This window comes from Manis pentadactyla, chromosome 2, assembly GCF_030020395.1.
Source record: "Manis pentadactyla isolate mManPen7 chromosome 2, mManPen7.hap1, whole genome shotgun sequence".
Lineage (NCBI taxonomy): Eukaryota > Metazoa > Chordata > Mammalia > Pholidota > Manidae > Manis > Manis pentadactyla.
In genome coordinates this window covers 21,850,832-22,356,774 of record NC_080020.1, presented here as the reverse complement: position 1 = coordinate 22,356,774, position 505,943 = coordinate 21,850,832, and the positions used below count along the sequence as shown (strand labels likewise).

The window sequence follows — 505,943 nt, the reverse complement described above, 5'->3', positions numbered from 1 at the left end:
TCACCTCTACTCCAAACCAGTTTTCTTTGCCTATCCTTCTCAGTTTGCTTCTTGCTGGAATGTTCTCTTCCTAATCCCAACCCAAGTCTTCTAATGTACACAAATTTATTTTAAAAAATGAAAGGTCTCCAACCATTTGTATTTTGTTTCCAAACTATTTCAGCTGTTTTTGTAAAATATCTGAATCTTAGAGTTAGGCAGATAGTTTCATTTCCCAAAGTGACAGATGACCCCTAGGTGGGCTTGTAGAACAATGCTCTAGAATGACATAAAAAGGTCACACAATCATTTTTTTGCCCAATTTCTTATTTTTTAGATAGGTTTTCTTAAGCCCATCTCTTCAAAGCCGTGACCCAGCCCACCCCTTCCATCTTTTTAAAAAAAGTCTTAGTTTGATTTCAGAACATTCTACTGTGTTAAAAGATCATAAAGATCATTGATCACAATACCCTATTTGACATATGGGTAAACTGAGGCTTCAGGAGAGTAACAACATATTCAGGAGCACACATACTGAGTGACCTAGCCAGGGTTGGAACCCAGGACCTTGGCTTCCAGTCATGTGTGCTCTTTCAACTGTATCATGTTACCACACAATGTCATGACTTTTCTTACTTTTTTATGGAAACATCACTCATTATGAACATAGGCTATCGATCTAACTAATGGGGTTCTACCCCTACTCAACCACTTGCTCCCTGGGGAGCTTCTCTGAGTCTTAGTTCCTCTCTGAAAAACAGAGATAATAATTGTGCCAGCACTCAGGGGTTCATGAGGATAAATGGTATAATGTAAGTAAAGCCCAAAGCTTGGCATACAATAGGCATTCAAGAAATAATGCTATGTAGGCAAGGATTGCATGCATTGGGCAGAACTGCACTGTTAAACCCAGGAATGCAACCTCCCAGAGTTACATCCTACAATTCACATCCCCTGTGGACCCTAGACTCTGGGGGCCTGGCAGAGTCAAAACAGGCCTGCTAGCCTGGCACCCCCTACCATCCCCAGATCTGGAAGGAGATTGCCAAGCCAGGAAGCTGGGCCTGACACTGGGAGCTGAGTGACTGAAGCCGCTGGGAACCTCTTGCTCCTCCAAAGTGACAACAGGCACCTGGGAGGAGAATCAAAAGGCCAGTGTTTTGTTTTGTTTTCAAGCATGCAACTTCCCAATCTCCTTTATGCTCCTCCCTCCTCCTCCACCACCTTTACCAAGGCTGCTCCAAAATCAGACCTTGATTCACATTAAGGAAAATACCAAACGGGGGGAAAAATAAAATACCAGAAAACCCACCTACAACTGATGGAGCCCTAAATCAAGTGCCTAGAGAGGAGTGGGGGAGTTAATATTAAAAACATTAAAAGGTAACATTTATTGAGTTTTTGCTGTGTGCCAGGCCACCGCTTCTATATAATATATCTCTCAAACACTCTCTGAGGTCAGTACCATTATCATCCCCATTTCACAGAGGAAACTGGGGCTTTGAGGTATTAGATGACTTGTGCAGGTCTTAAACAGCAACAGGTAGCTGGAGAATGAAGATCCAAGCTCTTAAACTCTTAACGCTCTTAAATACTGTGCTATGCAGTCTTGCCAGCTAGCAAGACATAGAACTCAAAATGCCAGTCCTGAAAGGCTAATTAAAAAAGGATCACACTCAACCTTTTTCTTGTAAGGGTGAAGCTGCTGTGAGCCAGAGCGGGGCAGGGACTTGCCCAAGGTCTCACAGTGAGTTTGTGACCAGTATTCCAGACTAGAAAGCAAGTCTCCTGCTCCCAGGGCAGTGCCATTTCCACACATCCCATCAATAAAGCATGGAGATTCTCAAGCAAACAAGCATGCGCCTCACTGCATTAGGTGAATAGTAAGTTGGGGCCTTGGCCAGGGGTGAATGAAACTCAGGATGAGCAGCTAAGGAACTAGGGAGAGAGAAATCCTGGGTCTGGGTCTGTTCCTTAGATCCAGGCTTAGGTCTCCAGAGCCTGAGGCAATCTCGAGAAGGTAAAACCATATGATGGATTCTAGGTGCTTTTTGGTGTTGGGTGTGTGCAGATTTAAGAGAGATTTAGGTGATAGTTAAATGAGAACTTCGTGTCAAGCATATGATGTCTGAAATTGTACTAGGTAATCTATTTTTTGGTAAGAAGTAAATAAGTAATCAGTATGTGGTCCCTGCTTTCTACCTGCAGCCCAAGAAGGCATTTCTAAATCTCCCTACCTACCTCCCAAACAACGGACAAAGGAGTGGATACGACAGTGGCAAGACATCCATAACTTTTTACATGCATTTGCCACCTTAAAATGAATCAAACCACATCATTCCCGCAATTTGCCCCTCCTCAAGAGGATGTCATACAAGACTCTGGAGTCAGGCTGGGCCTAGTTCACAGTCTTGCCACTTAACCTCAAAATCACTCTTTGCCTGTTTCCTTATCAATAACCTGAAGGTTCAAACAGCACGTATTGCACAAGGTAGAGAGAATGAAATGCCACAGGGCCCAGCACCCGTGAAAGGCAGAATGGTAATTATGATCATCAGCCTTTAGGGTGGGCAGGAGTGTTTATCTCCTTTCTCCAGTAAGGACCCAAGGGCCCTGAGCTGTGAGGAACTTGCCTAGACCTCACAGTGTTATCAGAACGCCAGGGCTAGAAGGCATTTCTTTTGATCTTTTCTCCAGGTCTTTCCTGTTTTCCTCTTTCTCTATCCTAACTGTTTCCCCTGCGTCCATCGCCCTGCCTGCTACTCTGGGGTTTCTAGGGCATCACTGGAGGGCAGGAACGGGCCAAGTGACACTGGGGGAAATTCCTGTCGGCCTCGTAGCATATGTGGCCTAGCCAGGCCCCTCCCACAGTTCCTAGGACGCTCAGACCTCCCCTGCTCCAGCACCTCTCCCTCTGGCCACCCTGTCTCTGGGTCAGGGTATCAAGCTGGATCTGGCTTTGGGTCCAGGCTTGCCCTGTGTCATCCTCCTGGAAGTGGGAAGAGGTCAGAGGGAGGCAGACCCATGGTAACCAGAGCATTTCCTAATCCTGGGAAACCCTGACAGGCCCCAAGAGCATTCCTTCTTCAGCCTCACCCCAAGTCCTCTCTCATGCTCCCGCCTTAAGGCCCTTCCTGCCTCTCCCTCCATTCTTCTCCAGCTCAGAAGCCACCGTGACAGTGACTTGGCCTCCACTCTTGGCCCCTCCTTGCCAGGGACTTCCCTGGAGTTGGCCTCTGACCAGCTTTGGAAAATCTGGACTGTTAGTGATCAAAAAGGAGGCTGCATCACCACTGTCCGCCAGCCCTGCACCCGCTCCCAGGGCCTCAGGCAGGGCCTCAGGTCCAGGCCCTCTGTTATAGGTTCAACCACGGAAAACCCAGCCCCCCAAGGTTGAAGCAGTGGGACAGCACTCCTGAGATCTGTGTTTACTCTGTGCTAAGGAGCATCCCAGCCTCCCCGGTGTTCCCAGTGGAGACAAGGGCACGCTCTCTCCCGGTCCAGCTTTGGTCGCAAAAGTGCCCAATGCACCCACACACCCGTCCTCAAAGCTCACCCTCACACATGCACCTGATGACCCTGGCACTCACAGACACGCTCACAGACACACAATCGTGCTCGCAAACTTTCACCCTCACAAACACACACACCTCAGTGGCTCTGATACACGCTCACATAGACACACATTCTCACACACACAAACACACATCTGTGTTAACACTTTCAAACGTACTCCTTTTTCTTGGGGAAAGGGCAAGACAAAAATAGAGCTTGCTTTTCCTTCTCTTTGGAAAGACTAGCTGTGATTAAAGAGAAAAAGACTGGCTGACAAGGGAGCAAGAAAAGGAGGGCAGGAGGAGGAAATAAGGAATGGGTGGGGGAGACAAGCGGGGGCGAGGGGAGAGCGAGGCCAGGCACGGAGGTGCAGAAGCCGAGAGTCCAAGCCCTGGGTGGGGGTGAGGGAGCCAACCCCAGCTGGCAGGAAAGCCAGAGGCCAGGTGGCTCTGGGCCCAGAGCTGGGAGGGCCTGGCGGCCCCCGCATGGCTGTGCAGTGAGCCCTTACCCCTGTTCTGGCTCTCTGCCCCTGGGTGGGTCACTCACCTGGGGAAGGACAGCAGACGAGGGTGTGTGCAGTGGCGGCTGCCGGTCCTGTGAAGTTGCCTCTGCTCGCGGTGCTTCTGCAGGAAGGAGGGCTGGGCTGGGCTGACTTTTAGGCAGGAGGGGAATTCCCCGAGATGGAGGAGCCAGCCGCCAGGCAGCCCCACAAGGCCAGCTGAGGCCCCATCCTGCCCCCTGGAAGAGCGCAGGGCCCTTCCTTGTCCGTGCCCCACCTGTCACTTCCCAAACTGGCTCTCATTTGCTGTGAATTCCTGAGAAGGCGGGGGTTGGGGGACGAGCTGGAAGACTGATGATTCTGTGGCCGCACTGGGCAGGGGCAACCTGATCTGCCCACCCTACCCCACCCTGGGTTCTCCCAAGGACCTCTATTTCCTCTTTGCCTAAGGTGGGGGATTCCAGGGCCCCGGGCCCTGAGGAAATCACCAGACACCCAGCCCACAGTCTCCTGTCCCATATGTTTCCACTTAGCCTCTGTGGATCTCTGCAGTGAACGAAAACTCCACTCCCCTTTGTGCTTGGTCTTATTTGGCTGTGGAGTGGGACCTTAGAGACCTCCCTACAAAGGAGCAATCTGGCTCTGCACTAACCAGCGAGTGCTCCTGGGCCTCACTTTCTCATCCTGAGCCTCTGTGATCCCTGATGTAAAGTGGAGACAATGATTTCTGCTTTGCTGGCCTCTTGCAATGGTAATTAAAATAAAGTGATGGCTTGCAGACATCCTCTGTAAACCGACTAGTTTACAAATGTAAGGTCTCAGTTCATTATCCACTGAAAGGATGCCTGGGGAGGCGATGGGAGGGGGGCCTCTGGATGAGTTGGCCTTTCTCACTTGTTCCTGGTTCTGGAGTTCCTTCATTTTTACAGCAACATTATAGACTGCTGTGGATACAGGAATGGCTGAGTCAGACCTGCTTCCTGCCCACTCAGAGCTCACAGACTCCGGGGTTGCCCTGTCCAGTACACGTGGCTATTTAAATATAAATTAGTTAAAATAAAATAAAAGACATAATTTAGCTGCTCAGAAGCACTAGCCACATTTCAAGCGCTCAAAAGCCACATTAGACTTGCATGTATAGGCAGTTTCCATCACCACAGAAAGTCTTGCTGGATAGCATTGCTCTAGGGGCTATAGGCAAATTAACAGGCAATACAATAAAGTGTGATAGAGATGCGTTTTGGCAGGAGAAATACAGGGAGTTATAGGAGCCTGGACAAGGGAGCACCTGCTCAGTATTTAGGGATCTGGGAAGTCTTCCTGGAGGAAGTGACACCCCAGCTGAGACTTGAAAGAGGCCAAGCAAGAGAATAAGGAAGGGTGTTCTCCGCAAAGGGAACAGAATATGCAATGAGAAGGGAGAGTATATTCAGGGAACTGAAAATTGTTCACTCTGAGTGGAGCATGGAGTTTGAAGCAGGCAAGGGGGAAGCAGCAGAGATGGGCCTGGAGAGAGAAGCAGGGCCAAGTCGTAAGGACCACACCCTGGCCAGGGTCTTGGGAGGGGAGGAGGGGAGGGCGAGGGATGGGGAGAGTCCACTGAATCCAGTCCTCAGCTGCTCCTGCACCCTTTGGATTGGGATTGTACAGGAACACAAGAGAGAACTCCTGGCCCTGCTTTTCAGATGAGGAAATGAAGGCCAGCCAGGGGAAGTGACTTTCCAAGTGAGTAAATGGAGGGACTTCCTGATTCGTAGTCCAGTGCTCTTTCCCACACTTCGCTTGGTCCCTTGGTCACACTGGCCACTTTTTAAATGTTTAGTAGCCACACGAGGCAGGTGATTACCATAACAGAGTATACAGATATTTCCATCACTGCAGAAAGTGTTATAGCACTAACTGAACCAATCTTTGAGCCACACCAAGTGCAAAGCATTTAAATATAGACAGCACGTAGACCCTTTTCCCAGCACACAGACCCTTTTCTCTGCAGGGAGTAAAAATACACCCTCTCACACCCACACTGTCAGATGCCCCCCTCTCTACCAAATCGCAGGGCTGCCCTCACTCACATACCCCAAAGCTCAGAAACAAGCATCTGAGATGGTGGCAAGATTCAGGGTCAGGGAGAGATGCTGTCCCTGACGTACCTACTCTGTAAAGCCCCCGGGGGGCCGGGATCAGCCTCTTCAATCAGCAAGAGCTTTCCTTGAGACTGAGGAGTGTCCCTTCCGCGAGGAAGTGGAGCATGTTCAGATTCCTCATCAGTATAATGTGGAATTCAGCTCTGATGTTCCTAAAGAGCAAAATTTCTTCTATCTACAGAATTTTTTCTTCAGAGACTTCAATAATTACAGATCCCCAGTGAGTTCATGAAGCCAGGCTTGGACCAGTTCCTGCTCATGGAGACTTTTTTTTAAAATTTTTGATTAAGAATGTTTTTTTAAAATTGGAGTATCATTGATATGCAAGCCTTTTTTAATTGAAATATCATTGATATATAATCATATATTGGTTGCAAGTATACAACACAATAGCTCAACAGTTACCCATATTATTAAATTCTCACCCCCATTAGTGCAGTTACTATCTGTCAACATGGGACGATGTTACAGAATCATTGGCTGTATTCTCCATGCTGGGCTACCATCCCTGTGACCATGACCACCTTATGTTATTATTTTTTTATTAAAGTATCATTGATATACAATCTTATGGCTTCAACATTCACCCATATTATCCAGCCCTCACCTCCTTCAGTGCCGTCACTGCCCATCAATGTAGTAAGGTGTTACAGAATCTTTAACTGTATTCTCTGTGCTGCACTACCATCCCCATGACCACCCTATATTGTGACTGTGAATTATTGTGCCCCTCCCCACCCCCTCCCCTTTGGTAACTAATAGTCTCTTCTCAGACCACCTTATGTTATGATTGAGAATTTTTGTGCCCCTTTATGCCCCACTCCCTCCCCTCCCTACTTACCCTAGCTCCTCCCCCACCAGTCACTTCTCAGTGTCTATGAGTCTACTGCTGTTTTGTTTATTTTGTTTTTAGATTCCACAAATAAGTGAAATCATATGGTATTTGTCTTTCTCCGCCTGGCTTATTTCACTTAGCATAATACCCTCTAGGTCCATACATGTTGTTGCAAATGGCAGGATTTCTTTTTTTAGGCTGAATAATATTCCATCATACATATGTACCTGCAATATAATGAAATATAAGAAATATGTATTTAGTTATTCATATAACCAAATATATATTTTCCAGGTATATTTGGTTTTCATCCACAATTCCTGAAAACACCGCAGTCTTAAAGGTGAAATGGGTGTCTTGTCATGTTAATGAGATACTTTTGGACCCCACCCAAGGGCAGACTGGAGGCTGAATCAGCCAATGGCCAATGATTTAGTCAGTCATGACTATGCAACGAAGCTCTCACAAAAACCCCTGAGAAGAGTTTATCGCTCTTTGCTCCATTGGATCCTGTTTCTTAGCTGGCGAGAGAGCTTCTGTGCTTGGGGAAGCTGCAGGCTTCTCCTTACCACTGAGCCAGGCCCCAAGCTCCACGAGGACAGGAGCTCCTTTATCTGGGACCTTGCCCTGGGTCTCTCTTTATCTGGCTGTTAACTTGTACCCTTTACGGTATCCCTTATTAAACTGGTAAGTGTGTTTTCCTGAGTTCTGGGAGCCGCTCTAGCAAGTTAATCAAACCCAAGGGGGAGATAGTGGGAATCTCCAATCTGTAGCCTGTAGTTCAGAAGCACAGGGAACTGCTAGGGGCTTGTGACTGGCATCTGGAGTCGGGGGTGGAGGGCAGTCTTTTAGGACGGAGCCCTTAACCTGGGGAATCTGGTGCTGTCTCTGGGCAGACAGTATCCGAATTGAGTTGAGTTCTCCAACACCCAGCTGGTGTTCAAGAATTGCTTGGTGTTATGTGTGGGAAGACCCCCTCCCACATACTTATACACATTTGAATCAGGTCTGGGAACACAAATGGAGTTATGTTACTATTACTGCTGTGTATAATACTCTTATTGTTATATGTAGGAAAACACACCTATATAGTACCGCATCTTCTTTATCCATTCATCTGTTGAGCTCAGGCAGTCTTAAATGGTGGCGGGATCTAGAGGGGTTAGGGAGCTTGAGGAGCTGGACCCACATGAGCCGCAATTTCCAGTTAGGAACACTTGACTTGCACATCCTGGGGAAGATTAGCTCTAGGCTTTCCCTGATGAAATGCTGAGAGCAGTCAGCTTCTCACACCTTTTCTTCTACCTCTTCCTTTTTCTAGCCATGAATTCCCTGAAATTGCCTTCCCTGTTCAGGCTGTAGGACAGACATCAGGGAAGAAGAGGCCCTTGGACTGGGCATCAGAAGAGCTGAGTTTGAGTCCTGGCTCAGCTGTGTGGCCCTGGGCAAGTCCCTTCCCCTTTCTGGTCCTCAGATTCCCCTTCTATAATATGAAGGATTTGTATTAGGTGATTATTAAGGAGCCTTCCATTCTGACACTGTAAGAAAGTCCAAAAGTTCAGACGAAGGAGAAATCAAGACAGGCCAAGATATTCAGGAAATAATAACACCAATAGCTAACATTTAAGATCAACATGTACCAGGCACAGTACTAAGTGCCCTTAAATGAACTATTTCATTCATTCTTCATCAGAACCCTATGAGAATGGGACTACCATTTTACAGATGAGGAAACAGGCCCACAGTGGTTTAGGCCAACAGCTAGTAAGTGGCACACCTGAAGTTTAAACTCAGGTAATGTCTCCAGAGCTCGCCTGGAGAAGGTGAGACCTATGCTGGACCTCAAAAGATGGGTGAGACTTGGCTATACACAGGGAAACTCTCACAGGCCCACTCCTTTGATACTCAGTTATCCAGCCCCACCTCTCCCACACTGACATCTTTGGTGGTGTTGATACTGTGGGAATAGCACTGGGCTGCTTTCATAATAGTCAATCAATAGGCGTTGAGCGAATGAGTGGATTTGACTCCGTAGTTTCCTGACTTCACCAATTCTGTTGGATGCTCCCCAAAAAAGGGGTGCCCATTAGGACCTAGCCCAGGACTCTGGGAAGATTTCTGGGTCCCACCATAGACCTGAAAAATCAGACTTTTGAAAAGGTAGGGCCCTTAGAGGCAGTATTTTTAATGAGCCCCCAAGGGTGAGCTTACGACTTAGAGGGGTATGAGAAGCTCAAGCTCCCTAAGTTCTGTGATCCAATTCCAAGGTGAGAAGTACCTGCTTGAATACAGGCAGCCAGAGAGTTGTCATGAGCCAGGGGGAAGTATGGGGTGTGCTAGTGCTTCTCTGCATCACCCAAGCATCAAATCCATGGCCTTTGCAAAAATGCTTTGCATCTTCAAGCCTCCACTAGGTGCCAGGCCCACTGTCTTACTGACTCACTATGTGACCATAGCAGTAATTCCCTCCCTCTGTCCCTCACTTCTTCATTTGTGAAAGACAGTCAATTCTCTTTGCCTATCTACTAACCTGGGAATAGCTGTGTGCACAGAGGGGGTGCCCATAGTGATAATTTCATGAAGATATCATTGGTCAGGAGTTTGTCAACTCTAATGTCCATCAGAATCATCTGATCTATTTGGTCTTGGGTGGGGTCCTTAGACCAGTGGTTCTTAATCCTGGATGAGCATTAGAATTTCCTGGCAAGCTTTGTAAAGCTACAGATGTCAGGCTCCACCCCAGACCAATTACATCAGAACCTCAGGGGGTGTGGCCTGAGATTGGTATTTAAAAAGCTCCCCACATGATTCAAAGTTGTGACCACTGCTCTCCAAGGTGCCTTTCTAAGAGTTGGTGGTCCAATGCAGGTGGTCCTAGGACCGCACTGTCCTTTTTGGACCTGGGAAGGTACCTTCTCAGTGCCAGGGTCAGAGACCAGGACAACAGAGCTTAGAATCTGAGAAGAGAGCTCTACCCCACTTTTTGTGGATCACAGAACATTATCCATGAAGGATGTGAAAGGAAAAATTAAACTCAAAACAAGTCACTAAAAGGAGAGGAGGTACATGTAATTCCACCAGCAACTGAAAAATTGGATTTAGGGCTGTATATTGCAAAACTGTGCCCTCCAATGAAAGAAAAGGAAACAGATTCAGGGCAGTGTGTTGCAAGATTCTGCTCAAAGGAGGAAGATCCACGGACAAATGTTGCAAGACTGTGCTGCTAAAGGAAGTGGCTTCTCAGCCCATCAGATCTGGAACAACGCTTAGAAATTACCTCTACCAACCCCCTGGCTCAGGATGGGGAAGGCATGTGCCCAAGGTGGGGCAGGGAGGTGTGGACGAGCTAGCATTACAGTCCAGGCCCAGCCACCCCATCTGCTGTCCAGTCCTCTAGTCCTCAAGTATCTATCACTTATGTTTTTGCTCTAGGTCCCCAGACCACCCTCTACACTCAAAACCTCTTGGACAGTACCCAAGGTCAAAGGATGAGACTAGACCTGTGAGACAGATCTACACCTGCCAGATAGCAGGGGCCAGAGCCAGCAGGAGGCTGCGGTGAGCTGGAGAGGAAGAAGCCATGTCTGATGATGCGGCCTGACCTCAGAAAGGAAGCCTGGTCACCAGGGGGAATTTCCCCGGGTGAGGTCTCATGTCTATGCAAATATTGCACTCCAATTAACCTGGACCCCAGGATGGGAGAGGGGCAAAGGTAGAGGCTACCAGGAGAGACTGGGATGTGGGGAAGGCCAGTAATAGGGCCTCAGCCACCCCGTGTACTGGGCATTGTGCCAGGCTCCTTGTCTGCTGAATCTCGTTTTGTCCCTGAAACGTCCTGGTAAGTTGCGAGCCTGAGGCCCAGTGAGGGTAAGGCCCAAGAGACTAGAGTACATCCATCCTCCGGAGGAGAGCAGGCCTCGGAGATGCTGGTGGATTTGGTGTCCCTGCTGCCGCTGAGCAGGACGACGTGCTGAGGCCGAGGCTGAGGCTGGGAAGTCTAGCAGTTTCATTTTAGGTTTCCATCTCACTCACCTAGGGAGTTTTATTCTGGCAACAGCTAAAAGGCTTTGAGAAATAGTGATCCTGACCCTCTTTGGGCAAAACCCAGGGCTCAGTTTTCCAAGGCCCAGTGATTGGGGGTGTGGTGCCTGGCCCTGTTAACCCTTTCACCGCCAGCTTCTAGAACACTCCTAGAAGAGTGGACAGATGGGATGGAGGCTTTCAAAGGAAAATCTCCCTTTCCCCCCTGCCTCTGTGCATTTTACTCACCTTGAGCCTCACTACACCCAGGAAGCCCCTTGCAGGGATTCTGCTTCTTTCCCAGCCTAGTCCCACTTACTGCAGGTTCTCTGGGCAGCTGGTCTTGCCTCCCCAGAGCAGAGCAGCAAGTGGGACCAGAGCTCAAGTCAGGGCAGTTAGGCCCAAAGCCTGCCCTCAAAAAGCCTGGTTTTGTCCCTCCCAGTGAAGAACGTACATAAGAACAGACAGGTTACTGATCTCCGGAGTTGTGTGCTATACACTCAGGATGTGTGCCAGGAAAACTGTGTATATGTGCCCCAGTGTGTGTGTGTGAAAAGCAGGTTTCAGTACTTGTGTGAGGTGTTTCCTGGGTGGCCAGTAAGTACATGCACGGGCAACAATATATTTGTCCCCAGCATGTGTGTATGTGCGCGTGCGCGTGCGCGTGTGTTGGGGGGTGGGCAGGGAATCATTTTATTTTTCCCTATGTGGTCAACAGTGTATGTTCTGATGTACACAGAGTGAGTCCCTGTAGGCATGACTAGCAGAGATCTGGAATTGTGTGTGTGCGATAAACAGTATTTATGGGCTTTGAGTAGATACCAATGTGTGGGAAAGTGGGAATGGAAACCACCTTCCCAGCGTGGGCTTGGGAACTCCGTGTCCTTCCCCACCCTCTTGCTCTCCTACCAGACTCTCCCATCCCCTCCCATGGCTATCTCCAGGTCAAGGTCCATGGCCATCTCAGTGGCACAGCCTTCGGGGGGTTCTGACTCCTGCTGGCAGCCCAACAGGCAGGTGGGGGTAGCTGGGAGGAAGGGGTGGAACCATCCCACAGAAGGAAAGGCATGTTCTGCAAACTGCTACAATAGCTGGGCCTGAGGGAAGGAGCCATTCCTAGATGGCTCTGGGTTAGGGCTTCCTCCTCCTTACCTAGCTGAGGGGAGGACAGCGGGAAGGGCTGCCCCAGGGGCCTTAGCCTCACACCGTGCCTTCTTCCTGCCTTTGGGTTCCCAGGTCAGGACGCCTGGCTCATCTGTCTCCCTCACTGCCCATCACAAGTTGGGCTGTTACCTTGGTTGTTTTCTCCCCTGTATCTTCTCTTTCCCACATCTCTGCTTCCTCCCCCAGGCTCACATCCTGGGGATTAACTGCAAGTCCGTGCAGTGGTCTCCCACCCATGCTGGTCCCCAGAGATGTCCTAAAGGACATCTCTAATCATACTATTCCCATGCCTAGCACATCCCCAGGCTGGCCAGGGCCCGTAGGGTAAAGTCCACACTCTGGCCCTACTCTCCATGATCTTTCCAGATGGTATCCACTGGGTGTGGGCCCCAGGCCCCCAGGCATTCTTCCCACTGCCTCTACTTCCTACCCCTGTGCCTTTGCTGAAGCTCTTGCCTCTATCTGGAGCTCCTGCCCTCCTTCAGTACCTTTCACTGTTAAAAGTTTCTCTACCCATTTTTGAGGTGCCTCCCCCATGCCCCCTTCCAAGGAGCCTTTTCCAGCCCTCTCTGTGGTGAACCTGCAGACTGAGCTCTGGGTTTACCCTTGCTACCCTGTGCTTGGTTGGGATTTTCTCATCTTCTTTCCCTGCTAAACTCTCTGAGGTAAGGGGCACAGTGTAGGGACTCAGTTAGTCATCAAAGGCTGTTGAAAGAGACTTCCTTCTCTGAGTCTTCCTCCTCTGTAAAACGGAATCCAGCCTTTTTATTCATAACAAAGGGCTGGTATTTGTTGAGTCCTTACCATGTTCCAGATAGTGTGCTGACAGATATACCTGTATTGTCTATTTAATCTTCACACAACCTTGTGAGACAGAAACCTTTGTCATTCTCACTGCACGCATGAGGAAATAAAGGCATAGAGAGGCAACATGACTTACCTAAAGGGTTGCCTGGGATTCGTATCCAGGCCAGCTGGCCTGCCTCTACAGACCTAACTGCTGAGTAAAGGGCTAAGTTACAGAACTAGAATTTCCCCTTGCCTAACTCCACCTGTAAGTGGGGAAGTTTGCCTTAGGAACCCGGGGCCTGAGGGGGTGCTGGGGCCCATTAGAGCATCGATTTACCGCTTCTGGGTTCTGAGATTTGGGTTGGGCAACACAGCACTTCCTCCTCCCATTCTCGGCTCAGTCTGGATTCCACCATCAAGAGGAAGAGGACGATGAGAGAGCAGAGCAGGGGTGGGAGACGGAGGCTCTCACCCGTTAGCTCTTACCAGCGCTCACAATCCTGCTCTCTGAGCCTCAGCTGCTAAATTTAGGAAACAAGAGTCGGTCTGGATGATACCTAAGACCACTTCCAGCTCAGTCAATCCATGTGTTGCCCAGGTTTTCAGCAGTTTGTCTCCCCATTTGGACCCTCAGTTTCTTCCTTAGTAGAAGGGAGTGTGAGCACCCCTGCCCTACTGCAAAAGCAGTAAATGACTACGGAGAAAATTCTCCCATTGCTCTCAGCAAAACTGGGGCAGAGCCAATAAAAGGTGGTTTTAAATAGCTAACAGTTCTCGTACTGCTCTCCAACAGCTGGAAACACAATAGTGGTGGTTCCCAAAAGGCTACTCTCCACTGGGGCTAAAAGGCAACCCCTCCCAACCACTGCCTCAGAGATTTCACTGTGGCCCCGAGGACTGAGGTTGCAGAGCTTCTGAAAAGGGGAAATGCATGGTTCAAGGCAGAAGGGGAGTTAGAAAGGAGGATTCTGGGTGAAGCCCCCCTCAGAGGGGAAGGAAGAGAGGGGGAGAATGTAGAGGGTGTTTATAAAGGCGCTGGGCCAGGGCTCCAGTTCTGTCTGCCACTCAGATGCTGTGTGACCCTGGGCAAGTTGCTTCCTGTCCATGGAAGTGACAGCTCTCTGTCTGTAACTGAGAGGAGGAGGTGAGAACCTCTGAGGCCCCTTCCACACTTAGAACATCACAACCATCCTCCTTTCCTCCCACTTTGAGCCGATAGTGGTTTGGGCTTCTGCTTTCTCTTTCCTTTTAGTTTTAATTTAGTCCACACCACTTCTCTCCCTTGAACTTTGGCCACAGAAGCAATCTCTGGTGTCACTTCATGCTGTGTTTTGGAGAGAGCTGGGTGGGAGGGACACTCGAATCGAAGCTCTTTAGGTTTGGGACCACAACAGTCTAACTTTTTATGCATTCAGCATCTAACATAGATAAAGCACTCAATAACTATAAGCTGCAGAGTGAATGAATGAATGGATGTATGAATGAATGAGGTGCCTTGGATTCAGAGTAGTGGTTGCTCCCTCCTCTGCCACAGCTCCAAGAAAAAAATGTGGTTTGTTCTGCAGGTACCTGAGTTTGTTTGCAGGCTTGCTGGCAATAGCCTTGCAAGTGGACCCCCTTCCCTCAAAAGTTTTTCTTACACATACAGCTAGATGCATACCTTCCTACCCAAGAACCAAAGGCTCCCCCTAGGTTATGAGGCAAAATCCTGACATATAAGGCCCTCGGTGGCTGGATGCAAACTCCCATTTCTAATCCATCTCTGCCACCCACAGACCCTGAGGATCTCCCTCCTACCACTGGCCATCCCAGAATACAACTCGCCTTAGCTGAAAATTAAGTGAAAACCAGGTGTTGGGGGACTCTAAGTGTCTTGTACATTGGAAGTGCTCAGTTTGTGCTATCGTCTCTCCTGGTTTCTAGGAATTCTAGAAATTCCTGGGTTCTTCTCTTGTGTGTTCCCCTCAGCCTCCCAAGGCCTCCCCGTTTCTGTTCCCTTAGATTCCATTGCACTTTCCTTTCCACTCTCAGCCTGACTTTCTCTCGGTACATATTTTAAGGCACTTTCCTACTTGTCTCGTGATGTTTTGTGGTCTGCAGCTGACTTGTTGAAAATAAAGCTCAGAAAACATCTTGGGATTCACTGCTCAGCTCCTACAGGGTGCCTGGCTCAGGCAGGTGGTGCCAGCCGCTGACTCCAAACCAGGCAGGCCCCCACTGGCACTTCCAGGCATCAGCCCAGTTACCCGACAAAGGCCAGGAGACAGGCGCACTGGGGCCCCGTTTTACAGATAAGGACACTGAGGCTCGGCGAGATCACATACATGCTCACCATCAGTTAGTAGCAAGTCCGACTCCACAGCTCTTAACCGTGTTGCTCATTTATCTTCTCGTAACAGTTACATTAAGTTGGGCAAATACTCAAAAAAGTGCTCAGCTGACTCTCCTGGGGTCTGGGCTTGCAGCCCTTGGAGGGAAGGAGTGGAGAAGACACAGGTAAATTGTCTTACTTTCAGACTCATTATGTCAAAGATGAAGAGAGTGCTCTTCAAAACTGTTGGATCTAACCCCTCACTGTACAAATGGAGAAACTGAGGCCCAGCAAGGGCAGTGGCTGGTTTAAGGTCACACCAGACCAGACACCAACACCACCCACCCCTTGTTCCCTGCATGGCTACTACATTAAACACATCCTGGACTGCCAGGATAGGTCAGGTCAGCCAGCACAGGGAGCAGAGCCCTTCAGCCAGCAGGCACCTTCATGCCACGGTCGCTGGACAACTTAAGATCCAAGTCTCGGGGCAGGAACACAGATGGGGAAGGGAGGCAGAGAAACTGCAGCGGGGCCTCCTGCTTATCAGTGATCTCTGCCAAGCAGAAACTTCCCACAGCCCTCCCCAGAACACCATCGTATCTGGTGCCCTTAAACAGTTCACAAGAGGAACTGTGGGTCTGGTTGTGATGGGTGAGGTGCACACCCAGGCAGCAGAGGGAGGAGAGGGGACCTGAGGCCCAGAGTGGACAGGTCAGTCGTCTCAGGCTGGACACGGGTGCAGACTCCCGTTCGGGGTTCCCAGGGAAGAGCATGAAGACCAAACTCACTCCTGAGCAAGCTGCACCTCAGCTGCAATGAGGATGATCCAGGCTGCAGGTTCTAGGTCAGAAACACAGACCCCCATTGGAAGTATGTTTGTGTATTTATGTGTCTCTTTTTATTTAAAGAAAGAAGAGGAAAGAGAATGATTTGGAGACACATCTGAGAATGTTAGAAGAGAAAGCCAAGATTTTTGTCCAACTCTCTCACTTTGTAGATAAGGAAACAGAGACTCAGGGATGGAAAGAGACTGGTCCAAGCGCAGAAAGCAAGTGATTGCATATGCCCCGGATCTGGACTCCTGGTTCAGTGCTCTAGTGCACGACCTGGATGGAGGTGGGCAGTGAAATGCCGGGAGGCGCGTCACTCCCTCCCCTCCCGCAGAACCCTCAGCTGGCACCCGCCACCACACCCCGCCATTCAAAGCCCAGACATCACTCATTTCACAGACAGAGGCTCAGTATGCTTTTGGATTTGATCAAATCCAAACCAGGGCAGAGGCTGTGGCAAAGGACAGAAGCTGGGAAGGGCTGAGGAGGAAGACGGGGAGCGGAGGTGGACGGGATCCACTGCTATGGTTCTTCAGCCGCTCAGATGTGCGCAGGGGTGTGACTGAGCCGGGCCATTGGTGGCTGGTGGGAAGGGGAGCCTTTTCTAACCTCGGCTGAAGACCTGAGCCACGCTGAGCCCTCCTCCCCCCCCTTCCTTAGTCTCTAGAGCTACTGGGCGTGGTCATGGCGGCTGGTGCTGCTGACCATTTCTCAGCAGGAGTGCCCGTCAGAGCCGGTGGCCCTCGTCATCGCCTCCACAGATAGCCAGCAAGGCCTTCAGGAAGTGTCCAGAGGTGTCACCCTGGCAGGGGCGGAGGGAGAGCAGAGTGAGCGGAAGACCCTGATGGCCTCAATGCCCCCTCCTCCCAGCCGCTGTCAGCCTGGGTGTCTCTCTAACACTAAAGTGCACGGATGTCCCTTCTGTGGCTCCCCATTATCTCAGGGAAAGCTCTTGGCCTTGCTTCAAGGCCTCCTGTGGTCTGACGCCCATTAAGCTCTGTGGCATCATCCCCCCTCTTCCTTCTGGGAGCATGTAGGTTACCTTTACACCTGCTATCCCTTGTCTGGCACACCTGTGCAGCCCCCAAATCCTTCCCGCCACCAGATGTCCCTCCTCCATGAGCTCTCCCGCCCTCTACTCTTGCCTTGTGCAGAGCGATCCCACGTCCTTTGGCTCCCCTGCACTCTGCTAATACCCTTCCCCACGGCATCAGAACATGTTATGGGAGCAGACACAGAGCACTTACTGGATATCCGGCCTTTGCAGGAATTTATGTGACTATCACTGTGTTCAAGACACATTATATTGTGCAGCATACAATAGGGCTGGGATGGGGGAGGCCAGACTTTCACCCTCCTGTTAGAGGGGCTCCTGTCATTTTTATGATACACAGTTTATGGTTTGGGTTTTTTTTTTTTTTTTTGTTTTGTATTGATGCATGATTTAAAAAATAATATATCATCATTATAAATAATTCAAATTATACAATAATTTGTATTACACAAATTATTATACAATAACAGTCTCCCTCAAACCCCTGACTCACTCCTAATTCCCCAAATCAGGAGTAGCCATTGTTACTATTTTCTTGTATGGTTTTCCTACAATAGTCTGTGCATATATACAGATATGTGCATCCCTTCCTTACACAAATGGACACACAGCATTCATGTTATTCTGGGCCATACTTTTTCTATTTAGAGAAGATTCCCAAATCAGCACATAGAGCTGCCTCATGCTTTATCATGGCTGCATGATATTCTACCGTGTGGATATACCATCATTTATTTAACCAGTTCTATAAGGAGCACTTCCAATCTTTTGCTACTATAAACAGTCCTAGCATAAATATTCTCTTTCACATCTTTGGGAACGTGTGTATCTATGTCTGTAGGCTACATTCCTACAAGTAGAATTACTAAGTCCAGAGTGTACACATTTTAAATTCTGAAACTGCCAAACTACCCTTTAAAGATGTGTTACCAATTTATATCCCCAGCAAATCTGTGTGAGATTATCTGTGAGATTTCCCACAGGCTTGTCAACCAAGCACAGTATCAAACTAAGATCTTGGCCCACCTTAAAGACAAAAAAAAAAGGGCCCTCTAAGCAGACAAAAGATCACATATTACATGATTCCACTTATATGAAATATCCCAAAAAAGGCAAATTTAGAGAGACAGAAATTTGCTTAATGGTTGCATAGGGTGGAGGTGGGGACAGGTTCTCTGGGTCAAGGGATCTCACTAGGGTGACAGAAATTTCCAAAACTGGCTTGTGGTGATGGCTGCACAACTCATTAAATTTATAAAAAATATTACCCTGAAACAGCTGAATTTTATGGTATTTAAATTATACTTCAATAAAGTTGTTTTTAAAAGAAAAAAAGGGGGGGAACTCTTGTTTTATTTGGAAACCCTTAATTATAGACCTCTGACCCATATGGAAGTTACTTTAGCATAAACAATGAGGCAGGTTTCATTCAGCTCTTTCCCAGCTGTCCTCAGAGGGAACTCACTGAGAAAAAGACTGGGAGTAAAAAGGTCTTCTACTCTTACACTCAGGGATGGGACATTCACCCCTGCCCCCTGACCTCCAGTTTCCCCCTTACCTCAATGGCTTGGTAAAGAGACTTGTCGTATTTTTCAACAAACTCCTGCCGGATGTTGAGCAGGTCGATCTCACTCCGGGAGACCATGACTCTGGTGAGGGTCTTCTCATCTGTGCCAGCACCCTGAGGGAGCCAGGTGAGAGGGAGACACAGGGCCAGGTCAGGCAAGAACTAGTGGGTGTCCACCTGCCTCTCTCCCTTTTCCTTCCCAAACCAGGCTGTGTGTGTACGTGTGGTGGTGGTGGTGGTGTGGCAGTAATGCCTGTCTTTCCCAAATAGTCACGATCCAAACTCCCCTGTGCCTAGGACGAGCCAGACAGAGGCAAAAATGGCTTGTATGAGTTGAATACTGTGCCTCCCAAATTCATGTCCACTAGAACCTTACAGTGTTACTTAATTTGGAAATAGGGTCTTTGCATGTGTTATTAGTTGAGGTCATACTGGAGTAGCATGGGCCCTGGATCCGATGACTGGTGTCTCTATAAGAAGAGGACACACAGACATACAGACAGAGAAGGCCATGTGAAGATAAAGGCAGAAGCTGGAACCACAAGAGAGAAACCCCAAGATTCCTGGCAAACACCAGAAGTAGGGAGTGTGGCCTGAGAGAGTTTCTCCCTCACAGTCTCCAGGAGGAACCAATCCTGCCAACACCTTCATTTTGGACTTCGAGCCTCTAGAACCATGAAGGAATAAATTTCTGTTTATTCGACTTGTGGTACTTTGTTACAGCAGCTTCTTAGGGAAACTAACACAGGGCCCACAAGCAGTCACAGGACATGGAATGTGTGGGCAGCCAGGGCCCATCTCTGGACCCATGGAGCCAGAACTCCAGTTCAGCAGTCAGAGCTGGCACGGGGTGAGTGCTAAATAAACGGCTGTCCTCTTCGGGGACTGTGGGCTGAGAGGGGTCTCAGGCTCACTCCCACCAAAAAGCCTGCTCAGGCTCTGTTAGCAGCTGAGACTCCACATGCTGGGCTCAGAGGGCAGCCAGAGTGGCCTGAGTTTTTAGTAAGTCAGAGCTGAGAATTCCTACTTTTTGGGATCATTTGTCACAGCAGACACTGTAAAACCTGCTTCAGTGTGGGCTCCCAGATATCAGAGACTGTCCTACTCAGCCCTGTACCCTCGGAGCAAGTTTCCCTGCCTTGGCATGGGGGCCAATCACTCTTGATGCAGGGATCTGGGCTGCGCATTGCAGAATGTCAGCAGCATCCTTGCTTTCTGCCGACCAGATGCCAGGAGTAACTCTCCCCAACTTGTGACGATGGAAATGCATCTGAAAGTTACCAAATGTTCCCTAGGGGACAAAGTTAGCTCCGGTTGAGAACCAGTGTTCTAGAGCCAGCCCTGGGGCAGATGCTGATAAACAGCATGTGGGTGGAAACAGCTGCCTCTCATCTGGGGGATGGTACACATTTGTATTTGTGGGTGAGCTGACATGCTTGGAGGGAAAGCAACAAACAAGCAAATTTTCTTACCTTCATTGCCTTGTAAAGTTTGTCAGCAAAGAAGAGAGGCTTGTTCTTGACACTTTGAACTGGGTAGGAATGAAGAGAGATGCAGGGAACCTGGTCAGAGGAGGTGAGCCCAGACTGTCCAATGCCAGGGTCCTACTCGGGGCCTGACGCCGCTTTCCACTGCTGGATCCTCTGCCTTATCGCCAGCCCTGACTCTCACTTCCTGGTTGCATCTCACTTCCTGCTAAGGTGCTTGCCGCTGAACAAGGTTAGGAGAGGACTCTTAGGGAAGAAACCCCTCATAAAGTCAAGGCGCAGGGCCTCAAATTCCTAAGTGCATCAGAATCACTGGAGAATTTGTTTAAATCCCAGGGTTTGGACTCCACCCTAGAGACTCAGATTTCAAGAAATATTTTAAGCATCAGTTTTCAAAGGATAGCTTCTAGACAGCTGCATCAGCATCATTTGGGAACAAGGTAGAAACGCCAATTCTATGCCCTACCCCAGATGTGCTCAATCTGCAACCCTGAAGGTGGGTGACCCGCTTGTCCCACTCTGCCTGGAACATTCCTGGTTTTAGCACAAACCAAGATGGTTGGCCACCCTATTCTGGTACGGCCTAATGTTTGAGAACTACTGATTTAGATTTAGAGAATACTAGGCCAAAGGATGGCTGTCTTTGGGTACAATTTAAGGCGCTGTGCCAATCCCTGTGTGTTGCCCCAGAGCTTGCACACTCTAGTGGCATTGGCAGCCACAGCCACCCAGATAAGACCTGCCTGGCTGTACCAACCGCAGCCCCTTCTCAAGGCCTGCAGGGTCTCTGGCCCACAGCAGCTGCCGATCTCAAGGCTGCAGAGCCCACCTGGGGGTGTCTCAGACAGTTCAAGGAGGAATCAGACACCAGCACCAGAAAGCCAGAAGGACTCTGGACAGAAACGCTTCTCTATGAGGAAGGCACGAAGCAGGAGGCTGGGGTCGAGCCCCCCAGGGCATGGCCACACAGGAAACAGTCCTGCACCCTCCCGGTGGCAGGCTCAGGAGTCTGAGGGAAAGGTCACACTCACCAACAGTCCCAGCTCCTTATGTACAGTGTGTGTGCAGCGGGAGTGTGAGTGCATACACGCCCTAGTTCTGCAGGGCTCTGCGCCCCTACCAGCCCTGCCAGCACCTTCCTGGTTTCTTCCCCGGGGAGAGCTCTTTCCTCACCCTGCCCCGCAGCCTGGAACCAGTCCATGTTACCCGCCAATCACACGCGCGCCAGGACCCCTGGAGCCGTAAGTGGCAGTGTTTATTTCCCGGTACTAGTAGTTGAGGAAGCTGCCAAGGCCACACTCGTCCAGGGAATCCGGCCATGCTCCCAGTGCTCCCCACCCTTTCCCTTGACCTCCAGCCCCTTCCCTTGGTCCCTGTTGGTTACCAATGGCCACAAATGCATCCCTGACATCCCCGGACATCTCCTTGTTGATGGTGTGCTCCACATCATAGTTGGTCATCCTGACGAACTCCTGGAATACTGGCCCCAAGAAAAGCCCCGGAGGTTGGGGGTGAGTGACAGTTCAGAGGGAGGGGGGATCACTCCTCCCCTGCCCCTCCAGCTCTGCCGGAAAAGTAGAAGGGGGCACCAGGTATGACCACAGCCCAGGGTCTAGGTGTGTTGGGCAGGATCACTATGGGATGGAAGTTCAGGTGGCCTCGGGCTCAGAGCAAAATCTGTGTCAAGGCAGACAGTGCCCCAGAGCCCAGGACAAATTCTAGGCACGTGGGCTGGGGTAGTAGAGGGAACATGGGTCCTTGTCACAGCCCCACCCTGAGCTCACTGAATGAGCCCATCCTCCTCTCTGGGCCTCCCCTTCCTCTTGTGTCAAGTTGAGACGGAGATTAATTTGAACATCATTAATGGTAACACTAAGGAAGTGATTATGTGCCAGGCATTGTGCTAAGTGCTTTCTGTGTACTGTAATTTTTGTATCCTCACCATAATCACGTGAGGTAGAACTAAAATCCTGATTCACAGGTCAGGGAATCGAGGCACAGACAGTAACTTGCCCAGGGTGACACAGCTGAGGGGCGGGAGGCCTGAATCCAGGCGGTCCAGCTCCTGAGTCCCTTCTTTCAGCGACTGCATTAAAGCACCTTACATATTTTACAGAAAGGTGCCAGGCAAATGCATGTTAAAATGTAAATGTCTCAGTGGAAAGGGCACTTCCTGACCAGTTGGTGCCAGGGCCATCGCAAGCCAGTGCCCGGTGCGTAGCAGCCTGTCACTCAGTGGTGCGGATGCGGTCCTTGGGCCATCAGCACCATCAGTCCTCATCGCTTTGCTCTTGGCAGAAACCACCGAAGGATCGTGACCCAGAGCCTTTGCATCCTTCTCAACGCAGCATTCCAGGCAGCACTACCAATCCATGAGAGTGGCCTTGGAAGCACAAGCCATGTGCCACCCTACCTGCTTCCCTAAGGAGGTGAAGGAGCTGGCCTGAGGCTGGATGGCCCTTGAGCAGCAGAGTCAGCATCAGACCCTGGGCTCCTGAGCCCTGGCCGGCCACGGTACTCTGCTGCAAGGGTTAGGAGTGGGTGTGTGGGCGACTGGCAACCCTTGTCATAGAGTGGGGAGGCGCTCATCAGGTCTGGGGATCTTCCTGCTGAACGCGGAAGGAGTAAGGCCTCACCTCTCCGGAGGTGCTGATAGCTACGGGTGCACAGGATCGTCATGAAACGTGTCTCCAGGGAAGTTTTGTCTCCGCTGGGCCTGTCTGCTATTTCCTGCAGAGCCCAGGTGGGGGCAAGGATTTGGGAGGGAAGACACAAGGAATCCCCAGTTATTGTTCCCTCTCATGTCTTTGCCTAGGCTGAGGGCGGCTAGAGGCTGGGCTAAACCAGCCACCCAAGGAGGCTGATGGCCTCTTCTTCCTTCCTCAGCCTCCACATTCCCCCGCCCAGTTCCCAGGGTCCCTGTGGACTGACACCAAGGAGCTCAGCACTGGGCAGGACCTCACCCTGAACTCAGGGCCATGGGGTAGGGGCCCAGGCGAGGGGCAAGCAGGCGCTGGGCATGGAGACTCAGAGTGCACCTGCTGTCCCCAAACCCCACTGAAAGCCCCCCTGGGAAAGTGTGCCTGTGCATATATGCAAGAAAAAATGGTCCAGCCAGTGCTTCCCAAGTGTGGTGAACAGGCAAACATTTTAACACACCACAGATGTATGTTTCCACAATGATCTAGCCAGCTATTGGTTCTATTTACATCAACATTGAATTTCTCTTTAAAATAAGTATTTCAGGTTAAAAAAAGGGCCCATTTTAAGAAAAATATTCACAGCTAGTGGAATGTGTGAGGTGAGTGGCTAAAGTTTGGGAAACACTTGCCTAGCCCATTTTTTACCCAGTGAGGTTCGAGGCCCTGAAGGGGAGAGAGAGAACCTTTGTGCTGCCTGACCGCCCCCCTCGGCCCCACCCAGAGGCGCAGCTAGACTCAGACCTCACTCAGAGAGTCATTAAAACCCATGAGAAGAACACAACACTCACCAAGATCTCAGCAGCCACCTGAAAGTGGGGAGGAGAGAGGAAGGAGAGAGGGGAGGCACAAGTCAGAGGAGGCCGGAGAGGGTGGCTCTGGGGGCCCTGGGGAGCAGGGGCAGGGGCCTAGCTCGGGGGCACAGGGAGAGAACCACCTTCCCCTGACCTTTGGGCTGCAGCTCAAAATGGGGACAGGCCTGGGCACTCAGTACAAAAGTGGGCACCTGGGGGAGAGGCAGAGGACACAGAACAGGGTGCTCCACCTGTCACCTGGCAACCAGGATAGTGTCAGACAGCGTGCTTGTCTCCAGACGCACCCAGACCTTAGAGCGAGAGAGGTGCCATGTTCCCTATGCCCTTGACCACGTTCAAAGTCAGAAGGGCCTCGACAGACCTTCACCTCCTTGTGGTACAAACAGTAGAGACAAGAAAGCTGAAGCCTGGAGGGCAGGGGCCTTCCCCTGGGGCTCTGCCAGCTCTTTAGTCATTTCACAAAGGCAAATTTTAATCCCTGCATTATGCCCAACACAAAATCCTGTTGTTAGGACACTGTTTTGTTAGGAGAGTAGCTATGACTAGAAGGGCCTGGGAACATAATCTAGCCAGCCCTGTGTACCCCAGACTGAGTTTGGCCTTTGCCTGTTTCCTTGAAACTCCAGTGACCACTTTATTCTATTGGACAAACTGAAACCACCCTCTTTATAAACTTCATGATAGCCTTATGGCTTTAGAAATCCTTTTGTTATATAAATTGACAAAGTGTGTCAAAATTTAAAATGCACATGCTGTTTGATCAGGCAACTATATTGCTAGGAATTTGCTTTACAGATATACTGGCCAGTGTCTTGAGATATACTACAGGGGTGTTCAATAATACAAGGGTACAGTATTCTATTTAATAGCAAACAACTGGAATAATTTCAGTTTTATAAGCATTAATAGCATTAAAGGATGATTTGTTAAATAGGCTACAGTTCCGCCAATAATGGAAATCCACACAGCTATTAAAAAGAATGAGACTTGTCTACAGTGCTAATAAGGAGAGAGTTTCCATTTAAATCAAGCAGAAAACTGAAGTAAGGCATATTGTATATAACAGTATTGCTTTTATGTAGCTAAAAGATAAATACACATTCACTCTTACATACTTACTGGGGAGTCATGCTAGGCAGGTAGTCAAAATACCATCGACAGTGGTTATCTTTGATGATGACTGTAGGGGAAAGCTTTTGCATTTTACTTTATTTTTCCTGAAATTTTACATTTTCTGGACATTGCAAATATTGTTGTTATATATTTTTGCAGTGTCAAATAGGAGTTATCATGGTTACTAGGATTATGGGATCTTCTGGTTTTTATTTATATTTTTCTATATTAAAAACAACCTAGGTGAACCCTGAGGACGTTATGCTAAGTGAAATAAGCCAGTTACAAAGGACAAATACTATGTGGTTGCAATTTTATGAGGTACTTGGAGTAGTAAATTCATAGAAACAGAAAGTAGAATGGTAGTTGCCCTGGGGCTGAGGAGCAGGGAATGGAAATTAATGTTTAATGGGTACAGAGTTTCAGTTTTATAAGATGAAAAGAATTTAGTGCATGGATAGTAGTAATGGTTGCACAACATGAATATACTTAATGTTACTGAATTGTACCCTTAAAAATAGTTTAGATGGTAAATTTTACTATGCTATGTGTATTTTATTACATATTATCTTTTATTGTATGTTATGTGCATTTTAACACAATTTTTAAAAAGTTATGCTAAGAAATTGCCTTTTTTTTTTTTTTTAAAGAGGGACCTATTTAAAAAAATTAAAAAAGAATCTGAAGTACCAAACATTCTTCATTTTTTTCGGTCAGAGAACTCAGACACATTTATCTTTTCAAAGCATCTTTAAGACAATATTTGTAATATGGAAAATGCAGTGGGTTATTAAAATAATTTTCCAGATAGTCAACACACAAAAGCTTTTCCTCATTAGCTTAGCTACTTCATGCAAAAAGTAATCTGGTGGGTTCCTCCAAAAGTCAAAGAGTTATCATAGGACCTAGCAACTCCACTGCTAGATAAGATATATCCCCAAATGAAAACATGTGTGCACACAAAAATGGGTGCACAAATGTTTACAATAAGCAGCATTATTCAGAGCGGCCCAAAAGTGGAAACAACCCAAATGTCTATTAACTGATATATGGATTAAAAAAGAGATACATCCATTTAATGAGCTGTTTGGCAATAGAAAGGAATGAAATACTGATATATGCTATAATACGAGCTTTGAAAATGTTATACTAAGTAACAGAAACCAGTCACCAAAGACCATGTATTGTATGATTCCACTATGTCCAGGAGAGGCATAGACAGAAGGGAGATCAGCGGTTGCTTAGAGCTGGTGACTGGGAGGAAGTGAGGAATAACGCAGTATGCACAGGGTTTCTTTGTGGGGTGACGAAATGTTCTAAAATTGACTAAGGTGAGGGTTGCCCAAGTCTGTGAAGATACAAAAAACCACTTGAAGTGTATGTACACTTCACATGGGCGATACTATGGTATATGAATTATATTTCAATAAAACTGTTATTTAACAAATAATGATCTGGGGATTGAATTATCTAAAACTGGCCATAATACTTCATTTCACTCTGCGTCTACAATAATTAGATGACCTATATTACTCACTGCTCAAACTGAACACTGACAGTGAAAGGCAAGCTATTAGCAACAGGTATGCTGTGGACATATGTATACCCTGTTATTAACAGACACAGACCTCCAAGACTTGAGGGTGTTCTAGATGCCCAAGGTGAGAATACAGGAAGGAGGAGGTACAAAACAAGCAGGCAAACGCTGCCAAGTATGTGCATTATCTTTCTGTGGGAGGAGACATGGCTCTGCATACCAAACACCTTCAAGTTTAGTAAACCTTTTCTTCCAGCATTCCCATTTTGCCTCTAGAAATCTATTCTAAAGAAAAAAATCAGGCATGTGATAAAAAGTTGGCTACTAGGAAGAGGGCTGGTAGATTCTTCAATGGAATCATATACAGCCATTATATGATGTTCATTTTTTAAAATAATATGCAGTAGTCATAGCATATTAACTTTTAACTTTTATAAATCAAGAATCTATTTTTATATAAATGTAAAAAGACAAACAGTATGATAAATTCCAAAATACTACCAATGATGATTACTCGTAGGTTATGGATTTTTGGTTTGGGGCTTGTCTCTACTTTCTAGTTTCTACAAGAGTATGTATTACTTTCAAAACAAAGTATTTCTAGGTATAAGAAAATGAGTCCACACTAAGATGAGGATCTAGTAGCTGCACATCTGGAGAGGCAGCTGAATTGGGCAGGGTTCCCTTGGTTTTATTCACCCAGGTTCTCTCTCCCCGCTTCTCGCCTGCAAAGCACTGCCAGTAAGGCCCACTGCTGCCCCCCCTGCTGGAAACAACTGGAAGCACAGCCTCACAGGTAGCCCAGGCAACCAGGTGGAAGCATTTCCTGGACAATGAATTTTGGAGTAGAGGATGGATTTGGGTTGAGCTCTAAGGAGGATGCCAGGATCAAAGGCCCTCAACAGCACAGTGGTGCTGCTCAAGAAGTACTTAATAAACATCTGTTGAATGAGGGAAGTGTGGCCTTAGCACACCATCCCAGTAGGTGCTCCCAGGCTGTTCCCTACAATGCAGGTGGGAAATCATATTTGAATGGAACTCTGCAGCTTCTGACATCTGTATTCCAAACCGGGGGCTGGACAACTGAACACCAGCTGCTACCTAGTTTGGAAGCTGCTGGGAAATCACTGTACTGGGGTCCCATAGGGTATTAAATGGTATTAAGTATAGGCATTGGAGTCAGGCAGGCCTGAGTTCAAGTCACACCACAGCCACTGAGACTGCTCTTGAATAGGTAATAAGGAGCTTCATTTCCCTTCAGTAAAAAAAAAGGGCGGTGTAATAAAGTATAAAATAGTCTTAGTGCTCTAATAAGTTTGTAATTGTCAGTTTACAGCTCAGCATTCTCCCAGCTGTGATGCTGCTTTAACATTCCACACCATGGTTGGTGGAACAGGGAACAGAGTGGCGCCCTGACCCCCATGCATCAGGGCTCTTGTCAGCCCACCACCTGTGAGAGATGGGGCCAGATCTGCAGGCTGTGGTGTCTGAGCCCAACCCTGGGGATAGAGCTTTTGAGGGATTGCGGATGGAGTCCTGGGCCTGGGACTGAGGGTGCTGGGAGCAAGGAACAGGTGAGTGGGGACAGTGCAGATGACCGCAGGAGGGAGGGCCCAGCCATAAGGACAATGAATTTGGGGTTGTGCAGCCTCCATGAGAAGCCATCTCCAGACCTCAAGCTCGCCAGCCCAAAGAGCAGGGCAGAAGTGGAGCAGCTAAGAGGCCCTAGAGAGCCCCCTGTCCCCTTAGTCATCAATAACAAATACTTATTGAATGTGACCACGTGCTGCTTGGGGTACATCAGTGAGCAAACTAAAGATCCCAGCCCTTGATGACTTCATTTTCTAGGTTCTCCCAGCACACTCCCTTTGACCTTGGTCCCCTTTCATAGAAAATAAACTAAGACTTTTAGCATTCAGGCCCCCTCCCCAGCAAACTCCCAGAGCTGCTCCCTCTGGGTCAGTTCCATCTGGGCCACCAATTCACTGTGTGGCTTTCAGAAGCCATTTACTCTCTCTGGGCCTTGTTTTCCCACTGTAACATGAGGTGTTTGTCCTGGATGACCTGCGAGTTAATTCCAGCTCTGAGAGTCTGGGGCTCAGGCTACTCTTCACAAAGGAAATGCCAGTAAGACCAGCACCACACTCCTGAGTATCTTTTTGAAAGCTCTGAAATCCCTCCAAGCCTCACTTCTAATAGTGGAGAGGAGCAAAGGGACCAGAGTTCCAAGAGCCTACTAATCAAACCGGCCATGTCCCTGCCAGGAGCCGTCCCCACCCCCAGACAGCGAGGGCCGCGTGCATGGACAGGTGCCAGCTGGAGCCGCTAGGGGGTCCTCACCTGGGCATCTTCCCGGGCCTGGTCCCGGTTTTCTGCTCCCTCCTCACGGTTCCCCTGCAGCAGGACCAGAGAAAGGTCAGTCCCTGGACACCCACCCTCTCTGTCCCTCAGCCGCCACAGTACCTCGCTCAGTCACTCTGCTTCCCTGAACCCTTTTGTTCAGCTGTAACGTGGGAACAATAATCCTGCCTTTATAGGGTAGGCTGCTGGGAGCATTAAATGGGGATGTTTGCGAGGCACTTAGCCCAAGGCCTGGCTCAGACACAGTGAGCGTGCATCAGGTGTGCACCAGGGCCTAACATTTGGGTAAGGGGAGTTCAAGAGGTGGTGAAGGAAGCTCTGGGTAACAATACAGGGAGAGGTCACCCACATGGGTCTGTCCTGTCAACTGGGGGCCCAAAGAGCCAGGCTGAGGGCTGGCAGGGAGGGCTGCCTGGAGAAGGTGGCACCAGGCAAGCTTTGAAAAGTGAGCAAGGGGGGAAGGCGTGCATGAGGCAGTTAACAGCCTCGGTGGTGGTACTCAGAAGGCCAGTGGGGAAGACACCTTCTCTTCATCAGGAAGTAGGCTCCATGCAGCAACCCTTCCCGCCTCCCAGACCCCCAGAAGGCTAAGCAGGCCTGGGGCTGTGAACTCACTGTGGCCAGAGAGATGAGGATCCTTTTGAAGTGGCCAGATGTGTCTGAACTTAGGGCATCCTCCAGAGACTTGTGATAGTCTGAGACAGAAAAAGGGGGTGTGGGCAGCTGCCGGCCAAGAAGGATTGGTGGGGGCATGTCCTAGAAACTTAGACCTGAGCCACAGCAGCGTGGGCAGGGGTGGTAGGGATGCAGGAGTTTGCAGCTGGTTCTTGGGGGCATCCAGCCATCCTGCTATTGCTCCTGGCACTGACAAGCCCATGAGCCCACCCCCTCCCTCTGCCCCTGCCCAGCTGAGGCGCATCACATCTCACCTCTCCCACTTAACCACCTCCCTGTCCTCATTCTCTCCTCCACCTTCCCTCCTGCATGGCAGTTGCCGGACCTACAAGCATTGCTCTGACCATGTCACTCCTCTGCTCAAAAATCCTTCCATTTTATAGCTGCTTACAAAGGAAAAGCTTCAAACATTTTTGACTGGTACTCAAAGTTCTTCAGAATAATATGCAACCAAGCATGGGGGCCCTCTCTGGGGGCCTGGAAGCTCTCTCCTGCCACCCCCAGCCCAACTCTCTTCTGCTGCCAGGCCTTTGTCCAGCTGGGACTCTGCCTGGGGCACCCTTTCCTCAGACTCTGGGCTGGGCACACCCAAGGGGCTTATCAAAGCCTCGTGGCCTCAAAGAAGGGAGACAGGGCAGAGCTGTGGGCCAGGTTGGAAGATGGGAGACCTGGCTCCTCTCCCACTCCCCTTCCAGGGGCCTTGGGCCCCAGGCTACCTGCACTCACCTTCTTTATAGGCCTCATTGATGGCCCGTATTTCTACATTGGTCCGAGTAGCTAGGATTTCAATGAGAGTCTTTTCATCTGTGCCAGCTCCCTAGAATGTCAAAGCAGAAAGGACCTGAACCACAGCCCTGATCCCCACACAGAGGCCGAGGGGCCCAGGCCAAGGAGGCCCCTGCTTCAAGAACCCTTCAGGAGGCAAACACTCAAGCTACCAAGTCTTCCTGGATTTTCTCCTCAACCCAAGACATGGCCCCCAGACCAGAAACCTTGGCACGATCAGGGTCAAACATGCCAGCTTACAGAGCCTTCCATGAGAATTGCTTTGCACCAAAAATTAAAAAGAGAAGAATATATGGAATTTGGGTATATGTATATGGGTATATAAAAATGCACATACACATCTGAATAAAAACATTTGTATGTAAGTATATAAAAAGAATAGAGCATATTTCAGTATAAAAGTGATTATGGTCTCTGGGTCAGTGAGGGATCTGTATGCATTTTTTTCAAGTTTTCATGGGGAGCACATATTATTTTGTCACAAGAAAAAAGTTTTGTGCTTTCAGGCTGTATTTGTTTCTATTTGGATTGATGAGTGGTATATGGGCTGATACATTAGGTCCTTTGGACAAAGGCAGCTTGGGGAACCTGCTACTCAAAGGTCCTCACTTTGGGGGAGAGGAAGGAGGTGAACAAGCCTGACTGACTGATTCAACTCTCTTTTAAATGCCTGCAATGTGGCGGTCACTGCACAAGCTCGTAGGGCTGCAGCTACAAAGAAAGGTAAGGCATGTTCCCCACCTTGGAGATTACTACTCAGCGGTCAGCCAGTCCCTGGTCCTCTGATCTGAAGGAGAACGAGGCTGACTGAGATCTTCAATAGGCTCTTTATTAAAAGCAGCCTGTGGGGAGCCAGCTTCATCCCGGAGCACCCTGAGACCCAAGGCCGGACCCCATCCTCCCCCGTTCACCGACTTGCTGCATCTCCCTGCCTCCCACTTGTGAACTGTGGGAGTGGGAAGAGCAGGGTCAGGGTAGCTCGCTGGTCCTTTCAACCTCTATAGTCCATGTGTCTAAGTCATTTGCCTTTTTTGTCCAGGCATTTTAAAAGGACAATAATCTTAATTTGCTTTGCCCAGAGAATGTCTGTTCTCCTCTTAACCCTTAAGGGGCCAAGAGCCCTTGGGGTTTCATGTGGTTGTCAAGTGAGGCTCTAGAGTCAGACTTGCTCTGAATACTTGCCCTGCTACTTGATAGCGCTGTACCTTTGACCAAGTACTTTAACCTCTAAGCCACAGTTTCCTCATCTGTAAAATGGGGTCAAAATAAAAGCCTTGCCTCATGGGTCGATGAGACAAGTAACTGGGCTAAAACACTTAGCTCAGGAGAGGTCACCACATGCTCCTAATAAAGAAAGTAGCCTCCATTACAGTCAGTGTCTTGAGAAGCAAAGCAGCCTCAGCAACAGCTGGGCCAGGACACAGTGGCCTTCCTTGCTGACCACAGGGTCAGGTCTTCAGGCAACAGTGCCTGTCATACCCCTGAGCTTGCCCGATGCACCCGTGTTTGATGGTTAGGGATTACTGTTCCCACTTCACAGCTAAAGACATGGAGGCTCAGAAAGGGTAGTGGTCCAGGAGAGTTCGTGACAGGACTGGACTAGAATACAGACTTATGCAGCTGTTGTGTCCCTTCCAGACCCATCCTGCTTCTTCTAGCTGCTCCGTGAGGTCCCTCTGACCCCTCTGCTGGCTGGGAATGTGACCCCACTTGAATCAACCAGAGTAAAAGCCAAGACTTTGGTGGAATTCTTGGGAAGAAGGAACTCTGTCCGCTGGAGGTGCTAGCCAGTAGGACGTACCCAGGCCATCCTGCCACCATGGGGGAGAAAAGCTGCCTGAGGGGAGCCGCCGCACAGGAGACATGAACCCAGGCAGGGGAGAGTTGACAGTCCATATAATGCTTTGTGAGTCCCTGGATTCAGCCATGTCTAAAGCCAGATCGAGTTCTGTACTTTTCAGTTATAGGGGCCAACACCCCTTTTGTGTTCATGCCCGTTTGAATTGGGTGTGGGAGGGCCTCTACCCAGGAGTCACAGCCAACCCACCTGGGCTTGTGAAGAGCCCGTGTGTCTTCCCAGCACCCAGAGACTGGACCCTACTCCTTTGGTGCTCACACCATACCTCCATGGCCTTCTTCAACTGCTTGGCATCGTAATGGGCCGGCAGCATCATGAGCCCCAGAATCAGCCTCGCCAGGTCTCCGGAGAGCTCAGACTTCAGGTCAGCCATCAGGTCCTGAAAAGGGTAGAGTCAAGGTCATACCTACACCAGCACTTGCCCCATGTGAGCCAGGATGGGGAGGAGACATGGCACGAGGGGATGGACTCCCCGTGGGTGCAGGAGAGCGGGAGCCTGTCTTTGCTGGTGCTGGATCTACTACTTATTTAGAAGAAAACAAAGAGGGCTGGACAAAACAAGAAGACTTCTCTCCTTGGAGGCAGGAGAAAGGGAGGAAGGGGGCAGTGCCAAAGGGCATCATTTCCATCCTGGGGAAACTCGCCAGCTAAAACAAGATGCTACTGAAGCACAGCAGTCTGAGACACTCAGCCTTGGGACCTTGAAGCCTCTCTGCAGAGGGAATTGTGAGATAAGAAAAACGCTGCATGAAAACAGCTATCTGTGAACTCAGCCCCCAGCCGAGCCACACCAGTGTCACTGATCATAAGGAACTGAGGGAGTGGAGAGAATGTGTCTGCAGGCAGCCCAAACCCAACGCTGGAGACACTCCGGAACACCTGACCATGGGGGTTCCACGGGGGCCCAACTGTGCAGAGCTGGCTGGGACAGGCCGAGGGCCGTCAGAAGAGGCGTGTGGGTCGGGGCTCAGGGCCCAGGCTGAGGCCCTTACCCTGCCAAAGTGAGACTTGAAGACCTGCCGGATCTGCTGCCGCTGGGCGTTGCTGCGGTGCGTGATGATGTCAATGATGGTGTCCTCATCAGTTCCTGAGTGACCCAAGCCACACAGCTCACGGGAAGGCATGTGGCCCAGATTCCCCCATGTGTCCCCACCGATGGACCCCATCAATCTCTGCCAGGGTAGAAGCCTGGCTGGGCAGCCGGGTGCTCCAGAGCCTCTGCAGGAGCCTCTGGGCCAAGCCACTCACTTCCCCGGGGCCCCTCCCTGCACTTCCTTTTGTTTAATTGCTGGTTCAGAAAAAGACTCCAGGGGAAGCAGAGTTCTAGTCTTGACTCTGGCAATGGCTGAGCAAGTCCTATCCCCTTTCTGGGACTCAGTTTCCACAGTAACATGAAGAGGCTGGAGTGGTTATAAAGGATCCCTCCAACCTGGCAATCTAAGCCCCACTGGGGACCCTAGGAGCTTTCTCATCAGTCCCCTGAAAGCTGGATCCCAAGTCCGCTGAACCACAGCAGACTGACTGGAAGGCACCAGGACATCACTTCCTGCTTGTCAGATTAACGCCATCAACCTCAGACCTGGCACGGGACTCTCTCTTTCAAAAACATTTTTATACCTGTCAACTTACACATGCTTAAACATGCTTAGTCACTATAGTCATTCCTGAGAGACCAGTGAAATGAGCCCCAGAAGGGAGAGAACTAAGCCAGGGCCCCCTTGGAGGTGCTGTCGGACAGGTACGGGGGAGAGGGCAATGGAAGCCACGCGGAAGATGCTCGGACCCGCCGGCCTTCCGGAGGCCATCCGCCCACCGGGTGCCGAACGGAGGCCAGGAGAGGGTGAGCAGCAGGGGGCGCTCGCGATACGGCTCCTGAGGGGATGGAGACACTCTGGTCTTCAGGAAAGGCCTGCGCCAAGTTCCTGACAAACCCCTCGCACCCCTGCCTACACTCCGGAAGCCAGGAGCCTCCGCAGGAGGGTGGGGACTACAGTAAAGTCCTCATCCTGGGGACCCTGGTTCCAGGCCTTGGCTCTTGCTCCTGCCCAAACCACTACCGCACCTGCCACGTTTGCTGCCCCGGAGGCCAACGCCGCCCCCACATCCCCTTACCAAGTCCCTTCATGGCCTTCCGCAGAGCTTTCGCATCTGCATCAGGACTGAAGTTATCAGCTGGGCGCACAGTCCCCTTCAGCTGCAAGAAGCAGAAAGAGACTCAGCAGGTGTCTGGAGGCCCCCCTGGGGGCCAGGCCAAGAGAGGAGCATGCAAGGGAGGGGAGGCCCTCCCCACGAGCCCCAAACCAAGCAGCCTGTGGGGAAAGAGGCGGGAGTGAAGGTGCAGCAGACAGACCCCTGCCCTAAAGCTGACAGAGAGAGGGAGAGAGACTGACCCCGGCCTGGGGGCAGGGCAAGTGCTGGTCAAGGGAGAAGCAGCTGGGCTCCTGCCCCAGGAGTCAGCTCTGTCCTAGCAGCACTGGGGCCTCCCCGGTCCCTTGGAATCCTGCCCTGTCCCCTAGGCCCGCCTGCCTCTTAAAGATCCCCTCCACCTGAAAGGGCACCTAAAGGTTCTAAAATACCAGAGCAGGGCTTCCCAAATTTCAGTCACTCCTAAGTGACCGTCATAATGTTTCCTATTTGTGTACACCATGTTATTTCTTAATATTTTTACTTAATTCAACTTCTTTTCTGTTTTACTTAAATACATTAATTTTGAAGTGCATTTAAATACTCCTAAAGGACAAGGACTTTAGTCCACTTTGTTCTTGGACATATCCCAATTGTCTACTACAGAAGTAAGCACTCAGACAATAGCTGCTAAATGAATGAATGAATGAAAACAATTGTATATCACTATCAGGAATAGAAACTTGGTATCATGGGCCATAACAGATGACAACCCATGAAAACAAATGTGATTTAAAAAAAACAACACCTGGTCAAATGTCACCAAATTGAATGAGATGCTTTTGCTTGTTAAAGGTTCTGAGCTTACAGCTCATTCTCTCAGCTCTGTCAAAAAGGAAAATCAGCGAGCGCAGCACCAAAGCAGGACTGACAGAATCAGTGAGGTTGATGAAATAAAAAAGGAGCCGCTCTCTCACAGCATGAGGTTCCGTGTTTAATGCCTAAGTAAATTCACTTCATATAACTTAAGATCCTCTGCAATGACAGTTCTTGCCTTATAATTTGGGAAACGCTGCTCTAGAATATCAGAGCCTGAGAGCCCTCAGATTGCCATATCTAATGCCCTCATTTTAAAGATGGCGACAGAGGCCCAGAGAGGTGGGGACCTGCCAAAAGTGGCACAGCGTGTGAGTAACAGAAGAATCCAAGGTTCCAAATATTTTGTGTGGACCTAGTGCTACTAGGCCCTGGAATGGATGGCTCCAAGTACATGTGTGAACCCTGGGTCCACCTTCTCATCCTTTATGCACCCTTGGTCTGAGGATGGTCAGTGCACCTGTGAGGGCCCACACCTGGGGGGTGCCCATCTGTTCTCAGCTTTCATGCCTCCAAAGCCCAACTGTGGGACCCAGGATGGATTAGTGTCCCCCACCCCCGCACAGAAGCAGACAGGTCTCCACTTGGCAAGGCCTGTTAGTAGTTTGTGGGCTAGAACACTTCCTAGCATGTTAGAAGTTAATGCAGGAATGAGGTGCCCAACCAGAGTGCCCACCCGCCAATTTGTCACTCCAAGAAGAAAAGCAGCTTCAGATGTGAGAACTAGTGTCTCGGGTTGGCCACCAGGGGGCAGATGGGTGCCAACCACAGCAGCAGGAAGGTGCAGGCAGAAGAGTGGAAGCTTGAGGTCAGGAGGTCAAGCAGGAGGTGGGGAGGGTCTGACCTCAACTCGGGCCACTGCACTAAGCTCCCACATCTGATAGGCCACCTGCGCTGCCTCCGGGAAGAACTGGCCAGCAGCACTGGAATGGAGGGGGTTGGGGAGAGGATAGGAGGGAATGTCATCACAGGCAACACACCACACACACCACACACACCCAGTAAATTCGCCTGGCTTCACCTTCTCTCCAGCCTGCTCTCATCCATGTACCAGAGCTCTCCATTTCTGAGAACCTTCTACCCTCTTGAGACCCCTGCAATGCTGGCTGTGCCCAGCAGCTTTCCTGGCCCTGGATGTCAAGAAGGACAGGATTTCTCTGATCCTTTGACCTCCCCTTTCTTCCTTAAAATTCTTGTGATTTCCATCTAAGTCCCTCCTCTCTGACAAGTCAACAATCAGTTTATGGCCACATTAGTTCTACAATCTTCTCCTGCAAAGCACCTGGATATGTCAGGTGCTCAGTAAATGGATGCTGAACTATAATCAGCAAAGGTTGATAGGAGGCTGCTGTATCCTTTACTTAACAAGGCCCAGAGGGGGGAAATAGCACCTGTCGTTCCCAGCACACAAATCTGCTCAAGTCATGCCTCGATATAAAGGCCCCCTTTACCCTCAGGAGAGGTTCACCCACCAGGAGGAGGTTGCCAGGCCCTCCCAGCCCTCTGCCTCATCTCCCCCCACCATCGCTCGGCAGAAGTGTGACCTCAGTTACAGAAATGAGCCAGGCTGTTGCTTCTCGTCTCTAGGCCTTTCTTCCACCCAACACATGCTCCTCTAGACAGACCCTGTCTTCACCTCCTCCTCGTCCTCACCCTTCTCCTTGGGTCTCAGCCTCATTATCTCCAGCAGCCTCTCCTCTGTCTGGGATAGTGCCCCTGCGTGTGCGTTCACACACATGTATCCTTTCCCCATCCCAGGACTGCCCCATACGTACGCCCTGGTCTATGCCCGTCTAGGCAGTGGGCTTCATCACGTGCTTCCCCACAATGCCTGCACACTGGAAGACACTTAATACACATGTGCTGAATAAATGAGTAGGCAGAGCAGACATCTGTGTTTTTTCCATTTAACAGATGATGAATCTGAGAAGCAGCTAAGAAGTAGCAGGGCCTGGACCTCCGATGCTGATTCCTAGCCTCACTCCCAGACTGACTTTCCGAGTTCATGAGAGCAGGCGTGTCCAGGGATGGGAGACCACACTCACGCTCACATCCAGACACTGAGGCTTTCACCTGTGCAGTGCTCCTGCTTCTGAGGATCCCCAAGCTCATCCAGTCCATCCATCCACCAGGGTGAGGGCCAGGGCAGCCCTGGCCTGCCGCCCCCCAAGGCCACTCCCTCCAGCCTGGGCCAAGAAGTCACTTACTCGTCATCTCCCCCACACAGCTTCAGCAGAGCCTTCTTGTACTCGCCAGAGGTGTCATTCTGGGAAGAAAGAAGCCCTTTCAGACCAGCAGGAAATGCTGGGCACGGTTCCCAATAGGGGAAGGCTGAACACTTACTCACAGCAGCCCTGACTCTCCTGCTATCTGGAGGGGGCCGAGACCACCACACAGTGGTGTGCTGCTAAGTACTTACCAACTGGCTCTCCGGGGGAAAAAAAAACTCTGATCTGTAACATTTACCTGTTTCTGTGATGTGAATATTTGCAACAATGAGTAATTTCCAGCTATCAATATTATGTCGTTGAACAGGAAACTGGGAAGAGAAGCTATGCTCTCTGCTCTCCTGAGCCAAGGCGAGCCAGGCCCAGCCATACCACTGCCACCAGATAATGGCAGCCCAGGCCTTCTAAGTGAAATAGTCCATGAACACAGGGCACCATGAACAAAAAACACTGGGAAATGCAAGAACCAAACAAATGTGTATTTGATAGATGTGGCCTATTTGGAATCTCTGTTGGAGCTTCCTAATAGACTTACTACAGTAAAGGCTATGAGAAGTTCTCAGGTAAAGAAATTGGTTTACTTTGCTTATTCTAGTTTCTTCCAAACATCTCCCATGACACACTTTTGGTCATACTACTACTATAATACCTCTTGGAAAACATACTTTGGGGAATGCAGCTTGAACCCATAAAGCTTTATCTTATCCCCCAAAAAGGAGAAAAACTCAACTCCACATCTGTCTCTTGACCAAGTCTCAAGTCTCATGGGCTGGACACCCCAGAGTCATCACAAATCACCAGGCCCACGGCCAACATTTCTCAAATTAACTCATTTGTGCTCTCAATGTCCCACCTTCTTCCAGGCGATGGAACTCTCACTGCCCTTGGGATGGAGGTCTCATCCTTAATTCAGCTTGCGTGCCCTTCAAGACCCAGTCCTGCCTGCCTCTTGAGCTTCATGACTCACAAGCACCCCTGTACACTCGCTTCTCTGTTGAACTGCCTTAAACTCTGTGAATGTGTCACAAGGCAGGAGCTTCTGGAATTCCCCAGCGACTTCCAGCTTCCCAGGCCAGTTTCTGTCCTCCAGGGGGTGGTCCCCAAGCTCTGCCATGGCCGCGAGCTCTCTGCCCCTCTCTGTGCCCCTACTGGCCCTGCTCACCTTGATCATGCTGTAGAGGGACTTTTCATACTTGGTCCGGAATATCTCCCGAATGTCGAGCATGTCCAGCTCGCTGCGGGAGACCATGATACGGATCAGGGTGTTGTCTCGTGTCCCCAGGCCCTGGAAGACAAGTGGGTTCGGGAGACAAGAACTCAAGAGGAGGCTGAAGGGCTGAGAGTCCGCAGCTTAGTTGAAAATACAATAAAAATAATAAAACATTCATAATAAAACATTAAAATTAAGAACAGAAGAAGCAGAACAATGCCATTCTTCCGAAGCCCCTGACATGTCCCTCGTTTTATCTCCTCCCTCCCCACCCAACGTCTTTTCTGAAGTGGTCTTACCTACTGTATATACTGTATGTATACACCTATTATATACTGTATATAAACATTCTGGCTAGTTAGTATTTTTTAAAAGTGCGGGTTTCCAACCTGTCTGGCTGGGTGGATTGGTTGCAAGCTGTCTCCGCACCCTCTGGTCAGTCGTGAGGTCAGAGCAGGTGTTTGAGTGGGAAGGGGTGTGACCAGATAGCATCCCTGGCTCTGGAGCCCACCTGGGACACAAGCCATCACTCTTCCCTGCAGCCAATCCCTTGATGGCTCTTTTTGGCCAGTGGACCCCACAGACTTGCCAACAAGCTGGGACAGTCCTGTGCGGGTGGGCAGAGACCCCTCCCGACCTCAGTCATACCAACCCCACCACACACCTTCATGGCCTTGAAGAGCCTTTCAGCAAAATACGCTGGGGTGCTCCGGACACACTTCACTGAGAAAAGGAAGAGGCAAAGTTATATTCCCCCTTGGAAGGGGCTGGGGTGGCCTAACTCCTTCTTTATTTTTATTCCTTGGGTACCACCAAGTTGAAACCCAGGAGGAACCCTGGCTCCTGATACCCCACAGCCCCAGGGCATCTCAGACCCACCCACTATCACCACAATCCCAGAATATACAGAAATCAGGAAACGGGGGTGTTGAAATGTACATGTTGCCTCTCGAAAACCCACTTCATCTTTCTAGTCCTTTGGGATTTCACAGGGAACTGGGCCAGGTTGGGGGTAGCATCTAGGGTGGAGCTGGGAAAGGAGTTTCTTTAGATTATAATACACCAGAAAGGTACTGGCAGCTAAATCATGTTGGATCCTGCTGGGCCAGAACCTGGATAGCTGAAATTGGGTCATCAGGGGACAGCTGTGGGCAGGAAGATGAGGTCTGGGCTGTAGGTCTGCACAAGAAACATACAACCTACCCTAGGCTCAGACATACAGACTCTTAGAATGTCAGGCTTTCAAGGGGCTCTGGGTCAGCCAGTCCACCCCTCTACCCCCATTTATCAGACAAGTTAATTGAAGTCCAGTAAGGATAAATTACTCACTCCAAGTCAACAGCAGAAGTGGGGGAAGCCCTGGGTTTAAATCTTGATTCCACTATTGACTAGTCAGCTTCTGGAACCCTTCATTATAAAACTACCCCCAGTTCATTACAAAACTACCCCCAGGCAAGTGTCGCAGCCTCTGTGAGATGCGGTTTCCTCATCTGTGAAATGGAGATAATGACAGTGCCCACTGGGTCTTCTCATGATTAAATGCTCAGCACAGAGCCTAGCACACAGTACATGCTCCATACAAGTCTGTGCCCCTGATCATTATTTCCCAACCAGAGGCTCAGCGCTCTTTCTCGCCCTATCACACACACTGGAGCAGGGGGCGGAGGGAAGCCAGTGCCTGAGGCTCGACTACCTGCCTCCCTGGACTTTAGAATTCACTGCCCATCCAGTTCTCTTTCCCATCTCCTTTCCTTTTCCATTCTTGGCCCCTTGTTCCTGAGCCAGAATCCCAGAATCCTTTGAAGCCCCTGGGAATGCAACATCAGGACGTACCCACAGCCAGCATCAGCTTCTCAAAGTCCCCGGACAGCTCCCCTCGGATGCTGGCTTCGATTGGCTTCCCCGTGGTCTTCATATATTCATCAAACACTGAGTTAGAGAGAGAGAGAGAGACAGGGATGTGGAGAGTGCCCCCATAACATTGAGAAGAAACGGGGACTTCAGACGGAAGGGCACCACAGCCAGGACCAGAGTGGCCAGTGCGAAGGTAGGGCTGCTGGCAGGGAGGAGATGCATGTCACCAGCCACTGTGTACTCACGCCGTGTACACTGTGAGGGGCTGCGTACAGCTCACAGTCCAACCTTAAGACAGGACTGGTACCCAGACTGAAGGGCTGAGCATCCTGTTAATGACTCTGGAGAGGGACTATACAAACCACTGTCTAATAAAGCCAAAACCTGGTATCTGGGCTGCCGATGAAGTGGCTACCATGCTGTTAGTAGAGAAGGAAAAGAGAAAGGGGTTCTTGACGCGACCTCAGGGGGCGGCCACAGGTCCTCTCTGGAGCTTACCCAACCGAAGATGCTGCTTGCTGCGATTTCCCAAGATGTAAATGAACTGGGCTTCATCTGTTCCCCATTTCTGTTCCCCTGCCTCATATAGGTCCTGAGGGGGAAGCGGAGGGACTTAACTGGAAAAGAAAACCTCAGAAGATAGGACCCACTGGCCGCCACTCAGAAATGCTGCTGGATCCCTGAACATGCCTGTGATCGTAGCCTCAGGACTTTGCATATACCTATATACCTTTCTTCTTGGGAGAAACTCCTACTCAACCTATAAGACCCAAATTAAATGTTCTATTAGTTTCCAAAGCACTTCCTGATACCCCTAGGCAGCATTCTCTTTTCTTCCCTCCCTCTTCTAGGCTCCTATAGCTTTCTGCTTCCTGATAACTTTGATCTACTATATACTGCAATGATTTTTTCATGTGTCTGTTTCCCGACTATAGTATGGGTTTCTTGAGGGCAGGAACGATGTCTTAGAATTCTCTGTATCTACTCCTGAAATATTACTGGCAGTACACAGTGGGGGCTCAAATACCTGGAGTGTATGGTATAGCCAGAAGTGTTTGTGTGATTTTGTTCATTAGTGATTCCCCAATGCTTGGCAGAGTACCTAGCTCCTAGCAAGTGTTCAGTAAGTATTAAAAGACTGACTGAACAAATGAGGAAAGCTCCAAAATACAACTTACCAATTTTACATATGTACGTTTGAAAGATAATTTAAGTCCTTTCTTCAACAAAGCACTGTACAAATGACAGCTATGAGTCAGTTGTTTCTGGCATTTGATGCAAATTACTTTGCCTCTAGCCCTTCCCTAGATCCCCAGCCCCTCCCCTTTCTTAGAGCTCCCTGCCTGTACCTCGGGGAGCTGCTTGTTTACCTGGACATCCTGTTGCACCAAGTCCTCGCTCACTACATCGTCCTCCTCCCTGGTTCCCTGGGCAGAGAGACGAGGGACACGTGGTTCAAATACCAGAGCCAGGGGAAGGCATGGATACCAGTGGTGAGACCGGGAGGACTGGGAAAACTGAGTTGGCCCCAAATGGCCAGGAACAGTGACTTATACCATCTATTTTGCAGGGAGTCATAGGGTCCCTCCCACTGGCTTCTTCCTTCATCCTTGGACCTGGGACCAAACAGGGGAGTCCTGAAAATAACCAAGGTCCTTCCAGGTGCCTCTATCCCAGAGGAAGCCAGAGTCTTGTACTGAGAAGTTCTCTGGGGACAGGGCCCCTGCCACAAGTCCAGGCCTGGCCCACAATTCCCCCCAACAATAATATCATAGGGGTAAAATGTCTGCACCTTCATGATCCACAGGGGCTCCTAGACCTTAACCTAAAGAATTCACCAATGGGGATTTGAGACCTGGGCCCCGAGGTCTGAGCTCACAGGCTGTGAAGGCTCCAAATCCACTTGTGTTTCTGTGGCTCTGCCCATGCTCCCTACTCCATCTGACAGAGCAGGACACTCACAGGAGCCAGCCCTACCAGGCTCCTTGGCTCTGTGGGCAGAGGCCAAGCCTATGCCTACCTCTTCCCCTGGAATGTGCATTTCAAGATCTCAAATCCCCTGGTTCTCTTTGGAACTGAGTGTAAGACAGAGCTGGCACACTTATAGTCTGTGCCATGTCAGTGCTCCCCTGCTGTTAGATGCTGAGGTGGTAACATCTTTGCCTCCAAGACCCAAGCAGGAACTCATCTCTCTAGAAAAATTGGCTTTGAAAAATGGGGGCAAAGGCCACACTTTCCCACTCCTGATGCTTCTGACAATTCTCTAGTTGCTAAATATGGTATATCTCTTATTACAGTAATGGAGGGAGAGTATTACCCTGAGAGCAGCAGGTGTAAAGTGGGAGTGGGAGAAGAGAGGGTGAAACAAAGAGATGGCTTAATTTATATATAAAACTTCCCCTAAAGATTTGGTCCTTGGAGCTGGGCTTGAAAACATGTCAATGCCTGGTCCCACAGGCGCATGGTCACAGATTCCTGTGGGGCTGGGCAGGTGAAAGTGAAACAGCAGAGGGGGACATGTCTTCAGGCCCACTTCAGTCATGCAGAATGCAGACCTGCCTTTACCAGCACTTCCAATTATTCGAAAGAATCTAGAAATCTGGTTTTCAAAACAAAAGCTCCCTATTTTTCAGTGTTAGCAACCAATTCAAAGTGTTATTTAAAAAAAACACATTCTATGGGAACACAAAGAAAAAAGTCCAACTTGACAGACTGAATTAGCTGTGGACACCAGTTTGCAACATCTTTACGGCCTTTTTTATGTACAACTTGGGTGGGAGGGAGGAGTAGCAGGGCTTGGCTGCAGAAGATGCAAAGCAGACAGCCCCAGAAATGCCACATCATGGCTGGTGACTCGGGTACCTACTGTGGCTTAGGAGGCAATGGCAAGAGGGGAAGAGGTGCCTGTGGATGAGGGAGGAAGCCACAGGAGAGGATATTCCTTGGCACGCAGAGAAGGGTTGTGTGTGTCTGCCAGCCTGTGCACACCGGGGTTGGAACTGGCCCTGCACCGTCAGACTCTACACCCAGGGGGAAAGAGAGAAACCACCTCAAGTTTGAGGACAAAAATGGGCATTTGGGGGAGGGAAGGCACATTTTACGAGGAAGACTTTATAGCTGAGGAGCCAAGGAGTCCTCTTGGGCCACCTTGTCTGGGTGAATGGCAGATGGTGCCCATGGCCCTTTGCCTGTGCTCTGGTAGAAGGCTCTGGAGGGTCTTAGGGCCCCAAGGTGGACTAACCTGGAGCAGAACCACAAGCATCTTCTGGAAGTGGCCAGAGGTGTCGCCAATGATGTCAGCCTCCAGGTCACGCTCGTAGGCTGCAGGGAAGGAACACAAGCTCCAGCCCCAACTCCAGGAGACTTTGGGGAGCCAGGATAAAGGTCCCTGCTGCTCCCAAAACGGCCAGGTATTTGTTACAAATCCCAAAACCCAGTCTCTGTGACAGCCATGGCAAGACACAGGACGCATCCCCACAGTTCTTTGTGCTGACCCATGACACCGTGAGATGGAATCTGTCCACTTCTCTCTAAACCCACCGGTGCCATCCTACTCCAGCCACTGTCATGCCTCCCCTAGACGGTGGCTACGGCCTCCTGACGGTGCTACTTGCTTCTGCTCTCACTCCTTCTCTAACCACAGCTAAGCAGGTGACTGTCCTAGCGCTCGTATCTGATGCTTCCCAATGGATGAATCAGAAAAAAACACCATCCCTTTCTCTTGGCCTGCAAGGCCCTGCATGATCCTGCCCTGCCTGCCCAGTGGCTACCAGGCTCATTTCTGCTCCAGAGCCTTTGGACTTGTCATTCCCTCTGCCTGCCAGGATCTCCTCCCACTCTTTAAGTGACTGATTCCTTCTCATTCCCTCCCAAGACAGGTTTCCCCTGGCCACCCGTCTGAAGCAGGTCTGCCCCAGGTAAAGTCTCATTTTGTCCTCCTGTCTGTGTCCTTCGCAGCCCTAGACCACATGCATCACCACCATGTTCTCCGGTGTATCGTCCGTACCCCTCCCTACCTCACTGGTCTGCAAGCTCGAGGAGACACTGACTACAAGGCTCTGCCCACCGCCATATCCTGAGAATCTAGGACACCACTCAGCACAGAGCGGGTACTTATTATATGGACAGATGAGAAGAAAGGAGGAAAAAGGGTGAATAGAGACTTAGGGTCCCACCCTTGCAATCACCCTCATTCTGTATCTGAAAATCCTGAATGGCCACTCTTGCCCATCTCACCGTCTTTGTATGCTGCCACCAGCTGGTGGATTTGCTCATTGGTCCGGGAAGCCAAGATCTCAATGAGGCACTTCTCATCGGTGCCAATGCCCTGGGAGAAGAGAAGGGGCACATGAGTCAAGGGCCGGGATGCAAGGCCACCAGCCATGGGCTGGGATCCTGGAGTGGCCAGAGCTATCAAACCCCCAAGCTCAGGTTGCTCCTGTCACACCTCATAGCCACTGACCTGGAGCTGCTGGCCCAAGAATCAAAACATGGATTCTAGTCCCACCTCTGCGAGCAGCTTGCTTTGTGACGTCTCATTAAGAAACTTTGTCTTTTGGGGCCTCCATTTTCTCAGCCATAAAATGGAGATGATACTAGTTCTGCAAACTACAGGGCGATTGAAAAGGTAATAATCTCTAATATTGCTAATTGTTCATAGAGCATGAAATGAGCTCACGTTTAATTAGGGTGCACCTAAGGCAAAGATCATGGCACCTTATAAACTATAAAGTGCGAGATACCCTTAAGGGCTCTTCGAAGTCTCTCTGCTTCCTAGGCAACAACTCTTCACCTCACCAGACCAAGGTGCTCATATCCTGAACACACTGGCACAAGCCCTGCTGGCGTTGGGAGGGCCTTCCCACTCTGATCAACCAAACGCTCCCCAGGATTCGGGGCTCAACTTGATTCTCTCATCCTCCGGGACGCTCTCCCTAGCTACCCCAGGGCAGGGCCTGCCCTCCCAACTTCCTCTAGTAGTCTCTTGGCCTTTGGGTATTGGACACAATTTGTCTCCACCTCCCTATATATCCTACTTCCTCAGAACTGCAAACTGGGATTGGGGCCAAGGGCCCCCTTTCATGGGGTCTGCCTCACACTGACATCTGTCCCCCATCTGTCCATCTGGCGGAGACCACGGCAAGCCTCCAGGACAGGGCTTGGGCAAGCTGCCTCTTGAAGGAGGGCGCCTCGCTGGGTGGGTGCAGGGCTCCCTGAATCCTTGCTGTCAAGGCCAGAATCTTCTCATTAACCATGCCTCGACCCCAAACACATGCAGACCCACGCCTCTTACCGAGATGGCATCTTTAATTTCTTTGGCATCACAATAGGCAGGTGGCCTCATCAGACCCACTATCAGTCGTTCAAACTTCCCCGTCAGCTCATACTTCAAGTCAGCAGTGAGGTCCTGGGGAATGGGAAAAGAGGGCAGAGGAGATGGAGGGGTTAGGGGAGAAGCACTTATGATGATAAGAATTGCATTTAATGAGCATTTGCTGTCAGGCACTGGGCTAAGTGAGCCCATTTAATCGTCACTCTTGGAGCTACTGTCAGCAGCCCTAAGAAACGGGCTTGGAGATGTCAGTAACTTGCCCAAATGGTTAGTAACAGCTGGCAAGCGGCGGTACAGGACCCAAGTCCCTGGCCTCCTGACTCCTCCCACCACCATGTTTATTTACTGTGTGTCTCTCCCACTGTCTGTGACGCCACAGGGTTGACACCTCACAGGGCTCACTTGTAGCCCTAAGGCCTAGTCCGAGCCCAGCACACAGCAAGCATTCTAGATGTATTTGTGGCTGAATGGTGCCTGACTGAAGACAAGAAAAAAGCAGAGGCTGACCTGGGGTAAAATACTAAACGACAGATCCTGAAGGAAGACACAGGTGAATGAGATCGTTGCCCCAGCCCCACCCCACCTGCCCTCTGGTCACCATGATTACCTTCCCATAGAGGGACTTGTAACTCTGGCTGATCTCCTGCCTCTGCCTGTTGCTCCGGGATGTGATCAGCTCCAGCACGGCCTCCTTGTCACTGCCTGGAAGAGGGAAGGGCATTGTCACCCTACCCCACCCAGCCTCCAGGAAGCCCACCAGGATTGCTCCCTGCAGTCCTTAAGGCCTTCTGCTCATGAGGAGGTGGTGTTGGCGGGAGACCTAAGGGGACCTGTCAAACCCCCACTGAGAGGGATCACAGCACACACAGTATCTGAGCTAAGACAGCCCAGGATCCAGCGACTCACCATACAAATAAGGAAACTAAGGCCCAGAGAGGGGCAAGGACTAGCCCAAGATCTCACAATGAGCATGGTTTAGCAAAACCCAGGTATCCTAACACTCAAGAACAAGCTTCTTGTCATGACAAGGAAAATAAAAGGGAAAAATAAGCACAAAATTCAGGGGAGTGGCTCCCGCAAGAGGAAGGGCAGGCGGCTTGTTGCAGGAAGGGGACCTACCCAGATTTCACCTCTATGAGGAAGCAAGTGCTATTCGCGGTGGGAGGCCTATGGGTAAAGCCTCTATTACTCTTTGGACCTTGTGGTTAATCTGGACTATTTCATTAGAAGATTATGAAAAATTATTAAAAGAGGAGACAAAAATAGGAGTGAGGACTTCTCACCATCTCACACCCACCCAGCCCTAAAAGAGCTCAACTGTGCTCAACTTGTGGGGACACCCCCAAGCCCCAGTGAATCCCATTTCCTTTCCTACGGGCCTTACTCCTAGGGGCCTAGCACCCACCGAAGCCCTTCATGGCTGTGTACAGTGCTTCAGCATCCCGGTTGGGGTCGAAGTCTGGGAAGTCGTGAATGGAGCCCCGGTACTTGGCACCCTGTGGAGATAAAGGAAGAGGTGAGCTGCCAACCTGGCCCTCAACAGAGCCCCCAGTCCCAACCCCAGGCATGCTTCCCCCCTGGCCACAGGCGGAGTCCAGGCTGAGCTCTCTTCCCCTAAAACTGAGTGCCGACTAAGGAATCTTGGGCAGGGGTAGGGATCTCTCTCCCCCCCCATCCCTCCTGCTACATCTGCCCTGGGGACAGTGCCATCTCCCCACAGGAGGGTGGCCTAGCCAAGCCCACGTCCCTGCACCACCTTCTCAGGACCCAGGAGAGATAGAAAGCCAGGCTGAGTACAGCAGGTAGACACGATCCTGGCAAGAGTAACAGAGCTGCTTGTATTTTCAGGGCACTTTCTCATGTACAAAACCTCCATTAATGTGATTATTTTGGCAACTTGTAGAAGCATTGAAGATGATTTCTATCACAGAAACAGAGAAAGCGAGCTGAAAGGAGGGAAGCCTCCTGCTGGGGTCACACAGAACCCAGATCTCTGGCCTATTCCCCGCTGCTCTCTAGCTCTGAAAACCTTGTAGCTGCCAGCTTCTGAGGGTCTCGGAGCTGTGCTTAGAGCTGTCTGCAGAATCAGCACCAAGACGAGGTGCCACCCCTCCGGGCCCAGTAAACTGAGCTGTGAACTGGCATCTGAGGACAGGCTAGCTGGGCCCCTGGGGGGAAAGAGAAGAGAGGCAGAGCCAGAGGATCTTAGACATTGAACCTGAATGCACGATGGGCTGGCTCACAGAGAGGTCAGATGGGGGTCAACTCCATGGCCTGGAGAAGTATGGGCCAGGAAAGCAGCTGAGAGTAGGGAGAGCCAAGGATGCCAGACCCCAAGCCACTGAGCACACAGCATGGTGGAGGGCACTTAGCCTATGCCAGGCCTGATGCTAAAGGCTGAAGACTCAGGGAAAAAGAAGACCCAACCCTGACTCTCATGAGCTTCTGACCTAGTGGAAAAAGACAAGCATACAAATTAGTGTGAAGCATATAATAAATACCCTGAGACAAAGGCCAAGTAGTGTGGGGGCAGGGGAGGCTGATTGAGCTGGGGCAGGGGACAACCAGCAAAGGCATCATGGACGGGGTGGGGTGGCCCACATACACTGTGCCTTGAAGGAGTAAGAGGGGGACAGGCACAAATGAGGCCCTGACCATCTCCCGCCATCCCACACTGCTGGAAGTGGCAGGCAGCCAGATGCTGACTGGTTTCTGTTCGCAGTCACTGGCTCCTCCAAGGCATGCGTGCATGGGCATGGGGCTGCTATTTAAAGTTCTGACAGGGCAGGTGACCAGAAAGGGACACAGCCCTCTTCCCAACACCCATGAATCCCCTGCAACCTGATTACAGCACTGCACAGAGAAGGAAAGAGTGCCACCTGCCAAATATCCAGACCAGAAAAGAGATACTCCCGTTAGAAAGCCAAGTGCCTGTCCTGCTCAATGACATAGTCCCAGAACCCTGCTCAGGGCTGGGAACTCTTGAAATACTTGTTTCCTAGGTGGACAGATGGACAGATGAATGGCTGTCAATGTATTCTGGGCAGATCAAGGAGGCCTTGCTGGGGGTGAAGTCTAAGCTGATTCCTAAAGGATGAGTAACAGCCGACCCCAAGGGGTTGGGTGGGGGAAGCCTTCATGCAGAAGAAAGAACATGGCAGAGACAAGCAAGCCCACATTCTTCAGTGCTCAGGGCAGATGCCCAAAGCCTCCACCAGAGGGGGATTGTAAATTATCCGAAGGGAATGAGAAGAGAAGATGGAAGCCTGTCGCCTGGATGAAGGGCAGAGGTCTCAGCAGCAAACAGAAGTCCTTGTCTCTGTTCCTGTTCCTCTACCGCCATCCGTCTCCCTCCACGCACTGCAGTTTGGTGGAAGCACATGTGCAGAAGAGGCAGCAGTAAAGAAGATGAAGCAATGCCATCCTGGGGAAGGAAGCCTAAATGCAAGGTCTGACTGAAACATTTCCTTAAAGACATGTGGAGTGAGCAGCAAGGCCGCTCGCCCATGCCTGTTTTTGCTCAAGGATAATAAAATCTTCCAAGGGGCTACCTGCCAGATTAGTCATCCCAGGACTCCTAGGGACCACAGCTACTAAATGGGCACGAGGGCCTTCGCACTGGTCACATTGACAGACACAGAGACAGCCCTGCAAAGCACCCAGGCCTGGGTTCCCACCATCAGTCATTTTCACACCAACTCGGTGGACTCTGCATCTCCAGGTAGGACCTTTGCAGCTGTCCCCACTTCTCCACCTCACCCTGACTGCCGGTCACTCCTCAGGCAGCAGGTTCCTGGCCTTGGGTCCCCATGCTTAAGGAGACAGGAGAACAGAGAGGGACTTTCCACCCTGAAGTATTCAGCAGGTCCCGATGCCAGCTGGTGAGCAGCCTGGACCACCTAGGCCGCTGCCAAATTAAGAGCCTGAGGCCCCCAGGGAGCAGAGCAACGTCACCCAGAGAGATGGCTGCCCAGCCAGGATTCACCTGAGTGCTGCTTGCACCAGGCCTGACCTAGGCCTCGTCTCTCCAGGCACTAGTCCCTGCCACTCTCGTCCTGTCCTCAAAGTATTCTTATGCCCATCGTTTTGTTCAAACCTAGAACGTCTTGTGAAACAGGCCACAAAGCCAAGTCTCTGGGACCTTTCCATGACACATTGTTTCTTCACATCTTTGGCCTTTAAGTTCCCCCCTTCTGGAAGGAAAGGTAGAGGGAAGAGCACAGTTATCGCAGCAGAAGTAACTGGGGATGATCTGGACCTGAGGAAAGAGAGTGGCCTGCTGTGTGTGTGTGTGTGTGTGTGTGTGTGTGTGTGTGTGTGTGTGTGTGTGTGTGTGTGTGTGTGTGTGTGTGTTGGAAAGGGGATGCACTAGAAGCACAAATGAAGTGCTAATAATTGGGAACAAGAAACACCAACTTCAGCTCAATGAAAGGAAGGCCCTCCCCGCACTTGTCTGTCCTCTGCAGCCTCCTCCCCTCCCCCAAACCCTTGTACTGTAAGCAAGCCAGGCTACTGCCCTGAAAACACTACAACCTCCGCTCCAGACTTGTTTGAGCATCCCCTGTACCTAGACTCCACTTGGCCCCCTTCCTGCTCCCCGAGAAGCTCTGTCCTGTCAGCCCTCCCCGTTCCCTCAACTTGCGTGCCCCCAGAGCTCCCTTACGGCCCCGACCATGGCATGAGCACTGTGCATGGGAAGGGCCCTAAGGCTCCACCCTGGGACTCTTGCTTGCAGGATGCCTACTGGCCCCTGGTCCATGGCAACAAGAAACCACAGGTCAGCTAGGCAGGCAGCATGGTCTGGGAGCACTGGACCAGGAGTCCAAAGGTCTAGGTGCTAGTCCTGGCCCCTCTGGTCTCCCAGGCCCGATGTGTCCACGTGGGTCGTCTAGAACCCTGTAATTCAAAGGCCTCTCCGGGATGACCACATATGAGAAATGGGGAAAAGCAAAAGCTATGCCTTGGCTCTTTGCCCATAACCACTAACACTCTCTTCTCCTGGTCAGGGAGGCCACTTGTGCAAAGAAGGCCCATCAGAGGCTGATTGGAGGCCAGGGCTAGCACTGATATAATTCATGTGATCCTATATCATATACTGTGCTCTTCAAAAATTGTGCATAGATACCCTGAAGGCTCTTGCTCACTCAGTGGCAAGTCACGACAGAGTCTATCATTGAGCTCAACCACCTCATAATAGAAACCAAGGCTCTGAGGGGGGAGATAATTCACCCAAAATCACACAGCTCCTATATTATGTCATGGCCAGCAGCTCTGTGATTGAAGTGAGGGACAAAAGGGGCCAAGTCAGGCATCCCTTAGTCTTAATCTCCCTCTTGATCCCATTGTTGCAGTGACCATGTCTCCTTCTCCAAGGCTGACCGACAGGGATCACTCTCCAGCGAACCACGGCACAGAATAACACCTCCCTCTGAGCAGGGACAGAACCCAGTGTTGGCCACACACAGGAGAAAAAGCTACTGCCCAGCAAAGTGGTCACACAGCATGAAAGACTAGGGTCTTCCAAGCCAGAGAAACTTAATCCCAAATGCATGTGACACGCAACTCTTCTGCCTGCAGAGCAGACAGGACCCAGCATCCACCTTCCGTCCTGGGGCAACCACTATGGGTCATGCAGCTCACAACCAACTCTACTGCCTGGGCCCAAGTTACCCAGGCCTTGCCAATGAGAACTACACTTAGGACTTTCCCTGGACTCATTGGGAATAAATTATGTTGTTTCCTCCAGGCTGCCCAGGAAGCAGAATGGAAGTCTGGAGCTGCTGGTGGCTAGCATGCCCAATCAGGAAAGCACCTGCCCAAGAACGAAACGATGCAGAGGAAGCCCAGTTCAGAGGCAGAATCCGACAGTATCATTTGGGACCCTGGATCCAGCCAGACCTGAAGCCCTGAGCTTCTTTTCTGTTTAGGATATTGTATGTCCTCACTGGTCCCATGTATCTGAAAGAGCGGTAACTTGTAACAGGACTAAGCAAAGCCTGAGTACCTCTCCTGCTCCTTTCAAGCTGAAGGGACCAGAGATCTGCATAGTAGGCCTTGTGACCCTAGGAGAAGCCCAGGCCCCGGGAGGTCAGAGCACAGCCTTCCAGAGAGGAGAGGCTCCTTACCTGTACTGGTTTGGCCATGGCTGGGTTCTGCAGCAGAAAACACTGTGGAGAAGAAAGAGACCCCATGAGATCCCCTGCACTCTGCTCCCCTCCATTCTTTCTCCCAAACTCCCTCACCCTTCCTCCCTCCCGAGGGAGAGCACGCTCCCCTGCTGCTTTCCAGCTACCTCCAGACCTTCAGGTTAAATTATATCCAAAGACCGGGCTCAGGGCCAGACGGATTTTTCAGAGGACAATGATCAACTAGCTGGTGTCCAGACACGCACACCACGATGGGAATGGGACCTGGAACCAAGAGGGAGAGAGGGCAGGACCCTGAGCCGCGGCTCCTCCGGGCCTGCAGGGCACTTCCCCACATGTTGTCTCACTCTGTCGTCACAGCAATCCTTCCTGCACCGGCTTTCCTGTTTTTTTACAGAAGAGGAAACTGAGGATGGGGGGAGTTGGGGAGGTTAAGTCATTTGCCCAAGATCACACAGCTTAAAACTGAATTCAACAAAGTCCAGAATCCAGAGTCTAGCTATCTGCTCCATGCATGCTCTTCTTCCAAGTCACCAAGAACGGTTCCAAAATCAGGGCGTAATGATCTGCAGATGAGAACACTCAAGGGGCTTGGGGCCACCTGATGCAGACATCTGAAGGGCTATCATTCCTGTTTAAGTGAATAAACATCTATTTAATATCTGCTTTGTTTTGGTACTGCTCTAGGCTCTGAAGACACAGCAATAAATAAGAGATTTTTAAAACCCCGCTTTTCTGGAGCTTCCTCTGTAATGGGGAGTAACAACAAATGCATAGGATAAAAACTAAGGAGAAAAGACAGACCCTGATCAGGAGAGAGTGATATGGGGTGCAGTCCCAGGGGGGACAGTCAGAGAGTCCCGTGAACCATGTGGATACCTGGGGGTAGTGGGGTCAAGGAGCTCAGTATGGCTAAGGTGGTGGCAGGAAACAGGGCTGGGATGCTGCTAGGATGTGGGATCAGGGGACCAGTGCATGAGGCCACTGTAAAGACAGACAAAGGATTGTTTGAAGGGACAGGAGGTCATGGCAGGGCTGCGGGTGATGAAATATATGATCTCTTTCAAGAGAATGTCAGGAGACAGGGTCTACAGTGAGGGAATCAGAAACAAAGACCTCTTACCTAAACAAAAATGAAAAAGGGATGTAACTGGCTTGCAAGGGAAGAGCGGTGGGGGCAGGCTGCTCAGCATGCTGGGCAGGAGGGCAGACACGGAGGCGAGGCAGGCTCCTCAGGGGAAGAGGAGAAGGCACCCGTGTTTTCCATTTGAGTCTGCACGATTTGATCTTTTAAAACCATGTCTACGTATTACTTGTTCAAAGTAAAAGTAATGGGTGGGAAGGGAGGGATAAGCACCGGGAAAAAGAAAGCGTGCATTACGATTAGCATGTGTAGTGGGGGGGGGGGCACGGGGAGGGCTGTGCAACACAGAGAAGACAAGTAGTGATCTTACAGCATCTTACTACGCTGATGGGCAGTGACTCTAATGGGGTTTGTGGGGGGACTTGGTGAAGGGGGGAGCCTAGTAAACATAATGTTCTGCATGTAATTGTAGATTAATGATAACAAAATAAAAAAATAAAATAAAAGTAAAAGTAACAAGCTCCGTCAGATTTACTCAGTAAAACCTACAAGGAGCTGAACTGGAAAAGAAGATAGAGACCACGGTGCTTTCCAGTTCTCTAAATGGCCATCCCAGCAAAAAAACTGAGGAGAAATCAGCCCAGAATCCTGCTCTCATTCTGGGGTCACTGGAGACAGAGCGACAGTGGGGAGAACACAGGATGTGGAGTCAGGCAGACAGACCTGGACTCAAATTTATCTTGTCACTTAACTATATGACCTTGGGGCATATTGCTCATCTCTGAGTTCAAGGTTATCTCAGGGACAAAAGTCTGACTTTCTATTTCCTGCCTTGAGGGTTGTTGGACAACGAGACATAACTTGTGTCCAAGGAGAGCACAGGAGGCCAGACAAGAAATGTTCTCAGTTAATGGTGGTGTTCACACTCTTGGGGGCAAGTTTTGAGGACAGAATTTGTCACGTTTGCCCATGTGTCCCCACTGCCTGATTACAAGTCCCCTAAATTGCAATTAGCAGGCACAGGGTTGGGAGTGAAAGGCAAGGCAGAGGACAGAGATCTGCCCAGCGCTGCCTCGGGGGTGCTCGAGAAACTCTGCTGCTTCCCTAACAGCCAGGGGCCACGTGGTACACACTGCAGTGCTCACCAGGAAATGGAAATCCCCCCCACTGGGGAGGGGACCCGCATCTACCCCAGGGTCTGGCCAGGAGCCAGCACTAGGTTTCCCTAGGTCTGGGAGTAGGGGGGTGGGCAGAGGGTGGGGGAGCCCCAAAGCCAGCAGAGAAACAGGGACCTAACAGGGCCCAGGAAGTCAGCAGAGGGGGGGAGGGATGAGACCTGTCACCAGCACCTCTGGCCTTGAAGCATTTTCTTTGGCCTTGTTGCTGGAAACTAGTTGTGGCAGCAGGCCAGGCCCATCAGGACGACAGTCCCTTTCCGAGGAGAGACGGCTCAGAGGAGGGGCCTCCGAGCGCTTGGGAAAACACTCAGCTCCCAGAGCAGTGTGCATGCCCCCACTGGAGTGCATGTCTTGTGTATACGTGGAGAGAAGCTTCTTCTGGAATCAGATGCTGAGACAGCAGTTCAGGGGGCCTGATCTCCAACAGGCCCTGTGCTGAGGGATCAGCGAGGCTCTGAAGCAATTGACAGAGGCACCATTTACCCTGGCTTTACAAGGGGCTCTGATCCCTCTGAGAGCAAGCCCGGACACACTTCTCTGGGTGGTTGAACAAATGTTTCCTACCAATGCTTTAGAATTCTAGAGGGCCCTAAAAACCTACTCCCCCAAGCTCCATGGTTTCTAGACGGGGCAAAGGCATCTCAGGAAGGGTACGTGACTTGCTAGGACCCAGACAACAGCTACCATCTCTGCCTCCAGGGGCCCTGGCTGCAATGGGACACTAGGAAGAGGACGAAGGAAAAGACCAGGTTCTGGTTCCCAATCTTTCTATAATATAAGAAGAACCAGGCGCCCTCTCAGGACCTCAGTTCCTCCTTCCATAAAATAGGGTTATCACTCCCTCTTTGGGAAAATCTCAAGTAGATGACAGAGGGTTTTACAGATTTTAAACCAGAGATTTTCACATCAAAAACTCAAGAGTATTAGTCCTAGTAGAGTTCTTCCCCAGGCCATAGGATTCCTCTCTCTTTCCCCACTACCTCCCACCCCTATATGCAAGTTTCATCACCTTGGTTAAAACAGTGCTCAAGACTGGCAGGTATGGCCAAATCAGAGCTGTGCCTCTCTCCTCCCAGGAACCCTAAATCTCTTCTGACCTGGATGCTCATGAGGGCTCATCATGGCTGATCATTCCAGAAACCCACCCAGGGGTAGAGTCCCAGGTATCTTTGTGCTGCTGGGGCCACCCCCTGACTTAGTCCTTTAGCTCGCAATTATGTTTCCTTCCTTCCCCTTTGGGGGCTCAGGACTAACTCTAGGATGGGGGTTCTGGGGTAGGGAACACACCAGACCTGTGGCTCACCACTGCCAAACTGTACACTTGGGGAAACTGAGGGCTGAACAGGGGAGGAGTCTTGTCCAAGTCATGCAAAAGGCACGGGTTTGGAGGTCAGACCAGGCTATGAGTCAGGGTTCCACCTCCCACCAGTTTATGATTTAGATAAATTACCTTAATTGAATCTCAATTTCTACATCTCCAAAAGGCATATGAAAAACATCTCCATCTACTGAGAAGTAAATGAAATAATGGATGAAGAGCCCTTGGAGCACCGTGCCTGGCACAGAGTAAAAACTCAATAAAGAGTTGCTCTTATTACAATAAACCTGAACATGTGCAAGGGAGGCAACATGGCATCCTCATAAAGAATGCAGGCTTTATAGTTGTGGCCTGAGTTCCAGTCCAGCTGCTGCAAATTCCTAGTTCATGGCCTAGGGCAAGTTACACCACTTCTCTTTGGCTCAGTTTCAAGTTAAACCATTTCTCTCTGGCTCAGTTTCTTCAGCTTGGAAATGACAATCTCAGAGGGATTCTGTGAAAATTCAGTGAAGTAAGGCAGGTAAAATACTTAGCATGGCCAGGCACAGATTAAAAGTTTACTACATCCAAAACCAGGCAAAGACACCACGAAAAAAGAAAATTACAAACCAATATCCCTGATGGACATAGATGCAAAAATACTCAACAAAATATTAGCAAACCAAATTCAAAAATACATCAAGAGGATCATACACCATGACCAAGGGGGATTCATTCCAGGGATGCAAGGATGGTACAACATTCGAAAATCCATCAACATCATCCACCACATCAACAAAAAGAAGGACAAAAACCACACGATCATCTCCATAGATGCTGAAAAAGCATTTGACAAAGTTCAACATCCATTCATGATAAAAACTCTCAGCAAAATGGGAATAGAGGGCAACTACTTCAACATAATAAAGGCCATATATGATAAACCCACAGCTAATATCATACTGAACAGCGAGAGGCTGAAAGCTCTTCCTCTGAGATCGGGAACAAGACAGGGATGCCCACTCTCCCCACCTCTATTCAACACAGTACCAGAGGTCCTACCCACAGCAATCAGACAACACAAAGAAATAAAAGGTATCCAGATTGGCAAGGAAGAAGTTAAACTGTCCCTGTTTGCAGATGACATGATATTGTACATAAAAAACCCTGAAGAATCCACTCCAAAACTACTAGATCTAATATCTGAATTCAGCAAAGTTGCAGAATACAAAATTAATACACAGAAATGTATGGCATTCCTATACACTAACAATGAACTAGTAGAGAGAGAAATCAGGAAAACAATTCCATTCACAGTTGCATCAAAAAGAATCAAATAGCTAAGAATAAACCTAACCAAGGAAGTGAAAGACCTATACTCTGAAAACTACAAGACACTCATGAGAGAAATTATAGAAGATACCAATAAATGGAAACACATCCCGTGCTCATGGATAGGAAGAATTAATATTGTCAAAATGGCCACCCTGCCTAAAGCAATCTACAGATTCAATGCAATTCCTATCAAAATGCCAACAGCATTCTTCAACAAACTAGAGAAAATCATTCTAAAATTCATATGGAACACAAAAGACCCTGAATAGCCAAAGCAATCCTGAGAAGGAAGAATAAAGCGGGGGGGATTATGCTCCCCAACTTCAAGCTCTACTACAAAGCCATTGTAATCAAGACAATTTGGTACTGGCAGAAGAACAGACCCATAGACCAATGGAACAGACTAGAGAGCCCTGATAAAAACCCAACCATATATGGTCAATTAATATATGATAAGGGGACCATGGACATACAATGGAGAAATGACAGCCTCTTCAACAGCTGGTGTTGGAAAAACTGGACAGCTACATGCAAAAGAATGAAACTGGATTACTGTTTAACCCCATACACAAAAGTAAACTCAAAATTGATCAAAGACCTGAATGTAAGTCATGAAACCATAAAACTCTTAGAAGAAAACATAGGCAAAAATCTCCTGAATATAAGCATGAGCAACTTGTTCCTGAATGCATCTCCTCAAGCAAGGGAAACAAAAGCAAAAATGAACTCATGGGACTACATCAAACTAGTAAGTTTCTGTACAGCAAAGGACACCATCAACAGAACAAAAAGTCATCTTACAGTATGGGAGAATATGTTTGTAAATGACATATCCAACAAGGGGTTAATATCCAAAATATATAAAGAACTTACATGCCTCAACACCCAAAAAAGCAAATAACCCGATTAAAAAATGGGCAGAGGATATGAACAGACACTTCTCCAAAGAAATTCAGATGGCCAACAGGCACATGAGAAGATGTTCCACATCACTAATCTTCAGGGAAATGCAAAGTAAAACCACAATGAGATATCACCTCACACAAGTTAGGATGGCCAGCATCAAAAGGTCTAAGAACAACAAATGCTGGAGAGGATGAGGAGAAGGGGGAACCCTCCTACACTGCTGGTGGGAATGTAAGCTAGTTCAACCATTGTGGAAAGCAATAAGTAGGTTCCTCAAAAAACTAAAAATAGAAATACCATTAACCCGGGAATCCCACTCCTTGGGATTACAACTTCTACTGAAGAATACAACCTCTCAGATTCAAAAAGCCATATGCACCCTTATGTTTATCGCAGCACTATTTACAATAGCCAAGATATGGAAGCAACCTGTGTGTCCATCAGTAGATGAATGGATAAAGAAGATGTGGTACATATACACAGTGCAATACTATTCAGCCATAAGAAAGAAACAAATCCTACCATTTGCAACAACATGGATGGAGCTGGAGGACATTATGCTCAGTGAAATAAGCCAGGCAGAGAAAGACAATTGCCAAATTATTTCCCTCATTTGTGGAGTATAAGAACGAAGCAAAACTGAAGGAACAAAATAGCAGCAGACTCCGAGACTCCAAGAGGGAACTGTGATTACTAAAGGGGAGGGGTGTGGGAGGGTGAGTGGGGAGGGAGGGAGAAGGGGATTGAGGGGTATTATGTTTAGTATGCATGGTGTGGGGGATCACGGGGAAAACAGCGTAGCACAGAGAAGGCACATGGTGAATCTGTGACACCTTGCTGCACTGATGGGACAGTGACTGCATTGGGGTATGGGTGGGGACTTGATAAATGTAGTAACCACATTGTTTTTTCATGCGAAACTTTCATAAGAGTGTATATTAATCATGCCTTAAAAAAAAAAAGTTTGCTACATGGTGGCTTCCATCACAATCTTCATTACAGCAACGGCCTCCCAAGGGGGGTATACAGGGCACGACAATCCACTGGAGTACAGGTTGATGATATTGTAAGGTAACTTCCTAAATTTTTTAATCTTGTCCTTTTATGTCCCGCTTTTGGTGTTATACATACAAAAGTTAAAGACACATATTAGAGTTCAGGCTGATAGAAGTACACGGTCAAGTGTGCACTTAATGGAATGAAGCTGACAAAGGAGGAGAGAGGAGAAATCAGACAAACAGAAACACCAGCAAAAGGAAAAGCATTTCTGTCCTCACAAGGTAGTTTGTGTGCTTTGGAGGAAGAGTGCAGTTTTAGAGAGGTAGGAGATGTTGAACGTAAGGAGGTGAAACCAAGTATTTGTGCGGGGGGCAATTTGAGAAAAATTTTAAAGTAACCTGGAAGAGCATGCAAAAAAATCACCCAGACCTCTGTGCCCCAGGAGTGCTCAAGAGAGTCTAACTTGAGCCCATCACTGCTTTGCCCCTCTTCTCCACTGGCCCCCCTAGCCCAGCACTCAAGGCACAGACATCCTCCCTGATTTATCTGCCCCCCCCCTCCCTCTTTTCCATCCACCACCACACCCTCCACCCCTAACCAGAAATCTCTTCCACCAGCATTTCTATACAGCCTTTTAGTATCAAAACCAATGCTTTTCAATTCTGGCTTCAGTAATACCACCTCCGTGCTTTCAAACTCACCAAAGCATAAAGTCAACCCCTCAGAGTCTGATTCAACTGTTCTGGGGAAAGGCCTGGACTTCGGTAATTTAAAAAATTTAGGTAATTCTGCCAACTCTTCTAGGAAGCCAGGAGGGAGTTTTCCCTCCTTTGACCCCCCGGGTACTCTGAAACCACCTACACTTGACCAATGTGGGTCAACCACAATGCATTTATCACCCTACATCTACTTATCATTGGAAGGAGGCTGTTTATACTCTATTGGATGGGGCAAAGCTGTATTTCAAACTCTCCAGGCTCTCATTTTTGTCTCTGAGCTATTTTACAGCTCAGAATTTGTAGATAACTGATGGTAATGCAAAGTAATTCTTACAGACTTGCTCATTCTGTCCTATCTGGTAAAGGTCCAATTGACTTGCCTCCCCCTCCAGTGGAAAAACCAGTTTGCCTCCGTTTGCACACTCCTTTTAATACAAAGGTGTCTACTGATTATCTTTTGAGCTGGTTTAAACATCTGCCTGGTCCAGCCATTGATTAATGGGTGGAATAAAATCTTTAGCACATGATCATTTTTCTATCTTGTGAGTCATGATTTCACTCCTTGAAAATTATTGTACATGCTTCTTTGCTGCACCCCCTCCCATAGGGTGTAGTTCATAAGCACTGTTGGGTGAAATGCACTGAGTTGCTTTAATGTTCTATTTAGTGATGCCCCCCACCCTTGAAAAAGATCATAGAATAAGGAACCATCCAGCCTAGTGGTTTTCAGACAGGTTTTATTCCTCCTTATACAGCGAGGAAAGGACATAACTTGGGGGGTTAAGTAACTTGTCCCATATGAAGAAAACTAGTGATTAAGGAGGCTCATTTTTCAAATAATATTGATCAAGTACCTCCTGCATGCCCACTGACAGGAGTTGGGGCTAGAATAAAAAGGAGACAGATGAGCCTCCTGCCCCTTGAAGCTATAGTGAATCTAGTGCAGTAAATTGCACATCTTTTTGATCCTATATACCACCAGTAGTAACAAAAACCTGAGCAATCGTCATGATAAACATATGCTTTTTAAGAATGAGATTAAGAGCACATAAAATAAGGTCTATAGTTTATCCCTGTGCCACAGAAAAATCATCTTTTGCCCCCCCCCTCCCCCGGGTATGTGACCCCTGGCCCATGAGATCCTGATCCTTCCCCTTCCCATTTCCTGATGCCTCCATCCCTAGCCTGCAGGAAGACACCCAGGACCAGCCCCACTGCCCCCCAGAGCCTAGCCTTTAAGGAACCAATGGTAAATGTCATTCCTGGCCTTGTCCTGGGTACCCCACCCCCCCACTGAAGGCATTTGGGGTTTCTTGGAGAACAGTGTCTTTCCCTCTCCTGACCCAGAACCCGTGATCCCAGGACTGGACAAGTCCCCAGGAGCTCACTGGGCTGCCCCACGTTTATAGCTGGACTGGCCTGGGTTTGAATCCCAGTTCAGATCACTATTGTGATACACAGCAAAGTGTAGTGTCTCCCAGTAAAGGCTGGAGCCACAATGCCTGAGACTGGAGTCTGACCTGCTATTTAGCAGCTATGTGTTCTTGGGCAAGTACTTAACCTCATATGCAAAATAGGGGATAAAAAGAGTGCCTACCTCAGAGGAGTTGTGTTAAAGATGAAAAAAATTAAGACATGTTTAGTTGCTTAGAAGAGGCCTGGGCATACAGAGCACACTATATGTTTGTATTGTTTCTTTCCTAAACTTTTGAGGGCTGAGTTTCAACATCTGCAAAATGGGCATGGTAACAGCATCTAACGCTATCAAGGGTTCAGCCAGGGCCTGGCAAGTTGGAAGGGTTCGGATTACTACTTTATCATTATTTAAGGAGTACAGGGCGCCTTTACAGATGAGGAACTGGAGGCTCAGGTCACCTGCCTTCTCCAGCACCACACCCTTCAGAGATCACCACAGCAGCACTTGTTTCTCTGCACACGGCACTCCACAGTTCGCAGGACTCTTTCGCATCTGCCGTTTTATAACTGCATGCAGATGGGTATCAACCTTATTTTACAGATGGAATCTGAGGCTCAAAGAACCCAAGGATAGTCATTTGTCCTTAGCCAGCCTCTGCAGGGACTCCTCAATCCCAGGAGGAAAGGAAACAGAAGTGTGGCTGGATTCCAAGCCAAGAAGTTTGTATGCATAAAGGCACCCCCCATTCCCGCAGACTTCCTCTCTTTTGGGGAGGGTGGGAGTATACATGCTCAGAAATCAGGGTAGAGACCACATCCTGCGCTTTGTCCCCACCCAGGAAGTATCTTGGAGAGGAGAGGTGGGGGTGAGGCTGGCTGATACCACTGGGCTCTCCCAGAAAATCCTAGCAGGGTACAAGAGGCACCATGCAGCCTCAGCCCATCTTACCAGCTGGGTGCCCTGGGCACCTCACTGATCACTCTAGAGGGGAAGGACCTAAGGCCCAGAGGAATAGGAAGTGCGCCCAGGGCCCCAGCTGGTTAGTGCAGGGCAGAGGCTGGGACTGGGGCTGGAGCCTGGTCAAGGGCTCCTCTGGGTGCTGCAGTGCAGATGCTCCAGATGCGGGCAGCTCCGCAGCTCCGCAGAGCCCCGCACCCTGTCCCAGGAGTCAGCCCCGAGAGGCCAGGTCCCGCACTTCTCAGGGGCGGCCCTCTCCTCTGCACACTCCTAGCCACATGCTGCCCCAGCAGCAGCTATGGCCTTTACCAGAAACCGCAAATATTTCCTGAATCCCAGCAGCCGGCGCCTTGGGAACAAAGGGTGGAAGGCGAAGATGGGTGAGTGGCAGTCCCAGCTGCAGAGGGGGCTCCAGGCCTCTGCCTCCCTCTCCAGCCCCGCCCAACTCCCAGAAGCCTAAGTCTTAGAAGAGTTGAATCCTAGAAACCAGCACAGGAAGTGGCAGCCAGTTCAGCAGGCTTTGCTCCTGATGGGTAACTGAGGCCCGGAGAGGGAAGGGCTTGCCCAAGGACCCCCAGCATCTGGAACGGTTAACCATGCTTTCCCCTGCCTCCCAGGGCAGGGCCTGCCAGCCAGAAGGGCAGGGTTCCCAGGAGCTGCAGCTGGGCCGTCACTCACCTGGAAGGGCTAAGCAAGTCAAGCTTTCCCTCCGGGTCAGCAGAGCCAACAGTTTAAGGTGTGCTTTGGGCAGGGGAGGAGGGAGAAGGGAGGACAGGAGAAAACTGGAGGCCTTTTACACTCTCATAAACCAGGGAGACGTGTGTCCAAATTTGGAATTGTCAAGGAAGACCCACCAGGATTTAAAGAAAAGGAGGGGGAGGAAGCAAAGGCTGGATTGTCCTCCCGAAGGACCCCCTGCCCCTTGCAGGCCTGAGGGTAAACCAGGGCTCCCAAGCCTGCAGTCAAGCCTTCCCAAACCTCTGTCATTCCTTGCAGATGACAAAGGCCTGGGTTCATCAGCTCTGGACCTGAAAAGGAACCTGAGGCTCAGAGAAGGAAAACTACTGATTCAAGGTCACAGTGCAAGTTGTGGTGGGGCTGGGCCTCGGATTCGGAGTATGTCATTCCCGTGCTGGTACTGCAGGAGTCATCTGAGGTCCCCAAGCTGGAGAAGGGCCTAAACTGGCCTTTGGAAGCACAGGAAGAAGGCCCTTGTAGGCCAGCTGAGCGTCTCCTTCATCGGCAAGCAGCGGTCAGAAGGAGCAGAAGGGTACAAAGGCCCCAGGGGGTGGACGGCCGGCCCTTCCTCAGTCTGCAGACAGCCCTTCGCAACCACACACACAAGCCGTTTCAACAGCAGCTGGGGGGTTACGGTCTGTGGCCTCGGCCGCACCCTTCCCTGCGGATTCTTAGACCCCCGTCCAGCTGCCCCCAATTTCGGGCCCTCAAAGTCTCTTCCGAACCCACTCCCCTCTCAAAGCAGGTCCAGCAGCCCGCGCCTCAGCCCCGGGCTGCCCGGCGCCCGCCCTACCACACCCACTGCCGAGCCAGCGCTCTCCCGCCCCCACCGCCGCCTCCCCTCCCCTCCCCCAGCCCAAACGCGTCCGCCTCCGCTTCTCCACTCAGGCGGCGGATTTGCCCCACTGCGCTCCCCCAGACACACCCAGCCCGGGACCCTTTGGGATTGCCGCGGGCCCCACCTGCCCGAGCCCCACCCCGATCCTGGCAGCCCGCTGCCCCGGAGCCTGGCGGGAGGCGTCAGTCCGCGATGACTGGGCGTTTATTGCTCGTCCCCGCGTCCCTGCAGCCCCCGAGAGGAGGTGGTCCCCTGGAGCAAACCTCACCCCACTCACCACGCGGTGATGGCCTCCTGTCGCGAACGGGCAGACGGAGAGCGGCGCGGCGACACGGAGCTTGCGGGGTGCCCGTTAGCCAGGGAGCAGCAGCCGCAGCGCGGGGCGGGCCTGGAAGACAGCCGATCGCTCCGGGCCGGACACGTGGCGGCGCAGCGACCAATCGGGCTCGTCCCCCTGCCTCCCCAGTTCTTTCGCTCCTAGAATCTTAGAATGTCACCAGCCCTATGGAGCCCCAACATGAGAACCTCTATCAGTGCGCAGACCCCGAGCCTGAGACCTAGAGAGGGTTGCGAGATTAAGGCAAGGTCATGCAGGCATTCAGGGCTGGAAGTCACTGCTCCCGACTCCAGGTTCTGGACACTTACCCGCAAATTCCTGCTACTCACCAAAGCTCTGTTGAGGAACAACATTGAGGCTTGAGACAAAATTGGGGCCAAGCACTTCATCTATCTGATCAGATTCCGTTCCTCAATAGCCCTAGCAGGCCCGTGCCAGTATTTACTTACTTTCCTGAGCAGGAGAACCCAGAGAAGTCCAGTACTTTGACCAAGGTCACACAGCTACTAAGCTGCTGAGCTGGGATTCGAACCCAAGTCAAGTGACTCCAGAGGTACAATTATTGGTGGTTAGCTCTGGGGAGTGCATAGTCCAGAAAAAAAAGCAAAGAGACCAATAGTTATAATCCAGGGCTGTGGGGGAAAACAGCCTGAACATAAAAAACGACAAACTATTTGGAAATCCAGAGAAAACAGAAAGATTATTCCCCAGTGGATTTGTAAGGACTTTCTGGAGGAGAGGGTAAGTAAGTAAAATTCAGTGGTACCTCCCATTCCCCCTCCGTAACCCCTCACCTTAGAACTTCTGCTTTGGTGAAAGGACGGAAAGATGGTGACCCTTGGCTACCACTCAGCTGCTGCGTTTCCATGAGCAAGACACTTAATTGCCCCGGTTATCCATTTCGTTTATCCAGAAGATAGAAATAATCAAAGCTTTTCCCAGAACAGTCCTCCACCTGTCACTAGCTAGGAGACTTCTAAGCCTCCTAACAAGGAGAACTGGCTGTAAAGGATGTCCTTGGATCTATTCATTTCCCCAACATTTACTGAGCACCTGCTGCATGACAGGCACTGAGCTGGAAGACCAAAGTGAGCAGATGGCAAGTGGACCCTGACCTGTCCTCATGGAGCTTCCACTCTCATGGGAAACAGATTGTTAGGTTATTGTTACGGTAAAGTTTAGAGAGTTGTAATCTGGAAACTAGAAAGTGTATAATGGCCCACAGAGGATGGAAGCAGCCTAACCTAGGCCTCCGAATAAGAATGATATTTAGTTGCGTTAAAAAAACACAATTCAACCAAGTAAATGCAAAGACTACTTGGCCTTATTAAGCCATTCATGAATCAGGCAGCACCTCCCTTAGCAAGCAGAGATGTGCTAAAGGGCTACAGAAAGGGAGAGGTTTTAAAAGTAGGACAAGAAACTCATAAACAAAAAAGGATTATTTTGGGTGAGGTCACCTGCATTTGGGGACAAAAGAGTCTTATTAGGTGGATTACTTTATCATCCTTTGGATGAAGAGGACACAGGTGACATTCTCTTATCTAGGCTGAGTAGAAACCACCTGATGACTCCATTTCTGGGGAAGCTGAAACTGCGGTCAGCTTAGGTATTAAGCCCTGGGTTTAGTGACTTGGCCTAGCAGAAGTGACCCCATGTTAAGCCTGTTTCTTTATTGAAACAGTTCCCCATTTTATCAGACTCTCTGATGTGATCAAAATGTAAGGCATTTGTACCCCTCTCAGCTACTGCTTGTAGTTCCTACAGCTTTTGTGGATCCTTTGTGTGGTATTCACAGGTCATGGCATTTTTGCTTAGTCTCTGTGATATTCACAGCTTGCAACCTCAGGTTCACAATTTTTTGGTTGGTCATCCTCTTTACTTCTCTGATGTTCCAGTCTCAGGGAGATCATCTGCGTGGTAGTTAGCAGCTATGAAAATGCATTTGAGGCTTTTAAGAGACTACAACATGCCAAGGATTTTATTATAATTGTAAGCAGGATATGCCTTCCCAAAGTCTGGAGGGCACTTTGGAGCCATGGGCCCCAAAACCCAAACCAATCAAAATCAAATAAATCAAAGAAAGATCCCTCTGAAGGAGTCACCCTTTTAAGCCAAGTGGCTTGTTCTGTGGTCTTATGTAACTGAGTTTCGACTTCTCCAGAAATGTTAATCTAGGTGCAGCAGGTGGTGTTGGCCACGGCATAGACAATTCCTTGCTCAGGTTTAAAAATAATCAAAGGCTATCCTATTATTTAGAATAATTTTGGCCAGAGACTCTAAGAATCTTTGTTGGGCAGCTATTTGCTTGAGCAGCAAATTCTGCTCAACAGAATCAAGAGTTAAGAAGTTCCCAATTGTATTCTCATTTACATTTATCTCTGCCCAGGGAAGCAGGGACCTGCCAGAAGGAATCAAGAAAACTTCCTGGTAGGCCCTTTTTAATGCAATGAGGTAAATTTAGGGGAATCTACCAATGAGATGTCTTATTTTACTTGTGAAAAGCTAGGGGCACTGTTAGATTTTTCTCCTAGTCTGAAATAAAAGGTTGCTCTAAATTCCAGAAGTTAACCCCATCACACCCCACCTTAGCATGGCCTGGGAGATACAGATGAGGGCATTATCTTTCCTAGCCAATGCCAGAGTAAAGGAAAAGATAATAAAAAGAAAGGGTTTTGTGTCTAGTTAAAGTATGAAGTCATCTTGAGTGGAAGCAGTCTACACCATTCTCTTCCTCATTAATCTGATTTGGAGGTCCCCTGTGTCTGTATGAGACCAGTGTCAGGTGGAGCCATCTACAGTTCTGAGGCCTGTATGCAAGGCTAAATGCCTTCTATTTTCTGCAGCAGTGTCAGTGGCCAGGTGCACTCGGTAAGGTCCCTTTAACAGGGCTTAAGGGGTGTCTTCATCAGATGGTGTTTCCAGAATACCTCATCACCAGGCTCTGGACTGTGACCAGTGGGATCCTCTGAGTTGGGATTTGGGAAGCCTTCTTTCACCCGTGGATGATAGGCTTGAGCACAGACATTAAAGACTTGAAGACTAGCATGAGATGAGGGATCAGCAAAAGGTTGTACACCAATATGCATTGTTCTGCTGGTGACTCTCACATATGGAGTGAGTTTATATTTTCAAAAGGGAGTACTGCGAACAGTCAGCAAGACCAAAGGCAGTATCTGTGGCCGGGGAAGTCCAGTAGTTTTGGCATATTTAGAAATTTTAAGTTTGAGGATCCCATTAGTTCTTTCAACCTTGCCTGGTGATTGAGGATGATAGGGACAGTGATAATTCCAAGAAGTTTGCAAGGCTTTCATTAAGGCTTGTATAATTTGCCCAGTGAAGCGGGTGTTCCATTCAATGGAAACTATGGAAGATATACCCCAAGTGGGAAACATATTCTCTAATAGATTATTTGCCATCATGAGGGCATCAGCCTTTGGCCAAGAGAAGTCTTCACCCCATCTGGAAAACATATATACAATAACAAGAACATACTGTAACTCATCCTAAGTGGCAGCTGATTGAAGTCCTGCAGCAGGTGTTCAAAAAGTTCAGAAGAGAAGATCTGAGGCCTCTGGGGACCAAAATAGTTCTCCTTAAATGTACTAAGGTGGGTGAAGAAATGAAAAAAAAAAGGAGTTTGCCAGGGAGCTGGGAAGAACCTAGCAGCAGACTTGGGCTTCCCATAGCCGCTACTGCTCATTTAATTTACAACTATTGTTTACTCATCGGAATTGCTCTGCTTTAGGCACAGACTGTTGCCATGTTACAAGGATTTCAAGATGGCAAAAGTCTAGCAATAAGGGGCCATTTTTTTTGCAGAAGCAAAATGGACTTCATTCACATGTGCCATAATCTTTCAAATCAAGATCAAATGAGAATTTACTGCAATGGAATTGACAAGAAAATTTAGATATTTTTGTGACACACAATGTTTTAAGATAATAACTAGAAAAGTGTTAAAAGGACTTTAAACAGTTGGTTAAGTAGGATCACAGGTTATTGTAAAAGAATACTTAATTACCTATTTCACCAACATGACTATTAAAGTCTGCAGGCAAATACAGAAAGTTAAAAAGGCTTAGCTCTTTTAAGGTTGAAAACACTCAGTTTTAAGAAATCAAAGGCCAATGATAAAGATATCATGAACCATAGGAAATTATTTTGGTGAAAAACTGAATTTTGTTTTCTAGACAATTACTTTAAAACAAAGAAAAACCCTTTACAATCTCTTCTTATGAAGAGTAGACCATTAGTCCAAAACAGATTCATCTTTTTTTTTTTTTTTAAAATAATTATTTTTTATTGAAGGGTAGTTGACGCACAGTATTACATTAGTTTCAAGTGTACAACACAGTGGTAAAACATTTATATACATAATTCTAGGTTCCAGCTATCACCCTACCAAGCTGTTACAATATCTTGACTATATTCCTTATGCTATACATTACATCCCGGTTACTTATTTATTTTACCATTGGAAGTCTGTCCTTTTTTTTTTTTTTTTTTTGTGAGGGCATCTCTCATATTTATTGATCAAATGGTTGTTAACGACAATAAAATTCTGTATAGGGGAGTCAATGCTCAATGCACAATCATTAATCCACCCAAAGCCTAATTTTCGTCAGTCTCCAATCTTCTGAGGCATAACAAACAAGTTCTTACATGGAGAACAAATTCTTACATAATGAATAAGTTACATAGTGAACAGTACAAGGGCAGTCATCACAGAAACTTTCGGTTTTGCTCATGCATTATGAACTCTAAACAGTCAGTTCAAATATGAATACTCATTTGGTTTTTATACTTGATTTATATGTGGATACCGCATTTCTCTCTTTATTATTATTATTTTTAATAAAATGCTGAAGTGGTAGGTAGATACAAGATAAAGGTAGAAAACATAGTTTAGTGTTGTAAGAGAGCAAATGTAGATGATCAGGTGTGTGCCTGTAGACTATGTGTTAATCCAAGCTAGACAAGGGCAATAAAACATCCACGTATGCAGAAGATTTCTCTCAGAGCAGGGGGGGTGAGGTTCTAAGCCTCACCTCTGTTGATCCCCAATTTCTCACCTGATGGCCCCCCTGCGACTGTGCCTGTCTTAGGTTGTTCCTCCCTTGAGGAATCTTACCCGTCTCTGGCTAACCAGTCATCTTCCGGGGCCATACAGGGAAATGTGAAGTTGGTAAGTGAGAGGGAAGCCTTATTGTTTGAAAAGGTTAGCTTTTTACTTCTTTGCATATTTATGCCCTGTGGCTTCTATGCCCAGCATTTGTCTTGAGGTATCTTTACCACTTGGAAGAACTATGATACTCGGTAAATTTGATATGAGGCATGAATTCTATTTAAGGGTTGTAATTAGGAAGGAAGAAGAAAAGCTACAGAAGTAGCAGGCGGAAGAAAACATGGGAAGATTGATTATTTCTTTGACATATCTTCTTGTAGAGTAACTTCAGCATGTATAGGTTTTAAGCTACTACTTAAATTGCGCACACACATTAACATAATAGGAGTATAGTTACATAACCAAAGCATATCTGTAATTACCAGCCATCTCCAGTGAAACTAAGAAAACCAGTTAGGCACCTTAGGCATTTGTGAAAACTTATCTATGATATGGTGGATATTGTCCAACTGAACTTGAACAGTCTGAGAGAAATCAGACAAATTAAAACAACCCATTCCTGGGGACTGTTCACATGCCATATGTTCTTTGAACAGTAAATAGTCTGTAGTTGTAAGACTTTGGAGCGCTACAATTTGCACTTCTCCTAGTTCTTGGTTGAGTTCCAACAGTATAGATCCAGTCAAATTTGTTGTTTTACTGTATGCACAGGTCAGCTTAGATATCTCCTTCCTCATTCCCATGGCAAGTCCAGGAACTGGTGGGATGAGTGCATCTACAGCTGTAGCAGTGCGTGGATCTTTGTTGGGGTTTTTTGATGATCATCTTCTGGCATGAGTCTTCCAGAGAGTGCAGATGTTGGAAGTTCTTTTTCATATCGTATCTTAGTTCATTTTCGGGGTAGCCCAATTAGGCTTTGATCCTCTGTATAAACACAAACAGACCCTTTGCCTACACTTTTATATGCCCTTTATACCCTTGTGTAGAACTCGTTGGAGGTTACCACACAGGAACTGCCCTTTTTTTTTTTGCTTTGTTTTTGGTATCACTAATCTACACTTACATGACGAATATTATGTTTACTAGGCTCTCCCCTATACTAGGTCTCCCCTATAAACCCCTTTATAGTCACTGTCCATCAGCATAGCAAAATGTTGTAGAATCACTACTTGCCTTCTCTGTGTTGTATAGCCCTCCCTTTTCTCCTACCCCCCCATGCATGTTAATCTTAATACCCCCCTATTTCTCCACCCCTTATCCCTCCCTACCCACCCATCCTCCCCAGTCCCTTTCCCTTTGGTACCTGTTAGTCCATTCTTGAGTTCTGTGATTCTGCTGCTGTTTTGTTCCTTCAGTTTTTCCTTTGTTCTTATATTCCACAGATAAGTGAAATCATTTGGTATTTCTCTTTCTCCGCTTGGCTTGTTTCACTGAGCATAATACCCTCCAGCTCCATCCATGTTGCTGCAAATGATTGGATTTGCCCTCTTCTAATCGCTGAGTAGTATTCCATTGTGTATATGTACCACATCTTCTTTATCCATTCATCTACCGATGGACATTTAGGTTGTTTCCAATTCTTGGCTATTCTAAATAGTGCTGCGATAAACATAGGGGTGCATTGGTCTTTCTCAAACTTGATTGCTGCATTCTTAGGGTAAATTCCTAGGAGTGGAATTCCTGGGTCAAATGGTAAGTCTATTTTGAGCATTTTGATGAACCTCCATACTGTTTTCCACAATGGTTGAACTAGTTTACATTCCCACCAGCAGTGTAGGAGGGTTCCCCTTTCTCCACAGCCTCGCCAACATTTGTTGTTGTTTGTCTTTTGGATGGCAGCCATCCTTACTGGTGTGAGGTGATACCTCATTGTAGTTTTAATTTGCATCTCTCTGATAATTAGCGATGTGGAGCATCTTTTCATGTGTCTGTTGGCCATCTGAATTTCTTTTTTGGAGAACTGTCTGTTCAGTTCCTCTGCCCATTTTTTAATTGGGTTATTTGTTTTTTGTTTGTTGAGGCGTGTGAGCTCCTTATATATTCTGGACGTCAAGCCTTTATCGGATGTGTCATTTTCAAATATATTCTCCCATACTGTAGGGATCCTTCTTGTTCTATTGATGGTGTCTTTTGCTGTACAGAAGCTTTTCAGCTTAATATAGTCCCACTTACTCATTTTTGCTGTTGTTTTCCTTGCCCGGGGAGATATGTTCAAGAAGAGGTCACTCATGTTTATGTCTAAGAGGTTTTTACCTATGTTTTCTTCCAAGAGTTTAATGGTTTCATGGCTTACATTCAGGTCTTTGATCCATTTTGAGTTTACTTTTGTATATGGGGTTAGACAATGGTCCAGTTTCATTCTCCTACATGTAGCTGTCCAGTTTTGCCAGCACCACCTGTTGAAGAGACTGTCATTTCGCCATTGTATGTCCATGGCTCCTTTTTCAAATATTAATTGACCATATATGTCTGGGTTAATGTCTGGATTCTCTAGTCTGTTCCATTGGTCTGTGGCTCTGCTCTTGTGCCAGTACCAAATTGTCTTGATTACTATGGCTTTATAGTAGAGCTTGAAGTTGGGGAGTGAGATCCCCCCTACTTTATTCTTCTTTCTCAGGATTGCTTTGGCTATTCGGGGTCTTTGGTCTTTGGTGTTTCCATATGAATTTTTGAATTCTTTGTTCCAGTTCATTGAAGAATGTTGCTGGTAGTTTCATAGGGATTGCATCAAATCTGTATATTGCTTTGGGCAGGATGGCCATTTTGACGATATTAATTCTTCCTAGCCACGAGCATGGGATGAGTTTCCATCTGTTAGTGTCCCCTTTAATTTCTCTTAAGAGTGACTTGTAGTTTTCAGAGTATAAGTCTTTCACTTCTTTGGTTAGGTTTATTCCTAGGTATTTTATTTTTTTTGATGCAATTGTGAATGGAGTTGTTTTCCTGATTTCTTTTTCTGTTGGTTCATTGTTAGTATATAGGAAAGCCACAGATTTCTGTGTGTTGATTTTGTATCCTGCAACTTTGCTGTATTCCGAAATTAGTTCTAGTAGTTTTGGGGTGGAGTCTTTAGGGTTTTTTATGTACAGTATCATGTCATCTGCAAATAGTGACAGTTTAACTTCTTCTTTACCAATCTGGATTCCTTGTATTTCTTTATTTTGTCTGATTGCCGTGGCTAGGACCTCGAGTACTATGTTAAATAACAGTGGAGAGAGTGGGCATCCCTGTCTAGTTCCCGATCTCAGAGGAAATGCTTTCAGCTTCTCGCTGTTCAATATAATGTTGGCTGTGGGTTTATCATAGATGGCCTTTATTATGTTGAGGTACTTGCCCTCTATTCCCATTTTGCTGAGAGTTTTTATCATGAATGGATGTTGAACTTTGTCAAATGCTTTTTCAGCATCTATGGAGATGATCATGTGGTTTTTGTCCTTCTTTTTGTTGATGTGGTGGATGATGTTGATGGACTTTCGAGTGTTGTACCATCCTTGCATCCCTGGGATGAATCCCACTTGGTCATGGTGTATGATCCTTTTGATGTATTTTTGAATTCGGTTTGCTAATATTTTGTTGAGTATTTTTGCATCTACGTTCATCAGGGATATTGGTCTGTAGTTTTCTTTTTTGGTGGGGTCTTTGCCTGGTTTTGGTATTAGGGTGATGTTAGCTTCATAGAATGAGTTTGGGAGTATCCCCTCCTCCTCTATTTTTTGGAAAACTTTAAGGAGAATGGGTATTATGTCTTCCCTGTATGTCTGATAAAATTCCGAGGTAAATCCATCTGGCCCGGGGGTTTTGTTCTTTGGTAGTTTTTTGATTACCGCTTCAATTTCGTTGCTGGTAATTGGTCTGTTTAGATTTCCTGTTTCTTCCTGGGTCAATCTTGGAAGGTTATATTTTTCTAGGAAATTGTCCATTTCTCCTAGGTTTCCCAGCTTGTTAGCATATGGGTTTTCATAGTATTCTCCAATAATTCTTTGTATTTCCGTGGGGTCCGTCGTGATTTTTCCTTTCTCGTTTCTGTTACTGTTGATTTGTGTTGACTCTCTTTTCTTCTTAATAAGTCTGGCTAGAGGCTTATCTATTTTGTTTATTTTCTCGAAGAACCAGCTCTTTGTTTCATTGATTTTTGCTATTGTTTTATTCTTCTCAATTTTATTTATTTCTTCTCTGATCTTTATTATGTCCCTCCTTCTGCTGACCTTAGGCCTCGTCTGTTTTTCTTTTTCCAATTTCGATAATTGTGACATTAGACCATTCATTTGGGATTGCTCTTCCTTTTTTAAATATGCTTGGATTGCTATATACTTTCCTCTTAAGACTGCTTTTGCTGTGTCCCACAGAAGTTGGGGCTTAGCGTTGTTGTTGTCATTTGTTTCCATATATTGCTGGATCTCCATTTTGATTTGGTCATTGATCCATTGATTATTTAGGAGCGTGTTGTTAAGCCTCCATGTGTTTGTGAGCCTCTTTGCTTTCTTTGTATAGTTTATTTCTAGTTTTATGCCTTTGTGGTCTGAAAAGTTGGTTGGTAGGATTTCAATCTTTTGGAATTTTCTGAGGCTCTTTTTGTGGCCTAGTATGTGGTCTATTCTGGAGAATGTTCCATGTGCACTTGAGAAGAATGTATATCCCGCTGCTTTTGGATGTAGAGTTCTATAGATGTCTATTAGGTCCATCTGCTCTACTGTGTTGTTCAGTGCTTCCGTGTCCTTACTTATTTTCTGCCCAGTGTATCTATCCTTTGGGGTGTGTGGTGTGTTGAAGTCTCCTAGAATGAATGCATTGCAGTCTATATCCCACTTTAGTTCTGTTAGTATTTGTTTCACATATGCTGGTGCTCCTGTGTTGGGTGCATATATATTTAGAATGGTTATATCCTCTTGTTTGACTGAGCCCTTTATCATTATGTAGTGTCCTTCTTTATCTCTTGTTACTTTCTTTGTTTTGAAGTCTATTTTGTCTGATATTAGTACTGCAACCCCTGCTTTCTTCTCGCTGTTGTTTGCTTGAAATATGTTTTTCCATCCCTTGACTTTTAGTCTGTACATGTCTTTGGGTTTGAGGTGAGTTTCTTGTAAGCAGCATATAGATGGGTCTTGCTTTTTTATCCATTCTGTTACTCTGTGTCTTGATTGGTGCATTCAACCCATTAACATTTAGGGTGACTATTGAAAGATATGTACTGATTGCCATTGCAGGCTTTAAATTCGTGGTTACCAAAGGTTCAAGGTTAGCCTCTTTCGTATCTTACTGCCTAATTTAGCTCGCTTATTGAGCTGTTATATACACTGTCTGGAGATTCTTTTCTTCTCTACCTTCTTGTTCCTCCTCCTCGATTCTTCATATGTTGGGTGTTTTGTGCTGTGCTCTTTCTAGGAGTGCTCCCATCTAGAGCAGTCCCTGTAAGATGTTCTGTAGAGGTGGTTTGTGGAAAGCAAATTCCCTCAGCTTTTGTTTGTCTGGGAATTGTTTAATCCCGCCATCATATTTAAATGATAGTCGTGCTGGATACAGTATCCTTGGTTCAAGGCCCTTCTGTTTCATTGTATTAAATATATCATGCCATTCTCTTCTGGCCTGTGGGGTTTCTGTTGAGAAATCTGACGTTAGCCTGATGGGTTTCCCTTTATAGGTGACCTTTTTCTCTCTAGCTGCCTTTAACACTCTTTCCTTGTCCTTGATCTTTGCCATTTTAATTATTATGTGTCTTGGTGTTGCCCTTCTTGGATCCTTTCTGTTGGGGGTTCTGTGTATTTCCGTGGTCTGTTCGATTACTTCCTCCCCCAGTGTGGGGAAGTTTTCAGCAATTATTTCTTCTAAGATACTTTCCATCTCTTTTCCTCTCTCTTCTTCTTCTGGGACCCCTATAATACGGATATTGTTCCTTTTGGATTGGTCACACAGTTCTCTTAATATTGTTTCATTCCTGGAGATCCTTTTGTCTCTCTCTATGTCAGCTTCTATGCGTTCCTGTTCTCTGATTTCAATTCCATCAATGGCCTCTTGCATTCTATCCATTCTGCTTATAAACCCTTCCAGAGTTTGTTTCATTTCTGCGATCTCCTTTCTGGCATCTGTGATCTCTTTCCGGACTTCATCCCATTTTTCTTGCGTATTTCTCTGCATCTCTGTCAGCATGTTTATGATTCTTATTTTGAATTCTTTTTCAGGAAGACTGGTTAGGTCTGTCTCCTTCTCTGGTGTTGTCTCTGTGATCTTTGTCTGCCTGTAGCTTTGCCTTTTCATGGTGATAGGAATAGTCTGCAGAACTGGGACGAGTGACGGCTGGAAGGACTTCCCTTCTTGTTGGTTTGTGGCCCTCCTCTCCTGGGAGAACAGCGACCTCTAGTGGCTTGTGCTGCGCAGCTGCGCGCAGACAGGGCTTCTGCTTCCTGCCCGGCTGCTATGGAGTTAATCTCCGCTGTTGCTGTGGGCGTGGCCTGTCTCGGGCAGCTGCTCCAAAATGGTGGAGTCGCGTTGGAGCAGGAGCTGCTGGGAGGCTATTTATCTCCGTAAGGGGCCTCCCTGCTCCCTGCAGCCCAGGGGTTAGGGTGCCCAGAGATCCCGGATTCCCTACCTCTGGATTAAGTGACCCACCCTGCCCCTTTAAGACTTCCAAAAAGCACCCGCCAAAACAAAACAACGACCTCCGAAAAAAAATTTTTTTAATTAAAAAAAAAAAAAAGTTTTTAATTAAAAAAAAAAAAAGGTGGTTGTTCATTTTTCTTTATTCTCCAGTGCCAGCCTCAGGCCTCTGCTCACCGGTCTTTCTGCCCTGTTTCCCTAGTATTGGGGTCCCTATCCCTTTAAGACTTCCAAAAAGCGCTCGCCAAAACAAAACAGCAAAAAAGCAAAAAAAAAAAATGGTCGCGCGCTTTTCTTATGTCCTCTGTCGCCCAGCCTCCAGTGCCCACTCACTGTTCTTGCTGCCCTGTTTTCCTAGTATCGAGCGCCCTGCACTCTGGCCCAGATGGCTGGGGCTGGGTGTTCGGCAGTCCTGGGCTCCGTCTCCCTCCCGCTCTGCCTGCTCTTCTCCCGCCGGGAGCTGGGGGGAGGGGCGCTCGGCTCCCGCGGGGCCGGGGCTTGTATCTTACCCCCTTCGCGAGGCGCTGGGTTCTCTCAGGTGCGGATGTGGTCTGGATATTGTCCTGTGTCCTCTGGTCTTTATTCTGGGAAGGGTTGTCTTTGTTATATTTTCATAGATATATGTTGTTTTGGGAGGAGATTTCCGCTGCTCTACTCACGCTGCCATCTTCCGCCCCTCCCCAGATTTATCTTTTTAACAGAGAGAAAAAATTTTAGTTTTGCACTAGTTTACTTTTGATACCAAAATTTATTTTTAGATAATTAAAAAAATCTTAACCAGCTTGATCATACAGTAAAATTCCTTTGCAAAGATTCCTCTTCCATAAATCTTCTACAACTCTCATTTTCTAAAGTTCAGATTTTGTCCTAAGTTCCCCTTCTTTAAATAAGCAGCCTTTCACTTTTAGAATAAAATTACTTTCTTTTTTTCTCAACAAAAATGCATTTCTATTCTTCATACCTCCTTTTACTGAAAGCATACATCCTACTTTCCTTGCATGCAGAGATGTTTCCTTTATTATTTTTAGTAGTTATAATTATACTTATTAGAGTTCCTAACTTTTAGAAACTTTAATTTCTGAAACTAAGTATGTAATATGAACTATTACACCAGCATTCTTTAGATTGGCACATTTATGAATGTATTTCATATTTCCGAGAAGCATATGCTGTTTTCAATGTAGCCTTAACACATCTGAACATCTTTTAATCTGCCTGTAATAAGTAGCCGAAAAGATAAATCTATGGTTAATGTCTCAGTATTTTCTTATTTGGAAATGATCTAGATAGTCAATGAATTTAAATTATCACTTAACTTAGCAGAACTTTAAGGTTTCAGGTCATGTAATGTTTTCTGAGTGGAAAAACAATTCAGATAAGGGTTACTTGAATGAGGAAAGAAGCTGTCCATCTTATGGTTTTTGTTTTAGGTATACTGCATATCTTCAATTTCTTATTAGCTTTTTGCAACAAAACTTTTAATGAAGCTATTCTGAAATTTTCAAGACTTTGTTTGTAAGTGTACTTCTTAAATGATTTTATCTAATTGGAACATTCCTCATAATAGCCATAGTTATTCTAGGCTGTCATTCTCCTGAGGGCTGGCAGCAATTTGGTAGGACCTTAGCTGCAAATGGAGTTTCAACCACATTTCTGTCCAATCATCTCTGGCCACAAATGGGGTGTAACTCACATTTCTGTTTGATCATAGGGCCTCCAACCCAACAGTTATTAAGCCAAGTTTTTAGGACACAGAACAAGCTTTTAATAAGATGCTGCTGTTTTTACTAGATATTCACACCTTCTTGAACCATAGTTTTTAGTGCTAGAAGTTGGTGTGTCTGACTCTTTACAATTTGAAGACCCCATTAGCTAAAGCCTTGGGGTTTCTCAGAGCCAGATCCAATACCTAAGAGGGACATGCTTTGGGGTTGGAGGTTGTGTGTGTGTTTTACGGCGTACCTGGTTGCATAGAGGTCGGCAGGTGACCTAGTGTCAATCCAACCCTTCTGTGACCAACTTATCCTATCAAGGAGTGTTCTAGAGGTGGTGAGTGTTAGCTCTTAAATGCTCAATGCATGCCCGTCAGTTTTTTGGCATTTTGGCCTCCAAGATCCCCTCTAGCAATAGCCTTTACTCACACAAAGCAAGGCAAAGAGGTGCACCCTAACCCATTAGCAGCCACCGAAAGATGTTGCTACCAGTAGAGATGCTCCCAAGGGTGACAGCAAGGGAGAGGTTTTTAAAAGCAGGACAAGGAAGTCATAAACAGGGGGACAAAATGATTATTTAGGGTGAGGCCACCTTTATTTAGGACAAAAGGGTCTTATTAGGTGGATTACTCATCTTCCTTTGGTGGATGGAGAGGGCACAGGTGAGCAGAAAAACCCGACTGACTCCCTATCCAGGAGAGGCTGAAATTGCAACTAGGTTGAGTATTAAGCCCTAGGTTTGGTGACTTGGCCTGGCAGAATTGACCCCATGTTGGGCCTATGTCTTTCTTTTTAACAGTTGTAACCAGAAACATGAATGGAATCTAGCAGGAGATGAAGAAATTGAAAGAATTACTTTGATGTGTGATCGCAAGTCCAAACCCACACCCAACTGGACCAGTTGAGATGGGAAAGTGCTCAAGAGATGGAAGAAAAGACCCGGAGACAGCGGCATAGTACAAGACATGAGGGTTTACTGGGACGTGCATACAGGGAGAGCAGGAGCAGCCGGCTGGACGAGTCGCACACAGTTATGGCGGACAGGGAAGGAGCTGACTGGAGGGGGAGGAGGCAGGGACTACATGTGTGCCACGTCTGACGGGACAGAGACTATGTGCGTGCCAAAATGGGCATGTGATTTATCATTGCCACGTGCCAGTGATAAAGTGGGCCTAGGCTTGGCCAGACCCAGGCCATCAACATACTTAGCATACTGCCCGAAGGAGGGGGCCATGCGGACCCATGGTAGTCATTGGACAAGAGGTTGCATGCAGGTAGTACTTGTTCCCACACTTAAGATGAGATCCGCTGTCAGTTGAAGCAACACCTTCTGGGGTGGAGTATCGGGGGGCTGGGGCTGGTGAAGATGGAGGTGGGGTTTCCTTAAACATCACAACAGTAGCTGCTTTTTATTAAGCATTTTCTGTGAACCAGGCACTGTTGAAACTGCTTTACTTGCAATGTTGCATTTGATTCTCATGATTCATTAGTAAGTATTCAGCAGCTACTATGTGGTAGGTACTGTTTACAAACCAGACAAAGATCTCTGCCCTTGTGGAGTCTGCATTCCAGCAGAGGGCGAGTGGACACACAAAAAGTAAACATGGTAATATGTTAGTAAATGACAAGTGCTGTGGACAAAAAGAAGAAAAAGCAGGGAGCGTCCCAGGCTGATAGGGGAAGGGGCGGGGTTACATAGGATGTTTAGCAGAGGCCTCAATGAGAGAGTGAAATTTGAACGACCATGTGGCAGGAAGGAAGTTAGCAGAGCAGAACACACTTCTATGGGAAGAGCATTCCAGGCAGAGGAAACAGCTGGAGCAAACGCTCTGTGGCAGGAATAAGTCTGGAATGTTCCAGGAACAGCAGGAGGCCAGTGTGGCTGGAGTAGAGTGAGGGGGAGGGGGAGTAACAGAACAGAGAGGAGGGACCAAATCTAACTGGGGGTGGGGAGGGGAGGGGACTTGTAGGCCTGGTAAGACTATGCTTCTGGGGAGGTTGAAACTACAGTTAGGTTAGCTATTAAGCCCCACTTTGGTGACCTGGACTAGCAGAAATTATTCAATTTTAGGCCTGTGATTTTCTTTTTAACAGTATATACAAGAGGAAATTTATTGTAGGAGTCGACTCACACAGTTACGGAGGCTGAGAAGTCCCACAGTGTGTTGTCTGCAAGCTGGAGAACCAGGAAAGCTGGTGGTGTAATTCAGTCAGAGTCTGAAGGCCTGAGGACTGGGATAGTGGCATAGGTATGCGTCCTGGAAGACAAGGCCCAAGGACCTGGAGCTCTGAGGTGTCAGAGCTGGAAAAGATGATGTTCTGGCTCAAGAAAAGAGAGCAATTTCACCTTTCCTTTTTTGTTCCATCTGGGCCCTCAGTGGATTGGCTGATGCCTGCCCATCAGTGAGGATGGACCTCTTCACTCAGTCTGAGGCAGAGCAGGGACATGGGACAAGCATCATGCCTAATTTTTCCTGCCTATGAAGAAAAATGCTGAGATATAAACAGTATAGTAAGAACAGGAGGGACTCCATCTTATGGCTAAGATTCCATTTTAAAAACCAGGGAGTTAGGAGGTAAGATTCATAACATACTTTATGGTAATCATCCAATAAATGACCCTATCTTAAGGTAGGGCAAGCAGTACTAAATGATACGCCCCACTGCTTGAGGGTGACTGTTATCTTGGAGAAGAACAGGATAGAGAAATTCCTTGTGTTAAGTTTATCTGACGGACTATCTAGAGGACAGACTATGGGTGGTAACATAATGTCTCTCACTGGAGACAGTGAGACCACATGTCAAACCTATACATCCCCTCTTTGCCCCATTCTTGAAAGCCATAAAAGGCAGAATCTTAAGCGCTTAAGTGTGCCTCCTCTCTGAGGTTGTCCACATGCCCCTTTCTTCTAAGTGTGTACTTTTTGCCTTAAGTAAAGGCTTCTTGCTGCTCAACTTACTGTGCTATGTTTCTGTGCCCTTCTAGTAGTAAGCGTCTTTGTTACTTTGCTACTTCATTCACCTTTCTAGACTTAAGTGAAAGTCTTCACTCTCTCTGTCTTACTTCAGACAAGTAGGGAAGGCCCACTGAGAGCTCTGATTTGGGCTTGCAAGTTCTCATCACCTGTGTGACCTGGACAGGACGGCAGCTGTACGATCAGGCTCTCTAGTAGCCTTCCTGAAAGTCTTTCTTTGCCTTTGGGAAGTTCTTAGAACATCCAGTGCTCTGTGGCTGCCCCAAATCCTGGGGTGGCAGGGGCTTAGTCTCATGCCATGCAGATTCAAGTGGACACTGGGTGCCAGGTGACTCAGACTTCAGGAGTTGGCAAGGGATTGGCCCTATGCTAGGCAGGAATTTAATAAGCTTCCCTTTCCTCCCTCTGCTCTTCCTTGCTCTCTGCTGCCTGCACAGCTGCTTCCATTCACTGCTACTCTTGCTTTAATGAATTCCTTCCTTATCTACACTTGTCTAACCGGTTTGAGAATTCTTTCTCTATCAGAGTCAAGAACCCTTCCCCATCCAAGTTGAGGTTCCACTAGTGTGCAGGGAGACACCTCTTCAGATGCAGCTGCCTGACAACAAGTCTACTAAATGAAATGCTAATCTCTTAGTTAATAAATGTTCTCACAGACACACCCAGAAATAATATTTTACTGTTGCTCTGGGCATCTCTTAGTCCAGTCAAATTGACACATAAAATTGACCATCACAATAATGTTTTTGAAGTTCATCCAAATTGTAGTATGTATCAGTACTTCATTCTTTTTATAGCTGAATAATATTCCATTGAATGGATATACCACATTTTGTTTATCCATTCATTAGCTGATGGACATTTGGGTTGTTTCCTTTTGCTAGCCATTGTGAACAGTGCTGTATTAATATTTGTGTACAAATGCTTGTTTGAGTGCCTCTTTTCAGGTTTTGTGTATTTATTGAAGAGTGGAATTGCTAGTTTGTATGGTAATACTATATTTAACTTTTTTGGGTGGGTGGGGAAACAGCTGAACTGCTTTCTCAGCAGCTGTACTATTTTGCATTTCCACCAGCAATATATTAAGTGTTCTCCATATTCTTGGCAACACTTGTTACTTTCTGTTGGTTTTTTTTAAAAAATGCCATCCTAGCTGGTGTGAAATCGTATCTCATTGTGATTTTGATTTGCATTTCCCTAATGACTAATGATGTTGAACATTTTTTCATGTGCTTGTTGGCTATTTGTACATCTTTTCTCAAGAAATGTCTATTCAAGTTCTTTTAAAATTGCACTGTTTGTCTTTTTGTGTTGAGTTGTAAGAGTTCCTTATATATTCTGCAGATGACATATTTTTTAAAGGGTCACTTGGACCCCCTTGTTGAGAATACTGAATTCTACTGGGGGCAAGAGCAGAAGTAGGAGATTTGCTAGGAGGTTTTTGTAACAATCCAGGTAGCAGATGCTTGCAGCTCAGCCAGCGTGGTATGAATGGAGGCAATGAGAAGTGTTTAGAATGGGATATGTATTAAGGAAGAGTTAAGGTGATTTCCTGAAGGATTGGATATGAGGTGAGAAAAAAAGAGAGAAGTCAAGAATGGCTTCAAGGTCTTGGCATAAGCCACTGGAAGTATGGAGGTACCAAGAAGTTAGATGAGCAAAACTGCAGGAGCAATTTTGGGAGTGGAAGTGAGAAAAAGATCAGGAGTTCAGATTTTAAACCAGTTTGTTTAAGATTTCTGTTAGACATCTAAGAGGAGATGTCAAAGAGGCAGTTGGGTAAACATATCTGGAGTTCAGGAAAGAAGTTAGGGCTGAAGATATGAATTTGTAAGTCTTAGGCATATAGATTGTTCAAGGCCAGAGGAAGGGATGAGATCATCAGGAGAAGAGAGCCAAGGGTCGCTCCTACATTAGAAGTCAGGGAACCCCCCTACACTGGTGGTGGGAATGGAGATTGGTGCAGCCACTGTGGAAAGCAGTATGGAGGTTCCTCAAAAAACTAAAACAGAATATACCATTCAACCCAGTAACTCAATTTTTAGGAATTTACCTGAAGAAAACAAAACCCCTGATTCAAAAGATATATGCACCCCTATGTTTATTGCCACATTATATACAATAGGCAAGAAATGGAAGCAATCAAAGTGCCATAAACAGATGCATGGACAAAGAGGATGTAATACATATACACAATAGAATATTATTCAGCCATTATAAAAAAAGAAATCCTGACATTTGCGGCAACATGGATGGAGCTAGAGGGTATTAGGCTAAGTGAAATAAGCTAGGCAGAGAAAGACAAATACGATGTAATTTCACTTATTTGTGGAATCTAGAAACAAAACAAAATGAACAAAATAGCAGTAGACTCAAAGGCACTGAGAAATGACTGGTGGTTACCATGGCAGAGGGGTTAGGGTAGGGAAGGGGAGAAGGGGCACAAAATCTCAATCATAATATAAGTGGGTCATGGGAATGGAAATTATTTTAAGGGTTTTACTGAAAAAGCAAGCAAAGAAATGGGGCAGTGTCTGGTAGGGGGATGGGGACAAGAAGAGAGTTTTGGTTTTTCTTTTTAAGATTGGAGATATTACAATGTATTTGTGTGCCGATAGAAATGATCAGAGAGTAAAACTGATGATGGAGAAAGAATAGGATCTAGTGTAAAAATATAGGGTCTACATAGATCAGTAAAACAGAATAGAGAGCCCAGATATAAACTCATGCATATATGGTCAATTAATGTATGATAAAGCTGCCATGAATATACAATGGGGAAAAGACAGCCTCTTAAAAAACTGGTGTTGGGAAAACTGGACAGCCACATATAAGTGAATGAAACTGGGCTATTGCCTAACTCCACACAAAAAATGAAACTTGAAATGTATCAAGAACTGAATGTAAGTCATGAAACCATAAAACTCTTAGAAGAAAACATAGACTTTCCTCTTGAATATAAGCATAAACAATTTTTTCCTGGGCACATGTCCTCAGGCAAGGGAAACAAAATAAAAAATGAACAACTGGGATTATACAAAACTAAAAGGCTTCTTTACAACAAAGGACACCATCAGAACAAAATGGCATCCTACCATATGGGAGAATACCTTTGTAAACAACTCATCTGTTAAGAGGCTAACACCCAAAATATATAAAGAATTAATACACTTCAACACCCAAAAAACAAATAACCTGATTAAAAAATGGGTGGGGACCTGAACAGACACTTCTCCAAAGAAAAAATACAAATGGCCAACAGGCACATGAAAAAGATGCTCCACATCTCTAATCATCAGGGAAATGCAAATTAAAACCACAATGAGGTATCACCTCATACCGGTTAGAATGGGCAATATCCAAAAGACAAGAAACGACAAACGTTGGTGAGGATGTGGAGAAATGGGAACACTCCTGCACTGCTAATGGAAATGTAAATTGGTGCAACCACTGTGGAAAGCAGTATGGAACTTCCTCAAAAAGGTAAAAACAGAAAGACCATTTGATCCAGTAATTCCACTTCTAGGAATTTACCCAAAGAAAACAAAATCCCCGATTTGACAAGACATATGCACCCCTATGTTTATCACTGAACTATTTGCAAGAGCCAAGATATGGAAGCAACCTAAGTGTCCATCAATAGATGAATGGATAAAGAAGATGTGGTACATATACACAATGGAATACTATTCAGCCATAAAAAGAAAAGAAATTCTGCCATTTGCAACAACATAGATGGAGCTAGAAGGTATTATGCTCAGAGAAATAAGCTAGGTGGAAAAAGACAAATGCCATATTATTTCACTTATTTGTGGAATAAAAAAAGGACAAAACAGCAATAGACTCACAGACACTGAGAAATGACTAGTGGTTACCAAAGGGGAGGGGTGGGGATGGGTGTGTGTGGGAGGGTAAGGAATATAAAGGGGCAAAATAATTTGCAATCATAATATCAGTTGGTCACAGGGACAGTAGCACAGCATGGAAAATATAGTCCATGATTCTGTAACATCTTCCTTTTTAAAATATATTATTTATTTATTTTGTAAATTTTATTAAGGTATCATCAATATACACTCTTATGAAGGTTTCACATGAAAAAACAATGTAGTTACTATATTTACCCATATAGTATTTTTTTTTTACCCCAATGCAGTCACTGTCCATCAGTGTAGTAAGATGCCACAGATTCACTATTTGCCTTCTCTGTACTACACTGTTTTCCCTGTGACCTCCCACACCATGTGTACTAAACATAATCCCCCTGTATCCCCTTCTCCCTCCCTCCACACCCGCCCTCCCACACCCCTCCCCTTTGGTAACCACTAGTCCCTTCTTGGAGTCTGTGAGTCTGCTGCTATTTTGTTCCTTCAGTTTTGCTTCGTTGTTATACTCCACAAATGAGGGAAATCATTTGGCGCTTGTCTTTCTCCACTTGGCTTATTTCACTGAACATTATATCCTCCAGTTCCATCCATGTTGTTGAAAATGATAGGATTTGTTTATTTCTTATGGCTGAATAGTATTGCACTGTGTATATGTACCACATTCATCTACTGATGGACACATAGGTTGCTTCCATATCTTGGCTATTATAAATAGTGCTGTGAAAAACATAGGGGTGCAAATGTCTTTTTGAATCTAGGAAGTTGTATTCTTTGGGTAAAGTCCAAGGAGTGCGATTCCCAGGTCAAAAGTATTTCTACTTTTAGTTTTTTGAGGAACCTCCATATTGTTTTCCACAATGGTTGAACTAGTTTACATTCCCACCAGCAGTGTAGGAGGGTACCCCTTACTCTGCATCGTCACCAGCATTTGTTGTTCTTAATCTTTTTGATGCTGGCCATCCTTCCTGGTGTGAGGTGATATCTCATTGTGGTTTTACTTTGCATTTCCCTGATGATTAGTGATGTGGAGCATCTTCTCATGTGTCTGTTGGCCATCTGAATTTCTTCTTTGGAGAACTGTCTGTTCAGGTCCTCTGCCCATTTTTTAATTGGGTTATTTGCTTTTTGTTTCTTGAGGCATGTGAGTTCTTTATATATTTTGGATGTTAACCCCTTGTTGGATATGTCATTTACAAATATATTCTCCCATACTGTAGGATGCCTTTTTGTTCTGTTGATGGTGTCCTTTGCTGTACAGAAACGTATTAGTTTGATGTAGTCCCATGAGTTCATTTTTGCTTTTGTTTCCCTTGGTCAAGGAGATGCATTCAGGAAGAAGTTGCTCATGCTTATATTCAGGAGATTTTTGCCTATGTTTTCTTCTAGGAGTTTTATGGTTTCATAACTTACATTCAGGTCTTTGATCCATTTCAAGTTTACTTTTGTGTATGGGGTTAAACAATAATCTAGTTTCATTCTTTTGCATGTCGCTGTCCAGTTTTTCCAACATAAGCTGTTGAAGAGGCTGTCACTCCCCAATTGCATGTTCATGGCTCCTTTTTCATACATTAATAGACCATATATGGTTGAGCTTATATCAGGGCTCTTTAGTCTGTTCCATTGGTCTATGGGTCTGCTCTTCTGCCAGTACCAAATTGTCTTGATTACTGTGGCTTTGTAGTAGAGCTTGAAGTTGGGGAGCATGATCCTCCCAGCTTTATTCTTCCTTCTCAGGATTGCTTTGGCTATTCTGGGTCTTTTGTGGTTCTATATGAATTTTAGAACAGTTTTCTCTAGTTTGTTGAAGAATGCTGTTGGTATTTTGATAGGAATTGCATTGAATCTGTAGATTGCTTTAGGCAGGGTGGCCATTTTGACAATATTAATTCTTCCTATCCATGAGCACAGGATGTGTTTCCATTTATTGGTATCTTCTTTAATTTCTCTCTTAAGTGTCTTGTAGTTTTCAGAGTATAGGTCTTTCACTTCCTTGGTTAGGTTTATTCTTAAGTATTTTATTCATTTTGATGCAACTGTGAATGGAATTATTTTCCTGATTTCTCTCTTCTAGTTCATTGTTAGTGTACAGGAATGCCACAGATTTCTATGTATTAATTTTGTGTCCTGCAACTTTGCTGAATTCAGATATTAGATCTAGTAGTTTTGGAGTGGATTCTTTAGGTTTTTTTATGTGGAATATCATGTCATCTGCAAACAGGGACAGTTTAACTTCTTCCTTGCCAATCTGGATGCCTTTTATTTCTTTGTGTTGTCTGATTGCCGTGGCTAGGACCTCCAGTACTATGTTGAATAGAAGTGGTGAGAGTGGGCATCTTTGTCTTTTTCCCGATTGTATAGGAAAAGCTTTCAGCTTCTTGCTGTTAAGTATAATGTTGGCTGTGGGTTTGTCATATATGGCCTTTATTATATTGAGGTACTTGTCCTCTATACCCATTTTGTTGACAGTTTTTATCATGAATGGGTGTTAAATTTTGTTGAATGCTTTTGCAGCATCTATGGAGATGATCATGTGGTTTTTGTCCTTCTTTTTGTTGATGTGGTGGATGATGTTGATGGATTTTCGAATGATTTACCATCCTTGCATCCCTGGAATGAATCCCACTTGATCATGATGTATGATCTTTTTTTTTTTTTTTGAGAGGGCATATCTTATATTTATTGATCAAATGGTTGTTAACAACAATAAAATTCTGTATAGGGGACTCAATGCACAATCATTAATCAACCCCAAGCCTAATTCTCAACAGTCTCCAATCTTCTAAAGTATAACAAACAAGTTCTTAAATGGTGAACAAATTCTTACATAGTGAATAAGTTCTTACATGGTGAACAGTGCAAGGGCCGTCATCACAGAAACTTTCGGTTTTGATCACGCATTATGAACTCTAAACAATCAGGTCAAATATGAATATTTGTTTGATTTTTATACTTGATTTATATGTGGATCCCACATTTCTCCCTTTATTATTATTATTATTATTATTATTATTTTTAATAAAATGCTGAAGTGGTAGGTAGATGTAAGATGAAGGTAGAAAACTTAGTTTAGTGTTGTAAGAGAGCAAATGTAGACGATCAGGTGTGTGCCTGTAGACTATGCGTTAATCCAAGCTAGACAAGGGCAATAAAACATCCACGGATGCAGAAGATTTCTCTCAAAACAGGGGAGGACAGGTTCTAAGCCTCACCTCTGTTGATCCCCAATTTCTCACCTGATGACCCCCCTTGCGACTGTGCCTGTCTTAGGTTGTTCCTCCCTTGAGGAATCTTACCCGTCTCTGGCTAACCAGTGATCTTCCGGGGCCATACAGGGAGATGTGAAGTTGGTAAGTGAGAGAGAAGCCATATTGTTTGAAAAGGTTAGCTTTTTACTTCTTTGCAGATTTATGCCCTGTGGCTTCTATGCCCAGCATTTGTCTTGAGTATCTTTAGCACTTGGAGGAATTATGATACTCGGTAAATTCGATATGAGGCACGAATTCTATTTAAGGGTTGTAATTAGGAAGGAAGAAGAAAAGCTATAGAGGTAGCAGACGGAAGAAAACATGGGAAGATTGATTATTTCTTTGACATATCTTCTTGTAGAGTAATTTAAGCATGTATAGGTTTTAAACTACTAATTAAATTGCACACACACATTAACATAATAGGAATACAGTTACATAACCAAAGCAGATCTATAATTACCAGCCATCTCCAGTGAGGCCAAGAAAACCAGTTAGGCCCCCTAGGCATTTGTCAAAATTTGTCTATGATATGATGGATATTGTCCAACTGTACTTGAACAGTCTGAGAGAAATCAGACAAATTAAAACAGCCCATTCCTGGGAACTGTTCACATCCCATATGTTCTTTTAACAGTAGATATTCTGTAGTTGTAAGATTTTGGAGCTGTACAACTTGCACTTCTCCTAATTCTTGGTTGAGTTCCAACAGTGTAGATCCAGTCAAATTTGTTGTTTTACTGTATGCACAGGCCAGCTTAGATATCTCCTTCTTCATTCCAATGGCAAGTCCAGGAACCAGTGGGATGAATGCAGCTACAACTGCAGCTTTGCCTGGATCTTTGTTGAGGCTTTTTGATGATCATCTTCTGGTATGACTCTTCCAGAGAGTGCTGATGTTGGAAGTTCTTCTTCATATCGTATCTTAGTTCATTTTCTGGGTAGCCAAATTAGGCTTTGATCCTCTGTATAAACACAAACAGACCCTTTGCCCACACTTTGATCTGCCCTTTATACCATTGTGTAGAACTCATTGGAGGTCACCACACAGGAACTGCTTTTTTTTTTTTTAAGAGAAAGGAATATTATCAGAAAAGTGTACCTCCTTGGTCGATCATCTGACACCCTTTAGGTGATTAGAGTTAAGGATATTTAAAGCATGCATTAATCGTTGATTTACAGTTAGTTTTATCCTATCATGGAGTAATCCCCCTTTTCTTTCTTTCTTCTTTTCTTTTTTGTTATCTTTAATCTACACTTACATGAAGAATATTATGTTTAATAGGCTCTCCCCTATACCAGGTCCCCGCTATAAACCCCTTTACAGTCACTGTCCATCAGCATAGCTAAATGTTGTAGAATCACTACTTGTCTTCTCTGTGTTGTACAGCCCTCCCCTTTCTCCCACCCCCCATGCATGCTGATCTTAATACCCCCCTTCTTCCTCCCCCCCTTATCCCTCCCTACCAACCCATCCTCCCTGGTCCCTTTCCCTTTGGTACCTGTTAGTCCATTCTTAGGTTCTGTGATTCCGCTGCTGTTTTGTTCCTTCAGTTTTTCCTTTGTTCTTATACTCCACAGATGAGTGAAATCATTTGGTATTTCTCTTTCTCCGCTTGGCTTGTTTCACTGAGCATAATACCCTCCAGCTCCATCCATGTTGCTGCAAATGATTGGATTTGCCCTCTTCTAATCGCTGAGTAGTATTCCATTGTGTATATGTACCACATCTTCTTTATCCATTCATCTACCGATGGACATTTAGGTTGTTTCCAATTCTTGGCTATTCTAAATAGTGCTGCGATAAACATAGGGGTGCATTGGTCTTTCTCAAACTTGATTGCTGCATTCTTAGGGTAAATTCCTAGGAGTGGAATTCCTGGGTCAAATGGTAAGTCTATTTTGAGCATTTTGATGAACCTCCATACTGTTTTCCACAATGGTTGAACTAGTTTACATTCCCACCAGCAGTGTAGGAGGGTTCCCCTTTCTCTACAGCCTCGCCAACATTTGTTGTTGTTTGTCTTTTGGATGGCAGCCATCCTTACTGGTGTGAGGTGATACCTCATTGTAGTTTTAATTTGCATCTCTCTGATAATTAGCGATGTGGAGCATCTTTTCATGTGTCTGTTGGCCATCTGAATTTCTTTTTTGGAGAACTGTCTGTTCAGTTCCTCTGCCCATTTTTTAATTGGATTATTTGATTTTTGTTAGTTGAGGCGTGTGAGCTCTTTATATATTTTGGACGTCAAGCCTTTATAGGATCTGTCATTTACAAATATATTCTCCCATACTGTAGGGTTCCTTTTTGTTCTATTGATGGTGTCTTTTGCTGTACAGAAGCTTTTCAGCTTAATACAGTCCAACTTGTTCATTTTTGCTGTTGTTTTCCTTGCCCGGGGAGATATGTTCAAGAAGAGGTCGCTCATGTTTATGTCTAGGAGGTTTTTGCCTATGTTTTTTTCCACGAGTTTAATGGTTTCATGGCTTACATTCAGGTCTTTGATCCATTTTGAATTTACTTTTGTATATGGGGTTAGACAGTGGTCCAGTTTCATTCTCCTACATGTAGCTGTCCAGTTTTGCCAGCACTATCTGTTGAAGAGACTGTCATTTCGCCATTGTATGTCCATGGCTCCTTTATCAAATATTAATTGACCATATATGTCTGAGTCAATGTCTGGATTGTCTAGTCTGTTCCATTGGTCTGTGGCTCTGTTCTTGTGCCAGTACCAAATTGTCTTGATTACTATGGCTTTGTAGTAGAGCTTGAAGTTGGGGAGTGAGATCCCCCCTACTTGATTCTTCCTTCTCAGGATTGCTTTGGCTATTCGGGGTCTTTGGTGTTTCCATATGAATTTTTGAATTATTTGTTCCATTTCATTGAAGAATGTTGCTGGTAATTTGATAGGGATTGCATCAAATCTGTATATTGCTTTTGGAAGGATGGCCATTTTGACGATATTAATTCTTCCTAGCCATGAGCATGGGATGAGTATCCATCTGTTAGTGTCCCCTTTAATTTCTCTTAAGAGTGACTTGTAGTTTTCAGAGTATAGGTCATTCACTTCTTTGGTTAGATTTATTCCTAGGTATTTTATTCTTTTTGATGCAATTGTGAATGGAATTGTTTTCCTGATTTCTTTTTCTATTGGTTCATTGTTAGGGTATAGGAAAGCCACAGATTTCTGTGTGTTAGTTTTGTATCCTGCCACTTTGCTGTAACCTGATACCAGTTCTAGTAGTTTTGGGGTGCAGTCTTCAGGGTTTTTTATGTACAATATCATGTCATCTGCAAATAGTGACAGTTTAACTTATTCTTTACCAATCTGGATTCCTTGTATTTCTTTGTTTTGTCTGATTGCCGTGGCTAGGACCTCCAGTACTGTGTTAAATAGCATTGGGGAGAGTGGGCATCCCTGTCTAGTTCCTGATCTCAGAGGAAAAGCTTTCATTCTCTCGCTGTTCAGTATAATTTTGGCTGTGGGTTTATCATAGATGGCCTTTATTATGTTGAGGTATTTGCCCTCTATTCCCATTTTGCTGAGAATTTTTTCATGAATGGATGTTGAATTTTGTCGAATGCTTTTTCAGCATCTATGGAGATGATCATGTGGTTTTTGTCTTTCTTTTTGTTGATGTGGTGGATGATGTTGATGGATTTTCGAATGTTATACCATCCTTGCATCCCTGGGATGAATCCCACTTTGTCATGGTGTATGATCCTTTTGATATAATTTTGTATTCGGTTTGCTAATATTTTATTAAGTATTTTTGCATCTACATTCATCAGGGATATTGGTCTGTAATTTTCTTTTTTGGCGGGGTCTTTGCCTGGTTTTGGTATTAGGGTGATGTTAGCTTCATAGAATGAGTTTGGGAGTATTCCATCCTCTTCTATTTTTTGGAAAACTTTAAGGAGAATGGGTATTATGTCTTCTCTGTGTGTCTGATAAAATTCCGAGGTAAATCCGTCCGGTCCGGGTGTTTTGTTCTTGGGTAGTTTTTTGATTACCGCTTCAATTTCTTTGCTCGCAATTGGTTTGTTTAACTTTTGTGTTTCTTCCTTGGTCAGTCTTGGAAGGCTGTAATTTTCTAGGAAGTTGTCCATTTCTTCTAGGTTTTTCAGCTTGTTGGCATATAGGTTTTCATAGTAGTCTTTAATAATTCTTTGTATTTCTGTGGAGTCTGTCGTGATTTTTCCGTTCTCATTTGTGATTCTGTTGATTTGTATTGATTCTCTTTTTCTCTTAATGAGTTTGGCTAGAGGCTTATCTATTTTGTTTATTTTCTCAAAGAATCAGCTCTTGGTTTCATTGATTTTTGCTATCGTTTTATTCTTCTCAATTTTGTTTATTTCTTCTCTGATCTTTATTATGTCTCTCCTTCTGCTGACTTTAGGCCTCATTTGTTCTTCTTTTTCCAATTTCGATAATTGTGATGTTAGTCTATTCATTTGGGATTGTTCTTGCTTCTTCAAGTGTCCCTGGATCGCTATATACTTTCCTGTTAAGACTGCTTTCGCTGCGTCCCACAGAAGTTGGGGCTTTGTGTTATTGTTTTCATTTGTTTCTATATATTACTTGATCTCTATTTTAATTTGTTCGTTGATCCATTGATTATTTAGGAGCATGTTGTTTAGCCTCCATGTGTTTGTGAGCCTTTTTGTTTTCTTTGTAGAATTTATTTCTAGTTTTATACCTTTTTGGTCTGAAAAGCTGGTTGGTAGAATTTCAATATTTTGGATTTTGCTGAGGCTCTTTTTGTGGGCTAGTATGTGGTCTATTCTGGAGAATGTTCCATGTGCACTTGAAAAGAATGTATATCCTGTTGCTTTTGCATGTAGAGTTCTATAGATGTCTATTAGGTCCATCTGCTCTACTGTGTTGTTCAGTGCCTCTGTGTCCTTACTTATTTTCTGCCCGGTGGATCTATCCTTTGGGGTGAGTCGTGTGTTGAAGTCTCCTAGAATGAATGCATTGCAGTCTATTTCCCCCTTTAGTTCTGTTAGTATTTGTTTCACATATGCTGGTGCTCCTGTGTTGGATGCATATATATTTAGAATGGTTATATTCTCTTGTTGGACTGAGCCCTTTATCATTATGTAGTGTCCTTCTTTATCTCTTGTTACTTTCTTTGTTTTGAAGTCTATTTTGTCTGATATTAGTACTGCAACCCCTGCTTTCTTCTCACTGTTGTTTGCTTGAAATATGTTTTTCCATCCCTTGACTTTTAGTCTGTACATGTCTTTGGGTTTGAGGTGAGTTTCTTGTAAGCACCATATAGATGGGTCTTGCTTTTTTATCCATTCTGTTACTCTGTGTCTTTTGATTGGTGCATTCAACCCATTAACATTTAGGGTGACTATTGAAAGATATGTACTGATTGCCATTGCAGGCTTTAAATTCGTGGTTACCAAAGGTTCAAGGTTAGCCTCTTTCGTATCTTACTGCCTAATTTAGCTCGCTTATTGAGCTGTTATACACACTGTCTGGAGATTCTTTTCTTCTCTCCCTTCTTATTCCTCCTCCTCCATTCTTCATATGTTGGGTGTTTTGTTCTGTGCTCTTTCTAGGAGTGCTCCCATCTAGAGCAGTCCCTGTAAGATGTCCTGTAGAGTTGGTTTGTAGGAAGCAAATTCCCTCAGCTTTTGCTTGTCTGGGAATTGTTTAATCCCGCCATCATATTTAAATGATAGTCGTGCTGGATACAGTATCCTTGGTTCAAGGCCCTTTTGTTTCATTGCATTAAATATATCATGCCATTCTCCTCTGGCCTGTAGGGTTTCTGTCGAGAAGTCTGAGGTTAGCCTGATGGGTTTTCCTTTATAGGTGACTTTTTCTCTCTAGCTGCCTTTAAAACTCTTTCCTTGTCCTTGATCTTTGCCATTTTAATTATTATGTGTCTTGGTGTTGTCCTCCTTGGATCCTTTCTGTTGGGGGTTCTGTGTATTTCCGTGGTCTGTTCGATTATTTCCTCCCCCAGTTTGGGGAAGTTTTCAGCAATTATTTCTTCCAAGATACTTTCCATCCCTTTTCCTCTCTCTTCTTCTTCTGGTACCCCTATAATATGGATATTGTTCGTTTTGGATTGGTCACACAGTTCTCTTAATATTGTTTCATTCCTGGAGATCCTTTTATCTCTCTCTATGTCAGCTTCTATGCGTTCCTGTTCTCTGGTTTCAATTCCATCAATGGCCTCTTGCATTCTATCCATTCTCCTTATAAACCCTTCCAGAGTTTGTTTCATTTCTGCGATCTCCTTTCTGGCATCTGTGATCTCCCTCCGGACTTCATCCCATATCTCTTGCGTATTTCTCTGCATCTCTGTCAGCATGTTTATGATTTTTATTTTGAATTCTTTTTCAGGAAGACTGGTTAGGTCTGTCTCCTTCTCTGGAGTCTCTGTTATCTTGGTTTGCCTATAATTTTGTCTTTTCATGGTGATAGGAATAGTTTCCAGGGCTGAGACGAGTGACGGCTGGAAGAACTTCCCTTCTTGTTGGTTTGTGGCCTTCCTCTCCGGGGAGAACAGCGACCTCTAGTGGCTTGTGCTGGGAAGCTGCACACAGACGGGGCTTCTGCTTCCTGCCCGGCTGCTATGGAGTTTGTCTCCGCTGTTGCTGTGGGTATGGCCTGGCTTTGGCTGCTGCTCCAAAATGGTGGAGTCGTTGGAGGGGGAGCGGCCCGGAGGCTATTTATCTCCGTTAGGGGCCTCCATGCTCCCTGCAGCCCAGTGGATTATGGTGCCCAGAGATCCCCAGATTCCCTACCACTGGATTAAGTGTCCTGCCCTGCCCCTTTAAGACTTCCAAAAAGCACCCGCCAAAACAAAACAACCACAAAAAAAAAAAATTTTTTTTAATTAAAAAATAAAAATAAATAAAAAATAAAAAATGGCCGCTCCTTTTTCTTTATTCTCTGGCGCCTGCCTCAGGCATCTGCTTACCGGTCTTGCTGCCCTGTTTCCCTAGTATTGGGGTTCCCATCCCTTTAAGACTTCCAAAAAGCGCTTACCAAAACAAAACAACAACAACAATATCAAAAAAACAACTGGCTGCTCACTTTTCTTTTGTTCTCCAGCGCCAGCCTCCAATACCCGCTTGCCAGTCTTGCGGCCCTGTTTCCCTAGTATTGGGTTCCCTGTCCCTTTAAGCCTTTCAAGAAGCACTCACCTCAACAAAACAACAACAACAACAACAACAAAAATGGCTGCTCGCTTTTCTTATGTCCTCCAGCGCCAGGCCTCTGGTACCCGCTCACCTTTCTTGCTGCCCTGTTTCCCTAGAATCCACAGCCCCGCGCATGCCCTGTGTCTGCGCTCTGGTCCGGATGGCTGGGGCTGGGTGTTCAGCAGTCCTGGGCTCCGTCTCCCTCCCGCTCTGACTCCTCTTCTCCCACCGGGAGCTGGGGAGAGGGGCGCTCGGGTCCCGCCGGGCCAGAGCTTGTATCTTACCCACTTCGCAAGGCACTGGGTTCTCGCAGGTGTGGATGTGGTCTGGATGTTGTCCTGTGTCCTCTGGTCTTTATTCTAGGAAGAGTTGTCTTTGTTATATTTTCATAGATATATCTGGTTTTGGGAGGAGATTTCCACTGTTCTACTCACGCCGCCATCTTGGCTCCACCCCCCGATGGATGATCTTTTTGATGTATTTTTGAATTCAGTTTGCTAATATTTTGTTGAGTATTTTCGCATCTATGTTCATCAGGGATATTGGTCTGTAATTTTCTTTTTTTGTGGTGTCTTTGCCTGGTTTTGGTATTAGAGTGATGTTGGCCTCATAGAATGAGTTTGGAAGTATTCCCTCTTCTACTCTTTGGAAAACTTTAAGGAGGATGGGTATTAAGTCTTCACTAAATGTTTGATAAAATTCAGTGGTGAAGCCATCTGGTATAGGCGTTTTTTACTTAGGTAGGTTTTTGATTACCAGTTCAATTTCATTGCTGGTAATTGGTCTGTTCAGATTTTCTGTTTCTTTCTGGATCAGCCTTGGAAGGTTGGTTGTATTTTTCTAGAAAATTGTCCATTTCTTCTAGGTTATCCAGTTAGTTGGTTTATAATTTTTTATAGTATTCTCTAATAATTCTTTGCATTTCTGTGGTGTCTGTAGTGACTTTTCCTTTCTCATTTCTGATTCTGTTTATGGGTGTAGACCGTCTTTTTTTCTTGATAAGTCTGACTCAGTGTTTATCTATTTTGTTTATTTTCTTGAAGAACCAGCTCTTGCTTTCATTGATTCTTTCTATTGTTTTATTCTACTTGATTTTATTTATTTCTGCTCTGATCTTTATTATGTCTCTCCTTTTACTGACTTTGGGCTTCTTTTGTTCTTCTGTTTCTAGTTTCATTAATTGTGAGTTTAGACTGTTCATTTGGGATTGTTCTTCTTTCCTGAGGTAGGCCTGTATTGCAATATACTTTCCCCTTAGCATGGCCTTTGGTGCGTTCCACAGATTTTTGCTGCATTGAATTATTATTGTCATTTGTCTCCATATGTTGCTTGATCTCTGTTTTTATTTGGTCATTGATTCATTGGTTATTTAGGAGCATGTTGTGAAGCCTCCATGTGTTTGTGGGCTTTTTCAATTTCTTTCCATAATTTAATTATAATTTCAAACCTTTGTGGTCTGAGAAACTGGTTGGTACAATTTCAATCTTTTTGAATTTACCGAGGCTCTTTTTGTGACCTCGTATATGGCCTATTCTTAAAAATGTTTCATGTGCACTTGAGAAGAATGTGTATTCTGCTGCCTTTGGGTGTAGAGTTCTGTAGATGTGTGTTAGGTCCATCTGTTCTAATGTGTTGTTCAGTGCCTCTGTGTCCTTACTTATTTTCTGTCTGGTTGATCTGTCCTTTGGAGTGAGTGGAGTGTTGAAGTCTCCTAGAATGAATGCATTGCATTATATATCCCATTTTAATTCTGTTAGTACTTGTTTCCCATATGTAGGTGCTCCTGTGTTGGGCACATAGATATTTATAACAGTTATATCTTCTTGTTGGATTGACCCCTTTATCATTATGTAATGTCCTTCTTTGTCTCTTGTGACTTTCCTTGTTTTGAAGTCTATTTTGTCTGATACAAGTACTGCAATTCCTGCTTTTTCTTCTCTATTAGTTGCATGAAATATCTTTTTCCATCCCTTCACTTTTAGTCTGTGTATGTCTTTGGGTTTAAAGTGAGTCTCTTGTAGGCAGCATATAGATGGGTTTTGTTTTTTTATCCATTCAGTGACTTTATGTCTTTTGATTGGTGCATTCAGTCCATTCACATTTAGGGTGATTATCAATAGGTATGTACTTATTGCCATTGCAGGCTTTAGATTCGTGGTTACCAAAGGTTCAAGGTTAACTTCCTTACTATCTAAGAGTCTACCTTAACTCACTTAATGTGCTATTACAAACACAATCTAAAGGTTCTTTTTTCCTCCTCCTTTTTCTTCCTCCTCCATTCTTTATATTTAGTTATCATATTCTGTACTTTGTCTATCCCTTGATTGACTTTGGGGATAGTTAATTTAATTTTGCATTTGCTTCGTAATTAGCTGTTCTACTTTCTTTACTGTGGTTTATTACCTCTGGTGACAGCTATTCAACCTTAGAAACACTTCCATCTATAGCAGTCCCTTCAAAATACACTGTAGAGATGGTTTGTGGGTGGTAAATTCTCTCAGCTTTTGCTTATCTGGAAATTGTTTAATCCATCCTTCAAATTTAAATGATAATCTTGATGGGTAAAGTAATCTTGGTTCCAGGCCCTTCTGCTTCATTGCATTAAATACATCATGCCACTCCCTTCTGGCCTGTAAGGTTTCTGCTGAGAATTCTGATGATAGCCTGATGGGCTTTCCTTTGTATGTGGATCTTATTTCTGTCTCTGGCTGCTTTTAATAGTCTGTCCTTATCCTTGATCTTTGCCATTTTAATTACTATGTGTCTTGGTGTTGTCTTCCTTGGGTCCCTTGTGTTGGGAGATCTGTGCACCTCCATGGCCTGAGAGACTATCTCCTTCCCCAGATTGGGGAAGTTTTCAGCAATTACCTCCTCAAAGACTTTCTATCCCTTTCTCTCTCTCTTCTTCTGGTACCCTTAAAATGTGAATATTGTTCTGTTTGGATCAGTCACACATTTCTCTCAATATTCTTTCATTCTTAGAGATCCTTTTTTCTCTCTGTGCCTCAGCTTCTTTGTATTCCTCTTTTCTAGTTTCTATTTCATTTATCGTCTTCTCCACTGTGTCTCATCTGCTTTTAATACCCTCCACTGTGCTCTTCAACAATTGAATCTCTGACTGGAATTTATTCCTGGGTTCTTGAATATTTTTCTGTACCTCCATGAGCATGTTAATGATTTTTATTTTGAACTCCCTTTCAGGAAGATTCATGAGGTTGATGTCATTTAAATTTTTCTCAGGAGTTGTATTCATAATTTTACTTTGAACCAGGTTCCTTTGGCATTTCATGTTTTCATATGGTGCCCTGTAGTGCCCAGAAGCTCTCCTCTCTGGAGCTGCTCAGCCCCTGAAGGAATGTCGGGGGTCGCAGGGGAGTGGTATTGGTGCCTGTGGGCAGGAAAGACCTGTTTCCTACTTCCTGGCTGCTATGCCTGTCTCCACTGCATGAACCAGTGGGCCGATCACACAAGTATAAGCCTCTATGCTTTGCGTTTGTAGTTGCTGTAGACAGATCTTCCCTCTGGCTGGCCTAACACCAGGGTAGGGTTTGCCGGTTTGTGAGCCAGGTGGTGCTGGCCTGGAGAAAGGTGCAGTAGGCTGCGTATCACAGATGGGGTCCTTGGAGCTGTGTAGACAGCCAGGAAACTGGAGCACCTGAAGATCGTGAAAACTCCCAACCTGCTGGACAGAGTGCACCCAGACAATTTTGTCTACCTGTCTTTTCTCCTGAGCAGTAAGCTCTGTGCTGTCCTTGCCCTTTAGCAGCCCTCTTGCTGATAGGGAATCTCTCAGACTGCCTGCCTCTCTTTTGTCCCAGAGCAGCCAGTTATGGATCCCTGCTTTCCACAAGCAGCTGGAATCTCAGTCCCTCCAGGAGTTCTTCCTGTCTTAACTTTCCAATCCCCTAATCATGAGAGTATCATGAAGGCACCATGAAATGTAGGTTTGTGTTCCCAGAGCAGATCTCTGGAGTTAGGTATTCTGCAGTCCCAAGCCTCCACTCCCTCCTTGCTCGGTTTCTCTTCCTCCTGCTGGTGAGCTGGGGTGGGGGAAGGGCTTGGGTCTCCCCGGGTCACGGCTTTGATACGTTACACTGTTTTGTGAGGTTTATTATTTTCTCCAGGTGTATGCAGTTTGGCGCAGTCCAGCTTCCTGTTGCTCTTTCAGGATTAGTTGTATTAATTACATTTTCATATTATATGCGGTTTTAGGAAGAAGCCTCTGTCTAACCTTTCACACTGGTATCCTTAATCCTCTCCCCTGTAACATCTTTCCATGTCGACAGATAGTAACCGCACTAGAGGGGCTGAAGATTTGATAACGTGTGTAACTGTTGAACCATTGTGTTATACATTTGAAACCAATATAAGATTGTATATCAACGATACTTCAATAAAAAAAGGTAAAATATGTATAGGGGATATTAGTATCCTCAGTTTACAGTAAAGGTAACTGAAGTTTTGAGAAATTATGACCCTAGCTGAAAGTCAGCCCAGGTGAGTAAGGCAAGATGCAAGGTCAAGTTCCCTTGACTACAGAACCTGGGGCCTTATTCTCTGAGCTGAAGAAGTATACTGAGCTGAAGAACAAAGTCCAGTATGCTGCTCATTGTCTTTGAGCTGATCATCTCATTTCTGAGAATCAGTCTTAAGAAAACAATTTGAAATACAGTGAAAGATTTTTAGGCCTAACACTATGTTTTTCTTTGTTATTTTTTAAATTGAAGTATTGTTGATATACAATCTTATATTGGCCAACACTATATTTTTTAACCAGAAAAAGGAAACAGCTTAAACATCCAGGGGCCATGGAATAGTAATTAAGCATATGTCACACAGCCACACTGGCTGGTGGAAAGAAAGCCTGGAAGGAGGCAAACATGGGCCGGAGACACCCCAAGATGACTTCTTCTGTTTGGCACTGTCCCAAGCCACTTCATCTATGCAGTGGTCCTTCCAAAAGCATTTTTGGAGAGACAGTGTGATGTTGTGATGCACGCCAGAGCAATGGACTGGATTCCAAACGCTCTCGCCTTGCTTCTCTGGGCTGTAATTTCTGTGATTTCAGAGCAGAGAAGTTCAGATCCCCAGGCTGACCTCTGGGGAGGCTAGAAGTGATCAGATACTGCCACCTACTGGCAGAGTTATCCTACTGGCTCCATCAGGAGAGGGTGTCCAGACAGGCGGCGTTCTCAGAAATGGATTTCACTTTAAACTCTCTAGAGGAAGGAGACCCAGACCATATTGTTCATATGACCACCAGGAAGACACTCTTCCTCCATAACGCCTCCCCTTAAAGCCTGTCTCAGTGCCTGGCATTCCTCTGTAAGACCTGATGATTGCTTCTATCTGTGGGAGAGAATTTTAGGAATTTCTAACCACTTGGCATAACAAATTATTTCCTGCTATGGGGTCTCAGCAATGTGAGGACTCTTAATTTGGGGCACGCAGGTCACTTAGAGGGTGGAGAGATGGAGAAGCAGCATACAAAGGAAAGATAGGCTTAAAAATCACAGAACCAACTTGGTGAAGGGGGGAACCTAGTAGACAATGTTCTGCATGTAATTGTAGATTAATGATAACAAACAAACAAAAAAATCACAGAACCATTTTTCTCATGATTGTTATTGTTCATTTCTCTTATTATAAAATAATAGGTGTTGACAGAGAAGGCAAATAGTGAATCTGTGGCATCTTACTACACTGATGGACAGTGACTGCATTGGGGTATGGGTAGGGACTTGATAATATGGGTGAATGTAGTAACCACATTGTTTTTCCTGTAAAACATTCGTAAGAGTGTGTATCAATACTACCTTAATAAAATAAATAAATAAATAAAATAATAGGTGTTAATCATAGATAATAAAAAGATGAAAAAAATTTAAAGCCATATCCTATAATCCAAAGGTAGCCTACATTAACACTCTGTTAACACATCATTCTTTTATTACATAACAATAACAATAACCATAGCAACATTATGGAACAGTTATGCTTTTCTTTGCAAAGAATTGGAACCTATTGCAAATATTATCTTATCTTTTATAAACCTTAATTTATTGTGGCCATATTTTTTTATATTAAGGTATCATTGATATACACTCTTAACGAAGGTTTCACAAGAAAAACAATGTGGTTATTACATTCACCATTATTATCGAGTCCCCCCGCACACCCCAGTGCAGTCACTGTCCATCAGTGTAGTAAGATGTTGTGGCCATATTTTTATGTGATTAGATATTTTTCTTCACGACAGTTTAAATAACTTCATCCAATTCCATTATGTGGCAATAGTATAATTCATCTATCTAATTACCTTTTGTTGGACATTTACATTTTGTTGTTTCTGATTTTTTTTAGCATGACTTTGTGATTGCTTCCTAACCTTGAATTCCAGATGAAAAGTAATGAATATTTTTAAGACTTTATGAATATTCCCAAATCACCCTCCACTGAGAGGAATTCAATCCATACTTTCACTCACAAGGTTGGAGAAAGACCATAGAACCTTAGAATCATTACTTTTGTTTCATAGATCACAAAGCATGTTTGCATCAGTCATCTCTTCACAGTTGAGGTAGACAGAGCAAGCACTATAATCCGATCTAAAAGATATGTGACCTGGGACCCAGGGTGGCTCCATGACTTAGCCTGCATAACATGGCTATTTAGTGCCTGAACTCAGACTGGAACCCAGATTTTCTCATGTTTCTTGGATTTCCAAAACAAACTCACTTCTTTTAGGTCTAACGGCACGTTTAGGTCCATCTTTGAACCTAGAAGCCTCCTTTGAACATGAAAGTGTGCTCCCAACATTCTTGGCAGCTCATTGCCCCGCAGCACAGTTGAGCCAAGAGTTTGGGTACCCCTTGACCCTAAGCAGAAGGTTAGAGGAAGGTTGGGGTCACTGTGAAAAGGGCAGGCCTGAAAGCCACGGTAGTTAGACAAAGCAGGGAAGTATAGAACTTTAAAGCACAATCTTTAAATTCGAAAGCAAATAAGCAAAAAACCCTGTGGTTCTGGTTCTACCACATTCTAGTTGAGTGACCATGAACGGTTTACTTATTTATTTCTCTGAGATTCTGTTTTCTCTATTGTAATACATGGGCATTATAAAAACTATCTACCTCACAGGTTTGTTGTTAGAATTCACTGTTGTAATGACACAATCACTTAGCAGTAATTAGCACATAGTAATGAGACAATAAATATAAGCAGTTACTATTTTATTATTATTTGTTAAATGGATAGAGTTCTGGTCTATTAATAGTAAGAGTTGAGAGCTTGTTCTGACTGGGTTATGTGACCTTGCATTATAGTTTTGTTTTATTCCTATCTGTACAATAGCAGAGAGAAGGGGATGAGAATAAATGATCTTTTAAAATCCCATTTGCTCTTACATATGAAGACTCTGAAACTCTAACATCCTTAGATTCCATTTACTGTTGAGAGTCTGTTAGTGTTAGTTTCAAAATTCTATGAGATTAAGATTCTATAACCCTGAGATACTCTTTCTGGGATCCCAAGATCCCATGACTCACTCAAAATTCTATTGAAAGGTTCCATTTGCCTGGAACTAAAGCTCTTCTAAGCCTGGCAGAAGTTTGCCTGACTAGCTCTAGCTCATGCTATTCTTGTGGATTTTGCCTTAAATAGCACTTCTTCAGAAATTCCTTCCTAATGCTTCCTCCAGTACACTTTACACACCCCTCCCCATTGTCTGTCCAGGATCCTGTTCTTTCCCATCACAACACAGTCCTAACTGGTAATTAGATATTTATTTGTGTGACTTCAGCTAATGCCTGCTTCTTCCTGTCTCCATTGCTTGGTAGATTCTCAATAAATATTTGTTGAATGAAAAACAAGTGAATAAATGTGTTCTACAATTCTACCATTTAAAGATTCTGTGAATGTTTACTCCCAAGGTCTCTTATTCACAGCCCTCCCAACACCCTGTAACCCCAACCCCACCCCACCCAACCCCAGTGCTGACAGCCAGTGACCTTTCCAGTTCCATGATGTTGCCCAGACTGTTTGTTCCCTGGCCCCTGTACTCCCCACTCCTCTATTTCTTGCCTCTTTGGGAGCCCTTGGATTAGACAGAAGGCTGGGCTATGTTTCTGCTGTTGAAATCGGCCCAGAGCAGCTCATTCATTCATTCAGCAAATGTTTGCCCACACTGGCTAGGCACTGTGCTAAGGGGTGGGGACAAGTGGTGAGCAAAGCAGACCTGGTTCCAGCTTTCAAAGAGCTCAGACACTAGAGGGCAGAGATGGACATTCCTGATGCAATCAGACAAGTCATAAAATTATAGACTCTGGTTAAGTGCTGTGGGATGGAGAGGAGCGGGGTGCTCTGAGAACGTGGAACAGCCTGCAGTCTAGACCCAGGACCTAGGGCTCGAGGCCAGCTGTTCCCCAAAGTTGAGGGCTGTTCCCACAACTCTCCTTATGAAATCTCCCCTAGGGAATGATCAGTGAGAATTTGGGTTCAAAGTGGTGACCTGTTAAGCTCCCAGCACCTCCCTGCGAGGCTGGAAGCTAACCCATCACTTCTCAGGGCCTTTCCCCTGCTTGCAGAACTTGTCCTGAAAAGATGATGTTACAGCCCCGGAAGGCCAGAGCTCAAGATGTCCGATACCCTCCTTGAACATATGTGGGAGCTGAGGCCCTAAGAGAAGAGGCTGTTCAAGGTCACGCAGCAAATGGCCAGATGGGACTGGGACTGCCTGCCCCCACCCTCCACGCTCCCAGGTTGCCTGTCCTCTGCTGCTTCCCGCCCCACCACGCAGCCCCCCTCCTTCCAAGAATGAGTTTTGAGTTTATACAGAGGGAGTCCTGTTTCAATCAGAAGCCAGGAGGGTTTGTTTCTACCTGCTTATCAGCAATTGGCAGCGTGTAGACAAAACTCTGGCTTATGGCTGCTGTTAGAGGGATTTGCACTGTGGGGTTTACTTAGGTCACACACATGGAAGAGTGAAAACACATCCTGTGACATAACTACTGAGTATTCTTTCATTTAACAAACATTTCATTCAAGGAAGTATAGCTATGTGAACCTTGATACCCTAGTTCTTGCTCATTGCAGCATTGTTTCCAGTCACACACAAAAAGGAAACAACCTGATGTCCTTTGGTGAGAGAATGAATAACCGGTGGTAGACCCAGGCCATGGAATACTACGGAGCGTTATAAAAAGTACAAAGGTAGGTTTGCCTAGGGGGACCAAGGCACATTGGTGAGTTAAAACAAGTTTAAGAAAATATGTACAGTGTAAAACCATTTACAGAAAAATAAGAAATTCATGAAAAGACCTATATTTTTCTATGGACACACAGACGGACACATATAAATGAAGGAAGAGGTCTGGAATGACACATACCTCTGAGGAAAGGGGAGGGGCAACGTGTGGGGGAAGGGGCTGGTTAGCTGGAACTTAAGCTTTGGCTGTCATCGATTTATTTAGTGTAAGTCTGGGGAAGGGAAATCCCGGGGCAAAATACCCCTAAAAACCGAAATCAGTCAAAGGGAGAAATAAAGTTTAAACCCCGTTTATTGCTTACAAACAGCGGCCCAGCGCCGTCCCTCCGCCCTGCTCCGGAAGGAAGCCAGCCAGCCAGCCCCTCCCCTGAACCTCTCAGGTGCAGACACGCCCTCGGTGGCCCGGGTAAGTACCCACTGACGTGGAGATGAACTCTCCACCCCTGAGGACATGCAAATACGCTAAAGCCAGGCGAGATATTCTGGAAATGTTACAATTTTACCCTCATTTAGTTTTTTGAGAATTAATTTTTGAAATACAGTATTTAGTTAAGTAAAATTATTTTTCAGAAATACCATTCTTCACAGCAAGGGTCGACAAACTTTCTGCAGCCAGACAGTAAATATTGTGAAAGGCTCCAGGGGCCACATGCCTCTGTCATCCTGCTGTTACAGTGCAAAACCCATCCTTGGCAGTACATTTAAGAATGAGTGTGTCTGTCTTCCAATACAACTTTATTTATGGACACTGAAATTTGAATTTCATATAATTTTCATGTGTTACCAAATGTATTCTTTTAACCAGTTAAAAATGTTAAAAATATTCTTCCTCACAGGCTGTGCACAAGGCCAGTGGCCAGCAGATTTGTCCCTGGGGCCGTAGCCAACCTCTGCTTTAAGTCCAGTTTTAAGTCACACCATCCTCTTACCACTCTCACCTACTTTGTCCTCAAATATTCCTGTCCTTCAGGCCCCTTGCATGACCCTCCTGTGACCTTCAACAGCCCCTCCAGCTGCCTCCCAGCTCCACCTGTCTGTCCTGGGGACCCTCCTCTCCCGGCTGCAGGACTGTTTTTTCCTAAGCAGGACTCTGAATAGCTCCCTTTCCCTTGGTGGGGTAACCAGAAAAAGGAATTTTGTTTGGAGTCTTGGAGAAGCAATGATTCGGACTTGGGTTTGCCTTTGGAGTTAGGCCTTCCCGCTCCCATTCCCCAGGAGTCCCTCCCACTTCCCTGCTCACCCCCTGACTGCAGCCTCTCCCTGGCAGACCCTGTGGCTGGCACGTCAGCGTCTCAGCTCCAGGTTGCCCCCCAGGGACCCCCAGCCCTCTGCTTGCTGTCCCGTTGCCTGCTGTTTGTCATTTCAGGTATAGATTCTCCTTCTATCTTGGCAAATCTTTTTACTCCCCTGGGATGTCTCAAGCCCCCTTGCCTCTGCCTTTCCCAGGAGGACCCTGTTGAGGGCATGGGGAAGGGGAGTGGGCCCTGGAACCCCCTGTCAGGAGGCTGGGTTCTAAGCTCAGCAACTCCACTAGCTGTGCCACCTTCACTGGGTGCCCCCCTCTCTGAGCCCAGCTTCCTCATCTGCACAAGGACAAAGCTGGACTGTGTGGCCTTCTGAGCCCTTTCCAGACTCAACAGGCCTCTCTGATAGGAAGAAAAGTTAGAAGCTGTCATTTTAAATCTAGCAGTCTGGCTTCACGTGGTGGTTCAGTGTGTGGACCTCTGAAATCTGACAGAACACGTCTTGACTACTCCACTCACTGGTAAGAATTAATAAAACCAAGTCTCTGAGACTTGGTTTATTCAGGAGTAAAATGAGAATAAAAGTAATCTCAAAATTATAGGGTTATTTTGAAGATTACATGACATAGTATATTTAAATGTTTGGCCTGGACACATACTCAACAAGTGGTAGCAACATTATTTTAATTTTAAAGACCCTAATTATACCTCTCACACCAATATGATGTAATTCTAAGAGTGTGACTGTTTATTTCTAGGTTCCCTGACTCTAACAATCTATGATATTGCTAAGATCAAGAGTCCTAGGGCTCCATCAGGGGCACAGCCTGAAGGATTTCTAGCCCAGAACTTGAGAGCAGATAGATGCCCAGAGAGGCAGAGACCCCAATGAGACGTCTCCTCCATCTCTCTGCTCCAACCATCCTGGGAAGAGGTCAGGGCTGTAATAACCCCTGGAAGAGAATGGCTGTGCTCGGGGCAGGATTAGCGAGATGGTGTCATTCCAGACGTCCTCTTCCCAACACTACCTGGCCATTGACAATTTTTCCACTTGGTGCTATCAGATGCTCTTTAAGGAGCCTCAGATGGAAGGAATGGGCAGGTACCTTCCTGGTAAGAAGGAAGCAGTTTAGCAAAGGGCTGATGGCTGAGGTTGGAGGGGTTATCTGAAGGAGAACACTGTGGAGGATGGGAGACACCGGGGGTTGGGGGGCGGTGATGTGACTCAGACATGCAGAACATGGCACTGGGCACACTGAGAAGGGCCCTTGAGAGCTCGTCCAGTCCAGGAATTTAGAATCTATTCTCTGAGGAATTAATTCCTTTGCCCTATAGCCTGCCTTGGGGTCAGGGAGAAGTCAGGGGGTGGTGGCTGAAAGCTGGATGGATAGGTCCCCAGTCCCCACCTCAACTAGAACAATCCTATTATTAATATTTAATACTAGCTTTTCCATATTTCAAGAAAACATTCTGTTATCTATAGTCTATCTGTTGATCAGTTTGTTTTTAAACTTGAAAATCTCTGGCTTAGTCTAACCTCTTCAGTGTATAGGTTAAAACTGAGACTCAGAGACAGCAAGGTGAACAATACCAAGACAGCACCAGACAGGCTCCCTCTTTTTTTTTTTTTTTTTAAATAATTATTTTTTATTGAAGGGTAGTTGACGCACAGTATTACATTACATTAGTTTCAAGTGTACAACACAGTGGTAAAACATTTATATACATAATTCGAGGTTCCAGCTATCACCCTACCAGGCTGTTACAATATCTTGACTATTTTCCTTATGCTATACATTACATCCTGGTTACTTATTTATTTTACCATTGGAAGTCTGTCCTTTTTTTTTTTTTTTTTTTTGTGAGGGCATCTCTCATATTTATTGATCAAATGGTTGTTAACGACAATAAAATTCTGTATAGGGGAGTCAATGCTCAATGCACAATCATTAATCCACCCCAAGCCTAATTTTTGTCAGTCTCCAATCTTCTGAGGCATAACAAAGAAGTTCTTACATGGAGAACAAATTCTTACATAATGAATAAGTTACATACTGAACAGTACAAGGGCAGTCATCACAGAAACTTTCGGTTTTGCTCATGCATTATGAACTCTACACAGTCAGTTCAAATATGAATACTCTTTTGGTTTTTATACTTGATTTATATGTGGATACCACATTTCTCCCTTTATTATTATTATTTTTAATAAAATGCTGAAGTGGTAGGTAGATACAAGATAAAGGTAGAAAACATAGTTTAGTGTTGTAAGAGAGCAAATGTAGATGATCAGGTGTGTGCCTGTAGACTATGTGTTAATCCAAGCTAGACAAGGGCAATAAAACATCCACGTATGCAGAAGATTTCTCTCAGAACAGGGGGGGTGAGGTTCTAAGCCTCACCTCTGTTGATCCCCAATTTCTCACCTGATGGCCCCCCTGCGACTGTGCCTGTCTTAGGTTGTTCCTCCCTTGAGGAATCTTACCCGTCTCTGGCTAACCAGTCATCTTCCGGGGCCATACAGGGAAAGGTGAAGTTGGTAAGTGAGAGGGAAGCCTTATTGTTTGAAAAGGTTAGCTTTTTACTTCTTTGCATATTTATGCCCTGTGGCTTCTATGCCCAGCATTTGTCTTGAGGTATCTTTACCACTTGGAAGAATTATGATACTCGGTAAATTTGATATGAGGCATGGATTCTATTTAAGGGTTGTAATTAGGAAGGAAGAAGAAAAGCTATAGAAGTAGCAGGCGGAAGAAAACATGGGAAGATTGATTATTTCTTTGACATATCTTCTTGTAGAGTAACTTCAGCATGTATAGGTTTTAAGCTACTACTTAAATTGCACACACACATTGACATAATAGGAGTATAGTTACATAACCAAAGCGTATCTGTAATTACCAGCCATCTCCAGTGAAACCAAGAAAACCAGTTAGGCACCTTAGGCATTTGTGAAAACTTATCTATGATATGGTGGATATTGTCCAACTGAACTTGAACAGTCTGAGAGAAATCAGACAAATTAAAACAATCCATTCCTGGGGACTGTTCACATGCCATATGTTCTTTTAACAGTAAATAGTCTGTAGTTGTAAGATTTTGGAGTGCTACAATTTGCACTTCTCCAAATTCTTGGTTGAGTTCCAACAGTATAGATCCAGTCAAATTTGTTGTTTTACTGTATGCACAGGTCAGCTTAGATATCTCCTTCCTCCTTCCCATGGCAAGTCCAGGAACTGGTGGGATGAGTGCATCTACAGCTGTAGCAGTGCGTGGATCTTTGTTGGGGTTTTTTGATGATCATCTTCTGGCATGAGTCTTCCAGAGAGTGCAGATGTTGGAAGTTCTTTTTCATATCGTATCTTAGTTCATTTTCGGGGTAGCCCAATTAGGCTTTGATCCTCTGTATAAACACAAACAGACCCTTTGCCTACACTTTTATATGCCCTTTATACCATTGTGTAGAAGTCGTTGGAGGTTACCACACAGGAACTGCCCTTTTTTTTTTTTGCTCTGTTTTTGGTATCACTAATCTACACTTACATGACGAATATTATGTTTACTAGGCTCTCCCCTATACCAGGTCTCCCCTATAAACCCCTTTACAGTCACTGTCCATCAGCATAGCAAAATGTTGTAGAATCACTACTTGCCTTCTCTGTGTTGTACAGCCCTCCCTTTTCTCCTACCCCCCCATGCATGTTAATCTTAATACCCCCCTACTTCTCCCCCCCTTATCCCTCCCTACCCACCCATCCTCCCCAGTCCCTTTCCCTTTGGTACCTGTTAGTCCATTCTTGAGTTCTGTGATTCTGCTGCTGTTTTGTTCCTTCAGTTTTTCCTTTGTTCTTATATTCCACAGATAAGTGAAATAATTTGGTATTTCTCTTTCTCCGCTTGGCTTGTTTCACTGAGCATAATACCCTCCAGCTCCATCCATGTTGCTGCAAATGATTGGATTTGCCCTTTTCTTATGGCTGAGTAGTATTCCATTGTGTATATGTACCACATCTTCTTTATCCATTCATCTATTGATGGACATTTAGGTTGCTTCCAATTCTTGGCTATTGTAAATAGTGCTGCAATAAACATAGGGGTGCATCTGTCTTTCTCAAACTTGATTGCTGCGTTCTTAGGGTAAATTCCTAGGAGTGGAATTCCTGGGTCAAATGGTAAGTCTGTTTTGAGCATTTTGATATACCTCCATACTGCTTTCCACAATGGTTGAACTAACTTACATTCCCACCAGCAGTGTAGGAGGGTTCCCCTTTCTCCACAGCCTCGCCAACATTTGTTGTTGTGTGTCTTTTGGATGGCAGCCATCCTTACTGGTGTGAGGTGATACCTCATTGTAGTTTTAATTTGCATTTCTCTGATAATTAGCGATGTGGAGCATCTTTTCATGTGTCTGTTGGCCATCTGTATTTCTTTTTTGGAGAACTGTCTGTTCAGTTCCTCTGCCCATTTTTTAATTGGGTTATTTGTTTTTTGTTTGTTGAGGCATGTGAGCTCCTTATATATTCTGGACGTCAAGCCTTTATCGGATGTGTCAATTTCAAATATATTCTCCCATACTGTAGGGATCCTTCTTGTTCTATTGATGGTGTCTTTTGCTGTACAGAAGCTTTTCAGCTTAATATAGTCCCACTTACTCATTTTTGCTGTTGTTTTCCTTGCCCGGGGAGATATGTTCAAGAAGAGGTCACTCATGTTTATGTCTAAGAGGTTTGTGCCTATGTTTTCTTCCAAGAGTTTAATGGTTTCATGGCTTACATTCAGGTCTTTGATCCATTTTGAGTTTACTTTTGTATATGGGGTTAGACAATGGTCCAGTTTCATTCTCCTACATGTAGCTGTCCAGTTTTGCCAGCACCACCTGTTGAAGAGACTATCATTTCGCCATTGTATGTCCATGGCTCCTTTATCAAATATTAATTGACCATATATGTCTGGGTTAATGTCTGGATTCTCTAGTCTGTTCCATTGGTCTGTGGCTCTGCTCTTGTGCCAGTACCAAATTGTCTTGATTACTATGGCTTTATAGTAGAGCTTGAAGTTGGGGAGTGAGATCCCCCCTACTTTATTCTTCTTTCTCAGGATTGCTTTGGCTATTCGGGGTCTTTGGTGTTTCCATATGAATTTTTGAATTCTTTGTTCCAGTTCATTGAAGAATGTTGCTGGTAGTTTCATAGGGATTGCATCAAATCTGTATATTGCTTTGGGCAGGATGGCCATTTTGACGATATTAATTCTTCCTAGCCACGAGCATGGGATGAGTTTCCATCTGTTAGTGTCCCCTTTAATTTCTCTTAAGAGTGACTTGTAGTTTTCAGAGTATAAGTCTTTCACTTCTTTGGTTAGGTTTATTCCTAGGTATTTTATTTTTTTTGATGCAATTGTGAATGGAGTTGTTTTCCTGATTTCTCTTTCTGTTGGTTCATTGTTAGTATATAGGAAAGCCACAGATTTCTGTGTGTTGATTTTGTATCCTGCAACTTTGCTGTATTCCGATATCAGTTCTAGTAGTTTTGGGGTGGAGTCTTTAGGGTTTTTTATGTACAGTATCATGTCATCTGCAAATAGTGACAGTTTAACTTCTTCTTTACCAATCTGGATTCCTTGTGTTTTTTGTTTTGTCTGATTGCCGTGGCTAGGACCTCCAGTACTATGTTAAATAACAGTGGGGAGAGTGGGCATCCCTGTCTAGTTCCCGCTCTCAGAGGAAATGCTTTCAGCTTCTCGCTGTTCAATATAATGTTGGCTGTGGGTTTATCATAGATGGCCTTTATTATGTTGAGGTACTTGCCGTCTATTCCCATTTTGCTGAGAGTTTTTATCATGAATGGATGTTGAACTTTGTCAAATGCTTTTTCAGCATCTATGGAGATGGTCATGTGGTTTATGTCTTTCTTTTTGTTGATGTGGTGGATGATGTTGATGGACTTTCGAGTGTTGTACCATCCTTGCATCCCTGGGATGAATCCCACTTGGTCATGGTGTATGATCCTTTTGATGGATTTTTGAATTCGGTTTGCTAATATTTTGTTGAGTATTTTTGCATCTACGTTCATCAGGGATATTGGTCTGTAGTTTTCTTTTTTGGTGGGGTCTTTGCCTGGTTTTGGTATTAGGGTGATGTTAGCTTCATAGAATGAGTTTGGGAGCATCCCCTCCTCCTCTATTTTCTGGAAAACTTTAAGGAGAATGGGTATTATGTCTTCCCTGTATGTCTGATAAAATTCCGAGGTAAATCCATCTGGCCCGGGGGTTTTGTTCTTTGGTAGTTTTTTGATTACCGCTTCAATTTCATTGCTGGTAATTGGTCTGTTTAGATTTTCTGTTTCTTCCTGGGTCAATCTTGGAAGGTTATATTTTTCTAGGAAGTTGTCCATTTCTCCTAGGTTTCCCAGCTTGTTAGCATATAGGTTTTCATAGTATTCTCCAATAATTCTTTGTATTTCCGTGGGGTCCGTCGTGATTTTTCCTTTCTCGTTTCTGATACTGTTGATTTGTGTTGACTCTCTTTTCTTCTTAATAAGTCTGGCTAGAGGCTTATCTATTTTGTTTATTTTCTCGAAGAACCAGCTCTTGGTTTCATTGATTTTTGCTATTGTTTTATTCTTCTCAATTTTATTTATTTCTTCTCTGATCTTTATTATGTCCCTCCTTCTGCTGACCTTAGGCCTCATCTGTTCTTCTTTTTCCAATTTTGATAATTGTGACATTAGACCATTCATTTGGGATTGCTCTTCCTTTTTTAAATATGCTTGGATTGCTATATACTTTCCTCTTAAGACTGCTTTTGCTGTGTCCCACAGAAATTGGGGCTTAGTGTTGTTGTTGTCATTTGTTTCCATATATTGCTGGATCTCCATTTTGATTTGGTCATTGATCCATTGATTATTTAGGAGCATGTTGTTAAGCCTCCATGTGTTTGTGAGCCTCTTTGCTTTCTTTGTACAGTTTATTTCTAGTTTTATGCCTTTGTGGTGTGAAAAGTTGGTTGGTAGGATTTCAATCTTTTGGAATTTTCTGAGGCTCTTTTTGTGGCCTAGTATGTGGTCTATTCTGGAGAATGTTCCATGTGCACTTGAGAAGAATGTATATCCCGCTGCTTTTGGATGTAGAGTTCTATAGATGTCTATTAGGTCCATCTGCTCTACTGTGTTGTTCAGTGCTTCCGTGTCCTTACTTATTTTCTGCCCGGTGGATCTATCCTTTGGGGTGAGTGGTGTGTTGAAGTCTCCTAGAATGAATGCATTGCAGTCTATATCCCCCTTTAGTTCTGTTAGTATTTGTTTCACATATGCTGGTGCTCCTGTGTTGGGTGCATATATATTTAGAATGGTTATATCCTCTTGTTTGACTGAGCCCTTTATCATTATGTAGTGTCCTTCTTTATCTCTTGTTACTTTCTTTGTTTTGAAGTCTATTTTGTCTGATATTAGTACTGCAACCCCTGCTTTCTTCTCACTGTTGTTTGCTTGAAATATGTTTTTCCATCCCTTGACTTTTAGTCTGTACATGTCTTTGGGTTTGAGGTGAGTTTCTTGTAAGCAGCATATAGATGGGTCTTGCTTTTTTATCCATTCTGTTACTCTGTGTCTTTTGATTGGTGCATTCAACCCATTAACATTTAGGGTGACTATTGAAAGATATGTACTTATTGCCATTGCAGGCTTTAAATTCGTGGTTACCAAAGGTTCAAGGTTAGCCTCTTTAGTATCTTACTGCCTAACTTAGCTCGCTTATTGAGCTGTTGTATACACTGTCTGGAGATTCTTTTCTTCTCTCCCTTCTTGTTCCTCCTCCTCGATTCTTCATATGTTGGGTGTTTTGTGCTGTGCTCTTTCTAGGAGTGCTCCCATCTAGAGCAGTCCCTGTAAGATGTTCTGTAGAGGTGGTTTGTGGAAAACAAATTCCCTCAGCTTTTGTTTGTCTGGGAATTGTTTAATCCCACCGTCATATTTGAATGATAGTCGTGCTGGATACAGTATCCTTGGTTCAAGGCCCTTCTGTTTCATTGTATTAAATATATCATGCCATTCTCTTCTGGCCTGTAGGGTTTCTGTTGAGAAATCTGACGTTAGCCTGATGGGTTTCCCTTTATAGGTGACCTTTTTCTCTCTAGCTTTAACACTCTTTCCTTGTCCTTGATCTTTGCCATTTTAATTATTATGTGTCTTGGTGTTGCCCTTCTTGGATCCTTTCTGTTGGGGGTTCTGTGTATTTCCGTGGTCTGTTCGATTACTTCCTCCCCCAGTGTGGGGAAGTTTTCAGCAATTATTTCTTCTAAGATACTTTCCATCTCTTTTCCTCTCTCTTCTTCTTCTGGGACCCCTATAATACGGATATTGTTCCTTTTGGATTGGTCACACAGTTCTCTTAATATTGTTTCATTCCTGGAGATCCTTTTGTCTCTCTCTATGTCAGCTTCTATGCGTTCCTGTTGTCTGATTTCAATTCCATCAATGGCCTCTTGCATTCTATCCATTCTGCTTATAAACCCTTCCAGAGTTTGTTACATTTCTGCGATCTCCTTTCTGGCATCTGTGATCTCCCTCCGGACTTCATCCCATTTCTCTTGCGTATTTCTCTGCATCTCTGTCAGCATGTTTATGATTCTTATTTTGAATTCTTTTTCAGGAAGACTGGTTAGGTCTGTCTCCTTCTCTGGTGTTGTCTCTGTGATCTTTGTCTGCCTGTCGCTTTGCCTTTTCATGGTGATAGGAATAGTTTGCAGAGCTGGAACGAGTGACGGCTGGAAGAACTTCCTTTCTTGTTGGTCTGTGGCCCTCCTCTCCTGGGAGAACAGCGGCCTCTAGTGGCTTGTGCTGCGCAGCTGCGCGCAGACAGGGTTTCTGCTTCCTGCCCGGCTGCTATGGAGTTAATCTCCGCTGTTGCTGTGGGCGTGGCCTGGCTCGGGCAGCTACTCCAAAATGGTGGAGTCGCGTTGGAGCAGGAGCTGCTGGGAGGCTATTTATCTCCGTAAGGGGCCTCCCTGCTCCCTGCAGCCGGGGTTAGGGTGCCCAGAGATCCCGGATTCCCTACCTCTGGATTAAGTGACCCGCCCTGCCCCTTTAAGACTTCCAAAAAGCACCCGCCAAAACAAAACAACGACCACCAAAAAAAAAAAAAGAAAAAAAAATTTTTTTTTAATTAAAAAAAAAGTTTTTAATTAAGAAAAAAAAAAAAAGGTGGTTGTTCGTTTTTCTTTATTCTCCGGTGCCAGCCTCAGGCCTCTGCTCACCGGTCTTTCTGCCCTGTTTCCCTAGTTTTGGGGTCCCTATCCCTTTAAGACTTCCAAAAAGCGCTCGCCAAAACAAAGCAGCAAAAAAGCAAAAAAAAAAAAAATGGTCGCGCGCTTTTCTTATGTCCTCTGTCGCCCAGCCTCCAGTGCCTGCTCACTGTTCTTGCTGCCCTGTTTTCCCAGTATCGGGGGCCCTGCACTCTGGCCCGGATGGCTGGGGCTGGGTGTTCGGCTGCCCTGGGCTCCGTCTCCCTCCCGCTCTGCCTGCTCTTCTCCCGCCTGGAGCTGGGGGGAGGGGCGCTCGGCTCCCGCGGGGCCGGGGCTTGTATCTTACCCCCTTCGCGAGGCGCTGGGTTCTCCCAGGTGCGGATGTGGTCTGGATATTGTCCTGTGTCCTCTGGTCTTTATTCTAGGAAGGGTTGTCTTTGTTATATTTTCATAGATATATGTGGTTTTGGGAGGAGATTTCCGCTGCTCTACTCACACCGCCATCTTCCGCCCCTCAGGCTCCCTCTTATTTGGTGAATTTGGACGAACTACCTAACTTCCATGACACTCAGTTTCCTCATCTGCGAAATGGAGATGTCAGTGAAAGCTTCCTAGTAGAGTTTTGTGAGTGTTAAATAAGATAGTACATGGAAGGTACACCGAGCCTGGGTGCCCAGTAATTTCTGATTCATCGTCAGATTCTGATATCAGACTTGGTGTCTCCCGTAAGTGTTCCTAGGTGACATGCTGGCTTGGCAAACCCAGAGGCTCTGAAACTATAGACGTCGTGTGACGGCTCCCAGATAGCCCCCTTCCCCAAGCCCAGGGGCTCTCAGCCCAAGGAGGTGGAGCCCTTGTTAATGAAGGTGTGTTTGCAGCTCCCCTGTAAGCGGGCTTTGTGGGCCCTCTCAGAACTGGCCAGCACAGCCCCAACTCTGGGAGCCACTCCAGCCCAGCCCTCGGTCAGACTTCAACTCCAGACCAAATAGGGTTCCAGGGTCAGAACCCAGAGGTATCTCCAGCGAGCTGCTCTGACAGGGCAGCCAAGGAGCCAGTGGGTGCTCTGGCCTCTCTTACCTGGATCACTGACTGGCTTGCTGCTGTCTCATGGAAGTCCTCTACCTGTGGAAGTTCGGCTATTAAAACATTACTTTTCATATTTGGATTTTCAAAAAAATATGCTATTTGAGGTAGGCAGAACAATGGCTTCCCAAAGATGTCTACATCCCAATTCCCAGAACCTTACATGGCAAAGACGCATTAAGGCTGCAGATGGAATTAAGCTTGCTAACCAATTGACCTTAAAATTGGGAGAATATGCCACATTATTCATTCAGGTGGGCCCACTATAACCACAAGTGTCCTTGAAAGTGGAAGAGGGACTTGGGTGAGAGAACCAGAGAGATGGTAGCATGAGGAAGATTTCGTCCAACATTGCTGGCTGGAGAGAAATGGGGCCATAAGCCAAGGAATAAGGGCAGTTTCTAGAAGGCGGAAAAGGCAAGAAAACAGATTTTTCCAAGAGCCTCCAAAAGGAATGCAGCCCTTCTGACAGTTTGATTTTAGCCCAGTGAGACCTATTTCAGACTTCTGACCCCCAGAACTGTAAGGTAATAAATACATATTGTTTTAAACCACTAAAATTGTGGCAACTTGTTACAGCAGCAATAGGAAATACATGTACTATTCATGATCACAACTATTTATTGAGCTTCTATTATATACTTAGTAAGTACTTCGCTTATTTATCTCATTTAACACACATAATAGTCCTGCAAGGCCAGTGTGTTCTTGTTCCCATTTTCCAAATGAAGAAAATGAGGCTCGGGGAAATTAAATAACTGGTCAAGGTAACACAGCTAGTTTGTAGCTGAGCAAAGATTCGAAGTCCAGCACTACTGGCTCTGAAGTCCATACTCCAGCCACTTGCCACCCCTTCTCTGGAGTGGCCTAGATAAGTCCTTAGAGAATCTTTGCTTCTAGATGCCAGACTGCAGTGTTCTAGGTCACCTCATTCATATATTGAACCCAGTTGTTCTCTTTTAGGTTTAATTTCTCAACCTGCAAATGGGGGTAATAATGTTTGCTTGGTGTGCTTTGTGGCTCTGGCAAGGTTGTGGGTGGGAATTTTCTCTGTGAGCAGCTGAGGTGCTCTCCCCATGTAAGAAATTCAGAATAAATCTCCCCAAACCACCCAAAGTTGCCCAGGCCACACCCTTTCGCGCCTGGGCTGGACGTTGCTTCTGAGGTAGATGCCCCTGCTAGGAGACCTTTTACATTGTTGTGAAATAATAGAAAAAATACATATCTTGGTCCCTTGTCCCCTTCCCGGCACAGGGTTCCTGAAGCCCTTGCCCTTTCTTAAGTGGTAAGAGCATTGGGAGCACCTTTTATTCTAGTATTTGTCTTTGACCCAGTTTCTGACACAGAGTTCCTGCCTCTCGTGGAGTTCCCTGGGGGGTTGGTGTGTCTTCTGTTCTCATGAGGTGACTCTAGGTGGGTCCTGGACGGGGTGCTGGTCACCGGGAAGACCAAACCATGATAGAAGGTTGGAACGTTCAGCCTCACTCCTCCATCCTCTGGGAAGGGAAGAGGGGCTGACGACTGAGTTAATGATGGATCGTGCCTGTGCGATGAAGCTCCCATAAATATTCCATAAGCATGGAGTTTGGAGAGCTTCTGGGTGGGTGGACACATGGAGGCTCTGGAAAGTGGAAGAAGGCATGTGGAAGCCCCACGCCCCTCCCTGTGGACCTTGTTTTGTGCGTCTCCTCACCTGGATGCTCTTCTCTATCCTTTATCACATCCTTCTATAACGAACTGGTAAATGTGTTTCCCTGAGTTAGGTTAACTATTCAAGCAAATTATCAAACCCCAGGAGGGGGTTGTGGGAACCCCAGCTTATAGCTGTTGGGTTGGTCAGAAGTATAGGTGACAACTTGGAACTTAAAATTGGCATCTGAAGTGGGGGTTGGAGAGCAGCAGATCTGGTGGGACTGAGCCCTTAACCTGTGGGATCTAATGCTCTTTCCAGGTAAATAGCATCAGAGTTAAATTGTAGGACCCCCAGCAGGTGTCTGAGAACTGCTTGGTGTCTGAAGAGTTGTGTGGTAGTGAGAGAGCCAAGGAGAAACACACAGGAGGGGTGTGTTTTTCTCCGAACAGTTGTGAGAAACAGAGGACTCAGGTTTGAAAGTGGTGGTTTGGATTCTGTCTTTCTTTTGTTTTTGTTTTGCTTTTTGCTCAATGGGTATGTGTGTGTGTTGGTGATGGTGGTTTGGGGCTATTAAAAAGAAAATCGCCAAACTCCACTGGAACCTTTTCTATTACTGCTGCCCAAACATTGCACCAGCCACCTTGCCCTGACTGGCCCCTGCCACCCCCATCCTTGATGCCTCCAGGCTTTTGAAACTGGTTTTAATGTGGTGGTTTAAGAAGATGTACCTGATGTTGTGTGTAAGATAGATTAGAGGCAAGACTAGTTGGGAGCTACTGAAATCATCTAGATGTGATCTGGCCAGGGCTTTGACTAAGTGGTGTTGGCAGTGGGGGTGGAGAGAAAAGGATGTATTTGTGAACTATTAGGAAGGAAAAGAAAAAGAGCATTAGGACTTGGTACAATTTGTACAACCTCTTCTACTGAGATGAGGACATTTGCAGTTGGGGTAGCAGGCTGGCACATGGAATGATTCTGCTTCCTCTTCCACAGGGAAGAAAATTTAGACTTGAGGTAAATATTGAAGACAGTGGATCAATATTTGAAAGGACTTTCTAGCAGTCAGAGCCATTTGGCACCGAGATATGCTACTGGTGGAATTACCATGAGCTCTGGAGTCAGGCTGACCTGGATTTGAAGTCTGGGTCTCCTATTCCTTGGCACAGAACCTTGGGAAAGTTAGCTTCTGTGAACCCCAAGTTCCTCATCTGTAAAATCTGGCTAATAATTACTTTAAGGTCTTTGAGAGAAGGAAATGAGAACATGTACATAAAGGGTTTAGTATTGTTTCAGAATCATTACAGGCTCCATCAATGGTAGTTATTGGTATTATTAGATACTAAGATCATGAGATCTAAGTGCATTCTAAGTGACCTCTTTTGGAGCATGTGCTAGAAGATTTTGAAATACTGGTGCCAACCTGGATAAGAAAAAATGTGTTAAGTTCTTCCACTTAAGAATCACTTCTAAGGAATTCATTTTAAGGAAGCAATCTGATCAAACGCGCATGCACCAGATGATTACTGCAGAATTATTTTGACTAGGAATGTGAAAAAACCAAATAAAACAAATAAATCATGACACATCCCTGCCATGCAGATCATTCAAAATGTTTTGGTGCACATGCGTGTGTTTGACATGGAATGATAATCACAGTATCTTACTAAGTGAAAATGCAGATGATTAAAAATATGTTTTGTTCCATTTTATTCAACAAACTTTTTATTTAAAATATTTGTATTAAAAAGTCTTGGGGAACTGTGTTGCAAACATTCACAGTGGTTATCTCTGGATGTTAAGTTTTAGAACATTTAATTCTTTTTCTCTAGAGTGAGAATTGCTTGCGTAGTGGTCATAAATATAAAAGGCACCAGAGGTCTGAGGTTCTGTCCACTGCTGGGGTAAGGAAAGGCCCCATTCTGAGGCGAGGCGAAGGCTGCCGGGCCTAGGCCCACCCTGCTTTCCCTGCAGCTGACGTCCGGAAGTGCGGCAGAACTCCAAGGCTCAGGAGAGGGGCTTCAAAGCAGCCAGCCCTGGTGAGGCAAAGCCCCCAGGAACCCCAGGCAGGAGAAGAGCCATTATTGGACTGGAGCCAGAACTCCCTGCTGATGAAGGCTCCCGGGGGGGCTGCAGCCCCAAGTGCTCCAGCCCCCTCCATCTTGACCCAAGAGTTTAGGGATGGGCTTCTTCCAGAAGGTGGGGGTCTCTCTGAGCCTGCAGGCTGGGGAGCCCCTGGAGCTGCACTGCAGGGGGAAGGTGGTCCACAGGAGGGTGCCTGTGTACCCGGAGAGGAGGGCGACGGACGCCTGAGGTGTGCGGTGGAGGAGCTCCTCGGACAGCCTGAGCGGGTCCCTGGGCAGTCAGAGGATACTGAGCAGCAGTTCACAAGCATATTGATAAGAGTGAATTTAAAATAGCTCAGAACCCATGCTGGACACCCTGTTCTGTACAACTACACAGGCATCTAAAAGGAAACAGTAAGATGGGCTCACAAGACTTTAAGTCCACAGTGGTTTAACAGAGTGGGCCATGGGGCTTCCCACAACCCTGAGATGTCAACTCTGGGGTCAGAAAATAGTGCGTGGAAGGAGAAAGGTAGCAATGGTAAGACAAAAGAGGCAGACGGTCCCACCTTTCTGTGCTTGGATGTCAGGTTGGAGCCCACCTTCTGTGAGGGACGCCATCATAGGCAAGGCAGAATATCCTTGCTGGCATTGCCTACTCTGGTGCAGAAGAAGACCAGGCAGAGGCTGGGAACAAAACCTGGGTTCAGAAAATTTATCTACCTTCTCTCAGTTCATCTTCTTAAAATGAGATTTCCTGTGACACTGTCCCCTTTGGTGGCTGGAGGTGCTTACGGGGTATTTGCTGCTCTGAACAAAGGGACACAAGGAAAGAGCCAAGGAATGCAAAAAGGATTCCATTTGCAGTCGTTGTGCAAGGTGTATGCAGTAGATGGACTAATTAGAAGACGTGCACGAGGCCGGGGCCAGGCGAGCCAATCAGAAACCACGGGTGGGGCCAATACATAGCCTGACAGCCTTATTAGGGAAAGGGGAGGCCTTGTGGGGTCGGGTGATGACTTTCCGGGGGACTGTCAGCAGACCAAATGCTCTCCACTGAGCTGCTCCCGCCGTTCGCGACTTCCGCCCGCCCCTCCCCCCCGGCTGTCTTTCAGAATCAAGCACTCCCGGAGCACCGGAGCCCCGCGGCGCTGCCGCCGGGAGGGAGCCCAGCTGCTCGGCCCTTCACAGGTGCCCGTGGAGTCAGGGTCGCTAAGAACCTCGGTCTGGGAAAGTCCTCCACACAGAACTATCTTAGGTCTTTCCCCCAAGACCCAGCTGTAAAATGAGGGGATTGTGTTCGTTGCTCGCAAAGATATTTTTTTTGTGTGACATTCTGGGATTCTATGGCTAATTCCATGTAGAACTGAGGAGTCACAGAGTCCAACTTCGTCCAGGGGAGGAAACATCTGGCTCTTCTAGACTCAGCGATGTTTCCCTCACTCAAATCCAACCACAACAGTAAGGATCACCCAGTCTAGAGGTTCTTGACCTTGACGGTCAGCATCACCTGGGAACCTGTTAAAAACACGAGATTTCTGGGCCCCATGCCCATTAAGTCTGGATGGAGTCTGGAAACCTGGAATGCTAACATGTCCCACAGGTGAGGCCAATCTTCACAAAGATTTAGGAACCAGTAGTCAGTGCTTCCCAACTCTGGCTGCTTCCCAACTACTGATACCAAGCCTCCCACCCCAAGTGAAGTTCTGCTTTGCTTGGTCTGGGGGTGGTGCCCAGGAATTGGTTATTTTAAAAGTGATTCTGATGCTCAGCCAAAGTTCATCATTGCATATGTCTAACTCTGGAGCAGCTTCATCCAATACAGAAGCCACAAAATAGATGTGGCTATTGAAATCTAAATTTTAAGAAGTTTAAAATTCAGTTCCTCAGTTGCTCTAAGTACATTTGAAGTGCTGATAACCACATGGGGTTAGTAGTTACATGCTGGACACCAGATACAGAACATTTTCATCATTACAGAAAGTTCCCCGGGGCAGCACTGCTCTAGAAAGCTGGTCCCCAGATAATGCCTCCTCACTGCACCATTGGGCACTCAAGAATCTGACCTGAGATTGTGTTGCTAAAGCCCCTTGAATTTGATGAATGCTTGCCTCCTGCAGGCCTGGTGCCTCATATTCAGTATTTCATTTGCTTCTTATCTGCTCTGCTAAGTAGGCCAGAATGGGATTATTGTTCCTATTTGACATATAAGAATAATCTAGGCTCAGAAGAAGAAAGTAATTTGCTTAAAATGCCACAGCTAATGGATGGCAGGATTGGGAATCAAACTAGAAAGCTCAAATTCTCGCTCAAGTTCTTCCTGTAATACTTTTCACAAACAAGGGCCCTTAGGTACCAAGCTATTGGAACTCCCTCATTGTAAAATGAAGACTAGAGAAAGACTAGACAGGGAGAGATTTAAAGATGCACGGCAAGCTAATGACGAAGCTGGAACTAGCAGGCTGCTCTTCAGCCCTGTCTAGGACCCCTTACCAGAGAGGAAAAGGGCACAGAGAATGTGGATGGATAGGGAAGGGGGAAGTGGGGTTTCAAGTCTCTACAAGGGATCTCATGCTCATGGTGGTGGCAGAGAATCAGGAACCCAACAAAACTGTCCCAAGCTCATTTTTCTCTCTTCCTCTTTCCTTCTCAGACCCGGAGGAGCTCTTTGTCCACACAGATGACCATTATGGGGTGATGCAGTTGTGCAGCCATTAGTCAGTCCTGCTTCCCTGCCAGGTGACCAGCGCCTGGGCCCAGGTGATACTGCACCAGTTCCCCCCAGAGGAAGTCCCAGTGAATGGGACGGACGTTTTCTTTGATGTGAAGAAAGTCTTCACCATCCACTGGCCGCAAGCTTCCTTGGCTCACTCCGTCTTCTGCTTGGCCAGCCTAGGTGGCGTGAGGCAAATCTCTACCAGGTATATGCTCACCTGCATCAACTGTGCAAGGGCGGAGGGCTCTGGGCGGGCAGGGCAGGGCAGGATATGGGGAGAGATGCCTCCTTCAGGAACCTCAGGTTTGGTTCTGTGCATGATGGAGCTCTAAACAACCATCCAGTTTTCAACAACACTCCATGTGCTCAAACATCTTGTCCAGCCGGCCGGCCAAGCAGCTTTTGAGTTAACCTGCATCAGTTCAGCCTTCCTGTCCATCCAGCCATTCTCGGTCAAGTCATACACAGCCTCCAACACATCAACTGTTCATCCTCCATCAACTCAACCATCTCGACCATTAATCCTCTATTGACCTAACCATTTCACCCATTCATTCCTTTCAGTCATGCTAACAATCATTTCTATGTGTTTGTCCCCATTTCTCTCCACCGTCTCCATGGCAGATCCATCTTCCTCCCCCAAGTCCACCATCCAAGCTTCAGCAACATCAGTGCAGCTGGGAAAGGACTTCAGTTTACCCTACACGGTTCTGGGTGAGCTGGAGATGGCAGTGGACTTTAGTTGGGAATATCCAGGGCAGAAGGTAAGCAGAGGGGAAGAGGAGGCTGTGTGTATGTTGTGGTGGTGTTTGGGACAGGGTGTCAGAGCAAGGGATTAGCACAAGGGCCAGGAACACTGCAGAGGGGAGCCACTGCCTGGCTGGGAATCTGATGAATCTGGATTCTAATCCCAACTTTGATATGCTTCTTTGAGTGACCTGAACAAGTCACCTCCCTTTCCAGGCCTCAGTTTACTCATTTGTTAAATAGTTATGTTTTGGGATACTGTATAAACTATATAATCTCTCTTTGTTTATTTATCCAACAATAATTATTGAACACTTGCCACAAGCCAGACACTGTACTAGGTGCTGAGTTTACAATAATGAGTCAAAAAGAAGTACGGCTTCTGCTCTCTACAAGCTTACAGTTTAAATGCGGCGGTGAGAAGTGGGAAACGAACAAACATGATCATCTAGAGAATTCTAGTGCTACACTGAGGATAAAACTGGGCATCGTGATAGGGTCTGCTTTAAAGTAGGCAGGGAATCTTCTGTGAGATGATATTCATGCTGAGACCAGACTGGTCCAGAACTCATGCAAATGGGACTTGCGAATGTGCTCAGGCCCTCTGGCTGGGTATGTGTGCCATGGGAGATGGGCCAAATGCTTGAGCAGCTGTTTCCTGGGCACCTGCTACGGGCCCAGACCTCCCTGAGACGGTGTCAGAGAGGTGGTTGTGGTTTTCTCCTTTCAAAGAACTCACCCCTGTAACCCTAAAACATCTGGAGCAGCTGTGTCCCATAGTTAGGGTTACTGACTGATGACTTTAGGGAATCTTAAAAGGGCTTCCCAGAAGAACTGGAGTCTGATGTAAGGCTTGGAAGAAGGGCTGGACCCAGCAAAGACACGATGAAGTTGAGCCACCACGGGGGCCTTGGGAGGCAGAGAGTAGGGGGTCATTCTTCCACTTACCAAAAGTGGAAACTGAGACCTGACGTGGGTAAAGATAGTGGGAGACACTGGCTTTGCTATGCCAGAATTTCCCTAAACATGCTCCTTGGAATGGTAGAAAACTAAATCCCTCCACCCCCCATCCTGATGAAAGTATTCTTAGGAAAATACTGTTTCTTATAATCATCACCTGCCTTGGAGAGTCAAAACTCAAGTGCATGCGTGACAGATTCAGCCTCCCCAATTAGCTTTGCTTGACTTAGTGTTCCCCCCCAAATTTTGATAATGGAACTCCACCTTCCCCTGTGTGGGGAGCAGCACTTATTAATGATTCCACAGAACCACAATGCTGGAAACCCACACTCAGAGGTGCTGCTTGGGCTGAGTTACCTGCTTGAATGGGGAGGAGACCCTGGGACGAGTCTCTCCAGGGACTAGAGAAGCTTCACCTTTTCCACAAAGACCTGGCCTTTCAGGAAGTGCTCTGATGTGGTGGTGTGACCTTGGGCCAGTCACTTCCCTTTTCCCTGAAGAATACATGTTCCTCTTACCTGCCTGCCAGTGCCCAAGTCAGAGAAAGCACTTGGGGCAGCTGATGGACAGTCGTTTTTTTGTCCCTGCAGCTGGGCCAACCCCCACATGTCAGTGAGTGGGCCAACATGGTATACAGGGAGGGCCAGGTACAGCAGGAGGCAGGGAGCACCCTGCATTTCCAAGAGGCCCAGGCTGGGGACACTGGCATCTACAACCTTCAGGACACAGGGACAACCACCACCCATGTCGATGTGATCCGAAGCCCTCATGTCTCCCCGGCCCCTTCCTAGTCCTCCCCCTGGCTGCAGGCATCCTGATGTGGAGCAGTGGGCAGAAACGGGCAGGTAACTGTGTGAGCCTCAAGTGTTTTTGATGCCAAGGAAGGGGCCCTTCAGAGCAGAAAGAGCCTTCACAATACACCCCTTGCGTTCACCGGCCCAGCACAGCACCTGGCCGTTGCTTCGAGCTCCCGCCCTCACTCCAAGTCCTGACCCGTTCCAGTGGCCAGCCTGCACTCCAGCCCTAGGCCCAGCTCCAAGACTGGGCAGAGCTCCGGCCAGTGGGACACCAGGACTCGAGGAGGAAGCCCAGAGCCACTGGGGGCCACCCAGGCCCCAGGACTCTTCCTCAGCGACGCCTGCCCCCTGTGAGGTCTTCAGTGAGGAGCCACCTCCTCCCTCTCCCAGGAACACACAGAGGCCACATAAAGATGACACCGTGGGTTCTTTTTAGTTTCCATAGCTTGTCTGCCCCAGAGTGAGGCTACGACCATGGTTTTTCTCCTCGCATCCACCACAGGCTACAGGAGGGAAACCCCGCTCCCCACAGCTTGCCTTTCCTCCGGCCTGGCCCTCTCAATTAAAACAATGCTTTCTAAAGTGCATTCTGCAGCCCAAAGTGCTCAGGTTGGGGTAGAAACTTGGTCAAAGGAGTTTAGAAAACACTAGATACTTGGCTTCCATCTTGGAAATTTGCGGCGCACATTAGCATATCAAAGGTCCTGAGAAGTCCTACACTTTGCAGATCTGTTTAACTTGACTGAATATAGACTTCCCCAAATTCCTTGACCACTGACTCTTCCCTTGATGGTGCCTGTTAATCCAATGAACTAGTGTATCCCAGCTGGGCTTTGGGAAAAGTTGTGTGAAAAAGCAAGTGTGCACTTCACTCCAGGGCTGTTCCCAAGGCTCCTGGGTAACCTGTTTGCCCGTGGCCGGGGAAGCCGCTCAGCGCACCCCTAGCCCCCGAGGGAGAAATGGAGAGAGTCACGTGTGAACTCCTAGGCTGAGAAGTGAAGGCCAGATCCTGGGAATGAAGAAGGCAGTCCGGGGGGACAGAGGAGACCTCCGTTCTGGTGGACCAGCTTTCCCACGTGCTGGCCCAGGGCCTGGAGCTGGAGCTGGGGCTGGGGTCTCAGGTAAGGCCCTTCGGCTCCTGTGATCTCAGTTTGCTGCTGAAATGGGACAAGGACCTGAGCTTCAAGGAGCTGACATGGAGCAGGGGGAGGTCAGGGGAGGGAGGTGTACATGGAAACATCTGATTAAAGGCCAGGTGCCGGGAGGGGTTACCAGAGTCTCCAGCAGACCTGAGGCTTCCTGAGAAGAACCGTGGGCCCGCAGACCACCAGGGCGTGACAGGCCTGCTGAGGTCAGGCACTCTAGCACCCCCCGTGCACGGCCGGGGAAGCTGAGGGCCAGGGCCTAGGGGCCCAGGGCCTGGGGTCAGAGGTGGCGCAGGAGTGAGTGGAGAGGAGCGAGAGAGACAGGGAGTGGGTGGGGGCCAGGTGGAAGGACAAGGACAGAGAGTCACAGAGCCTGGGGAGGGACGAGAAAAGCACCAGACCCGGAAAACAGATGAGGTCCTAATCCTGGCTTTGTGGGTCCCGCTCCCTGCCTCGGTTTCCTCATCTGCACAGGGAGGAGGTTCCAGCTCTGGCTGCTGAGGGCACTAGACCCACTGGGTGGCCCCTGTGACACGGGGCACTGAGCCTGAGGGGCCTGAGGCTAAGGAGTGGGCCTTGCCTGCTCGAGGAGGAAGACCTCTGGCTGTAACCCTGCGCTGGCCAGATCCGGGGACCGGGAGCGGCGGCCCGCCCTGCCCAAGCCCTGCCTTGGTGGGGCTGGCCCCTGGCACTGCCCACCCCAAGGGCCTCCAGGGACCCCCTCCCACCTGCTTGCCTTTCCTTGTTGATTCCCAGGGTTTGGCCCATCTCCTCCCATTCCCCAACCCCTAATCTAGCCTTCTGATCATCCTAGAATGGGACCCTGCAGTGAATCAAGTGTCATTTGTTCAGTTTCTACAACCAATTCAGAGGAGTGGTCAACAGGTGGAGAGAGGGCCAGGGCAGCACTGGAAAACGGGGGGTGGGGGTGGGGAGCTGATGAGCTGGCAGCCAGGCTGACAAGTAGGGCCAGGAGGTCGTCTCCTCCTTGTCTGATGGCCGGAACGGCCCAGGCTGCCCCTGGGAGAAGCCTCAGGACCTCCCTGATTTGGATGAAGAGGAAGGGGAGGGCGAAGGGGCTCCTCTGCTCATTCCCTGGGCCAACTCCAGGGAGGGCGCTTCCTGGGCAGAGCCTACATGGCCCAAGCCCCGGGGCTCACTGGGCACACACCCTGGCTCCCCACCTCACTCCGGCCCCCATCCCCTCCTGGAACAAGAACGAGGGGCTCCTGCTGGCTTCTCTAGAAAGCCCTTGAGAGGGAGCTGGGGTCACAGGCACCATGGCGGGCGCAGGCCCTGAGCCCTAAGTGGCGAGGAAGGAGACCTCAGTGGGGGTGACAGAGGCCAGGGGAAAGGCGGGGGAGGCGTCCGTTCCAAGGACACGGTACAGCAGCTCCTCCTTGTCCTGCCGGAGCTGTCGCAATAACTGCGACTCCTTCTCCAGGGCCTGTCGGGCAAGAAGCAGGTCCTCTGAGAGCTGCCTGCGGACAGAGAGAGGCCGGGTTGCCTGCTGGGAACAGCCTCTCAGGGCCTCCAGTGACCATGGAGGCCAGCCCATCCCTCTAGGAAGTCTTCCTTAGGCCGCCAGCCTGTTCCGGAGTCCCTGCTACTCTGCCATTTGCTTGTATACAAGAGGAGGTTTGACCTGTTGACCCTCATAGATAGCTAGGGGTTCAAATCCTCTCCATCACTTAGCTGTGTAACCTTGGACAAGTTGTTTATTCTTGCTGAATTTCAGTTTCTTCATTTGTAAAATGGGAATAATTATAATATGACTCAGCTCTTAGAGTAATTATGAGGATTAGATGAGATAATATGTTAAGTATTCAACAAATTATGTCTGACACATGACATTAGCTCTCATTTACTAAGCCTGCACAACTGGTTCATGTACATTCATTCATTCATTAGGTCTCCTGACCTGTAAGTTTCCTGTTCCCTCTTCCCATAGGGGCTTTCCCATGGAGCCCAGTTAGCCAGACGGAGACTGGCATAATCAAGGTACTGAAGCTTAGTCCCTTGGGATTCTTGACTCCCAACAAAAGAGGAACCACATTCCCCATATAGGCCTGGGGAATTACATTTCCTGAAGCAATAAGATCACTTAAAAAAATACAACTAAGGAGTGAACATAGAGTTGCCAATCCATGCCCCGGGCTTCTCTGAGACTCCCGGCTGGGAATTTGGGCAAAGGGTGGGGACGGGAGGAATGAGGCCGGGGCCAGCTACCTTGACACCACCATCTGGCTGCGTCCTCGGGCCTGGAGGTCCTCATTCTCCTGCTGCAGGGTGGTAATTTTCTCCTCAAGCATCAGATTTTTTTCTTTCTGTAACATATTAGAACAAGTTCAGAAAGCCACCAAACTTACATGACACAATGTGAGCCATCACCCCTCTCTTCTCTGTGGTCACTGAAAACACTGATTCATTCCAAACCAGCTGTTACATTTCCTGAGGCAATAAGATTACTTAAAACAATACAACTAAGGAGTGAACATAGAGTTGCCAATTTTTAATTATGCCACATGAGAATGTCAAAGAATATAGCTACTACCATCCAATATCTTTATCAGTTTGTAAGAGAAAGCATATTTTTAGTCCTCCAAAAGTCAGAAGGACACAGTCTATATAAATAAAATTAAGTGTGTTTGTTATGCCATCCCATAAAAATGGCTGAGCAAAATTTATAGGGAACATTTGAAGATGGTCTGATTAAAATATAGGTTTGTAGCACACATGAGGCCACGGAGACTTCTTCCAGAGCAACACAGTCTCTGTTTGAATCCAACCCCAGGTTCCCAAGGCCTCCCTTTTGGAGACAAGCCACCTGTGTGGTCAGTGCCCACCACTCCCCAGGCCTGTCCCTGCTGACTCCGGCCTCCCAGGTCTCTCTGTCTCCTTCCTCAGACCCTGCAGGGCTTGTAACATCTGCTGGTCCCCCCTGATTAGCCAGGCTATCTGCCCTGGTGTCACCCAAGTTACAGCAACATGAGAAGCCAAGAAAAGTGTGGGACCCAGATGAGAAGGAGCCTCTGCTTGACCCAGACTGGCCACAGACCAGCCACGGCTGTTTGTAAAGGACCAGCGTGGGTGTCAGGCCAGAGCTGGTGTGGACCAGCCTGGGGCCTCCTCAAAGCATCTCCCTCTGTATACTTTATACTTTTTTGTCAGGAAAACAGAAGCCTGAGGTTGCATCCCCCCAGCCACTGCCAGCCGCGGACCACTGTTTCCATGAGGATCAGTCGTTTGTCTAGCTCATGAATACGCTCGTTCTTCATCTCGACGACAAAGTGTAAGCTCTCCAGCTCCTGCTCCCAGAACTGGCTGGGACTCCCGTAATCCTAGACAGGGACATAGAGTGACCTCATCAGACCATCAGGCAGAGAGAGGCATGGCTACCTCCTTCCTCCCCATTTTGCCTCCAACTCACTGTGTGACTTTCACGAGTCACCTCCCTCTCTTGGCCCATGGTAAGCACTTAATATGCTTTATCTCATTCTCTCAACACCTTTGGAGGCATCTGCAATTACCATCATAGATGAGGGAACTGCAGGGTTTAGATAGCTTAAGTCACTTGAGGTAAGTGGTAGGTCTGCTTGATGGAAGCAATCTAAGTGTCCATCAGCAGATGAGTGGATAAAGAAGAGGTGGTACATATACACAATAGAATATTATTCAGCCATAAGAAGAAAACACATTCTACCATTTGCAACAACATGGATGGAGCTAGAGGGTATTATGCTCAGTGAAATAAGCCAGGCAGAGAAAGACAAGCACCAAATGATTTCACTCATTTGTGGAGTATAACAACAAAGCAAAACTGAAGGAACAAAACAGCAGCAGACTCACAAACTCCAAAAAGGGACTGGCTTACCAAAGGGAAGGAGGTGGGGGAGGGTGGGCAGGGAGGGAGAAGGGGATTAAGGGGCACTATAATTTGCAATCACAATATAGGCAGGTCACAGGGAAGGCAGTACAGCATGGAGAAGACAAGTAATGACTCTGTAGCCTCTTACTATGCTGATAGACAGTGACTGCAATGGGGGGGTTGAGGACTTGATAATATGGGTGAATGTTGAAACCACAAAGTTGTTCATGTGAAACCTTCATAAGGTTGTACATCAATGATACTTAAAAAAAAAAAGTGGTAGGTCTGCTCTTTGTACCTAGTTCTCTCTGAATCCAGAGGCTGAGCACTTCACTCTTCCATGTGCCTCTCTCGGAGCCTTACTTCCCTCCTCAGTGACATGGGGACCCTGTTCCTTCCAGGCCCTTATGAAGGTAAGAGTGTGAGGTCTGAACCCTGTCCTTGAAGAGGGACTGGCCTTTCCTGATGCCCAGACCCTGATCTCCGTGGAGATTCAAGAAGCAAAGTCCCCCAGCTGTACTGCCACCTACCTGGATGTGCTTCTTATAGTCTCGGCTCAGAATGGACCCCTCCACCCTCTTCATTTTGGCCTGGAAGACCTCCAGCTGTGAGGTCAGTCCATCAATGGTCTCCTGGGGGAGGGGGCAGGAAGGAGGTGATCAAAGCCTGGCTCATAGAGGCTGTAGGTGACTTCTTCACATCCCAGAGGGAGATCAGTTTTGGGTTCTTCAGTCTATCTTTGCTGTAGCGAACCCAACAACACAGACTTAATTTACTTCAGTCACCACTTGAAACCCACCAGCCCCATCTCTTGTTACAAAGCCTTTAATGACTCTTGATACCCATTGGGTGTTGAGGGCTGGTATTAGCTTGGCATTCAAAGCCCATCTAAACCAGTTTAAGGCACTTTCCCAGTCTCCTATCTCATCGCTCCTGCAGCCAAACGTCACATCAGTCCTCCAGCTGCAAAGTGCATTCTTGTCCCCATAATTTCTCCCACCAAGAATATCCTCCACCTGAACCTTGACCATTAGCTTTAAGATAGAGTGCAGCCCCTTCCCAGGGCTCACAGGCCCCACAGCTTGGACCTGGCCCCCTCTCCAGCCTCAGCTCTCTCCCACTCATATCCCATGCCCCAGGCATCATGGACCTCTTTCTAGTCACCAAGTGTTCCATGTTTCCTCCTTTCCTTCGTGCTCTTTTGTAGCTTTAAGCACACTGTTGTTTTCTGTCCAAGGTACCTCTCCTACCTGCCTTCATCTGAAGAATTCCAACCCATCCTTCAGGTTCCCGTTTAGATCTCTCTCCCTCTAGGAAACCTCTGCCCAGCTAAGTTGGGCCAGATCCCTTCTCTCGTGCTGCCACAGCTCCTGTGCGTCCACCCACCAGCCTCATCACACATGGCACTGGCCCGTTGTGTTCCCTGGATCCCACCAACAGGCTTTAGAAAAAGCAGCCGATCCTAATCTCATCTCAAACCAAGTCCTCTTAACCTAAGTCCCCACTTCACGGAGCCGGGATACACAGCAGACAATCAGCTCTGTCCCTCCCGCCTAGGCAGAGGCCATCAGCTCTGGCTCCTAGGGCTCCAATGCTGCTTCGCTGCAGGTCCTCCCCTACAGCACAGAGACCAACATGGCCCAGCCCCTCTCACCTGCAGGGCTGCCTTGGCCTCCTGAAAGGAGTGGGTCAGGGCTTCTTTTTCGTGCTCATAGGAGGCCCGGAGGACTGAGGGGAAAGGAGATCTCTGTGAGTCCAGACACTTTGCCCTGAAGCCTTCTGATAGGCCCCAGGAGGGCCAGAGAGCACAGGGTGATCACCTGGGCCCAAGGGGCTGGGAGTCTGGGAACAGTCTTGGTCATCCTTTTCCTCCTGGGCATGGGGCTGTGCTAGAAATATAGTAGATCTTTAATCAAAGCTCATGGAAATGGAAACAAATTACATCCTGGGAGGAAATGTGAGCCCTATCAGATTGTGGGTGCCACCATCTAAACCAGGATTAATACACTTAGGATTGTAGCCTTGTTGAGGCTACAATCCAAAAATCTTGCAGGACACTTGTTCATCTCAAACCACAGCATGCTAAAGAAAACGCATAAGGCCAATGTTTTGTAGGTTGGCTTAGCCAAATCTTGAAATCATCAAATCCTTAGTTGTCAAACCATGGCAAAAAATGCAGTAAGGTTTGGGGCCAAGAAATCTACCTAGTCCTGAATCTGCTCCTTCAAAACAGAAACCTTGAGAGGATCACTTCAAATATCTAAAAGTGTTATTGCCTCACCTGTGAAATGGGTTGTTTCTGAAGGACAACTTGAGGGTCACCTGAGGACCATAAGGGCTTTCCAGGCCTGGACTTATTCCCCCAAATCAATAGTGTTATGCTTATTATCCCACCTCTTCTACAAAGTTCCTCTTGGAAAATTCCAGCCTTGTCTCAGCTGAAAGAAGACAACTGGGAAATGATGAATCAATGTGTGGGAAGGGAAGTTGGACGGAGGACAGGAAAGGGAAGTTCAATACAGCCAAAGGCCCAGGTGTTCAATGGGCTGGTGTCACAGTGGGCAGTGACACAGAGTAAGGAATGTTTAGTAATATAAATGTGATAGAGATGTCAAAAATTGATAAGGTAAGCTATATAAAATTACCAGACTAATTTGTTAATTTGCCTATTAAGACAGGTTCTGGTTCCAGGTAAGATGGAGGAAGTGTACTCCGTCCAGTCTGTCCTACTGAATGTAACTATAAAACCAAGACAGAAGGAAGGGATCGGCTTTTTGCAGACTCTGCAAAATGAATGGTAGCAGGTGGGGTGGGTGAGGAAACCAGAATTCCAAGTACCACTGAGGCAATAGATTAAACAAGACACCGACTCTCATGTATTCAGATATTCAAAGTGTCTAGGATACAATACGAAATTGCTCATCATATGAATCCATAATGGCTGAGCATAGAAAGAAGCAGAAATATCTTAACTTTCTTAGAAAAGACATTCAACAGATGCCAACACTGAGTTGCTACAGATACTGGCATTATTAACAGAGGCTTTAAGGCAGCTATTGTAAAAATACTTCATGAAGTAAGGGTGAATACTCTAGAAAATAATGGAAAAAATAGATAGTCCTAGCAAATGCATAGAAACTATTAAAAAGAACCAAAAGGAAATTTTAGAACTAAAAGATATAATGAATGAAATTTAAAAACTCACTGGGTGGGTTCAACAGAAGAATAGAGATGACATAGGAAAGAGCTAGTGAACTTAAATATAGATCAACAGAAATAACCAAAATCTCAGCAATAGGGAGAGAAGGTGTTAGAAAAAACATGAGCAGAGACTCAGGGACTTGTAAGACAACCCCCAAATACCTAACATTTCTGTCCTCAGAGTCTCAGAAAGAGAAAAGAGAGTGCAGTGCATAAAAGCTATTTGAAGAAAGAATGGTTGAATGTTTCTCAAATAAGGCAAAACTTAAGCTTACAAATTAAAGGCACCCACTGAGCCCCAGACAAAGTAAACCCAAAGAGATCCATACACCAGGCACACAATTTTTGAAAACTAATGATGAAGAAAACAATCTGGAATGGAACCAGAGAAAAATGGTGCATTACTTAACGGAAACAACAGTCTGAAGGACTGTAGACTTCTCATTAGGAATCTTAGAGACTAGAAGGAATAAGGACATTAGAAAACTGCTGAAATAAAAACTATAAATGTGTGTGGGGGCACGGGGAGGGCTGTGCAACACAGAGAAGACAAGTAGTGATTCTACAGCATCTTACTGTGCTCATGGACAGTGACTGTAATGGGGTATGTTGGGGGGACATGGTGACAGGGGGAGTTTAGTAACTATAATGTTGCTCATGTAATTGTAGATTAATGATACCAAAATAAAAACAACAACAAAAAAAACTGAAGGAACAAAACAGCAGCAGACTCACAGAACCCAAGAATGGACTAACAGTTACCAAAGGGAAAGGGACTGGGGAGGGTGGGTGGGAAGGGAGGGAAAAGGGGAATAAGGGGCATTACAATTAGCAGACATAATTCAGCGGTGGGACACAGGGAAGTCAGGATAGCACAGAGAAGACAAGTAGTGACTCTATAGCATCTTACTACGTTGATGGACAGTGACTGTAATGGGGTATGTGGGGGGGACTTGATAATGGGGGGAATCTAGTAACCACAGTGTTGCTCATGTGATTGTATATCAATGATACCTTAATAAAAAAAGATAATGGACCTAACCATAAATTGTAAGGTGTCATCATTGGTGGGTAAGGAACATGGATATTTTAAAATTCTCCTTTTTGTCTAGGTTTTCCAAATTTCCTTTAAGGAACATGACATACTTTTATTATTTATTTATTTGTTTGTTTGTTTGTTTATTTACTTATTCATTTATCATTAATCTACAATTACATGAGTAACATTATGTTTACTAGACTCTCCCCATCACCAAGATCCCCCCAGATACCCCATTGCAGTCACTGTCCATCAGTGTAGCAAGATGCCACAGAGTCCCTACTTGTCTTCTCTGTGTTGCACTGCCTTCCCCATGACCCCCCCGACACCATGATACCCCTCCATCCTCTTCTCCCTCCCTCCCCACCTGCCCTCCCCCACCGCTCCCCCTTGGTAACAGCTAGTTCCTTCTAGTCTGAGTCTGCTGCTATTTAGAACATGACGTACTTTTAAAATGGAAGGAAAAGACCATCCTGACTGAGGTGAAGTGAAGCACGGTGTCAGTCATGACCTGGTGGACAAGCCCAAGGAGCCTGCAGACCCCGGCCCAAAATGGCCAGTTTCTGGTGGACCAGAGGCAGAAAGGAGGGGCCAGGGACATTCCCCCTATGAACTGGACAGGTGGGGACGGACAGACCCTTACACCCCCACCCCCAGGGGAGCGTCCCTGTCCTTACCTTGCAGGGTCTCCTCATGCTCTCTGTGCAGGACTCTTTGCTGCTCATCCAGTTTCTGAAGCTCTAGCTCCCTCTCCTCCACCTGGAGGAGCAGAATGAGACTGAGTAGGTTCAATGCAGCCTCTCTTGTCCACTCACTGACCCCTGGGGCTTTATGGAGGTTGATGATTAGAATCCCCGCCCTTCATCTGAGTGATGGCAGTACATGTGCTCAGAGAAGACACGAGTTCTTAAAGACGCAGCAAGTGGCTGACTTTGCCTTCTTTAGGGCTTAAAAGGGGCTCCCAGAGAATTATCTAGGTGGAAAGGGAAGTGGGAGCCTTCTAGCACTATGCCCACTCGAGGCAGGAAGCCCCTCTATGGTGCTAGTGTTTCCCTACCTTTCATTGCACGGAATGAATACAAAGGATTACATGCAAACAGGATCACGTATTTGCTCAACAGATAAAGGCCTCCCTTCTAGGCGAAAGGAGTAAGAGATACTTACCACAATAGAAAAGAGAGGGGTGGGTCACTTGGATTTACCTGTTGTACCCATTTCTTCCTGTCTTCTTCGTGTTGCTGGAGAATTCTGGTTATCTCCTTCTGATGCTGCTCAGCCTCTTCAGATGCACAGAGCTGAACAGTTGTGGCTATCAGTAGGGAAGCAGAAAAAAAAAAAAAAATCACACAGAGCAGAGGCGAGGTCAGGGCCCAGCAGAAACAGTGCGGGAGGCTGGGGCTAAAGCATGAGAACCCTGGTCTCCACCTCAAGAATGGTTCAGGTGGGGATCAGGTGGGGGTCACCTTCAGAGGTGGCCCACCCCATCTCTCTGGCTTTGGAGATCCTCCGTCAGCATAGAAGCCAGTGGCATAGGACAGATTCAGCTCATAAAGGTGCTATTTGCTCTACCCAATATCTAAATTAGAAAAACATCAGTTGTTGATATTTAAGAATGGGTGGCTTTTACTCTTTTACTTATTAACACAGATCTCCAACTTTCCCTGATGAAGCAAAGAACTGGCAGTGTGTGCCTTCATGTCAACCAGGGGCTGACACTGAGGGACCTCCCCTCTGTCCAGGACATGGCCCTGCTGTTTGCCGCAGCCCTCACCTCTCCCTACTGAGGGTGCACACGAGGGGCCCTTCATTATGTACGTGACCTGCTGAGGCCTGCAAGTGTCTGAGTGTGGGACCCTTTACCTTTGGCATCCCCCCAGTTGGAGACAGATGGGCTGCTGCAAACGTAGAGGAGACACAAACAGCAAGTGCAGCCCTTGCTCAGGGAAGCTCCAAAACAGGCCCGCCAGTACCACTGAGTCTGACAGGTTTTGGGTCCCACCTAAGGCAGTGACCCATCCTCTCCCTGCTTCAGTTACCCAACCCACGAAGCCAGATATTAGTAATACCTGCCTCACCGGGCTGATTAGACCAGAAAACAATGGCAATAAAAATCACAGCCAGTAAGGAGTATGGAGCGCTCCCTGTGCTCGGGCACGTGCCTGGCCTGGTCCCAAGGCCTCACAGGGGTTACTCACTTAATCCTCACAACAACCAGTTTGGGCACTGCGATCATCCCCATTTCACAGGGGAGGAAACAGATGAGAAGTTACGCAAGTTGCCCAAGGCCACCCAGTTCATGAGAGGGGCAAAGGGCTGTGCGCCTGCATGGGAATCTGTGTCCCTGGCAAACACTCCTAACTACCCCCTTATTCTGCCTGCTAGCCCACAGAGAGCAGGAAGTGTGGTGCCAGGCATTTGGGCGTACCCAATAAATGGTCCTTATTCTTGAAATGCTCATCAGTGCTCCTGACCAGCACTGGAGGCTAATACTAGTGTTGCTAGCATCATTATTAATGTTAGTGTTACTATTACAGAATTCCATAGGTAGGGTCTGCCAAAGGGTATGGTGAGAAATGTGAGGAAAAGGAAATGGAGAAGCCAAAACTGGTTATTCCATCAGGATAGGAGGAGTGAGCCAGGGCCTGGGACCTGGGGGATGGCAGCGGTCAAGACCAGAGAGTCCGGGACTCTCACTAATCATTTGGCTCTGGTTCCTAAACAATGGTCTGCAAGACAAGTACCAGACTGCCCTGGCTGCCGAGAAGCTGATTAGATTAAAAGGCGTATCATCACTAACAATGCAATTCTTCAGCTCCACTCCCAGACATTCTTATTTAGTTGGTCTGTCATGGTGTCCAGAATCTGTACCTTTGAAGTATGCTCAGGTAACTCTTACATACAGCCAGATTGCAGAACCTCTGAATTCGGATCCAATTGCTTATCTGGTACCTCAACTTCATCTACAATATCCCTGACAGCCTCCAGGTTGTAATTCATCATTTTTAGAGATGGAAAGCCCATTCTATTACTAGGCAGCTCTGATGATTAAATAAAAAACCACACAAACATTCTTTCAGATTGAACTGAATTCTGCCTGCCCAATCCTGCTACCTTGAGGCCCTAGTACTGACCTCTAGGTCACACTGAACAAGGCTCATCTTTATTCTCCACGAGGGCACTTCAGACATTTGGAGAGAATTGTGTTTCATTGCAACATCTTTCCAGGTAAAGAATATCCTCTGTTCCTTTAGCGGCTCCTCACAGGACATGGTTTCCAGATTCCTCACCAGCCTGATCTATCTCCACCATACTACTTCCAATTTTTCTGGATTCCTTTGAAAATTAACTTTCCAGAAATAAATTTAGCACTCCAGTTGTAGTATCAGTAGCCAGGAATATGGAAGTACAGGACAGGACTATCACCTCCCTGATTTTAGATGCAATACTCATTAATAAAACCTATCTAAGAGCTCATGAGCTATTTGAATAGCTATAAGCACCTTTGTTGATTACAAAGTAGGAAACCTCATGGATGTTGGGGAGGGCATTTATAGGGCTGGCTACTCACCCGTGTCCCCGTTGAGGGGACATAGTTCCTGCAGCTCTGGTCTGGGTGGCTGATCCGGTTCTTGGTGCCTCTGGAAGAAATGAGACAACAATGAGGTAAAGGCAGAGGGTAAAGGTCAATGTGAAGATGGATGCTGTTGCAGGATTCTTCCAAATGCAAGACAGGACTTCAGCTATGCCCAACCCTGCCCCATGCCCAGGCTACTGGGGCTGTTTCCCTCACTGTCCCAAGGTGACACTCCCTCTGCGGGCAGCGGTTCCCAGAGCAGGATTTCCTGCTATTGCCAGGGAAACCCTCAGCAGGGAGGGAAAAGGGGAATAAGGGGTATTATGATTAGGACACATAATGTAGGGGGACACGGGGAAGACAGTATAGCACAGAGAAAACAAGTAGTGACTCTATAGCATCTTACTATGGTGATGGACAGTGACTGTAATGGGGTATGTGGGGGGGACTTGATAATGGGGGGAATCTAGTAACCACAATGTTGCTCATGTAATTGTAGATTAATGATACTAAAATAAAAAAAAAAAGGAAGTTCAAGCCACAATTTTACTATGCTCATTCTCTGTTAGAAGGGACTGTGTCCCCAACTAGAAGAAGGCAGCAGTACCTCTCTTGAGAGATTGGGGTGAGACGCTGTAAGCAGTGTGTATGTGGTACTGCGCTGTCTCATCTATACTATCTTAGCTAATCTTCAGAATGATCTTGCGAAGTGTGAATATCCCCGATTTAAAGATGAGGAGACTGAGGCTGAGTGAGGTTAGGACTTGATCAAGGTAGATTAGTGGATAATTGCCAGTCAAGTATTTAGGTCACCTACTGGGTGCTTTAACCAACCTTGGGCAGTGTTGGCTGAATCTGACCAGAGGGGAAAACCAGCGCCAAAGGGCCCCTATGTCACAAGGGTGTGCCCGTGGCTTCTAGATTTCAGTTTTCATAAATGACCATTTTTCCTAGGAGACTTGATATGAGTTGACAAGCAAGGACTCTGGAAAAAATTACTTGCATACTCTCCCTGTCACTTCATAAAATAGAAGACATCTAACCTCCCAAAATACATTAAGGAAAGCTCAAGGCAGTTCTTCCAGGAAAGGGGAATTGACATCCTTATTCAATGTTACACACACACTCTCACCTTTAATTTTCTTATTTTACCCCAGATGGGTGAAAAGTTGGTCAGGGTCTGGCACTGGCCATCGGACCGGGATCTGGTGTAGAAAAACACTTATGGCCTTTTGTATATTTCTCAAGCTGCTCTCAGATGTTAACTAAACTTACTATGGTGATCATTTCACAATTCATAGAAACATTGAATTATTATGTTGTTCACCTGAAACGAATATAATGTTATATGCATTTATACCCCAAAAAAAAGTTCTAGAGAAAAAAATTCTACACCATATTTTAAGAAATACTTAAAAAAATAAGTCAGCCTATTAAAAGACTATGAAAAAAATGTTCAATTGTGAATTATCATCATGAAAGAAAAACTCTTTTTCCTATGGTAACAGATTTTTAAAAGTAATTATCAGAATAAAAACCACCAATTTCCTAAACTGAAGAGTGATGGAAATGCTGCTAAAAAGCACAGTTCTGGTTGGGGAGGGAAGGTAAGTCAAGGGCAGTAGAACATTCTGTCCCTACCCCACAGTGCCCGTCACCGAGTCTGGTGCAGTGTGAGCCGGTGAACTGAGCAAGACATGGCGCCTCCTCCAGGCCCGGCACCCCAGATCTGCTCAGGGGCCGGGCACGCCTGACAACTGAGGTCTCCAAGCTCCCTGTGAAGAGTCAGCGCTCCCTTCCAGGGCAGAGGGGACACCGGGCCCAGCACAAGCCGGGGAAGCTGTCAAAGCCAGAATCTGGGAGAGTGACAGGAGCCAGCCTCTCCACCCTGGGCTGGAGGATGGAGGGAGATAAAAGCAAACAGGAGATAAAGGTGAAAGTCCCTGTTGCCACCACTGGTTACACTAATCGGGGCAATGTTTTCATGGGACCGAGAACTCCTGAATTCCAGTCGGGGCTTTTCCACTGACTTGGACAAATGTCCTCCCTCCTCCGGGCTCTTGCTTCCTCCTTGGCCGAGTGGAGGTGAGGAGCTCTTAGTTTAACTCAATGACCCCCATGGTGTTCAGACTCTGAGTGTATGATCCCAGCTCCTGCCAACAGCACTGAGAGGCCAGGGCGATGACAGGCAGGAGACGGAAGCTCGGGGAGGAAGGACACTGTCCCAGGGTGCCGTGCCGTCCAATGCGGCATCAGAACCAGTCTCGGCACATTAGAGGCTGGAGCAGCATGGTCAAAGAACTCGGAGCTTCTACGATCCCCCAGGTCTGAATTCGAATTCTGACTCCGACACTGTGTGACCATATGGCTTTCCCAAGCCTTGGTTTCCTCATGAGGCTATTTTAAGGATTAGATGAGATGATGCACCTGTAATGCCTGACATGTCCTAAGAGCACAGCCACTGCCTAGGTCTTATTACTTTATGTCTGAGAAGCACAGCAAGAACGAAGACCCCACAGGGCTCTGGCAGGTCTCTTTGGCTGCCATGGGCCTTCAGTTGCCTGAAATAAGATCATAAAGCACATGAAAAACTGTCTTCTCCCAAATAATAACCATAGAAAGGTGAAAAACTCTTCTCTACTGACAGCTTCCAGACCTCAGGCAGCATGTGGCCATGTACCGGGCCACCAGATGCTGACCGAGCCACCCCCAGGTTAGCTCCTTTAGAATCAAGGCGCCTCACAGTCCCTGCTCAGTCACCGGCCTCATCCTCCTCCTTCTCCTCATCTTAATATTTAAATATTTGTAAGCATCTTGTCCAATTAAAGTATAAGTGGAATATATATGTATTCATTATTGGAATATGACATATACCTCTGTATATCTTAGTCTTTCAATATATTATAAACGTTTACTATATAGCATTAAATATTCTATAAATATACTAATTTTAATGACTTGAGTATTACATATTTATGGATGAATTTAATCATTTAATCAATAATCTACTGTTGAGTGGATTATTTCCACATTTTTTTTATTAAGGTATCATTGATACACAATCTTATGAAGGTTTCACATGAGCAGCATGGTGGTTACTACATTCACCCATATAATCAAGTCCCCTCCCCACACCACACTGCAGTCACTGCCTATCAGCGTAGTAAGATGCTGTAGAGTCACCACCTGTCTTCTCTGGGCCGTACTGCCTCCCCCATGACCCCCCTACATTATGTGTGCTGATTGTAATGCCCCTTAATCCCCTTCTCCCTCCCTTCCCACCCACCCTTCCCAGCCCTTCCCTTTGGTAACTGCTAGTCCCTTCTTGGAGTCTGTGATTATTTCCACTTTTAAATTTCCAAATTATGCTTTAGAGAACATACTGACTTATGAGGGTTTTCACACATCTAACATCACTGGCTCTATCCTCCAGGAAGGTTTTAGTTGGCTCACCTGCTAATGTAGCTCACAAGAAGGCCAGTTTCACTTTAACCTTGTCAGCATGGAATAGTATCACTTGTTAAAAAATGTTGGCAAATTTGCTAGGCCAAAACCAAACCAAAACAACCTCCTATATTCCTGGCCCCAACATGTGCATCCATGTGTTCAAAACCATCATAACATGACATACAGGCCACAGTTTCCCAGGCTTCCAGACCCAGCTCACATACCGTGTCTCCTCAGTCTCTCCCTAGGGCTGAGTTAGTTCTGTCAGCTCCACGCTCAAGGGCCTGTTCAGACACCCATGTGAATACCTACTGGTTACCTGTGTTTCTCTTGCTAGTCCAAGGGGCCCTTTGAGGGCAGGGACATTTTGAATTTGCCCCAGTACCTGTTATGAAGCCCAGAACAGCATTTCTAGGAATGTGGTCTACAGGCCTCCCGCATTAGAACCACCTGGACTGCTTGCAAACACAGCTCCCAGGCCCATCCTAGACCTATGGAATCCAAACGCAGCGTGGGTGCCGGAAGCTCCGACCTACCTATCTGCAGGTGATACCAATGCTCACAGAAGCCAGAGGACACACAGCCTGAAGCTGAGTAGGAATGATAAGCAATACTCCGGGGAAAAGCACCAGACTGGGGCCCTGGCCGCTTCTCAGAGGTCACGGAGCACAGTGCCCCCTGCAGTGGGAGAGGTCAGGGGCTGGGAAGGGGACACAAGAATTCCCCCTTCCAAACGCAGGCAGTGGGGGCCTAGACCTGGGGCAGTGCTTCCGGGATGTGGTCTGGAAGAGAGATGGCAGCTTCCTGAGTCAAAGGAAACTTGGGAGAAGAAAACTACAGAGATTGGCAGCACTGGATGGAGGGAGATCCCAGGACTCAGGGAGAGGCCAGGAGACCTGGGTCCCAGCAGTGCTGTGTGACTTTAGGGAAGTCCCTTCCCCTCTCTGGACCTCAGTTTCTCTGTCTGGATGGGGCAGGGTTGGCACAGATGTTCTCCTCAGTCCTCTGAACTCCAGGGCAGCCCCTCAACTAAGAAGGCTGGAAACAGGGTCCCTATACCTTGGAAACACGCACCGTTCTGGGGCCTAGCTCCGTGTTGTCGAGCAGACCAGAACCCTGTGTTGGGTGCAGCCTGAAGCAAGCCTGGTCCGCAGTAGGTCATGGCTGCCAAACGCAGACACAGAGTCAGGGCAGAGTAGGGGCACACGGTCTAGAGTTGTGGGGAAGCCAGACAAACTCAGACTAGGAGCTGAGACTACACTCTCCCACTTCAGAGGGTGAACTGACAGAGTGGAGCGTCCAAAGGAGCTGACAGGATGTGAAAGGAGACTCAAAACCGAATTATAGGCAGGACTGTTCACAGATCAACACAGTTGACCAGCCTCAAGGCAGGCAGGAAAATCAGGCCCTGTCTTCAAGTCTCTGCAGGGCTGCCATGAGATGTTAGTATGTAGCCCAGTCTTGTAGGGCAGGATTGTGGCCAAGGGCTAGAAGTTTCAAGGAGGAGTTTCAGTTCAACATGAAGAATTTTAAAACTGCCTTTTTGGAGGGTGTGGTGGTGGTAATGAGTTCTCCATCACTGGCAGTATGCAAGAAGAGGCAAACTTAATTTTGCAGGTTGAACTGAATGACCTCAGAGGACCTTCAAGGCCAAGAGTCAACAATTCTACAAAGTGTCTTTGATGCTCAGCAAGTAAAGCTCTCTGGTAAGTATGAAGTGTTTAGCTAGCACACGTGGCATGGAAAACCCACCAGCATTACCTGAGTGTCGGAGGGCTCTGTTGAGTATTATTCAGGTTGTAGTACTTTGGGGTGAATTTCCAGAGTCCCGTACTAAAGCTTTTGGGAAGACTCCTCAACTTCCCTTAAATTCTGGGCCCCACCAAGCAAGAGCAGGAAAGGCAGAAGCACCTTGGAGGGAGCTGCCAGCTACTGCTGACGCTGGAATCCCAGCGTAGCCCTGGGGGTGGCTCAGCCCTTCCGGAAGTCTCTTGGTCTAACCTCGCTTCAGGGGCCATCCCTCCATCCTTTGCATGGGCCTTTGGGCTTTATGCATTTCTCACCGAGTGGTATGATAATGGCACTAATTCTTGCTTAGCTTGGAGGATTTAGTAACCAAAGGCCCCTCACCTAGCTTCTGCCCTGCCCCCATAAAGCTGGCTTCCCTGGCCACAGAGGTCTACCACACCCATCTTGGCTGAGAAAGGCTTCCTGCCCAGAATAGGGTTGGAAAGGTCCCAGGAGGCAGTTTGTTTCAATCCCCTCCTCCTATTTCCAGCTGGAAAAGCTGAGGCCCAGAGGTGGGCTGGACAGTACTTGTCAGAGGCCACAAAGGAGGCAAGCTGAGCCCCAGTGAGAATCCAGATTCAAGGTGGAGCCTGGGGTCACTTCCATTTCTTGCATGCATATACGAGATTCAGCCACATAGCTGAACATTTAGGGGACGGTGATTCTGAGCCCCAAGGGACTCGGGTCACACCCCTCTGCGGGTTTCCGGTGTCTGCACTCAGCGTGGGTGGGGGCCCAGCACCACTAGTGTCAGGTTCTGAACAACCATAGGCAGAGCCCATTGGCTGGGGGAGAGGCAGGAAGGAGGTGGGGGAGGAGGCCCAAGGGGCCCCGCTCCAGGGATCTGGGGGGAGGAAAGGCAGGGCCTAAATGTCCACGGCTGTTGAGAAATGTTAGCATTGCACCCAAATTAAACAGAGGCTCAGATGGAAGAACACCATCAGCACAGACCTCAGCTTCTCCATCTCTAAGATGGGCAGAGATATTTTGCCAAAGTAATGCCTGAATTTGATTTTATTTTCACACTGTCAGGGATGCTAAAGATTTAATCTTCTTCATTTGTATTACACCATATGGTGTCAACCCTACCCACTGCCTGCCCAGGGGAGAGACCAGTATAACCAGCTTAAAGGCAGAGCACCAGCCTGCACCACCCAGTTGTGCCTGGGTGCCACCTACTCTCTGAACATCTGCAATGTCCCCAGAGCCCCCATGTCAGGGGTGATGTGGTCCCCATGCTCCTATCTGACCGACTGATGAACAAATTCTCAGGAGGACAGAACCACTTCTGTCTTTAGCACCTGCTGAGCCAGACCACAGCCATCAGGAAGGCCTCGAGTAAGGCCCAACTCCTTGTTCGTACACGGGGAGCTGAGGCCTAGAGAAAAGCTTTGCAGTACACCCTGTTCCTTTTCATCCTCCCTAGAGCCCACCTTTCCCTGTGGCCAGTCAGTTCCCCAGGGTGTCTGCCCGTGTTGATCACCCCAGAGGGCCTGCAGCTGGCAGAAACACTTGGCACTATTTCTGGCATTGGGTCAGCTTGTCAGGCAGAAGGACCCTGAAGGTTCGTGACAGAAAATGTTGTTAGTGGCCATGGTGGGGAAGAGGCAGGCTGAGGCACAAATACACTGCCAGATATCCCTCTTTCTCCCCAGCACAATGGCAAACTCCCCAGTGGGAGTCCTGAGTCAAGGCCCTGGTATGCCCCTTGCCTGCTGTGTGACCTGGAAGAGCACCCTCCCTTCTCTGGGCTTCTGCCTCCTCCTCTCTAAGGCATGGAGTTGGGCGATGGGATGCATGGGAGTACTTCCGGTCTTGTTGCTGTGGATGGGAGAGGGGCAGAGTGAGGCCATCCGGACACCTCATCCTCTGTCGACCCAGCTGTGCTCCTTGGCTCCAGGCCGTGCAGGGCGGATGGTCTGCCAGCTCAGCTGTCAGCCCTGCATGAGGAGGGCTTCTCTGGCAGCCAAGAAGGGAGGGGCCCTTGCCCAGGAGGACCTGGTGCGTCAGAGCCCTTCACACTACCCTCCACTCTTGAGCCCCTGTGGCAAGGCCGTTAAGGGGAGGGTGTGACAAAACTCAGCAGCCCCCTCCCGAGTTCCCAGCAGCAGGCTCCACCAGCCAGCAACAGCACGCGACCACAGGGCGCTCAGGACAGGGCCCCGGAACAGGGAAGCACTGGGAACTCGGCTCGTGTCCACAGCGGAGCAGTGGCTCAGTTCCCTAAGGTATATAATACTTGGTGATGTCTCTCATGTGTTTGAAATACGAAGTGGGTCTTCACGGACAAAGAAGGAAAGCCATTTGGCAGAATATCAGTATGTAAAATCAATTATTTCTATTGGCATATAAATGCATATAAGTGCAGAGGAAAAAGTCCCTAGAAAAGCACAAACTGATGGCAGTTGTGTCCCTAGAAAGGACCAACGTCGTTGCGGCCAAGGAGGGGGAGTTTTGACTTTACCTGACTTCTCAGAATTGTTTAAACAATAATGTATTCCAGTTTTACTTGTATATAAAGAAATTAACAACAAGAATACCTCTCTAGGAATCTAAAAAGCAGCCAAGACAGTCATCTCTACAGAAGGAAAAATCAAGGCTCCAGAAGAGAATCACCTTTTGAGATCACACAGCAAGCTAGCGCAACAGGCAGGAGCAGGCCCCCCTCGTGGCTCCCAGTCCAGTGCTCCTTCTTTGGCAGATGCTCCAGCTGGTGTCCGAAAGCATCCGGGCCTTGTCCCAGCACCTCCCTGTTCGCAGCATCCCCTACCCTTTGGGCAGGCCGTGGGGCTGATGGGAAGGCACTGGTTCCTGCTGCTTATTTTGCCTGGTGGCAAAGCCGGGTGGAGGGTGAGAGGGTGGGCGGGGAATAATTAACCTTAAGATACACATTTCTCAGGGCTGCTGTAACAAATTATCACAAAGCTGGAGACTTAAGCCAACAGCAGTTTATTCTTTCAAAGTCTGGAGGCTAGAAGCCCCAAATCAAGGTGTTAGGAGGGCTGGTTCCTTCTGGGAGATGTGAGGGACAGCATGTTGCTTCCCTTTCTCCCAGCTTCTGGTGGTTTCTACGGTCTCTGGTGCTCTCTGGCTTGTAGATGCGTCACTCCAGCCTCTGCCTCTGTCACTGCACGGCCTTCTCCCTCTGTATCTGTGTCCAAATTACCCTCTTCTCATAAGGGACACCATTATGAATTAGGGCACATCCTCCCCCATTATGACCTCATCTTAACTGGGTTACATCTGCAAAGACCCTATTTCAAATAAGGTCCCACTCATAGGTTCTGGGGCACATGAGTTTGGTCAGACACTACTCAACCCAGTACAGATAACTTTTCTGATGTCAGGACGATTTCCTTAAGGAGAGGGCAGGGGTAGTGTTGCATGAGGCCGTGGAGAAATGGCAGGGGGCCTACAAGTTCCTCGTATACTCAGTGAATAAAGCATTCCACCACTGGCGAAGGAAACTGGAAGTAGGTCAGTTTGTACATTACTTGTCGGTGGGGAAGTATGGATGTGGGATGGGTGTTGTGTGTATTCTATGGTGTTTGGCCTAGATGTTCTGGAAGATTCACATTTGAAAATAAAGTGACATGGGATAAATGATTTTTAGGATTAAAATTCACCTGGCGGGAGAAGCAGCATGGCTTGTCTTCAGGCAGTGGACAGACAGATCTGTCTGTGCTGAAGGCAGATGGGTTTCCTCTCAGGCCTTCTCTGACCCCAGGGTGGGGCCACAGGCACTCCCCACCCCCGCCTGCTGGTCCTGCTCCCCGTCTGGCCATTTGAGGGTGGCGGGCACCCAGGGGACAGAGAGCAGGCCTTGAGGGTGGGAGCCCAGTGAGCCCTGAGATGCCGGAGCCTGAGTTCAGACTGACCATCAGACTCTTCCTTTTATGGGTGGAGGGGGCGGAGTGGGTCCTCTATTTTTTCCAAGTTTATTTTTTGAACACAAATGTTGCTGAATGTTATACTGAGACTCTTTAGTGATCCTTCTGCAGGCAGACCTCAGACTTCTGTTTACTAGATGACCTCCTATCAGGGGCGTCACCATCGTGACTTATACAGCAGCCTGCTCTGGACAACCAAGTTGATGTTTTATCTTTCTTCCCCTCTTTGCAACAACAGAAAACCCAAGGGCTGACATGAAGCACGAGCCCCAGACTTAACACACAACTGAGGTGAAGAGGAAAGTCCTTAGGTTGCTGAGGGCACATCAGGCTCTCGGGGGACCTAGGCTAGCTCCCTGGGAGTCCAACTACACAGGAAAAGAACAGAATAAGAATACGTACATGTGCAGAAAATGTGTTACCAAAAGTTGTGTCTCAAAGGAAAGGATTACTAGGAAATTTTTCTAGTGGGTTTTAGGTCACAGGGCACAGGTGTCCCTTTATAACATAGAAATGTGGCATTCGATCTCATGAAGTTTTCACAGTGCATAGGGTACGGGATCCTGTGTTGGTTAGCTGGGACACTTTCTGGGGAATATCATTTTCTGGGTTGGGTAGCATCCATTGGCTCAGAGGCTGCATACATGCCAGGGTCCCCACGATGCCTGGGGCAGAGGGCTCCATGCCTGGGAACGGCAGCTTCCCTTAACACTCCCTGACTGCCCTGTCCACGGCAAAGTGGCAAACCGAGCTAAAAGGAAAGTTTTGCTCTGATCCTGCTAAGCAAGTATCAGGGACCCTGAATCTCATATATGCCTTTCATCCCAACACAATCGTCTAGCTCCCACCCACCTTCAAAACCCGGCCCAGAGGGTGTCTCTCCCAGGATCCCTCTGCTCATCCCCTCCACTCCCATCTGAGCTCAAAGCCATACTCTCCCTGGGTTAGGATGAAAACACTAGGATGCTCACGAATAATGAGGGTAGGAGTGGGGTATGTATCAACCAAGTGCCCAAACTGGCTAATTAAGCCCCAGAACAGCCACAGAATATTCATGGCCATTAAAAATCATATTTCCATGAACTATTTGATATGGGAGAATGCCCCCAGAAAAATATTAAGTAACTACTATAAAACCATTTAAAACACATTACTGATTGTATACAAATAGTCACACTCATGTATATTAAGTATATAGGAAAAATAAAAGGAATGACACTGATGTATACACAGAGGCTCTCTCTCAATGGTGCGATTAAAGGCAACTTTAAAATTTCTTTATACTTCTCCACATTTTGAAATTCTGCCTCAAACACTGTAATACTCAGAATAAATTCAAGTGGAATCCTAAATATTTGCTAATCCTAGACTTGCATCCCCTCTTCTTTTTTTTTTAATTTTTATTAATGTATTATTGATACATACTCTTATGAAGGTCTCACATGAAAAACAATGTGGTTACTGCAGTTACCCATATTATCAAGTCCCCACCCATACTCCAATGCAGTCACTGTCCATCAGTGCAGCAAGGTGTCACAGATCACTATTTACCTTCTCTATGCTACAGTGTTTTCCCCATGGTCCCCACCACATGTATACTAAGCATAATACCCCTCCATCCCCTTCTCCCTCCCTGCCTCCCCACCAGCTCACCCACACCACTCTCCTCTGGTAACCACTAGTGGCTTTTCGGAGTCTCTGAGTCTGCTGCTATTTTGTTCCTTCAGTTTTGCTTCGTTCTTATACTCCACAAATGAGGGAAATCATTTGGCACTTGTCTTTCTCCGCCTGGCTTATTTCACTGAGCATAATACCCTCTAGCTCCATCCATGCTGTTGTAAATGGTAGGATTTGTTTATTTCTTATGGCTGAATAGTATTTCACTGTGTATATGTACCATTCGTCTTTATCCATTCATTTACTGATGGACACTTAGGTTGCCTCCATATTTTGGCTATTATAAAAAGTGCTGTGATAAACATAGGGGTGCATATGTCTTTTTGAATCTGAGAAGTTGCATTCTTTGGGTAAATTCCAAGGAGTGGGATTCCCAAGTCAAATGGTATTTCTATTTTTAGTTTTTTGAGGAACCTCAAAAACAAAGGTAAAAATGAACACATGGAACATCAAACTAAAAAGTTTCTGTACAGCAAAGGACACCATCAACAGAACTTTCTACATATTGCTTTCTACAATGGTTGAACTAATTTACATTCCCATCAGCAGTGTAGGAGGGTTCCCCTTTCTCCACATCCTCACCCGCATTTGTTGTTCTTAGTCTTTTTGATGCTAGCCATCCTAACTGGTGTGAGGTGATATCTCTTAGTGGTTTTGATTTGCATTTCCATGATTATTAGTGATGTGGAACATCTTTTCATGTGTCTGTTGGCCATTTGAATTTCTTCTTTGGAGAACTGTCTCTTCATATCCTCTGCCCATTTTTTAATCAGGTTATTTGCTTTTTGGGTGTTGAGTCATGTGAGTTCTTTATATACTTTGGATGTTAACCCCTTGTGGGATATGTCATTTACAAATATATTCTCCCATACTGTAGGATGCCTTTTTGTTCTGTTGATGGTGCCCTTTGCTGTACAGAAACTTTTTAGCATGATGTAGTCCCATGTGTTCATTTTTGCCTTTGTTTCCCTTGGTCGAGGAGATGCATTTTGGTCGAGGAGATGCATTCAGGAAGAAGTTGCTCATGCTTATATTCAAGAGATTTTTGCCTATGTTGTCTTCTAAGAGTTCTATGGTTTCATGACTTACATTTAGGTGTTTGATCCATTTCGAGTTTACTTTTGTATATGGGGTTAAACAATAATCCAGCTTCATTCTCTTACATGTAGCTGTCCAGTTTTGCCAACACCAGCTGTTGAAGAGGCTGTCATTTCCCCATTGTATGTCCATAGCTCCTTTATCATATATTAATTGAACATATATGGTTGGGTTTATATCAGGGCTCTCTAGTCTGTTCCATTGGTTTATGGGTTCTGTTCTTGTGCCAGTATTAAATTGTCTTGATTACTGTGGCTTTGTAGTAGAGCTTGAAGTTGGGGAGCATAATCCTCCCAGCTTTATTCTACCTTCTCAGGCCTGCTTTGGCTATTTGGGATCTTTTGTGGTTCCATATGAATTTTAGAATGATTTTCTCTAGTTCATTGAAAAATGCTATTGATATTCTGATAGAAATTGCATTGAATCTGTAGATTGCTTTAGGCAGGATGGCCATTTTGACAATATTAATTCTTCCTATCCATGAGCACGGGATGTGTTTCCATTTATTGGTATCTTCTATAATTTCTCTCATGAGTGTCTTGTAGTTTTCAGAGTATAGGTCTTTCACTTCCTTGGTTAGGTTTATTCCTAGGTATTTGATTCTTTTTGATGCAACTGTGAATGGAATTGTTTTCCCGATTTCTCACTCTGTTAGTTCATTGTTAGTGTATAGGAATGTCACTGATTTCTGTGTATTAATTTTGTATCCTGCAACTTTGCTGAATTAAGTAGTTTTGGAGTAGATTCTTTAGGATTTTTTATGTACAATATCATGTCAACTGCAAACAGAGACAGTTTAACTTCTTCCTTGCCAATCTGGATGCCTTTTCTTTCTTTATGTTGCCTGATTGCCGTGGCTAGGACCTCCAGTACTATGTTGAATAGAAGTGGGGAGAGTGGGCATCCTTGTCTTGTTCCCAATTGTAAAGGAAAAGCTTTCAGCTTCTCACTGGTAAGTATAATGTTGGCTGTGGGTTTGTCATATATGACCTTTATTATGTTGAGGTACTTGCCCTCTATACCCATTTTGTTGAGAGTTTTTATCATGAATGGGTGTTAAATTTTGTTGAATGCTTTTGCAGCATCTATGGAGATGATTGTGTGGTTTTTGTCCTTGTTTTTGTTGATGTGGTGGATGATGTCGATGGATTTTCAAATGTTGTACCATCCTTGCATCCCTGGGATGAATCCCACTGGATTGTGATGGATGATCTTTTTGATATATTTTTGAATTTGGTTTGCTAATATTTTGTTGAATATTTTTGCATCTATGTTCATCAAGGATATTGGTCTGTAATTTTCTTTTTTTGTGGTGTCTTTGCCTGGTTTTGGTATTAGAGTGATGTTGGCCTCATAGAATGAGTTTGGAAGTATTCCCTCTTCTACTCTTTGGAAAACATTAAGGAGGATGAGTATTAGGTCTTCACTAAATGTTTGATAAAATTCAGCAGTGAAGCCATCTGGTCCAGGAATTTTATCCTTAGGTAGGTCTTTGATTACCAGTTCAATTTCATTGCTGGTAATTGGTCTGTTCAGATTTTCTGTTTCTTTCTGAGTCAGCCTTGGAAGATTGTATTTTTCTAGAAACTTGTCCATTTCTTCTAGGTTATCCAGTTTGTTAGCATATAATTTTTTCATATTATTCTCTAATAATTCTATGTATTTCTGTGGTGTCCGTAGTGATTTTTCCTTTCTCATTTCTGATTCTGTTTATGTGTGTAGACTCTTGTTTTCTTCATAAGTCTGGCTAGGGGTTTATCTATTTTGTTTATTTTCTTGAAGAACCAGCTCTTGCTTTCATTGATTCTTTCTATTGTTTTATTCTTCTTGGTTTTATTTACTTATGCTCTAATTTTTATTATGTCTCTCCTTCTACTGACTTTGGGCCTCTTTTGTTCTTCTTTTTCTAGTTTCATTAATTGTGAGTTTAGAGTGTTCATATGGGGTTGTTCTTCTTTCCTGAGCTAGGCCTGTATTGCAATATATTTTCCTCTTAGCACAGCCTTTGCTGCATCCCACAGATTTTGCGGTGTTGAATTACTGTTGTCATTTGTCTCCATATATTGCTTGATCTCTGTTTTTATTTGGTCATTGATCCATTGGTTATTTAGGAGCATGTTGTGAAGGCTCCATGTGTTTGTGGGATTTTTCATTTGCTTTTCATAATTTATTTCTAGTTTCATACTTTTGTGGTCTGAGAAACTGGTTGGTACAAGTTCAGTCTTTTTGAATTTACTGAGGCTCTTTTTGTGGCCTAATATATGATCTATTCTTGAAAATGTTCCATGTGCACTTGAGAAGAATGTGTATTCCGCTGCTTTTGGGTGTAGAGTTCTGTAGATGTGTGTTAGGTCCATCTGTTCTAATGTGTTGTTCAGTGCCTCTGTGCTCTTACTTTTTTTCTGTCTGGTTGATCTGTCTTTCAGAGTGAGTGGAATGTTGAAGTCTCCTAGCATGAATGCATTGCATTCTATTTCCCCTTTTAATTCAGTTAGTATTTGTTTCATATATGTAGGTGCTCCTGTGTTGGCATCCCATCTTCTCTTGCTGAAGTATTACCTGAACTCTTCTTGGATTTCCGCAGAGATGGGGAGCTCACTATTCTTCCTCCTGGGAAGTAGAATATGGCTCCCTTTAGCTTCCCCTCACTGCCTCACTGGGCACAATGCTGCCTTCTGCAACATCAGAGAACAAAGCTACTCCCATGGCCCTTGATGGCACTTCAGAGGTTTGAGGGCAGTGGCCAGGCTCCAGGCTACATGGCCCCAACCCCAACAACATTCCAAGGACATTACAGTCCCTGTGTCACGTATCCTTGTTTGCTTTCCTTGGGTATGATCCAGGCAGTGATGTCCTTAAAGTATAACTCTGTCTCCCTTATGACATCACCTCCTCAAGGACATACCACTTGCCAGTGTATCAGGGGCTCTATACCTGCATTCTTTCTCTGACCTTTAGAACAACCCCTATGATCCAGGAGCTAACATCATATCTGTCTTACAGATGAGGAAACTGAGGCCCAGAGAGTCCATGTCCCTACCATGTCACTTACTGGATCCACACCAGAGCCAGGATTGAAGAAGCACCCAGGCAACAGCCTTGTATGCCAAGTTAATAAATGACTTGTGAACCCAGTTCTTAAGCCCATGCCCTTGGTGTCTATGGTTTTGTTTCAGAATTACTTATGCTCATGTCAGGCTGTTTCACATCATTCACCTCTGCATCTCTCCCGCTCCTTCACCTGGCCTGCCACCTTGAAGAGCTCACAAAGGGCTTCTGAAGGACTGACCACTGAGAACCTGTTGCCCGAGGCCCAGCTTTGGAAGCAGTGCTGAGCCAGACTCTCTGACGCCCTGTTCAGGGCTGTGCTCAGATCCAAAGTCCTGGGGACTGGGGACTCCAGACGTCATACCGGGAGCATCCCCAGGTGGTTGACCAGGCACGAAGTGGCCTTCTCATCATGCTCAGAGAGGCCTGGTGACCTGCTGGGGATGGGCGGCCCCTCTGGACTCCCATGTTACTCCTACAGGCAAGTCCCTGGAAGGTTGCCTACCTTGGTCCTTACCCTTTCTATCTGGCCTCCCTGCAAGACCTCTTGGGGGATGTGGCCACATCAGCCAAGACAGGTTTAGGAAGGAGCATACAATGCAGATGGTTACTGAGTACCCACCCCCAGCCTGCCAGGAATCCCCACTCACTCATTCGCCAGGATTTCAATTTGTGCTGATAACTTAGCCCCAGGCTGGGCCTCTAGTGGGATCTAGAGCAACTTGTCGCTAAGGCCACCAGGCACTGTAGACTACAGAACTCAGCAAACCCACTGATCCTTGAACCTGGAGGGATTTTGAGAGGTTCTTGTGGTCAAGCCCCTGTCCCTAGCCAGGGCAGTGTCCCCTAGAAGCTCATTCTTCAGTCTTTGTTGCCTGCCACCTCCACTCTCCACATTGAGCCCATGATACTGAGTTTTCTCTGGCTCAGCCTCTGCTCAGTCTGTTCTCCTTGACTGGGTGACTCCTGCCAAACCTTCAACACCCAGTGAAGGCATGTGTCCCCTGCCCCAACCCGAGAAGCCTTCCTGTATCTCTCAAGGCTGGGTGAGATACTCCCTGGGCTAGCCCCTAGCCTGGCTCTTATTTGGCCCTCATTCATTCACTCATAAATATGTAAGTATTTATGTAGCATCTGCTGTGTACGAGGAAACCAGGCCTGGGTGCACAGCTTTGCCACCAAGTGGCTCTGTGGCTCTGGAGCCCTCACACCTGCCTGAGCCTCACACTCCTCACCTGCAGAGGTGGAAAGAGTCTGCAGCTCAGCCTGGCTTCCAGGGCTTTTGTGGGGAGGCCAGATGTGAAAGCATTCTGTAGACTGCCACTCAGGGCGAGTCAGCGTGGTCGTGACCTGACCCTTCTGTACTCTGAGCCCCCTGTTGTCCAGCTCACCCTTAGAGCTCCCTCTCCCCAGGGGACCGGTAGCCTGGTGGGGATGGGCTTGGGGGCTCAGGGCCTTCCCAGGTTGGCACCTGGATGAGAAACAGGGCAGGAGCACAGCCTGGAGGCATGAAAACGGGCATGAACTTTAAACAGAACCAGCATATAAATCCTGCTGCACAGGGGCAGGGGTGTGGCATTGCTGGGGCAGGGGAGATATGCCAGGCTGCTCTGAGGCAACAGGGTGAAGGCTTTAATGCCAGAGGGCTTGGGAACCAGCAAGAAGCCACTGGAAGCACAGGGTAGGGGGGGCAGACATCTTACACTGGACTATACGACTGGCTACCTGGGTTCTGCTCTAAGTTGCTCTGTGACCTCAGTCAAGACCCTTTCCTCTTTCAGGCCTTAAACTCCCATCTGTATGTTAGGAGCATCAGCTGCAGGGGTACCCAAGGCCCCTTCCCACTTGGATAGTCTATGCCAATTTTACGTGCCCTTCACAGCTTGGGATGGGGGGCCAGTTCAAGCTGAGCCAGAGACAGACAGGAACAGCTGGTGAGGCTCTCCGGAGGGCCAGGGGGCAAGGGAACCCATGCTCACTGTGGTCTCCTCCAGCCTGCAGAAGGGCCAGGCCCGGAACAGGACTCCGCCTGCCACAGCATAGATGGAATTCACCCTTGGCCCACTTTGCAGACTAAGAGATAGACACGGGTGCAGAGAACACAGACTCTCAGACCCTTAGAAATCATCCTGCCCACCCCACCCCCTCCCCATACAGAGGGAGAAACTGAGTCCCAGATAGCCATAAGGGCTTGCTTGGGCTTATGCAGCATGTCTATGGCAGAGCCAGGACTGGTGTCCACCTATCACCAGCTCCATTGCAAGTCTCAAGTCAGGTTCAGGTTATTCTGCCCATCATCCCTGTCAGCCAGCCCTCTGCTTCCAGGGATGCAGGCAAGCCTCAGTCTCCCTATGGAGCCAGGGAAGACATAAGGGTTTTTGGGTCAGAGCTTGGTGAGGTGTTTTGAACTGGGAAGAAAGGAGAAGCAAGGAATGTGGAAGGGTTAATGTACTTAGGACCAAAACTCATCTCCCTGGATGAGGCACGTGGTAGGGAGTAGAATTATCCAGGTTGGGGACAGGACTGAAGCCCAGGCACTAGCAAAGCAGGAGGAGGGGGAGTTGGGGGGGGTGGGAGAGAGAGAAGGAGCGGGAGAGGGAGAGGGGGGGAGAGAGAGAGAGAGAGAGAGAGAGAGAGAGAGAGAGAGAGAGAGAGAGAGAGGAGAGAGAGAGAGAGAGAGAGAGAGAGAGAGAGAGAGAGAGAGAGAGAGAGGGAGAGAGAGAGAGAGAGAGAGAGAGAGAGAGAGAGAGAGAGAGAGAGAGAGAGAGACTCAAGTTCAGTGGAAAACGACTAAGTATTGTCACAGTCTGGGGCCTCTCAGGTCTCCAGGGGACTGATCACCACGGTATGGGACCACCTACTCCCACCTGTCTGAAGGACAGGTAGTAGGAAGGAAGAAGGCTCAGGACTTGAGGGCCCTCTCCTCCCCTTCTGCCCCTCAGGCTGTTCCCTGCGGAGGCTGCCCTCTGGCTTCAGGCTCTGACCTGGGCTTGTCAGACCCCAGGGGGCAGCTGGTCCCACTGCAGGAAACCCGAGTAGAGTCTCCTGGGCCCTAACCCAGCTCTGAGGGCCCTTGGGGGAGGGACGGGAAGGAAAGGAAGGGCAGCAGGAGGCGGCAGATCTCCTCCTTCTTTGGCCCCTCCCAGCTACCCCCGGGACAGCCCGCAGGCACCGGCTCCGGGGCCTGGAGACGCTCTTTAAACTTTAAAGCGTATTGTAGCCACCTGGGCATCTAGTTAAAAGGCAGGTTCTATTTTAGCAGATCTGGGCATGGCCCGAGAGTCTCCATTTTTAACAGGTCCTGGGTGATGCCGATGCCGTCAATCTGTGGACTACCCTGCAAGTGGCTGCCCTATAGAGATCATCTGCCTCTGAACGGTGGGAAAGCCGAAGGCCCAGAGAGGTCAAGTAATTATCCATGGCCACACAGCGAGTAGCCCCCGATCGAAGGAGAAGGGCACCTGCCATAGGCACCAGACATTTCCTCACCCTGGCAGCTGAAATGAGCTGCGCTCCCGGGCCCGGCGGCCGTGTTTGTAAACTCGCTGCCCCGCGCGGCTCAGCCCCTGGGCCGGGGAAAGAGCACCGCCGGCAGAGCTTCCCCGGCCTCCCTCCGTGCCGGCCCCCCGCGGTTCTCCGCGCTGCACCCCGGGCCGCGAGCAGGGAGCCCAGGGCGCCAGGAGCCGCTGCGGCGGAGCGGTTCCGCACTCCCCCTCCGCCCCGAAAGGCAAACTTCTCCGCCGGCGCCCTTTACCTTTTTGGGGGGTTTGCAGCAGCTCAGCCTGCTGTGTCCGCAGCCCATCCTCCTCCGGGGGCTCCCGGACGCCGCCTCCCAACTCCGGGGCCCCCAGAGGCCCCCTGCCGTCCGGGCCCAGCTGCCCGCTCCGTGCCCGCCGGCCGGGGCTGCCGGCGAGACCCTGAAACTGAACCTGGAAGCGCAGACTTGAGCCGCAGCTGGGGCGGCCGCGCGCCGTATATACCCGAAGAGCAGGGTCTCGAGAAACCTGCGGGGTTCGCGGCCCCGCTGCGGAGGTGACCAGAGTCTTTGTAAATGAATGGAATCTCGGACCAGGGCAGGGAAGATCTCTATGAACAATGGATACTTTTTCGGGCCCTCAGCCGAGAAAAGGACGGGAGAAAAAAAACCCCAAAAACAATTATTTTAATAATTAAAAAAATTATTAAATACAACAGCTACCATTTATTTGAGAGCTGTTTCTGTCCATACTTGCACATATTATTGCTATTTCTTGCCATCTTCTTGCAACAAAGGTATTATTTCCTTCATTCTATAGGTGAGGAAAATGAGGCCCAAGATGTGAAGTGATTCGCTTAAGCGAGTGAGCACCTGAGCCCAGGTAAAATCCAGCTCGAATTCCAGAACGAAGCTCCGAACCGCTTCCCTGCAAATACAAGATAATACTGAGTCTGACTGTAATGCCTGCTCACTTCTGGGTCGACAGCTCCTTGCTGTTCACAAGCTTTGGTAATACTCTCCGCCATCCATCCCGGACAGATGTTACCCATCACAGCAATCTATTGAGGCAGACAGGCAGATGTAGTGGGAATAAGGGACATAAAATGCCAGTGCCAGAGGAAACGATCCTCACTTTGTTACTGGCTTAGATTTCTGGGCGTGGCGATGCAGGAAAAAGACAGCTAACTGTGAAAACTAGTGCGTGTGCTGTGTGTACATCAGAATATGATGCAAGACCCAGAGACCCTTGGAAGGCCTATGACGGAAAGGACTTAACAGAAATAAACACAGCAGACTGGTGGCAGCCGCAGGGGAGCGGGGTGGGGGGCTGAGCGAAATAGGCAAAGGGGATGAAGAGGTACAAACTTCCAATTATAAAATCAGTTTGTCACAGGGATGAAAGTACAGCATAGGAAAAAGAAAAGAAAAAAGAAAAAAAGAATGTGACGCCACAGGCAACCCTTTCCCTCCATGGAGCATAAGACCCACTGCAGCAGGTTCTGAGAAAGTAAACTAAGGACACAGGTGAAATCAGGGTATTGGAAGGAAGAATAATATACGGTGGTTCACAAAGCGTGGTCCCTAAATAAGCAGCATCAGTACTACCAGAAATCTTAGTAAGAAATACAAATTATCAGGCCCCAGGGATATGTATAGATCCTAATCTCTCGGGATGGTGCTGGGACTCTAGTTTCCCAAGCCCTCCAGGTGATTCTGCTCAGGGCTAAAGTTTGAGAACCACTGCTGTAGGATGTGGTAAACAGGCAATGAGAAAGAGTGCTTAAATGAACAGTGCTTATGATTTAAAAAAAAAAAAAGCAAAAAACCCCCAAACAATCCAAATATTCAAGACAAGGAGCCTGGTTAAGTAAATTATATCTATTGAAACAGAATCTCATGGAACCAGAAAAATACTGACAAGGATGAATTTTTTAAGTTTCCAAAATGTAACAAATCCATTATTATTATTAAATAGTATTAATGCTGATGATCTCTGGATGGGTGAGATTTTGGATATTTAAGATCATTCTTCATTTTCTTATATTTAAAAAATGAGTATATACTTATTACTATTGTAATACAAGGTTTCTTAAAAAATATGTTTTTAAATCCATACATGAGACTGAGACTAGTTTTTCACCATCAAGTCATGGCTAAGTAACTGAAATCCCCAAAATGGACAATTATGATGAGTTAACTAGGTAGACAAGCAACATAAAGGGAAAAAATGGCCAAAAATGTGTGGGGACATCATAACCAGTGATGCCCCGTGTGATCCTGAACCAGCTGTTTCCCCTTTTTGGAGAGTTTCCCATCTGAACATTGAAGAGTTGAACTTTCTAAAATTGAATTCAAATTTTAAAGTCAACAATTGAACTCAATAACTTGGGTGGATGGGGAGGAACTAGGAAGACAAATTCTGTTCCCAGAGCCTCTGTTCTCAGGAGCTCTTGCACCCAGCTTCTTTGAACTTCCTGGGAGAACTGGCTCAAATTTCCCACTTTCCCACAGTTTTTTGGCTGTGTGCTTTAAAGTTCCATCTGAGAAAAAACCCTGTTAAGAGTTTTTTAGCTGTAGTGACTTGACTTTGCATGAGTTGCTAGTGATATTTTTGGTGATTGATGTACCAGCCAGGTTAAGTTAGGTTTTGCTGCAGTATTAAAAAACATAAAAATCTCAGTAACTTACCACAAGTGAAGCTAAGTTTTGCTCACACTACATGTCCAGCGTGGGGAGGCAGAGGGCTCTGCTTCAGAGACAGTCTCTGCCCCCGCATGATGTGAGGCTCAGGGGTGGCCAGAGCAAGAGGGTGTACAGAGAATGCTGCATAGGGTCTTAAATACTTCCACTCCGAAGTGACACACATTAAGTCCACTTACATTTTATTGGTCAGAGCCAGTCACATGGTCATGCCCAACTTCAAGGGGATGGGGAAGTGCAATGTGTGCCCAGGAGAGGAATTACCGGACATACTGGTGAAAAGCAGAAATGTCTACCATAGTTAGCGATCACCAAGCAGGTGCTACAATGTGCCTGTTTCTAGGGTGAGGAGGGTAATTAACTCATCCTGGTTTGCTCAGGATCCCCCCCCCCAGTTTAGCATTGCAAGTCCCATGTTCCAGGAAACACCTGAGTCCCAGGCACAACAGGATGGTTGGTCACTCTATGGGCAAGGCATAGTGAAGGTATGAGGGAAGAAGACTCAGTTCTTGTCCTTGAATTAGTTATAACATGTTCTTTTGACATTAGACCTACACAAAGGAAAAGTTGGGAAACAATGCAGAACTGGTTATAAAGCTAACATCAAGTTGTGTGGGCCATGCAGAAAGTATCAGCTTTAAAAGAGGTAAGAGACCATGGGGGAAGGGGAAGGGAGAGGAGGACTTCTGGAGGAACACTAAAGACAGAGGACATCCCTGCTGAAGGGAATCTGGGAATCTCAGGTAGAATGGGATCTGAGGCTTGGCTTCTGTTGCTTGCAACTAAGATGAAGCTCTTATAGCTTCTCTTCTAAGTGTTCGTGCAATCTGTGTTTTGAGTACTTCCCATGATAGGACATCACACCTATCTTTCCATATCTAGGGGGAAGGGGAAAAGCAGGGAGGAGCGCTTACAGGAGGGCGGAGCAGCAGGAGTCAAGTCAGGGTAGAGTGTGTAGGCTGGGGACCTGGGGGACAAGGAATTACTGTCGGTGGCTAGGTTGTGCATGATTCTACCTGAAAGGAAAGGAGCGACACACAGCAGCAATTCACCGGAGAAATCCGCTTTATTGGGGAAAGGTGCTGGGTTATATAGGAAGGGGCATGGGGTGATTGTGGTGTTACTTCTACGGGGCTGGTGGCTATTGGCTAGGTGCTGGGAGTGGGAGTGGGGAGAGGGGTGATTGGCCTTTAGGTGGTGTCGTCAGGAACTGAGGACCCGGAAGAGAAGCCGGAAGTTCGCCATCTTACTGGTGGGGGCCCTTCACTACCTGTATGTTCAGAAGCAGCTCGCATGCCCCCTCCTACCGAAAGCCTTGCAGCACTTGTTCCACAGATCTTTAAGCACATGGGGTAGTTTTCCTCTGAGTTAAGCTTGTTTGTGGCCTCTGTGTCTTTCCTAATGAATGAAGGGTTGCCCAGCTCTGCCTCCTCCCTCCTCACCCCACCCCGTACTTAGTAGGTTGTGGCAGAGACTTCCTGTCACCTTACTCAACTTCCATTCTTCCTCTTCCTTAGTTACAGAATCCTAAAAATCTTGGGACAGCAATGTGCTGGGCTGACAGGCTACTTACCCAGCTTCCCTTACACCTAGGGGTAGCCAGTGATAAGAGGGAATTACTGGTTGGGGCTTCCAGGAAAAACTTAAATAAGAAAATGACTCACCTGGGAGCAGGACTCCCTTTTCCTGCCTGGAATACAGATATGATGGCTGAATTCCAGCAGCCATTTTATTACCCTGAGCAAAAAGATGGAAGGAGCCTTGATCTCTGATGAATTTATGGAGCTCCCATACCAGCTTTGATCAACTACTTTCTAATTTTGTGTCACATAATAGAATAAACAGTAAATTTGTTTAAGCCACTGCCATTGAGATTCTGTTACTAGTAGCAGAAAGCAATTTCTAACCAACTAATAGGTCATTAATTAAGGTTTGTTATATTGAATTTAGTTTGAATAATTTACTCTTGGAGACATTTTGCATACCCTAGCTTCAATTCTGGAGAAGGCTCTGCTGAGAAAGGTACCCTGGGTTTGCCAGACTCTTGCTGGAAATGTTGATTTTGACAGCTTTCTCTTGAGATGTATATGAGAAGAAAACGAGAGGGAAACTGAAATTGTTGAGTACTTAGGCTTCTATTGGGATGTTTCTCAAAGAAGGGGAAGTCTCATTTGCTTCAGAATCATCTGACACCCTCTCTCCTTTCCCATTGATTGAATTGGGACCTGGAAGACTGAGTCTGGGGGATTTTCACATAAAAGTTTGAGCCTTAGTGCTCCAGTGGTTGTGGTGGGTCATCTTACCAGGGAATAGAATTGCTATATTAATTACACTGAATTGTATTGAATTGAATTAATGGGGAAGTCCTTTGAAAGGAGAATTGAATCTGAGTAATACTAATTAACAAGAAACTTATTTTCCCAGGAGTCCTGTAGTTTGGGATTTGGTCCTGCCTTGGGAGAGGTGGCAAGATTCACTTTGCCACTGTCTTTATCAAGACTTAGTTCATGCCCATGACCATTGGTCAGTGCTTCCTCTGGTCAGTGAAGTTCAGATGGAGGGCCTCACCGAGCTTGAGTGGGAATACAGAGTAACAGGGGCTCAGAGCACCACCTCAGGACTTTTGCAAGGGAAAACCGCACATCCGTTCTTCAAGTGGGCTCTAGGGTCTGGAGGCTATTAATAATGAACAGAAGTGGACATTGTTTTACATCAGCAGTTCTCAAAATGCAGTCCAGGGGTCAGCAACATCAGCATCTCTTGGGAAATTGTTAGAAATGCAAATTCTTGGACCCCGCCCCAGACTAGCTACATCAGGAACACTGGGTGTGGGACCCAGGAATCTGTGATTTACAAGTCCTCCAGAAAATTCCACTTATATTTGAGTTGCTTTGACCTTTATATCCTCCTCATGTCTGACAGTCGTTTTTTTTCTTTTTTTTTAATGGGCACTGAGATGTGAGACAGAGTGGGGCTCAGAGCCCTCTGAGTCTGTGCATGAGCCCCATGTTCCATGTCCGTGGCATCCTTGGCTGTGCTGGTGTCTGAAACATGGCGCGCTGTTCTGAGGGTTCTGAGCCAGCCCTCTGAGCCATCTCATATCTAGGGACTAAGGGCGAGTCCTGGACAGAGTCCTCTGATGAGGAGTTCGTTGATTTAAATGTAATCGAATGAGCAGGACTCTAACATTTGCTGGGAGCTTTCCAGGCTCAGCTCAGAGGCGGGTGTTCTCTTGCCTGGCTGCACCTAGGTGAAGGAAGTGAAGGCCCAGACTAGCCAAGTCTTCCAATGTTTCAAGAGAAACTGGAAATGTTTGTTTTTTAAAATGTAAAATCTCCCTTTACCTCCCTCTTCCCCTACCCCTTTCTCTCTCTCACACACACACACACACCATTATATAAGCTAAAAGGAACATGGGAAAATACCATGGAAGCAAAAGGAGCAGTTCTGTCTGGGAGAGGGCAGGGCAGGCTCCATCAAGGATGTGATGTTTAAGCTGGGCTGTGTAGATTAAGTAGGAGTTCTCATCAAGAAAGTAGAGAAGTGTGACTCTGTGAGGTGATGGAGGACTTAACTAACCTTATTGTGGCAATCATTTTGCAGTACATACATGTATGAAACTCAAACCTGAAAGAAAGTGGGGAAGAGCATTCATGCCCAGGGCTGTGTGGGTGTTCAGGGGGCCTCAGTGGCTCAGTGTGGCTGGAATGCTGGGCAAATGCAGGAGTGAGGGAGACACAGACAGACAGGGAGAAGCCTTGAAGCCCCAGCCAAGAGGCCTTTATTTTACCCTGGGGGCAATGGGAATGACTCAATCAGAATGGTGTTATACATGGTCTCTCTGGGGCTCAGGTGGCAGGTGAACAGAAAGTGCTGCCCGAAGCCGTCAAACATCCACTGCAGTGACCCATGAGAGAAATGTGTGGGTCCAAATGGCACTTTGGTCTGGAAAGAGTGCTGCCCCCAAGTCCTGCTCAGGCCCTGCCTCCCTGAGCTCCCAGCCTGATACAGTATGGTGACTAGGGCGGGTGCTGCACGGAGGCTGAGTGTGGGGTGCTTCCGGGATAGGCTGGGCGGAGAGCAGTTTCCTCTCTCAGCTTGGGAGGTGGCAGCTAGCAGTCGGCGGTGTTGTGGTTACCAGGGCCTTGGGTTACAGCACATGTTTATTTTATAAAAACGTTGCAATACCTTTTAAATCAGAGCCCTGAACAGGATCCAAGGACAGTAGCAAGGACCAGCCCCTGCGGCACTTCTTAAAGAAGCAGCTGCTGAGGGTGGGAGTCCTGGGACCTGGATGGTTGGGAGAGCCCGAGTTCAGGCAGGGCCTGGACGCTGGGTTAGGCTGCAAGGACATCACATCTCCAGTTCACCTCATTACCCCTCTTCCTTCCTCAAGACACTCTTGCGTCTGGAGCACTTGAAGATGATCAGTCTTCTGTGTGTCTTGGAAAACGAAACACTAGGTAGAGGTGCCCAGGGATGTAGGGTCCAGCTCCTTGGGAGGAAAGACCAGATTTAGCACTCTGGCCTGACAGTGAGTGAGTACCCTGTTGTGGGAGGTATGCAAATAGAGGCTAATATTCGTAGGGCATGTTGGAGAAAGCATGCAAGGGTCTGCTGGAGTAGGGGTCCCAAGGGAAATGGATGCTCAGATCCATTTTGATTCCTACTGGAAGGGATTTTTGTTGTGGTCTCTTTGCAGAGACGGAAGTTATTCCTCATAGGAGGCAAGATTGGGATTCAAGAGACTTTCATTCTGGTGTACTGTTGGTGGGAATGTAAAATAATGCAGTTGCTATGGAAAATGATATGGAGGTTCCTCAACAAATAAAAGATACGGTAATAGGATCCAGCAGCCTCCACTTCTGGATATGTATCCAAAAGAATTAAATTAGGATCTTAAAGAGCTATCTGTACTCCCATGTTCACTGCAACATTATTCACAATAGCCAAGATACTGGAAACAACCCAAGGTCCACCCACAGATAGCTGGATAAAGAAAAAGTGGTGAAAACATACAATGGAGTATTATTCAGCCTTTAAAAAGAAGGAAATTCTGCCAGTTGTGATATCAATGAAAGTGGAGGACATTATGCTGAGTGAAATAAACGAGTCACAGAAGGTCATGTACTACCTCATTCCACTTACATGAGGTATTTATAATAGTCAAACTTATAGAAGCAGAGAATAGGAAGGTGCTTTATAGAGACCTGTGGTGTAACATAGTGCCTGAAGTTAAAAAAAATACTTTATTGTGCACTTCAACATTTGCTGAAGGTGGATCTCATGTTAAGTATTCTTATCACAAAAACAAAGCAAAGGGAGGGGCACAAGGAAACTTTTGAAAGGGATGGATATGTCTATTACCTTGATTGTGGTAGTTTCAGGGGTGTATACGTATGTCCAACCTCATCGAATCCTGTGCATTAAATATGTGCAGGTTTTTGCACATCACTTATACCTCAAGAAGCCTATTTACCAAAAAAAGAGAGACTTTCATTCTGATCCTTGGCTTGCTGTTGATTTACATTTTAACATATAGTCACTTGTCTGGTCTCACATCCCCAGCCCACACTTCAGCCAGTGCCTGGCATGGAGTGAGCTCTAGCACAGATGTTAAATAAATGAACGGATGGATGAATCAGTTGGACTGGGTCCAAAGTTGGACTGGGCCTCAGAGGTTACATGATCCTCCTGAAATGGCATTACAGTTGTGGGTGTATGAGTGATGCAGTGTTTCTCCTGGCAGAAACTTTACAGCTTTAATCACCACCATCACCATCACCATCACCATCACCAACATTTATTGAGGATTTATTATGATAAGCTGGGGTCTTTGCATACTTTATCACATTTAATCTTTAGGAACCATGAGAGGAATCGGATGGATTACTTTTCCCACTGTACTAAAGTTGAAACTCAGGTTTGGGGGATGTGAGGACTTGATTAGGGTCATATGCTGCATTTGAGCCCAGCTGGATGAGACTCCACAACCTGAGCTCAAACCACCATGATAAATTTCTACAGTTTCTCAAACAGTCCCCAGAAGGTGAAGGGAAACATTCTGGGACCCTAGAGTTCTATTTCTCTGCGGGACTGAAGGGAACACGGAGAAAGGGGCGGAGGCGGAGGAGAGAGCAAGCCAGCAGGAGCCGGACAGCGCCCACGCCAGCAAAGGCTGCTATTTAGAGCAGCCCCAGAGCCCCCAGAAAGGATGATAAGGGGACGGGCAGGGAAGAGCAGTTGTAAGAGGAACCCGGGGAGGAGGAGGGAGCTATCTCCTCCCCCGCTGCCTCCAGCTCTCTCTGTCGCCTAATGTCTAAATAAGGCTTAGAGGCACATTCTAGGTATCTAAAAATAAACTCCGGCTCCCCCTCCTGCCCCTGGGCTCTGGCGACCTCCCGGCAGCGTCAGGGTCAGGGCTCCCCTTGGCAGGACCAGCTCACCGGAGCACGCCCTCGGAGCTATAGAATCCTGTCTCTCTGGGGACCCCCAGGCTTCTGGTCGTGTGCTTCCTACTGCAAGACCTGGACCAGAAGTCAGGCTGCCGCGTTCCTATTCTTGGCTCTGCCCTAAGAAACCCAAACAAGTCCCTCTTTCCTCTGCACCTAGGTCTCCCCGCATGTAAAACGCGGGCGTTAGAATAATGATGTTGAAAGTCTGGCACTTTTGAATGAAGACAGGATTTCATACTCTGAGGTCAAACTTCAGTGTTTGTTCACGGGTTCTTTAGGGTACATCTGTCCTGTAGACGTATTTTTAGCTCACGAATCCTTTATGATTATCTGAGTTGGATGCCTATCTTTAACGATTAGAAAAATTCACGTAAGTCTGGATTTCCAGCTCCTTTTGAAAAATCCGATGTTAACACCGGCAAAAGTGAGCCCGAATCGGGTCGCGACTGCCCTCTACCGGCGGGATGATGTACTACAGGAGGCGCCGTCACCCTCCCTCAGGTCTCCGCCCAGCCTACCAGGCAGTGTAAGTGTGCCAGGCGCCTAGGGCGGTTGCAGCGAGTACTCAGCGCAGGCGAATTCAGCTTTGCATCCCAGGGTAGGGGACACTGGCATTGCTCTGCCAGTTGAATGAATGAATGAGACAGTTAATAGAATGCTCTGGAAACTATAAAGGGCCTGGTGAAGAGGTTTTGACACTGGTGCTGCCTAGCTGAAATGTGATGCCAGTGCATTGCTAGCCGCTCAAGTCCAGATCCAAGCCCTAAGAAGGGAAAAGATTATCATATTGTCACCCTCGACCCCAATCCCATTGGGAGTCATCAGACAATTAAGGTGTTTTTTTAAAATTTGTTTTTATTTTGGTATCATTAATATACAAATTACATGAAGTTTTTTAAAAGTCGTTAATGTACAATATTATATTGGTTCAAGTGTACAACACAATGGTTCAACAGTTACCCACATTATCAAATCCTCACCCCTCTAGTGTGGTTACTATCTATCAAGGTAGAAAGATGTTACAGAATCATTGACTATATTCTCATGCTGCACTACCATCCCAGTGACCAACTTACATTGTGATTGCGAATAATTGTGACCCTTTATCCCCCTCAACCTCCCCCGCCACCTGCCCCAACCTCTTCCCCTTGGTAACCACTAGTCAGTCAGTTCTCAGTGTCTGTGATTCTACTGCTCAGTTACACACATTGTTACATCCTCACCCCACTAGGGCAAACGGTGTCTGTCAACATATTAAGATGTTATGGAACCATCAGTTATTTTTTTTAAAGGTACTACCTGGGCCTCCCACAAAGTCACTGGGATTGTCCTTGGTTGGAAAAATCACTGGCAGAAACAGTAAGGGTCTATTGAACTAAAAAAATCCTTGAGAACCATGATGGAGGCCAGCAGAGGGGCAGCAAAGGAAGTGGGAGGAAAGGAGAGGTAGGAAGGTAGAGCAGGGCTGTTTGAAAACCAGGCTTCTGGTCAGCCTGCTGGATTCACCCAGCTGCTCTTGGGCAACTCACCGGAACTCAAAGGATGCCACATCTGGACTGGCCCTCAGACATCATGAATTCCATCCTACCTCATCATGCAATAGGGAAATGAGGTGCAGAGAGGAGAACATGTGAAGAGCTGAGGCTTTGTCCTTCATGTTCTACAGAGGAAGAGGGGAAAGTTCACCAGACGCCTTCCTTGAGAGGAAATAGTGACTCCATCTGTATCCCACCCCTGCCACTCAAGTGGAGAAAGTCGGTCCAGTCTGGACACTTGCTACTCTAACTGTGGTCCTGGGACCAGCAGCACTGGCTTCTAGGAGAGCTTGTTAGAAATGCAAATTCCTGGGCTCCACCTAGGCATGCTGAATCATAATTTGCCTTTCATAAAATTCTCTGTGTTTTGCATGCTCTATATGTTCGATAAAAGCCAGTGTTGGCTGCACCTTGGAAATCCCCTTGGGGACTTTAAAAAAGGCTCATGCCTGGGTCCCACCCTGAGGTACAGCCTGGGCATGGCCTCCCAGGTGATTTGTTTAAAGATCCCCAGGTGTGTCAGCTTTGAGAATCATAGCTCTAGGCAAAGGCTGTGATGAGATGAAAATCTTTGGGACTCAAGGCAATGCGAACTGGTGCGGGGGGGGGGGGGGGCCTCCTGCACTGAGCCCCTTAGACTGAGGCTGGTGGAGGAGGCACCCTCCCCAGTACTGCCTGGCCTGCTCCACCAGTCCAGCTCCTGCTCCCCAGGGCACTGTCAGGTCTCCAGGAGCTCCCAGATTTCAGACTGGTGAGGTGAGAAGGGGGTGGTGTCCTCATTAGCATTGTGATCCTGCCCAGGGGCTGGGCCCTGAGCTGCAAGACCAGAAAGCTGGGTCTCATTTCACCTACACTGGGTGGTCTTGGACTAGGCAACTGCTGTTCCTCTCTGGGCTTCAGTTTCTTGCTCTCTTAAAATGGGCTAACTGGAAGGGATCAAATAACTTCTAGTATTCTTTCCGGTTTTATACTTATACACACAGACTCTCAAGGTTGAAAGGAACCTTGGAGATCACCTAGTTTGATCTTGCCTTTCTACAAATGGGGAAACTGAGGCCCAGTGATGTTAAAGGCATTGTCAAAGTCAGAAACACCATTACCATTTATAGAAAATGGTTTCCAGGAACACTATTCCTTGTCTAAAGCATACCATTTCATTATCTGCTTCTGATTCTTTGAGGGGGTCGGGGGTAGGGGGACTGTGGGTAAAATTGCAGTGTTTCCAGAATCTCTCACCTGGCCTTAGCATTTACATATCAATAGGTGTTTCTTCCCACAGCCTCCAGGAGAAGGAAGGGTATAGAGAGGGGCTGTTCTCTCCTCCCCTCTGTCGTCTAATTGGTCTGGTGCCCGTCAGTAGTCAGGGATCCACCTGTGGAGTTTCTCCTGGAAGTGGCAGGTGCCAGCAGCCGCCGGATGGAAGAGAAGGGGAGCTGGAGCCACGGCCAGAGGGGAAGAACAGAGCCGGGCCTCATTACGAGCAATAAATGGGTTTCTGCCAATCTAGTCTTTGCTTAGACTAATTTTGGTTACACCGGTTTATTTGTCCTGGGCCAGGGACAATTCCCCCCAGAGCTACAGGGGCTCTGTGACTTTCGTTGCCTCTGAAATTGTATAACTCATAATAATGGAAAATATTCTTCGCTTATACACATGTTCATTTTTGCCCCAGTGGAGGTTAAGTTCACTTTCCTCCACATCATGGGAGAAGCCAGGTTTGCCTCCGTTTGCACATTTATCTCAATATTCCTGATCTATAGATGTGTTTGCCCTTCGGACTCTCCTTTGCATTGGTTGTAACATCTCTCAGGTTCCCTCATTGCAGGAGTTAAATAAAATCTCGAATGTGTGCTCATTTTCTAAGTGTATGAGAATTATGCTTTTACCTTCTTTTTGAAAATAACCCTTTAATAACAAGAATAGCCAGGATTTAATACCAGATGGCAGACTAAATTTGGGTTAAGATCCCCAGAGGACAGACTGTAACACAAGTGGGAGAGGTGCAGCCGGGGGCAGTAGGGACTACAGCCCAGGCCCTACTCAAGGGTCAGTGACAACTCAGCTTCAGTGGACTGCTGCCTGTGGGGACATAGTCTGGAGTTTCCAAATCCTCCAAATCCAGAAAAAGCTGGAAATCCACGCTGGAAATTTAATGTGAAGTCACTTGTTTTTATTACACATTGTCAACTGAGTAAAATTTCTAAGAAATACCATGCAGACAAATCACGTTTGAGGCTTGTGTTGCCTGTCTGTGATCTCTGCATTTGACCCATGTGTCTGCTTCTTACGCATTTGAAGCGGCAAATACTCCCCATGACACTCGAGGTATTTGCCACACCTGCCTTTATACACGTGTCAGGTCCCCAGGAACATTCACTCTTCCACACAGAGGCATGGCTGCTGGCAGGTCCTTCTGGGCCAAGTTATTCCAGGGCTCAGAGCCAGTCAGTCGCTCCTCTGGGTAGCCCATGGTGATGAGCATTAGAGTGACAATTTCCAATTTCCCAACTGTGTGATCACAAGTTCAATCGCATGCCCAACTGGGCAAGTTGTGCTGGAAAAGTGTTCGAGAGACCCAGAAAAGACCCAGAGATGGTGTAGCAGACATGAGGGTTTATTGGGATTTGCATACAAGGAGTGCAGAAGGTGCTGGCCTGACGAGGTTGAGCACAGCTGTTGTGGACAGGGAGGGAACTGCAATTGTTGGGGTGGAGACAGAGACAATGATTGTGCCAGGGGCTAGGCGACACAGACTACATGCATGCCAAAAAGGGCGTGTGATTTATGACTATACTATGTGGTTTGCTAGAAGGGATCATTCTTGGGCAACCAGCACCATAAGGAACTAAACCTTCAACAGAGGGGTCTTCATCCCAACAAGATGTTTCCATCTATTAAGAGGGCCTAGATTTGGCCAGCCCCAGACCATCAGCATACTGTATACCCAGCACACCACCCAAAGGAGGCGGCCATGTGGGCATATAGTTATTCTGGGACAAAAGGTTACAAGTGGGCAGTGCTTGTCCCCACACCAACCCATCAATCCAGAATGTCAGTTCTTCAAGGACAAGGGCCTTGTCGTAGTAACTGCCACTTTCATGTATGTAATTGTGCACCTATTGTATGCCAGGGGCTTTACATCACTGGTGATCAACTGTGGTTGCACATTTGAATCGCCTAGGCTTAAAAAAAATACCAATGCTTGGATCTTACCTCCAGAGATCTAACTGGTCTGGAGTATGGGCCTAGGGATGGGGATTTTTAAAAGCTTTCCAGAGGATGGTGGTACATAGCCCTGGGTAGGGACCAGGGCCTGACGGTCGTGACCACATTGAAATTTCACAGTGGCTCTTTTTTTTTATTAGGATGTCACGGATATACAATCTCAGGAAGGTTTCACATGAGCAACAATGTGGTCACTACACTCACCCATATTATCGAGTCCCCCCCATACCCCACGGCAGTCCCTGCCCATCAGTGTAGTAAGATGCCCTAGAGTCACTACTTGCCTTCTCTGTGCTGCGCTGTCTTCCCCACGATCCCCCCACACCATGTGTTTCACATTGGCTCTTACTGCAAATATTTCTCATTTCCCCCGAAGATGGTAAAAGTCCACTTCCTCAGAGACTTCTTACCAGATTCAAGAGGGCAACCCACCTTACTTTGTATTACTTTAAGCTGATTTCTTCTCTTCTGGTATTATTATTGCTAGATAATATCTTGTTTTTATCTTTACTTGCTGATTGCTCTTCTTGAGTAGACTTAGGCCGATTGAGGATGGAATTACAGGGGTGCGGAGGGGCCTTTATCTTGTTCAACTATTAAATCTGAGGAAACTGAGACCAGAGAGGTTAAGGCCCCTGCCCAGGCTCCCACAGGATGCAAGCCTGGATCTGCCTGACTCGGAGCAAGCAGTCTGAAAAAGCCACTCTGCTGTTCTACCTTCCATCTCGGTCCTGGCCTTTGGTTCCAGTCACTGTTTCTGGGGCCTTCCAGCATCTCCTCCAAAGCCTTACAAACGGAGATGTCACATACTCTAAGCCCGAAGGAATGTGCCAGTTCATTAAGAGGTCTTCCAAGGTGGCTGGGAGCATAACCTTCTACCAGCCAAGATCGCGGACTTCCGGAGTGAAGGAGCGCGTCTGGATGAGCCTGGAGGATTTAGGAGCTGGGAGGCAGTGGCGGAGAGTTGAGAGGCCTTGACAGGCGCCAAGATGGAGGAGGGAAGATGCTGGAACGGAGGCAGTGCAGCTGCCTTCCTATTTCTCAGAGGCTCCAGGATGTACTGTTGTTGGCAACCAGTTCTCCCCCACCGTGTACACAGCCACCAAAGGGCACAGCCACACAGGCCTCTCTCGTGCCCCTGCGGGAGCGCCCTCAGGAGTGAGTTCTGATTTCACTTCACAGGGCCTGAAATCGCACTTGCGTGTAATGAGGTGGTGCTAGATGTGAGAGGGAAGAGCTTACCAGAATGGGAAGAGGGTGTTTAATTAAAAAGTCTATTAAAACGTTAGGTAAGGTCTGGAGCTTGGTAAGTAGGAACATACAAATGCCACTTTCTTAGCTTTTATAAAAAAATACCCTGGTATCTTTTTTTAAATTAAAGTGTTGTTAATATACAATCTTATGTTGGTTTCAAGTGTACATTGCAGTGGTTCAACAGTCCCTGTGATCAACTTATATTGATTGCAAATTATTCTGCCCCTTTACCTTCCCCCCCACACCCACGCACCCATCCCAACCCTTCCCCTTGGTAAAAACTAGTCACTTCTCAGTGTCTATGAGTTTACTGCTGTTTTGTTCCTTCTGTTTTACTTTGTTTTTATATTCCACAAATAAGTGAAATCATATGGTATTTGTCTTTCTCTGCCTGGCTTGTTTCACTGAGCATAATACCTTCTAGCTCCATCCATATTGTTGCAAATGGCAGGATTTCTTTTCTTTTTATGGCTGAATAATATTTCTTTTGTGTATGTACAACATCCTCTTTATCCATTCATCTATTGATGGACACTGAGGTTGCTTCCATATCTTGGCTATTGCAAACAGTGTGGTTATTAACAGGGGTGCATATAGCTTTTCGAATCAGGGATTTTGTTTTCTTTATCCTAGGAGTGGAATTCCTGGGTCAAATGGTTTTTCTATTTTTAGCTTTTTGAGGAACCTCCATACTGCTTTCCACACCGGTTGCACCAATTTACATTCCCATCAACAGTGTAGGAGGGCTTCTATTTCTCTGCAACCTTGCTAGCAAAAAATACCCTGATACTTAATGTTAACAATAGAAGAAACCGGGAAAGAGTTCTGTACTATTTTTGCAAGTTTTCTGTAAATCTAAAATTAATTCAGAAAAAAGTTTATTAAAAAAATAGGTAAAGTTTTAAATTCTGCTTACGCATTTATTTATTCAGCAAAGATTGTCTATTATGTGTCAGGCACTGGGCACATGTTAGTGACCAAAAGTCATAGTCCCAACCCCTTGTGGGATTTACGATCTCCTGGTAGTGTGACAAGAAAAATAACCGTGATGCTTTTTTAAAAGCAAAAGTGAGCCGCAAAGTCTCTAATAGTGATGCTAGGGTTCTTGTTCACGGAGACAAAGAATGAACTTCTCAGTCAAGGTAGGAGAACAAGGCGGGAAGCTTTTATTTAGAGAGAAAGCCAAGAAAGCACAGAGCTCCCGGCTCAGACCAGGAGCGGACAGGAGAGCCCCAGGGTGGTGCTTTGTCTAGGGGTTTTATAGGCAGTTGAGAGACAAAGGGCTAGGGATGTACACCTGCTAAGTGGTCCCAAATACCTTTGAAGAAACACTAAGTTTCTTATTAGTCTTCCTGGTTATTTACAAGAACTTTAATGTTCTGATTTCCTCCCAGGATAGCAGCTTCCTGGTCTGGGAGCCTATCACTCAAGGCTGCTGCTTTGCTCCCAGGTAGGCTGAGTTATTGTCTGTTTAGAAACTTACTTTTTAACTAATTGGGTTTTAAGATGGAATCCTTCCTGTTTTTACTATGTTGTTTTGGGCTTGCTTGCTACATTGCCTAAGTTGCAACAAATCATTCCTTTAGGGCTGTTGGAAGAAAAGCAGCACTTGGGTAAAGTTAGAAAAATAGGCTGGGCTCCCCAGCAGGCCAAAGCAAATCCCACAATGGATTATCTTGCTTTGTTTTTTTCCAGAGGCCCTCACCCTCCTCTGTCTAAGCCCATGGTCACTGTCTCAATAGCTTAACAAAATCTTGACTGATGGGCATAAAAGCAGAATCCTCTCTCTGTCACTTCCTAGCTGTGTAACTTTGGCAAAGCTAACGTCACAGCGTATCCGTTTCCTTAGTGGTAAGATAGAGAAAAGCAGCGGATTCCCTCCTAAGTACTTATCAGTGCTTGGCACGCATTAGAGAACTTACTAAATGTTAGTATTATTGTGATTGTAATAATTAGTAAAAAGACAGTGATTTCTAACAGATACAGGGAAGTGCAGTACCAACACGGAGCGTGACGAGCCCGACCCGGGTGTGAGAACAGCGCCCTCCGGCCGCGATCGTCACAGCGTGACTTCAAACACGACAGCCCCGCCCGCCCCCGCGCTCAGCCCTCCTCCCCCGCCCCGCGCTCAGCCCCGCCCCCGGCCTCCTCCGGCTCCGCCTCTGCCGCTCAGAAGGTGGGGCTTGACGCCCACGCCGGGAGGGAGGGGCGCACCGAGGCTCCTCTGCAGGGCGGAGTCCGGAGAGAGAGCCGTCCAATTGCGGGCCTTGAAATCCCAGATTCCAACGCAGAGAGGAGAGCCTGGAAGGCGCCCTGCTCAGCTTCGGGTAGCAGCGCAGGCCTTGGCGTGACCAAGACTGGCAGGCCTTTAAAGGCGCAGCCACCACCACAGAGCTTGTCGTCAGTCCCACTCGGACCCACGGTTTGCAATGATTCCTCTGGTGCAGGCTCCGCACCTGATCGCCCTGGGCTTGCTTCTCGCCGGCCCTGCAACCCATGCACTCGTCCTGAAACAGGTAAGTGCCCACTCTTTTAGAGGGGTGCTTCCAGCAACCGTCCAGCTTGGGGTGTGCGGGTTGGGTGAGATACGGGGAGGTGTGTGTGTGTGTGTGTGTGTGTGTGTGTGTGTGTGTGTCCCTGCGGGTTGGGTGAGATACGGGGAGGTGTGTGTGTGTGTGTGTGTGTGTGTGTGTGTGTGTGTGTGTGTGTGTCCCTGCGGGTTGGGTGAGATACGGGGAGGTGTGTGTGTGTGTGTGTGTGTGTGTGTGTCCCTGTCCCAAAGTCACTATGTGGGACTCTGAGTGGGTCCTGTCTTCTGCGAATTTCTGTCTTCTGCGGATTTCAGTTTCCCCTCTGTACAGTTAGGTGGGCTATAAGGCCTTTTCTGCTCCAGACTTTTTTGGAAAGGTTAATCTCACTTACTTATATCCGCACTCTGCTGCTCTCTTTCGAAACGTCTGAGTGAAATTTTGCAGAACAGCAAAACCAAGGTACTGCTCCCAGGCCCAGAGACTCAGCACTGTTTCCCTGCCTTCCAGCTCCCGCCCCTCACAGGAAGGCCTGGCCCCTATCCGTTCCCCTTCTGTACTGCTCTGCGCCTCATCTCATCCTGACGTTTTGAGAGGCCAGAAGGCCCAGACTTTTCTTCTGGTGTCAAAGATTCAGCCCTGTGACCCACCACTTCTGACTGAGCTTCAGAGAAGCTCCAGCCTCCAAGCTTCCCCCTTCACTTCACACTCACCCGTGCTCCAGACCCTTGGGAAAGGGAAGTTCTATCATTCTGAGACCTAGCGAAGCCTAGTTTCATTGCCTCTTTGCTGCATTGCTGGGCACAAACACTCACTATCTCTGGTAGCAATCAGAGTGGCCCAGCCTAGATCTCCTCCCTCCAATCACTGTGGAAATACCTGCTTTATAGTAAGAAGAGGAGCAGTGGGGTGCAGGGGAAGTGGAATAGGACTGAGAGCCTGGAGCCTTGGCTTCTAATCCCCCCTTTGTCTCTAATCCCTGAGCATAATGATTAGGCTTCTTAAGCCTTGGTCTTCTCATCTGCAAAATGTGCTTGATGCTGCCAACCTCATCTGCCTTTCTCAGATGCCTGCGGGTGAAAGGAAATGCTTTTATGGATGGAAAGGTGCTAAAATCCTAAACAAGTACAACAGTATAAACCAGTGGGCTCAGCCTTACTGTGCTGCAGGTCCAGGGAATCTATGTTGCCTGTTGAGTGAAGGTGTAAGGACCACTTGGCCTTACTTGCATGAAGGATTCAGTTTGTCTTTGAGTGTACGTTGAGAACATTTCTTTCGGCTCCAGGGCTGACTGCTGTGAGGTGGAGTCCAGCTGAGGCTCCAGCTTGCCCTCCAGCCCCACTCTGCTCTATGTCTCGGCTATGGATGCCATCCCGGACCAGAGGGTTTTAGGTCAGCAGTTTTGGAGTGGCCTTGAGACATCACAGAATTCACCCACCTCACGCAGGCCCACTGAGCATAGGGAACTCACCCAAGATTACACAGCAAGCGACACTTTTGATCCTAGTATGCTATCATCCAAGTTTTCTTGGGCTCATGTGATCCAGAGCCCTGACCCACAGACCATGGGCCAGATGAAGGCGGTGGGGTGATAGGGAGTGTTTGAGCATCCAGGAGCCCCAGTTCCGTTTCCTCTTCTAGCTTTAACCAGTCTCCTGACGCTAGACTGTGGTGTGCATTAGATAGCAGGGAGAATGTCTAGCCCTGTGCTGGACATAAAGTGTGTGCTTAATAGACTCTGAGACTGTATAACGACTGTCACTTATTATGCTCATACTATGTGCTCTATGTGGAGCCATGTGCCTTTTTTTCTAATAAACTTTTTTGGGAAATAATTGTAGGTTTACAGAAAAGTTGCAAAGTTAGTACAGAGATTTCCATATACACCTCACCCAGCTTTCCCTAATATTAACCTTTTATATCACCATTGTGCATTTGTCAAAACTGAGAAACCTACATCCTAGACATTTGGATTTTAGCAGTTTTCCTATGAATGTCCTCTTTCTGTTCCAGGACCCAGAACCGGGTGCCCTGTCGCATTTGTTGTCACATCTCCAGTCTCCCCTGGTCCCTGACAGTTTCTCAGTCCTGTGTTTTCATGGGTTTGACAGTCTTGAGGAGCTGGGACCTGTACTTTCTGTATATAAACTTCTCCCTCTCCTGGGAGCCCTGTGGGAACATACCATTATGGCTATTTAATAGATGAGGAAATTGACCCTCAAGAGGCGTTAACTTGCCCGTGGGCTCAGGGAGTGTGAGTGGCTGAGTAGACTGCACCCCAGGTCTGTGCTATGTACCCATCGTTCTGCCTTCAGAACCGTGCCTTTCCCCTCTGCCCCACATGCCGCTTCCCACTTGCTGGCCTGTCCTGGGGATGGTAAATACAGTCGTCCCCACTTAGGGGCAGCTCTGCTTTCCACAGCATGAGTTTTCTGGAGTCAGCCTTGGTCTGGCAGCAGATGATCGTCCTGACATATTGTCAGGAAGTCAGCAGTAGCCTAATGTCATGTCACAATGCCTAAGCCATTCACTGCTCTTCACCTCATAGGCATTGTATCATCTCATAATGTCACAAAAAGGGTGAGTACAGTATAATAAAATAGTTGGAGATTGAGAGAGACTGCATTCACCTACCTTTTGTAATTTTTCAATCTTTTTGTTATTGCGGTAATTATCTTACTGTGCCTAATTAAGAAATTAAATTTTATCATAGGTATATTTGTATAGGAAAAAACATAGTATATATAAGGTTTGGTACTATCTGCAGTATCAAGCATTCCCTGGGGGTCTTGGAACGTATCCCCTGCTGATAAGGGGGACTGCTGGATCTGGCACCAGGCCTGGCCCTTAGTGGGCATTGCTAACTTGTCATGCCTCCTTTTCCAGGTAAGGCCAGACTCAGCTGAAGAATTCATTGCCCCAGAAGCCTCCAGTCATTGGGAAACCACCTTATTATGTCTCCTCCAGGGCCTTGGGAAGCGGGGAACTTAGGAGAGGCAGGGAACTGTTTAGCTCCAGCTGGGTGCTCTGTACACCTGCCCCAGTCAGGAGTCGATCCTCCCTGTGGATCAGGTGCCTTACAATCTGAAAGCAGCCCCGAAAACGGCTAGTCCTCCTACCTACCCTGCATCCCCAATCTTAATTCCAAGTGTTCTTTCATCTGACAATGGCCTCCCGACTGGTCTCCCCTCTTCCAAACTTGTCCTTTTCCAATCCATTCTCAACCATAACCCAGAACATGGCGCTCCCCTGCAATGGGGTTCCGTTGCTCTTACTATAAATCCAGGGTCCTGATTATGACCTACGAGGTCCAGCCCTAAGGAACCCTCCCACCCCTCTCACATCATCTGGGTTGCCCAGCCGCTGCATCTAGCCCACTGGCCTTCCGGTACTGCCCAGAGCAGCTAAGCTTCTTCCTACCACAGGGCCTTGGCCCATATTGCCTCTGCCTGAGCATTCTCTCTGTGCTTACGTGGCTGACTCCTTATCCAGCTCAAGTACCATTTCCTCACCACCCAATTTAAGTAAATCCTTTGTGACTTTCAATATTACTTTCTGTTTGTTTCCTTTTTGGCACTCAGAAATCATAGTGGGTAATAGCTATTTCCATTAGACTGTAAGCTCCTCAAAACAGGGCAGGAACATTTCTGATTGTTTACCACTATTAAAACAGCACTCAGCTGAGGGCCTGTGATCATTGCTCCACGAATGTTTGTGAAATGAATGTTGGAGGAAACATGTATCGGCACCTAGCTTGTGTAAGGGGCCATGGGGAATGCAGGCATGAATCAGACCCTGCCTTGCCTTTCTTAGTCATGACATGGTGTTTTATTCCATGGGACAGAAACCCATCCCAAGAAGCTCAAGTAAAGGGAAGTTTATTCCAGGTATACAAGGAATCATATGAGCTAATGGCAGGAAGTGGAGGCCGGGCTGTCAAGTGGCTGTTAGGGAGCCAGCTCATGCTTTGGGCCTGGCATTGGCTTACGAGCTCTACACACATGAGCTCCCAGCCCTGAGAGGAACGTGTGAATGCCCCCGCTTAGAGCTGTGGCAGCTGGGGCTCCGTAGGGAGAAGTAGCCTATAGAGCCACGTGATGTGGTGGCTGAGCTGTCCTTTCCGCCCACGCCTGTTGGCTCCAGCCTGCTTTACCCCAGCTCTCACTCCAGAGCCCTGCCATGCCCTGCTACCTCACAGTGCCTGTGTAGGGAGGGTGGGAGGACTCCATGTGTGTCTGTAGACCAGCAGAGCCCTCAGCTCCTGTCCCTGCGGTTTGCTCCTGGGTCACCGGTCTGGGTGTTCTGGCCCTGTCCCAAAGCTGGCACCCAGTGACAGCACAAAACCCAAGTGCTCTGCGTGGCTTTACCTCTGTCTCAGTTCACGGACTGGCTGCAGAGAGACTCCGTCGGCCCAGCCCGGCTTAGGTGTTCCCTTGCGGCCTCCTCAGCTGTGGGTGTGCTGCCAGTGGGGGTTGACCTGGTGGCATGGGACTTGCAGGGCTTTCTTCTAAGGTGGGATGTGCATGGCGGCAGTGCTCACAGTCTCTGGTGGGTGGCCACTGGCCCAGGAAGGGCGTGTGAGCGTGGACAGAGTCTGCACCGTATAGGACAAGCAGACGGGGTTCTGTAGGAGAGGGAGGCCAGTGGTCATGTGTAGCTGGAGAAGATGGCGGGACCAGAGGAAGTGGCTCTTCCTCTTCGGTGGAGGGGAGAAGGGCTGACTCAGGTTGGGGCAGGCATGAGACACGGGATGGGAGTAAGAAAGAAAGCACTGGTTAGGACTGGGGAAGTTGTTCACTGGGGCTGTTCATCAACAAGTGACCCACTGGGGATCTTTCTGGGGGTGTCTGATGCCCTCCTTGCATTAATCGCACACCCCTTGGTGGTGGGTTTTGGATGCTGTTACGTTTCCCACTGTTTTGTGTTTCACAGTGTTCCTGGCCCTGGATTGGGCATGGATTATGACTTGAATAAGGTCCTGGGCATGGGCTGCAAAGGTGAATCCTCTAGGAGCTTTCCTCTAAAGAGCTGCCAACACTGGCTGGAGAGGAGTGGGGAGCAGGGAGATGGGAGATCAGAGGGGGTTCCTGCCAAAGGGATAGGGTTTGTCTCCTGTTTGAAGTTCAAGGTCCCATATATTGTGCTTTCTAGTTTGCAGCACACTTTTGGGAAATTGCCTTTTGAGTCTTTTAGTTTTGCTAGTGAAATGGGCAGGACAGGTGTTATCCCAGACTTTATGGTTGTGGAGTTGAGATGAGGCTCAAGAGGAGGTACCTTGCCCAAGGTCACACCGTCAGGAGCCCATCCTGGTCGTTCTCCTGACCTGTGAGAGTTCCTTTTATCGACTGAACTTTTCTCTTTTCTTGCGGCCTGATTATCCCTGGCCTTCCCAGCTCAGTAGCTTTTCCTGGGACAACTGTGATGAGGGGAAGGACCCTGCAGTGATCAAAAGCCTGACCCTAGAACCTGACCCCATTACCATTCCCGGGAAGGTGACTGTCAGTGTGGAGGCCAAGACCAGCGTCCCCCTTGCTGCTCCTCAGAAGGTGAGCCTGGGCTGGGCGGGATCAGGGCTGTGCTGGAGGGAAGGCTGCCGTGGCCACCGGCAGGGGCCCCGACTGATGTTTACTCAGGCAGCTGGAGGAAGTTTGGAATCCTGGAATTCCAGAGCAACAGAGGATGCAGAGCTGATCGTCTGACAGCTCTGGTTGGGCAATTTGTTTTTGGTGTTGTTGTTAATTATAAAGCAAATACATCAATTAGTCACTTTGGAAAAAGCAAATGGTCCAAAAGTGGGGGTGGTGGTGGTGGTGTGAAATAAAAGAAATCACCTGACATCTCAGTCCCTAGTAAGGGATAAGCAAATTTAACATTCCGTAGGCTGATATTTGGAACTTCCCCCATACAACCATATATAACACACATATTAATTTCAAGTGTGTATATACATATATACACTGTATACATTTGTATAATATACAAGTGTATATTTTTTTTTGTGTGTATATATGTATATATATAAATAAGCAGTGCTCCTTGTAAATGTCCTCCTGCAATCTAACTTCTTGCAAGATAGTCATCCTTAGCTATTTATATGTCCTCTCAGAAATTTTTCTACATTTGTAAATATATATATTCAGTTACATTGATGGATTATATGACATCTGTTTTAACTTGCTTTTTTTTTGCATCACACTGTGTATTCACTCCTCTTTCTGTGGCATTTGGCCTAGATTACCTAGTTATTATTATTATTTTTTTATTTTGGTATCATTAATATACAATTACATGAGCAACATTGTGGTTACTAGATTCCTCCCAATATCAAGTCCCCCCCACATACCCCATTACAGTCACTGTCCATCAGCATAGTAAGGTGCTATAGAGTCACTACTTGTCTTCTCTGTGCTATGCTGCCCTCCCCGTGCCCCCCCTATATTATGTGTGCTGATCGTAATGCCCCTTATTCCCCTTATCCCTCCCTTCCCACCTACCCCCCCGACAGTCCCTTTCCCTTTGGTAACTGTTAGTCCATTCTTGGGTTCTGTGAGTCTGCTGCTGTTTTGTTCCTTTAGTTTTTTTCTTTGTTCTTATACTCCATATATGAGTGAAATCATTTGGTACTTGTCTTTCTCTGCCTGGCTTATTTCACTGAGCATAATACCCTCTAGCTCCATCCATGTTGTTGCAAATGATAGGATTTGTTTTCTTTTATGGCTGAATAATATTCCATTGTGTATATGTACCACATCTTTATCCATTCATCTTCTTATGGACACTTAAGTTGCTTCAATTTCTTAGCTATTGTAAATAGTGCTGCAATAAACATAGGGGTGCATATGTTTTTTTGAAACTGGGCTCCTGCATTCTTAGGATAAATTCCTAGGAGTGGAATTTCTGGGTCAAATGGTATTTCTATTTTGAGCTTTTTGAGGAACCTCCATACTGCTTTCCACAATGGTTGAACTAATTTACTATCCCACCAGTAGTGTAGACGGTTTCCCTTTCTCCACATCCTCTCCAACATTTGTTGTTGTTTGTCTTTTGGATGTTGGCCATTCTAACTGGTGTGAGGTGATATCTCATTGTGGTTCTAATTTGCATTTCTCTGATGACTAGCAATGTGGGGCATCTTTTCATGTGTCTGTTGGTCATCTGAATTTCTTCTTTGGAGAATTGTCTGTTCAGCTCCTCTGCTCATTTTTTAATTGGATTATTTGCTTTATGTTTGTTGAGGCGTATGAGCTCTTTATATATTTTGGGTGTAAACTCCTTATCGGATCTGTCATTTATGAATATATTCTCCCATACTGTAGGATATCTTTTTGTTCTACTGATGGTGTCCTTTGCTGTACAGAAGCTACCTAGTTATTTTTTTTTTTTTTTTTTTTTTATAATAATTATTTTTTATTGAAGGGTAGTTGACACACAGTATTACATTACATGAGTTTCAAGTGTACAACACAGTGGTAGAACATTTATATACATAATTCTAGGTTCCAGCTATCACCCTACCAGGCTGTTACAATATCTTGACTATATTCCTTATGCTATACATTACATCCCGGTTACTAATTTATTTTACCATTGGAAGTCTGTCCTTTTTTTTTTTTTTTTTTTTGTGAGGGCATCTCTCATATTTATTGATCAAATGGTTGTTAACGACAATAAAATTCTGTATAGGGGAGTCAATGCTCAATGCACAATCATTATTCCACCCCAAGCCTAATTTTTGTCAGTCTCCAATCTTCTGAGGCATAACAAACAAGTTTTTACATGTAGAACAAATTCTTACATAGTGAATAAGTTACATGGTGAACAGTACAAGGGCAGTCATCACAGAAACTTTCGGTTTTGCTCATGCATTATGAACTATAAACAGTCAGTTCAAATATGAATACTGATTTGGTTTTTATACTTGATTTATATGTGGATACCACATTTCTCTCTTTATTATTATTATTTTTAATAAAATGCTGAAGTGGTAGGTAGATACAAGATAAAGGTAGAAAACATAGTTTAGTGTTGTAAGAGAGCACATGTAGATGATCAGGTGTGTGCCTGTAGACTATGTGTTAATCCAAGCTAGACCAGGGCAATAAAACATCCACGTATGCAGAAGATTTCTCTCAGAACGGGGGGGTGAGGTTCTAAGCCTCACCTCTGTTGATCCCCAATTTCTCACCTGATGGCCCCCCTACGACTGTGCCTGTCTTAGGTTGTTCCTCCCTTGAGGAATCTTACCCGTCTCTGGCTAACCAGTCATCATCCGGGGCCATACAGGGAAATGTGAAGTTGGTAAGTGAGAGAGAAGCCTTATTGTTTGAAAAAGTTAGCTTTTTACTTCTTTGCATATTTATGCCCTGTGGCTTCTGTGCCCAGCATTTGTCTTGAGGTGTCTTTACCACTTGGAAGAATTATGATACTCGGTAAATTTGATATGAGGCACGAATTCTATTTAAGGGTTGTAATTAGGAAGGAAGAAGAAAAGCTATAGAAGTAGCAGGCGGAAGAAAACATGGGAAGATTGATTATTTCTTTGATATATCTTCTTGTAGAGTAACTTCAGCATGTATAGGTTTTAAGCTACTACTTAAATTGCACACACACATTAACATAATAGGAGTATAGTTACATAACCAAAGCATATCTGTAATTACCAGCCATCTGCAGTGAAACCAAGAAAACCAGTTAGGCACCTTAGGCATTTGTGAAAACTTATCTATGATATGGTGGATATTGTCCAAATGAACTTGAACAGTCTGAGAGAAATCAGACAAATTAAAACAACCCATTCCTGGGGACTGTTCACATGCCATATGTTCTTTTAACAATAAATAGTTCGTAGTTGTAAGACTTTGGAGCGCTACAATTTGCACTTCTCCAAATTCTTGGTTGAGTTCCAACAGTATAGATCCAGTCAAATTTGTTGTTTTACTGTATGCACAGGCCAGCTTAGGTATCTCCTTCCTCATTCCCATGGCAGGTCCAGGAACTGGTGGGATGAGTGCATCTACAGCTGTAGCAGTGCGTGGATCTTTGTTGGGGTTTTTTGATGATCATCTTCTGGCATGAGTCTTCCAGAGGGTGCAGATGTTGGAAGTTCTTTTTCATATCGTATCTTAGTTCATTTTCGGGGCAGCCCAATTAGGCTTTGATCCTCTGTATAAACACAAACAGACCCTTTGCCTACACTTTTATATGCCCTTTATACCCTTGTGTAGAACTCGTTGGAGGTTACCACACAGGAACTGCCCTTTTTTTTTTTTGCTATCACTAATCTACACTTACATGACGAATATTATGTTTACTAGGCTCTCCCCTATACCAGGTCTCCCCTATAAACCCCTTTACAGTCACTGTCCATCAGCATAGCAAAATGTTGTAGAATCACTACTTGCCTTCTCTGTGTTGTACAGCCCTCCCTTTTCTCCTACCCCCCCATGCATGTTAATCTTAATACCCCCCTACTTCTCCCCCCCTTATCCCTCTCTACCCACCCATCCTCCCCAGTCCCTTTCCCTTTGGTACCTGTTAGTCCATTCTTGAGTTCTGTGATTCTGCTGCTGTTTTGTTCCTTCAGTTTTTCCTTTGTTCTTAAATTCCACAGATAAGTGAAATCATTTGGTATTTCTCTTTCTCTGCTTGGCTTGTTTCACTGAGCATAATACCCTCCAGCTCCATCCATGTTGCTGCAAATGATTGGATTTGCCCTTTTCTTATAGCTGAGTAGTATTCCATTGTGTATATGTACCACATCTTCTTTATCCATTCATCTATTGATGGACATTTAGGTTGCTTCCTATTCTTGGCTATTGTAAATAGTGCTGCAATAAACATAGGGGTGCATCTGTCTTTCTCAAACTTGATTGCTGCATTCTTAGGGTAAATTCCTAGGAGTGGAATTCCTGGGTCAAATGGTAAGTCTGTTTTGAGCATTTTGATGTACCTCCATACTGCTTTCCACAATGGTTGAACTAACTTACATTCCCACCAGCAGTGTAGGAGGGTTCCCCTTTCTCCACAGCCTCGCCAACATTTGTTGTTGTTTGTCTTTTGGATGGCAGCCATCCTTACTGGTGTGAGGTGATACCTCATTGTAGTTTTAATTTGCATTTCTCTGATAATTAGCGATGTGGAGCATCTTTTCATGTGTCTGTTGGCCATCTGTATTTCTTTTTTGGAGAACTGTCTGTTCAGTTCCTCTGCCCATTTTTTAATTGGGTTATTTGTTTTTTGTTTGTTGAGGCGTGAGAGCTCCTTATATATTCTGGACGTCAAGCCTTTATCGGATGTGTCATTTTCAAATATATTCTCCCATACTGTAGGGATCCTTCTTGTTCTATTGATGGTGTCTTTTGCTGTACAGAAGCTTTTCAGCTTAATATAGTCCCACTTACTCATTTTTGCTGTTGTTTTCCTTGCCCGGGGAGATATGTTCAAGAAGAGGTCACTCATGTTTATGTCTAAGAGGTTTTCGCCTATGTTTTCTTCCAGGAGTTACCTAGTTATTTTTAATGGCAGAAATATTTGGTTGTAGCATCTGTCATAATTTAGTTAACAATCTCTTGTCAGATATTTAGTTTGTTTCTAGGGTAGATTTTTCATTTGGTTGGCTGATTTTGTTTGTTTTTGGCTGTTATAAACACCTTTGCAGAAATCATCTTTGTAATGTACCTTCTTTTATACATTTCTGCTTATTCAGACACAGACTTTCTAGGTCTTTTCATACATATTACCAAGTGCCTCTAAATGTTTGAACCCATTTATCCTCCAGCTAGCAACAACATATTTGCCTTTTTCTATACCTTTGGTGATTCTAAGCATTTTCTAAAATTTTCCTGTCTTTTATGTCATCCCTAGTGAAATGTCCTTTCATAAATTTATTTGCCGTTTGTATTACTCTGAATACCAGTTCATTCACATCTATTTCCTGTTTTGGGGATGGATATGTGCACATTTTCTTACAGAACAATAAAGGCTTTTTATATACAAATTGCAGCACCATGCATTATAGTCCTTTTCTCACTAGTTTGAATTGCTACATTTCTACCATATTCTTATATGCCCTATTTTTATACCATATTCTTATATGCTTGGCACAGATCTGTGCTGGCACCAGTTTTGTTCTGATTCTTTAAAAGCTTTCTGATTTGGAATCTGTGTCCCTGTAACTACCCTTTGACTTGGTCTAATCACAGCCTCGACCTCATTCTTTTGAGCAATACTGAGTCAATAACTTGAAGAGTGCTTTGCGCAGGGGCTGGTACACAAGACCTGCCCGGGACCTGTTAGTTCTTGTTAATATTTCAGAGAGTACCGGTCTTTCCTGTGGCCCCTCTGACCCAGATAAAGGTGCTGTATATGCAGACAGCTCTCAGGCCCTACTGTCCTCAGCACCTCCTCTCAAATCTTCTCCAGGATAGGTCATTGCATTTTCTTTAGCTGTTCTTCCAGTGATAATCTGCCAGGGGCACACACATGTCATTTACATGCTCTTGCTGCTGGTTCTTGAGGGCAGGGCTCTTTGGCAGGCTGGGCACCACGTTTGCTGTCCTGCCATTATTACACAAACTGCTGGCAGCTCCAAGAATGATGATGCCGTGCAGCTGATTTTGGAGGAAAAACTGGCAAACTCCTTCTTCTGCCTCCCACCTGGTGTTCCTGGCTTCTTCCCAGGCCATTCAAATGGGTGAATTGTTCTATCATAGGGCCTTTTCTATTACTTAATTATGTCTTAAGTTTGCCACTGCACTTTGTAAAAATTGTACTCAGACTCCCTCTGCCCCTTCCCTTCCCCCTATAAATGTGCATATTCTTTGTTTGCTTCCTTTATCTTTCTAGGCTATGTGCATATCAGCTATTAAGTGAAGGCCTCTCACCACTTGTCTAGGAGAAAGATGATTAGCTTCGTTTTACAGAGAAGGGACACTGGGGCTCAGACAAGGCTGCAGCTTGTCCCAGATCATAGTCAGTAAGGCATTCAAGGATGGCATCCTCCCCTTAGGTTTCCTGTTCCTGAGCCCCTTCTGGCAGTGGGGTGGACTTAGCTTGGTGTGTTTGCGGGGGAGTGCTCCAGAACTTTCCCCTTGCCCAGCGAAGATCCCCTTAGGAGAGCTGCCCAGACTCCAGGAGGGCTGTGGAGGTCCATGGCTGCCACCACTTGGTACTGAAGCCCTGAGAGGAGAGTGACTGGTTCAGGCCCACGCAGCCTGTTAGCAGGAGAGCCCATACATGCTCTTTTCCTCTGACCTTGCTGAAGTGAAATTTCTTCAATCATAAGTCCCAGTTTGGATCTGGGTGGACTTAACCCCAGCTGCAATTTTTAGAAGTTGGACGCTCCAGATTCTGTGAGCCATGGACAAGAGTGGGGCCTGATCACGAGCCCCCTTTTCTTGTTTTGATGTGCTCCACAGAATTTGGCATTATTTATAACTCTCTTCTTTAAGTCTTCACTCAAGCGTCAGCCTCTGGGGCCCTGGCTTCCCCATCCTCGGGAGTGGGAAATTGCCACTGTATTTGGCAGACCTTTAGTTTGGACCTTCAGGTGTGTGATGTTCAGTCCTAATGGTTTGCTTTTTGCCCCTCCCAGCAAAATGTACCAGCAGCGCCATGGCCCGAGGCCTGTGACTATTATAACTGCCCCCTCTGCGGTCTTATCAAATGGCTCCCCTTGCAGTCAGTGGCTAGCAATGGGTCTTTTGTTTAGAACTTTTGTGTGTTAGAGGCTAAGAGGAGTCATTTTTTTCCAATCTGCAAGAAACTCTTGACTCTTAGCATGTCAGAACTGGTAGGGCTCTTTGAGATCTGAGATCCAAATGCTCCACAGTCAAGATGGAGGAGCAGAGGCCTGAGCAGGGAAGGGACTTGTCCGTGGGCCCCGGCGTGCAGGGATCCTGACTCCATTATGATCAGTTCTTGTCTGTCTCTTGTTGAGACGGGTCCCATAAGCTGACTATAGTTTATTTAGGTCGAGCTATGGAAGTGTCAGGGACGTCCTGGACCAGAGAGGTTGATGGTACCTTCTTACCCAGCCTCGCTTGTGTTCCTGAGCCATTCAAGCAAGCAGACTGAGAACAGGGCCTGGGAAATGAGCCACGGTTTGTAATCTCCAAATGGTAGGTGTGGCTGTTGCTTCGGAAGCGTGTGCTGCCTGAAGTCCACTGCACTCGGACCCAGCATGTCCTGTGCTATGTTTGTCCTGGGGGTCAGGCACGAGGATCCCAGGCAGGATTTGGCCCTCACTGGCCCCCTCAGCTGGGTGTTCTGGTTTAGAGCATAACTGGCCCAAACATTTCCACTGGGGGATCAGTGAAATAAGGGGGGAGGATATTGGCTAAGGGAGAAAGTAGGAGGTACTGTGTGGGTTTCTGCACTGTGCTGTGTTTTACAGGCATTGTCTCACTCAGTAGGACCCTGTGGGAGAGGGAGGTACTCTAAACACCGCACTTTGGGAGATGAGGGTGTGGAGACTGAGAGACGCGGCTCCCTCGAGGGTACAACGCTGGGAAGTGGCAGCCACAGCATTCTAGCCCAGGCCTCCTGCCTCTTCCCAGGCCAAGGAGTGGGAGTAGGCTTGGCAGAAGAGGGGTGGAGGGCCGGGAGGGAGTGTGCACAACTGGGGGTGCGGCCAGTGTGTCATGTCAGCCCGCTCCCCCTTTGCTCCTGGTCCTGGATCCTGACATCTGGGGCAGTTGGAAGACTGAGTGCACAGCCTGGTTGTCAGCCTGGGACCAGCAGGCTCTGGAGGAATACGTGCCCATCCAGCATTTGTCTCTTAGAAACAATAGCGCCAGTCAAGTGAGCGTGGAGGCTGGGGTTCATAGCATGCTGGAATGTCAGAGCCCGGAGGGACCCTGGGAACGTGGTTTCCTGCTGTAACACCCACAAGGGGTCAGATGCTCAAGTGAGCTAAGTTCCCCCTGCCCTTTCCTTGCAGTTTTTCCTTGAAACTTTCACGGGGCTGGAGCAGGGTCCTAGGGACACCTCAGCTGGCTCCTAGACAGCTGATACTTAGTGAATGCTTTGCACATGCCAGGCACAATTGTGATCGTCTGCCTTGACGTCCTGGCCACGTCTGGGTCAGCTCCAACCCCCGAAACAGGAGCAGAATCATGCCAGCGTGGATATCACCAAAATCCCATCCAATTAAGCAGTCTGCGACTGAAATAAAATGCTGACCTTTTAAAGAGGCAGGAGACTGATGTTTGCCTTGGAATTTACCATTTTTCAAACTCATTCTCACCAGGTGGAATTAACTGTGGAGAAGGAAGTGGCTGGCATCTGGATCAAAATCCCATGTGTTGACCAAATTGGCAGCTGTACCTACAAAGATATCTGTGATATACTTGACAACTTTATTCCCCCTGGGGAGCCGTGTCCAGAGCCCCTGCGCACCTATGGGCTTCCCTGCCACTGTCCCGTCAAAGAAGTAAGTGCTTAGGAGGGGAGCTTTATCCCCATGGCTAGAGTAAAGACGTGGGGTTTGGAGAGGAGAGTCCTTGAATTCTCTTCCTACAGATCTTCCTACAGATCAGGTCTGTGGATATAAATTGGTGTGACCTACCCAGAATTGCTTGTTTTAGGGGGGCCTCAGTTTATCCATCTGTGAAATGGGAGATCGGAGTGTTGAGGGGACCTGCAGTGCCATTTAGCTGTAGCATCCCATGCTGCACGGTGCTGTGCCAACATCTAATCTTGTATGGCTGTGTGAAGAATTGGAAGAGGGGCCTCATGGCTGCAATCCTGGAGGTGGCTCCAGGAGAGAGTCCCATCAGTATATCCCACTAACCTGTGATGCGCTGGCTTCCCCACAGGGCACCTATTCACTGCCCAAGAGTGATTTCACCCTGCCCGTCCCGGAGTTGCCCAGCTGGCTCACCAGTGGGAACTATCGCATCGAGAGCGTCCTGAGCAGCAATGGGAAGCGTCTGGGCTGTGTCAAGATTGCTGCCTCTCTGCAAGGCAAATAATGTGGCATAAGGCACGGCAGACAGAGGGGTATGAGGGACACATCCTCTCCCCCTTGTCTTGGGTTTGCCAAGGCCAAACCCCGTCTCTCTGTCCTGCTGAATGCCCCTTTCTACAGTGATGCCACTACCCTCGCTCAACATCTTGCGTGCCACCTGCGTTTTCAATGTGCACAAGCAGCCCGGCCTAGGGAAGGGTGAGCTTGGTGGGTCCTGATACCCCAGGACATCTTCCAAGCCAGCCGCTGCTTTTTCCTCTTGACTCTGTGGCTTTCTCTTTAAGAGTTTAACTCATTTTCTGTAGTCAAGGAATGGGACCAACATGTTTTGTGATTCCCAAGTTCAGACTGACCTAATCTTGGTCTCCTGAAGGACTTCATGATTTTCTCATATTTTTTTTTGGTCACTGACTTAAAAGCAGAATGAAAATATTAACCTTTTGATTTTACTCCAGCTCTCTTACAATGAAGAGTCTGAAGTAGTTGAGTCCTCCATTAACTTCTATGATTAACTTAGTATTCTTCTCTAGAATTGCCCAGTTAACATCACCATAGAGCCTTCTTAGAGATGTCCTGGAGAGCCAGGGCGTGTGGTAGGGGGCTTCACTGGGAGAGAGCTCCAAGAAGGCCCTGTATGTTTGAGCTAGATTACAAGCTCAGGCGCCTGCGCGGCCCAGCCCCAGACCGGGGAGCAGAGGTCACCCCACAGGAGCATGTTGCTTCCTGGCATATCTTCCCTTTTTTCTTTTTATAACAGCACCTATGTGTTGATATGAGGCAGCTGATGCCTAGTCTCGAATTGGAGATATAATCAGGGATGGTGGGCACTGGGGCAAGTTGGAAATAGCCAGTTACGTTATGGGCCCAGTATTGCCAAATATTCTCACAATTTTTCCCTAGAGAAACCAGAAATCCAGACTTTTTATGAAATCTTACAATTTTTAAATAGTAGCAAAGAATTATTTTTTAAAACAACTGATAAGGCCAAAAGGGCCAAACAGACTTGGCAGTAGAGAAATCTGGCTCAAGGGCAGCCGGTTGGCACCCTCGGTTAGAAGGACATGCATGTTTTGTCCGTTCAGTCCCGAGACAACCGTGGCACTGTTTTTCCTCCCAAAGCGCCAAATCCACAGCGTCTGACCCGAGCGCAGGCACTTCAGTGCTGGGGCGGGTGGAGGCAGCCCCTCCGAGCTGTGAGCTCAGGGGGTCACCCGGCTGCTCGCCCCAGCCTGGGGTGCCGCAGAGTGCATGGGGCAGAGCTGCAGAGGTGGCCCCACCAGCAGCTGCTCTGTGGAGCAGGGATCCAGTGAGGAAAGGTGGACTCATGTCAGGTGCCTGGGTTTGTCCATCGTGCTGTCCTCTATGACGACTTACTGACCCACGGACCAGCCCCAGGCTTCTGGCCTCATTTCCTAGAATGGCAATAAATCTTTATAACTTGCTAACTTGCTGAGATTTCCTCCTTTGTCTTGGCTCTATGTTTTTCATTGGTCATGGTTTGGCCTCTTTAGGAGCTTGTTTAGGGGGCCTGTTTCAGACAAACTGAGGCAAGTCCAGGGCCCAGCTGGTCTCTTTCTATTCCTGGAGCTGCCCATCATGTCTGCTTCATTCTGCCTTACTGCAGCTAGCAGCCTTGGTTTTCTCTTTGACTTTCTCGCCACAGCATGACCCAGCCAGCCTTTCTTCCTCCCCTGGGTCTTTCGGCCTTGTTTCATAGTTACTTGGTTCACATCCTTGAATGGAATCTTACTAGCTCAGTTCATCTTTTTACGCCATGCCATGTTCTTGGGTCAAATGCCCCTCCAGGTCTCGGAGGGGAGGGCGATGAGGGATCTCAAATTGCATGGTAAAGTATCTTGTTAATAAATGGTGCCGAGCCAACTGGGAAACCATTGCAAAAAAGTTGAAATTAGATCCATACTTCACACCATATGCAAGAATAAACTCCAAATGGATCCAGGGTCTAAATGTAAAACAAAAAGGAAATCATACAAATACTAAAAGAAAATGTGGGTAAAAAATCCAGAAGCAATGAAAGATTGATACATTTGATAACATAAAAATTACAAAAATTGCTGGGCAAGAAACACCATCAAGTCAAAGACTGGAAGGAATATTTGCTGCACATATCACAAAGAATTAAAGAATTAATTTTATATAATACTATATAAAGAATTAAAGATGTAAGGGACAAAGGACCAAAAACCGTATAGAAAAATTGGGAAAAGACATGAATAGACAGACAGTGCTCTCTCTCTCTCTCTCACACACACAAACTCATGCAAAGATATAAAAATGGCCCTTAAACATGAAATATGTTCCAGCTCACCCATGATTAAAGAAAAGTACACTGAAACAATACTGAAATAACATCACCTCTCAATTTGGTGAAAAATACAAGTGCAACACTGTGTGCAAGCCAAGGCTGTAGGGAGTGAGGCGCTCACACACAGCTGGGGAAATGCGAAGGTGCAACCCCTCGTGAGGGCACTGTCAGCACATAACAAAGTGCTTATGTGAGACCCAGCCCTCCCGCTGCTCCAGATACACCTCCGACAGTGCGAAGGTACACATGCACAAGATCATTCTTGCGACATGGTGATTGCAAATACTGGAAACAATGTAAATGTCCTCATATAAGAAAGTGACTGAACAAACCATGGTAGAGCCTTACAGAGTACTACTGAGCTATGAGGAGCTCTAAATCGATATACAGTTATTTCCAGAATGTACTGTTGAGTGCAAAAGGCAAAGTACAAAAAGTATAATGTGCTATTTTCATGTAAGGAAGAAGGGGGGATATAAGAAACTATATCTTTCTGCTCATTTGTACTAAAAAAGGAAAGAAGAGCCAGAAATGAATGAGATTAGTTATTTACAGAGGGTAGTAATAAAGTGGAAAGAAGGGGGATATGATTACAGGGTATAAAGGACCACGGTCGTGGGACACTTTCAAGTACCTTTCTGTGTAGCTCTGACTCCTAGAACCACAATAATGTTCCTCGTCCTCAAAACATAAAAAACAGAAAATGAGGTGAATTAAATTTGGAATAAAAACAGTAACAAAATATTGTATTTCATGTGACTAATACAAGCACATTGACAGGGGTGGAGGAGAAAAATAAGTTACATTATTCTGATGAGATACTATAAAGCTAAAGACAAAAGGAACCACACACAAATACTGTCCTCCAGTTAGTCAATTCATTTCTCACAGGAGTGGGGGTTAGCAATTCTGAAAGTACGTTAGGATTGAGAAAATAAGTAAATGTATTGTGGACAAAGTGAACATGGGAGCATATTGAAAGGGCACAGGAACCAGCTTGAAGGGCCTCTCAGTGGCCAAATTTTGAACAGTTTGATCAAGAAAATAATGGGTTATAAAAGTTTCTCACTTTACAGTGGAGAAACCTGGCAGACACCACCTTAAACAGATGATCAAAGTTAACATCATCAGTAATAAGACATATTCATATCGTGCACCTCTTGATGTGAAGCACTGAAAAAGGCACAATGGCACTTCTGTGGGATTGTAAAAAATGGGTAATTTCAATCTGATCATGAGAAAAGATAAGACAAACCCAAATGGAGAGAAACACAAAATGGCCAGTATTTTTCAGAAGTGTTAGGGCCATGAGTAATAAGACAGACTGAGGAACAGTCACAGATTGGAAGAGAATAAAGAATTGTGAGATCTTGGATTGGATGCTGGATTAGAAAAGAGACCAGAAATAGGATTTCACTAATGTGAATGACTTGATTTTGATAATCGTACTATAGATTAGGTAAGATGCTAACATTAGTGAAAGCTAGGTGAAGGGTATATTGGGAACTCACTGCATTACTTATGCCACTTTAAAGTTTTTTCAAAATAAAATGCAGTGGAGGAAGGAGTTGGTGTTGTGGCGGCTGCTGTCTGTCCTGTGGGCAATTGCTCAGGGTCGTGTCAGGAACCTGGAAGAAAGGCCATAACCATGAAAAGCAGTTCAGTTTCCACCAGCGGTGTTGGCCACCTCTAGGATTTAATGCCCCAGGACGTCAATAAACAAGACCTCCATACCCCTCAAACCAAAGAGAAACCAGCCTTTAGAGAGTTGAATGTAAACAAACCCACATCTGAAAGAAAAGTCTCTGTATTTGGTAAAAGAACTAGTGGACACCAATCCTGGATTAGTCAATTTGGTATATTCTTCAGTTCTGAAAAAATCAAGGACCCCAAACCACTTAATGACAAAGCATTCATTCGTCAGTGTGTTTGGAAACTCCATGAGTTATTTTAGAAAATGGTTATGCAATAGTGTATCCATGAAATCTATAAGCCCTTCTTAAAGACTTCCTAAAGACCTTCACTTTTCTTTATGGCTTCCTGTGCCCTTCATATGAAGTTCCTGATGCAGAGTTTGAAGAAGATGTTCCAAGAATCTTTCAGGATCTTGGGGCTCCTTTTGCATTATCACAGGGCTCCATGTACACTGTGGGGACCCCTCAGATGTGGTCTCACATGGTTTGGCTAACAGACTGCATCAAGTTACATACTACCATGAAAGAAAGCTCCCCTTTATTTGATGAGGACAGCCTTTGGAGTAGGAACTGATGATGGAATTATGTGTAATAAGTTGTTTTTGGACTGTACCATAAAATGCTATGAAAGCTTCATGACTGGTGCTGACAGCTTTAAAGAGATGAATGTAGAGTTGTAGTCAGCAATGAAGGATTTATTTATTTATTTATTTTGCTTTTTTAAAAAAATACATTATTTTATTTTATTAAGGTATTGATATGCACTCTTATGAAGGTTTCACATGAAAAACAATGTGGTTACTACATTCACCCATATTATCGAGTCCCCCCCATACCCCATTGCAGTCACTGTCCATCAGTGTAGTAAGATGTCACAGAGTCACTATTTGCCTGATGAAGGATTTATTTAATGTAGGTGCTTCCAAGCTGGAATCATGAGCAGCAAAAAACCCCGAAGCATTGAATGGACAGACTAAGTTTGGGACAAGAAAGAAAAGAAGAACTTAATTATCTGGAGACATTGGAAAATCTGAAAGCTTCCTTACAAGCAGGTGTTCAAAAAATGAGCAATCTGGAGTCTCATTCAGCCATTCTTGGCCAGAAACTGAATGGCCTCCATGAAGAAATTTCTAGAGTAGAGAATATGAAACAATGAAGCAGGAGAATACCTGACTGCACAACATTGTTAATAACTGGTAGTACTCAATTGTGGACATCAAGAGAATAAATCATAAAAGAAATTGCAGCAGATTACTAATAAATTAACTGAGGACCTGGAGGCTGAACAACAGCAGTTGTGGAATGAGGGGCTAAAATATGCCAGTGGCAAGGGGGCAACTGAAACCCAATTAGCAGAGTATCACAAGTTAGCTGGAAAACAACGTCATCCCCGGGAGTGCTGAGAATTACCAAGGTTGGGATTAAGCCTTATCCTGAAGCTGGTTCCAACCGCATGCAGAGTCCAAGTTTATGTACCACTCAGGGAACTCTTGAACTGAACTGAAGAAGAAATTAATAAAGCCCTGAATTAAAAATGGAGTAAGAGTTCCTTTAGGACGAGTAAATGCAATGGTAACAGAAAGCAAGAGGGTAAGAACTCTGAAAGAAGTTCAGAAAACTTCACCACCATCAACAAAAAAAGATCTGAAAAATAACTAGGTAAAAACAAGTAAGGAAACTGAGGAAGGTGACAAAACATGGGCCAATGAGCTAGAGAAACACAAGGCTTGCTGGAGAGACTGGCCTCTGCAGCTCTGATTCAGTTGCATGCTGTTTAGCGGGAACACCCACTGGTTGTTCAGACCACAGATGAGGCAAGATGAAAAGCGGGAAATAACTCTCGGTGTCGTCTAGAGATGGTTGTCACCCGTGTGGGTCTTGTGGAGAAGCATCTTGACAAGCACATGGTCAAAGTTGACAGAGTATGAAGAATACATGTCTGAAGATGTCTTGGAAAATATTAGAGAGCTTAGAAGCAAGTATAAGAAGAAAGCCACCTTACTTAAGGCTTCTGATGAATGAAGATGAAGTGTTGATTAAACAAGAACTCTATTAACAGTGTAAATTTTGAAATGTCCTGTGTAGGTTTGAAACTCTCTAACATATCCTATACCCATCTTTGAGTGAAATCTCTTGACCACATCCTCCCAAGCCTGTGAAATGTTTTCTATATCTCTTATAAATCTAGTTCATTAACTTGAAGTATGTATTACCTGAAATTCTGGGAACTTGTTGGATTGTTATTTTTAGGTGTGAAGGACCAGTTATATTAGGTACCCAAAGTTAATAAAATTGCATCAAAAAAGTCATAAAAATATATTGCTGAAGTTTCCATTTTGCAGGCAGAAAAGAGGATATGAGCTTGCTGTCATGTAACTTTAGTACAGGAAGACCACCATTTATGCAAATAAATACCACAACTGTGATGTGCTACAGAACAGAGGCTTAACAGGCAGTGCAGAATCTGGGTTAGCAGACGAAGTCAGAGAGGGTTTTCCTGAGGAGGTGATAGCTGAGATCTGAAAAATAACTAGGCATTAAGTAGGTACAGAGAGGGAGACAGAGTTCCAAGTGGAATAGTATATGCGGAGGCCCTGTGGAATAGTAAGGGGGAGCAGGGTGCTTTTGGGAAACAGGACAAGGGCCCGTGTGGCTGGAAGGAAAAAGTGCTGTTGGTGCAAGGAGAAGCTGGAGACGTGGGAAGGGACCAGATCACCCAAAGCCTGTGGTTCGCACGTGAGTCTCTGTGACCAGCAATCCAAATTCCTGAGACTGACCACCTGAGAAGTGTCCCTGAAGAGAGCCGTATCACCACCATTTCACTTCCAAATGGTGTTGTCATGACAGGTAGAGGTCTGGCCCTTTTTTTGAGCTCTGAACTCAGACCAGGGAATTGCTTGAGGGGCTTCTATGTGGTGTGTCAGACACAGCCTTGTATTGTAGTAACAAGCCTTATAGATCCCTAGGGAGCTGCCTGTCAATTTCATTCCCAGGGACACTGTGGTTTATAAACCACTGCACTGCATCACTTATGCCCACCCAGTAGCCAATTTGTATTTGCCTCAGTTTCACACGAGTGACCTCCAGGTCCCTCCACTGCCAATGCCAGGGCCTGTGTTGCTTAGCAATCCCAACTCTCTCATCCCCTTTCTTTCTTTGAATGAATTTGTTGAAGTCCAAACCCAACCTCCCCTTAAGATGATTTTTCACTTATTCCCCTCTATGCCCCAACCATAGTCCAGCTCAATCATGTTGAGACAGATCCCATTTGTCTAACAGAGAAATGCAATGAGAACTGATTCTGAATGTCCTGGGGGTCAGAAATCGCCCTACATCCTCTGTATCCCACCAAATACCTCTCTGCCAATTACCGAAGTAGTTTTGCCAAAGGAGTACATGGCAGGAGAGACTTTGGGCCACATTGCCAAAACTGAAATGACTAATCTAGGTTGTGTCAGTGATCTTAGAGTGCTGGCTGCAATCAGAAAGTGGGTTTTGTAAGTCACATGGTGACCTGCGTTTCCTTGTCTGGTAGCATATCTCCCTAATCTGATTTTGCATATTGCCCTGTACTGTATTCAAATCTTAGTGCTATCTACCATCTGCAGACTGTTCAGTGCTTTAAGAAGCAGAAATTCTTGCATTCCTAGTATATGCGGAGGCCCTGTGGAATAGTAAGGGAGAGCAGGGTGCTTTTGGGAAACAGAACAAGGGCCCGTGTGGCTGGAAGGAAAAAGTGCTGTTGGTGCAAGGAGAAGCTGGAGACGTGGGAAGGGACCAGATCACCCAAAGCCTGTGGTTCGCACGTGAATCTCTGTGACCAGCAATCCAAATTCCTGAGACTGAACACCTGAGATTTGAATGCAGTACAGGGCAATATGCAAAATCAGATTAGGGAGGTATGCTACCAGACAAGGAAACGCAGGTCACCATGTGACTTACAAAACCCACTTTCTGATTGCAGCCAGCACTCTAAGATCACTGACACAACCTAGATTAGTCATTTCAGTTTTGGCAATGTGGCCCAAAGTCTCTCCTGCCATGTACTCCTTTGGCAAAACTACTTCGGTAGCTGGCAGAGAGGTATTTGGCGGGATACAGAGGATGTAGGGCGATTTCTGACCCCCAGGACATTCAGAATCAGTTCTCATTGCATTTCTCTGTTAAACCACATTTTCCAGATGTTCTTCTGCAACCCAGTATCTATTAACTTCATGAGGTTTGTGCTTGTTCCTGAAATTGCATGAATGCATATATGTAAATTTTATGAGAGGAGGATACATAGTTTTCATCAAAATCTCAACAAGGTGTATGCCCCCTCAAAAGTCACAAAACACTGTCTTACCTGCATTTTATTGCTCTATATTCTATGAGGGCTTCCGTAAATTTCTCAAGTCCTAATCTTCTCCAAGCTCATGGGCTGGGTCCCAAAAGAGCAAAAATTTAATGATTGGTTTATAGCTTTCTTATCTGATGACAGGATGCTCCTCTCTACTTCCCTGACCTTCACAGGTGTTTCCCCATCTCCTGCCAAGAATTGTTTGACGTCCAGCCATTGGTAAATGAATGATGAATGAGAACTCTGCAATCTCCAGCTGGAATTCTTGTTATTCAAGCCATAGTATCAATCATCTAGTAGTAGAAGGTGAGGTTGAAAGATGACGTTACCTATAAATATTTATTATACTGTAGATTTGTGCTTTATATACCTTTCCATATGGGTGTTATAGATCACAATATAAAGTTTATTAAAAATGGTGTTTCCATTGGAGTGAAACAAGCCATCATTAAGTTTTCTCCTCACATGTAGTTTCTTTGGTTATAAAATCAATATATTACTGTTAAAAAAGCAACACCACAGGCAAGCAAAAAAGAAAACAGCACAAAATTTTAATTTTGAACTTAACAGTTCAACCCTCTTGGAGAAAATTCCAATACCACTTTATGTTCTGCATACTCTTCAAAATTATTTGACTATATGCATATGACTGCTTTTTAAAAAGAACCAAAATCATGTTTCACCTTCTCTTTTTAATAGCTTTATTGAGGTATATGTATTTATTATATATATAATAAACTGTACATGTTTAAAGTATATAATTTGAAAGTTTTGAAATAATACATTTGGGAAACAATCAAAATAGTGAACATATTATTTATCATTTCCAGAAGTTTCCTTTTGTCCCTTTAATACCTCCCTCTTGCTCTTCTGACCTTCAAGCAACCAGACTTGCTTTATGTCCCAACAGATTAGGCAGCTTCTTCTGGGCTTTTATATAAATAGAATCATACAATTTGCACTCTTCTTTTTGGTCTGGATTCAATGAACTCAAAATAATTCAATACACTCAACTAATTATTTTGAGATTCATGCATGATATTGTGCATGCATCAGCAGTTTGTTCCTATTTGTCGCTGATGCTGAGTTGTTTTCCACTGTAGGGCTGTATCACAGCTGGTTTTTTCATTCACCTATTGATGGACATTTGGGTTGTTTCCCAGTTTTTGCCATTACAAATAAAGTTACCATGAACATTTGTGTACAAGTCTTTTTATAGGTATACATTTACTTTTCTTTCAGGTCAATATATTGGAGTGGAATAGTTGGATCATCTGGTAGGTATATGTTGGACTTTTTAAGACACTACCAAGATGTTTATCTAAGTGGTTGCATCATTTTCCATTCATGATAGCAGCAAATGGGAGTTCCAGTTCCTCCACATCCCTGCCCACACTAGTATGGTCAGTTTTTAAAAATTTTAGCCATTCTAATAGGTGTGTGGTATCTCATCATAGTTTTAATTTGTATCTCCCTAATTACTAATGCTGTATTGAAATTGAAAGTATTCTCATATGCTTATTTATTATCCATATATCTTCTTTGGTGAAGGGTCTATTCAAATCTTTACCTATTTAAAAAATGAGGTTGTTTTCTTATTGTGCTTTGAGAGGTCTTTATGAATCTGGATATGAACCTTTCATTAGATACAAATTTCATAAAGATTTTCTCCCAGACTGTGGCTTTTCCTTCCGTCTTCTTAACAGTGCCTTGAAGAACAAAGGTTTTAATTTTGATGAAGTCCACTTCAGCAATTTGTTCTTTTATGGATTGTACTTTTTGTGGTATATCTAAGAAATTTTGCCTAAGCTAAAATTTTTGTCCTGTGTTCTTCTAAAAGTTTCCTAGTTTTAAGTTTTACTTTTAGGTCTATTTTGAATTGATTTTTGTGTATATATATATATATATATATATATATAAACTATAGAGCCTAGTTCTTTTTTTTTTCTTTTTGCATAAGGATATCCAACTTTTGCCGCATCATTTCTCAAAAGGTGATTCTTTCTCCACTACTTTGCCTCTGCACATTTGTCAAAAGTCAGTTATCCACCTGTGGGTAGAGTTTATTTCTGGACTCTGTATTCTGGTCCATTGGTCTATCTTGGTACCAACACTATGCCATTTTGATTACTGTAGCTTTGTTATAATTCTTGAAATCAGACAGTGTTACCCTTCCAACTTTGTTCTTCTTTTTCAAAGATATTTAGGCTACTTCTAGGTCCTTTGCATTGCCATATGAATTTTAGAAATCAATTTGTCAACTTATATATTAAAAGAAATCCTTCTGAATTTTGTGAGAATTGACATCTTAACCATAATGAGTTTTCTGAGCCACGAACAACATGTATTTCTCCATTTACTTATTTAGATCTTAATTTCTTTTAGCAATATATTACATTCTTTAGTGTACAGGTGTTTCATATCTTTTAGATTTATCCCAAATTATTGTATATCTTTCATGTTGTTATAATTGCAATTTCTGTTTTTCCTCAAAGAGTATAGAGAAATGCAACTGGGTTTTGTTATTGGCCTTGTATCCTGAAGCTTTGTGAACTTCATCAGGTAGCTTTGTGTAGATTCCACTGGATTTTCTACATTGATTTTCATGTCATCTTCATATATAGGCAGTTTTACTTCTTCCTTTCCAATCTGGATGATTTTTACGTGTTTTTCTGGTCTGACTTCACTATCTAGACATCTGGCACAACACTGAATAGAATGGACATCTCTGTTTTGTTTCTGATCTTATAAAGAAAGCACTAAGTCTTTCCTCATCAAGTATGATGTTAGCTGTAGGTTTTTCAAGATGCCAGTTGTTCAAGCTCTCTTCTGTTTTTAGTTGCTGGGAATTTTTATATTAGGAATAAACATTGAATTTTGCCAAATGATTTCTGTGCCTGTTGAGATGATCACTATTTTACCTTTTAAAATTTGTTAATGTAGTGGATTACATTGATTTTCAAATATTAAACCAACTCTGTATTCCTGGGGTAAATCACACTTGGTCATGATGTATTATACTTTTAATATTTTGTTGAAATTGATTTGCTGAAATTTTGTTTTGAATTTTTACATCTATGTTCATGAAGGATTTTGGTCTGTAGCTTTATTTTCTTGTAATGTTTTCATCTAGTTTTGGCTCACACAGTGTTTTTAACCAGCTTTTTCCACTGATCAATCACAAATACATTTGCATTTCAATAGATGCATTTTTGCCGTATTTGGGGGGCATCATAGCATTTTGTTCTGGATGAATCATAATTTAATCTAATGTCAGATGTTTGTTTACAACCTTTTCCTACTATGACCAATATAATTCTTCTTTTGCAAAAATTTTTGTGAACACAGAGGATTCTTAGGATAAAGACATGAAATTAGTGAGTCAGAGAGCTACACATTTTAAGACTTACGTATTGTAAAATGGTCCTCTAGAAAAGCCGTAACAACATATATTCCCATCTGCGGAGTATAAGATTAGTTGTTTTTTTGAAACTCTTCCCCAAACTAAGTACAGCTGACTCTTGAACAAGGTTTTGAGTGGTCTGAACTGCGTGGGTCCACTTATATGCAGATTTTTTTCAATATATATTGGAAAAATTTTTGGAGATTTGCAACAACTTGAAAAAACACTTTCTTTTCTCTAGCTTACTTTATTGTGAGTAGACAGCATACAATAGATGTAAAATACAAAGGATGTGTTAACTGACTTTGTTATTGGTACAGCTTCCAGTCAACAGTAGACTAATAGTAGTTATGTTTTGGGGAAGTTAGAAGTTGTATGTGGCTTTTCACCTCTGCCAGGGGTTGGTGCCCTGACCTCTGTGTTGCTCAAGGGTGACCTGTGTGTATTTTCAAAAGTAGATTAGTAGTTCTTTCCTTCACACACACTGCTCCTTCAGCCTAAATCACCTCTAAGTGGTCTTAAGATATCAGAGAAGGAAAAGAGAGAGAGAGACAAGTGATGTCCTTTTACATAGGGAAGTCACCACAATGAAAGATCACTAAGAAATATGTTTTTATCCCTTAACCTACTTCTGGTATGCCTATATCTCCAGAGTAAGAAGGTAATTTAGTGATAGGAAACACTTCGATGTTCACACTTGTGGTTGAAGGATAAATTCGTTTCTTTTTTTTTCACTTGAAGAAGAATGTCATTCTGGAAGACCCCTTAATGACAAATTAGTCCAATCTTTCATTTAATAGGTGGGAAAACAGACAGAGAGAGGGAGAAACTTGCCCAAGATCCCATAGGAAATCGGTAGCAGAGTCCACGGTTGCACAAGATTACTGCTAAGTTCTAATTTTGTTTTTTCTGTGACTCCTCCACTTAGAAGAATATCCAAATAGAAAACCTTCTTCCCCCAACATACACTTTTGTGAATCTGCTGCTTTAAGAGGAGCAGCTACAGACTAGACTATTGCTTTGTATTTACATTTGTGCTTGGTCTCTGCTTTCAGGGATATCATGGGCAAATGGCATCCCTTTTCCCATTAAATGAGGCTGATAATATGAATGGTTGAATGTGGGTCTGGTTCAGAGGTACAAAAGACCTTCAAAGAAACCCAAAATAAAAAAAAAAGCATAGCCTGAGAGGTATCAGCGCTGACTTGAATCATCTACATTTCTCGTGGAGAGATTAAGAAGCCAGTAATTAGTATAGAGATGTTGGGGTTTGATAAATGTATATAACATTCAGAATGGAAGTTAAATTGGGGATGGGAGGAAGGAAGAGTTATTAGAATTAAAAATAGATAATTATGCATAGACAGCTGTGGAGTTGGCTATGGAATGGTCGACAGGTTGGATCAACTCATGGAGGGCTTGGCATGTTCCAAATACATACCCCAAAAGGCCCAGGATGCTAATTATGTTATCCTTTGCAATGGTGACACAGCTTATGTCTTCTGGATAAAAGGTGATAAGCTCCAGGAGGGGCGGGATGATGAGGGCCAGGGCACTGCTGCTCACGGAGCCCACCAGGGAGATGGCCAGGTCCAGGCGGAGGATGAGGAAGGCTGAGACACCTGCAGTAAGGAGAAATTTAGAATCACTGAATGTTCCTGAAGAAGGGAGCTCAGAAACAAACCATGTATTTGGAGCCTTATAACTGTACAGATGCCTAACAGACCATTTTGGAGAGGTGGGAAAAGAGCCCACTGTGGACTTGAGTAGTAGGCTTGGCACTGTGGCTCTGGACCCCCACGTTTGTTTTAACTGTCAATATAAATGCCCTCCTTTTATATTTTACCTATTGGGTTTTTCACATACAATAGTTACTGGAAAGGATCCTCTACCGCCTATCTGTTGCAACCTTATCATTGTAGAGATGGGGAAATCTAGAGCTCTAGAAGGATGGGACGTGCCTATGGTCATACAGGGCTGAGATGGAAATCCATGGAAATGCCTAATCTAAGGCCCTTTCCACTCTGCTCTGCTGCCTCCCATATATATGAAAGAACTCGGTACACAGCAGGCACTCAATAAATGCTTGACCGTCACCCAGACACTCAATCTGCACTGAATCTGTACTAATCTACATAATATAGGCACTCTCTACAAGCAAAGATGGGCAAAAAATGAGAGATGGTCTTGTAGTTAGAATCTCATTTGTTTTCCTGGTCGTTAAGGAGGGCACAAAAACATGAAGACAGCATTAGCTGCTCACTCCCCATCTCTTCTCTTCTATAAATGCTCCAAAATCTCCATCTTTTACATATACAATGAACACATATCATGAATTTTCCAGATGAGTCCACTTTTGATAATGTTTGAATGAATAAATATACAGTTTATGTAATTTAACTTTACACACTGTATCATTTTCCTATAAACAAATCTGGGAAAACCTGTTCTGGAAAGCACCCATACGAGCTTCCTGGATCTCAAAGAAATATTACCTTTTGCTGATATTTCCCCAACACATCCAATCAGAGAATGACAGAGACTCATAGGTTGAGAATCCATCACTCCCATGATGGAATAGTCCCTGTCTACAGCTCTCCTTTATCAGATGTTTAGTAAGTTGCTTACAAAGAGGGAGAGAAAGATCAGCGTTTGTTCTCCTGAAGGGCAAGGAAATCTATAATGCAAAGTGGACTGGAGGAGAACTCTAGAAGGATCGTATCTGCTCAGAGCCCTTCCTGGCTCCCATTGCCTGATCTCCTTAGCATCAGGTCCCTTAGGACTTGGGCCCTGCCAAATCCTCTGGCTGCATATTTCATTACTCCCCATTGCTTTTAGTTCTCCAAAGAGACCATATGTAAGTATTTGTCTCAGATATGTGTGCAGAACCTGCTCCCTACATGTGATCTTCGTCTTTCATTTACCTCCTACTTATCTTTTAGGTCTCAACTGAAGTATCACTCCACTATTTCAGGAGGTCCTGACTTGGCCCAGCCTAAGTTATAGAATCTTCTACATGCTCTTAGGGTATCCTCATGTTTTAGCCATCATCTGGTACACCATTATGTACCATCTTACCATTCACCACAATGTACTGTAATTACTTCCTTGTGTAAATTTCCCATTCAACTATCAGCCTTATGGAATCAGGAGTCATGTCTTCTTCATTAATTATTATTGTATCCCTTGTGTCTAGCAAAATGTCAGGCACATAGTAGGTGCTCTACCAATGACTGTTGAATGAATGAAGAATAATGGAGTTGACAGGTGAGTAAAGGAGGAGGAAGTGATCATTCAGCACATAACAGAATCATGACATGTCATTAGACATGACATGACTAAATGGTGCCCTCCCTGGTCCCGAGTAGTCTGAACTAGTCAGTTTTTCTCTGCATCTGATACCCTTCCTACTAGAAATGATCTCAAAACAATGTATTTTCAGGTTCCTGATGTCTTGGTGCAGACAGGGAGCTCTCTGTAATACCTCAAACCAGCTAGGTGTACTGTTTCTGCTCCCGGAATCTCAGGCTTGTAAAGTGCAGCAGCTGACAGCAGTTTCTCCTGCTGGATGGCTCCAAGCGTCACTCAGCTTCCCCTGACCCTGAACAGAAGCTGAGGATTCCTTCAACTTTAATCTCTGATGCCTGGAGCTTTTAAGACTAAATTCGCTCTCTCTCGCACAATAATCCTACAGTGCTTGAGGACAGAAGTTCCCCAAGTCTTTACTTCTTCAAGCAAAATATCCCTAGTTCTTTCTCTCACTCTTCATGGGGCCTCTTTTCTGATCTTCTTTCTCTGGATGTGTGCTTCAGAGGAAGACTCCCCCAGCCCTGCTCGTGGTATTTCCCAAACATCTGCAATAGTGCCTAATGCAGAATGAATGAAGGACTAAATAAATGGAAGAATGAATGAAGGAAGAAAGGGAGGGAGGAGAAAAAAAAAAAGAGTACACCAAAAAAATGATCTCCAAGACTTGAACAAATCAGCCCCTTGAGGTTTTCCCATACAGTTAAACACCACTTTGTGATAGGGGACTTGGCCTTAATTTAAGGTGGGAAGGAATATGGCACAATGGAAAACATAGGCTTTGGTGCTATACAACCTGTGCTCAAATCCCAGCTCTGTCCTTGAGCAGCTATATGATTTGAGTGCACTTCTTAATTTCTCTGGGCCATAAATCCCTTAGCTGGCATTACCACATTGCTTGGCTGTAATGAGTATTAGACAGTTACAATGCCTGGCGTGTAGGAGTGCGGTTGAATGAGTGATGCTTCTTTCTCCCATAAACAAGCTAATGTATATTTCCTATGTGTAGGTAGTAGAGATTAGGGCAACATTTACTGTGTGATAGTTCTCTTAAGCCCATTTTTCAGGTGGAAAGTTGAGGTTCAGGGAGGTGAAATATATTGCCAAAGGTCACAGAGAAGGCAAGTGAGAGAGACAAGAATCGGGTAAATGCCCATGTGTCTCCCAGCCACAGCTTGGGCAAAGAGTGCCCTTTTATCCTACTCACAGGTCAGACAGACCAAGACAGTGTGGACAGACAGCTCTACAAACAGTGCCCAGCTCTCTTGACACCTGTGAGATCACGAAGGGGATGATGATCTCAGTTGGGACATGGAACTGGAGGGCATAGGTGAAGAAGATGCCAAGAGAGTACATCAGCTTGACCGACGGGTACAACCTGCAGAGACACAGATAGGATGTGAAATTTGATGTGGTTCTTGGGCAGGGCCTTTCAGGATGCACTCACTGCTCTAACCTGGCTCTCCTCTTTGAGTTAGAGAGCTGGCCCACTTCCACTGACTTCGGTCCTGACCAGCCTTCAGGGCTGCCTGGAAACTTTACTGAAAGTGCAAATTCCTGGAGGTTCTGATTCAGTAGGCCTGTGGCTCAGGAATCTGTGCCTTTTTAAGAAAGGCATATCTGCACAGAGTAAAATTCATAGTACAAAAATCACATAGTGAAAACCTTCCCTCCCACCCTTAATTCCTAGTCTCCAGTTCTGCTTTCCTTTGGCAACCCCTCTAACAGTTTCCCTGTAGCCCTTCCAGAAATAATCAGTGTATACAGAATGTAGGTGTAACACACACACACATACACCATAGCATCCTCAACCTCTCATTGAGCTCTGTTTGTTTATTTTTTTGTTAATATTCCTTGGAGATTGTTCACTATAAGTACACATAGATCTGGCTCTTCTATTTAATAGCTGCTTGGCACTCCAGTTGCCTGGCTATCCTATAATTTTTAACCAGTCCAGTCTTCTGCCAGTAAACAATGCTGCAGAGAATACCCCTATACGTATAGCTATGCACATACAGCCTCCCATCCCAGAAGTAAAAATGCTGGGTAAACGTATATGTGACTTAAAAATGTGACAGCTGTTGCCCATTTGTTGTCCTAGCACACTGGAGCGCTTGCTTCCCTACATCCTTGCCAAAACACAGTGTGTGAACACCTCCTGGTCTTAACCACTTTGTTTTCTTTTAAATTGGCATTTCTATTATTATCATGGAGACACAGCATCTTTCCAAGTACATAAAATGTCATTCAAAAAAATCTGCCTGTGAATTGTGTGGTCATGACCACTTTTTTCTTGGCTTGTTGGTCTTTTCCTTATTGGGAAGGGGTATTTGTTTAAGGCTCCTCTGGAGAATCTGATGACCAGTCAGTTTCAGAGCAGGTGTGAAGTCTTTACAGCACCCAGTGCCCACATTTTCCAGCTGAGGAAAGCCCTGCCTAAGGCAGCTGGTGGCAGCTCAAATTGCCCAAAATAACAACAGAGTATTAGAGCAACGTATTACTTGTGTAAAAATAAGTCACAACTTCAAATAAATTCCACATTTATTATCTCATCTAGTTACTACCACAACACAGTGAGGTGGGTGTGGCTTGTGATATTCTTTTCATTTTACAACTGTGACCTTGTGGGAAATGAATGCCCCATTATCCTGCTCACCCCGGGAAGACCAAGACTGTGGGGAACCATAACAATGATGATAGCTAATATTTGATGAGTGCTTCCTGTGTGCTGAACACTTCTCTAAGCATTTAATGTATATTAAACCAAAGAATCCTCACAATCACTCCCTGAGATAGTATGGAAGACATCTGTGCTGTTCAAGTACTTCCAGTTCTTCTAGAATTGAATTTTGCCCCTTGGAGTGAGGTATGGTCACAGGGCTTGTTTTGACTGATAAAGTGCAAGCAGAAGAGATGGAGGTCACTACCCTGGAAAGCTTTAGCAGCTTCACAGTGAAGGACAGGATTCACCGTGCTCTCAGCCATGGAAACCAGCAGTTTTCAGAGAGCAGCTGTTTCACCAGTCTAGGTCCTGCAGTGGGGATGGTGTAGAGCTGAACCCTCATCACCCCATAGTAGACATAGAACTGTGCATTTGTGTGTGCCCAGCCATTGAGATTTTGGAGTTGTTTATTACTGGAGCACAACCTAGTCTATACTGACTGATAGAAATAGGTATTAGCATGGGTATATCCATTACAGAGAACGGAAATGAGGTGTTCAAGATGAGGTGGCTTTCCAAGGTCACAGAAGGACCAGGAGCAAATCCCATTACTCAGCCTAGGAACTTGTACTCTTAAACACCTGGTTCTACTGACTGCTTAGTCACTGTGCACCTAATACTGCCAGAAAAATGCTAATAGCTAACACTTGATGAATGCTATGTGTCAGCCCCCAAAATGTTTCCTGGATGAATGAGTGAATGAGTAATTGAATTGATGATCGAATGTAAGAACTCCAGACGAAGCTCCAGCTGGGGTATAGCAATGGCAACCAGGCCCATTTCTGGAACTGGGGCCTGAGCAGTGGCCAATATACAGGATGATCAATCTTTACTCTGTAGTTACACCTTTTATTGCTGCTATTTTTGTTTCCCAAACCCTTCCAGATCATTCCTGTTTTTAGGGTCTTCAAAATGTAGTCAGATTCAATTTCAAGTTTTGGCTTCTCACAAACAATGTGAGCTTGAAAAGTTATTTACAGCCTCTCCAAATATCAATTTCCTCAACTTAAATGGAGTCAATAATAATAATGCTCACTCACAGGGCTGCCATGGGGATTAAATGAGGTAATGCACAGTCCCTGGATTATCAAACATACCTGTTATTATAATACTAATATTAGTGGTCAATATTTGCTGCTAATGAAAATGCAGGGAAATGCCACATTCTGTTGCTAAGGCTCAGATCCCATGACTCTCTTCCCCTCCCACCCCAGGCAGGCAGGGACATACCAGCAGTTGTGCAAGTTGAGGGTGATGCTGGCCTGGGTGTCTGACCCAAACTTCATGTAGCCCAGTGTCCCCAGGCAGATGTAGAGGATGATGACAAGGGACATCCCCAAGTACAGAACAAATGAAAACTGCTATGGATGCTTCATCTGGTTTTTGAGAGGCAGAATCTGGAGGTGAAAGGAGGTTGAGAAAGAAAAGGTAGAAAGGGATATGGCAGCTTGTGAAGGGGCAGGTTGCCCCTGAGCACAGACATCCTTCCCAGGTGGCCCAAGGTCCAGAACGGTCACCCTCTTCCATTTTCTTTCTTTTTTTCTTTTGTTATCATTAAACCACAATTACATGAAGCACATTATGTTTACTAGGCTCCCCCTTCACCAAGTCCCCCCCACATACCCCATTATAGTCACTGTCCATGAGCATAGTAAGACACTGTAGAATCACTACTTGTCTTCTCTGTGTTGTACAGCCCTCCCTGTGCCCCCCTCCCACATTATACATGCTAATTGTAAGGCCCCCTTTCTTCTTCCCCGCCCTTATCCCTCCCTTCCCACCCCTCCTGCCCAGTCCCTTTCCCTTTGGTAGCCGTTAGTCCATTCTTGGGTTCTGTGATTCTGCTGCTGTTTTGTTCCTTCAGTTTTCCTTTGTTCTTATACTTCACATGTGAGTGAAATCATTTGGCACTTGTCTTTCTCCACCTGGCTTATGTCACTGAGCATAATACCCTCTAGCTCCATCCATGTTGTTGCAAATGGTAGGATTTGTTTTCTTCTTATGGCTGAATAATATTCCATTGTGTATATGTACCACATCTTCTTTATCTACTGATGGACACTTAGGTTGCTTCCATTTCTTGGCTATTGTAAACAGTGCTACGATAAACATAGGGGTGCATCTGTCTTTTTCATATTGGGCTGCTGCATTCTGGTGGTAGATTCCTAGAAGTGGGATTCCTGGGTGAAATGGTATTTCTATTTTGAGCTTTTTGAGGAACCTCCATACTGCTTTCCACAATGGTTGAACTTATTTACATTCTCACCAGCAGCGTAGGAGGGTCCCCCTTTCTTCATAACCATGCCAACATTTGTTGTTGTTTGTCTTTTGGATGGTGGCGATCCTTACTGGTGTGAGATGATATCTCACTGTGGTTTTAATTTGCATTTCTCTGATGACTAGCGATGTGGAGCGTCTTTTCATGTGTCTGTTGGCTATCTGAATTTCTTCTTTGGAGACTGTCTGTTCAGCTCCTCTTCCCATTTTTTAATTGGATTATTTGCTTTTTGTTTGTTGAGGTGCATGAGCTCTTTATATATTTTGGATGTCAACCCTTTATCGGATCTGTCATTTATGAATATATTCTCCCATACTGTAGGGTACCTTTTTGTTCTATTGATGGTGTCCTTTGCTGTACAGAAGCTTTTCAGCTTGATATAGTCCCACTTGTTCATTTATGCTTTTGTTTCCCTTGCCCAGGGAGATATGTTCAAGAAGAGGTCACTCATGTTTATGTCCAAGTGATTTTTGCCCATGTTTTTTTCTAGGAGTTTTATGGTTTCATGACTTACATTTGGGTCTTTGATCCATTTCTAATTTACTTTTGTGTATGTGGTAAGACAGTGATCCAGTTTCATTCTCTTACATGTAGCTGTCCAGTTTTGCCAGCACCATCTGTTGAAGAGGCTGTCATTTCCCCATTGCAAGTCCATGGCTCCTTTATTGTATATTAATTGACCATATATGTTTGGGTTAATGTCTGGAGTCTCTATTCTGTTCCACTGGTCTGTGGCTCTGTTCTTGTGCCAGTACCAAATCGTCTTGATTACTGTGGTTTTGTAGTAGAGCTTGACGTTGGGGAGTGAGATCTCCCCCACTTTATTCTTCCTTCTCAGGATTGCTTTGGCTATTCGGGGTCTTTGGTGTTTCCATATGAATTTTTGAACTATTTGTTCCAGTTCGTTAAAGAATGTTGTTGGTAATTTGATAGGGATTGCATTGAATATGTATATTGCTTTGGGCAGGATGGCCATTTTGACAATATTAATTCTTCCTAGCCAAGAGCATGGGATGAGTTTCCATGTCCTCTTTAATTTCTCTTAAGAGTGTCTTATAGTTTTCAGGGTATAGGTCTTTCACTTCCTTGGTTAGGTTTATTCTTAGGTATTTTATTCTTTTTGATGTAATTGTGAATGGAATTGTTTTCCTGGTTTCTCTTTCTATTAGTTCATTGTTAGTGTATAAGAAAGCCTCAGATTTCTATGTATTAATTTTGTATCCTGCAACTTTGCTGTATTCTCATATCAGTTCTAGTAGTTTTGGAGTGGAGTCTTTAGGGTTTTTTGTGTACAATATCATGTCATCTGCAAATAGTGACAGTTTGACTTCTTCTTTACTGATCTGGATTCTTTGTATTTCTTTGTTTTGTCTAATTGTTGTGGCTGGGACCTTCAGTACTATGTTGAATAACAGTGGGGACAGTGGGCATCCCTGTCTTGTTCCCGATCTCAGAGGAAAAGCTTTCAGCTTCTCGCTGTTCAGTATGATGTTGGCTGTGGGTTTATCATATACGGCTTTTATTATGTTGAGGTACTTGCCCTCTATACCCATTTTGTTGAGAGTTTTATCATGAATGGATGCTGAATTTTGTCAAATGCATTTTCAGCGTCTATGGAGATGATCATGTGATTTTTGTCCTTTTTGTTTATGTGGTGGATGATGTTGATGGATTTTCGAATGTTGTACCATCCTTGCATCCCTGAGATGAATCCCACTTGATCATGGTGCATGATCCTCTTGATGTACTTTTGAATTCAGTTTGCTAATATTTTGTTGAATATTTTTGCATCTATGTTTATCAGGGATATTGGTCTGTAATTTTCTTTTTTGGTGGGTTCTTTGCCTGGTTTTGGTATTAGGGTAATGCTGGCCTCATAGAATGAGTCTGGAAGTATTCCCTGTTCTTCTATTTTTTGGAAAACTTTAAGGAGCATAGGTATTATGTCTTCTCTGTATGTCTGATAAAACTCCACAGTAAATCCATCTGACCTGGGAGTTTTGCTCTTGGGTAGTTTTTAAATTACTGATTCGATTTCTTTGCTGGTAATTGGTCTGTTTAGATTTTCTGTTTCTTCCTTGGTCAGTCTCAGAAGGTTGTATTTTTCTAGGTAGTTGTCCATTTCTTCTAGGTTTTTCAGCTTGTTAGCATATAGTTTTTTGTAGTATTCTCTAATAATTCTTTGTATTTCTGTGGGGTATGTCGTGATTTTTCCTTTCTCATTTCTGATTCTGTTGATGTGTGTAGATTCTCTTTTTCTTTTTATAAGTCTGGCTAGGGGCTTATCTATTTTGTTTATTTTCTCAAAGAACCAGCTCTTGGTTTCATTGGTTTTTTTCTATTGTTTTATTCTTCTCAGTTTTATTTATTTCTTCCCTGATCTTTATTATGTCCCTCCTTCTGCTGACTTTAGGCCTCATTTGTTCTTCTTTTTCCAATTTCAATAATTGTGACATTAGACTATTCATTTGGGATTGTTCTTCCTTCTTTAAATATGCCTGGATTGCTATATACTTTCCTCTTAAAACTGCTTTCGCTGTGTCCATAGAAGTTGGGGCTTTGTGTTGTTGTTGTCATTTGTTTTCATATATTGCTTGATCTCTATTTTGATTTAGTCATTGATCCATTGATTATTTAGGAGCATGTTGTTAAGCCTCCATGTGTTTGTGAGCTTTATTGCTTTCTTTGTACAATTTAATTCTAGTTTTATACCTTTGTGGTCTGAGAAGTCGGTTGGTAGAATTTCAATCTTTTGGAATTTACTGAGGCTCTTTTTGTGGCCTAGTATGTGGTCTATTCTGGAAAATGTTCCATGTGCACTTGAGAAGAATGTGTATCCTGTTGTTTTTGGGTATAGAGTTCTATGGATGTCTATTAGGTCCATCTGTTCTAGTGTGTTGTTCAGTGCCTCTGTGTCCTTACTTATTTTCTGTCTGGTGGATCTGTCCTTTGGAGTGAGTGGTGTGTTGAAGTCTCCTAAAATGAATGCATTGCATTCTATTTCCTCCTTTAATTCTGTTAGTATTTGTTTCACATATGTTGGTGCTCCTGTTTTGGGTGCATATATATTTATAATGGTTATATCCTCTTGTTGGATTGACCCCTTTATCATTTTATAATGTCCTTCTTTATCTCTTGTGACTTTCTTTGTTTTGAAGTCTATTTTGTCTGCTACTAGTACTGCAACACCTGCGTTTTTCTCCTTGTTGTTTGCGTGAAATATCTTTTTCCATCCCTTGACTTTTAGTCTGTGCATGTCTTTGGGTTTGAGGTGAGTCTATTGTAAGCAGCATATAGATGGGTCTTGCTTTCTTATCCATTGTATTACTCTGTGTCTTTTGATTGGTGCATTCAGCCCATTTACATTTAAGGTGATTATTAAAAGATATGTACTTATTGCCATTGCAGGCTTTAGGTTCATAGGTACCAAAGGTTCAAGGTTAGCTTCTTTACTATCTTACTGTCTAACTTAACTTGCTTATTGAGCTATTATAAACACAGTCTGATGATTCTTTATTTCTCTCCCTTCTTATTCCTCCTCCTCCTTTCTTTGTATGTTAGGTGTTCTTTTTGTGTGTGTGCTCTTTTGTGTTTCCTTTAACTGCTTTTGTGGGTAGTTGATTTTATTTTTTGCCTTTAGTTAGTATTTGATTGTTCCGCTTTCTCTGCTGTGATTTTATTTTCTCTGGTGACATCTATTTAGTCTTAGGAGTGCTCCCATCTAGAGAAGTCCCTCTAAAATACCCTGTACAGGTGATTTGTGGGTGATAAATTCCCTCAACTTTTGCTTGTCTGGAAATTGTTTAATCCATCCTTTGTATTTAAATGATAATCGTGCTGGATACAGTATTCTTGGTTCGAGGCCCTTCTGTTTCATTGCATTAAGTATATCATGCCATTCTCTTCTGGCCTGTAAGGTTTCTGTTGATAAGTCTGATGATAGCCTAATGGGTTTTCCTTTGTAGGTGACCTTTTTTCTCTCTCTGGCTGCCTTTAAAACTCTGTCCTTGTCCTTGATCTTTTCCATTTTAATTATTATGTGTCTTGGTGTTGTCCTCCTTGGGTCCCTTGTGTTGGGAGTTCTCTGTGATTCCGTGGTCTGACAGGCTATTTCCTCCCCCAGTTTGGGGAAGTTTTCAGCAATTATTTCTTCAAAAACACTTTCTATCCCATTTTCTCTCTTCTTCTTCTTCTGGTACCCCTAAAATGTGGATATTGTTCCATTTTGATTGGTCCAACAGTTCTCTTACTATTCTTTCATTCCTGGGGATCTTTTTATTTCTCTCTGTGTCAGCTTCTCTGCATTCCTGTTCTCTGTTTTCTATTCCATCAATGACCTCTTGCATCTCATCCATTCTGCTTTTAAGTCCTTCCAGAGCTTGTTTTATTTCTGTATTCTCCCTCCTTAGCTCTTGCATATTTCTCTGCAAGTCCATCAGCATGTTTATGACCTTTATTTTGAATCCTTTTTCAGGAAGATTGGTTAGGTCTTTCTCCCCAGGTTCCCTCTCACGGGAGGATGTCTGTGTGATTCTGGTCTGAACCAAATTCTTCTGCCTTTTTATGGCAAGGGGCAGATGGTGCGTGTGTCAGCTGAGCGAACATAATCCCTTCTTGCTTGCTCCTCGCGTTCCTCTCCTGGGAGGACGGCGACCCCTAGTGGCTTGTGTTGGGCAGTTGTGTGCACACAGACGGGGTCTCTGAGTCTTGCCCAGCCTCTTTGGAGGAAGCTGTTCGTGGCTGCTTTGGGCGTGGCCGGCCTCAGGCTGCTGCTCCGCTATGGCAGGGCTGCGCCGGAGGGGGAACGGGCGGGAGGCTGTTTATCGCTGTGAGGGGCCTCCAACCTGTGCTGCCACCCAGGGGGTTAGGGCCCCCGGAGTTCCCCATGATTCCCGGCTACTGGGCTGAGTGAGCCAGGACACTTCTGTCCAGCTGTGAGGCCTCTGTCCCTTTAAGACTTTCAAAAAGCACTCACTTTTGTTTTGTCCCACGGGCGGCGGCTGCGGGGATCTGCTTGCAGGTTTTACTGTTCCATTTCCCTAGTATCCAGCACCCCATGCATGCTCTGTGTGTCTGCGCTCCAGTGTGGATGGCTAGGGCTGTGTGTTTAGCAGTCCTGGGCTCCCTCCCCTTCCCTGCTCCGACTCCTCTCCTCCCGCCGGGAGCTGGGGTGAGGGGTGCTTGGGTCCCGCCGGGCCGGGGCTTGTATCTTACCCCCTTTGTGAGGCGCTGGGTTCTCGAAGGTGTGGATGTGGTCTGGCTGTTGTCCTGTGTGTTCTGGTCTCTCTTTTAGGAATAGTTGTATTTTCAAAAATATATATGTTTTTGGGAGGAGATTTCCGCTGTCCTACTCACGCCGCCATCTTGGCTCCTCCTCTAGATCACTCCTTTTTAAGGAATACATTTTATGTATTTACCTCATCTTTACATGTGGGGAAAGTGGGGCCCAGAGAAAAGAAGGGAGTTGCCCCCTCCACTCTGCACATTAGTGGCACACTCAGGTAAGAATTCAGGTCTCCTGTAGGTTGACTGAATTAAACTATTCATGTCTCCTGTCTTCTCTAACATCTCCTTCCCTTCACTTCTCTGACAGCCATGCAGTCTATGAGCTGGTACAGCAGAGATCACAGATCTGGATGGAATGATCATTCTAGTGGACCCCTGTCATGGACAGAACACTGGCTCTCTGAAGATGCCCACATCCAGACCCCTGGAGCCCGTGAATATGTTATGTTACATGGCAAGGGAGAATTAAGTGTTCAGACTGAATTAAGGTTGCTAGTCATCTGACGAATCAGGAGATTTTCCTGGATTATCTGGGTGGGTCCATCATAATTATAGGGTCTTTAAAAGAGGAAGAGGGAACCAGAGAGAGGACTGCATGAGGAAGACCCGGCCTGCCACTGCTGGCTTTCACGAGGCATGTGGGCAGCCTCTAAAGTCAGGAAAGACAAGGAAACAGATTCTCCCCATAAGCCTCCAGAAAGAAATACAGCCCTGTGAATACCTTGATTTTTATCACAACGAGACCTCCAGAACTGTCAAATAAATTTGTGTTGTTTTAAACCACTAGGTTTTTGGTAATTTGTTATAACAGCAATAGGAAACTAATGCAACCCCAAAAGTCTTTCAGATTCAGAGAATGAAACTACAACGGTGGGATTTCAGGACCTGTGATCATAGCACAGTATGGGTTTGGGAGGCGAACTGACTGGAACTAGTAGAAAAATTACTTTCTGTTTATCAGTTTCCTTGTCTGCAGACTGAGGATAAAGGTAGTACTTCCAAAATAGTATCATTGTGAAGATTCCATGAGTTAATATATGTAAAGAAGTAAATCAAATTCCTGTATCATCCTTGTATCCCTTGTCAACCAACTACTACTGTACTTTTTGTTGGTTATTTGATCAAAGTTTATCCCCACCAAGTGAATGGAACCTCCAGGAGAGTAGGCGCTCCATCAGTTTTACTTACCAGTGAATCCTCAGCCCTTTGCACAATCACAGAAGTTATTCAGTAACTATTTGCTGAAAGACTCATCGTCCAGTGTGACAATCATGATGATGATATGATGATGGCAACTAGCTTTTATAGCTTGTGGGGCAGAAGTGCTTACAAATGTCCCCTTAGCAGGGGTCACTTTCTTCATTGTCACCTGCCCATAGTGATAACAGCCCCCCCAGGTGTCTCAGAAGCCTGGGACACTGACCCCCATCTGCAGAGGTTTGAGGTACCGACCTGCATGATATACTCAAAGATCAGAGCCATGCTCCCCAGAGTAGTGATGTTGGCCAGGGCTGAGAAGATGGACACCACCTTGAGGTTCTGGATGAATACCAACAGGACCAGGAAAGGCAGGACTGTCAGCATGTAGAAGCGAATGTCCAGGACAGGGGCCCGCACCAGGGTCTTCCTGGGATGGCAGGTGGCGGAGGTCAGGTGGGCTTCTTCCACCGTCTAACGTAGAGTGTAATGAAGGGCGGTGGAGTTAGGATCGGCAGATTAAACACAGCACATCCAGTTGAATTTCAATTTCAGGTAATTAACAAATAATTTTTTAGTAAAAGTATGTCCCAGATATTACATAGGACATAATCATAGTAGAAAAATAATCGCTGCTTATCTGAAATTCCAATTTAACTGGGTGTCAAATATTTTTGTTTGCCAAATCTGGTAACCTTAACTGTAGTGCCCATGACTGTGACAGCAAGAAGCCCCTCAAATCATAAAACCTCCTTTGGGCTGAAGGGCCCTTTGGTCATCTAGCCCACCCTTTTCTTCCCTACCAAACTGTGTACTGGAGAAGGGGAGTTGATTACCCAGCATAATTTGTGCAACTTTAGAAACCCCTAAAAGATAGGCAGCTCTGAATATTGAGCAAAATCTATCTGCTTGAACATTCCATCTAAATACTTGTCATAATGCTGGCTGTATAATGAGCACACCAAAACAAGGATGTTCCCTCTATTCCATGAAGCCAAGAAAGAATGCTGTGATTGATTTGTAATGCCTGTCAGGAATGCAGTGAGGGCAAGGTGGCAGCTTGTTTGCCTCCATTTAGTCATCTTCAGTGTGGTGACCATGAGATACCTAAAGTCTATCTCACCAACACTTCTCAGGCTGAAACTTTCCAATTATTTCTGATTGGGCATAATCGCAAGCCTCTCTCCCTAGCCTGGTTATACTCCTGCTTTGGCTCTTCTATGACCCTTTAAAAAAGTGATTCCCAGGACCGGGAGAGCTGCCAAGCGCAGTCTCAGGGAGGAGAAGTGTGCCCTCTCCTCCCGTGGTCTGGGCACTATGCTTTTGCTAATGCAGCCCCAGCCGCCGGAGGCCCCCTTTTCTCCCGCTCTTCCCGGAAGCCACCTTTTTACCTGCTGTAAGTTCTCTGCCATAAACATAAAATAAACGCTGCAGAAGCCCGGTTGGGTGATGATTAGTAAGAAGCTGACAGTGGACCTGAGAAGTTAAAGAAGAGGCAGACAGAGGGAGAAAGCAAATTATTTTTTTAAATGAATTTAATTTTTTGAAACAGCCCTGTTTTTACTATTTCCCTGCATTTTTTGATTTTGAAAATTTTCAAGTCCACAGAAAAAGTTGAGAGACTGGTATACCTACATATCCTTTAACTAGATATATACCAATTATTAACTTTGGCCCTAACTGTACTATGTGAGTATGTATGTGTATATATATATATTTATGTGTGTATTAATCCATCCATAAACACACACACACACAATTTTTCCAGAACCATTTGAAAGTCAATTGTAGCTATCGTAACACCTCAACCCTAAATGTCTCAGCATAATCTCGTAATACATACCTCCACAAACCATAATACCTCCCTTGAAACTATGGTATCTAGAAAGTCAATTTCAATATTGTAAGTCCTGGGAGAGGAAATCTCGGGGCAAAATACCTCTAAAAACCAAAATCAGTCAAAGGGGGAAATAAAGTTTGATATCTGTTTATTGCCCACAAACTGCAGTCCAGGCCCTTCTGTCTCTTTCCTGCTCCAGCAGCAGCAACACCGGCCCTCCCCTCCCCTCCCCTCTAAGGTACAGATAAGCCCTCCTTGCCCAGGTAATTCTCTCCACCCCTGAGGAATGATGCAGATGCACTAAAGCCATATTTCTCTCCACCTCTGAACGCCTATTGATATGTAGATGTACTAAAACCAGGCAAGATATTCTGGAAATGTTACAATTTTACCCACAAATATCCTCAAATATATGGTAAATATTTTAAATAACCCCTTCTCCCCAAAATATCTTGTATAGCTGTATTTGACTCAGAATCTAATCAATACTTATATATTGCATTTGACTATGTCTCTTTAGTCTTTTTTCCTGTACAACGGGCCCATATACATCCACTTCCTTTGTTTTCTATGACAGTAGCTTTTTGGGAACACTCCAGGCCAATTGTCATGTTGAAAGTCCTACAGAGTAGACTTGTGTGATTGTTTCCTCATGATTAGATTTAGGTAAGCGCTTTTGCCATGCACACACTGTATAAGTGATATTCTGTACTTTTTTCCGTCATATGGGGAGGCACGCGATGTTCTGGGGTTCCAGTGCGAAGGCACCTGTCAGACCTCTCCATTGTAAATGCATATTTCCCTGTTTGTAATGTGGGCGTAAAACTTTGAGATGCTATGGATATCCTATTCCCCTCAAACCAAGGGTTGTAACATTCATTGATGATCTCTGTCTAAATCAATTATTTCATCAGTGGTTGTGAGGTGGTGGTTTTCTAAGTCCATCTGTCATTTTTCCCTAAATTTATTAGTTGACATGTAAGAAAGATATATTCTTCCACCCCACCCTGCTCTTCATTTTTTGCAACTGTGGGGACAAGCGTAGACTGCTAGAAACCTTTTGTCCCAGAATAACCACATACCCACAGGTCCCCCTCCTTCAGGTCGTCTGCTAGCTGTACAGTATGCTGACGCTCTTAGGCTGTTGAAGGCCAGGCCCGCCTTATCTGTGGAAACATTTTAATGGAGGCAGACCCCTCTGACCAAGGTTTTGTTCCTTGGGGCGCTGGTCACATAAGAATGATCTCTTCTAGCAGAGCAGTAGTCTTCGTCCCCTGGCCCCTGGCACATTCTAGGCTCTATCTTCTCACCCTGTATAATCAGTTCCCTCTCAGTCCACAATAGCGAAAGCAGTAGGCAACCTCAGCCAGCTCGAGCTCCTGGACTCCCTATATGTAAGTCTCAATAAACCCTCATGTCTCCAGCACTTTCCCATCATAATGCACCTACTTGGGTGTGCGGTCAGACTTGTGATCGCACAGTAACACAACAGACTCACATTATTTTTTATTTAATATATTATACTTCGTTATTGTCATTCATTCAGATTCTTAAATTGTCCCAAATTTTGAGATGTATTTATTTTTCAAGGGAACCAAAATACATTCCTGTACTTAGATTCTCATGTTTAGATCAGTGTTTTCAAAATTGGATTAAGGTACCAACTGCATCAGAATTCTCTGTGGTCTCTTGCTACACATACGGGTTCCTGGCTCTCATATCAGGCTACCGAGTCAGAAGCTTGGTGGTGGTGTGTGAGACTTCAGAATGGAGATTTTTTCTCTCTTTGTCATGGAGATTTCCAAACATATTAAAAAAAAACAGTGACAATAATTCAATGACTCTTTGTGTGCCCATTTCAGCTTTAATAATTATTAACTTTTTGTCAATTCTCTTCCATCTATCTCTTTATCCCTATCACACACATGCTTATTTTCTTGGAATACTTGTAGCAAACTAGAGACCTAAAGTCACATTACCTGTAAATAAATCAGTAGGCATCTCTAATGGACAAGGACTATAAAAATATGTAACAAACATCCCTTTATCATCACTTGCAAAATTAACAATAATTAAAAAAAATTCCGTTCATATTCAGATTTCTCTGTCTCAAAAATGTCTGTTTTATAGTTGATTCCTAAACATGTCTATATATTGCATTTTGTTATTAAGTCTCTTAAGTTTTTTAAATTGTCACATGCCCCTTGCCCTGTTTTGCCTTTTTGTCCTTGCAACCTTTACTTTTTTTTGGTTGGTGCTGAAAATAACAAATAATTTGTCCTGGAGTATGTCCCACTTTCTAGGTTGGGTTGATGACTTCTTTAAAATATCAGTTATCTTGTTTCTCCATCCCCTGCATTTCCTGTAAACTGTTGTTAGATCTAGCAGCTTGATTAGATTGAGGTTCTTCGTTTATCTCTCTGGCAAGTGTATTTCTGAGGTGATCCTCTGAACCCCTATTGTATCCTATTATAAGACACATCAAGTGTCTGGCTGTTCCATGTCTAAACACCTGGGGTCAGGCGGTGTCAGTGTGTATTCTTACTTTTTAAAGGCTCCCTATGACCTTTGACCTAATAGCTTGAGCATCCATTGGTGACTGCTGCCTCCATGGAATGGGCAATTTTTAATCAAACTCCTCAGGTATTCCCTAGCACGCTAAAAATTACAAATCATTGGTTTAAATAAAATGTTTTCCCAACTCTTTCTCAGTTGCTGGACCTCGAGAAAAAATGGCAATGTAATGGGTGAGAGCTCAATGTTCTGGATTCTAGTCCTTGCTCTGCCACTAAATACCTGTGTAACCTTGGGCAGGTTTATTGCCCTATCTGGGTGTTATTTTCCTCCATCTGAATAGGTGTGGATATGGTGATCTCTAAGGACCCTTCCTGCATGAAAGTTTTGTTCAGGGTGTCACCAGACACTGATAAACCACAGTGAGAAAGGATGGGCAATTGGGAGTCATCCATTATTACTGCCCATGACCTCACCTGTCTGATAATCAGAGTGACTCCTGATCAGGAGATCAATGACCTACTGAGAATCGCAAGAGAGGAGCTGCAGAAGGAACCCTGGCAGCCACAGTATTGACTCACATCTCCTGATGTGAAAGGCTCTGCTGGGAAAGGCTGAAATGTTAGGTTTTTGTTGAATCTCTGCCCCACCAATATCTATGTCTATGTCCTTGAACATGTTATTTTATCTTTATGATGAGCCTCAATCAACTCCCATTTCCAGGACAATAAAGACCCACCCTGCCTACCTCCCAAAGTTGGTGAGTTGATTAGAGGAGCTAAGACAGAGAAAAGCATTTTGTACACTGTAAACTTTATGTCAAGCAAGGAAACAACCTAAATGTTCACCATTAGGGGAAGGATGAAATAAAAGTGTGGTATACATCCACACTGGGAAACATTGTGAGCTTTAGAAAATAATGAGGTTGATTTTTCTGTCACAACATGAAAAGAAATTAGAGACATTGTTAGATGAAAGAGGAAATTTCCAAAAAGTATTCTAATTAATGTATAAGGAAATACAAAACAAAAAATATTGCTTCCACACACATATATTCATGTACATGCAGAGAAAAAGTCTAGAGGAATACTTACTAACTAGGTATCAGGGATTACTTCTTGGATGAAGAGTGGGATGGAGCTATCGGAGGAGATTATCTTATTTAGTAGTTTGCAGTAAGAACATATTCATTTAAAACTTGTGTCAGGAGAAATAAAGGAAGAACAGGTGAGGATTATTAGCTATTGCTCTTACTATTACTGCCACTACACCGGGCCATCTATGTCTACTACCTTCCCCACGCTGCGTGGGTCCTCGGCCAGGCATTCGGGCAGACTTCCAGGCTGTATGTCATGGCTTCTCCACAGTTCACAAAAGTCCTTTGCAGTCTAGGGAAAGGACGAGCAATGTGTCATGTAAAACATTTTTGTTAAAGGCATTATTTACTCCTGAAAGGAGTAATTATTGTATATTTGTGTATTAACACAGAGAATTCTGGTAATTTTCTAGCAATGGTATTAGGACATATTTTATAGTAGTATACTTTTAAAACTTTCAAGAGTCTGGCTTTTTTTTTTGTAGTTGTCTTTTTAAACACCAGTGTTTAAGTGGATTTAAAAAAGTAAACAGTAGTCATTAATTGACTTAGGTCTGCAAAGCAGTAAAGAGGTGATGTGAAAGGTGCGAAGTGTGTATCTCTGTTGGGGGTGGGGAGGGAAGGAAGGGGTTGGGTGGGTGCGGTCAAGCCAGTGTCTGTCCTTTCTGGACTTACATCCTCTCCTTCCTACTGCTGAGGGTGTTGGAACAATTGAAATGCCTGCCTGGGACCAGATCTCGTGCACAGGTGATACCAGCACTTTTGTATGATGGGACTCCCAAATTCCAGTGTATCCTGTCTTTCTCCCCCAGATGGCCTTTCCTAAGGGTGGAAAGGCCCTGCTGAGGACCTGGTCATGAGCAAGTGGGAGTGGCAGGTTGGTGAGGGCCCAGATCGGGGTGTTACCCTGGTGTTAACTGTGTGAAGGAGGGGATTTGCTGGGAGAGGGAAAGACCCCAGACTTGTCAGGAAACTGGGGTTTAAGCCCAGCATGCTGCCTCAGATAGCTGGGAGACCTTGAACAAGTCTCTTTAGGCTTCTGGGCCTCAGTTTTATTCACATGCAGTCTGAGTTTTTGGGAGGAGAGTGAGAGGTGTGTGGAGACGTGCTGGGAACACAGTATAATCCTTCCATTTAATTTATTATTCATTGTGCTTGGCATCTGAAATACACATGAGGTCACACTGCATAGGACTGGCATATATATTAGCCTGAGGTTACACATTCAAAAGCTATGGGGACCAGACAGGTATAGGACACTGGTGACGGGAGACTAGGGAGTAGTGGGGACAGTGGCGAAGCCTCAACATGCATCCCACTCTAAAAGGGGTTTGAGTGGGATTCAGCCCAGCCAAAGGAGATGAAGGAATGAAGCCCCAGGGTGCCAGACTGTCTAACTGGCAAGGAGAAGATGGAAATTTTTTTTTACAGTGAAGAAAGGTTTTTAAACATGGACTGAAACAAAACAAAAACTGTGGAAATCCCCCAAGACATATCCTGAGGCCTTAGGTCCCAGCAGGCTTGAGGGAAGAAAAGATTTCCAAAGGGATGGAAGAATGAAGTCATCTGACAGGTCTTCAAATACTGGCTCTGCCACTTCTCAGCTGTGTGACCCTGAGCAAGGAATTTAATTCTTCTTAGTCTCAGTTTACTCATCTGTAGAATGGGAATAATAATAGTGCCTACCATTAAAGTTTACTGTAAGGAGTAAGGAAAGAGGCTTGTAAAGCTATTGCCATGTACCTGGCACAGTGTAATTGTGCAATAAATTTAATTGCTGAATGACTAAATGCCCTTAAAAGTGTTTTGTGAGCTGGAAAGTGCTCCACAAGTTAGGTGTGACTGATATATACTCCAGATATACCTCTTTGGGCTTAGTAATTTGGCTTTATGAGTAGTTTCTTTTAATATCTCTCTATTGACTTATGAGGGCTTTCTCACATGTCTGAGGACCCATTTGGATCTGCATGCCTTGGGAGAGGCTGAGTACTAGGAGGAGAGAGCCTCCTGGCAGCTGGTGTAAGGAGTTACCAATCACCCATAAATTGCTAGAGTATAAATAGGAAACTCTCAGCATTGTTTGTTTCCATTGCATTTGCCTTTTCTGTCTGGAGTTTTTTTTGCATTGAAGTTTTAAATATACAAACACTGAGCATCATATGTATGCTTTATTAATGATCAACATCATTGTGAACTTTTGTTTCATTGCTTTGTTTTTTTACTTTTACCAGATTGTCCCGAAACGGGTTTACCTGGAACAAAGTATCTTTACAGTGTGTGTGCATTGGAGTTTGAAGACTGGAGGCAGGGAGATAAGAGAAAAAGAAGGACACCCCCCAGTAGCTTGCATATACATGGTAGTTTTTACAGTATGTTTGCATCTTTTCTCACTTCTGATCTTTCCAGGTACAGATATTTAGGGTTAGAGGATGCAGGAACTTGACAAAGTTGTTCAGCTAGTTAGCAGCACAGTTGGGCCTAGACCTAGTAGTTTCCAGCTGGGATTCTTTGTCACCCCATCTTCTGCCTCTATAGAATCTAGAGCATCAGGGATGCCGTGGTCAAGGAAAACTCAGCACACCCTCAGGTAGGGCCAGGCACTGGGTTGACAGAGAAGTGGGACTCTCACCTCTGGCTTAGGTGATAAGCACAGTTCAACAGGATGACCATGCAGTGCACGGTGAGGATCCCGATGGCCAGCAGGCTGATAGGACTGACCTGGAAGGGAAGGGGACATGAGGATGGTGAGCCACAGACTGATGGCTTCTGTGTGTGGCTCTCTACAGCCTTGGGTGCTGGGCCCCTCTCAGAACGCAGCTGCCTCTGGGGTGAGAGCCCCTGCCCGATGCCCTTGTGCCCCAGTTGCTCTGGCTTGAATGCCCTTCCTAGCATTGCTGCAAAGTGACTGCCCAGCCTCTGCTAGGCTATGTCCAGTGACACAGAGCTCAGTACCTCCCCAGGCAGCATATGCTTCCTCATCTGCCTTGAGTTTTGCCTTCTAGATCCTTTATTCCTTTTTCACACCCCAGCCCTCACCTCCTCCAAGATGCTTTAGGACCTACATTCTTCTTAGGGCTTGGTTCTCCTCCTCCACCACAGGGTTGTCAACAGGGACACTCCGGACACTTTGGGCCAGGTGGCTTGTTGCTGAGGGGGCTCTCCTGTGCCTTGTGGGGTGCTTAGCAGAGCCCTGGGCCACCACCAGGGATGGCGGTACTCCCCACTGCACCTGGTTGTGACGACTAAGAATGTCTCTAGACATATATGACTGTGGAGGGACGTGAAAAGTTGTCCCCAGTTAAGAATAACTGCTCTATCTAGTATGTCTGATTTGTCAATTTGAGTGGAAAAATTTGAATTTTTAAAGAAAAACTAAGTATTTAAGGTGTACAACGTAATGATTTGATACACATACACATAGTTAAGCGATTACTATAGCCAATTGGCTCTATTCTGCAGGCTGTACTTCTATCCCTGTGATCGACTTATATTATGATTGGGAATCTTTGTGCCCCTTTACCCCCTCCCACTCCCCATAGGGCCCATTATTAATCATAATCTCCTAGATGTGATCAGAAGGGCATAGAGAGGGACCCCTCACCTTCTTTGTGCTAGACACTTGCCCCTGCACAAATGTGACCTGAGATGACATTATCTATCACAAAGAAACAAATGAGAGATCAAGAGCACCACTAGTTCCTCTAGAATGTAGGCTCCATAGAGAAGAGGTCTTTTTGGTATTGTTTACTTCCACATTCCCAGGAGCTGAGAATGCACATAGTAGGTGCTCAATATATATTTCCCATGGTCAGAGGGTCTGGTGGGAGATGGAGGGTAAATTACCTAATGACTTTTAGAAAGGAAAAGCAGGGGATAAAAGAGCTATGTTAAACAGCAAACATCGTACTGGCAAATATAGTTTGGCTGAGGGTCATGTGTACTAATACTCTTCAGAAGTTCTGGAACATTGAGGATTCTAAAGGGGAGAGAGTCCTGTCTCTGGGTTGGAACTGCTACAGGTTGGGAATCGTGTCGGAGGAAGCCAGGGTCTCTACAGGCCTTCCTTAGACATGGGGGCCACTTACCAGGCCTGAGGAGAGGGGAAAATCAACATCAACCGAATGGAAATCATGTTTGACATCTATTCAATTCAACAGACATGAACTGGGGTACAGCAAGCATTGTGAGAGGTACAAAGATGAACCAGAGAGTTCCTGCCCTTGAGCTCTGAGGTAAGTGAGGAACATAAGTATATATATATATATATATATATATATTTTTTTTTTTATTAAGGTATCATGATATACACTCTTATGAAGATTTCACAAGAAAACCAATGTAGTTACTACATTGACTCATATTATCAAGTCCCCCCACCAAACCCCATTGTAGTCACTATCCATCAGTGTAGTAAGATGCCACAGAGTCCCTATTTGTCTTCTCTGAGCTACACTGTCTTTCCCGTGACCCCACACACAACATGTGCACCAATCATGATACCCCACAGTCCCCTTCTCCCTCCCTCCCCACCTGCCCTCTCCCACCCCTCCCTTTTGGTAACCTTCTTGGAGTCTGTGAGCATGCTACTATTTAGGAATGTAAGTATATTTAAAAAAATCAGTATCTCTCATCTTTGTAAGTGCTGTAAGAATTCCAGGTGACGTAGTTCTAGAAAATCACAAAGTGAAGACATTAATTTTAATATGAAACAGCAAAGTTTTACAGAGGAGGGAGATTTCAAAGGACAGAAACAAGGGATAGAGGAGCAGCATAAGCAAAGAGACAGAGGTGGGATGGTGCAGGGAGTGTCAGGGGACTGGTGAGGTCCTCACTATCCTCACCTCCCAAGCCTCTTTCTCATAGTTGATCTAATGGTTTGAAGCAGGAGCCACACACTCAGATGCCTTCAAGAGCCAGACTGTTAAGTAAATGAATGAAATGGGCAGGCTGTAATCCTAGGAATGGGCAGGACTATGGCAAAGTAGACTAATGTATCAGTATGTGAGTAGGTGGGTTTTTAAGAATAATGGGGCTCTCCGTCCATAATAAGGGATGAAGATGGTGAGAAGGCACAACTTCCAGTTAGGAGAGAAGCAGGTACTGGGGATGTCATAGCCTGATGACTATAGCTAACACCTGCTGTGTGGTATATTTGAAAATTGCAAAGAGTAGATACTGAAAGTTCTCATTACAAGGAAAACAATTTTTTTATTAACTATACGGGAAGATGGATGTTAACTAAACTTCCTGTGGTAATTATTTTGCAGTGTATGTATGTCAAGTCACTAAGCAGCACACCTTAAACATACACAGGACTATATGTCATTTATATCTCAATAAAAGTGGGGAGAAAAATAACGGCCTGTCCCCTCCAGGCACAGTCCATTTGGCTCCAGGTTGTCTCCAGTGGATTAATGCCAACAGGTACATTTCCTATTGCACAGGGTACCCCCAAACTGATAAACAGTGCAAAGGCCTTAGGGATGCACCAGTCCTTTCCCCTAGGCAAACTAGGTAAACCCAGTTCCCATTGCACAGGTCCTCCTACCAACAAGCCGGCATTCTTCATGGCCAGGGGAAGCCCCAGGAGCCCTGTGCTGATGTTGCATTTCAGTAAATGGATCAAGGTTTGTGTCACCCTGCAGGGAGAGAGACAAGAGGGTGTGTTAGTGACTGGGAAAGGGGTCCGGAAGCTCAGGCTCCTTCTGGCATCTCTAGCACCCACTGTTGGGAAGATGGACAAAACCAGATGAAGTGGCCTGTGGTCTAACTCTCAGTTCCCAGGACCTATCCTAGAACATCTACCCAGGGCTTGTGCTTCCTCAAGTAACTCAACAAATATTTCATACCACTCGCTTTAAAGAAGAAACTAGTAACAATAGCTACCATTCTGGCTAATTCCCTAGTACCAATTTATTCATTAATTCATCCAGTGATTTCTGTCATGAATTATTAACTAAAACAATATTTATTGAGGCTTACTAGATGCTTGACATTTAGACAGACAATAAATAAATTAATTTTCTCAATTTACAGAGTAATTATTGGTGCCAGCTTATTTATTAATTCACTCACTAGAAAAAGCCATCTCGCATTACATGTGGAGTATTTACTGGTTCCAGCTCACTCCTTCATCCATTTACTCAACCAGTATTCATGGTGAATTTATTCTGTGCTGTGCATTTGATACAACTTAATAACAATTGCTACAGTTTAATCAACAATGATATACTACTGTCAAAATAATTAACAATTATAACAGTTGTATACAGAGTGCTCCCTGTGTGCCTGGCCCAGTGCTTGGTAGCCAGGTTCTAAATGTTCTCCACATCTGTGCTGGCAGCTCCTGACCAGGCACTGCCAATCCCCTGGGGTGGGAACAGGATTATGAGAAGGTAAAAAGGAACTGAAATAAAGAGCTCAGTGCTGAGCTCAGAGGTAAGGAGCACTGAATTCTGAGTTCTAGCTCTGCCATTAAACTACCGTGTTTGGTCACTACGAGAGAGGCAGAGAATAATTTTGTCCTGCCTACCTCCCAGGGGTGTGATAAGGATAGAAGAGGGGATGACATGATGAACTTGGAATCATGAAGTGCTTCTCACATGTGAGGCATCATCACCGTCATTACATCCTCCTCCTCATCGCCACCACCTGTGATGCTCACCTGTCAGAAAGGGCCTTCTTTAAGAGGTGGCAGAGTTGATAGAAAAAAGGCAAGCAGGGGCAGCTTCAAGCACGTAGGGGTGCCCCCTCCTCCTAAAACAAAAGGTACCTTGGGGAGGCCATGGAGGGGCCTCCTTATGCAGTCTTGAACTGTCTGGAGGCAGCCGGGGTGTAAATTGATCAAAGGTCACATAGCAAGTCCCGTAGGGACAGCACTCCTGTCTCCGGGTCTTTGTCTTGTTGGTTCGGGTGTCAGGCTTTTACATTTCAGTACAACCTGGAAGAGGGCTCGGGCTGAGAGAACAGAGTGGGCCCTTGGGAACTCTGTGACCTGCATCTCTGTGAGTTCAGTCTATTCGCGTAAGGATGGAGGAACCTGTTGTCCCTTCACTTTCAAGAGGTAACTTATTTCTTGATAACTGCGATTACTGGGAAATATGTCAAAGCAAAAAAAAATCAATTAAAAAATCTTTTGTCAATCCTTTGATAATAATTTCCCCAAAAGATGTGCTCTTTCTCCCTGTTCTTGTCCCCTCCTTCCATCTCTGACTTCTTTCCTACAGCAGTGGCTTGCCCCAGTTGAATCAGATCCCTTGGGAAAGGTAAGAAAGTTCTAGAGAACCCACTGTGCCCTAGCTAACAGCATCATAGATCAGGGCCTTGGATAGTAAAATGCACTTTTGGAGCACTCTTGCAGACCATTTAAGAAAAAATAGCTTTAGAATTTTTCTTGAAAAATGACACATGGCATCTTCTGCATACATGGATGTTTATTGCCCTCGTCTAGCTCGGATTAACACATAGTCTACAGGCACACACCTGATCATCTACATTTGCTCTCTTACAACACTAAACTCTGTTTTCTACCTTTATCTCGTATCTACCTACCACTTCAGCATTTTATTAAAAATAATAATAATAAAGAGAGAAATGCGGTATCCACATATAAATCAAGTATAAAAACCAAATGAGTATTCATATTTGAACTGACTGTTTATAGTTCATAATGCATGAGCAAAACCGAAAGCTTCTGTGATGGCTGCCCTTGCACTGTTCACCATGTAACTTATTCACTATGTAAGAATTTGTTCTCCATGTAAGAACTTGTTTGTTATGCATCAGAAGATTGGAGACTGACGAAAATTAGGCTTGGGGTGGATTAATGATTGTGCATTGAGTATTGACCCCCCTATACAGAAATTTATTGTGGTTAACAACTATTTGATCAATAAATATGAGAGATGCCCTCACACACACACACACACACAAAAATATATATATATATATATATATATATATATATATATATATATATATATATACACACACTTCCAATTGTAAAATAAATAAGTAACCGGGATGTAATGTATAGCATAAGGAATATAGTCAAAATATTGTAACAACTTGGTATGGTGATAGCTGGTACCTAGAATTATCATGTATATAAATGTTGAATCACTGTGTTGTACACCTGAAACTAATGTAATGTAATACTGTTGTCAATTACCCTTCAATAAAAAAAAAAAAAAATCAAAAAAAGAACATAATGTTAAGTGTGCAAAGATTTGGCTACAATGATAATCATCAATATAATTTTTAAAAGTCTAACAATTTGAGATTTATGTCAAATGAAATCAATTTATGTTTAAATCAATTATGCCATCTCCATAACATGGAACATTATACTATTCAGTCACTAAAAAATACACAGATGATTATTTATGAAAATAAAATATTCACAATATATTAAATAAAAATAGACTATAAAACACTTAAAAAAAATGACACATGGCCATTATAAAAGGCAATACCAAAATTCCACCAATTGGAAATAACCAGCATTAACATTTTGATTAACATTCCTCTGGGCATCCCTATTTGTTTTTAAATACACAGAATTTCACATAAGGAGTATTGTGATGATACTGTATCCTAAACTAATTTTCTTTGTGAATAGTATGTCCTACACAGTTTTCCACAGCCACAGATTTCCTTCAGCACTTTTAATGGCTGTATTATATTCTATGGTCTGTACCATAACTTAAATAATCTCATTGTTTCCAAATTGTCAATATTATAACTCGTGCTTCAATAAAATGATCATGCATACCTGTACTATCTCATCAAGAAAAATTCCTATAAGTAGAATGATTGATCAAAGGATATATTAATTTTATTTAATTATTCTTAAAAAAGAAACTTAAATAACACAGTATAAAATTTAAAGGTAAAACAGAAACAATAACCAAAAAACTGTATGTAGTAAATATAAATCTCTTTTCTACCTTTGCCTCTCAGTCTCCCAGTTCTCTAATCCAGAAGCAGCCACTACTGCCTGTTGTGTGGGTGTGTGTACTTTCCAAGAAACCATATGCCAAATATATATTTGTATGACATATATAAATGTTTTAAGATTTGACATACATTACAACATTGCTAACAGGAATGGTACTGGTTTAATTCTTCCCAAAAGCAATGAGAGAGGGCATTTCCTGACATTCTTACCAACACCAGGTATTTACAATCTCATTATGCCCATGGCTATTATCTGATCTGATTACTAGATAATTGATTAGTAATAAAGTCCTAAGAAATAGTTTCACATGTCTGAGTTTATGGCACTAAAAGTAAGGACAAGGGGCTAGGAGGTAACCTTTTGTTTCCTGGATGTGTTTGTAGGAGAGAGAGAGAGTATGGATAATAGCAGAAGTAGGAGAGAAGAAAGCAGCCTGAAACCAGAAGGAAGGAACTACGCCAGCCTAAGAAAATATTCCGGGAATCAGGAAGCTCACATCGGGGACGGCTACTCTACCTGGGTTCTTTGCAAAAACTGGGGAACAAGTGTCATTGCCAGAGCCACGGGGATTAGCATTCTTAGATTCTGAAGGTTCCATCTTTCATCCATGCATCTCCAGCTCAGTGGGCGTAATGATGTCAAGAAGAGGAAAGGAGGAAGATGTGTCCCAGAGCCTGTGAAGGCAGCTGAGCTCAACCTGAGATCTGGCAGGGCCGCGCCGCCACTCAAAATAATCTGCTGGCTTCCTCAGGATGGACATTCTCTGACGTGGTGTTACCGCTACTCTCCAAGAGTGACTGGGTCCTGTCGTCCAAGGAGCTGGGCTCACTGTTGTCCCTTCCAAGCAATGACATCTTCACCATGGTGGGGAGGTGGTGGCAGCTCAGGGTTAAAGCCTGTAATAGCCTGTAACCAGCCACCCATGGGTTCTTCTCCAGAGAAACCAGGGCTGCCGGCCAAGAGATGCTGGCTCCTGATTCCTGAGGGTGCCTGGCCCAGACTGAAGCCTAAGAGTGTGACTCAGTGAAGCACTGGTGGCAGGGGAAGCTAGTGTTGATTAAGCCTCACCTGGGGGACTTATATGAGAGCCTCATCCCAGGATGACCCTCAGTGCCCTTGAGAATAGTTGTCCACACACCAGGACTCTGCTGGGCTTCCACCCTCCCAGCTTAACCCTGCTAAAAGACAAAGTGAACAGTGTGACTGGGAGGAAGAAAGCACCACTGGACTGGAGGTCCTGGTGCCTGAATGTGGGGCCAGGCTCAGTGTTCGTCTATTTCTGGCAAACAGGAAACCAGAGCTACCTCGTCATGGAGGCTGCCCAGCCAATGAGGCGCTGCAGAATCCTCGGCTGCAGGAGTGGCCCAACAGAGGGCCGTCCAGCCACCACCTTCCCTGGGTGGGGCTGACGAGTGGCTTTCTCTTAAGGCCCAGTTCAAATGCTGCCTGCTCAGAATTTCTGTACAGGCAGGATATAGGGACTGCCACCTATTTGGAAAGGAGGGCAAATTAACTTTAAAAAAATCATTTATTCATAAACAATATGTATTGAGCATCTATATTGTTCTCCATGCAGGAAGTACATTAGGGTAGAAAACGTACTACAGTCTCTACCCTCATGGAACTTACAATCTAGTGAAGAGCCAGACAATCAGCAAAGCAAATATGTTAGTTGGTAGCAAGTACTATAGAGAAAAATCATGTGGGAAAGGGGGATGGGGACTGGCAGCTTGGGGGAGAGTTGTAATTTTAGATCAGGTCGTCTGAAAGGGCCTCACTGAGAAAGTGCCATTTGGGTAAAAGGCTGACCTAGGTGAGGGAGCATGCCCCAGGTATGTCTTGAGTAAGAAACTTAGAGCAGAGGGAACAATAAGTGTGAAGGTCCTGAGGCAGGAGAAGGCCTGGGGTATTCTAGGAACGGTAATAAGGCCATCTGGCTCACTCAGTGTGCACAGAGGACAAGGAAGATGAGTAGAGTGGATAATGTCTGTTTGTCCAGAACTGTGCTGGTTTGTGCTTATTGCCCCGGCATAATTAATAATGCCTTTTTTCACTAAAGTATCCTGGTTTGCATGATAAATTGCCTGGTCACACCAGAAATACAACTAATGTAAATGAATGATGGAAAAGAGATAGAATGGTGGGCCAGAGCTTACAGGCCACTGTAACACCTTTGGTTTATACTTTGAGGGAGAAGAGGAATCATAGAGCATTTTGAGCAGAGAAGTGACATGATTTGCATAATTATAGGATCTCTCTGGCCATTTTGTTGGAAGCAGATTTAAGGGGGGCATGGGCAAAAGCAGGTAGGTAATTAGGAAGCTATTCCAGTAGTCTAGAGGGCTTTTCCAGTGACCCAGGTAACAGATAGCAGTAGTTTAGGGTGATAGCTAAACAGATGGTGAGAAGTGACTGAAATCTGGATATTTTTAAAAGGTAAAGCCAAGAGAATGTGCCACCTGATGTGGGGCATGAAAGGGAGAGAGGGGTCAAAGATGACTCCAATACTTTTGTCATAACAAGAAGGATGGGATTGGCATGAACAAAGTTTTGTCTTGAAGATGCCTTGGCAGAGCAAGCCTAGGCACTCTGTACTTTGACTGTATGTTTATTTGGGATGGTCTGGACAGGTTACTTATTTTCCCCATCTGTAAAATGGGTGTAGTAGTAATACCAATGTCTGAGGATTATTAGTAAGATTAGATGAGCTAAGGGGGGCAGAGAAAAAGATTGTAGAGCAGGAAGGCAAGGCAGAAACCTCCTGCCAAAAACACATAAAAGAAGAAAATACAGCAAACACAACTAAACCTGAAAATGACCCGAGGGCTGTAGAACAGACCACCTCCACCTGGGGAAGAAGACAAGACCACACAGAAACGGATAAAGCGGTAGAGGCATGATCGAGCAGGACCCAAGTCCTCCCCTCACCCCAGCCCATAGGAGGGAGAAAGAGGAACAGAGCAGGGAGGAGGCAGGAGCCCAAGAGCGCTGCACACCTGGCCCCTGGATATCTTCCCTGGGAGCGTGAGTCCACATTGCACTGGGTTCTGGTGATTAGTAGGACTGTATCCCAGTGACAGCTTGAACAATCTGGGAGGCTGGGCCTCTAGCTGCTTGTGGAGGACAGGCATGCTCTGCCAGTCCTGAGACCCAAAGCAGAGGCAGCAGTTTGAAAGACTTGCCAGCAGTGGGAGGGGTGCCAGAGGGGAAAGGGTTGGATGGAGCTCTCTCTGCAGGAGAAAAGGCAGGTGGATAATACCTCCCCAGACCTCCCTTGGCCCAATAGTCAGGAACTCTCTGGAGTCCCAGGCACTCTATCCCGCTCACTGGCAATGCAGCCCCAAGGCTCCACCCTGCACACGCTGCTGGCAAGCTAACTCATGGACAGCCCAGCAGCAGCATCAGACTTTGCTGTCTGGCAGGCAGATGAGACTCTCCCAGCTTTCTTGGCCTGTTTTAATCCAACCGGAGAGGTGCCTACAGGAGCCAGCCCCAAGAGCTCCTTCCTCCCCTGGGTGTCCAAGCTGCATGCTGTGTGTCCTTCAGGTTGGGGCAGAGCCGCACATCATCCCGCCCACCCCATTAATCCTGAAGCTCCACCATATCTGCAGGGCAGGCATAGGGTGGCCCTGCCCACAGTGATCACAGCAGAGGCTTCTGCTCAGGTCACAAAGGCAGCTGAGGCAAACTGCTGGAGAAGCAGGCAGACAGAAAGGTGGTACTGCCCACTGCCCACCAACAACAGCTGGGGCTCCCACAAAGTAGAACCAGTCACTGGAGAGTAGAGAGTCTTGAGCTTCTGGGCACCACAGAATGCCTCCTTCATAAAGCTATCACTCTATATGCCAGGAAGCATAGCAGATCCATCTGGAAGAAAGGAAGAAACACACAAACCCTCACAAAACGAGGAGGCAGAAGAGTACATTCCAAAGAAAACTACAGGACAAGACACCAGAAAAAGGGCTAAATGAAACGGAGATCACCAATCTTCTTGATAAAGACGTCAAGGTAAAATTCATAAATACACTCATTGATTTACAGAAGAGTATTCAAGATCCCAGGGAGGACTTCAGTGAAGAGAGAGAAGAGCTGAAAGAGAGCCACTCAGAGCTGAAAAGCACAGTAACTGAAATGAAACATAAAATGGAGGGATTAAAGAGTAGATTACTTCAAGTAGAGGAGAGACTCAATGAGGTGGAACTTAGAGAAGAGGAACACAACAAAGGTAAGGAACAGAGAAAAGAGGATCTCCAGGAATGAAAGAATGATAAGAGCTGTGTGACCAATCCAAAAGAAACAATATTTGCATAATAGGGGTACCAGAAGGAGAAGAGAGAGATAAAGGAATAGAAGGTCTCTTTGAGGAAATAATTATTGAAAACTTACCCAGTCTGGGGAAGAAAATAAGACACTCAGGTCATGGAAGCACAGAGAGCCCCTAACAAAAGGGACCCCCAGGAAGATAACACCAAGACATATAATAATTAAAATGGCAAAGATCAAGGATAAGGAGAGAGTACTGAAAGCAGTGAAAGAGAGAACAAAGTTTACTTATAAAGGAAACCCCACAAGGCTGTCAGCAGACTTCACAGCAGGACTTTACAGGCCAGAGGGAATGACATGAAATACTTAATGTACTGAAACAGAAGAACCTTCAACCAAGAATCTTCTACCTGGCAAGATTATCATTTACATTTGAAGCAGGGATTAAACAGTTTCCAGGCAAACAAAACTTGAAGGAATTCGCCACCATTAAACCCGCCTTACAGGATATGTTAAAGGAACTGCTGTAGGTGGATATGTCCCTAAGGCTAAATAGCTTTCACCAGTGGACATAAACCTACATTAAAGGTAGTACACCAACTAATTACCAAGCAAGTATGAAATTAAAACAAAAGTAAAATCAACTACTCACAAATTAGAAAAGGGATACACAAAAAGTGCAGATTATGACATCTAACACAAAAAATGTGGAGGAGGAGGAGGAGGAGGAAGAAGAAGAGGAAGAAGAAGAGTACCTTTATATTGTGTTTGAAATTGAGTAATCAGCAACTTAATATAGACTATCACATAGCAAAAAAGCTATTCTTGAACCTTTGGTAACCACAAAACTAAAGCCTACAATAGGTACACACACACACACACACACACACACATAAATAAAAACAGAGAAATCGAGTTACAACAAGAATATAAGAAAGGAGGAAAGGAACAGAGAGGAGCTATAAAACACAGCCAGAAAACAATTGATGAAATGGCAGTAAGTCTGTATCTATCAATAATCACCTTAAATGTAAATGGACTGAATGCACCAATCAAAAGACATAGAGTGGCAGAATGGATAAGGAAACGAGACCCATCTATTTGCTGCCTGTAAGAGACTCACTTCAAACCCAAAGACATACACAGACTGAAAGTGAAGGGATGGAAAATATATTTCATGCAAATAATAGAGAGAAAAAAGCAGGAGTTGCAGTACTTGTATCAGACAAAATAGACTTCAAAACAAAGTAACAAGAGACAAAGAAGGACATTATATAATGATGAAGGGGTCAGTCCAACAAGAGGATATAACCATTCTAAATATCTATGCACCCAACATAGGAGCACATAAATATGTAAAACAAATACTAACAGAATTAAAGGGGAAATAAATTGCAGCACATTCACTTTAGGAAACTTTGACACACAACTCATATCAATAGATCAACCAGACAGAAAATAAGGAGACAGAGGCACTGTACAGTTCATTAGATCAGATGGACTTAACAGACATCTACAGAACCCTCCATCTAAAAGCAGCAGGATACACATTTTACTCAAGTGTACATGGAATGTTCTCCAGAACAGATCACAGACTAGGCCACAAGAAGAGCATCAATAAATTAAAAAAGGTTGACATTATATCAAGCAGCTTCTCAGACCACAATGGTATGAAACTAGAAATAAATTACAAAGAAACAAAAAAGTCTACAAACACATGGAGGCTAAACAACATGCTTCTAACTAATCAATGGGTCAATGAACAAATTAACACAAATCAAGCAATACATGGAGATAAAATTCAATAGGCCAAAATCTCTGGGAGGAGGCAAAGGCAGTTCTAAGGCGGAAGTACATAGTAATACAGGCCTACCTCAAGAAACAAGAGTAATCCCAAATAAACAGTCTAAGCTCACAATTAGAGAAACTAGAAAAAGAGGAAATGAATCTAAAAGTTAGTAGAAGGAGGGACATAATAAAGATCAGAGCAGAAATAAGTTTTTAGAAGAATAAAACAATAGAAAAAAAATCAGTGAAACCAAGAGCTGGTTCTTTGAGAAAATAAACAAAATAGATAAAACTCAGCCAGACTTAACAAGAAAAAGAAAGTATACACAAAGACAAAATCAGAAGCAAAGAAGGAATAATCACAACAGATACCACAGAAATATAAAGAATTATTAAAGAATACTATGAAAAATTATATGCCAACAAATTGGACAACCTAGAAGAAACAGACAACTTCCTAGAAAAATACAACCTTTCAAGACCGACCCAGGAAGAAACAGAAAATATGAACAGAAAAATTACCGTCAATTAAATTGAATTGGTTGTCAAAAAACTCCCCAAAAACAAAAGTCTAGGACCAAATGGTTTCACAGCTGAATTCTACCAGACATTTAAAGAAGATCTCATACCCATCTTTCTTGAAGAGGAGGGAATACTTTCAAACTCATTCTAGGAGGTCAGCATCACTCTAATACCAAAACCAGACAAAGACACTACAAAAAAAGAAAATTACAGACAAATATCCCTGATGAACACAGATGCAAAAGTTCTCAACAAAATATTAGCATATCAAATTCAAACATACATCAAAAAAGATCATCCATCATGACCAAGTGGGATTTATTCCAGGGATGCAAGGATGGTACAATATTTGAAAATCAGTATCATACACAACATCAACAACAAAAAGAAGGACAAAAACCACATGATTATCTCAATAGATGGTGAAAAAGTATTTGACAGAATTCAACATGTATTCATGATAAAAACTCTCAACAAAATGGGTATAGAGGGCAAGTACCTCAACATAATAAAGGCCATATATGACAAACCCACAGCCAACATCATACTTAACAACAAAAAGCTGAAAGCTTTTCCTTTAAGATCAGGAACAAGACAAGGATGCCCAGTCTCCCCACTTTTATTCAACATAGTACTGGAGGTCCTAGCCATGGCAATCAGACAACACAAAGAAATAAAAGGCATCCAGATTGTCAGGAAGGAGTTAAACTGTACTGTTTGCAGATGATATGATATTATACATAGAAAACTCTAAAGAATGCACCAAAAAAACTACTAGGACTAGTAACTGAATTCAGCAAAGTTGCAGGATACAAAATTAATACACAGAAATCTGTTGCAATCCTATATACTAATGATGAATTAGCAGAAAGAGAAATCAGGAAAACAACTCCACTTATAATTGTATCAAAAAGAATAAAATACCTAGGAATAAACCTAACCAAGGAGGTGGAAGACCTATATCCTGAAAACTACAAGACGCTCATGAAAGAAATTAAAGAAGAGACCAATAAATGGAAATATATCCCATGCTCATGGATAGGAAATATTAATATTGTCAAAATGATCATCCTGCCTAAAGCAATCTACAGATTCAATGCACTCCCCATCAAAATACTGACAGCAGTCTTCACAAACTAGAACAAATAGTTCTCAAATTCATATGGAACTACAAAAGACCCTGAGTAGTCAAAGAAATCCTGAGAAAGAAGAACAAAGCCAGGGGATTATGCTCCCTAACTTCAAGCTCTACTACAAAGCCACACTAATCAAAACAATTTGGTACTGGCACAACAATAGACCCATAGATCAGTGGAACAGAATAGAGAGCCCAGCTATAAACCCACACATACATGGCCAATTAATATATAATAAAGGATCCATGGGGAAAAGACAGCCTCTTCAACAAATGGTGTTGGCAAAACTGGACAGCTACATGCAAGATAATGAAACAGAATTGCTGTCTAACTTCACATACAAAAGAAACTTGAAATGGATCAAAGACCTGAATGTAAGACATGAAACCTTAAAACTCTTAGAAGAAAACATAGGCAGAAATACCTTAAACATAAGCATGAGCAATTTTTTCCTGGACACACCTCCTTGGGCAAGGCAAACAAAATAAAAAATAAACTAGTGGGATGATGTCAAACTAAAAAGCTTCGGTACAGCAAAGGACACCATCAGCAGAACAAAAGGCATCCTAGAGTATGGGAGAAATATATTCATAAACAACTCATCTGATAAGGGGTTAACATCCAAAATATATAAAGAGCTCATATGCCTCAACATCCAAAAAACAAATAACCCAATTAAAAAATGGGCAGAAGACCTGAACAGAACTTTTCAAAGAAGAAATACAAATGGCCAACAGGCACATGAAAAGATGCTCCACGTAGCTAATCATCAGAGAAATGCAAATTAAAACTACAATGAGAGATCACCCCACACCAGTTAGAATGGCCACTACCCAAAAGACAAGAAATAACAAATGTTGACAAGGATGTAGGGAAATAGGAACCCTCCTACACTGTTGGTGGGAATGTCAGTTGGTGCAGCCACTGTGGAAAGCAGTATGGAGATTCCTCAAAAAACTAAAAATAGAAATACCCTTTGACCTAGCAATTCCACTTCTAGGAATTTACCCAAAGAAAATGAAATCCCTGATCCGAAAAGATATATGCACCCCTGTAAATCGCTGCATAATTTACAGTAGCTAAGATATGGAAGGAACCTAAGTGTCATAAATAAATGAAAGGATAAAGAAGACATATATATATAGTACATACACACAATGGACTATTTTCAGCCATAAAAAGAAAAATTCTGCCATTTGCAACAACATGGATGGATCTAGAGAGTATTATGCTCAGTGCAATAAGCCAGGTAGAGAAAGACAAATACCATATGATCTAACTTATTTGTGGAATATAAAAACAAAGCAAAACAGAAGGATTAAAACAGCAGTAGATTCAGACACTGAAAAGGGACTGGTGGTTGCCAAGGGGGAGGGGTTGGGGCAGTTGTGGGGAGAGGGTGAGGGGGTTAAAAGGGCACAATAATTTGCAATGACAATATAAATTGGTCAAGTGGATGGTAGTACAACACAGAGAATATAGTCAGTGATTCTCTGACATCTCTCTACATTGATAGATAGTAACTGCACTAGAGGGGGTAAGGATTAAATAATATGGGTAACTGTTGAACTGCTGTGTTGTACACTTGAAACCAAAATGAGATTGTATATATCAAAGATACTTCAATTAAAAAAAAGTTTGTCATACATATTTAATTTAAATATTAATCTATTTTACAAATTTTATCTGGCCAAGTAACATACAGAAATTTCACAAATAAAAATTTTTTTGTTCTTAAAATAAAAAATAGATTAGATGAGCTAATATGTATACAGCATTTAGAACAGTGCTTGGCATCTGGTAAGCACCCAGTAAGTGTTATTAGTGGTGGTGCTAATCCATTTCTAAGTGGCTACTTTTTCTAGCACCATTTATTAAATCATCTATCCTTTTCCCATTCCATTTGAAAGGTTCCCCTCATCATATAATAAAATTTCTCTCTATGGTGGGATCTGTTTTTGTATTCCCCTTTTCCACTGATTAGTCTTTTCTAATGCTAATGCCAAATTGTTTTAATTATTTAATATACTTAATATCTGATCGGAAGGGTCCACTCTCCTTACCTTTTTCATATTTTTCCACCTTCCTCCCACATTAATTATTCTAATTTAATTTAAGAATCTGTCAACTCCTCCTTCCACTCCCAGGAAATCTAGTTGGGTATTTTATTGAGATTAAATTAGATTGACAGATTTAAGTGGGCAAAATGACCATAGTTACCGTTCGAGTTTTCCCATCTGAAACACACATCAAGACTCTATTCAGGCACGTCTTGGTTTATGCCTCTCAGCCGACTTTTATTTTCTTCACATGGATACTGCACATTTAAAAAACTTGTCCTAGGTGCTTTTGTTTTCTATTGTTGTTTATAGTATTTCATTTTTTGATGATAATCAGTATGTAGGAAAGATGATGGTTGAAAATAAGCAGAAAAGGGCTTTTGCAAATGTTCTCTTAAGACTGAGGCTGAAACAAGCATCGGTCATTCCATAAACCACAGAGTATGATGAGAAAGTCCCTCCCCTGGGACTACAGATCTGCCTATAATAACTGCCTACTTGGCTATCTAGGGCACTTACCCCAATTTTTGTATCTTAGTGGGGAGGGAGGGAGCAAATACTACCTGGAAAGCTGAGGTGGTGTCTCAGGTTGACTGGCCTCTGGCTTCCAGCCAAGGTCAGAAACTAGAAAAGGCACTGGAATGTCAAGGCAGCAGGACTGAGCAGAACAAGGGCCAGATTTTAGTGTTGGGAGACCCAAGTTTTACTCAAAGTCTAGCTCAATGGCACCACCTACGGAAAGTCATCCTCAGTGTCCAGAACACTTAGTACCCCCCTTGCTCTTACAAAGACCTATCATGGTGATGACTTCATTGATTACCTGTACTTCTTCCCCAAGGACAGCAAACTAGCTCCTTGAGGGCAAGAATTCTTTTCTCACTCTCTGCTGTATCTCCTTTAGAGAGATGTATCCCTTAGCTTTTGCTGCATAAAAACTCTCACACCTTATGGTTTAAAACTATAAACATTTATTTCTCACAATTCTGTGGATCATCTGGGCAATTCTTATGGTCTGGGTCAGCTTGACTGGGAATAGATATAGTCTAGGAAGGCTTAACTCACGTGTCTGGAAGTCAGCAGGCTAGTTGATCTGGGGGACGGGGCTCAAGTGGAATGATTTCTTTCTGCTCCACATGGTCTCTCATCCTCCAGTAGGCTAGCTCTGGATTCTCTACCTGGTGCTCTCAGCTCCATAGCGTAGCAAGAGATGAAAGTCCCGTGGCACAAGCCATCACCAAACCTCTGTTTGCATCACATTTACTAATGTCCCACCGGCCAAAGCAAGTCAAAAGGCCAAGGCCAGATTCAAGGGGAAAGATAATAGATTTCACCTCTTAATGGGAGGAGCTGCAAAGTCACATTGTAAAGAGGAATTTGTGGCCATTTTTGCATTCCACTACAAAGAGCCTTGATTTATACTTGGCATACCTACCGGTAGTCAAGAGTACTTTTTGCAAGAATTAAGAGGTAAATAATGCCAAATGATGTTATGGTACACTACCCGCCAGCCTGCATTACTGCATCTATTCCATGCCCCCTACCCATTATTGGGATCTTTGAACAGGGCCAAAACTTTATCCAGGAGTTTAGAAAGTTTATTTCCCTTGACTTAAATATGATGGCTCTTTTCTGAGAGTTACAGCTCACATTGGACCTCTTGGTCCTATCCTTCTTGCAACTGGAGTTATGCACACTTTTCTGGATTGCAGATTATGTCCACACTCCTAGTCTTTCCTCTTTGAACATTATCAGGAAAAAGGGAAACCCTTTGCCTTTTGGAGAAAGAGTCAGCCTTAGTAGGTTGTCCCTCTTTCTGTTAGAGGCTGAGACTTGGGTGCCCCCTGGTGGCTTCTTCTTGAATAGCCCTACTCAAGGTGTGAAATTCATCATGTGAATTGCCAAAAAGTTGAAAGAATCAAGAGTCCTTCAGGGAAAGTGCTCAACACAGTGGAAAGCTAGAGGTGGAAAGAAAAGGAATAAAAATAAATTTTTAAGAAATTACCATGTAGACCTTGTAGATGAGTCCTTGCTTGTTTCACAGTGACTTGGCCCAGACAAAAGGTTAAACAGCAAAATAAAGATAATGCATATAAAAGAGATCCATATCATTACAAGTCAGGTGCTGGTGGGTAAGGAGCAGTGCCATTCTCACTGAATAAAAATGGTAGAGTTGGAAAAGGTGTGAGGGTCTTTTGACTGGATCAGATTTTCCAGGGCCTCATACGTCCCCGCCACAAAGCCCACAAAGCCCAGGATGCTGATCAGGGCGTCCTTGGCGATGGTGAGGGGGCTCATGCCCTCCGAGTAGTAGGTGGTGATCTCCAGGAGGGGCGGGATGATGAGGGCGAGGGCACTGCCGCTCACGGAGCCCACCAGGGAGATGACCAGGTCCAGGCGGGGGATGAGGATGGCCAAGATGCCTGTGGGAGATGATACACGATAGATGGATCTTCCCAGACCTAGTTAAGCTTTTAAAGTCTGTTTTTAAAATCCTTAAAACATAAACCAGTTATTTCTCATATATTTAGTTACATAAAGAAAAAGTTGAAAGTCCTGGAATATCCCAAATTACATTCACTAGAGGTTACAGATTAAAAATTTGGTGTGTCTCTTTCCATTTGGAGGAAAATTTTTCTCTGTACCCACTTAGGTTCAGTGACCAGGGACCTGTGAATTTAACTGACAATAGACAGATTAGCAGGGGAAAAGACAAAGTTTATTTAGGGCTAGGGAGCCTTCAGACAGACTGGTTCCCTTGGAATGAAAGATAGGGGTTCATATGCCCATTTCATAAGGGGAAAGGGGGGGACAGAAAGAGCTTCTACACAAGAATAAGTGGAAGGTATCACAGTTTCAGATAGCTTAAGTAATCACTCAGTCTGTGATAATGGTTAATCCCCTTTCTGGCTGAAAACCTACCAGAGAGTGGACTTATGGCCATTTTTCAGATGGTCCTGTTTAATTCAGCAAAGGAAGTTCAGAATAGGTTTTCTTTTCCCCTGTGGCTGCTGTTTATTCGAATATTTTTAGCTTGAGAATCTTTATGTCATTGAATTCCATTTTGGATATCGACATATTCAACACTGATTAAGATCTTACTTCATAAATAACACTAAATAACAGTGCTGGGAACTCTCCCAACTGTTTGGGGAAAATCAATGTATAAAACAGACAAAAATTTAAAAAACAACCCTGCCTTCATAGAGCTCACATTTAATAATTAATATGACTATTAGCACCTCTTACAATTAGAAGGTGAAAGTATTTATAGAGGAAAGGGGTCTTCATTTGGAACAAGACCTCTGGGTCTTGTTAAAGTGTCTTCACCAGGTTTTACATACACGGCAGAAAACAGCTAATGAAGAAACAGTAAAGCTACAGATTTTGAAATTACATATTTTTTCTTAGGCTATTCTACAGGCCTGAGCTTTTATGTTTTTTACTTTTCTTGATAGAAAATTTCAGCCAAGAAAGCTCAGAAGCCTCCCCAGGCCTCCCGTGGAGGAAGAGTGTAGTGTAATAAGAGAATGAAGACAGATCTGGAAAGCAGGCCACTAGCTTCTCCTGTGTGGCTTTTGTTGGTCTCTACCTTTCACTCAGCTTGTTTTCTCATCTGCAAAATGAGGATAAATGACATACATCTTTTTAGGTATTGTGGTTCATATTGCAAATGGCATTAAAGTTTTAAATTCATTTAAACCTAGATAATCGATTCAATTGATGTAAAGCCCTCAGAAAAGTTATCCTTAATATTCAGTTTATTTACTCATCTAGACTGACTGGGGCAATGCAAAAGGGAGTCAGTTTTAGGCCTTAGGAATTGTTATCTTTATATTTGGGGCAAATTCCTCGATCTTTCTGGAGTCTCGAAGGTTCAGTGTCCTTGCCTCCCACAGTAAATTAGGAACAAATCATTTCTAAGGAAGAAAATCAATGCCCAGTGAATTATATGAGCTGGTCTAGTCCAGCAAGAAGCAAGAATTGCTTAGAATTACAATTTAAAGGCAGCTTGGGGACAGCTGGACCGTGTCACACTCAGGGCAGGATCTCTGTCATCTCAGCTGCCCCTGCTAAAATACTTGCCGAGATGTGGCACCCTGGGTCACGGGGCCTGGACTGTGAGGAAGGGTGTGGGAGAGTGATGGGGCCACCTGAAGCCGACAGGTGAGCACAGGGGCATCCAGGGAGCTAGTCCGGTGGACTCCTGCCAACGGACAATGTGACCCTAGGCTTGCAAAATCATTTTTTTCCCCAAAAAAACATTGGAAATCTGGATTTGTGTGTGAGATCTCCCACATTTTTAATGTTGGCCCAAATTTATACAATATTGTAAGAGTCAAAGAAACAGCCTCTGCTGCTAGATTAGACTCACCTGCTGCCATTTTCACCCTCTGTCCTGGAGGTGACGGGCACTGGCTCTGGACTTAGAAGACTTGGGTTCAAATCCCACATCTGGCACTTTCTGGCCAATTACTTATCATTCCCTGCTTCAATTTTCTCCTTTGTAAAGTAGGATTTATCAAAGTCTTACCTCATAAAAGTTACTGTAAGACTGAAAAAATACTATGAAATATGGACTAAAAAGAGCTTAGCACAGTGGCTGGCACACAGAAGGTGCTTAACAAATACCAATTCTTATCATTATGATTATTGCTTAATAAGTTGTTTCACTCTCTCAGACTTGACATCAGTAAATCTGTCTCATTAGGTGTATATAAGAATTAGGTTGTCCCTGAGGCTTTGATGAGTTACTACTTGTACAGCCTTAGTATATCCCTGAAATACAGTGAATGCTCAGTCAGTGCTGGTTGTCGTGACTATCATTTACCACGTGGCTGATTCCTGATAGTCCTCAGGAAAAGAGCGACATTTTGCTCTGCCTGCTACTCACATGTCAGGCAGACCATGGCAAAGCGGATGGACAAGTCCACAGGCAGTGCCCAGCGCTTTGACACCTGGGAGACGGCGAAGGGGATGATGATTTTCGCAGGGACGTAAAACAGCAGGGCATAGGTACACATGATGCCAAAGATGTAGAGGAGCTTGACCGACTGGTACAGCCTGCAGGACAAACCAGAGTGGTGCTCTCTAAGGCCACTGGGCTCTGACACCCAGCCCCCTTGGGACATTTACCTCTGACCTTTGGGACAGCCGCTTGGGCTGCAGTTTTCTTGTCTGCAAGTGATGAGGAGGGGCCTTCTAAGAGCCAAGAGGGAGTCACAGCAGACACACAGTGAAAACAGGTTAAGGGTCATGGATTTGAATGGAAGCAGTTCAGAGGGCCATCTCTAAATAAAAATAATCTTGATCATGGGTATATAAAATACCTTTGCAAAGGCGCTCAATTTTAGATTTTAGGAAAGAGAGCCTCAGGCCAGGTATCTTGCCCAGGGAGAAAGAAGTGATAAGTAGCAAAGACCAAAAACCCTGGGTCTGAAAGACTCTGGCCCCTTGTGACCTCTGTCTGTTCTTGGGAATTCTCTGGCTCCTCCTAAACTCAAGAAATGCATACAGTAGGTTCGGAGAAATGCAGAATCCTGAATCCTTGGGGGAAGACAGTCTACATACAGGGTTATATGGGGTCAGGAAGGAACAAGAGAGGCAGGTCTTGGACTAGGGGCAGAAAGAGCATGTGATGGGGCATGTTGAGTCTTATCAAAGCCGTTTTTGACCTATGGAGGTATGACTCCTTTCCTTTAGTCTATTAATGTAGTAGATGCGTCTCCCATGTCTAACGAGCCTGTGTGTATATCTATATTTAAGCCATTCCTTAAGAGGACTAACTTCCACATTTTTGTGCTTCTTGCTCACACTAGTCCTACTGCCTGGAACACCACTGAACTCCATTTCCATCTGTTCAAACCCCACCAAAGTGGTGTAATTCCTTTCTTTCGAGAAGGTATCAGATGATTTTAAATATGCCCAACTTAATCTTCGTGACAACTCTGCTTTATAGATGAGGAAACCGAGGGTCAGAGAGGTTAAATTAAATCATCCATGATCACCAGATAGGAGGCGGTACAACTGGGACTTGGACGTACGAGTGCCAGAGTTGCCCTTACCTGGACAGAATTGTCTTTTTGGATGACGAGACTCCTCGTTGTCTCATTCCAATGCACTTTCTTTTCTCAGAAGCCCCCAAAGCCTCTTTGCTACTCTGGAGGGCTCCTTTTTCTCTTCTGTACTTGTGTATATACACTATCTATCCCTCCGCCATTCCCACCGATCATGAGCTGGGGAAGGAGTGAAGCTGAAGGTCATCATCTATTCATATCAGTGCCCTCTAACCCCTGTGTCTCGACTGGCATCTGCATATAATTGGCATGTAGTAAATGCTTGATGAATGCCATTTATCAACTTGGGAAAGGGGCACCATTTACGCAATTGAGACCCCAAGTGACCCTTAAAAAAAATAGGCATCCTGTGACATGCCTCAGTGTGGGAGAAAATGCTGCACAATGTAGTATGGGCTCGTGTCTACTTAAACGTAGCACTGTTGAAGTCTGGGTCAGTTAACTGTTATGTGAATTGGATGCATTTGAACATAAAACCTTTCAGTGGTCTCCCCAGATTAGTTCTTGTTTTACTATTTTTTAATCCCAGCTACCCGGACTTGGGAGAAGTGCACCATCATCTGTGGCATGAAAGACTGGGTAACACAGCCTTAGTATATATACTTGGAAGTGAGTGTGGCCATACCCTGACTCCTATCTCTGCCTCTTGTGTTGCCCTGGAGCCCCACCCTTCCCTTCTCAGGTGACCGTGGACTCACTTCTTCCCTCTATTCCTAAATCATATCTGTCTTCGTACTAGGCTATCAAGGCCTCACTCAACATGGAGGGCTGTTGTTGAAGGAGGAGCTTCCTGGACAGAGAATCCAGAGCCTGGGGTTTCCCGTGGAGGCCATTGAGACCTCAGGGAGCCGTGTGAAGAAGGGGGGAGGAAGAGACTTGTGTGTCCCTGCAGAGCTGAGCTCCCCCCACCTGAGGGTATGTGAGATTACCAGCAGTTGGGCAGGTTAAGGGTTATGCTGGCCTTAATGCCACTTCCAAACCGCAGGTAGCCTAGAGTCCCGATGCAGACATACAGGGCAGTGACAATGGACATTCCCAAGGACAGGATGGCTGGGAAGCGGCGGGAATCCTTCATCTTGTTCTCCAGCGGCAGAATCTACAAAAACGTCAGTGTACAAAGGAAGAAGAAGAACGAGGACCGTGAATATAAAAGCATCCGCTTGTGAGTATGCACCCAAAAGAACTGGAACAGGAATTTGAGCAGATATTTGTACAACTATGTCCAGAGCATTACTCACAATAGCCAAAAGGGGGAAGCAACTTAAGTGTCCACTGATGGATGAACGGATAAACAAAATGCAGTCTACACAAACAATGGAGTGCTGCTCAGCCTTGAAAAGGAAAGGAAATTCTGACACACGCCACCACATGGATGAACCTTGGGGACATCATGCTGAGTGAAATTAGCCAGTCACAAAATGAGAGCTAATGCATGATTCCATTTACGTGAAGTACTTGGGGTGGTCAAATTCATAGACTCCGAAAATAGAATGGGGCTTCCAGGGGCTGTGGTAGAGGGGAATGGGGTGTTATTGTTTAATAAATATGGTTTCAGTTTTGCAAGATGAAAAAGTTCTGGTGATGGATGGTGGTGATACTTTCACAATAATGTGAATGTCACTGAATTGTATACTTAAAAATGTTTAAGATGGTAAATTTTATGTTAGGTATATTTTACCACAATTATCAGAAAAAAGGAAGGCCTGGAGTCACAATATGAGCCATGGACAATTCGGAGCTGGAAGGGCCTCTCAGGGTGTCCCAGCCAAGAAGCTCAGCCCCCGGGGCAGCCCAAGCCGGCCAGGGGATGCACCGTGTCTGGCCAGCAGAGTCTTTTCGGCCACTGCCTTCCTCCATTAGTGAGGCCCACTTTCGCCCGCACGCTGACATATATCCGGCCTCTTTGTCCACATCGCCTTCCAGAGGCTTTTGAGTTTGGGACTTGTAGTTTCAGTGCACTCAACCCTCTCCGTACAGATGCAGAGGCGGAGACTCACGTCCCAGTGAACTGGTGGCAGAGGGCCTCCTGGTTTCCCACCGCACATGTCCCCACACGCTGTGTTCTCAGGACCCTTCTCTAGGAAGGCTCTAGGAACGTCCAGGTTGACAGCAGCCTGCCTCTTGAGCCTGCTGGGTACCAAGGTCATGTCTGTCTTTGGAACCAACCCTCTGGCTCTCACACCATACATTTATTTCATCCTCAGACTTCTACCGGCCAAGAGCCCACCCCCACCCCTCCCTCTCCTCCGTGATCAGGCCATGGGCTAAGCACACTTCAAACACATCATTAGGCTGATTTGCCTCTCAGTTTCCTCACCTGAAAATTCACTTTTGGAATTTTTTTGAGAATTACATGGGGACCACATGGCACATAGTAAGGGCTTAGTAACTATTAGCTGTTATAATTTTTTATACTGTGAAGATCACAACTCCATGGAGTTGGGACTTATGTAATTCTTACTTTACAGATTAGGAAAACAAGGCTCTGAAGATGAAGAAACCTGCCTCAAGGAAGTGGGGCACTGCTAGGCTGCGGACTAGGGCTGTCCTCCAAGTCCAGGTACACCTCTTCCGTGCAGGCTTGCCTGATCTCTGACAGCACCGGGCATATTCATTACTCAGTAGGAATTTAGCATCTGTTCCCTTGAACTCTTAACTCCTTTTTTGTCCTACATGCATCTGTCCCCATGCAAATGGAAAACACTTCAGGGGGGTGCCACATCAGGGTCACTGCTGCGCCTCTCTGCTTTCTTCTGCGTTAGGGGCAGGTTCCTGGTTGTAGCTGTTGCTCAGGAAAATGTCTAGGGGATTATGTGGAGAGCAGAGAGTTGGACCTGAGTTTTCCCACACTGCAGTACATTTCTGCTGTGTAAATTCCCCAGGTGAAAAATGATCTTTTCACAAGGCTTGATCATACTCAGTAGTTGGCGTTCTCTCTCTCTCTTCCTCAACAATCAAAGAGATAAATGGCTGTTCACATAAAGTGGGAAGGTCCCTGGACTGGGAGTGAGGAGCAACTTGGTTTTAGCCATAGCTGCAGCTGTTCACAGCTGGTGGCCTGGCTCAAGTCCTTTTCCGTTTTTGGAGCTTAGGCTCTGCTTCTGCAAAATTGGAGACTGGCCTAAAAGATTTCTAAAGGTGATTTGAATTCAGACACTAATAACCATTAGCACATAGTAGGTGTTTAATAAATATTGAACACATATTACCATCATTTAGTGGGGGAATTAGGGTTCAAAGCGTAGTCCATGGCCAAAGTAAGATTCCAGAACATTCCACCTCCAAATTTATTTGCTCAACCACTGCACTTTTTGCCATGACTGTCCAAAATTATAAATATAAAGTGCTTCCTGTTCTATTAAGATGGTGTAAGTACACTCTACCATGTCTCCCTCACTGATAAATACTAAAAGCCTTGGAAGAATACAGAAGCAACTATCCATGGACTCTCAGAAGTATGTAATAGTGGGTGGATTGACCAAAACTAGTAAAAATGGCCATTATGACAGTAAGTTTCCAGGTTTTTTTCCTTCCTGTATCCCCAGTTTAGACACACAGGGACCCCAAGTACTAGAAAGACGCAGAGATAACTCTAAGAGAAACCCTCTTTCTGGCCAGAGGACATGAATAGGAGGCCCTGTGGGACAGAGTATGGAAAAAATCCCTATGTTTTTGTTTCTTTTTATGCCCTCAAGGCCACACACCAAAACATGTTCTAGCAGAGCAGCATTCTGGTGTATCAGTGACTGTGACAGTCACATAGGCACCTAAAAGTCTGAGCCAAACTCATCTCTAAGCAAGGAACTAGGAAAAGGGGCCTTGGGAACCAATGAACGTGGGGGGAAATCAGCCCTGGTATATTAAATGTAGGGTCTAGAGCAAAATGCAAATGCAGGGCTTCTTGGTCAAAAATCAAAAATTTCAAGATGATGAAAGCAGAGCATTAAACTACAAGCGGGATCTTTCCAAAAGCATTAAACAACAAGTGGGATCCTTCCACACAGGTTGCATGTCTGTGAAGTTGGCCATGGGAGGAATCCTTATTATTTATTTATCTTTCTTCCCTCTTTTCTTTCAGTGCTTAATTCCTGAGCCAGACGCAGTCACAGAAAGTGCATACGAGTGTAGGGAGCCTAAAACCCTGGCTTTCCAGACACAGGACCAGAAAAAGGAGCTAATGGGAGCTGGTGAGTATGCAAGAAAACATGGAAAGGATGGAGCTGAAGAAAGTGATCCCCTAAATCTGTGAGTGAAGTCCTGGGCTCAGTCCTGGGCTGCACATGGTAGAATTGATGTGTAGCCATCAAAGCAGAGGCTTTGAAAACTGAACTATTGCGCAGACCACCGTCTATATCCCAGCCGGCCGCCGGGGGGCACAGGCATGGTGGAGCCAGATATCACTGCGAAGGCTTTGAAAACTCCTCTGATACTGGCACCATGGCCCATGAAGGTGGATCAGGACCTGTGGTCTGAATCAAACCAGACTGACTGCGTGCTAAAATAAAAAAATCAACATTCTCCAGAGGATTTTAACAGGCTCCAAAATCTCAAAAATAATATTCAAATATATAGTATACAATCTAAAATTACTCAACATACAAAGAGCTAGGAAAATTTCAACAAGTTGTAAGGGAAAAGACAACAGATGCCGATCCTAAGATGACTCATATGTTGGAAATATAAGACAAAGACCTTAAAGCAGCTATTAACAACCATCCTCCATGAAGAAAGGGAGAACATTATTGAAATAAATGGACAGATGTAAGTTCTTGGCTAAGAAGTAGAAGTTATATAAAGGACCCAAAAGGAAATTTTAGAACTGAAAAACCTCACTGGAGGGGCCCAACATAAATGACAGAACATGGTCTGTGAACTTGAAAATAGATCACTACGAGTTATTGAATCTGAGCATAAAAGGAGAAAAATGATTTTTAAAATGAAGAGAGCCTCAAAAACCTGTGGGATGTGTATCAAAAGGTCTAACATTCGGATCACTGGAGTCCCAGAATGAGAATAAAAAGAGATTGATGAAGAAAAAAAGTTTTGAAAAAAATAATGGCTGAAAATCTTCTAAGTTGGTTATAATTCATACATCTACAGATTCAAGAAATTCAGTGAATTTCAAACAGGACAAACTCAAAGAAAACTATATCAGATATACAATATAACTCTATTACTACAGTAGATGTGCTAAAAATCAGTGTTAAAAAAAAGACTCTTGAAAGTAACAGATAAAAACAACATATCACCATATAGGGAAACAATGATTCAAATAATTGCAGATTTCTTACTAGAACAACTGAGGGAAAAAGGATGTGAAACTATATTTTGAAAATGCTGAAAAAAAGAAAGAACTGCCAATGTAGAATTCTATATTGTGTAAAAATACACCCCATTAATAAAGGCAAAATGAAGACATTCTGAGATGAAGAAAATGAAGCGAATATGTCTGCAGCAGATCTGCTCTTAAATAGATGCTAACTGGGGTTCTTCATGCTGAAGAAGGAAACTTGTGAATTCAAGAATAAAGAAAGAGCAAAAAAAGCAGTAATTATCTGGGTAGATAAAATGGACTATTTTTCTTCTTGTAACTTTGTTACAAGTTGTTGTAAGTGAGGGTTATGTATGATTATTGATGGCCAAGATTATAACACAGTCTGAGGGTGTTTTAAATGTGTTTAGATGTAATGTATATAGAAAACACAACATAAAAGAGGGGAGAGTAAAGGGACCTATGTGACTGTTTACTAGAAATGATAAAATATTAACTGTATGAAAAGTTATATATGTTTATCATAATCTCTAGAGCAACTACTGAAAGTATTATAGAAAAAGATACAGTGAAAAATTAAACGGCAAATTAAAGTGGAATACTGAAAGTATTTAAACAATCTAAAAGAATGCAAGGTGTAAAACAAAACATTATTAATCACAGACCTATTAACCATATAATTATGTAACTGCAAGGGGTTTAACTACACCAATTAAAAGACACAGATGGTCAGATTGGATTAAAAAAACAAGACTTAATTATATTCTCTCTGTAAGAAATCCACTTTAAAATAGATTAAAAGGATGTTTATCTTAAGAAAAGAAAACCGTGACCTATACTGTTTATGAATACAGATGCAAAATTACTTAACCAAATACTACCAAACTGAATCTAGCAGCAGATTAAAATGATTATGTACCATTACCAAGTGGGATTTATCCCATGAATGCAAAGGTGGTTCATTATGATATGAAATCATTTCATAATTGATCTGAAATCAATTAATTGAACATCATATTAATAAACTGAAGGGGAGAAAAAATCTACATGATCACTTCAATTGTTGCAGAAGAAGCATTTGACAAAATCCAACATTCTATCATGATGAAAATACTCGGCAAACAAGGAATGGAAGGGAACTTCCTCAACCCAATAAAGGGCATCTATGAAAAATCCACAGTTAATATCATATTTAACAGTGAAAGACTGAAACTTTCCCCCAAGATCAGGAATAAGACAAAGATGTGGATTTTCACCACTTGTGTTCAACACTGTACTGTAAGTTCTATCCAGGGTAATGAGACAAGACACAACAGGCATCCACATTAACACACATGTCTGCACACACACAAGTACTGGAGTTGCTAAACAGATTCAGCAAGTTGCATGATAGAAGACCAACATACAGAAATCAGTAGTGCTGAGCTAGTAATGAACAATCTGAAGAAGAAATTTATTAAAATTCCATTTGCAACAGCACCAAAAAGAACAAAATACTTAGGAATAAATTTAACCAAAGAGATGCAAGATTTGTACACTGAAAACTACAAGACATTGTTTAAGGGGATTAAGGGAGGACCTAAATAAATGGAAAGTCGTCCCATGTTTGTGGATTGGAAGACTCAATAATGTTAAGATAACAATATTCCTCAAATTCATCTATAGATTCAATGAAATCTCTATCAAAATTCCAACTGCCTTTCTGGCAGCAATGGACAAGCTGATCCTAAAATTCATATGGAATTGGAAAGGACCCCAAATAGCCAAACTTGGAAATGAACAAAGTTAGGGGACAATATTCATTAAGATAGTGACCCAGCAACCTCACTCTTATGTATATACCCCAAAGAATCAAAATCAGGTGTTCAAACAAAACTTATACATGAGTTCTCATAGTAATATTATTTACAATAGCCAAAAAGTGGAAACAACCCAGTGTCCATCAGCTGATGAAGTGGATAAACAAAATGTCGTATAGCCAGACAATGGAAGATTATTGAGTCACATTAAAGTATTAAATATGGATATTGATTATAACATGGATGAACCCTGAAAGCATTATGCTCTATGAAAGAACCCAGACACAACAGGCCACATATTGTATGAGTCCATTTACGTGAAATGTCTAGAATAGGTAAATCCATAGAAACAAAAAGCAGGTCGTGGCTGCCAGGGGCTGGAAACATGAGGAATGGAGTAACTACTTGATGGGCATAGTGTCTCTTTTAGGGGTGATGAATGCTTTTTGGAATCAGATAGTGGTGATGTCTGCAAGATGTTATGAATGTTAAAGGTATTGCATTGTATACTTTGGCTCAAATGGTGAATTTCTCAATAGAAAAAAAGATGGTAAAAGACATCACACAAATACTAATAAAAAAAAGAGCTCTCTCTACATCATGCTAAAAAGCTTCTGTACAGCAAAGGACATTATCAGCAGAACAAAAAGGCATCCTACAGCATGGGAGAATATATTTGTAAATGACATATCTGACAAGGGATGGGATTTATATTAACATCCAAAATATATAAAGAACTCATATGCCTTAACACTCAAAAAGCAAATAACCCTATTAAAAAATGGGCAGAGGATATGAACAGACAATTCTCCAAAGAAGAAATTCAGATGGCCAACAGGCACATGAAAAGATGTTCCACATCGCTGAATATTGGGGAAATGCAAATTAAAACCACATGAGATATCACCTCACGCCAGTTAGGATGGCCAACATAGAAAAGAATAGGAACAACAAATGCTGGCGAGGATGTGGAGAAAGGGGAACCCTCCTACACTGCTGGTGGGAATGTAAACAAGTTCAACCATTGTGGAAAGCAGTATGGAGGTTCCTCAAAATAAAAATAGAAATACCATTTGACCCAGGAATTCCACTCCTAGGAATTTATCCTAAGAATGCAGGAGCCCAGTCTCAAAAAGACATATGCACCCCTATGTTAATCACAGCACTATTTACAATAGCCAAGAAATGCAAGCAACCTAAGTGTCCATCAGCAGATGAATGGATAAAGAAGATGTGGTACATATACACAATGGAGTATTATTCAGCTATAAGAAGAAAACAAATCCTACTGTTTGCAACAACATGGATGGAGCTAGAGTGTATTATGCTCAGTGAAATAAGCCAGGCAGAGAAAGACAAGTACCAAATGATTTCACTCATCGGTGGAGCATAAGAACAAAGCAAAAACTGAAGGAACAAAACAGCAGCAGAATCACAGAACCCAAGAATGGACTAACAGTTGCCAAAGGGAAAGGGACTGGGGGTGGTGGGTAGGGATGGAGGGAGAAGGGGAATAAGGAGCATTAGCACACATAACATAGCAGTGGGGGAGGGCATGGGGAAGGCAGTATAGCACAGAGAAGACAAGTAGTGACTCTATACAACCTTACTATGCTGATGTACAATGACTATAATGGGGTATGTGGTGGGGACTTGATAATGGGGGGGAAATCTAGTAACCACAATGTTGCTTATGTAATTGTATATTAATGATATCAAAATTTAAAAAAAAGAGCTCTCACACTACCTGATTTTAAGATTGTATTAAATACAATCTGGTATTTATGAAATGGCATACACACTGATCAATCAGTATAGGAAATCAATAAATTGACCCATATGCATATATCAATTAGCTTTTTACAAAGATGCAAAGGTAAGTCAATGGAGACTGGATAGTCTTCAACAAGTGATGCTGGAACAACTGGGCATTGTCTAAAAAAGTGAACTTCGACCTATAAACACCTTTCAAGTTAACTCAGAATGGATCATAGATCTAAATGTACAATGAAGACTATAAAACATTTAGAAGAAAGCATAGGAGAAAATCTTTGTGACCTTGGATTAGGCAAAGTGCTTTCAGATAAAACCAAAGCAGGATCCATAAAACTAAAATTTTGATATATTGAACTTTATCACAATTAAATCTTTTGCTCTGTGAAAGACTGTTAAGAAAATGAAAAAGATGAGCTGCAAACTCAAGAAGGTATTTGTAAGTTACATATCCAGTAAAGGACTTGAATTTGAATATATAAAGAATTCTTAAAACTCAACAATAAGAAGACAACCAGTATTTTTTTTAATTTGCAAAAGATACGAACAGACACTTCACGGAAGGGGATATACAGATGTCAGATAATCCCATAAAAAGATCCTCAGACTTGTTAGTCATTAGTAAAATGCAAATTAAATCAAATACTAGTACATACCTATTAAAACGGCTGAAATAAAAAAATATTGACAGTACATATAAGAACTAGCAATATGCAGAGCAACTGGAATGTTCATACAGTCTTGTGGGGATGCAAATGGTACTGCCATTCTAAAAACCTGTTCGACAATTTCTTATAAAGTTAAACCTACATTAATATGTAACCTAACAAACCTAGTCCCAGAGAAATGAAAACTTACATTCACACAAAAACCTGCACACAAATGTTTATAGCAGCATTATTCATAATCGTCCCAAACTAGAAACAACCTAAATGTCCTCCAGCAGGTGAATTGATAAAGAAATCGTGGTATTGCCTATACACCGGATGCTCAGTGATAGCAGTGAGTGGTGGATGCGTGCAACAGCATGGATGATCTTAAACACAAATAAGTGAAAGAAGTCAGTCTCAAAAGTATGTAACTATCATACAGTTACACACTGTATGATCCCATGCATATGGCATTCTGAAAAAGATAAAACAACAGAGACAGAGAACAGAAGGTGGTTGCCAGGGGTTAGTAGTGGGGAGGAAGTTGACTATAAAGGGGACAACACGAGGGGGTTTTTGTGGTGAGGAAATTGTTCTGTGTCTTGATTGTGGCACATCTATGACTTTACACATTTCTCAAGACTTCCAGAAATGTATACCAAAAAAAGGAATTGTACTGAGTGTAAATGAAAGGCAAACTTAAAAATTATATATACAGCACTATCTTTCCTCAAGTGTGGAAGTAGAGACTATGTAATAATCCATTGCAAATATACAGTACTTTTCAGTTTAAAATTCCTTTATGCTCCATCAAATCCTGTAATTTAAACTGTACAACTCCATTTCTCTTGATTTTAAAAGATTAGGAGACACATGTTGATATGAAGATAAATGTTTAACAGATGTATTGGGACAAGAATTTAACTCTGTCTCCTGACTGCTTCTCTGTTGTAATCGACTTTTCTCCTGCTAATGACAACTGACCCAGGTGAGGCCAGAGGTTACTTTTTTCCCTGTACACACAGAAACCCAAAAACCCAGAGCTCTTATTCAGAAGTCCATCTAGCACCCAGGGAAAGTCTACCCCAATCCAAACCTTACCATGCCAATACTTTCAAATGAAGAAATAGCTGTTCCAAAGAAGAGAGGGTAGGTCTTCCAACTTGCTACCAGAGGTAACTGGTTGGGGTCTGGAATTCCCTACAGGAGAGAAAAAGGCAGTTAGACATTTACTCCCAAAGCATGTTTGGGCTCCTTTAAGAGGGGACTATTCTGAGAGTAGACCTGAATTTTAAATAATTGAATGTCAAGAAATGCAGAAAACTTCAAAAGTAGGTAACAGAGGTGATTTTAAGATGGCACAATATCAGAGCCAGAGGAAAGAAACATCAAGGTCCTGACAAAGTATTGAAGGATTAGTATCTCAAGGAGGGAGTTTGGTTTATTAGAATCCTCAAGAAGATCTTGCACACCACAGGTTAGTACCAGGATAAACTGCCCAAGGATACTTTGAATGTACCAGTGGTTATGGGTGTTGGAAATTATGGTGACTGTAGTTACAGTATTCTAGGGGCCTCAAAGGAATTAGTAAAATATGAAAGTTGCGTTTTCTTCTTCAATGAGCTATAAATTGAAGGGGAGGAAAGTATGTGGAATAAATATTTCACATACCCTATGACCTAGATTGGGAACATAATTATAGAACCATTTCTCTAGTAAGGCAACCTCTGGAATAGTCCAAAAATTAATCAGAGATAGCTATCTTATTAGGAAATTAAATTTTTTAGAATTTACCAATATTGCCTTAAGACATATGTCTTATCTATAATTTATCCTAAAATATTTGGCTAATTTGTTATTTTTACAAAATTCTATGGACAATAAAGCTTTTTTTTCTTGTGACTTCTGAAAGAGAAAAACATTTGAAAGGTATTAGGTATGCCAAGGGATTTCTGGGGTTTGAATTTCTATGTAGTCTTTCCCATTATAAAATAAAAATTAGAAAGAATAGAAAAGTAGGAAATTGAGGGAAAATCATATCTATAACTCAACCTCAAAGATGTTGTAATTAACCTTGTGATATATTTGCTTTTGGACTTCTGAGACTCTCTATTTATACCTCTGTGACCAATTTTAGGTTTTCTTTTTTTCCTCTTGAGTTCCGTAGGGGGTAATTCTGGGTGCCTGGAATTGTAGCTTAGAGGATGTAAGACTGTGGGTAATTTGATCATTTTCAGCTGTGGTAGAGGATCCTGCTTGTCATCTGCATTTTGTTCCTCTCCAACCATTACAGGAATAGTCTATAGTTCACCAACCAAAATGTTTTCCACACCAAGGATAATATGTTTTTAAAGCCTGGATTGACTAAAAGTGAGTACTGGAGGATCAACAGAAAAGAAGAGATATCCTGAAGAATGAGATTGCACAGAGACACCTTTGTGGAAGAAAGCTGCAACGAGGTCAGTTCCAGGCTGAAGAGTGAGGTGTGTACCTGCCCCAGAGTCGGCTCCAGGGGTCAGTGGGTTGTGATAAAAGGCTCTGGCCAGTGCAGGGGTGGGTGTGTGGCGTGCACCAACCTGGGTGATGTACTGGGTGATGATGACCAGGCTCACCACCATGCTGACGTTGGCCAACATGGAGAAGACGGTCAGGATCCTGAGGTTCTGGATGAGGACCAGCAGCATCAGGATGGGCGTGAAGGCGACCATGTAGAGTCGAGAGTCCACGGTGGGTGTCAGAAGCACTGTGTCATTGTAGTGGCAGTTGTTGGTTGTGCTATTAACTGCTTCCACTACCTGAGAAAGGAATGGGAAAGCAAGGGGAAGATTTGATGAATCACCTGACCATGCGGTCAGCTTAGTGCTTGGCTCATCACCTCCCTCACAGAGAGCTAGGATGGCTCACATGCCAGAGTCTCACAGTGAGTTAGGCTGTTTCTGTTACTTATAACCCAAAAACCCATATATACATTTTCATAATTGGGCCAATTGCACCATACCAATATTGGCATTTTGAGTGAGAGAACTCATCTTTGTGAGGTCTGGACCATTCATTGCAGGACATTTGGCATCCCTGGACCCCACCCAATAAATGCTATTAGCATCTCCCAACCATTGAGGCAGATGAGAAACCGCCCCCCCGTACACAGTACAAACACCCCCTGGCAAAGCTGAGGGACGGGCAAGGATACCACCCACATTAGAATCGGCATTACTTAATGAAATCCTATTGAGCAAGCAATACAGTGTACTACAGAACAGTCAGAAATGAGTTAGGCAAGAAGAAAATGTCAAAGAAATAATAATCTCAGTATCCCTGGATAGCTATGGGAATGCCCTGGATTATATTCACCTGTGCAGTTTGTATACAATATCACAAATTACGAGTATTATATGCATCCTTTTTTAACAGATTGCAATCATAGCCTACAGTCTTATTTCAAAATCTTTTTATTTAATAGCACACTTGGATACTTAAATGAATCACTAATTCTTATTATTTTCTAATTCCTCATTATGGTAGGAAAAATACTTGGAACATGAGCTGGGCATTCAAAGTCCTCCATAATGGGTCCCATCCAACTGTGAAGATTCTTCCTGTCCCAAGGCCCAGTCGCACGAGAAATCCCATTGTACTGCCTCTCCTGAGCAAGTCCCCACATTCCTGCTCCAGGAGTTCGCTCCTTCCTTCTCCCACCTTGGCCGCAGTCCTCCTCCTCCAAGCTGCCCTTCAACGCCCAGCTCAGATGTAGCTCCTCGAGGAAGTCTTCCCTTGTTCCAACTATTTTTCATGCCCCCGCACATATCTGCCCCTTAAATTCACAATTAAGCACCCCTGACCTCAGGGTATGGTTGGTGGTATCCTGACCTGGCACCAAAACACACTGATAATTAACTTTTTATATGTTTTAGGACAAATCTCATTCAGCCTGCAAACTTCTCGAGACGATGCTTGCCTTATCTCCATAGGATGACGAAGTTCTGATGAAACCAGATTGATTTCCAAGCAGGAATCTGGCAATGTGTTTGGAAAGCCTTCAAAATAATCAAACTCTTTGACTCAGTACTTTTACTTTAAGAAATACATACTAAGGAAAAATAAAGGAGTACACAAAGATTTAGATTTCAATAGAAAGGCAAAAGAAAACAAAGAAAATATCCAACAATATCGACTTAGTCATGGTTTGTCTGTGGAATGGAGTATTATGGAGCCATTAAAAATTACATTAAAAAATGTAAGGATATTGCAAAATGCTAACCAGTTCATACTAAGTTAAAACATTAACCATGAGTGGTTGGATTAACAATAGTTTTTTGTTTTAAGAAGCAATATAGCATATTATTTAAGAACTTGAGCTCTGATGTCAAAAGGCTTACATTTTTAACCTTGGCTCTTGACTTATAGACATTATAGAGTTTATAGCATCATTTTTCTCCTCTGTAAAATGAGAATAACCACAGTATGTACTTTGATGAGGTCCTGGAGAGAATTAAATGAGGGGAAGCATATAAAATGCTCAGCACTGCACCTGACACATAATAGAAACTAACTCTGAATGCTTACTATTTTTCCTTCTTTCTAATTATTTTACATTTCCAAATTTCTGGTATTACTGTAAGCAGAGAAATAAAAAGAGCCCTAAAGAATAGCTATCTTTTTTAGCTTATTGACTAAGAATGGTCTCTGTTATTGAGCACATTATTTTGTTCAAATTGCTACAAGATAACTTCTGGGTTAGATAAAAAGAACTTTCTGGGGACAACTGTTAAACCACAGAAATTAAGCAGTGAAAGACAGAGAAAATAGTCCAAAGAAGATTCAGTATCATCACCCATATCAGTTTTAAAAGAGTTAAAGACGATTAAACTCCAAGGCAGGAGGTTCAAGAAAAATCCGTTTCCTTCTAGCTCCGGTTTAGAGAACAGTCCTGAGGACAGAGAGGTCCAAGCCCCTGGACAAAGGGTACTGTGGGAAAGGGACCGCTTAGAGGGATCTGCAGTTATGTGAACTAGAGGAAGTCTGTGTTCTTTGACAAAATCTAGCTTAACTTCCTTGGTTGTTTGCTAAAGACACTGCAACCCAAAGAGAAGAAACTATTTGTTGAACTAGCAGATGACCCTTCTTTTTCCATGTCTTTTCCTCCACCTTATCTAGAAGACCTTACCTGTTTTAAATTGTCAGCCAGAAAGACAATGTATACACAGCAGAAGCCCAGCTGGGTGACTATAAGGAAGAAGCTTACAATATGCCTGGAAGAGAGGGCAGAGAGAGAAAGAAAACTTGTTATACAAGAAGAGTTGGCTTGTCATTGCCATTTCTGTTCCCAGGGGGAGGTCCCCTGTATCACTACCCTTGGTCTTGCCACCACAATTAACAATGGGGCAGTAAAAGGTGAGGTGACAATAGTTCTTTTAGAAATAATGTTTCTCAAACACCCTCATACTCTCAGGTCAGCACGTGGTGAAATTCTTCAGGAAGTCAGGAACTTCCCCCTTGTCTGTGGCATTCTTTGTAATTGATGTAGGGCGGTAGGCATGATGTTCTTTTTTTTGAGACTTATGAATTATTTATTGATCAAATGGTTGTTAACAACAATAAAATTCTGTATAGGGGACTCAATGCACAGTCATTAATCAACCCCAAGCCTATATCTCAACAGTCTCCAATCTTCTGAAGCATAACAAACAAGTTCTTACATGATGAACAAGGCCTTACATAGTGAATAAGTTCTTACATGGTGAACAGGCACGATGTTTTTATTAGCTATTATTAACATTAAACTTTTTTTCAACCATGTGCAAGATACCATATTAGGCTCTGAGGACACACAGACAAATAAAACATGGTCCCATCTTCTAGTGCTTTACAGACTAGTGGGAGAGATGGGCAAAAAATAACATGGCACCAATGGTCATGGTAAAAAGAGCAATTTACCCAAATTATAGAGCATACAGCTTTCTTAGAAAAAAGCAATACCCGAGTAGGAGTCCCTTGGGAAGGAGAAGAAAGAGAGAGAAAGGAAGAGGAGAAAATGGAGAGGAAGAAGTGAGGGATTAGCAGATTTCTCTAGATGCAATGTGGAGAATCCACTGGAGGGTCAAGACTAAGGATGGGAAGACTGGCTAGGGGATTCTGACTACAATAGTGGTGAGAGATGGCAGCACCCTGGACAAAATGTGGCCATTAGGATGAGACAATTAAAGCATTTTAAGATATACTAGAGAGAAGTACTTACAGAACCTGGTGACAACTTACATCTGGGGGAAGTAAAAGAAGTTACCTAAGGTGATTGACAGATTTCTGGCTTGGACAACAAAATAAACAGGGAAAGTCAGAAAGAAGAAGAGGTCTTTTGGGAAGGGGAAGAAATGACACATTCAGTATCCAAATTGCTGAGCTTGAGGTTCCTACAGGAGACATTCAGGAGACAAGTACACACATGGGTCCAGAACCATTGATTTGTTGGTAATGGACAAAGCCTTGAGAAGGCAGGTCCACATTGGAGAGTGTGCAGTGGGCAGAGGAGAAGGCAGCATCCTAAACTCTAAAGAACACCTAGGGTTATAGGGAGGATAGTAACAAAAAAGCCTGCACAAAGGTAAAGGAATGACCAGAGACATAGGTGGGATAAAGGGTTAAATAGAAGCCAAGTGAAGGGAGAATGTTTGGCGAAGAGAACAGTTGATTGTACCCACTGCTGCTGAGAGGTTCTCTAGGGCAAAGAAGGTACAACAATGAGGTATCTTAGGACATTGGTGGAAAGAACTTCAGTAGAAGTATAAGGACAGCAAATCCAGGTGACCCCTGAAAGAGGGGAGAATGGGATGTGTGGAAGTAAAGTCAGGGGGTGGGCTGTTCTTTCATACCCCCAAGTCTTGATGGTGCCATTTGTTCATCACTGTAGACCCATAGCCTAAAGCACTTCCTGACGCACTGGAGGTATTCAGTGGGTATCTGCTGAATCACCAGATGCTGAATGTGAGATAGGATGGTGGCTACAGGGTAGTGTAAGGTCTAGGAAGCTTTATTAATTTATTTTTCTATTTTTAAGACGCATTTTAAATGTTCAGAGGAAGAGCCCATAGTTCAAAAAAGAAGTTCAAATTATAGGAGAGAAGATCAGTGATGCAAGGTTCCCAAATAGAACAGGAAAAGCTACTTTATATAACCAATGATGAATAGAAGGATTTGAGGGATTGTGACAAGCAAAATCCTCTTCTTGGGAGAGTTCTGATTAATATCTCATAGCTTTCCTAGTCTGCTCCTAGGCTGAATTTACTAACTGAGTATGTGAACGGGCTTTGGGCCAAGGGGTTGCCACACCCATGGTGTTCTGCAGGCTCTACGCTTTGCGGGCAGGGTGCACCTCAGGGCAGCTGCAGTGATCTGGCAGGTCACAGTTCAATAGAGACTCTGACAATCTAGATGGTACTGGGTAAAGAGTAGGCAGATGGGGTGAGGACAGGCCTGAAAACAAAAATGAGTAGATTTAGTCCCAAGTACCAGAGGACAGAGGGGGTTTACCTTATTCTGTGTCATCCCTGAAATCTAGAATGTGGTTGGGACAGGAGGAAGACTTCAGCTCACCAAAGGGTTCTTAATGGTCTTTCTCTCTGTTTTCTTCTCACTATAAACTTGCTCCCTAAGAGACCCCTGGCTTCATGGCAGATGACTGCAATTCTGTAACTCCTGTATGAAGACAGGTTCAAACCTGTACAGACAATTACCCACTTGGCATCTCCATTTGAATATCTCTCAGGCACCTCAAGCCCGACTTGTCCAGAACAGAAGTCCTTGGAAATCTGAGCCACCCTTGATTCTTTTCCCCACAATCCTGAGATCTAGAAATCATTATCAAATTCACTTTTCTCTATCCCATTGCCACCAGCTTGGTCCCAGCCATCACTACCAACTGCCTGGACAATGTCAACAGCCCCTCATGGGCTGACTAAATCTATTCTTGCCCCCTTAGAATCTATTCTCTTTACAGAAGCCAGACAGATCTTTAAACAATGCAAACAGCACTTCCTTGATTAAAACCCTCCAATGGCTCCCTGGTTGCTCTTGAGAAAAGAACAAAACCTTCATGAGGGTCTAAAATATATACCTTCATCAGGACCCTGGACTCTTCATCTTCATCTCCATGACGCTGCCCTCAAGCTGCCTGGTCTTTCTGTGCCTTGAAACTGCCAGGAACTCCTTCCTCCTTTGGGACCTTCACAGCTTGCTTTTCCTTCTTCCTGGAGGGCGGTCCAGGATCCTGACCACTTTCACCTATGCAATTTCTCATCTTATGAACTCCTTCCTGCAGAACTCATTTCGGTGATTCCATCCTAGGAGGCCCACCCAAGGCCAGGCACATCTATCTCCTTACCTGCTCTGTTAGCAAGTAGAACTTCTTTCCTTCAATGTACTTTATCCCAGTGCTTATTAAGTAACTATGTCCTAAACTGTTTAGTGTCTACCTTTTGCACTATTCTGGACTATTTTGATTCTGTGAGGGCAAAGCCTTGTTTGCCTTGTTCCCCATGATATTTGCAGGGCTCAGTACATAGTAGCAGCTGGAAAACTGTGGTTTAATAACAAAGTGAATAATATTAAAGCTGCATAGCAAAGGAATGAGCATGCTGTTGCTGGAGGTATGCAAGGAGGAGGGCTGGGTCAGCAAAGTTGCCAATGAACCCCTTCCATGTGGAGAGTCCAACATTCTGTGCCACATGAGCAAGGATCCCAGGAAGAAGCCACCCCTGACAGCTGCATTTCCTTCTCCTGTATCCACTTCGGGCAAAGCAAGAGCAAGGTACCTTCCCCAGCGGGCGTGGTTCTGGAGCCAGACACTGGGGCTGGCTTCTAGTCCGTGCATCATTGTATCCCCATAGTCCATAAAGGGCTTGTTAAGCCTGCAGGAGAAAGTGCATACACAGTTACCAAGAGGCAGCTTAACCTAAAATCATAAGCTGAAAAGTCAGGAGACACACAGCAAGACATCCCAGCTGGAGCAGAAAGACCGCCAGAGCGGAGACATAAATTCTGGCTCAGACTTGAACACCTGGCAGTATTTCCGCAGTGGCTTGCTTTCCTTCCTTGTCAAGGGGAGCCGTTACTAAATAAAAGGGGTAGTAGTATACACGTTGCATGGCTATAGTAGTTTTCATATTCACGATCCCATTGGATCCTCATGAGAATTCGCTAGGGAGGTGAGGCAGGTATTGTTTAGGCCCAGTTTACTGATGAGCCAAGCAGATAAGCACAATGACCTGATTAAGATCGCCTAATGAGTCATGTAGCAGAGCCTTGCCTCAGGTCCCTGCCCTCAATGCTTTTTTCTTTGTCTTGGCCTTGTTGGGGGAAGTTAAGAAGTAAACTATTTTTTTTTTAAATTTATTTTTATTGAAGTATTGTTGATATACAATCTTATATTGGTTTCAAATGTACAACACAGTGGTTCAACAGTCACCTATATTATTAAATCCTCACCCCCTCTAGTGCAGTTACTATCTGTCAACACAGGAAGATGTCACACAATCAGTGGATAGTCTCCATGCTGGACTACCGTCCCCATGACCAACTTTATTATGCTCGGGAAATTTTGTGCCCCTTTATCCCCCTTGCCCTCCCTACCCTCAAGAGGTAAACTCTTATTATGTGTCTGGGATGTCCCTAAGCACCAAGTACCAAAGGAACTGACAAGAGGATGCTGTTTTCCTCACCTGTGGCAGAAGCGCTGGGCACACCTGACCAGGATGTGCATACAGTGGCAGGCGATGAAGCCAATTGCCAGCACACTGAGCGGGCCCATCTGGCGGAACGGAAGAGAGGAGAGAATTGGTTGGTAAAGAACATTGCCGGGGGGGATTTGCTGGTGCAGATATTATTCAGAACTCAAAGAACTTCCTGGCAAACTCCTTTATAGCAGCAACAGCTACTCTTTCAAACATAATCTCAAGTAGTACTCTAATAAAGTACATGAAACAATTAAAATGGGGCATTGTGGTGGGAGGAGGGGACCCAGAATTCTGCCCCTGGGTGGCCTCGGTATCCCCAAGAACTAGTGCTCTACAGAGCACAAGTGGAAAACCAGTCATAGTCCAGCCTCTGCATTCTACCAAGGGAGTGAATTGAGGCCCACAGAGTGGGCAAGTGACTTGCCAAGGCCACTCAGATCTGCGGCAGAGCCAGAACTCAAACCCAGGCTAGATGTCTAGACTCCAAATCTGGGCCAAGCTGCCTCCCCCAAAGACTGCTCGCTGAGAGCCACTATGATCCCTGTTGCCTCCTCTCACGTCCCCTCTACAGCCCAGTCGTTCTGACCCCTCCTGCAGCTGCTCTTACCAGGATGCCTGCGTTCTTCACAGCCAGGGGTAGCCCCAGGATCCCTGTGCCTATGTTGCTCTTCACCAGGTGAACCAGGGTCTGGAATCCTCTGAAGGAGAGGAAAAAGACACGGAGCTGTGGGTGTGTGAGGGTGAGGAGACCCGGCAGGTATGCCCTCGCAGCACGTCAACACTTCAATTGGGTAGGTGGGCTCCTGGCCATCTCTCAGTGCCAAGGCCTTGCCAGCCCCTCTGGCTCTCCTGTAGGGTGACCGACCATCCATGTTTGCCCAGAACTGTCCTGGTTTTGGCAGGTAACCCTCAACACATACCATAAACCACTTACTATATAAATAGACACTATGCTAAGTACTTTACATGTATTATCTCACTCAGTCCTCTAGTGAAGACTAGAAAGTAGGTTATTGCATTTATTTTGGAGATGATGAACTGAGGCATAGAGTTATTTTTTTTATGAGTTGTACAAGGATATATTGATGACGCAGGATTTGAACCCAGGACTGCTTCAGAGTCCCTGTTCTTCACCCCACTTCTATTGACTGCCTCCTGGAAACAGCCCAGACAGATGAGAAAAGGCACAACCCACTTCATAACCAAGAAAACTGAGCCTCAGAGAGGTGGCAGCGCACAACGCAAGCTCCTAACACTAGTGGCAGAGACAGGACTGAACACAGAGCAAAGGGAAAAGGGCGGACAGCGAAGAGAAGTCACTGTGACCTCTGAATGAATAGGCCAGATGCCTCGGGTCCCGGGACAGGGCCCGCTGGGAGAGGGTCATTTGGGGACTGGGCTCCAGAGGGATTTCTTTCCCCTCAGATCAGGTCATCAAGCTGCGGGATGCTGTGTCTCCTCCCACAACAACAAAAACAGAAACTCAGACCCTTTATGACAGATGTGGAGGTGGTCCAGGGTACAGGTCCAAACCCTCAGGGGCAAGGTTCCAGGGAGGACCCTCTCTGTTGACGGATTAAAAAACACCAATTTCTATACCTCTCTGTACCTGGACCAGGTTAAACCCAGGTGACTATTAGGTTTATATCCACTGCTGTAGAAACCTTGGAAATTCCCACATGTTAGCCTTCCTGTGAAGAGCAGCAGAGGCTGTGAACGGAGCTTGGTTCCTGAGGTTGAACAAACCAGAAATTAAAACCTAAGGCTACTACTTAACTAGTTGTGTCATCTTTGGCAACGTGTCCACTTTGCTGGGTCTCTGTAAATGTTAGGAGAAATGATGTTTCCAAGAACTGCCCCAAACACCCAAATCTTTATGTTGACCACTAAACCTTCTAGCTTCCTGAGGATCAGCGCACTGATTTGGTAAGAGTTAAAGAGAACAATTAGGAGAGAAAGAGGGTGGAGAGTGTCCGCGTGCCTTTCGCTCCTCGTGGGTGTCTCCGCTGCTGACAGAGCACTGTGCCCTGTGGCCCTCCAATGACAGGCTTGTTTTGCATCTAGCAAAGGGCCAATAGGTCACTTTGGAAATTTCTAACTAAATGACTTAGGAAATCAGCATTTAACTTCGGCCACTAAGCCAGCTTGTAAACATAGTGTAGTGAGCTATCAAAGCCCTGGGCTGGGAGGCAGGAGACCTGGGCTTTTGCCCTAATTCCTTTGGTAATCTTGGCCCATCATGGTATTCACAGCAGCCAGGGCTCATGGGCACTAAGCTTAGGGGCTTCATGTGTAAATCACCTTTGCAGCTGTCCTGGGAGCAGCGAGCAGCCGTCTCACAGAGGAGAAACTGGGGCCCAGAGAAGTTCCGTCACTTTGCCCAAGCTGGGCAGCAGCTAAGTGGGAATTTGAACCCAGGGGAGCTGACACCATAGGTGCCATGGTTACCCGACCTGTTTACTCCTTCTCTACAAACCACGGGGCCCCTCTAGTTCTGATGTGCTTTTTTTTTTAGATTCTTAAGTAGCTGAAATTGCCATCAAACCATTTATCAGTTCAGAACCCAGAACTAGTTGGTTCTCCCAAGGCTTCCTATTGAGAAATACCCCCACTGGGCAGTGGATGGCTGCAAGGCTTGAAAACTCAAGCGTAGGGTCACATATTCTTAGCAGCCCCAGGAGCAGCCTTGGGGCAGCAGAACGGCATCACAGGTACCAGTCATTGCTTCTGTTCCAAACTTGTCCTGCAGGCAGCGAAAGAAAGGGGCTTTGCCCGACCCTTAACCCCCTCCTTCCTTGCTTTGCCCCCTCCCCACCCCTTCAGATTTCATCTCCACAGGAAGCCTCCTTAAAAAATACTGCCACCAATTTATCTCTGTTTTGCATGTGGGGAAACTGAGGCTTAAAGAAGGGAAAGGGCAGTCACAATGTGACACAGGTGTTCCTTCTGCTATAATAGCAGTGCCAACATTGTCTCCTGAAAGCAGCAGGACTCTGCCACGCCACCCCATTTGTCTTCCTGAGGTCAACTAGCTACTTTGCTGGAGGGATGGAGGTGAGGGTTTGCGGGACCCTGTAGCTTGGCTTCCCTGCCTAAACTCTTTCAGGAGACCCCTACCTGTTAGGGTGTGAGAGTCCCCACCCCCAAAACGTACCCCTCAACTCTTCCACATACTGGGGTAACTGCAGGAAGGAGGCAGGGAGGAGGCCTGATGGTCAGTGAGGACACTGTAGCTCAAATCTCACCTTCTCCAAGAAGCTGGGGATTACCCAGCTCCCCCACCCCCAGCGGTACATCCAGGAGCAAAGCTGACTTTAGGGCCACCACTGGATTCTAACCCCCCCTTCCCATGACCTAGGGCACGGCCTGGGGTGGCTGGCGTTGGCGTGCCCACCCACCCTGCCGTGCTCTGAGGGCTTTCTGACAGTCTCTACTCCCACCCCTTTAAGCTCTCATCTGCACTCAGCCTCTAACCGCACCTTTGCCACCTCGGTTTGTCCATCTGCACAGTGATGGGTGGTCAGACCCGCCCACCCAGGGGTTTTGCCAAAGCAAACTTCCAGGCTAGAAGAGTACTCACGTTATGCCCTTGGTCTTGTCGTAGCCCAGTGACTCAGAAGATACTGGAGTCCCTTGTCCATCTGAGAAACTGGAATCCTTGTTCTGCAGCGTCTTGGTTCTTTCAGGAGGGGACCTGAGGTCCAGTTTGAGGTCTACAGCTCCCTGGAGACCCTTGGCACTGTTTGTCACAGGCATGACTGCTTCAGAAAGAGAAGGCTCCAGGTGATGAGGAGGTCTGCACTTGCAGGAGGCAAGCAGGAAGGTGTCTGCTCAGGTGCAAACCCAGCACAGTGGCTTGTGCCTGAGCTGGTTCTGGCCAAGCTGGACTGAGGCCCCGCCCACCTTCCTGGGGCCAACTCCTCCCTCCTGAAGAAGCCCAGAGGCAGAGGAAGGCTCTGGAAGAGGAAGGGAGGTGTCTGGGGAGTCGCCCACCCACCCCTAACAACAGTAACAGCAACAGTGACTATAACATTGATCATTTTAATAACTAATATTTATTAATCACTTGACTAAGGGATAGGCACTCTTCCAAGTACTTTATCTATATTTTCTCATTTAACTCTATAAATTACATAATGAGGAAATCAGGCTCTGAACTGAAGGAACATACCTGAGGTCACACAGCTAGAAAGTGACAAAGTAGGGCACACAACCCAGCTCTTCAGGCTTTTTAACCAATACCCCATTTCTCCCTTCAAGAGAATACCTACACCCCACCTCATTATTCATCTGAGGCAGAGGCTTCACTTACCACTGACCGCAGTAAGACGTCCTTCTGAAGTTCCCTTTTCTTGGAAAAATGTTGGGGAAAAAAGGAGCACTCGCCTTTAACTGCTTCTTAGCCTTTGTGAGGCTCCAGAGAGACAGTAATGGGATTTTTTTGGTAAAGGTGGGAGAGGCAATGATAGCACAGCCCAGAGCCACATCTCACTGGCAGGGCTCTGGCGCCAGGAGGGGGTGGGATGTGCCTAAGGTCACACAAGACTTTCAGGATGGAACTCTGCAGCTAAAGAAGGCTTTGGGGGTATCTCCAGTTCCCATTCTCTGTCATTATCCCTGCTTCAGTGACAGCTGAGCTGGCCAAAATTTCCTCTTCCCTCAAAATTACAGCATTCCCCTCAAGGCATAACCCTTCTGACACCATCATCTCCTGTGCCAAGAGCTTTATAGGATCTCACAGCTAACTGCTAGCATTCGAGACAGATTTGTCCAGCCCCTCCCTTACATCAGACCCTTTCCAAGGTCCTGTATGCAGTTTTGAATTTGTAGTTTTGTATTCTTTTTCTTAAAGAGGCCCTTACCACCCCTTATCTATACCTGCCAGCTCCCCACCTGCCCTGGAGGAATAAACTTCAGGCTCTGTAAAGCCTGGCTTCTTCTCTGGGTAGCCTTGTTATTTTGTTTTTACAGATGTGGAAACTGAGGCTCAGGGAGGTCACAGCTAATTCCCAGCAGAGCTGAACTCTCCCTGGCCAGATCCTTCTATCTCTGAAGCCTGTGGTTTTCACCACTTCACTGATCCCTTGGTTTGAATCCTGGCCCCGCCCTTCAAGTTTCTTTCCCTGAATCAACTGAAACATTTCACAGTGGTTTGAGAACATCTTCTGTTCACTGGTCTGGGACCATTACGTGGCAGTGCTCCTAGCCTGTGGGGTGGCAGGCTGCATCCTCTGGGCTGCTTAGTCACAGTATTGAGATTCCATGATTTGATTCTAAACTCAGATCTCATCCCACTACCAGATCTGTGTTCCTGCACAGGCAACAAGATGAGTAAGTAAGATTGTCAGGGAGCTTGAAATGTTTAGAGATGAGGCTAGTTCTTGCTTTCCTCTCCAGGTTTTGAGAAGGACCCTGAGTTAATCTTCAGACTTTTGGGAAAGGGGTTGCTGAAATATCAGAATTTGGCAGGGGCTCCTCCCAGACATCAACAGCTAAAAGGAAACTTGCAGAGCACTACCTGCACACCTCCACCCTGTTGCACCACCTGTCAGCAGGCAATTTTCCAAATTAATTTTAGGGACTGCCATAGATAACTAAATTCTCATTTTCCTCTGTAAGAACCTTAAAAATATCCTTCCCTTTCTGCTGGGGCACTGCTCTGTGCCTGGCATTCCTCATCTGTGAGATGCTGATGGAGGTACCTGTACCTCTGTAGGCAGCATAGAGTACATGAAAAAGGGGACACGTACCGTGCCTGGGTCACAGCCAGTGTTCCAGAGAGGGGAGCTATTTTTATACCATTTTAGCACTAGAGGAAACTTGAAAGGTCTTCTTGCTGAGCTGTACTATGGGGGAACCAAAGCCCAGAGAGGGGAAGTGACACAGTTAGCTACTGTTGTTGTCATGGGGGAACGGAGGCCAACCCAGTCCAGGTCACCTGATTTCCAAGCCCTGCTGCTCTCACTGTTTCCCAGATACCTTGAAATGAAGCACAAACAAGACATTTAATTCATTTATTCAACACCTATGTACCAAGTCCCTGCCATGTGCCTCGTGCTATGGCAGGAGCTAGAAAGAAGGTGATGAGCAAATGCAAACAAGTGTTTGTGTCTCAGGAAGAACTGCACAGCAAGACACCGCGGGTTGGGCGGCTTCGGCAGAGACGTTTGTTTTCTCACAGCTCCGGAGGCTAAAAGTCCCAGGTCCAGGTCTGGCAGGGTCAGTTCCCTGGCTTGTGGATGGCATTTTCTCCCTGTGTCCTCACAGGGTTTTCCTTGGTATGTGTGTGGAGAGACAGCGAGCTGACTCACCAGTGTCTCTTCTCTTAAGAAGAGTGATCCTATTGGGGTCAGAAGGGACCCACCCTTATGATGTCATTTAACCTTAATTACTTCCTTAGAGGTCCCATCTCGAAATACAGCCACACTGGGGAGTTAGGGTTCAATGTATGAATCTAGGGGGACACATTCAGTCCATGGCAACATGTCAGACAGTTCGCAGTCCAGTGGAGGAGGCGGACAATAAAGGAGGAGCAATCACAGATGGCGGTAAACGCCTTGAAGTGAGCATGGTGCAGCCATGGACGATGATGGCGGTGGGAGGAAGAGCAGTTCAGGGCGCTTGGTCAGGTTAGGACGTTGAGGAGGGGGCGCTGGAGCCCGAACCGAAAAGGAGGAGCCAGCTGGGGGAAAACGGGATGCGGGCCGGCGGAGAGTGGGCGGCGTGCCCAGGCCGTGCGGGTGAGGGGCGGGCGGCCCGGGAGAGGCAGGGAGTCTGAGCAGCCGCGAGGAGGCGGGGGCGGCGAGTCCTGTGAGGGCAGGGGCAGAGGCGGGCCGCGCCGGACGCTCCGGGTGTCACCGGATGTGTGCTGGGAGGTCTCCGAAGAGCTCAGGAGAGATCTGTGTGGAGAGTGGGTGACAAAAGAGCAGGGAGAAGGCGGGAGGCCAGCGCGGAGGTGATCACCGACCCAGTGACAGTGACGGGGGCTTGGGCTGCTGAGGTGCTGGCGGGGATGGAGAGAAGGGTCCTGTGTGCGTGTGCGTGCATGTGTGCATGTGTGTGAGACAGAAGAGGTGGTGGTGACTGAGAGGTGTGTGTGTGTGTGTGTGTGTGTGTGTGTGTGTGAGAGAGAGAGAGACAGACAGACAGACAGACAGACAAGGTACCAGTGGAGATGGAGAGAAGCATGTGTGTGAGAGAGGGATGAGGTGCTGATGTAGATGAAGTGTGCGTGTGTGTGAGAGAGAGACAGACAAGGTGCTGGTGGAGATGCAGAGAAGCGTGTGTGTGTGTGTGTGTGTGTGTGAGAGATGAACGAGGTGCTGGTGGAGATGGAGAGAAGCGTGTGTGTGCATGTGTATGCGTGTGTGCAAGTGGGTGTGAATGTGTGTGTGTGAGACAGACAGAAAGGCCTAGTCATTGACATCCTGACTCTTCATGAAATCATTCTATCAGGCCTGACCTCCAAAGGTCCACCAGACCTACTATAGCATCTGTAATATTAAAAGCTGTCCCTCAGAACCCCTCCATGTGTGGGCATGGGCTCTGGCCCGTTTCTAGGTCTTTAACCTGTTGAGAGCGGGGCTTGGAGAGGGGGAGAAGTGAGTGGCTTCCACAAGCGGCTCCTCCCGGAGCAGAGGGATGAGGGCACGGTGGGGCCTCCCTCACCTGCCGCAGGTGTGAACTCTGCATGCTTCATTCAGCAGAGTTTGTTTTCAGCGGAAGCTAATCACGGTGATGATGTTGGTGATAATCATAATAATACAATAATGAAAGCTTCTATTTATTGGGAATTTCCTATTTGCCATATTGGGAAACATGATATGCTTGAACCAGTCATTGCAACTCTGATGGTCTAGGGTTGAGTTACCCCTGGCACGGGCGTCAGAGTCAACCTCAGAAGAACTGTGTAGATGGAGGGTGGCAGAAGTGGTTTTCCAAAGGAAAATTAGGGAATGATTACCAGAGGAAGTGGGAATGGATACTGGGCAGCAGAAACAGATGTTCATCACATGGGAGAAATATAATTTGAAGATTAGGAGCTGTAATAAGAGGGGCAGCGTGATAAGACACTCCACTGATCAAAGATGAGCATATCAAAGATAACAGTGACAGAGCCTTGGGAGTGAATTTGGTGATATTTATCAAAATTTTAAAAAGCACATTCCCTTTAATTCGGTAACTCAGTTTCCAGGAATCTATCCTATAGAGTTGCTTGCACAGCGAGCTCTGCACCAGGGTCTTTACTACAGCGTTATCTGTACAAGCAAAAGATTGGAGACAACCTGCATGTACATTGAGGGGATAATGATTAAATAAATTATGGTGATTCTATTGAGGAAAACATTGCTGCAGCAGTTATAAAGATTCAATCACATCTGCATATATTGATGTGAAGTGGTGTTCAGGATATATTATTGTGAAATATGAAGTGCTCACAGGTATAATATGATCCCCTTTTTCTAAAAATAAGTAGGGAACCACAAACATCCACCCAGACATAGAAAATACACACCCACACATATACACTGCTACAGTCTGAATGTTTGTGTCCCTTCCAAATTCAAATGCTGAAGTCTTAATGCCCAATGTGATGACATTAGGAGGTGGGAACTTTGGTCATGAGGGTGGAGTCCTCACTAACGAGATCGATGCTTTTATAAACAAGGCTCGAAAGAGCTCCCTTGCCTCTTCTGGCATGTGAAGACACCGTGAGAATTCTGCACCCAGAAGAGGGCCCTCAGCTGACCATACGGCTGACCATGCTGACCTTGGACTTCCAGCTTCCAAAACTGTTAGAAACAGACTGCTGTGGTTACAAGCTGCCCAGACTGTGGTATTTTGTTATAGCAGCATGAATGAATGAAGACACACATATTATATCCATGTGTATCTATTCTTGCAAAAGATCTGGAAGGTCTTAAAGTAGTTCCTCCTCCATTGTATGAGTATAAGTGAAGACTTATGAGTGGGAATCTCACATTTTAATTTCAAGGTCTAGTATTTATTAATTTGTATTTATTTTTTGATTTTTTAAATTGAAATATAGTTGATATACAATATTATATTGGTTTCAACTATACAACATAGTGACTCAACAGTTGTATATATTATTAAATGCTCACCCCAACTAGTGTAATTATTAGCTGTTAACATAGAAAGATGTTACAGAACTTTGACTATATTCTCTATGCTGTACTTTCATCCCCATGACTGATTTATATTACGATTGAGATTTTGGGTCTCTTTATCCCCCTCACCTATTTCACCTACCCACGCTGTCCCTTCTCTCATGGTAACCATCAGTTACCTCTCAGTGTCTGTGAGCCTACTGCTGTTTTGTTCATTTTGTTTTGTTTTGCTTTTGTATTCCACATGTAAGTGAAATCTATGGTATTTGTCTTTCTTTGGCTGGCTTATTTCACTTAGCATTACCCTCTCTGTCCATCCATGTTGTCCCAAACGGCAGGATTTATTTCTTTTTTATGGCTGAATAATACTCCATTGTATATATGTACCACATATATGTGTCTTCTTTATCCATTCATCTATTGATGGACACTTTGGCTGCTTCCATATCTTGGCTATTGCAAATAATGCAGCACTAAACATAGGGGAGCATATATCTTTTCAAATCAGGGATCTTGTTTTCTTTGGGTAAATTCCTAGGAGTGGAATTCCTGGGTCAAATGCATTTCTATTTTTAGTTTTTTGAGGAACCTCCATATTGCTTTCCACAATGGTTGAACTAATTTACATTCCCACCAACAGTGCAGGAGGGTTCCCTTTTCTCTACATCCTCACCGACACTTGTTATTTCTTGTCTTTTGGATAGTGGCCATTCTAACTGGTGTGAGGTGATATCTCATTGTGGTTTTAATTTGCAATTCCCTGAGGATCAGTGATGTGGAGCAGCTTTTCATGGGCCTGTTGGCCATCCATATTTCTTCTTTGGAGAAGTGTCTATTCAGATTCTCTGCCCATTTTTTTTTTTCAATAATTATTTTTTTTTTAATTGAAGGGTAGTTGACACACAGTATTACATTACATGAGTTTCAAGTGTACAACACAGTGGTAGAACATTTATATACATAATTCTAGGTTCCAGCTATCACCCTACCAGGCTGTTACAATATCTTGACTATATTCCTTATGCTATACATTACATCACGGTTACTAATTTATTTTACCATTGGAAGTCTGTCCTTCTTTTTTTTTTTTTTTTTTTGTGAGGGCATCTCTCATATTTATTGATCAAATGGTTGTTAACGACAATAAAATTCTGTATAGGGGAGTCAATGCTCAATGCACAATCATTATTCCACCCCAAGCCTAATTTTTGTCAGTCTCCAATCTTCTGAGGCATAACAAACAAGTTTTTACATGTAGAACAAATTCTTACATAATGAATAAGTTACATAGTGAACAGTACAAGGGCAGTCATCACAGAAACTTTCGGTTTTGCTCATGCATTATGAACTATAAATGGTCAGTTCAAATATGAATACTCATTTGATTTTTATACTTGATTTATATGTGGATACCACATTTCTCTCTTTATTATTATTATTTTTAATAAAATGCTGAAGTGGTAGGTAGATACAAGATAAAGGTAGAAAACATAGTTTAGTGTTGTAAGAGAGCACATGTAGATGATCAGGTGTGTGCCTGTAGACTATGTGTTAATCCAAGCTAGACAAGGGCAATAAAACATCCACGTATGCAGAAGATTTCTCTCAGAATGGGGGGGTGAGGTTCTAAGCCTCACCTCTGTTGATCCCCAATTTCTCACCTGATGGCCCCCCTGCGACTGTGCCTGTCTTAGGTTGTTCCTCCCTTGAGGAATCTTACCCGTCTCTGGCTAACCAGTCATCTTCCGGGGCCATACAGGGAAATGTGAAGTTGGTAAGTGAGAGAGAAGCCTTATTGTTTGAAAAGGTTAGCTTTTTACTTCTTTGCATATTTATGCCCTGTGGCTTCTATGCCCAGCATTTGTCTTGAGGTATCTTTACCACTTGGAAGAATTATGATACTCGGTAAATTTGATATGAGGCACGAATTCTATTTAAGGGTTGTAATTAGGAAGGAAGAAGAAAAGCTATAGAAGTAGCAGGCGGAAGAAAACATGGGAAGATTGATTATTTCTTTGATATATCTTCTTGTAGAGTAACTTCAGCATGTATAGGTTTTAAGCTACTACTTAAATTGCACACACACATTAACATAATAGGAGTATAGTTACATAACCAAAGCATATCTGTAATTACCAGCCATCTGCAGTGAAACCAAGAAAACCAGTTAGGCACCTTAGGCATTTGTGAAAACTTATCTATGATATGGTGGATATTGTCCAAATGAACTTGAACAGTCTGAGAGAAATCAGACAAATTAAAACAACCCATTCCTGGGGACTGTTCACATGCCATATGTTCTTTTAACAGTAAATAGTTTGTAGTTGTAAGACTTTGGAGCGCTACAATTTGCACTTCTCCAAATTCTTGGTTGAGTTCCAACAGTATAGATCCAGTCCAATTTTGTTGTTTTACTGTATGCACAGGCCAGCTTAGATATCTCCTTCCTCATTCCCATGGCAGGTCCAGGAACTGGTGGGATGAGTGCATCTACAGCTGTAGCAGTGCGTGGATCTTTGTTGGGGTTTTTTGATGATCATCTTCTGGCATGAGTCTTCCAGAGAGTGCAGATGTTGGAAGTTCTTTTTCATATCGTATCTTAGTTCATTTTCGGGGTAGCCCAATTAGGCTTTGATCCTCTGTATAAACACAAACAGACCCTTTGCCTACACTTTTATATGCCCTTTATACCCTTGTGTAGAACTCGTTGGAGGTTACCACACAGGAACTGCCCCTTTTTTTTTTTTTTTTTTTGCTATCACTAATCTACACTTACATGATGAATATTATGTTTACTAGGCTCTCCCCTATACCAGGTCTCCCCTATAAACCCCTTTACAGTCACTGTCCATCAGCATAGCAAAATGTTGTAGAATCACTACTTGCCTTCTCTGTGTTGTACAGCCCTCCCTTTTCTCCTACCCCCCCATGCATGTTAATCTTAATACCCCCTTACTTCTCCCCCCCTTATCCCTCCCTACCCACCCATCCTCCCCAGTCCCTTTCCCTTTGGTACCTGTTAGTCCATTCTTGAGTTCTGTGATTCTGCTGCTGTTTTGTTCCTTCAGTTTTTCCTTTGTTCTTATATTCCACAGATGAGTGAAATCATTTGGTATTTCTCTTTCTCCGCTTGGCTTGTTTCACTGAGCATAATACCCTCCAGCTCCATCCATGTTGCTGCAAATGATTGGATTTGCCCTTTTCTTATAGCTGAGTAGTATTCCATTGTGTATATGTACCACACCTTCTTTATCCATTCATCTATTGATGGACATTTAGGTTGCTTCCAATTCTTGGCTATTGTAAATAGTGCTGCAATAAACATAGGGGTGCATCTGTCTTTCTCAAACTTGATTGCTGCGTTCTTAGGGTAAATTCCTAGGAGTGGAATTCCTGGGTCAAATGGTAAGTCTGTTTTGAGCATTTTGATGTACCTCCATACTGCTTTCCACAATGGTTGAACTAACTTACATTCCCACCAGCAGTGTAGGAGGGTTCCCCTTTCTCCACAGCCTCGCCAACATTTGTTGTTGTTTGTCTTTTGGATGGCAGCCATCCTTACTGGTGTGAGGTGATACCTCATTGTAGTTTTAATTTGCATTTCTCTGATAATTAGCGATGTGGAGCATCTTTTCATATGTCTGTTGGCCATCTGTATTTCTTTTTTGGAGAACTGTCTGTTCAGTTCCTCTGCCCATTTTTTAATTGGGTTATTTGTTTTTTGTTTGTTGAGGCGTGAGAGCTCCTTATATATTCTGGATGTCAAGCCTTTATCGGATGTGTCATTTTCAAATATATTCTCCCATACTGTAGGGATCCTTCTTGTTCTATTGATGGTGTCTTTTACTGTACAGAAGCTTTTCAGCTTAATATAGTCCCACTTACTCATTTTTGCTGTTGTTTTCCTTGCCCGGGGAGATATGTTCAAGAAGAGGTCACTCATGTTTATGTCTAAGAGGTTTGTGCCTATGTTTTCTTCCAAGAGTTTAATGGTTTCATGGCTTACATTCAGGTCTTTGATCCATTTTGAGTTTACTTTTGTATATGGGGTTAGACAATGGTCCAGTTTCATTCTCCTACATGTAGCTGTCCAGTTTTGCCAGCACCACCTGTTGAAGAGACTGTCATTTCGCCATTGTATGTCCATGGCTCCTTTATCAAATATTAATTGACCATATATGTCTGGGTTAATGTCTGGATTCTCTAGTCTGTTCCATTGGTCTGTGGCTCTGCTCTTGTGCCAGTACCAAATTGTCTTGATTACTATGGCTTTATAGTAGAGCTTGAAGTTGGGGAGTGAGATTCCCCCTACTTTATTCTTCTTTCTCAGGATTGCTTTGGCTATTCGGGGTCTTTGGTGTTTCCATATGAATTTTTGAATTATTTGTTCCAGTTCATTGAAGAATGTTGCTGGTAGTTTCATAGGGATTGCATCAAATCTGTATATTGCTTTGGGCAGGATGGCCATTTTGACGATATTAATTCTTCCTAGCCACGAGCATGGGATGAGTTTCCATCTGTTAGTGTCCCCTTTAATTTCTCTTAAGAGTGACTTGTAGTTTTCAGAGTATAAGTCTTTCACTTCTTTGGTTAGGTTTATTCCTAGGTATTTTATTTTTTTTGATGCAATTGTGAATGGAGTTGTTTTCCTGATTTCTCTTTCTGTTGGTTCATTGTTAGTATATAGGAAAGCCACAGATTTCTGTGTGTTGATTTTGTATCCTGCAACTTTGCTGTATTCCGATATCAGTTCTAGTAGTGCTGGGGTGGAGTCTTTAGGGTTTTTTATGTACAGTATCATGTCATCTTCAAATAGTGACAGTTTAACTTCTTCTTTACCAATCTGGATTCCTTGTATTTCTTTATTTTGTCTGATTGCCGTGGCTAGGACCTCCAGTACTATGTTAAATAACAGTGGGTAGAGTGGGCATCCCTGTCTAGTTCCCGATCTCAGAGGAAATGCTTTCAGCTTCTCGCTGTTCAATATAATGTTGGCTGTGGGTTTATCATAGATGGCCTTTATTATGTTGAGGTACTTGCCCTCTATTCCCATTTTGCTGAGAGTTTTTAACATGAATGGATGTTGAACTTTGTCAAATGCTTTTTCAGCATCTATGGAGATGATCATGTGGTTTTTGTCTTTCTTTTTGTTGATGTGGTGGATGATGTTGATGGACTTTCGAATGTTGTACCATCCTTGCATCCCTGGAATGAATCCCACTTGGTCATGGTGTATGATCCTTTTGATGTATTTTTGAATTCGGTTTGCTAATATTTTGTTGAGTATTTTTGCATCTACGTTCATCAGGGATATTGGTCTGTAGTTTTCTTTTTTGGTGGGGTCTTTGCCTGGTTTTGGTATTAGGGTGATGTTAGCTTCATAGAATGAGTTTGGGAGTATCCCCTCCTCCTCTATTTTTTGGAAAACTCTAAGGAGAATGGGTATTATGTCTTCCCTGTATGTCTGATAAAATTCCGAGGTAAATCCATCTGGCCCGGGGGTTTTGTTCTTTGGTAGTTTTTTGATTACCGCTTCAATTTCGTTGCTGGTAATTGGTCTGTTTAGATTTTCTGTTTCTTCCTGGGTCAATCTTGGAAGGTTATATTTTTCTAGGAAGTTGTCCATTTCTCCTAGGTTTCCCAGCTTGTTAGCATATAGGTTTTCATAGTATTCTCCAATAATTCTTTGCATTTCCGTGGGGTCCGTCGTGATTTTTCCTTTCTCGTTTCTGATACTGTTGATTTGTGTTGACTCTCTTTTCTTCTTAATAAGTCTGGCTAGAGGCTTATCTATTTTGTTTATTTTCTCGAAGAACCAGCTCTTGGTTTCATTGATTTTTGCTATTGTTTTATTCTTCTCAATTTTATTTATTTCTTCTCTGATCTTTATTATGTCCCTCCTTCTGCTGACCTTAGGCCTCATCTGTTCTTCTTTTTCCAATTTCGATAATTGTGACATTAGACCATTCATTTGGGATTGCTCTTCCTTTTTTAAATATGCTTGGATTGCTATATACTTTCCTCTTAAGACTGATTTTGCTGTGTCCCACAGAAGTTGGGGCTTAGTGTTGTTGTTGTCATTTGTTTCCATATATTGCTGGATCTCCATTTTGATTTGGTCATTGATCCATTGATTATTTAGGAGCGTGTTGTTAAGCCTCCATGTGTTTGTGAGCCTCTTTGCTTTCTTTGTACAGTTTATTTCTAGTTTTATGCCTTTGTGGTCTGAAAAGTTGGTTGGTAGGATTTCAATCTTTTGGAATTTTCTGAGGCTCTTTTTGTGGCCTAGTATGTGGTCTATTCTGGAGAATGTTCCATGTGCACTTGAGAATAATGTATATCCCGCTGCTTTTGGATGTAGAGTTCTATAGATGTCTATTAGGTCCATCTGCTCTACTGTGTTGTTCAGTGCTTCCGTGTCCTTACTTATTTTCTGCCCAGTGGGTCTATCCTTTGGGGTGAGTGGTGTGTTGAAGTCTCCTAGAATGAATGCATTGCAGTCTATATCCCCCTTTAGTTCTGTTAATATTTGTTTCACATATGCTGGTGCTCCTGTGTTGGGTGCATATATATTTAGAATGGTTATATCCTCTTGTTTGACTGAGCCCTTTATCATTATGTAGTGTCCTTCTTTATCTCTTGTTACTTTCTTTGTTTTGAAGTCTATTTTGTCTGATATTAGTACTGCAACCCCTGCTTTCTTCTCACTGTTGTTTGCTTGAAATATGTTTTTCCATCCCTTGACTTTTAGTCTGTACATGTCTTTGGGTTTGAGGTGAGTTTCTTGTAAGCAGCATATAGATGGGTCTTGCTTTTTTATCCATTCTGTTACTCTGTGTCTTTTGATTGGTGCATTCAACCCATTAACATTTAGGGTGACTATTGAAAGATATGTACTTATTGCCATTGCAGGCTTTAAATTCGTGGTTACCAAAGGTTCAAGGTTAGCCTCTTTAGTATCTTACTGCCTAACTTAGCTCGCTTATTGAGCTGTTATATACACTGTCTGGAGATTCTTTTCTTCTCTCCCTTCTTGTTCCTCCTCCTCGATTCTTCATATGTTGGGTGTTTTGTGCTGTGCTCCTTCTAGGAGTGCTCCCATCTAGAGCAGTCCATGTAAGATGTTCTGTAGAGGTGGTTTGTGGAAAGCAAATTCCCTCAGCTTTTGTTTGTCTGGGAATTGTTTAATCCCACCGTCATATTTGAATGATAGTCGTGCTGGATACAGTATCCTTGGTTCAAGGCCCTTCTGTTTCATTGTATTAAATATATCATGCCATTCTCTTCTGGCCTGTAGGGTTTCTGTTGAGAAATCTGACGTTAGCCTGATGGGTTTCCCTTTATAGGTGACCTTTTTCTCTCTAGCTGCCTTTAACACTCTTTCCTTGTCCTTGATCTTTGCCATTTTAATTATTATGTGTCTTGGTGTTGCCCTTCTTGGATCCTTTCTGTTGGGGGTTCTGTGTATTTCCGTGGTCTGTTTGATTACTTCCTCCCCCAGTGTGGGGAAGTTTTCAGCAATTATTTCTTCTAAGATACTTTCCATCTCTTTGCCTCTCTCTTCTTCTTCTGGAACCCCTATAATACAGATATTGTTCCTTTTGGATTGGTCACACAGTTCTCTTAACATTGTTTCATTCCTGGAGATCCTTTTGTCTCTCTCTATGTCAGCTTCTATGCGTTCCTGTTCTCTGATTTCAATTCCATCAATGGCCTCTTGCATTCTATCCATTCTGCTTATAAACCCTTCCAGAGTTTGTTTCATTTCTGCGATCTCCTTTCTGGCATCTGTGATCTCCTTCCGGACTTCATCCCATTTCTCTTGCGTATTTCTCTGCATCTCTGTCAGCATGTTTATGATTCTTATTTTGAATTGTTTGTCAGGAAGACTGGTTAGGTCTGTCTCCTTCTCTGGTGTTGTCTCTGTGATCTTTGTCTGCCTGTCGCTTTGCCTTTTCATGGTGATAGGAATAGTCTGCAGAACTGGGATGAGTGACGGCTGGAAGGACTTCCTTTCTTGTTGGTTTGTGGCCCTCCTCTCCTGGGAGAACAGCGACCTCTAGTGGCTTGTGCTGCGCAGCTGCGCGCAGACAGGGTTTCTGCTTCCTGCCCGGCTGCTATGGAGTTAATCTCCGCTGTTGCTGTGGGCGTGGCCTGGCTCGGGCAGCTACTCCAAAATGGTGGAGTCGCGTTGGAGCAGGAGCTGCTGGGAGGCTATTTATCTCCGTAAGGGGCCTCCCTGCTCCCTGCAGCCCAGGGGTTAGGGTGCCCAGAGATCCCGGATTCCCTACCTCTGGATTAAGTGACCCGCCCTGCCCCTTTAAGACTTCCAAAAAGCACCCGCCAAAACAAAACAACGACCACAAAAAAAAACAAGAAAAAAAATTTTTTTTATTAAAAAAAAAAAAAAATTTTTAATTAAAAAAAAAAGGTGGTCGTTCGTTTTTCTTTATTCTCCGGTGCCAGCCTCAGGCCTCTGCTCACCGGTCTTTCTGCCCTGTTTCCCTAGTATTGGGGTCCCTGTCCCTTTAAGACTTCCAAAAAGCGCTCGCCAAAACAAAGCAGCAAAAAAGCAAAAAAAAAAAAAAAAAATGGTCACGCGCTTTTCTTACGTCCTCTGTCGCCCAGCCTCCAGTGCCTGCTCACTGTTCTTGCTGCCCTGTTTTCCCAGTATCGAGGGCCCTGCACTCTGGCCCGGATGGCGGGGGCTGGGTGTTCGGCAGCCCTGGGCTCCGTCTCCCTCCCGCTCTGCCTGCTCTCCTCCCGCCGGGAGCTGGGGGGAGGGGCGCTCGGCTCCCGCGGGGCCGGGGCTTGTATCTTACCCCCTTCGCGAGGCGCTGGGTTCTCTCAGGTGTGGATGTGGTCTGGATATTGTCCTGTGTCCTCTGGTCTTTATTCTAGGAAGGGTTGTCTTTGTTATATTTTCATAGATATATGTTGTTTTGGGAGGAGATTTCCGCTGCTCTACTCACGCCGCCATCTTCTCTGCCCATTTTTTAAACAGGTTATTTGTTTTTTGGGTGTTGAGGTGTGTGAGTTCTTTATATATTTCAGATGTTAAACCCTTATCAGATAAATTATTTATGAATATATCTTCCATACTGTATATTTCCTTTTTGTTCTGCTGATGGTGTCCTTTGCTGTACAGAAGCTTTTTGGTTTGATGTAGACCCACTAGTTCATTTTTTATTTCATTTGCATCACCCAAGGAGATGTGTTGAGGAAAAAATTGCTCATGCTATGTACAAGATTATTTTGCCTATGTTTTCTTCTAAGAGTTTTATGGTTTCATGTCTTACATTCAGGTCTTTGATCCATTTCTAATTTACTTTTGTGTATGAAGTTAGACAATAATCCAGTTTCATTCTATTACATGCAGCTGTCCAGTTTTGCCAACACCCGTTGTTGAAGAGTTTGCCCATTGTACATTCATGTCTCCTTTATTGTATATTAATTTAGCATATATGGTTGGGTTTATATCTGGGCTCTCTATGCTGTTCCATTGATCTATGGGTCTGTTGTTGTGCCAGTCCAGACTGTTTTGATTACTGTAGCTTTGCAGTAGAGTTTGAAGTCAGGGATCATAATCCCTCCAACTTTGTTCTTCTTTCTCAGGGCTGCTTTGGCTATTCGGTATCTTTTGTGGTTCCCTATAAATTTTAGGATTACTTGCTCTAATTCATTGAAAAATGAGATTGGATTTTGATAGGGATTTCAATGCTTAATTTTTAAACACTTATGCTATTATTGCAACAAATGCAAGTCAAACATTTTAAAAGGGTATGTTAAGAATACAGGAAGTTGGGGTCTGCTAATGTGCTAGAAGAAAAAGAGCAGTAAGAAGTACACCTGTTACTCACATCTCTTCCCAGGATACCATAAACTCTTAGAGGAGAGGGGCTGTGTTTGACCATTCTTGCATTCCTTTTCATCCTTAGCACCATGTCAGGTCCATAGCAGATGCCTCTGCTGCACTCAGTCTCCTCCCTACAACTCCCCTCTTAGGCACTGGCTGTCCTCCTATACACTCACAAGGAGAAATTCAAAACTGATGTCTAGTTTCAAGTGCCACCCTTACAGCCATTCACACAAAGAAGGAAGTAGTTAAAATAAAATCCTCACACATTGAGGTTAACTGCTGGGATTTAACTTGTGGGTAATCCATCTTCTCAACCATGATTCTCTGCTATAAATTCAGTAAAGAACATACTACAGAACTGGGGACATTTTTCCCCCTCAAATTTAACTTCAGAAGTGTCTTTTCCCCTCTACCTGCTCATGATTCAAAGGTGAGGATTATTAAGGGAGAAAAAAAAAGAGGAAGCTAATTAGGGCTAAGGCAAGAGATCTGACAGCCAATGATACCCAGGCAGGGTGCTCCTGTGGGTATGGAACTATGCAGTTCCCTAGGACTTATCCCATCCAGGATCCTGCTGATATTAACAACAAACCTGGGAGGATGAAGGGCAGGGATTATAGTCCCTTTGTTTACAGATGAGGAACTTGAGACCACAGAGGTTTAATAATGTGCACATGGGGTGGCGGACAATGAGATAATCCTCATTCCCAAGATTTCAGTCTCCCATTCACAAAGTCTCCCTAGAAGACCTGTTCCAGGACCAGCACTATCCTCTCTCCCTGGCTCCAGCCACAGGCCATGCAGCCTAAGGAGTTTATCACTGTGTAATGATAGACAGTAGGTAGCTGGAGAAAGGTGGCTGGCTGCTGGCATCAGAATGGCAAACCCCACTACTTTCCTTTGTACTCTACAGAGACATTCTGGCACCAGCCAGGTGGAGTGGATGTTCTGGCAAAAGGGAGAAAGGAGCTTCCACTGTTGATTTTGGAAAGCAAGAGACTTTATGGACTTGTATTTCCTTATTGGATTAGTGAGATACCAAGTATTGACACTGATCCAACTTATTTCTTTCTTCTTTTGCAACAACCTAAAGAAAGGGCTGGCAAATTATGACCTGTTGGCCAAATCTATCCTGATGCCTGTCTTTGCAAATAGAGTTTTACTGGAACACAGCCCATGCATTTATGTATTGCCCATGCTGCTTTCACGCTACAACAGCAGAGTTGCTCAGTTGCAGTAGCGATTGTATGGTCCACGAAGATTAAAATATTGTATTTACTATTTGACCCTTTATAGAAAATGTTTGCCAACTTCTGACCTAAGTCAGTAAATCTTTTTTGGAATGTGAACCCTGTGTCTTCTCACACTTTCACTTCCAGAAATCCACTGGTATTTTACAGGATTGGAACCTGAATCTTGTGACTTGTTGTGCATAGTCCCTGAGAAGTTCTTCCACCCCCACCAATACTGGCTGGAGAGTGGTCCTGAAACTCCAGCGGGTAGGACAGCAATCTGGGAGGCTTGTTAAAATACGGATTTCTGGGCCCCACCTCAAGGGTGTTGATTTAGGAATCTACATGTGCCTTAATGATTCAAATGCAATCATGTCAGAAACTGTATATGGCAAATTCCTTAGTCCCAGAGTTATAAATCATGTCAGAGAGATGATTTTCTTTCTCTAGACCAATGATAACTGTGTAAGCCACGATTTCTTCAGCTTCTAACATTTTCACACTTTCCTGAGTTGGATAATTTTTGCATAACATCCGAGAATGTTTTAGATCTCTCCTGGCCTCTTCATTCAGTTTGGGATCATTTCAATCACACCAAAAATCTCCTCCTTCCCATTTACAGTTAATAGTTAATCCCCAGTCCTACTCCTCAACCCTAACCAACAATAGATCTGCTTTGTCTTTGTAAATTTACCTTTTCTAGACAGTTAACAAAAATGGATTCATACAATATGTGGTCTGTTGCACTTGGCTGCTTTCACTTTGCATAATGTTTTTGAGGTTTGTACATGTTGTAACATGTATCGATAGTTTGTTCCTTTAATTGTTGAATGACATTTCATTGTATGGATATGCCACATTTAGTTTATCCATTTATCAGTTGATGGACATTTTGACTGGTTCCAGTTTGGGTCTGTTATGAGTAATGCTGCCATGAACAACTGAATACACGTGTTCGTGTGGACATATTTTGTTTTCATTTTTCTTGGGCAAATACCTAGATGTAGGATATCTGGGTTGTATCATAAGTATATGTTTGACTTTCTGAAAACTACCAAACTGCTTTTCAAAGTGATTGTGACATTTTACATTCCAATCAGCTATGCACAAGAGTCCTGTTTCACCACATCTTCATCAATAATTGGTATTACCCATGTTTTTGATTATAGTTATTCTGATGGATGTGTAGTTGAGATTCCATTTTCATTATAATATAAAATTATAGATCGTTGGTACTTATGGATCTTAGAGTTTCAACTTTTTCTTTTTGGATGAGGCAGTTAACCCTAAAAGAAGTGAAAGAACTTGCTCAAGGTCACTGAGAGATTTAGTCAGGGTTCTTTTAGTTACAAATATCAGAAACCCAGCCTCATGTGGCTTAAGAGAAAGAAAATTGACCTAGGTAACTGGGAAGTACGAGGTGGAACCTGCACCAGGCACCAGTGGAAGAAGGAACTCCAGTGATACCCACAGGCCCTTCCTCTATCTCTTGGCTTCATTTTTTCCTGCTAGAGACATGCTTCTGCTATGCAGTGTGGGAATCTGTTTAATATAACTCCAGGCTAGTTCATCTGGGTTTAGCAACTCCAGCATAAAGATTACCCCTCTCCCGATATCATTTCCTAATCAAAGCCTTTGGATCACATGCTTACCCTAGAACAAAATACTATGGGCAGGGGGCTGAATGCACTGATTTGCTAAGCCTGGGTCATGTGCCCACACGGGGTCAGGGTGGAGCTTGCTTTTCTGCAATCAGGCTAGGGGTGGAGAAAAGGTAGTTCCCTAAGGCAAAATCAGAACATTGCTTCCAGAAGGAGGGGAGTGATGCTGGGAAGTTGAATGCTCCCCTTCGTCCCCCAAGATGTTCACATTCCCTAGCTGGCTAAAGGTAGTCCTGGAACTAAAATCCAGCCCTGTATGAACCCCTGCTCAGTGCTCTTCCCTCTGAATCAAGATGCTGCCCATGATAAATAGATGCTATGATAGTGCTCGACAGCATCTTCAGCTGGTTAAAGTGCCCACTAACTGCAAACATATCATCATCGTTCCTGTCCCTTCTTGATGGGCTCAGGGAAAGTAGTTCAGGGAGCTCCAGAAGGCTGGAGGCAAGGCCACAACCAGCCCCACCAACCATCAGGGAGGCCAGCCTCTTGTTAAGTGTGCATAGCAAAAATGATTTAGAAAGGGCCCTTAGAAATGTAACCAACCCTCCCATTTTACTGATGGGAAAACTGAGTCCCAGAGAGAAGTCACTTAGGTCACATAGCTAAGGTAGTGACAGGGTTTAATATGAACATGGGCTTCAGCACCTAGGCGGCCAGCATTTGAATTGTGGCTCTGCCAATAACTGTTAGGCTTATACTGTTACCTAACTCTCAGAGCCCATGCATCCTCCCTTGTAGAATGGAGCAGATACTATTTACCTTACAGGGTTCTGCGGATGATTTAATGCTATAGTGTATGGGATACATTGTATAGATTGCCTGGCCCACAGTGAGCCTGTTCCTGAGATCCTGAAACAGGTCTCTGAGATCACAGATGAGTGTTTTCTCAGCTCTCAAGCTGTTGGGACAAGAGACAGCTTAGCCTGGCTTAGAGAAAGGCAGGTTCCGGTTGTGCCTCCTTTGCCCCTCATAGGAATAAATAGTGACATAATAAGAATCACAGACATCTGTAGAAGCCTTTATCTTTTTTAAGTGTGCTTACCCCATGTACACTTACTTTCTTCCCACAGTGGTTTGAAGTAAGTCAAGTTGGACTCTTAACTACGTATGTGAAACTGAGGCTCCCAAGGGCACAGGGCCTGGCCCTGATCAGGTGGAAACAAATGACAAAGCTCAGGACTCTGACCCAACTCTGTGCTTTCTGCCTAGCACCATGGAGGCCTCATAAAAATATTAGCCAGCATCTTACTACGCAGATGGACAGTGACTGTGAAGGGGTATGTGGGAGGGACTTGGTGAAGGGGGGGGAACCTAGTAAACATAATGTTCTTTAAAAAAAATATGTATTAGCCATTAGCAATGAAAGAAAGATCTTTACTCAAACAAGGCTAGAATATCAGATTAGGGAGCAAAGGGGAAGTGTTTAGTAGAAAACTGGTAACTATTCCAGGTTCTAGTGGAGTTGGGAAAGGTGAGAGAGTCTCCTGGTCGGATCACCTTGTCCAGTGCCTGGAGGGGCCCTACCATCAGGCCCATGCAGCCCAGGTGCTGATCAGGGTACCTTGGCGATGGTGAGGGGGCTCGTGTCCTCTGAGTAGTAGGTGGTGATCTCCAGGAGGGGCGGGATGATGAAGGCCAGGGCACTGCTGCTCACAGACCTTATCAGGGAGAACACGAGGTCCAGCCTGGGGATCAGGATGGCCATGGAACCTGCAGGTCGAAAAGATACCTGGTTTCCAGTTGCCCTGGAGGGGAATATATCTACAGTAACAGAATCCTAGCATGGCAGAGCATTAGAAAATATTGCACAGGACCACAGAAGGATTCTCCTGCTCCTGCTAATAATGCTCTATAGGGGCAGGACATTTTGGTGGGGTAATTTCTATGTGGGTATATTGAGGCTGAGATACAATAAAGCCTGAATTATAAATTATTAAACTTTTGATCTTTTGTAAAAGTACCGAGTAATCTGGGAAAATATTCCTCACCCTGTCTGAGCTTTATCTCTTTGCAACTCTGGGTGAGGCATACTCAGGAATGAGGAAAGGAACAAATCTCCAAATCATCACAGGGTACGAAAGCTGGTGTTTATGGATTTGGATATGTTAATAACAAAATATCCTCTGAGTCAAAACAACTGTAGAATATTTGGTATTTTCCTCTTCTTTTTCAGTTTTATTGAGATACAATTGGCATATAGTGCTGTGTAAGTTTAAGGGGTACAGTATAATGATGTGACTTACATATATTATGAAATGGTTACCACAGTTTAAGTCAACATCCGTCATCTCATACAGATACAAAAAAAAAAGAAAAAAGAAAACTAAAAACAAATTTTTTCCTTATAATAACTCTTAGCAATTATTCTCTTGACTACTTTCATATGTAACTCTGTGCTGGTTATAGTCCTCATGCTGTACATTACATCCCTAGTACTTATTTATCTTGTAACTAGAAGTTTGTAACTTTTGCCCACATTCTTCTAATTCCCTCACCCTCCACCCTGTGATCCTGATAACCACAAATCTGATCTGTTTTCCTATGAGTTTAGTTTTTTTTATTGAAGTATTGTTGATATACAATCTTATATTGGTTTCAAATATGTAACCCAGTGGTTCAACAGTTCCCCATATTCTTAAATCCTCACTCCCACTAGTGCAGTTACTATCTGTCAACATAGGAAGATGTTACAGAATCACTGGCTATATTCTCCATGCTGTACTCCCATCTCTGTGACCAACTTATATTATGATTGAGAATTTTTGTGCCCCTTTATCCACCCCTCTTCCCCCCAACCCCAATCCCTCCTCCGGGGTCACCACTAGTCAATTCTTACTATCTATGAGTCTACTGCTGTTTTGTTCATTCTGTTTTGCTTTGTATTTATACTCCACAAGTAAGTGAAATCATGATATTTGTCTTTCCCCGCCTGGCTTATTTCACTTAGCATAATACACTCCAGAACCATCCATGTTGCTATGTGTTTAGTTTTTGTTGTTTAGATTTCACATATATGTGAGAAGAGAGAGTATTTGTCTTTCTCTGTCTGGAGAACATTTTATTTCACTAAGCATAATGTCTCAAGGTCCACCTAAGTTGTCACAAATGGCAGTATTTCCTCCATTTTTATGGTAGAATAATATCCCATTTATATATATTACATATTATATATATATATATATATATATATATATATATATATATATAAACAACTCCTTTATCCATTTATCTATTGATGGAGACTTAGGTTGTTTCCATACCGTGGTTACGGTAAACAATGCTGTTATGAACATAGGGGTGGAGATATCTTTTTGACATAGTGTTTTCATTTCCTTTGGATAGATACCCAGGAGTGGAATTGCTAGATTATAAAATATACTTTTAACTTTTTAAAGAATCTTCATACTGTTTTCCATAATGGCTGTATATTTGGTATTTTTTTATGATAACTGATTAAGTCACTTTCCATCTCTGAGCCTGTTTGCTTGTCTGTAAAGTGGCAGAGTGAGGAAGACAATGATTCAAGGGAAGTTTGGGTTAAATTGTCAGCAAATCCTCTAAATTCTGATATTCAGTGGCCTAATGTATCTTCATGGTATACATTTGTTTATTCCTTAGCTGTCAACAAAGCATATCTTTTAAAAAATTGTTAATTAACTCCTAGATCTCTATAAACCCTATTAACTAGCTGGGCAGGAAAGAAATTGAGGCTCGAAGACCAAGTAATTTTCCTAAATCTTGAAGAACAAGATTTTTTGCCAAACCTGGAAATTGGAGACTGGCTTTTAGCAATCTGATCTCTCTTTTTGATTGTTTTATTACTGTGGACATTCCTTTCTTCTTTGTCTTCATCTACTGCATGGCTATAGCTCCTCTCTTTAAGGAGAGAATAGAATCATTAATGTCCTTAAAATGCTGTTAGGTGCCAGAGGGAAGCTTGATAGAAGATGGGGAACATTTTTGTCTGTAAAGAATATCTTTAAACCTAAAGACAACAGTTGACTTTTGCCTTCTGATGTTTCTAAGGAAAGAGGATTCATCTTTTCAGGGGCTAATCAAGATGTAGAATAGGGTCTGACACTCAACAGGAGGTGTTGAATGAATGAATCTGGAGGACTCCAGATACAACAACTTAGAGCTTTAAGGAGCCTCTTCTAAAGATGAGGCTCTTATTTGGCCCCAAGACTCTTGTTCCCCTCCAATCCAGTCAACCTTCTTTCTTCATATGTCAATTCATCATTTTCTAGAATTGTAATACTAGATGGGACCTGAGCCATCAAGCCTTCCAAATGCTTAAACAGAACACATGTAGGAAAACAAAATGCCTAGTCCTTAGCAAACTTTTGCTGTATAAATGAAAGAAGCAAGGGAAGTTTCTACATTCATGAAGAAAACTTCTCCAGAAGGTTTTACTTCTTCCCCTCAGATGTCAAATGCTCACAAGTGTGTAACTGACATATGTAAGTACAAATCAAATATATAGAGGAGGGAATCCAAATAGCCAATAAACATATGAAAAAATGCTCAGCTTTATGGAAACAATGAAATGAATTTTCTTTCTTTTTTTTACCATATGGTAAAATAAAAATGTAAAACATAAAGAGGCTTAATAATAGCATGTGTTGGTGAAGGTATGGGGAAAGAAGCCTTTTCATATTCTGTTAAGAATATAAATTTGCACAGCCACTTTGGAGGACAATTTAGTAGTAACTCTTTTTCAATTACACTATTAGAAATTCAGGTACTAAAGATAGAGTTAGTTGTATTTTCATGGGTCTATGCTATCCTGTCATCATGGATCTGTGCAAGGTTCCAACCTGAGGTTATTCAATTATCTTCCCCCTTTATTTATACCAGAAATCCTTTGAGCACCTCTCATCTTTCATAGACACACACACACACACACACACACACACACACACCATCCGTGCACACACCTATATTCATTGTTTACAAATAGCATTACATGATATATATGGTCCTACTACCTGCCTTTCTTACTTAATATGCCATTAGCATTTTTTGATATCACATCATAGCATTTTAAAGCCTTATAAGGAAGCAGAATAGAAGTTGGTCCCACTTAGAGATGAAGTTATTGAGGCTTAGTGAGGTTTAAAAAACCTCTAGCTAATAATAATAATCTCTTTTTATAGCTCCAATTGTTAACAAAATTTGGAAAAGCAAATTTAAGGAAAAAGATGTTCAAGAAGGCTAGGGCATAGTCTTTTTTTTTTATCCTCTCCTTTTACGAAAAGGAATTAAGTCTCCATATAGCATTACATAACACTTTAGAGAAGACAAGTATATACTGATCTTCCTTAGTTTTTCTTTTTCTGATCACTGGCTATGTTACTCAGATGTATGTGAAGTTGGAGGATGAGAAGAGGGAGAGATATTGCTTTTGTTTTGACTATAAGTCTCTGAACAGGGACTGGCTTCCCTCTAATGGTGCAATAATGTCATCATCCTTCCTCAAGGAAGGACAGCGTCTTCCCTTTGGTCTCAGACACCTTGTGGGTTGGTGAATTCCCATCCCCAAAGGTATTCAAGCTCTACAGTTCAACTCTAAAATTTTATGATTTTTTTTTGAACCCTAGCTTCCAAGGTTCCAAGATGAGAAGCTTCTAGGATTCTGAGATTCTGTAATACTAATGGAGAATCTCCAGGTTGTTATCTTTGTTGTCCTCTACAAAAGGCTGTTCTCAGAAGCCAACTCAACCCCAAGACTACTCCCTACCATTCCAGAAGGCAAAGAGAATTGAGGACATGAGTACTTCATGACATTTTTGAAGTTGATTTAGACAAAATGTGTGAACAAATGCAGAATTCAGTGGAGAGATGGAAACTATAAAAATTAGTCAAATGGAAATATAGTAAAAAAAAAGAAATACTATGAAGGATATTTGATAGGAGATGAAGGTTTCTTGATAGGGTTATCAGTAGACTCAAAAAAGCCAAGGAAAGAATATGTGAACTTGAAGATAGGTCAATAACAATTACCCAGATTCAAATACAAAGAGAAAAAAAAGTGAAAAAAACTGGAATATCCAAGAGCTATAATATAAAATGAACTGATATATGAATAATTGGAATTTCAGAGGGAGAAGAAACAATGTGACAAAATTTTTTTTGAAGAAATAATAGCCAAGAATTTTCAGAAAATAGTAGAAGACATAAAACTACAGATCAAGAAGTTCAGAGAAAAACACCAAAACAGCATAGGGTAAACACTAACCATTCCCCTACAAACATGCACACACAAACACTCAACCTAGACACATCATATTCCAGCTACAGAAAACCAAAAGTAATGAGAAAAACCTGAAGGCAGCCAGGGAAAAAAGACATTTATACACAGAGGAACAAATATAAGAATTGCAGCATCCTCATTAGAAATCATGCATACCAGAAGACAGTGAAGTGATATCTTGAATTGCTGACATAAAAATACTGTCAACCCAGTATTCTATACCCAGAGGAAAAAAGTTTCAAAAATTAAGTAGAAATAAAGACTTTTTTTAACAAGCAAAAACAGATAATTCATTACAAGAATTGTTACAAGAAGTGTTAAAGGAAGTTCTTTCCTGAAGGAAAGTGATAACAGTTATGCATCAACAAAAAGGAATGAATATCTTTGAAATTGTTAAGGGAAGGGTAAATATAAAAGATTTTTATCCTTAGTTTTAACTGCTTTAAAGAGATTTGAATAAAGCAGGGATTAGAAAACTATAGTCTGTGGACTATTTGCCTATTTTTTATGTATAAAGTTTTATTGGAACACAGTTATGCACATTAGTTTACACATCATCTACTATGGCTGCTTTCGAGTTACCATGACAGAGTTAAGTAGCTACAATAGTGACTGTATGGACTGAAAACCTAAAATATTTACTACCTGGTCCTTTAAGAAACAGTTTGACAACCCCTGATTTAAAGAAAAAATAGTAGCAATGTATTATGCGTCTATAGTATATATTAAAATAAATATATGACAAAAATAGCACAAAAATGGGAGGAAGGACTTGGTAGTATATTCCTATGAGGTTTTAAACTACACAGGAAATGGTATAATATTATTTGAAAGTAATTTATGGTTAGTTAAAGATGTATATAATAAACCATAGGACAACTACTATAAAAGTTAAAAGAGGTATACATAATACAGAATCTTAAAACATAATTAATTTTAAAGCAAGCAAAATGAAGAAAAAGCAAACAAAGATCGGATGGAACAATTAGAAAACAACTATCAAGATGGTAGATTTTAATCCCACCACATCAATAATTACATTAAATATAAATGGTCTAAACACGCGAATTAAAAGACAAAGATAGTCAAACTTGATATAAAAGCTAGGTCCAACTAACTGCTGTCGACAAGAAACCTACTTAAACTTATAAAGACATTAATCTGCTAAAATTAAGGGGGAAAATGTATTCCATGTAAGCACTAAAGAAACCTAGAGTGGCTACATTAATATTAGATGAAGTAGATTCTGGGACAAGGAATATTGTCACAGATAGAGAGAGATATATAGTAATAAAGGGGGCAATTCATCAATGTAGATCTAAATGATGTAAATGTGTAGGCATATAATACTAAAGCTTCCAAACACATGAAGCAAAAAGTGATAGATCTGAAAGAAGAAACACATAAATTCACAAGTATATTTGGAGACTTCAATGCTCCTCTCCTAGTACTTAATAAAACAAGTAGATGGAAAAATCGGTATGGTCTTATATATAAGACCTGAACAACACCATCAATCAACCTGACCTATTTAACATTTATAGAATGTCCCATCTAACAAAAACAAAATCCACATTCTTTTCAAGTGTACATGGAGCATAAATCAAGATAAACTATATTCTGGGCCATAAAACAAACCCACAAGTTTACAAGAATTGAAATCATACAAAAAGAATGTACTCTGACAAAAAATGGAATAAAACTAGAAATCACTAATGAAGATATCTGGAAAACCACTAAGTATCTGGAAATTCAATAACACAAACCTAAATAACCTATGCATCAAAGATAATGCTATAAGGATAATTAGAAAATGTTTTGAGTTGTATGAAAAGAAAGCACCAATGTGTCAAAATGTGTGGGATACAGCTAAAGCAGAGCTTGGAGCAGCACTGCCCAACAGAAATATAATGTGAGCCATGACTGCAAGTCACATATGTAATTTTAATTTGTCTGGTATCTACATTGAAGGAAGCAAAAGAGAAAACAGGTGTTAGTTTTAATATTATATATTACTGAAAACAATATGTCCAAAATATTACTATTTCAATGCATAAGAATATAAAAATATTTTATATTTTTTGTACTAAATTCTCAAAATCTAGTGTTTATTTTACATGATGGCACATTTAAGACTAGCCACATTTCAAGTAACCACAGGTGGCTATTGACTACCATATTAATGAAGGCTTAGAAGAAATTTTATAGCATATAGAAAAGAAGAGTTTCTAATCAATGATTTAAGCTCCACATCAAGAAACTAGAAAAAATAAATTTGACCTAAAGCAAGCTGAAGGAAAGAAAGAATATACAGAAGAGGAGAAATCCATGAAATTGAAAACAGAAAAATAATCAATGAAGCTAAAAGCTGTTCATTTGCAAAGATCAATAAAAGTGATAAAGCTCTACCCAGACTGATAAGAAGATGGATTACAATATCAGAAATGAAAGATGGGATATCACTACAGATCCTACTGATTGTAAGAAGATTATAAGGGAATATTAAGAACAACCTTAACCCATGAAGGTAAATGTCTCAAAGACATTTCTTTGTAAATGTTTTTATACTCCAAAAAGCCTCCAAGTGTGAGCTGCATGATATAATGGACCCTAGCTCAGGAATCAGGAGACCTGTGTTCTAGTGCTGCCTCTGAACCTCGCTCTCTGGGTGACCCAACATGCAGCCTCCTCTTTCTGGGCCTCAGTTCAACAGGCCTCCTCGGCTCCCTTACCTAGATGCTCCATGAATTATTGGTTACAGAAGTCTGACTCATCATGCCTCCGAAATTGTTTGTAAATGTTACAGGTGAGCCAGTAAGAAGCAATGCAGGAAGAGAAATCAATGAGGTGTGTACTCAGGTCAGACAAAGCCTAGAAGCCAGTCTATGCATTTGGAGTAAAGATTCTCAAGGCAAATAGGCTTCTATCATCTACTATTCACAGTGCCTCAGACAACAGCTATGTAAACAGCATCCTTTAGATTCAATAATTTAATCACCGAATTTTTATTTTATTTATTTATTTATTAGGAAAATATATGGATTCTCAGATTTTAAAGGAACTTCTCATAAGCCAAACAGCAGAGGGACTTCTCCCTTGATTAGTAAGCATCCTACCTCTGCTTAAATACTTTGAAAGTTGAGGCACTTACCACCCCACCCGATGTAAGAAAGTCTTTGTTCTGTTGAGACATTATATGTCTCTCACTCAGTCTCTCATTGATGAATGTTTAATCCAAGCTCACAACATAAACATTCCACTCTTAACATCTACAGACTTGAAGCCTCCTTGTTGAACAGCCACTAAGGCACAATGAAGTTCTTCCAACAAACAAACGTAAAGCCAGAAAAATACAGATGGCAACTTTTTTTTTTATTAAGAATCTCATTTTCTTTAAGTAAGGAGTGTGAGTGAGTGTGTGTGTGTGTGTGTGTGAGAGAGAGAGAGAGAGAGAGAGAGGGAGAGAGAGAGGCTCAATGGGCCTCATAAATACTTTGGGAATGAAATCTAGATCCTACTTGCAAGTTGGCCATCCAAAGACCATACCTTTGAAAATACTTTTCAAATCTGCTACCACTATTTAAAAAATGAGAAATTTGCATGGATATAGGCAAAATCAAGATTTCCCACTTCTTTTTAATTTGGAAATATGTCTACCCTGGCCCTTCACCACCTGGAGATGAATGACTTTAGACTGAACTGTGTACTTATTCCTGGCCATGGCTCCTGTTCAAATCACTTATGGTAGGTAGGGAGAGAAAATCACATTTTTAGTTTTATACATAGTTCTCTGAGCAGTAGTGGAGATCCAGGGAATTTCCAAGGGGAAACAACACAGAATCACCATCCAAGCTGAAAATGCCTCAGAAGGCTTCCTAAGAGCCACCATCTTTCAAATTGAGAAACTGGGATTACATACATCCATGTCCCTGGAAGAAATAGCAACCTGTCTGAGAGAAGGCAGCCTCTCTGTTAAAACAGAGATTCATACAGACCCCTTTGACAAGTTGGTGGAACTAGGGATTCTCCCTGAAAAAAGGCAAAAACCAAAACAAACAGCAACAGCAAAAACAAATGAACAGTAACACACATGACTTTACATGTCACATTTGAATGCAATTCCAGGAAGTTCATGGATCATTGTTCAGGTTCTCAGATAAAGCCTTTTAAAAATTGGGGACCTGGGTGTTTACTGTCCTTCTGATCTAGAACTTCCACTGTTTTTAGTACTTGAAAATAGTGTGGTCATTTTTCTAAGTTGGTTAATGTCATATTTGACTCTTCTCTGTTTCCCACGGTGACTGCTGTCATTCTAATGGTGATATCCACTCTGTGTGGACATCTGCTGCTTTTAACACCCTCCCCCAACCATCCCCGCTTCTTTTGGTGCAAAGCCTTATTTTTGCTTGGAGGCACCATCCCTGTCTCACTAAACGGGGGTCTTGGTGGAACTGTCAATCAGAATGCCCCAACTTCCCTTGACCAGTGGATGGGTATGTATGACTGGACTCTCTCTCCACAGAATTTGTATCTTGAGCAGAGAGCCCCAGGACAGAAAAGAATTGAATAAAATTTATCCCAGAGGCAGAGTGTTTTAATTCCTCTGATTTCAATCTCAGGCTCTGCCTTGTTTCTGTCTTTTTCAAGATCTGTTTCTTAGCTTTTTCTTTGACTCTATGAACTACCCTTAAATCCCTTTGTTTTTAGCTTAATTTGGTCAGAGCTCTATCATATTGCTTTGCTGCTCAGGAACCTAATTGATGGACTCTTCCTGGGTACAGCTTAATTCCATAAACATGTACTCTGTCTGAAATTTTGTACTGCTCTGGGGAGGTCCCAGTAGCCTGACTCCTGGAAACTTCTGGGGCCTGGTGGAGGGAGTAGAGAGAAGCAAGGCTGCCTGCCTTTGACTTACATGTTGGCCTGTGGCAGTGTGATGCCCAGGTATACCAGGAAGGTCCAGCGCTGAGGCTCCTGGGAAATGGAAAAGGGCGTGGTACTCTCCATGCGGACATAGGACTTCCAGAGCAGGTGAAGCAGACAGTACGCAAGAAGAGCTTGACAGACTGCTACAACACGTGGAACGCACAGGAGGCCAGGAAGGTCCATTTTCAGATACCAGCAGCCTCTGGAGGACCTGCTGAAGGACAGTAGAGAGACCAGTCTTCCCAGAGTATGAGGCAGAAATCGGGAACTACCAAAATTGCCCTGAATAATCTCTTAAATACCCTAAAATACAGCAAGGTGTTCAGAAGCCATATAGTAGAAAAAATTATATACATATTTCTAGGCAGTAAAGTACTACTCAAGAGTGGCAAGACCCTCATTCAATGAAGGGTATGAAGGGACCATGATCTATACAGATGATGGTGGATGCATGTTTCCTATCTCAACTTCTTTAGGGACATCTTATTTAGTAAGTGGGGTGATGGGTGAAACTGCCTGCACTTAAAAACTGCTCTCTCCCTCTTTCATAATTGAATTTGCATGAGGTCACTGTGTATGATGTGTATGTTGGAAAAACTGGATTGAGTTGCAGGAGCTCTGAATACTAACTCAGCCTCCACCAATAACTATCTAGGTCACTCTACTTCCCTGAGCTTCTTTGCCTCATCTGTAAACTGGGGATATACTCTGTACCCGCTAAATGGCAGGGCTGTATCTGACGATCTCTGAAAGTCTAATCATGAAATGCTAAACACTTGAGGCTCATTTTTATCAAAAATAGGAAAAATACACTTCTTTTTAGTGGACATAAGACATAAAAGGATTAGTAATTATGTTACTGTACCACCCCAAAAGTCTTTTAAAATAATCTCATTGCCTACCGTAAAGAGTTCCAAACTGGAGCCTGGGATTCAAAGCCCATCATATTTCAAGTCCAATTTCTCACCCTCTCATGTCACAATAGTCCCTCCCTCTGTCTCCACCCTAGGCACTCAACATTGCAACCACACCAGACAAAAACATTCCTTGTGTATGAGATACACCTTCACAATCTGTGCCTGTGCACATGCTGGTCCTGAGAATGCCCTTTCCCTTCATTCGTGATCTGTCACATTCCTGCTCATCAGTCAAGTCTCAGAGGCTTCTGTGATGCCTCTCTGCTCTCTGGTCAGAATTAATTCTCCTTTTGAGTTCCCATAACACTTAGTCCTCATCCAGGTTACAAAGCCTCTCACACGGAATGTGAATTGGTTGTGTGTATGTCAGCCTCTCCGTGAGGCTGGGGAATGTGAACAAATCATGTCAGGATTGCTTGACCTGGTACTGCACCTTCTATGTGGTAGGTGGGGCTGTGCTAAGGACAAATGAGATAATACCTGTAAGCCACTTGGGAAACACTCAATAAATACTCTATACACACAAGGAAAAAATGTACTTTCTGGCTTAGTTTTATGGGATTGTATTTCCAGGGAAGATAATATTAATAACCAAAATTTATTGAGCCACTTCTATGTGACAGGCTCTGTGCTAAACTCTTTATTTGGATTTACCTAGAATATTCCTGATTACAACTCTATGAAGCAGAAACAGTTATTATCCCATTTTACAGGTGAGGAAACAGCCTTTGATAGGTTTAGTAACAGTCTCAAAGTTAAGTAACATTTCCTGTCTACTGTACGTGAAGTCTCCTTGAGTAAAGTCCACACAGAAAAACAAACCTGAGAGGTGAAGACAGACTGATTCCTGTCAGGTTAAGTGACATTCCCGAGCTAGCAAGTGGGGAACATGGACTTAGAGCCAGGTCTGGCTGACTTCAGAAACCATACCACTGTTATGCCTTGTGTGAGGGCTCAGTGAGGTGGCATCTCCATGCAGCTAAGTTCTGTTACCCACAGCCTCCTTGTCGGTGATATGAAAGATGTGAGGGAAGTAGGAGTATTGCCTGGACCATAAGCATTTTGGCCACAGCAGTATGAGTTTACATGGACTTCCCTGTGGGCCTGGTAAAATTAATAGCAATTACCAACCAGTTACATTTGTAGAGTTTATAAATCACCTTCACAACAGAAACTGCATGGGATCCTTACACCATCACCTGGAACTAGTGGACAGCTCTCAGCTGTAGTTCCTCACTTGAAGTGTCCTCTGTCTACCTTTATGGATGGAACATGCTTGTATGCCTCCCATGCATAGACACAGACCATATTCCGTGAGGTTGTAAACATAGGGGCACAAAGTGGGAAGCAGATACAAGAGGGGATCTATGTGCCTGAGAACCTGAGCACTTCTGGAAAGTCAAGATGGTGAGCAAAAAGGAGAAGCAGTTGCTAGCCACCCTACTGATATCTGATATCCCACTTACTAGGCTTTTTAATGGTTGGCTGGCTTACTGAGAAGTTGTTAAGAATGTCTATTAAATTATCTACAATCCTCAGATTTCACTATAATCGTGATATGATCTCAAGGGGCTCCATTGGATTAACTGACCAAGCAACCTTTACCCGTCAGTTAACGGGAGTCTCCCTGCCCCTACTGTCAGTCTACTAGGTTTAGGGAACCTCTCCCCCACCCCAGTGAGGCATGTGATCCAGGCCTGGCCAATCAGCTTATTTCATCTACCTGCCATAGGATTGGTTCAGAATGGCTATCTGACCCCAGCTGAAGGAATCAGAGTTAATTCCAAGGATGTAATGGATCTTTTGGAAAAGAGAAATTCTCTTTACATTGGGGCTGATGGGAGAACGGCCTGAAACCAAGGTGTGGTTAGCAGTCACCTACCATTGTGTACTGCATGTGAAGTCTCCTTGTATAAAATCGACAAAGAAAAACAAACCTGAGAGATGAAGACAGGCTGATTATATCACTTAAGTAGCTGGATCCAGCCATAACTAAAGTTAGATATGTGCATGTACTTCTTTTTTTGTTTTTAAACTTAGGTCAGTTTGGACTGGTTTTCAGTCACTTGCAAATGAAAGAGACCAGACTCATACATCAATAAAAATCAGGAGGGCACTTAGAAATCACTTAGTCTAATCTCTTTGGTAGAAGGGAAAACTGAGGTATAGAGAGAAACAATATCTTGCCCAGAACACAGGAGAAGTAATGGCCATGTTGGACAAGAATCCAGATCTCTTGATTTATCCAGTCCACCTCTTTCCAGGGTGCAATTTCCTGGCATCTCGTCTCCATGCTGAAGAATCAACCCTCATTCAAGCCCTGGCCACACTTCTCTGATAAGAGGAAGCCAGGCCAGGCCCACTCTGCTCCTTCTGGCTCTGCAGACTGAACTCACCCACCAGCAGCTGGGGAGGGGGAGGGTGCTGCTGGCCCGAGGGATGGCCTCAGACCTGAGTCAGCCCAAGGCCCGAGGCCCTGAGGTTTCTGTACAGGGTGGTGATCTCAAACGTGTCCTCCAGATAGGATGAGTGGAAACTGGGCATGGTCCCACATCTTGTTTTCCAGAAGCAAAACCTGTGAAGGGAGGGGCCATAATTAGACAGTGGCCCCCATTTATGTAGAGACCCCATTTGCCAACTGTTTATTATTCTAAATTAATTCATCTCAGCCATCAAAAAACTTGAAAGGGCAAAACAGACTCCAAGATATGACACCACTAGGTACAAGGAACTACTGAATTATCAATATCAGTTACTGGAAAGACCTTCAAGGTCTTCTAGTCCAGCCATCCATATTGGACTACCCTCTTCCACACTCAGGAAAGGGGCTTCTTCTGAGAAGCTTTGTGTCCCATGGACGGTGATGATGATTGCTGTTATAGAAAACCAGTTAGAATGTACAAGCTGGTGTCTTTGCAGGACATGGGCTTCTTATACTCAGACCAGCTGGGAAAGCGCCATCTCTGGGAGGCAACCTTCTGGCAGCAACACAGGTGTGTGGCCTGCAGTATGATTTTGGTTTCCTTTTGCTTGGGGGAGAGAGGAGAGAGTACCTCACACACCAGAATATGCAACAGCTCCTGACCAAGGGATGGAAAAGGAATATAGACTGTATTGGCCACAGGACCAAAGAAACCTGTTTCTTTATTTGTGGTGTGAGTATCCAGAAAGATCTACATGTTCATCCTGTATACCACATCTAGCTGTCTGTGATCTGTGACTGTCTCAGAGTGGAAATGTGGGGGCATCAGCTCAGAATGACAGTTCAGGCAGCCTTATTTTGTGTGTGTGTGTGTGTGTGTGAGTGCATGTGCACATATGTGTGCACCTATAAGAGCACTGGAGCAGTTGGTCATGGGGAGGCCCAGTGACACTCCTGTCAAAGGAGAACTAAACAAGAAAGTGAAAAGCAAAGACTAGCAGAAGCATCTGAGAAGGGAGATGCATCAATCTGGAAACTGGAAGGCAAGGTCTTAAGCTTTGGCTTCGGAATTTAATAGCCTTATGCCCTTAGATAAGCCACATTGCCTCTAGGCCTGGTTTCCTTATCTGTGCATAGATGTGAGCACTATTTCAAGCTGGAGATAAAAATATGATCAGTCTCTCTGTTTAACTACTTATTTTGAAATCTCTCAGGCTTACAGAAAAGTTGCAACAATATACCCACACACCCTCCAGCAGGTCCCAGAGGTCAGCGTATTTGCTTTATCATCTTCCTCGTCCTCTGTATGTGAGAGTGGAATATATATATTCCTACTCATAGATATGTGTGCACATAATTTTTTTCTGAGCTATGTGAGAATAACTGATTTTTTCTAAAAACTGTTTTTGTCTTGTGACTTCACTCTAAGGGTTCAGAGGATAAGAAAATATTTGAAAACCATTGCTAAACTCCCTTTTAGTACTGGCTTTATTAATAATGTTTCTCGTGCTGGGTTAAAATAACTCTAGAACCCAAAAGTGCTGATTAAGGGCATGCATGCCAAAGTAAATAGTAAGTTTTTAATAAGAAGACCATGCTATTTATGTAGGTTGACTTATTGGCAGAGATTGTAATATAGAGATTTTCAGCGCCCTATATTAGAGATGCATAAAATGAGGCCCACTGAAAAGAGATTTTCTCAACATCTTACAGCCTGTCTATCCGACATTTTTTGCTAGCATGTTAGCGTTCTCTTACACACACTTGGCGAAGGACTGGTGAAGTAAAACCATAATGATAATGATGTACTTTGTGCCTGGCAATGTGCTAACCATTTTATCTACATTATTTCATTGAGTCCTTATAACAACCTGGCTTTGTAGGTATTATAAACCCATTTTTCAGACGAGGAAACTGAGGCTCAGGGAAATTTTTGAATAGTTTGTCCAGGATCACACAACCTGAAAGGATGAAGCCAGTATTCAAACCCATATCTGTCGAGCTCCACAGCCGGGGCCCTTTACCTACACTATGCCGCTTCCTCGCTCTGCACCGGGGCTGGGAGCTCTCACCCCATCTCAAATCTCGCCATTCCAACACTTTTGAAGCAAAGTCCTGTCCTAAAGTGCAGGGGTAGGTCTTCTACTGTGTTATGAGGGGGTAGGCTGCTGGGGACTGGGATTTCCTGACAGAGAAACCTTGAGGGAGGGGGTAGTGGGAAAATGTTAACAGTTACCACCAAACTGGACTGGAGAAAACACAATGGTAGCACAGCAAATGGAGATCCACCTTGCCAGCAGAATTTCTTACAATGCGCAACTTTCTGTGGGCCTGCACCCTTTGGTGGATGGATCTTGTTTCTTCATGAGGGCAGAGGCAGCAGGATGCTTGAGAAGGGACTCAGCATCTGGACCTTGATTTCTCCACGTGCAGAGTGTGATGGGGACTTGAGGACAGGGTAGAGAGAAGTTGGCCTGCCATCAGCCACTCTCTGGAGCTGAGAACCTAGGGTCAGTGAGAGGATGAGGGAGCTGGAAGGCATCCTCTGATCTGATGCCTTCATTCTGCAGACGGGAAGTCTGAGGCTCAGAGACCAGCAGAGATTGTATTAAGAAGGTTCCTCATCTAGCACAGATAAATGTGAGCAGATAATACTTCTTAGGTCCTTGTGACATGGAGGTGCTAAATGCTTTAAATGTACTGTTAAATGTAATTCTCACCACAACCCTACAGAGGAGGGATTATCTTCATTTTAAGAATAAGAAAAATCAAGGCTCAGGTCCTCTCTAGCTTTAGCATCTCCTTCCATAAACTGAGGAAGTTGAACTAAAACAACATGTCTGAAACGTCAGTCATTTATCACATATATATTCCACCTGTATTGTTTTTTCATCAAGTCAATGTTTTAAAATTGAAATATTATAAATTAAAAGTATTATAAATGCAATTCTAAGTTGCCATGAATAGCAGAGAACATATTAATGCAAATACATAATTAAGAAAATAAATGTTATCCATCTCCCTCCCTTAAATTCACCAAAGACACAACTTTGAAAATCCACTGAATTAAATTACCTCTAGGTCCAGGTCTATCTCTGATTCTGTAAGAATACAGAATCCTGAGTCTGGTGAGGCCTGACAGCTAGCTCAAGAACAGTACCCTTCAAGAGACACCAGCCATGAAAAGGAACACCACTAAAAAATCCACTTGCAAACAAGATGACTTCCAGCTTATTTAGAGCAAAATGGTCTCCAGGAGACTCTGAAGGTACTCCATTCTTTCTGGGAACAGGGAGACAGTTTCTCAGCTAGACACACCTCAGAAGGTGAGTGGACCACCTTCTCCTGGGGGTGAAGAGGGGAGTGGGGGTCTCCCTGTTGCTCGGGCAGATGGGTCCTCAGAAGAGAGAGACTATCTGAAGGGTCCACAAGTGGCCTCCTTTCCTCATTGCCCTTATGGCTGTTGGGAAGAAGAAACAGTGGCGACTATTTCAGCTCAATCCTTTGGAATTAAACAGGGTTTGGGCCCACTGTTAAAGGCTTGGAAACCATAACAGGCGTGCATAAAGTGCTTTGCAGTTTTGTGACTACACGGGTGTGGTCAGAGGACCAATAGCATGGGTCTCACCTGGGAGCTTCTTAGGAATGCGGACTCTGAGGCTCCATCCAGGCCTCCTGAATCAGAAACTGCCTTGTAACAAGGCCCCCAGGTGGTTTGTGTGTGCATGGGAGTTTGAGCTCATATGTGGCTGATCATCAAAATCAGCTGGGGAACTAACCCCCTTTCCCAGATTCCTGGATTCCAAATTTCAAAGATTCAAATGTAGTACAAGTAAGGTAGGGCCTGGGAATCTGTCATTAACGAGGTCTCAAGGCGATTCTGATGCTTAGCTAGGCTTGGCGGACATAGCAGCTTACATTTAGTAAGTACTTACTCTGTACCAGGCAGGGGTCAAGCTCTTTACACTGTATTAATCTATTTGATCCTCACAATAGCCTTAGGAGATAGGTGTTGGTATTAGCACTCCATTTTCCAGATGGGAAAACGTAGGCACACAGAAAAAGTAGGGTTGCTCGCAGAAGTTTGAAATGGTGGAGCTATAAATAGCTCTAGGGCAGGGGTTCTCAGCCCCAGGCCTACTGACGTCCAGAGCCGCCCTGTGCATAGCACAGTGTTTACCAGCATCTGTCTGCTAGTTGACAATAGCATACCCTTCTCCTAGTTGTGACAACCAAAATGTCTCCAGATACTGCCAATTGTCCTCTGGGGAGCAAATCACTCCCGGTTAAGAACCACTGCTCTGGAGTCTATACTTACACCCACTATACTCACTCTGCTGCCCCTCTAAGAGCCACTGGGTTCACACCAGAAGGTTTACACTACAACAGCCTACCAGCGGCAGAATTATTAGCCCCATTTAAAAGCATGACTTATCCAGGGTCACGTGGCTTGTGACCAAAGTGAGGACTCATATCCACATTACTGGCATTTCCTTTATTGATCCTACACACAGTGGATGTCTGGGGAAGTTTTATGCCTGGTGAATGAGCAAAGCCGAAGGCTAGGGATGGATTCTACCCGATCTTTATTCCTCATTTCTTGTTTCTTTCTCCAAGGCTTGTCATGGATGTCTATGGGATCACCAGCTCAGCAACCCTCCCCCCACTCTGACCCCTCTGTAACCGGTTATGGTTCCACAAGCACTTCCCCTGACTACAGTCGATTGGTTTAGGGGTAACACCCGCCCCAAGATGAACTCAAGGATTCCTTTCCTGGATTTTTGGGACCAGACAGAACATCAGATCAGTTTCCTTCTGGTGCCTAAAATGGTAAAATGTAAAACTCGAGAGCTGTGGACAGAGTTGGTTCACACCAATTGAGGGATGAAGCTAGCACAGAGAGCCAGGCTCAGGAGAGGCGTTGGAAGCCCCAGTGTGGCCTGACTGCTGGTTTGTGCTGCCCCCAGAGCCTGACTGCCCCAGGATCCTTCATGGGGCTTGCTGTTCCATTAAGTTTCCATGATTTTTCTCATGAAACTTCCTTTTTCTCCAAATTACTTTTAGTTGAGTTGGATAAGAGTCCTTATTAGTTTTGCCCTGATAACACAATACCACTTTTTGGGAAAAAACAAACAAAACAAAACAAAAAACCTCCCTTACTTTCAATAATGTGCACCTAAAAATTTGGTGGTCTGTGCAAGCACACTAATAATCAAGTTCCCATTATTTCAAATTGGAAAAATTGTATCATATGACATATCAACCCCAATCACTCAACCAATTTTTGAAATGTAACTAAAACTCAGTAAAATGTCTATTCATAAGTAATAAACTGTGATGTTAGGCTACCGATGCTTTCAAGGTAATATGGAGAGCGAATTAATGTAGCTGTTTCAAGAAGTTGCCTTGTCTACAGTATCATCTTCCACATCTTCTTTGAGGACATTTGTTCTCCTTTCCAAGCTGTGTGGGATTCTAACATTTGACTATGTCTGGAATGTAAGACAATGAAAGTCTGTTTTGTTAAAACTGTTGTATTGAGTTCGGGGGCATGGATGTAAATGTTTCCTACATAAACATTGTACGGAAAAGCTGTAGTGGGAGATAGATATTCATTCTATGAAGTTTGGGCATCAAAAAAATAGAGAGAAGGTCTATCAGGAAAATGGCGGAAAAACTTTCTCTGTGACAATCCTGTATATATGACAAACAGTACAGACGTACATTAAAAAAAACCATTCCAACCTGAAATCCCCTTTCTAGAGGAAATCATTGTTGACAGTCTGGAGGGTGTATTGGAGACTTTTGTTCCACAAACACACATGCGAACACATGCATACACACATCTGCCAAGGCAAATGCCTGGGGTGGGCACCTGCCTGGGGTAGGGGGTGGGGGGCTACAAGATGAGGATGAGGATCCCCAGCATGAGGATGTTGGCAAGCACAGACAAGGTGAGCAGGGCTTGAGGGTTCTGGGCGGAAACCAACGACATCAGGAAGGCAAGTGTCCACACTGCATAGATGTGGACATCCTTGGTGGGTGTGAGTCATGAGCTCTCTGTCCCCAGCAGTCACCTGAGGTCCCTTTGGCTGTTCTGATCACCTACAGATAAGAAATGTGAATCTCAGCTGTGACCTGCCAGTCCCCGCACCCATGGCCCCCAGCCTTTTCCACATTTTCAGCCCTCAGAAGCACCAGACCACCTGAGGTTTCCTCTGGAGAACACTTTCCTTCTCTCCCGACCTTCTGTTCATGACTGATCACACTTCAGAAAAAATACCCACAAATTAGATCAGGCCCCCATCCAGACTAGATCAGAGCACCTAGCCCATTTCATCAATAGGGTTTGTTACAGATTCTAGTTTTACACTAGAATGATTATGGCTAAATATTTATCTTCCCCAGTAGGGGAATGTAGGTTTCCTAAGGGCAGGGACCTTATCCAGTTTTCTCACTAATGAATTGCTAGCACAGCAACCAGTGCATAGTTGATAATCAATATGTATTTGTTGAATGAATGAATGAATGAATGAATGAATGAATGAATGAATGAATTGATTGAAAGAGAGCATTTAGTGAAATTCTCAACAGAGATGGCCTAGACACTTCATTTTTTTTTCAAATAAAGATTTTGATTTTTGATATTGGAAAGTATTTATGGTTAAAAATTCAGAAAACAGAAAGGGGGCAAAATTATCTGTGGAAATTCTCTTTGCAGCATTGTTTAATAGCAATAACACAAAAAAGAAATAACCCAAATGTCTATAAGGATTTAATAAATAAACCATGTATGATGAGTTCATGATATATTATTAAGCAAGAAAAAAAAGTAAAATGGCAGGCCAATAGCATGAAAAAAATTACTTATGCATATTTGCAAATTCATGAAAAAACCTAAAAACCATTCACATAACTTAGTGGTATGTTCTTATTGGGGAGATATTTATAGGGCCCTTTAATTAGATAATGTTTGTATTATTGCTTGATTTTGTTTAAGAAAGAGCTGTGCTGCTTTTGTGTTCTGAAGGAAAAAAAATCAACCATGATGGTTTAAAAATGAAGAGAAAACATACACCTACAGGTTCATTTGAGAGAGGTGACTGCTGTTCCTTTTCAAAGTAGATTCTTTCATATACATACATCTACTCTATACATGTAAACATATATATGCATAAAAGTGAGCCCTAAATGTACATGGTGCTTTGTAGCCTGTCTTTTTTTGGCCTATACTACTGGGTTTCTTCCAGCCCTGGAGTTTGAAGACCTGTTTGCTGAAAATGGATACCTAACAAATATTGAGCAGTTACTGTTTTAACAGTTTCAGAGGAACTTTTCTAGTCCCAGGGAACTCACAGGCTGATTAAAGAGATGTGGACACATAACTATACTCATATATTCATACACACACACACACACATATACGGCAAACTATATATATATATATACACACATGTGGTTGAATTGAGAAGGGAAAAATGAGGTGCCTGGCAATTTCTCTGCATAGATGTGGATCAGGGAATGATACCCAAAGGAGGCAAGCATGTAGAATGGATATGATTTAAATAATTTGGAGATGAGCAAGTAGAGGGGGGAGAACATTGGTATGTGGAAAGAATGGCATAAGCACAGGCTCATGGTGGGAAAGGACAAGGTATATTGGGGAAGGGTAGATGGCTCAGATGTGTTGTAGCAAAGGACACATACAGAAGAGAAGTGGAAGATCAGCTTGAGAGTGGATGGGAGCCAGGTAACCCAGAGTCTTGTGAGCCAAATTAAGATGATTAGAATATATCCTGTCCAACAGAGGGAAGTTAAGATTCTCAAACTGAAAAGGCATGCTAGATTTTCTGTCACTGCTCTGAGATAAGGACCGGGAGGTTCCAAACAAAGGCTGAATTGTTTTGGCTTTCACTAACTTGGCTGATTTAGAATCTGCTCAAAGTTCATACTGGTCTATCTCTAGCCATCTTGTATTTCAGCTCCAGGGCTCTGCCCTACCCGTTCAGTTATCTGCCAGAAACACAAAGAACACAGGGCAGAAGCCCAGATGGTCCACAGGCAGGAAGAACTCAATGTACCTCGGCACTGAGAGGAGAAGATTATCTGTTATAAAAAGAAGGCAGGCGGAGAGAAGATGGGGCCACCCAATGTACTGGTGTTATCAGCCCATCTCTCACCTGGGTGCCCTCACCTCTCCTATCTGGATGCCCTTGCTACCCGCAGCCACGGGAAGAAAGCCTTGCGGCAGCCTCAGACCTCCTCCAGCTCCAGAAGGGACTCGAATGCCCTGGCAGTCTGCTCATTGCACCAGTATCCAGGTATGTCTCCAGGCAGAACTTTTGTGTCCAGGTAGTTATGGAGTCAGGAGGGCCTGCCTTGGCCTCCCTTTCTCATAAGCTGCTGCTCAATCTCACCTGCTTGGAGAAGGAAGGCTCTGCCCCCTGCAAAGTCCACCTGACTTGGACACTGAACACTCTGCTCAGTTCTGGCTATCCCTTGCCCCATGAAATGAACCTACTTCTACTCTTGTCCCTCAATCTCTGTGCCACACAGCAGCTGGAGTGTTAAAAATTATTGATTAAATCATGCCTTTCCTCTGCTGAATACCCTTGTGGGGCTTTCCCCCGCTCCAGAACAACACTTTAACGCGATTGACTCCAGCCTGCCTTTCCACCCCGCCCTTCTACATCTCCTCCGACACTCAGCATGCTTTGCTACTTCTGGAGGACTCGGGGCTCTTCCCTCGTCATGGCCCTTTGCGGATACCTTTCCCTAAAGAAGTTCTTCCCACGCCTCTTCAAGCTGTTGGCTCTCACCCATTGTTTAGATCTTGGCTTAAACTTCATCTCCTCAGAGAGGTTTTCCCAACCTCCTGCAGCTCTCATCCTTATTCATAATTATAAAATTGTTTCTTTTCCTTTTCTACTGCTAGGTTGTAAAATTCCCTCAAGGTAGGGATCATGCCTATTTTGTTCACCCCTATCTCCCTAGCACCTGGCATGGTGCCTGGTCCATAGTGGGGGTCAATCAATCCTTGTTCAATAAGTGGGTGGGCGAATCAATGAGCGATGGAACCCATGTTTCTCAGTGAATGGCTGGTCTTCTGGAGAGCACACAGAGTCCCTCTGACTTTGAGTCACTCACTGCATGCTGGTTGGCAGTCCCTGAGGTGCAGTCATGAGCCATCTCACACTGCCCCAGGGCTTCTGTACCCTGGCCCCGTTTGTTTACATGCCCCTTCTAGTTTCTTGGCCCTGGAGCTGGAGGGTCTCCACTGACCATGTCCTATACCCTGGTCTCAGCTTGCTTTGGACCTATGCTTTTTCTGCTTACACATATCCACAATTAACAGAGCCAATAGAGGCGACGAACAAGGTTCACAGTACCCCAGATCAGTTACAACAAATGATGCTGGTAAAGATTTCACCAAAACAGGACATCTGATGAATCGCTCTCACACTGTGAGAGCAGTATCCAATAGCTTCATTGTTTAATCTTTTGACTTCTGATGACTACAGACTAATGGGCAGTGAGGTGAGAGAGTGGAAGGAGCTAGGCTTTAAAATAACACAGCTCTGCCATCAAAATGTCCCCTGATGCCTGAGAGATGTGATCCATACTCCAGCCACCAGAATCAGTTAATCCACACTCAGGATAATCCATTCCCAAAACAACTAAGAGCTAACTGCATTTATATAACACCTTTGCCCAGAGGTGTTTCCACTGGTGTTTCCAAAGGTGTATAACTCACCATATACCTTTGGGCAAGTTGCTCATTTTGAAGGCTCAATTGTCCCCATCTTCACTTTTAGGAGGCTGGATTCTAGAAGCTCTGGGCTCTAACATTGTAAGAGTTATTGTGTTGATCCATATTGACCCATGTGCCAGTCTTGAGTCTTGGTTATTGTTCCATTGCTGACTTCCTTTTAGGATTAAAGAAAATCCTCTAGTTAAGCATAGGAAATGTCAATTTTTTAAACTGAAGTATAATTAGCACATAATCTTTTATTAGTTTCAAGTATAGAACACAGTGGTTCACCAATTACCAACATTATTAAGTCTTCACCCCAAACAGTATAGTTTCTATTTATCAACATAGAAAGATGTTACAGAATCATCGACTATATTCTCCATGCTGCACTACAATCCCTGTGACCAACTTATATTATAATTGAGAATTTTTGTACCCTTTTATTCCCCTCAGCCTCCTTACCCACACACCCCAATCTCTCCCCTTTAAAGCATCAGTCACTTCTCAGTGTCTGCGAGTCTACAGCTGTTTTGTTCGTTTTGTTTTGTTTTGTTTTTAGATTCCACAAATAAGTGAAATCATATGGTATTTGTCTTTCTCTGCCTGGTTTATTTCACTTAGCCTAAAACCCTCTAGGTCCATCCATGTTTTCACAGATGGCAATATTTTTATCTTTTTATGGCTAAATGATATTTCATTGTGTATATGTACCACATTTTATCCATTCATCTATTGATGGACACTTTGGTTGGTTCCATATCTTGGCTATTGTAAATAACGTGGCAGTAAACATAGGGGTGCATATATCTCTTCAAATCAGGGATCTTGTTTTCTTTGGATAAATTCCAGGAGTGGAATTATTGGGTCATATGGTATTTCCATTTTTAGGTTTTTGAGGAACCTCCATAGTGACTGCACCAACTTAGATTTCCACCAATAGTGTAGGAGGGTTCCCTTTTCTTCACATCCTCACCGACACATATTTCTTGTCTAGGATAGTGGCCATTCTAACTGGTGTGAGGTGATATCTCACTGGGGTTTTAATTTGCAATTCCCTGAGGATTAGCAATGTGGAGCATCTTTTTATGTGTCTGTTGGCCATCTGTATTTCTTCTTTGGAGAAGTGTCTACGCAGATCCTCTTTTAATCAGGTTATTTGTTTTTGGGTGTTGAGGTGTGTGAATTCTTTATATATTTCAGATGTTAATCCCTTATTGGATAGCTCATTTATGAATATATTCTCCCATACTGCAGGATGCCTTTTTGTTCTTCTGATAGTGTCCTTTGCTGTACAGGAGCTTTTTGGTTTGATGTAGTCCCACTTGTTCATTTTTTATTTTGTTTCCTTTGGCTGAGAAGATATGTCCAGGAAAAAATTGCTCATACATATGTTCAAGAGATTTTTTTGCCTATGTTTTCTTCAAAGAGTTTTATGGTTTCATGACTTACATTCAGGTCTTTGATCTATTTCAGATTTACTGTGGGTATGGAGTTTGGCAGTAGTTCAGTTTCCTTATCTTGCATGTAGTTGTCCAGTTTTCCCAACACTAGTTATTTACCCATTGTATATGGCTCCTTTATCATATATTAATTGATCATATATGCATGGGTTTATATCTAGGCTCCCTATTCTGTTCCCTTGATCTGTGGGTCTGTTTCTGTGCCAGTTCAGACTGTTTTGATTACTGTGGCTTTGATGTATAGCTTAAAACCAGGGAGCATAATCCCCCTGGCTTTGTTCTTCTTTCTCAGAATTGCTTTTGCTATTTGGGGTCTTTTGTGGTTCCATATGAATTTTAGAACTATTTGTTCTAGTTCACTGAAAAATGCTGTTAGAATTTTGATAGGGATTGCATTGAAACAGTATGGCCATTTTGGAGAGGATTGTCTTTTTGACAATATTAATTCTTCCTATTCATGAGCATGGGATAGATTTCCATTTATTTGTGTCTTTTATTTCTCTCATGAATGTCTTATAGTTTTCAGAATATAGGTCTTTCGTTTCTTTGGTTAGGTTTATTACTAGGTGTTTTATTCTATTTGATGCAATTATAAATGGAGTTGTTTTCCTGATTTCTCTTTCTGCTAGTTCATTGTTATTATATAGGATTGCAACATATTTCTATGTATTAATCTTACATCCTGCAACTTTACTGAATGCAGTTATTCTAATAGTTTTTTGGTGGGGTCCTTAGGGTTTTCTTTTTTTTTTTAATTTAACCTCATTTATTATTTTTATTAAGGTGTCATTGATACACAACCTTATGAAGGTTTCACATGAGCAACATTGTGGTTACTACATTCAGCCATAGTATCAACCCCTCCCACCACCACATCCCATTGCAGTTACTGTCCATCAGTGTAGTAAGACGCTGTAGAGTCACTACTTGTTTTCTCTGTGCAATATTGCCTTCCCTGTGACTTCCATACATTATGTGTGTTAATCATAATGCCCTTAGGGTTTTCGATGTACAATATCATGTCATCTGCAAATACTGACAGTTTAACTTCCTCCTTACCAATCTGAATGCCTTTTATCTCTTTGTGTTATGTGATTGCCACGGCTAGGACCTCCAGTACTATGTTGAATTTAAGTGGTGAGAGTGGACATCCTTGTCTTGTTCCTGATCTTAGAGGAAAAGCTTTCAGCTTTTCACCATTAACTATGATGTTATCTGTGGGATTGTTATATATGGCCTTTATTGTGTTGAGGTATGTACCCTCTATGCCCATTTGGTTGAGTGTTTTTATCACAAATGGATGTTGAATTTTGTCAAATGTTTTTTCAGCAACGACTGAGATGGTCATGTAGTTTTTTATATTTTTTTGTTAATATGATGTATGATACTGATTTATGAATATTGTATCATCCTTGCATCCCTGGAATAAATCCCACTTGGTTATGAAGGATGATCCTTTTGATGTATTTTTGAATTCAATTTGCCAATATTTCATTGAGAATTTTTTTTTTAGGTAGAAAATTATATGTTTATTTATTGTCCTTTGATTTTCAATAATGTGTTTGTCATTTGCACATTTATTTTTGTAGATAATTATTTTTAATTGAAGGGTAGTTGACACACAGTATTACATTAGTTTCAGGTGTACAACACAGTGATTCAACATTTATATACATGATAATTCTAGGTACCAGCTATCACCATACAAAGCTGTTACAATATTTTGACTATATTCCTTATGCTATACATTACATCCTGGTTACTTATTTACTTTACAATTGGAAGTGTGCACTTTTTTTTGTTGTTGTTGTTGTGAGGGCATCTCTCATATTTATTGATCAAATGGTTGTTAACAACAATAAAATTCTGTATAGGGGAGTCAATGCTCAATGCACAATCATTAATCCACCCCAAGCCTAATTTTTGTCAGTCTCCAATCTTCTGAAGCATAACGAACAAGTTCTTACATGGAGACCAAATTCTTACATAGTGAATAAGTTACATGGTGAACAGTACAAGGGCAGTCATCACAGAAACTTTCGGTTTTGCTCATGCATTATGAACTATAAATGGTCAGTTCAAATATGAATACTCATTTGATTTTTATACTTGATTTATATGTGGATACCACATTTCTCTCTTTATTATTATTATTTTTAATAAAACGCTGAAGTGGTAGGTAGATACAACATAAAGGTAGAAAACATAGTTTAGTGTTGTAAGAGAGCAAATGTAGATGATCAGGTGTGTGCCTGTAGACTATGTGTTAATCCAAGCTAGACAAGGGCAATAAACATCCACGTATGCAGAAGATTTCTCTCAGAACAGGGGGGGTGAGGTTCTAAACCTCACCTCTGTTGATCCCCAGTTTCTCACCTGATGGCTCCCCTGCGAGTGTGCCTGTCTTAGGTTGTTCCTCCCTTGAAGAATCTTACCCGTCTCTGGCTAACCAGTCATCTTCCAGGGCCATACAGGGAAATGTGAAGTTGGTAAGTGAGAGGGAAGCCTTATTGTTTGAGAAGGTTAGCTTTTTACTTCTTTGCATATTTATGCCCTGTGGCTTCTATGCCCAGCATTTGTCTTGAGGTATCTTTACCACTTGGAAGAATTATGATACTCGGTAAATTTGATATGAGGCACGAATTCTATTTAAGGGTTGTAATTAGGAAGGAAGAAGAAAAGCTATAGAAGTAGCAGGCGGAAGAAAACATGGGAAGACTGATTATTTCTTTGACATATCTTCTTGTAGAGTAACTTCAGCATGTATAGGCTTTAAACTACTAATTAAATTGCGCACACACATTAACATAATAGGAGTGCAGTTACATAACCAAAACATACCTGTAATTACCAGCCATCTCCAGTGAAACCAAGAAAACCAGTTAGGCACCTTAGGCATTTGTGAAAACTTATTTATGATATGGTGGATATTGTCCAACTGAACTTGAACAGTCTGAGAGAAATCAGACAAATTAAAACAACCCATTCCTGGGGACTGTTCACATCCCATATGTTCTTTTAACAGTAAATAGTCTGTAGTTGTAAGATTTTGGAGCGCTACAATTTGCACTTCTCCTAATTCTTGGTTGAGTTCCAACCGTATAGATCCAGTCAAATTTGTTGTTTTACTGTATGCACAGGCCAGCTTAGATATCTCCTTCCTCATTCCCATGGCAAGTCCAGGAACTGGTGGGATGAGTGCATCTACAGCTGTAGCAGTGCGTGGATCTTTGTTGGGGTTTTTTGATAATCATCTTCTGGCATGAGTCTTCCAGAGAGTGCTGATGTTGGAAGTTCTTTTTCATATCGTGTCTTAGTTGATTTTCGGGGTAGCCAAATTAGGCTTTGATCCTCTGTATAAACACAAACAGGCCCTTTGCCTACACTTTCATATGCCCTTTATACCCTTGTGTAGAACTCATTGGAGGTCACCACACAGGAACTGCCTTTTTTTTTTTGTATCATTAATCTACACTTACATGACGAATATTATGTTTACTAGGCTCTCCCCTATACCAGGTCCCCCCTATAAACCCCTTTACAGTCACTGTCCATCAGCATAGCAAAATGTTGTAGAATCACTACTTGCCTTCTCTGTGTTGTACAGCCCTCCTCTTTCTCCCACCCCCCCATGCATGCTAATCTTAATACCCCCTTTCTTCTTCCCCCCCTTATCCCTCCCTACCCACCCATCCTCCCCAGTCCCTTTCCCTTTGGTACCTGTTAGTCCATTCTTGCGTTCTGTGATTCTGCTGCTGTTCTGTTCCTTCAGTTTTTCCTTTGTACTCATATTCCAGAGATGAGTGAAATCATTTGATATTTCTCCTTCTCCGCTTGGCTTGTTTCACTGAGCATAATATCCTCCAGCTCCATCCATGTTGCTGCAAATGGTAGGATTTGCCCTTTTCTTATGGCTGAGTAGTATTCCATTGTGTATATGTACCACACCTTCTTTATCCATTCATCTATCGATGGACATTTAGGTTGCTTCCAATTCTTGGCTATTGTAAATAGTGCTGTGATAAACATAGGGGTGCATTGATCTTTCTCAAACTTGATTGCTGCATTCTTGGGTAAATTCCTAGGAGTGCAATTCCTGGGTCAAATGGTAAGTCTGTTTTGAGCATTTTGATGTACCTCCATACTGCTTTCCACAATGGTTGAACTAATTTACATTCCCACCAGCAGTGTAGGAGGGTTCCCCTTTCTCCACAGCCTCACCAACATTTGTTGTTGTTTGTCTTTTGGATGGCAGCCATCCTTACTGGTGTGAGGTGATACCTCATTGTAGTTTTAATTTGCATTTCTCTGATAATTAGCGATGTGGAGCATCTTTTCATGTGTCTGTTGGCCATCTGTATTTCTTTTTTGGAGAACTGTCTGTTCAGTTCCTCTGCCCATTTTTTAATTGCGTTATTTGTTTTTTGTTTGTTGAGGCGTGTGAGCTCTTTATATATTCTGGATGTCAAGCCTTTATCAGATCTGTCATTTTCAAATATATTCTCCCATACTGTAGGGTTCCTTTTTGTTTTATTGGTGGTATCTTTTGCTGTACAGAAGCTTTTCAGCTTAATATAGTCCCACTTATTCATTTTTGCTGTGTTTTCCTTGCCTGGGGAGATATGTTCAAGAAGAGGTCACTCATGTTTCTGTATAAGAGGTTTTTGCTTATGTTTTCTTCCAAGAGTTTGATGGTTTCATGACTTACATTCAGGTCTTTGATCCATTTGGAGTTTACTTTTGTATATGGGGTTAGACAATGGTCCAGTTTCATTCTCCTACATGTAGCTGTCCAGCTTTGCCAGCACCATCTGTTGAAGAGACTGTCATTTTGCCATTGTATGTCCATGGCTCCTTTATCAAATATTAATTGACCATATATGTCTGGGTTAATGTCTGGATTCTCTAGTCTGTTCCATTGGTCTATGGCTCTGTTCTTGTGCCAGTACCAAATTGTCTTGATTACTATGGCTTTATAGTAGAGCTTGAAGTTGGGGAGTGAGATCCCCCCTACTTTATTCTTCTTTCTCAGGATTGCTTTGGCTATTTGGGGTCTTTGGTGTTTCCATATGAATTTTTGAATTATTTGTTCCAGTTCATTGAAGAATGTTGCTGGTAGTTTCATAGGGATTGCATCAAATCTGTATATTGCTTTGGGCAGGATGGCCATTTTGACGATATTAATTCTTCCTAGCCACGAGCATGAGATGCGTTTCCATCTGTTAGTGTCCCCTTTAATTTCTCTTAAGAGTGACTTGTAGTTTTCAGAGTATAAGTCTTTCACTTCTTTGGTAAGGTTTATTCCTAAGTATTTTATTTTTTTTGATGCAATTGTGAATGGAGTTGTTTTTCTGATTTCTCTTTCGGTTGGTTCATTGTTAGTGTATAGGAAAGCCACAGATTTCTGTGTGTTGATTTTGTATCCTGCAACTTTGCTGTATTCCGATATCAGTTCTAGTAGTTTTGTGGTGGAGTCTTTAGTGTTTTTTATGTACAGTATCATGTCATCTGCAAATAGTGACAGTTTAACTTCTTCTTTACCAATCTGGATTCCTTGTATTTTTTTGTTTTGTCTGATTGCCGTGGCTAGGACCTCCAGTACTATGTTAAATAGCAGTGGGTAGAGTGGGCATCCCTGTCTAGTTCCCGATCTCAGAGGAAATGCTTTCAGCTTCTCGCTGTTCAATATAATGTTGGCTGTGGGTTTATCATAGATGGCCTTTATTATGTTGAGGTACTTGCCCTCTATTCCCATTTTGCTGAGAGTTTTTATCATGAATGGATGTTGAACTTTGTCAAATGCTTTTTCAGCATCTATGGAGATGATCATGTGGTTTTTGTCTTTCTTATTGTTGATGTGGTGGATGATGTTGATGGACTTCCGAATGTTGTACCATCCTTGCATCCCTGGGATGAATCCCACTTGGTCATGGTGTATGATCCTTTTGATGTATTTTTGAATTTGGTTTGCTAATATTTTGTTGAGTATTTTTGCGTCTACATTCATCAGGGATATTGGTCTGTAGTTTTCTTTTTTGGTGGTGTCTTTGCCTGGTTTTGGTATTAGGGTGATGTTAGCTTCATAGAATGAGTTTGGGAGTATCCCCTCCTCCTCTATTTTTTGGAAAACTCTAAGGAGAATGGGTATTATGTCTTCCCTGTATGTCTGATAAAATTCCGAGGTAAATCCATCTGGCCCGGGGGTTTTGTTCTTTGGTAGTTTTTTGATTACCTCTTCAATTTCGTTGCTGGTAATTGGTCTGTTTAGATTTTCTGTTTCTTTCTGGGTCAATCTTGGAAGGTTATATTTTTCTAGGAAGTTGTCCATTTCTCCTAGGTTTCCCAGCTTGTTAGCATATAGGTTTTCATAGTATTCTCTAATAATTCTTTGCATTTCCGTGAGGTCCGTCGTGATTTTTCCTTTCTCGTTTCTGATACTGTTGATTTGTGTTGACTCTCTTTTCTTCTTAATAAGTCTGGCTAGAGGCTTATCTATTTTGTTTATTTTCTCAAAGAACCAGCTCTTGGTTTCATTGATTTTTGCTATTGTTTTATTCTTCTCAATTTTATTTATTTCTTCTCTGATCTTTATTATGTCCCTCCTTCTGCTGACCTTAGGCCTCATCTGTTCTTCTTTTTCGAATTTTGATAATTGTGACATTAGACCATTCATTTGGGATTGCTCTTCCTTTTTTAAATGTGCTTGGACTGCTATATACTTTCCTTTTAAGACTGTTTTTGCTGTGTCCCACAGAAGTTGGGGCTTAGTGTTGTTGTTGTCATTTGTTTCCATGTATTGCTGGATCTCCATTTTGATTTTGTCATTGATCCATTGATTATTTAGGAGCGTGTTGTTAAGCCTCCATGTGTTTGTGAGCCTCTTTGCTTTCTTTGTACAGTTTATTTCTAGTTTTATGCCTTTGTGGTCTGAAAAGTTGGTTGGTAGGATTTCAATCTTTTGGAATTTTCTGAGGCTCTTTTTGTGGCCTAGTATGTGGTCTATTCTGGAGAATGTTCCATGTGCACTTGAGAAGAATGTGTATCCTGTTGCTTTTGGATGTAGAGTTCTGTAGATGCCTATTAGGTCCATCTGCTCTACTGTGTTGTTCAGTGCTTCCGTGTCCTTACTTATTTTCTGTCCGGTGGATCTATCCTTTGGGGTGAGTGGTGTGTTGAAGTCTCCTAGAATGAATGCATTGCAGTCTATTTCCCCCTTTAGTTCTGTTAGTATTTGTTTCACATATGCTGGTGCTCCTGTGTTGCGTGCATATATATTTAGAATGGTTATATCCTCTTGTTGGACTGAGCCCTTTATCATTATGTAGTGTACTTCTTTATCTCTTGTTACTTTCTTTGTTTTGAAGTCTATTTTGTCTGATATTAGTACTGCAACCCCTGCTTTCTTCTTGCTGTTGTTTTCCTGAAATATGTTTTTCCATCCCTTGACTTTTAGTCTGTACATGTCTTTGGGTTTGAGGTGAGTTTCTTGTAAGCAGCATATAGATGGGTCTTGCTTTTTTATCCAATCTGTTACTCTGTGTCTTTTGATTGGTGCATTCAGTCCATTAACATTTAGGGTGACTATTGAAAGATATGTACTTATTGCCATTGCAGGCTTTAAATTCGTGGTTACCAAAGGTTCAAGGTTAGCCTCTTTAGTATCTTACTGCCTAACTTAGCTCGCTTATTGAGCTGTTATATACACTGTCTGGAGATTCTTTTCTTCTCTACCTTCTTGTTCCTCCTCCTCAATTCTTCATATGTTGGGTGTTTTGTGCTGTGCTCTTTCTAGGAGTGCTCCCATCTAGAGCAGTCCCTGTAAGATGTTCTCTAGAGGTGGTTTGTGGGAAGCAAATTCCCTCAGCTTTTGTTTGTCTGGGAATTGTTTAATCCCACCGTCATATTTGAATGATAGTTGTGCTGGATACAGTATCCTTGGTTCAAGGCCCTTCTGTTTCATTGTATTAAATATATCATGCCATTCTCTTCTGGCCTGTAGGGTTTCTGTCGAGAAGTCTGATGTTATCCTGATGGGTTTTTCTTTATAGGTGACCTTTTTCTCTCTAGCTGCCTTTAAAACTCTTTCCTTGTCCTTGATCTTTGCCATTTTAATTATTATGTGTCTTGGTGTTGTCCTCCTTGGATCCTTTCTGTTGGGGGTTCTGTGTATTTCCGTGGTCTGTTCGATTATTTCCTCCCCCAGTTTGGGGAAGTTTTCAGCAATTATTTCTTCTAAGATACTTTCCATCTCTTTTCCTCTCTCTTCTTCTTCTGGGACCCCTATAATACGGATATTGTTCCTTTTAGATTGGTCACACAGTTCTCTTAATATTGTTTCATTCCTGGAGATCCTTTTGTCTCTCTCTATGTCAGCTTCTATGCGTTCCTGTTCTCTGATTTCAATTCCATCAATGGCCTCTTGCATCCTATCCATTCTGCTTATAAACCCTTCCAGAGTTTGTTTCATTTCTGTAATCTCCTTTCTGGCATCTGTGATCTCCCTCCGGACTTCATCCCATTTCTCTTGCGTATTTCTCTGCATCTCTGTCAGCATGTTTATGATTTTTATTTTGAATTCTTTTTCAGGAAGACTGGTTAGGTCTGTCTCCTTCTCTGGTGTTGTCTCTGTGATCTTTGTCTGCCTGTAGCTTTGCCTTTTCATGGTGATAGGAATAGTCTGCAGAACTGGGACCAGTGACGGCTGGAAGGACTTCCCTTCTTGTTGGTTTGTGGCCCTCCTCTCCTGGGAGAACAGCGACCTCTAGTGGCTTGTGCTGGGTGGCTGCACGCAGACAGGGCTTCTGCTTCCTGCCCGGCTGCTATGGAGTTTATCTCTGCTTTTGCTGTGGGCGTGGCCTGGCTCGGGCTGCCCCTTTACGAGGCACTGTGTTCTCGCAGTTGTGGATGTGGTCTGGATGCTGTCCTGTGTCCTCTGGTCTTTATTCTAAGAAGAGTTGTCTTTGTTATATTTTCATAGATATATGTGGTTTTGGGAGGAGATTTCCGCTGCTCTACTCATGCCGCCATCTTGGCTCCACCTCCCTCATTGAGAATTTTTACATCTATGTTCATCAGGGATATTGGTCTATACTTTTCTTTTTTTTTTTTGTAGTGTCTTTGCTTGGTTGTGGTTTTAGAGTGATGCTTGCCTTGTAGAATGAGTTTGGAAGTATTCCCTCCTCTTCTACTTTATGGAATAGTTTACAAAGGATGAATATTACCTCTTCTTTAAGTATTTGGTATAATTTGGCTGTGAAGCCATCTGGACCTGGAATTTTGTTTTGGGGGAAATTTTTTTATTAGAAATTCAATGTCATTGATGGTAATTATTCCATTCCGATTTTCTGTTTCTTCCTGGGTCAGTCTTGAAAGGTTGTGTTTTTCTAGGAAGTTGTCCATTTCTTCTAAGCTGTCCAATTTGTTGGCATATAATTTTTCATAGTATCCTCTAATAATTCTTTGTATTTCTGTGGTATTCATTGTGACTCTTCCTTCTCTGTTTCTGATTTTGTGTACTCTCTCTTATTTGTCTGATAAGGCTGGCTAAGGGTTTATCTATTTTATTTGTTTTCTCAAAGAACCAGCTCTTAGTTTCATTAATTTTTTCTATTGTTTTATTCTTCTTTATATTACTTCTTTCTGCTCTGATCTTTATTATGTCTCTCTACTAACTCTGGGCTTCATTTGATCTTTTTTCTAGTTTCTTTAATTGTGTTTAAACTGTTTATTTAGGATTTTTCTTGTTTCTTGAGGTAAACCTGCATTGCTATGTACTTCCCTCATAAAATGGCCTTTGTGGCATCCCAGAAATATTGGACTCTTGTATTTTTATTTCCATTTTTTCCATGTATTGCTTGATTTGGGTTTTAATTTGTTCATTGATCCATTGATTATTTAGAAACATGTTATTTAGCCCCCATGTTTGTAGGCTTGTTTTGTGTAATTTATTTCTAGTTTTTGTACCATTGTGGTCTCAAAAGTTGTTTGATGTAAGTTCAATATTTGTAAATTTATTGGGGCTCTTTTTGTGGCCTAGTATGTGATCTATTCCATGTACACTTGAGAAAAATGTGTATCCTGCTGCTTTTGGGTGGAATGTTCTGTAGATTTCTGTTAAGTCCACCTGATCTAATGTATTGTTCAGTGCCTCTGTTTCTTTATTTATTTTCTGTCTGGCTTATCTGTCTATTGATGTGAGTGGTATGTTAAAGTCTCCTAAAATGAATGTGTTACAATCTGTTTACCCCTTTAAGTTTGTTACTATTTGTTTTACATATTTAGATGTGCCTAGGTTGGGTGTGTAGATATTTATAATGGTTATATCCTCTTGTTGGACTGACCCCTTTATCATTATGTAGTATCCTTCTTTGTCTCTATTTTATTTATTTTGAAATCAATTTTGTCTTAAGTAAGTATTGCCACTACTACTTTTTTCTCCCTATTGTTTGCATGAAATATCTTCTTCCATCCCTTCACTTTAAGCATGTGTATGTCGCTTTGGATCTGAAATGAGTCTCCTGTAGGCAGTGTATAGATGGGTCTTATTTCTTTATCCATTCTGCCACTTTTGATTGGTACATTCAGTCCATTTACATTTAAGATAATTATTGATAAGTATGCACTTATTGCCATCTTATAATTGTTTTCTGGTTGTTTTTATAGCTACTCTTTGTTCCTTTTTTCCTCTCTTATACTCTTTCCTTGTTATTTGATGGTTTTCTTTAGTGTTGTCATTTGGATTTCTCTTTTAAAATTTTTTGTCGATCTACTATAGGCTTTATTTGTGTTTAGCAAAGGTTCAAGGATAGCTTCCTGATTGCTGAGTTGCTGACTACAATCTAAAAGTACTTTTTTTTCCTTCACTTCCTCTTCCACACTTTATGTATTAGATGTCATAGTGAAAAGTATTTAGCCTTAGGAACATTTCCGTCTACAGCAGTCCCTTTAACATACCCTATAATGCTGGTTTAGTTGTTATAAATTCTTTGTGCCTTTGTTTATCTGGAAATTGTTTAATTCCTGCTTCAAATTTAAATGATAATCTTCCTGGATAGAGGATTCTTGGTTGACGGTCCTCCTGTTTCAGTGCATTACATATTTCATGCCACTCACTTCTGGCCTGTAAAGTTTCTGCTGAGAAGTCTGATGATAGCCTTATGGGTTTTCCATTATAAGTAATCTCTTTTTCCTCTTTCTGGCTACTTTCAATACTCTCTCCTTATCCTTGATCTTTGCCATTTTTGTTATTATATGTGTTGGTGTTGCTTTCCTGAGGTTCCTTTTGTTATGGGTTCTCTGAGCTCCCATGACCTGAGTGTCTATTTCCTTCTCCAAATTGGGGCAGTTTTCAACAATTAGTTCTTCAAAGAGACTTTCTATCCCTTTGTCTCCCTCTTCTCCTTCTGGTATCCCTAAAATGAGAATATTGTTCTGTTTGGATTAGTCTCACAGCTCTCTTATTATTCTTTCATTCCTAGAGATCCTTTTTTCTCTGTTCTTCAGCTTCATTGTTTTCCTGTTTCCTAATTTCCATTTCATTCACAGCTTCTTCAGCCTGCAATAATCTACTGTTAAATCTCTCCATTTTGTTTCATTTCAGATACTGTATTCTTCAGCCCTGAGTGGCTCTTTCTCAGGTCTTCTGTCTTTTTGATGGTCTGTCCTGACATCTTGAATACTTTCCTGTAGATCCATAAACATGTTTATAACTTCTACTTTGAAATCTTTATCAAGAAGATTGGTGACTTGTGTTTCATTTAGCACTCTTTCTGGTGTTTTGTCTCGTAGTTTTGTTTGGAACATATTTCTCTGCCTCATTTTGTCAGGGTTTCTGTGTTCCTTCCTTTGTATTAGGTGGCTGTGCTGCTTTCTGACTTATGGAGTAATAGCTTTAAGAAGGAGGCATCCTCTGTGGCCCAAAAGCTCAAGACTCTTTATTGTCCAGTGTGGCAGCCCCAGCTGCTGGCATGCAGGGGGTGGGGCCACCTTTCTGTCTGGCTTCTATAGGGGTCTGAGTCTGGGCAAGCAGTTTGCTTTGGCCACACCTTTGGATCACTGCATAAGTTGGTGTGGGAAGGGCCGCTCTCTGCCTGGCTGCAGCAATGGCTGGGCTTCAGGGTTAGTGGGATGGGCAGGCTGATGTGTGGCTCTGCCCAGGCCCAGCATGCAGCACCAGGCTTGGAAAGCTGGGGGGAGGAAGGATCTTTTGGGGCTGGCTCCTGTAGGCATCTTCCCAGTTGGGCTAAAATGGAGCTGAGAAAGCTGGGAGGGTCTGCCTCTGCCTACCAGGCAGCAATGTCTGACACTACTATTGGGCCAAGTGGGTTGTCTGCGGGCAGCATGCTGAGGGAGGAGCCTCAGGGCTACATTGACAGTGAGGGGGATGGAGTGTTTGGGGCTCCCAAGATTTCCCAACCTGTTGGGCAGAGGGCAGACTGGGATGGGATCGTCCACCTGTCCTTTCTCCTGGGAAGAGAGCTCCGTCCAACACTCACCCCTCTGGTACCGCTCCCCACTGCAGGGAAGTCTTTCACAGCGCCTGTTTTGCTTTTGTCTCAGGGGGACTGGTGGAGCATGCCTGTTCTCCACAAGTGGCTGAGATCTCAGCCTCCCTTGTATTCCACTTATCCTTGGTGTCCAGCCCCATTAATCATCGAACCCCCTATGATGCAAGCTCGTGCTCCAAGAGCAGATCTCCAGGGCCAGGTGGCCAGCGATCCTGGACTCCTACCCTCTCCCCACTCCATTCCTCTTTCTCCCACCTATGGGCTGGGGAGGAGCGAAGGCTTGGGTTCCACTTGATTGCAGCTTTGCCACTTTACCCTTTTCTGTGAGGCCTTCCCTTCTTCCCCACATGTAGGTAGTCTGTTCTGCAGTCTTCAGGTTTAGTTGTATTTGCTGAATTTATGTGTTTTGGGGAGGAGTTTGCCACCTTGCCTTCCTACCACCATCTTTTTCTCCCAGAATCCCCCACATCTCCTTTTTCATGAAATAAATTGATCCTGTCAGAAAAAGTGCAGATATTAATCATTAGACTTTGCCTCCAATATTATGAGGTTTATGGAATTCCTAGGAAAACCCAGGGCCTTGGGAGGCTAATGAGATGAAACTAATCATTAAATAATTATGATAATGATAATAGTGGAAAACACCTAAGTGTTAAGTACTATGACATTTACATAAACAACTTTACGTACATTATTTAATATTTCCAATAAGCAAACTGCCAGTTCCCATTTTCCCAGATGAGATAACTGAGACTCAAAAGTGTCAGGGAGGGAGTGACCACACATGGGCAGGCTTATTTTAGGGCAGTGCAATTTGTTCTAAAATAATTGTGGTGATGAATGTACAACTGTAGATTTACTGAAAATTCATTATATTGTACACTTGAAAAAAGTAAGTTTCATGAGATGTTAAGTTATACTTCAATAAAGCCATTAAAAAAACAAACAATGACAATAAAGGGCCAAAGTGCCTGCTCAAGCTCACTTGGCTTACAGGTTGAGGGCCAGGCGAATTCAGACTTTCTGGTCCCGAGGTACGTGGAGGCGACTTGTGAAAGGGGACTCCTGAGACAGAGACGGTCACAAGGACACCTGATGTCAAATGATGTCTAAGGCTTGCCTCGGGCAAGTGTGAGAGTACCAAAGCCGTCACCACCTCACTTACTCCCAGCAACAAGGAACACTGTCCACCCCGTTTTACCAAGGTGCCCGCATTCTTCATGGCCAGGGGGAGCCCGGGAGCCGCACGCCGATGTTGCCTTTCACTATGTGGATCAGGGCTTTTCAGCCACCTGACAAGGGAGGAGAAGGGAGACATGACAGAAGCTGGTCACTGCTGATCTTGGACCCAGAGCCAACTGGTTAAGGCTGAGCTGGTAGACAGGTGCAGGCAGTGGGTGGACCTGCCAACCCCATAAGAGTCACAGTGGGAAGCAGTTGAGGTACCATTGGGCCTGGTGTAGAGAGGCACACCAGGTATTTAAGGTACTTTGGGTAAAATGGGTAAAGTTGTGACAGAAAACCCAGAGGATGCCAGCACCAGGTTCATCCCTGTCCTGCACAGGGCTAAAGGAGAAATCCTGGGCTACCCTCATGACACTAACGCCCATCCTACTGCCACCTCTAACCGCTGGACGACTCTAAGCAATAGGCTGTACTCCCACCACTTTACCCATGGCTCACAGACGGGAGAGTCTGCCCCAGGTCACACACTAAAATGGAAATAGCAAAGCTGGGCTGGGTGCTTTTCTGTGGTTTTAACCACAGGTTGTCCTGCAATCAAAGAAGCCATTTAGTTCAGCATTCTCTTCTCTCATACAAAATGCTTGAACTTTTCCTACTACAGCCAATGCTCAACCACTTCTAGAGACAAACCTTCAAGGACAGATGATAGTTTTTTTTTTGAGGTATCATTGATATACAATCTTATGTTGGTTTCAAATGTACAACACTGTGGTTCAACAGTTATCCATGTTATTAAATCCTCACTCCCTCTAGTGCAGTCACTAGCTATCAATGTAGAAACATGCTACAGAACCGGCTATATACTCCATACTATACGACCATCCCCTTGTAACTTATATTGTCATTGCAAATTATTGTGCCCCTCACCCTCTCCTCCAACCTTCCCCAACCCCTTCCCCTTGGTAACCACTAGTCACTTCTCAGCGTCTATGAGTCTACCGCTGTTTTATAAGGACAGATGATAGTTTATCTTAAAATAGCTTTGGCACTAGCACAGTCTTCTTTAGAAACACCTTCTAAGATTCAACCAAAAATCTTCCTTCATGTGCGATTTAAGAGGTTGCTAAAGAGGAGGCCTCCTGTGTTGATTGCTTCATCTTGCAAACCTTGACTAAGCTCATTGTGCCCAGGCTTTGTGTTAGGCATGGGTAGACGGGGAGGTAAACGAAGTCAATCATTTCATTTGCTGTCAGGTTTCTCGCAGTCTGGGAGCCAGTCTGAACCATGCTAGAATTAGCAGACCTTTTACTGAAAAATTACTATGTGCCAGCCACTGTGCATGGATTATCTCAATGATCCTCAACAATCGTCAGAGGTAGATAACTATTATGATCTCCATTTGAGAAAATTGAGGCCAAGATAGGTTTAGTAGCTTGTTCCAGGTTACACAACTTAGTAAGTGGCAGATCTGGGATTTGAACTCAATTCTATCTGACTCCAAAAACCAGTGCTCACATCCACAATGTTCTACTGACCCAGGTCAATCTCAAGCCTGGGATTCTTTGATTCTGCTAGCAAAGGCTTGGTCTATTTTCTTCAGTGAAGGCACATGTTCTCACTGGCAACATCATCTCCCTAAAGATGAGCTCAGATGCTACCTGTAACACAAGCCATCCCTGTTCACCATCTGGAAGGAACACCCTCTTTTTCTGAACCCTCAAAGAGCACAGACTTCACTTGTGCCCTTCTCTCTGGAGTCGTTGTCATGTGTATGCAAATCGCCTTCCCTAGGCTGTGAGAGCCTCAGTGCAAGGACATAAAGGCGTCTCATGTTCACTGCTGTGGTCCTGTGATGTCCAGGTGCTCGACCATGCTGAGTGACAGGACCCCTGCAGAGTCATGCTTCGGATTCACAGCATTATCTTCATGGAGAATTATCTTTACCACTCAGACAACTTCTCTACAGCTCCCTTTGCCTGTTGAGAATAGGGAAGAGCTCAGACTTAGTTCCTTCAGTTACTGGAAAGAAGGAAAAAATTTCCACAAAGGTCTCAGCTATGAGATCTCAGGCCCAGAAGCTCCTTTTGGAGAGCAAAGGATACCTGTGAGATCCCACTGGCCTTCTCCAGGCAGCAGGGGACCTCCCTGGGGGCACCAGGGCAATCTCTGTACTGTACCCTGCGAGGACTGGTTGCTGGTGGAGGCACCCCCGTGCAGCTGGATGCTCTGCTCTCAGGCCCAGGCTTGTGTAGGTGAGGTGCTGAGAGCCACCACGGCTTTGGCAGGGGCTGGAGCAAGAGCAGCTTTGGCATGTGGGAGCTGCAAGGCCCAGCTCTTGAAGGCTTGGCCCTTTGCAGTCTCGGGAGCTCTAATACCCTCTTGCCTGGAGTGACACAGGCTTTGCTCCTAAGGAAGAACAAAGGGCCCAAAGTATGAATGGAGGAACAAACAGGCGTCTCCTCCACCCACACAGGGACTCATCACAGTTGCTTCAACAGTCTGTTCTTTCCATTCTTTCTTCCTGCACAAATACTGAGTACCCATGGCCAGGCACTTAGCTGGATGCTGGGAATCTACTGATTCTAGGCAGTGAAGTCCTTGCCTTCCATGAGCTTAGCTAGAAATCATGATTATTAATCATGGATCCCCTTAAGTAAGCAAAAAATGTCAACTTTGATAAATTATCTGAAGAAAAATTAAGAGGCCAGAGTGCGGAACAATAGCAGTTACTCTTGTAAAGAGGGTTAGCAAAGATTTTCCCAGGGAAGAGAGAAGTACCTTGCATGGCACTGTTCCCTTCAGCTTCTTGCTGTAAGTAAATGCGGCTCCCCCTGAGGTCACAGGGTCCTCTGCAGACCTCTAAGAGAAGACAGTCTGCCCCACACCTCTCCTACCGCATGGCCAGGAGCAAGTTGCTCCTGCTGATCTCCTCCCTCATGCTGGCTCCTCCTGGACCTGTGCCACCTTTGCTTGCTGCAGCATGCAAGCCCTCAAGGCCATTGTTCATCCTTCACCCAGTACCTTCTCTCTCTCTTGCCCTTTCTCCCTCCTTCCTTTCACTGTGACCATGCTTGATGATTTCAGCCAACTAAATGAATCATCTGGACTCCAGCCTCTTATATCCTTGTCCACTTTTGCTTCCAAATAGTTTGCCCTCCACCCTGCCTCAGATACCCACTTCCACCATCATACCCTAGACCTTGTCATTACCCAAAACTGCACTGTCTTCAAAATCTCTATTTTAAGCATCTTATTCTCTGGGTGGCTCACCAACTCCTACCCACGAGTTTGCAGACTCTACCAGATCTTTGGCTTCATCAAGGCTTTTGGGCTACCAATACTACTCTGCCACCCACCCGCTGCTCTTCCCTCCCTCCCATCTTCACCAAGCGACTGGTCGGTCATTGCACTCACTCCCTGCCACACGCTCTCATGCCTCCTGCCCCTCTGCATCCAAGCAGTTGAATATGCCTAGAGAAAAATACACAGATTTGCCAACTGGTGGCATTTTAAATTCATGCGCTCAAAACTTAGGTGAGTCCTAGAACTGCTAGGTGGCTCTCTTAGTTGTCTTATTTATGTTGCTCTTCCATTCTTCAAGAGGACAAGTTCTCTCTCTTTTCTTGATTCAAACCTCCATTAGTCTCCCCTTTTCATTCTCAGCTAATGACATTGTTCTTATTTCATTGAGAAAATAGAAGCAATCAGAAGAGAACTTCCTTATCTTCCGGCCACTAAATCTACCCACTGACCTGTGTCTGAATCCATATACTAGGCTTTTTCTCCCGTGAAAATAACTGAGCCATCCTCATCCTGTCTTAAGCGCCTTCGTCTTGTGCCCTGACCTCATCTGCTTTCCTTCACCTGCTCCAGAACTTTACTCCAACAACAGTCCTTCCCTCTCTCTTGCATTATCAAAATTTCCCTTTCTACTGCATCATTCCCATGAACATATAAACATACCATAGTATCTTTTCTCTTTCATTTTTCGGCTCCCTTTCATAGCAAAGCTCCTTAAAAGAGTTGTCTCTGCTCACTTTTTCCAATATCTTGCTTTCCATCTCTTGAGACCACTCCAGCAGATTTTCTTCCTTATTGCTTCACTGAAGCTATTCTTGCCAAAGGCAAAATACCTCCTGTTGCCAAATCCAATAGCTGAACCTTAGTCCTCTTCTTAACAGTAGGAATTTCAGTCCTTTTTACACTTATAATTTCACCACAGTGGTGGGTAGACTCTAAGATGCACCCTCCCTTGACATTCATGGTATCTACTCTCTTGTATATTCCCTCCCCTTCAGTGTGCTTGCTTCTAACCAATAGAATGTGGCACAGGTGATTAGATGTCACTTTCATGATTGCATTATGTTATGTAAGATTTTGCCTTACTAACTGACTCTCTAGAGACTTCAAGGTCTAGCTGGCTTTGAAGAAATAAGTGGCCATATTGGGAGGCCCACATGGATAGAAGCTGACAGCCGGCAAGAAGCTGCAGCCCTCAGTCTTACAATGACAAGGAAATTAATTGTGCCAACAGCCTGAGTGAGCTTGGAGGAAGATTCTGTGGCAGTTATGCCTCCAGATGAGAATGCAGCCCAGCCGGCACCTGACTGCAGCCTTATGAGCCCTGTTAAGCAGAGGACCCAGTTAAGCTGTGCCTCAGAAACTGTGAGACAATAAATGTGTGTCATTTTAAGCCACTAAATTTGTGGTAATTCATTACATAGCAACAGAAAACTAATATAACCACTCATCTTTTTATATGGTTATGTTTTTCCCATAATGGTATCTTATATGGCATTTTAAAAAAACTCAGAAGTGATTTATTTGCATATTAGACAGGTATTGTCCTGTACCTTCATGTGGCAAATTGTAACCACAGAGCCCTAAGGTGTAAGTGAGGAGTCATAGGAGAATGAACCCAGAGGTTGTCGCACTTGCTACCGAGTGTGACCTTGAACAAATACCTTTGTCCGTCTGAGGCTCCGTGTCCCATCTGTACAACTAATGGGTTGCAGCGGACCATTTCAAAGAGACTCTAAAGGGCGCTACACAGTGACTGTGGCTGACCCGGGACCTGCCCAGTCATCCCTGGCAGGAGGGAGGCAGCTGAAGCAGAGGACTCACAGGGCTGGAGGATTCAGGAGACAGCCTCTCCCTATTTTCATGAGCGAGAAACTGAAGCCCAGGTTGAAAGGGCTTGCTAGTAAATGGCAGAGCTGGCCTCAGCCCTTGCCCTTGGGCTCCTACCCCGGTGCCTTTTCAGTGGAGCAGAAGGGGCTTCTCTCTTCTAGCCTCCCAGGCCCCTTGTCACCGCTGTGAAGTGAACCCCAGGGCCCATGCTCCATAGATGGGGTTCTGTGGGCTTGCTGCAGATCTCCGAAAGCCTGGGCCCAGTCCTGGGAATGCTGCTGATCCAACGGCGCTTTCTCCTGCCTTACTTCAGGAGGACCTACCAGTTGGCCCTGTGTGTGCCAAGCTAGAGAGCAAGGAAGCTGTTGGCTGAGTAAGAGGTTGGCGAGGGTCCGTGGCTGAGGTGGAAGCAGGTTTCAGGTAGGCAGGGGCTACAGCTTTGGAGAACCTGAGTCCAGTGAGCTCACAGAGGCTTCCCCCAGCATAATCTTGCTTTAAAAATTAATACTCACACTAAGGTACACATGGCCATGATTAAAGTATTAATTTTTTAACCAAAGGAATTTATAATTAAAAAATTAGAGTCTCCTTATCTGACCCTCTTCACTCAAAGTCCCTCTTTCTGGGGGCTATGCTTATTTACTTATTTATTTGCTTGTTTGTTTATTTATTTATATTTTTATATTTTCATGTTTTTTTTTAAGGTATGCTTGATATACACTCTTATGAAGGTTTCACATGAAAAAACAATGTGGTTGCTATATTTACCTGTATTACCAAGTCCTCACCCACACCCCAATGCAGTCACTGTCCATCAGTGTAGTCAGATGCCACAGATCCACTATGTGCCTTCTCTGTGCTACACTGTTCTCCCCGTGGTCCCCCACACTATGTGTACTAAACATAATACCTCTGGGGTCTATGCTTTTTTAAAAATCAGTTTTCTCTTTTAGTTCTTTGGTTCTCCATCTCTTTATACAGCATATCTTAATGATATCTCTCCATTTATCAATGTTGGAAGAAAATTCACACCTGTTGATATCCCCCACTCTTCCTCTCCTCAGTACAGTTATTTCACTATTTTAGACCTTTATTACTTACTTTTGTAACTTTAAATTATATAACCATAAACTTCTTACAAGTTATAAATATTTGCAGTGTTTCCTATTGCTGTTGCAACAAGCATAAATGTAGTGTATTAAAACAACACAAAACTTATTCTCAAGCAGTTTTGGAGGTCAGGAATCTGAAAATCAAGATGTCGACAGGGCTGGGTTCTTTCTGGGGACTCTAGGGAGAACCCACTTCCTTGCTTTCCCAGCTCCTAGAGGCCTCCCGCGTTCTCTGGGCTTGTGGCTCCTTCCTCCATCTGCAAAGCCATCATTTCTCTGTCCTTCCTGCCTCCCTCCTTTAAGAACACTTGTGATTACGTCAGGCCTACTTTGCTAATCCGGGACAATCTCCTTACATCAAGACTCTTAATTCAGTCTCATCTGCAAGGCCCTTTGCTGTCTAAGGCAGCACACGCACAGGTTGTGGGGATTAGGGCATGAACAGCCTTGGGGGCCACTGTTCTGCCCACTCCATTGTACATCCCTGTTTACCTAGAAAAGTCCCATTACATGCCTGTTGTTCTGACATAAATATTAATCCAGCCCCTGTCATTCTCAAAAGTGTTTACATTTGAACAAAAATTACATGAACATTCTGTATATCCAGTGCTTTCCAATCATTTTTATATCAGAACACATGTGGAAAATGATTACCTTTTATAGGTCCTCAGGATAAAAGAACAAGCCTGCTCATGACTGGACATAATTGTCTCAGGAGCTCCAGCCACCTCAGGACCTGCCTGGCTGCTCCAAAGGGTAAGAGGATCAGTATCTCAGTACCCTTATTACTCATTTTTGGTACCCCAGTGGCCATTGCACACCACCAGGAATTTTTCCTCATGTTAAAGCAATATAACCCATTTAAGGCTGGCTCTTTCGATGTGCTCCCGTCGGGGCAGCATTCTGTGCCAAGGGGTGCACCCGGGTCTCAGACACATGGACTGAGGCCTCTGCCACTGCAGTGCTGCCTGCAGCTTAATTCAAGCTGTCTGTCAGAGTGAGGTACCCCTTGGCATCTTTGCACAGCTGCCCTCCAGTTCGGTGTCCCTGCAGAATTAGCCATCTCTCATGCACTCTCCCAGCCATCGGAGTTTTGGCACTGGCGGCAGAGCAGAACTATTGGATTCACAGGAGGGGATTTTGAAAACCTTGCAAATTTTTTCTCTGGGGCTACAGAATGCATAAGACTCTTAACTTTGTAATGTATTTTTTTTCTTTAAACAAACATACTTCATTTACCACAGAAATACTAGTGGCAAAATGGTTTATCACCATTACCTCCTTTAAAATCACCAAAAACATCACAACAGCTTGGCTCAGAGGTGGGGTACAGTGTGCCGATCCAGCAGCAGCACTTTCCCTATGGATCTGAGCCATCTGCTCCCTTAGCAGGGTACTTGCCTTAGGAGCTGATCTTCATTTCAACTCTGTTGCTAATTCACTTGACAGGATGTACCCTCCTCAGTCAGCAGCACGTCAGGTCATGATGGCGTTTGGCTCTCTTTATAGGAACTTTATCTCTTCTAATATCCATTCCAAAATTTAAATTAATTTTTCAGCACTTATGTCACTTGAGTGGATTCTTGAATTATATTGTTATGATTTACAGAATATTTCAAATTATACTAAAGGCGAATGCTTATATTATAGATAGTAATTATTCAAACCACCCACAGAAGTGCCATGTGACAATGGTACTTCTCTCTAGATTCTGGAAAAAATAAATGGGCATTTCTACGTTTCTGCCAAAGTGGCCCCTATATGACAATGCACAGTGTAGCACAATTTACAGTTCAGTCTCTGAGCATCGGTCTGGCTATTATGGGCTATCTCATGAAATTTTAAATTTGGATGGGATTCTAAATACTTAAATTCTGCACATGAAGTGGAATTAATATTTTTATATCACATTATCTTAAATTCACATAATTCAAATATATATACAGAGACTATGTTGTGTGTATATGCTCTGGGTTTTTTTTTCTTAGCAAAATGTGCTCATTCTAGGTATGCTATTTGGTCACCTTTGTATGATGTGGGAGCCAAGGGGCTTTTGGAGGCTGGAGGAAGGGGACACATGGTATGTGCGACTCTGGGGGCAACACTGCTCCTCTCTGGGCCTCAATCTCTCCACTTAAAGATGAGGGGCTGGATTCACTGACCCCTTGGGGGCTTTGGAGCTCTAATGATCTGTAATGGAAGGAGGCTCCTGGAAGAATTCCTCATTCTCTTTTTGTCTAAAGAGGTAGAAAGAAGGAAAAGAAAATGAACAAATAAAAGGAAAAATGGGAAGCACGTAAGTGTTGATAAAAAGGGGAAAAGGAAAGAAGCAGCAAGATGCCTGGACTCACAATGTGTATGGACTTAATTTATTTACAAAAAACAACTGACAGTGTTCTTTAAGAGCAATGGCTCTGGGCTTAAGAGTTTGACCCCTGGCTTTTTCACCTATGTTCTTGTGTGACTTTGGACACAGTGTCTCTTTACCTCGATCTCCTCATCTATTAAGTGGAATTGAAGATAATTACCTCATAGGACTGAGGAGTGATTGAGTTTGTAAAGCACTTAGCACCTGGCACATAGTGTGCACTCAGTGAACCTGAGCTACTGTTATCATTGTCATCACTTCTGGGGTCCCTCTGAGACACCCAGGACAGAAATTCTTCCCTTAAGGCATCTGTAGGCCCACCCTTCTGCTTTTCATCAGACTGAACAACTGCAACTCTTAGTTATGCACCCATGGAAGAAAAGTGGGCACTTCCCCCACCCCACCCCACCACCCAAATGTCAACAGCAAGAACACTGACAGTCACCTCTCCAGTGGGGGTCCCAAGTACTCTGACACCTCCTGTGGTTGAGAGATGGGGAAGCAGAGGCTCAGGCGGGTGGAGTCACTGCCAAAGCTATAAGTGGGGCTGGAAAATTACATCCCAGCCCACTGCTCCGCAGCAGCACGCATAACCTGGGACGACTCTTTCCTTTCTCCAGGAGCAGGGTTGGTGCACATATTCCTTTCACTCCTGCTTTGCTAACTGCGTCCTGGGGAACGACGTGTGTGGGGAGACGGTTAAGGACATGGTCTCTGGAATGCTGGCCTCTCAGGAAGGTCATCCTCAAGGGCAGTAATTCTCAACATAAGGGAGTGTCAGAATCACTCGGAAGGCTTGTTAAAACAGGCTGCGGGGCTCCACCCCGGGGTTTCCGATGCAGTAGGTGTGGAGTGGGAACCAGAATTTGCTCTGCTAATTAATTCCCAGGTGATTCTGATACTGTTGGTCCAGGAACCACACTTTGAGAAGCATGGGTGTAGTGGTTAAAATAGAGTGCATACTGTAAGGCAAAGTTGCTAATAGAATGTGCTATCAGCAAGAGATTATATTTAACATGAGTGTATGTTAAAATACATCAGAGCCTTAAGAGGTCCTATGAAAGTTGGAAAACAATAGTCTATATATTGAAAATGGAGCAGAGATGGGGGTAGACATGACTGGCTTTACATATGTTGCGTATTTTTCCAGTTTCTTTATGCATATACAATCAACAGAAGATAATCCCCTCCTTTTTATATGGAGTATCACTGTTCTCTTCGTTTTTTCCCCTTAAGAATATATACATACAGAATTTGCTCCTAAGTAACTTAGGGTGCAGGGGCATTGGGTGGGAATGTAGATGATCAGTGGGGAGGTAGTACTGGGTTGGGATTTAGACAAACACGGCTGGCCAAGAACTCTCGCCAAAGAGAGCTGGTTTCACTGCACCACTGAAACAAAGCTGCTCATTTGAACATGATCAATAGTCACACTTGGTAGGATACAATGGTAAGCTTTCAGGTTTCTTCTTGTGTGACCAAGTAGTAGCATTTGACATAGGTGGTCACTGCCCTCCTTGAAAACTCTCACTTGGCTTTGAAGATGCCTCTGGCCCTGCTTTCCTCTTAGCTAGTGCCCATGCCTTTGCAGTTCCTTTTGTCCATTCCTAGTCACCTTTCTGTCCCCCCCGGAACTAGGTGTTTCAGATTCCTCTCATCTTTACTTGCATTCACTTCCTTGGTGATCTCATCAGGTCTCTTTGCTTAGCTGCCATCAATATGCTGACAATGCCAAATTTTTTTCTCCAGGCTTGACCTCTCCCCTCTCTGCAATAATCTCAGTGCTTGCCTGACCTCTTCCCTTGAATGTCTAACAGGCACTTCACAAACAACAATCTCCCTTTGTTCCCCAACAAGGTTGATCTTGCCAATGTCTTCCTGAGCTATCCTTCCTGTTGCTCAGGCTAAAGTATTTGTGTCCTCTCTCATACTCCATCTCCTATCCATCAACTTTCCAGCCTACCATAAAAATACTTCCAGAAACTGACCACCTCTCACCACTCTCACTACTATCACACTTGTTAAGTCACTGGAACCTTATCCTGAATTACTGCAACTACAGCCTGTTCCTGATCCTGCCCTTGCTTATATCAACCCAGTAGACAAAGCATGCTTTTAAACCCAAGTCAGATCATTGGCATTGCTCAACTCCTCCAGGACCTTTCAATCTCATTCAGAGTAAAAACCAAAGTCCTTAAATGGCTCACAGATCTCTACACAATTTCCCCTACCTGCTATTGCTCTGACCTACTCGACTTCTCTTCCTAGTCACTCTGCTCCAGCCACACTGACCTCCTTGTCATTCTTCAAACACGTTAGGCACATTCCCATCCCAGTGCCTAACATGTGCACATGTGCTCTTTCCTCTGCCTGGAATGCTCCTCCCAAACAAATCCATATAGCTTGTTTGCTCACCTACTTTAGGTCTTTGTTTAGATAGCACCTCTCAACGGGATCTTCCTTGCTATTTAGAGAGACTGCAATCCCTTCCTCTGCCCCTGGACTCTCTTTCTCACATCCCTGGCTTTTCTCCATAACAGATACACCTACTGATACGATATGTCTATTGTTTATTTTTGTTGCCTGTCTCTCCTCATTAAAACATACACTTGGCAAGAGCAGGGATTGTTGTCTCTTTTGTTCGCTGTTAATTCCCAGTGCCCAACAAATAGTTATTCATAAAAATAAATAAATAAATAGTTATTAAGAAAAAGTTCCTTATTCTTATCTTACTCTTCTGTTTGATTCATTTTTGTTACTACATTTTCATTTTCAAAGAGTTGTTTTTATCTTAGAATATTCTTTTTTAAAAACAATATTTGTTGTTGTTCTTAGTTCACGATTGCAACATCTTATCTCTATGAAGATATTTGTTCATCCATTTGGTTTTTGTATAGTCTCCTGCAAGATGTTTTCATATGTTTGTGCATTTACTTCTTCTTCTAACTTTTATCTTACAGGCTTTTCTCAGATGTCTGGTAAGCTCTTGAAATTTTTTAAATTAACCTTCAGAGGCATACTTTAATTGTCTAGGTAATGGCTTTTGACAAGTACATAAATCCATGTAATGACCATACCAAACAAGATGCAGAATATTAGCATCACCCAGAAAGCTCTCTTTTGTCTCTGTGCAGTCAGTCCCCACCCCACATATTCCAAACAACCATTTATCAGCTTTCTCTTATTACACAGGTTTTACTCATTCTATAAATCAAGTCATATAGTATGTAATCTTTTGTGTCCAGCTTTTTCCACCTAGGATAATGAGATGCATCCATGTTTTTGCATGTAACAATAGTTCTTTTCTGCCACGTACGCCACAATTTATTTACCAATTCACCTATTGATAAATACCTGGGTTTTTATTAGCTTAGCTTTATTAAGCTCTCCCATGTGAACATCTGAGTACACCTCTCTGTGTGGCCCACAGCCAGGATTACGGTGAGGCAATCCAGGAAGGCCAGCTCACAAAATTTAAGGAAAGCACTCACTCTGATGTTCATATAAGGGCCAGTCATGCACTTGGCACAACCCTGTGAGTGAGTGCCTCCTTAAATTTACCAGCCCAGGTACCTCACTTGCCTCACCCTAGTCCAGGTGTGGACATATGTTTTGATTTTTCTTGGGTAAACACCTATAAGTAGATTTGCTGGATTATAGGATAGTTCTGTGTTTAACTTTACAAAAAACTGTCAGTTTTCCAAAATAGTCGCATCATTGTACACTTCCACAAACAATGGATGAAACTTCCAGTTGCTCCTCTCCCTCACTGACAAGTATAATTCCAGTCTTGTCTTCTCTGTTGCTGCAGACGGATCATTTCCAGCAAACAGGGCTCATCGGTGTGATTCTTTCTGTCATCCTCATCTTCTTGGCTTCCCAGATCCAAACCAGATTCAGGACAGCTTTTATCTGCTAGTCTTGCCGTACTGTTTCCACACCCATTTTTGCAAACAAAAGGGATATAGCTGTGCATTTCTAAGTGAGCTCTTCACCTTCAGAACGAGAATTTTCACTGGTGGTTTTCTGAGATGTGTCTCCACTGGGGCCCTTCATTTCTCTCTGAGTTTCTTTCCTGTTCTTCACAGCTTCTGTCTGACCATGGCTGCTTGTTAGCCCTTACACATAATTTGCTATCTGTGGATTCTATTTATCTTCTGGCTTTGCTGAAAATAGAATTTGAAGTTTTTCCTTTTTGCTTTTGTATAGTTTTGGGGAGTAAAAGAGTCAAAATGCTTATTTAAACATCCATTTGAACTGGAAAACTCTGTATTTCCAAAAAACTGTGGAAGTGGAAATGGAAGTGGAGATTTGTGTATTTGGGCAAAGTTACTTGGGAACAATAAGGAGAACAATAAACATATATAAAGTTATTGTATGTTAATTTCTAATTAGGACTGCCTAATGATAAGGTTGATAGAGTCCTAACAGTATCTGAAAATGAAGCAACCTTTTTTCTAGGGTCTCTCTAGTAAGGATGCAGTAGTCAGGTATCAGAAAAGATCTTTATTTATAGTCAGTGCATCCCAGGATCAGATTGGGGAAGGCAAGTTCCCACTTGCACCAGAAATTCCGATAGGAAGCAGTGTGATTCTCATAAGATCTGGCTTTCTTGGGCTAAGCATTAGAAGGAGCCATACAAACATTGAAATGCAAGGCCTGGAGGGAACCTAAAGGGTGCACTCCTTGATTTGGGCAAATCAGCAGCATTCCAAGCCCAGTTCCTAGCACTGAGAAGTCAATGAACTGATGGGTTCTTCCAGGGATGGGATGAATTCACTGGCCTTTCTGTTTTGAATTGAGCATGAATGTGCATTCTTTTCTCTTTCTCTGGTGAAATGAACCAACTGGAGTAGATTTTTTAAAACATATATATAAAACATACAGAAGTTCTAAACATATATAAAGTAATATGTTTATGAAATGATTTAAACAGTATACACAGTGAAGACAAAGTCTTAAGCAAAACAATAATTCTAAATTTTAGGATCACAAATCTGTACCTGTCTATATATTCTTGTATAAATACATAGTATAGGATTTGGAGAACAATACTCCAATGCTGGTAACTAAATTTTTGGAGAGAAGAATGAATTTGGATGAAGGAGAATTTTCACTGTTTATATACTTACAAACCTCTAATAAGAATATATTAAAATATTACTTACACAGTGTTTCCTGAATATTCTAACAGCTTTACTGAAGCATAATTCACATACAGTAAACTGCACATATTTAAAAAGTATAATTTGATAATTTATATAACATCTATAGTCACCACCACCACAGTCAAGATAGTTCACATGTTTGTCACCTGAGCTTTTCCTTGTGCCCCTTTGTAATTACTCTCTTCTCTCCCTGATCTTCCACCTTTCCCAGGCGATCACTCTGGTGTGTTTTCTGTCACTGGAGATTACTTAACATGTGCTAGAATATCATATAACTGGAATATTTTTTCTGACTTATTTTACTCAGCATAATTATTTTAAGGTTTATCCATGTATAATTATTTTCAGATTTATCCATTTTATAGCTCTATCAATAGCTCATTTTTTTCCTGTTCTTTTTAAAGGATTTTGCAGAGAGGAAGAAAGAGAAGGCTAGATAATACATACACCTGAAACAAACTGAAATGTTGCAGTTCATTTAAAAATGTTACCTAAAAATTTTAAATATATTAAAAAGATAGTGGTACCTTACCTCATAGTTCCATTTCCGACAGCAATCACATATAAGTTTATGTAAACTTCTAAAAACATGACTAGATATTTTTTAAAAATTATAAAAGCAATATATGCTCATAGAAAGGTGTTCAAGAAAATACAGCGAGTATAAAAAAGAGCAATTTTTCACAAACCCGCAGCTGAGGACAGCGCTCTTCGCCTCTGGACTCACTGCGCATGCCCCTATACCAACACCCCGCCCAGTTCCCTCTCCCAGTCCTCACGGTCCTTCCTGCAGAGGCAGCCCTCGGTCGCCAGGTGGTGATGCGGAGCTGGGTATCCAACCTCTGTGAGGAGCGAGCGGCGGCCGCACTCGGGAACATGTGACCTGGGCCTCGGCGTGGGCTCCTGGAACACGTGACGGGGCCCGGAAGCGGCCACCCGGCGGCTAGGGGGATGGCGAGGGCTCGGCGCTGAGGCGGGGCCCGGGGGGCTGTGCTGAAGCGGGAGCCGGAGCCGGAGCAAGTGGTGGAACCCGAGCGGTGAGTCCGCTCGCTGACGGGCTGGGGCTGGTAGCTTGTCACCCCTTCGGCAGTACCCACCTCGCCCTCCGCCGGGGCGCCGCGGATGCTCGGGGCCCGGCAGCCACCTGCCCAGGCTGCGGGTCCGAGTCTCCTGAGCAGCCCCATGCAGGCCCCTCCCGCCCCGGGGATGAGGCGGACAGGAGAGTCCTTTGTCGCCCGTGCTGTCTCCCTTGACCTCCCGTCCTCTTACAGAAGGGAGAGCTGAGGTCCTGAGATGGGAAGGTTCAGCAAGCGACCAGCCGGGTCTCCTCCCTGGCTTCCAGAGGGGTTCTGGCGTCCGGGTTAAGTCGCCAGCCCTGGGCGGGAGCCCTGCTCGGTACTTGATGATAGTGGGTCTTTGGGTCATAGAATACCTGCACTGCAAGGACCCGATAAATCGTCTGGGGCATTCTAGGACACCTGGGGAATTGGAGGGCCAGGAGGGGTCGGGGGCTGCCTAAGGTCACCCAGTGGGTTAGTCCTACCACTCGACCTGCGACTGGAATCCACGTCTCCTCAAGCGACAGTTTCCCTTTCATTACACTGCCTCCTGCGGAAAACTTGACACGTGAAGAGGCGCCCGTTTCCCGTCCGCTTTTATTCCTTTCCCTTTTTTAGCTCTACATCCTCCATCGCTGGGATTGGATTGGCCCTGGGTGTGGCTCCCTGTTAACTGTACACGATTTTTCTGCAAACTTATTATTCTGTAGGTTTTGTTTCTAACCGTCCTGCAATTTTGTTTAAGTCGTATCAAAATACGAAATAAGATTCAGTGTATGTTCCTGGGAGGACAGGTGGCTCCCAGCTGCAGTCGTGGAGAGCCCTGGCATTAACTAGAAGGGTGTAAAGACCTTTGCTTTATTTTTTCCGTAACTTGTCAGATTTGGGGAATACCAGTTATTTGGATACATTTATTTGAGGCTTGATGACATAAGATAGCAGTTGGGTGTAATGCAAAGAATCGGGGAATTAGATTTTGTTCTGATACTTGATTTGCAATCTTGGGTGACTCACATCCTCGCTTGGGTTTAGGTTTCCCAGCCTTAGAATGATGGAGTTGAGTCCTTGAGGGCCTCTTCTGCTGAGACATTCTCTGCATCTAGGTCTGTTTCTTTTCTAATCAGGGAGGTTTTTTCCCCTGTGTGCATTAGTATCTGCCTTGTAACAAGGCTTACTTAATCCAGTTGTTCAGGAGGCAGTTTCCCTACTTATTTCTACATTGCCATGAAATTCTCCTTCTCTTTCTTCCTATCTCTGTATTATGTCCAAGGCAAATGCTGACAGTTGAAAATGGTTTTGACTGAATTTTATTACTTTAAACATGATCAGACCCTCTTTGACTCTTGTCAAAAACCTAGTAATTAATTTGTACATTTAGGGCGTGTTTTCTTTAAAGCTGTTCTTGCAGTCAAGAAGCACAGGGGACACAAAAGGCCTGGTCATATGCTCTGAGTTTGAGACATTCTGGGATGGAGGATATTTAGCAGAGGCTGCTCTGATGATGATTTTAAGCCCCTCTCCCTTTATTTTCTGTTTGTGCCATTTTTCACAAACAGATAAGGACTGTTGAGTCCTTATTTTTCCTTTAAAATCATGCAGCTGTTGAGTCAGCCTCGTCCCTGTGATAGCTTGAAGGGCTCAGAGCTGTGTTTGTCTATTTTAAAGGCAGTGCAAGGAGTTGGATTACACATTTCTTTTGTAATATTCCAGAGACTACAATGAGGGCCAATGGATGGAAGTGTCAAAAGGGAAGTGGTTTTGGGGTGAGCCTAAGAACTTTCAAAGAACTAGCACTCTCTCATGTTGCAACCCAGAACATGGAGGTCCCTGTCACTGGAGATAATTGTTGCTTGGCAATTACTTTTGGAAATATTGTAGATTAGATTATTGTGTTGGGTGGAGGGTTGGACTAGATAAAGTCTAAAATTTTCTTTTAACTCAGGAGTTTTGTGAACTTCAGGACTTGACTTGTCAGCAGGTGGGCTATGAAGTAGAGTAGTTGTAGTAGATGTCCACTTTTGTGAGTGCTTTATTATACCCCTTGCCTCAGGTAACTCTTATCATGTTAAGTACTCCTGCATTTTCTTTCTTTTTTATCCTTCCTCCCCTCCTTAGGGAGTGTCTCAGTTCTTTAAATGCTTCCAGGGTCAGATGCTGAAGAGTTACTGCTGTTAATGATACATTTCTTCTTCCCACCCTGACCTGAATCAAGGTCTTGCACCTGGGTTGTCTGAGTGGACTTTGTTTTCTGCTTTTGCCAACCTGGCCCTGATAACCCCTTCCAGAAGTATAACTGACTAAACCTTTAACACCGAGCTTCCTGAACTGTTGTGGCAGTTCCTAACTATCCTGAACTTCCCTCCTTTGACCAGGCCTTTCTGGGTCTGAACACACAAAGCTATCTCTGTTTAATGGGAGTGAGGTCCAGGGGATGGAACATTCTAATATGACAAAATAGAAACTTAATCATGCTCTTCTTTTATCGCCCCAAGTTTTTCTCGGAAGCCTTGACACCTGGGCCAGTTCTCAGTGCCCCATGCTACTAGGAAAGACAGCTCTGGCATCTCTTTTCCATGAAATTCAGGAACCTGTCTACATGGGTTACCGGGATGCTAATGGCATGTAGATCGCCATTTTCAAGGTGACTTCGCTTAGCTCTCTGGAATGATGGAAGAGGAAGTCTTGCAGAATTTTATTTGTATAGTGAACTTGCTGACTTCTTGTTCTTGAAATTCCCTATGGTAATAATCACAGTTGCCACCGCTAATGAGGGTCTACTGTGGACCAGGCTACACATCTATCTTTTCCTTCTATCTTCATAACAATAATATGATTGTTAATGATATTTTTCAGATGAGGAAACTGAGGCAAAGGGAGACTCAGTAACTCAGGGGCCACATAACTGGACTCTGAACTCTTGTGCTTTTTATTATGCAGAATTTCCCCTGTAGACCTAATCCTTTCTCAGTTTCTTTCAGAGGGAGATTGTAGTGGGAGAGTAGATGATTAATGGTGTGATAGAAAGAACACTGGACTGGGAATCTGTATGCTGTTTTCCATTTCCAAGTCTTTACCCATCTGGGGCCTTGGTTTTCCTACCTCTAAATTGGAAGCTGGAGCTTGATCTTCTTTAAGTCACGCCTTGTCCTAACATCTAGTGAATTTTTATGACTTGGTGTGAAAAGTGAACGTGTTTGCCTCTTCAGCCCCTCCTGTCCAGAGTTTTCTGAAGTCAGCAACTGTTTTGTAGCTGTTTTATAGGAATCTCAAGTTATTGCATTTATTTCTGTGATAGGTTAGATGGAGTTTTATCTGATGCCCTTTAAAAACAAATCATGTGGAAGTCATAAATTTTCACTTCCCTCCCTGTAGACTACATATAGCAACACAGTTGTGTCCTTCCTTGTTCATGTCTTTGGAATTCCAGTAACAGAAAAGAAAAAATGCATCTAGAGAATTTGCTGCTTTCCGGGTTCCAGAGTCCAACCTAATGTAATTATTTCAGAATAATGGGTGGTACTTTTAGTCTACAGATATTGCCAATTCATAAACTCTGGTAGGAGGTGAGGCCTGGGGCGTACCCATCATAATAGGATAATATATTTTAATAGTGCTTTATATAAAGCTGCCTGTAACCATCACTTAGGAAGCTTGTTAAAAATATTATGCTCAGGTTGAATCAGACTGGGCCCAGAAGTCTGTTAGGTGTTTTTTTTTAGCAGTTTTATTGAGATATAATTCATATAGCATATACTTCAGTCATTTAAAGGGTACAATTCAATGCTTTTAGTATATTCACAGAGTTGTGCAACCATCAGCACAATCAATTTTAGAACATTTTCATCATCCCAAATGAAACTCTTGGCCTTTACCACTGATCCCTCCCAACTCCCTAGTCAAAACCCTAGGCAACTACTAATCTACTTTCTATAGGTTTCCCTATTCTGGACTTACATATAAACAAAATCATACAATATATAGAACTCTGTGACTGGCTTTTTTCACTTAGAATAGTGTTTCAAGGTTCACCCATGTTGGAGCATGTATCAGTATTTCATATCTTTTTATCCATTGTATGGTTATTCCACATTTTATTTATCCATTCATCAGGTTTATTTCCACTTTTTGGCTATTAAGAATAATGCTGTTATGAACATTTGTGTGCAAGTTTTTCTGTGGATGTAAGTTTCATTTCAGTATATACCTAGGAGTGGATTTGCTAGGTCCTATGGTAACTATGTTTAGCCTTTGAGGAACTGCCAGACTGTTTTCTAAAGTGGTGGCACCATTTTACACTCCTGAAAGTAGTGTAAGTGGATTCATATTTCTCCACCTTCTCATCAACATTTATCATTCTGTCTTTGATTCTAGCCTCTTGGTTGGTGTGAAGTGGTTATCTTAACTGTGCTTTTTAAATTGCATTTATCTGTTAGGTAATGATGTTGAGTATCTTTTCATGTGATTATTGGCCATTTTCACATCTTTGGCAAAATAGCTTTGTAGATGCTTTGCCCATTTTTTAATTGGATTGTCTTTTTCTTATTGAGTTGTAATAGTTTTTTTATGTGTTCTGGATACAAGTCCCTTATCAGAAATATGATTTGCAGAAATTTTCTCCTATTCCTGTAGGTTGTCTCACTTTCTTGGTGTCCTTTGAAGCACAAATGTTTTTAATTTTGATGATGTCTAATTTACGTATTTTTTTATTTTTTTGCTTATGCTTTTGCTGTCATACGTAAGAAATCATTACCTAATCCAAGGTCATGAGGATTTATGATTATGTTTTCTTCTAAGAGTTTTATAGTTTTTAGCACTTACATTTATGTCTTTGATCCATTTTGAGTTAATTTTTGCATATGGTGTGAGGTAGATTTCCAGCTTCATTCTTTGAATGCAGATAACTTCTTGTCCCAGCATCATTTTTTGAAAAGACTGTTTTTTCCCCATTGAATTGCCTTAGCATCTCTGTCAAAAATCAATTGAGCATAGCTCTAGTTGTTTATTTCTGGACTCTTAATTCTAGCCCATTGATCTATATGTTTATCCTTATGCCAGTACCATATTGTCTTGATTACTGTGGCTTTGTACTAAGATGATATGGGAAGCCCTCCAAATTTGTTCTACTTGTCCAAAATTGTTTTGGCTAATATGGGTCTCTTGAATTTCCATATAAATTTTAGAATCAGCTTGTCAAGTTCTATCAAAAGGTAGCTGGGATTTTGATAGAATTCCATTGAATTTATAAATCAGTTTAGGGAATATCACCAACTTAACAACACTGAATCTATTAATCCATGAACATTGGAAAGTTTTTCATTTATTTAGGTCTTAATTTCTTTCAATAATGTTTTATGGTTTTCATGTACAAGTCTTACACCTACTTGGTTAAATCTATTCCTAAGTATTTTATTCTTTTTGATGCTATTGTAAATGGAACTGTTTTTGCAATTTCATTTTCAGATTGTTTATTGAAAGTGTAAAGAAATATAACTGATTTTTGTATGTTAATCCTATATCCTGCAACTTTGCTGAACCCATTAGTTCAAATAATTTTAGTAGGTAATTTTTTGTGTTTACGAGTCTCCCTTAAAACTATGGTTCAACTTTGGAAATGAAGCTAAATAACACTTTAGTACTCCTCTCCCTCCCTCCACTCCTTTTTCCTCACCTAACCTTCCCATATGCCCAAAAAGAGACCTATAAACATATATAAATGGATTCTCCTTCCCTTATTGGAATTTCCCTTGTTTATTATAGTGGACTTGGAATAGAAACCAATCAGTTAACTCTTAAATAGTTATTTTGACACATTTTAGTATTTTCATATGTGAGTGAGCATCAGTCTGATAGGTGGAGGAAAGATACTCTCAAAGTTTTCATTTGCTGGAAATTAAAGAAATATAAACCAAAATAAGTGTAAGGAACCACCCATCCATCTAAAAACACAAATATAAACATGATAAGATCTCAACATTGCCAGAATTATACAGTCATGTCCATATACTACTAGTGACACTATTGGTTAGTTCAATAATTTTTGTATGGCAAGAACCATAACAATGAGCCTTTTTACCTAGCTCTACTCCAAGGATGTGACTCAGAAATTAAAAACTACTTGTATGAAATCTTTTTAGCTGTGATATAAGGGAGTCATTAAAAAAAAGAATGTAAAAGCCTCAAATCCAACAATTGGGAGCTAGGGAAGCAAATTATTTTATTAATATAATGATAAACCATTATATTGCAACTAACATCATTAGTATGTGCACTGTGCAGATTCAGGGAAGAGTAGATATGAAATAAGTAGGAAAAACCTTAAATCAATGAGAACATTGATAACTAAACAATAGTTATGTAAGGAAAAAGAAGAAAATTTATCAAGGTTATGCAAATAGTTGATAGTTTGATGCAATTTTGGTTGAATGTATACTTGAAGAATTTTTTTTTCCCTACCAGACATGGAGATTTTTCTTAGTAGTTCACTCATTTGGGTCCAATTATCTCACAGAGATTTTGACTTTGTGTCAGTGGGCCACATGTCCAGTGTAAGCTGTGTCCTTTGTCCTCAGGAACCTGAAGAATGAGCCTGTCTTGGACTCCTTATTACCCCCCTCACTCTGGCAGTGGGTACTTAAAGTCTTCTGCAAGGCAGGAATTGGCAATTGCAACAATGAACTAGGAGACCAGGTTTCATCAAAGGGAGCCTAGGGACAGGGTGGCCTTGGAGGCTAGCATTCAGTGGAGAAAGAGCAAGAGCAACAGGAGGAGGCCTTGGTTGCCAGAAAGCCATAGAAGAAATCCAGGGTGCAACTGCACCCACACTGCTTGAATGGCTACATGACAGCTCTGAGACAGGGCTTCTGCTTGGAGTTTTGTAGGGACGGGAAACACACTGTCTCCCAAAGTGATCTTTTCCATTTGGACAACTTTTGATAAAAGGTTCTTCCTAATGTTGATTATGCAGGAATCGAAGAATGTAATTAGTTATACAGCTAATTTCTAGCCTTTTCTAACATACAAAAAGTGTCTGAAAAAAGAGACTTGCAGACAAATCCTGGCTATTACTGAGGGAGACCTGCCTCAAAAGACCTGCTTCCCTTTACTTTCCACCTACTGATCCTATTTCTGACTGGTTTTTGAGGCCCCACAGGACAAGTTGTATCCATAGGACAGCCTTAAGGACAGTTTGTATACCCCCCCAGTTGCCAGTTCTCCAGGTTGAAGCTTCTCAGTGTTTCCAACCATTCCTCATTTAGTTGGTTTGCATCCCCCTCCTAATCCTTGTGCTGACCCCTGGCTACACCACAGGCTGTCATTGTTCCCTTTATAGTGTGCTCCCTGGAACAGAGTACAATTCATGGAAAAAACAAATGGGTGCCGTCATTTACCTGGGGTTCTTTCTCGTCTTAATGCAAGCTACAATTACATCAGCTTGTTTGCCATCTATTATTATATCACTGACTTCTGTTGAACTTACTTTTGGGGCAGTTTCTTAGCAATATTCTGCTGTGAGTAACTTCAGTTTTTATATACAACATTAAGAGTCCTCTTTACAATGTTTGGAATGAATTGAGCATCTATACAAAATAAGCGACCGAGCGGTTTCTTGGTGTTGCGGAGAATTTGGGGAATTTGTCAGTCCCTGTATTCTGTTCTTTCTCCCTCAGTAATATGCAGGATTCATCTGGAAGTCTCTTTTCTCAGACACTTTTTGTATGTTAGAAAAGGCTAGAAATTAGCTGTGTAACTAATTACATTATTTGATTCCTAGAGTATTAGAGCTAGAAAGATGCTCAGAGATATTTTAGTTTAAACTCCCTGCTTGTACATTTGGAACTAAGACCCTAAGCAAATAAAGAAAATTGTTCCAAGTTCCCAAGCAAACTGGTGATAAAGGACATATAGAACCCAGGCCTTCTGCTATACACAGAAGCTAACTTACTAGTTTTTGCCTGAACAGCAGCTTTCAACGGCCTATAATAAGATATAGCTTTATCTTAAGATACAGCTTTTTTTTTTCATAGCCTTTTTTCCCCTGGCCCTCTTATGAGTTTAATTGCCCCACTGCTAGATGACTTCCTTGAATTCCTCCAACATGTGAGTCAATAATGCCCTCTTAGATATTTAGCAAGGTCACACCGGTGGTGAAGCTAGGCAGGATCTTCTCTAGGACTTCTAAGTCCTTTACTGGCTTTCTGCCAAGCACCTTCCTTGTGAGATTATGTGGGGTGCTTCCTCCTCTATTAGAGTTGGTGGAAGAAAATGAGTTCACCCCTGGGTCACCCAGGTTCCAGGGTGGGACAGGTTTCCAAAGAGTCCCCTGGGACCAGACCTGTCCTCTGGCAGCCACTGTTGGGTTTTGGGTGGGCTGACTGCCGGAGATCGTGCCTCCTCATTACGCACCTGAGACAGCACAGCAGACTCAGGGTGGGCATCCAGCCACATGCTGGGGAGAGCCCTGTACAGGCGGGCAGTTGTGCTGGGATGCCAAGGGTCAGAAGGATTTTTGTAATTTTTAATGTTAGTGTACCTTAGTTTTCCTCACCTGATTGCAGATTCTTGGAGGGCAGGAAGTTGACTCCTTTTCATTATAGTATTCCTTCATTTCAAGTGGCTATGTATTCAGTAGATGTTTCCAGATGCATCAGGATATATGTTTACTGCTTTAGTGCTACCTGGCTGTAGCAAAGCAGGTTCCTGCTCTTTTTAGGGGTTGATCCTTCATCTGCAAACTGAGCCTCTGAAGGCTCTTGTAGCAACAGTCTCTAGGATTCTGGGAACCTACATGACTCTTACAATGTATCCTTACTGTGTATTTTGGAGAAGTCATTCTTCTCTTTTCTGTAGTGGCACATTACTGAGAAAGTCCACCCAGGGAACAACACCCTCAACATCCTTCCCCAACATACAACAGGAAGGGTTTCTTTTTTTACCATATTAAAAAAATTGGCAGATCTGTAAAAATCAAAAGGAAGGGTTGTGGAGGAGCCAATGGTGAGCCCTCCTATGCTCCTGTCTTCCTGTGAGCTGCTTTCAGTTGCCAGTTCTTAGTATGCAGACCGGTTGCAAGAAACGAGTCCTAAGGTAAGCAGGTAAGAGTCCCTGATGACCTCCAAAGAGTTTAGGATAGGCCAGAGGTCACGGCAGAGAGAGAGAAAGATGTCTGTGGCTCTTGAACCTGGTGAAGAGTTTGAGCAGAACTAGGTGATAGGAAGGGGATTTCTTGAATATAACAAGGTTCGTTTCTCTAGTGAATGCAGAGAAAAGAAGGATTTAATGAGGAACAGTCAGGTTCCATCCTCTGAGAGCTTGCTCTTGGGGAAGATGGATGTAGATACAATATTATTGTTCAAGGTCAAAGAAATTAGCTCCAAGGAAGGGATAATTATCCCAAGCTACGGACAAGGAAGGTTTCCTGGAAGTGCGCAGCTGCATCCTCCCTGACACCTCCCAAGCGGTACCTCACCTTTGCTTTGTTCAGTTGTGCTGTGGCAAATTTAGAAATTGATGAGTGTGGCACCCACTGGGAATGTTGGGAGGCAGAAGTCAAGTGAGCTCAGCCCGCCCATGTGTACTTTGCACCTTTTCCATTTCCCTTAGGATCAGGCACTATCACTGTACTTAATCCAGAGTGCACCTGTCCCTGAGAGGCTGTACCAATGGCTGCTTCTGCCCCAGAGCCCACTCCAGGCTTGGAGCTAAAGGCCCCAGCCACTGGTGGTCTTAGCGCCGACCCTGTCTCCCCAGCTACCATGTCCACACAGAGACTTCGGAATGAGGACTACCATGACTACAGCTCCACGGATGTGAGCCCAGAGGAGAGCCCGTCCGAAGGTCTCAACAACTTCTCTTCCTCCAGCTCCTACCAGCGGTTTGGGGAGAGCAACAGTACAACGTAAGTAACTGTTTCTTCTGCTCTCCTTGGTGGGAACCATGTTACTAAATTCTGTATTAGTAACATAGTCTCCCTTAGCATTACTTTGCTCCTGCATGCTACAAATTTCCCACTCTACAGTTGAAAGTAAAATGTAAAGAGATTAGGCAAGAAACAGCACTGAGATGTGAGCTCCCTGCCTGCCCCCTCTAGCCTGTTTCCTATTCTTTGTCCATTTCAGCTGTGTTGGTTCCAACAGGCTGGTGCTGGTCAGTCTGCACATAAGAAAAACTTCTAGAGAGAACATTATCTTAATTTAGAACCATAGGTCATCTGTGCTAGAACCTCAAATACCTCCAAGCGCAATCGGAAGCCTCCTTTGTAAAATCTCCCTGACTTCTGTCTGTATCACTAAACAGCCAGGTCATTTGGCTGAAGAAGTGGGAAGAGGGAGGAAAAACTCCTGCACTTAAAAAATTCACAGGGTTGATAGAGAAGAGGATCTGCTTTGTATTCCCTAAGGAAGGTTTAACTCTTATTCCTGGAAACAGAATCCCAAGACTCATCTGGGCTGAGTTTGGCCCTCTTTGGGCCTCAGTTTCTCCAAATAAGATACTTGAGGATCCCATTCTGAAGCTGTACAGACTGGTGCTCAACACTCAGCTTAGAAGATTCAGAGGAAGGCTTTCTACCCCACTGAGATCTCTTACTCAGTCTGCATCTCAGCAGACCCCTGTTATTTTCCGTGGATGCCAGGATCCCATCTTTTGCAGCCCTTCTGTTTATTTCTCAAGCTTAGCTATCACCATTTTTGTGGCCCCTGGCAGGCTGGGTGTGACTTACTGATGGCTCTTTTAGTCTAAGACTTACTCTGACCCCTGTGACTGCCCAAGGAGACCACAGAAGCTTCTCTTGGGGCTCATTACTGGGGAGGCTCTCTCTGGCTGTAGTCTTTCTTGGTGCAGGGAATTTTCTCTTGTGAACTGGAATAGAGCTAGATGATATGGTCTGTCCACATTATCAGCCCCTCTCCACCACTAACTGATTTCTGCTCATAAAGATTCAGTCCCTGTAGCTTATTTCTCATGTGGCATGCTTTTGGGGATTCCCTTTTTGCTTTCAATGTTAGCCGATGGGAAAGATGGCTTAAAGCACAACTGGCAGCAGTGAGGACCGTATTTCCCCTCTTTCCCCAACCTTATCCACCCAGTTGGCTTCCCACAGGCAGAAGGAGCTCCAGATGCAGTCAGTGATACAATAGCTTCCCTTCCCAGGTCATGCTTGTTACTGTGAAATACTTCTTCTAAGTGTCTGTCTCTATAGTTTCCCTTCTAGTTTTTCTCCTTGTTCTCGGACATCAACTTGTCTATGCAATGCTTAACCATATGGAGTCTAGATTTTCATTTTTAAAGGGACCTCTCAGAAGTTCAAAACCAGCCAGCTGGTAACTTCAGGATTATATGTAATGGTTTTGTTTGTATTGAATATAATGCATGCCTTTTAGTTGTTCTGAATATCCCTTTTTTTCACATTGGGTTGTACTTGTCAGCTCCAGATAATTTCCCCTTGTTTGTTAGAAATTGAGCAAATCAGAAGACACCTTCCTTGGGCTTGTATTGGGACATTTTCCAGGGTATCCTTTGTTTTAAGGACCCATCCTGCCCTGATACTGTGATATAAGGTGGGTATCCAGGAAAGCCTACGTGTAAGTAATGTCAGGCATCCCATCACAAGTGGTACAGGAGAAAGTACTTCCTTGGGACTTGGATGGTTAGTTGAGTACTTGCATAGAGCCTGGATCCACACAAGCATTTATGTGTAGAAAACATACCAAGTATGATTAAGGTATAAGCTGATTTGGGGGTTCTTATTAGCTCAAGTGAATCTCTAACATGTGAGAAGCTTAGAGACAAGTTTTTGAACTGATTCCTTGTCTATTTGTGCCTTGCCCCACTCTGTTATCTACTTTTCCAAGGAACAAAGTCTAAGGAACAAAGTATATACATGAACATGGCTCTTCTAGGGGGTAAGGGCTCAGGAAAAATCCCTAATCAGGGGTGCAGATAGGAACCCCACACACTACCAGGGTGGTGTGTTTAGGTTGGGTGTTAGGGTTAGATTATTTCCTAACCCTTGGTGTCATCAGGCTGATGATCACTGCTTTGATGACAGCCTCACTTCACTCTGTAGGGCACATTTTTCTTCTTGTCGCCCTGTTGCGTTACATCATTCCAGCCACTTTGATTGAGCTTCGGTACTTCTTCCCCAGCTGGCAGACTGAGAAACCAGTTGACTGAAGCTAGGTTTCCTAAGTTATCTGGAGCAGCCATTTGAAAAGTGTGGTCTTCAGACCCTTTGGGGTTCCCAAGATCGTTTCAAGAAGTCTGTGAGATCAAAACTATTTCCATAATAATACTAAGATGTTATTTGCCCTTTCACTGTGTTGACATTGCCCTGATGGCACAGAAGCAAAATAGGGTAAAATTCTGGTGCCTTAGCATAAATCAAGGCAGTGCCAATTTATGCTAGTTGTCGTTGTATTTTTTGAAATTTTAGTATCATTAATATACAATTACATTAGTAACACTGTGGTTACTAGATACCCCCAATTATCAAGTCCCCACCACATACCCCATTACAGTCACTGTGCATCAGAGTAGTAAGATGCTATAGAGTCACTACTTGTCTTCTCAGTGCTATACCGCCTTCCCCGTGCCCCCCCTACATTGTGTGTGCTAATCATAATGCCCCTTATTCCCCTTCTCCCTCCCATCCCACCCACCCTCCCTGTCCCTTACCCTTTGGCGACTGTTAGTCCATTCTTGGGTTCTGTGAGTCTGCTGCTGTTTTGTTCCTTCAGTTTTTGCTTTGTTCTTATGCTCCACAGATGAGTGAAATCATTTGGTACTTGTCTTTCCCCGCCTGGCTTATTTCACAGAGCATAATACCCTCTAGCTCCATCCATGTTGTTGCAAATGGTAGGGTTTGTTTTCTTCTTATGGCTGAATAATATTCCATTGTGTATATGTACCACATCTTCTTTATCCACTCATCTACTGATGGACACTTAGGTTGCTTCCATTTCTTGACTATTGTAAATAGTGCTGTGATAAATATAGGGGTGCATCTGTCTTTTGAAACTGAGAAACTTTATTCTTAGGATAAATTCCTAGGAGTGGAATTCCTGGGTCAAGTGTTAGTTCCAGTTTTAGTTTTTTGAGGAACCTCCATACTGCTTTCCACAATGGTTGAACTAGTTTACATTCCCACCAGCAGTATAGGAGGGTTCCCCTTTCTCCGCATCTTTACCAGCATTTGTTGTTCCTATTCTTTTCTATGTTGGCCATCCTAACTGGCATGAGGTGATACCTCATTGTGGTTTTAATTTGCATTTCCCTGATAATTAGTGATGTGGAACATCTTTTCATGTGCCTGTTGGCTATCTGAATTTCTTCTTTGGAAAATTGTCTGTTCATATCCTCCACCCATTTTTTAATAGGGTTATTTGCTTTTTGGGTGTTGAGGCATGTGATTCTTTATGTATTTTGGATGTTAACTCCTTGTCAGATATGTCATTTACAAATATATTCTCCCATACTGTAGGATGCCTTTTTGTTCTGTTGATGGTGTCCTTTGCTGTCAGGAGCTTTTTTAGCATGATGTAGTTCCATTTGTTCATTTTTTATTTTGTTTCCATTGTCTGAGGAGATGCGTTCAGGAAAAAGTTGCTCATGTTAATATTCAGGAGATTTTTGCCAATGTTTTCTCCTAAGCATTTTATGGTTTCATGACTTACATTCAGGTCTTGATCCATTTTGAGTTTACTTTGTGTTTGGGGTTAGACAATAATCCAGTTTCATTCTCTTGCATGTAGCTGTCCAGTTTTGCCAACACCAGCTATTGAAGAGGCTGTCATTTCCCCATTGTATGTTCATGGCTCCTTTATCATATATTAATTAACCATATATGCTTGGGTTTATATCTGGGCTCTCTAGTCTGTTTCATTGGTCTGTGGGTCTGTTCTTGTGCCAGTACCAAATTGTCTTGATCACTTGATTACTACAAATTGTAGCTTTGTAGTACAGTTTGAAGTCAGGGAGCATAATCCCCTCAGCTTTATTCTTCCTTCTCAGGATTGCTTTGGCTATTTGGGGTCTTTTGTGGTTCCATATGATTTTTAGAACCATTTGCTCTAGTTCGTTGAAGAATGCTGTTGGTATTTTGATAGGGATTGAATTGAATCTGTACATTGCTTTAGGGAGCATGGCCATTTTGACAATATTAATTCTTCCTATCCATGAGCACGAGATGTTTCCACTTATTGGTATCTTCTTTAATTTCTCTTATGAGTGTCTTGTAGTTTTCAGGGTATAGGTCTTTCACTTCCTTGGTTAGGTTTATTCCTAGGTATTTTATTCTTTTTGATGCAGTTGTGAATGGAGTTGTTTTCCTGATTTCTTTTCTGCTATTCATTGTTAGTGTATAGGAATGCAATAGATTTCTGTGTATTAATTTTGTATCCCACAACTTTGCTGAATTCAGATATTAAATCTAGTAGTTTTGGAGTGGATTCTTTAGGGTTTTTTATGTAGGATTCTTTAGTGTCATGCCATCTGCAAACAGGGACAGTTTAACTTCTTCCTTGCCATTCTGTATGCCTTTTATTTCTTTGTGTTGTCTGATTGCCGTGGTAGGACCTCCAGAACTATGTTGAATGAAAGTGGGGAGAGTGGACATCCTTGTCTTGTTCCCGACCTTAAAGGAAAAGCTTTCAGCTTCTTGCTGTTAAGTATGATGTTGGATGTGCATTTGTCATATATAGCCTTTATTATGTTTGAGGTACTTGCCCTCTATACCCATTTTGTTGAGAGTTTTTATCATGAATGGATGTTTAATTTTGTCAAATGCTTTTGCAGCATCTATGGAGATAATCATGTGGTTTTTGTCCTTCTTTTTGTTGATGTGATGAATGATGTTGATGGGTTTTTGAATGTTGTACCATCCTTGCATCCCTGGGATGAATACCACTTGATCATGATGGATGATCTTTTTGATGTATTTTTGAATTCGGTTTGCTACTGTTTTGTTGAGTATTTTTGCATCTATGTTCATCAGGGATATTGGTCTGTAATTTTCTTTTTTTGTGGTGTCTTTGTCTGGTTTTGGTATTAGAGAGATGCTGGCCTCATAGAAGGAGTTTGAGAGTATTCTCTCCTCTTCTACTCTTTGGAAAACTTTAAGGAGATGGGTATTAGGTCTTCACCAAAATTCAGCAGTGAAACTATCTGGTAAAGAGGTTTTGTTCTTAGCTAGTTTTTTGATTACCAATTCAATTTCCTTGCTGTTGATTGGTCTATTCAGATTTTCTGTTTCTTCCTGGGTCAGTCTTGGAAGGTTGTATTTTTCTAGTTGTCCATTTCTTCTAGGTTATACAGTTTGTTAGCATATAATTTTTCATAGTATTCTCTCATAATTCTTTGTATTTCTCTGGTGTCCGTAGTGATTTTTCCTTTCTCATTTCTGATTCTATTTGTGTGTGTGTGTGTGTGTGTGTGTGTGTGTGTGTGTGGACTCTCTTTTTCTCTTGATAAGTGTTGCTGGGGGTTTATCTATTTTGTTTATTTCCTAGAAGAATCAGCTCCTGCTTTCATTGATTCTTTCTGTTGTTGTATTCTTCCCGATTTTATTTATTTCATCTCTAGTCTTTATTATGTCCCTCCTACTACTGAGTTTGAGTCTCATTTGTTCTTCTTTTTCTACTTCGGTTAATTGTGAGTTTACACTGTTCATTTGGGATTGTTCTTTCCTGAGGCAGGCCTGTATTGCAATATACTTCCCTCTTAGCACGGCCTTCGCTGTGTCCCACAGATTTTGCAGTGTTGAATTATTGTTGTCATTTGTCTCCATATATTGCTTGATCTCTGTTTTTATTTGTTCATTGATCCATTGATTATTTAGGAGCATGTTATTAAGCCTCCACGTGTTTATGCGCTTTTTCAGTTTCTTTGTGTAATTTATTTCTAGCTTCACGCCTTTGTGATCTGAGAAGTTGGTTGGTACAATTTCAATCTTTTTGAATTTACTGAGGCTCTTTTTGTGGCCTAGTATATGGTCTATTCTGGAGAATGTTCCATGTGCACTTGAGAAGAATGTGTATCCTGTTGATTTTGGTTGGAGTGTTCTGTAGATGTCTGCTAGGTCCACCAGTTCTAATACATTGTTCAGTGCCTCTGTGTCCTTACTTATTTTCTGTCTGGTGGATCTGTCCTTTGGAGTGAATGGTATGTTGATGTCTCCTAAAATGAATGCATTGCATTCTATTTCCTCCTTTAGTTCTGTTAGTATTTGTTTCACATATGCTGGTGCTCCTGTGTTGGGTGCATATATATTTATAATGGTTATATCCTCTTGTTGGACTGCCCCCTTTATCATTATGTAATGTCCTTCTTTATCTCTTGTTACTTTCTTTGTTTTGAAGTCTATTTTGTCTGATACTAGTACTGCAACACCTGCTTTTTTTCTCCCCGTTTTTTGCTTGAAATATGTTTTTCCATCCCTTGACTTTTAGTCTGTGCATGTCTTTGGGTTTGAGATGAGTCTCTTGTAAGCAGCATATAGATGGGTCTTGCTTTTTTATCCATTCTATTACTCTGTGTCTTTTGATTGGTGCATTCAGTCCATTTACATTTAGGGTGATTATGGATAGGTATGTACTTATTGCCATTGCAGGCTTTAGATTCCTGGTTACCAAAGATTCAAGGGTAATTCCCTTACTTTTTGACAGTCTAATTTAACTCACTTAGTATGCTACTACAAACACAACCTAAAGATTCTTTTTTTTCTTCTTCCTTTTTCTTCCTCCTCCATTGTTTATATATTAGATGTCATATTCTGTACTCTTTGTCTGTCCCTTGATTGACTTTGGGGGTAGTTGGTTTGATTTTGCATCTGCTTAATAATTAATTGTTCTACTTTGCTGTTGTTTTATTTCTCCTGTTGACTGCTATTTAGCCTTAGGAATACTTCCATCTATAGCAGTCCCTCCAAAATGCACTGTAGAGGTGGTTTGTGGAAGGCGTCATTGTATTTTGCACTGCCACACATGTAGAAAGAGTAAGCCAGGTTCACTTAAGCATGCCCTTGATGATTTTAATCAAATTGTTAATTTTATTAAATCTTAAACCTTCAGTACCAGTTTTTTAGTATTCCCTTAATACTTTTACTGTGCACCTAAGTGTGGTACTTGTCTCAAGGACAAGATTTTGAGTGATTATTTGAATTGTGACCTGGATGGGCTAGCCACTTTTTTTTTTGTAGAACACTATTTTTGCTAGGAGGAAGAACTAATAAATTAAAGGTTATTCAGACCTGAGAACTTGGCAGACATTTTCTTGAAAATGAAAAGAATGACACCATCACCTCAAGGAAAACTATCAACAGTATTTCTTGCCCACAATAAAATGTGAGCTTTTAAGCAAAATTAGAAAAAAACTTCTATTCAGTTCTGTACCGTTGACAGCTTCCCATTAAAGACTTTAATGATGAGATCATTAATATTAGTAAATGTGATATTTTTGGATACTGTGTAATGAAATGTGCCAGCCTTTGGAAGATCCTTATAACTCCAGGGACCAATCTTCCAAACGACCAAAGTGTGATGTTAGAAAATTGTGCATGGGTAGAAGATTCACTCCAAGAGCAAGATCACCAGTGGTTTTAATGTGAATCTCAAAGGGTGTGCAACGTTCAGATTCCACATTTCAGCTGACTTCTAAGAAACAACAATGTGTCAAGTTTTGGGATAGTATTAAAGAAAAAGTACCACCGTTGTCTGAAGTGGCTATTAAAATACATTCCAACCACATGTCTCTGGGAGGACAGATTTTCTTCCTGTACTTCAACCAAAACAACCTATCACAGCAGAATGAATGTAGAAGTAGATAATTCACTGTCAAGCAGGTACCATTAAAGAGATTTGCAAAAAAGTAAATTAGTGCCATTCTTCTCACACTTTATTTTTTGGAAAATAGAGTTACTTTTCATTAGAAAAATCTTACATTAACATATAAGAGCAACACTAAACTGTGTTTTCTACCTTTATCCTGTATCTACCTACCACTTCAGCATTTTATTAAAAATAATAATAGTATAGAGAGAAATGTGGTATCCACATATAAATCAAGTATAAAAATCAAATGAGTATTCATATTTGAACTGACTGTTTATAGTTCATAATGCATGAGCAAAACCGAAAGTTTCTGTGATGACTGCCCTTGTACTGTTCACCGTGTAATTTATTCACTATGTAAGAATTTGTTCTACATGTAAGAACTTGTTTGTTATGCCTCAGAAGATTGGAGACTGACGAAAATTAGGCTTGGGGTGGATTAATGATTGTGCATTGAGCATTGACCCCCCCTATACAGAATTTTATTGTTGTCAACAACCATTTGATCAATAAATATGAGAGATGCCCTCACACACACACACACACACAAAAAAAAGTACACACTTCCAATTGTAAAATAAATAAGTAACCGGGATGTAATGTATAGCATAAGGAATATAGTCAAAATATTATAACAACTTGGTATGGTGATAGCTGGTACCTAGAATTATCATGTATATAAATGTTGAATCACTGTGTTGTACACTTGAAACTAATGTAATACTGTGTGTCAACTACCCTTCAATAAAAATAAATAAATAAATAAATAAATAAAACATGTAAGAGGTTCATTTTTACTTATTTAATAAATTTAATAGATATTTTATTTATTAAACAGATATAATCCATGTAAGCAAAAGCTATTTGGGATCCTTAGTAGTTTATCTCTATAAAGGGATCTTGAGGCCAAGAAGTACAAGAACTACTGATTTGGACCATAAACATAACTACAGAGATTTGCAAAGCTTTTCACCCTACCATCTCCAGTAGTGAAGACTTTGTGGTCCATGGAGTTGATTTTGTGGTATTCATAGGGTTTTGGGTAATCCCAGCTTGGGGCCATTGATTTTTAAAAAGAGTAATTTTGGTCAATCGCCTAGAATCCTAGTGTTTTGGAGCTGAAGGGATGGAAACTTTGTTGTCTGGGCCAGTCCCCTCACTCTGCAGGTGAGACAACAGGCTGAGGGAAGGGAAGGGAATTATTATACGGAGTTAATGGCAGAACCAGGGCTAGAGGAGCCTGATTTCCTGAGGCGCAGCTCAGAGGCATTTGGGGGAGGCCTCTGGTAGGCAGGTGGGGTTGCTACAATGCTTACCTTTGCCTTAAGTGGATTAAACATTTGCCAAGGTAGAAATTTGATTGACCCATCATCCTGCCCATAAGCTTCCAGCCACTGGCTGCTGATAGTGAAGGAGTCATCCCTGAGCCCTTAACGACCCTTGCTGGACTCAGGAGAGTCCGGGAGAGCATTCAGCCTCTTCTCGTTTAGACTCAAAGCAGTTTTCTTGATTATTCCTGAAAAGCTTGGCGGGAGGTGGGGGGAGGGTCGGGGTGGGGGCAATAGGAAGGTGAAGAGATTTTCTTCTTGGCGGTAGAAGGAGAAAATACCAAAAGTAAAATGCCTTTCCAGAGAATGTAGGTGGTTCTTATTTATTGTGGTCTTTATGAGTTAACACATGATATTTGCTTTCAGTTTCTGCTGAATTGCAGATTGGAAGAAATATGTGGAGGCCTCATTTAGGAGTTATTTTAAGTTATTTGTACAGAAGAATTTCCAGTGCCAGGGGCCAAATCCTGAGTGAGTTTAAGATTTTGGGCAAAGTGATACCATATTTAATCTATTTTGTGTCCTTTTTGGAAGCAACCAAGGATAGAAAATGTTGACCATGAGGTCGCTGCTTTCAGTGCTTTGAGGAATTCCCACCCACTACAGATTGCCCACCCCCACCCGCTGTGTGGCCACGAAACCCATGCACTCCTGTGTGGTGGTGCCTGTGTCCCTCTAGGCTCTTGTCCTGGCCCTGCTTTCTCATGGGCAACTTGCAAACTCTACCTGCCATGCTGGGCTCAGCTCAGGTCTCCACTCTGTGAACCCTCACCTGCCTCCCTGTCCTGAACACTCTTCCTGGGCTCTTCTTAAGACAGGAGTCTTTCTACTTTGGGTGGTTATTGATGTGTTTGCTTTATGTGCCTTGAAACTCTGTTAATTTCTAGAGACTGAGGGCCGTATCTGATTCACACTTACTTCTGCCTCTGCATTATCACATTTTATACATGATCAGTAGTATTCGCTGAGTGAAAAAAGTGAATGAGGATGTAGGAGAGGCTTTGTAATCACACCTTGAGAGGGACAGTCTGTGCAACAGACAAGGGAAAACTGTCCTCAAGGCAGGAGGATAAACTAGGTGGCTGGCTGAAGAGAGCTTCTCCAATCCTAGGATTCTGTGGCATTTGACTTAAAAAAAAAAAAGTACACCGGAGACAGGCCTATTGTGATACCAAACAACTTTTACTCTGTTTACTTTGCATAAAATTTTCTATTAAGGGTTTGGCTTCTATTTCTTATTTCCCCCATTTGTCCCTCATACCAGTGTCTGTCTTTCACAGTTCCAGTTGTCATCCTTTGTCGCTTTGTAGATCTAAGCCATTACACTGGACAGCTCTGTGGTGAAACCCTGGCCCAGACCACTCGGAAGGGATAGCATGCCTGGAGAGAACCCCATCGTCCCTCCAGTCTGATCTTCTAGAGAGATGGGGTTCTTAGCGATGCCGCGGGGAGCAGAGCTTATAGTGTAGAGGCTAGGAAAATGGGCTCAGGGGTCAGACCGTCTGGGTTTGAATCCTGGCTCAACTCTTTACTAGGTGTGTGACTGAGCAAGTTGCTTCCTCATCCGTAAAATGAAGGTAATACGTATCTCACGGGGTTGTTGTGGAAATTGAAGTAATGCATGAAGGCACTTAGCTATGTGTTTAAAAAATGTTAGCTGTCATTATTGTTAACATGCCCTTGTCTACCTTCTTCCCATGTCAGATGGTTCCAGACCTTGATCCACCTGTTAAAAGGCAACATTGGCACAGGACTCCTGGGGCTGCCTCTGGCTGTGAAAAATGCAGGCATCTTGGTGAGGTTCTGCAGTGGTGGAGTGAACTATCATGACAAATTTTAGGGGGTGCTGTGCTTTTTATTTTTAATTTACTTCATTTACAACATTTTAAAATAGGAAGTTTCTTTATTTTAATTCAGGTGAGAAAAATTCAGATGTTCAGTCATCTAAAGGTATTTATTGAGGGCCTTTTGTGTGCCAGGCATCACTGTTCCGGGCTCTTTGAATATTACCAGTGAACAAAACAGACAAAGACTCCTGCCCTCAAGGAGCTTACTCTGTGGTGAGGAGAATGTACTTACAATGTCTCAGTTTCTATCAATAATATTAACTAATGAATTAGTAATAAGTCTGTCCATTTTCTACACAGTCCTTCCATGTCCCACCCCTAGGTGGCTGACTGAGAATTTTACTTTTCTTTTATGATTCATGCCCTATAGACAGCCCATCCAAAGCCATTCTGGTTTCCTTTAGAGCTGGAGATAGTTCAGAGATGTGGATTGTCTTTAGCTACGTCTGTCTTGTCTTTCTTGCTCTGACATAGTTTTAAAGATAACTACCCCCCAACCTCTGCCACCCCTTAACCTCTCTGTTCTTCCTGGACAGTCAGTGGGGCCTCCTCTTCTGCTGATCTGCAGCAGTCTTGAAGCAGCTTTATCTTGTGTCATTCTTCTCCATGAGATTAATTCTGTGCTAAAATCCAGATGGTGCCCATTGCACGGAGCCGATGTCCACAGTTGGATTTCTCTCTCTAATACTGTGCCAGTTCTGTTACTGGAAATTGCTTGTAGTGTTTTGATCATTTGTAAATCTAATCTCCATTGGGCTCAATCCTAATTCTGCCTGCTTGTTTCTCCCTCTCTTCCCTGTCCCCAGATGGGTCCTCTCAGCCTGCTGGTGATAGGCATCGTGGCTGTACACTGCATGGGTATCCTGGTGAAATGTGCTCACCACTTCTGCCGCAGGTGAGAGCCCTTTGAGCCACCTCTCAAGGACAAACTGGCCTTCTGGGTTCTGTTACCAACACTGAAAGTGAGCTTACACAGATCACTCCGAGTTCTTTGTGCTAGCTGATGTGGCTGCCATTTGTCACAATGCTACCTTCTCCTGGTTATTTTTGTGTTCTTTTGCAGATGTTGTCATCTGTCATATTTATTTATGTCCAGTAGCCAGAGACTGCATTCTAATTTTATATGGTTAGTAATATTTATCGCATTGAAATGATGCTACCAGATGGTTGTTAATTATGAAAGTAACTGTCCTGTTGACTTAACATTTCTGATCCTTGAAAGCATTAGCTACAGGACTCAGTGGTTTCTCCAGGGTGACAGATGGGGGACAGGCCCAGGTGTCTGTGAGCTACATTTGTTCTGTCACTGTCATTGTCTAACGTGCACTCTCTGCCCTTCCTCTCCCCCTGACCCACCTCCTCCCAGACTGAATAAGCCCTTTGTGGACTATGGGGACACAGTGATGTACGGCCTAGAATCCATTCCTGTCTCCTGGCTCCGGAACCATGCACACTGGGGAAGGTAATGGGTTTCTGCTTTGATTGCAGCTGTGGCTTCTCAGTGTGAAGGCCTTCAGACAGGGAGGTGTGAGATGTGGGACATAGTGTAAGTGAAAGAACATTGTTTGGATCACAGTCATGGCATCTCGCTCAACTCTGCCGGTGTAATCTGTGTGATCTTGGCTGTGTGACCCCTCCCTTCTCTGGGCCTCTAACTCCAGCTTTAACAGTATATGACCAGTAATTTAATCTTTTTCATTTATTCGCTCAACAAAGATATTTAAGCATTCTTTTATAAGTGGTACAAAGCAATTCTAGGCATGGGGAGGGGAGATTCCCCAAGGTAAATTATAGAGGGCTGGACCTCTAGGGACTGTAGTCTCTGTCAGGAGAAAGATGTGCGGGAAGCTCGACAGCAAGAGGGCAGGCAGGCCAGCAGAGAGAGTGTCATAGGCAGGGAGTACATCTTAGGGGCTTGGAAGGGGAGAGCTTTAATGGTCCTCTTGTCCGCCGTGCCAGATGAGAAGTGCACGTGCTGGGTGCTGTAAGGGCAGGGCACTGGGCAGGGAAAGGCAGGCTTCGAGGAGGATTGAGGTGATCTAGAACAAATGGATTTCTTAGGGAAAGGGACGTTACAGGAATTTTGGGGGTGGGTGTTTGGAAATTTCTCCTTAGGGTAACTTCCAGTTGCCCAAAAGGAAATAGTCTATATTTTGTTTCCTATTTGAGGAAACAAGTATATTTAGGTGTAGAGAATTGATGCCTTCAAGGGTTGAATTTTTTTTTTTTATTGAACAACATTAAAACTTTGTTCTCCAGAAAACCTCTTCTGTGGTTATAGGGAGACTTTCTCCCTTCACATACCCAGCTTCCTCGTGTGATGCAGGTTCATGTAATTCAGGAAACTCACCTGTGACAGGGAGAAGCGGACTGCTGTGTGGCCACCCTGGCCGGCGGGCGGGTCTCTGACCCAGTGTCTGTCCTCCCCCTCCCCCTCTCCCGGCCTCGCCTGCGCTTCCTCTCTTCTGCTCTCTTGTTCTTTTCTCCCTCCGCCTCTGCTTTCCCTCTCCCCCCCAGCCCTTCTTTCCTCCCTCACTCCCTTCTCCTCTTTAATAAAATTAATGTGTTCTTGTGGTGAAAAAAAATTTTCTGAATGAGACAGAGGGGCATAAAGTGAAAAGTAAAAGTATATTCTGGTCACAGTTCTGTGGGTACCCTTTTGGAATTTTCTGTATCTGTGCAGACACACCCATTCTTAACAGTTTTTGCACATACTATGCACACTGTCTGGAAATTTCTTTTTTTCCCTTAAAGGTCTTAGACATTTCTTTGTCGGAACATATAGATCTAACATATTCTTTTGCCTGCTGTATACTATTCCATTTGAGATGGCCTATAATTTAATCATGTTCTTTTTGATGACCCTTTAGGTCAACAGCAGCTGCTGCTGTTACAGTGCTTCAACCAGCAGTCTGTTTGGGTACATCTGTTTTTGGGGTTCTTGGCTCCAAGTTATGGAAATTGGGACGGGTCCACTTCCTGCGCTTTTAGGCTAAGGGCACCCTAAAGCTTTAGTTCCAAATGGTATGAAATGGGATAGGAGGCCCATGGAGGAGGGGGGTGGGTTGTCCCAGGGGCTAGGCAGATGTCCTAGTGTGTGTGTGTGCTCTGCTCCAGCCAGCACAGTCTTGGGATTGCCTGACCCCATGCAGCATTGCAAGCAAGAAGCCAGGAAGGGGACCTTGGAAACCATACAGACAGCACTTCTTTCTCCCTCCTCCCAAGCTCCAGATGGGTGGCCCCTAGCATAAGGCACACACATCCTTGTCACCGAATGGGAAGGGTCTGTGATGACTTGGGAAAAAGCACTGTTCAAACATCCATCTCTGTGGGAGTTTCAGTTTTTATAGTCATAATCGTTGTATTTTTTCCTCCCCACCCACAGGCACATTGTGGACTTCTTCCTGATTGTCACACAGCTGGGATTCTGTTGTGTCTACTTTGTTTTTCTGGCTGACAACTTTAAGCAGGTAGGGCCCTGGTAAAAAATGAGAATGGCAAGAGATAAGTGGACTCTCTGTTTAGGATTCCTTCCAAGCCAGTTTTGGTCAACAAAAGAATTAAGATTTTAACACTTTACATAGAACAGTGTCTTTTGTTTGATTTCCTCTAAAGACCTAGGGTGTCCAGAAATGTCAGGATGTCTTATCTGTCCTCCTGCCTTTAGGTAAGACATGATTCAACCCCACCCAGACAATCGGTAATGATAATGCCGGAGTCCACCAAAGGCTGTTCACCAACCACACTGACCTTGTTCACACACTGAGCCATTAGTCAGGAACCCCTTCTGGTGGGAGGTCCACAGCCTTTGGGGTTCAGAGGCTTTTCCGCTTCTTTTCTTCACCTCATTCTAGGTGATAGAAGCAGCCAATGGGACCACCACCAACTGCCACAACAATGAGACGGTGGTCCTGACGGCCACCATGGACTCACGCCTCTACATGCTCACCTTCCTGCCTTTCCTGGTGCTGCTGGTTTTCGTCAGGAATCTCAGAGCCCTGTCCATCTTTTCCCTGTTGGCCAACATCACCATGCTGGTCAGCCTAGTCGTGATCTACCAGTACATTGTTCAGGTAGGCACCTGGGTTCCCCCCATGCCTATTAAATAAATAAGTAAAGAGAACAAGTAAGTGAAACAGAAGTAGAGATGTGTTACTTATGTGTAGCATGTTTAGACTGGCAGTTCTCAACTCCAGCACTGCTGACATTTTGGACCAGATGACTTGGTCATGACCAGTATCCCTAGTATCTACCCACTAAGTGCTAGTAGCAACCACTCTCCAAATGGTGACAACCAAAAATGTCTCCAGACATTGCCAAATGTTCCTGGGGGTCAGAATCACCCCCACTGAAATCAGTGGTTTAGACTGTTTCCCAATTAGATAATTAATAAATGACCATTGTATAATATTGGAAAATAGCGAAAAATATTAAGATGACAATAAAAATCAACTTTTCTAACCTATATTTAGGTATAATAATTCCTTACCACTCCAGTTTATATTTGTCAGAATTATAAATCCAGTCATTGTTCCTCCTTGCATAGCCCATGTGGGCAGGTCTATGGGGTAGGACAAGAAAGGGCATCTGTATATAGGTGGGTGAAAGGTCAGGCTGAAAAAATGGGCCCTTAAGCCCTGTGACTGTGGACAAAACTGCATTTTTCCAAGACTTGAGAAAAGGAAAAGAGTGAAAACAGGTGAATAAAAGCGTCATGTAAAAAAAAACATTTAAACTTAATTCCCTAAATAATTTATCAATACATACTCGTTAAAATGCAGACAACACAGTACTTTCTGAGTACCACATCCTCACCCTGATTTCCTCCTCTCAGGAAGCCCCCGGTGTGATGGCTGTGTCTCCGTCTAGGTCCTGTGAATGCTCTTACACATTGCATTAGTATGCAGAGAAGTATATAAAACATAAAATTTTTGTTTTGTGTTTTTTTAACATAATTTTAAAATTATTATATGTAGTGTTCTTCTACCTTGCTCTTTTCCCTCGACAGTGCCTCAGAGAACTTTCCATGTTGTGATAGACCTTGTTTTACCTCATCCTTTTTAATGGCTACACAGTATCTTAGAGAATAGATGTGCCATAGTCCAGTTAACCAGTCCCCAGTCAGCAGACTGTCAGGTCCTTTATAATTTTAGTATCATTTCAGAATTATGACAATGAGTGTTCTTGGCCTTCCTTTTTGTGAACATGTATAAATATTTCTCCAAGATATTTCTCTAGAGATACAGTTGCTGAAAAATATGCATTTTTGAACTTTTTCTATTGCCAAGTGGCTTTTTCCAAAAGCAATTTACCAATTTCATGTAGACTCCCTTCCATACATAGCATGTAAGTATCCTACCCTAGCCAACAGTCTTTTTCATTTTGGTCAGTCTGACAGGTAAACATTAACTCATTTTCATACAGTCTGCCTAACAGTAAACCAGTCACCCACTGATGTAGTTTCTAGGAAACAGTGGTCATAAATGCAGGACTTCCTGTACTGAGGAAATGACATAATAAATTTGTATTAACATTGTATTCAGTGAGTACTTACTGTTTTTTCTTGTCTTAGTAAGTCAGATGGGTGGCAGATAGTGACTGTTCTGCTGCAGAACTATTTTTTAAAACACAACATAGTCACCTGTCTATGTCTCATTTTTTATGGGACTAGAAGGAAAGACCTGTGAATGCATGATTGACTATTTCCAAAGTGTTTCTTTCTCTGCCATTAGCAAATTAAATTAAAACAAGGAAGGGTAAGTAAACGCATGATTTAACTTTGTAATTAAGATCTCAGTCAGTGCCTAGGACACACTGCAGTGGACATTAAAGATAAAGTGAGTGAGGCCACCTGACAGACACACACACACTCTGCATTTAGTTTCAAACCACTGCAGGTGGTTGCCGTAATCAGAAGGCTGGGATGGGAATGTGAGTTCTGATAATATCTCAGTCCCAATGGAGAGTAGTTTTGTCCAGAGCATTAACTATGCATAGTACAACCTGCGTTTTGAGATGAGACATCCGTCTTAATTTCTGGAGAGCAATTCTGAGCCTGCATCTGACTCGCCCAAGAAGTACTCTGCTCTGTAGTGCTGTCTGCCCTGGGAACGGCATGAGGGGATAGTGGTTTGGCTGTGTGCAGAGCAGCTTCACTTTGATGGGCCATGTAGCTGAAGGTATGCCCTCTGGGTCTTTTTTGTTGCTGCTCTTACTACTGTTGCAGCCTGGCATTTTGCCCTGGTTACCATGAAGATTCCCCTGCTGCCCAGTGTTCCTGAATTCTTACCTAATCCTCAGCATGTATGCAAGTGCTCCTGCTCCTCATGTTCACACCATCCTGGGAAACCGACCGAGATCTTTCTGCTGAGCAGGTTTCCCCATACCCTGGTCGCATGGAACAATGAATGACACAGTTCTGAGCAGAGGGTCTTGCCCACAGGGGATTCCAATAAATGTGTTATCACTGCATGTCCTTAATTCAAAGGTGCATTATTTTCACAGTTACAACATTTCCAAAATCAGAGTACATCTTGCAATCTTTATGTAATTTAATAGCATTTTCTCAAAAAGCTGTTATTATTGTAATTATATAGTATTATATATGATGATAGTATACACAGTGATAGTGTTATAGAATTGAGGAGGTAATATGTTAATAGTGAGCTATATTTTATTTGGTATGTTTCTTTGCAAATTAAACTTTTTCTGTTTAGTTGGTTGAGTTATAAGTCAGTGGCAATCATTAAATATGTAGAATTATAAATTCCTTCTGCTGGTCTCATTCATTCCAGTGTCCCCAGACATGTATTCTGAAATTCCCATTCTGAGATCTCAACCTGATCTGAATATGAACCTGGGCAATAGTCATCAGCTAATCAACATATCGCTTCTTTTTCCAGGAACTTAAGTTACACTGTGACTCAGGGATAATTACAGAGCATTCTCACTCTCTTGTCTCATTGTAGAGCAAAAATATTTATTAGTTTGGCTTCACCCCAAGTACTGAAATGCTTTTTATAAAGATATCTAACTAATTTCTTAGTAAGGGCTCTGAAAAAAGTATTTTTTAAAAAGTCTTTATATTTTAGGGAGACTATAGTCTAATTGTATTGAAATCTTTAAAAGAGAAGCCCTGTTGTATTATGATTGGCACACATGGTGTGATGGGGATCAGTGGGAAGACAGTGTAGCACAGAGAAGGCAAATAGTGACTCTGTGGCATCTTACTACACTGATGGGCAGTGACTGCAATGGGGTATTTGGGGACACGATAATATGGGTGAATGTAGTAACCACATTGTTTTTTCATGTGAAACCTTCATAAGAGTGTATATCAATAATACCTTAATAAAAAAAATAATAGTGAGAATATAAATATAAAAATCAAACGAATAATCATATCTGACTTGATTGTTTATAGTTCATGATGCGTGATCAAAACCAAAAGTTTCTGTGATATGTCTGCCCTTGCACTTTCACCATGTAAGAACTTATTCACTATGTAAGACCTTGTTTACCATGTAAGAAGTTGTTCGTTATGCTTCAGAAGATTGGAGACTGTTGAGAATTAGGCTTGGAGTTGATTAATGATTGTGCATTGAGCCCCCTATACAAAATGTTATTGTTGTTAACAACCATTTGATCAATAAATATGAGAGATGCCCTCTCAAAAAAGTAATAATAATAGTGAGAGCTGCTGCTTTTCTCCCACATCCATGGAAAATTAATGATCATGTCCATTATTCTTCAAAAAAAAAAAGAGAGAAGCCCTACTGCAGATGAATTAGATGTTCTTCTGTTCACTGATATTACTCTGCACACTATTAGAACATGCCCCATATTCATCTGAATACCTCTATAGTTAAATCAATCTTAAAACATCGTAAAAGGCTATTTTAAAGTCAATTTGCATTTCAATTTAATCAACATATGCACGTGGTTTAAAAAGCCCAATTCTAAATGGATGGCAGCTTCTGCCTCACTCTTGAGTCCTGCCCCTTCAATGCTGCCGTCACTGGGGACTCTTATTCAGCCGTGAGCCAAGTAGGATTCTGTGTTAGCACCTTCTTGCTTGTATACTCTTACAGTTACCTGTAGTTACCAAATGCCTTTTTTTTTTAAGGCTTTTTTTCCTGTTTTCTTCCCAAATGTTCCAATACTCCTGCGATATGCCTATCAATATTTTTCAAATACTCCAACTCAATCACAAGAATTAAAAAGAAAGAAAAGTAGAGAAAAAAGGAAAAAGAGTTCATCTAAAAATCTACCACCTTCCCTTCCAGCTTTATCTGTGTGGTGTGTTTAAGTAGTTGTATCATGATGAATATGTAAATATGAAATTTACATGTAAGAAAAATTTACATGTCAATACAAAAATTTTCTCATTATTATTTCATAAGTGGTTTTCCATGGAGTCCCATATCTCAAGTTTTACTTTTTAAATGATGCATAATGTTCTGTGGTATAGCTGATGTGCAATAAACTGTTCACTTGCTTGGCAACATTTAGATTATTTTTAATTACTGTTAAATAGCTTTGCTCAACTTTTTTCATATTTTGATTTTTTTTTTCTACTTGGATTAAATTTCTGGGGATGGGATTACCTACTGAAAGAATGTGTCTATTTTTATGTAAGCTCTAATATTTGAGCTTTTTATGGTACATTGAGCTGGTCTTTCCCCAAAGCAAGTAGGGTTTTTTCATCTTGCAGAGAAAAAATACAAAGGCTAAATGTCCCCAAATCATTTATCAGGTGTCAGATTTTCTCCCTTCAGAGAGTCTTGAATTTAGGAAAAAGTATGATCTGTCTGGTGTTTGGTTTCAAATCTCAATCCACTATATAGCCTTTGCTTTGTTTTTTATTATCTGTCTTTCAGAGGATACCAGACCCCAGCCACCTCCCCTTGGTAGCACCCTGGAAGACCTACCCACTGTTCTTTGGCACGGCCATTTTTGCATTTGAAGGCATTGGGATGGTAAGAGTTGCACTATGATACTCTGGTGCCCTTGGTGTCTTTGCAGTCTGCTTTAAGGAAGGCTGAGGAACTGCTATTAGAAATTATCTTCTGAGATTTATTGGCCAGTTACTGAACAGCATTTCAGGGATTCCACTGAAATTTCCTTGCTCCAACTTTAGAAAATAAATCATATGTAATTTGAGAATGTTTACATTCAAACCCTCTCTGTAGCACACTCATCTTCTGGGTGTGCAGGAAGCAATAGTACATGGCAATGAGGAAGACTGACTTTGGTGAGTCCTGGCTGTGCCAGGGGGAGTGACTGTGGGACCTTGAGTAAGGACTTAACCTCTCTGAGCCTTCATTGTTTGCTTCTCAAAATTGAACTTAATGATTAGTAGTTGTTAGGATTAAATAAGATATGTATAAGTGCTTCGCACAGTCCCAGACACATGGTGACCATTAACTAAATTTTATTTTCTTTAATAATAGTATTGATTTTATTATTAAATCAATAAATGTAGGAATAATCTCTCCGCCCTGGAACATTGGTGTGCTGTGTTTTGTTTGTGTAAATGAGTAACTTTCACTCCTAGCTTAGCTTCCCCCATCATTACTGTGATTTCACTAAATTCGTCTCCTAGAGAAAGGAATCTGCCACCCAGTTGTACTTAGTTTGATTTTTATTTGTATTTTTTGTAATAAAGGGCCAGAATTCTTCTCTGAGAAAATTATCTCTGCTAGCCAAGAGCTTAGGAAATGAGAAGACACTTCTTTCATGGAATACCTTGTCCTTATTTGTTTCCCTATCTCCTTATACACTTTTAAGAAAACCTAGGAGCCAGAAAAAATTTTTTGTCAAAATGCTGAGTAATTGCCCTGGTGGCATTGATGAAAGTGTTAAGCCTAACATCACGGGGAAGGCTTTGGGCGATTGTGTTTAAGTTGTCCTGAGGTTTTAAACCTTCCACTGTGCTCTTTTTGGGGCTTTTCTTTGCCTAGGAAGAGTGTCTCACTTTGATTCACAAACGAATGGTTTCCTTGCTGCTGGAGTGGAGGCCTGAACAGACCTATATTGCAGCAGTGAGAAAGTAGTCCTAGGAACTCAGGAGTGGTGGGAGGAACCTGTGTGTGGAAGATGTCCTGAGACCGGGTTCTTAAGAGGCACTGTACTGAATTGGTCAGTTCTGAGCAGCGCAGTGCAGAAGTTGTTCTTTGCTTCATTTCATCGGGCAAGACTTGTGTACAGAGTCATTCTGTAATTGTCATTTCCTGTTACTTTAAAGTTTCTCTGTGTGTTCTATTTTTACAGTAGAGAAAACATTGCTGTTTTGACTTAGTTTGGATTTGAGGGCTGTTCAGCATGTCCAAGTAAAGTGCCACTGCTGTCTGTTTTTTGTGCTCTCTGTGTTTATGCCTGCTGCCCAGGCCTGGCAGACATGCAGGAGGTGGGCTCTCTGCTGCCTGCACTCTAGACTCTACCTGGAAGGAAGCTGAAGGAAAGCTTAGAAACTGTTCCTAATTGGGTGTGGATCAGCTGAAGCCTGGTACCCTTGGGCTGATGTGAGGGGTGCTGAAAGCCAGGCGGAAATGCAGAGCCGTGGGGCCTCTCAGAGCGCAGGGCCTGGAGCGGGCTCAGTGTCTGCTGGGGTGTGTCTGGCACAGACCTGCTCTGTGTCATGGCTGCAGATGCTTGAGAAAGATGGGCAAATGACAAGCTCCGGGATGGTTTATGGGACAGCTAAGACCTTGCACTGTGCTGCTGTTCCTTGATGGCCATGCCAGCTGCAGGTGATAGCAGACTGTGAAGGTTGTCACAGTCCTACCTCCTGTTTTCTCCATTCCTAAATGAACCAGTCATCATACGCCCCTGTTCATTGCTTTACCTCTAGTTTAAAAAGGTCCTCTGCTGTGGGAGAAGAGGCAGCAAGGGTCAGTGGTTTGCAGTAGGAGTCTGGAAAGTGGGTTTTGTCATGTACATCTCTGAGATCTGAATCTCTGAGATCCTCTATTAATCAGGTCAACCTGGCACCTCCATTTCTCTAACTTGGAGGTTTTAACTCATCGCCACTGGTGCCTGCCCTTTTTGAGGGAAGGAAACAGGTTCTGGGAACTAGAATGGCGGTTGTCCCTGAACTACATTTTGTATTTTGTGGACAGGCTAGCAGAGCTGTGCTCTCGGGTGAAGTATAGCCCGCCTGTACCTCCAACAGCATCCGTTCCTCGTTGTGCCAGGCGGGCATGATGCGACGGGGCCTGCTGGTTGCCAGTGGCTGCATCCCGGGGCACAGAGCACTTCCAGCCTACAGGGACCTTAGAGCAGGAGGTGGAGTGCTGGGCTGGGTCAGGAGTCCTGGCCCCAATCCTGCCCACCCTTAGGACTTCCTGGCTTAGACAGTTCGCTCCAGGCCTTCCCCAGCTCTGCTAGTGTAACTCCGAGGAAGCAACTTGCATTTGTCTGTCTGTCCAGTACAGGACAGATGTGCTGCTGGGGAATTGCGGGGATAAGCAGTCATTTTTTCCCTGAGAATATCACTTTTTTTTGGCCATTAATGTCACTTTTTTCTGTGCTTTCTCTTTTCTCTCCCTACTCTCCTAGGTTCTGCCCCTTGAAAACAAAATGAAGGATCCCCGGAAGTTTCCGTTCATCCTGTATGTGGGCATGGCTATCATCACTGCCCTCTACATCAGCCTGGGGTGTCTGGGGTACCTACAGTTTGGAGCTCACATTCAAGGCAGTATCACCCTGAACCTGCCCAACTGCTGGTACGTGGGGAAGGTTGGCAGCCTGAAGTTTTCCTTAAGTTAAGGGGTCAAAATGTGGGGTTTTCCTTGTACTTATCCCTTAAATCAGCACACTTCACACCACTGCTGCCACCATCCCCCAGGCCAGCACCATCGCCCCGTTTGCTGCCCACCACGCTGTTTGACCAGGCTCCCTGCCCGAGTCTCTCCCCAAGTCTGTTCTCCCCATGTTATCTGTGTGAGCCATCTGGAACTCAAGCCAGTCATGCTTTCTTATTGACAGTCCCTCCAAGCTTTCCCTTTGCTTATAAAAAAGGCAAAACCCTTAACGCGCCTGTCAGGGCCATTCAGGCTCTAAACCTACCCCCACCTAAATCCCACTCAGCAGGGGGTCTTGGCCCAGGAATTGCGGTGTGTTTGAGAAACTCTCTGGCGGCTCACTGACTACAGCTTCCAGCAGATGCCCTCGCTCTGTGCCTCCACAGGGGCCCGTTCAGATCTCATCCTGCTTCTTACCACATTGTGTTTTCGTTGTCCCTTTACCTGAACTGTGGTCTCACTCCATGGTAAGCTCCATGAGGACAGCAACTGCCCAGTTCTCCATTTTATCCCAGCACCTGGCACAATGCCTGGCCCCTAATCATTAGCCAGTGAATGATTTCTGAACAAAATCACAAAACTGAGGCATTTTATAAATGAGGAGATGTTATCAAGGAACAACTGGGGCAGAGAGGATAGAGGTGATCTGCCACACCCTAGCTCTGTCGCCTCTGACAAATCACAGCTGCTCACTACCTCAGTTCCCTCTCCTGGGAACCAGAAATAGTCATTTCTTCCTGTCAGGATTGTCATGCAGATCAAGTGAAACGTGTGTAAAGAGCTCTGTAATAGTGTCCAGGTGTGATGGAGACATAGGATTCTGCCCTGAGCTTTTTTCCTTGTTTGGATGAGTGATTTCTGTGGAGGTATATGTTGGATGGATTGGTTCATCAGCTGACTGATAACACTATTTCTCCCTAGAATCTGAGCCTAGGAGGGCCAAGTATCCCACCTATTCACCTTAGACCATTCCCAATGGATGGGGAGAGAGGAGGACAGGTCTGCTTGGTTCTCAGCTTCCGCTGTGCCTTTTCCATGCCAGTCACCAGCTTGACATGCGGATGGAGGCCTCTCAGCGGGGACCGGGGGTTGTCCAGAGTCCTTCTGTATCTCACTTTCCTTATCTCTTGTTTGGTGTATTGTAGGAAAACACTGAGCCATATTTAAATGCTTCCTAAAAAGGTAGATGTCATGGGGTGTGTCCTAAGCAACACTTCTGTTTTTCAGGGTAAAATTTCATTATGGAGAGCAGCCGTGAGCAGGTACTGAGGAGCTTGTTGACTGCCCTGGGAATCAGGATGACCTTTTAGGCCGGCCTGGTTGATCTGCCTGTGTGTTTTTTAGAGCTCTGATTAGTTTGTTATGGTGCAAGGACAGACTGAGAAAATTGAGAGAAATGTTTACTCAGTAGTGTCAACAATGTTTAGCACAGGACACCCTAAACAGCAGAGTCTGAGGACAAGGTTCGTTGTGTGGCTGCCAAATCGTAGCCCTGAGATGGGTCATTGTTTTCAGGAAATCTTTCTCTTTCCCTCTGATGCCTGATTTTAAATTTCCAGATGTCCCTGTTCTTCCAAACGTCAGGTGGTAACTTGACATAACTAAAGGTAAATGGACCAGGAGCAGCAGAAGCAGCCCACGTAATCTGAAGCCATAGACGACCATCTGTCTTCTTTCCTCTCACACTCCAAACCCAACTACTCTAATCTTTCTGCCTGCATTTGGGTACAATTTGGCCATCCATGCGGGTGATTATCCTGATTCCAGACTTATCAGCACTCCAGAAGGTTTTGGTGATGCACTGAGTTTAATTATGGAGCTACTGGCTGATTTTTTCCAAAGGGTTTTCATTATCTATTCTTGGAGCAAGTTAAGACCTTTTGTTAAACTCAGTCTCTCTCAGGGTGTTCTCGTGTTCATAGCACAAGAACATCTTCTAGGTATTAAATTCAGCCACAGAGAAATGCAACGCACGTTATATATAATATAATCATCATTTAAAAATAGATTTCCAACAAGGGGGGAGGCCAGGGTTTCTAACTGCTTAATGTACTAGGGTCTTGTTTGAAGTGGACTTTTGCTTAGGGGAAGATCCATGAGTACTTATTGATCAGACTTTCTTTCTGCCCCACACCATCCTAGGCATGGGGTAAGATAGAGAGGTCCCATGGTGAGCTAGTGCTCTCCCTGAGAAGCTGCACACGGAGGAGTGGTAAGAAGACAGCCGTAGTGGAGTGGAGAGAGGGATTGTGCTCCCACCTCTTGGTCCTGCATGGTCACCATCTGGTTCTAGGAAGCACTGAATTGGATGGGAAGGATGTAAACAGGCTTGTTACATTTTAATTTTATTTTTAATTGTTTTGATTTTTGAAAGTAAATATGCCCACAGTAAAGATTCCAAATGTTCAAAGGCATACAGAAAATGTTAAGCTTCCACTCACCTCCCCAGTTCTACAATTTTCCATTTCAGAGGCTACCATATTACCAGTTTCTTGTGTCTCCTTCTGGAGATATTAAGTGTATGTAAGAATGTCATATGTATGTGCGTGTAAGGAGGAGTAATTTTCCTCTTCTTTTCTCTTTTAGACAATTTGAAGCTCACTATAGACTGTTCTGCTTCATGCTTTTTTCATTTAATAGTTTATTATGGTGCTAGTTCCATAACAGCACCTATGGTTCTGCCTCATACTTCTTAACAGCTATATGGTTGACACCAAGATTACTTAACCAGTTCCCTACTGATTAACATTGACACTGTTTTCAGTCTTTGTACTCACATAATGCTGCAACGACACATTTTGTAAGTTTTTGCACAAGTTAAGTGTGTCTGCAAGATAAATCCCTAGAAATTGCTGGGTGTAATTTGTAACTTGGATAGTATGGCCAAATCTCACTGGGGCCATTTTGTACTGTCACTGCTGTGTCTGAGCATGCAGAGTAGACCTTTGAATGTGTCTTGGCTCTCTTTGCAGGCTGTACCAGTCGGTTAAGCTGCTCTACTCCATCGGCATCTTCTTCACTTATGCCCTGCAGTTCTATGTCCCAGCCGAGATCATCATCCCTTTCTTTGTGTCCCGAGTGCCTGAGCGTTGTGAGCTGGTGGTAGACCTGTTTGTGCGCACTGTGCTGGTCTGCTTGACATGTGAGTAGAAGACGAGATAAATGTCTTGTTTGCTTTTTTCCAAAGGGCTCCCAGTCCCCAGAGCTTTCTTGAGACAGAGCTTGAGTTGTAATGAAACCGCCAAGCAAAAACCTTGGCATGCTGTCTCAGTTTCACAGTTGAGGCATGTCCAGATGGTGAAGTGAATTGCTTGTATATACTCTAAAGAACAAAGGAAGAAGAACAGTAGTTTATTTATAATGCTGTGGTGGTGGTCGTAAGTCATAGTAAAGGCATACAACTACTATTCCACATACAGGCACACCACATTTCATTGTGCTTTGCTTTATCCTACTTTGCAGATACTGCATTTTTTACAGGCAACCCTGTGTCAAGCAAGTCTGTCAGCACCATTTTTTCAATAGCGTTTATTCATTTTCTGTCTCTGTGTCATATTTTGGTAATTCTTTCAATATTTCAAACTTTGTCATTATTACATTTATTGTGGTGATCTGTGATCAGTGATAATGACTTGCTGAAAGTTCAGATGATTAGCATTTCATCAATAAAGTATTAATTAAGGTATGTATATTTTTTAGACATAATGTTATTGCACACTAATAGATTACATTATAGTATAAACATAACTTTTATATGCACTAGGAAACCAAAAATTCATTACACTTGTTTTTTGAGATATTCACTTTATTGCAGTGGTCTGGAACCAAATCCCCAGCATTTCTGAGGTATGCCTGTAAAATAAGGTAAAAGTCTAAAAGAGCCAATTAACCCAAATGTGTAAAGAGTATAAGACTTTGACAATAGGTGCATGTGGATTTGTTTTTCAAATAATCATTTTTCCAGTGTGACATTTATCCTTAGGTTTCATTTTGAGCCTTTATGATGTTATTCTGGACACTTTTGGATGTTGGGCTTACTAAATATGTTTCTTAGAAAATTTCTATTGATTAACCTAGGCATTTGATTTATTACTTTGTATTTTATTCCTCTTTCCTGACCACACACTCAGGAGTATGAGTTAAGAGACAAGATGTCACCCTATTTTTTATTGGTTGAAATTGGTATAAATTTAAAAAGAAATTTCTGGATGCTTCTGTGAGTTGGTAGAATAGAGAATCCCTGTAAAAAGTGGTCTATAATATGTAATTTAAATTTCTAGGAGATTTGCAGTTTCTTTCCAAGTTGAAATGCTTGAATCATAGATTTCTCTCTTTTTGCTATGTTTGACTCTTTTTTTGTTGTTGTTATTTTATTTGGGAAAAGACAAGTCTTTGTTTATTATACTGAGACTTTACTGGGAATTTCCTTAAATTATCCAGTCCAAGCCTCTGTCTTTGAAATAAAGATAGGTCTGTATGATTATTTAATTGAACCAAAAAGGAATATTTTTGGGATGAATGACATGAAAGTTATCTCGCATTTGCTGATAGTCTGGAAAATAAAAACTGATTTTATTGGTTCACTGTAACCAAGAGAAAGGCAGGCCAGAGGCTTACCTTCTTTTTCATCCTCCCAAGCAAGACAGAGGAAAAACTAATGCTTTTCCTAAAATAGATATAGTGAAAGGAACAGAGCAAACCTCCTCAGAGAAAAGACTAGTACCTACCTCCGAATCTGCCTCCTCAAGGGAACTGACTAGTGCCTGTGGTGAATGGACCTCCTCAAAGGACCAGCTCCTCCCAGAAGGGACCTCTGCAAAAACACTAGTGGCTGCACTTCTATCATTTACTGTGTGGACTGTGGACTGCTGGGGCCAGTGAAGGATCTCATGATGGCTGGGTTTAAAACTTGCTCTAAAAACCATTGGCTGGGTAGCTTTGGGGGAGATCATACCCCAAAACCAGAAGGCCATTGCTAATTCTCTGCAATGAGACCCTCACCTCCAGGCTGGCTACTCTACCCGAGAAACCCCCTGCACTCGACTGGGCTTACTACAAGGCCAGTGTGGCAAAGGCTGGCTTGGTAGATGACTTTGAGAAGAAGTTTAATGCCTTGAAGATTCCTGTGCCAGAGGATAAATACACTGTCCAGGTGGATCCTGATGAAAAAGAAGACGTGAAAAGTTGTGCTGAGTTTAAAAGTCTCTCTCACAGGCCAGCATTGAGGAATATGAGGAAGAGCTGGAGAAGATGAAGAACGTCATTCCATTTGATCATATGACCACTGAGGACCTGAATGAAGCTTTCCCAGAAACCAAATTAGACAAAAAAAAAATCCCTGTTGGCCTCACAAACCAAGTGAGGATTTATAAACTTGAGTTGGGGAGAAAGCTCTGGCCCATATATTATAAACTCTGGACATTAAAAATAAATTATATAGTGCAGAAACAGAACACTAGTTTCTATACCAAAACGTAACTCCTTAAGGAAGTAGACTAATGTTTAATGCAGATTAGACTTCTTTAAGACACACAGACTGCTCCCTAGCCAGAACTGCCCTCTTCAGGGAACATACTGGTACCTGCCTCAGGACGGGCTCTCCTTGAGAGAACAGCCTGGTGCCTGCCCCAGAATAGGCCTTCTCAAGCCACCTGCCGTTCTCTTTCTCAGTATTCTTCAGGGATAGTAGGTGGAAGCTCAGTGTCTGGGAGCTCTGGGTGGGAAGGGCTCACTGGAGCTAAGGACCTGAAGGCCTTCCCATGACTGATTTAATATTGAGCAGCATTCCTCATAGGATTACTTACAGGGTGAGGCTTGGGGGGAGCCAAGTGAAGGGTGAACTACTTGGATTCACCAGCCAGGAAACTGATGGCACCCGGAGTGGGACTTCTGTGGCCTTTATTCGGCACCCTGCAGGCACTGCCTTGTCTGGCCAGCAGCCGATCCAGCACCCAGAGCTGCCTACAGGCCACTGCTGCCTAGAAACAGAGAAAAGGGGGGAATGGGACGTATCTTGCTTTTCTAACAAATTGCCTTAGTATGTGCTAAAATAGAGTGTTTGGACTTCAGATTTACTCGCGTCTCGCCAGCAACTCAATGGTTTGATTCAGATATGCGTGTTTCCTCTGAGGATGGATTAGCTCTAAGTATTGAGGAGATGCTTCCACATGCATAGTGTTCATGTCAATTCTCAGGGCCCCAATTCTTGGATCCAAAGGACATTGAAAGAAAGGATGGGGAGGGTTCAAATAATTGGCTTTTTCAAAATGGTTCCTCTAGAAAAAGTAGGTCTGCCTAGGGAAAGTGTGCTGTAACTGCTTAGACGGCCTCTCCGTGCCCGAAGAGCTGGGGGTGAGGCGGGGCCTGATGCCCCCCCTGCCCTGCCCTATTTTCTTCTCATGCCTGGCTTAGCCTCTGGTAGCATATGTGTTGCTTCCTGCCAGATTTTCTTTCCTCTGTGCCCAGCAGGAGCAGGCGATCTCTGATTCATAGACCTCCTGCTATCCTTACCTCCTCTTGGTTTTTGCTTCATTTTTCCTGACCTTGTCTGGGGGTCTCATCTCCCTTCTACAGTATGTTGCTCAGAGGACACAAGCTGCTTTGATCTTCAAGCACATTTGGTTGTTTTTCCTCCTCCTGTGATGTGTTGTGGTTTAGTATTGCACGGTCATCCTGTCAAAGGAGGCAGCCCCTTCCTCTCTGAGCTCTCTTCTCTGGAGACTTTGAAGTGATTGTTGAATTCAGGAGAAGCTTTTCACTGTAGCACCAACCTAAATGTATTTATGTGAGATCATTTGTTTCTCTGTACTCTCAGATCCTTTTATATGAGGTTAATTGGTACATGATTTTGGATCTTTGCTGTAACTAATTATTTTCGACTGTAGCCATGAATTCTAATGGAAACCTGTGTTATTGCTGTTTCTGGTGTTTTCTTGACTTTCTCCCGACTTTTCCTCCTCTTCCCACCTCCATCCCCAGGAGGAACAGGGGAATTTGGTCCAGACTCACTTTTTTCCACTTGGAATTCAGCTTTCTCTCCTCTCTCCTCCATCCCCCAAATATTGTTATTTCTCTCTCCTATCTTCCTCTTCCCCCAAAATCTATTTATTTTCTTGATGCTTACTTCCAGACTGTTGGAGAGGAGGGGAAGGGACAATACACCTGTCAAAGAATGGTGCTCATTTTATAATGTGTCCAAATGGGACAGGGTGCCAGCCATATGTTTGAAAATGCAGTCTTAGCAGGTCACGTTATGTCCAGAGCTGGTGTTGAAGGAGAGGCTGGAGGAGGCTGGCTCCACCCGGGGGTGTCCAGAGCTATAGGAGGAATAGTTTCTTTGGACGCCATGAGACACTTATGTTTCTTCTTCAGTGGTTCATACTGTCTGTGGCATTTGCTGTGTGAAACATTTTGCTTCAGTTAGGAATAAGAATTTTAGAAACCTATTGTTGAAGATGAAATAATATAAAACCTTATCACTTAAGAGGCCTGTTTGGACTGGAATGCGTAGCTGTACAACATTGCTGGCAGCCAGACCCATTAGAGCATGAAGCGTCCATGTCCAGAGTGGCTCCTCAGCACCTTTTGGCTTTGCACACTTCTCCATCTTGAAGCTACAATGAAAAAGAGCAGCAGCAGGAAATACCTGTGCACCGCGGGCGCTACTCCCCTCCTCACAGGGCCTCGTCCTCCCGAACTCCAAGATAGGAAGCATATCTGATTGCTAAGGTTTCTCTCAAGTCTAAAATTCTGATTCTGCACAACTCCTTTGAGCCTAATTTTAAATTTCTACCAAAATATTGCTTTAAAAAAGAAAATTGATGTAAAAACATTTGAAGAATGTCCAGATCTGGGGTTATTGAAGAAGAAATTTCCAACATCCCACTCACTTAACAAAATAATTTTTTTGGCACCTTATCCTCTTTGTTAAACCTTATGGGTGCATTTTAAAAAGAGTTACAATCATAGTATACACATAACATTGTCTTTCCCATTTTATTTAATATTATACCTTGAATGTACATATTGTTCAGAAGTATTTTCATGACTGCATGATATTCCATTATGTTGTTGGATCATATTTACTAAACTCCTTTAGTGTTGGACATGTAGGTTTTCCTTGCTTTTTAAAAAAATTTATACCCCCACCAAATGAAATTATATATTCTCTCCAAGACTATTATTAATACTGAAAGCAGATTTCTAGACATTTAAGGGTAACACAGGTGGGCTTCCCCAGCATTGATTATAATACAGCAGCAGAAAGAGCTTCCAGGCACAGGAGCTGTGAGTGTCCAAGGTATTTTTGTAAGTGTGTGCTTGTTCTCTTAAGTGCCTTCTCTTCTCTTGTGGGTAAGTCAGCTCTTTCTGTTGCTGGTCTAAAACCACAGGCTCCAGAATCCCAATCACTTCCTTCTCTGAACATCGCCATTTGCCTCATGTTGCTTCAGCAGTTAAAAGGTCCTGTTTTTAGGGTCTCTTAACCCAAAGGGAAGATGTTTTGTAATAGCACTGGAGCGCTCTTGACTAGTCATGTGATCTAGCTGAGTTGTCCTCAGTCGTGTTTTTCTGTGTGTGCCACAGCTAGGTGGCCACAGAGGGCCGCAGACCTGCCAGTATGCTGTCTTCCTCTTTGTATGGGGTGTTCCTTTTGTGGGAGAGGGGAGAATGTGGGGAGAGAGGGTTCCCAGGTGGCTGCTTCCTGAAATCTCTACCTTCTTGAGTTTCTCTTTCTAGAGGGCTTAACTTTAGTGCCAGAAGAGGTTTTAGTTGCTCCCATATCATTCCTAAGTACCTGTTCCTTCCACTGGAATTAGTTAAAACTAGTTTGCCACATTTTTGCCTAGTAGCAAGACAGATACCCCTGTTATTGAGCCCTTGGGGCTGTGGATGCTAATTTGGTTTGGGTCTCCTATGCTTCCTCCTCCTCCTCCATTCTAGTGGGAGGCCCGCTTTTCTTGCCTTCTCCCCACCTGATCTTTCTCCATTGCCAGGCTTTATTTGGGGTTTAGTTGTGGTATCTGGTCCAGCTAGGCCAGAAAGAAGGTCTTCTCTTTGCAACCCTGTGGTCCTGGCTCTTAAGAGAAAAGTCTTGCCCTTTTTAAAGATCTCTATTAAGGATATTTTTGTTAAGCATGCTTATCTTGAATCTCCTTTTTGTAAGAACAAGTTTTTAGATTGCTTTTAAAGTAACATGATGAAGTGGAACATCTCTGCCAATCTGAGAAAAGATTCTTATCACACAGCTACTGTTTCTGTTTCCACTTAATTCTTATCACAGAGTGGAGTACATCTGACTTCACTAACTCACACGAGGAAGTGCCTGTATGTCCCCCAATCAATGTGCAGGAGGCAGAGAGGTGAGGACAGAGCAGGCTGGGGCCCAGCAGGCCATCTGACTTCTGTCTTCCTGGGGCTTGTCTTCTCTTGAGTGGGCAGGGGCATCCATGGATGCCAGTGGCTGGCTTTGGAAGAACAGCTCACACCCCTTTGAATGATAAAAAGGTTGGAAGCTACATTTTTGGCAAAACCATGTGTTCCAGGAGAGGAATCCCATTGCTCTGCTGTGTCACTCTTGAACAGCACAAGATGCTTCTCAGTTGACAGTGAGCTGAAGGACATATCCCAGGACACATTCCTAAGTGGCTAAACCTGCATTGTACAGTTGCTTAAAAATTCAGAGACAGCTGAGACTTCAGTATCAATGCGATCACCAACTTCATGGGTGAATGAACTGAGGCACTGAGCAGTGAGCCCATTTGCTCCGGGTCACAGCCTGATATGAACAGGGACTGGTGATGACAGTAGCTCACATGTATGAAGCATTTATTGTGTGCTTGGTACTCTAAGTAATGTACGTGAGTGATCCCATTTGACCACCCCTATTTAACAATAGGGGAAATGAATCTTAAAGAGATTAAGTAACTAGCTGATTAGTGGTGGAGCTGGGATTGGAGGCTAAATTCTGAGTCCAGATCCTGCACTTCTAACCACATTCCTGTACCAGCCTCTCCCTGGGCTTGGTTCTGATTGCTGCCTCAGTGCCATTTCCACCCACCACTCATCCAAGTTGCAACATCTAGAGCCATCATTAGGAAGTTGACATTAGGTAGGTGAAGACACAAACCTCAGAGAGGGCAAGAGTCTTACTCTGAGTCACACAGCAGATCAATTCATGGAGTGATAGGTTATCCATGGTGAGAGCACCATTTTGTCACAGTCTGCAAACACTTCACCCCCAGCTTGCCTCCAGATTCAACCCTGAAAGCTTGAGGGGTATCACCAATTCTGTTTATTTAGAAATAGCTAAGGGCTGAAACAGACTGTTTTTAACTTGCAGGGAAAATAAAAGCCTATAATTTGTGTAGACTTTCTGAAGGCTTCAGAACAGTAACAATATTAATGGATATTTGTGACTATGGTTGATCACTACAAGGAAAGAGGAAGGGATCGCCCAGGGCTATACAACCTTGGCAGAGGCAGATTTGAGACTCAGTATCCCTGTACCCTGTTGGTTATCAGGCTTCAAAAACTTGTCTGATTGCCTTTACAGAACGGAGCAGTCAGGGCTGCCTATACTGGATTCTCTGCCAAATGATTGTGGTGCTTCCTTGGGAAAGTTACCTCAATATCTGACTACCCCAGTTCTTCACAGACAGGATCTTTCTGCTGATCTGCCAAATCCCCTCTTCCCCCTTCTTCTGTGAGCATCATTCTGTATTTTCTTATACATCTGGTCTATGATATGACTATATCAGGGGCTTGAGGTCCTGGATTGAGGGGCTTGAGGACAGAGTCCCAGCTCTGTCACTTTCTATCACTTAACCTCTCTGGGCCTCTTCTTGCATGGAGACAATAGTAATGATGGGGAGTTACATATCCTTGGGGCCGAGGCAGATCAGCTTGATGAGTGGCTGCTTTGCAGTGCTAGCTAAAGACACTAGATATTCTGCCTTGATGGAGGTGTTCTGGGTCTGTGCTGTCCAGGTCAGTAGCCACTAGGCACAGGGGGCTGTTGAGTCCTTGAAATGTGGCCAGTGTGAGTGAGGAACTGAATTCACATAAAATGGAAGCAGCTCATGACTATGGAATCGGACAACAGGGCCTCAAAGTGAGTGTGAGACAGGGGTGCGAATCTTCTCCTCCCCCAGCAAATCTCAGCTCCCACTTGTCTCTCCTCCTGCTTCAGGGAGTGGAATTCCAGTTTAAAAGGAAGCATTTCTCATAATGGACTCTAAATGCAGCCATTCCTTTCATCTGGTGCTCAGCCAAAGAAACAGCAATCAATCCAGACAGTCCATCTGAAGGGTAAAGTTGATCTGAGAGTAAAATTGGCTGTGCCAGACTGAGGTGTTCTGGTAACTTCAGTGTGATGCCTTTTTCAGAATGATCTGACTATATTTTTGCTTTGAAATGATGTTAGAATTGAAAACCCCAAAGAAAGCGTAACTCTCTCATAGGGGTCAGTGAAATAATAGATCGTTCTCTGAATGCTAAGGACCTGCGGTGGGGCTCTTGGGGGTGAGGAAGACAATCTGTCAGAATACATTTGATTACTAACAAGTTAATGATGTACTTTTCATGAGCAAGAAAATATACGCTAGTGACGATAATAATAACTGTATTGATTACTAACAAGTTAATGATGTACTTTTCATGAGCAACAAAATACACACTGGCGGTGTTAGTATAACTGAATCATATGCCTGTCATACACCAGGCCTTTTGTTACATGACCGTGTAACCTCATTTGATCACATAGATGTCATGATGATCCAGTGAGGCTACACACACACTTAACAAAGACCTGGCAATAGTAATGGAGCCATTGTATCCCCATTTTGCCCACAAGAAAACCAGGGAATAGAAAGGAGCCATAACTTTCCCAGTGCCAAGCCAGGGTTCAAACACAAAATCCTAATTCCAGACCTATAATCCTCAGTAAACTTATAAACATTAGCCGTCACCCATCACCCCACCCCAGTAGAAAGCTGAGTCGGATGGGGACAGTAGGATCAGTGAGCAGTGGAACAAGTGTGTTTAGTGAAGTCCCCTCCTGTTGGCACTGTCTGACCAGTTCCACAGTGGGCAGTCATTGGCATGTATGGAAGCTGATGGCATTTCTTAATGTAGCCCACCATTCATCTTCATCCGTTCTGCCTTCCTCACACACACCCGGAGCTCAGTGTCAGGTGTGGATGCCACTAGCTTGTCCTGGCATAGGGACGTGTGCATTGTGTGGGCCTTGCTCCTGAGTTCTGCCTGCACAGAGAACTGCTTCCACTTTCCCTGAATGAAAATGTGAAGTGGGGTTTATCATGGTATCATTGCAGAAGAAGGATTCTTTCCCCTGTTTGTTCTTGTCACTCAAGTGGAGATGTCTGTGTTGGAGGCACCCTCAGTGGTAAGAAAATGAGCAGTTGTTCAGGAATGGTCCACCTTCTTTTCTGCTCCACAATCTTTCTCCTTTGGTGGAGGCCAGATTGCTCTGCCATGTAATTTGGTTCCTTTTCCTCAGAAAGATGGGAGTCATGTACTATAGCAGGAAAAGCTGAAAGACAGGTAGGTGACTGGAACCAGGAGATCTAGGTTCCAGGCCCAGTTTTGCCAAGCTTGGAGCAGACCCAGGTTATTCCACATCTTTGGGCATCCGTTTTCTCATCTGTGGAATGAGAGGTTGGACTGGATAATGGCTCAGTTTCCTTAGAGCTCTTCATTCTGTAAGGACACTTGCTAAATTTGCCAAACAGTGAGGTGGTCTCTTCCAGCTCTGGGTGGTCTTGAACAGGCATGTCCTCTTTCTCCCACAGGCATCTTGGCCATCCTCATCCCCCGCCTGGACCTGGTCATCTCCCTGGTGGGCTCTGTGAGCAGCAGTGCCCTCGCCCTCATCATCCCGCCCCTCCTGGAGATCACCACCTACTACTCGGAGGGCATGAGCCCCCTCACCATCGCCAAGGACGCCCTGATCAGCATCCTGGGCTTCGTGGGCTTTGTGGTGGGGACGTATGAGGCCCTCTATGAGCTGATCCAGCCAAGCAATGCTCCCATCTTCATCAACTCCACTCGTGCCTCTGTATAGCAAATGCACCTGCCCACCTTACCCCTGCATGTTCCCCAGCTCCTGGCCCCAGAGTCTCAAGTTGGGCCCAGGATCTGGAAGAAGGCCTGGTTGCTGTTTGGAAACCCCTCTACCTGACAGCTAGGTACCCAGGGCCAGTCGGGGTTGAGGGCAGGGGGAGAGTGGGTGGCAGGTGTGCAGGAGGTACCTCTAGCAGTGGTGCCGTCTCTGACCCCTTGTACTCACCTTAACCCAGATCTTCTCAGTTCCCTCTTCACGCCTCCTCCCTTACCTGCCTCCCTCACCCAAATCATTCCTGTTGCACAACTCACTTTATTTAAAAATTTTAGCACCCCCACCTCATGTTTTCTCCTTTCCCAGACTGGGCCTAGATTAAATACATGGATAATTACCCCTCTTCATAAGGCTGGGCCTCCTCATATAACAGATGTTTTACCTCAATATTCTCCTACCTATTCGGGTCTCCAGGAGGTGCCTGGACCTTCCTAATCATTTTAAACCAGCCCCAAGCCTGGAGTTTTTGATCTTTCCTTTCTGGCTTGCTGCGACTCGGCAGCACTCTCTCCTCTCTGAACTCCTCATATGGATCAGAGTACTGCGTTCTTCATTGCTTTAGCTCCTGAAGATATCAAGTGCTGCCTAAATGGAATATATTTATATTTTATTTAAAAGAAGGTAGGTTTTGTTGGTCTCTGTCTCTAGATCTGGGGTTATGAAGAATTGTTACTTTCTTAGTAAACTTTACTCAGCTTCTCCTGCTGAAAAGAAAGCTGCTCTAGGAAATGTCTGCTTAGGTACTCAGCACTCTTGGCTGGCCTTAATCAGGATCATCTGAATGTGTACACCTCCCACTGACCAGCCTGATTTCATATTGGGAAGATAGGGAAGACTCAGGAATATTTGCCTGTGCACTAGGCCAAGGGAACGACGGTGGAGTGGGATGTGACCCATCCATGGGAGGCTTGTAAAATGGTCACTTTGGGCGTTCAGGCCTATTTTTCACCCTCAGACCCTTGTAGGCAAATGGCATGGCAGTGTTCAGTTGCTGTCATGCCAGGAAGACACCCACACTGTTGTCATGGATGACAACATGAGGCCAGTGTGCACAGAGAGTGTGAAATTAAGTTCATAGAATTACAAGTAGCTGGTCTGATGCTGGGTGTGGTGCTTGATTGTTTACAGTCAATGGGGGATGGGGCAGAAACAGTGCTCTGCCCCAGGCTGCCTCCGTGACTTGGATTAAAGGAGCCACTTGCCGGGGCTTAGGTCTCCTTTGTTCTGAACACTAATTGTGAACCCTGTCCCTCTCCCCACATGCCTCTGAGTATCCGAAGTAGCCTCAGGGTTGGCTTACTTCAAGTCAGCCTGCAGATTTGGGGACAAACTGCAGAGCAGGCGGAGGAAGTCACACTGCCTTGTTTCTGGCCACTGCCTCTTCCCCCTTGGTGTGGAAGTCTTGTACAAGGGCATTCATTAACTCTGCATCTCCTGAGCTCTTTGTGTGTGTGTATTCATGCATCTGTAACAGGTCCTGATCTCCTCCACCCCTGTCACCAGGCTCTTGCTTACCTGGCGATATGGTTCATTCACCCTGAAAGCTGGGAGGGCAGCACAGCTCTGTAGGGGTTCTGTTTTGGTTTCACCAAAGCTTGTAAGGGCTGTGACCCACCCCCACGCCCCAGCTTTTTCTTTCTCTTCTGTTCCAAAGCCAAACTTCATAGTGACTCCCAACCTACCTAAGAATTTATTAACTTAGGAAGATGTAATCAGTGGTGACTTGGTCACCCTTAGGAGAATGGCACCTTCGCCGACCCTTTCTGCCCTTGGTTGGTCACTGACAGGTGCTTATATGACCCAAGGTTCTAGCGGGGGTAGCAGCGGCTCTGCCTTCTGAAGCCTGAGGCTTAGAAATTATCCAAGTGGGTTCAAGAACTGTCATCTCCTGTTCGCAAGCTTGGGCTCCCCCAGTCTCCCCCAGTGGTCCTGACGGTTGTTTTGAGTGAGAAGACTTATGCCAGCAGAAGGGGGTCAGATGTGTGTCCTGCCCACAGCCTCTCTGATGGAGGCTTCTGTGCACTCAGGGAGTGGTTAGAGTCAGCCCTGTCCACGTGGGTAGTGAGACTGGGACTGTGATACTGTGGCCTGAGGACCGGATGGCACAATACTGAGGTCCTCTGGTCCCAGATAATAGCAAAATGCAGACTAACTGGTTCAGAGTCCCTGGCCCAGAGAACGTGGTGTGCAGGAGAGACAGCTCTAGCTTTGGGGCTTCTGGAAGCTACTTTGTCATCCATCACCTTCTCCCTGTTTGATCCCTTTCCTGAGTTCCTGCTGCCTTTGACAGGCTGATTCTGAAGACCCAGGCCAGGCAGACCCAGTCAATGGACCTCCCTGGTTGTGCCATTACATAGCGATTAGGTGTCGAGTAAAGAGTCAGCCAGAAGGTGGTAGCAGGGGGAAGCCCGTCCTCCTCCTCTGGAAGCAGCCCCTGGGCCAGCTCAGGGAACCTTACACTGCTACTCATGGGGCTTCTTCAGTCAGGGAGCCCTCCCTGGTTTCTTCCATTGCTTGTTAGGAACCAGCTGCCCAGCCTGTCACCGTGCACTGCTCTGGGCCTGCTGAGAAAGTCCCAGCACAAGTAGAAGTCTGATCAGGGAGCAGCAGAGCAGAGGTTTGGAGTGTGAAGCTGTGTCTGCCCGCCAGAGGCAGACCATGAGGTTCCTGGCCCAATACCTTTAGGCTCTGTGTCCTTCCCCTGACCTCCCCACAGCAGCCCCAGGCTGGTTTAGCCCAGAGGTAGCTTCTCAGAGCCCCATGTTCCCTCCTGCAAAGACTGCTGTGGGGAGCAGGTTTCTAACTCTTCTGTCGGCAGTGTGCCTCCCCTGAAATGCAGGTACTTGCTGGGAAGAGCACGACCTGGCATTTTCTAGTCAGTGCCTAGAAGTTGTCGTTATTTACACGTGGCATTATTTATATCATGCTGCTATCTGGCTGCTAGGAGCCCTTCATCTGCACACACGTTGGTCAGATGCATGCCAATGTGTGGCTTGTCTTAGTTTAGAACCTGCAGTGCACGGCTTCCCTCTCTGTGACTCTCCTCTCCAAATTCATTGGCTGATGCTCATGACTTACTCTCTATCCCATGAAACATAAAATTTGCGGTTTTATAGGTTGTCTTAAAGTGATGATCCCAAACAGGATGTTAGGGAGATATTCCCCTCCCTCCCTGTTTGTTTTCAAATTTCTCCGTTACTAAGTTGTAGAATATCATCTCTGTTTAACACTCCATGTTCACCTCATGTTTTTTGGAAGGGCAAAAATCTCTATTTATGTCTGTTATGCTCTCTTTGTTTGCTACTCAGAGCAAAGGGGTCTGTATCAGCGGGTTTTATTTCATAGTTGATCAGAGGTTAAGGTGGACCTCAGCGTCAGCCTCTGTTAGAACATGAAGCTGCCCCCTCACAGTGGAGACACAAAGTGCAGGTGGCCTACTTGGTATTTAGGGAGTCAGCTCCAAGTCTGCCTTAGAATTAAGTTTTCTAAAGTACATTATGAATCTCCAAGAGCATTAGAGGAAAAGGAGAGGATTATCTTTGAAGTCATGGTTAATACTTTTAGACTGTTAGTCCTACCGGTTGCAAGGCTGTTTGCTCTGACGGCATCAGCTTGTTATATTTCTTCCCTGTCCTTTGTACCACTGAGTCACTCCCTGATCAAGGGACATAAACAGTGCAGATATGAGGTCACCACAGGGGGTCGGGGTGGGGGCTTGAGGGGATGGGTACCTGCTGTAAGTTGTGTCCTTTTGTTTAAATCAAGGTGATGCTGGGGAAGCTATTTTGTTTTAGTGAACAATAAAATGGTGTGAACTCCTTTGTAAAAAACATGTCAGTGGATGTGTGAATAAGAGGAATATGAAAAACTAGAGTCCATCCTGTCTTTGTAACCAGACAGTACTGTGTATTTTATGTGCCTGGATGTATACATGGATGTATATTTCCCACATGGTGTGTGTAGAGATGTGGATCATGCAGCAGTGTATAGAAAATCTTACTTTCAGCTCTACACACAGATCATGTGTTAAAACTTTTCCTTTTCAATAAATGAATTTTATTTTTTATTTTTAAGAGGTTTTGGGCTGTGTCTTTGTTTTCACTTTTTTCTTTCACATCACTCAGATCCCTTTACTAAATCTTAGGTCAGTGTGTTTCTAATTACGTCACAGAGCTCATCCACGGGAGTAGTGTAAAAAATAGCACCGTCTATGCAATTGAGAGTACCCAAGAAAGGGGCTAGGTAGTTATTTTTCTGTTAGACAATCCTAAGTCCCTCCTAAGTCTGTTCCTTCTGTCCTTGAAAACTTGAGTAGGACTTCTCAACTCTGTGCAGATGAGATGACTGCACAGGACAGGTGTGATGGTTAGTGTATGTGTCAGTGTGACTAGGCTATAGTATTGAATGACCCAATTATTCAATCAAACACTAACCTACATGTTGCTGTGAAGGTAGTTTATAGATGTGATTAATGGCTATAATCAGTTGTCTTTAAACAAAAGGGATTATCTTCAAAAAATTTGGGTTTGCCTCATTGAATCAGTTTGCAGGACCTTAAGAGCAAAACAGCTTTCACTGAGGAAGAACTTCTTCAAGCCTCTGCAGCAGCAGCTCCTACCTGACTTTCCAGCCTGTCAGCCTGCCTTGTGATTTTTGGACTTGCCAGGCCCTACAATCACATAAGCCAGTTCCTTGAAATCCCTGTCTATGTGTGCATGTATGTATGTGTATCTCCATCTTACTAGGTCAGTTTTTCTGAAGAATCCTGACTAATAAAAGAGGTGACACCTAATTTTCTTAAAGTGAGGGTATTGATTTCAGGACAATGGAAGGGATGATTCTTCTTCCCTTTTTGTCATATTGGAAAAACAAGACCATCTGAGCTGCCCCTAGTTGGCTACCGAATTAGATTTGTTTAAAAGCAGAGTCCTCTCCAGGAACACTATTAAAGTATAACACTTTCCTGAGAGAGGAAAGTAGGAACTGTATTATGACTGTTTACAATTCTCTTAATGGAACCGGGAGTCAGAGGGATCCTGTGACTGTTCCAAGTCATCAGCCAGTAAGTGGCAGAATGGAGATACACCCACGAGCCCTGTGATTCTAGAACCCAAGCACTTCCCAAGGCACTCGCTGCCTCCCCCTCTTCGTTACAGCCTCAGGAGGGAGGTCTGCTTTTGGGGGCTGTTGAGAGAGTTAGTGAGAGTGTCCTAAAGTGCCTGGCATGATGAGCTGGTGAGACATTTTCTGAAAAACTATTAGTTGAATTGAAGGAAACCAAGACTCAGGAGCACTGTCGCTTGTCATTCATTATAATCATGTTTTGCCAACTTCCTTTGTGCAGGACATTCAACACTTTTTAGATTATTCATGTTTTTATTCCTGCTCATGCCCATTCTTAATGGTCATAATCCCCCCTTCCAGGTAACTAGGACACTCGAGGTAAGCCCACTGCACTGCTGGGAGCAGAAATTGAGTGACAGTGGACTAAATTTGGACCCTCGACCTAGGGCTCTGCTGGATAGACTGGCTTCCTCTGACTCAGCCCGCTGCAGATGTGTGCTAAGAAGCTGTGTGTGTCTTGAATTGGTGCACTTTACTAGATGCTTAGCCACTGGTTTACTCATACCTTTTTTTTGAAAAAATTGGGGCATAGGGGTATAATCTATATATAATAAAATCACCTGTTTTGTAAGTATACTGTTTGATTAGTTTGGACAAATGCATGTAGTCATTTGACCACCATTTCAATCAAGACACAGAATGCTTCCTTTACCCCAAAAATTTCTCTTGCGCCCACTTGCAATCAATCCCACCCCCATGCCACTCGGTCTTTGACAACAACTGATCTGATTTTTCTGTTCCTGGTTTTCCCTTTTCTAGAGTGTCATATGAATGGAACTATTAAGTATATAGTCCTTTCTGTCTGGCTTCTTTTGCTTAGGACAATGCTTCTTATATTCATCCACGTTGTTACATGTATCCGTAGTTTCTTTTTTTTTATTGCTGAATAACATTCTATTGTACGGATGAACCATAATTTGCTTATTCATTCACCAGTTGATGGACATTTGGGTTGCTTCCAGTTTTTGGCTACTATAAATAAAGCTGCTATAAATATTCATGTACAAACCTTTACATAGACATGTTTTTATTTCTGTCAAGTAAATACCTAGAAGTGGGATTGTGGGGTTTGGTTGTATGTTAAGTATATATTAACTTTATAAGAAATTAGAAAATTGTTTTCCAAATTGGCTATTCTATTTTGGATTCCTACCAACAATTTATAAAAGCTCCAGTTGTTCCATATCCTCACCAATACTTCACATTATGGTCTTTTAAATGTTAGCCATCTTTATGGATGTGTAGTAGTACCTCATTGTGAATTTAATTTGCATTTGCCTGATGACTAGTGATGTTCTGTATCTTTTCCTGGGCTTATTTGCTGTTGATCTGTCTTCTTTAACAAAGTGTTTATTCAAACACTTTCCTCTTAAAATTTAGTCTTTTTGAAAAAAAAATTAAGCTTTTCATTTTGGAGTAATTATGGATTCACAGGAAGGTGCAAAGAAATGTATAGGGAGGTCTCGTGCGCCCTTCCTCCGGCCCCCCCAGGGTCCACATCTTGCACAACTATAGTACACCATACAAGACCAGGAAAGTGACATTGGCATAATCCATGGAGCTTCAGATTTCTCCAGTTGTATATACACTCCTTTGTGTGTATGCATGGACGTGTGTGTGTGATTCTAAGCAATTGGATAATATATGTAGCTTCTCCCACTACAGTTGAGATGCTTAACTATACCATCACCACGAGACTCCTTCATGTTACCCCTTTATAGACATACCTCCTGTCCTCCCCCATATTTCTAACCCCTGGCAACCACTAAGCTGTTCATCTCTATCATTGTATTTTTTCATGACTGTTATATAAGTTGAATTATGCTGTATGTATCCTTTTGAGATTGGCTACTTTCAGTTAGTATAATTGCCATAAGGATCATCCATGTTGTTTCCAAGGTATCCATAGTTTGTTCCTTATGACTGTATTCCATTCCATGAAATAGATGTACCAGTTTTTCTAACCATTCACCCAATGAAAGAAATTTGCATAATTTCCAGGCCTGGTTGTTACAAATAAAGCTGCTAGGAATACTTGTGTGCAAGTTTCTGCATGAAAGTGTTTGTTTCTCTGAGATATATACCCAAGACTGTGATTACTGTGTTATATGGTCAGCCCATTTTTCGTTTTAAAAGGAAAACCATCTTCCAGAGTGGCTGTACCCTTTGACATTTCCACCAGCAATGTGTGAATGATCTGGTTTCTCTGCATCCTTGTCAGCATTTGGTGTTAATCATTTTTTATTTTATTTGCTTATGGATCTTACACGTTTTGTTAAATTTATAACTAAGCATTTAATTTTCTTTGGCACCACTTTAAATAATAATGTGTTTTTAATTTCAGTTTCCACATGTTCCTTGGTAGAATATAGAAATACAATTGATTTTTGTGTGTTCATCTTGTATCCAGCAGCCTGTCTACACTCATTTAATAGTTTTATGAGTTTTTGGTTAGATTTCTTGGGATTTTCCCAAGAAATCTAACCAAATAAAGATAGTTGTTTCTTCTTTTACAATCTGTATAACTTTTTCCTTCCCCTTATTGCAATGGCTAGAACTTCTCGCACAGTGTTTAAAGAGTGGTGAGAGTACACATTCTAGTCTTGCCCCTGATTTACAGGAAAGCATGCAGACTTCACCTTTAAGAATGATGTAAGCTGTAGGGTATTTGTAGAAGTTCCCCTCTGTTCCTGTACTGAGAGGTTTTTTAAAAACCATGAATGGATAAATTTTGTCAAATGCCTTTTCTGTATCAATTACTATGATCATCAAATTTTTCTTTTCTCACCTGTTGATATGGAGGATTAAATTGATTCATTTTTAGATATTGAACCAGCCTGGCTTACTGGAGGAAGTTCTCCTGGGTCATGGTATGTTCTTTTTATGTATGGTTGGATTGTCTTTTTCTTTTCACTCCCCCTATGAACTCTGACAAACATAGAATCCATTAATAGTGCCTTTTTATAAATAAGCAAAACCATATGCCGTAACTTGGCATAAGTGTACTTTTGCTTCAGGCCAGGTTCCCAGCTGCTACATAAAGGCTGCGTCTGTTTCTTCAGGACAAAGTTTCCTGACCTCAGTGTTATGTACATTTGGGGCTGGATAAGCCTTTGTTGGGGGGACTGTTCTGTGTCCTGCAGCATGTTCAGCAGCTGCCCCCGCCTCTGCCCACTGGATGCCAGCTGCACCCCACCAGGTCTGAGAGCCTGAAGTGTCTCCAAACATTGCCAGAGGCCTCCGTGTGTGTGTGTGTGTGTGTGTGTGTGTGTGTGTGTGTGTGTGCGCGCGCGCGTGGGGCAGGGAGGGGCGTGGCTGGGAGTCACAGCCCTCTCCTGCTGAGGATCACGGCCTTCATATAATTTAGCCTCTGCCTACCTACCCCTGTTACCCCTAACTGGACAGATGTCCTTTTATCTTGCCATGGAACAAAGGCAAGTGTGTGGTTATGGATACTAAAAAACATATACGTATACCTTTTTAATAGTAATGATGAAGTAGCTAACATACTTTTGAGCCTTTACTACGCCAGCTATGTGAAGCACTTCGTCTATACTATCTCTTCTATTACTCAGATCCAGCAAGGGAAGGTGCTGACAATATCCCCAGTTGCCAGGGGTTAAATAATTGCATAAAAGGTTAACTAAGTTGCCCAATTACAGATTTTCTACGTGGCGGTGCCAGTTCTGCCTGAGCCCAAACCTCATGTTCCCCTGAGATGAGCCGCCCGGCTACTGGTTCTGCCACTTACCCCATCATTCCCTCAGTGGACACAGGACATTTCCAGGCCCTAGTCCGGGCACGCAAGTCCTTCCGCATTCCAGCCCCCGTCCATCAGAAGTACCGACCATTGCCCAGATCCTTAAACCTTTAGCCCTCAGGTGCGGCTGTTCTCTTAGCCTGGCTGCCCCTCTCTTTGCTAAATCAAGCTCAACTCTTAAGATCTGCTTCAGATGGCTGCTCCTCTCCAGAGCCTGTCCTGGCTGCAAGGGTCAGAATTCGTGGCCCCTCCTCGGCAGTGCCTACTGTCCCCTCTCTGGTCAGTCTGTCCCCGCTTATGCTAGAGAGGCGTGATGCCTGGCCGTCTTTCCGGGACTGCGAGCTGCTTGGGGCGTTCACCAGACAGGCTTGATCTCCCAGTGCCTTCTGCGGGGCTAGCCACGAGTCTGGGATTGGTTGGTTACTAAATGCAGTGCTGTCTCCTCCAGTAGAGAGTGGTGCCTAGCCTGTAAGGAGCTAACATCACTATATTTCTTGTGACTTTTTTGTCAGTCTTACCAAGTACTTCCCTTGGTTGGATGTTGTAGATTTGTTGAGGAATCTTGAGAAAATTCTAAGACTTGTCTTTTCCCAGCCTGATCGCTGAGGAAGCCCACGCTCTCTACTTGGTGAGGCAGCCTGAGCCTCCCTCCGGATGGAGCTGGCAGAGGCCACCTGAGGGCCTCCGAAGTCTGTCCTGAGGCTCTGCAGCAGGGGCTGCTGCTGCGCATCTGGGCCCGGTGCCCTCGCAGGGGGGCATCTCACCCTTCAGCGTGGGGAACAAGGAGGTGGGAGTTGGATGTTCTAAGGTAGCTTGGGCCCTGGCAGGTCACTCCGTATCTCACGACTTCATGCACTGCATCTTTTCTCCCCCCTGTCCTTTAGAAGCTCCATAATCTTCAGTCTAAAGAAGGTGGTTTTCCTCCCAAGGCCTCTGGCTCTGCTCTTCTGCCCCAGATACTCGCTTTTTGCGGTTCCAGCCTTGGCTTTGGTCCTCCCTGCAAGAGCTCATGAATATCCCCCCAGGAGCACTGCCCTGCTCTCTGGAAGATTCGTTTGCCTTCTCTACAAGACCTTGACAAGCCCCATGTGACAGCGCAGCTGTGAGGCCCACCTTCACTCCACTGCCGTCGACAAACCTCACGAGTCCCTTGCCATTTATCCTGGTGAATTCCAACCACCCTCCCTCCCAGGACATGGCTGTACACCCTCATCCCAACCGCCAGCACTGCTTAAGTTACTATATCGCTCATCAGGTCCACACTCAGAACTGGACACAGGATTTGTGGGACTGGCCTGGAGTTGAGCCCAGGGCTAAACAGACCCCACCTCCCCAATCTAGACACTCTGGCCGTTCATACCACCTAGAATCGTAGTCATCCTGTTGGCCTCTGAATTCAGCTGGACCGTTAGACTAAGCCCTCTCAGTCCTACCTGCTGCTGTTCCTCAGTCCTCTGATGCCTTTGTGTATCATTTGTTTCATGAACCCAAATGTAAGGTTTAGATCTCTCCAGAGGTCTTTCCTAATCAGAAAGCTCTGGATGGAATCATGACTCTGTCATTCATGAACTGGGTGTCTTCATGTAAGTCACTAACGTAAGTTACAAGCTACTTATTTCTGTGTGCTTCTGTTCCTCCATCTGTAACATGGAGATGACAGAACTTATTTCATGGGGTTTTGTGAGGATTAAATAAGAGGCCAAGTGCTTGCACAGCACCTGTTGTACCAAGTGCCAGTAGAGATGGTAGTGAGGATAATTGTGGTGGCTGTAAAAAATGCCCATCCTGGAGGTCAGGAGACCTGGGTGTCTGCCTTTCTCTGCCACTGCTGAACTGTATGAGACTCAGGACATTTGGACCCAGAGTCGCTGTGGCTTGAGATGGGAGCAGTTCCCTGAAAACCACCTTCCTCAGTTCAGTACCCCCGGTGTGGAGCTCAGAGAGCCCTCTGGTGGCTCCTCTGAGAAGGTGCAGGCTCAAGAGGCCAAAGGGAAGGAGGGCCGTGGTCAGGAGAGAGGCGGGCTGGGGTGGAGAAAGGCGCCTGCGTCTGGAAGAGCAAGTGCTGTAGGGAGAGGGAGAGCCCCAGGCTGGGTGTCAGACCTGCTGTGGGACCCCAGACAAACCCTGCTCTGCAGGCCTCGGGGTGAGCAGAATTGGGAATGAGGATGCACTAGATCACATTTCCCAAAGATGATTTAGGGAAACAAGTCATTTTTTAAATCTGGACAAGTCATTCCTAAAATCTGAATGTTTATGTCTTTTCATGTGTGCTATAAAAAATATTAACCTTCAAAGCCTTTGTGGATATATCATTTTAAGGTGCATCAAAAAATTTTAAATATAAATACACTAAAATAAAAAGACTAAGTGAATAAACAGTATAGGCAGTATTTTATCAAGGCAAAAATCATAAAAGTGATGAACAAAACAGAAATTTGGGCAACAATGGAGTAGATTTGTGATTTCCTGCTCAGTTCTGATAAATTAATCCTATCTATATATTATATAGTATTATTTCCTAGTATAATGGTTATCCCTTACTGTCTCTGCTGGAAGTTCTTTAAACTTACTTTTCAGAACAGTATTATGTGGTAGCTGTTATTTACTGTCTTTGTTTTATTGAAAAACAGGAGGCCAGTTCACACCTGCCCAGGGCCACACTAGATCTGCCTGAACCGAGCTGCCTGACCCACAGCCACAGTCTGCTGTGGACCCTCCCGCGGATATGTCTTCTCTGCCCACCTGCACCGGGAGGTTGATGGCAGGGACTTGGTTTTCCGGTGTTGGTGTTACCTGAAAGGCTGGCGTGGACCATGGTTGCCCAGCGATGTTCACATCCTTGGGGTCAGCTGTATAGAACAGCACCTGCGGGCCAACTCTGGACACCAGGAGGGCTGGCTTCCCAAGACCTATTCTACTAAGGCCCTGCTCTCTGACCAGTGTAATTAGGTGCAAAGGGTGCTGGCTGGGGATCAGCAGTTCTGAAGTCTTGTCCCTGGGTTTTTCACTAACCTCCTGGTTAGCAGACTTGTCCACTAAGCACAAACAGTTTTATCAGAATGGAAGGTATTTTTTCCAGATACCCACCCCCAGAGAGTCTGATTTTGTATGTCCAGGGTAGGGCTCAGCGATCTATATATCAGCTATTTTGCTAGGTTTGGGAATCATGGCACTTGATGACTTCTAGGATTCCTTCCAGCCCCCAAATTCCATGAACCTCAGACTAGACCCTTGTGCCCTTCCCCTAACCCAACCCTAAGTAGGCCAAGCAACACAGAAAATAACAGTAAAAAAGATATTTTATTGTTAAAAAAAAACAATGACCAATGAACCCACACACCTCACCACTCACGCTCACAGTTGCACGCACAGCCACGCACCACTCACACAAATGTGCTCTCACCCGTGCAGCTTCCTCTCACTGTAAGCAGCAGCCCTGTGGGTGAGCATCTCTACTGCTCTTCCTTTTGACTTTTGTCTCCAGAAACAACACACATGAAAAGGCAGTGGACCAGAGAGGACTGTCAGGGGAGAGAGTGGCAAGGCCACCAGAATTCTCTGGCCCCTGCCACTCATGGTTACATACACTCTACACATGTGTACACACATACTATACACGGGTGCCCACATGTGCAGACACATGCCCACATTGACCCTCCATGCTGAGTCACTGCAGGTAACACTTAGATTGGCAGGCATCTGATATGGAGAGGCAGGAAAGGGCAGGGTGTCCAGCCTGGACACTCTGGTGTCTGGCTGCCTGCTTCTGCCCTGCCCTGAGTGGGGGTTCTGAATTCCTTGTGTCTGGGGAAGAAAAGTCCCTTTGGGGCAACTCATCCAAACAGCAAGGTTGAAAAGTGCCTAAGAATTTTTTAAATGAAGAATTATATCCTTCCTGCCTTTGGCCCAAAATTGCTTAAGAAACTTGGGATGACGAACGCAGAGTTTCATGAGGTCTGAATTCTCTAAGAAGGATTCAGGGCTGCGCAAATCCTGGCAGGCCCTGGCTGGTGGACGCTCATGCGGCTTACGGAGACAGAGCAAGTTCCTTGGAATCCGGATTACAGGAGGGGGACCTCCAGGAGCCTAAGGCCTGGAAGGGCCTTCCCTGGTGCCACTCCTCGGGAACCCTTGTCACCCTCATTCACATCTTGTCCCCGATGCCTAGCTCGGTGCTGCCATGGAGCACACAGCAATGCGGCCAGGCGCCACCGAGGACTTAGGCACCTGCTCACCTGCTGCTGGCCTCTCAGCTCCCAGGAGGATACCCTGTGGCCTTCCAGGGTAAAATGACCCAGCCACCTGTCTCCATAGCAGACCTAGTGGTTGCCTGACAGGCCCAAACCTGTGTCTGCCTCCAGAATGGAGGTGAGAAGACATGCCCTGACAGAGCCAACTCCGCAGTTCAGGCCCTGCCTCCCTGGGCACTGAGAGATGGCAAATCACGAGACAGACTGCCTCTGGCTCTTCCCAGGAGTCAGTTTTTCCTGGTTTTCCAAGATAACTGCTCTGTGCATTCCCTTTCTGCTGGGAGCCCTAGTGCTGGTTTTGGAGCTCTGCCCTCAGCTTCCCTCCTTCCGCAGGGACTAGCTGGGGGTCTGGAAGGGCACGTTTCAAGGTATGGCAGCCTGGACTGGGTGTGGGGGCTTCCCTTCCACTTGCCCAGCCACATTCTCCAAACAGGAGGAAGGTGCCCAGTCCTTGGCCCCCCACCTGCTTTTCTCTGAGGAAAGCTAGAACATGACCTCCTCACAGCTCCCATAATCGCTCTCCACCATGTCAGAGCCCTCATAGTTGGGGGGAGCCTGGGGCTGGCCGTGGCCTGTGGGATGCCCCCCCGCCACCCCACAGTCAGCATACGAGGGCCCAGCCCGGCTGAGGCGCATGCTCACCCCCTTGTAGCCCCCCTCTGCCAGGCAGGGCCCTCCCCCTCCCTGCTGGAACTGTGACTGGTAGTAGCTGATAGCTGTGTACTCGTTGAGACAGGGGGCCAGCGGCTGCTCCTGGGGACTGGGGGGGCGTGGGGGCATCAGATCTTCCAGATTCTGGTTACTGTAGCGGGGTGGGAGGGGTGCCCGCTTGTTTTCCAGTTCCAGTGGGAAGGGGAAGCCCCCATAGAGGCCGGAGGGGTCGGGCATCACGGCTGGGGCCTGGTGGCAGCGAGGTGATGGTGGCAGAGGGCTGGAGGCCACCTCAGAGTGGGGGTATTCCCAGCGATCCTTCCTGGAGTAAGTAGGAGGCCAGACTGCGGCTCTGCCTGGGTACACTGAAAGGGAACAGCAAGACAGGGTGAGCTCTGAGTTTCCCTGGTGCCTTAGAGCTACTATACATAACTTAGCATCTGGTAGAAATGGGCCAAGGAGTGGGTGGATATGTGGCCTATCTATGTGAGTTGTCTCCGACAGCTTAAGTTGATACCTAGAATCCACTGGAGTTAAGTTCAAGAGTAGAAGTTTAACCCATCTTGCAAATCTGTGCCACTGATCCAAGTAAGGGCAGTGAATGAGGCGAGAATATGGATGCAGCCCACCCACACTGCTGGACACAGCAACTCCATCCCAGGTCCTACTGTTGAGTTTCATCTCCTTAATTGAAGGAAACAGAGACACCGTTTTTACTAGGAGGTGTGAAGGTGTCTGTCACAGAGGGTGATTAAATGAGATGTGGCTTGGAAGATTGGAGACCAGGCATCCTTGGTCCTAGCTCTGTCCTTGCTACTGAATAGTTGGGTGTCCTTGCTACTGAAAAGTCACAGACCCCCCCAGTTACCCTATCAGCAAAAAGTTAGTGAAAATACCTATTTCAACTATTGGTGAATAAGCCAGAAAATAAAAAGTGCTTTGCAAATTCATCTCCTTTTGAGCCAAATATGAGAAGGTAAGCCTCTAGTCCAAGCAGGTCCAGCCCAAAGCTGCTGCACCTCCAGACTGGGTGACCAGAAGCTTGGACTACTGCTTCTCTTTCCTTCCCAGAAAAGCACAAATATAGAGAAGCCCACTTCTATCCAGGGTCTATAGGTTTCTGCCTTGGAAACCAGTCCTAGAGAGTGACTTGGAATTTAGAGGAGAGGATCATGGTGCACTAGAATGAGCCACAGACTCGGAGCCCAGAGACCTGGCATCTGACCCAGTCCACTAGTGCACCATGACCTTGAACATGTCCTTTCATATCCCATCCCAAGGGGCTGGACTGAATGGTCTCCAAAAACTCTTGTGCCTCAGACATTGGAGCGTTTAGGTCTACCACCCTATTCCATCAATCCCAGAGGTTAAGGGCCTATGGCTGTACTGACCCATCTCCTCGCCTGACCAGGTCCTCTTAATGGCAGGCTCGTTGTCAGAGTGGGAAGGGACTGCGGCTGGTGGGAATCGGGGAGGCACACTGCAGACCATTGGCCGTTGCTTAGAACTGGGTCCAAAAGTGACAAGTTCATTTGGAACTGAGGTCTTGCTGGGCTCCAGTTGGTTCAGATTGTTGCAGGAGTTGGCGCTCAGGGGGTTGAGCTCAATGGCAGGCATGGCTTGAGTGTCAACACCAACGCTCCGAGCCAGGAGGTCTGGGTCTTCCATGGCCACAGGCTTGTGGGACTTCCGGCGGCGGCAATAGAAGAGAAGCCCGACAGTGATCACAGTGATGAGCAGTAGGGCCACTGTGAGGATCATGATCTCCTGCTGTCCCCAGTCCCCCCTTTTGATGTCAGGAGTGACCAGGCAGTGTCCTTCCGAGCAGCCTCTTGCTTCCATTTCACACCTGCAGAGACAGAGAAGTAGTCAAGGAGCTGAGTCACGGTATTACTCTTTCCATGTTCCCTCTTAACAAAGATCTATTGGATAGAGACCCCTGTACTCAAGCCTTCTCTCTCCAATTTTCCACCAAAAGAAAGATAATTATCACACATATGAACATATCAACTTCAGAAATTTCCATCCTCCACCAGGAAGGTATGGGACTCAGCTGCACCCCCATTCATGACCATTGGATCTAGACTCAGGGCGCATCCATTATTTTCCACCCATGAGATTTAACCATTGCATACACTCTCCCCCACTGAAATCAGACTTCCAACCATGCAGTGGGGTAGAGGTTCCAGGTGCTCTCTCTGAGAAGGCTCCCAAGTTGGGGAGCCATAAAACCAGATAATCGCCAAAGCCGCTTTACCTCTAGGATTCCAAGTATGATTCTCCTTCCCTTGCAGCCCCCACCCCTTCCCCACCCAGGCCAGCATAACGCAAGGCACAGGTAGCTTGCAATAGGAGTCAAGACCCACAGCAGTGCCTGTACCACATGGAGTCCTTGTTCTCAGGCCACCTTTGGGGAAGTCATGATCCAGAAAGAAGAATGAAAACTTTAGCCATTTTCAGCAAAGATTAGAATGCCTGAGGAGCTGGCTAGAAGTGCAGATTCCTGGGCCCCAGCCCAGTGAGTCTGATTCAGTAGGTTTAGAATAGGGCTTGGGAAATCTTACCAAGAATTCCATTTCCCAGACTGATTTAGGTGGTCAGAGGGCGAAGACTTGACACGTGGAAGAGGCCAAGAAGCTAGGTTACTAGAACAGTTGGCCCCTGGCCTCCCATTGGCCTCAGTAGAGGTCAGAGTGCAGAGGCCACTCCCTAAGGGTGTCAAACCTAGGGTGAGCACCCAAGGGCAGGTGGCCTCTCCTGTGCTTACCTGTCTCCCGTGTAAGGGTGAGGGCAGTTACAGGAGGCTCCTTCAGGGGAGGAGATGCAAGTGCCACCTTCCAGGCAGGGTGTCAAAGTACAGTTTTCCCTTCTTTGTTCACAGTGCCTCCCAGAGAACTGGGGGGGACACTTGCAGACATAGCCTGGGAGGAAGGGAAGGGAGGTAAGAGAGTGTGCTGGCCTAGCAGTCAGGCAGCTGCAGGCTGAGAGGCCTCCAGGATAGAGGGGTGGCCTCAGCAGATTTGCAGATCCATGTACTCACACTTAGTTACTGAGTGTGCCTCCCTCTGCAATAAGCACCAGGTTGGCAGTGCCCTGGTGGAGTAGAAGACTTGATCCTTGCCCTCAAATGACTTATAGTCTACATAGAACAAGCATCTAAAGAATAATAAATATCCTCTTTATCCTAGACAACACTCATTCAGTGCTAGTCACCATTCTGAGAATCTTCATATATGACCCATTTGATCTGAGACTATTGTTATCACCCTCATCAAGGGACAGATACCAGTTGTTAGAAGGTGAGGAAATGAATCACAAAGAATGTATGACATTTGCTCAAGGTCAGACAGCAAGTAAATGGCATATTGGGATTCAAACCTAGACAGTTATATATAATATCAGTATGTTAGTAATTATCATAAAAATTAGTTTGATTGAAGGGGTGTGTTGGGAGAGCGGGCTAACCTAGACTAGGCACAGGGGAGGCTTCCTAGGTACACGGGTGATATTTCAGTTGAGACCTGAAGTATGAGTAAAAGTTCGCCAAGTAAAAAGATAGAGTGGCAAAGAGGAGGGCAATTCAAGCAGAAGACTGCATGCAAAGGCTTGGAGGAGGGGGTGTGGCATGATTTAGGAACTCAAACGATGCCAGGGTGGTTGAGCCTTCTGAGCCAAAGAGATTGGGGAGCTGAATGGCTGGGAGGCAGGAGGGGCCAGAGCACTGTCATGAGCCATACGCAGGAATTAGGAATTGGGACTCTTCTTAAGAGCAAGGAAAAGCCACTGCACAGTTCCAAGCACAACACTCATGTGCTCGAACTTGCATTGCATGAAGATCACGCCAGCATCCTGCTGGTAGACAGGTGGAGGGAGCGAGTCGGAGGGCAGGGAAGCAGCCGGCACAGTAGAAACGATGAGACATAATGGGGGCTTGGGTCAGGCTGATGGCAATGGGGGCAGAGAAGTGATGGATCCCCCAGGTATTCTGCAGGTAAAAACGATAGTACTATCAGCCAAGCCAAAATTAGAAAACAAGAGGAATGCCCTGTGTTGACAGGAGTGTAGGAACCTCATGTGCTGCTGAGGGAACAGACTGCTACGGCCATGCTGAAGAGCAGTTTGGCTCTATTTAGTCAAAATAATTATTCACACACTTTGGGTATGTGAATTGAATCCCTGTGTGTGTGTGTGTGTGTGTGTGTGTGTGTGTGTGTGTGTGTGTGTGGGTGTGAAGGAAGTTCTCATGAAGGTTCATAAGAAGACGTGTATGAGGATGTTCACTGCAGCACTGTCAGTGAAGGTGGGACTTCGAAGTCACCAGGGTGTCTAATGCTGGGAGAACCGAGAGGAAAAATGTGAGTGTGCACAGCTTGGAGTGCTGAGCTGCAATTAAAAGCAATGAAAGAGAATTACTTCTGGCAATATGGATGGAAAAGTGTAAAAATTTATATATCCCTTACATAAATTAGAAAATTCACTCATGTGAAAAACAGTAGTTTAGATTTTGTAAGAACTCATTTAAAAACATAAAATGTTTGCTTGCAGGTTTTGGGGAAGTGGAGAGGAAGGAGGAATTTCACCAATGAGGATGCTAATATGTGTGATGAACTCAACCTACACCAGAGGTCCGTGTTCATGCTCTTCCCCCATCCAAAAAGAGTAGAAAGAAAGCAAGTTCATATTGAGGGAGAACAAAGACTCCTGGCTTGCCCTGGTGTAAACCTAGCAGATCCTAACCCAGTCTCACGGATATTAAGGGGAAGAAAGGGGCTTCTGGAATTAGGAGGCAGGAGTGCCCCACTGAGACCTACGCCCTTGACATGCCTCTCTCACTTTACAGCCATGTGCCCTTGGGTGAGTTCCTTTGCCTCTCTGGGTATTCCTTACCTAGGACAGCAGTTTTCTGAGCTGTAAGATGAAGTTATGAATAGCTCTCTTTCCTCCCTCCCTCATGGGGCTGTGGTGGAAGAATATGTTTTGTAAACTCTACACTGACATGGTTGCTAGTTCAACATGTCTGAGTCCTCTGAAGAGCCTCCTGGGATAAGCCCTGGTGCCGCCCTCAGCCCTTACCTGCCCTGTGGGACTGTGAGCACCTGCCCCCATTGAGACATGGGTTCTGGCTGCAGCTCTCACTGTGCAAGCAGCACTGGGTGAGGGCCTGCCTCTCCGACAAGCCTGCTGCCTTCTTGCCATGGACCAGCAGCTCCAGCGCCTCTCCATTGATCACAACTTCATCCAGGCAGCCCTCGAAGCCCTGGGAGACATTTGGAGATGAATGCAAGAGGACGAGGCCTCCCAGAAAGAGGTCTCTTTTTGGCCTCAGACCCCGGCAGTTCTCTGGAAGCACAAGGGAGGTGTTGCCTGCGCTATCAACCACCAGGTGAATCGAAGTGTCTGTCTCCTCCACTAGAATGGAGTGCCACTCTTGGTCATTCACATGGAGCCAGGAGGAGAGATTTCCATAGAAACCACCTGGACAACGGTATTCCAGTTGGAGCACTCCATCAACCAGCTGCAAAGAAAACCCAGATATCCATCAGCAAAACCAAGAAGTCCTTAGAAAAAGCACTGCTAACAGGCTGCCAGTGCAAAGAAGGCTGGTTGTATTTTCATGGATGGGAGGGTAGCGTTTGGTGACTTTCAAGGCTATTTTAGACCTTGTATTTATAGAGCATAAAAGCCCTCAATGTGCTCTTGTGTCTATGGTATTATTTGGCCCTCACCACACTCCATGGGATGGTCTGGGCAGAGGTGACATTTCCATTTCACAGATGAGGAAACTGAGGCCCAGAGATGCCATGCTGATCAAGACCATCTCTTTTGGATTCTTCACAGGCCTCTCCAATGTTCTACGCTCCTGAACATTGGCCTTCAGGACCAATTCCCTTTCACTCCCATTCCCTTATTCAACAAATCAGTCTCCAAGGCCTTTTCAGGAGACCCACAAGGGAAACTATTTTCATAATAGCCCTAAGACATTATTTGCCTTTTGTATTCTCATTCTCTCACAATTATACAGTGGAGATTTCTAAACATGTGCTACCAAAACAAATGAATGCAGAAGTAGATAGGAAAATCCAAAAATCCAGCTGCTTCTATTAAACTGGATGTAAGAGATTTGTAAAAATGTAAAACAATGCCAATGTTTTTTTGAGAATGTAATTATTTTTTATAAAAATATGGTATTTATGTTAACATAAATGGTAATGGATTTCATGTTATTTTTAAATGAGCTAATAAAGAGTTTGACATCTCAGTTTTAATTTCTAATACTGAAAAAGCAATAGCTATACCCCATGTAAACAAAATTCCTTAGGATATTCAACAATTTTTAATAGCATAAAAAGTCCTGAAATCAAAAAGTCTGGAAACCACTGGGTTAAATAATTTTAGTTCATCACACTCCAAAAAGTAGGACTTTGTATGGCCAAATATTTTGCTGGTCACTTTAGGTTAGGTAGAGCTTTCTCTAGGTAAAATGTAAAGATCTAACCCAGTGTTTTCCAGAAGTTAGCCATTTGTACATCACTTTTCTTAATTTTGCCCTGGTTTGAATACTACCTATACTGTTACTTACTTTAAAAGGAAAACACTATTATTATAGTAAATAGAAGAGCAATATAACTTGCCATTAAGGAAAAAAGAATGACAAAAATAAGCACAATCAAAACCTTATCCTTAAATCACTACTTTTACTTCCTAGGACCACAAAGCCATTGGTCCTGTCTTTTCACTGTTTCCCAACCTCTGTGACACCCCCACTCCTCTCTGTCCAGCTTGAATCCCATCGCCGAATCCCTGTCCCTCTTTGGCTTGGTAGAACTCACTTGGCTAACCCCCAGCGGTGGTAAAATCCAGCTGCCCTGCTCTATATGAGCATCACGGATCTGAACAGGTGGAGAAAGACACACAGCCTTGCTCATTGGTCTTCCTTTAATTTCATGACAGTGAGTCTCAAATGAGTCCTTCATGCTGCCCAACAGTCATGCTATCTTCCTTGGCCCATTCACTCTGCCAGATGATTAGTTTCACAACTTCTCTCTCCTCAGACCCCTCATGTCCCACTCTCCATCCTTGCTTTCAATAGTCAGTGGAAAATTGCAGGCACTCTCACGTCTGCCAACCTTGGTGAAAGACAGTCTCTCCATTTGTGGGCTGGATCCCACCCTCCTTCTGGATAACCAAGTCCATTGTCAGTGAGCAATAGTATTTTGAAAGGATTTTTTTTTTCTGATTTGTAGGTCTCAACAGTGGGTTTAAAATATCCAGAAAACTACATTGTCAACAGATGTGCTGTCCTGAGTAGATTTAGTGCTGGAAGGGTAGATTTTGCAAAATTCTTAAGGGCCCTAGGGTTTTTAGAATGGTAAATGAGCATTGGCTTCAATTTAAAGTCACCAGCTGCATTAGCCCCTAACAAGAGAGTCAGCCTGTCATTTGAAGTTTTGGAGCCAGACAATGACTTTTCCTCTCTAGCTGTGGAAGTTCTAGAGGTATCTTCTTCTGATATGAGGCTATGTTGTCTATACTGAAAATCTGTTTAGCATAACCACCTTCATGAATTGTCTTTGCTAGATCTTCTGGATAAGTTGCTCCAGCTTCTACATCAGCACTTGCTGCTTCACCTTTCACTTTGGTGTTACAGAGATGGCTTCTTTCCTTAAACCTCATGAAACAACTTCTGTTGGCTTTTTTTTTTATACTTCCTCACCTCTCTCAGCCTTCATAAAATTGAAGAGAGTTGGAGCCTTGCTCTGGATTAAGCTTTGGCTTAAGGGAATGTTGTAGCTCGTTTAATCTGCTATGCAGACCACTAAATCTTTCCCCATATCAGCAGTAAGTCTGTTTCACTTTCTTATCATTTGTATATTCACTGGAGTAGCACTTTTCCTTTCATTCAGGAACTTTTCCTTTCCATTCACAACTTGACTGACTGGTGCCAGAGGCCCAGCTTTCAGCCTGTCTTGGCTTTTGACATGCCTTCCTCACTAAGCTTAGTCATGTTTAGCTTTAGATTTAAAGTGAGAGATGTGAGACCCTTCCTCTCACGTGAACACTTAGAGGCCATTGTCAAGTTACTAACCAGCCTAATTTCAATATTGTTGTGTCTTAGGGCATCAGGGGACCAGAGAAGAGGGAAGCAGCTGGTCGACGGGGCAGTCAGAGTGCACACATTATGGATTCAGTTTGCTGTCTTGTATGTGCATAGCTCATGGTGTCCCAAACAATCACAGTAGTAACATCAAAGATCACTGATCACAGATCACCCTAACAAATAAATATAATAATGCTTGAAGATTTTCAAGAATTACCAAAATAAGACACAGAGACACAAAGTAAGCAAATGTTGTGTGAAAAATGGTGCCAATAGGCCTGCCTGTAGCGCAATTTGCCACAAATCTTCAATTTGTAAGATATGCAACAGCTGTGAAGTGCGATAAAGCAAAGGACAATAAAGTGAGGCATGCCTGTCTATGTTGGAGACTCCCAGATCTTCATCTCCAGCCAGACTTTTCTCTCAAACACTAGACCTGCTTATTCAGCAACGCTTGTGAGCCCAACAGGCTTCTCAAACTCACATGTCCAAAGTGAACTTCCTGATCTTCCCCTCATGCCCTCCCCCACTCCTTCTAGTTGCAGCTTTACCTTCAAGATCTGTCTAGAGTCTGAACTCTTTTTCCCAGCTCCACTGTCATTACCCCGATCTAAACTGCCATCATGTCTGAATTACTGAAGTATTGCAAGAGCCTTTTGGTTGGGTCTGCTTCTATGTTCCTCTAAAGTCTGTTCTCTACACAGCAGTCATGATGACCCTTTTGAATATGTTACCTCGTGTCAATTCTCTGCTCAGAACCTTCTAATGCCCCCCACTTTGCTTAGAATAAAAGCCAAAGTCCTTAAATGGCCCATGAGACCTTTATAGATATACCCCAACCCCACTGCATCTCTGACCTCAAGTCCTACTGCTGCTGACCCCCTTGCTCACGTCACTAAAGCCATATAGACATCTGGGCTATTCCTTAAACACGCTAAGCGGTCTCCTAACAAGAGGTTTTTGCATTACTGCTCCCTCTACCTAGAATGCTATTCACCCCAATGTCTACCTAGCTAACTCCCTCAACCTCTTCAAACTGTCATTCATTTATCAAGTCAGTGAAGCTTCACTGATCCCCTTACTTAAATTGCAACTTCTAACTCTCCTGATCCCCCTTAACCATTTTTTTTTCTATTAGCCTGAAGCATATACCACATTTGGGCAAGCTCTGTAATTTTCTGATTTATTATGTTTAGGTTAATTGTCAGTATTCCACCTATAGGATAAAAGCTTTAAAAGGGATTTTTTGTCTTATTTACTGAGATACAGCACCTAGAACAGTGTCTGTTACTTAGTAGATGCTCAATATATATTTATTGAATTAATTAAATTCTGACTAGGTGCTGAAGTCTGCTTTCTTTTTGTAAAAATGTGAGATTGGCATGTATGATAGAGGTGTTAAAATCAGGCAGGCATAAGAAGAAAACAAATCCTACCATTTGCAACAACATGGATAGAGTTAGAGGGTATTATGCTCAGTGAAATAAGCCAGGTGGAGAAAGACAAGTACCAAATGATTTCACTCATCTGTGGAGTATAAGAACAAAGAAAAACTGAAGGAACAAAACAGCAGCAGAATCACAGAGCTCAAGAATGGACTAATGGTTACCAAGGGGAAAGGGACTGGGCAGGAGGGGTAGGAAGGGAAGGATAAGGGCAGGGAAAAAGAAAGGGGGCCTTACGATTAGCATGTATAATGTAGTGGGGGGCATGGGGAGGGATGTGCAACACAGAGAAGATAAGTAATGATTCTACAGCATCTTTCTATGCTGATGGACAGTGACTGTAATGGGGTTTGTGGGGGTGGACTTGGTGAAGGGGGGAGTCTAGTAACCATAATGTTCTTCATGTAATTGTAGATTAATGATAATAAAATGAATTATAAAAAAAAAAAATCAGGCAGGCACACTGAGAATTTCTACAAGACATAATCAGAAGGACTGAAAGACTGTTAGGAAGACCATTAGAAAGAAATGCATTTTTCTTCCGTGTGATTCCATGTAACTAAATGCTGGGTCGTCTTGAGCACCCCCAGTGGTAGCCAGCCTCCCACGCATCTTTGGGAAACACTGGTCTGTTACTCAGCAAAGAGATAAAAGCGCTAGGGGCTAGGTGGCCTCACCCATTTCTCTTTCTGCTTCCAGAGGCTCTGTCTTATCCCACAGAACAGTCTGGCCTCTGATTGTCCTTGGACATATATCTCCGGGTGGGTGGCTTTAGCCATCCCACCTGGAAAGTCTCACGCCTTGACCCAGTAGTCACACTCAGCATCCCTAAAAACCATGTAGGGAATTCTTGGCCATAAATTGGCCTTCTGGGTTGTCCTCATGCTGTCCCCGATTCCCCAGCCTGGCACACCCACGTGCCATCTCTCAGGCTGGCAGTGCCTTACCTTCAGCGAGACACACACTGTCTCGTTGCTAAACAGGAGAACGGCCTGTGACTGGAATGTTTTCAGACGGAAGTGGATGTGCCATTTCTGAGCCTCTGGGAGACCGTACCGCCCAAAGCTCTGACCGCGGAACCTTGCAGCAGTACCTGTGAAACAACCAGAGGTGTCACCTCCATGTGGACGGGTCCCCCCGGGAGCCCTCAGACTTAGTCTCATTCAACCCATGGGTGACGAACAGTGTCACTGCTCATATTTTATAGGTGAAGAAATGAGGCTAGTCCAGGGTGACACAGATGACAAGGCCGTCCCCTTGCAAACCTTCCTTTGGCCTCAGGGATCCTTGCTTGTGTCCTAGCCTAGGTCAGGAACTGTGAGCTCAAACTATTAAGAAAGCAAGAATCAAGCAAGAAACATAATCAGTTAAATGTATGGATATAAAAATTTCTGTGCTATATAGTTTCCACATGATTTCTTTTTTAAAAATATATTTTATTTATTTTTAATGTATATTTTCTCTTGATTTTTAGTTTCCATGTTATCTCTGGCATCACTTGGGGAAGAAGGAAGTAGAATTAGAGGCTGTTTTGCACATATGTGTGATTTCAGGAACAGCACACAGGTGCCTCATGACACCCTTTCTTTAGGAGTGTAATCATTTGGGGAGCACTTTCCAAATGAGATGCTGCTGAGGGGTCAGGAGACATTCTGATAAAAGAAGGGGATAGTGATAGACTGTGTGGCCAAAACTTCTGTAAAGCCCTGCGTGCTCCTCCCCCCAGGGCAATTGCTAGCGCCTGGTTGCACAGCAAGGAATCTTCACCGAAACTTGAGTTTCTCTGTCTTACCTCACCACGGGACCCTCTTATGTGGACCACCTATTCAAAGCTATTGGAAATAGCAGTTGGTGGAAGCCCCCTGGGAAAATGCTGTGTTATATATATTAAGCACTGCCCGCCCCAGATTTTTAAAAGTCCACCCTCCCAAGAAGTGAATTCAGCTATTAAATCTGTAAAACTTCAGTGTGAATAAAATAAAAGCTGATCAGGTGTCAGAGGGAGGGATGAGCACTACAGGCCCCAGATACCAAGGAAGAGGAATTGTTGAAGAGGGAACAAAGGCTGAAAGAAGGAAGAACCAGAAAGCCTGAGTCTATCACACCTTACGTCTAAGACTCCCTGACGCTGGCACTTCCATTGTAGGAGGTCGTGAGTAGATGGGATATTGAACTTGATCTAGATCAGGAATTCCCAAGTCCAGCTGAAAATCAGGATCATCTGGAGAGTCTTTTAAAATACACAGTGCCAGGCTCTATCCTCAAGCAATGACTCAGTAGTTCTAGAGGCATGTGGGAATCTGTATTTTAAGAATCTCCCCACAGTGGGTGCAGCAACTGGAAGGGAGACCAAGGGATGCTTCTGAGCTGCTGGTCGTGTAGAGATCCTTGATCTGGGTGATGGTTACAGGGGTGTATTCGGTTTGTGAAAACTTCTTGAGCTGTATGCTTATGATACATGAATCTGTATGTCATATTTCACTAAAACGTTAAAAAAAACCCTCCCCAGGTGATGCTGGTAACTATGAGCCAGCCTATCTGGTATTTCTCAAAGTGCTGCCCTTGGATCACTTGCTTCAGAATTGTTTGAGGTGCTGATTAAAAATTCCAATTCCAGGCCTCATCCAAGACCTTCTCAATAAAAAACTGTGGAGATGACACCCAGGATCAGGTCTCTTTAAAAACAGACTCCTCAGGTGATTTTTCCCCATCTTGAATTTTACAGCCTCTGCTGTCTGATGCCAGAGATTCTCAAGAGAGAATCTTCAGCCATCAGGCTTTCCCTGTAGCTGACTCTGGGGCAAGAGACCCAGAATCCCCGCTGCCCCCACCTCCGCCAGCATGTCCCCAGTGTAGCTCACCCAGCCTAAAGCCCTGGGCCCTGGAGAAAGTCTACAAGTCTTTGGAGAACGAATTCCCCCTATGAGGTCCGGGTGAGGCCATAAAGGCCGTAAGGGTAGGCCAGGGCAGGCGGGGGCGCTGGCAGCTAGAGGCAACGTCGCTTCCCTTTTGCCAGCGCTCCGGAGCTGAACCAGGGCATTGGACTTAATGCCAGGGGCGTTGGAGTGAGTCTTATCAGAAAGCTGTATTCCTGAAGAACTTGGCAAAAAGCTCAGGTTTTAGAGTAGGACACACAGGTGTTTAAATAGCCAGCCCTTCATTGGAGGCTGTACATTTCAGGCAAACCAATATAATCCTCAGTTTCCACTGTAGTTGGGAGTCAATGACCCTACTTCATATGGTCGTGGTGACAGTCAGTTCAGGTGACATATACACAGAGCCTGGCACATAGCAGAGTCCTTATAACAACAACTGCTACCGTGTGTATGGTGGCCACCACTTATGGGGTACTGACTATGGGACAGACTGGGGTTAAGTGCTTTTGTATCCGGTAAGTAGTTTACTCCCCAAACCAATTCCAGGAGGCAGATGATAATCATTATTTTATGGATGAGAATCTAAAGCTCAGAGGATTCTAAAACCCACCCAAGTTTACACAGATAGCGAGTGATGGAGCTGGGATTTGAACCTGAGCTGTCTGGTCTAAACCTTGAGATTATAACCATCAGGCTATAGTAGTAATAGTAGTAGTATTAGTAACTCATGTTTACTGACCACTTTCCATATATCAAGGCACTCTTCTAAGTGACTCTTGATACTGAGTTTCATTTAATCCCTACAATAGCCCAATAACACAGAGAGGTTAAACAAATTTCCTGGGGTCACTTAGCTAGCAAGTGGCCGAGCTGGTATTTGAACGAGGCGATCTGATGCCACAATCTATGCTCTTAGTCATCATGCTAAACTGCCTCTGATATTCTTGCTGTTATTTTTGAAATTGCAAAAGTGGACAGGATTAGGGTGGTAGTCCATGACTAGATTTACCCGTTTCATGGCGGTCTGTGGTCTTTAACCCTGTGAAAACTTCCCTCTAAACACTCATCCCAGGCTGCCTGAGCCCCACTGTGCTGGTTGTCCTGGGGAAGGCCCACTCCTCACCACTGCAGGAGCAGTTCCTCTCCAGGCGGTGCCGCGGGGTTAGGATGCTGAGCCTGGCTGTGCTGTACGTGGGCCCCACCCTGGGGTCCAGGTGCACGGTCTCTTGGCATATTTGGCCCTGGCAGCTTGGGCCCTGGCAGGGCACCAAGGGCATGTCTGACCTCATTTGAATTCCCACTGAGTGCTCCATCTCCTTGGCTGAGCGAGTGATGATGGACGCCAGGTCCTGGAGCTTGTAGAAGGTTCCAGAATGCCCCTCAAAAACCAGGAGCACGTCCACACCGGCCGCGGCCTCTGCAGGCTGAAGGCTGGCCAGGTGGATGTCGGCTCGTCTGATGTCCAGCTTGTTGCTGAGGAACCTCTGCAGGTTCCGCCAGTGGTCACTCACCAGCTCCTCTGGGGTGAGCTGCTGGAAGCCCATCCACAGGGCCTGCTGCAGAGCCTCCTGCCCCATGTGCCACACATGGACGTGGACCCCAGCAGTGGCAGTGAAGGTCCCATCGCTGACTGTGACATTGAATGCGTAGCGGCCTCGAGGCAGTCCCTGGGTGGCAATAATCTTCCCATCAGGTGCACCCACCGAAAAGCGTCTGCCCAGCGTCTCCTCTTCCGCCAGGCTGTAGGTCAGCGTGTCCTGGGGGTCTCGGTCTGTGGCATGGATTTTGCCCACCATGCCGCCCTGGAATTCCTGCTCCCTGATGGTGATGAAGATCTCCAAAGGGAGGGCTGAGGGTGGGTAGTGGCTCCGCTCCTTGACGTGGACTCTGACCGACGCTGAGGATGAGAGGGGTGGGATGCCGCTGTCCGATACCTGGGGGCAAGCAAACACTGCCATTACCGGAGGGCTGCAGCTGTCTGTGGCCCAAGTGAGGCCGGGCCTCCTTGGTGAGCCCGCTGTCTGGTTGAGGGCTGGCTCTGCATGTTGCCACATTTGAAAAGAAAAAGGAAAACCTCCAAAAGTGCTGAAGATTCTGTGGAAGGAGTCACACCCCATCCCACACGGTGAGGCTCACCTCCGTGTCCTCATCTGATGGTTCCCCTCGCCTCTGCCTCAGTCTGCCCAGCCGCACACACTCACATCTCCTTCCTCCCCAACTTCCCTCTTTCTGTCCCTTTCCCTAAGTGAGCCATCAAATGTCTCCCAGCAATTCCAGTGCACATCCTTTATGGCCCCTGTCAGCCTAAGGAGGTTCTCTTTGGGACCCCCCTTTACTATGTGATTGGGCATTTCTTTCTCAGATCTCAGATCAGCTGACAAATATTTATTGAGTACCTCCTCCAGGCCAGACCCTCTGCTGTGATCAGGAACAAAGAGACAGTAAGTAAGTTACTGAATAAGCAAGAGATGAAGTGCTGTGAAGGAAGTAACGAGGCAAACTGACAGAGATCTGAAGAAGGAAAGAGGCCTAGCTTGGATCCGGCAGGAGGAAGGCGTCTGAGGCCGGGGGGAGTTGGGGGGGAGGATGAGTGAAGGCAGCAGACAGGGAACGGCAGGCGGAGGCCCTCGGCTGGGAGGAGGCGGGGCCCCCGGAAGCAGAGAGGGGCCGCTGCTGCCAGAGCGCACGGGCAGTCAGAGGGCGGTGAGTGGGGCAGAAGCAGGGTGGCCCCGGGAGGCCCAGGAGCACAGGCTGGGCTTTAGGTCAGAGCCATGAAAAGCCACTGACGGCTTTAAGCAAGGCGGTGACATGATCTCATTCAAGCCACAAGAAGAATGTGAGTGAAAAGTGCCCCTTCCTTGCACATTTTGCAAGGGTCCTTTCTGCCCAGACTCAGCAAGAACAAAGCTTGCCTTCCTCTCCTCGGTGACATTATCACCTTCTCAGCTGCCAACAAGGGTCCCCAGAGTTTTCCCTGCAGTGACATCTTGCTCATGTGCATTCCAAAGCTTGGAGTGGGTGAGAGGTGTGAAATCACAGCCTGCTTGGAATTGTGCATAACGCTGATGAGATATCAATGGTAGCAATAATTGGTGTTATTCCTATACAGCCAGTATTGAATACAAACTGTGTGCCAGTCACTTCAGTGCTTTGAATGCATGATCATAGTTTATCCTGCTTATGAGTTAGGCAGCATGAAGTCTCTCATTTTACAAAAGATAAAACTGAGGCTCAAAGAGGCCAAGTACCTTGCCCAAGGTGATGTAGCAGGCAAGGCCAGAGCAGAATCTGAACTCCTACCTGTGGCCATAGCCTGTTTCTCTGATGGCTTATAGTGCCTCCCAGGGAGGTGGAGATACAGGACAGTTGCCGGAGATGATGATGCCAATAGGTGCTGAGCAGTTGTCTGGGCCAGGGCACAGAGGTCAGGAAGCTGCTCTCTCTCATCATTCTGTAGGCAATCACCTCCACGCCCTTGGCTTTGAGGACCCTCTACATTATCCCAAGCCTGTCCCTGAGCTGCAGACGCCCATTCCCAATTATACGTTGGTCACTTCCCCTTAGATGTCTCATGGATGCCTAAAAGGCAACGTGCAAAGCAGAGCCTTCATTCACCCCATAAAGCTGTCCTTCTCCCATCCCACAGTCTTTCCAGTCTCCTTAACGGCCATACTACCCAGTCTTCACTGGAGCTAGGAACCTGGGGGTTGTCCTGGATCCTTCCCTTTTCTTTCTGTCCTCATACCCAGTCCATCCCCAGCTCCCTTTTACTTCCACGCAAAACCTGTCCCGAGTCTGTCCGCTGCCTGCCTCTTCACCACCGCCTCGAGGCCTCAGCACCGCTCTCCCCAGCGGGGACGGCTGCTCACTGTTACACCTCCACCACTCTTGTACCCCCATTACTCTTTCTAGAGCCTCAAAACTGAGCCTCCTGAGACACAAGGGGGGTCACCTCCCTGTTCGAAACCCTTCAGCCACTTGCTATTGCACCTAGCTTAGAATCTAAAAGTATTACCAAGGCTTGTAAGTAGGATGGCTCTACCTCATGGTCTGCCCAGGACAGTCTTGGTTTTCACCTGTTATGGACCCGTTATCACCAGTTGACTATTCCTAGGGCCTCCCTCACTCTCCAGAGCATCAGTACGGACCTCCAGTAACATGGCCACCCAAGGGGTGAGGCCTCCATGGCCCAGCCAACCCATCCCTTCAGCTTCACTCCCACCGTTGCTCCCTGGGCTCTGACCACACCGGCTCAGCGCAGGCCACGTCAGGCTCGTTCCCAGCGCAGGACCTCAGCTCATCTGGCTCTTCCTGCTTGCGACACTCTCCTGCCCAGTGTTCACGTGGCTGGCTCCCCCATGCTCAGCTCCAGTGTCCCTTCCCCCGGGGGGCAGCCACCCTCTGAATATGTCTCCCCTGTGCCTTATGAGCCTCTCATCTCCTTCTTTCTTCATCTGTTTATAATAGCTCCATGATTAGAATCTAAAGCCCGAAGGGACAGGGGTCACCCCCTCATCCCCCTGCTGTATTACTAGCAGCTGGCATAGAGCCCTGCACATGATAGCTGCTCAGCAAATATTTGTTGAAAGACTGAATAAATGATTGACTAGCTGGCTGGCTGAATGGAGGAGTACTTCATCCTGAGCCCAGAGAAGTTCACAGGATAGTAGGATCCACTAGACTTAAAATTTAGGAAATGGACCTGAGGGAATGAAAGGAGGGAGAAATGTTTGGCTGCCATAATCCCCTACACATGTATTTATACGTTCCCTCCTTTGGACCCCACACCCATTCTGGGAAGTAGGTCCTTAACAGGATCTGTGGTTCAGAGGGCTGTCCTGGCCAAACTCAGGAAGTTAGAGCCTGGCTGAGGGTGCTGTCTGGGCTCTGAGGTTCGAGTGTTTGGGTTTGAAGCAACTCACATCTGCCACATAAGGAGTGTTACTTCAGCCAGTAGTTTTACCTTAATCTCTACGTACCTCAGTTAGCACATCTGTAGGGGTGATAACTGTACCCGCCGTACAGCATGTTGTGAGGATCTAATGCAGCGAAGCATGTGAAGCCCTCAGCCCGGTGCCGGGAACACAGCAAGAGCTCCGGTAGTCCTTATGCCAGCACCTGTCCCCATGGTCACCACCAGTGGCCTGACACAGCTCTCACCTCGATCAGAAGCTGATACCATTCCTGGGCTCTCCTGCTCAGGCCCGCAGTGGTCACCAGCCACCCATCTCGGGTCACTCGGAAGGCAGCGCCGTCGTTCCCCTTTGTGATTCGGAATGAGTAAGGGGGACCGTTCTCTGGGGAGTCCGGGTCACTCAGGATCAGTTGCAGGACTTTGCTGCCAATGGGGGAGTTCTCCTGAGACAGAGAGTGACAGGAAATCAAAGAGCGAAATGAGGCCCAGTCCGCACTCCTGCATCTTTGCGGACCCCTCAGCATTCCAGCTGCCTCAGGCCATGGCGGGACCCAAGCTGTCATTCATTCATTCTGCCTGTAAGTTAGTTGGTGACTTTGTCAGTCTAGACCAGGACTTCCCGCAGGCAGTGCTGGGTCTTAGAAACAAAGCCCCCTGGGGTGGGGAGGGTCCTTAGAGTCCCTTTATCCTGCAGAGAAGTGACTTCCCCAAGGTCAAATAGCTGATGATCTGTGTATATAAATCAGTGCCTGGGGTCCATGTGGGAATTTTGTGACTCAGAGGGTCAGTTTAGTTTCCTGCTTAGAGGACCAAAGGAATATACATCCAATGAGTAGGAGTTCAACTAAAAAAATGATCCCCTGAATATTGTTCCAGTCTTCGTTCTATGACATAGGAATTCAGTATACTGTAACACAATGGCTGGTAACCATCTTTTTAGCAACAAAATCTTATCTACAAACAGAATGTGATGGGCAGAAACTGATGGTTTCAGACATTCTTCTCTTCTTTTCTTATAAAACCCTATTTTTGTTCAAGTGGGAGCAATAATCTCATAAAGGATGTGTCCCTCCAAGAAAGAGACGGACTATGGTTGGTCTATGTCAATTATAATAATCTGATTCCCTTTGCCGGTTTTTGGCTTAAGGGTGATCGTGTTATCCAGTTCTCACCATTGGGAAAGTCTACCAGGTGGAAGTTCTGAGAAGTCTTCTTCTTTTATAAAAACAGATCCTGTAAAAGAATTTCCCTTCTGTTTGCCCTTGACGATAGTTAGGCAGTGATGTGAGGCTGAAGTTGCAGCAGTCAAGTTGTGACCAGGAGGGAGAAGGTGAGGAAATTGTGAAGAAGTGAACCCAAAGTTGTGAAACCATTTTCCTACTGAAATAGTCAATTCTGGAATAGAACTTCCCACTATCAGACCTTTTGTTATGTGAAATAAATCCTTATTATTTAATGAATTTTAGTCAGGTAATCTGTTATTAGCAACCCAAAGCACCCTAACTAGTATTCATAATACACAAAACAAGGAAAAGCGGAGTGGCCCGGATGGCGCACAGCAGGACCCAGAACTCCGCCTCCCTCTCCCCCACCCCCCCACCCCCGCCCCTCACCCGCTGTGGTCACAAGTCCCCATAGAATTCCAAAGCCCTCTCCAAACGCCATTTGCAAACCAATGGTATGACGGAAATAGCTTGGGATCTAGAAAATCTTCTGGGTTTAAATCCTAGGTTTGTTGCATTCTAATTCTCAAACATTTCTGTACCTCCACCTAAAAAAAAAATCTTTAAAAATGGGTATGGTAGTCCCCGCTTCTCTATGAAGGATATGTTCTTAGACCCCCAGTGGATACCTGACACAGTGGATAGTACCAAACCCTAAATATACTATGATTTTTCCTATACATACATATCTATGATAAAGTTTAATGCACACAGTGAGAGATTAGCAACAATAGTAAAATTGAACAATTATAACAATGCACTATAATAAAAGTTATATGAATGTGGTCTTTCTCATCATCTCTCACTGCACTGTATTCACACTTCTTGTGATGTGAGAGGACAGAATGCCTAAGTGATGAGGTAAGATGAGGTGAATGATGTAGGCAATGTGATGTAGCATCAGGCCACTATTGACCTTCTGACCATTTGGCAGAGGGGGGATCATCTCCTTCTAAATCATGGTCAGCTGCAGGTAACTGAAACCAAGGGAAGCAAAACCATGGATAAAGGACACTACTGTGTGCCTACTTCACAGGTCTGCGTGAATCACAGGTGAGAAAATGGATGTGGAAGTGCCTAGCACAGAGCCTGGTTATTTTTAGTCCCAATCCATAATCCCCTTCAGCAGGCTGTGTTGCCTGACGTTAGGGATATCAGTGGCAAGGTCACAGCCACTGTCTGGTGAACTGATGCCTGTGGTGAGCACCCTCCACTAGGAGGGAAATGAAGAGAGGACGGGTTCAGGATACCTGCAGAAGCTCAAGCATACCTGAACAGAGGTGCTGTAGTTGAGCTGAAAGAACCTTGGTGGGTTATCATTGACATCAACCACTTGGATGGCAATGGCTGTGTCCTCATGCAGTGCAGGCTGCCCGCTGTCTGTGGCTCGGAGCCTCAGGGAATAGCTAGAAGTCTGTGACAAGAGGCCCAGTGGACAGTTAGCAATGAAGCCCTCAGTTCTGCTCTCTGACTCACTACTAATGTTTTCAGAAAAACACATGGAGACACTCCCCTGTGCCTGCTCCCACTGCCTGCCCACAGCATTTGATGGCCCAGGTTCTAGAGTCAGAAAGAAATACGTCTGATTTCCACTTCAAACATTTACTAGTTGTGAGACCTTGGGAGAATGACTAAATTTCTTTGGAGGTAATATTAGGATCCACCTCCTAGGATTTTTTTTTAAAGACCAAATGGCATAATGTATGTAAGGCACTTTGTAAAGTTCCTGGCACAGAGCAGGTGCTCAGTAAATGATAACTTATTATAATGGTCTAATGATACCTGGTCAGTGGTGAGAAGCTGGCCTGAGCTTCTCCAGGGAAAGTTAAGGGTCACTCACATTCCTCACAGGCCCCAGAGGCCCCACCGAAAAAATACTGAAGGTGGGTCTGGAGAAGTTTCAGGATGGGATATGGACCACAGTTTATCCTCTGGACCTACAGCAGGGCCATATTTCTGTTCTGATGAGCTCAGATTGCCGCCCCCGCCAACACACACATAATTTACCTGTTCCCAATCCAGGGCCTTGGCCACCTGTAGTTCTCCCTTCTTGGGATGGACGGCAAAGTGCCCAAGCTGATTCCCTTCTATCAGGCTATAGGTGATGGCACTATTTATGGGTCCATCTTCATCAGTTGCTGACACCTGTAGCAATGGGAGGGTGGTCGAGAACAGTGGTGCGAGAGAGACCAGGAAAGGATCCTGGCCCTGGAGAATGTAGAACAGATACGTCCCTGCCCCAATGGCTGCCATTGGGCTGGCAGTCCATGAACCAAAGGAATCTGTTCATTTTATATCCTTGTATGGACTTCAGCATGTCATGGTTCATTCATTTATCTATTCATTCATTCATTTACTTGCTCAGTTATACTGACAGGATGCTAGGTTGTGAGCTGAAAGGTGAGGAATGTGCCAAAATGAATACGCCCACAGGAATTTTAATGTCTAATTTGGGGTGAAAGTATGATCAGCTTTATGAGAGCACAGAGAACACAGTCCTGTGGAAATTAGAAAAGGATGCACAAAGCCTTGAAGGATAAGGAGGGCTTCTGAGCTGGTGTTCCAGGCATGAGCCCAGAGCGTGTGAAAGCACAGAGGGTGTTTGGGGAAAGGCACGTTTTCCTGGGTGGCTGGAACATAGACTGCATGTCAGGGAGTGGGAGGAGATAAGACTGGAAGGCAAAATGCAGAGGTGTCCTAGAGAACCTTGAATACAGGCGCACAGAGTTCGGTTCCGCTCCGTGTAGTAGGAGCAATTACATGTTTAGATGCAAAGAGGTGTTACTGGGCATCTGCTCACACTGACGCTCTGGGTCACGCATTATGAGCAGGCCCCTTCCAGGCTTTGGAGCCTCTGGCAGTCCTCTGGGGTCTCTCCCATGCCCCTCTTCTATCAGTACCTGATCTAGACCTTATCAAACACGTGAGATAGGCTGAGTGGCTACCATCATGGCCCTGAGGCCTTCTGTCACTTGCTGAGTGGTTGCAAATCCTAGTGCAATTTACAGTGTATTAGCTGATGAACTGAGCCCTGCTCACAGATGACTGGGAGAGGGGGAGGGAAGAACCCGCCCAAGGCCATGCCCCCAAAGGGCAAAGCTTCGGATCCTTACTGTGAGCACGACGTCGCCCACGATGGCATTCTCTAAGACCCTCGCGCTGTACAGCTCCTGGGGGAATCTGGGCCGGTGTTCGTTGATGTCGGTGATGCTGACCACGACCGTAGTCATGTCGCTGAGGGAGGAGGCGTCTTTCCGGCCACACTCGATGGACAGGAAGTACTTGGGGCTTGTCTCAAAGTCCAGGCTCCTGTTGGTGTACAGGGTCCCTGAAGACAGGAGGTGACGAGAGGAATGGGGCAGGTGGGACAGCAAAGGTAGAGGGCTGGGGGTGCTTGAGCCAAACCCCAGGAGGGGCAGCCCAGCAGGGAGAGGAGAGACACTTCTCCTCCATGGTCTCCTTCATCTCCTCCATCGTCTCCTCCACCACCTCCTCTTCATTTCTCCCTCCCCCATCACCACCCCTCTCCCCACTCTCATTTTCCGTATCATTTTCAACTGCATGTATTTCTGTAATATCTCGCTGAACTTAAGTCTGCAATACTGAATCTATCTCATGTAGATCTACGATAACCCCGTGGCACAGGAACAAGTGTGATCCCCATTTTCTAGGTGAGTCGACTGATGTTCTCAGGTCTACAGGTGAATGACCTGCCCAAGTTCACCCAGCTAGTAATTGACAGAACTTAGATGTAAAAAGTATTTTATAATACCCAAAATTGCTCAGCAAATTGTTAGGACATAGATTTATCATTCTGAAACTGGAAAAGAAAAGAACAAGGATTTACCCTGCCATTCCTGGATAGCTAAATAGTTAATGGGGGAAAACTCTTCTTTATAAAAGAATTCTAGTTAGTAAATAAATGAGAAATTATAGGATTAGAAAATCACCATTTTGCAGCCCCTAGTGGAATAATATATCTAGGAAATAATCATCAAAGGATGTTAAAACCATTAGAAGAAGACCCGACAAGAGCTCCATATGGACGGATCTGGAGGGTAACACCCACACCCACCACCAGTCTTCACCGCAGAGAAAAGAACTGATGGGCCATTTTATGCCTCCCAACATAGTGCAAAGGGGGGCCCAGCGTTGCCTCTGAAGCCATGTTGCCAAAAAGTTGAAACTGAACCTGATCGAGGCCTTTGATCCAAATGTCATTGTAAGAAATACAGGGGCTGGAGAACATGTGACATCATAAAGGTACAGCTAGCTAATCCGAAATACAAAGAATTCTGCCTGACACATGACCCAACTTTTTCATTAATTAATAAATGGCAGGAGAAAATAAAGAGGGAAAGGAAAGTGTTAGGAATTAAAAGAGACTTAAGACTCTGCCAATCAACCAAATGTAATATGTGGGTTATTTGGGGGATGTTCACAAACATACCAACTTCAGAAGACATTGATGAAATAATCTGAAAAATTGGCTGGGTATTGGATGATATTAAGGAATAATTATCTTTCAGGTGTGATTATGGTATCCTGGTTGTATTTATAAAAGGAGCCCTTATCATTTAGAGATACCCACCAAAGTATTTACAAAGGTAATGATATCACATCTTGGATTTGCTTTAAAATAACAACAAAGGGTAGATTTTCAGGGGTAAAGGGTAAAGATGAAATCGGACAGGCCTATGCTGATAATTACTGAAGCTGGATGATGGGATATGGGGTTCATTATACTGCTCTATTTGTTTATAGTTTAAAGTCTCCCTAATACAAACTTTAAAAAATACTATTCAATAATAAGGCAGCTACTTTAGGAGGTAGAGGGCACCATTGCACTGCAGGGAGGACTCTGCCCTGAGCAGCCTCTGAGGCCCTTCCGTGAGGTTCTGTGACTGTGACTTAGACTCTCTGTGACTAGGAGGAAAGAAGAGATATATTCTGAGATCTCTCTGCCTTCATGAGGATGAGGAGAAATTCAGGGATGCCAGGACATCCGGGGGAAGGCTGTAGGAAGGAAGCAGGCAGCCGTGCCCTGGACTAGCTAAGCTCCACACCCCAAGAAGTACAAACTTCTGCAGTCAGAGTTGGAGGGTGGCCCCAGCACACCGGGTCTGGGCCTGAGCTGAGACCTTGAAGCTGCAAGGGGGAGTGGGTTACTGATGGTCCGGGCAGGGATGTGGGGGACTTAAGGAGGCTCCCACATAGCTCTCCCGGGGGGAAGAAGGGACTTGGTACCTGGAGAGAGTCAGAGTGAAGAAAGGGCCAAAGGAGGTGTGCCCTAGGAGGGACTGCATAGAGAGATATGCCCCGCGTGTGAGGAGTCCAGCATTCCCCAAGACCCTGTGTATGTGTGGGCTTGTGTTTGTGGGGGAGGGGAGCGGGGCTGCCCCAGGGGCCGTCTTACCTGTGCGGCCATCCAGGCGGAACATCCCCTGCTCATTCCCGCTGACCACACGGTAGCCGGTCTTCTTGGCACCCGGGCGAGTGAGGGTGGCCAGCTGCAGCACCTCTGTGCCAAGCTGGGCATTCTCAGGCACCTGCACGCTGTGCTCAGTGTTCAGGAACACGGGCAGGTAGTCATCGAGGCCCACCACAGATATGGTGACCGTGCCCAGTGTGGACAGAGGTATCGGGGAACCCAGGTCAGAAGCACGGACCGTGAGCTCCAGGGCTGCCTGAGGCTTGACCCGCAGTGGCTTCTCCAGCCGGATCACACCTGTGGTGGCCTCGATGGAAAAGTGGCCTTCAGCAGAGTCCGCCAGGGAGTAAACCACCTGGGCATTGGCACCTGTGGGAACACCGAATGCACGGTGCATACTGAGGGGACTTCCTCTGGGCCTGCCTGCAGGGAGCCTTTCAGCCACAGGAGGACCTGGGGAGGGGTCACCATAAAGGCTGACATGCTCAGGCTGGGTTAGGGGTGAAAATCTCACATGGAGATGCTTGTTTGGGAGGTTCATAGAAAGTTCTTGGGGATGGGTCATCTGCAAAGCTATAAAATTATCTGAAAATGTTTATATGGGGATTACAGTCCAACATCAGCTTATGAAGTGACGTCAGGCAAGGTCAAAACCATCCATCACAAGTTCTTTGTGAAAGAGTAATTCTGTATCTTGATTGTGGTGTTGGCTACATGAATCTATACATGTATAATACTGAATAGGACTATATACAACAAACACATGTGTACACACACACACACACACACACACACACAAAGCTGGTGAAATAAGGTGAATAAGACTTGTAGTCCAGTTACCAGTAATGCCCCAGTGCCAATTTCCTGGCTTTGAGATCACACTACAGCTATCTAAGATCCTTTCTTTGGGGTAAGCTAAGTGAATGGTGCACAGGCCTCTCACTACTAATTTTGCAACTTCCTCTGAGTCTATAATTATGCTAAAATGAACACTTAAAAAATACATACATATCCATGGAAAGTTCTTAGTAAATCAAAACACACAGTGTTTCTCCAGCTTTGACTCAGATTCTGTTATTTCCCTTAGCTGTGTACCAGATGAAGCTGTTGGCTGTGCAGGGGCCATAGGGTATGACAAGCACCAACACTTCATGTTCAGCTATGACATCCTCACCCAATGGGAGGGGCACAGCCCCTGAGCCTAAGGGTCTCACATCTCACACACATTTGAGGACACACATCCTTTTGGTAGAATGGTGGTTGAAACTGCCTATTAGAATAGCTGAATTTACATAAATTAAATGGGCATACCATGCAATTTCCCCGTATATGCATTTTTCTGGAGAGAGCATAATTTTTCTAGAGAGGGAGCCTCTGGTCAGGCCACATTTAGAATATTTGGGTAGAATATTTAATAGTTCCAGTCTTGAAGGGTTACAGCAAACTGGTCAGAGGATGTGTCCTAGAAAGGAGGAAGGGCTGGAAACATGTGACTGAAGAAACTGGGGCTCCTCTTCCCAGAAAGGGAAGCTTGGAGCTGCAACAGATGGTCACCACGTCCCAGTCACAGAAGGGCTGTCACAGCTGAAGGTCTAGATACGTGTGGCTGCAGAGAGCAGGACCAGTGCTGGTAAGTGTCAGCTCCAAATAGGTAGCCCTTCATAATTATCTGAGATGCCATGGAAAGAAGGGGCTGCCTAGGAAGTAGGGAGCTTTCTGTCCCTGGAAGTGTGCAAGCACTGGCTAATTTACAGGGCCTTGTAGTCATTAGATGCCTTTGTACTAACTACTCGCCTTCCCTTGAACTCCTGCATCCCTCCAAAATCTCTCACCTCCTCCAATGCCAAGTTAAAATTCACTTCCTCTAGAAAGTCTTAAATTTATTTAAGACTGGTACCAAACAAAGCAGGGTGTTTTGATCCCACATTTATCATCATCATATCCTATGTTGATCTGGCTACTTTGACCCTGGGGACATTTTTTACCCTAGGGGATAGGGTTAAAATTCACCCTATGTGAATTATAAAATTTGACTCAAGGAAATTTTATATATATATATAAAATGAATCAAAATTGCATTGTAAGTTTCCAAAGGAAAAGAATTAACTCTAATGAAAATAATGTCATTAAAATTAAAATGCAAAATATTGAAAATAATTCCACTTCATTGTATAGAAAATTGATCAAGGAATTCAATAGAGTAATGGAGTTTGTGCTAAAAATTGCTTTCTTGTGGCAATTTAATCAGAGTTTAATATTTCTGATTGGCATATTTCAGATTAAATGTTTGTATTCAAAATGTCCTTGAGGTTAAATGAAAGGGCTCCAGGTCTAAATGGCAGTGAGAAGCAAGAGGCTGACACACTGCAAACAGGCCTCAAAACATTGCCAAAATCTTTTATCACATAGCACTTAGATATGCAATTTGTGGACAAACATTTCTCACTTTAAGTGTTCATAGAGTTCAGTGAGAAGGCAGTGAGTGTCCTTACCAGTCCCAGAGCAACACAGAGAGGCAGACCCTTGCCCAGATGACCTGTGAGCAAATGGCCCCCAATCCTTCACGTTCTCACCTTGGTCGGAATCCCGGGCCAAAACGACAGCCACGGGGGTCTTAACCGTGGTGTTGTCGAAGACAGCCACAGCACAGTGGCTGGGAAAGAAATGGGGGGCGTTGTCATTCACATCCTCCACGTGGAGGGTCACATCTGCCTGGCATGATTGGCCGCCTCCGTCCGTCGCCTTGGCAACAAGGCTATACACATCCTTCCTTTCTCGGTCTAAGGCTGTTACTGCGGTCAGCTCCCCTGGCCAGAGAAATGACAGCAAGTGAGCTTTCTCTGGGGGCCATTACTCCTGCACATGCCTTCTAGATGTCTGCATGAGACAACCTCCACCATACAGAGTTTTGTCCCAGAGAAGAGGGATCAGTCCTGCGTACATACAGTTAGGAAAGAAGCTCAGCTTGTATGCCCCCATTTCCACTCACCTCCCTAATTGTCCCAAACCCACTCAATCACCACATCACCAACTTAAGATCCTCACCAATAAGCTATACAGAGGCACAACATTTTAAAGGGCAATAGGCAATTCCTAGCAACACGTAAAATGTGCTTATCCCTGGCCCACATTTTCACTTCTAGGAATATATCCTATAGAATAATCATCCCACGGATAAAATTTTATATGTATATAAACATATTCTTAGAGCATTGTTGAGAATAGCAACATATTGAAAATATCCTACATGTCTTTCAAAAAGGGACTGGTTAATATGTTATGGTTTAGCCATACAGTAAAATATGGTGCCACCAAAAAAGGAATTATGATAAAGCTTTACGTGCTGCATTGCTAACATCTCCAAGATGCTGCTATGTGAGAAAAGAGCAAGCCACGAAAGTGTTCTATGTAGACATTTTGGAGATGCATGGAAAACCAGTCTGATAGAATACACACCAAGAGTGCTTGTCTTTGGGGGAAGGGCCAGTTATTGTGCAGACTTTCCACCTTCTGCATAATACATGCCCGCATTGTTTGAATTTTTGTACAGTGAGCATGTATGCCCGTATTCAGAAAAACTGCCCAGTTTCTTTTAAAAAGACTCCACCAGTCATCCAGCAGCTGAATAAACAGCAGCAGTTAGACAGGAGATAACATTGTCCTTCCTGACCCCACCTAAGTCCCCTGCCTACCTAAGGACAATGTTATCTCCTGTCTATCCGGAGAGCTTCCTGGGATGCCACTCTCACCTGCCACTTCTCTGCTCAGGAATCTCCAAGGCCTTCTTCAACAACTGGTTCCAAGCCAAGTGGCCCTCGGTGACCTGGGCCTCCTGGGCTGCCCATCCCTATGCCCTCTCCTGTAGCAGCAGAACAGGGGCCACACCCCCATGTGCCTGCTCTTCCAGAGGAAGCAGACCCCACCCCATCTTCCCCACCAGCCTGTCACAGCCCAACCTCTCCCAGGTATTCATGGTCCACCCTGCAGGGCTCTCTGCTTTGCCACCTGACTAATAATGACAATAGCAACCACATCTGCTGAATCCTTATTCTGTGCCAGACCTGGGCTAGATTTCTGTATCCCTTTATCTCTTGAGATTCTTGCAACAATACTGGGAGGTCTTATCCCCAGTCTGCAGTATATGCATCTTGAGATCACGTCCTTACCTGTGATGCTATTCAGCCTAAATCCCCCAATGGCTCTAAAGCTGGGATTTGGGTCCCTGAGGACCTCATCCTTTGACGTCTTTCCTCCCCTTCTCTGAACCAATTTCTGGCCCCCCATCAGATCCTCAGATGTGAATGCTTTCCCAAAACAAGGACCTTGTATAAATTCTCCTTTTGTTTGAATGGCTAACCCTGCCACTCCCTTACCCTCTGGCTGACTCCTATATGTCCTCAAGTCTTGCATGAAATGGCATTTCCTGAGAGAGGTTTTACTTAATGCTGTCCCAAGACTAAATCAAGTTCTCCCTTATTCAAACTTTCCCTTAGCATCCTGCATTGTTTCTTACCTCAGCGTATCAAACCATTGATTTAATGACAGCCTTTCCCACTAGATTGTCAAGAGCTGTACCTTGTCTTATCAGCCTGTTGATTATGTCCCCAGCATCTAGTGCAATGCTCGGCACATACTGCCAACATATGTTTGCTGAGTGAATGGATGGGTGGGTAAGTGAATTCCTGTTTCCTCTCAAAGAGCCTACCATGGTACTAGGAACTTGGTGTTCAGTAACTAAGTTCTTGGCTTGATCCTGCAGCTCAGGAAACCCACCTGTATGAGAATCCAGCTTAAATTCATCTGCCCCAGGACCATGAAGAGAATATGTGATCTGAGCATTGGTATCTGAGTCCAAGTCTGTTGCAGAAACTTTCAAAATGAAGTGTCCTGGAGATATATCTTCACTGACTTTGCCAGTATAGAGAAGCTGGAGATGGAAGACAAAGAGAGAGATTGTGGGAGATACACGTAGGTCCAGAGAGGGGCAGAGTGATAGAGAAGGAGACAGAAGCAGAGCGGAGATTAGAGATCAGAGAGAGGGCGGTGGGGAGGGCAATGGGAACAGTAAGGTGGAGAATAAAATGAAACATGCAAGGAAAATGGAGATTGAAAACAGGGAGAATAATGACAAGAGAACCATCAGTAAAAGACAGAATGAGAGAGAATTTCCACCATCTGAAAGCCAACACTCAGGGCTAAGAAGGACTTGCTGCAGCCCATTCCAGGGGACCCTTGAGGCTTCTGGATGAGGCTGATAGGATGGCCCTGATATGAGGCATTCTGGAAGGTGTCAGGCCAAGCCACTCCCTCGAGGCCAGACATCCATGGTGTCTGTTGTGAGGCCATGCTATCTGGCTCACCCCCTTGTCCACACCCCCAAGACAGACCCTTGGCTCTTTGAGTCAGGTCTGGCCCCCAGTGGTCCCCAGAGCCTGCCCACCCTCCCTCTACTGCAAGTGCTTTTATGGCAGTGCAGGGGGTGTGGTAACGAGGAATGGCTGGAGCTCCCTGTGAAATCAGTATTCCTATGGCTGCTGCCTCTGAGCACAGCTTACAGGCAAACTGGTCACCTCCACTGCAGGGTGTGGGTGAGCATGGACCCCTGAACGTACTTTGGGTGCAGGCTTTGTGCCTGGGTGGGCTATGTGGAGAGGGTCCCCAGGTCTTTTTTCCCTGCATCTAATGGTGGCGTTGACCACCCTAGAAAGGCCAGTGTGAGCTTGTTTCTGGCCCCTCTCAGCATAGGGAGAATGCAGGCTGGCTGTAAGGATGGCTAAGGGGAAAGAAGATGGGGTCGCCATTCTTTCCGAAAAGCTTGCCCGTATGAGACTACTCAAAGGTGGTCATCTTGAATGCTGCAAAGACATTTTCCATGCACCCTGATAACCTAGGTTCTTTTTTTCTACTATGTTTTTGTGTGGTTGGAGTATAGAAGAGGAAGAAAAGGGGTTGGGATATGTGTATTTTGGTGTGTTCCATAGTATGTGTCCATAGGTTTGTATGTGTGTGCAAGTAAGTTGAAGTGTGTATAAATGCAAATGCATATGTAAGTATATTTGTGTGAGTTATATATGTGTATTTGCATTTATGGATAAATGCTGTGATTATGTAGATATATGCTTATGTGTATATGTGCATAGGTATTTGCATTATATATATAGTTATAGATGATCCCTTGTATATGTGTATATGTGAGTGTGTATAGGTTTGCATTTATATATATACTAAATAACTGGATTTATGTAATATTTGAATTATGCCAGTTTGTGATATTATAGAGTCAAAATGTTAATAATTTATTTTCAAACTTTGAAATAATGCAAATTCCCCAAAACTGAAGATTACTTACTGTGTTTTAAAAAAATGTTTAAAAGCAAAGCTACGTGGCAATGTTGATTTATACCAAGAACTAAGAACATAATTCTCTCTGACACACACACACACACACACACACCACTCAACATTCGTGCCCATGGGGAATTTAGGGTTGAATTGTATGAGGTGCTTAGGAAAGTGTCCCTTCTCCAAAATGTAACAGTCCTGTGTGCACGTTCACGTATTAGTATAACCCAAAGGAGGGTATCTGTGGCGGTCTGTACTACCCACGCAGATGTAGGGATGTGCATATATGGGCATGGGGGCAGTGCGGGTGTCTCTAAGGGCAGGCCTCCCTGGATGTATCTGATAATAATGAGCCATCTAACGAGAGTGGGGGAGGGCGGATTCCACCGGGCACAGCAGACTGTTTGGAGAATGAAGAAGTTACTTTCTTCTGGATATATTTTACAGAGAAGTGGACCTTCAAAGGCAGTGTAGAGGGAGAGGTCCTGAAGAGCTTGGTGATTTCCCTGTGAGGCAGGGCTTAGCGGGTGGGGTGGGGGGAAGGAGTCACCGAGACTGATCCCTGACCGAGGCACCAGCCTGAGGCCAACTGGGGAGAAGCAGGGGTGGGTGTGGTCAGTGAGGCCGGCCTTGGAGGCGGCTCCCTGGGTTCTTCTCCTTCTTTTCACCCCTCATTCCAGCTTCCTTGCCTCCACTCCCACCCCACCCCTCACCAGACTCTCACCTGTGAGCACTGAGGGCTGTTATCATTGATGTCCAGGACGAAGACCTCCACAAGCACCCAAACCTGGAACTTGCCGTCGGAAGCTGTGATCCTGAGCCAGTACTTGGCCGTGTGCTCGCGGTCCAGAGTCTTCCTCGTGAAAACCCCCCACTCATCTCCAACTCGGCTGATGCCAAACTGGCCCAGGGGGTCTCCCTCTGAAAAGATGGGACAGAGCTTCCAGAAGCCGAGCAATAGGAACGAGCCGGGCCTTGTGCCCTAGGTGGCTGCCCACCTGACACTGTTAGGAAAGGCAAAAACTTCCTTCCTTAACTAGGAACCCACAATTATTTGGTGTTATGAAGCCTCTTCTGATTTCAAAGGCGGCCTGTTAAATGGAGTTATCAGTGTAAGAAGCATCGCTCCCAAATATGTAGCTGAGGGGCAAGTTTCTCTTTTTGGGTGCTTTGGAAGACATTGGGGAAGTTAAAGAGAGGCAAATTGAAATTCTGTACAAGAACCGTCTAGTATCTGTTCAACAGTGGCACGATGGGAAGTGATCAGCAACACTTAACTCTCTGAAGTTTTATTTTATGTGGATGCTCAGATGGATCACTAGATTTACTTCTGAATCATTATATCCTTTACAGAAATCACTGATAGGGGAGATGGATTTCTGAGATTCTAAGTTTTCAGAGTTCCAAGATTCAGTTATTCCAAGAGTTGATATATTGACACTTATTCTATTATTCAGAGATTATAAGACTTTTGTGTTGTTAAGAGTCTGATATTATAAGATGATATAATTCCATTTCCCTTAGGCTCCATATTTCAGATAGCTTTGATCTAGGATCTGTCTCCAGGAGTCTATGATCCTTAGTTGGAACTTCAGGCTCCTTAACTCTCTGCTAGACAGCTGTGCTGGCAGAAGAAGCCATGTCCTAGGAATGGGATGACATAGCACCTGAGAGGAAACTCTTGACCACTGGTTGGCTTTTTCAGCCACTGGAAAGGGATCGGGGTAATTTAGGTTTGCAATAGGTGTCCAATGAGGAGAGCAGTTTGTAGGGTGTGGTTCTAATCATAGTCCTGACACAAGCTTGGAGGGTGACCTTGGTTGAACTTCTCCCCCTCTCTGGGCTTTGGTTCTCCCATGTGTGAAATGAGGGGATGGGCTGGAATGATATACAAGGAACTGTTTTACTCCAAAGCTTAGGTCCTGTAATTGACTTAAGCATTTTCTACTATCTACAACTTGCTCTAGGCAGAATACCGCTCTGCAAGGACAATCACCTAACAGAGATTTCATAGATCACGTGACTGCTGATGCCTTCTCCATCTCCCAGAAGCTGAGAACACTTCTATCTACTCCACCTGAAGTAATAAAAGATCCTCTTTGCAAAGTACTTTCCAATTTATAGAGGCGTCTCAGAGCTTTTTAAAGTTATATCTTACCAGCATCCTTGTGAGATGAATAAGAACTGGCATGCCAAGTCTATAAAAGGAGCAGTTGTGGTCCTGGAAGGTTAAGCAATTTATCCAAGGTCACACTGCTAGTAAGTGGCAGACCCAGGACTTAAACCCATGCTTAAGGCACCTCTTACTAGATATTTTCAGCGTGCACCCCAGTGCCTCCATTCCAAGATTGGTATCCTTACCTGTGATGTAACAGGTGACCTGTCTGTTCTGCTCAGAGATATCAGCATCCAAGGTTTTAAGAGTGGCCACAAGTTCCCCAGGTTCACTGTTCTCAACCACAGATCCTCTGTAGTCTTCAGAAGCAAAACGGGGAGGATTGTCATTCTCATCTGTAATGGAGACTTCAACGAGGACCTGAGAAGATAGCTTGACGGTCTGGCCATGGTCATAGGCTACCACATAAAAGCGGTATGTCTGGCTGGTCTCACAGTCAAGTTCCTGGAGTGTGGTGATCCAGCCAGTTTCACTATCAATGGTAAAGAGCTCATGGATGTTACTACCAGGGTCCACTAGCAGCCTATAGCTCACCTGGCCATCATGCCCAGTGTCCTGGTCATTGGCAGTCACTTGAATGACTGCAGTCCCCACGGGCATATTCTCAGTGAGGACAGCTTTATATGGATCAGCCTCAAATATAGGCCTATTGTCATTGACATCCTTTACTTGGATGTTGACAGAGACCAAGGAAACCAAGTGAGTGTCATTATGGGGACAATGTGCCATCAAATAAATCTGGTACCATTTGGTGGATTCATAGTCCATGGCCTTCCTCACCTTTAGAACTCCCGTGTTTTGGTCCAGGGAGAAGATGCCATCCTTGTTGCTCTCGGGTGTGGTGCCCTGCACTAGACTGTAAATGACTGGATCTTGAGCTGCCACTGCTCTAACAGCACCGATTTCAGACCCCTCTGGAAGGTCCTCAGATGCAGAGAAAGTATACAGAGGTTCAGAAAATTTGGGCAAGGATACTTCGTTAGGAACCACCTGAAGTCGTAACAGCACCAGAGAGTTCCAGTGAGGAGGGCCCCCATCTTGGGCTTTTATTTTTAAGTCAAAGGCCCGATTTTCCAGTCCAACCAGGCTCTCTTTCACCTTGACTACGCCAGTGATTGGGTTGACTTCAATGACCTCTTCATCCAAGTGCTCCACTGAGTCCACTGAGTAGGTGACATCTGCATTCTGACCTTCATCTGCATCAGAGGCCAGCACCTGGATAACTGGGAAGTTTTTGCTGACATTGGATTGAATGGACACCAGGTACTCAGATGCTTTGAACCGTGGGGGGTTGTCGTTTTCATCTGTGAGGATGATCCTCACAGTGCAGAAAGCCACTCTTCCTCCCCCGTCCTGAGCCATGACCTTAATAGCGATGACTCTTTCTGTTGAATTTTCCCGATCCAGTTCCTGCAGAGTGGTGACCTGGCCATGGGGGTTTATGGAGAACTTCTCACCTGCTAGTTTATTGATGATGGTATAATCTACTGTGCCATAGGGACCACTATCTTTGTCTATGGCTAGCAACTCAATCACCTTGGTTCCCACCTTTGCATTCTCCACTAATTCTGCCTCATAAATATGCTGCTGGAATTCTGGGCTATACTTGTTGGCATTTGTAGTGTTGATATACACAGGTACAGTTGCTTGGAAAACCCCATCAGAAGCACCTACCCTCAAATTGTAAGAAGAGTCTAGGTGTTTTTTGCAAAGGTTTAACATTGAAATTATTCCTGATGAACTATTAATGGAAAAATGCCGGTCCTGATTGCCAGAAAGAATCAGGTACTCCAGGCGGGATGTGTCCCTGCTGTCAGGGTCAAGAGCTTGGACTTTGAGAACCAGGTGTCCACAGGTAGCTAGCTCACTGACATTGGCTTCATACTGAGGTTGCCTGAACTCTGGGGGGTTGTCATTGATGTCAGACACATTGATAACCACAAGGGTTTCACCAGTGAGTGGCGGGTTACCTCTATCAATAGCCCTGACCTTCACATGAAAATATTGTTGTGCTTCATAATCCAGCTCTTGAACTGTGGACATCACCCCTGTGCTTCCATTGATCTGGAAGAATTTGGAAACATCTGAGCCATCTTCTACAATCTGATAGGAGACATCACAGTTCTGCCCAGAGTCCTGGTCAGAAGCTGACAGTTGGATCACAGGGGTCTGAGCAGGCAAGCCTTCTGAGATTGACGTTGTGTAGACCAATTGCGAGAAAGTGGGAGAATTATCATTGATGTCCTCCACCAGGACTTCCACAGTGGCTTCAGAAAATGACCCCAGTGCTGTGTCTGTGGCTCTGACTGTGAATACGTGTTTGGTTTTAGACTCATAGTCCAAAGGGCCTGTTACTGTTAGGACCCCAGTCTTAAAGTCAGTGGTGAACAGCATCAAGGGCTCTTCTTCCACAATGTTGTAGATAAGCCGGAGTCCCTCTGGACTCCGGGCCTGGGTGTGGAGAATTGGGGTATAGAGTGTGATATTTTCAGGCACTCTGATTTTGTAGTAAGGACTCTGAAACAGTGGGTTGGATTTATTTCTCACGGTGACAAGTACCTCTTCCTCAGTCTGGAGGGATGGGGTTCCTCCATCTTGAGCAATGACTTTGAGGTGATACTTATTTAAAGCTTGATAATCGAAGGGTTTCTTTAGTGATATATCCCCAAGATAGGGGTCAACTCGAAAATAGGTGTAATCTTCTGAAAATGCATATGTGACAGCACCATTTACCCCCAAGTCCTGGTCAGTGGCAGATACCTGAAAGAGGACATCACCTGGCTCTGTGCCATCTTGGATGGTTGTGTAATAGGGCAGTTGCTTAAATTCAGGGTGATTGTCATTGACATCCTCAACAGAGACTCTGACCAGAGCCTGAGCCACCCGCTGAGGGGTCCGATTGTCCCTCAATTCCACTGCAACCTCATGAGTATCCTGCTGTTCTCGGTCAAACGGCACCCCTCTTGTCTGCAACACACCTGCTGACTTGACCATACAAAACATATCTGTGCCATTTAAGAGGAAGTAGGAAAGGGTGTCATTCAAATGATTGCCCTGGGCACCAAGAATCACCAGTGCCTTTCTATCCTGTAAGTTCTCCTTCACTGTTGCCCTATAGACATCATGTTCAAAGTGTAAGCTCATGTTAAGGGCTTGTGTAAAAGAAATTTTTACCAGTGCAGTGTCTTGATACAGGCCATCAGAAGCCCTGATGGTGAGCTCTCGAGAGAGTCTCAGGAAAGCAGGATTCAACACAGATATGAGACCAGTGATGGGATGGATGACAACAGCTTCATCAGCATTGCCAGTTTTGATGCTATAACTGACATCTGAGTCATTGTCCTTGGCCTGCACCATGAGGAGCTCCATACCCCGATGAATGGGCCCCACCACTGTTACATCATATATCTGGTCTAAGAACCTGGGAGGAGAGTCATTTACATCTCTGACATAGACAATGACCTGGACAGGCTTGAGTGCAAATAAAATGGGGCTTCCTTGGTCATGGACATAGACACTGAATTGGAAAACAGGCATGCTCTCATAATCCATCTCTGATATGATGGTTAGGGTTCCCATGCTGTGATCAATTTTGAAAAACTTCAAAGCCTCTGGCTCCAAAATTTCATAGAACAACAAGGAATTAGCTTCCTTGTCACTATCAGAAGCACGAATCACAAGGGGGTTGTTGTTTTCATCCATGATCATGCTGTACAGTGGAGCTGCTTCACTAATTTGGCCCACAAAGATCGACTTTAAGAACATGGGAGCATTGTCATTTTCATCAATGATGTAAACAAGAGCCATGACATCGGTAAATGCACCTGCCATATTGCTGCCTCGGATTTTCAGCTGGTAAGATGAAATTTTCTCATGGTCCAAGTTCTTCTGGGTGGAAATGAGGCCAGAATATGAGTTCATGGAGAATACACCATCAATGTTTCCCTCTCTTAACTCGTAAGTAACTTCTGAGGAGCTTGTAGCCGAGACAAGAAGGACTGGGGAACCAACAGGGATTGATTCAGGAATCTCTACAAAATATTCAGCTGTTGAAAAGATGGGGGTGCTGCTTTCTGAAGGGTAGACATGAATGATCACTGTAGCCAGGTCATGCCGCTGTGGAGAACCTTGGTCTTCTGCCTTCACTGTCAGAGTATACCGGCCATGATTTGCCTGATCAAGTTTCTGGGCTACAGTAATAATGCCCAGTAGGGCATTGATGCTGAAGAAACCTTCACTGTTTCCTGCAACAAAAAACAAGACAAACTGAAGCTTACCCCAAGCTCAAGAGGTACCACCTAGGCTTTCCAGATCAGTAAAGAGGCTAACACATAAAATTTGAACAGGACAAAAATCCATATCCCATGCCACCCTGGATTTAGTTGTGATAGTGTGTAGGGGAGATACCTACTTCATAAAGTTCCTTACATGGTGAACATAGTAGGTGTTCTATAAGTGGCAGCTTCATGGATCACTAAATCTTTGGGTCACAAAACTACAAACCAAAACTATAGTAGGTCTTTGGAGCAAAGAAAGGAGACTTATGCTTTGTAGAAAAGCACACTCTACCTTTTATTTCAGCAGTGCCTTTTATAGGAAAGACTTCAGTTACATTATACAGAATTTGTGTCTATCCTTTACGTAAATTTTAAAAGCTTTGGTTTACACTTGATAGATGAAAACTGTAAATATGGAGTCATAAGTTGTCAAAACTGACAGAGAGTTTAAAAACTACCTTGTCTTCTCCCCGTGTAGTCTATGGCAGGAAAATCACTAGTCAGGCTTGGGAGTGACTGGCAAGGAGTCAAGCAGGGGGGCAGGATAGAACTCTCAGACCTTGAGGCTGCTCATCAGATGTCCTTTCCAGCACACCTGGATTTCCTAAACTTCAGGCAGTCTCACATTATTACCCTTAAGTTTTTCCAGAATCCAGCCACTACCTATACTATTTTACATTATTATTTTATATGTATCTTCCTTTAGATTCCTGTTTTAAATTTAAAATACTTTAATAGGTAACATTATATCACTGCTTTAAAAAGGAAAACCATTATTGCTTGGCATAAGTCAAAGATGACCATAGAAACAAGTCAGTGGAAAAATATCTTATTGAAATCTGGATAAAATCTATTACTTGCTAAAGGGTCCAATCTTGAGACTTATCCTCTTTCTTTGGTTAAAAATAAAGAGGAGCAAGTGCTAGAGAAGAATTAGGGACTGTAGTACCCAGCGAAGGCTTTCTCCTTGACTAATCAGGAGCCCAAATGGGAATCAAAAAGAGAGTACTTTCTCCACATTCAATTACTTATTTTTTTGTAGTCCTTTTTAAAATTTAATAGTCATTTTGATAAATGCATAAGGACATTTAAAGTTTAAGTTTTGAGAAAGGTTACAGTTATGCAACATTCCATAATTTATAAAAATTAATGTTGAAAATGAATCATATTCCCTATTATTAGTTTTTAAAGTCTAGCCTTACTTGGTTAGCAGTGATCTTTCTTTCTCTTCCTTTTTTTCCATTGTGTGAAGAACAAATAACATGAGATTTACCTTCTTAACAAATTTTTGAGGGGAATCATACAGTATTATTAAACTTTAAGCACATTTTCAACAGCTCTCTATCCATCTTGCATTACTTGACACTTTCCCCCAAGTTTCATCGAAACATATTTAACATACAACGTTGTTTTAGTTTAAGATGTACAACATAATGATTTGATATACGTATACATTGCAAAATGACTGCCAGAATAAATCTGGTTAACATCCATTATCTCTCATAGTTACAGTTTTTGTGTGTGTGTGATGACATGATTACCTATTTATGCCATGACTGAGAGTGACCTAAATAATTGTGCTTGCCATCAGGGATACAGGTCTTCCACTCGGAGAAGGTTTTGTCTTTACTATTCTTATTCTGTTTATCACATGGATGCATACTTAATTATTTCTGTGGTAAGCAAGTAAGTAGGCTTTATCCCCAAACATTCCATTTTATCCTCCCACTCATAGAAGCCACTCTCCGGCTGACTAGTGAGGCGATTTCTCATTTTGCCTTTGGACATTAAGTCCTAAGTTCAGTCAAAGAACATGGTTTCAATAAGTAGCAGTTTAAAAGTAGTTCTATTAAAAGCAGCCAAGTGAACTATCTGAACAGTTATAATTCCATATGTATTTTTTAATTGAAGTATAGTTTATATATAATATTATATTGGTTTCAAGTGTACAACATAGTGATTGGGCAGTTATTTACACTATTAAATGCTCACCCCAGCTAGTGTAGTTACTATCTGTCAACATAGAGTAATGTCACAGAATTATTGACTATATTGTCTATGCTATACTGTCATCCCCATGACTAATTTATATTATGACTGAGATTTTGTGCCTCTTTTAATTTCTTATATTATACTACGGAAAGAAAAAAGCTCAGGGCACAAAATTATATTTTCATTTTGATATTACTGCGTAAAGACGCATAGAAAAAAGATATGAGGGAAATACACAAAACTGGCTGAGTGCTATTTTCTTCTTTGTATATTCCTATCTTTTCCTTGTTTAAAAAAATGAGTGTTACTTCTGTAATCAGAAGAATAGTTTAAAACTAATCTTAACTTATCTGCAAAGTAAAATTACATCTCCATCAATGGAGTTGTCAGTGAGATAAAATGAGATAAAAAATGTAATTATACTTTATCAATCACATAAAGTAAGTAATTAATGGGCTAAAATTTGTATTATTATTCTTCAGGGATGCATAGCTTCTGCTATATGGCCAGGTATAAACTTCGGCTTCTTCAAAAAAAGAAATGTAAAACATTCCGATTTCCTGGAAGTGTATAAGAGGCTGACAAACAATAAATGAACATTACACTCTATGAGAGCAGAGAGCTGGCCATGTTCATTCCATCCCTCCACAGCCTCTAGCTCTATTAAGTATTAGTTACTATTAAAGATAAAAGTTATTAAATATCATTAATTATGAATTATCAAACATTACAAATCATTGTCAATTAGTTGGATACTGAATATTATCATTTTTTGTTATGTTAATTACTTAGATTTAATACTTATCAGTGTTAGCAATAACCCCTAGCATCTGTATAATATTTTACAGTTTAAAACATGTATTAATATACATTTTCTCTTTCAATCTTTACAAAGACTTTGTAGCACTATCACTCCCATTTTGGAGATGAAGAAAACCATATAATAGATATGAAACCATGATGTGGCCTTAGCAGAAAATGAAAATTACTCCTAAAACTATGCCTACATCTTATAAAGTATTTATGGCCCCTTCATTGTACAGGCACAAAGATATTACATTTTAAAATGTTGCATGGACTTCATAACATTCCTTTATATGTATGGTTGTTGGTGGGTTTATATAACATCTATGTAAATTCTCCCATATCTTAAGTAGTCCCTTATTGTTCTTACCATCTTTGGAAGTGCATTAACTCAGGTCATTATAGCCCTATGGAATATTCTAGAATGGAAATTTGCCTATGCTTAGAGAACTTGGCACTTGATTAACTTGCAAATCCGTGCCTCTGGTGCTTTCCTTTATTGCTAAAGCCCCTTCCCACGTGCTCTGGACTCATAGCCAGGCCTCTCACCTTTGAGGAGGGAGTAGTGGGCCTTAGCACTGGCTCCCCAGTCACCATCCACGGCTCGGACCTGCAGCAGCTCTGTGCCAGGGGCCGTGGTGTCAGGAACACTTGCCTCGTAGTGGAGCTGGGTGAAGTGGGGTGTGTGTAGGTTTCCATCTTGCACGTGAATGAACACCCACACAAAGTTCCTCTTGATGGGCATCTCCTGGTCTCGGACCTATGGATCCAAGAGTGCAATGTAGTGACCACCAAATGGAATGAGAGGAGGCAGTGTTAGATTAAGGTCGATGAGCTGGAACGCCAATGAAAAATGTGCCTAACTGTAACTCTCTGTATTCCTTTACATTTTGCTCTCATTTGCACTTTTTTCTTTTAAAATAAATTTATCAATTAATGATTATTAGGCTTAGCTATTTTTATGGATAGTGTCCACATTATGAGAAAAGCAGAAATAAGCAGAGAAGTGTTTTCAAAATTAGATCTCAGAGAATATTAGTTCTTCAAGATGTTAACCTGTTATGCAGTAAAAAATTCTATGATCAAGTAAATTTAGGGAACACTGAATTCAATGAAGTTAAAATTTTCTTTGCTGCAGATTTCTCAGAGCCTTTAATATATATTAATGTGCCCAGAGGATGACAAACAAACAAATCAGAACTCTGAACTTCAAACCAGGAAGGCTGGACTCTGATTCTGGTTCCATCATAAAGAACTGTATGAAGAGAACCAGTCTGTCTTCCACTCTGGGCCTCACGAGTAAGATAAGAGAAATGGGTGGGATGGGGCCTGGGACTCAGTGAGCCAGTGAGCCATGGAGGTCACAAATAAGGAGGTGCTCTCACTCTGAGGGTTACTTAGAAGTATAGGTAAGTGATACTTACTACCTATAAGTACTACCTATTAAGCACTTATAATAAGTACTGAGAGTGAGTCCTTACATTTTGTGCCCTGCATCCCTTGCCTGTGCCACCCTAACCCTGGCTCCAAGTGAGAAGGTCTCTGAGTTCTTCCCAGCTCTGGCACTGTGTGAGTTCACATTGTAGTCATGCAGGCACGAAGCAGGGAGGGACCTGTTGGGGGATATTTGGAGGGAGCCCAAAGAAGCAGAGGTTGTGGGAGTTTCCTTGGCATCTGTCCCATTTCTTTCTCCATTCCCAGGTATCCCCCATGGAAGGTGCTCTGGCAGGATGTGAAATGTCACAACTCATCTCATGGATTATTATTATGAGCATCAGGACACCTGGGTCCTCAGGGGACAGGGCATCGTCAGCATGCCTCCAAGTGTGTGCACTTCCATGCATCTGCATGCAGGCAAGCACATCTTTCCCTGATTTTTCGGTTTGCTCACCATAACTGTCAGCGTGTGCTGGGAAGGTCCCGAGCCCAGGTCAAGTTTCCCTACAGTTACTAGGACACCACTGCTTGGGTCCAGCTGGAAGAGGCTGGCACTTCCTGGGTCTTGGCTGCCGTAGATGGTGTAGATGAGGCCCTTGCCCTTGTCTTCATCTGTGGCCTGTACTTGGAGAAGCTCAACCCCAGGCAGTGTGTCCTGGGGAACTCTGACCTCATAATGAGCCTCCAGAAACTGGGGCCGATGGTGATTAACATTGGCAATCATGAAGATGTAGACCTAGGGAGGAGAGTGAGAGAAGGTAAGCTATAAGCTCCAGGGGCCCAGAGACCTTGTCTGTCTGGTTCTCCTTTTCTTAAAACAAAAAATCTGTGACATTCCAATTATGAAACAGATAAAACTCTAGCTGAAACCTGAATTGAAATCCAGAGCCCCACTTAACATCATTCCCACATACCATATTAATGGTAGCCCCTGTGGCACTCTATCTTTACTGGAAAACTGCTCACTTAGAAAAACCCCTCATTATACAGAGATCCACAGTGGGAACAAGAATCTTCCCAAGATCACGAAAGTAGGAAAGGCAGCAGATAAGACTGGAATGCAGAACCTTGATTCCAAATTCAGGGTTCTTTGACGTACACCACACCAACAGAAAGCCTTCTGTCACCTCATCCTATCCAAGGAGGTTTCCCGTCTCCTCTCAGCTTGGGGATATCCACTGAGGCCTCTAACCTGTGTGGCAATAATGTGGGATCCGTCGGTCACCTCCACAGTCAAGTTATAGCTTGACCTCCTCCTTGTATCAAGAGGCTTGGCAATGACGATGCTGCCCGTGGTCTTCTCAATGTCAAAATCCATGTCCTTGTCCCCACCTGGAGTGGGAGGCAGGGAAGAGCACACAAGACCTCAGCGGTTTAGGCAGTAGTAGCACAACGTGGGATCCAGTTGGCAGACTTAGAGGGAATGGTAGTAGATCTGGTCAGGTTACTGTCAAATTATCATCAAGATCCAAGTGATGATACCTAGGAAGGTAAACTTGGGAGGACTGAAGGGTCCCAGAGGAAGACCAACATTTGCTGTTAGGATTAAAACATGTAGGAGTAATGGAGCTCTAGCTCATGGCTTTCAGGTAGATTGCAGAGCCTGAAGGGCCTATCTATAGGAAAAAATGAGAATGACTTCAGTAAGATGGAAATGATTTAATGAACTATAAGAATCCAAGGTATAGAATGGGCATGCAGCTATTTAAATCATTACTAAATAGAAATCTCTTTAGTGACATGGAAATATGTTCATGATATACTACATTTTAAAAGGTTATGAAACAGTATGTTAATATAACCTGAAGCATTGCATGTATGTGTGTGTTAAGAAAAATGACTAGAAGGAAACACATTAAAATTGTAATAGTGGATTCTCTTCTGATGGGTGGAAATTTAAGGGATTTTTATTTTCTTCTCTGCACTCGTGTGGTCTCTAAATGTTTTATAGAATTCATGTGTTAATTTTGTACAAAAGAAAAAAAGCCAAACAATTAAAAAGAGGAGTGAATTAGAACTGGAAGTAAATCCAGGAGGTCAAAAAGCTTTGGACAGGTGCATATCCAATCACTGGGAAACTTTATAATAGGGCCCCATGGTTCATGTGGTCCTGAAACTCTTGGACTAGAGATTCTTAACCTTGAATCCCTGCCTGGGTTTCAGAGAATCTATAAAACCCCTAATTTGGTGTCCACATTCATGTGTGATATGCTGTGCACATGTGTGTGCATCTTTCCAGGAGGAGGGCTTACGCAGATTCCCAAAGGGGTCTGTAATCTCCGCACCCCCAGATGTTTTAACAAGATCCTCGTTTAGAGACCAAGAAAGTAATTTCAGAGTAGATGAGTGCTCGGATCCAACCATCTCCTACAACGAGAATGGGTATTTTCCCCTCTTCTTGAGAAGGGAGCCTGGGACCAGAACATTAAGCATGACCCCAAAACACAGCTGGCCTGAGGCTCCTGGCCAGGAAAGTCAGCTCTACACTGATTTTCACACTGAGGCAGAGGAGGCAACACAAAACCTGTGCTTTCTCTTCTGGGTCTCCTTGGACCACTATCCTTGGTCTCCCAGGTATTCAGGGTGACTGAAATGCTATCTAGCTCTGGCTGGTTACCAGTGAGATCATGGAGGTACCACCTGAGATCATAGCTGGTGTGGAAGGAAACCTTTGCAGGAATGGTGGTCCTGCTGCCCACTGCCCCAGAGTGCTAAGAGAGAGGCAATCACTGCTCATGAGCAAAGGAGGGGCTGCCAGGGAGTGTGACCTGGAAGGGGCTCAGGAAGATGGTACCATGAGGACTAGGGCTGATCTGTAAGGGTGGGGGGGCTGGCCCTCCTTGCACCCTCACCTGAGATATTGAACCAAAAGAGGCCAGGCCGGCCTTCAACACTGACAACCCCCACCATGTGGTTCACGGGGTCTGTCTCCATGACAGTAAAGCTGTAGTGGGACTCGTCAAAGACCAGTGGTACGGAGGTGGGCCGGGGCCGGGGGATCCACTCGACGTGCAGCCGGACGCTGGCTGAGAGTGGTGGCTGTCCACAGTCTGTTGCCTTGATCTGCAAAGAGGGCAACATGGAGATTGAGGCTTTGTCGATAGGGTTGGGACCAAGACACAAAAAGACCCAGCAGCCAGTCCAAGAGACAGAGACTGACTGAGCGGGCTTTGCATCCATTCACCCATTCATTCAACACACAGTTGAGGGTTTACTGTGAACAGGCAATGTGCCAGCTGCTGCAGGCACAGTGGTGAATAAAACATGTAACCTGTGCTCAAGAACCTCATCGATAATGAAAAAATAACCAAAGCCACTATTAACTGAAGGCTTACTGTGTGCTACTTCTTAAACTGGACATTACATACACAGACCCTTCCCAGCAACCCCAAACATAATAAATGAGAACTTACTGAGTTCTGACTGTTATCAGGCCCTGCTCTGAGAGCCCTAGGTACGAATCTAATTTAATCTCCATGACATCTCTCAAAGAGGCACCACTGTTTCACAGGAGGAAACGGGTTAAGCTTGGTGCGTCCACCTGCCTGGGATTGTCTCTGAGGCTGGCAATGAGGCTGGGATTGGATTCAGACTGTCTGACGTGAAAGTCCATCCCTTATGCACTTGCTCTATTGGCTCCTACAAGGAAAATGATCTTATTCCCACTTTATGGATGATAAAAGGGTTTAAGTGACTGTCCAAAGCCACAGAGGTGTTAAATGGCATAGCTAGGATTGGAACCGGGCTTGTCTTGAATCCAAAGCTCCTCCTACTCTCACCAAAATCCTTTTCTCTAAGAATAGAGTGGATTTCCCAGGAAATGACCTTATTGCCTTCAAAGAGAAAGGCCCAGAATTCTGATCCTTTGGCTGGAGTCGGGGTTCCAAGTTTTCCTGGGAGAAATCCAGAGAGAAGAGTACCCCCTCCACCACGCCTGACGTCCATCTCCCTCCTCCTGTGTCCTCAGAGAAAGTGCCCCTCTGCGGCCTCAGTCCCTGCTCACCGTCAGGATGGTGTACTCTCCAGCCGTGAAGACGCCGTGGGACGACACCATGCCCGTGAGTGCATCGATGCTGAAGTCCCCCTCGCCACTCTCCTCGATGCTGTAGGTGACCTTGCCATTGAGACCCTCATCCTGGTCGGAAGCCACCAGCCTGTACACAGGCCCAGGAGTCACTGGGCTTAGCCTCTCTGGAAGGCGGACACTGAAGAGCTTGTGGGGGAACACAGGGGGACTGTCATTGACATCCAAGATGCGGACCACCACCCTGGAGGTGGACCTTAGAGAGGGCTCCCCGTTGTCCAGCACAGCCACCTGGGGACAGAATGGACCATGCGTTGCCGAACAGAAAGCCGTGAGCATGTATTGCCATCCACTGCAAGGCTACTACCACCGTGTCTTCAACAGCCTGAGAATAGCATTCAGTCTGTTCTTTGGCATCAGCTCATCACTTTTATTATCATAACCTCACCTGCTTGGAACCCAGGTCTCTGGTAACCTTACCCACAAGAAAGCCAGAAAGAACAGAGAAAGAAACGGACAGAACTGGAAGAAGACAAAGTCACAAAGGCTCTAGACAAAAGCTGGTGCTCTTTACTTAGGAAGCCCCAGGGCCATTTCTAAGAGACCATTTACTTTTTATTTGCTCATAATTCTCATAAGCTTTGTTCTTCCAGTTCCTTAAGCTACTGGAGGTTAGAATGAACCAAATGAGAAGACATTTATGAAGGAGTGGGTGGTACCTTTTGAGTCACATGCAGCCTGATGCATGAAATGAAATCTAGAGTGAGAAAAAGGCACCAAAATAATTTCAGAATCAGGGGCTATTTCGTGTAGAGGCGAATTATCCCATGTATCAATAGCCCCAAGGGCATTATAGGAGATAAGGCATTTCCACTCCAAATGGTTCCAAATTTTCTAAATATTTTGTTGTTTAAACATAAATACCACTACTGAATGAAGAATGCTAAAAGGACTTGTAGTTGCTGCTTACTAGTATCTGTTTCTTACAAGGACAATGTGCAGAGGGTTGCCCGTCGGAATGGGCACCAGGGATGCTTATGTGATTTTAGAGCCATCCTGTCCAGAGAACAGATGGGTAGACAAAGCACAGATAGAAGCCAAAGGGCTGGGTTTTCATTCAGGCTCTGCTACTGATCCAGTGTTTGACCTTGGGCCACTCTCTCTCTCTCTCTCTCTCTCTCTCTGGATGGAGGGGATGAGCTGGAAACCAGACTTGACAAGCACAGAGCACCCGCGTAGCGCTCCCTCTTCCTGACCTCGCTGTAGGCGTTCCTATCAATCAGTGCTTCCTGCCCAGCCTGGGCATGGCTTCAGAGGTCTTCCCTTCCCAAAGCCAGAGAGCCAGCCGGCCCTGCAAGTCCACCACCGGCCACAGCAAGGCCCAGCTTGAGTGGCTCCTCCTCCTCCGCCGCCACAGTGCCTGGCAACACGCACGTGGCCCTATGGCCTGGTTCGGCTCCAGCCCGGCCTCCTTCAGGCTTTCGAATCCAGTGGCTGGGTCCACCACCACTACTTACCTCCAGAATGTGCTCTTCCTTGCTCTCTCGGTCCAGCTGCCGGGCCGTGGAGAGGAGACCTGGGGAGAGATGGCAGAAGGGAGACCTGAGCAATGGGCTCCTAAGGCCACTGTACTTGGGGGTGAGTTCAAGGGTCACATTCAAATCTTAGGTCAGGGCTCTGGTCTTTGGCAAACAAAGACATGAAGGGGAAATGGAACTCTGGAGAAAGAGAAGCAGAGGAGAGGAGGTGAGGTTGTACAGCAGAGGGCTATCAGTGGAGGTTCCCATCTAGTCCTCTTTCATCATTAGGAGGGGTGCTGTGCACAACGTACTGGCCAGTAAAACAGGCAGTTGTCAGGAGACATACAGTGTCACAGTCATTGCCTTCAGTTCATGGGAAATCACAAAGTGTGGCTTTGTACCCCTCTGGGCTCCTCTCAGCTCAATCTGCAAATTGAGGAAGGTGGGCTTGGTGGTCTGTAAGTCTACTTTTAAGTCTACTTAAGCTACTGGAGGTTAGAATGAACCAAATGAGAAGGTGTTTATGAAGGAGCGGATGATACCTTTTGAGTCGCATGCAGCCCGATGCATGAAATGAAATCTAGAGTGAGAAAAAAGGCACCAAAATAATTTCAGAATCAGGGGCTATTTCTGAGGCACTATGAAATGAAATCTATGGCTACAAATTGAGGCCCTAAGAAAGAGAAGGTGTCAGTTCTCTGCAAGCACCAGCGAAGTCAAGATCAAGATTACTGGGAGCCCAGGGGGGACATTTAAGCCCATAGACTGAGAGGTCACAGCTGGATAGGGAAGGTCTCCCTTAAATGAAAGCAGAGCTACTGGTAGGGGTCAGTGGTTCAGCTGAAAACTTTCAGTAAGTTTCTCGATCTTGTTTAGGCAATTAATGGCCAAGTAAATGTGGAATGAAATGGGGGCTCAGTGAGGGAGAAGGGGATTCACTGATGGGGGACGGGTTCCAGAACTGGAAATGGGCACATGGGTAAGGAGTGGCCTCTGTCGGGGAAGGTTCTTGCAGCAGAGCCAAGTCACTGACTTTTTCTCCCCTGACTGAGGCAGGCACAAGAGGGGTCCAAGAAGGCTCCTGAGAAGCCCCACTGCCAGGGGCCCCCGCTGTCGGCCTCATCCCCCTCTCCGAGGCCGGAGCCCAGATCCCTAAGGAGCTCTAGTGTGGAACCGGGACAAGGCGGAGCCACACCGGGCCTGGCATGAGGCGGGCACACATCCAATTCGGCTCTTCGCATTTCTCCCTCCAAACAGATGTTTCCCATCACTCTGTCTCAGGCCCTCTTTGGCCCTTCCCTCTTCCTCCCTCATCCGATAATTTTCCAACTGCTGTTGATACCACCTCCAGTGGGTTCCAGATCCTTCTACTCCACTCACCCTGCAGAGCCTCGGCCTTACCCCAACCACCTTCCCAGCTTCTTCTCCCTCAGGATCAAAACAGCCTACTCCCATTGAGCTCTTATATGTCCAGACATTCTTCTGAGTTCTTTATGTATCTCTATCTGTTAACTCATTGAATCTTCACAATCATCCAGGAGATAGCTATTATCTCCATTTTATTGGTGAGTAAACTCAGACATAGAACAGTTAATTTCCCCAAGATCTTAGTCAAGAAGAGCTTGGAAATAGGATATGCCTTTAGAGAATTGACCTCCTTGCTCCGTCGTCAACGAAACCTGGGTCTTCTTCCTCCTGCCTGCTGATCCTGCCACTCGGCTTGCCCGAGCGCTCTCCTGGCTGCTGCCTGTCAAAGCCTCTCCATCCTCGGGCTCAGCACGCACGCCCTGGGCTCCATGAAGCCACGGCTGGCCCACCACACTGAGCAGCTTCCTTTCTTTTCTGAGCAGTCACGGCATCACATCTACACGTATTTTATAGTGTGCTCTTCGCACTGGTTCTATCGTTTTTTTATATCCAGATCTTCATGCTTCTGATGGACTGAATTCCTCAAGGCCCAAAACTGGGTTATATTATTTTCACTTCTCTCCACAGCACACAGTTTAAATGCCTGATAAGGGCAGACACCTTTAAATGTTTGCTGAATAAATAAATGAATCTTAGGCTTAACAAAAAAGTATGGATGTTGACAGATTCATTCATTCATTTCCCATTTTTGATTGAGGTCCTACGGTATGCCAGGCATTGAAGATACTACAGAGGGCAAAACAATCAAGGTTCCTTTTCCAGAAATCCTTTAAAGTCTAGTGAAGCACATAGATAAATAATGGAATAATCATACAAATGAACATAACATTCTGTGTCCTACATGGTTAAAAAATGGGAGGGGGTAGATGGTGCTTGGAATGTGTTGTACAATCAGGAAAAACTTCTTTAAGGATCTGAAAATAGAGCAGGAGTTAGCCAGACAAAAGCAGAGGAAAAGAAACTCCCGGCAGAAGGAACAGAGTGTGCAAAGGCCATGTGCCAGGGGAAGGCAGGAAGGCAAAGACTGAAGCAGGCCACATGGCCAGAACCAGAGTGGCGGAGTGAGATGGGCAAGATAAAGCCAGAAAGGTCAGCAGGGACCAGGTCAGACACAGTCTTTGGGACATGGCAGGATCCAGCTTTATCTTAGGGGCATAAGGAAACCATCCAAAGAATCTAAGTAGGGGCAGGGGGACAATACAATGGTGGTGATAAGAAAGTCAGGCTGGGGGCTCATGGCTCATTTATGATCTATTTTTAAATGCTTATGCTGGTGAACATTTCCTCTCAACTGCAGGAAAACTAAGAACATCTCTGCCCTCTGGGGCATTTTGCCAGACCCCAAGTCAGGGAATTGTTGACAGTAAACAGAATAGGGATTTGGAAAACACTGAGAAGCAAATGCCTTAGGTGAGAAATCTCTTCCCTCCTCTGAAAAGGGAGGGGCAGGGTGGGCCCAGGCAGGGCCCTTGGGGAAAGCATCTTCTAGGAGGACAGAAGCACTCCCTGAGGTGAAAGTTTCACAGGAAAGATTCCAAACAAACATTGCTGGGCAGACAGACCCTTGTATTCCCTACCCACTGTCCACCCAAAGGCCCCCAGGCTCATACTCCTGCTGGTTCCCTTATATCTGGAGGATGGAGGAGTGCCCTTTTCTCCTTCTCCCCTTCTCGCCAGGTGTGTTCTCCCAGGAGTGAACTATCAGGAGCGTAGGATGTTAGACTCAGAGGGAGAATGTCAGCTTTCTTTGCAAGAAGGTTGCTCCCCCTCCAGGAAGAACGTATGGCCGTAGAGAAGTATCTGCAGCAGTGGGAACTGGCTCTCAGTTCCCAGTGCCGACAGAAGCCAGGCAGGCAGTGTAAATGTGGGAAACAGGTTGAGAATGATACAGCAGGGGGTGAGGGGACTCCAGCGGCCAGAGGACGTGTGCCTGCTCTACACAGGGAGCTGCTGTCAGCTCCAGGCAGCTGTGGTCCTGTGGGAATGTGGGGTCAGCATGGCTGGATCTTCTAGTTTTTAAAGAACAACTAGGAATCTGAAATGTTTTGTGGAATTTCCTCATTTTAAAATGTTGGCAATAACTTGAAAAATCATTGTTTAAAGCTGGTGCAAGCCAAACAAAACACCTTCATAGGCTGTGTTTGACTCACTGCTAGAAGCTGGTGACCCCCGGGTTCCTCCAAACCACCCACTGTCTTTGCCCCTGAAGACCTTGGGCCAAGGATTGATATTTGTGAGATGGTGACTCCGTCAGAGTGCATCTCTATTGTGGGCAGATTTTCCAACTGCTCTGTGGGCAGGCTTGAGATCAGTTTGGGACTACGGTTAAGAGATGCAACCTGTGGCTTGTGACTCAGGAGAGGGGTCAGTTTGGGAGCACTTGGAGATCTGAAATGGTCCTGGCTTCACCACCAGGCAACCTGCTTAGCTTCCATAAGCCCCAAGGAAGGAAGCTGACACATTCTTATTTTCACACAGAGATGGACTTTGCAGAGCAGCAGTTCTCAAACTTAGCACACATCAGAATCCCCCTGGCTATCTTGTTAAAATATAGATTTCTGGGCCCCACCCTGAGTTCTGATTCAATAGGCCTAAGATGGGGCCTGATAATTTGCACTTCTAACAAGTTTGTAGGTGATGCCGATCCAGGACCACACTTTGAGAAGCACTGCATCTCTGAGGTCCTTACCTGTGAGAGGGTGAACAGCAAAGTAACCCATATGGTTCCCACTGGTGATATTGAAGGTCAGCTTCCCTTTGGAGCTGGAGTCTGGGTCCCAGGCACCCAGCTGGAGCACAGAGGTGTGCAAGGGTGCATCCTCCCGGACAGAGGGGTAAAAGACAGGTCTGGACATCCGGGGGGCGTTGTCGTTGACATCCATAACCTCAATGTAGACTTCCGTTACAGAGGAGAGGGGTGTGGAACCCTTATCCACTGCCAGTACCGTCAGCCAGTAGCAGGACACAACTTCTCGGTCCAGGGCTGCCAGAGTCTGAATCATTCCTAGGGACAGTCGATCACCAAACCAAAAATATTTCAGAGCTCAAAGTAGTTTTAGAGATCACCGTACCTGACAGTCGCCACACTGCACTGCAGAGAGACTAACAATAGATATTCCGTGGGAAAGGGAACTGTGGAACAGCTGAGTCAGACCAGGGAACTCACTTCTCACTGTAGAACCTCTCAGGGCCTTTCTCTGCTAAAATAGGCCTGGGGCAGTTGTCCTTAAACTGGTTCCTTCAAGCTTCAAGTATTAATGACACCAATTTAAGGGTTAGGGATTTGATGAATAAATTGCTGTTGCCCATCATCTTCATGATTTTAGAGACTGAGCTTCATTCATTAACTCACTCACTCAAAAACTTTGTATGGGCCAGCATTGTTCTAAAAGTTGAGGGTCAAATAGTAAAACAAAGGTGGTTTGCATCCTAAGTTCTCACAGGTCATACTCATCTGGAAGGAGCCATGTGAGAAAGCAGTGCCCATGCCTACTTCCACAGCATGTCAGAGCTGGGGAGACTAAGGCCCAGAGAGAGCATGACTTGACTAAGATGGTAATACAAGCAAACAGAAGAGCTGGGTCTGGAACTAGCTCTCAGTCTAATGTGTTCTTTCACCACATCGCCGGCCCTTTCCCCTGGAAATAAATCACTAATCAGATTGTAAACTCCTTGAGGTCAGTGACCTACCTTTATTCACCTGGAATCCCCCCAAGGTGCCTATCTCAGAACCTCACAAGTAGAGGGTGCAAAATAAGTGTTTGCTGAATTGCATTTATTTTCTATGAAACTTAAAAAGAGCAAATAAGTCACTGCCATATTTTTGGAGGATAATTTGGAGATATCTATAACCATTGAAAATATGCATTATCCTGTGGCCTACCAACTGCATTTTTCAGAGTTTTTCCTGTAGAGTCTCATGCATATGAGTAAAAGTATATGAACAGGATATTAACTCCTGTATGATAGAATAGAATCCAGCCATTGAAAATGAATGAGCAATATTTGTATGTACTGACATGTAAGATATCCTGGTGCTATGTTTTTTGAAAAAAATGTTTCAGAATTAGTGTCTATTGTATTACATTTTCACAATAATAAAATGAACAGTGATAATACATTGATACAAAGAGGAAAATTTAGAATACTATAGACAAAATTATTAATAAAGATTATATCTGGGGAGATGGGACACAGAGAAACATTCACTTTTTAATTATATATAAAAAATGTATAAACATGATGCATTACTTTTATTAGGCATATATGTACATATGTACACATGCACATGTGTCTACATGTGTATACTAGGGTAGTGGTTAATTTGACTTAAATGGATACATGCACATACACACATGTTTATATACACATCTCCACTATGAAGAAGATAAATTAAAAATGAAATAACTTTTATTTTTATAACTTTGATGGGATGAAGTCCCTATTTATTACCTTTCTTTATAGCCTGCAGCCTGACTTCTTTCAGGACAGTCCCTGATTTGTCTTAGGCCCATCCTTTCCTAGACCTGGTACTTGTACCCTACCCACTCCCAGTACCTGTGTCTTGGTTGATGCTAAAGGCTGCAAGACTGGTGCCAGCCCGCAGGAAGTACTGGAGCTCCCCATCCAAGCCACTGTCGTCATCTTGGGCAGCCACTACCATCACCTGGGTTCCCGAGGGGCTGTTTTCCTGCACCTGGCCCTGGTGCACAAAGGAGGTGAAGCAGGGAGGGTGGAGATTCTCGTTCACATCCAGAACTATTACCTCCACATGGCAGAGGGTCTTATGGGCCAGGGGCCTCCCACTATCACTGGCCCACAGGCTCAGATTGTACCCAGCCCACCTCTCAAAGTCCAGCTCTCTCTCCAGACTGAGTGCACCAGTCATCAGGTCCACCTGGAAGGTCCCATGGGCATCATCTAACAGGACATATCTCACTTCTCCTGCAGGGCCCAAGTCAGGATCAAAAGCATCCAGAAATGTTAGGATAGTTCCTAGGGGCAGGTCCTCTGGGACTTTCAGTCTTCTGAGTTCCATGATACACTGGGGAGCATTGTCATTGGCATCTTCCAATGTGACCATCAGGTCAGTGACAGAGAAGAGCTGGTGGCCCTTCCTGGGCTGATCCCTGGCCTCCACCTTGAGTATGTACTGAGGTTCTGATTCTCGGTCCAGCTGTCCTGTGACAACCAGTTCCCCAGTGAGGGGATGGAGGGAGAACTTCTCCGTGGGGCTTAGCAAGGTATAGCGAACCCTTCCATTGTCATCCGAGTCAGCATCTTTTGCTTTCAGCTCTGCAACTGTGGTTCCAACTTCTGTGTCCTCTGAAATGCTTATCTGGTACCCACCAGGAGGAAATTTGGGTGCATTGTCATTCCAGTCTTTCACATTCACCGTCAGCAGCTTCCAGGAGGACTTCTGGGGTGTGCCCAGGTCATACACGGTTACGTTGAGGATGTAGAAACTTGTGGTTTCATAGTCCAAGGGGGCAGCTACAGTGAGCAGCCCTGTCTCCAGCTCGATGTCAAAGCATCCCTCTTCATCACCATCTGCAATCACATAGACCAGTTTGCCATTAAAGCCAGGGTCAGGATCAGTGGCTGCAAGACGAACCAGGGGGGTGCTGAGAGGAACACTTTCAAGGACATCGATGGACTGCGGGAAGTGCTCTTCAAACTGGGGTGTGTGATGATTGATCTGATATGTGCTTAAGGAAGTGAAGTCCCAATCATTGAAGTCCTGGTTCTGAAGCCCAACAGAGTGGAGGATGGTCTTTGTGAAATGTGCCAATACCCCTGTTTTATCGCATGTTACAGGGACCTCAAAATGAGGGTCCTTCACTACAGTAATATTCAAAGTTGTGGGTGAGGCATAGTTTTTTCCATCTGAGGCTGTAATTTTCAGGGAATAGGTGATGGGTTGACCAGTAGTATGATTCATAAAAGAGCGTTTGAGGGATATCACTCCAGAGAAATGATTTAGATCAAAATATTCTAGTTCATTGCCTGATACAAATTCATATTTTAGGTTCTGAAGCTCATCCACATCTATTGCTGACACAGTCATTAGTGATTTTCCCACTGGCCAGCCTTCATGGATAGACCCGGTACAGTTGACTTCCTCAAACATGGGCTTGTTGTCATTCAAGTTCTTGAGCCTAAGAGAAACAGACACTTCCTTTTCCTGGCAAAAGGGGGACCCCCAATCTGATGCCCGTACCCGGAAGGTATAAATTCTTTTCATGAGCTCATAGTCCATGGGTTTGGAGGTAGAGATGACCCCCGAGTAAGGGTCGATAGAAAAGGGCACAGCTTTTGGATGAGTGATGGAATAACTGACATATCCATTTTCTCCGTGATCCCGGTCTATGGCATTAACAGTCAAAACGCTGGTGCCTGGAGGGATGTTCTCATCAAAGGTGCCATCATAGGAAGACCTATTGAAAATGGGAGCATGGTTGTTAGAGTCCATGAGGTCGATGACCACAGTCGTGGAGGCCAGGGCCGGTGAGGTTCTGATGTGCAGCTGGTAGTGGGCTTGGTCACTGAAGTCCATGAGCTTCGTGGTGGTGATGAGGCCAGTGCGAGCATTAAGTCTGAACCCTGCACTCTCTGAGGATGGCTTTAGGATGTACTGCAGGTTGGGGAAAGCTTGGGTTACTTTCACCACCACCACATGGCTTCCAGGAGGGGAAAACTCACTAAGCTGCACCCTGTAAACAGCCTTCTCAAATCTGAGGGAAGCCAGTTTGGAAGGGGGTAGGTGAAAGCCCCTGATCTGGGAATAAAAAGAAGGCCTGTTTCTACTCCTGGCCTGCAAGCTGAGGTTGAATCCATGGGGGTATTCCAACCAGTTGATGTCTCGGACAGACACTAAAATGAACTCATTGCTCTGGGCATAAGACTTGATGACTTTGAAGTACTTTCCGGCATCACCAGCAACAATTTCCAGTGAGTCCACTTGAGCGCCTGAGTCATTTGCATCTACCACTATAGTGGCATAGGTGGCACCTTCACTGCTGTCCGGTGGAGTCACTGCCACTGAGATGATGGCTGGGGGCTTCCTGAGGGCAGGATCCACATGGATGACAAGTCCAGCCACATTGCCAAATCCGTTGCCCTCAGAGATTTTCCGCATGCGGTCCACAGCCAGTAACTGAAGGTCATACTTCCCTCGCCGGGTGACATTGAGCTTCCCAGCCAAGGTAACCACACCGCTGGTGGGATGGATGGCAAACATCTCTGACCTTGTATTAAAGGCATAATAGAACTTGGCATTCTGGCCCAGATCAGCGTCCGTGGCAGTCACCTTGCAGATGGGGCTCTTGAGGGACATGTCCTCAGAGATGGTGACTCGGTATGAAGGTGGGGAGAAGAGGGGCTTCAGATCATTCTGGTCCAGGATGTGGACCACCACCAGGGTCAAAGCCTCTAACTCCAAGTTCTTCTCGGTGGCTTGGACGATGAGGGTGTAGCTGTCTCGCACCTCCCTGTTCAGAAGGGCCGTGTTGCTGCTCTTTGTCCTTATTCTCAGAAAGCAGAAGTTGCCCACCACATACTCCTCTGTTTTAAACACGTTGGCCACATCCCCAGAGATGATCCGGTACCTCGCTGTCCACTGGGGCTGGGTGAGGTAAATGCCCATTTTCACAGAGCTCTCCACATAGGTCTTGGGAGCGGAATTTTCATAAATGGTCACATTATAAAGTGAGTGTGTGAAGTGCCAGGCTGAGGAGGAGTTGATCCCTTCTAGAGGCTTCTCACAGGTCGTACAATTGAGCAAGAAAATGACAAAACCCAACAAGGCAATAATCATGTTGGAAAAACTCCTGAAACCCTGGGCAAAGAAAGGAAAGGGTGCATGTTAGGAAAGAGATGGCACCCCCTGCTGTGGTTCTTAACTCAGGGAGATTTTGCCCCTCAGAGGACATTTGACAATGAAGATAATTTCAGCTGTCTCAGCTTATGGGGGTGGGTGCTACTGGTGTCAAGTGGATAGAGGGTGGGGATGCCACCGAACACCCCACAAGTCCCAGTACGGCCCGCATAACGAGGGATAATTTGGCCCCATATGTCAACAGCACCGAGGTTGAACAACCCTGGGGTTGAAGAATAACAGGCTGGTTTACATGCTCTCTTTAGGGCACCTGGTAGATGGAACACAGACCTAACCACCTCACTCCTCTTCCAAAAACCTTCAGTGACTTACTAGTGATGGTGAAATAATTCCAACCCGGCCCCCGAGCTGAGCAGTCCAGCTCCAAGTGCTTCCTACAAACTGAGCTGCATCTGCACGATGGCAGGGGCTGCAGAGAAGTGAAGTGACCAAGATCACAGGCTTGTCATCGGCTGCCCGGCCGTCAGCCCCTGGCTCCACCACTCTCTGTTCTGAGCAGGTTATTTAACCTCTGTGAGCCTTGATTTCCTTTTCTGTAGAATGGGGATGTGGATATTATCTACCTCATTGAATTGTTGTGAAAATTAAATGAAATAACAAAGATAAATGACCTAGCAGGATGCCTGGCACATAGTAAGATTTAACTTAATATTAGCTATTATTAGTTACAGGAAACTAAGTTTCATAATGAGAAGGAACCACCCAGGGCCTTCCAGCTAGTTAGAGGCAAAGCAAGAATTAGACATGAAACTCTGCGTCACAGGTCAGGGCTGCTCCCCTGATCCCAGGCTTACCTACAACTGTCCCATCACAAGTCCCTTTGGACAGAGCCTGATTCTGACTCATCTTGTGACCCTGAACATAGAAAACTCCTAAACCCCTAGAATGTCAGAGTTGAAATGGACCTTAGAGATGACAGAGTTTTGACCCTGCTCCTCATACACAGATGGGGACATAGAGCCCCACACTGGGGAAGGGTCTTGCCCCAGTCACAAGGTGGGTGGTCAGGTAACAACTAGTTCCTGGGAGTTGCTGAACTAACCGTGAATCAATGCTTCTCTTCTCTAAGACCTGTTGCTCGCCCTGTTCTCTCCCTTGCCATTTCCCACATGGTTTGTCCCTGAAGTCCAGCCTGGGTCAAAATGTGAGACTCCTCAGGGCCAACCACAGGGAGTGGGGTGGGCAGGGAGGAAAGCAGAGCTTGGTTGCCAAACTGGGCCATCTAGAAGCAAAATGTGAGGCTGTGCACACCAGGCTGGTGCCTGGCCTGCCTGTGGGAGTCATGACTACAAGGAGCTACATGGCTGCCAGCCAGATGTGCTGAGCATTCCTGGATGAAACAGGCAAGACTTGTTTTTCCAGTTGCCTCGCTCTTCAAAGGCAAGGAAGAGTTAAACTTTCAGGGCATAGGGGAAAAAGGAGAGGCCCGGATCCTTGTCTTTCCAGAGTCAAGGGAACTGAATGCAGATTCTCTCAGACCTTGCAGGTAGCATCCCAACATGAGAGGCAGGATAGAGGCAGGAATGCAAAGTCTGCTCAACTTGGCATCTGAAAGCCTGTGACAGAAAGGAATTTGAATATTCCCCCTCCTCCAGCCCCTGGGCCACCATCCCTCACAGTGTCCTGAGCCCAGCACCTCTGAAAAGAGGGGCCAGGATGGAGGTGGATTCTATACTTGGGACCCTAAAGCCAGTGACAAAAAAGAGATGCTCTCTATTTCTCACCCTTCCTGTTCCCTGTCTCATACCTGGCTTACCACTGCACTTCAAGACAAAGCCGGCTCCGGGCAAAAGCCATACTCCTTCCATCCCTGATGTAGCTTCCTGCAAGCACGAGGGAACCCCTGAGTCATTCAGACCCCAACTCCCCACCACCCCCACTGCCCTCCGCCACCCGGGAATGGCACTCCAGGGGAGAATGTGTCCGTGCCCCAGGTCTACTCATTCCATGGCCCAGTGGGCCCAGGATATATGCAGCCTCCCAGCTCTGCCTGCCCTGCTTTGCAGAAAGCTTCCTGTTCACCAGGTCAGCACCCATGTAAGGCAGGCCCCAACAAGACACTGCTCAGCAGCTGCACAGGGCACCTTGCAGAGATGAGCTTAGGTCAGGCAGCAGGAGGGGGGTCTCCCTGGAAGGGGATAAGATGCAAAGAGAATGTACCCTTAGGTGGGGGTTGGTGCGAGAGCTGTGTTGACGCTGTAGGACCCACAGATCTGGCAAGTGGTTTGCTGACGGGAGGGCCTATGTCTGGACATATGCCCTTGCCCTTGTTGCCTGGCACCAGGCCCGAGCAAATAAACAGGCTTATAGAGCACAGAGGCACCTGGGCTCTGTGGGTGCCTCCTGGCCCACAGCACCTATGACCACTATTTTCAAATATCTTGTGAAAACATAGGTCAGTTCATATCACTTCCCTGCTTAAAGTTTTCCAGTGGCTTCCCATAGCAAAATCTAAAACTCCCTTTTAAAATCTAAACTCCTTTTCATGGCTTGGAAGGTTCCATAACATCTGGGCCCTGCCTGGTTCTCCAATGATACCTTCTACCCCTCCCCATTATTCACTAAGCTGCAGGTACATGGACCTCCTTTCACCTCGAAAACATCCCAAACTGCGACCTGCCCAGGGCCTGTGTACTTGTGGTTTCCCTCTACTTAAGATGTTTAGGTGGCTGACTCCTTGTTACCCAGTCCTCAGCTCAGTATCCCCTCCTAACCCCCTGTTTGATGTAGCCCCCTGCCTTATGCCCATCTTTATCACATCATCCTATTTTCTCCATGGCACTTATCACGACCAATATGTTCTTGATTATTTGTTTAGTGACTGCTTCCTGCACTAGACACTGGGCCCCTTGTAGACAGGAGCTTTGTGTATCTTATTCACTCATGAATTCCCAGTGCCCGAGATCAGGACCTGGTACATAACCACACTCAATAAATACTAGTTGAAAAATGGAAGGATCTGGACTTAAGAAAAGCAAGGGCAGAATGAAAGCTGAAAGAACATTTAATGATCCTCCCTTCCTTTTGGAAGCTGGAAAATAAAGTCCCCCAAAAGAAAGGGATTTGCCCAAAGTCACAGGGTGAGAACTTGAGCCAGGTTCTTTCCTCCTGACCACGCTGCCAGGAAGAGAAGCTGTGGTCACTTGTGAACCCGACTATGAGGTTCAAGTCCCAGCTCCACCGCTTGCTAACTACATAACCTCAGGCGAGTTAAGCCTCCAAACCTCAGTTTCCTGATCTATAAGATGGAGCTATAAAGAGTACTGCTTTCCTGGGATTGTATGAAGACTAAATAAGTCATGCACATTAATGTGCTTAGCACAGTGCCTAGCCCATAGAAAAGCACTCAGTAACTATCATTTATTATTAGTTTTCAAAGCCAAGGCAGAATCAAAGCCTGAGACTGTAGTGAGGGTGGGGTCCACTGAGCCCTCTGGAGAAGGTCCAGGCTGCACCCAGAGGAGCAGGAAGCCACTGGTCTCCGGTCAAGTCTAAGCTTGCTGCCCAGCCGCAGGCTGTTCTGGGAAGCCACGAGCGGGCGCTTGTCTGGGGTGGGTCCTCATGCTCTCGGTTCCCCAGCCTCACAGGAAAATCTGCATGTGGGTGAGTGTGCTGCACATTCACAAGACAGTATACACACATACTTAGGAGACAATTTTTGAATAACTGTAGGGGTACGTTAATCACACGATTAACGTTCACCTGCTTAACAGAATGAATACGACGTGAGTAAATAAACTGGTAGCTGTGGGGTTTGTGTGAGCCTAGCTGTAAGCAAGTGCAGGTGCATGAACAGACCGTTTAAGAATGCACGCGTAAATCAAACTCAGCCTCCTTGTGACTCCCGACCCCATTGCATCGATGGGAAGGCAACAGAAGGTGGTTCATAACACACAGATTCAGGCTGTGTGACCTTGGGCAAGTGCTTGCCTTCTATGATCCTCACTTTCCTACTTCATACTACGATTTTGAAAAGGAAAACAGTTAATTTACATGAATCTAAACACAGTGCTATTAGTTTGCAGCAGCTGGCTCATACCGTTGATTGTGGAGCATGCAGAAATGAGAGCTCTCAGATACATTGTCCCGCCATCCCCAACCTCTGCTTGTGCAGGCTGATTCTGTGCAACTAAGCTGCAGGACTTTAATGAGACCATGATTCATTTCACCCTGTGTTTCAGCTCGCTGCTCCAGTTTCTCAGAATCTTGATTCTAACATTCAGATACTTGGTGCTTTCTATCCATGTCTCTGTCCAAGTCATTGATAAAAGTCTCAGCACAACCAGGAAGAAAAGTGCTCCAAGATCTCTCTTCTCATCGTCTTGGTCAGTGATCTCAAGCACAATCCCGAAAGAGTCATCTCAGAGTATGGAGAGCTCCCTGTCACTGGGAGAACCCGAGCCTAGGTGGCCTCCAGTGAAGGCTGTGAGGCTCAGGCGGGAACACTTGCCCTTGAGGGAGATGAGAAGAGCTTTAAAGTTCCTTCCAATTCATACAGGTCTGATTCCTTGGTCTGTGCAGCCCTGTGGTCTCTATTCGGCCCTAAATGAGCCCTCAAAGGCCGTGAAGGAAGGGATTTCCTCTGGCTGTGGTTCAGGGCTGCACATTCCCCAAAGCTTGTCCCTTGGTCAGTGCAGTAAACTAACCTGGCTCTTAGGAGACCTGGATCTGAAGTCACTCATTCCCTGTGTGGCCTGGATTAAGTCAGCCACCTAAACCTTTTGGGCTTCCTTCTTCCTCTGTAAATGACATGCCTTGTGGAGAATGAATCTGTGGTTTGAAATCCCTCTGTTGCTTTTGTGGGGAGAATCTCTTTTTCCCAATTATATTATACCTGGAAACACAATCTTTAAACAGTCAAAAGCAGAGCTGCACTACCAGAAGCAGGGGTGGAGGCCTAGGGCCCTCCCCATAGGGTTGTTACTCACCCCCTAGGAAGCACAGGCTTGGAAAACTGGACGTGATGACCTCTAGGAGCCCCTCCAGATGTGACCAGCAAGGGCTCCACTCTTCTAATATTCTGGTCCTGTCCCAAAAAGTTCTGCCACATGGCTGGGTGTGCTGTGGTTCTAGTACTCAATGATCTATGTGTGTGATGGTCCATGTGCAGTGAGTGAGTCAGGCATTGTTGTTCTAGAAGTCTATGACTCTGTGACTAATTCTGTTCCTTTCGTGGGGAACCAGATGTACCTGGAGGAATTCAAAGCCAAATCAAGCTTCTTCTAGAGAAGCTCATACCAGATTTCTTCAAAATGCCAGGCTTTGTTTTGGACATTGAAATGAATCCTCATCACTGCCAGAAGTACCCAGGCACAGATCAGTGCTGACATTCTCCCTCATGACCCAAAACCTTCCGTTCTCTTAGGCATGCTGCAGGCATTCATTAGTAGCCCATGTAATACTCCTAGGAATCACATCTGCCCTTTCACTCCCATTTCTCAGGTAAGGGAAACAGGTTTGCATGCCACACCCACAGCCACCCGGAAAGGTAATGGCTGAACTGAAGACAGACGGCCAGACTTCCTGAACCTGGGTTCTCTGGATTTCCTAGGCTTTAGGACGAAGCAATGAAATAAGATACTTTTTAAAGTTTGGAAAGCCTATCATAAAAGAAATGGCCACTGGATTTATCCTTCTGGATTGAAGAATGTCCATACTCCCCACAAAATCTAAAGATAAAATTACCATGCACTTGGGAGCCTGCAGTATTTTCTGGCCCTACCCCCTTCCCCTCTCCTGCATCTGCCTCAAGCAGCCATGGTAGCATTAATCGTCAAGAAAGTGGGTTCTGGAGTCATATAGACCTGGTTTCAAATCCTAGCACTACCATTCACCAGCTGTGTGACCTTGGACAGTTATTTAACCTCTCTGGGCCCTTTAAAAGGAAATGCTATAAGTACCCATCTGATTAAGTTGTTGAGAGGGCTGAATGAGTCAATGCATGGCAAATACCCAGCACTGAAAACAGTCAGTACAAGCTAGTTATTGTACCAACCTCACCCTCATTATGAACCTTAGTATTATCTCATTTTGTAAATGAGAAACTGAGGCTTGGATGATTTGAAGACTCTGCCCAGGATTGCCTACCCAATAGGCAGTAGATTCAAGAACTGGATCAGAATAGGAATCATACTCCAGGAAGAGAGACTCAGAGGACCAGAACAGCTGGAGTCAGTTCTCCAGAGCAGAACTCCACAGAACTTCCTGCAGTGATGGGAGTGCTTTCTCTCTGAGCTGAACAGCATGGGAGCCATTAGCCACATGTGCCTATCAAGCACTTGAAACGTGACTGGTGAAACTGAGGACCTGAATTTGTTAATTTTATTGAATGTTAATTTAAATTTAAACAGCCGCATGTGACTACACAGCTAGCTCTAGACAGCACAGCTCAGGATCCCAAACCACGGGATTCTGAGAAGGCAGGGCCTACCTGTCCCCAGAGGCACAGTGGGCGCACCAGGGCCCACAGTTCTTTTAGGGGACCATGAAAATGTTTAATTTCTCTTAAATTCACAAGAAAGAAAACAAACTTTTAGGTTGAGAAAAAGTTTTCATTTGTAACAGCATATTCATCTTTATACCAATATTGTCACAAAATATAATTTCTAGTATTTTTTCATGGCAGAAGGACCCCATGAAAGCTAAAATGTGTAGGGTTCTTAAAAGTCATAATGTGACTTTCAAGGAAGGAAATCACCAAACCTGGCCAAGCCTCAGTCTCCTCACGTATAAATCAGGGAAGGTAATCGTCAGGCTGCAGTGGGGATGGGCTCAGATGAAGTGCCTGAAACAATCGCACAGTGCCTCACACAGGCACCTCTGTGACAAAGATGAGCCCCTGCTCCTTTGGTGTCAGGGGCCTTGGTAATGCATCAGTGGACCAAGCAGGGGCCCCAGTGGGAGACCCCTGAGCCTCCCCTAGTCCACTGAGGAATTGAGAGTGGTCCCTGCTCTTCTGCCTTCCTGAGCCATCCCTCTACTGAGCTTATTGTCAAATGATGCCCTGAAAATGGTAAGGTCTGGGGAATATGAAATGCTTGGAGAGGCACAGGCACTGGTCACAGCTGATATTAGTCAAACATTTGCTCTGTGCCAGGCCCTGTGGTAAGCACTTGGCAAGCATTACAGCATTTAAGGTAGCTTACAGTGACCTTATAATTATCCTCATTTTGCAGATGAGATAAATGAGACTCAGAGAGTCTACCTAACTTCCAAGTTCACACAGCTAGTATAGGCCAAAGCAGGATTTAAACTCCTATCACCTGTATATCTCACAGTCCCCTGGCCTGCCTCTGCATGTCCTCCGGTTAGAAAGAACACTTGGGAGCTGGGAGGGTTATATGATTCCTTCCCCATGCCAGGAATCACATAACCGTGGGTCCTTTCAAGCCAGCAAACACAGTCTCAACAAAGGATCCGTCTGCAGGCACCCTTCTCACTCCCATTCCCTCTGGCCTTGCCCAGCTAGCTGGCTGTCCATCCAAGCCCAATCCCCTCTGAGCAGAGCAATTTAGGATGAAGCTGGCAGGCAGGCCTCGGCAGGTGGGAGAGGCCTGCTGGCAGTGGGGCAAGCCCGCCTGCAGTTCCGTTGCCTGGGACACTCAGTCCTGAAGTGGAGCTGGCCGAACCTGACTGCAGGGCTAGAGGCACAGAGAGGTTAGGGATGATTCGGGAGCATCAGGGAGCATGCTAATGAGATGCAGATCAGCCTCCACTGGCAGGCTCCCTAGCCTCTATCCACACTGATCCCTCTCACCCATTGTAACTCTAAGTGGTGGGTGATATAATCCACCCACCACCATCAGCACATGCAGAACTCAACAGCACTGCGGGTCCCATAGTGTCCTCACCAGTCAGCGGCCACTGGATTGAACCAGTATTTCCCACCATTGGGAAACCCCAGGGGGCTGAGGATGGGAGTAAAAAATATACATCTCATAAATGTGGGATTCACATATAAATCAAGTATAAAATCAAACGAATATTCATATTTGACTTGATTGTTTATAGTTCATAATACGTGATCAAAACTGAAAGTTTCTGTGATGACTGCCCTTGTACTGTTCACCATGTAAGAACTTATTCACTATGTAAGAATTTGTTCACCATGTAAGAACTTGTTTGTTATGCTTGAGAAGATCAGAGACTGATGAGAATAAGGCTTGGGGTGGATTAATGATTGTGCATTGAGTCCCCTATACAGAATTTTATTGTTGTTAACAACCATTTGATCAATAAATATGAGCAATGCCCTCTCAAAAAATATATATATATACATTCCAGCCCCACCCCATATCTACAGAGTCAAAATCCTTAGGAATGAGGCTCAGGAATAGATGTTTAACAAGTTCTGGGGTGATTTTGGTGGGACTGGTGTTTCAGATCTGCTGAACAAGGTAATTCCTTTCCTTAAGAACCTGAGCTCCACCATGGCTCATTTCAAGATTTATGCTCCCTATGTGGCCCCTTCATCCAGGGGAGGGGATGGGGAAGTTAGGGAAAGGCCGGCCTTTGTTTTTAGGCTAGAGAAGTGCTTCTCAAATCTCATGTGTTAAGAATCACAGCCAGCATCACTCTAACAAGAAAATGAAAGACACCACAAAAAAAGAAAATTACAGACCAATATCCCTGACGAACACAGATGCAAAAATACTCAACAAAATATTAGCAAACCGAATTCAAAAATACAACAAAAAGATCATCCATCATGATCAAATGGGATTTATTCCAGGGATGCAAGGATGGTACAATACTCGAAGATCAATCAACATCATCCACCACATCAACAAAAAGGACAAAAATCACACGATCATCTCAATAGATGCTGAAAAAGCATTTGACAAAATTCAACACCCACTAATGATAAAAACTTTCAAAAAAATTGGTATAGAGGGTACATACCTCAACATAATTAAGGCCATATGCAACAAACCCAGAGCAAACATCATACTTAAGAGCAAAAAGCTGAAAGCCTTTCCGCTTTGATTGGGAGCAAGACAAGGATGCCCACTCTCCCCGCTTTTATTCAACTGGAGGTCCTAGCCACAGCAATTAGACAACACAAAGAAATAAAAGGCATCCTTGTAAGGAAGAAGTTAAACTATCACTGTTTGCAGATGACATGATATTATACATAGAAAACCCTAAAGAATCCACCAAAAAACTATTAGAACTACTAACTGAATTCAGCAAAGTTGCAGGATACAAAATTAATACACAGAAATCTGTTGCATTCCTATATACTAATGAACTAGCAGAAAGAGAAATCAGGAAAACAATTCCATTCATAATTGCATCAAGAATAAAATACCTAGGAATAAACCTAACCAAGGAGGTGAAAGACTTATACCTTGAAAACTACAAGACACTCATGAGAGAAACTAAAGAAGACACCAATAAATGGAAATCTATCCCATGCTCATGGGTAGGAAGAATTAATATTGTCAAAATGGCCATCCTGGCTAAAGCAATCTACAAATGCAATGCATCCCTATCAAAATACCAACAGCATTCTTCAATGAACTAGAACAAATAGTTCTAAAATTCATATGGAACCACAAAAGACCCTGAATAGCCAAAGCAATCCTGAGAAAGAAGAACAGAGCTGGGGGGATTATGCTGTCCAACTTCAAGCTCTACTACAAAGCCACAGTAATCAAAACAATTTGGTACTGGCACAAGAACAAACCTATAGATAAATGGAACAGGATAGAGAGCCCAGATATAAATCCACACATATATGGTAAATTAATATATGATAAAAGAGCCATGAATATACAATGGGGAAAAAGCCTCTTCAACAAATGGTGCTTGGAAAACTGGACAGCTACATGTAAGAGACTGAAACTGGATTATTGTTTAACCCCATACACAAAAGTAAACTCAAAATGGATCAAAGGCCTGAATGTAAGTCATGAAACCACAAAACTCTTAGAAGAAAATATAGGCAAAGATATCTTGAATATAAACATGAGCAACTTTTTCCTGAATGCATCTCCTCAGGCAAGGGAAACAAAATTAAAAATGAACAAGTGGGACTACATCAAACTAAAAAGCTTCTGTATAGCAAAGGACACCATCTGTAGAACAAAAAAGGTATCCTACACTACGGGAGAATATATTCTTAAATGACGTATCTGATAAGGGGTTAACATCCAAAATATATAGAGAACTCATATGCCTCAACACCCAAAAAACAAATAACCTGATTAAAAACTGGGCGGAGGATCTGAACAGACACTTCTCCAAAGAAGAAATACGGATGGCCAACAGGCACATGAAAAGTGCTCCCCATCACTAATCATTAGAGAAATGCAATTTAAAACTGCAATGAGATATCACCTCACACCAGTTAGGATGGCCAATATCCAAAAGATGAGAAAAAATAAATGCTGGTAAAAATACAGAGAAAGGGGAACCCTCCCACACTGTTGTTGGGAATGTGAATTGAGTCAACCTCTGTGGAAAGCAGTATGGAGGTTCCTCAAAAACCTAAAAATAGAAATACCATCTGACCGAGTAATTACACTCCTAGGAATATACCCAAAGAAAACAAGATCCCTTATTCAAAAAGACATATGCACCCCTATGTTTATCACTGCACTATTTACAATAGCCAAGATATGGCATCAACCTGTGTCCATCAATAGATGAATGGATAAAGAAGATGTAGTACATATACAGAAGGAATATTATTCAGCCAAAAAAAGAAAAGAAATCGTACCATTTGCAACAGCATGGATGGATCTAGAGTGTATTATGCTCAGTGAAATAAGCCAGGTGGAGAAAGACAAATACCAAATGTTTTCACTCGTTTGTGGAGTATAAAAACAAAACAAAACTGAAGGAACAAAATAGCAGTGGATTCACAGACACTGAGAAGGAACTAGTGGTTACCAAAGGGGTGAGGTTAGGGAGGGTGGGTGGGGAGGGAGAAGGGGATTAAAGAGTACTAATTCTTAATCACAGTATAGGTAGGTCATGGGGAAGGCAGTACAGCACAGAGAAGACAGTTAATGACTCTATAACATCTCACTATGCTGATAGTGACTGTAATGGGGTAGGTGGGTGGGTGAGGGCTTGATAATATGGGTGAATTTTGAAACCACTGTGTTATTTATGTGAAACCATCATAAGAAGTTCATCAGTGATACTTTAATTTAAAAAAAAGAATCACAGCCTCAGCCTCAAGAGATAGTAGGGCTGCAGTGGGACTTGGAGGGCATATTTTCCCCTGGAGGTGGTCCACTGGCCACTCTTGGCCAGGAGTGGTCATTGGCCCTCAGGAACATTGGCCTTCAGGCAAAGTAGACCCAAGGTTATCTCTAAAGTCAAATAGAAGGGCAGACAAGTGAGGGAAAGCAACAGTTGTGATTCCCCTACCTTTCACCTGAAATTCTCTGGGCCTGCAAATTTCTCTTTATCAGCATCCCAAACCCCAGCAGCAACTGCTCAGCTTTCTGCAGACAGGTCTATCTCCCAGTTAGACTCAGCCCCGTGAACCATGTTATACTTACAGTGAATAGAACCGAACCTGAGAATAAAAGGGTTCCATCCACATACGCATACTACCTCATGACCCAGCGATTCCACTTGTACGTATATACACAACAGAAGTGTGTGCATATGTTCACCAAATGATTCACACAAGAATGTCCAGAGCAGCTCCATCACCACTGGAGTCAACCCGAATGTCCATCAAGAGCAGAACAGATAAATTATAGTATGGTCATATAATGGAATACTCTATAGCAAAGAAAATGAAGTATTGCTCTATTATGTGAATCCCATTCACATAATATGGAGAGAAAGCAGCCACACACAAAAGAGTACATACTGTGCTAGTCCAACTACATAAAGTTTAAAAACAGGCAAAACTCATCAATGGGTTAGGTATGCTAAAGTTAACTATGGGGGTTAGTGACCGAAAGAGGAACAAAGGGGTTTCTAGAATAGTGGTTATGTTCTGTTTATCTAGGAGCTGGCTAGTTTCTAGAAAGTTCTTTGGACTATACATCTAAGATTTGTGCACTTTTCTGTATGCATATTACACTTCATTAAAAAGTTTTCTTAAAGTGCTAGTAAAGCACTTCAAAGAAGACTTTTAATAAATGGGAAGACATTTAAATAATAAAGACATTTAGACTATGGCAATTTGCATGAGATTTCATAGTTATGGGATCTTAGGTTCTTCCTGCCACAGGAACCAGGAAGAAGACAAGCATGGGCGCCATGCCAGGGCATACCAGGCCCGCAGAAAACCGACGCCTCAGCAGTTCCCTTTTCCCACCCCCACCCTGCCCGCCCTCCCCAGAACCACAGGGACAATGGCAAGCCCACGTTCCACTGGGTTCCCAGGTTCAGTTGAGTTCCAGTTCACTGGGGTTTCCTTCACACAGCACTTTTTCCATCCACAGAGTAGTTTTCTGGTCCATTTTCTTGTTTGATCCCCTCAAAAACCCTATGAGGGGAGCAAGGAGTATTTCCATTTTACTGATGGGCAAGTTGGGGCCCAGAGAGAAGGGGGTCAAAAGACTTGTCCAAGGTCATACTGCTAGTGAACAGCTCAGTCACGACTCAGGTGTAGGCTTCAGATGTCAAATCCAGTACTCCCTTGCCTACAACAAGATGGGTTCTTCCCAGGAACATAAATGCAGTTTACAGCTCAGATCTCGTAGTGAGCACATGCCGTATGGGTGTCTCAGAGTCCCTCAGCAACCCAGGGAGGTAGGTGCTATCATTTCATCCCCATTTTACAAATGAAAACCCTGAGGGTCAGAAAGTCCAAATGTTCGTCCAAGGTCAACAGCCATCAAGTATGGAGCATGGATTGGAACAAATGGCCTGTCGAAGTTGAATCCAAGCTCTGAACCACTAGTCCCCTGTTCCCAAACCCAGTTGGACCTCACCTAGAATTCTGTTAGGTCTTGTAAAAATACAGACTCTCTGGCCTCACACCCAGTCACCACATGTTGTAGACTTCAGATGGGGTTGAAGAATCTATATTTTTTAAAAACAGCCCTAGGCCTTTGGGAAGCTCTAAACTATGCTGCCAACTGAAATAGGCAGTAAAAACAAAACAATTTAAAGGTAAAGTTTAGTTTAGCAACATCCAGATTAACTCACTGGACCTCTCTAATAATCAGAGTTCTCCCAATGATGGTACACAACCCCACGAGAAGGCATTTGTGAACAGCCTGGCTGACTGGATAACAGCTATGCCTGGGGTGGGCATGGTAACTGGCAAAGAGCATCAGGGGGCTCTTGGGGGCTGGTGATGTCTGCTTCTGGCTCTGGTTGCTGACTGGCCACCACTGTGTTTAGTCTGTAAAAAGTCATCCAGGTGTAAATTAAAATTGCTGCACTCTGTTTTTTAATGTTTTTGAATGAAAAGAAAAAAGGTCAGGCTCACCACTTGTCAGAGACACTATATAAGGAATCTTTACCCACAGTAAAGAGTTCTACTAGGGATGCAATAGGGTTCTTTAAATCATCTGCTTCCAGGAGTTTGAGGTTCTAGGATTATGAATTTTCCAAGGTGCTATGATTCTCTGAGCCAATTCTCCAGACTCCAGGAGCCCCAAATCTGTAGTAGTAGCTCAAGTTTAGTGAGCGCTTAGTATGTGCTGACTACTGTGCTGAGAGCTTTATATGCATCGACACACAGCCGCTCTGTGGGGTAGATAGCGTCATACACCCTTACACTCTCAGACATGGAGCGCTGTGTGCACGGTCACGGAGACAGCGGTATAGCCAGGACTGGAACCCAGATGTCCCGGCTCCACCTCGCATACGCCCAACCTTGGTGCCATACTGATTATAAAGCTCTGCCGCTTCCCATGGCTAAGCTTCTGAGCATCTGAAATGATGCATTTTGTGCTGTTTAGTCTTGCATTTGCTGGGAGGGCCCAGAGGGAAGAGGATGCTGCAGGGACAGACGGCAGCTCTGACCTGGGACACGTGAGCACACGCCAGCCAACATGCACACACACGCCAATGTTACCTCAGAGCTGGCAGGTACAATCCTGCTCAGCTCACACCGAGGCCAGTCGCTGGGAGCCCCGGAGCTGAATGGGAACTGCAAAATGGAGAATCTCCCTTGTGGGTGCCCTGCCCCCAGCCAGGGGATGGACAGCTGCCTTGTACTGCCACATCAGGTTGCCTCGTAGGGGCTGCTCCAGCCTCAGGAGTGGAGAGAGACTCAGGAGTGGGGACAGGAGAGGGATTTCTGTCTTCTGCAGGAGAACGGTTAAGGCATGATCTCTTCTGGGAGTAGATGCCGTTTAGGAGATAATCAATGCCCATTGATTGGTGGAATGTCAGGCACTGTAATTAGCCAAGGGGGAGACAGCAAGGTATCTTAACCTTTATTCCAAATCCCTTCCTTAAAGTCCTTCCCACCCCACAGCCATGCACACCTAGCAGAGGCACACGCGGCGGCTTAAACTCCTTCAGCGTGGTCCTCCAATATTTACAAAATAAAACGCAGGCTCCTATGGTGATTTTCTGAAGTCCTTATGTTTTAAAGATATATATATAGAAATATTTTCAGATACAATCAGGTATCTGGGATTTGCTTCACAGTGATCTGGTGAGGGAAGAAGTTGGTCAGGCATAGAAGAAACGTAATTGTTGAAGCTGGGTAGTGGGATTTTTTAATAATGTTCTGCTTATTCTTTTGTATTTCTGTAATTTCAAATTAATAAAAAATTATATATAAATTTCATTTTTAAAAATAAAAGAGCCATATCTCGGCCTGATGCACAAGGCCTTCAGTGACCTGTCCCATCCGACTCCCCACAGCCTTTCTCTCCAGTGCTCCCCACCCAGCTGATGGTCTCCTGCACATGCCTGCTGTTGTCTTTTCCTTTCGTCACTTTGTGCCTTGTGTAAGCTACTTTCTCTTTCTGAATTGCCTTCCCCACTTTTCTGTCCTTATTTAGTTCAGCCTTCAAACCTGATCTCTAGGAACTGAATCGCCTCCTGACTCTTCTCTGAGAGTGGGTCAGGCTAAAGCCTTGTCCCTCTAAGCGACAGTTCCCATCTGTGAATTAGAAATAAGATTCCTTCATTCTCTCAACAGATATAGAGTGAGCCTCTTTCATGTGACAGTCACTGCGCTCAACATGGGTACTGGGGCAGTGAAGGACGCTCAGCAGGAGAGACAATATCAAAAAAACCCACAAATAACTAATAACTACAATTGTGATTTGTCTTAGGAAAGAACACTTGAGGGTTCTGTGAGATTGTCTCAACCCCAAGGGAGCAGAGAAGAGCCGATTAATTGATGATTGTGAGCCTAATAAATAAGGCCCTGTGCACTATGTGCATTCCCTCACTGAATTCTCCCATCAATCTCTGAGGTAAGGACTATCACTAGCCTTGTTTTTCAAACAAGGCGACTGATGTTTAGTTGAGGCTCAGGTCCCACAACTAGTGACATACAGGATCTAGACCCAGACTTTTCTTTATAAACCTGTCTAGAAATACCCGTTATAAAGTAAGAATTAGCACCATTAGTCGTAGAAATAGTAGTATTGTGGTTCTGAACTAGCTCAGCTTGTGCTGGGAACCCAGGAAGGTTGGAAGCTTCCTGAAGCTCTGCCCATCCAGCACCAAAGGTACCCAAAAGGCAGGGCCCATCCAGGGGGTACAGAAGGCCCCCAGCTCTATCCACCCTGTCGACCCCAGCACACACGGGTTTTCTCTAAGGCTTGGCATCTGCCCCATGTTCTCTCCTACCAGGCCCCACCTGGCTAGCAGCAGTACCTGCACCATGGCGCCTGTCATGGGTCAGATGGAAGGAGAACTTCTAGGCTGAGGTGAGTTCATCTGCACCCAGGGAAGTGTGCAGAGAGCAGAGCACGGTGGCCCAACTCAAGCAGGGCTGGTGTAGAGGGAGCCTGGCAGCCCCTCCCCATACACAGCACTGCACAGCTGACGTCAGGGCTAGAGAGTGCCCATGTCCTTCTGGGTCTGGGTCTGGGTCCTTAAGGAGACCACTAAGAGTCATAGAATCAGAGGGGTTCCAGGGAGACCTCGACTCCCTCTAGTTCATCCCCCATGTTATAGGTGAGGAAACTGAAGCCTGGGGAGCTCTTGGCTGGGAAGGGGTGCGGGGGTGGCTATTTCACTGCAACAGGCTACCAACATCAAGGACTCAGCACCTCCTGCCAGGGGACAGCCTGTGCTCCATGGAGAGCCCTGGAGGAAACCCAAGCCGGCCGGATCTCTGGGTTCCTCACCTGCCAAGTGCACGCCACCATTCGTGCTCTGTCTACCCAACAGGCTTGTTGGAGAGAATCGATTAAGAGCGGATCTGAACAGTAATCGAACCACCTCTATTTTATACTCAGGGAAATCGGCCCAGAGACCACAAAGCCTATGAGTTACTGAGACATGAACAATGAAATGCTCCCTTCACCTCGCCTACTTCAAAACCTCAAAATTTTCAAATGCACATGTATACTCAGCCCAGTTCCCAAACACAGGAAGCATCCAAGGAGTCTCACCTGTAATAATAACTATAGCAGTGTCCTGGGTGGAGAGCCCTGGGAAACTGCCTGGGGCCTGAGCATGCTCCTCTACCTCCTTCCCCTCTCCTGAGCCCAGGTGGTTAGCTCCAGAGGGCCACTGGGGACAGGCAGCATTTCGGAGCCCTGGGAAAACTGGCCCCCACACTGGGGCAAATAGCACGCCCTCCCACCCCAGTGGAAGACTGAGCCCTGGCCTGGTGGTTCTGTTCAGAGTTCCACTCCAGCCCTCCTGCCTCCAAAGATATGCATTCAATTCCTGCTTCCCCCAAGACAGGGGAACAGAGCTGCCCCACAGCCCCTACCTCACCCCAGGGCCACGTCTTGTGCCTCTCAGACTGGCAGCCCTTCTCAGCGCCTGGAGACAGTGAACATCCCCATTTTACAGCCAGGAAAGCTGATGTTCTAATCCAGGTGCCTCTAAAGAGTTGTGTGAGAGTCAGGGTTGGCCAGGTTATCTGACTGTTGCTCAGGCCTCCCTCCCTCCTCCTGACTAGGTGGCTTTGTCTGTGATAGGGCCCCAGTGACCCCATGGACACACACAAGAGGCCAGCACCTCTCAGTTCCCTGGCCCCAGCACTTCCTCCTAAAGCCATGAAGGAAATTGTCCCTAAATCCCCCTTAAGGCTCATCCTCAGAAAGCCCAGGAAGGGAATTTCATTCCTCCAAGGACAGGAGTCCAACTTTCCAGGCACGCAAATTTGACCTTGATCCTCCATGAGATCAAAGTCCAGGCCTTGTCCATTCTGGGGCCCCAGTCCCCAGCCCCAGCCTTGAACTTGCTATACCTGGCTTTGTTCAGTGCACCTAGATGACCCAGGGCCCAGGTGCCCCTGTCTGACCCCTGCCAAGCCTGCCCGGGCATCTCCTGGTTCCATCCCCACCTTCCCAAAGCCCCCAGAGCCCACTCTGGGACAAGGCGCAGAATGGATTCGCTTTGCGGCCCCTCCCCCAACTTCCCATCCTCCAGCAGCCCTTACCTGCGCCCCTCAGGTAGGGGAGGGTGCCCCAGGGTCGGCCGCTGGGCTGGAGCCCCTTTCACAAGCACCAAGCTGACAGACAAGCTGGGGAGGGAGTGCAGACACACGGAGTAGGAAGGCACACGCTCTGAAGAGGCTGCTGAGAAAGTCGGAGTAGGTGTGTCCCAGCCCTGGAGGAGGAGGGAAGAGGAGGTGGGGGAATTGAGGCGGACCATCCCCTCCTGCCTGCTCTCTGTTTCACTGAGAGGGAGGGAGGAAGCCAACTGGTTTGTGGCCCAGAACTCACAGTGGGGAATCAAGTCACGGAAAATGACGGCTGCAAAGCTGCTAAGAAATCAGGCTTATCTCCACTTCCCTTCTCGGTTTTACAGAGGGATGAACTGAGGCCCTACATAGGTAGCGCTCCCCTGAGGACACACAGAGACCATGAGGGGACTGGGAAGGGCCCCAGGTCACTAGCTCTCTAAGCCAGCGTTCTCTCCACACCCCTCGTCCACACCCCTCGTCCATGCTGCAGATCAGACACCCCCAACTACAGCTAAGCACACAGGGCCTGGTTCAAACCCTGACACAGCCACCTACTAGCTCAGTAACCTTGGAGGACTTACTTAATCTGAGCCTCAGTTTCCCTTTTTTTAAAAGGTGGAGATAATAACTCCTACCTCACAAGGTTGTTAAGAGAATTCAGTGAGAGGAAGGTTGATGGAAGGCACTTGGCAGATAAAGTCCTCCATACAAGGTCATTCTTATTATTGTTATTAGCTGTGACTTCTTCTGTAAGTATCTTAAGTTCTCCAAGCTCGGCTCCTCCATCTGTGAAATGGGAGTAACAGGAATCCCTGCTTCATAAGGCTGTGCAGATTCATGAGATAATGTGTGTAAGTGCAAAGCACAGTGCCTGGTATCTCCAAAAAGCAAGACGTCTTAGTTTTGGCACATTTTATGGGGTGCTTCTCTGCTCTGGCTCCCCAAATGATCCCAGGGTGCTCCCTGTAATGAGAACCAGTGTTTTAAGGGAAGGTAAGTAGAGTCAGACCAGCTTTAGCCCTCATCCCTCTCTCACTGCCATGCTTTTCAGTCACAGCATGCATTCCTTTGCCCGTCTTGTGCTAGCACACACAAGTGAGGCCCTGTGCTCACTCTTTTCCAGGCCCTATACCAGGCACTGGGGGCAGAGAGACAAATGAAGTGTTTCCTGCCCTATAGAGTTGAAAATGTCCTTGCAACCATCCTCTCCAATCCCTGCTCTCCTCCAAGAACTTGCAGCCCCTCTGCACTTTAAGTGGCAAATAAGTGAGAGTTTGCTTCCACACCTCTAATTATAGGGAGCTCATTACCTCTCCAATCAGTCAGTTCTGACTCTTAGCAATTCAACCTGATGCTCAGCAGAGCAGCAGCCCCTAACCTGGTTAATAAACAAGAATTCTACATATCCTTATCACCACTATTATTATAAGCATGCGACCCCAGGCAAGACTTCAGTTTGCTAAGTCTCTGTTTCCTCATTTGTTAAATGGGCTTACAACTGCTGAGACCACCCAGAACAGATCCACTTCCTCTGCCCTGTGACCAAAACTGAGGCCTGGTTCTATAGCTAGAACTTAATTTTCTAGAAGTTTAGGCTGGTCTCTATTGTTAAGTGCAACCTTTCAGGTTCTGGTCTTGTTGCTTGTGAAGGAGTGAGGAGGCTCTAGGCTATTTCCCAGCTCTCAGGAGACCCACATTCAATGGAGCTGCTGCAGCCACTATGGGCCATGCCCTCAGAGATCTGCCACCAACTTTGGGGAGGACCACGGGGTATCAAGCAGGCTGCTGTGATGTGCTGCCCAACACATCCAGAAGAGCTCTGTACCAAGAAGACTCTCCCAGCCTCCCTCCTTCTAGCTGCTTCAGTCCTGGGTCAGAGGCCTAGGGGTTTGCAGCATGAGGGGAGCTACCGTGGTCAGCTCTAGTGGGAAGGCTAACCTAGGCAATTATCCACTGGCTGATTACCACCCAAGTCTCCAGGTGGGGCTGATTAGGCATTAACCCAAATTGAGGGTGGCTGGGTGGCTGCACAAGCCCTTTGACTAGTCATGTGAGGGGTGGCAGGCAACTACCTTCCTTTGGGCCCCCATCTGGGCCAAGGCTGGCCTCCAGCCTGTCGAGTGCTGGGACTGTTTGTAAGCAGAAGTATTGGGGTAGATTGCAGAACCCCATAATGCTGCCGACATTCATCCCCTCCTCTCCATTCCTCTGCCACTTCTGACCCAGGGCCTGGTCCTTCTCCCTGTTGGACGGAGGACCTAACTGGGGAATCCTCTGGCCTTTAGTTCCTGAAGCACCAGAGAAATTGGACTCCTTCGTGCTCCCCAAGCATGCTTGGAAACATCTCATTCCTGAGTGTGTGCTCACAGCTTCCCAACATCTAACATTGTATTTATCCACCTTGGCAGAGCCCATACACCACCTCCCCTCTGCGAGCTCCGCTGACCTGAAGACAATAGCTATCTTCACGTCAGGCACTCGGCTCAGCACTCTGGGGGGATTATCTTATTTCTCTGAGCACCACCACACTGGATTAGGCACTGTTATCATTCTCTACTTTTCAGATGAAGAAACTAAAGCTCAGAAAAGCTTTAATTACCTGCCCAAGTCACTGGTCTGACCGACCTAAGTTTCCGGCTCCGATTGGTCTGAACCCCTTAGCCCCTGCTCTGGCCTCTCTCCCCTCCCCACAGCCCTCTGGTGGAGCCTCTGCGGCCCTCTGCTCGGTGTTCAGCTTCTCTGTGTGCCTCTCTTCCCTCAACTCTTGCCCACTCTTTTTTAAGCTCTCAGGGATGGATCTCTGTCTAACCCAGTGGTTCTTAACCAAGGCTGGACTTGGCATCACCTGGCAAGCTTCCACATCCTGATGCCCAGACTTTCTGGGCTTGGGCCCCAGGCATCAGTATTTCCTACGTGATGCCAGGCACACTGTAGGCATTAAGAAGAAGTACCTCTGATTCTGAATCCCATGTCTGGATTTCGGTTTCCCTGCCTCAGTGAAGCAGGCACTGAGCTCTGGTCTAGGTTTTCCTTAGAGGAATCTGTCCATTTGCCATGTGATAGAGAGTGCAAACCATGGGCTTGAGCAAGAGGAAAACTCTAGCTAGGTGGCAACTTGTGCCCACAGAGTCCAGAAGTTCAGACAGTATTTTTTTCATTTTTTAACAGACTGAAGCCCTTTGATTCCTTTTGAGGCCGGCTAAAGGCTCAGGTTTATTCAATGGAAATCATAGAGGCATGTGCAGGGTTGGCTGACCATCACCAGACTTGGCCCAGGACTGAAGGGTTTCTGGAGATGCAGGACTTTCAGTGTTATAATCAAGACAGCCCCTAGGGAGGGAGTGGCATTGCCCCCATGTGCTGCCATACCCAGAGTAGGTGCCCAGGAGTGGCCCACCACAGAAGACCAGTCTCAAGAGAAGAGTCAGCTCACTGGGGACAGTTCGGGCATTGAGATGACATGTTGGATGAACATGAAATGCAAACTGTCATTTCCAGGGCTGAAATCCCTTCCATTCTACTGAATTCTCCCCAGGAAGGGTCACACAACAGGGGTGAGGCTGGGAGACAGCGACTGAACAGCGACCCTGGAGTCTCGGTTATGGACCTGTAGCTGGGAAAGGCTTGGAGCTCGGCTGTCAAAGGGACATGATGCCTTTAAGGAGGATGAAATCATCAGGGGCTCAGGCAGCAGCAGAGAGAAAGAAGCAGAAGGTGGAAGGCAGGTGGGCCATGGGGCCTAAGCCTGTGATGCCAGCTCTGCCACTGACAGACGGGACCCAGCAGGAGTGGGAACAACCAGCCCTGGTCTTGCCTGGGGTGTCCGGGAATGTAATCAAACACTCAGCAGACCTGCTGGTCATGGGCATCTGGGCACCACCAGGCCCTCCAACTCATCCTGACGTCCAGCTGGCAGTTCTGACAGGCTCCTGCCAAGAGAAGCGTCCGGCCTTGCTGGCCAGGCCTGTGAGCATGAGCTCATCTGCCTCCAATCCAGCCCACAGTCAGCTACCCCAGGTTGGTGCTGGCAGGTGGGGCTCCCGTGCTGAGGAATACAGGAGCCAGGCCAGCCCCTCCAGTGGCCCTGGTTAGGTCACCCCAACAGAAGCCTGGGAGGTAGGGAGCCACTCTGAGGCCTCAAAACAGAACCTCTGATGTCATCTCCACTCTTTCTGTTCCCCTCCAGATGGGGCCCTAGCCCAGGATGTGATGTGGCTGAAGCCAGGGAACCAGTACCCCTCGATGTCCCCCTCTCACAGCCGTGCACTACACTTCCAGCATCACTCCCATTTCTCCCTAGTGATAGTAGCTACAATGATTGCAGTCATAGTAACTAATATTTGGTACAATTTATCACGTACTAGGCTAGGCATCATCGTCTTGGATCCTCAGAAAATCTTCCCGATAAGGTACTTTTGCAGAGGAAGGAACTAGATTCAGATAATCTTAAGTGACTTAACCAAAATCCTCATGCCCTTAAAGACTAAAGCCAGGATTGGAACCAAGTTTAGGTCTGCAGCCTGCGCTCAAACCTCCCCGCCATGTTACGCTCCAACCAAACCATAGGGTCGGGACCCAGGCCATGCCACCTGCATTTAGAAAGGCCCCACACTAGCCTCAATTGTCTGCTGTCTCTGTCTTGGAATCTCAATCATTTTTGAATAAAGTTCCCAGATTGTTATTTTGTACTGGGCTCCGCAGATGATGTAGCAGTTCTGCAAATAATCCAGCCTGCCGTCGCCAGCCTCATCCTGCCCACCTCCGTTTGCTCACTCAGGGTCTGTGCAGTAGTGCCATCCCTCCCCCACCTGCCTGGGCCCTCACAAGTTTGCCTGCTCAGGAACGTCTCAATCTCCGGCACCGCGTCTCCGTATGAACTGCAAGGGTTCCACGCACTTGTTGGGGCACAGATCGCTCTGTCCTGGCCTCAGTGCACTCAGGGCAGACCACCACTGTGTGGGCCTCATCCCCCTTCCTATACTTGTCAGAGGAGTGATGCGCAGGGTGAGGTTTGGGCTTGCAGTTATGCAGCTGCATTCAAACCCAGCTCTGCCATCTTTCAGCTGTGTGGCCTTGGGAAAAGTTAGTTAACCTCTCTGGAAAGCAGTCTCTTCTTCTGCCAAATGGAGGTGGTAATAGTTCTTACCCTGCAGGATTGTCAGTATTAAATATTGTGATGAATCAGTAAAGCACTAAGCAGTGTGCCTGAGGCAAAAAATGGTAGTTTTCTGGATCTGTCTGGTGTCTAATTCATCTGTGAATTTCCCATAGCTCATCATATAGTGCTAATAAAACGCAGTGGTGCAGAGGACGAATAGATGCAAAATTGCTGTAGAAGTGCTACAGTGCCATATGTACAGGGAAGTAGGGCGTGATCTGCTAGAAGACGCAACTGTTGCCTACTAAGATGCTGGCCTGTGCAGGGCCTCATAGCCCGCCCTCCCTCCCTCCCCACTCTGGGGTCCTGCTGGGCCACTTCTAGGCCAGCAGGGCAAAGACCTCAGGGGGCCAGAGCCTGCTGTTTGTGCCTGGATTCCAGAGGCAGTTCTGGCAGCCCAACCAGCCCTGTCTCCCTCTGCAGCCACATTCCAGACATTCTGCCCTGGCTATGAAGAGGCCTGCCCTGATGGAGGGGACCCCGGAGCCACAGGCTAGATAGACACGGGTGGCAGGGAGTGTCTATGGGTCTCCTGGGAGCAGGGATTGCTGGCCATACTGGATTCCTCAGTCCTCCAGTCCTCCTTATATGTTAAGCCTCAGGCCTGCTGGAGGCCTAAGTCTCAGGGAAGAAAGACTAATGGTTTTCTGACTATAGACTGTAGAAATCATCTGATGGGAGTGGAAGTGGTTGTTAAATATGCACATTCCAGGCCCCACACACCATTATGGAAGGGTCCAGGATTCTACTTTTTAAATGAGCCTCCAAGAGGGTATAAAACCAGGTTTAGGGGCCACTGACTCAGTCAGCTGCATAAATGACAGACGAGGAAGCTGAGGTCAAGAGAGGGAAGAGATTGCCCGTACTCACCCAGCCTCAAGGCTGCCCAGATGGGAGCCCCTGCCCCTGCTAGAAACACGACAGGCTCAGAGGCAAGCCACACCGGGCAGGGGAATCCAGGAAGGGCAGAGGGCTGAGAACAGGGCAGCTCAAAGGAAAGTCAGGAAGACGGCCACTATTTGCCCCTTCTTGACGCACTACCATTCTCACCACACCTCCCCTGCCCGCCGTGCCCCGCCAACACACACACAGAAGCTGCTAACTGGCCCAACTCCGTGGCACCTGGAGCTCCTCCTGCTCTGGCACTGGACGTCCACCGTCCCCTGCTCCGCCTCCACTCTTTTACTGCATTTCCTTCCGGGTTTCCTTCCCTTGTCTCCGTGTGCAAGAGAGAGCACCACCTGGGAGGACGACGTCCTGGGCTGAAGCCCCAGCCCAGTCACCACCAGGCTGTGTGGTTTTGGGCAAGTTTCTTACCTTCTCTGACTCTCAAGTTACTCATCTGTATAATGCTGGACTGGGTCAGCTTTCCTCAAAGTGTATTCATGGATCAGCAAACCCAGAAACTTTTCTAAAATGCAGATTCTCAGACTTCCAACCAGATAAAATGGGTGAAAACATTTGGAGGAATCTTTTTATTTAAATTTTGCATTTATACAAGTAATACATGATATATTTTCCTCATAAAATAATAAAATATGACATTTTAAGGCCAAAGCACTGTTTGTCACCACCACCAGTATCTTCTCCAAAAGCAACCAATATCATTTAGGAGTATATAACCTCTCTAGACATAGTTGTGTTTATATTTATAGTCATACATATGAAATATATAGTAGGAAATATATAGTATTTGGGTTTTTTGTTTGGTAGGAGAGATGGTTGTTAAAATAGTATCTTGTGTATCATTCTGCAATTTTTCCACTCAGTAGTGTGTCCTGAGATCTTTTCACGGAGCACGCATAGATTCACCCACGCCTAGAGCTTCCCAGCTCACTCAATTTTGAGAACTTCTGAGCTAGATGAAGTCTGACATCGTATCTTATGAGTCTGATTTTAACAGAGGGTGGGGACAGAGTCAGCAGAAAATGTCCCAGGAATGAGAGAAAGTCTGGCCAAATTGGAGCATCCTTAGTACTTGGAGCTGTATTCTACTGGTCAGATATCCCCTGTCAAGTGCATGGTCCTCCTGGGACCCAGCTAGAGCCCTGACTTCCCTTCCCTTAGAACGCCTAGGGCCACTCCCTCCCTCCCTTGCCAACCAGTGGCCTCCCTGGTGTCCTCTGTGCAGATGAGTATGGACTCAGGCTCTCCCTGCCACCCTGAAGGCAGCTCCCTGTGGCTCTTAGTGGGACCTGACGGGTCTGACTTGGCGCGGCGGCCCGTGGTTTCCCAGTACCTCCTCTCTAGGGATCTTCAAGATATCTGGGTGCAGTGCAGTGACATTCTCATCACTGTCCTCAAGTGACATTCTGCCACAGGTTTGGGACCTGGAACAAGCCTCTGTCCTCAGGGCTTTCCTTTCCCTATCTACAAAATAAAATTGTACTGATTTGTCTTTATGCCTAGCAAGAGCATCTAGCAAGCAAATCTATGCAAGATTTGTTGAAAGAATAAAAGTTGAAAAATGCCTCCCAATTCCCAAAGACTGTGATTTCAAGCCAACCAGTGTGAGCAAAATGCTTACTGTATGCATAGCCTTTGATTGGGAACTGAGGGGGATGGAACCCTGGAAAAGACCTTGCTCCTGAATTGCAAATGGTCCTTGCTCTCGAGTTGCAAACAGTCAAGTGGGGGTTTCTGGTCATCCAGTCCCCAACTGTTTGCCTGGAGTCTGGCATGGGGCAGGAATAATGCCAGTTCAAGGCAGGCATGGAAGGACAAGGAATCCAATCAGAAGCCATCAGGGAAGAGTATAGGTCAGGAGGGAGGCAAGTGGAGATCATGGTCACACAGAGCAAAGTCCTGCAGAAAGGTCAGAGGAGAAAGCATTCAGTGGGAGATGAGATATATGGAGAGCGGAAGCAGGCGATACAAGTAGGAAAGGGTGTGACACACAGCAGGTTCTGAATAACAGTTTATTAAATTTAACAGATTGTTGTAGAGACCAAACCATCATAAATGGACATAGAAATAGAGGTGTGTAGTAAACACATGACAGATATAAATAGGCAAACGAAAGTAAGTTAGCAATACATGAACAGATGGATACACAGATGGGTGGATGGGTAGATGGGTGGTGGACAAATGGATGGGCAAAAAGACAGACAGGAAATCTTGGTCCAGGATCATTGGATTTAGGGTCAGATGTTCAAGTCTGGGTTTTGAACCTTCTGCTTGCTGACTCTTCCTGGCCATGTAACCAGGAGGGTTTTATGCTGAAAACAGGGCTGCTCAGCCCAACCTGCTACCTTCCCCAGGCAATTCTGAGAATTGCCTGAAATAGTAGATGAGAAGGAACTCTGCATAAAGCTGCATGCAGTTGTCGAAGGATGGTGGTTAGAAGCAAATTTAAAAGACTTCTCGTTCCTAGGTACACATAAATAGGACAATGCAAGAGACTCAGAAGTGGTATATTGAGTGACTGGTGGAGGAAGACATGCAGAGCTAGAATTTATATGACACAACGGTATGTTTTTCTCCATCAAGTAACTGCCGAACAAACAGACCTTGATGTTTGGCTGCTTGAGGTCAGTGTCCAGCTTGCTCACTTTCATCTCACCTCCGAAGTGCACCACTTCTCCTTAGCACAGCACTTCCTTCTGTGATGCTCAACTCTGCTTCCCTCTTCAGAATCACCTTGGTACCGCAGCCTCAGGGTTGTACCCAGAGCTGGGCAATATCAGAATCACCTAGATGCCCACTGGCAAGAGCAGATTCTGGGGTCCCACGTCTGTCCTCTAAATTATCTGATGTGCTCAAGTTGAGGACACCTAGCCTTGTTCATTTTGCAATTATTGCTCGCCCAGGTTCACTGGTTGATGCCTGGGAGGGTTGAGACTTGAATCCAGCACTCCTGTTCTATGCCACAGCCTCCGCCAGTGCCTCCTGCCCAGAGGCAAGGAAATGGCCCAAAGGACCTCTCCATGGCCCTAGGCCCTGAGATTTCAGACTCCGCAGCAGATCCCAGACACAAACCCCCCCAAAACCCAGGGACAAGGGAGGCCTGATGGAGGTAAGTGGTTCTTCTTCCTCCTTCCATCTAGCTGATGGCCGGATGGAGGCCACTCTCGTATTTACACTGAAGTCCCAGGCAAGGAGCTGTGGGGTCCTTTCAGGAGCAGAGCTGCTAATTACCCACAGAAACCCCCAGTGTTTACAGCAGTTGTTCTCAGCCAGAGCTGCTCAGTGGAATCACCTGTGGAGCTTTACAAAGTATTGCTTTCTGGGCAACACCCCTCCATCCCCAGAGATTCCGAATTCATTGGGATGAGGTGTGAGCCAGAGCCCTGAGTGGTTGTTTCCCTAGGTAATACCAGGGTGGAGCTGGGATTAGGAAGAAATACTAGAGGAATTCCTTCCCCAGGGACTTGTTGTGCTTTTCACATGGAGTGCTATTCAGTGCTTAATTGAACCCCCATTTTTCAGATGTTCCAGATGGAGAAAAGGAGACAGCAACATTGGGCAACATGTTCCAGGCACACAGTGCTTCCTTAAAAGCCGCCAAACCAAGTCTGCTTACACACAAGGGGAATTAATGCAGGAGTGACAAAGAGAGTAAGAAGAGCTTAGCAGTCACAGTGAGACCTCCCCAAGCATCTTGCCAATGGGTTTCAGCCCCAGGCAAGTTCACTATGGATCAATGTGACCAAAGAAAATGACAGTAAAACATTCTTGGGGTGAAAGGGTTATGCCCAACTTTATTTCCAGGTGGCAGGTCAGTCACTAGAATCCCGTTCACTCAGAGCGAGTCTGCATGCAGCAGGCCGGTGTCTGCCTCTGGGCCCCTCTGTCCGCACAGCCATCCCACACAGCTGTCCTCTGGGCCTCTGTCCTCGGTGCTGCCACCACTCCAGCCTCTGCTCTGCTCTCCTGCAGCCTTGCAGCCATACCACCGTGTCACCCAGAGCTCTTTACATAGAGTCAATAACAACGTATTGCCCACACATGTGCAGTGAGCCAGCCAACTAGGGCCAGGAGAGAATCCTGGCCACCTGAACTCTCATTTTATCCACATCAACACATAAGAACTGGGAGTGAATTGGCTCCACTCAGGCCTTCAACACCGGAAGGATGTGCCTCCTTCCCGGGAGCCTGTCCTCTCAAGATCCAGATTGCTGGAAGGGGGCTGGCCTGGCTGGGCTTGGATGCAGTGCGGGGTTGGGAGGTGGGAAGGCTGCTCCTGCGCTTGTCTGGCTCTGAGAGTGAGTGCCTCGTTAAGTTTTGCACCCTCGGTGCCTTAGGCCCCTGATGCCCCTCACCCCAGTGCTGGGTCACAGGCCTGCACCTTGGCTCAGGGTGGAAAGTACCTGGAGTGACAGCCCACTGAGACTGTATCATATAGCCACTGACACCTCTCCAAAAGACAACAGCAGGAAAGGAGTGGATGCTGGGCAGGTGAAGATATGAGTGCCAGCTCCTAGGCTTTAGAACAGAGCAGTTAAAAAAAATGCCTCTGGAAGTTGGAGGAATCTGGATTTGAATCCAGGGTCTCCCCTGAATATTTACCTGACCAAGGATAAATCAGCTTGCTTCTCTGAGCCTCAGGGTGTTTACCTACAAAACGATGCTAATAACGGTACCACCTGCTGACCTCTGTCTTTTGGCTTTTCATTCCATGCTCTTGCCCCTATACCAACATTCTCAGTTTTTCTGGTGAGAGTACCTGACTGTGAAGGAGAATGGGCTTGGCCCCTGGGAGTCTGGGGGCAGAATCTAAAACCACTCACAGCAAGCGCAGCCTTCCTTTGAGACACACATTAGCCATTCCACCAGCAAGTCCACTTGGGGCATATACCCCAGGGAAGTGGGCACTCATGTCCACAAAAAGACACATAGGGATCATCATAGCAATGCCATTCACAAAATTCAAAAACTGGACACAAGCCACATATCCATTAACAGTAAAACAGGTAGATTGAGCAATACTTTACGGCCATGGACAGTAACAGACCACTGCTACACATAATGACAGGGATGAATCTCAGACAAAGACCCCAGACAGCATGTGCTATATGATTGCACCTATGTGAAGTTCAGGGACAGGCAATACTAATTGAGCTGTACTATTAAGATCAGTGAGTTTTATTGTATGTAATGCCAATTTTTAAAATTTATTTTAATTTAAAAAAAAGGAAAAATGTGTAATTTTTGCAATCCTTCCAAATATGTTTACAGTTACTTTAACAAGGAAATCATTGTTAGATTTCCTCTAAACCTTTCACTAAAATGGACTCTTCTGGAATATAAGCCTTGTTTACCTAGTGGATGTCAGTCCCTCTTCCCATTGTCCACCTATCTTTGCAGGCACATCCCTAATTAAGAGGCTTACCCCTCACTCCAATTCAAATGATCTCAATAAATATCCAAAACCAAGAGTCACAAACAAATGGTCCATGATGTTCAACCCTTCTCATGTTCTATTTGACCTGCTCTCTATTCTTACATTTTTAATTTCAAAAAGAATTTTTTTAATTCATGCCAACTTTTAAAGGTTGGGAATTTTCACAGAAAAATCTCAGGCTTCTCTTGAAATTGTGGATGATCTGGAAAAATGGGCATGTTGGCAGCAAAGTGCTGGAGCTCAGATGCTGCAGATTTTAGATGGCATATGAGTGTGGGGGTTACCTTGGTCCCACCTAGCCTGTCTCGCTCATGCCCTGGCCTCCCTGGCCTCTGCTAGCATTTGTGAGTGTGCTCCTGCTAGCTCACATCTAGCGCCAACTTCCACTGCTCCTCCCGTCCAAACCCTTCCCTGTTGTCTATGTCCCTTCTCCAGAAAGCCTCCAGATAAGCCACCCAACATTGTCCTCTCCCCGCTAGTTCAGGGGCCAGTAAACCATGGACTGTGGGCCAATCTACCACCACCTGTTTTTGTTCTGCCTGCAAACTAAGAATAGGTGCTCCATTTTTAAATGGTTGAAAAAAATCAAATCAAGCATAATATTTTGTGTATATGAAGTTCAAATCTCGGTGTCCATATACAGTTGTATATTGGGACATAGCTATGATCAGTCACTATGCACTGTCTGTGGCTGTTTTCATGATACAGTGGCCAAGATAAGTAGTTGCAACAGAGACCACAAAGCCTACAGTATTTACTATTTGGCCCTTTACAGAAAAAGTATGCCAACCTCTGCTCTAACTCCCCCATTGCACAGGATTGTTGCTGTATGGCCTTTACATGCTTTGCTGTTTGGGTAGTGTGATAATTTGTTGTCTTGTACTTTTTAGTGAGATTGTGTCATATGCCACCTTTGTAGTACTCCCTCAATAGTGTTACCTCTAGTGGGGCAGATTGTTCTGTGTCTTAGCGACTGGGGGAGCAGGAACAGCCTGAACCCCTGGAAATGGATTTAGGAAGACTGAGGAGGTTATCCAAGCTAAAACGCCAAAGGAGGCAAAGACCTGAATACCTATTCCTCTTTTAATTGCCTCTGCTTACAGGAACCCTAGAACCGTAAGTAACTAGGTGTGGGGAAGCTGGGATTCCTGTGGCCAGGATCCTCACTGAACTTAAACCACCTGATGATGTAACTGGCCTGTTGCTAGGCTACCGCTTCCACACCTTTAGGCAATAAGCTACAATTGCGCTATATAGAGAGCTCGGCCCAGTGCTGTGGGCGGAGGCGGAGATGCTAGTGCTCGACCTGCCACCAGGAGGACAAACCGGGTAATAAACCTTTTCACCCCAGGAACGTTCTACTGTCATTTTTTTGGTCACATTGAATCCACAGTGAATTTGCCTGGGGCTGAAACCCATTGGCAAGACACTAGGAGGCCTGGGAGGGAAATCAGAAAGCCTGTCATGGTTCACCCATTGATTCACTCAACCAGCACTCGTAGCCACCCTGTCTGTCCAGCACTGTGCTGGTTGGACTGTGGACTGAGACATGGTCTCTTCCCTCAAGGAACATACAGCTTAGTGGGTGAGACATGTGGAAAGATGAGATAATATTTCGGTGTGAAAATCACTATAGGGAGATGTGAGCATACAGCCAAAAGAAATGCTGACTCTGATTCTTTAATTTTGTGGTTGAAGAAAATGAGGTTAACCAGTGAGGGTAAGAAACTCACCCAAGGTCACAAGGCAAGCTAGTGACAGAACTGGAATTGGAATCCTTTCCCAGCTCCCACCTCCTTGCACTTTCTTCTCACTTCTTTTACTTACTCAGTCAACAAATATTATGGGGACCCCACCAGACGCCTTGCACTGTCCAGGTGCTGGGCATGCCGCCCTGAGCAAGGCTGACACTCCCCACCTGCCAGAGCTTCCACTGAGGGGAGGAGGTGGGAAATTAACACTCCAGCAAATCAGTCCATTGGATGATTTTAGCATGCTGTGTGCTTTTAAAAAATGAGGCAGAGAAAGGGCCGGAGTAGCTTGACACTGCTCAGGTAAGATGGCCAGGGAAGGCTGCTCTGAGTGGATGACCCTGGAATCTGGAGCAATAAGGAGCCCGTCCCACCTATCAGAGAGGAGACCTCCCGGCAGAAGGAAGGGCACCAGCCAGGCAGGCCTTGTTCTGCGCTGCCTCTGAGACCCAGCCCCGCGCTCCGTGCAGAGCAAAGGGAACCGCAAACTCTCAGATAGCTCGAGATTACTTGTCTTTTGGGTTTGTTCTGCCTTTTGCTTGTCTGGTATCTGTCTGCAGTACTGGCTGGACCCCATGAGCAGAGGTGTGTTCACAACTTAATCCCTACATCCAACTTGGGGAGCTGACTTGAAGGGGAAGGTTTGGTGGGGAGGGAATTCTAGTGAATATGTGGCAGGTGAGCGGGTTTATCACTAAGCACTCCCCTGACAGTACATGAGACTCTGCGAGACGCCAGGTGCTGACCAAAAGCTCCCTCTCACCTTCCCGAGGATTGGGGGAAGGGAGCGTCACCGGGGGTTCGTGCAGCCGCACAACTTCTGAGGCAGCAGGGAGCCCTGGAGGACCTCAACAGGCTGCAGCAGCAACGGAGCCAGGGATCGGGTCCCTCAGCCCCTGAGTAACTGTGTGGTCCTGGGCAGGTGTCCTCCCCTCTCTGGGCCTCATGTCGCTCATCTGTGCAGTGACTGAGGATTGGCTAAGAAGAGTGATTCCAAACTGTCCTTCCAGGAGCCCCAGAGTCCCCAGGACAGGTTCTTAGGGGCTGCCTTCGGGAAGAAATAGCAGAAGACAGGACATGTCAAAGTGGAGTTCCCCACTCTTTCAACATAACAGCCCTACTTTAATTTGTTTCACGCTCTGGAGGTGTGTGTAGTGCTTATGAACATAAACACGGGGCCCTCACACACTGCTGAGGGGACAGAGTACATGTGACAATGCCTGCCAAGTACTTAGTGCAATAACCCTGCTAGTACTTGTATCACGACCACACACATTTTACAGATAAGGAAACCGAGGCTCTAAGCTCTTAAATAAGTCGTCTAAGGCCTGAGATAGGATGCAGACACCCCTTGTAACTGGCCCTTGATTAAGACCACAAATGTTTTGTATTAAACTGACAGGCTCCTGAAGACACTGCTACTCCCTGCGGGGCCTTGAGTACCTCAATTACTAAAGCATGTGAGATGCTTAAGTACTCGGCTTATGGTAAAGGCTCAAGGATCATTAGCTAGTATTATGATTTTTAATATTTTAGTTCATGTGAAGACTGGTTCCATTCCTAAAATGTGTTTGGAAAGAACTGGAGTAAATGGCCCCTGAAGATCTCCCAGCCTGGGCAGTCTCCTTCCCAAACGGAGGGAAAATGCTGTGGGTGGGCAGCGCTCTGCTGCCCCAGAGGCTTGCTGGCCAGGAAAGAGACTTTTGCTACTTTTTACAAAATGAGAAAAAGGACAATCCAGTGAGATTTTCATTAAGCTCACTTTATTTCATTCAAGGGCTGTCCTTGAATTAGAGATAGAAGCCTATCTAAAAACAAAACTACTTGGTGATTTTCAAGCACTTGCTATGTGCCAGACACCTTACACAGATGTTTTTGTGAAATCCTCAAACACTGCCATGTAGTTGAGAAAACCAAGCCATAGCGCAGACAACTAGTTTGCCCAAGGTCACACAGCTGCAGAGCAGCAGAGCCTTGTACGGAAGACCTTGGGTCACCAGAGCTGTATACTCTTAGCCAATATGCTGTCTGTACCGTTATGTTTAACAGCTTTACTGAGACATAATGTACATATAATAAAATTCACCCCTGTGAAGTGTACACAGGTTATTCACAGAGTTATGCAATGGTCACCATAATCTAATTTTCAAACATTTTCATCACCCCACAAAGAAACCTCATACCCATTAGCAGTCACTCCCCAACCCCTACCCCTCACCTCCAGTCCATGCCAACCATTAAGCTGTAACTGTCCCTGTAGATTTGACTGTTCTGGGCATTTCAAATAAATGGAATCATACTCTATGTGTTATTTTGTCACTGACTTCTTTCACTGAGCATAATGTTTTTGAGGTTCATCCATGTGGTAGCATGTATCAGTGCTTCATTTCCTTTCTATCAGCTAAATAAAGCTCCATTTATAGGCATACTTCATTTTGTTCATCCATTCATCAGTTGATGAACATTTGGGTTTTTCCCACTTTTTGGCTATTAGGAATAATGCTACTATGAACATCTGTGTCTTGAGTTTTATTTTGTTTTTGTGGACTTATGTTTTCATTTCTTTTGGGTAGATATGTAGGAATAGAATGGCTGGGTCATATGGTAACTCTATCCTTAATATTTTGAAGAACTGGCTGTTTCACAAAACAGCTGTTTTGTATTCCCACCAGCCATGTATGAAGGTTCCAATTTCTCTACATCTTTGTCAACACTTGTCATTGTCTTCTTGGCTATAGCCATCCTAGTGGGTTTGAAATGGTATCTCACTCTAGTTTTGATTTGCATTTCCCTAATGACTAAAGATGTTGAGCATCTTTTCATGTACTTATTGACCATTTGTGTATTTTGTTTGGAGAGATGTCTATTCAACTCCTTTGCCCATTTTTTAGTTAGGTTGTTTGTGTTTATGTTGTTGAGGTGTAAGAGTTCTTCATATAATTCAGAAATAAGTCCTTTATCAGATATATGATTTGCAAATATTTTTCCCATTCTGTGGGTTGTCCTTTTACTTGCTTAATGGTATCATTTAAAACATGAAAGTTTTTAATTGTGATAACGTCCAATCTATCAATTTTTTTTTATTGCTTATGCTTTAGGTGTTGTATCTAGAAAGACATGCCTAACCCACAGTTGCAAAGATTTACCCCTATATTTTCTAAGAGTTTATAGCTCTTTAATTTAGGTCTCTGAGCCATATTGAGCTAAGTTTTATATATGATGAGATATAGGGTCCAAATTCATTCTTTTGTGTTTGCATATCCAATTGCTCAGCACCATTTGTTGAAAAAACTATTCTTTTTACATTGAATTGTCTTGGCACTCTTGTCAAAATTAATTGACCATAAATGTATGGGTTTATTTTTGGACTCTCAATTTTCTTCCATTGACCTGTATCTTACCCTTATGCTGGTACCACACTGTCTTGATTCCTATAGCTTCGCAGTTAGTTTTGAAATTGAGAAGTATGAGCCCTCAACCTTGCTCTTTTTTTTCAAGATTGTTTTGACTTTTCTGGGTCCTCTGTATTTCCACCTGAATTTTAGAATTAGCTTTTCAAATTATGCAAAAAAAGAAAAAATAGGTCTCACTTTTGGAAGTTTCTTTTTCTCTTATGACATAGGATTATAGAAGACAAAAACTGAATTTTTTTAAAGTGACCCTATTTGAAAATAAAAAGCAGTCCTGTATTGGGCCCCAAAAACTGGAGAATTTTACCAATCTGTGAAATTCAAAAGTGACTTAGAAAGGCCTAAAGAATGGGCCAGATTTTGAGCTAGGACAGAGTGTGTGCCCTGCTGGGGAGGAGGAGGAAGACAGAAGACAGAGATAGCATCAAGTGGGGCATTGAGGGGTGCCCCAGGGCCCATGTTATAACTGATATATCTTGGGTTATCTGAAGGTCCAAGAGGTAGGACATGGAAGACACTGTCTGCATGAAAACCTTAAGGAATTCCAGGGGAAAAGTCACCCTCAGCAATGGGAACCAGATCTTGGCCCCAAGACAGGTACCACTTGTCAAGGTGAAGGAAAGGAGTGACAGTGCAATGTCTGATGTTTCGATGTAGCAATACTGACCGAGTACTTCCCCTGAAGGGCTAATGTCTCATGTAATGCTCACCAAGATCTTGTGCATTCACATAATTGTTTGTTTAACTGCCTAATACGGCACTATCCAACAGAAATATCATGTGAGCCATATGTGATTTTAAACTTCCAGGAGCACATTAAAAAAGCAAAAAGAACAGGTGAAATTCATTTTGGCAATATATTTTTATTTAACTAAATATATCCAAAATGTTACCATCTCCAACATGTAATCAATATTTAAACACTTATTAGTGGGATACTTTTCATTCATTTTTCTTTCAGACACTTTAAAATCCAATACATTGGATTTTACACATGTCCAGCGCATCTTGACTCAAATGCTAAATTTTCATTGACAATATTTGATCTGTATCTAACTCCTACAAAGTTTAGTTGGAAAAGCAGCTCCACATTCCCATTATTTCAAGCATACTTAAAAGCAGACCAAGCATGATTTTTTCAATTTAAATTTAAATTCATAAAAATTAAATAAAATTTAAAAATCAGTGCCTCAGTCACATTACCCAGATTTCAAATTTTCAATAGCTGTGAACACTTAGTAAGTGGCTGTCGCATTGGACACACAGGCTAACACTCCTGTCACACTGTCATGATGGCAGTGACGAAGTCAGCTATTGACCACTGCATCCCTTGCTGCGTGTGGGAACATAGTAGGTATTCAGTAAACATTTATTTAATAATGCATAAGTGGATGAATCATTGAGCAAATTGAACTAATGAACAAATGAAGTAACTAGTTAACAAGTAAACTAACCAGGCCAAATGCCTACAGCTAGGCAAGGAAGGAATTCATTACCAGGTATGACTCATTCCAAAATCTATTGGCTGCAAGAAACATGTGGGTATAGGAAAAAAGGCGGAAGCCTGTGCCACTGAGCCAAGGATTGCCAGGGTGTCTGCAATGCCCTGCAGGCTCTCCTAGGCCACCCCTGTCCCACCTCCCCTCCCTGACCTGCTATACCGCCTTCGCCCTGGCCGAGCTCTGGGAGGATGAAAGGCTGGCTGGTCAGGGCAGGTGATGCCGTGGACACAGCGACAGCCGGCTGCACCAAGCACAAGGGCAAAGCCCCGGGCACAGCAAACAGGCACCGGCTGCACAGACAGAGCCCTCATTTGTCTTGAAATCTGCAAGACTGACCTCATATCTGGTCACAAGTCCTGGGCCTCGCCCAAAGCTGGAAAAAGAAGCCCAGGGGAGACTTTAGTTTCAGTCACAGGACTTCAGAGCTAGAAAGACTTGGAGGGATCACCTCATCCAAAATATTCATTTTTTAGATCAGGAAACTGAGGCCCAGGAAAGGGAAGGTCCCGTGTCAGTTGCACAATGGTCTCTTTAAAAGGAAAAGCTGCATTTTAGTTTTCCCACTGCTGATGATATCGCTAGTTCCTTTCTGTAAAATAGTAGCAGGTTTGGGTTCTCTTCCAGCCCCTGACGACCCCCTCTGCTACCCCCCTGCTGCTGGCCCCCAGTGTTCTTAGGGGAGTAGCAGCAGTGCCAGGAACTCAGCTGGTTCTGCTTTGAGCTTTTGCTGATGATTTTCTCTGCCCAAAAACACTTTCCTCCCTTGCTCTTTTCCACTCCACCCCCTTACAGGCTCAGCCTGGATACAATATACCTACTCTTCCAGGCCAGGTTGAGATGTCAGTTTCGATGACGTTCCTTCCTACACCACTGAGCTAGTCATCTCCTCCTGCCCTTATTCCATGAGGTTCTCCCTGACGGCTAATAGACAATGGAGAAAACCAGGTGGCTTCAGGGAACCATGGGCTGGCCTCTGTGGCTAATACCCAGGATTGAGAGAGGAAGCTGTGGAAATTCAACTGGAAAGAAAGGGTGGGGCTGGTTGGGGAAATGGGGCCCTTTCTAGGCTGATCTGTCTGCCCAGATGGAAGTGAGAAAATCTGATCCTATAACATCTGGTCCTATCACTTAATCCCATTTTCATAAGGAGATAGAAAACAACATTACTGAAGACATGAGTCCTGGCCTCCCAAAGCTTAACTCTAGTAGAAGAGATTCACTTATTGATTCATCCATCTAACAAGTGCTGAGAACTTTACCTTGTGCCAAGTGCTGTCATAGGTATCGAGGATAAAAACAGGTTTGTGAGAGTGAGTTTACCAAGGGGATAGGGTAGGCAAAGAGCTATTGATTCTTCCACAGTGCTAAGCACTGTACTGTTCTATGTACTAAGGATACAGCTATGGATAAGGCAAGTATGTTCCTGCCTCAGGAAGTTCCTGATCTAGTGAGAAAGACAGGTATTGAATAAGTCATGACAAGTTTGACAAATGCAATGCATTTTATGAGAGTAAGGAGTACTCTGGGGACATGCAGCAAGGGACCCTTTCCTGATCTAAATGAGGAGGCGACATTTCATCCACCCCCCAAAGGTGAAATACAAAGATTTCAAAAATGGAATGTGACATACAAAGCGCAGGGTGCTTTGGGAGCTCAACAGGGGGGCACTAAACTTTGGTGGAGTTGAAAGGAAGGCCTCCTGGAGGAAGTAGCATCTAATGATCACCTGCAAAGATGTGTGATTATAGATGGGACTAGGCACAGGAGCAAAGAGAACCCATAACGGAGAATCCGAGCTTTCCTGGGAAGTGATATTAGATATAAGATATGAAACACAGGTGACAGTTAACAGGTAAGTGAAAGACAAGTCTTCCCAGCAAAGGGAACAGCATGTGCAAAGGGAGTGGCGGAGAAGGTCTTTGGTGAGGATCTGCAGGTCCAAACCATCAGTGAGAGAAGAGGGCTGGTGCTGGGAGAAGGTCCAGTGTGCTTGTTGTGCCCTGTCCACAGGGCTTCCAGGGATTTGAGAGGCTTCTCTCTCAGATCGAATCCTGGATGAAGAGTATCCGCAGAAACTTAAAAGATACTGTATTTAGCATCATCCCTGGAACCATTTCCTGAAAGGGATCTTTCACTCAGAAAGCAAGAGACTTACCAAGATCATGGGTAATCATGCTAATTAATCACTTACTATGTACCAGCCCCTGTGCTAAGCACTTTACTATTCAACATAAGGTAGAGACAATTACTGGTCTCATATGACAAATGAGAAAACGGAGGCTCATGGTGGGGACCTCATCTGGGATCACACAGCTAGGAAGCCCCAGAGACCTGAAGCCCAGGTAGCTCACCCAAGAGTCTCCGCTTCTAGCCAGGGGACTCTTTGGCAGAAGTTGGCTGACACCCAGGTTCTCTGGCATTCCACCTTGTGCTTCTGCCATTAGAATACAAATTTAGACTGGTGTGCCGTGACCAACTGACCTGAGGCAGGTCTACTTCTAATGCCACGGGGCGCCGAGCAGGAGCAAAAATGGAGGGCCACAGGGCTCCAACCCACTTGCTGTTCCTTCCTACTCATTTCCTTCCCTTCCCACAAGGAAGGTCGTTGCACCTCCCAGCCCAAGCTCCACCCATGCTACCCCTAGGTCCTGCCTAGCAAACCGAACTGCACACACTTGCCCAGTTCCTGGACCCCCTGGGAGTGCACCGCCTGCCATCGGAGGAGGACTCCTGGCAGAAGCCTGCGGCACAGGCCCAGGAAGCTAGCTGAGCACCTCTGAGCAGGAAAACAAGAACTTGGGTGCCCAGAATGTGACCTGGAAGCAGGGGTCACAGGCCTGGGGAGAGCTGTTCCCTTGGCCCCATGGGAAGAATGCAGCTGGAGAAGGGGCAGGGTGCCCAGTACCTCCAGTGTGAGAGGACTCCTAACTGCACACAATCTTAGGTCACTGCTAGTGCCCCTCTGCCCCCATAAGCTGGCATGCCAGCAGACTGATTGACACATATTCCCGTGCCCCTGCAGGGCACACAGCACATATCTATACTTCCTCCTGGGCCCTTATCTAATAGTGACCCCCACCCCCTCCAAAATCACCCCATCCCCACCTCAGGTTGTGCCCCAACTTGTGCAAACCACAGGCCCTGTACTGTGCTAACACAGGGTGAGTCAGGGGCAGGCTCAAGGCCCTGAGCCCTGGGAAGCTGCTTGGAGTGGGGGAGAGGCCAATCTCCTGTGAGGAATGAATCAGGCAGGAGTGGCTCTGATCCTGGGTTTGGGCCTCTTTCAGCAAATACCTGTAGCAGCAAGGGGTGTCAGGGAGGGACCCAGACACCTCTGGTCTTGGGTTAGGCGGGGTTGAGCAAGTCTCTTTTCCCAGGAAAGTATGGAGATATGACGATGTCATTTCCAGTGTTGCCGACACTGCAATTTGCTTAAGGGGAGAATGTAAGAGGGCTCTCTGTGTATGCATGCATGTGTGTACATGTATGCATATGTCTGTGTGACACATATATGCGTCTCTGATGTGGGCACATGTCTATACATACATCTGTGTGTCTGTGGGTGTGTAGTGTCGTGTTTGTGCATGAATGTGTAGGTCACTTTGCCTGTGTGGCTCTGTCATGTTGGTCTGTGTGTGTCTTTGCCTTGATAACATAAAGTGTGTCTAAGTACAGCAAGCAAGGGAGCCCTAAGCTTGGACCACGGAAAATTACTCCAGAACCGATCATTTCAACCACTATGTTTGATTGTTACCCCTTGAGGACAATACTACTTCCAATTTTTCTGTTTTGAGAAAATAGTAGATATTCAATACATATTTGTTGAATTAATACCTCAGAGAGGCCCCACCTGACCCAGCTCACTAGGAAGCCCCGGAAGTCCCAAAGAGGAGGCAGGGTGGGAGAGCAACTTCAGCCAAGTTGATCCCATTCCTAGTTCAGTGCCCAAGTCTCAGCTGGCCTCTCCAATCCTCAGACTTTTGCTTAGTGTCCCCCTCTGCCCTGCCCCAAAGTCAGGAGACAAAGTTCTGAGCTCTGCCATAACCCAGCTGTGTGACCTTGAATAAGTCCCTTTCCCTCTCTGGGCTTCAGTTTCTCTGTTTGTCAAAAGAGTGGGATTAATGGACATGAAAGCATGTGTGCTTTTTACCTTCCAGCTCTTTGCTCAGTGGCCCTTCCCATCTAGACATTAAATCAATTTAATTGCCTCTGTCAGATCCTGCTCCCACTCCTCATGCAGCATCCCCTGATCCCAGCTCAGGCAGTAAGCAGAGGTCCCAAGAATCTCTTGCTCTTCAAGTCTTCACACTGTAGCTGGGTCTTTGCCATTAGTGCCCATTGGTAACCCCCAGGCATTACAATTAAGATCACTTTTGCTTGAAACACACTAGTTGACATTTATAGGCTTAGGAAGGGAACGTCTTGGGAAAAATGCAGTTCTCTAACACCTTGGCCTAGGGCCTCTGGACGGAAGCATTCTATGAGCAGATTTTTCCAGAGAGCTGGGCCAGAAAGGAGAAAAGGGAGAGGTATTACTGATTAACATGCTAAATTTTAAGTATTTCAGGTAGAAACCTTCTCTAGCTATACTGCATGCTTCCCTGCCTTCTCAAACAAGAGGCTAAGCATGATTTCATATTTACTTGATGACTCAGGGCCATTATAAAACATTAATGATTGAATTGAGTTTTAATACAGTGGTGTCCTACAGGGCTGTGAACGTATGTTAAGCTGTTTTCCCTGCACTCAAAGAGCCAGGCTTTTTGTTTTTCATATTTCATCTTTGCTCATTGACAAAAAGTCAGCTGTCACTTATTTCAGGGGTCCTTCTCTCTCTTTTCTTTACAACAGTGAATCTGGCAGATAATTATAAATCTACACTGTGTAGAAAGTAAGTATATTATCTCTGGGCAAGGGGCTCTCCTATGAGTGAAATACATGATAGAATCCATTGTGGCTACTCAGAAGCCTTTTTGTCTCCCACACTTATTAGCCATGTGACCCTAAAAAAATTATTTCTGTGGCTCAGTTTTCTGATCCATAAAATGGGACTAACAATAGTATCTGCCTCAAAGATAGTTTTTTTATAAATATAAATAGTATCTGCCTCACACTTTAGTTATCACAACTAAACGTAAGGTTATATGCAACTAAAGCACTGAACACACTGCCTGGCAACAGTAACTACTCAGTAAGTGTTGTTTTATTCTTAACTAGAATTCTCATCTGTGCTAGATTGCTCGAGTTTTGGATGAGTGAGATGATTCATTCCTAAAGAATGCTTTGAGCTGCAAATAACAGAAAGTCCTACTAACAGTGGCTTAAACAAATAGGCATTTGCTTTTATTATACTACAAAAACATACAGGCAGATGATTATTGGCATAATTCAGTGGTTCATGATGTCAGGACTTGTATCACTGCAATTAGTTTGGCTTCTGTCTCATGGTTGCAATGTGGCTGCTGCAATTCCAGTCATCACGTCTTTTTTCAAGGCAGAAAGGACACAAAGTGATGCTTGTTATGTCTACTTTCCCAAACACCCCTTATGTTTCCTTTCCCAGTAGATTCTCCTTAGTTTATGGTTTACAACTGGGTCACATGGCCACTGTCAGTGCAAGGGATTATGAAAAACAAGACACAGGGTGTCATTATTAGCCTAGATCACAGAATACAACTCTCCTGGGACTTCCCACTGTTTCTCCCTGCTCCCCTCCCCTATCCAGAGTTCTGTTAGTGAGGAAGAAGGGGAAATGGACATGGATTTTTTGCAGCTAACATTGTTTATCCCAGTAACTATCATCATTCTTTTTTTTCTTAATAGGAAATTTTAATTGCAAGTAAAAGAAATTCCAATCAGATTAGCTTAAGCATAAATAAATAATTAGATAGTGTAACTGACAGAAAATGGAAAGAAAGAAGTAAAGGAATAATAAAAGAAATTAATTGGCTCATATTCCTGGGAGGTCCAGGAATAGTTTGACTTTGGGTAAGTCTGAGGCAAAATATTCAAACGTTGGCAGAAGACTGCCCCTCTCCACTGTTTGTGTTTTCCTTTGTATTTACTTAATAATCTAGTAGATTCTCCCCACCTAATGGTGCCTGGACCACCAAGCTGTCATTCTCCCAGGCTCTTATCCAGCAGAAAAGAGAGTGAGTCATTTCTCCTGGCCACTACAAGCAGAAGTTCCAGGATAAATGTTGGTTGACTGTGACAAGCCCTTCTTGAACAAATCGTGCTGGCCATAGGCAATTCAGGGCTCTGATTGGCAAAGCCAGTTCTTAGACCCAACACAGGAACAGGGTTGGGTCAGCTGCTCCAAACTACTGGTTGAAACTGAAGGTTAGAGTGGACTGGATCCTTCATGGAAATCAGGTGTGGAGCCAGAGGAAGGGGAGATGGATGCACAGCAAGCATAGAGCTTTGCAGTTTTCAACATAGACCTATAAAGGGAAAAGCAGGGATCCTGGCCCCTTTTAGCAATGGGAAAAACTGTCTCAGGTGAAATGATGTGCCCAAAGGCATTCAGCTCATGGGTGCTTTGGGTGAGTCCTAGTGCATATGGGCTCCTGGTGTTTCCCTTGCACCACATTCTGAGCTGGGCAACAACTGGCCAACCCAGGGATTGTCCAGGAGCCATGGAGCCATGAGACAAACTAGCCAGGGGGACCACCAAGAGGTACCACTGGTTCCACATAGTCCTTTAAAAAGCTCCTTTACCTCCACTGTTTTATTAGAGTTTCACGTCACCCTGTGGGGAGGGCAGGCCCAGCAATAGGTCCATCCTACTAACAGGGAAGAGGAGAAAGGTGTTGGAGATGATGGAGCACCCCAGGCGAAGGAGGGACAGTGGCTGCTGTCATTTCTCCGGCGTGTCTTTGTGCTGGCCCTGCGCTATCTGGTTCCTCTCTCAACAATGCTGTGAAGAACTACCAGTGCTACCATTTAACACACAGGTAGCTCAGGTTCAGAAACGTTAAACAACTTGCCCAGGGTCACACAGCTAATAAGAAGAGAAGCTGGGGCTCAAGCCAGGTCTGTTAAAAAAACTAAGCCCTAAACAAAGTAGCCTCCATCCAAGCTGGGTTCTTAGTAAAAAATACCAGTCTACTACAGTCTAAGGCTCAAATGGGTGTGCATTTGGGGTGCCTGGGGCAACCTGGTAGAAGGAGGGATGAATGTCAGGAAGGCAGCTGCCCATGAAACATCAGTAAAGAGTCCCTTTTTCCTGCTTCCATGGCACCTAGAATCATGCCCCTCTGCTTTTTTCCTGCACCCCCAACATTATCTATTCATGACAGCTTCAGCCCAAAAAAGACTGTCCCTAAATTCCAAGGATCAGCCCAGGAGAAAGGATTTAGCCTGGAAATCTGGGAACCTGCATTTAAGTCTATCCTAACTCATTGGGTGGACCTAAGAGAAGTCCCTTCTCTGAGCCTCAGTGGCCCCGTCTGCAAAAGAAATTAGTTGGATTCAATAATCTCTAAAGCCACTCTGGCTTCAGCTGGAATCATTGTCTCAGGTGCCAAGATTTCTCCACCCCTTGCTGTAGCTTCAGTTTTCTTGCCTGGGGGAAAAGCTGGAGCAGGTTGCTGCAAGTTCAGCTCTCACAAAGCTGAGGCAGAGGCCTGGCTCCCAGCCCAGCAAAGAGGCTTACCTAACCTCAGCAAGCCGAGCAAATCCCAGGGAACACAGCGGGGAGGGGACCTAAAGAGGGCGGGCATCAAGTGAGTCTGTGGCTGCCGAACCAACTTTAACCCCTTCCATGCTGCCCCCAGCAGCAGGAGGACAAGAGGGCTGTCAGGATAGGGCATGCTGGGCTGCTAGGATCTGCTCTCCAAAGCCAGCTTTCCATAGGGAGGCGTCCCAGGGATCAGCTGCACGTGGAGATGCCATTTGTCCTTCCTAGACCCAGATGCAAGGCATCAGAACTGGAAAGAGCTGGGAAGAGCCCCACTCCATCATTCGAAATCAGGAGGCTGAACCCCAGAATTGGGGAGGGACTTGCCTAAGATCACATAGCTTTAGGAAAGGAGCGTCGTCTAGCATAATGCCAGATACATAGATTTATAAAATGTGTTGAATGGCAGGAACCTAGGCCTCCTTGTCTATACCATAGTGCCTTTGAGGATTCTTAAAGTTTCCATCCCCAAATTAGAAGTAGATTGTTGAGGCCTGTCCATAAATTCCTCACTTGAACTTGCAGTGACTAATTCTCACAGGAGTGTGGAATCAAACCCACTGTGGCTATTAAAAATGTAATACAAAGCCCTAGGGCCTTGGGGCTGTGCTTTCTTCTTAGCCCTGGAACAGAGTGAAGCCTGCAAAAGTCATCAGGCTGAGCCAAGAGTCCCTTCCCCTAGAAGCTCTCTGGAGCAGCTCTTCCCCTTTGGAGGCATCCAGGGGAACTTTCTGGAAAAGGATTATTGCTTTCCTGTACTAGCCCTAATCGTAATGGGAAGCCCTGCAGCTGAGAGAAGTCTGGATTACTACAGGTCACCCCCAACCAAAGTATCCCCAAACATTTCCGCCATACAACTAACATTCCAGCCTTCCTATGAAACAGGTCCTGGGTCTTCCAAAGGTCTCTGTGAATGTGTGTGACCTACAGGGGAAGAAGGGGGTGGGAGTTCAGACTATCAGTGAATTTTAAGCAGTAGGCATGTTTTTGAGCTGGAAAGCAGCCAGACTGCATCAAAATTGGGAGCCTAGGATCCTGCATGTAGTGAGGCCAGGAAGAGGGCCCTGGGTGACCTGGGGATGACAGTGGGGATGTGACATAACTGCCTCACTTACTGGGATTGGCTGATCATCGGACCGATAGAACTGTAAGAGCACATAGCTCGGGAGACTGGGAAGGTCTATTTGGCCCAGCCTCCCAGTCTGTCTGTGAGGTCCTTGGGGGAGATACAAGCTCCAGCAACTGTTTGTGACTATTATGAGTGCCACTCTGTGCCTGGCATTGTGCTAGGCACCAGGAGTAAAATGACAAATTCACATAGTTCCTGCCCTTGAGGACTATGACAAGTAGGAAATATAAAGATCACCTAGGATCACTTCAGATGTGCCTAAACTCCAAGCTGAGCTCTTTGGCAAACTAGCTCCCCACAGGAATCACTAAGCCATGTTTATTATTCATTAGACATGTGCTGACTGTGTCCCACATGCCTCTCCCTCTCAGTACACCCAATCAGCAGTGAGAGCTCTTGGCTCTACCTCTAAAACATGCAGCCTGGATCTGACCGGCCCCTCTGCCTCTGGCCCAGATGTCGTCTTTTCTCCCAGGAAGGCTATTCTCCCTGCCTGCGAGCCTCCAAGAAGTGGCCAGAATGACTTGTTCTCAGATGTAAGTCACTCTCCTCCTAAAATTCTCCATGGATGTCCCAGGATCCTTGGCATGAAACACACGCTCTGCACCCTATGGGCCCTGGACAAGGCCTTCATCCTCGATCTCCTGCTCACCAGGCCTTCTTCCCTTTTGCACAGGCCTTCTTTCTACCCCTGGAGGGTGACACACTTGTTTCTGTCTCTCGGCCCCTGCAACTGCCGCTCCCTCTTGGAATGTGTGGCCCAGCTCACTGTCATTCAGGGCTCAAGTCAGAATTCACCTCCTCAGAGAAGCCCTCCAAGACTGCTCTAACCAAAGCACCCTCACCACTCACTCTCATCACATTCCTTTCTTTTTATCATTACTGAACTCAACAGTAACTGAAATGATCTTTGTCTCTACGTCTATTGTCTGTCAAAGCTGAGGCAGAGGCCTGGCTGGCTGTCAATCTCCACCCACTAGAACCTACACCCTTTCAAGGCAGGAGTCCTATCTTAATTTTTTTCACTGCTAACTTCCCAGCCCCTAGAACCCAGCGCCAAGTAGGATCTCCAGAAATATTTGTGGCCTCATTAAATGACTAGCAGAGTGCTCAGACACGCATTTTGGAGAGGAATGTAGAGCTTGAATCCCTCTACCCATTTATTAGAAGGGAAAATGGAGATTCAGAGACCAGGATCTGCCCAAAGTCATTCAACCCACTCAGTCATTCATATAAGCCGATGCACGGATAAGGAGGGGCAGCCATGTGAAGATTCGAGAGGGACAGCTGATTCAAAGGGCCTGAGGCAGGACCTGGGCCTGAAAGCAGATGAGAGATGGGAGGACTAAAGTATATTAAGGAAAGATGGGTGAGGTGAGGTGCCAGGTAGGCAGAAGCCAGGCCATGCACATGCAGCTTGGATGTCATTCCCCCTGAAGCAGAGGTGTGAATCATACTGCCCACTTGGGTAAGATGCTCAGAGAGCATGGAATCTGAAAGACCAGCCGGGCCCCCGTGACAAGCCCAGAGTGAAGATCCCGGAGTTGAGCAAGTCCCAGCCGGGTGTGTTTGCCAGGCCATCAGAGGTGCTGGGCAGCGGCAGTGGCTGTCTGAGTCGCACTGCGTGAGGGGGCGCCCGGAGCACAGTTAGGCCAAGTGAGGCTCTCCCGCACTTACGGTGCTGCTGACGGCTCACCTCAGGCCAAACGGTGCAGTCAGTTACTCATGCCGCAGCCTTTGGACCAATTCAGTGAGCAAAGAGGGCAGTTAGCAAGGAGTAAACAAGCCAAAGGCCCATAACTACACTGAGGCTTTGCTCGAATGCGTCTAAACCAGGAGGTGGGAGTGGGGGCAGGAGGGCATGTGGGGTCTCCTCCTCTTTGTTCTGTGTGGTCTGCCCCGCTGAAATCTCCTCTCCCCGGCCTACCCTGTCCTGTACTCTGATTTGGCTGGCTGCTGCTCATTTTCTTGTCTTTGTTTGTTTGGTTGGTTTTTGACGGTGGAGGAGAGCATTCATGCTAGGTTTTAAGCTTTAGGATTATAGCAGAACAAAGTCCCTGCTCTTGTGGAACTAAGATTTTAGTCAGATAATCAACAGGTAAGCAAGTAATTATAAAATGCATACGTGCTATGAAGAACATCAAGGGGTGGTGTCAGCAGAATAGGGAGCATTTGGCAGTTGGATGTCAGTTCATATAGTGGGTCCAGAGAAGGCCTTTCTGAAAAGGTGGCATTTGAGTAGAGACCTGAAGGAAATCAGGGAGGCAGCCATGCAGACACCTGAGGGAAGAGCATTCTGTGCAAGTGGCCTGGCAGGTCTGAAGGCCCTGCGGTGGACTCGCAGAGGTAGGCCCGTGTGGCTGGAGCAGAGCAAGCCGTATCTTAGGACCATTTGGGATCACACAGCTACAGGGAAGGTCAGGCAGGTTCCAGGCAGGAGGAAAAGTATGTGTGAAGGCCTCAGGAGAGAGACAAATGCTTTCTGTTTCTCAAAGTATTTTACCTTGTTTGATCCTCAAAACAAAGCTGTAAGAGTAGGTAGGGTAGATTTCTTTTTCCATTTCACAGATAAAGACCTGAAGCTCTAGAATATCTAAAAGTTCAGCCAGGATCACACGGGAATATCTTGATTCAGGGGCAGAAATCTGTGGTCTGCACTACCCTTTCAGGTCAGATGTGAAACTCATTCCTTTTGACGCTGTGCCATCATGAGCTTCCAAAACAAGATCTGTTCTCAGGCGAGACTGAGTGGGTTACAAAGTTCAGAGCAGAGCCAGGTGAAGCCGAGTTGTCAGGCATGATGGGGAATGCTTTGTGGTGAGCGTGTATAGAAAATTAACACACCCCATACAACTGTAGTAATTTAACCCAAATGGCTGCAAGATATAACTCTCATCTTCTGAAGAAATCTTTATGGAAATACTGAAAGTTAGAGTCATGTTTGAGTCAGATCATAACTTGGTATTTCTTTAATGAAATTCATTTCAAATGTATGTCATTCAGAATTCTTCCAAGAGGCTTCCTACAGAGGTTCAGATAAAGAGAACCATCTGAAAGATAATATGAATGACTAAATCAAGAATGCCACCCAGAAGACCAGATTCCCCAGCAAGGGACACTTAACACAGATTTTGAGAAAGTTTTCATGAAACGTTCTCCAGATCTGCCACCGTTTGGCATTTGTCTCCAGGCTGTCATTGTTTACCGCATTCCTGATATTATTGCTATCATCATTTTCATTATCCAGTTTCTACGTGCCACCATATCAAGTGAAAGCAACTAGATGGACTGTCACCCAATTTGGTAGCAATGTTTGGGAACATCTTGTGTAAAATATACGCTGTCTAGGAAACAATATTTATTTTGCAGGGCTCAGGTAAAAGGACTCACAGACAGGCAGGGAGTTAGTCACTGGAGTGGCTGCCATACAAGAGACAAGCCATAGCCCTCAGGAAGCTGTAAAAAGAGAAACACAGGGAGATTTATAATATAATTCCAATTGCAAATCAGAAGGGCTGATGCCAGCATCAGGCACTGATTTTTGATCAGCTACTTTTCACATGGACCACTCCATGCAACATGATTCAGGAATATATGTCTTAAAAGTTCTACAGAGGCTGGCAAGTGACCCAGGACCACACATTCAAACCGCCCCTCTTGGGGCATTATATCTGTGTTCCAATGATTGGGGAGCACTTCTACCCAGTGTTATACAGTGTTTCTCAAGCTTTTTGGTCTCTGGACCCCTTTCTGTACATTCTTACCTAATTAGGAATTAAAACTGAGAAGAATGTTCCAAACATTTAATATGGTGATTTGTTTTAAAATAACAAACCCGTCACATATTCACATAAAGTATCCTTATGAAAAATGTTTTCAAGACTAAAAAATAAAAAAGTGGTTTTGTTCTACATTTTTGCAAATCCTGCAAGAGACACCTGGACTCTCCCAGCCACTTGTTGTGATATCACAAATCATGTAGCTTCTGGAAGATGCCACTGTATTCACGTGAGAAAATGAGAGTAAAAAGTCAAACCAGTTCTTAGTAATAATGAAGATGATTCTGACCTTGTGGACCATGTACAAGGGTCTTTGGGACCCCCAGGGGTCCCCAGACCACTCCATGAGAACCACTGATGCTGTGGTCAAAGCCAAACCATTGGAAACTTTGGACAAGTCATTCACCCTCTCCATGCCGCAATTTTCTTGCCTATAAAATATGGATAGTAATAACTGTCATCATAAGATTCTTTGAACAACAAAATGGCTTAATATGTATAAAGTGCCTAAAACATAGTAACAGGTCAATAAACCCTGGCTGTCAGGACGGGCCTCTCAACAGCTCATGACCATTCTCCCCATATACGGAGCACAGTATAGGCGCTCAGGGAAACTTCCACGAGTAAATGCAGACGCACACGAACAATTCCCTCATGTCAGAGGACTGAGGAACAAGGAAAGTCGGTTTTCTTGCCCCTATTAAATAAGCTAAACATCAGAGAGGCCAAGGGACTCCCAGAGTCACTGAGCAAATCCCTTTGGCAGCCGCTGTTGCCGCTGAGCACAGCCCTCCTCTGGTCCCACGTGTGGCCACATCCTCAGCCACCTGAGCACACTTGGAATGGATCCCTGCAGTATCTGAGTTTGTCCCGAAGTGAAATGTCCCCCATCTGCAGTCTTCTGGTCCCAGCCATGCCTGCAAAGGACTCCGCCGGAGATGCCTGAACGCTCTCCTCCCTCTGATGTGCCATCTAGGGAGCACTCCTGAGTTGTGATGACATACTAACTTTTTTGAGGGACCTCTTTGTCTTTTTTTGTTTTGACGGTTGCAGTGCCTGAGATGTGATGGGGAGATGTATAATTGTTTGGATGTTTATTCAAGGAAAGAAGGAATAAAATTATGTCTTTTCAGTAACAAAAAAAAGACAACTTGGACAGCTTTTCTAGATAAAGAGTTGTTAGGGATTGTGGAGAGAGGAGGAGAAAATGGTAAAATGTTAAAACAGAAAATCAAGACAGAGGGTCTCAGGAGTTAAGGTGCGGTCTGCCTAGGTCCTTGGTCCCGCTTAGCCTTTAAAGTGAGAGCAGCAACAGTAACAATCACATGAATGGCTCACAGTTATTGAGAGCTTCCTGTGTGCCTGGCACCCAGCTAAGCACTCTGTATCATCATCTTGAATGCTCACAACAATCCTCATTGGCAAGTAACGGTGTCGTTTCCATTTTATACATGGGGATCTGAATGCTTGAGTGACTTGTCTGAGGTCCCACTGCCAACAAGTGGCACAGCGCCATGGTCTGGGGCATGGAATGCACACTGGAGGTGGAGGAAGGAGACTGGGATGAGAGGGTGGCAATTTAAGGCTCCAGGCAACAAAGGAGGCCCAAATGCAGGTCCTAGAAATTCAGTGTCTCTGGGGCTGGGCACAGGTGAGCCAAAGGAAAATGCCGCTGACTTCTTAATTTGGGGCCTGCCACTGACTCAGGGCACCAGCACAAAGTCTGAGTACACCTCATTTTACAAAAGGGAACACTGAGGCTCAGAAAAGGAAACAGCCTTACCCAAGGTCACACAGCAGGTTGGAGTCTAGCCCAGCCCCTGTTCCCACCCCACAGATTTTGGTGTTGTGC

The 505,943-nt window shown here is 44.8% G+C and overlaps 7 protein-coding genes, 3 long non-coding RNA genes and 1 pseudogene across 24 annotated transcripts; 5 read left to right on the top strand and 6 right to left on the bottom strand.

Annotated features, from left to right (window-relative positions):
* Positions 1 to 16,170: 16,170 nt before the first annotated feature.
* On the bottom strand, positions 16,171 to 63,746 carry ANXA6 (annexin A6). Of its 3 annotated transcripts, none has more exons than XM_036893391.2 (27): positions 63,597 to 63,746; positions 51,831 to 51,872; positions 47,111 to 47,201; positions 46,313 to 46,407; positions 45,667 to 45,780; positions 44,610 to 44,700; positions 43,615 to 43,694; positions 41,744 to 41,800; positions 40,872 to 40,965; positions 40,353 to 40,448; positions 39,184 to 39,242; positions 38,472 to 38,594; positions 37,289 to 37,347; positions 35,926 to 36,004; positions 34,194 to 34,275; positions 33,074 to 33,168; positions 32,347 to 32,460; positions 30,164 to 30,254; positions 29,378 to 29,457; positions 28,742 to 28,795; positions 23,728 to 23,745; positions 22,874 to 22,967; positions 21,622 to 21,717; positions 20,223 to 20,281; positions 18,742 to 18,864; positions 16,835 to 16,931; positions 16,171 to 16,405 (listed from the first exon to the last, which is right to left on the bottom strand). In XM_036893391.2, exons 2-26 carry the CDS (start codon positions 51,846 to 51,848, stop codon positions 16,857 to 16,859), a joined length of 2,037 nt encoding a protein of 678 aa, XP_036749286.2. In that variant the 5' UTR covers positions 51,849 to 51,872; positions 63,597 to 63,746; the 3' UTR covers positions 16,171 to 16,405; positions 16,835 to 16,856. The 3 variants fall into 3 exon arrangements, with proteins under 3 accessions (XP_036749286.2, XP_057346578.1, XP_036749287.2); XM_057490595.1 differs by adding an exon at positions 51,998 to 52,115 and having other exon boundaries at positions 16,171 to 16,931; positions 63,597 to 63,719; XM_036893392.2 differs by lacking the exon at positions 23,728 to 23,745 and having other exon boundaries at positions 16,171 to 16,931.
* Positions 63,747 to 124,516: 60,770 nt separating this feature from the next.
* CCDC69 (coiled-coil domain containing 69) lies at positions 124,517 to 156,014 on the bottom strand. Its single transcript, XM_036879099.2, has 9 exons — positions 155,638 to 156,014; positions 136,930 to 136,999; positions 134,564 to 134,670; positions 134,039 to 134,120; positions 130,776 to 130,849; positions 129,652 to 129,753; positions 128,475 to 128,594; positions 127,483 to 127,580; positions 124,517 to 126,734 (listed from the first exon to the last, which is right to left on the bottom strand). Exons 1-9 carry the CDS (start codon positions 155,683 to 155,685, stop codon positions 126,557 to 126,559), a joined length of 879 nt encoding a protein of 292 aa, XP_036734994.1. The 5' UTR covers positions 155,686 to 156,014; the 3' UTR covers positions 124,517 to 126,556.
* A 16,789-nt stretch (positions 156,015 to 172,803) lies between these two features.
* GM2A (ganglioside GM2 activator) lies at positions 172,804 to 189,471 on the top strand. Its single transcript, XM_057490584.1, has 4 exons — positions 172,804 to 173,046; positions 178,452 to 178,604; positions 187,307 to 187,489; positions 187,875 to 189,471. The coding sequence occupies exons 1-4, from the start codon at positions 172,960 to 172,962 to the stop codon at positions 188,028 to 188,030; spliced, it is 579 nt and encodes a 192-aa protein (XP_057346567.1). The 5' UTR covers positions 172,804 to 172,959; the 3' UTR covers positions 188,031 to 189,471.
* Positions 189,472 to 190,148: 677 nt separating this feature from the next.
* Positions 190,149 to 214,213, top strand: LOC118909022 (kinetochore protein NDC80 homolog; annotated as a pseudogene).
* On the bottom strand, positions 198,332 to 231,307 carry SLC36A3 (solute carrier family 36 member 3). The gene is given in 10 exon segments (XM_057490586.1): positions 198,332 to 201,410; positions 204,302 to 204,359; positions 204,361 to 204,472; positions 207,047 to 207,285; positions 214,833 to 215,051; positions 215,969 to 216,053; positions 220,224 to 220,319; positions 222,657 to 222,745; positions 225,576 to 225,666; positions 229,704 to 231,307. Coding segments are annotated over 10 exon segments (1,404 nt in total). The 5' UTR covers positions 229,850 to 231,307; the 3' UTR covers positions 198,332 to 201,141.
* Positions 231,308 to 239,700: 8,393 nt separating this feature from the next.
* On the bottom strand, positions 239,701 to 267,921 carry SLC36A2 (solute carrier family 36 member 2). 4 transcript variants are annotated; one of them, XM_036879090.2, is made up of 10 exons: positions 267,629 to 267,921; positions 264,656 to 264,746; positions 264,034 to 264,122; positions 263,128 to 263,223; positions 259,488 to 259,572; positions 256,900 to 257,118; positions 255,425 to 255,523; positions 245,759 to 245,925; positions 243,647 to 243,816; positions 239,701 to 241,175 (listed from the first exon to the last, which is right to left on the bottom strand). In XM_036879090.2, the coding sequence occupies exons 1-10, from the start codon at positions 267,802 to 267,804 to the stop codon at positions 240,904 to 240,906; spliced, it is 1,464 nt and encodes a 487-aa protein (XP_036734985.2). In that variant the 5' UTR covers positions 267,805 to 267,921; the 3' UTR covers positions 239,701 to 240,903. The 4 variants fall into 4 exon arrangements, with proteins under 4 accessions (XP_036734985.2, XP_057346555.1, XP_057346561.1 ...); XM_057490572.1 differs by having other exon boundaries at positions 245,791 to 245,925; XM_036879091.2 differs by lacking the exon at positions 239,701 to 241,175 and adding an exon at positions 241,450 to 242,368.
* On the top strand, positions 245,870 to 256,889 carry LOC118909023 (uncharacterized). 2 transcript variants are annotated; one of them, XR_005023464.2, is made up of 5 exons: positions 245,870 to 245,991; positions 247,298 to 247,389; positions 248,908 to 249,016; positions 255,185 to 255,311; positions 256,617 to 256,889. It is a non-coding gene; the product is annotated as an uncharacterized LOC118909023 (long non-coding RNA). The 2 variants fall into 2 exon arrangements; XR_008993262.1 differs by having other exon boundaries at positions 247,298 to 249,016.
* A 2,355-nt stretch (positions 267,922 to 270,276) lies between the features above and the next one.
* Positions 270,277 to 331,988, top strand: LOC130680299 (uncharacterized). Of its 2 annotated transcripts, XR_008993251.1 has the most exons (4): positions 270,277 to 271,003; positions 271,504 to 271,725; positions 308,435 to 308,773; positions 329,759 to 331,988. It is a non-coding gene; the product is annotated as an uncharacterized LOC130680299 (long non-coding RNA). The 2 variants fall into 2 exon arrangements; XR_008993250.1 differs by lacking the exon at positions 329,759 to 331,988 and having other exon boundaries at positions 308,435 to 310,138.
* LOC130680297 (uncharacterized) lies at positions 305,722 to 339,921 on the bottom strand. The gene is made up of 3 exons (XR_008993249.1): positions 339,668 to 339,921; positions 310,207 to 310,378; positions 305,722 to 306,557 (listed from the first exon to the last, which is right to left on the bottom strand). It is a non-coding gene; the product is annotated as an uncharacterized LOC130680297 (long non-coding RNA).
* A 107-nt stretch (positions 339,922 to 340,028) lies between these two features.
* On the top strand, positions 340,029 to 408,508 carry SLC36A1 (solute carrier family 36 member 1). 7 transcript variants are annotated; one of them, XM_036879111.2, is made up of 13 exons: positions 340,029 to 340,172; positions 349,941 to 350,088; positions 361,048 to 361,138; positions 361,997 to 362,085; positions 362,557 to 362,652; positions 364,576 to 364,660; positions 365,045 to 365,263; positions 370,070 to 370,168; positions 372,750 to 372,916; positions 375,967 to 376,136; positions 403,103 to 403,213; positions 404,460 to 404,539; positions 408,031 to 408,048. In XM_036879111.2, the coding sequence occupies exons 2-12, from the start codon at positions 349,946 to 349,948 to the stop codon at positions 404,498 to 404,500; spliced, it is 1,311 nt and encodes a 436-aa protein (XP_036735006.2). In that variant the 5' UTR covers positions 340,029 to 340,172; positions 349,941 to 349,945; the 3' UTR covers positions 404,501 to 404,539; positions 408,031 to 408,048. The 7 variants fall into 7 exon arrangements, with proteins under 7 accessions (XP_036735006.2, XP_036735005.2, XP_036735007.2 ...); XM_036879110.2 differs by lacking the exon at positions 408,031 to 408,048 and having other exon boundaries at positions 404,460 to 404,752; XM_036879112.2 differs by lacking the exons at positions 403,103 to 403,213; positions 404,460 to 404,539 and having other exon boundaries at positions 408,031 to 408,508.
* FAT2 (FAT atypical cadherin 2) lies at positions 398,323 to 473,471 on the bottom strand. 2 transcript variants are annotated; one of them, XM_036879108.2, is made up of 24 exons: positions 473,312 to 473,471; positions 452,460 to 455,739; positions 450,592 to 450,906; positions 446,472 to 446,530; positions 444,934 to 445,245; positions 443,783 to 443,993; positions 442,123 to 442,262; positions 441,385 to 441,666; positions 440,043 to 440,253; positions 432,606 to 436,664; positions 430,969 to 431,165; positions 428,676 to 428,829; positions 426,476 to 426,709; positions 423,888 to 424,271; positions 421,585 to 421,799; positions 420,479 to 420,616; positions 419,742 to 419,885; positions 417,494 to 417,691; positions 413,457 to 414,267; positions 410,405 to 410,550; positions 404,988 to 405,429; positions 402,682 to 402,835; positions 401,306 to 401,763; positions 398,323 to 400,279 (listed from the first exon to the last, which is right to left on the bottom strand). In XM_036879108.2, the coding sequence occupies exons 2-24, from the start codon at positions 455,716 to 455,718 to the stop codon at positions 399,747 to 399,749; spliced, it is 13,056 nt and encodes a 4,351-aa protein (XP_036735003.2). In that variant the 5' UTR covers positions 455,719 to 455,739; positions 473,312 to 473,471; the 3' UTR covers positions 398,323 to 399,746. The 2 variants fall into 2 exon arrangements, with proteins under 2 accessions (XP_036735003.2, XP_057346526.1); XM_057490543.1 differs by lacking the exon at positions 473,312 to 473,471 and adding an exon at positions 460,728 to 461,210.
* Between the last annotated feature and the right edge of the window lie 32,472 nt (positions 473,472 to 505,943).

What these genes read in the sequence shown, in the direction of transcription:
- ANXA6 (XM_036893391.2), bottom strand. An exon ending in CACAGCCATGAAGGGCTTCG is followed by an intron (nt 46,408 to 47,110) that starts GTGGGTGCTAGG and finishes TCCCTCTTCCAG; the next exon opens with GCAGTGACAAGGAGGCCGTG. An exon ending in GAAGGCCATGAAGGGACTTG is followed by an intron (nt 33,169 to 34,193) that starts GTAAGGGGATGT and finishes TGGGTCACTCAG; the next exon opens with GAACTGATGAGGACACCATC.
- CCDC69 (XM_036879099.2), bottom strand. Translation starts at nt 155,685, where the DNA reads ATGGGCTGCGGACACAGCAGGCTGAGCTGCTGCAAACCCCCCAAAAAG. An exon ending in GCTGCAAACCCCCCAAAAAG is followed by an intron (nt 137,000 to 155,637) that starts GTAAAGGGCGCC and finishes CATTTCTTCCAG; the next exon opens with AGGCACCAAGAACCGGATCA. An exon ending in ACTATAAGAAGCACATCCAG is followed by an intron (nt 128,595 to 129,651) that starts GTAGGTGGCAGT and finishes GTCCCTGTCTAG; the next exon opens with GATTACGGGAGTCCCAGCCA.
- GM2A (XM_057490584.1), top strand. Translation starts at nt 172,960, where the DNA reads ATGATTCCTCTGGTGCAGGCTCCGCACCTGATCGCCCTGGGCTTGCTT. An exon ending in ATGCACTCGTCCTGAAACAG is followed by an intron (nt 173,047 to 178,451) that starts GTAAGTGCCCAC and finishes TGGCCTTCCCAG; the next exon opens with CTCAGTAGCTTTTCCTGGGA. An exon ending in CCCTTGCTGCTCCTCAGAAG is followed by an intron (nt 178,605 to 187,306) that starts GTGAGCCTGGGC and finishes CATTCTCACCAG; the next exon opens with GTGGAATTAACTGTGGAGAA.
- SLC36A2 (XM_036879090.2), bottom strand. Translation starts at nt 267,804, where the DNA reads ATGCCTGTGACAAACAGTGCCAAGGGTCTCCAGGGAGCTGTAGACCTC. An exon ending in GCCCAGCGCTTCTGCCACAG is followed by an intron (nt 263,224 to 264,033) that starts GTGAGGAAAACA and finishes TTTCTCCTGCAG; the next exon opens with GCTTAACAAGCCCTTTATGG. An exon ending in CTTAACCTGCCCAACTGCTG is followed by an intron (nt 243,817 to 245,758) that starts GTAATCTCACAT and finishes TTTGTCCTGCAG; the next exon opens with GCTGTACCAGTCGGTCAAGC.
- SLC36A1 (XM_036879109.2), top strand. Translation starts at nt 349,946, where the DNA reads ATGTCCACACAGAGACTTCGGAATGAGGACTACCATGACTACAGCTCC. An exon ending in GCTCACCACTTCTGCCGCAG is followed by an intron (nt 362,086 to 362,556) that starts GTGAGAGCCCTT and finishes ACCTCCTCCCAG; the next exon opens with ACTGAATAAGCCCTTTGTGG. An exon ending in TGTGCTGGTCTGCTTGACAT is followed by an intron (nt 376,137 to 385,803) that starts GTGAGTAGAAGA and finishes TTTCTCCCACAG; the next exon opens with GCATCTTGGCCATCCTCATC.
- FAT2 (XM_036879108.2), bottom strand. Translation starts at nt 455,718, where the DNA reads ATGATTATTGCCTTGTTGGGTTTTGTCATTTTCTTGCTCAATTGTACG. An exon ending in CCACTACTCCCTCCTCAAAG is followed by an intron (nt 436,665 to 440,042) that starts GTGAGAGGCCTG and finishes TTTTTGTTGCAG; the next exon opens with GAAACAGTGAAGGTTTCTTC. An exon ending in TAAGCTGGATTCTCATACAG is followed by an intron (nt 426,710 to 428,675) that starts GTGGGTTTCCTG and finishes TTCTCTGGCCAG; the next exon opens with GGGAGCTGACCGCAGTAACA.